The sequence below is a fragment of the Camelus dromedarius genome, chromosome 10 (genome assembly GCF_036321535.1).
Source record: "Camelus dromedarius isolate mCamDro1 chromosome 10, mCamDro1.pat, whole genome shotgun sequence".
Lineage (NCBI taxonomy): Eukaryota > Metazoa > Chordata > Mammalia > Artiodactyla > Camelidae > Camelus > Camelus dromedarius.
Window position 1 is genome coordinate 5,214,470 of NC_087445.1, and position 531,255 is coordinate 5,745,724.

The window sequence follows — 531,255 nt, forward strand, 5'->3', positions numbered from 1 at the left end:
ACAGTATCCATGGGGGATTGATTACAAGATCCCCCACGGATACCAAAATCCATGGGTCAAGTCCCTTATATAAAATGGTGTAGTATTTGTATGTAACCTATGTACATCCTCTTGTGTACCTTAAATCATCTCTAGATTGCTTATAATACCTAATATAATGTAAATGCTATGTAAGTAGTCGCTGGTGCCTGGCAAATTCAAGTTTTGCTTTTTGGAACTTTTTTGAAAAAATTTTTTTCCAATGTTTTGCATCCAAGGTTGGTTGCATTTGCAGATATGGAGGGCCAACTGTTTCATGTTTAAAAATAGTATTATATTTGAAAAAAATATAATTCATGTGTATTTATATGATGCAAAAAGGAAACAGGCAAAGAGAAGTTTAAGAAGGACCCCAGCAATGTGAGGTGGGATTGGGAAGAAAGTTTACTTTTTATTTTATACCCTTCCCTTTGATACATTTATAGTTTTCTTTTTTTTCTGTGTACATGTTATTTTTAGAATAAAAACTGTTTTAAAAGTGGAGTAAATAATTCCCAGTCCTCAGAGAACATAAAATGACCTCAAAGAACATGTGAATATAGCATGATACACACCATGCTAGATGACTTCCAAATATGGCTGCCGTGAATGTCTCCTGGTCATGTACGTCCCTGTCATCCAGAGATGCATCAAGAGAGTAGATCTTAAAAGTTCTCATCAAAAGAAAAAAAACATGTAACCATTTATAACTGTATATAGTGATGGATGGTAAGTAGACTTATTGTGGTGATCACTTCACAATATATGCAAATATTTAATTATTATGTTGTATACCTGAAACTTTTAATATTATGTGTCAATTATATATCAAAAAATAAAGAGAGAGATGGAGCTGATTTCTCCTGCACTTGTGACTTGCAATGAATATCAGGCTGTGCTCGATGCTCAGTGCATAGTAGGCTCTTAGTAAAAATTAATTCTCATCCCCTCCTCCACTCCTCATGTTATGAGAACAGAGCAACCTTCCTATTCATGCCGAGGAACAGCATGAATGGGAAAAAGGAAGAGAATGAGCTGGAAAGAGGAGATTCAGAGGGACTTGAAAGAAATCTCAAACCAGAGAACAAACCAATGGGCCTTGAGTAGAACACAGAAATGATGGTCTGGGGCATTCCTGGTCCCTACTTAGATTTGGGGCATATTCTCCTACACTTCTTCCCAGGATCTTGTTTTCCTGAGGCTGCAAACACCTAATATCCCCCTCACTCACCACCTCTCTCTTACACCTCTCCCTCTTTGATCTGTTTCTTTTCTATTCCCAGTCATCCAGGATGGAAAGGAAGGGAGCCCACTGCATGGTGTGTGCCTGTGCCTGCATTCCAGACCCTGGGGCTGGAGGCTCAAAGGCCAGAACTGTTGCATCGTTTAGTTTTGTTGGGGTGAAGGGTGATTCTCATGTAAGAGACCTGTTGATTTTTTCAGGGTACAGCTGACACCCACAAGGATCTGTGAATTTCCGAACACTTGCCCTTCAAGGAGAGGAGATTCATGTATTTTTTACCAAGGCTGTTACCCCCAGAATCATACCCCTGCCCCTCCCTTAAATAGATACCAATCACTCTTATCTAAATTTCAAGAGGAAGTTGCAAATAGAAAAAAAAACCAAGAACTAGTTAGAACCAACTAGGCCCAAGATGGCAGAGGATTTCACTTCCAGTAGACCTTGAGCCTCATTGTATGCTCATTGTATGCTCACTGTAATTCATTCGCATGCTAAATGACATGCCCATCAATGTCATGACAGTTGACGGTTGCCATGACAACAACCAGGCAAGCCCTATAAGGACTGAAAAGGAGAGTTGCATCAGTTTTGGGTCCAAACCACGCCCTTGTTCTCAGATAATTCATGAATATTTCTCCTCCTCTTTTCAGTGCCCTCTCTTTTACCTTGACTCTCCTATATATTTAGTGTCTCCACCCAAACTGGTTTGAGAAGTTGATTTGGGAACTAGGTTCCTGCTTCTCTCTTCTTTGGCCATTGAATAAAATCTGGGTTGTTCCAGTCTCAGCACTGGTTTTGTTATTGGCTGCAGGAATCAGATCAGAAAAAGAACGTCCCTGGCTAGGATGGGGGTCTTGACCAACTTGGTGACAGTAAGTCCGGTGAGACTCACACCAGGGGAGTCATACACATGAGGACAATCTTGCATGTCAACTAGAAATGAAGTACATCACTATACATTCATGGAGATATTGTTCAGGGACCAAAGCAAAAATTGCAGTCCTTCTTGGCATGTAACACACCACCACAGCTGGTTTAGAATCCTGGGTCCATCCTTTCAAAGCTGGGCAGCCCTACTCGAAATATTTGATTTTGGAACTTCAGTTTCTTCATCTGCAGAATGGGGATAACAGTGATCACACAGTGCTGCTGCTCTGAGTGTGAAATTTGAAGAAATATGGAAAGTACCTGGCACATGGTAGGCGCTCTAGAAATATTTGTAAGACAAAGGAATGGAATGTGGATGGCACTCAGTAAATACTGTCCCCCCCGCCCACATCAAGGGAGGGCAGAGAGCAGGGAAAGGAAGGGAAGAGAAACGTATTTCTACCATATTCACTCAGGACCTGGGAGTATAGACACCAAAGTTTACAGGAGACAGCAAGATCCTACTGTCAACTGTAGGGAACTATATTCAATAGCTTGTATAACCTATAATGAGAAAGAGTATGAAAAAAGAATATATGAATATGTATGACTGAATCACTAGGCTGTACACCAGAAACTAACACAACATTGTAAATCAACTACATTTAATTAAAAGGAAAAAAATTTTTACAGGTTCCAAGCAGCTCAAGTGAGTGAGACCCAAGTTCTTTGATGCACTTCACCTTGAGAGGCGTGTCTATGCTCCTTCAAGGTGAATCTGGAAGGGCTTATGAAGGCTTCAGCCACCAGAGTATGACTTCTGAGGCTGGATCATAAAGGACTGTGCTGTTCTGCCTGGGCATCTCGGGGTGCTTGCCACAAGGGATGCAGCCACTCTGTAAGAAGTCCCCCTGTCCTCAGTTGCCATGCTGCAGAGACTACCTACTGGTGCTCCAGTCTACAGCCCCAGCCGGATGGACCCCCAGCCAACATCATGCACATCAGCTGCAGCCCCGTGAGTGGTCATCTTGGACTGCCAGCCCAATCGAGCCTTCAGATGACTGTGGCCTGGTCAACACCTGCCTGCAGACAAAATAAAATGGTTGTTTTAAAACACCGACTTTTGGGGGCAATTTGCCACTCAACTATAGATGTCACCAGGATGGGCAACAACCTGGGCCCATGTTGTAGTGGAGACTGTGCCTTCTCTAAAGGGGCAGTCATTACTCAGCTCATGCAAGTGTTGTGCTGGAGGGGTTCAGGTCTTGGATGGCCAGCTGTGATCTAACAAAGAGATGTTAGAGCCAGAATTTGGTAGAATCTTCAAATGTTTTGGGTATCAGTTACTATTTAAAAAATGTTGAGAACACCGTGTGTGTGCCTCCTGCAAAGCTGTCTATGGGCCAATAAAGCCTGTGAGCTGCCATTTTTCCCCATCTGTTGTCTTGAGAAGTGAAGAGAGTCTGCTTGCCCCACCCACCCATCAGCCCCGCTAGTGGCCTCCAGCCCAGCAGGAATACTCCCCTATAACGTATTAGCATATGAAAACCAGCACTGAAGCAAGGTTTGGACATTCCCACTTCTAAACCAAACAAAATGCCTCTTGTTTCACCAGCGATTGGCGCTCTGACCCATTTAAGCCTGACAGCAAAATAGGGATTAGCAGGGGGTGTTGCTAGTGGTGTTTTGGTTGGGAGGGGATGAAAGAAGTTGGAGGGCCAAGGGTGGGAGGAGGGACGATAAAGGGAAACTTCCTGGAGGACAAAAGTTCACCAGTTTTCCCTTGAAATTAATTTACGGGCAATGACATCAACAAAAAAATCGCTGTGAATTAAGTGTTTTCTAAAACAACAGTCCTACGTACTGTTTTTGGCCTTTGCTGAGAATGTTTGCTCTGGGCGCTAGAGGAATTCACCTTTAACTAGGGAGGATAGAGTTGCATAGCATTCTTTATCCATCGCTTGCGTCCTTTCTTCAGGGTGTGGGTGAGGCAGAGGACAGAACTGCTGAGCTGACACGGACGTGCCCTATGCTGAGGACCAGGGGAGCCCTGTGGGCCAGAGACCTAAGACGTGGGAACAGGTGACCACTGCAAAGCCGAACTATGCAGAGTCACAAGAGGGACAAGGGCAGCACGAGGCTGGGGACAGCTTTACAATGAATGGCAGGCGTGTCACTGGCCACTGGGGTGTTGTTACGAAACAGAGGTTCGTGTGCCCAATGCACAGCGAGGCCAAACACACCAAAACGATGGAGTTTGGAGCAGAGAGGGTGATTGCAGGGCTGATAAGGAGAGCAGACGGCTTGCGCTCAAAAAACCTAAATTCCCTGATGGTTGTCAGGAAAAAGGTTCTATAGACGGATTGGGGGTAGGGGCTAAATGAAGTGTGTGTGACTTTCTTCTGACTGGTCGGCAGAGAGTTAGCAGGGCGGTGTCCCAGGAATCCCGTGCTCAGCCTGATGTTGCCATTCTCCACCTGGGAGAGGGATTTCGGTTCCTGCAGGAGAACTCAGAGATAGTGCTATGGCTGTTCCTTGAGGAGGAACCAGGACCCTGCCCCGAGGCGGGGCTATTGTTTCTGGATTATTCCTCCCTTGCCTCTGCCTTCCCTCCTTTCCCTGATTAGTAACTGTTTGAATCTGCCCTTTGGAACTCAGGGAAGGTCAAAGAAGCTGAATGAAGCCTAGTTCCTACAAAAGAGATACGGGGGACACAGAAAGGATTTGTAACAGGGAGGACCCCACAGGGTTCTGCTCCATTTCAGCGTCCGGAGCCTCAGCCTTCATCAACAGAATGCATAAATATATGAATTCCCTGAGGTGCTCTGATAAAAAAAAGTGTTCTACACTGTAGTAAAAAAAAGCACTATTAATATTTAATCTTCTGTATTGAACTTATTTTTGAAAAGGTCCAAAGGGTAAATAATGAAATGTCTCTCTCCCATCCCAGTGTCCTCGTATTACTTTATTCCCCCATGTAATCAATATAATCTAGTGTTGGTGCATTTATACACAATATAAATATCCCTTCTCTCACTCAAGTGAAGGCATACTCTATACACTGTCCTATGATCGCCTGTTTTCATGTGACTACATAGAGAATATTCTGTATGTCCAGAGCTGCTCACGTATGTGCTGTCATTCATTCTTACAGCTGCACAGTATTTTGTTTTATGGCTATATCGTACTTTGTTTAACCAGTCTTCTAATTGACAGACAAGCATATTTTCTCTGTAGTCATTTCCTTATGAAATAATTTAGAGTAAATTCTTGATTTTTTAATTAATTAATTAATTTATTTATTTATTTAAATTGAAGTACAGTCAGTTACAATGTGTCAGTTTCCAGTGTACAGCACAATGTCCCAGTCATGCATATACATATGTATATTCGTTTTCAAATTCTTTTTCATTAAATTTATTACAAGATATTGAATATAATTCCCTGTGCTATACAGAAGCAGCTTTTTTTTTAAATCTGTTTTTATATATAGGGGCTAACATTTGTAAATCTCAAACACCCCGAGTTATCCCTTCCTACTCTCTTCCCCAGTAACCATAAGATTGTTTACTATGTGAGTGTGTTTCTGGTTTGTAGATGAGTTCATGGTGTTCTTTTTCTTTTCTTTTCTTTTTTTTAGATGCCACATATGAGTGATATCATACGGTATTTTTTTCTCTTTCTGGCTTACTTCACTTGGAATGACAATCTTTAGGCCCATCCATGTTGCTGCAAATGGCATTATTTTATTCTTTTTTATAGCTGAGTAGTATTCCACTGTACAAATATACCACAACTTCTTTATCCAGTCATCTGTCAGTGGACATTTAGGTTGCTTCCATGTCTTGGCTGTTATGAATAGTGCTGCTATGAACATTGGGGTGCATGTATCTTTTTGAATTAAGGTTCACTCTGGATATACGCCTAGGAGTAGGATTGCTGGATCATATGGTAAGTCTATTTTTAGTTTTTGAGGAATTTCCATACTGTTTTCCAGCACTGTAGAAGGGTTCCCTTTTCTCCATGCCCTCTCCAACATTTATCATTTGTGGACTTTTGAATGATGACCATTCTGACTGGTGTGAGGTGATAACCTCATTATAGTTTTGATTTGCATTTCTTTGATAATTAGTAATATTGAGCATCTTTTCATGTGCCTATTGGTCATTCGTATGTCTCCATTAGAGAATTGCTTGTTTAGGTCTTCTGCCCATTTTTGGATTGGGTTGTTTGTTTTTTTGTTATAGAGTAAATTCTCTGATAGGTGCGTAGGTGAAATCTGATGTGTGACGTGGGAGTGATTAGTCAGCATTTGAAGTAGCCTAACAACACATCAAAGGTGAGTATTTAGAACTTCAAATAGCCTTATTGAAATTTACACAGGCTTGCTAATTAGCATAAGGATGAAATGAATGAGTTTGTTAGGAAGATGATTCACATCTCATGGTCTGACTGACTGTCTGACTGAACACCTTACCAACAGTTTGTCTGATTGACTGACTGACTATCTGAACATCTAACTTAACGATGGGCCGGTTGACTGGGCTGGGTAACCACAGAAGGAATGTGTTGCAGAGGGGCTTGAGGCATCTGTTGGGGCTGGAATCTCCCCTCCAGCTCCTGTGCAATCCAGCTATTGGAAGCTCTTTTTTTTTTCAGTAAAAGCCAATCAACCCTGTGAAGAACAAGTAAACACCGTCAAAGGAAAATCAGTTCCTAAATCATTGCTAACAGATTTATGGTGTTTGCAGAAGCCTGACCAAAGACAATTTTTAAACCCCCCCGACTCAAGACATCCCTAAACCAAATCTCAGAGCTCAGTCAGCTTCTGTTGCCCCCTCTTAGCTGCCAACAGAACTTCTCTGAGGCACATTTGGGATGGAAGAAAGTGTCTTTCCCTTCAGCTTTCCCCCTGGTGGAGACCCTTTGTCTGCTCTCAGCTGACCAGGGCTTGGCCCCCTTTACCTCCTTCCTCTCTTAAAACAGAGAAAGATCTGACAACCAGTCCTTTGTTCCCTGATGGATTGTATTTTGACTGGAACTGATATTCATCAACACCTCGTCTGAGATAGGCTTGTGCAGTTGAAGATGTTTAGCTGTAATTATGGGGTGAAAAGTGTACCGCCCGTTAAAAGAATTTCAGGCACCAGCAAACAGGAGGAGAGAGGTGATGGTCTGCTCAGCCACCTCTGAATGTGGTCCTGATTTCTCTTCTTTTGAGGGGTGTTTTTCCCAAGAATCCTCTGGCACCACTGTGGAGAATAACGCAGGGACTTGCAGAGATTAATCTGCTGGAAGCTTAGCCCGAGGATTGTTGGGAGTTGAGCTGTCAGTGGCTTCTTCTAGAAACTTCTAGATCTTGCTCCTACCTTCCCTCCTTGACCACTGTGGGACTTGTTCCTTACCTTCAATCAAATTCCCAACCCTGGTCCATCTGGTCCAAGTCTCTAAGACACATAATTTACCCATTCTGGGCATTTTGATAGTTTAGTGGTTATTTAAATTTTTCCCCTACCTTAAATTCTGTGTCTGTCAATCCAAAAGCATTTGGCCAGTAGCATCTCTACCACCAATCAGGAAGCTTCTAACAACAACAGAAGAGGCGGCCTTAAGATACAATAGTTTATTTATTAATTAGAGTTTGAGGGCGTGATTAACAAGGAAATGTGGACCTTGGGTTACAGTGTCCCTTTGGGAGCTGTCTGTTTGAAGGACGGGGTACATTTGAGTCCTCATAACAAAGTGGGTATTAGCCTATCAGGAAATTCATACTCAGATCTGTCTGGTAATTTTCCTAAGAATACGTAGCTGGTGGGCTGTGGATTCAATATTTGAGCCCAGTTCTACCTGACTTTCAAGTCATGCTCCCCCCATCACAGCACAACAGTAAGAAATGGTTTTATTTCACAGGATTTCCGGATCTTTAGCTACATGAGCAATAACTCTCAGTTCTAATGCTGGGCTGAAATCTGTAGGACTTGCTTAAAAGTAGGTGACAAGGACCACTATTTTTAATATCTTATTATTATCTTCCAATTTTTTCACAGTCCAAAATTTTCTAAGAGAAGGATTTTCAGTAATTTCCTGATTATAATGGTTCTTACTCTTGCCAGAGGCTGGCAAAAAGAAATGCACTGTGGACAGAGTAGGTTGTATTACTTTTAAAGCAGTAATTATTAAAGTAAAAACAAATGGGAGAGAGAGGTATTTCATGAAACAAAAAACAGGAACTCTTGTCTGTCTTGGTGGACATATGTTTTAGGCAGTAGGTTAAAAGTTTACCATAATACACTTTGGTTATCTGTTCAGTTTCAAATGCAGGATCGATAAGGCTTATCAGAGCATTTTTATGACTTTAGGGAGGTGATCAGTATCTTAATATAGTGATGAAGACAAAAGCCAGACCTCAGGAGAGGTCAGAGTGGAGCAATCAAATTAACATCTGTCAGGAATGACTTGGTCCAATCTTCAAGGTCAGCATATTCACAGATGTCAAAGTGTCTAAATGGAGAGATGATAATCATTGACCCTGAAACCTTCTGGGTCTTGGCAGGCAGCTGTGGGGGAGATAAGGAGCTTTCTGTTGAGACAGCAAATACATGTTTGAATGTATACTTCCTTATTTTCCTTTTGTGAAATAAGAGGAAATGCCAAAACCAAGTCTCAGTGAACCACAGTCCTGTGGGATGGAGATAAAGCAGATCATTGAGGTCCTCCTTTCCCACAATCACTGTCTCCAGAATCATCATTCAGAGTCCTTGACAGATATGAGTTCCATGGTCTTTCTTTTATTTATTAACCCCAAAGAGGAATGGGAAAGAGGTGGATAGCCAGAAAAAGAAAGAGCAAAGAAGAGAGCCTAAGGATAGGTGAAATTTGCAAAGAAAAGCTTCAAATCTCATATAGGTTTAGTATGCCATCATTAACTAGTTAATCTCCTAACAAGGTTTATAAACGGAAAGATTTCCCCACTTCAGATCAGAATTTGAATTCCTAATTTTAATATGGAACTGGACTTGAATTCATTAAAAAACAAACAAAATTTAATAAAACAGACGACTGTGTCTTTTACAGTTTACCATTTGCGAGCCTAAATGAATATTATCTACTAATAGTGCAAACTCCTTGAGGAAAGGAACATTATCTGTTTTGTTCCTTAATACATTTCCAATGCCTGGAGAAGTGGAGAGGTGCATTATCTCTGCCTCTATCTTAAAGTCTCCTGTTGTGTTCTCTCTCATAAAGTGAAGCAAACAAGTCAGCTGGAATGTGATAAAATTTCTTGATAGTAAGCATACTTTGACAAGGAGATAAATTGAACTGGAGGCTCTGGTCCTCCTGGTGACTCTTTTAAAGAAATTCTGATTTATTGGGTGTGAAAGTCAGGGCCCTATGAAACTAGTTTGTTTTTTTTTGTTTGTTTTGTTTTTTTTGTAGAAGAATCAGCTTGTATTTTACTCATTTGCAAAATGTTGTTGTCAATCAAGACTGACTCGGCGACTGGATAATGTGCCAGTTGAGACTGACTGTGATGTGAGATCAAAGGTCACGTGGTGATGGCCCCATCTACACACTGGCCGCAAAACAATGAGAATTGTGGAGTACAGTTAGATAGGACACTACAGCTCAGCTACACGCCTGACAATAATAAACCAGTGCTGCATAGATGTTAATGTGACCCATAGCAAAGCAGAAGAAATAACCGCAATCAGTACACAGTAATTGGCTGTGCCTGTGAGTCTTGCTGGTCGACCTGGGAAAGCAAGCATGGAGCAGTGGGAAGAGTATGAGGGTTGGATAGGATGGGGGACCTGGGTTCAGGTGCCACCTCTGTCACTTACCTGCTGTGTTACCTTGGGGAACTTTAACCCTCTAATGCTTGGTTATTTACCTCTGTAGCATTATTATTAGGGGCCCTGTTGGATTCTTCTGAAGGGAGATTTTGCCATTCAAAACAAGATTCTCAAGGAAAAGGTTCTTGGGGTCATCTCTCAGTTATTAGCCTATAAATTATCCATAAGGCAGACTTCCTATTATATTTTTCAATCCTAAATTGGCTTCTCCTGTTGCCACTGGGACACTTCTAAGCAAACTCCCCCTGCCAAACAGTCAGCATGTTTATGGGAATAAATAATTAGCTGAATTCTCATGATCCCAGTCTTCAAGGAGAAAAAACCCACCTTCCAGACTGTATGGGGAGAAACCCTCCCAGTGGCCTCTCTTATCTCATCCTGAAGTTAAGCGTTCCTGGTCCTACAAAAATCCATTAAAGGCCTCCTCCTGCCAATGTACATTACCACAGCCTCTAATAACAATGAGGCCAATGATAACGGTGCTCATAATAATGTCATCATTAGTGTGATATGGTCTCTGGCCCTCCAGCAAACTCAGACTTCTGATTTCATAGATATTGGCTTCCTTTAACCCCATTTTTCAAAATTCCATGAAGGGCATTAGCTGTCCTGTTGATGAGATGGGTATCTGTTTCACAATGGGGTTAGGAGCTAACCCAGGTTTTGATAAAAGTTAGTAATGTTTCTGGCAAATGTCCTTTTAGAAAAAGTCTCTGTAAACTTGACTTACAAAAAAAAACTACAGTTCTTGGAGTAAATGCCTTTTGTTAATTAGAAACCTAAGATTTTTTAAATTTTTGAATTAAAAATAGGAATTGGATTACAAATCAAATTGCTCTCACACTCAAGAAATGGTAATTTTGGGTTATATTTTCCTCTCTGTTCTACTCTTCCTGCCACACATTTTCCCACTTGTGTATCAGGAGGCATCAGAAAGGAGCGACCTCATTTGTGCAGATGTCTTTTTAGAACATCTACCTTGCTGTGTGAAACAGCAGAGCAAAGAGGGACTAGTCTGTTGAACACTCACCATATGCCAGGTTCTTTGGTGTCAGAATCAATGTCCTCACCTGTAAAATGGCTCAGGATAGTAATATTTCATGCATTTTTGAGTTAGTGTGAACAAAACTAAGATCATACACATGAATCGAGTAAGTCAAGTTCATTCTGAGGGCCGACCCTCACCACCTGAGCCATTCCCAGGATTCTGAGTTGCCCCGTCCCCTGAGGTCTTTCCTGTTGTCAAAGATCGAAGTGCCCTATTAAGGAAGAGCTGCATCAACTCTTTCTCACCAACGGGTGAGCATTCAGAGCATCTGACGGTGAATCATTTTAGGAGGACTCATGTTTGGTTGGGATGGAAGCCTTGAAAATGATACTTAAACATGGTGATTTCAGGAGCCAGACACCTGGTAGGGTAGCTTCCTTTTTTAGGGGGAATGGAGGAGTGGGCAGAGTCAGCTCCTCCTGACAGCCCACCACGATCTTCCTCACCTATGGGGAAGGAGGGCAGTGGCTGAGACGTGTCGTGGGTCGTGCTCGCTCTGTCCTGGAGAGAACGAGGTTCTGCCTGTTCCCTTGAAGATGCTTCACGGCTCATCCATGAGAGGGCACTGGTGCACTAGAGAGCCGTGCTTAAGAGTCTTGTCTGAAGACGCATTCGTCCCATAACTTCAGAAGGAGTGGTTAACCACTTGTACCAGATATGTGGCTGCGTTCGATAGAAGTTGTATACATAAATATATATGGATGTTCTGTCCTCTTGCCCAGCTTAGTGTATCTATGATCTTCCGACTCTGCCAACAGTTAAACTACTGCCCGTGTGTGGAAGAGTGGGTCACTGGGTGCAATGAATATTTAAAAAATCAGGGTGACAAATCTGTAATTCGGGATTATACTAGAAAAGGGCACCAGGACCCCCTGGGAGGTCCTTCAAAGAAAGGATAAGGGTCTCTCCCAGTAGAAGGAAAGACAATATAGGAAGAAAAAGAAAAAGGAGAGGGCGGGTAATTTCCAGTGAAATGGATAATGTCCTGAACCCCTCACCCTGAATGGACAAAGGGGGTTCAAAGAGGAGATAGCTAAGGAGCCTTATATACACAGACGTTCAGATGGGTGCAAACATCGGAGTTCAAAACCGACCGCTTCTCGCCTTCTTCATAGTCACTCTCTCTCACATCAACCTGCTGCACTTTCTACATAATGCTTGGCACCACTTGAAATAATCATTATCATTTGTTTATTTATTGCCTGCCATCTTTACTAGAGTATAAACTCCGTGAGGGCTGGAACTTTGACTGTCTTGTTCACCGCTTTAGCTTCAGCTCCTGGAAGTCCTGCCTGACACATTAGACACCCATAAACATTGGATGAGTGGACAACGACGCTTGAAGGTGCCAACATCTCACCAGCAGGGTCAAAGTGATTATGTTCAGCGAAGGGCTATGGCTTGAGAGGGACTGAGAAATAATTCATAATGCAGCATGCCCCAGTGGCTTTGCAATGGAAACATTGCTTTTCTGACCAAGGTGATCACGTGGCCACCTCTGTGGCCATATACCGTCTCTACACACAAATGCACACACATGCATTTTATATATTTTATTAACTTCTTAATATGTAATTGTGGAGAGAGTGTCTGCATGTTGAGTAGTCTTAGAATTTGGAGGAAATGTATTACTCTACTGGGCAACAGCCCAGGAAACAAATTACCTGGGGAAGTTTATGGAGATTTGTATATATGAGTGACCCACCTGTATGAAAGTAGTAATCATATGGCCAGAACTTTATAGGAAGTCTCCATGTGTCTTTATTTTGGGTTTCAGAAGATTTAACCACTTATAAAGAAAATATTAAATGACTTGAAAATGGAAATATAATCTTTTGTTTAAGTCAATCTCAATGTGGATTGTGAGTTCTGAACACCCAGGTAATGAGATGGGGGTGACCAGCTTTAGGTAGAGTGTCAAAAACTCACAACCAGCCTGCTTTGGGGAGCATTAGACTTACTGGAGCCACCACTGGGTTTGCCATGGCCATTATGAATTTATACCTTCTTTCTAATTTCAGTATCAAATGGAATGGAATAGAAAATCAGCTGAAGCAACACACTTTTGAGTGACTACCCACATACTTTTCTAGGCTAAGTCCATGGGGAATCAGCAAGTTTCTCCTCTTGAGGAGGTTAAATTAGGCTGACGAAATATGACACACTTCTTTCTATTAGTTAGAATCTTTTCAGTTCCTCATCAGTCAGCGTTCCTCAGAGAAACAGAGCCAATAGTATATAACAAGATATACCTATATCTGTCTGTCTATCTGTCTATCTATCTATCTATGATTTATTATAGGAAAGGGCTGCCATGATTATGGAAGCCAAGAAGTCCCATGATCTGCTTTTTGCAAGATGCAGAAACAGGGAAGCTGATGGTATAATCCAGTTTGAGTCTGTAGGTCTGGGAACTAGGGCAACTGATGGTATAAGTCTGAGTTCAAAGGCTGGAGAATTGGGAGGTTGATGGTATGAGTCCTGGTTTGAATCTGAAGCCTGAGAACAAGGAACACTGACATTTGAAGGCAGAAGACGGATGTCCCAGAGCCACTGTCAAACATCCAGCTTGCCACCTTGAAAGTGCAGTGGAGAAATTTGCCTCCTGCAAGTACCTCCAGGTGCAGTGCCATTTGCTGAGCCCCAAAGTGCCCAGTTGACAAGGTTTTTCTTTACATGGATGGGGCAAGTTCCATTGCAGCTTTTGGTCTACTGCTATTTGTTTCAAGGATTGCCCAAGCATATGGTCTGTTATCCCACCAAATGCATTCCCCAACTGGTCTTGAAACTGGAGGGTGCAAGCAGCCTTCTCCTCATGAGCTGGCTCTTCTGCCAGGTGGAAACGATTCACTCAGTGTGGGAGAGACCCCGGCGGTCCAGCCCTGGTCTAGGTGGCAGACGTGAAAGCTTTTGTGGAACAGTATTTTTGAAGGGAGGACTTCATACCCTCAGCTAATTTATTTTTATGCTGCCTTTTTTTTAAATTGATCCACTGCACAATAAAACATCGATAAAAGCATTCATTAGTAAACAGTTGCATCATGGTGGTTCTTGTTTTATGAATTGCCACCAGGAAAACATGCGTGGTTTGTTGTGTTGTCAGACTTGGATATAAACCTCTTTGTCTTTTGTGTTGGAGCCCAGACACAGCAGATGTCAATACTGACTGAGGACCTAGGGGCTCCGTGTTGGGTTTAAGTGGAGGCAGCGAAATTTGGGCTCTGATGGAACTTTTCAACATGCTGAAATTGTGTTTCTGCACAAAGTTTAAAAGAAAGACAATCAGAAAACATGGGATTCCAATGGGCTGAAAGGACCGATTAGTCGGACTCTCTGAAATAGTGTAAGGTTCTAAGTATGTGTTCACGGGCAGCTTCCTGACAGCTGGATGACATGGATTTCTTATGTCCTCCTAGTTCACCACTAATATAGTAGAACCAAATCCACTGGCCTATTTCACTTTATATTGGTGAAATGGACTACTTCCTGCTTTTTCTTCCTGAGAATGCTGTGTAGTTTTTAAACCTCAGAATAGTTCGACTATCTAAAGTCTTTTTTTTTTCCCTAGAAATATTTTTCTCCTTCCAGTGTTTCAGGACTTATTTTTAACATATTAACATATTAAACATATTTTTATTATTTATTAAACATATTAACATATTTTTAACATTTAACATATCAAAGCTTTAGGATATTTTACACATGATTAATGTATTACCGATCATAACTGAAAGTCCAGTGGCTAAATGAGTTACCATTTTACATATCAGAATTCTATATTTAATCAAATAATTTTACTCATTCAACAGATACTTATGGAGAATATCTACAGATCAAACACTTGGATTAAATATTCCTTCTATTATTATTAATGTAAGACATCACTGTGTCTGAATTTAAATGCATTTGTCTGTCTGAATTTAAGTCATTTAAATTAAATTAAATGAGAGTATTGACTAATTCTTTATTCCAGGTGTGAAAATACTATAGATATATGCATATGGATATACATGCACATGTGAACACATATATACGTACACAAAAACACAAATTTATAGTTAGGAAAAGATCACATTAATTGTCACTAGCTGAAAACACCCTGCTGATTTTAATGAAGGTAGAGGATCTTAGATAATTAACTTGTCACAATAAAGGAAAAATGAGTGACTTTGTACAATATTAATGGCTAAGGAAGACAAATAGATGATAAAGGTAATTTTGATTTTTTTTAAGTTGAATTGGGACTATCCCATAATCACATTTTGATTGCTGCTGTTATGCTGGTACCACACCCCTACAGATTTTTCTCCAGTCCTGAGAGCTTTTCCACTTAAGTGAAATCTGGTGAGAACTTGTTCAGGACCGTTTTATCTCAGCTGGTCGAAACCCCTACTTGTAAAGTGACGACTACATGGTCCTAACGGTCCTTCTGAGTTCTAGCAAGCTTTAAGATCTACAAAACCAAAATGCACTGGGCTTCAGAGGAAACAAAGAGTCTGGCTTGAGCTTCGTTTGTACCCCCTCCTAGCTCTGTGACCTCAGGCGAGCTACTTAATGTCTCAGGGGTGACCTTCCTCCTCTGTCCAGTGGGGTTGATGACAGCGCAACGCGCACTCCCTCTGTACCCTTGGGCATGTCAGTCCATCTCCCTGATCCTTGGTTTTCTCAGTGTGAAATGGTGGTAGGAACAGTACTTACCTCATTGGGCTAGGAGTGGGGGCGGTTTAGGTTAGCACAGGGAGCTGCTTGGCACAGTGTGAATGGATGGGACATAGTCAACTGATGAGAGTAACTGATGATAGTCAGATGACGGAGAGTCAACTGATGGGAGGATGGTGACGTTAGTTTGTTCTCTGCTCTCCTGTTTAGGAAAGTTGAATAAATAAGAACAACAGAGGTGCAGACAAATGGACAAGACTGGGACAGAAGACAGACTGGACTCATGCCTCCTGTCTCAGAGGAACTCAGTGCAGCTAAGCTTCACCCTAGGGGGACTTGCTTGCTATTTATGGCCATCAAGCGGCTGGGTACCCAGAAGGGATATTGGCTGTGCGGCCTACGGCAACTTAAAAAGCACTTAGAGGAATGCAGTTCCATTAGACCAGGCATAATGGACCCACTCAGGGCCGGGCTTTGTGCATACAGGCTAATGTTGTTCTGACGTGTTTACAGGCCAGGGCACACTCACATGGGTCAGGACCTTGGAGTGACTCTGCTGGCTCTCAGGAGCCAGGTCCCTCACCTCTCACACCCAGGACTCTTCCACTTGAACACAAAAATGTTAAAAACTGGCAGCAAACAAATTACTGTTTCAAAAGACTGTGGAATGACCTTGGAGGTACACACGTCAGACCAGCACAAGGCGATTGCCCAGAGGTGAAGAAACAACGTTATCATCCTTTGTAGCTGGTTAATTAGAGGCTATTTTTTTTTTTCATTTTCAATTCTGAGAAACTCAAGAGAGCTACAGTCAAACTTTTATGAGAGAAATTCCTGAAATAATGGGGTGGACAGGGCTAAACAGTTGTAGGCTTTCTCTCTTTCAGATAAGACCTAAATGTCCTTCTCACACCCTCCAAATTTTGCTTGGTGCAGTGTAAACTAAGATTTCAGTGCTTGTCTTTGAAGCTTCCTGGAGTCTAAATTACTTGGAGATGATCCTACAAGAGGAACTCACTGTTGCAGTTTATCTGATGCCTTTTTCCGTTTTGCAAGGTCACTGGCATTACCAACGCCAGAATGTAATAGCTCTTAATATTTTGTGTTAAAAGCACATGAAAGTATTTCTTCGAAAGTCTCCCTTTAAATTCTCCATTTCAAGTATTATGTGCTAACAGCTCATGAAGCTATTTCTTACGATTTCATCCTTTAAATTCTGGAGACACATTATTTCAGTTTTTGAAATACAGCAGGGTCTCCTAACTCAGAGCAATTGTGAATTGCTGTCTAATATTGTAAAGCTAGCAGACTTCTAAAAAGTCATTTTTTGGATGGATGCATTTTTGGCACTCATTGGCAAGGTCAAAATCATTTGACTTGGGTAAAAATGTGTATCATTCAAACTTCCATGGCAGGAAAAAACAATCAGCTCAAGTCAGTGACTTCCAGTGTTTAGAGAGAAACTCTGACTTCCGGGAGCCTGAATTCCCACTCACTTCATCTCGTTGCACACTTACACTCCCCTTATCGGATCTCCTTGGCGATAAGAAGGGTGTTCTTTCTCTGTGTTTTTCTTTTCACTGACAGAAAATTAGGCACTTCAGAATAAATAACAAACTTGATTTTCAAGTCAGGTGATACTAGTTCCACATAGCAGAGGTTTCCATTGAGGTTCCAAGTAGTCAATATTTAGAAATCGATCTTACTGCAAAACTGACCAGTGGAAATGGCTTATGACCTTGATTGAAGATTCCAGGAATGAAGCAAACCCTACCGATCAGACTCTTGGGTTCCCCCTGGTGTGTGTCAGAGGATAAGGAGCAGGCTTGTGAGGAGGAGACTTCGGAGGAGTTGGCAACCAAGAAAAGAGCAAAGTGCTTCTTTGGATTTCTGACCCATAGCTCTGCCCACTGAGCCCTCTATCTGTATTATCCCAAGGTAGTCACTGATGCTGGTCCTAGGAGGGTCAAAGTATTTCCAATAGGGGTATGGTAGCCTTCCCCACCTTAGAGGAAACTGGCATACACCGCGCTGCCGGTGATCCCAGGGCTAACGTAGAGAGAGCACACTTGTGCACTTCAGATACTCTCTGAGAGACAGCACAGGAGACTGCGTCTCCTGTTTGGAGCCCACCATCAACGCTAACTTAGTCACATAACTGTGGGTCCGTCTGCTACCTGCGGCTCCAGGTCAGCATCCAGAGTGCAGCGAGGATCCTTGTGCATAAAAATCATTAATTCAGATATTAACACTTGGTGGGCTTGGGAGCTAGTGGTGACTAAGAAATGCCAGACAGAACAGTGCTTCTGCATGTGGCTTCAGAAAAGCCCTCTCCTCTAATGGTTAACAGATCATGTTTGTTTCCTCCCTTGGTCACTGAACATCTCCCCAGTCTTTGCAGCATGAAGATACTGTCTGATTGGCCACATTTCATGTGATTCACAACTTTGCTTCTAAGTCTAGACCTGTCCAGTTGGTCAAAATAGTCAGAGAACTAGACTGAGCCCTTAAAATTGACCAGCAGGGTTCTTTTCTATCTTGGAGCACACACATCACCAGCATAAGGCTATAGGCAGTTCACTGAGGGTAGTCCTTTTTAACTGATGGGGAAATAACCTGTTGTCCTTTTCGGCAGCTAATGGATGGATAATGATGACAAGATTAGAATGGTTAAACCAAGAGATATTTTAAAATGCCTATTGCTTGGTTCTGAAATGTACCAGATCTAACTACTGATATGATAGCTGGCTTTGATCCATATTTGATCAATTTTCTAGACATCTTTGCCATGCAAATGTCACCTCCTCTGATTGCCATTACTAGAATGAATTGCTCCCTACTCCATGCTTGTAGCTCAGCTTTCTAGATTGCAAGTAGTTAGTGGTTTACTTGTCTATCTTCCCTTGCATGAGCTACTCAAGGAGGTCTTCATGTATGACTCGCTTCTTCCCAGGTAACAACCGAGGGGTTGATGAGTGGTAGCTAATGCTTCCTTAAGAATATACTATGGGCCAAATGCTTTGATAAGGAATTTTCCTGCATGGAATCATTTTATGCTCATGGCTAGGCTGAAGGTTAGGGACTCGTGTCACCTCCTTTGTATCATCTCAGAGAGGAAACTAACTAATTGGCCCAAAGCCTTACACTTTGTGAGAGGTGGAGCCAGGATTTGAATCCAGCTGGTTTGGTTTCTGACCCCAGGGTCTTTATCACCCTTGCCTTTTCAAAGAGGGTGATAAACTGTGTCCCAGTCAACACTGGGGAAAGGAAGACCCCAATGGACTGAGGGAATCCACTTACAGGAACTTGAGGGTGGACCATGAGACAACTCTCTCTGCATAGCTTCTAGACATCTTACAGAAAGGATGGAGACTCAGAATTCACATGGGTCCTTCGATTTCCACAGCCTCCACACGGTCACAGCTCTGATTGCTGCCGTCCATTCACTTCTCCCCCATTTCTGTGTTATAATTCATATTTGCACATGCCTATGCTTTCCCAGCCAGCTTATTAACCTCTTCCACTCAAAATGTCATGCATTTCCCATAAATCTTAGCAGAATCTCTTGCACATAGAAGGCATTCACTAAAGGAGTGGGTTATTTTAAATTGAGGTAAAGCTGATTTATAATATTATATAAATTCCAGGTGTACAGCATAATGATTAAATATTTTTATAGGTTGTACTCCATTTAACATTATTACACAGCAATGGCTGTATTCCCTGTGATGTATCCTTGTTGCTTATCTATTTTATACACACTAGTTTGTATCTCTTAGTCTTATACCCTTATTTTGCCCCTTCCTACTTCCCTCCCTCCATTGGTAACCACTAATTTGTTCTCCATATCTGTGTGTTTGCTTCTGTTTTATTAAATACATTTGTCTGCTTTATTTTTTAGATTCCACATATAAGTGATAACAGAATATTTGCCTTTCTCTGTCTGACTTACTTCACTAAGCATAGCACTTCCTAGGTCCATCCCCAGTGTGGCAAATGGCAAGATTTCATTCTTTTTTAATGACTGAGTAATATTCCAGTGTGTATATATCTATATATATGCCACATCTTTATCTTATTCATCTGTTGATAGATACTTAGGTTCCTTCCATATCTTGGCTGTTGCAAATAATGCTATTATAAACATTGAGATGCATGAATCTTTTTGAATTAAAGTTTTCTTTGGATATATACCCAGGAGTGGAATTGCTGGATCATATGGTAGTTCTATTTTTAGTTTTTTGATGAAGCTCCATACTGTTTTCCATTGTGGTTTCACCAATTTATGAAGGAATAGTTATCCTTATAAATGTAATTGACAAATTTTTATTGAAGGATAGGGCTTATAGACAAAAATGCAAAGATAATAAGCATACAGCTCAATACATTTTTTCAAAGATGCCACACCCATTTAACCACCACCCAACTCAAATACAGAACATTGCCAACACCTGAGAAGCCTTCCTTGCGATATCTCCCAGAAATCACCATCCCCAAATGTAACCATTATTCTGACTTTCATCACCAAAGGTTTTTTCGCCTTTTAAAAAAATGTATACAAGTGGAACCATGGAATATTTGATTTTTGTGTGTGGCCTCTCTCATTTAGTGTTTTATTTGTGGCATTTAACTGCATAGAACTGGGTCATATATTTTCATGGTTGCATAATATTCCATGTATCAATGCATTATAATTTATTTATCTGTTCTACTGTTGATAGACAAACAGGCAGTTTCCAGTTTTTGGCTATTGCAATGATGCTACTGTGAGCATTTGTATACATGTTTTGTTTTGGGGGGAAGGAGGATGCACATCTGGGTGCATTACTATTGTGTGTATATATATAGAAGTAGAATTGCTGGTGCATTAAGTATAGATATATTAAGCATCATTAGATACTGCTAATCAGTTTTTTAAAGTAGTTGTACAAATTTACAGTCCCAGAATTACTACTGCCTTATATCATTGCCAACATTTCAAATACTCATATTTGCTCTACTTCAGAAATTGATGGATATGTAATGGTATTTCATTGTGATTTTAATTTGTATCCCACAACTGATTTTCATATAGTAACCTAGTACCTAGTAAACTTACTAAATAATACATATTTTAAATATTATAAACAATATTTACATTAAGTATAATATATATTATATATTTAAGCTCCACAAGACATTATTAGCATTGGTGTTACTGTCAATATTCATTTTATTTTTCCTAAACGTTTACCTTTTCTGATGGTCTTTGTTCCTTCCTGCATTATGTCCTTTTTTCCATCTGGGATCAATTTTTCCTTCTGCCTAAGAATTCCCTTTAGTATATCTTTTAATGCAGGTCTATTGGTGATTAATACTGTCAACTTTTCTGTGTCTGAACAATCTTTTATTTTGTCGTCACTTTTAAGGGATATTTTCATTGTGTATGGATGTCTAGATTTGCAGGTATTTTTTTGTCGGTGTTAAAAGGTAGTATTCCATGATTCTCTGGCTTGTATACTTTTCTACTGAAAACCCGACTATCAATCTTATTTTTACTCCTTTGAAAGTGATGTGTCATTTTTCCTCTGGCTCCTTTTAAGATTTTCTCTTTCCCTTTGTTCTTCCCTGGTTTTACTCTGATGTGCTTCGTTCTGGTTTTATTATATTAATCCTGGTTTGTGATTGTAGCACTTCTTTAAACTATTTATCATATTTCAGAACTTTTAAAACATTCTCAGCTATTATCTATTTAAATATATTTTCTTTCACAATCTATCATGCCCTTCTGGGACTCAATTATACATGTGTCTTATCTTTTCAAAGTCCATCATGTTTTGCCAATGCTCTTTTTTATATTCCCATTTTTTTGCAATTTGTGACTCAGCCTGGATATTTTATACTAGCCAGTCTTTCAGTTCATCAGTCCTCTCTTTTATTGTAGTCAATCCACTGTAAACATATCTATTGTGCTCTTAGTTTCAATGAAAAGTATATTACAGTTCTCTGGTGAAATTCTCATGTTATCCCATATTTTAAAATATATATTAATCATAGTTATTTTAAAAATCTGTCTGGATAGTTCCAATAACTGGGGCAGGTGTAGATTTGTTCCTATTTTCTGTTTTTATAATCTTGTTTTTCTTTCTTGGTATGCCTGGTAGTTTTTGGTTGAATGCTAGACATCGTGCAGGAAAACTACAGAGACTCAGGATAATGATAGCATCTTCTAGAGAGGGCTCACCATACTGTACGATTGGCAGCTTGACTGGGGTCCCAATTCTCTTAATCTGATCAGGCACAGGTCTGACTCAAAGGCTGGGCTGCAGGTTTGCTGAGGCTCCATCTACTCTCTTGTTCGTCTCTGCTCCTAGAGATAAAAGCCTGAGATGCTTACTATGGCCACCTTTTGGGTGTGTGTTCCTAACCTATACTTTTTGTCTTATCAGCCCGTCAGATTATTGAAAACTCTGATAGTGTTTTCAGGAGTTTTCTGCTGAATTTTTCAGTCTCTGTTTTGAGAAACTTAAGAATTCATCCCTGTGTTCCTTTCTCTCCAGAGTTTTGGTCACTTTGCCTACCAGGCAGCTCCAAACTGTAGTGTTTTTTTTTGTTTTTTTTTTTTTTTTCCCCTCTCTCTATCCCTGTGAGATTCCCAGTGTCCTAGTGGCTTTCTTATCTCTTAGCCATAGTCCTCCACCCAGTTTTTCAGATTCTAACTCATCATAAAGACAAAGCTTAGCAAATGTCCTGAGAGGAAAAGCAACCCACGGAAGGTCAGCTCACCTCCATACATTTTCCTTCTCTCTACACTCTTGCACTCTCAAGTCCTGGTTACCTTGGCAGCTCTCCAAAATCTTCAAGTAAATGTTTTAGTATTTTATCTGATTTCCTAGTTAGTTTTGGAACTGCTACCATCTTAATCTAAAGCGGATGTCCATAGATTTAAAGTTTGTAACTAGCCTATGGATTAAACTTTTACTGTGGGTATTAAAACATCTTTTGGTAAAGAAAGATGCTAAAATACTTGTAAATGCAGGTGGGGAAAAAATGGGCTTTTGAAATAGATTTATGACATACACACTAAATATAATCCAAAGCAAATTGGAGAACATAGCATCTTAGGCAGACAAACAGTGCTTGCGTTCTAGCCTTTGACCATGGAATCTATAAATATCCTTAAAAGATATTTTGTGAAGTGAAATAGGTGGGGCCTAAGTTCATACATTCAGAGATAGGCTTATAGGCAGATGAAGAGCAAAACTTCCAATCTAAGCCATTGAGCTCTGAAATATATTCAACAGTTGGCGGTTGCCAAGAGTGATGATTTTTGTAATTCTGCACGTGGGCATATGACATAATGTGCTGCATCTTCTCATGGGCTGCAAAACATATACTAGATGACGTCTCTCTTTGGAGTTAAGGTATTTTTGCAGAAAAGGTGGGTTAGGAAGGTTAGATTATTTCTGGTTTTGATACTAGACTCAGGATGGCCCAGTGGGAGAACCCATCCAGTTGTTAAGTTATCTTTCTGTTTCAGAAGAGTACTGACCACCTTTAGACCATGTAATGAAACGAGGAGTTAACCAAACGCATAGTGTGGTTTTCCTTACTTTCATTAACATATTAAAAATCAGTCTGTCTCCTGCAGACCCTGCATCAAAGATTGTGTAATAAGTCATGGGACAGGCGTCAGGAGATACGAATGGTAATTTGGACAGCTCACTCAAACTTCCATGTACTGCTTTTGCTTTCTTTTCTGTGAAAAGAGGAAGCCAAGGGATCAAAATGCTGAGAGTGGCGAGGTGATCTTCCTTTGAAGAAAAAGTTCAAAGCCCAGCTGTTGAATTCAGCAGGAGTGAAACCACTGCTTCAGAATTGAAGAGCAGAGCAAATCTCATCAGATCCCCTCCTGTGCCCAAGGGCATTTCTGGTGAAGCTAGGTAAGGGGGCGGGTGGTGTCTGGGGGAGATGAGACTTTTGGAAATGCGGCCTCTAGGGAGCTGGGACATTCTTTTTGATGCCACTAGAGTTAAAGGTGAAGGAAGGGTTTGTCCTTTGACTTATATTTAAACTTTGGGTAGTAAGCACTAGAAAATGCCCCCAGGCATTTAAAAAACAGAAGGCCCTGGAAGATGGAAAAGTCCTCTTCCTGAAAGTCTTCTAAAAGGATAAGAATTCCTTGGAGACCTTCGCTGTCATCCAAACATCCCTTGTGCATCTCTGCACTCTGCCCTTGGTCATCATTACACCAGCAATGCTCCTTTCTAAACACCACTTCTTTGACTATTTGAATCTGCTCAACCTTCAGACCCCATTCAAACCCTACCTTCTCCAGGAAGCCAGTCCAGAAGCAGAATTGATGCTCAGAAGAGAAGGGGACTTGAGTGGTGGCTCTGGGGATCTCCTCCATCACACTGATCACTGGTGGAGGGGTGGATGCGTCTCTCAAGGAATCGAGCAGAGAGGTTCGCACTTTGTGAGGATTTGCACGTTGGGGAGGCAGGAGCAGGACGAGAGAGGTCTGAAGAGACAAGGAAAGTCTGCAACCCAAGGAGGAAGTGAGCACCGGTGAGGAGAGAAGCGTCAGAAAGTCCTGAGAGGACCAGAGGGCGTGAGAAGGGATCATTAGGTTTGGTCACTGTGGGGTCACACAAGGCTTTCGAGATATTTTTCTGGTCTATTTGTGATAAAAGTGAGATACGAAGCATTTCACTTGAAATATTTTGAATAATTTCCTTTGAAAATGAAAAGATTAAGCATTGCTCTGCTGTGTGCAGTTATAAAATTACCATCATGATTACGATAGTCATATAGAACATCCTACATCATTTTCTTCTGCCTTCAGGATTTCTTTGGTTCAGAGAGGAATTCTCTGCTTCCAAGAAGACTTCAGAGAAACATTTCTCTGCTTTCTTCTCTGCCTCTCTTTCTCATTAGTCACCTCCAAAAGTATTACCCATGGGAGACTGCATTCTTGAACAGTTTCCTTCTCCAGCTAATTGCCATTTTCTCTCATATTGAAAACAAACTCCATCTTTGCCTCTTCAACAACGTTGTATTTGGAGACTGTCAAGCTTAATTAAAGCTGAATATTTTTCCAGGTGGTGTATTAAGGACCAACGTAAGAGACTGTGCTCAGGGACCGAGCCCAGCCATTTAAGAGGTTCGCTGAGCAGGGAGAGAAAGTTCTATTTATGGGTGACATGTGGAGATCAGCCTTCTCCGACTGATTCAGAGAAAGCAATGCCCTCTCTTTCGCCACTGGTCCATTAGGATCGAACAAGCTTCCAGTTAGCTTTCTTGAGGAAGAGAAAGAAAAAAAAGAGATCAATACTACTTACGATTTCTTGGGGAAAAAAAAGGTTTTCTTGCTGTGGCATTGCTCCATTAAGGCTCTTTGTTATTAATAGAGTTGTGTTGGCTGCCATGGGTGGCATTAGCCAGAGTTCGTTATATCAAGAGGGTTTATAGAAATTGTCTTTGCTCTGTCCTGCTGAAAATGTTCGTATGCTTCATGTAAAGTGTGGTGCAGGTCTGACGTGCTAAGAATAATAATTTTGTGATGGCATTCCTCTACGATAAAATGAGAGTAATTCAAAAATAATAAGAACAGTCATAATACATATCTTTTATGGACTGCTTTCCACATACTTGGACCTGTGCTAAGCGCTTTGCACATTCAATACTATTTAATCTTCAAAGTACTGTTGTGAAGGTGGCAATCTCGGGCTGTTTTCAGACAAGGCATTTTAAGCACAGGCAGGTGAAGTCACTTCCTCAAGGTTGCACAGAAGATTGAATTTTGAACTCTAACCTTCCTGACTCTGCAGCTCTATTTCTTTTAACCTGATCATGTTTGCCTTTAACATAGTCAGTGATTTATGAATCTCCATAAATTTCCCATTTAGGAATCCGTTAACACTCTGCTTTTTGAAAAGTCACAAATATGATTCACTTAATATGCATGCTTAAGTGTTCTATTAAGAAATTCCAACTCAGATCTTTTCACGGTTTAATCTGTCAGATAAAATTACTCAAAGCATGAATTTTCAAAAAAAAAAATACTTTTCATGCTGTCCTTTATAACCACAGCATTAAATCTACAAATTTACTCCACAGGTAAATTAGGTTATTCATAACATTGCCTATAGCTTTTAATCTACTCTAGAACATCCTACAAATCAGTACTGACCCCATCAGTAATACACATTCATCTGTGCTGGTTCATAGGTTTGAAAATAAGCCGAGAGGGCTTCATGTTTATGGATATCCACACGCATTTCACAATAGTTAATGAGGACTGGTGTGGGCACTCGAATGTGTCCGACACGTGATGAGATGCAGAACAGATATGGAAATCTATTCCTCACTTCCCGTACGCTCCCTTATCCCTCATTCATTATTGATCACTGGATAAACAGTATCATTCAGGGCTTACATGTGAAGAGCTTGGCTTGAAGGTCAAGCGTCAACACAGCTCCTGCCATCAAGGATTTTTCAGGAACGTTGGATGGATAAGGATAAGTTGTGAAACAAGGATGTAATATGAATTATGTGGTAAAGATGATCAGTGTCGGAGGAGTTTGAAATTTCAAGAGATCATGGAGGGTTGAGAGGTCAGGAGAGGTGTTATGGGCTCAGAAGGAAGGCAAGATTTGAAGACGGAGGAGAAGAGAAATGGTACCCCAGATGCTCACGGCTTTCCGTGATGGAGGTGGGTCTAGCAGGTGGCCAAGGTGGCTGATGGAATAGAAGAGACTGGTCCTGCTGTAGCAGGTGCCATTTAGGATGTGATGAGGGATAAGCTTGTCTGGCTGATGTGGGACCATGACATGGAAGATATGTAACAGGTCTGCCCAATATAAAACAGAAACACTGGGGTTCAGTAAAAAATGTCTCCCACCCTTAACTTGACCTCAGAGGGAGGTGACATGGGAAGGATGGGGAAATGTATCACTATGGTAAATACACTGAAACAAATGTCTTGTGGTGTTACTGGTGGGGAATTACCATTGACTCATGTTGGACTTCCCGACAGAGTTTCTGTAATTTTTTTTATTGGTATTATCTACATGTTTATTGTTAGAAAACAGTATCATAATGTTAAAAGATTTTTTAAAGAGAAGTCTGTATTTTCACCACTTTGAAGTGAGAGAGAAAAACTAGTCTGATTTTGGTGTATTCTTTTCCAGTCTGGCTTCCCATAATTATACTTAGAAGGTCAGAGAATTTTGTGTTCTGTTCTTTTCACATAACACAGTTTTCCATGTTTCCACCTAGTGTTTATCATTATGATTTTTAATAGACACACAGTATCCCATTGAGTCATTTTAACAGAGTTTGCTAATGAATTAAATTATCGTTGGATGCTGACATTGTTTTCTAGTTTCTGTCATTACCGATGACACTACAAAGGACATTGGTATGCATGTGTCTCTTTTGGGGGCTTCTATTGAATTACTTCCTAAGCACTTATTCCTGGGAAGGTGATCCCCAGGTGACTAGGAACACATTGTGGCATTTTCTACGTCATACACGGCTGCCCTGTGAAGGCTCGTACTGATGGACGATGCCACCAGCAGGAAATGAGCGTGCCGTGGTGACGTCAAATTTGGAGGAGGAAAAAAATAACACAGTTGAAGATGGTAAAATGCCATTTCGTTGGAATTTCTGTGTAACTGTGACTTTTGTTTCGTTTACATTTACTTTCTAAACGATAAGGAGAGGGAGGAGACTGAAGTGGATCAGAAAGAAAAGCTGTTGGTAGGTGATAGAGCAAGAGAAAGGAGAATGAGAAGAGAAAGAGAGAAAGCAGTGGAGAGTTATAATGGGAGGAGGAGTAAAGGGAGAAACAGGTGTAACTGCACGGTTGTAGTTAAATAGTGAAGGCGCCTGTTGGAATCCTTTGGTTTCTGGATGCTGTCAGCCTAACCTCTCCCAAGGACTTGAGAGCTTCTGGGAGGGTCGGGTCTGGAAATTTCCATTCCATCTCCTCAGCTCTGGGCACCAGCTGAGGTTCTGTGTTTTTCTTAGACGCATTCCATCAGGGTCTTCTGCCTCTCTTTGGGGCTTCGATCTGCAGGTGGTGCTGACAGCTCTGCTCTTGGCCTTGCTCTTGGCCAGCTGGGCACAGAGGTGGGAACCCTTAGGAGGGCCGGCTGTGTATCTGGGGGTCTTCCTCCCTCCTCTCCTGCCCCTGCCTTTGGCCTCTCCTTGGGCAGGTGTTTGGGAGAGGCCTGGACGGCTGAGACGGGTCTCCGGGTTTGCCCTTCCATTATCTGGGATCCCCGTGGATCACAGCTGTGGAGACAGAGTGCACAAATCTGGTTTTGATTTTTTGGGTGGGGGGAGGGGATTGCGTTTCAAAGGCATTTATTCTTGCAGGACTACAAGTAGGACCTTGTCTACATCGACTGGGAGACATTTAGAAAGAGAATGTGCTGGAGTGGCAGGTCCTCCTTTAATACTTCACACATTTTTCTAGTCTTATCTTGCTTTTGTCTGTGTTTCACTAGCAAAAGTATAAACCTCTAGAAGTTTTCAAGTAACTTTAGCCATCCTGAAATGTCTGAAGAGCAGAAGAAATATGGGTCATAAGACATCAGTTTTTCCTTCCTGAGTGATTTTGCAGGTCCTAAGCAGTGGACGCACTTCTTCTGCCTGGAATTCTCTTCCCCAGACAGTCACATAACTTGCTCCCTCACTTCCTTTAGGTCTTTGTTCAAGTGTCAGAGAAACTGTCTGCAACCACCCTAGCTATGGATCCTTCTTCCCTCACAGCCAGTTCTCCTATCTACTCTATTTTTCCTTCAAGCAGCTATCTGATACTATTGTTATTAGCTTATTTTTTATCATGTCTTTCACCAGTCAAATCAAAAGTTCTTATAAGGCGGAGACTTTGACTCCCAGAACAGTTCCTGATGCATAGTAGGTGCGCAAAAAGTATTGCAGATTGAATGAATAAGTGAATGAGACAAATGTACTGGATCTTTTGACTTAAAACAGAAAAAAAAATGTTCCGAAAGTAATCACACTGAGAACAACACTCAGGCATTTAGAAGCAATGTATTGGTTATCACAGAGATGGGATGTGACCTGAAGATGACTTAAGGGACCACAGCATCCTTGACACTAGAAATATCCAGCTGACAGCTTCACCTTCATGTGTGAAGTGTAGCCTGTGACCCGCCTGTGTCTGGCTATGGGAGCCGGCACGTGGGAGTGTGGCCTCATACATGGAAGCTCTGTTCCCAGGAGTAAGTAATGGGGAGGATGGAGATGGCTGATTTCTCAGAATCTGGGAAGAGTCAGGATGCAAGTCTACTACTAAACACGGGTTGAGGAAGATCGGAGTTAGGGAGCAGAGGAAGTAGACATCTCTTGTTCCCCTGCCCCCTCTCTCTTTCTCTCTTTCCAACACCGTCATCCTTTTTTCTTTTCCCAGACAGTATCTGAGCTGGAGGTGGAAAGGGGGTGTAGAGTGACAGTCACCCCCCTTCCCCTAGCCATAAGGACCTCAGCCAGCTGCGGGAGCTGAATGGAGCACAGTGCCTCAGGGCCCGGGTGAGGACACTGTGGAGACGTGGCCAGCACGAGGAATGGCATCTTTGTCCCTGGCTCCTTCTCCCCCTCACTGTGGGTATGGCATCCTTCCTCCTGCCCCCAACTTCTCTGCACCACAGGGTAACTGGTCTGAACTGTGGTTCACCATTTTTTCTGAAGGTTCCTGGCATTTGCTTGAACCCTTTGGTATCAGAAGGTGAGGATTCCCTGAAAGAAATTTCACTCCTTCTTGGAACAACAAAGAGGGTCACGTCTCAGGAGAGTGAAGGTTTCCCCTGCACTGAGAAATCCTGAGTGCCTAGTGGGTCAGATTGTGGGCAAAAATGGCTCCGTTTCTCCACTCACCTGGTAGGCCTGCCCTTGTCTACGTGGCTTTGCAGCTCTTCCCAACAAAGGGCACAGCCTCTTTCCCCTTAGGTCTTGTACCGACCAGCCTAGGCCCAGGAGACTGGCAAGAGAAAGCGATCTTCCATGGCTTTCTTGTCCGAGAGAGAGAGAGAGGAAAAGGGCAGATGTGCAAAGAGCATCCATTCCTTACCTGCCATTGAACCTGCTCAATTCAAAAGATGGCAGCAGAGAAGAAATGTACTGATAAGGAAAACATTCTGTTTATTTTCTTTAATATGGTTGGAAATAAAGGTATAGATCTCCATGCTCTGATTGCTACATAGAAAAAGGACCCAAGACTTTCGTATGGAATCCTGCCACAGCCAATCAAGCAACCCTGGGCAGGACATGGGGCATGGGGCAGTGACTCCATCTCCACTGTCACACGAGCGATCAGATAGTCAAGCCCCAGACAAGCGGTCAGTCAGCCCCCAGATGACCTGCCGGGTGACTGCAGGCTCCTGAAGCAGCCTGACTAAGAAGGGCAGAGTCCGGCCCAGATTCACAGGCCGCACAGCTACCCATGCAGGTACAGGCAAAAAACAAACCACTAAGCCACTAAGTTGTGGGGACTTTGTAACATTGCCATAGATAATGGATACACCTAGACTCAGGGGAAGATGGTTTGGGATCCAACATTTGGCTGAGAGTGGGAGCCCTTTTCCACTCAGCCATCCAGAGGGAAAGACGGCAGCGTGGGTGTCTGTGCTGAAGTTTATTCATAGAACCACAGAGCTGGAGCAACCCGCCTCCAGACACCGCGATGGATGGATTTCCTTACGTGGGAGCAGGTCTGAGCTCTGGCTTCACTCACGACAGTTAAGCAACCAGCACTGGTCCTCTGGACACTGCCTGAACCTTGTATCTAACAGTGATGGAGAGCGCCTATCCTCCTGAGGAGAATTAGACCCCTTAAAAATTCAGGCAGGAGGTGTTCTCAAGCTAGGGGGTTATTTGCATTCCAAACTATGACACGGGAGACTGCAGTTATGTGGTTAAAATGATTACATTGGACTGTTGGTCTTGGCAGCTTCTATTTGAGTGTTAATTCCACCATGCCTTGCCAAGGGTCCTCCAGCTCCCATGCAGCCCCAGGTCATGAGAGACAAGGAGGCTGATATTATTAGGATGCAGGAGTGTTAGATGCTGTGGAGAGAAGGATGAAAAAGATGGTGTAAACCCAGCATTCAGTGGTACCCAAGGGTGAAGCTGTAGGAAGAGAAATGGAATAAAGAGCCATTAAATGCAATCGCCAAGCTCAGTTTAGAGCCCCGCCCCTTCCCGCTGCTCCAGATCTGTTCTCCACATCATCTCATTCCCGCTACAACCTGAGTCAAGAATTTGAGGGATTCGTTCTGTAGCAGAACTTTTCGTGGATAAATGCTGGAATTAGGGCTTGAATTTCTTTTAGAGATAGAGGCTCAGGACTGAAAATGGTACCCTCCCTGGGGTGAAGTGGCTTTCTGGTACAATTCAGAGGAAATGCTGCATTTGCCCAGGATGGTGATTTTAGGAAGTCGATGTGTCAGTCAATGCCCGTTTCATGTTCCATGGACTGTAGTTAACTTAGTGACGGGAAAAGATCACCCCAGGGTTCTGAGATGGCCGGGTGGCCTCGGCGGAGCCATCTGACGGTGATGGTTTACAGCCTGGTTTATTGTTTTTGGTCGTAATGCGAAAGGCTCTGCGGGCGCTGCCCAGAGCACTTTGCCGTGTGTGTAGTTGGAATGTTCCTAATTGACTTGACAGAGATGATGGCGTCCACTCTCAGCTGCTCCCTTTGCTCCATCCTTTCTCTTTCTGGGAGCTTTGGTCACGTCTTCTTTCCTCTGTGGTTTGCGTTTCAGACAAGTGTTTTGGAAAAATGTCAGGGAAAGAATCACAGTGGCTAATATTTAAAATTTTGACTGTAGTTTCTTTTAAAATATTAATGTCTTCTGTGTCAGATTAAGTCATTGCCTATTTGCCTCCATATATTTACTTTGGTTCTTAGCTGGGAATTTCAAACTCAGTGTAGTCAGTTTTGTTTGACTCCAAATGTCCAGGGAATAAGGAAAAAATAATGCAGCATGCATACCCTTCCCAGGTTAGGGTACAAATGGCTTCTGCCCCAGTCTTTCCCTGAGCGTGTTGCCTGAACACCAGCTACCCCCAGCAGGAAGTACAGGAACGCCGACTCCCGTCAGGCTCCTGCTGCACCTTCGTTTGCTGCACTAAAGCTGGGGAAGTCTGAGCATCTGGAGAGATGGACAGTTGGTCCTGCACTGCAGTGCCAACCACGCTGTAGGGTTCTGGCTGCTCAGATGGCAGGGACCTCGGTGAGCTGGGAGGCAAAGTCCTTACCTTCCCAAAGGGTCCAGGTGCTGGGGAGGCCTCACCTTCATCGTAACTAATCCTCGATGACCATCTCCCACCTCTCCAGTGTTCTGAATTGCCAGGAATCTTTGGATTCAGATCTTCCAAACCTCCATTTCTTGCTAGTGTGAGGCTGGGCAGATCGAGGCTGCAGGGCCAGAGCCTCTAAGGAACCTAAGAGACAGGAAGGAAGTGTCTGAGGAATGTTCCACTGGAGAGCGTCTCCCCGAGGTAGATCAGAAGCTTCTCAGCAACATGATGGCAGTGAAGTCCCTCCAAGGGTGGACACCCATGGTGGACATCAGTCTCCCCAGGGAGGTGAGGCAGTGCTAAGGGTAACTGAACATTCACTGCACACCCACATCTGAAACCAAAAATAGCTCATCCGTCACCTCTTTCAGTTCCCATATACAGACACACCCCTAGGGAGCCACGGGCATGCGGAGTGTGGATTGACAAGCAGTTCAGCATCCAGTTACTGGGACCAGCGCTATGCCCCACCCAACCACAGCCAACAGCACCCCTCTGGGAGGGGCCACACCTTCTCCAGGGTCATTAGGCCATAACCTCTGCACTTACCTCTCTGTCCTAATCTGGATTCCCCACAAGACCATGAGATCAGAATGTGGGTGGGAGTGGTTTAAGTGGGAGCAGATTCTAGGAAGCCCAGTTGGGAAGTGAGTCAGAGAAGAGAAGGAAGATAATGCAAGATGTGTTAATGAGCAGGTAACCAGCAAGGGCAACTGGGACTCAACCTGACTGGGGACCCCCTCAGATACCAAGCAGAGCCACAGCCCCACTGTTGTGTGAGGCACTAAGAAGCTGGGGTGCCCATCCACCCACGAACATCCTTTGTTCTTTAAGGGTCAGGCCAACTCCCTGGTCCTCTGGCCCTCAAGCAGAGAGGCAGGGAGCCCTCGGTGTGTGAGGGAAATGTTTGCAGGTAGATTCTGGAAGGGCTGAGGGGATCTGGGAGTGATTTGGAGAGTGCCCACGACTCCCTGTAAAGCCGACCTCACCGAGTGTCTCCAGGTGATGCACTGTCCCTGCTCTTCTGTGGAGTGGCTGGTAATTTGTCTTATCCAAAAGAAAATAACATGACATTGTAAATCAACTCTACTTCAATTAAAAAAAAAGAAGAAGACAGGAAAAAAAAAAAAAAGAAAACAGTAACACATGCATGCATAAATTGAATCCCTCCCAGAGAAGCCCACTGCATTCAGAGCAGGAATATGTGAAATGGGCTAACGACCATACAGCGAGATTTGCAAATATTGACTACTACATATAAAATAGATTTAAAAAACTGCCAAATTTCATCTGTATAGCACGGGGAACTATATTCAACATCTCGTAGTAACCTATAATGAAAAAGCATATGAAAATGAATATATGTGTGGATACATATGACTTAAACATTATGCTGAAATACACCTGAAGTGGACACATTGTAACTGACTAGACTTCAGTTAAAACAAACAAAACCCTGGAGGGTTGGTTTTGCCTTGAGGCATGAGGTCTGTGTTTTGTAACCCCTCCCCATTCAGTCATTGTCTGGGGTCTCAGGGAGGGGAGTGGCTGTGAGTTCCCCGAGGAGGGGGCCGCAGGGAGCTTGCAGTGGCTGGGAGACGGGTGCACTGCCGCTAAAAGAGGGCAGGGTGGGAAAAACCAGCATATTTCTCTTTCCCCTCGCGGTTCTAGGGCTTTCTAAATTTTCTGTGATTGTGGTTTAGCACATTGAAGACATGTCAAAAGTAATGCTGGGAATATCTGTTGACGATTAAATGTTGTTATTTTCCGTCCTCTCCCTTAAGCCAAGCGGGCAAGTCAGAGAGACAAAACAGAAACATTTCAGGTGGTTGTGCTGCTTGTGGGTGGGACTAGCCCTGATGTGTTGTAATGAAGTAAAAATGTCTTTGCCTCATCCTCAGAGGGTTCCATGAGATGTTCCCAAGCTGGTGGTTGCTGCTTTATATGCGAGGCCACGTGGAGAATTTGAACAAACTTTTCGATATTAATTAGTGGAGGCTGTATGGATAGACCCAGAATTTTGGATGGAATAAATAACCACTAGGGTGATTTCCTTCCACTGGGATCCTAACAAGCAGAGGAAAGCCTTCCACCCAAGAGAATAATCTACTAATGACGGGGGAAGACATTCTGGAGTGGTGGAGGTAGAAGCTAAGGTTTTCATACTGGAAGGAGTCTGTTGGATTTGCAATCTGGCAGAGTCAGAAAGAGAATTTACTACGGGCTTCTGCTTGACCTTCAGGCTGATGCAAATTGAAATGGCAGGATTGATCTCCTCCTTACTAATTATGATGTTGCAGAAAGGAACAGCAAACTCCTGATTTTCTGCCTCTCAAAGAAATCTTGCCTCAATTCTCCCTTGGAGAGGCATTTTTGTATTCTGAAGAAAATCCTCTTGAATTGTAACCTTAATATCAGAAATCTTGCTTGTCTTGCTAAAGGTGATGACTACTTTGGTTCATTTGCAGAAGAACAAAGCAAGGTTTGTTGCAAAGAGAAAAATCTAGATTCATCTTATTCCTCAGATGCATAATGGTCATGTGAGGGGGTATGAGCTTCAGGGAGAAAGGACTTTTCCAGACTGGGCTTGGGTCATTTCCCTGAAGTTAGAGACAAAAAATGAGGCAGTTATAGAAGATGCCTCAGTTAACTGTTGGCAGCCTACTGAACTGACTTCATGCTCAGAAACCCTTCACGCCTTACCAATGACATAATCCCTGGTAATGTCTAAACCAAAACCTTAATTACTTCTGCATTGGTTACTTTTGGCATAAAAGGAGTGATCCAAGGAGGGTTTTACTTTCTGAATGTACCAGTATACCAAGAAAATGTTTATTTTGGAAGTCATGTATGCGAAATGCTTGTAAAACTGAAAATCATTGTATAAACGAGAAGCATCATTACTGTTATTGGAGACAGACTTGGGAGGTATTTGCTAGGCACGGTTGGCCTTTGTGGAACATGCAGAGGTTCAGAAGGAGTTATGTGATGGGGCTCTGGTGTTAGCCACCAACCTCCCTTCAAAGACCTTGGAGAAACTCCTGGCTGGTCCTGGGATGGTCTGATCCCTCCTCCTCTTTGGTCTCCTGGTTGGGTCTGTGTTGGCCAAAGTCGTCTACGTCTCATAGTAGAATTCTATCTCTGTTCGCTTCCTCCTGCTTCAGTAAATCCTAAGGCATTCTTGGTCATGCATCTGCAATGACTCAATATTCAGACTTAAAATGCAGCCTTCATCTTTCATGGTGCTTTCGTGCTAGCTATTTTGGGTCTTACTTTTTCTGTCCATAAATCCACAAAGTGCTTGAAGGATGACTCTTCTCAGATGTAATATTCTCTGCAGACCCCTTCTGTGAAGGCTGGTGTGGTGAGGTAGTACAGGGCGCATGGACTCTGTGGAAAGAGAGTAACGTTCGTGCTGAGCGGTACCTGCGGAATTCCATCCCTTAGTGATAAGTAGTTTTCTATTATCCTGTCATCCCTTCTGGCAGCTCGATGGCAATAAAAATAAATCTGTTTGTTTCACTCTGGGGACAGAGAGGCTCTGTTTAATTGTAATAGGTAAAATAATGTCCCCCACTGCCCAGAAGTCCCCAGTTGCTGGAGCTTGTGTTAGGTTATCCGGCAAAAGGGAGTTAAGGTTGCCAATCGGCTGACCTTAAAATAGGGAGATGGTCCTGGATTATTTGGGTGAGTCCAGTGTAATTGCAAGGGTCCTTCAAAGCGGGAGAGGGAGGCAGGGGAGGAGGTCAGAGTGATGCCATGTGAGAGGGTGTCAAGCCTCCGTGGATGACTTTGGGGATGGAGGAAGCGATCTTAGAGCCAAGGAACGTGGTCAGCTTCCAGCAGCTGAAAAAGACAAGGAGTCTTCTTTGAACCTGCAGCAAGGGGAACAGCAGAAACCTGGCTTTTACCGAGACCCAAGTTAGATTTCTAACCTACAAGACTGCAAGATAATAAATTTGTGTTGTTTCAGGCCACTTGGTTCATGGTAATTTGCTATGGCAACATGAGAAAACAAATACAATTGTTTTATTTCAAATTATATGTGGGGTTCCCGGAATCTGGGCAATTTGTACTAGAATTTTCTTGTTGCTGTTTGGTAATGGTTACCGGTCACGGAGTCCTTCACACAGACATCGATCGGCACGCTCTAGGTGCCTCACAAAGAGGAATTTATTTAACCTGTGCATGGAGTCTACGATGTGAGTACATTAGCATCCTTGTTTTCCAGAGAGAAAATTGAGACTGAGCATTCAGGTGACCTGCCCAAGTTCTCACAACTTCTCTGGGGAATTGTGAGGTAGTAGGGGCGGATTTCAAAAGCAGGTCAGCTTCTCTGGATTCCCATGCTACCTGCTGCTTTCCTTTGCCCCCAGGGTAAGGAAGCCTGTTTTGTAAGTTGGGAAATTTGAAGCTCTGAATCACCTGATAAGATGGTGCTAAGGCCAGAGCTATTCCCTCTGGGCATGTGGTCCCCAGGGTGGGGCTTCTGAGTAAATCTCGATGCTTGTTGAGAAACACAAACGCTCCCCAGTCTGGAAGGAGACAACTTTCCAGCTGCATGTTATAGAAGTGGTGGGACAGGGAGGTGGGGTGGGATCAGAGGAGGAGAAGTCATGGGATGTCAGGGCAGATGTCCTGGGTACCCAGCTGTGAACGATGCGGTGTCTTGCTTTATGACCTCTTTGAATAAGCACGATGTCTTTATCTTCTGGAGCTGAGAGGATGGCTGGCTGGACGTTGTTGGAGTCTGTGCGGTTTGTCAAAAACTAAAGAATGTGGATAAAAGCAGAAAGGTAACATAAAACTGTAGTTCCCACCACCATGGTTCTCCTACTTTTCTGGGCTATAGACCCTCCATAGGGCACAGCAACCCCTTAATCCATGTTTCCACTCGGCCAGCTAATTAAAAAAAATAAAATAAAATCTCCATACTGAAATCAGCAAAAAAAAAATCATTCTGCTCTTGATGAGAAAGCAATGAGGTCTTTTCTTGGCTTTCATTTAAAACTACAGAGTAAAGCATTCAATCATGCCTGGAAAAAAAAAATGCAGAATCACTGTCACATAAAGATAAAAATGAAGGAATCCTTTCCACCTTGCACCAGCCCTTCCGCTGCATTTTGAGTGCCTTGCTGTGGGACGTCTGCACACCACTTATCCGTGGAAAGAGTACAGAGAGGTACAAAAATGTGTTCTCCGTGGTCCCAGGTCATTTCACGTTTATTTTTCAGAGTCCTGAGCTGATTTTTTTTTTTTTTTTTTTTTTTTGCTCTTTAGTCATTCCAAGCTTTAGTATCGTCCAACTAAATTAAAATGTATCTCAATAATTTAGATGAATGTACATCTCTTCAGTGGAGACTGGTATAAGTTGCATAAAGAATGAGACCATTAAAGACTCCGCTGGCAGCTTTATATAGAAACACGAGCATGCGGTATAATAGTGATATTAATAATATATTGTTTTCTATTCCTTTCATCCCAAAGGATTCCAAAGAGCTTTACTAATTTTACAAATAATGTGTGTATATACAAGTAATGCATGCATGCATTAACCTTGTAGATTTTTCCTAGGACCATTAGCTCCTTGCCCCCTAATTTGGGCTTTAATATCTTTATTGGCATTCGTCATATTTACACATTATACATCTTCTCTCCCATCATTTAACTAGTGAGGACCTCAGTTTTTTCACTTGTATATTCCCATCAATAGAAGTGTTGGAGCCTGCACCCCTAGTACACGTACAGGTAGTTACCTATAAATCATTTTTCCGTACTGTGGTGCTGATGTGTGTGTTGTAAAACATACCTGGAAATATGGAAACTGAAAATGATGACGTAAAAACGAAATACACAAGATTTTGAAACGTGTTACTCCTTCTGAGGCTTCGTACTTTCATGAGTTAATCTCTCAAGACCCAATAAACACCTAGAGAGAAATTTAGTGTTCATGATACTGGTTGTAAGTCTACATTCCAAATAATGTTCTCGATGATTTCTTTTTAGCCACTTTAAAATTCTTAAAAAATTTTAATTATGAAAAAGTTTTAAAATGCATAATAGTAGAGAGAAGAGTGTCATGAAACTCTACACTTTCATCACTCACGTTCAATGATTATCAACATTTTGGATTATTATTATTAGATCATCATTTTTACCTGGTAATACAGCTGATGAAGAGTACATAGGAGAAGCAAGGTCTCAACTCTGCCGTTTTCTTTTTGTTCATTGTGCTTGTATTTTTAGTAGTAGGTTTACTCCATGATTTTATGGGGGGAAATTTGTAAGTACAGCAAGCCATCTGAATCCACAGGTTTCTGCATCTGAGGGTTGTGTACTATGTTTATGATCTGAGGTTGCTTGAATTCATGGATGTGGAATCAGGGATGCAGAGAGCCAACTTAGGGATTGAGCATCCTCAGATTTTAGTAACCACGAGGGATCCTGAAACCACTCCCCCACGGGTACTGAGGGACAGCTGTATGTAAGATCCTGTTTGTATTAGTCAGCTCAGGCTTCCATAACAAAATATGATAGACTGAGTGGCTTAAACAACAGAAATTTATTTTCTCATAGCTCTAGAGGCTGGAAATCTGAGCTCAAGGTGCCAGCTGGGTTGGTTTCTGGTGAGATATCTCCTGTTTTTCAGATGGCCACCTTCTCACTGTGTGTTCACATGGGCTCCCCTCCAAGAAAAAAAGAGAATGAGCTCTCTGGTGTCTTTTTTTTATAAGGACCCTACTCCCATTGGACAGGGCCCCCACCCTCATAACCTCATCTAACCCTAATTACCTCCCAACAGCTCCATCTACAAATACTGTCACTTTGGGAGTTCAAATTCATCATGTATCAATTTGAGGGGCGGGACAAAATTTTTGATAGCTAGTTTATGTAACACTAGATAAGTAGCAAAAATTATAAATTCTTTTATGGACACAGTAACTATTATATGCTAAAATACGTTGAAGATGAACAAATGAGGGAAGGAGCCACTGGCTGTGGATGCCTTTCTTCCCTTAGATAGCTGTCATCCTACACATGTGATGAGATGTATGGCCTGAGTGAGGGCACCAGTGTCAATGAGTAAATGAAATATTAGTAAAGCTCATCTTTTTCTTATTTTTTAAAAGAAAAATACACATCACAAGAATTTCTAATATTTCTTCCCATAACTCTCTTGCACATCACCCTCCTATGGAACCACATTTCAGTAAGTTCCTGTAGACCAGCATTCTGTTGGCTACCAAGTCTTTTGAGCAGTATTGGTCTTGGTCAGGTGAAATAAACATAGAATTATAGCACACTGGCCTTGTCTGATTCATCCAAAAATATAATCTTTATTTCACTTGAAAGGAAAGATCCCATAGTGTTTGGCTTTCTGCCCGTAGAGCTCAGCCACATAAAAGATCCCCCGTGAACCAGCCGGAGCTTATTTAGCATCCAGTGTCGTTGAACTTCACTCAGATTTCATTCATTCAACAAAACTTACTGAGCATCTATTGTGTACCCTGCACTGTTCTTGTCTCTTGAGCAGTATCAGTGAGCTAAACATAGAGCACATATTCTAGTGAAAGGAGACAGAAGAGATATATCTATTTGAAAATTACGTAGAATGTCAGAAGAGGTGAAAGCTATGGAAGAAAATTTTTTTAAAATCAGGGTAAGCGGAAGTGGGGGTATGGAAGGTGGGGCTGGGTTGCAGTTTTAAGTACAGAGGTCGAGGTGAGCCTCATTGTGAAGGTGAGATTTGAGAAAATATTTGAGAGACGAGAAAGTTGGCTCCGGGTCTAGAATGTTCCAAGCAGAGGGAACAGCATTGCAAAACCTAAGGCAGGAGAGGACCTGGTATATTTGCCCAATAGCTTGGGGGTCAGTGTATTTGGGGGAGAGAGATGGTGGGGGGAAGTACCCTAATTATGTGGAGCCTTCCATGTCACTGCAAGACTTCAGCTTTTACTTTGAATGAAATGGGGAACCAGGGCAGGCTTTTGAGGGGAGCGATATGACACGACTTTGTTTATTTTTTTAATTGAAGTATAATCTGATTTACAATGTTGTGTTAGTTGCTGGTGTACAGCGAACTGATTCAGATAGACATATATATATATATATATATACTCTTTTCATATTCTTTTTTATTTTATCTATTTTATCTAGGTTATTACAAGATATTGAATATAGTTCCTTGTGCTATAGAGTAGGACCTTGCTGTTTATCCATTTTATATATAGTTGTTTGTATCTGCTAATTCCAAACTCGTAATTTATCCCTCCTCCCCTTTCCTCTTTGGTAACCGTAAGTTTGTTTTCTCTGTCAGTGAATCTGTTTCTGTTTTGTAAATAAAAGGATCAGCCTGGCTGCCTTGTTGGGACTAGAGCGTAGAGGGCAAGGGTGCTCCCAGGAGGAGCAGGTAGGAGGAACCTATCCCAGAAATCCAGGGAGGATGATGATGGCTTGGATCAGGATAGGGGCAGTGGTGGTGTGGGGAGTGATCAGATTTGCGGTAGAGAAAATGCTGCTTTATGGTAGATTGATGAGAAAAAGGAGTCAAGAACGACTCCAAGGTTTTTGGCTTGAGCTGCTAGAAGGATGGAGTTGACACCAACTGTGAGATGGGAAGGCTGCAGGGGGAATTGGTTTCGTGGGGAAAGATCTAAAGTTCAGTTTCAGAAATGCTGAGTTCAAGATGCCCATGAGGTTATTACCAAGTGAAGATGTCGAATACGCTGTGAGATGTGTGCGTCTGGAGTTCCAAAGAAAGACCCCAGCTGAAAATAGAAACTGGGAAACTGTTGACGTAGAGAGCGCCCCCTAGGTGCTAGGCACCACGCTAGGTGCTGGGAAGACACAGTGAGGAGGATGGACTCAGGAACCCCAGTGGGGTTCTCGGAGCATGGCTCTGGGCCCTGAGTGTTCTGAGTAAAAATGGTTTACAGTCCAAAAATGTGAGAAGTGTTGTATCTCACTCTTTGGATTCACAATGCATATTAACATTTTAAAGCCTCTGAGAAGTCTTGCTGTCAAGAAGTCTGGGTAAATGTGTTAAACCCAGATTTTTTCTATATCTGTTTGACCATTGTACTACTTACTCATTTCTTTTTGGCATCTGAATTATGTTCTGAAAGATATAAAATTTGGAAATGCTGAACTGGTTCAATTCATAATGTGAATAACTAATTATAATGCAATGTGACAAGTGTTTCAACTGAGATGTTTTCTAAGTTTTAGGGAAAGACCAACAGGGAGTATTCTTCTGCCTGGAAAGGCACAAGAAGGCTTTGATCTGTATTTGTTGAATCTCAGAACAGACTGATGCCTCATGGATGAGGTCGGAATGCAGCCCTGACAATAAGAAGTCCTGATTCACTGAGTGAGCAGAGGAACACTTTTCTGTTTCTCTTTCATCTGGAATGAAGATGGCGATACTGCAGTTGAGAAAGAAATTTGTGTAAAGTGAGGACTAAAGTTTGAAGCTTTGCTTTTTGCCCTATAATTGAGAAGTTAAATCATACAAACAAGCTGTGATTCCAGATGATGAATCTCATCCATTAAACCTTTTCTTTAAAAAAAATAAGAATAAATTCCATCAGAATTTCTGCTTAACTTTCATGTGAACCTTATAGGAAATTCAGGGCTGAAAAAAAATACAGAATTCATAATGTCGAGTGTTTTAATTTTTAATGCACTCCCTGAAGCAGCAAGAGAAAGGGTGAGGAACAACTGTAGTGCACCCCCCACGGCCACCCCCACACTGAAATAAGCTTTAAAACATTACACTGAAAGCCCCACCTGGAGATTTTACCAAACTTGTAAGAACTGATGTTGCTCTGATGTTAACTGTCTTGGCTATTACTACAGGCTATAAACTTACTCAGTCAGCAAATCATTCAAAACAAGAAATGGTCTTAGGAATCAGACCTTGTTGTTTGGACATTTAAAATTAGTTCCCAGGTTGGTGATGGCCGATCATTTTTAAAGCCTGTGAAGAAAAGGCAGGAGGATGTGAAAAATACCTGGCGATCAGGCAGTACCCAGCTGCCCCACGAGCAGAGACGCCGACCACCCGTCCCAGGGCGCACACAGCAGCTCGCTGGGTCTGGGTCTCCACCCGCAGCGGAGACCGAGGGGACCCCGGGCTGGCGGGGCGGCCCCCCTGGAAACGAGCACAGTGAGTGAGAGGAGGAGATGCCACAGAGCCCCGCAGGGCCTTACACTCCGGTTCTGGTTCCATAAGGGGGGGAGCAGCTGCTAGGTCGGGTTTTGTTTGTTTGTTTGTTTTCCAGTTCGGTTAAAGCTCTTATAAATGAAGTCTGCATTTGACACCAAAAAGCACCCGTGAAAATGACATGTTTTATCGCTGAGCATCCTTGGTACCAGAAAGCAGAAACTCACCTTTCCTCGACAGTAGGAAGAGCGAGACAGGTTGGCTTCTCAGCAGGACTGCCTTCCCTGAGGAGATCCACGCCCTGAGCCTCACCTGATCCTCCCTGAGCAGCGATAGCCTAGTACACAAGTGTTTTTGAAATTTCTATCCCTATCTGAGTAATGCGCTGTTACTTTCTAAGATAACACTAACGTAATGTCTTAGCATGGTGTATTGTTGGGGGCTTCCAGTGCATTATAAGTTAGTGACAAGCAAATTATGTCTAATGTCGTATGATCTGAAATATTCAGAATTATCCCAGAAGCACACATATTTCTATATCCAAGGCAACTGAAGTATCAGATATGATATTTCCAGAGGCTGAATTCCCATAACTGAAGGGAAGAAACTAGTTAGAATTTTTCTGCTTAACTGAAATATGTTAAAGAGTCATATTTGAAATTTGAGGTCACATGTTAGTGCTTGAATTACTTAATATAATAAACTGAATGGCAGACAGAAGAGAAATCTCTCTCCAGTTCAACTAGAAGGCTCAGGCTGCTTTCTATGAGCAAAGCATCATTACGCACCAAATGAAACAAGTGAATAGTAAGAAATAAGAAATCAGTAAACCCTGTAAGCTGCCCAGCAAGGACGCCCATGTGCTGGAGAGACACGCGTACATCAAGGCAGGCAGTGAACAATGCGGTTATGAAATCACGTCCCTGGGTTCCAGTGCGGGCACCAAGCTGGTTCCAATCAATGCTCCTCGACTGAGTGAATTAACTGAATTGTTGGAATGCAAGAAAGTGTCTGTAACAGTTCCTGGCTATACCTAGATATTTGGTAGATATATATAATGACATAAAATTTGATCCATTGTTTTATCTGACAAATCTTTAGTCCGCCTCCTTTAACGGATAGATCCTTTTCCCCGACATCTTATGCAGGACCAAGGAGTTCAATTTCCTCTTATTTTGCTTCTCACTTACCTTTCTTTTATACTTTCGATCCTTGAGAGAAGATAATGAAAGTGAGATGGATGACCCTGAATTTCAGCGCATGCCACAGAATGGAATGGGGGACAGAAGGGAAAGAAATGAGTTTTACTTTAAAGAGATGAAACCATTCTGGAATCTGGAGAGGACACTGTAATGTGGACCCATCATCAAATCCAGGAAGTGATGAGTCTGTGGGCTGCTGGGTCAGAGTGAGACTGAGGAGGTTTGAGGGAGTAAACTTACTCATGAACAACCTGAGAAGAGTTACCTGCAGGCAGATTTCCGTTTGTCTGTAGACGACATCTTAGAAACACAGGACCACGTTTTAGCTCCACGTCTTCCTCTTTCCATTAACGCTGTTATTTTGTTGGCTAATTTTCAGTTGCTTCTATTTGATGGTCACCAAAATAGGTTCAGAAACTGCTAGAATGGTGTCTTCCGAGTTTACACAGATGGCACTCAAACATTTTACTATTTTTTAAAAAAATTTTTACCCATGAATTTACTCTGGCTTCTGGGGATAATCAACAAATATGTTTTATCTCATCAGGACAAGGATCATTTGCCAACTTGAAATGTCAAAAACAAATCTATAACATTCCCGGAAGAGGAAGATTCTTTTCTCTTCTTGAGAACTATTCTGCACCAGGATCCAGACCAGACACACACCCGGCAGCCAGGTCAACAGCCTTCCAGGGAGAAGGGAAGCGGGGAAGACCTCCCTGCCCTGAGCAGGGACCTTGTGCCTGTCATCCCCTGAGTAATTTCATGATTGTCCATTTCCAACAGGACAGAAGCCCTGCATGGGATCTCACGTTACATTTCCCATTTATGTCTGAGGAGCCAGAGGTGTGACAAGGTGACTGATTTACTGAAGGTCTCACTTTCCACAGTAACAAGGACTAATAACTGTTATTATATATAAAAAAATAAAACCAGTAACAATGACTACTGTTAATAGTCATGAGAATGTCTCCAATCAGAGTTTTGCTGGGAGACGACCATGTGCCAGCAATTCATATGCACCAACTTCCCTCCTCGAGGCTCCATTGGGGTGGAGGGGGGGGAGTGAGTACAAAACACTAAATAGACTTCGTTTTAAAGCAGACTCAGAATTGCCCATTGAAGCCAGATGTAGATATGTATATACATGGTGCCCAGTGAAAATAAATAAATAAGAAAATGCTGGGTATTAAAAGCTTTCAATTATACTTATTTAAAAGCTCCCAGATTAAGGCAATGAAAAAACAAGTCGCAGACTTGCAAAAAATATTTGCAAAACACATGGTTGATAAAGGACTTGTATCCAAGTATTAAAAAAAAATTTAAAAGTCAACCATAAGAAAACAACAAAATTAAAAAGCAGGCATTGATATGAATAGATACCTTGCTAAGGAAGATAAAAAGGTGGAAATAAACATGTGAAAAACTGTTTAGCATCGTCTGTTATTAAGTAATCACAAATTAAAACAAGGAGCTACCACTGCACACCTATTAGAATAGCTAAAATCCAAAACACTGACAACATCAAATGCTGGTGAGGATGTGGAGCTACAGGAACTCCCATCACTGCTGATGGGAATGCCAAGCAGGCCAGAAGACAGTTTGGTGGTTTCTCACAAAGTTAAACCCAGTCTTACATACAATCTAGCCATCATTATCATAAGCATTTACCCAGATGAACTGAAAACTTATTTTCCCAGGAAACCTACACACAGTGTTTATAGCAGCTTTATCCAGGATTTATTCATGATTCAGGCAGAAATTGGAAGCAACCAAGGTGTCTTTTAATAGGTGAAAGGATAAACAAATTGTGGTCCATCCAGACAATGGAATCCTACTCAGAAATAAAAAGAAATGAGGTATCAAGCCAAACAAACAAACAAACAAACAAACAAAGACATAGAAAAACTCTAAATGCAGAAGGGCAAGTAAAAGAATTCATTCTGAAAAGGCTACACAGTGGATGAGTACAGCTATATGCCTTTCTGGGGAAAGGAAACTTACAAAGACAATGGAAAGATCAGAGATTGCTGGTGCCAGACGTGGAGCAGATGTGGAAAAGGGTATTTAAGCCAGTGAGACTGTTCTGTGTGACATCGTATAGTGGACACACGCTATCACTCATTTCTCAAAGCTCAGAGAACCGCACAAGTTGAGAGAGAATACTAACACAAACTAAGGACTTCAGTTAATAACAACGTACCAACATCATTCCATCAGTCATAACAGATGTATACCACCTTAATGCAAGGTGTTGATAATGCAGAAACTGGGGTGAGTGGTGAAGGAAGGAGCGAGTTACATGGGGACTCTCTGTACTTCCTGCTCAGTGACTTGGTAAACCTGAAACTGCTCTAAAAATACTTTATTACTTTTTTTAATTGACAGAAATAAAGTCAACAGTACAGATGATCTTTCAAATTTAGGTGAAGGAATCTAGGAGCCCCCTCTTACAGATCAGAGTCCCATTAGGATATTAAACGCTGGGAAGACCTGAAGGAAGAAGCATGTTTATTGTTAAGTCCCACGTTTCCTGACTTTTTTGATAATTGAACCCCAATTTCTACACGTAATATCTAGAAACAAGCTGTGCCACATGTTTTAGGAAAAATTGGACTAGACTTTTTTGGGAGGAGGCAAGGAATAGCGACTTTATTCGAAAAGCCAGCCGACTGAGAAGATGGGGGATAATGGTCTGGAGAACCGTCTTCCTCATCAGAATTCAGGCTCCTTTTATACTAAAAAGGGGAGGAGGTGCGGTTGGTTGTTGCAAACTTCTTGGTGTAGGAATTCTTTGTTCTTGCAGCTGTCCAAGTGGGTCAGGTCATGGTGTCCCTGTAAACCTCCCACAAAACAAACGTTATTTTCTATTCTGCAACTTGTCATCTTTATATAAGTGCAAAAGTGTTATACCCTTAAAGGTCAGAGCCTTGAGGATGGGCTCTCCTGTGTATTTGAGGCTAAAGGCAACATTCTTTTACAAAAGGCGCAGAGCTAGCAAGACTTAATCCCAGGAAACAGGGCACAGGGTTAAAGCCAAAGGAACAGATCTAACAGGGAGTCAGATGTGGTCTTTTCTGTTACAGAGGGACAGAGTGAGAGCTGCCTGGCAATTGGCCAGAGGGGCCACAGTGGTCACAGGAAGGCATTGTGATGCACCAGGGATGGTTATAAAAGCCGGCGCCACTGCCAAGGCCAGCCATAGCAGAGATGGCCTTTCTGGTTCTCTTGCTGGTTATTGCTGCCGTCTCCACCGCCTTCTTCACCGGCTTCTCCCCGCCCACCTCTGACGCACTCGGTGCCCTTGCTTCTTGCTTGGGCTGTCACCCACACTGTTCACTCCACTTTTGTGCTGAGATCCACCTTTGGGCCCCTCTGTGGGCCATCAAGTCTGCGCACCCGCACCCAGCACCTCCTTTACCCGCGGAGGCTGGCCTGGCCCCTCTCCCTCTGGTTCCAGCCCCACGATGGGGGAAAGGGGTTCGGAGAACAGTGGCACAGTGGACCCCTGCCCATCCCTGGAGCGCACCTCCCAGGCCTCTGGCGTCCCAACCCAGCTTCGATCCCCTCCAAGTGCACAGTGGGTATCTGGTCCCAGCTTCCCCTGACTGTTCCCCAAGTCCTTGTCTGCCTGACCCTGACCCAGACTCGAGATCTGAAGCCACCAGCCCAGGCCAGACTCCGTCTGCAGGTGCTGTGGCTGGGGTGTCGTCATCGGTGGCTGGCTGAGGAGGCGACAGCAGCCTTTGTCAAGGGCGGGCGCTCAAAGGTCTGCACTCTGGTGCCCGGGACCCTGCAGAGCGTGGTCCTCCTCCTGATGGGTCGCTGGGCCGAGATGCTGGCGGGCCCCTGGCCTGGGACCACATCTAACCTGACATCCTGGTTGTACACCACCTGTGGAGTCCTTTTCCTCTTGAGAGTAATTTTGTGGAGAGGAAAGGGAACTTAACTAAAGGAAAGCCCCCGGCCCTGTAGCAAGTCTGAAGAAGAAAATCAAACGTGGAGAAATCGACTTGCTCACTTTTCAGAAGAGGGACACCCTTCAGAGAACGTGCCAGCAGAACAGGGGTGCCGGGATGTGGCCGGGGAAGGGGCGTGGGCACCGCCCAGGGGAGCCCCGGCCCTGAGCACGGAGGATCCTTGGCTGAGCTCCAGGGGCTGCAGGAGAGGCACCGTCAGCTGGAGAGGGAGGCCTTGCAGAAGCAGGGGGAGGGGTGGTGTCAGCAGGAGGCTCGGGTCCTGGAGCTAAAGAGTGTGCTCCTTAGGGCGCAGGGACTCTTGTCTGTCTCCTCAGAGTGAAGCTTCTTTGGAAACTTTTGTGCTTCAAACTCCTTCCTAGGCAGCAGGGGGTGCATTCGGGTGGGGGGCAGGGGGAAGAGGGGAGGGGGGCATGGAAGGGTACCTTCACATGTATATGAATTCTCAATAAATGTGTGTTGGAATGCAAAAAAAAAAAAATAGTGATACTGATCTACTCAACAAAGGTATCAGAAAAAGCAGTAATCTATTTGGCAAGTACTGTATTTGATGAAATGTCATTCAGTTCTTGGGGGATGTAATGGTTGATCATATTAAATCTGTAGATTGCTTTGGGTAGTATGGCCATCTTAACAACATTAATTCTCCCAGTCCAAGAACATGGGATATCCTTCCATTTCTTTAAGTCATTTTTAATTTCCTTAGTCAATATTTTGTAGTTCCCCACATATAAGTCTTTCACTTCCTTGGTCAGATTTATTCCTAAGTATTTTTTTGGAAGCACATGTGCTACTTTCTAAGAATTCTAAGTCTCAGACCTAAAACCTAAGACCATTGGTTGATTTTACTTTAACCTTCCCTTGTCTGTATTTTCTCCGCAGTCTTTATTTAACTCTGTATTTTTTTTCTTACTCATACTTTCTGATTTATGTTAGAATCCCCTAAAGGGTATGCCTTTGGATTTATCGCTCCCTTTTTGTAATGCACATCTCTGAGAAAGAAAAACAAAGCTGGTAGCATCGCACTTCCTGATTTCACCCAGGGATGTTTTAAGGAATAAGTAAGATAATGTACATGAAATGTTTTTATGAAACATAAGACACCATATTATTAATGCTGCCAAGTGAAAGCAGTGTGAAGGTTGTGTGTCAAAATTTTATAACCTCCAAGTGTGAGGATCATCTCAACAATAAAGATGTCTCAGGAACACCTTTCTTCTAAAAAAGATACAGTAAATCAGCAAACCAGTCTCTGTGTGTGTGTGTGTGTGTGTGTGTGAGTGTATGTGTGGACTGCTAACTTCACCTGGATTACTGTCACAAGGCAGGTGTCACTAGAATAAACCCTAAGTACTCTCTTGGTTCAGGAAGAAGTACATGTAGCTAAAATGAGTCCACGCAAAAAAAGCAGCCACCTGCTTTTTTTTTTTTTTTGAAAAGAGCAAATTCTCTGCAATTGATTCTCAGAAAATGAAGGAGAAAAAAAAATTTTTTTTCATATGCCAAAGCATCACTTTAAAAATTTTAAAGACATGACTCATTCAAATACAGAATGAACAAGTGTCAAAATGTATTATGTCTTTACTAAGGGAACCAATGAGATGGCAAAGCTGCAAAAAACATTTCAGAAACTGGAGTTCACGTAGTCCAATAGGAAGGACAGGCACAGAGCTATGCATGTGTGCGTGTGTTGTGTGTGTGTGTGTGTGCGCAGCTGAGAGACAAATCTGGTGAGTTTCCTACAGGGCAATACAGCTGTAACCTTCAGGCCATCCCTTCTACTGAACAGAAGTAATTTGCACTTCTACCAGACAAAAATCTACAAGTTAACCTGTAACTTCACAGTGTCCGGGCTCTAATCAATAGTAAATACAAATATCAACAGAGATACCTTCTCTTAGAGAATTAAATGACCCCTACTGGGCCAGAGAGGACAAAGTTTCAGTGTGGCATTGAGTTTGCAGTCACCCTCTTGGCCTTGTTTCCCAGTTTGGATACATCTTTCTGACACAAGTGATGGCTTCCATCCAAATTCCCTAGGTAGGGGACTATTTCAGCAACCCAGTACATCTGCTGCACACAGACTGGTAAGGCATCAGGGCTACATCAGCAACATGACCGGAGCTGAGGCTTTTGTCAAGACGGTGGGCAGTCAACACGCCCTGAGCAATGCAGATGCCGGGGGTGGGGTGGTTTCCAGACAAGCCCTCACTTCAAGATGAGGAAACTGAGACCCATAGCAGCAAAACGACTTGCTTGGCCCGTTCCTGCGTTGTCTTTAGAGGCCCACCTCAAGAGTTAACATTCTTTCTAATGCCCAAACCCTGCCTACTTGCACAGGGAATACGGCTTCCCCTGCCACCGTGATCTCACGATGTTTTATCCATATCTCTACTATAATGTGTACCAAACTGTATGGTACCCATTCGGTTGGTTGCTTACCTCCCTGGCTAGGTTTCAGGTTATATAAATTTAGGAATAGTGTCCTATTCATCTTTGTATGTCAGTGTTGAGTCGTGTTCCTGACATGTGGTAAATGCTTGATAAATGTTGATTAACTTGAACTGAAATTGCCCGAGATCCGACAAATTTAGTGGCAGAGTTGGGACGAGGACCCACCACACCCGTGTCCTAGACAACCACTCTTTCTAGGACATCTCAGTGGCCCTCAAAACCACACCACCATGTTAGCATAAATGGTAGCTTCGTACAAAATATAACCTGTACAACAAAGGGCATATGAGCAGGAGTTGGAAGACATGGAATCTTCCCTTTCCTCAGACTTCCCTTGTGCTAAGACACTCAGGTAAGTGGCAAAACAAGCCGCAGGGAAGCCGGTTCCCCACTTCTCCCTCCCTGAGAGTGAGGGGCCCTCTTGCCTTGCTGGTCTTACTGCTCTCCTGATACGTGAGCCCCCAGCTCAGGCTGCAGAGCTGGCAGTCTGTATAGAACACACCTGGTCTCCATACGTAGACACGGCTTCTCAGGGAAAGACTGATGGCTTTTCTTTCTCTTCTGAAGGTTCCTATTTTCATAGCAATTTTCTGATAAAAATGCAGATTTTTTTTATTGGATAATATGTAAAAAAATTAAAGAAGAAGAAAATGAAAAGTTAAAATGACCTACAATTTCATCACTCAAAGGGAACTACTTGTAAGGGTGTGGTGTGCATTCTTCCAGACATGTTTCTGCACATATGGATCTGAATATCCACAGAAAACTTACTTAACCTAATTATGATCACATTGCCTACACTTTTAATGATCTGCCTTTCTTTTCTTATCAATAGTTATGAATTGACCGCTCTGTCAATGAGTATGTTTGCATGTGTAATTTGTAACAGCTACATGTGATGCCATTATCTTAATGACCACCGTTTGTTTAACCATTTAAAATACTATTGGTCCCTTAGGTTGTTTCTAACTTGTAATTATAAACAATCCTGAGATAAATATCATTGAAATAGTATTTAAAATAGTATTTATTATATGGACCTATTTTTTTCTATTTATAAAATTTAGGTTTCTTACTGGTGGTAATTCTCTAAACTTTCTCTCTTACTTTGATTGTTTCTAGCTTGGTGTCTCACTTTTTTCTTTTCTTGAGCGACTTGAGCCAGTCAGATGCCCGTCTCTGCCTCCCCCAGCCCCCATTGGCGAGTTATTCTCTTTATTTGGGAAAGAGATAACATCAAAATGAGTAAGGAAAAATATGCTCTGTCCCACTATTGTGTCCTGTGTTTTTTTTTTTTTTTGGTCTCTTTCTGTCACATTCTCATCACCTTCTTGCCTTTTCTTCAACTTAATTCAGGGCTACCCTTTCACGTGGTTGGCTACCTGGTGGGCCAGCTGAGCAATGTGGTAACCGTGGCCAGCGGACAGGCCACAGCCATGCCGTTGACCACCATCACCAAGGCATTTTATCTCTAGTGATATCATCTGTGCTTCTTAAATGAAAAATGAAAAAGATGAAACAATCCAACTTTGCCTAAGAAAGAGCCATATGCTTTTAACAATTAATGAATCATTGAAACTTATTATTCCAACAATCTTCCTGGGGGTGAAATGATTTCCATGTGTGGGGTTGCCCTAGTCATCCGGGTAGCACCTGCCATCTGGAATAGCTGTTTGGTTTCTCTGGCTACATGACTTTTCCATCTTTTTTCTAACATTTCCAGAAGCCACTCAAGTCCTGAAATGCTTATTTTTTCCTGAATTTAAATGAACAACGTGGCAGCTGAGGACGCAGCTGCTGGTTGAAGAGGCAGTTTGATGAAAACTTTGACCTGCTTGGTTGTCCCGGCGTCAGACGTGATTGCAAAGTTGCCCTCTTGCCTTCCTCTCTCTTCTTTTGGTTCTTTGTCTTGCGTAAGGCCCCCTCCCTTTCAGAAGGCATTGACCTTACATCACGGCGACATCAAATTAATGCAGCTGCGAAAGATTATACCTGAGAGCATGGTGGGGTAAGGGAAGGTGGGGAAACTATCACATCTGGTTAATAGTTGCCTCATAAATATTGCAGCGAACCGCAAGACAGCGCAGTCTTCCCTGCCGTCCCTTTGTGCCAACCTTACTTGGAAGATGAAGATGTGTTTGTTGGTGTGTGCATCTCAGGATGCAGGAATGGGATTCTGTCTTAGAGATGGCGAAGGTGTCTCACGTTCCAAGGTCAGGTGCTCCCTCAGCCTCCTAGGCTGCATTTGCTGATTTAGGGACCTTAGCTGACCACCTACTCCTGGTCTACAAGAGGTCGGAGAGGCCACAAAAGAAGCTGAACATGAGAGCAAGGATTTCTTTGGTGAGAGCTATGCTCTGGTCCCCACTCCCGCCCCTCATCAAGGAGGAATGGGGATGTCTCTCCTAGTCAGCTGGGCTTCAGGAGACCATCAGAGCCCTTGATATATGACCCTCTAATCTGGGGGATGGTGCCTGACCCCCACTGGAGGAAGTTAAAGGGCTTCAGGCTGGCTGACATAGTCTGTATTGTGAAGCCAAAGGGAGGTTGCTCCTATGGACCACTCCCAGAAATTTTTAGCTTCCTAACCATTAGGAAATCTTGCCTTGTCTCTTAACTAACACTCTTTGTAGCCCAGAATCAAAAAGTCAACCCCTTATCTGGTTTATTCTTCAGTGAGAGAGTAAGTCCGCCTTTGGAAGATCCTGGACAACCTTTCCACGTGATCCCTGCCGGTGGCGGGGCCGGAGGTACGCTCCCCTTGGGCCCCAGCCTGCATTAGTTTCCAAGAAATAAAAACACACGCTCTGCATCTCACTGTCAGCTTTTCCTAGGCCAAATGCAGGAGAGCGTTGCCATGGCAACTGTGGCGGAATTGAGGACATTGAGGATATTTTGGCCCCGGCTGCATCATCCACCAAAAGTTGCCCCATGTGACTGTGACAATGTCCTGACCGCCCATTCAAGCTGCGTCTGCATGTTTCCTGTCGAAGTTAAGAGCATTTGGGTTAATCATTTTCTCCTCTCATATACTTATCCCTCACTCTTGGTAGCTTGCATCACCAGGATACAGTTTTCTATATTCAAATGCCTGATCACCAGGCTGGTAGCTTAGGAAAAAATACATTTGTCCCTGGGTATCCGAGGGGCATTGGTTCCAGGACCCTGGGCAGTTACCAAATTCACGACGCTCAAGTCCCTTATGTAAAGCAGTGGAGGACGGTCGGACCTCCGTATCTGCGGGGTGTGGAACCGAGGGTGCGAAACCCGAGGGTGCAGAGGGCTGACTGACTGTGTGTTCTGCTGAGCACTCGGTATTCCCTCTCTCTCAGCTCTCCTCATGTCTTCCCCACAACTTCGTTGTCCAACACACATTTTGAAATGTCAGTTACGAATAGGGCTTAGGTATCAGTGACCGAGTTAGGGGTCGTTTTTGAAGGATTTCTCAAAATCATTTAAAAAATTCATATTAATGTTCTCTTTTTGGTACAATAGGGGGAGGTTTGAACATGGATTGGATGTTTGATGTTGTGAAAATTAATTGACACAGAAAAGTGGCAATTATTACCAGATCTGGTAGTTACAGTAAGGTCACTACACTAAGATGTTAGTAGGATTCATCTCTGATTTATGGGAATATGGTGCATTTCTTTCTTTTTCTTGCTTAATAATTTAAAAGGTACATACACTGCTTTTGTGACAGAAAAATTTATCTTAAATTATAAAAGAAAAAGTCGACATCCTTCTTTAATGCTATTAAAATTCCAAAAACCAGAGTTTGTGGCTAAAAAATAAAAACAGTGAAGCAAAGTTCTGTTTTTCGTTTCCTACTGCACATACATCCCCAGGATTTCTGCAGAATCCCTTCCGACTAAGTGAAAGGAAAAAAACAAAGGAGATAAACGATGTTTCGTCTGTATGGCACAGGGAACTATACTCAATATCTTGTAGTAACCTAAAATGAAGAATATCTGTATGTACATGTATGACTGAAACATGCTGTACACCAGGAACTGTCACAACATTGTAACTGACTATATTTCAATTAAAAAAAAAAAGGAAGGAAAAAACATAACAAAACATTACGCTGCACACCTGAAATTAACACACTGTAACTAACTATACGCTCCTCAGCCAATTCGTTATTTCCTCCACCCAGCAGCCTGAGATCCTCTAAATTCATGATGAGGAATGTGAGCATGATGTTACTTTTCCTCTAAAGCATCACACCTTCCACCTTCTGGCTTATCCCACCCACAGCCAGGATCCTTAAGAAGGCGAGATGTCCTATGGAGAGAGCCTGGATGCTCCTTATGGACCAACAGCATCAGTATCCCTGGGAGCCTGTTAGGAAAGCAGAAACTCAGGCCTCATCTTAAACCTACTAAGTCAGGACTCGCATTTCGGAGAGACTACCAGGAGATTCAAATGAACATTGAAAGTTGAGAAACTGCTCTCCCTGTTTACTTGAGGATGCACCTTACCTCTCAGGCCACGGGAGCCCAGGAATTCTTGGCTATAGCGCACACCCCTGTCAGATACATAGCACACTCTGTGAGTGGGGAATTTCCCAACCAAATTCAGAACATGAAAAAAAAAATAATTGGGACCCACATTCGGCTCTGATGGTACACAACCAGCACTTGTCTGTCTGTACCCCCCACCTTGTATGCTGTTACTCCTGTTTCAAATGCCCCTTTGTATCAGTTCTCATTGCTGCAAACCAAAGTACTGCAAAATGTAACGCCTGAAAACAACAAACGTTTGTTATCAGTTTCTGGGGGTCAGGAAAAGCTGATACCATGCAGCTGGCTGGTGTCTCTCGGTCAAGGTCTAGGATGGATAGACTTAGCATATAAAAATATAGGATACCTAGTTAAATTTGAATTTTAGATGAACAGTGGATAATTGTTTAGTTCCAGTCTCATTCAATGTTTGAGACATACATAAAAAAGTGATTTGTGGTGACTCTGTCTAGGTCTCTCTGTCTAGTCCAGCTGTTGACCATGACTGTTGATGCCCAGAAGTGTTGCAGAGACTGGTGTGGTGGTTAATTTTATGTGTCAACTTGACTAGGGCAAGGTGTTTCCAGATACTTGGTCAATTGTTATTCTGAGTGTGTCTGTGAGGGTGTTTTTGGATGAGATTAACATATGAATAGGGAGCCTGAGTAAATTCTAATGTGGGTGGGCCTCATCTAATCAGTGGAAGTCCTGCAACGACCTTCCCAGGAGTAAGGGGGACTCCTCCTGCCTCATTGCCTTAAGCTGAAACAAAAGTCTTATCCCGCCTTTAGATTTGAACTTGGGTCATCCTGCCACCTTTTGGATTCGAAATTAACCTCATTAGTTCTCCTGGTTCTCATGTCTTCAGACTTGGACAGAACTACACCCTCTGCTCCTCTGGGTCTCTAGCTTGCTGATGGCAGATCTTGGGACTTCTCGGCCTCCACAGTCACATGAGTCAATTCCTTATAATAATTCCCCACCCCACCCCTTCACCATTAGTTCTGTTTTGCTGGGGACCCCTGACTAATGCACTCTGCTTCAAAGCACTCTCTCATGGTTGTTTGGCTGTGAGCCAGCTTTGGGCCCTCACCTGGTGTGTCTCACCCCAGGGCTCCTTCATGTCATGGCAATTGGGGTGATAATGTGGGAGCCATCCATGAAAGGACGAGAGAGAAATACAACCAGTATGGAAACCAGTCTTTTTATAACGCAATTTTGGAAGTGCTAGCTCCTGGCCCGGTTCTTCTGCTGTATTTGATTCGCAGATCACCAAGTCCAGTCCACATGCAAAGGAAGGGATTACACAGTCTTGCTAAAATTACATGCTGGAATTGAAAGAGAAACATCCCACTAGAATTTTATTTAGCATCTTACAAACGAGATGATGTCTTCAGAGAGTTGAGAAAGTAGGGTCAGGGATGGGGAGGAGGGTGTATTCTAGGAAAAATCATCCAGAAAAGAGTCTTCTTTTAAATGGCTTTCCCAGAGCTCATTCCCACAGAGAGAAAAGTGACTCCTTTCCTTGCTTTCTGCCTGTCCCCTCCCTGTGCACAGAGAGAGGAGTCGGGGATGTGACGGCACTGGAGGCCAACTCAGTTCTTAATTCTGTCATGCTCAGAGCATTTTATGGTGGAGGAAAATGGGATCAAATAAAAAGGGAAAGAAAATGGTAGTATTGAAGGGCTTTGAGCCAAAAGCGCCATTAAAATAAGAATATGAAATAAAATAAAATTACCCATCTTAAGGTCTTTTTGTTGTTGTTGTTGTGGGTTTGTTTTTTTGAATTCTGCTATGTAAACTCTAGGAAAATTATTTTCACAGAACTCAGCTTCATTTGAGGCAGCCATGTAGAGTGAGTTCCTAATAATTATAAGGCCATCTCACAAAAATAAAGCCAAGTCCATGGCAGACTATCAACTTAAATTCTCGCAAAACAAAATGTCTTTCCAAAGTTTCCATTAAGCAAAGGCTGGCTTTGTAAGCATATATGTATTAGATTTAACAACAAAATAGAGTAGAAACAATTGAACAAAGTGGTTTTCACACTGAATTCTCGGAGCATTTTCTACATTGTATACCATCATCTGAATCCCCAGAGTAGTCTATTCATTTAAGTTTAACAGGATAAAATTGGAACCAGGTTGAATATGAAGCTATCCCCAGTGATCTGAGAATTTTCCTTTTACTTACGTTACAAAATTTGGAGAACATCCCTTGGTTAAATTTATTGCAGAAAACAAAGCTCTCTGAAGAATTCTAACCCCCTGCAGTTTTTGTAGGAAGGAGAAACTTTTTCTGAGGTTTAAGTGCTGTTCTGTGCTTGGTTGAGCCGAGCACACCAGCGTCAGCATTTTCCAGAGGGGATTTGGTTCTTGAAAAACAAGGGGAAAAAATGGGATTAGTGTTTCTCCGAGTTGTATGCAGCTTACCGTGTTTTATCAGTATCTCAGGATCGCTGTTTTAGCCTCCAGTCAATGCGGCAGTTTTAAAAAAAAAATGAAGCATTCAATTCAAAATTGTGAAAAACAAAAACAAAAACAACCCAAAATGTATATATTGTGTTAAAGGCAGTGTCGGAGCAACAGCAGAAGAAACAGAGGAATACGAAACCATGCTTCCCTTCTAGAACTTTCCAGCTGGTGGTGGGGCCCAGCCCAGTGTGCAGGATGTGGCCATCACTAACTTTGCTGACCTGCTCATTTATGCGCCAGGCACTGCTCCTGGTGCTGTATGGGAACTGACCCATATGAAGTAAGTTCCACTGTTGCCCTCCTCTTGTGGGTGAGGGAGCCAAGCCTAACAGAGATGTTAAGAACTTTTTCTAAAGTAAAACTCCTGAGCTGGGGTATAGACAGTGCTGTGGGCTGCACTGTGTCCCTCCAAAATTCATATGTTGAAATCTTGACCCCCAGCATCTCAGAATGTGTATTTGGAGATAAGGCCTTTTAACAGCTGGTTAAGTTAAAATGAGGTCATCAGGTGGGCCTTAATCTGATATGACTGGTGTCCTTATAAGAAGAGGAGGTTTCATGGGGTGAGGGTAGAGCTCAGTGGTAGGGGGCATGCCTAGCATGCATGAGGTCCTGGGTTCAATCCCCAGTACCTCCATTAAAAAAAATAAATAAATGTAATCACTGCCCTTACCAAAACATAAATAACATAAAAATAAAGTGATGTTAATAAAAATAAAAGAAAAGAAGAGGAAATTTGGACCCGGACAGGTAGAGAGGTAAGACCAGGAGAAGACAATCTGCAAGCTATGGAGAGAGCTTTGGTCTCAGATTTCTAGCCGTAAGAACCAAGAGGAAATCCATTTCTGTTGTTTAAGCCACCCAGTCTATGACACTTCGTTATGGCAGCCCTAGAAAACAAATGCAGACAGGCTTCAGCCCCGGTCTGGCTGCTGTAAGCATTCACACTCTTCACCATGCAGAGCCATGTTGCCGAGCTTTTGAGTTAAGAACAACACAGGCGAGGTGCGAGCACACGGCAGTAGTGAGTCAAAGGATGGAGGAGTCACCTCTCTGATACTTAGAATAAACAAAAAAGGCTCCTAGATGAAGCGGCACTTGAGATGGTCCTTAAAGGTGGGCGGGAGTTGGACGGATTCTCGCAGCTGGGAGAAGGCAGCTCAAGTGATGCAAGCAGGTGGACCAAGAGAGCTGCAGTCAGACAGCTTGGAGTAAACTCGTCAAACCAGGAGTGTCCCGACCTGGATGGAGTGTTGGGTACAGAAAATTAAGATTAGGAGTTCTTCATCTTTTTTCTTCCTCCCCGTACTATGTACTTCTTTGGCAATATAGCCAAGTCTATGGACCCCTTTGCAGATTAATGTTTTCAATTGCATAAAAATTACCAACAAATTATGTTTAAAAATAGTCATCGAAATAAATACTAAAAAGTTAGGGTATATGATAAAAAAAAAAAAAAAAAACCCTGTGCTTCCGGATTAATACATTCAGTGACAGGAGATAGTGGCAGGTCTTAAGAACTAGCATAATTTGGAAGTCATGATGAGCATGTGTGATATTTTGAGACGCCTGTCATATCGACAGTGTGATGGGAAAAGTTCTACAATTTCTACTGATGACAGAATCATAGTTACTGTCGTCGCTTATTGTGCTTTGTTGCCCACCTTCACAATCCAAACAAATGCTGTTTCAGTTAGACATCAGGAAAAATGAAGATTTACTTTTTTCTATCCAAATTCACAGACCACAGGCCTCAAGTGATGGTTTTGAAGCTCTCTGGGTTTCTTCACTTCTTCTAGAACTTGATGCAAGCTGTAGATCTTTCTGCCTCCCCCATCTGCAAAAACAAAAACAAAAACAAGGCACATCCACACATAAACCCAATTTTTCCTGCAACTTGAGGAGCTAAGTGAACTGCAATTCTAGGAGGGTACCAGACCGGAAAGACAGGTTTGGACTATATTGCAGAGGATCATGAATAACAAGAAGACATTTTACTGAAATTGACAGCTAACAGCTAACGGTAGATAATTGGAGGGTTTACAGCAGCAAAAGAATGCAATTGGAGCTGTGCTCTTGGAAGACTTACGGTGAACTATTTCTTGAAAAGTCAGATAATCTCTTGATGGTCCTTTAATTTAGTTTTTACAAATGTACGAATCTTTTAAATACCCGTGCAATCCTAATGATGCATTTTCCAAGTAATTTCTTGCTCACTAAGTTTGTGAAGGTGAATCAGTAGTGTAAGAAGTCCCCGCAGAGCCTGCATTGAAAGCGTTGGTGACCACTGGATCTCAGGTGCTGTGTCCACGGTGATGGCTGAGCGCTGAGCCGTTGATCAACTGCCAAGTGTTCAATCCAATTTATTTGTTAAAATGCTTGGAACAACTAGGCAAGTGCCACTACAAATGCTTAACCACAGAGCTGGCTTAGCCACTCATCCATCAATTGATTTTTTTTTAGCCCTTGTGACAGCTGGGAAACCCAAGAATAATCTCCCAAGAGTTCATTCACGGCATTGAGCAGACCAGCTGCTCAGGTGACAAAGCCCTTCCTCTTCTCCCAGGGGCCACCTGCACCAGGATCCGTGGTGGCCCTCCTGGAGGAGGGAGTGGTCGCAGTCTCCGAGGGTCGGCAAGAACCTTTCAACACTCGCCCTCCCCGGGAATTCAGCCTTGGAGAGCACTCCGGGTCACAGAAACGCAGCCCTGTGGAAATCCGCCAGATCCTCAACTTGCGCTTTTCCAAAGCCACACGAGGACCTGTAGCGACTCACACAGGAAGCCTCTGCCTTCCCTTTACTTCCTCCACACTCTGCTCGGATTCTTGTGCCAATGTCCCCGCAGACTTTCACTAAACCTCTCCCAACTTCAAGGCCAGCCGTGCTTTCATCCCCACTTTCCTCGTCCACCCCCTCCATTTAGTTATTGTGTAGATTGACTCAGTCCCTCTGCAGCAAGGAGGAGTCCCTCCTCTTTCAAAGGAGCGTGAGAGGAAGGGCGCTAGAACTTGTGCTGGGGGCTGCCGGGCTCTCTCCGGAGGTCTGGGTGATGAAGAGGTTGTGAACCATCCACCTTACTCCTTTTTGTCTTTGCCTCAAAATCTGAATGAAGGCTGTTCCAGGCAGAAGGAAGCCTTGGAAGCCATCAATTTACCGATGAGGATAGAGAGGGTTTCAGAGAGGTGCAGTGACTTCCTTGACTCTTCTGGCTGTACAGGACAGAAAGCCACAGCAGGCTTGAGTCTGGCAAGGAAACGAGTTGGCTTCCGTAACTGAAAAGCCCTGGGCTGCTGTCACCTTCAGGACAGCTGGATGCAGGTGCACACCTGATGTTGCCAAAATGTCCTGTATCATCTTCCTGTTCTCTGTTGACCTTCTTCCTGGGTAGCTGCTTCCTAAATGGCAGCCAGGTTGCTTTGCAACAGCTCCAACTTGCAACCTCAGCAAAAGGAACGTTTCTGCCCTTCTTGTTCCAGGTCAAGTTCCAGGGTGTGGGCATCGGTCCAGGGTGGGTCATGCGCTCATGCCTGAAGCAACCTGTCCGGCTCTGATTGGCTGTACCTAATTCTCATCCTTTACCCTGTAACTGGAATGAACTGAGAGTGTGTGCATTGGGGAGAGATGGGTGGTTCACCGAAGAAAACATGTCCCTAGCAGACAAAGCATTGAAAGATACTCAGAAATAAAGGATAGAAAAATGCCCAAAGCCCCTACTGGCTAGCTGCCTGCAAAGAATTGCCTCCAGAACAGGATGCTATCAGTGCCCCTCGTGCAATCAGTTCTGTTCTCCTAGGGTCTCTGATAGCTTCTGGCAAGATGGCTGAAGAACTGAGGACTTCAGTAGAACTCTTAGGATTAACACTTCCGAGTGCTCAACCCCTGTGTGGTTCAGCCTGCCAGCCTGGCTCCCCCTGGGGCCAGAAGGCTACCTGGGAACCTTGGGTTCCTCTCTCTCCACTGACAGGGCATTGCTAGACCGTCTGCCTGGGCGCTACTTCCTGCCTCCTTCTTTCCAGATGTCTCCCAGATGTTGCATTTCGCCTTGTTTTCCTGGACACGATGCTCGCTCTGTGTGACACACCACCTATTCCATGCGGTGCTTCCAAAAACAGTGTCACCAGTCCTGCTGGAGCAGTCTGGGTCTCCTTAGAGTTCAACATATGTCTGGAATTGAACTAGTTTTCCTGCATTTCTGAGTAAACTGGGGTGTAATTTGTCAGGACCATGGTGGCTGCCACTCATGCCCCAGGTTTGTCCTCGCCCCCAGCTTCCCACCCCTCTGACCTGATTCCTATGCACCTAGTACCTGTAGCAGAATCCTGACCCACCTCTGGGAGCTAATGCCAACATGACTCTGCTATAAACAGAACTCATTCATCCAACAAACACAATCAGTTTTGCTTTAGAGCGCCATACTTTTGTTAAGAAAACTCAAATTTCAAGGTTTCTGAGAACCTCTCACCTGCCTGCCCCTGCTCATCTGGGGCATGAACACAAGGTCTCCAAGAAAGCAGGCCAGTCTCTGTGGGCAGCTGGCAGCCCCCACATAAGGACTGTGTTTCATTTCCCCTCACCGGCATTGCACGGCTAAAGCCCCCAAAGTAACGGTGTCATCGCACAGGTAAGAAAAAGCGTCACCTGCTCTATAATCAGAGCATGTGTCCTACAAGTAGGAATCAGGTCAGTCCCTTCCTTGGTATCCCCCATCGCAGTGGTATTTTCAAGGGTTGGACTACGTGTTGTTTGGTGTTGAAGTCGTGCCCAGGGTGTGAGATCTCTGTTGGGTTGGCGGACCCGATAGTCGTTGTTCTAAATCAGGTCTTAGCAATGTTCTGAGATGACCCTTCTTTGGGTTCCCAGAGTCCCTGTGAAATCTCCCCTGCTACCTCTTCCCCTCTCACTCATTCTTGCATTTCCAGAATAAGGTACTGAGTAGATCAACACATGCCCAGACACTTCTCCTCTGCTCTGTAATCTTCAGATGGGGAGATAGACGTTCCCTCTTCCAGCCCCCTTAGTTTTGACAGTCCCAACCCCCCTTCTTCCCTCAGTCCTAGGAGTTACCACTGCTTCCTGAAGTTTCTAATATCTGATTATCCCAGCAACCTCTTTTTTCCTCTTTGACTTTTGCAACAATTTCTCAACCCTGCCTTTGTATTAAGTCCACTCTCTTTCAGATACCTAGCACAGTTTCTGCTTTTCTAATTGAACCCTGACTGATAAAATAAAAGCCAAAATATATGAGTTTTGATCTCAACTGAACTTGAACTCTCTATGCGAAGCAGCTATTGTATAAAGGTGTTTGGGGGGAAGAAACAGATTCTAGTTGCAGCTCTGCCAATATCTCACACTTTGACCTTAGGCCAACCACTCCTCCTCTGTGGGTCTCCGTTCATTTACCTGCAAAATGAGCTGTTGAGCTCCGTCACCTTCAGGGTTTCTACTACCTTAACATTCTGTGAGTCTGTGGTCTTATCATTCCAATCTCATATGAAATTGCATGTGAGCAGCCCAGTAGACCTTCCAGTTCTCTCTTTAGTGGGTCTTTTTAATACCTCCTTAAACCTTAGGAGATTCTCTGTCATAGACGTTGCTTTTTATTTTATTTTATTTTATTTATTTATTTTAACATTTTTTATTGAGTTATAGTCATTTTACAATGTTGCGTCAAATTCCAGTGTAGAGCACAATTTTTCAGTTGTACATGAACATGTATACATTCGTTGTCACATTCTTTTTCCCCGTGAGCTACCACAAGATCTTGTATATATTTTCCTGTGCTGTACAGTATAATCTTGTTTATCTATTGACATTGCTTTTCTTTCTGAGATCAACCTCCCTGTCGCCTAATTCCAGTTGTCATCTCTTGGCTAGTCTTGTTTCTTCAAGGAGGGAGAATTTATCTATCCAAGGCAAAACTACCCTATTCCTTCTAAGGCAGCTTAAGGATGGCCTTGCCTCGCATCTTGTCTCAATGAAACTTCTAAATTATTCTCCAGTCCTGTGAGTTTGTGCTAAAAACGACTTTCTCGCTTAGTACGAAGGTGCACATTGTAGCTATTATCGCTGGCAAGTCAATGTTCTGTCTACATACTCTTCCTGACATGGAGCAGTAATAATGGTAATAAAAGGAAGAGACCAGATGTGTAACAGATGCCCAAGTGCAAATTGAGGTGAATGATTGTGGCTAAGGACCTGTCGTCACCTACGTCACAAACATACCCAGCTGGCATCTGAGGCATAATTTATATGGAAATGTGGGGCACATCCTTGACCTCAAGCACTGAAGTGGAAGAAATACTGTATTTTAACGTTGGTGAAACCAACGAGATGCTCAGGGTACCCTCACTCCAGTTTCAAACACGTATTCATTTTAGAACTTGGTTCATCTCTGTGCCAAATTGGCTTAATTCTTATGCCTGGGGAACGATGCCAGAATCTTGAGCCAAAAAAGCTGAAGCAGCTGGTTCTTGGGTCCTAACTGATGATCAACAAGCTTCAGTGAGAAGACATGTGCCTTCCACTGGAGCCATAGCCACTGCTAAGTTATAGAGATTGAAGTTATTGCCAACAGGATGAGAAGAGGAGAAATGCAGGACATAGCATTAAATAATGTTGGTGATTTATTTCTAGGCATTCTATAGTCATACTTTCTCACTGATCAATAACTCTGATTTCTAGGAAACAATGGGAAAATGTGATTTTTTGGGGTGTGTCCAATTTAGGTTCTCTTAAATTGTGTTTTAAGTGAGCTTCATCCATTGTCCTAAGAGGCAATAGATGAGGATCTGCTCCTACCCGCTGAGAAGCTTAATCTTTCTCATCTCTGGGCTGCATACCAGTCCCACCCAGGGGGTTCTTTAAGAGCTACTTAACTGCTTTGACAGCTTACCATGAATTGGGGAAAAGTGTCGAAAGGAAGGGGGAGTTGCATTTGGGTGCCAAATACTGAGAGATCTCGTCCAGCTTTAGATCTGTGAGAAGTGACAATGCCTTGTGTCATCATGTCTACTATCATTTTGGAGACAGATTTTGAGTCCTTCAATTTACATTCTCACCTTAGAATTATTTTCCTTTCAAACCTCTCAGAGGAACTTCTGCATCTCTAGTAAGTCGTTCCACAAGGACCTGTGTTGGAAAAGAGCCTAGAGTTCATTGACATCAAATACTGTGAAGGGCATTAATGGCATCAGTCGCCCTGGTCTTATTTAAATGGGTGCACATCTGAGTGATTGTTCAGTGGTCCATGAGATGCATCACAGTAACCCTCAGGAAGGAGGAGACACAGTGGTATTAAGCATTGTCTCAGACCCAGACAATATTGTTCAAGAAACAAGGTTTATCTTCTGTCTGTTGGTCTTCTTTTATTTTTTCCCCTTAAGGGATCTCTTATCTCCTTTCCTTTTCTCTAAGGCTGGTTTTCCCATTTTCATTCTCCCTTTGAAAAATCTTTGTTGAATAATGGATCTAGCACACTCATTTACATTGAGTTATATAGGGCGGATGGAACTTACTTAGCATGTCCGTTATCATCATCAGTTAAGATAAACGATAAGAAAGCATGAAAGGAGGAAATATCCACAGTAGTTCACATTTAAAAGGAAACAAACTCATAAATGGAGAAGTAAATGTGTAATTACAGACATCAATTACACATGTAAATGAAGACATCAGTGAGTCGGTGGAAACCTTTTAAAACCCCAGAATCATTCTACCTTCATGATCACCTATCCATGATTAACCCTGCCCAACTCTGATAGCCCTGACTATAGACAGCATAGTGAACATCTCCAGTTCCAGGCGTCCTGTCTTTGCGGTGTTCTCTACTCTGGCTTGACCTTATGAGAACTGGCATCTCCAGGAAAATGGAGATGGTCCAGCTTTGCAGGGGAAAATCACCGATCTCATGGAATATATAAATGATAAGCCAAACAAGCATGTAATCAAACACAAGTTTGATTATTTTGCTTCCTCTTTACTTTAAAGTGCATTTTGTGAAGGAATCTTCTACAATCTCACTAGGTGAAAACTTTTCAGGTCCCTACACTTTTTCAGACATTCTTAGGTAATAGCCATCCTTACAATAACTTTAAGTCATGGAGATCCCCCTTCCCTGACTTTCTTGCAGAATTACAGATTCAGAGTGGCAAGAGCTCTTTCCGAGGAAACATCCCCATTCTCTCCACACTAAGTCCAGTTTTTACAGTCTTGATATTGTCGAAGGAGTCAAGAGTCATGGAACAAGTTTTCCATCATTTCTTTGCAAATTATGTGCTGGAGGGTTTGTCTCACACTCGCTTTGATAAACTCAAACCTATCTCAGGGATACTGTGGTTGAAGTTAAGACAGGAATAGTCCTGCCCTAACATCCTTTATATTCAGAAACTGATATCTCCCCAAGTGGCTTCAGTTTGTAAGCTGGGGTTGGATAGGGCCCCCTGATCAGAAATGTTAGAGACTCTCTATTCTGTAGCTATAAACACAAAGCCAGTATTTTATGTCCAAACAATAGCTACCTGGATTGGGAAAGACAGTGGTTGATCAGACATCTGTTGGATATCCTAGAGACCAGCATTTGCTGCTAATTTTAACTTTCCTTTCAACATTTAAGTTCCATGGGACAGTCTGTAAAGTCTTTATAATCATGGATCATGTTTCTGTAAGTCTTGCTCTTATTCCCTGGAAGACCAAATATAAGACCTATTTTATTTATGATCTTAGAGACAGAAGGGTGTATCAGAGGTACTCTTCCCGCCGTGCACGCCAATGAAAGAAGTGCTAAAGCCAGCCTTTGGTCTCATTCCACCAGTGCGTTGTGTCACCACCACACCACATTACCTTCTATGGCAACATAGGCACGTAACTGTTCGACTTCATGGCTGCAATGCTAGGGGTGGTGGTTCTGGTTGAGGGTGAGACAGTCATGACAACCTGCAGGGAATGCAAAAGGGAACATACGAGCTTAACTGCCACACCCCATCCTAGTAGGTCGTTGGTCAACAGGAATGTTTTTCTTTTGTTCCTCGTGTCATCTTTTCCCTTTGCAAAGGACCATTTTCTAGAATTCTTCAAATATGTGGTATGGTTTTGTGGATTCCCTAAAATTTATTGTAACTTCTTTACTTTGTTTCACACATCTGTTGATAAATCTTGTATTAAACTTAGCCTAGAGGTGCTGACAAATTCAGTTGACTATCCAAAAGGCTGGACCTGATTGTAAAGAAACCAGCACCTACCCTCTTATTCAGCAGGGCACTTGGTAAAGTACTTTGTTGATAATAATACTTGGCTTTATCATTGATAATTATAGTCTTCCCTTAATAGGGCTCTATTTTTATTCCTTTGCTTTTATGTGCTCTCTCATTATGAAAGATATTTCTTTAGTAATGACCAAAGACCACCAGGGCTAGTGGTGAGGAGATTGGCCCAAGGCCAAGGCAATCAGTTGAAATTAAGAGATAGGAAAATAAAATGGACTGACTTATAGGACAGAAAATCTTTTGATTTAATGGATGCATGAATAGTGAACCCTTACACTGCTGGAGATGGCTTTGAACCATGTCTACAAATTCTGATACTCCTCCCTTCAAGAAACAGAGTTTAATTCTCCTCGTGACTGTGAGGACTTAGTGGCTCACTTTCAATGAATAGCATACATTAGATATGATGGTATGTAACTTTGTAAAAGGCATGAAATGTCAGCCTTTCTCTCTCAGGTTACTCACCTGAAGGAAGACAACTTAATGGCATAAGGACACATCAAGCAGCCCACGGAGAGGGCTTCGTGGCAGAGACCTGAGGCTTCCTGTCCACAGCCACGTGAGGTCCTCCAGCTCCAGTCAAACCTTCAGATGACAGCAGCCCAAGCTGACAACTTGGGCTCACAATGTCATGACAGACCCAGAGCCAGAACCAGTCAACTTAATAGTTCTTGAATTCCCTGACCCACAGAAACTGTGAGATGATAATTGCTAAAAGCTTCTAAAGCTTTGTGATTTGTTATGAAGCAACAGATAAACAGTATACCTCTGAGCCAAGCGATGCTTTCTGCATGTCTTGGAACTGGAGACACATTGAAGTGGAATCGAGTTGAAGATTCATGCAGATCCTAGTGATAAAATGGAAGAAAGCTGTTTTCTGCCAGCCATAGATGGTGTGATCACTTTGAGGAGAGAATTAGTTGCCTAAAAGTGGGGTCTTTGTGAAAGCTGCAAACATCAGTAGAAGAAACATCGGAGAATTTTCCAGTAAAGGTAACTGAAATCATTGAGGCTACTGTTAACAAGAGGTTTTTGATATTTATAGAAAAGGGGGCAAGGGAAAAATGAGATGCATTTTCATAAGGGTATTTTCATTTACCAAAAATGGAATCTTAGGAGCACTCACACGCTAGATTTGGCAGTGAATATTTTCAAAATAGAAAAGCGTATTCAAATCCAGTTGGAATATCCTGGCAGAAATGAGAAATGCCTGTTACTTGCTGTTAAGATGATTCTTCCTTAGAGCACCAGCGTCCTGCACTGTCCCCTGCAATTTCCTCATGTCCTACCTACATCTAAACAATAAGAAAGGACCTTAGTAGGTCCTTTATTAAACCCTCCTTGAACTGCTTAATTTGAAAGTATCATCTTTTTCTTGCTGGTAGGGCCCTTGGAGATCTTCCCCCAAATCACAGTGACGCCCCTTTGCCGATAGGTGGGGGTCGGACCTTATTAAGGGCGGGGCCACATCATTTTCATATGTGGCCCCAGAGGGGTGTCCAGCCCACAGTAAGTAGTCTACAAGTTTAACAAGTATGTGAACAAACACACTTAGAGGAAGTGGAATTAAAACATATAATAAGGAGTAAGGGAGGGAGAGAAAACCTATACAACAAAGAGGTTTATTTCATGTCAGCTTAAGAAGTAATATGCTTCATCTCCAATACAATAGAACTTGGGAATAATATAGACAGCTGCACATTTTTAAATTCTCTTCAGATAAAACTCAACCTCTGAATCAAAACTTGACCTGTAAGGGTAAATTTTGTGTTTGAGAGCCAATACTTTGAAATCAGGCAGACCTCACTGAATCCTTATGCTCCCTTTCCTTCAGAAAGTCATTTCAACTTTTGTAGCCTCAGTTTCCTCATCTGTAAAATGGGAATAACAATACTTACTTGTCATGTCTTTGTAAAGGTTTAATGAGATCATGTTTGCAAAGCCCCTAGTGTAGGATCCGACACTGGGACAGTTCTCAGTAAATGAAAGTGTTTGTGTTTTGTGGGTTATTTCAAAGCATTATGATTTTTCAAAAGACATACAAAGCTAAAAATGGAGTCAATACAAAAGCTTAGGCCAACGTATGCTATGGATAATCCTTCCCCTTTTATTACGCCATATAAATCTTGTCCTCAAAATATCCTAGTCCTTTCGGGGCCCTTATACTTGGCGTGATCATCATCAAACGTTACGTGTTGAATATTTCCATCCCGGCCTCCTGCCTATGTCAGTCCTGCTTCTGCTGCAGGATCTTTGCACTTACCCTTTCCTCTGCTTTAAAAGCTTTTCTCTCTGATATTCCCACATCTCCATGATTCACTCTGTTCAGATTACTATGCAAGTACAACCTTTTCACAGAGGTCTTCCCCTACCTGACTTTACTTTTCTTCATAATCCTTATTACTATCTGGTGTGCAGGCATACAGTCAGCCCTCCCTATTCGCGGGTTCTGCATCCATGGATTCAACTGTGGATTGAAAATACATATTTTTTAATTCTAAAAAGTTCCAAAAAGCAAAACTTGAATTTGTCACATACCGGCAATTATTTACATAGCATTTATATTGTATTAGGTATTATAAGTAATCCAGAGATGATTTAAAGTATACAGGAGATGTGTATAGGTTATTTGCAAATAGTATACCATTTTACATAAGGGATTTGAGCATCCATAGATTTTGGTACCCACAGAGTGTCCTGGAAATAATTCCCTGTGGATACTGAGGGACAACTGTACTTAATTCTTGGTGTATTGTCTGTCTTTCTCATTCCAGTATAAGATTCAGGAAACAAGGACTTTGCTTTATTCCCTGATGAGTGTCAATTTACAGAACAGTGCCTAGCATTTAATGGGTATGCAATAAATGCTTGAATGAATGATTGAATAAAATTCTAAGAATTACAAGGATAATAGTGTATGCTCTTATATCCTAATGAGAGCTTAAAAACTATCTACCTGCATCTGCCCATTTTTTTCTTCCCACCTGAAATATCATAATCCCATATTTCTAAATCAAGATAATTTTTAACTCTCTGTCCCACCTCTAAACAGTTCCCAGAAAGATTTGTTCAATTAGTACAATTTACATTAATAAATCCCTTCTCTGACATCCCTTAACACGGATCCTGATTAATGAGAAATGATCAAACAAGAGATCTGACTGATTGCTTACAGTTGAGAGAGATGATTTGTGCCCTAGCGAAGGCAATCTCTATAAAACTTCTTCAAACTAATGGTTTTGTAAATAAGAACAAGGGCATGTAAACTCACCTGGTGTTTGCACCTCTGTCTTCCTCTTAGGGCCTCCTGTGCTGGCCCATCAGGCTTGGCGGCACACAAACTGGACAACTCAGTTTCAACTGGTACCTGAATTGTACAGAAGTCATTCCAAATGCGTGGACTTTCCAGTTAACATAAATCAACCCAGCCCATGAGATAAATGCATCAGCTTTCTGATTAGATCAAAGGCTATTTAAGTTATCATAATTCTATTCCAGCCCCTGAAGAGCTAGGAAATTGAGTCATCACTGCAAGAGGGGATTGGGAAAACATGGCATTTCCCAAGAGCCATGGAGTGGGTGAAAATTGACTCTAGGCTCAATTTAGGTTCAAATAGAAGTCCGTGTTCTTGAGTAAATTGTTTAATTTTTTCTGAAACTCAATTTTCTCTTCTGAGAAATGGGAATAATCTTCTACCAACTTACTACACAAGGATGACCTAAGAATCAAATGACTTACTGTATGGAAAATGGCTTCATAGGTTATGAAGAGCTTTATATATTTAAGTGAAATTTACCCTGGCGTTTGTGCCCAACCCCTGTGGTGCCAGCAGATTGCTACGTGTACTAAGGCAACTATAGTGGGTGTGATAAATGCAACAGCAAATCTCAAGCTCCGGAGTTAGTTTTCTAGGGCGGCTCTAACAAAGTACCAGAAGCCAAGCAGCTTAAACAACAGAAATTTGTCGTCTCATAATTCTGGAGGCTGAAGTCTGAGATCAAATTATTGGTTCCTTCTGAGAGTTGTGAGAGAGAATCTGATCCACGTCTCTCTCCTCGTTTTGGGGCTTTGCTGGCCATCTTTGGCATCCCTTGGCTTTAGAAGCATCTCTTCGATCTCTGCCTTTGTCTTCACATGGTGTTCTTCCTGTGTGTGTGTCTTTGTGCCCAAATATCCCCTTTTTATAAGGACACTAGATATAACAGTTTAGAACCCATCTTAATGATCTCATCTGAACTTAACTAATTATATCTGCAATGAACCTATTTCCAAATTAGTTTACACTGAGGTACTGGAGGGTAGGACATTAACATGAACATGAATTCTGGGGGTACACGATTAAACCCATTACAACTGTGAACCCAGAATGCCTTGCTATATCAGATAATTGAGAGGCAAAGTTTTGCTTTTAATTGAAGTATAGTCTATTTACAATGTTGTGTTAATATCTGGTGTACAGCATAGTGATTCAGTTATACACATATATATATATTTCTTTTCATATTCTTTTCATTATAGGGATTGAATATTTGTTCTCTGAGCTATGCAGTAGGATTTTATATATAGTAGTTAGTGTCTGCAAATCCTGAACTCCCAATTTATCTCTCCATTCCCTTCCTTCTTCCCCTGGTAACCACAATTTTGTTTTCTATGTCTGTGAGTCTATTTCTGTTTTGTAAATAAGTTCATTTGTGTCATTTTTTTAGATTCCACATATAAGTGATATCATACGGTATTTTTCTTTCTCTTTCTGGCTTACTTCATTTAGAATGACAATTTCCAGGTCCATCCATGTTGTTGCAAATGACATTATTTTATTCTTTTTTATGGCTGACTTTATATCATTGTATACATATACCACAACTTTTTTATCCAGTCATCTGTCAGTGGGCATTTAGATTGCTTCCATGTCTTGGCTGTTGTAAACAGTGCTGCTGTGAACATTGGGGTGCACCTGTCTTTTCAAATTAGTTTTCTTCAGATATACGCCCAGGAGTGGCATTGCTGGATCATATGGTAAGTCTATTTTTAGTTTTTTAAGGAATCTCAATACTGTTTTCCACATTGGCTGCACCAAACTACATTCCCACCAACAGTGTAGGAGGGTTCCCTTTTCTCCACACCATCTCCAGTATTTATCTTTTGTGGACCTTTTCACCTAGCAGTCTTATTCTAACTTCCTTTCTTAAATGCCTGTAAATACCCAGTTCCTCCCAATATTTCTTTTTATTGAAGTACAGTCATTTTACAGTATGTCAATTTCTGGTGTTCAGCATAATGCTTCAGTCATACATATACATACATATATTCGTTTTCATATTCTTTTTCATTATAGGTTACTATAAGATATTGATTATACTTCCCTGTGCTGTACAGAAGAAACTTGTTTGTCTACTTTATATGTCGTAGTTAATATTTGCAAATATTTTTAAATAAAATTTCTCATCTTAGTGGGTCCATAGTTAATTAGTTGGTACGTTTGACACCAGTCAAAATGCACTGATCATCGGTAGAGGACATGCGTAGGCTGCATCCCAATGTTTGTAGTGTGTGGCTGGGTTCCTCTAGGGCTGCTTACTGTTCTGAAGTGTGGTTGATGAAAACGCTGATATTTCTTCTGTTTAAAATATTTCTGCCTCCCTTTGACACCTGCCCTGGTCAAAGCCTCCTCTGATCAGTGCTTCATCCTTCTTTGCTGAATGTGGGAAAGAGCAACCGAGGAAGGAGGAGGGGAGTTTTGTTCTGACACATGCACAAGAGCATTTAGAAGGAAACTTTTGGGTAGAAAATATAGTGAAATGTCCCCCAGCTGAACTGTATACTTGCCGCACAAGGAGTTAATTTCTGGGTCGATGGTGCCTGAGCAGAGGGGACACGGGCTCTCATTGGTGGAGAAACCAGAAAAGATAGTAACTGGGGGACTTCTGTCACTGGAAACACATCCTTTCTAGAACTTTTCCCAGGATTCCTGAGTATGCAGCTTTCTGTTTTTTCAAAAACATAACCAACAGGAAACTGGGCACAAAGAGAGATGGCAAATTCTGTTTCACTGAAGTTAAAATTTCTTTTGCAGGCTCCCAAGTTGGTCATCGCTGTGTGTATTTTCAGGTTTGAGTTGTGCAAGAAGCTATGAAAAGGGAAGATGAGGTAGAGATCTTTATGCCCTAAATATTAGTTATTTAAGTGGGTTGCAAAGCATCACCCTGTGGGATTTCCAAGAAGAGAATCAGAAGTCAATTACCAACCTCCGCCGCCCCCCGCAATCCGCATGAGGATTATGAAAGAGTCTAGATAGGTGGGGATGCAGGCAGGATTTGTGATTAGGATTTCCTTGACGAGAGCTGTGCTGAGTCCCATCCGCCGTCTTTCCCCTAAGACGAGGGGCAAGGGGTGCTTCCTCTTTAGAGAGACGGTAACAGAGCGACTCTGAGAGCTCGTCTTGTCTCCCTTGAACTTAGAGGACACAGCAGTTTTTGGATGTGGAAGATTAGGTTGTCATTAAAAATAGTCCTTCCCTTTCCATCTACTTGGATGGAGGGTCTCCCGTCTGCCGCTTGATCCATCACTCTACCGTGTGGCTTTAATTGTCAGTGGGATGTTAGCAGCTGTGATTCAAGCAGAGGCTTGGAAGGTGCTTGCATGGTGGGGCATGCTTCTTGGTGCCTCTGCCTTTGTCATGAGAAGAGCAAGCCCGGCTAGCCCACTGCCCGGGTCCCAGGAGAGTGAAGGACTTGTGGAATAGACTTGTCACTCCAACCAGTCCATAGGTGTAAGTGTAAACTATTCATATTTTAAGCCACTGAGATCTGGGGTTGTTCGCTTTGCAGCATCATTGTGGTCCTAGCTGATTGACACTTCTGTCTTACTGCTGGTAGAGAAAAGGAGAGTTACTGCTTGCTGCACTGGAATCAGCCCCCACTCTCAGTGCATCCAAAGACATGCTTGAGTGTTTCCTGTGGGTCAGATGTGTGCTTTGTGCTGCAAAGAGACTTAGCATGGGGATCGTGTCAGGCAAGGCTGATGGATTTGGTTGGTAAAGAAACAACGATCCTTTATTTGATTCAATATGCTTATTACTCATATAGACAGCAAACGCTAGAGTAGTAAATGCGCTAGTTTTCTGTGTCTCTTGTTCTACAAGACAACACCAGAGCAAAAGGGGCTAGATACTACTCCAGGAGCGATGGCCATCTCGGTGCTGAAGAGCCCATGCCTTGCTGCAGGGAAGCCATCATACAGACTGCAGCCCTACCCCAAGTGGGAGCGAGGCCGGAAGCCTCAGACCTTGTCAGAATCCAGGAGGCACCGAGGAATCATCTGGTGACTGCCTTGCAGGAAGAGAGGGAGTCAGGAGATGGCCTTGTAGCAGCTCCTTCCGTGTTGTATATTATCAGCAGTCTTCCAGCTCAAAAGAGTGTTTGAAAGAACAGCTGCCAGAAGTATTTTCAGCCTCCAGAACTGCAAGCAATTTTCCAAGTGTTAAGACGAAATCTACAGTAATATTTATTAAAAATGTTCTAGTTCCATTTATAATTATAGAGATTATCAGAGATCTTTTAAAGGCATAGCCATGGATGCAAGTAATCACAATGCAGAAACATTTTCCTTTGCTTGTGCAGTGCTCTAAATATATGTATATATGTTATCGCAAAAAGACTTGCTTGTAAGGCTGCTGTGAATAAAATGGCTTCCAGTTGGGAGTTCAAAATAATAGCAAAGTTTTGCAAAGACTCTCAAGTTGAGTTAGAACTTAATGAGAAAAAATTTTTTTCTGCTTTTGGGGAGGTAATACAAATACAAATTTTAGTAAATATTTGCAGAAAAGACCAGACAATACGGAGTCAGTGTTGAAGCAAAGCATAGACGATCCTTTGGAAGGTGCCGGCTGACCTGCCCGCGTTCTACATCATGCTACTCAAACAGCCTCTGCTGCCCTTTCTACTGACACTGAAGTGATTGTCATGAAATTCTCCTTGTACTTTGGCATTTGTGTTGTTTGGAATTGAGCAATTAAAGAATTTTTGTGATTTTTGTTGGCATTTAATATTCTTCAATCTTCTCACATTCAAAAGGCCCATTGGCTCTCTTTGACAAATTCACTCAAGAGAAACCTCAGTTTATTTGAAGCACTGAAATCATATTTTAATCCTGAAGGGAAGTCCCCTCCCAAAGTCTTACTGACTTTTTTAAGTAATCTATCCAGTGAAGTTGATTATTTCTTATCACTTAGAGTTTTCAGTATCTCTTTGACAATAGGACTATGCAAATTGAAACAAAAGTAAACAATATTATTGAAAGCTCCATTGCTTAAAGAAACTCATTGAAATGTGTTTAAAAAAATGACAGAAGAATTTATCCCTTTAAGTGTCAAGGCTGTTCTTTAAAGGACAAACTTACTTATGGACAGAAAAAGAAAATCTGACCTGAAGTGAATAATTATCATAGTACTTGCCACAGACTATCTTTTGAAATGGATTTTATCCCTTGAAGAATTCAATTATGTTAGATGGATGCTTCTGAATACTCTTGTAGTATGTGTAGTGTTGAAGAGGGGATTAAAAATTGATGACAATGCTTTTTTTTTTTTTGGTCAGTGGACAACATTTAAAAAAATTGTTGAGCAAGAGATTTGATGTAACCCCGAAGAATGGAAAAGCAAGCTAAGCCGTGAAACATGGCATTATGTGTTGCCAAAAATCAAATTTTAAGAGCAGCTCTTAGAGTTGTTAGTTTTATGCAACTGCATGTTCAGTACACTGGTTCATAATGCTAATGTCGAGCGAAGCTTCTCGTTAACGAATGTTCAACGGACAAAAGAACAAAAGAAGTTGGATGTGACCACTGTGGATGCTATGTTACAGTGGGAGGGAAACCTAGGCTGTAACTACAAGACATGTCTAAAGCAAATTCTGCAAAGTAAGTAACTGATCATGGAAGCCAAATTTGCAGAGAAATATTATTAAAGAAAAAGGTATGTAATTATATACTCATCAGCTATTCCAGATAAACAACAAGTAATTTTTTAATCCCATATATCCCATGCAATATTTTTCTTTTGTCTCAATCTACAGTGCTTGGGCAATTCAAAATCATTAAAATTTACCTGGTGTCCCACAGTTTTACTTGCTTAATCTGACAACTCTGGTCAAGTGGAGGGCATCTCGGGGCTCTCCTGAGCTACCCAGTTTACTTAGGAACCATTCTTTGACACAAACAGATCATGAAAGAAAGAGGAAAAATACCCACGATGCATATAGGGTCTTTAGCCAGAACTAGAACCCTGGAAATTTGTCCAACAAGAGAAGAAATCTCATCACTAAAGGTGGCCTTTCTGCTCTCCCTCAATAGCCCATCTGCTGGAAAGTTACGAGTAGACAGCCAAGGCACTGGTATACATTTTTCATGACGTAGACTTTTTTTTAAAAGTCACAGTTTACATACAAATAACTTGTGGCTCTTGTAGAGGGTACGCAAAGCTAACGGTGAGCCCTGGAGGGAGTTTGAGCGCAGAGGAGTGTGTAATCCGTCTGCCCAAGGCTCACCCATCCCTGGGGGCAGCTAGGAGACTCTGGGCTGCATTTTTAGTGTTTCTTAAGTAGCAGCAGCGCTTCCATTAACATATTCCCTGGTTAGAAGGTAAACTTCATTCATATGAATGTTCTCTAGGGTTTTCCCTGCTTTCTCAAATGCTTCTCCTAATGGCCTCTCAAAAAATTACACTTTCTGTCCTTATTTTAATTTTACACCAAGAAGCACGGTTGCTGTCTCCTGGCCCAAGTGTAGGGTTGAAGCTAAACCCCCCGGGCATTCTTTTGCCTGCAGGTTATCGTTAGGAGAGGTGATGAGGAAAAACAAAAGTGCCAGCAGGTGGGAGTCACAGCAGGAAAAAGGCAGCCCTTCGGGTAACAGAGATTCTCCAACAAAGGGATGGTCCCTGCGCAGGATGCACAGCGCACTAGCTTGCAGCCCAGGAGACGCCCGGAGAGGCACCCCGGCAGCCTGAGGTCAGCCTTAAGTGAAAGCGGAATTCGTCAGGCACTAGTACTTAAACATGGAAAGGAAGGCTTTGATGGAAAGAGCAGTGGATCCACACTCTCACAGATTCAAATTACGGTAGGTCTGAGTTCAAGTTTTTGCCAGAAAAGTTAGCCTCTTGTGTTTCCTCTTTCGAAAAAAGAAAACATATGGGCAGGACGCCTTTCTCACAAAATTGTTGTAAGGATTAAACACATACAATAGTCCCTCAATAAATGTTATTTGTTTTCCCCTTCTTGTATCTATTCATTTATTCGTGCCTCTATAAAGTCATCCAATCAGCAAATATTTATTGAGCACCTACTGTATGATTGCATCTGGTAGAGTGTATAATAAGGACCAAACTTCCTCCCCCCAAAAAAGCCCCAAGCCCCATGATTCTTACCCTTTATGGCTGTTACAATGGTAGGGGGGACAGACGCTAATTATAACTGGAATGCCTGATAGGAAGGGAAGATTTTGATGCTATAGGAATACATATTAGGGGGCTTCAGCTAAGCTTTCTCTAAGACAACTAAAATCCAGTGTAGGTTCAAAGGATGAGGAGGAAATAGCTGAGACTTGCCTGTGCAAATTTGAGAGGCTGCATCAGGCACCCCAGGAAAGGAAAAAGACCACCAAGAATAAAGCATGTTAGAAACTATAAAGAAAAGTGGAGAGGGTTAGCAAAAGTGGGGTCTTTATTTGCGAAGCTGAAGTAGATGACATCAGAACGCTCCTTTAGCCCTAAAATTCAGCACATGTAACTTTCTGTTCCTCCGCACTGAGTATTTGTGGACTGACTGAGTGCCCCGCAGCAGATTAGTTTCCTTAATGGTCACTCAATTCAATTATTTATTGACCAAAGTAACCAGATCAGAAACAATTATTTCAGTCTTCTTAATAACACATTAGCTTGATTACGGCAATAATTGCGAAAGATGACCCAGTTAATTGGTTTAGGAGAAAATGGGTTTTCCCATATATGTAGGGCTTAATGTAACCTAATATGGTTTGGTTAGAAATCTAGTTGGAAATGGAAAGATGTGTTCATGACAAGCTAGTTTAGGCTTTAAAAATATGTCTTTGTTTATGGTCTTGTAGTACTGATCTCATGTTGACCTGCCCTGACCTGATATATTATGCATGGCTTCTAGGGTCCAAGGATATGGCCATAAATCTGTCAGAGAGCCCACGTCAGTAATGCAGACCTTGAGTGTTCAACAGAACAAGATGCCGCACCATATTGTGAGAAAGCTGAGACATTCCAGACCATCTCTGTGTTGTTTTTCCCTGGGTGTAGTTTGATTGGATCGAGCCTGAGGTTGGGAGTCACTCAAACTTGACCGTGAGCTGTGTGATTTTGGACAAATAACTTGAGTTGTGTGGGGACTCAAGTTCCCCATCTGTACAATGGGAATTATAATTCCTATTTCTCAAGATTAAGTGAAATCCAATACACAAAGGTAGATAGCCAATGAATATTTATTCCTTTATCACCTTCCTTTAGAAGTTAATGGAGGAGCCGGAACATGTGCAGATTTCCTGAGCACAGAAAGGAGTTCCACAGGGAATAACAGTGGGGCCAGTGGAGAGGATGCCAGGGAAGGTTCAAGAAGGGAGGATCACATCACTCAGAGATGGAGACATCAATGGTGGTCACTGTTGTACCCACAGGGCCCGCCTGCAAAGGGACTGGTGTGTTTGAGAATCATGGAATGAATAGGAATGTGTGTAGCTAAAAGCACCAATATGCAAACTGCTATCCTTTGCTCTTCGTGCAAAAAAGCACTGCTCTAACTGAATTCTTTTGTTTCTTCAGCTCTAAAGACACAGACTCAAAAGGCATGAGGTGGGGGGAAATGGGTCTGCTGGAGCTGGTGTGAAGTTATTGTTGGGCTCAAGAAATCGACACAGCAGACTTAGCTGCCCTCATTATTATCATCCCCGAAAGGAACAGAACTCACACTCTGAGGAAGCCACTTTCAATTTTCCAAGATCCTACAGACCTCTCAGCCTGCAAGAGAATTCTGTTGGCGCTCACTCGGAGCTGGCTGCAATCTTGTGTTAAAATCATGATCCCATTAGCCGTAGAACTATTAATCTTCTTATAGACTGTGAGACAGAAAACCACAGGCAGTGAAATAACAGCTGGTTGGGAGTGATGAAACTTTAAAAGGGCACTGTTGGGAGGCCTGGTGTGAAACCCACCAAAGCCCAGCCTTCCAGCAGCAAACTTGATCGCCGTCCGCTGTGGCCTGGCTGAAGCACGTTCAGAGCTGGACTGATCTGCAAGGTGGCCGTGAGGGACCTGGGATGCCTCGTTACTCACATCACACACTGCTTCAGCCCTGGAAGAGGCAGCCAGCAAATAAAATCCCTGAGCTCACCCAGATTCTGACCAGCCTACAACACATTTCTCTCCCGTCACTTCCCACACTTCCCCTTGTCAATCATGGCACCAGCATGCTTCCTGGTGAAAGGTCTGGGCATAGGCTGGTGAATTTCTTATTCTGTTAGGATTTATATTTGCTCTCAGAGCAATTTTCTCAGTACCAGCCTGGGCTTAAACTCTGTGCTGGCTTAAGAGCATGTTATTTAAACAAATTTTAGTTCTGAGTTTTCCAGCACTCAAAATGAGGCTGTAAGTAGCCAATCAGGTCAGCCACAGGGGTATTATGACCTTGGGCCAGTGGAGCCAGCATCTTAGGTGCAGGACAGCATTTTCCAAGGTGACCTGTGAGATATGTGTCGTATAAGTACCCAACAGTTACCTTAGCTACATTTTAGGGCATTTTTCTTTCACTATTTGCAAAAAGAAATCTCCTTCATGAGGGTGTGGAGAAATTAGAACCTTCTTACACTGCTGGTGGGGCAACCACTTTAGAAAAAAGTCTGGCAGTTCCTCAAAAAGTTAAACCTAGAGTTCCCTTATGACCAGCAATTTCTTTCCTAGGTATATACACAAGAGAATTGAAAACATGTGTCCATAGCAAACTTGTATTCTATGGCTCATAACAACATTATTCATGATAGCAAAAAAAAAAAAAAAAACCCACATGTCCATTAACAGATGAACAGATAAACAAAATGTAATATATCCACATAATGGAATATTATTCAGCCATGAAAAGGAATTAAGTACTGATACATGCTACAACATGAATGAAATTTGAAACTATGCTAAGTGATAGGGAAGCTAGACACAAAAGGCTGCATATTGTATGATTCCATTTAAATGGAATGTTCAGATGAAGCAAATATATAGGGACAGAATGTAGATCAGTGGTTGCCTGGGATTTGGGTGGGGGGCATAGGGAGTGACTGCTAATGGGTATGGGGCTTCTTTTTAGGGTGAAGAAATTGATCTGGAATTAGATGGTGGTGATGGTTGCACAACTTTCTAAATGTACTGAAAACCACTGAATTGTATACTTAATATCTTAATTAAAAAGAAAATCTCTAAAGTGAAAAGATACTCTAGAAACTTCCAGCTAAGAGATAGAATCTAGATTTGTGTTTGGAGGTTCATATGCTTACTTTGGATCTTGTGCAGACATGTCTCATTTTGAGCATTTTATAATGTCTATAAAAAGATACTGTTTTGAAAGGGTACAATCATGGATTTCAAATATAAATAAATATTAATAAAACAAAGCCATATCAGAGGCTTTAATTAATTAATCAATTAATCAGGAAATTAGTAAGATATAACAACAGGTTCAAGGAGAATTCAAAGAATAAGAAATATGCAGGCAGTAAGGGATAATGAAATAAACCTTCAAGTAAAAATAAAACTGGCCTATCCACAGGGCAATAATCAAATGTGTACCACAGGACATGATTTATTTGCATTTCTATGGAGAAGAATCATTTGCATTATTACCGGTTTTCTTCCATTTACAACGTTGTGAAATAGCTCAAGGTCAATAAAAGGCAGAGGAAAACCCCCAAAGGGATGTGTTAGAGAGATCCAGTAACCAAAAATTTTTGCCCATTTCAAAGTTCATAATTTTTCTTTGCTTGTCTAAGATATTGCAGGGCTTTTGATGGTTGAATGGAATAATGAATGAATGCTACTGTTTTCATCATTACATTTTCCATAATAAACATCAATCAGGTCTATTATTATCCAGCTGACAAATATTTACTTAGAAGCTACCACGTGCCGGGTCAGGAGCTTCCAATTCAGTTGAGGTGGGCTGGGTGGGAGGGACAAGAAAAACACCTGAATAGGAAAGTGACTTGCCTCTTAAGGAGAAACACTGACAGGAGTCCAGAGGGAGGAGAAATCTCTGTGGGCTGGGACAATCTGAGAGAGCAAGTGTACTTTGAGCTGAACCTTCCACACACGACAAATATTTAATGACCAATCACTAAAGGTAATATACTAAGATAAGTGCTTTGAGTTCAGGACACCCAACCTGGACTGAATCTCAGCTTTACTCTCTATGTGATCTTGGGCAAGTTACACAAACTTTCTTCTCCTCAGCTTTCTCATTCTCAAAATAGAGTCTATCTCATGAATTTCTTGAGAAGATTAAATGATCTAAGAAAGATAAAGTGCTGTAAGCAGTGCATGGCATATAGTAAACCTTCAATAAATAATACTTACGTCCATTAGACTGTTACTGAGGTCCATTTCTTGCCTTGTAACAGCTCAAAGTCAAGAGGGAAGATATCTGTGTACAGGGAAAGGACACTGATTTCTAAAATGTCTGTAAAGTGAAGACCCTACTGGATACTTTTGTATATATCATCTCTTCTAATTCTTATAGTAAGCTATTGAGTTAAATAGCATCATACTCTTTTTGAAAGTTAGAAAAAGGAGGTCCACAGAGTTGATTAAAACCCTGGTTCATCTTGGGTTGAGAATCAGTGTTTGCCATGTATATGCCCTGTGCTCAGAGCAGAGACATATGTGCATTGTGCTGAGAGAGCACAGAGGAGGAATCCTTCCCTATCAAGGAAATATTTTGGCAGGTGGAGAGCCTTTCAGGCTGGGAGATGGCTTAGATGGGGACACAAAAGCAAATGGGAAATGGGAAATGGAAGGTACGTTCTATAAACAATGACAATAACATGTGTAACAATGACAAGACAAGAGGAAAGACTAGTATCTTCCCTTTGGATGCAAATGCACAGGAGAAGGGCAGAAGCTTCAGGGTGGTTCTCTTAGCAGGAGCATGTAAAACAGCTTTAACTCCTTGAAGCTTTACCATTTCCCATACATCAGTGTTGTCAAGCATTTCATTGTAGCATCAGGATCCTTTTATTCAAACACAACCTAAAATGGTTCAGTTAAAAATGGACCTCTGGGTGAGACTGAGGCCAGGTGGGAACTTAGAGTCTAGCCCCCTTGTCCTTCTCTGCCTCTATTTGCCACAAGACAGAACTTGAGGAAAATCTTTGGGGCCACAGGTTTTTCCGTAGCTCCCTGGCCCATGGAATATTGTGCAAAAAGTAACTGAGGTGGATAGGAATGGCAGTCAGTCGAAGCGAACTGGAATTCTATACCCAGTGCGCAGCTGTCTGAGGTCACAGATGGGCAATGTCAATGGTGGTGAGGACAATGATTCAGGCCACTGGGGAAGAGTGAGGTAAATCACAAGAATCAAAAATCTGGGTCAAATCCACAAAATCAAGGGAGTGGACTGGAACTTAAGAGTGTAAAATGCAGATAGAGGGCAGAAGCGCCTAAGAGGGAGGCATGGCTTCCAGTATCTTTGAGATACATCAGCTGATTGTGGACCTCTGGTGACTTTTATACCCATGAGAGCTTGACCGTTTGGACTAATCACTTTCTCTGAGCATCTGTATCTGAGTATGTGCTCTGCTGTCCATGTCAAAAGACAGAGCCACATCTTTGGGTTGGCCACGGGATATAGCAGGACGGTTTTCAATCCCAGGTGCTTCACCATATCCAACTAAGAGGGGGATTTCAGCTTGAGGTTTGGGCCAAGACCTTTTCATTGTCTGAACCATTCTTTTCCAAGACACCTGATGGGGGACAGTTTTGGCTAAAAGCCAGTAGGGGTCTGAGGGTTCAACTTACACGAATCAATAGAAAGTTACCAATGCATCTGATGGATCTTGTCTTTGAACCTAAGCCCTACTGACCTCAAGGTCACACTGCTCCTGGTTTTTAATTTCAAATTTTCCTTAATGAAGAACTTCTAGAGAATCAATAATGTTCCAGCCAGGCTACGGAGGAGAGAAATGGCCTTTCAGTTATAAAAGGAAAATATACATTGGATCTCCCCGTGGCAAAAAGAGCCCAAGTTATGGAATTTTCTTTGCACATTGTGAATGTCTTTGTGTATAGTAGTTTGTATAATATTCACTAAGGGTGATTAGAGTCTGATAAGCTTCTTTGATGCTTATGAAAAGACCAGGCATGCTGAGAGTAACAATCTAATTATCCAAACTGCCAGGATCCAACGTACTGTCTCCCAAGATTAATGTGTTTGCATTATGAGTTTCCCTCTGAGTGAGAGACAGTGGTCCCAAATAAATTGCCCTGAATTGCTGTAATGAACAATGAGAATAAATCAGCTTCTCATGTCAGTTCTAGATGTGGCTGATTTCCACTGTTGATAGGGCAAGGCCAATCTTATGTGTCAGAATGGAAGCAGAGCAATTTCGTGGGCCATAAAAAACCATGACAATCTTTCTCGCGTAACGAACTTGCTGCTCTTCTCGAAGCTCTGTCACCTGCAATCGTCCTTCTTCATTATTCCTTTCTGCAGATGTTCTTTTCACCCTGTGACTTTCAACCCTACCCCGCTGCATCTGCGTAGTCCCGGAGGCCAGCCCAGCTGTGGCAGGGACACCCTGACTTTGGGATTGGCTCTAACGTAGTGATTAAAAAGCAACTCTGGCACCACATTGCTCAAGTTCAAACCCCTAACTTCTGCATTTACTATGCAGACTTAACCACTCTGTGCTTCTGTTTCATTGTCTGTAAATGGAGATGATGCTGCAAAGAAACTTAAGGTTTTTTATGAGGATAAAATGAATTCTATGTGTTGAATGTGTAGAATAGTGCCCGGCATGTAGTAGGTCTTAGTAACGTGAGTTCTTAATATCTTCACTATTACTACGCAGTGTGATGGAAAGTGTCCTGAATGTGGAGTCAAATAGCTGGGTCCAGATCCTAGCTCTACGAGTGGAACTCCAAATCTATGAATTTGGGAAACGTTATTTCAATCTGGAGTCTTTTTTCCATCTATAAAAGGTGGCCAAGCCTACTTGATGGATTTTGAGAGGAGTCAGTGGGAAAGTGTGTAGAAGCAGGGGGAAATGGCACAGGGGTCAAGGGCATACGTCATGGAATCACACTGAGCTGGGCACGTATCTCAGCTAGCTCTGTGGCCTGAGGTATGTTATTTTTCCTCTCTAAATCTTAAATTTATCTTCTGTAAAGTGGGGACGGCAGTGCTATTTATTGTTGGAGGGATTAAATGGTTTAGCACAGTTTCTGATCTGTGTTCCACCCAGCCATCAGTTAACAGCAGTGAACAGTGTTGTCAATAAAGCAGGCAAGGGACACCTGGCCCATAGCTGATGCTCCGTGTGCCCATTTCCACCTCCTCCCCCTCTTCCCCCACCCACCCCATGGGACCTGCCCCCACCCCGTATACCTAGTTAGGACCTGCTGCTCGGGGTAGTCAGAGCTCTCAGACCCCCTTCTCCCCAATATGAATTATACCTCATTTCAGGGGTATTTCAGCTCAGTAAATGGAAATTGGCTATTTCTTCTCCTATTCGTATTAACACAGGGAGCAATACATGTTTTGTAATGCTCTGCACTTTCCAAAGGGCTCTTAAGACAATGAAATCCTATGGAATTAGGGTGTCTGTTAGCACCATTTAATAGATCAAGGGAGTATGGGCAACAGCTCACATCTATTGTGGGTCTAGGATGTGTCAGACCCTCGTGAAATTGATCTCATATCCAGTTATGTGGATGAGGAAGCTGAAATTCAGAGAGACCAACGGGCTTTCTCATCATAACATGGATAGGAAGATCCAGGGATGAAAATCAACAACGGGTCCATTTGATTCCCAAATCTTGAAGCTTTAACACGAATCACAGAAAGAATCAAGGACTTGCCATAGGTGTATCATTACTAAAAATTGTCAGGGAGAAGATTATTTGAATGCATAGTTTGGGTTTTTCTTTCCTGATTAAAAAAATAGTGACATGCCATGAATAAATCAAGAGTCTGCCCCTCGGACACTCATAGTCCATGAAATTCATTTGTATCACAGGGAGAGATACTTGTATATCATGCAGTACTTCTGAAATAAACTTTAAAAATCTAAACCTGCATTTGTACAACATGGTAGCCATTAACTATATGTGAATATTTACATTTAAGTTTAAATCCACTGAAATTAAATGCAATTAATGCAATTAATGCTATGCTGTCTGGGTCTCCTGCCCAAGTCAAGAGCTGGGGAATGTGCGAGCTACCCTACAACCCAGAATGGAAGCCCTCTCCTCTTCCAGTGTCTCTCCTAGAAAACGCAGAAGGGGCATGAGGCAACTTGGGATATGGTAATAGTCCGTGTTGATTGTCACAGTGGTTTTATGGGTGTTAGCATCTGGCAAAGCTCGTTGAATTGTATATTCCAAATAAATGTAGTTTTTTATGTGTAAATTATACTTCATTGAAACTGATTTTTAAAAAGAAGTATACAATAAACTCTAAACAGACAGATAGACAGACAGACACACACACCCCTCAGGATGGTTAAAATGAAAAAGACAGGACATACCAAGTTTTCGTGACAATGGGAAGTAACTGGAACTTTCCTAATACTGTTGGTGGGAAAGAAAAATGTACAGCATTGGAAAACTCTTTGGCAGGAACTGTTAAAGCTGAACATGTGCACACTTTGCCTCAGCAAGTCCACTCCTAATAAAAACTAACAGAAACGCAAACATATGTTCACCAAAAGATGTCTAGCAGGATGCTCATAGCAACACTGAGACATTCATAGCTTCAAACTGGAAAATATCCAAGTGCCTGTAACGGATGACTGGGTTCATCAACTGTTGCATATTCATATAATGGAATATTAAACGTCAACGGCAATAAACAAATTATAACCGCACAACACGGGTGAAGCTTACAAATACCCTGTTGAATGTCAAAGACAAACACAAAAGAGGGAGAGAGTATGATTATTTCATTTATAAAAAAGCATTCAAAATAGGCAACAGCTATGATTAGAAGTTACTCTCACGAGAGGGAGGGACAGGAAGAGGGCATGAAGGTTTCGGGGCTGGTGCTGCGTTCTGTCCTGGTGTGGGTGATGGTTCGACGGGCGTGTTCAGTCTGTGAGAAGGCATTGCACGTACTCTTAAGGTGTAAGCCCTTTTCTGTCTGTATGTTATGCTTCAGGAACAAGTTTACTTTAAAGAAAAGTCTCAGCGCGGCTTAGGACACTTAGCGCTCACAACCAGTTGGGTTCGAGTCTGTTTTAAGGGAACTGGGGCTTCTTCAGAGGGAATGAGCCGTGAGCATTTGCGTATATGTGACTCTGTTCTCCTGGAGTGCACCCCCGTAGCACCTGCAGCAGCGTGTGGGGTACACAGGCAGGGCAATACAGGGTGCTCTTTACCTCCCCGCTGACGGTCAGAGGAGGAACCAGGCTCCAGCATAGAAAGCTGGGAAGCCCTAGAAAGGAGCAGATGATCCCCCTTCACTTGGGAGAAGTTTAAAGGGCAGGGACGTAGATGTTTTTCACTCTACTCTGTTAGCTGGCTGTCTATTTTGTGTATCAAGGCGAGAGGAGGACTTGAAGACACGCCAGTGACATTGGTGTCAGCCTGGATGGCGGGTGACAGTACGGCGTCCTAGTGTAACAGGGGGCTCAGGCCTGGCAGACACTCAGGGCTGAACTTGAACCCTGAATCGCCGTCACTTAGCGTATCTGGGTGAGCCTGGAGAAAGCTGTGGACCCTTTCACAGCCCCAGGTCTCCCATGCAGAACAGAAGGGATTCATCTCACATTCGGGGCAGGTATTAGCCTTAAAGGTCAGAGTTCTGCACACTTTTTTTGACCGTGATCTTCATGAAGATAAACTTTTAACGTTTAACATCAGGACCCAGTACAAATTACACATCACTCACACGCAGAAACAAACTTCTTACAAAATAATACTCTAATTATTTGTGATAGACTGATGTTTTCAATTCTATTTTATCCATTTACTTCTAAATAAAAAGTGCCAATTGCGATGTAAGTTTATTTTATCATCTGCTAGTAAGCCACTGCCCAGTCTGAAAAAGGCAAGAGCACAGCTTCTAATGTAAGGCACAGTCATCGGGGTGAGGCCACCGCAAAGTTTGGGTCAAATAACTTCTTTAAAATTTCATCGGACTAGAGTCTGCTATTCACAGGCAAAACTGGGTCTTTCCAACGCAAAAACTCCCAAAAGTTTCTGGTGGAACTCCTAACCTCGGTAGTGGTTCCCAAATTTGGTTCCGTAGTAGAATCACCTCCTGTGTTCTGAAAACTCCCCAGACCTGAGCCACACCCCAGGCCGATTAGATCAGGATTCTTGTAGGCGAGATCCAGGCACCACTGACTTCTGACATGCCCCAGGGGACTCCCGTGTGCAGCTGCTGTGAACCTGGTCTCCTGGGAAACATGCGTGTCTGTCCCGACTCCAGCTCACTCTTCTTCCTTCTCAGGGATCAGAGACAACTGGGCACTCTGCCTCCCATTTTGTTCAGGCCCTGAACACCTGTTGGGAACATTACTGATGGCGCAGTGATAATACCTTGATACCTCACTTTCTCAGGCTCTGAAGCAGTGACTAAATTTGCATTTATCTGTATGAAGTTCAATTTTTTAAATTGAAGTACAGTCAGTTACAATGTGTCAATTTCTGATGTACAGTACAATGTCCCAGTCATGCATATATATATATATATATATACACATATATTGGTTTTCATATTCTTTTTCATTAAAGGTTATTACAAGATACTGAATATAGTTCCCAGTGCTATACAGAAGAAACTTGCTTTTTTATCTATTTATATACATATAGTGATTAACCTTTGCAGATCTCAAACTCCCAATAAGTTTGCATTTATCTGTAAATTCACCTGAAGTGACATGGATGGGCATTCTGCTGACTTCCTCAGCCTCTTGTTGGGATCAGCAGGCTGTCGCTGGTAAAGCGTGTTGAGACCGAGTGACCGAGAGGTTACGTTAATGAAGCTGTGCCATTTGGAGTTTACTCTTGAGCAGAAATGAGGACAAGGCAGTGTTTCCCTGAGGGTGTGCTCAGATCGCACACTCTCCTGCTGTCCCTTTAGCCTGCCGCGCGTCTCATCATGCATGCACAGAGGTGTAGCTAACGCTGGGAGATTTGAACTTTGCCGTTTCACCTGCATTCTGAAGTAGGCTCATGACCAAAACCTCTTCATGGCGCATAAGATGCTTTTCTAATCACGCCGCAACATAATTCTGAAGATGCCCTAAATTTCCAATCCAGTGGCAGTACTTAGCCCTACCAGCAATCTCTTCCTATTAAAGAAAATAGAGCTGAGGAGTGACACAGCAGAAACGCTCAGCCAGTTCTCTTCTCTTGCTTCTTGCGAGCTGCCAGGGTCTAACCTGTCACAAATGAGCATTTCAAACAAAGGTGCATCTGCTTGTTTATTTCATTTACAAAAATATGTTTCCGTTTATTATTTTCAGACACGGTAACACGGGAGAAGGGAGCGAGGACTGGGAGAGCGTGGAGAGGACATCTCTTTTGCGTGTGGTTCTGATCGATCATTCCGTCTACCGCGTGGTACCAAGCACAAGAGCGAGTGAGTACGTTAGGGGGCTTATTGAGCTTAGAGACCCCACTTACCCTTCCAGAAGGATGTGCTCTGATTAATAATAGATGGTCAGCCACAGAGTTAAGAAGAGTGATTGGCACCTTTTATTGGTTGTTTTTAAGACGAATTTAATAAAACTGGCTGACCAGAGCAGAGGTTTGCTGCTGGGCTGGCTAACTAATGCCTTGTGTGTTTCTAAAGTCAGAAAGCTCTCCTTCCAAGGATCAGGCTCTTGGCACTCTCTGGAAATTTGCTCCGTTACATGTGGTGCTCAAATCCTTTCGAAGACGAAGGCCCCTGAATCTTCCTTTCTTTCTCCTGTAAGGATAGTTCACCCTTTTGGTAATCGTCAAAAGCTGACGCTGATATGTGCATCCTTTGCAGCAGACCACATAGTTAGAAAGTAACCACTGATTTGGTGTAGACAGTATCCCATGGGCTAGTAATGTTTGGGAAGGACAGACTGAAGTTCAGTTGCTGAAAACTCCATGAAGGAATGTGGGGTGAATAAACACTTGGCCCAAAACCCAAAAATCAAACACTTAAAGGTAGAAAGCCCGACGTACAGTGAGCATTGTGTGCCCATGCAAGTGTGTCTGTTGAGATCTGTCCTGAGTGTGGGACGGGGACTGAGCTGCGGGCTGTGGGCTTCTCTCTGAGAGCTGGTGAGGGGGATGGGCTTGGGGGAATGGAAGTTTGCCACTCTCCTGGCAAGCGCCAGGCACTGACAGGTGTTTTACAAAGGGACGTATTCCATGCTTATGCCAGCCTTTCTTGGTGGTGTCTGTGCTGGGTTTCTTCTGCCCCACTTCCCACCTCCCACCCCAGGCCCACTCTGACCTTGTTCTCTGCCCCTGGGAAGCTGGTCTGTATGAACTGCATCACCAGGATCCCTGTTCTAAGGCTTCCACGGAGGGTTGGCCAATAGTTCAGCAGCCCTAGGGAAGGAAGCAGGAGAAAAGCAGTTAATTTACGCTTTTGCTTCTTTCCTGTGAGGTCACCAAGGATTGGCTGTATCTCTCACTATATCACAGCACTGTCAGATGACCCTCTCTGCAAAGTTACCCCCTCTGGGTTCTGAACACCCTTCTGTCTCCAAACCCTTCAGGCCTAAGACTGCTAATGGCCCTCTGCTGCCAGTGAAGTCAGTGTACCAGCCCTCGCTGGTTTCTCCAAACCCCGCCCACACTCTGTATAATCCCTTTATTGAAATCATCCCAATCACTGAGCTTGAGTGAGCCATCTGAGTCCCTCCTGGGCCCTCTTTGTGGAGATGAGGGTCTGGACATTCCGAATGTGTAAGTAGTGTGGCCGAGGTCATATAAAAAGGAGTTGGTGAAATTGGGTCCCATCCTTTGTGAACACAAAGCAAGTATGGTCAGATCTTGCGGTGACTGAGATACACAGCGATGACTTGTGTTTTCCCAAAGGGGATGCCTGACAACTCAGGCGAGCCTATGAAACCAGGTGAGGAAGGTGATGCGCCGGCCAGCAATGCTGATGGTTCCCATGGGTCAGCCTTTCTGCTGCAAAGGGATATTAAACAGGGTAAGGAAGACCTCAGCACATCTTAGAACTAACTATAGGGTCACCTAGACACCAGGATCATCTGTAGGCCCAGCTGGAGCCACTTGGAGTCGGGAAACTACCACTGGCATTCACCTCTGTGCTGTCAGCTATCTGGCAACTCACCAAGGTCATCTTACTTTCCCTTAAAACTTTTTCTCAAAACTTTTGCTGTCCAATGGGAATTAAACATTAGCAGGATGGCTGAGTAGCAGAACTGTTAACACAGGGGGAGCTACTCAGACCATTACAAACTAATAACACAGCTAATATTCATTGAGTGGCTATTATGTGCTAAGCACTGTGATAATAATTGTGTGTTTATTGAAATATTTAATCCTTCCAAAAACCCATGGGGTAGGTCTGGTAATGTTCCCATTTTACAGATGAGGATATTGGGTTGTAGAGAGACTCAGAAACTTGCTTAAAGTCTTAGAGCTCATCAGTGGTAAGGCTGGGACTTAAATCCAAGTCTGTTCGATATCCGTATCCTTCCTCTGAACCATCACGCTATCTAGGTAGATAGGTAGATTCACTGGTATTTTTTTCCTTGCTATATCCCCCAGTTGCAATTAGCTACTGAATATTCTCCACCTCCTCCTTAATATACTTTTTCTCTTATCTTTACCCAAGCATCCAGAAGATGTCCTTTCAATGATGGGAGAGCTCCTTTCTCCTTGCGTAAGCAAGACACTGTCTTTGATCTTCCATAGCTTTGACATTATTGAATCCAAATCTTACCCAACTCTCTCATCCATTCTTTAAATGGAGAGAGCAATTAACAAAATGTTAAAAGTCATAGACCAGTATTTAAGAAGCACTAAGAGCTCTTCCACTCAATATTTACCCAGGACATAGAAGTATTTCCAATTACACTGCTTTTCTTCAAAACTAGGACCAACAAATGAATAACAGATGTCAACGTCCATGGAAGGCTACTCACTGAATGCGGCCTGTTCTCGCTTATTGGAAACCCTTTAGCATGGGTTCTTTGTGTTTCTGTTACCATGACAACATTGGGCTCCTTCCCATGTTTTCTTTTTCCGGATCTGAGGCACATTTCACACAAGTGGAATCATTATGACAAGTATTATTTGCCACCTATGATGATAATTTTAAGTGGATTTCATTTATTGTCCTTTAGCGGGGTTGTGCTGTTCATATGGTGACTTCAATTGGTCAAGTTGTAGCATTTGGCACAAATGATATTTCCACCATTTATGCTTCAGATTTCAGCTCAGAGACCACTTGCTGAGAACTGTTTTCTTGAGTCTATAAGACTACACTGGACTGCTAAGGTCCCTGCATTATCTCTTTCATTGCACTTTCCACAATCAGTGAAGTTTTCTTCTTGAAAAAATACTTATTTTTTAATGCAGTTTCAGGTTTACAGAAAAATTGAGCAGACAGTATAGAGAGTTTCTATACACCCCATATGTCTACACAGGCACGACCTCCCTAGTCTCATGTCCTGCATCATGGTGGTATATTTGTTACAATTGATGAACCTACATCAACACATCATTATTATTCCAAGTCCAAGTTTACATTGGGGTTCATTCTTGATGTCGTACGTTCTACAGGTTATGATAAATTTATGATACGTAGCCGCCATGACAGTATCATTAAAAATCCTCTGTTCTGCCTATTCATCCTTCCCTCCCTCCTTTCCAGCCCATGACAACCACTGATCTTTCTACTGTCTCCAGAGTTTTGCCTTTTCCAGAAGGTCATATATTTGAAATAATACACCTTTTCAGATTGGCTCCTTTCACTAACTAATATGCATCTACGTTTCCTCCATGTCTTTTCATGGCTTGATAGCTCATTTTCAATTACTTAATAATATTTCATTGTCCGTATCACAGTTTATTTATCTGTTCACCTAGTAAAGAACATCTTAGTTTCCTCCAGGTTTTGTCAGTAATGAGTAAAGTTACTATAAACAACTGTGTGTAAGTTTTTGTGTGGATAAGTTTTCAGTTCTTTTGGGTGAATACAAAGGAGCACAATTTCTTGATCATACGATAAGAGTATGTTTATTTATTTGTTTTTTGGGGAAACTGTCAAACTGTCTTCCACAGCAGCTGTACCATTTTGCATTCTCATCAGCAATGAATGAGAATTCCTGGTGCTCCGCGTGTTTGCCAGTGGCTGGTGGTGTGTGTGTTTTGGATTTGGCAGTGCTAATGGGCAAGCGGTGTTAATTACCTCATTGTTTTAGTTTGCAGTTCCCCGATGACATACGATACTGAGCATCTTTTCACATGCTCATTTGCCATCTGTTTGTCTTCTTTGGTGAGGTGTCAGTTCAGGTTGATTCGCCCATCTTTAAATCTGGTTGTTCATTTTCCAATGAAGTTGTTTAATGTCTACGTTCCCTGCAATAACATAAAGTCCTTGAAGGCAGGGGCTGGGACTTTTTTCTCACTGCTGTATTCTCAGCACCTAGCTCAGGGCCTGCAGGGATTCAGTAAGCATTTGTTTAATAAAAGAATGAGTGTGTACACAAACTTGAACACTACTCTAGTAATAAACAGAGAGGTCCACCTGGCATCATTGACATCCACATTTGCCAACTGACTCACTTCGAGATCATAAGTAATTTACTTATTCTAAGTCCCAGTTTCCTTATCTCCAAAGTGAAGATAATCATAAAACCAAACTTTCTGACAGTTGTGAGAATTATATGAGATAACAACTCCAAAAACACTTTGTGAACTGAAGTGCTAGCTATTTATAGCTAAGATATTACTTGTGACAAAGTCCAGCAAATTAGGCTTTAAATAACCATCTCAGAAAAATTTTCGGCAGGGTAATTGTCATCTACTTCAGTAATTGCAGCCTGGTTACAGTAGAGCTTAATAATAGCTCCTGTTCAATGAGTGTGTTCTGTATGCCAAGTGTTTGCCACCCATGATTTCTAATCATTGCAACCACCCTGCACTATAAGTGTCGTTTTTCACAGATGAAAAATCTGCAGCTTCAAGAGCTTAAACAACTGGGCAAGATCACTGACCGAGCAAGAACTTGAACCCAGGTCAGGCTGACAGCAAAACCAATGTATTGTGACTTGCCCTGAATGGTCTCTGACAACTGAACAGAGTCAGTCGAAAGGAAAGCTTTTAGTCTGTATATTTTTAGAATTTTCTGGAACAATAACTCAGTCTGTGCAAGCGAACATTGAAAAACTAGAGAATTTCATTGGTTGCTTTGGGTGGTCTTTGAAAAAGTGTGCTGCCACACGCTGCCTTCATTTGAGCTGTGTGTGGGGGTCCTTGGAAGCCCCAGACTCGAGGCCCTCATGCACAGATGGGCAGCAAGGGCTCAGGCAGGGAGCGTGGTCAGCCCCGCCTTGGCCTTGCTCTGAGGTTAGACTCTTTATGCCAAATACGAGCAGTAATACTTTCCCTAATTGAACTGCAAGGTTCATTCTGAGGCCCAGATATGGAGGCATGAATATATTTGTTTCTTATCCACTGGCCCAACATAAATTCAAAGATCAGGCTTAACCTGATGGAAGGGTCTTTATTGCCTACAGCAGGGTTGTTTGTTCCTATCTGTTCAGTGACTAAAGGACTAGACTGTTGAGAGTTGCTTTCATAGAGACCCTGCCTCCCTGCATCTTGCTACATCCAAAAAACTCCTCCAGAGAAAGACGAGGAGGCCACCTGGAGAACAGCACACCTCAGACAGGGAGTTCAGACCTGCATCTCTTCCTGTTATTCAACCACAACATAACAGGTGTAGATCTCAAGGAGTCTGTTAGAATCAGCCCCCAGCAAATTTTAGGAGGTTGACAATTGCTAGGATTTCTATTTTGGTCTAGAGTCTGAAAATGTGTTCAGTGCTTGTTCTGCTACCCAGATACAGTATTTCTCCTAAAGGATGCTGCCTCTTGCCCTGGTTTTTCTTTTCTAAAAATCTCTTAAAGGCAGACGTATCTCTTCTTTACATGGCTGGAGATTTCTGCTTGTAAAACGTATCACTTCATCTATGATAAAACCAGAAACTGGTTAAGTGCTCTGTCATTATTGAAAGGCTCCAAACAAAAACGACCTTTCCTCCTCACCCCCTGACAGCCGCCTGTCCCTGGCCCGGCCATCGTCCCTGTCCGAAACATTTGATGAGGTCTTCTAGGACCACAGATGTGAAAGGGCATCCCCATCACCGAGACTGCCTTCTGCCCCACATCAGTACATTTTATTACCCTTATCTGCTTATTGGATTACCATTAGCTACTTATCTTGACAAATGCACAGCCATAAATATAATTTACTGGGTTCTGAAACTGTAAGCCGTGGCTTGTTTATATCATGCTTTGTTTCCAGGCAGGACTTAGTAATCCCCACATTTTATTAAGGAATCCTTCCTCTGCCCCAGTTCAAGCGAGGGAATATATTTCCCGGCTCCTTTCCTTTTTCTTTCTCTGCCAAACAGGCCCAAATAGAAGCTGTTGCTTGGTTTATAGCCTTCTAAATTTTTTTCCCCTGGAACAGAAGGCTATGGCGTTTGAGCAAAATACACTTCCTTCGCAGCAATTTGTATGTTAGTGATGAGAATGAGCCAGAGAAAAATTCGAGAATATTCCCTGACACCTCTGTCTCCTACACGTGCCAGTGAAGTTTCAGGCAGGAATCCGTGAAGTAGAGTCTTTTCTTATTTTCCCTTGAGCAGGTGCACGCTCTTCTTCATTTGAGCAGTGTCTGTCTCACGGAGCTCTCGAAGACAAAGCGTCTACAAAGCTACAAATCAGATTCCAGCTGCCAAGGATGGAAACTGGGACGGGCAAAACTCTACTCGTGTCTCGGCATCAGCTCTGGAAATTCTTCAAAATGCCTCTTTCGCTTGTTCTGAAACCGCAAAACCTTACCCTTTGCCTTCAGTGCTTTCCCACTGGCTCCCTGACGTTTCTATTCGAAACACCTTCCTGGATTGTGATGTGGGACACTCAGGGGCAGGCCATGAACACCTGGGTTAAAAAGTTTTGCTCGGCGTTAAAGGCAAATCCAGAAATAGGATTCAGTGGCTTGGGCGCAGAAGGGCTTCAAGAGTCTGCAGACTCTGCTAAGGAACTCAACAGTGAGTGCTTTTCAAACCTCTCATCAAGCTACTCGTAAAGAAGCAGGGAAGACCTGCCCTTGCCTGCGCATTAAACAGGTGCTTCCCTGACTCGGCTCTCAGAGCCCCCAGAGGGACCTCAAGGCACTGATCCAGGCTGCCTTCTGGCCTGAAAAGCCCCTGGGTTACCACGATGTACCCTTCAGGGTCGGGAGCAGGTAGATCTCATTCATTCACACAGGCAGATGCAAGGAAAGAGCATTTGCAAGAGATTTTTGCTGTTTTTATCAAGTGCCCTGAAGACAACAAAATACTCTATTTTAAAGACTCAGAATTTACCATCCAAATGTCTCAAACTTCTGGGGCGACTCTTTTATGTTAGTACGACTCAGGAAGGTAACGCAAGCCCCCATCCTACCCTCCAGGGGGCACTCCTCCCAACATCCTGGGAGACTTCTGCGGAGCTCTTGGTCTCATACTAAGGTCACACAGTTTGGTGATAGGCTTTAGATTTTGTCTTACTGGTTTCCTTCACCCCACAATGGAAATCACTTCAAAAACCTTTCTTCCCTCACAGCACTAGTACTTCTTTTGTGAACTTTACAGAGTTGGAACTAACTGAAGGAGATTGCCGCAGGCAAAAACTTCACCCTGGATGCTAGACATCACTGTCCAAAGATTCCATCATCCACGCCTCACCACGGGTGACATATCAGGAGCCAGGCTCTCCTGGGCACCGTCTTGTCACAGTCTTTTGAGGCATCCTCCTTCCTTGATAGCCTCTCTTCCTCCTTGCTTCCTGTCTCCAGAACATAAACTCCTCACATGTCAGAGAAGCTCTTGACTTCCTACCACATGTTAATTTACAGGGCTACGCCCGTATAGCCAAAAACTTACTGGTCTTCTAAAAAACAAAGGATGATCTACTCTACCCAGCTGCCCACATTTTATTGGCACACACCAAGGGGCATGTCAAAATATTTAGCAATTGGTAGAGCATGGCCCTTGTTAATCAGATCACCAGCCATAAAGCCCTGCGTGGCCAGACCAAGTGCATAATTGAATTCCACTGTGGGGCGAAACGCATGGACAGAAACTGTGAAATTACAGTTTTCCCAGGTGGAAATTCCTCCCTTATCAAACTCTGCAACACAAGAGGCATAGTTTAAAGATGGACCCGCCTGCTGTCCAGGGCAAGTCCCTTGTTGTTTCGACTCCTTCCAACTACACTGATATTATTGACTTGATGGATTAGTATGTGGAGTATTTAGCCAGAGAAAGTGAACATTCACTAGGTGTCTCCTGTGGGCTGGGTGCCAGACATATATAATTTGAATCTCATACAAATGATGCTTGGAGGCAGGTAACATAATCCCATTTAATAAGAAAAGAAGGGGAGGCTCAGAGGCTCTAAGATGCTGAGTAACTTGCCTAAGGTCCCACTCCTGGGAAGTGGTGGAGATGGGACTTGATCCAAGTTTTGGCCGGTTTCTAGGTCTTTCCCTCTCCCTTCCCACGCCCACAAGAGTGTGTTCCCTGGAATAGCTTCTTCTAGTCCTAACCCCTTGCCTTGGGGTAGACAAAGATCAGAACCCAGGCAGTCGAAGAACCTAGGAGGCAGATGGCTCCCAACAGCTCCCGCTCCTGCCTTCTGTCTCCTGAACATGCGCAGAACTCCTCAGAGGAAAAGTTTACTCTCCTGTCTATAAAGACCCTTAAGTTCCACAGAGCATCACTGTGCTGTGTGAGGCAGACTGTCCCAGTCCCTACCACCCCCAGCAAGCCCGGCTGCACAACATTTACTTTGCAGAAAGGCTTGGACTTTATTCACAAACACTTACTGTATTTTTTTTTTTTCTTAATGGAGGTCCTGGGGATGGAGCCCAGGACCTCACGCATGCTCAGCAAGCACTCTACCACTGAGCTATATCTTCCCCAACTCCCACTGTATTTTATTCCAAACATCTACTAGCACACTTCATTAATACCCCCATTATTGTTAATACAGTATTAGTAATATTGCATTACAGTAAATAAAATGACCTAGACTATAGGAATGCTCTCATTTCCCTACTCAAGGAGAAGTTTAAGAGTCTTTTTTCTCATGTTGTCTCATCTCTTGCAATGACCCTCCCAAGGTCAGGGTCTCGTCCACTCATTTGGGATAATGATGGGGGGACTAATGGCCAGGTCCGGGAGGTAGAAACCAGGGGCGGTTCTGAGCAGCTCGAGCCCCTCCTTCTTCCTGAGCACTTCTAATTACAGTTGTATCTGCTAACGAATGCAGACCTGCTAGCTCACAGAGACACAAGAAATCTTGGTATTTTTTCTTGGCATTTATAGTTACCAAGTTTCTCAAGAACTTCTTCCCTGGAGGGGGGAAAGCAGAAAGGATTCACTGACAGATTAGGCTAAAATTAGCCTTTTAATGAAGAGATCCTGGGTTATGTCAATTGCTATTAATGAAAGGTATCTTTTTCCCTGCCAACAAGCTTCCAAAGGCCCCACAGAAATCCCCAGGACACTGCTGAGACAAAATCATGCAGAACAAGCCACCGTCATCTCTCAGTGGATTAATGCATCCTCCTCCCAGCTGCTCTCAACTGTTCCCACGGTGTACTGGGGGTCCCAAGACCACTCTCAGGCGTGGTGATCTGCTAGAAGGACTCACAGGACTCAGAAAAGTTGTTATACTCATGGTACAGTTTATGATAGCAAAGGCATGCAGATGGAAACCAGCACAGGGAGAAGGCACGTGGGGCGGAGTCCAGGAGACACCGGGCTCAAGCTCCCAGGTGTGCCCTCCCGTGGGAGTTGCACAGGATGCACAGCATTCTTACAGCAATGGTGTGCAATGGCACTTGTGAGTCGTTTCAACCAGGGAAGCCGTGTGTCCAGGGGTTTTACTGGGGGTCAGTCGTGTAAACAGGCAGCATTTGTGTGACCAAGCCCAGCTACTCAGCCTGCATGCAGCTCTGTTATCTGATCAGACCGGGACAGCGTGGCCTAAGGTGTCATGCACAACAAAGCTCTTATCAAGCAGAGTGTTCCAAGGGCTCGGAGGCTATCCCCAACACAGGCTTCTCCCAAAGCTAGGCTTTTCCTGCTAAATGTGAAGGGTTTGAGCAACTCAGGCCTGCTGGGTTAACCCTCACGTCCCTTCAGTCTGCCCTCTGCAGAGACGATTGTTTAATGGCGGAGAGATGTTGTCTAAAACTGAAATCAGGTACCACCACTGCTCCGCTCAGAACCCTCCACTCTCTTCCCTTGGTAACACAGACTTCGTGACTCCATGTAATCTGGGTTCCGGTCTTGCCTGTGTTCACCCCATTTCCTCCTCCTCTGCCCAATGGACTCCAGCCACCCTGGCCTCCTCTCTGTGTCTCAAAACCACAGGCACATTCCTACTACAGAGCCTTTGTTCCCTCTGCCCAGAATGCCCTTCCCTCAGACAGACACTCGGTTTCCTCCTCTGGCCACACCATCTAACATTTAGCCCCACTCCCAGAACATCATCTATCTTATCCTTGCCTATTTTTCCCTCCTTGTCACTGTCACTGGCTGTCATACTCCAGAACTTACTCCTTTATTGTTCATTGCTAGTCTCCCCCCCTAGAATGTAAACTCCTCAATTTAAGCGTGTTATCTCTTTGTTCTCTGCCGTGCCCCTGGTTCCTAAAATCAGTGCCTGGCATACTCAGTCATACTGTTGAATGAATAAATAAGTGAGGCAAAGGTGGTTGCATCCATCCCCTTCCTAAATAGATAGGAAACAATCATTATCATCATCATCATTACCATCTTACTCTTTTTGGGAAGGGGGCGCATTTTACTGATTACAAAGAGTTTCTATAGCCGTTAACCACCTGAGGTTTGCCACCGTGGGAAGCAGGTATAAGTGGTGAGGGCCGCTTCTGGGCTAATGTGGGATGTGGGAGAAGGTTAGTAAAAGACAGGGGGAGGCAGGTGGAAGCACATTGGATGCAGTGTCTCCCACACTTTGATCTTCTGCAAACTTCCATTCTACGGGGCTTGCATGAGACACTCTCCTTCAATTTATCTTTGTTTGTAAAATTTAAAAAGTTGAATTTGTATTTGATAATTTCCAGAAGCCAATTGTAAAATTCTAGTTTGGTTTCTTTCAACTCATACTGTCCAACTCTTTTACTGAGAATGAGTAATTTGGGTCAACAGTCTTCTTCCTTCAACTCCCATGATCGTAGGCGGGGTTCTAGACCTGTCCAGAGATCCACCTTAAACTTCCTGTGGCAATCCCTGCTCTTGGAACCAGGGAGGGTCATTAACGCCTTCTAAGTCCACCCTTTGATTCTGACCAAGAGTCTTTTAAAAAAAAAATTTTTTTTAATTGAAGTACTGTCAGTATGATGTGTCCATCTCTGGTGTACAGCACAGTGTCCCAGTCATGCATACACATACATATATTCATTTTCATATTCTTTTTCATTAAAGGTTATTACAAGATATTGAACATAGTTCCCTGTGCTATACGGCAGAGCCTTTTTTTAAAATCTATTTTTATATATAGTGGCTAACATTTGCAAAGCTCAAACTCCCAAATTTAACCAGGAGTCTTTTGTGCTTTCAAATAAGTAATAATGTTTTAATAACCCAGAGAAATCCTGATGCCATCTCCCTAAGGGTTAGAAGCAGCATCTCAAAGTAATCTAATGTACTGTCCTAATTTCATAAAAACATGCATAGCAAAGAGCAAAGGGAAGCGGGTAAAATGTTAACCGTGGTTTCCTTTGTGTAGTTAACTTATGTTTTTTCCCATCAAGCTATTTGCTCATTTCTGAATTTTTCAAATATTCTAAAATAAATATATATTGATAACTAACATTATTTCTTTAACTCAAACTTTTAAGACAAAACCAAAAATAAGAAGAAGAAAACAAAGTATAAAGAGACATAATTTATAATTATTTTATTTCCCAAGATAATATTTTGAGACTCTGAGCATAGCTGACATCAAAACTTTAAAGTTTGCGTTTCCTCTGCTTAAACTTCCTTTCAGCACTAAAGCAATCCCAACTGGTGGCCAAGCTCTCCTTTTGGGGGATGTAAGCTACAGGATCAGAAGTTTATTTGAGAAAAGTCCACATTAGAATCACAAGTCTTAATGCAATTTAAATGGCTTCGAGAGCCATCTTCTGCTCCAGCCTAAATGAGTTTCCACCCATCGCAGTCCACTGAGAAGTAACTCAGAATCAAAAGGCTTTGCTCTTTATCAGTTCTGGGGCAGGTAGACTCAGGTAGCATCAAGTTCTTGTTCAAAATGGACAAGTGCAATGATGTTGATAGTGGTTCAAACCAAATAGGATAGTTCCAGTGCAAAAGCGTGTGTGTGTGTGTGTGTGCGCATATGAGAGAGAGATTCTTGATATTTTCTTAAGCTGAGTTCTTCCTCGCTGCCTATATGTAAAACTGTCCCTAATTTGGGAGAAGCCACGATATACAAGAATGGTAACAGGAGAACCCTAAGTGAGCCCTTTCCATGCTTCATTTACACACATCGTTTAACCACGTGCTGAGGTGCCTGGATTTAATCCTTTTCATCTCTTTAGTGCCGAAACTGAGGGCAGGTTCCTGCACGTGAAAAGCAAAATCTGCTTCCCCAGTCATCAGGTTTTGCAGGAGGATTCTGCATAGATGTGACCAGCCACATCTGGGTGTGTTCAGGATAAACATCTCAACCTCCATCATTGATGCTAACTCACCCAGCCTGTACCTTCGCCAGCCAGCCTCTGCCTGAATGTCCAAGGCGTTGGACCCAACTGAACTTCCATAACCAGTCACCTAATTGTGTTTGGTGTGTGTTTTGTGTACATGCTTCACCTTCCTTGTAAAAGTACAAGCTCTTAAAGATTAGGGGCTGAATCTACTTTTAAAAAATGTTCGTATTCTGTCGCACAGTGTCTTCGTAACAAGAAATGACATGGTGTCACGAGACCACCCACACCTGGGCACTGAGTGGCCCGTGGTTGACGGAGGACTGTGAACAAGAGACTGCAGAGAACTAAAATGCACCAAGCACCAACTCTTGACAGTCGCTAGACCAAGTCCATTACAAAAGCTCAGTTTTTCCCCCATAGTATCTTTTAGATGAATATTATTAGCCTCACCTTACAGATGAGCAAAGGGAGACTTGAGGCAGTGACATCATTTATAAGTGGAAGCATTAGAATTCAAAAGCATTTCAGCTGGATACTCCAGTTTTAAGTCACCTGATCGACTGTTCCAGGATTTCACAATAGCCTTGGCTTTGAAATTTCCTCCAGATTATTTGACAGTCACAGACACTTCATTCCCATCTGTCTCTGGCTTTTCTGTAGAGTCCACTCCCTTATTTATGGAGGGCACGTAAGAGTTCCCCAGGGGCTGGTGGCTCAGCTTGGCTCTGCCCGAACGGAGATCGCCTTTCAGAGAGTACCAACAGTTGAAGGCAATACTCTTTCTTTATCTCTGCTTTCTTATCTTGTTCATGGTAGATAACTCAGCTGTCAAGAGCATGTCAATCCAATCTCAATTCTTAATTAACATCCTCAGGAAGGACATTTTAGAAACAGACACATTACATGGCGTGATCCTGAATGTATTTCCTGGTGCACATGACATGTGCCGATAAACAAGGCTGACGCATTCAGTCCAGCCCCTTCACGGACCCCAGACGTGAAACACGCTGCAGCCGTGGGGAAGGAAGTTCTTGCTGTAGTCTGCGATCACGCCGGTGAGCCAGCTTCTCTCCTCCTGATCACAGCATGATAGGCAGCTGGTGATCTCGGGGACACATCTTACCTAGTTAGAGGAAATAGGAGGACCGGGAAGGGCTGTTGGAAATTATGAGGCACTCTGAGGGCTCCATGCAGCTGGCTATTGCTCATGTGGATGGATGTGAGGTTGGAAACTTAGAGAGGAGGAGCTGGGAGTAAACCAGATGGCCCCACCTCAGCAGGGACCCCCTTCACTCCTCAGGGAGCATCAAGTTCCCACCTAAATTTTTCTTAGTTGAAAGTGGTCTGTGCTGGCTGAGGGCTTGGCAGGAACCTTTGCTCACTTAAATATTTATTTACACCAAACCTGGCTATTAAGAGCTCCCCTTGAGATTTCACATGACCCTTGACATCACCCCCAAAGAACGTCAGGGCAAGCATGAGTGTGCCTGCCCACGTGCAAGGGAGGCTTCCAGAAAAAAAGAGCCACTTTGGACACACATGGATGGCCACACGCAATGAACTCAGACAGCCCAAATGTGCTTTTCAAAAACAGGAACCGACCGTGGGACTTTGTACCCATGGTTTCCGTCAAGTCCTTTCCTCTGAAGATTTAATTTTCCTCGTGCTTTTCTTTGGAGAGAGCTGGACTTGGGACATGGCTGTTAATCGAAAACACAATAAACATCGCTGTTTACTTAAAATTAGCTTTTCATCCGTTGAGACTGAGCGGCCACATGAAACGAAGCACCCTCGTGCAGACAGGCACAGGCGGTTGCATAACACGGGCCGCCTGCGTCTCTTTTTCCTAATGAAATGGCCTCGCCTCTGGTTTTTATGGGCACACGGAGTCCGGGGAAGGCGCGCATCCACTGTGCTCCTGACGGAGCACACGGGGAAGCTCCTCTGCTCTGAGATGCCCCTCTTTCCTTCTCTCCTCCTGCTGAGTTAGTCCTTCCTCACTTGGCAGAGGAGGAACTGATTTGGGGTAGAAATAAACTTACAGTGAAGTCTTGGATTCTGTTTCTTTACAATGGTACCTTCTCCCACCCGAGCCTCCGTGTGCCGCTCTCTGTGTTTCCCTACCCTGCCTCAGATACTTGCCTATTTTCATAACTTATGGGCAGACAGCCTGCACCATGCCATGACTGTGTTCCTAAGGTCACTTTCCAGTGAGAACCCAGAATGGTTGTGGTTGGAGGTTGGGGCCCAAGGCAAGCTCACCAGAATCTGAGGTTCCCTGTGGTCATAACAGAACCTGCGCCCCCGGGGCTGAGAGCATTGGGGTGTGAATGGACATCCCAGTTCCACCTTGCCAAGGCAGGAGACTGGCTGAGGTTTGGTGAGAGATGGGGAGTATCTGGGTGGGTATGGGGGCTTCGTAGGGACCTTTGCTCGCTTAAATATTTATTTACACCAAACCTGAGTATAAACAGCCCCCTAGGGAAGTGTGTGTTTGGAGTACTGGGGGGTCTGGGCTGTGGCACTGAGGTGGGCTTGATGGACCCTGGACCCAGGCTGTTTCCCCATGTCTGTCCATTACCTCAGCTGAACGCTAAAGGGAAGGAGTAGACGTGAGAAGAATCAGTATGTGTGTGCTACTCTGGATGGGCAGCAGTTGAAGTGACTTTTTATTTTCTCCCAGTGAGCTCTGATACCCTTCACAGGCCAGCGGCTCAAACCAGAAGGCATAAGCCTCCGCTGGTCAGCTTCAGGCAATGAGGCGGCCAGGGGGAGATGATGAAGGGAGAGCCCTTCCCGGGTCACACTGATCCTCACCATCAGGGTGGCCACTGACTGTCCATCTAAAGGTCACCTTGGCAGCTGGCACCGGCCAGGAGGTGGGTCAGCCGCTCTGGAGGACGGATGCTACGCTATGAAATGGAGATGTTGAGATGTCTTTGGCCAGGAAGGGAACCATAACCAGAAGGGTGTCTTTTTACAGTGAGAATTCCCGTCCCATTTCCCCAGCTGCTGGCTCCCCGGGATAGCATTCCCTAGCCTTGTCGTCAGGCCACCAGGCCTGGGAGCTCAACACTCCTCAAGCCTTTGGAACAGCTTGGCATCTGGTCAGTGAGCATATCTGGCTTGTACAGCTGGGCTCAGAACTTCCCAGTGGACTCTGGCACTTGGCAGAGTGTCAGGACTGTTAGCAGGGACTCAGCTCGGAGGGGTTGGGGTTCAGCCCATCTTTCCTTGGAAGGAGCTTCTCCTTCCATCAACACCTGCAGCCCCAGGTGGAGCAGGAGCCTCTGCTCCACTCGGGCAGAGAGCGAGGTCACGGTTAAGTTGGATGAACGCGCGCCGCGCAGCAGATCCAGGTGTCTGTAGCCATGGGTGATGCTCTCTGTCCAGATGACGGGATGTGATTAGGGAGTCACCAAACTGGCGGCTTCTGGTCTTCCTGGCACCCATGGCCTCTTCACCACACTCACAGTTCACCCCGGCTGCAAAAGCCAGGCCGGCAGAGGAAGCCACTCCCCCGTCTCCACCAGCCTGCTTCATCAGTGTGCCTGACTCTTGAACCACAACTACAGCTGCGTGTTAAGTATCTGTTAGGTGCCAAGAACTTTATATACGTTGGCTCACTCAGCCTTTACAACCACCCAGTGATGTATTATTCTTATTCAAATTTGAATCAAAGGAAAGGAGGCTTGGTGATGTTAATTCTCTTGGCCTTGGAGTCACAGCTAGGAAGTGGCCGAAGGGGACTCTGTGTCGTTTCCATCTGACTTCAGAGCCCATTACTTTTTTTTTTTAATTGAAGTCAGTTTGCAATGTTGTGTCAATTTCTGGTGCACAGCATAATTCTTCAGTCGTACACACACATACATATATTTGTTTCCATATTCTTTTTCATTACAGGTTACTACAAGGTATTAAATATAGTCCCCTGTGCCATACAGTATAGATTTGTTGTTTCTTTTATATATAGTGGTTAGTATTTGCAAATCTCGAACTCCCAATTTCACAGCTATGTCAAGCCACTTCTAACTGTATTTCCCAAGAGTGTTTTTGGTTTGCTTGTTTTTTTGTTTGTTTTTTTTTTTTTTTTTTGTGGAGGTGGGTAATTAGATTTATTTATTTATTTAAGGTTTGTTTGTTCGTTTAAGTGGAGGTACTGGGGATTGAACCCAGGACCTCGTGCATGTTAAGCATGTGCTCTACCACTTGAGCTATGCCCTTCCCCTACTTCCCAAGAGTTTTGATAGGCATTACAGCCGTGGACGTAGCATCTAACCGCCCAGACTTTCTAGGATACAGTGTGACTGCTGTAACAAAGACCCAGGATGAGAGCAGCTTACACAAATTAGAAGCTTACTTTTTTCTCAGGCTGAACAAAAGCAATCCTAGACTGACGTGGCAGCTCCACAGTGGCAGGTAGGCACCACAGCCCCCGGCTCATCCACATGGTCCAACATGGCTCTTCATGGTGCCTGCGTCTAACTGGAAGGACGAAGGAAAGTGGGCAAGACAAGGCACATCTCGAAAATGGCTTAGTCATGGAGCCACATACAGCAATAAGGACAGCATGAAAACTGGCCTTTATTCTGAGCATTTCTGTGATGACTCAAGTCTTGTGCCAAAGAGGCAGAGAAGAAGGCAGGATTGGATATTGGGGCACAACTCTCCATCTTTGCCAGATATCCTATTGGCCAATCTAAAAAGGAAGGAAAAAAAAGTGTGAACCTCTAATGTAAAGACATCTGGGACATCCTGGAGGGAACTGATCAAGGATAATAGTAATCTAAGGTGCAAGCAAGCCTATTCCAGGAGAAAGAGACAAATAGGGGAGAGAGAGAGGAGAGAGAGATCTGCAAAGACACCAGTGATTCCCAGGTCATTGGCCAGAACTGGTCACATGACTCTAGCTGGACTCCAATGGCAGCTGGAAAGTATACAGGTGCTCACAGACTTGGGATAGGCACCAGCCATCTCTGCTATGGAGATTTCACACAGAAACAAGAATTTCCATCTCTTTTTGGAAAGTCAGTTGTAGCAGACTCAGCCCAACTCTTACTGGGCGAGATCCACTGAAGCTCCTCAACTGCCCCCTTCAGTCAGAGAAATTGATTTCCAGTGTGTCTCACTCACCATTTAACACCCCACTTTCGGGGCCTGAGATCCTCAGGATACAGTTTAGAATAATTTTTGGAGGCTTTTCCTGACGAGCCAAGGTGATCCATTTTATAACCAGAGTTAGAATCATTTTTCCCTAAATGCATTGCCTTACATTTTCCTCAGTGACTTTCTACTCACTTTTGCCTTGTGAGAATGACCTTCGTGTATCCCTGTGGGGTTGATATTTCATCACTCAAAGATTGTGGGAAGCATCTAGTAGGGGCTGTGTAAGTAAGGATGAGACACATTATTATCTTGCACATCTTGATGAAAACTTTATGAACAGCCATATCTCCTCTTTTAATTCTATTCATGGAAGCTGGATGGAATTCATGACCTTCAGATCACTTAGACCTAGGTTGAAGTGTCGGTCCTGTGACCTGTTAGCTGTCTGACCATTGGATGCCTCTCTTAGCCTCTGGGAGCCCTCATTAAATATTCAGTACAGAGGTGGCCATGAGCTAAAGTTTATAAAAGGGAACACCAGTTTTCTAATCTAGTGATCTTTCAAGTTTTGTTGCTTTCTATTTCTTTTAAATGTTCCATAATGCAGTCTCCTCTACATTTTACTCTTTTCATTTATTTTACTTAAGAAAAAGGAGGCAAGAACTGGGGTGCAGTCCTAGATATCTAGAAGAGACAAGAACAACTTTCTCCTTTCACAGTCAAAGAAACTGACCAACAAGTAGAGTTATCAGAATCAAACAGCCAAGGCAGAATAAAAGTCCAAAGATTGTGGCAAAATCGAATGAAAGCCCAAATATAGCTGATTCTTATTTGCAGATTCTACATTTGCAAACTTGCCTACTGGTGAACGTATTTCTATAATTCTAAAATCAATACTGTTGGAGTTTGGGCAGTCATTTGCAGACATGCGCAGAGCAGTGAAAAATTTGAGTCCCCCAACATGCACGTTTTTAGCAGAGTTCGGACAGGGGTGACACTGTTTTCTTGTTCTCATACTGTAAACAATTGTCTTCTTTGCAGTTTTTTGTTGTTGTTGTTGCATTTTTGCACTTCTTGTTGGTGTTTTCACTCTTTAAAATGGTCCCCAAACATAGCACAAGATGTGATGTGCCTTACGGAGAAACTCATGGAGAATGAAGTTACATAATTTCCCTTGGGCATGAGTTATGTTGCTGTTGGCTGTAAGTTCAATGTTAATGAACCACCTATAGATAGATAGGTAGATAGATAGATAGATAGATAGATAGATAGATAGATAGATAGATAGATAAAGATAGATAGTAAGGTGTTCTTAAATAGAAAAATGTAAAACAAGATCATATATTGATCCATTGATGAAAATGTTGTGACCATAGTCTTGCAAGAACTTACCTCTATGTTCCCCTCTAGAAGCAATGGTTAGTGTTAGCTAATTGTATGTTTGCGGTGACTTTGTAGAACATAATTACTGTGAATAATGGCAATCAACTACATTGCCAAATGCAAACCCTTCACCACAATCCAAAGTTTTAAAAGACTGCTTTCATCTCAAGCCCCCTTCAGGTACAGTGATGGAGCCAATGAAGAGCTCTGGGTCCTGGTGGGCATCCTGGATAAGCCCCTGGCATTATCATCTCACTTTAAAAACATGTGGCCTGGCCGCAGTCACTCCCATTTCCATAGAGCTGTGGCCTGACCCTAAATTCACAATTTATATTCTAACCTCAGAACTAAATGTCTTTTGTTCTTTTTGACTTCACAATCAAAAGAAGCTAAAAGTTGACTGATAGGTGGGTCGGGTCAATGGGACAATAAATTATGGAACATTTAGATTCCTTCTCCTCTCCTTCCCTTTCCTCTTCTTTCTTCTCTCTTGTCCTCTCTCATCCCTTTAACCTTTCTTACTTCCCCTCTCTCTCTCCTTTCTCTTCTCCCTCATTTCTCCTTTCTGATGTCATTGTATTTGTCTTGTGTCCACAGCACGAAGCAAAATGGAGACTTGATCATTGCTCATTTAATTTTATGACTACAGAGAGCCAGTGTATCAAATCCACTCCAAGAACCCTCAAAACGCACAGATCAAAAGGCAACTTGAAAGAAGCTGTGCTTTGAGATAAGTTTTTAAACTCCTATTTCTTTTTCTCATAGCTCAGGGCAAAGGAATGAAAAATAATGGAAACGCATTTTAAAGAGATCCCTGACAGTTGCCTTGTATGTATGGATAACTTAGATCCCAAAAGTGACTTTTAAAAATCTCATTAGCCGTTGACTGCATTGAGCAAAGCCTGGAAATAAATGAAGAAACCATTTCACTTGGAGGTTTAGTTAGGAATTAAGTAAATGTGAGGCTTTGATTGCCCTTCATGAAATATCCATATGGTTTGCATATTTCACATTTTAATAACTAATCTGGCTGTGTTAAAGACGTGTGAGCATTGGAGGTAACAATGCTTGATCTAGTTTAGACCTGTGGGGGCTCCCTCTTCTTTCTCCCTTAGATGCTGAAGATTCAGTCCTGATCCATCATCCCAAAATAAAGATAGGGGAGCTTTTAGTTGAAGAGTAGCCTTTTAGTGCATCTCAAGGAAGTCTCAGTGCAGCCTCTCCGTTCGCCTGGAGTCACTTTAACGATGCAAGGGAGCACATAATGCACTTTACCCTGATGTTTCATTACTTTAGGCACTAACCCATCGTCAGATGCATCATCAATATCTTATTAAATTCATCATTATGTCCTTGACGTTATTTTAATAGCACTGGCAACTGCATGATAGAAATAAATAAATCACGAGCCTGAATTTTCTTTTATGTGACTTCCTGACTCAATCCACCACTCACTGTCTCTTGGGCTATAAAAATCCTTAGGCAAACAGTCACTCTTTTTTGGTTGGTAGGAGCACAAAGAAGGGATCTTTTCGTAGCTGCTTTCTGTAGCAGTTGCTTTAACATTGCAGATTTAACCACAGAGCCAAACCCTTGAACATCAAAGACACGGGTTTTGCCTTTGATGGCTTGATTGACCGTGGTCTTCTGAGAACTTGGCCACTGCACTCTCCAATTCAAGCACCAATCTCAGGTGCCTGGTAAACACGTGTTCTCAGGATTCAACTACACAGGTAAAACGTGGATTGAAATGCTTTCTTCAACCCTTGCTAGATGGGAGCAGCGTTACTATTTCGAGCTTAACAGGCCGTCTGGATTTTATATTTCACAAGCTTATCAATCAAACATCTCATTCTGAAAGTTCTCTGCCCTTTTCTTTCTGTCTTTTCATTTTCTTTTCTTTTTTTTTCTTTCCCCTAGCAACATATGAGACTTTACACCATTTACTGATGCAAATTGCAGATTTTTTTTTTAGAACTATGCTGTGGCTAGCTTCTTTAAGCTATAAATACTCCAGCTTGACTGTGTTAGAGACAGATGATTTATGAATTTTATAGAAAATCAGGGTAAGATCACTATTAGATAATATTATGGGCCAGGGAGCACAGTTTCCCCAGTCATGCTTCTAGGGGACTCACTCTAGGAGCAGACGTAACCACAGGTGATGAAGTGCAAATGGAAGACAAAAAACCCACTATTTTTTGCTTGCCCCCATCTTCATGAAAAATTTGGGTGAGATGGATCAGGTCACAGGAAAGCAGCTTTTCCTTCTGCAAGTTACACCCAAGATGCTCAGACTTGAGCATGTGTCAGAATCACCCGGAAGCCTGGTTAAAATTCAGATCACTGGGTCCCATCCCCAGAGTGTCTGATGTAGTAAGAATTCGCATTTCTCACACGTTCCCATGTGACGTTACTACTCCTCCTCTGGGGACTCTACTTTGAGTCCCGCTGGGTTGGGCCTTCACTACCTCAAGATAAAGCAAACTGTGAGGTCCAGCTGGCCTGTACCCGCTTCAGTCCCACACCCAAGCTTTTGATCTGACCCCTGTGATGTCAGGAAAGCCCCCTCAGTTCCCGGCACTGAGCTGGCCCCAGCCCAGGACCCTGGGCAGATCATTGCATTCCAGCTGCTCCAGGCCTGCCTGATGGATGAGAGAAACTCACTCTTGGGCCCCATGGGTGGAAGAGGAGAAAGAAGACAGGGCCACCCCCTCATCCACTGCTCCTGATCAACATTAGGAAGCTCTGCCTTTCACACATGGCCCACCAATCCCTATGATGGGAACTGAGTAGTCAGTTCAAGCCCCTTCCTGCCTGCCCAGCATCAAGGAGGGCGAGCAGATGAGACTGGAGGGAAGGGGCAGGGCACAGCCAGTGAAGGAATGACACCGCAGTTAAGGATATGACATAAACTGGTTAGAACCAATAAGGCCCAAGATGGCAGAAGATCTGACTCCCAGTAGAGCTTGAACCTCATAGGCTCATTGTAATACATTCACAAGCTAGATGACACGCCCACAGGCGCCATGACAGTTCCCAGGCTGACCATAAAAGGCCAAATAGTGGGCGGGGCCCAATTCCTGGAAATCCCCGCCCCTTCCTCCAAACAGGTGGCATAATCCTCCCGCTTGTTAGCATGTGAAATTACTCAGCTCATAAAAACTGACCACCCCCGCACCCTGGGGCTGCTTTCCCTTCTGAGACGGACCACGTTCTGTCTATGGAATGTGTATCTCTCTAAATCAGCTTGCTTTCACTGTACTCTGGCTGGCTCTTGAATTCTTTCCTGTGTGAGACAAGAACCTACTCTCCAGTCTCACAGGGAATGGCCTACACCACTCTTAGACAGGGAAATTGCACCCCCATTTCTTCCTCCACCAGCAAGCTTCCCTCAATAGACCACAGCCTGTGAACGCCTTGCCCACTGGTCCCAGTGGCTCCTCTCTGCACGTTTGAAAACAGACGCCAATTCGAAATGTGTTTGCAGAAAGTATCCTGGAGAGTAATCCTATAATGAGTATTTTTGTAAATTATGTCTTTTCTCCTTACATCACCCTTTTTATATATTCCTACTCTCGTGGGTTCGGGCTGCCGTAAGGGAGACATGCAAATTTGCACTCATCTGCCTGTTGTTTATTTTGTTGTTAACACCGTATTGTGGAGAGTTTCAAACCAGCTGTTGTTTTTCTTTTTTCTTTTTTTTTTTTTTTTAAAGAATATTCTTTGCTTTAAAAAAATGTCTGACCCAACTTTCATATTGTTTCAACTTGATCTGGTGTGGAAGGAAAATGAATACAAAACTCTTTTAGGAATTTACTTTAACTGTAATATACTTCTTGTCACATACTATTTCCTCATGAGCCTTCAGTGTAGGAAAGACTACACTTTACTTGAGGAAATGGTATCTTTTTGGTTTTGAATTTGGGGGGGGGTGGAGGTAATTAGGTTTATTCATTTATTTATTTCTTAGTGGTGATACTGGGGATTGAACCCAGGACCTCGTGCATGCTAAGCAGGCACTCTACCACTGAGCCATACCTCCCCCCAGTATCTTTTTATTGTACAAATAGTGTGAATCTTGCTCTGATCGTGTTTCCCTGTGCTAGAGGTCTTTTCAACTAAATTTGCAATCAACTTCTAGCCTTTGTGCAGAAACTTGGGGCACTCATTTCTGAATGCTAAAGTGACCTTTCATTTCTTCCTCTTGTCTCTTTTTAAATTCTATTTTATTTAAACTATTTCTGTAAACTCTTTCTGATCATCTTTGAAAAAGGAGATGGGGTAAAAACAAACACATTTTTCATAGGAAGACATTATCTCCCTGCCCTTAAAATACAGCCTGTCACGGAATCTGTGCACTAGACAGGAAAAGTGTTTGATCTCATCAAAAGAGATCTGTGCCCAGCAGCAAACTGACAAACGAATCATGGGAACATCAGTGGTCCTCCCAAGAATGAGTCCCTGTGACCAGTCCAGATGCCTTTTTGCAGCTGTTACCCTCATGTGGAGCTCACTTACTTTGTTGAGCTCCAGTGAATGAAGTGGCCTTTCAAGTCTGGTTCCTTCCAGCCTCCAGTATGCTGTGAGTCCGTCAATTTCTACTATGTTGGGTTGTGGAAATATTACATATTAAGGTAAAAAACCTGGGTAAGATGACTTCTAATATATAAAGAGCCCCTACAAGTTCATACAAAAAAGACAAACAGCTCATTAGAAAAGTGGCATTGGATCGAATGAGTAATTCACGGAACTCAAAATGACCACACATGGATGGGAAGGTTCTGGGCAATCGCATTCATAACAGAGAACAAGCAAATTATATAACCAATAAAACAGTGGCTTTGGCCCACGAACTTGGCAATATTTTAGGAAAAGTAGGAAAGTGTGGGAAATGAATACTCTTAATCACACAGAGATGAAGTCAAACAGAGAAAGACAAATGTCATATGCCATCACTTACATGTGGAATCTAAAACAATGACACAAATGAACTTATTTACAAAACAGAAACAGACTCACAGACAAAGAAGACAAACTTATGGTTACCACTGGGGAAAGGGAAGAGGGAGGGCTAAATTGGGAGTTTGGGATTGGCAGATACAAACTGTTATGTACAGAATAGATAAACAAGGTCCTACTGTACAGCACAGGGAATTATATTCAATGGCTTGTAGTAACCTGTACCAGAAAAGTGTGTGTGTGTGTGTGTGTGTGTGTATAAACTGAATCACTACTCTGTATACTAGAAACTAATACAACATCATAAATCAACTGGGCTTCAATATACTAAAAGAAGAAGAAGAAAGTGTGGGAAATGAACACTCAATCACTGTTGATCGGATGATTAATTGTCCTAGACTGAAGGCAAATCGCAAAGAATTATTAAAAATTTAAACACAGAGACTGTTCCTGAACTCTCCTTTCAGTGACTTGTCTTACACAAATACTGGCACACGTGCACAGAGACACGCGTATGTGTGTCACTGCCATATTAATTATAATATTGAAAAGGGGGGATAATTAAATGATCCATCAATAAGGGAATGATTAAATAATCATTCTACAGATGTACCCATACAACGGCAGACTATACAGCAGTGTATGATGGCTTTCTGGGTGCCAGCATGGAAACACTCCTCAAAACATATGGTTAAAAGGATGAAAGCAGGATGCAGAACAATATGAAAAGAGTACGAGTCCACATATGTAGCAAATGAGCTACTGCAGACAATATGTTTTTGTGAATGTGTGTATATGCAAATGCAAGTACGGAGAGAAAGGACTTTGTGAACCTGGTGAGGGGAGCGGGATGGAGACGGGGTGGGGAGGAGTGAGGAAGGGTTTTTATTTTTTAATCCCATATCATTCTACACTGCTTGAACTTTTTCTCGTTTGCATTCCTATTTTGTGCAATTACAAAAGGAATCTTTAAAATAATGAAAAAATAAAGGTAAAAGGACTAGATAGAGACACACTAAAGTATAATCTGGGCAGTGGAATTATGGATAATCTTTAGTTTCCTTGAGCTGTCGTTTCTAAGTTTTTACAGTGAATATATATTATTTTGTAAGCAGACAGAAAACTTTTCAGCTTGGTTCAGTTTACCCCTTCCTTTCTAGACTCATAGGAACGGGGTATGGCAGGCCACTGTGTGTTAACCACTGTGATCTTTTTTCTCATTCTTTCAACCACTCATATCATTGGAAAGCGTCTCCTGTTTCCTTCCATCCCTGTACTTTAATACTTTCTGATAGAGGTTCCTGGGTCACGTTCTCCGTATCTCCTCCCGAACACTCGGAATAAGTTTCAGCCCCGAGAGGGTCTGATTCCCAGAAAGGCCCATCAACTCCCCCTTCCTCCAGGGGGTTGTTGGAAGATTCTGAACGTTTTTCTAACTTGTCCTTTCTGTCGCTACAACATCATACAACCCAGAGCCTCTGTCTCCTTTGGATTTACCTGAATACCTGGAAATTTCTTTTTTAAGGGAAACATGTTTTCCTCCAGCTGTGCCCTCATGGGCAACCCCCATCTCCATTTGGTCTGGAGCTTTCAAAGCTGAATCCCTGCCAGTCTCCCTGGGATCAGCTCAGACTCGTACTTTTCTTCTGAATGTGCCATATGGACCACTTGTGGACAATTTCCCACAGCAGCTCACCTTTCATCATACGCGCATCAAGGCATCCCTGTGTGGCACGTGTTTTTGAGAGGTTAAGAGAATTTTATGGAACTAGATCCATAAACACATTTCCTTCCCCACCTCCACCCCCACCATCTTGCTTTTCCCCCAGTGGTATCTCTTCAGTGTACAAACTGTCTCCTTAGGGCCAACTTCTCAGCCTGTAACACGCATGCCACTCACCTGGGGATCTTGTTAAAATGCAGATTCCAAGTCAGTGAGTCTAGGGTGGGGCCCAAGACTTTGCATTTCCACCAAGCTCCCAGGTAACAATGCTGATTCATAGGCTGCACTCTGAGTGGGACGGTTCTAAGGGACTTTCGAGGGACTGAGTCCCATCAAAGCCCTGTAAGGGTGATACGGGACTTGTTTAATTGCAGAAAGGAATCTGTCTACACAATAGTGAATGCAATTCAAAGATATGGTTGAACTTAAGGATATGGGTTTCATTTAGAGATTTACCTTCTGAAGTATTAACCAAAAGGCCCACAGTTTTATAGAAAGACCTGGCTGTGAAACTGAGTCCCAGAATCACAGGAATAGAAAAGTAGCTCAGAAGGTGTGTACTTAGCTCTCAGAGACAAAACATGTATACCATTTCATTTTTGATGCATTGAGAATTTATTTTGGATTATCGTATGAGGTATGGCGTGATTAAAATACAGTTATTTAAACATTTTATAATATTGACGGATGTGTTTTAAATTTTTCTTTATACTGAACATGATTTATGTTATCTTATTTTGTACAGTTTTCTTAGTAGTTACCCTCCATGCTACAATGTGCATGTGTGCCTCATAGGTATTTAACTACTTTAAGTGAAATATAGAAATCTTGTTTTCATTTACTTCTCTTTACTCTCTTGCCCTCTCTCTGTTACAAAATACAAATAACATAGAATTTACCATTAGTGACGTTTGGTACATTCGCGGTATCATGCAGCCATCACCACTATCTAGCTACAGCACATTCTAATCACCTTCGAAGGAAACCATGTACCTATGAGTAGCTACCCTCCATTCCTCCTCTCCCTAGTCCCAGGCAACCACTAGTCTACTGTGTCTCTGTGGGTTTGCTTGTCCTAGATGTTTTGTATAAATGGAATCACAACATATGACCTTAACATCTGCTTTTTTCACTTATCGTAATGTTATCCAAGTTCAGTCCTACAGTGAGATGTGTCAGCACTTCATTCCTTTTTATGATTGAATCATATTCCGATCAACTGGTATGTGAAAGGGAAGCTTCTGCTGTTATGAAATCATACAGTCGTGATCATTCAGGGCTGGGAGTGGGGTGAAACAGACGAGCCAGGTGAAGTATGTATCTTGAGCCCTAAATTTTAAAAACGCTGAAAAACCCAGTGGTCATGATAAATAATAATGCAATATTTTTAAAAAATCAAAATTAATGCAAAAAAATGCATAATGAACAAAATATAAAAATTTTAAATAAAGACAGGTTCAGTATTACTGGTGTTTCCTTTTGACTTTGGCTGCAATGTGGCTCGGCACATCACCGTTACAGGCATTATATTTAAATAGTTGATATTTTGCTAGTCATACATTTTTACACTGATTTTGATAAAATACCATGTTAGGAAATTATTTGTCTTGATTGTTGAGTTTTGGGGGTCACCTTTAATTGGACACTGGAGGAGAGAATACTTTGCCTCATTTACTTCACATTAATCCTGGCCCATTGTCCTTTTAGTCCTGCAAAGTAGCCTGCCCTATTTGCTAATAAAACAAGATAGAACACCAGCAAAATGGAACAAGAATAAGATGATTTCTGAAGTTAAACTAGATTGAATTAAAATTTTGTGAAAGTCTTGAAGTATAAAGTCTGGACAATCTTCAAGAAGATAAATCCAAAGCCAATGACATAAAAATATGACCCCAAAAAATGTAAATTTAGAGAATAAGACCAGAAAAAAGATCTAAATCAGAATATCAGAAATCATAGAAATTAAAAAAAAAAAAAACACACAGAGAAGGGACGTAATTTGTTAAATAAATTATACCGGAAAAATTCTATGACCTCAAAGACACGTCTCCTTGTTAGAAAGGCTTCAACCCGGACCAATGAATGATAAAAGATTCACACTCAGGAACATCATCGTGAAGTTTTGGAACACCAAGGATAAAGGCATATAGAGGAGAAAAAAAGGCAAAAAAAAAAAAAAAAATGGCAGACAACGGCTTGAGTATGAGATGACATCGAGTTCTCGATAGAACACTTTAAGCACAGCCGGGGTGGATGCTTTACAGAGATAAAGCTGAACCAGGTGGTCCCCACCTGAAATCAGTCAAGAATCTGGCCAACCAAGAGCAGGTGGAAGGGGAGCAGCCGTCCTTAGACTGGTATGTCCACGTGTCCACTTGGCACCTGCATGATCAAACCACAATGTAAGCCCCACAGGACCTGGGACCTGCTTCATCTGCTCATTAGAGTGCCTGCGGTACCTAAAATACTGTGTGGCATAGACAAGTCCTCTGTGAAAGCTTATCGAATGAGTAAATAGATGGATATTTTATCTTTGAGTCTCATCCTCTATCTTCCTATGAGGAAGGCAGATACTACATAAAAATACACGTACATAGGGAAGCTGGGAGCAGGAGGATCGTGGTGTGGCGCGAGTCAGAACTGGCTAGGGGCACAGTTTCCTCTTTCCAGGTGTGTATTGGGAATTCGGGCATTCCTCTTTGTTCTACTTTACGGTGTACACTTACTTTTAATTAATAACGGCAACTTTAATGAAACATTTGGAAGCGCAGAGCTGTTTAATAAATCCACAAAAAAATGCTTGCTTCATTTCTCACGCGCAGCCCCTTATTACTTTTAGGTTTGCTTTTATGTTTTCCAACAGTTTAAAATACATGTTTCCTAGAGAAGTCGGCACATCTATTTTCAGGGTTTGAAGAAAACATATTTTTGGCATTGATATAGTTTCTGTCTCATTTGGTGGTTTAGGTTTTGGCTTTTTTTTTTCCCCTGGTATATATTTTTTTCTCCTTATTTCTAATCCCTGTAGTGAATGTAATCTCTTCCTTCACATGTATATGCCCAATACGGTATTATCAACCCGGGAAGATCTCACTTAAATACTTTTTTAATTAACTTGCTGCCATTTCCAACCCTGGTTTCCTGGTTTCATTTGGACCAAAAAAAAAAAAAAAAAAGTCCTGTCTGTAGCAGATGCCTTGAGGTGCCTGACTGTGCACTGTTGTGAAAGACTTCAGCAGACTTTCCAAGCAGACAGAAAGCTCCTTCCTTTAACCTTAAAGAAATGTCCCAATTTCAAAATTATACCCAGACATGTCTGCCCCTTGCCCCAGGAAGACAGAGCACGGCAAAGCCATGTCATGTTTCTGTTTAAATTCTTGTTAATCTGATTTTTCAATTATTTTTTCAAGTTTTCCTCTGGAAAATGTATGAAATAAGTGCATGTGATTCACTTCGGGGACCAGGGCAGGGCTGCATTAGAAACAGGCCAATCCTGTGAGTGATTAGAAAGTTTCCTAAAGGATCATTCCGTGCAAATTGGACTTAGCACAAGATCTGACTTCAAAGGGCAAAACTGATGGTTAAGTGGAGAAAAATTATTCCCTTATGATTAAAAAGAAAATGGTATATTCTGTGCAGACTGAGAAGCAACATTCTGATGCAAAAACTTTCCCCTCTCCTGTTCTGTTTTTGCCTTCTGTGAGGAAGCAGAAGCGAGAGAAAGAAGCTAATCTTTCCCTCAGAAGTCCCTGTCCCTGGGGAGCCTTGAGCCAAGGCTACTTGAAGTGAGGTCTGTGGACCGGCTGCCAGTCCTCACACCGTTGGTTGCTGTTAACAAGACAAAGAACTTGCAAGGGCATGTAAATCCATTCTGTCATTAAGCGGACTTTTTGGTTCAGCTGAAATTCGCAAGACTTTCTTGATGAAGGAAGCAGTGTGTTGATTCACAGTCTGGTGTGAGTTTCTTGTCTGTGGACTGGCACTTTGGGTAGCACCAGAGTGGTAGTCCACGGTGGAAGGAACTCTACTGAGCTGACTCTTGAAGAAGCCACTGAACTAATTCTGGTTGTAGGCAACAGCAACACACTCAAGGCAGCCCCAGAGAAGAATTTATTTTAGGGAGACAAACATGAAACGTCACGGAAGTCCAAGAGCTAAGATCACAGAGCTGAAACTCCTGGAAGCCAGTGTCGGAAACCAGCTCCAGAACCAAAGTGATGGAGCAAAAGCAGCAGCAAAAACGTGTAGCCCCACATAGTCAGGCTGTTCAGTTAACAGGGTTTTGGAGACATTTCCCTCCTTTGTTTTTACTTACAGTTTCTGCTCCCTCCTGATGGGGTATCTCTAAGTAGCCAGCACTTAATGAATTGAATCTGATTCAATTTGAGGTCACTCTTCTCTCAATGACTTCCATCCAGGGTAAAGGAAACTTGGAGTTATTAAACCTCCGCATGGGGATTCTAGAAAATACAAAGGCTTAAGCAGTGTATTGGAAAAAGCCTTTACTGTTCATTGGCAGTGATATAAAAAAGTATTTGGTGCAGGCGTAGATCGCAGTGCCAGTCACCATAGATAAGAAAAAGATGAATAAGAAACAGAGCTCAAAACAGAACAGTTTAGAATGGACCAAAATCAGTCGTCTGAGGAGCAGAGCTACCTTCCAGATGTGCTTTATTTGACTGATACATTGCTTTTATACGTATGCACACATACGTACATACACATACAGTACTACGCGATCCTTGGTTGATTAAATCTGCAGATGTGAACCATAAATACAGAGAAACCATGGATACAGAGGGCCAACTATCCATCACATATGAGATTTTCGATACTCAGAGGGTCAGTGCCCCCTAATCCCTGTGTTGTTCAAGGGTCGACTATATATATGTATTTATACAATATAACTACAATTATATAAACTGTATTTTGTATATTATTATATATAATACTTATATAGAAATCCTACTAATCAATAAAAAAGCAAGAAAACCAGTAGAAAGAAGAACAAAAGACTTGAACAGACATTTACAGAAGAAGGTTTCCAAGTGGTAAAGCAACTCATGAAAAGACACGCGATATCCTGAGTCATCAGGGAAATGCAAAGCTAACACCACAAGGCGTTGAACACACCCACCAGAATGATTCAAATGAAAAAGGCAAAAACCATCGAGTGTTGGTGGAACAATCACAGCTCTTGCGCCCTGCTGGTGGAAACCACAACTGTTAAACCAGTTGGAAAACTGCGGCAGTATTTGCTAAATCTGAATGTATGCAGACCTATGGCTGAATAGTTGCACTTTTAGGTATACGTCCAACAGACACACAAAGGTATGTTCACCACGATCATGTGCAAAGGTGTTCATAGAAGTACCACATGTGATCTTCAGTTTTGGAAACAACCAGCGTGTCCATCAAAAGCTGACTGATGTAAAGGGAAGTCTTGGTCACAGCAAGCGGTCCTACAGCAGAAACTGGCAGGGACCCCCTGGCTGGGAACCCTCAGAGGTCTGAGAGTCTAGCGGGACGAGGTCATTGGGTGATATCTCTCAGGAGATGCCCAAAGGGAACAGTTTATTGCAGATCAGGCACCTCTTCATCCCCTCCCCTACTCCCATTCCAAGCTGTCCGGTGAGAGGGAAAAGAGAATCCTCTCCTGTCTGAGCTTAAACCTACAAAGGTGAGAATAACACTGCAGTGACAGTCTTTTCTTTGGAATATTTTAGACTGAGCTTAAAAAATTACATTCTAGCTTCTCAGATTATTTTTTTTAACATGATGGTAAAATACATAACATTACCATCTTAACCATCTTTAAATGTACAGTTCAGCGGCATTAAATATGTTCATGTTGTGTTACCGTCACCACAAGAACTCTTGTCATCTTGCCAAACTGAAACTCTGTACTCATGAAACACTTAAGTCCCCATCCTGCCTCTGCCCAGCCCCTCCATGTTCTGTCTTTATCAATCTGACTACTTCACGCAGCTCATATGCATGGAATCACACGGTGTTTGTCCTTTTGTGTCTGGCTCATTTCACTTAGCATTTCACGAGATTCATCTTTGATGCTGTAGCACGCGTGAGGGGTTTCCTCCTTTTTCAGTGCTGAATAATATTATATTATATGGATATACCATATTTGTTTATTCATTTCCCCCACAACAATTTGAATTTCTTCCACACTTTGGTTATTGTGAATGAATGCTGTCCTAAATTTGGGCCTACAAGTCTCCTTTGAGTTCTTGCTTTCCATTCCTTTGGGTACCAACCCAGAAGTGGAATTCCTGGATCACATGGTGATTCCATCTTTAATTTTTTGAGGACTCACCATATGGTTTTCCATAGTGGCGACACCATTCTACATGGAATATTTTATATTAAGCTTTCAAATGAAAAGGAAACATGAGACAGAAGCTATGTTCCCTTGTAGGAAAACAAAGCAAATTACATTTGTTTTCCACACCTGTGTTTGTTGACTGCAGAAATGTACACCTGCTGTGCGCGTTTGAATTAAGGGTTCTGCTTTCTGTCTCCTGAAGTTTGAATTCAGTAACTTGCCCTTTATTTTCCCTCATCTGTGGAATGCCAAAAAAGATAATTTGCATGGAGTTTTGCCTTTGCATCCTGAATCTCAGCATTACGGAAACACAGCCTTTCCCTCCCTTCTCATGGGTGGGGAAGTCAGCAGCCGCTCCAACTGTGGAAAGTACTTTTTCTTGTACCCCTCACCCTCCTTGGCATCTTTGTTGGGTTGGATATCGCTAAGCGGCCTCCTTTACACTTTGTCGGGTTGGATATTGCTAAGCGGCCTCCTTTACACTTTGTCGTTCCTTGGTTTCTGATCCAATTTTCTTTTCCACTTCTCTGACCGAGCCCCTTCCTCCTCCTCTTCCCGAGATGCCACCGAGGGTGTGCCCTTGGCCTTCCTTCCCCCCTCAGCAGTGTCAGCAGCCCGTGTGGCCTGTGGCGCTCAGGGGACCCTAGGAAAACCGACGAGGCTGGAAATCAGGAGGCTCTTGACGCTGATACAGCTCTTGGCGGCCACGTACGTGCTGTGGTGGGCTGAGCGGGAAAGCCCAGGGGTGAGATGACTCAGAGGCTCCTGCTTGGGCAGCTGGACTGTGCCGCCACCTGTGCGGGGACGCAGGAGGAGGGCAGGGACTTCAGTTTCAGCCAGGTTAGGCTGAGCTGCCTGCGGGACATCCAGGCGGCCGATACCGCTGTCCCATCTCTCCTATCTGCCCCCCTTGCCAATCCCTACACTGTGCACCTGGGCCAGCAAGCAGCCTCTAGCAGGCCCCTCTGTCTCCTGCCTTCTGCTTCCCCTTCCGAACTACCCTGTGCTGCTGGGTGAATCTTCCCCGAGCGAGCCCGCAGTCACGTGCCGTGTTACCATGCTCGCACGCGGCACGGTGCACGTCCCACATGATCGTGTCACATCCCGTCGTTGTATCCTGCATGTCACACAGCACACAGTGCCACACGATCACGTCACATACCGTCATCATGTTCACGTATCACACAGTCACACGGGGTACTGTCATCACATATCACACGTCACCTGGTACAAGCCAGCGCACAGTCACATTCCACACTGCCCCACAGCACACCTCCCACAGTGCACACTTCATGTACAATCACGTCGCGTGTTACTGCATATCACACAGTTCATGCTATCCTGGGATCACATCACGTATCGCACGTCACACAGTACACACACACACATAATCATATCCCATGTAAAAACTGCCATCCCTCGACAGTCTTGAAAGTCACCACCCATCCTCCTGTCTTCAGTGTAAATTTCCTACCCTGGAATTCCATGTGTTAGGATGTTTTAGGTTGCAAGACCTAAATCCTGATTTAACATGTTTGAAGCAACAAGGATACTTAACATTCTTCATCCCCGGTGAGTTTATAACATCAACTCCAGTTTAGAGAAAGGGAAACGGAGACCTAGGATTGTTAACTGACTTGTCCGGCACCAAACAGCTAATAAATGTCATGGTCCAGCCTTTGAACTCCATCCTCTGTCTCCAGAGCCCCTGGTCTACACCTTCCTTCTGCTGCCTGAGGTGATGGCCCTTGCGTTCTCCATTCCTTATTCTCAGAGGTTAGGGTAAAGGCGATCTTGCTCAATGTCAGGTCCAACATTTTTTTTTTTTTTTCCCAATTTTGAGCGAGTGAATCACAAAGTCTTTCTGGAGGATCTGCTCTGTCCCAACACAATGGGAAGCGTTAACAATCACATGGCCTAGTTCTTGCCCCTAAGGAACATCCAACCTGGTGGAAGAAAGATGGTCTAAGAGCACAGGTCATCTTTAGAGATAAAGAAAGTAGGGTAAGTCTAACTGTGCAGAACAGAAGAGAAGCTGATGGCACTGTGAGTGCCTAGGTCTTGTCAATGGGTTGGGTTTTCGTGAAGCGAGAGAGGGGAGCTTTCTAGGTAAAAGTAAGAGCGCAAGCAAGGGCACAGCAGGACTCCTCGAAGAAATTAGTGGCTATTAAAGGAGAAACCCCCCAATCCTGCTTTTCTCTGTATGCCCAGCACCTCCCCTCCTTTCTGCTCAGTTAAAGGAAAGAGGTGTGCCTGGCTTGCACTGCATCTGCCCTCCCGTCTTAAGCCCGCCCTCCTTCTTGGGGTTTCCTCTGACCTGTCTAACCTTCATTTTCTCTGCAGCCACAGTCTCTTCCTTCATTGACCCCCTTCCCAACTGCATCACAACATCCTTAAGTCTCTCCCGTCTTAAAAGAAGAGATGCTTCCACCGATACGTCTGCTTTTGTCTCTCTCCTCCCTTCCCAGCCCGACTTCTCCACAGAGACCTCTGCACTGTACTCAGTTCCTCACCCCGGCTTCCCAGTCACTGTCATCTGGATTTCACCCCCGTTATGCTTCTTCATATTTGCACCAAGATCACCACAGCCTTCCTTGGTGCTGGATGCAATGGCCGTTCCAGGTCATCTGGGGCTGGTCAGTGCTCTTCTTGGAGCCCTCCTTCCTGGCATGGCATCTTTGACCCCACTCATCCCTCCCGTGCCTCTGTCATAGCTCGCCCTGGGTCATTTGGAAGGTCCTCTTTCTCCGCCGCTCCTTAAATGCTAAAGTCCTTCCTGGTGCCTGCCTGTCCCTGCACGCTCTGTCTTAATGATCACGAACTCCTGCCTTGACCTCAAGCCCTATGAGTCCCAGGTTTATGTCTCTGGACCAGAGTTTTCACCTGAGCTTCAGACCCTAATGAACATCTCACGGGGATGTCCCCAAAGACCTCAAAATTGATGCCCCAAACCAAACTTATCATCTCTGTCCTCCCACCCCACTGTCTGTCCCTCCACCCATTTGTCCTGCCACCACTACCCGCCCGGAACTAGAAACCCGGGCCCGGTCCTCAACACCTCCCCACCTCTTACCCTCCATGGCCGGTCACGAATCACCTCTCACGGACTCCGCCTTTCAAACAGACATCTCTCCAACCGTCCTCTCCATGCCTCCTGCCCCCATCATCTCTCTCACCTGGATGACTGGTGCAGCCTTCTCACAGAGCATCCTGCTGCCAGTCTTCAGGGTGAGGACTGGTCTCAGCACTGTAGCCCAAACCAACGTTCTGAAATTCAGATGTGGTCATGTCACCCCCTTGCTTAAAATCCTTTGATGGCCCTTAGGTTATTGCTTGTCACTCTGGGTGACCTCTCCCAGCTCACCGGTGACCCTATTCCCCTCACCCTCTTAGTCTTATTCATCTGGAACTTCTTTCATTTCCTAGCAATTGCCTTTCTCTCTTTTTTCTTGGAGGCTTTGTAGAGCCTCTGCCCCTTGCCTGCAACACTCCCAGCTCTGCCTCTTAAATGCCTTCCTCGATGTTCTGAGACTGGGGGAGGCACCCTTTCCATCTTCTCCACGGCGTCCTCTACGTTCACAGTACACGGCTCATTGCTGTTTACTTGTCTGATTCTGACTCTACGCTGTGAACCCCTTGAGGAACAGGACCATGACTCATTTTCAATTGCTGGGTCCCCTGGGTCTGGGCTGTGGTTGGCACACAGCAGGCGTTCACGTTTCTGTTCAAATGAAGAAAAAAATTGTATGAGATGATTCATTGGCTCCTACTCCTTCTCTTCCTAGGTGAATTGATGAAAAGGGGGAATTAAAAAATGGTAAGCTGACAGAATAATAAACATTAGCAGGAGAAAACACCTGGGCTTGGAGTTCTGGCTTAAAGTTGGGAAGTGTCAGTCTAGTATCGTAGACTTGCAGAACGTTTGAGCTGGAAGGCCACCCGATCTCAGCACTGCCCAATCCGCTCAGCCTGAGGATGAGGAAATTGACATGAAACTCATCTAAATGTGCCAGGGAACTGACCCGGAACCAAGCAGCACCGGAATTTGGTGCTGGTGGCAGTGATTCCCAAGGAAGCCACGCAGCTGCTCCCGGTCTCATGGCTCTCCCTGCAGCTGCGGTCGGCACCGGGCTCAGGTCCCAGGCAGGAAGCTGGCCGGGACACACGGCAGCCTCCGCTGCCGCCTCCCATTTCCCTCTGCGGACCTGCCCCGGACTCAGAGCACCTAGGAGTCTGCTTTCCTCTGAAGCAGCCCACGTGCAGTCCCAGTGAAATAAATCTCTCTCCCTCCCAGTTCTCAGTCATTCTTCACCATCACAACAACACATTCCTCTATCAGACGTGGGAGTCTCCGGTCTTCTCGTGCCAAAGGCTAACGCTAAAATCCTTCCTCCCCTAATCTGATGATGTGGCCAGATTTTTTTTTTTTAAATAATGTTTTTTTTTTTCCTGGTGCCTATATATCATTATCAGATAGTTCTTCCATAAAATGTCCACATGCACACATTACTCTCTTACACTTTATTTAAAGCAAATGGAGTAATGCTGTTCTCACCCGGATAACTGAGGCAGCCTTCTAACCAAGCACCCTGCTTCCAATCTTCAGGGTGAACAAAAATGCTAGAACTCACACAAAAACTAGTCAACTAGTATCCAGATGAGACCTGGGCCAGTACTGGGAGATCCTCACTGACCGCAAGAGGAAAGGAAGGGAGCCGGCATCTACCTTTGAGAGGGAGGAGTGAGGTCAGTTATTTCTGACCACCATTTATGAGTGACAGAGAAGTGAGACTTACCCTGAAAACAGACATAGCACGTCCTGGGGGCTGCAGGCTGGGGGGGATGGGGGAACAGAGAGATGGCAGAGAGAGCGATGGGGAGGCACTTTGACGAGAGGACTGAGAACCCAGGCCCAGACTTAAGATTCCATTTCCCTTACCAGGGGTGTAGCAGGAGAGAGGAGCAGAGAGGGTCGTGTCCCGTGGGGTCAGTGTGTGGGGGCCCAGGAAGGACACTCATCTCCAGTACCAGAGGCACAGTGGCCGTGTTGAGGGAGAGAGGCCACAAGCCCATCTGCTCGAAGCACAGTGCCTGTCACCTTGCTGACTGCTGCCCACTGCGAATCTGTGTGGAGCTGAAGGCCTGTTTTCATGTGGCCGGAGAGCTAAGAATGGTTTTTATGTATTTAAAAAGAAGTTAGGGGAAAAAAAAAAAATATATATATATATATATATATGACAAAGACCCTTGGTGGCCCCAAAGCGTAAAACATTTGCTTTCTGACGCTTTACAGAAGGGGTTTGCTGAGCCTCGTGCAGAGGCCATCTGGGTGGCTCAGAAGAGAATCACGTTGTGGGTATTCCCATGCAAGGAATTGCTGACATGACCTCTAGAGCAGGTTCCCCAAGGCCCATGAGGGACCAGACCCTCGTCTCTGAAGTTGCAGGGGCAGCTCCACCCCATGGGGGTCTCCTTCCCAGCACTGCCCTCATGGGAACTCAGGGCTTATCCTAGTGTTCAAGGCTGGTCTACTAAAGACTCTGCATACTCTGGGTATTTTTTAAGTTAAGCAGTATTTTTCAACTAAAAGACTAACATAATTTTTTAAAGGAGAAATTATACAATGAAAAGAGTCTGCTTCCACCCTAGACTCCAAATTCAAAAGAACTACTATTGAGGGTTCCTTGTGTATCCTTAATCTGCATGTGTGTGTGTGTGTGTGTGTGTGTGTGTATGAGGCTTTATACAATGGGAACAAGTTACTCTACTGTCCTGGCTCTTCTTTCTTGTTTCTTTCTTTTTTCCCCCAAGTTTAGTAATATAATAAGATCTTTCCACATCAGCAAATATAAATCTGGCTCCTTTGTAACAGCAGCATAGTATTCCTTTGACTGAAGGCACCACTTTTGAATGAACTGTTCCCTTGTTAATAACAATTAAATAGTCGCCAGTGTTTGTCTGTTACAAACTGTTTTAAATTTCTAATCCTTATACAAAAGGCTTTGTACAAATGAGTGAATGTAGCTGGAGGGTAAATTCCTAGATGTGGAATCGCTGAGTGAAGGGCAAGTGATTTTAGATGTTGATACACACTGACAGACAGCCCTCTAGAAAAGCCACATGGAATCATGCTCTCACCCACAGGTAATAAGAGATCCTTTTCCCCAACATCTTCCTTAAGACTGAGCCTTATCACTACCAATTTGGTCAGTGAAAATCAAAGTCCACTGTATACCATTATCTATCGTTGTATAAACCATCACGTTTTATATTTCTTTTTGTGGGACCTACGAGTCCATGCTTTCGTTCACTGAGGTGCTGGAGTTTCCCTTCCTAACACCTCCCACACCTCATACACACACTCCAGAACACAGGGACTTTGTCCGTCTTGCTTGCCCACTGTTGCCCCAGAGCAATGCCCAGAATTAAGCCAGACACAGAGGAGGCAGATAATAAGTATTTGTTAAATGCTTGAGCAATTTTAAAATCATGACATAATAAGAAAATGAGGCTCTTTGACTGTCCATTTATGGTGCAAATTTTTTTTCACTCTCATATTTCCTTGGTTTCATTATTTACTTATTTACTTTTGCAATGTCAAAGTTCATGAAATTTTCTATGTTCAAGAATATCATTTTTGGGGGGGTGTATGAGGTAAAGCTATCATGTATGAGAGAGGCTCAAGGACCTGTTGCACAGCACGGGGAATACAGCCAATGTTCTGTAATAACTATAAATGGAAAATAACCTTTAAATTTGTATAAAAATAAGAAATTTAAAGAAAGAAGAATACCATTCTTTGATTCATTTAAAATATATTTTGCTATAAGATGTGTGGAAGGAATCCAACTTAAATTTCTTTGCCTTGAAGTGGTGTCAGGGACACATGAATGAGCCTGTGTCTAGAACACACCTTCATGCTGGTTGGTCCATGAAATCCCACCATAAACACATCGTGCCTGCATCTCAAGGCTCTGGTTCACATCCCTGAGAAGGAATCTTGGTGTTGTGGGCTCTCATGCTCTGATATAAACAAATTCATCAGCTATTCCTACAGCAGATTTTATTCTGCTGGAACGATGGGACATTATGACGAAACTAGAACGCTGGTTGGTGCAGAGAGAAAAGTTCCCATGAGAGAGACAAGTGTGCAGGAAGAAGAAACCGGGAAATTCCAAGAGTGGCTTTTGCTTATTTCGCACTAATTCTAAGACTAGTTTAATGAGAACATCTTGCTTTTAAGATAGATGCAATTTTATTTTGGGTTTTTCTCCTGCCATAAAGAGAGGTCAGTTCTGAGCCCTCCCCCATCCCTTGAGATGTAAGGGAGATTGGACGGTCTGAAGTCCATTCAAATGTTCTTGAGAATTTCCGGCAGTCTTACGTCCTCTGGCTTCCTCTGCCTCTTCAGCTCAGCTTGCTCACGTCTTCTGTGGGATAGATGTCTCACGTGAACTGCAGGGAAACACAGATCCTTCATCGTTGTCACTACCTAACCACCAGCAAACATCCCTCATGTCAGATCTCTGTGGGTTTAGTGGAGTTTACCAAAGACATGGGGGGTGAAACCTTCTACCTCACGCTGACACCGTCTTTGTCGGCACCCTAACCCTCTGTCTCTGCTTGTCATCTGCCCCACAGCAATTTTTCTCCCTCTGTTAAGACAAGTAACACCCTCCCCTAAAATGTTGCCCAGCAGGAAGAGGAGAGACCATGTTGAGCTTTTCCAACAAAGACAGTTTTGTACCCAAATGGAAATCGGCTGCCAACTGCTGCGATCATAAAATGTTCTCTACCTCGCTGCACTTACATTCCATTTAACAGGTCCATTACTGCTTCCTCCCATCACGCTCCGACTACACCACACACAGCCATCCACGGGCACACACTTCTTTTGCTGCTCCTCCTTATCCATCATAAAGCAACTTAACAACCAATATGAAAGCCAATTTAAATGACTGATAGCCTTCAAGGCATGGATGAGTTTTGTTTTGTTTTGTTTTCTGGTTCATTGTTGTGTGATGGATTAGACAGATGGGATCTGGACTAGATCTAGAAATTAGAAGTGCAGACACTTAGTGGGCTGAGAGGTCCCTTAACAATCTGGAGTCCTAGGAGAAAGTCCAGACTGGTAGACAAAAGGCACCGGATAGAAGGGGATGGTCTAACACTTCCTCTGGCACCACTGACTCAGTGACACAGTGTCCAGACAGGTGGGCAGGGGCTGATGCCGGAGAACCCAGCAGCTGATCACACACGGGTGGATGTGCCTGGCGTTCTCAATTGTAGGAACCTGGATATCTAGGCTGCCAGTGGGCGAGCACCAGTGAAATCTCACGGCAGGGAGCAGACCCCTGCTCTATTTCAATGTGCAGCATTGTTGCCCCTGGAAACAAGGTGAAGGAGGCTGAGAAGATGAGTGGGGAGTGTAGCAGGCCCACTAAAACTGGAAACAGGGAAGACCCCAAAGGGAAGGCCAACTTGACCATGATTGTCTGGAAGAGAGGTCTGCAAAGTAGGGGATGATCTAACCCACTACCTACGTTTGTAAATAAATTTGTACTGAAACACAGCTACACCCGTTCATTTGTGTATTGTCTATGGCAGCTTCATGCTCTAACAGCAGAGTTGAGTAGCTAAAACAGAGATCATATGGCCTGCAGACCCTAAAATATTTACTACCTGACCTTTTCACAGGGAAAAAAAAATAAAAGCCTACCCCTGTTTTAGAATGTGAGTTCCTGAGAGCAGAGAGTTTTTTTCCATCTTGTCTGCATCTCTATTTCCAGCATGTGCAATAGTGCCGGGAACATCTCAGGGGCTGAATCAGCATTTCTTAAATGAATGAATGAGTGAATGAGCAAATAAACAAATGAAGCCCTGAAGGTTAGGAACCTCTTACTTTCCAAGCTCCTTTCTCCAAAGAGGAGGACTGGGCCATGGGGACGAGGCTGTGGTCCCTCTCAGCTGTGGAGAGAGCAAGGTTAACAGAGAACATACATGGTTTGAAAATCACCCCACAGACAAGGGGCGGTTCTCAGACACCCCTAACTGCTTCACCAGCAGAAATCTCCCCTGTGTGTCTATTTCTAGAAATTAAACCTAATTTTAAACCTGCAGAATTAGCCAAGCACCCTGATAGTTTTCACTAATGAATTCTAATGGTTAATGATGCTTTGTCTCTTAATGGCTTTCTGCCTCCGTCAGAGCCGACGTGCTGGCTCTGCTCAGAGGGCACAAAATGACACCTACTGATTGTATTTCCTTAAAAAAAAACAAAAACAACAACAACAAAAAACAACAAAAAAAGAAGAAGCTTTGAGTTCATGGCAGGACTTTTTTTCCCCCTTTCTTTATTGATCCTCCTTGTTTTCAGTTAATAAAGTGCTGAAGGGGGAAAAAAATACAAGCTAGACAAGTTCAACTTTCAGTTTTTAAGTGCCTACAGCTGACTGTTCAGACCTTGGGCTTGGGGGAAAGTTGGTGTGAAGCAACCCCCCCACCCCCAAACACCAAAGTTTCTAAAAAAGTAAAATAAAGTCTTCATTCTTAGGATCAGAAGTTGGCAAGGATATCAAATCCTACGTAAGTCATCAAAACTGCTAAGCCAGAGGCACGCTGCTCTCCCGAGCCTCCTGGGTGAGCAGGTTATCAAAGGACCTCCCCGGCCACTTCCCTCCAGTTTTCCTTCCCTGAGGAAGAAGGGAGATCATGCCGGGACTGACAGTCTCAGACAAGACAGCCAGTGGTTATGCCTGCGTGGCTCCAGGGCATATTCCCCGATTAGGATCGAATCCACTCATTTTATGTCATCATTCCTCAGTTTCCCATGGATCATAAACACCCCGGTTCTCCTCGTCTCCTTTTGAATTGGTGTTGTCATCCTTCTTCTGTTTTTCCATGAATGACTCAAATAATACATCCTGAAAACTTTGGCACATGTTCACTATATATTGTGTAAAATTGTTTTTAAGCTTTTTGAAAATTTTATTTTCACACCTGTTACCCGCCCACGTTGCCTGTGCGGAACTATGACCTAATATTGTTTCTAAATCTCTCAATCCTCTTGTGAATGGCTTGATCATATTGGCATTATGTGTTGGTTAAGAGCATTTAATTCTTTAATGTGAACTTTCAATTTGGCATAATTTTTCTATCTCTGTTTTGGTATTTCATTATTTTTAATATATCAGGAGTTTCAAAAAATGAATGAGGCTTCCCTTGACTTCTGAGAAGTCCTGGTTGATCATCACTTTCTGAAATGTGCTAAAAAAAAAAAAAGTGAGAAAGTCTTTCCTTGTTGCTAAATTGTCAATGGAATTTTAAGGACATATTGAACATCGAGAAACATTAACACATACCCCTCTATTCTTTCTGAAATGGGAACTTAAGGGTCTCCCCAGGGGAAGGAAACCTTTCCCCCTTACCCTTTGATTTTGTTTTTTATGTCTCCCTCACAGTCTGGGTACCATTAACACCTGACATCAAAGTCACAGGTCAAAAGCATGCCCTTCCTCAAAGGAATTCTAGAGAAAATTACTTTTCAAAAATGGCCACTGATGGCCATGGAATTTTGGGTACCTGAAGGTAAAGAGACTGCCTTCTACAGCTGCCCTGGGGAATACTGTCTGTGTGCCCTTGGCAGGAGCCCCGGGACCCCTGCTGCGGAGCACGGCTCGCAGGGACGGCAGCTCTGGGTGGGGCGCTCAGGAGGCTCAAAGATTTAGCGTCTTCAAAGCTGAACGCGTGACAAGCTTTCTTGTCTTCCCCATCTCTGTCAACAGGCACATTTTCTGATGTTCAAACTTGGAGTCAATTTTTTTAACAGTTCCTTTTTTTTCACTTTTTCTTTAATGGAGGTACCAGGATTGAACCCAGGACCTCATGCATGCAAAGCAAACGCTCTACCACTGAGCTATACCCTCCCCTCTAAAAAATACCTTTCTCTTCTGATGGAACCCAACCAAGTCCCATAAATGATACAACCTAAGCATCCCTTGAATTAACCACACACCCCATCTCCGTTGCCTGCAGCTAAGGTAAGACAACATTCTCCCTCCCCAGTATGACGGCCATAGTTTCCTAACTCATGTACCCACATTGATCTTTATCTTCCTCCAGCTTGGGCAAATACAAGTAAAGAGCCACTCGCCAGCCCACTGCTCCCTTGCGGTGAAGCCAGCCTGCGACACGGCCCACGAGGCCCCCAGGGACTCACACCCACTTCTCATCCGATGCGCCTTCCCTTTGTGGTCTTGTCTCCATCGGCCCTGTCTTCCTTCAGTCCTGGTGTCAGGTCCCGTGCTGCCCCAGGATCTTTTTACATGCTGCTCCCCTGCTGAGAGCACTCTCTTCCCTCCTTGTCCCTGTAGAGATGACTTCCTGACCCCGAGGCGGGTCCCAACGCCTTGTTACATGTTCTCGCTTCACTCCGTGTTTCTCTAGCAAAACGTTTCCCACCAGGGGAACTGTAGCAGTCTTAGTGTTTCACTATTCAATGTATCATTGATATGTGGAAATATACATACAAATATACATTTCTTTCTTTCTCTTTTAGTGTGTTTGTTGTAGAAAGAGGCATTTTACCATCTTTGATGCAAAGGTGACTCTTTCTAGATCAGAGTGAATGTCTATCTCTTTCCCTCTACTCTTCCCATCCTATGGAGACCAGGAAATTCTTTCTACGGATGCTCAGGGCATCTGTAAACCCTCAAGAGACAGGAAACATGCTTCCTGTTGAATATGGTTTGGGAGCAGGTACCATAGGGGCTCAAACTTCTCCTGATGGGTGAGGTTCCGTTAGAGAGACATAGGGGTTTGGAGCTAAAACACTGGGAGACCAAGGGTAGAACCTGAGACACCAGGGGGCAGGCTGATGATAAAAAGGAGAGACTTCTGCGCGTGAGGACTTGGCATGCACTCCCCATGGGAGCTCTGACCCAGATCAGTTCTCTGTGAGTGGAATCCGCTGCTAGGAGGGGTCTGGCAAGCCCATGGGGCAAGCTTCATGCAAATGGCAGTGCCAAGTCACCGGCACCTAGATCTCTCTCCATCCCCCATGTGAGGAGAGCCCCAGGCGCCTGTGAACTAAAATGCCTGTAGCATCTCTGGAAGCCTATCAGGGAATGAGGAAGCTACAGACTTCTAAAGAGTCTGAGTTCCCTGGAGCACCCTAAGCTGACCTACAGCTCATCTTACTCTAACGCAGCATTTAATATTTGTACGTCCTCCATTCCACTCCAGTGGAAGGTGACTTCCAAGAGCGTGGGGACTGTCTCCGGCTCAGGGCTGTACACCCACATCTGACAGTCACAAGACAACATTCTTGTGGAAATCCTCCCCAGAAGTATGGGGCGATTGGGCCACATAAGTGATTCTTAATGGTGATGCTAGCCCCAGAAGTGCCTCTAATTTAAAAAGAAACTGGCTTAGAATCCCAACATGAACATTAGTGGAAAATGAGGGTTCTCTGGGTGAGTTAGGAATAAGGACTTTGCCCTCATCCTCCCAACAGACCCCTAGCTTCCCTGCACTTCCTTGGAACATCACCCATCATCCTAGGATTGGATCATGTATGAACCAGCCTGCTCTTCCGTTGCACAAAGCTTTCTGGTTAGAACACACTCTCCCATACATTATTCTCACTAAACTGGTGATCTCAAAATTCATGCTCTTCTAAGCCTCTCTGAAATTAGCAGGCTAAGAAAATTGTAAGCTCTGGGAATCTTAAAGTTCTTGATGCCCAAAGCTGGAATCCCTGGTCCCCAAAACAGCGCCCTTAGCATGCTGGGATGAGCTGATTTTGCTATTTCAAGGAAATAAGGAAAGGTTGTCCATGCCTGTGGGCCTGTCTCATACCATCCAGGCAGTCAGAAAAGGCTAACTTAGCCAGTGCCTGCTTTGGCTGAGGAGGTCGGTCTGGCTCCTATCATTAGCTATTGCATTAGACACACTTGCCTCACATTAAATCCCGTCTTCTCTTACTTACATCTCAAGAATGAGTGTGGGATCCCCATCCCGCCAAGCCTGGGCTCCATCTGCCTACGTCTCCCCACTGCCTTAACCAAACCCCACCGTCTGCCACATGTGCACCGACCCCAGGCGAGCCCTGCGCTGCCCCCCGAGACCCGCTACTACCCTGCTCTCCTCCGCCTCCTCCTCCTCCACTTACTCTTAATCACTGGCTCTCAGACTTAGGGGACTGTCCCCACTGAGCAAAGATGACATTGTTTAGATTACATTTCCTAACACGCTGGGGCCAGATTTTCAGCATAAGGCCAGCCCATATGACAGACATGCAAATTAGCTGAGAACCAAAAGCTCCGATCTGTAAGGAATTAAGGGGGATCAGAGCTAATCACTTGTAGGAGAGTGCATTTTATGTTGAAAACGTGACTCATGGCTCTAGGGTGGGCAATTTAGCCAGCGTCTTCTCCCCTTAATGCAGCTGGTTAAGAGCAGTGCCTGAACCCAGCGGCTCTGAAATCCATGGATGCTTAGAAAGGGGCCCAGATTCTCCCAATTAACAGAGAAACCTGCATCTTCATAGGCAAGGATGGTCCTGACTTTAGACATCAATTTAATATTTGATGAACCTTTGAAAAATAATACCTGTGTTTTTTTTTATTGAAAAACAATTACATGCTCACTAGCTGCGCTCTGAAAATATTTGTCTGACAACAGACAGAAGTTGATTGATCTTCATGAGAATCATGTCTGTAGACCCTAATTGCTCTTATCGAAAACTGACTTATAAATTCCCTTAAAGAGGGGAATGCCGTCTCAGTCAGCCACCCAGAGCCATCCCCGCTTCTCCCTCTGCTCCAGATAAATGATTCCATTACATGCACAGAGAAATTTAGGCTTGAGGCTGCTACGTTGTGAAGCCAGCAATTGAATACATATCTGTCAATTAATTTCTAAAGGATGTGTGTTTTTTCAGTCTCCTGGAGTGGATTGTCTATAAAAGCCTTTCTCTACCAAGATTCTACCCATTATTATTGTTTCTTTCTTCATTTATTTCAGCCCATCCACCTACTTCCCAGCCTCTCCCCATATCAACTCCACATTAAGTTGCCTTTTTCCCCTCTCCTTCCGTTCCGATTTTGTAATGGCAGGACGAGTCACAGTAAAAGGAAACTGACTCGAGGGCGGTGATGTGCACATGATTGTCTTTATTCACCGTCAGGTATACTACGTAGTCAAGGATGCCATGAGCTTTCCAAACAAGCCCCCTCATCTAAATTTGTTCATCATAAAACAATTTTCTAATTTCCTGAGGGAGCATTATTCTTTTGGGGTCTAATACTCTACGTTAAGTTTCTTTTATCATAAAACCTCTTTCCATTTGGCTCAAGTCGTTGTGAACGTCCCATAAAGCCCCTGTGTGGGGAGAAATGGAGAAATGATTTTTTGGGGGGTGGTGGCAGGACTTCTATAAAGAAATAAGGTGCTAACACTGTGGAAAACAGTATGGAGATTCCTCAAAAGACTAGGAATAGACTTACCATATGACCCAGGAATCCCACTCCTGGGCATATATCCAGAAGGAACCCTACTTCAAAATGACACCTGCACCCCAATGTTCATAGCAGCACTATTTACAGTAGCCAGGACATGGAAACAGCCTAAATGTCCATCAACAGGTGACTGGGTAAAGAAGATGTGGTATATTTATACAATGGAATACTATTCAGCCATAAAAACCAACAACATAACGCCATTTGCAGCAACGTGGATGCTCCTGGAGAATGTCATTCTAAGTGAAGTAAGCCAGAAAGAGAAAGAAAAATACAATATGAGATCGCTCATATGTGGAATCTAAAAAAACAAAAACAAAAACAAACAAAGCCTAAATACAAAACAGAAACAGACTCATAGACATAGAATACAAACTTGTGGTTGCCAAGGGGGCGGAGGGTGGGAAGGGATAGATGGGATTTCAAAAGTGTAGAATAGATAAACAAGATTATACTGTATTGCACCGGGAAATATACACAAGATCTTATGGTAGCTTGCAGAGAAAAAAATGAGACAATCTATATATATATATATATATATATATATGTTCATGTATAACTGAAGGATTGTGCTCTACACTGGAATTTGACACAACATTGTAAAATGATTATAAATCAATAAAAAATGTTAAAAAAAAAAAAAGAAAGAAGGTGCTTAGCAAGTAATAGTATAAACCAGGAACATGTCTGACCTGCTTTAAGGAACAAATATTTAAAGAACCGTGGTATGTGCATCGTTTATGTGTTAGCAAGTGCTTCTCAAATATCTGTTATTCATATAAAATGCTCAAAACATTGCCGTATCTTGAACTACATGTACTGCTTCATTAATACCTTCCTTTATATCTACTCTCTCATTTTGTATGAATAAATATATTTCTAAAGAAAACATCATATCATCAGGTAGATGGAAAATAAGACTCAGTCCATAAATAAAAGCTACCAGCAAACACTTATTCAAAGGAAACAGCACATATTGTGAACTTCTGCCTAGACATTGTCTGCTGAAGGCTCCCAGCCTGTGACTTACTTTCTTTCTCTCTCTCTCTTTTTTTTTTTTTTTTGGAGGTGCAAGGGTTAAAAAATGTTGCTGTAGGGGGCAGGGTGGGAAGAACTCAGTGGTAGACCAGATGCTCAGCATGCATGAGGTCCTGGGTTCATTCCCCAGTACTTCTGTTTTTAAAAAAGTGTTCATCAAATCATAGTCCTGTATTAACAGCCTTTCTCCTTTAGGGAATCAGAATGCATGATGGGACTTGCAAATGGAATAACTTCTGCTATGCAGTTTTAGGTTATTTAATGCACTATGTCATTATAAGCTCCAGTAATTTTTTACACCATGAGGGGTATGTTTCCCTCGCCCTGAGATGCCCGGTGAGGCTCATTCACTCACTCATTTATTCACTCACAATCTCTATAAGTGGGATCATCAAGTCATCTTGTAAATATTTTATACCTAGTGAATTTCCCGACTCGAATGTCACAAAACTTCATTTCTTTAAAATATTGTGTAATTCAGATTCTCATTGCGTTGCAGTGACCCTCTGAGGCTTCGCCTCCCTTTCTAGTCCGCCCACGTTAGTTCTGTGTTTCAGTGCCAGCAACCTGAGGTCAAAGAGGCTTTGGTGGCTTTCCTGACACCCCTCGGAATCCTGCCGCCCGCTTGAAACGGAATGAGCTCACCATGCAACTGCCCTGCAGTGTCACTCAGTGCGTAGGTCCCCATTCACTGGGGTAACTGACATACAACCGAACTCTTCAGTGACTTCTTCCTGTTGGAAAACTCTTAAAGGAGCCCAGGACTCTCTGACCGGGGATGTCAGATTTCCTTCACGCCCACCTGCTGCAAACAACGAAAGTGGCCGGGACTGGTCGCTGGGCAGATTCTCCAGGGTGACGTGGAAGTCGATGAACTACAATATAGAGAGCCAAGTGGGTGGGTAGGACCCCACCTTCACAAAGCAAAGCCAAAAATAAGTCTGCATGGGAAATGGCGCTGAACTCTTAAGTACTGTGGCTTAGATGTGCTTCTTTTCTGTAGTAACTGAATCTTCTTCCTGATTCTTTAAAGGTTTAGAGGGTAGGGAACTTAAACTTGCCAATTGATGCGTTTTTGATACCCCTGTCTCTTCCTGGGTATAAAGCACCCCTACCCCAGTTTAGCATGGTCTCTTTGGGGGTGTCTAGTCTGCAAATTCAAAGTCTAGTCCTCCTCCCCTCTGTCCTCGTTCCACGATGGTGTCCAGCGAGGTTATGGCTAGAGGCTCTGGCTGATGGTGGGACAACGGGCAGGGGTGGCCCGTCTCCAGGTGCGGCCCTTCTCCACTGGGCTTGGTGGGGCGGGGAGCTTTGTCTCAGTTATTACTGCTCACAAGCTTGGTCTCTGCTCAAAGGGAAACTCCGCAAAGACAGGGATTTGGGCCTATTTGGTTCTTTGCTGCTTCCCTGGCACCTTCTAAGAGCTGTATCAGGCACCCAGTTGGTGCAAGAGAATCACTTCTTGAATAACTGCATGAATCCAGTTGGTTCCTCTTGTCCTGCTGACTCTGAGCCATGCTGTATCCCTGAGACCCAAGCTGGGTGGCCTCCCCGCCCAGTCCCAGGCCTGCACCGGCCCCCCGGCCTCTCCGTATCTCCCATCACCTTGGGGACCCCACACAGAAATTTCCCTCTTCCTGGCAAACTCAGACTCAGAATCATGTAGGAAAAAAAGGATGCTGAGAGTGTATTTTCTGGGTCCCATGTGTCGCACAGAGAAAAACTTAGAAGCTTGGAGCAGCAGTACTGAGTCGGAAAGAGACAACCCAACATTCTTTGCTGGAAAACTTGGGAAAAGTTTTCTCTTTTGCCAAGGACTATTGTCTTCCTGCAGGTTCAGAGATCCTATTTTTGTTTGTCAGAAGGGGGACATTGACCTGTCTCTTCCAGTTCCTCCTGTAGGAAACATAATTCTCCCCAAGGCACAGGCAGGCCTCCAGTGGAAAAGGAGACCGGTCATGTTCAAGGTAATGCAAGAAAGAAAGACAAGTTTCCGAGGGACTTGGCCACAGCCTCTGTATCTATAGCCACGAATACAGAGAAAGGTTTGAGGGAAGAAACACGGCGTGATTAACACTGCTTCCTGGGGTGGGGGCACTGGCGGGAGCCTAGCACAGGGAGATGTTCCTCGCACCATCTTCATGTTTGAATGGCTACAGTGAACCTTGCTGCTTGCAAAATCAAAATCTTGATGTGCTATAAAACTATAATAAGAGTACAAATGAGCTGCTGGAGGCTTCTTCAGAGTTTCACGTGTCTGTGTGTTTATGTGTTTCCTCTGAAGCAGTACATACAGACCTCAGGTTGGTGAGGATCACCGGGGAACAGAGGGAACCCCAAGGCCTGGACCCCACCCCGGACGGATAGACTTGGAGTTCCTCACGCACCATGGGCACTGGGACCCACCCTCCAGTGTGAGTGGCAGGGACACTGATGTCCTGGAGTCAGTTTTCAAGAGGCCCCAGGAGTCTTCGGGGAAGAGGTTTGAGGCACGCAACTTTGGAGCCGGGGCTGGAGAGCTGGAGGAATTACAACGCAATTCTGTGACTTGGTTTCTACAGCCCAACTGGAGGAGCAGGAGACGGCCATGAGCCAAGCATTCGGGAGCCACTGTATCAGACTCTCAGTACGACCCTGATATTTCAAGGCCCCAGAGACACTGACACCAGAAGCTTCAGTGCTTCAGTAAATAAAAGGAAATAAGATACTAACTACTATATATAAAATAGATAAACAATAAGTTCCTCCTGTACAGCACAGGGAACTATATTCAGTATCTTGTAGTGACCTATAATGAAAAAGAACATGAAAAGGAATATATGTATGTATACATATGACTGGGACATTGTGCTGTACACCAGAAATTGGGACAATATTGTAAACTGACTATACTTCAACTAAAAAAAAAAAAGGAAATAAAATATTCACCAATACTGGGGAGTATTTCACTGCACCCCTAAGGAAAAGAGCAGGCTTCGAAGACTACGGACAGACTGACACCATCAAAAAATAGTATCTCCAGGGTTGGAAAGAGAATGTGTGCGAAGGACATATACAAAAATGTCCACTGTGTTATCTTCGAATATGTGAATTAGGGGCAGTGTTTTGTTTTTTCCCCTTTGTATATTTCTGTGGGACTTTTTCCTTTTCTGTATTGAGCAAAAATTACTCTATTGACTAGAAGTTATGAATAATATAGATGCAATGATTAAAATTGATATAAAAATATTTAGTGCTGGGGGAAATAATCATAAAATGTTTTTTAAAAAAGGAAATTGGGTCAGTGGCTTTGAAACCGTACACACACAGGGTTGGGAGGGCTTACGACAGGAAGGGCCAACAAGAAGAGCCCCTTGGAGGCAATCGGGGGCTGTGCTGTTGGAAAAGAGAGATGTGGGTACCCTCGGCCTCGGTGCGTCCCAGGAACAGGCCTGGGCATACCAGCCTGCAGCTGGAAGAGCTGGTCTATGGAGCACATGTGAGGCCTTGCCCGGGAACTGTCCGCAAGTACTCAGGAACTCGAGGTGATAACAGAGCTAGAATAATACTGTTTGTCTCATCAGGAGTCTAATTCAGTCTTGGGCTCCCCTCCAAAAAAAAAAAAAAAAAAAAATTGCCCTGAGACACAAAAAGTGCCAATCTACCTTCACCAGGAGGGCCAGCAGGCTGAGAGTCAGGAGGGCTTCAATGAGGAGGTGACAGGAAGGGTGCTCCCAGGTGGGCCCACATGATGAGTGGGGATTGATGCAGGGGGATTTCCATGGAGGTTGTTCTGTCTCCATCACAACCCACTGCTCCTCCGTGTTATCAAGGAATCTCCAGACAGGGCCAGAGCTCTCGGATTTCAACCAGTTAGCCTGCGTATCTGTCCGCCTCCGGGTGAGGTGGGGAATTTCCGGTTAGTGTGTTGTCTGAGAATGTATGTGCGGTTTCATCAGAGCAGAATTTCCAGTTACCAACTTGCACCAGCAAGAAAAGATTTGTCACCAGCTATGCTCCGAACATGAGATTCAAAGCCCCAAATATTTATTAAAAAAAAACCCTGATGTCACCTCTATCTTGATTTCTCTCTTTTTTTCCCCAAGTGTCGCTGTTCAGTCCTCAGTGTTTTTCTCATTTGTGAAGGACCATTTCCCTCAGGCTCTGTTTTCCATCAGCAAGGCCCAAGCCAACCTACGGAGTTCATGTGGTAGCTTTGTTTTTGGTGAAAAGCAAGTGAAGGACATGTGATTCTTCTCCAAAGACCAGAGAATCATTCTGCTGCCTCATTTTTGTGATCTTATGTTTCAACTCCTCTGAAGGGAAATTCAGTGTTAAAAGGAAAAATCCAGAGAAATCAACTTGCTTCACCTCTGCTTCTGCAAATGGCAGTTTTTTTGCTCAAAATTATATATATGAGAGTCATATATGCTGGCATCTATTGTCCTATTGTATTAATTTTCTTTGTTATAAAATATCATATTAAGAATATAGAGAATAGTTTTGCTGATTCCCCAGCTATGCAGCACCGAGACTGTTTCCCATCGCTTGCTGTTACAAACACCCATGTTTTGGTCTATGTATCCTTGTATACAAAGGTATGTTCTTAGGGTAAATTCCTAGGTGTGGACTTGCTGGTCTCCAGGGGCATGCACGTTGACCTTAAGTAAACTAGTTTCCCCAATTGTTCCCTAAAGTAGGAGTGTCAGTTTACATCCCCCCTCCCAGTACTGTATCCCAGTACCCGAATCTAGGTGAAACCCTACGACAGCTTCTCCTGATAAGGCAGTGTGGTCCTTCCTTCACAGGAGGTAAATCATTTTGCCTAGTTTCTAGGGTGACAGTGATAGGGAGTGGGAAAAAAAAATTAATATGACTTATTTATTCCACAAACATTCTTGAGCACCTACTACATACCTGGGATTGGGAAGTGCTGGGGACTGAGAGAGTCCTGCCCTCAGGGGGTAATCACACAGGCATTTATTAAATGCCTCTTCTGTTCAAGGAGTTTGTCATCTATTTTTCTCATTGAATTATCGCCAGAGTCCCTGGGAGTCCATCTTGCCAACCCCATTTTACAAATGGAGAAACTGAGGCACAGAAAGAGCACATGACTAAGAGATGGAATGGATCAGAATCCTGATGTGACTGCAAAGTCCCATCCAGTCCCCGGTTCCCCGCATCCCTGCTGGTCGTGTGCAGGCCTCCACACAGGCAGAGAGAGCCGTCTCATGCCGGGATCCAGGGTGGGTGAGCTGCAAAGCAATGTGCCTACTTTTTGAGACAGCCCCAGGAGGAAACTGATCTTTCAAGCTCTCGTCTCTGGAAATATTTTGAAACTCTTGGGAAGAGTTCTGTGTCTTCTCCCCTGCTTTCTTTCTGTATCTTTTGGGAGAACTCATGTTTGATTATGGATGGCTGCGTTATGGTCGCTGAGAAACCATAGACACTCCTACCCCACAGAGATAAGAAACCATGCAGGTGTTGAGTAATATCGAGTTCGAAAAAGCTGCAGTCTTGATGGTTGTTTTTTCTTCTTTTTTTCTTTCAACATCTTGAAAGTATTTTCTCTGTGTCAACTACATATTCTAATCCTAAAAGAAAGATCTTGATATCTGAAATATGCGATGTGCCTTTTTCCCACAGCAAGGTGTACAATTAATTCCTTATGTTCTCGAATAAAATGGTGGTGCAGAGAGTGTCTCCAGGGTCCCCGGGGCTTCCAAGCATGCAGTAAGCGTGTTTATCTTTCCATTTTCAGAAGCAATCACTGCACACCCTTGCCTGCAGGAGAATGAGTAGCTGGGATTCCTGTCAATTGTTTTCCCAAAGAGAGAGCAAACGAAGTCATCAAGCCATCTGGTCGACCTTCAGCGATCATTTACTGTATTGATTTACCATGTCTATGAGTAAACTGTAATAACAAGAAAGGAGCGAGCCACAGGAATAAGAATCCTGGGGAAAGTTTAAGTGTTAAAAGGTTAAAATGTATAAAAGGAGGAAATGGGAGGAAGGAACACAGCCTCCTCAGACCTCATCTGCCCCGAGTTCTGGCTCTCAGCTCTGACTCCTCCGACTAGCCAGTTGTTTTGACACCTCCCCACCCTGGGAGAAGGGGTAAAGATGGAATCAAATTCCTGGGGAGCTCCCCTTCCCTCTAAAATCAGAGGGTGAGCTGCTCTGAATCACAGAATTTTAGATAGATAGCTTGGAATTCAAAATAGTGCCAGTCTCCTAAGTCTCATTCCCTCGCCCTCAACTTCCCCTCATGGAGAGCTAACTGGTTAATTCAAACCGAAAACTTCACCAAATTAGAGCAGACACACAAACCCAACACACGAGCTCAGGGGAATGGCGGCAAAGGTTTGCAGTAGAAGTGACCCCTTCCTAATCTGTCTCCATTCCTTCCGAAGGTGTACATACAGTGTGCATGTGTTCAAAAGGCACCTTATTTGTAGACTATTAGGTAAGAAATGATCCGTGATTGGCTGGAGCCACAGTAACTCTGGATGTGAATACGCAGGCAGGAGGGGCCCCTCCGAGTCTGCGTGCGGTGTACCATCACCTGGTGGCAACAGGCTCAGGGGACAAATCCCAACTCCCCACCTGGGATTGGCGGGGGGGACTTAATTTTCTTATCCCTTTGCATTGTCCTAGAGGACGCTTTTATTTATTTGTGTTGGGGGGGGTGTTTGGGGGTAATTAGGTTTGTTTATTTATTTACTTTAATGGAGGGACTGGGGATTGAACCCAGGACCTGGTGTATGCTAGGCATGAGCTCTACCGCTGAGCAACACCCTCCCCTAGAGGATGCTTTTAAAGCTGATTTTAAGAATCCGAATCTAGATGTTAATTTTGATCTTCCGCTTCCTTTCCTGAATGGCCCTTAACGAATGGAATTTGGGGGGGGAACTTTCTACATTTGCTCATTCTATTTATTATGTTTTGTAACTGCCTCAATTTCTCTTCTTGAAGCATGGGAAGAAAGGGCAATGGGAAGAAATCGAGACTGTAGTTGGGGGAAAATATTCTAAGATACAAAGCTTTTCTGGGCCACCCAAAACATAGAAGAGAATAAATACCTAATTTACCTGCACACCAGGCTGACCTTGGTTCTGCAGTTCACCAGAATAGCAGTCTGCTTTCCCAGATACCCAGAATGTCAAGTAAGAGTTACACATATTTTTTTTCATACTATATCTAATTTTTTTAACATTTTTTTGATTTATAATCATTTTACAATGCTGTGTCAGATTCCAGTGTAGAGCACAATTTTTCAGTTGTACATGAACATATATATATTCATTGTCACATCTTTTTCTCTGTGAGCTACCATAAAATCTTGTATATATTTCCCTGTTATACAGTATGATCTTGTTTATCCTACAATTTTGAAATCCCAGTCTATCCCTTCCAACCCCCCGCCCCCTTGGCAACCACAAGTTTGTATTCTATGTCTATGAGTCTGTTTCTGTTTTGTATTTAGGCTTTGTTTGTGGGGGTTTTTTTAGATTCCACATATAAGCGATCTCATATTGTATTTTTCTTTCTCTTTCTGGCTTACTTCACTTAGAATGACATTCTCCAGGAGCATCCATGTTGCTGCAAATGGCATTATGTTGTCAGTTTTTATGGCTGAATAGTATTCCATTGCATAAATATACCACCTCTTCTTTATCCAGTCATCTGTTGATGGACATTTAGGCTGTTTCCATGTCTTGGCTATGGGAAATAGTGCTGCTATGAACATTGGGGTGCAGGTGTCATTTTGAAGTAGGGTTCCTTCTGGATATGTGTCCAGGAGCGGGATTCTTGGGTCATATGGTAAGTCTATTCCTAGTCTTTTGAGGAATCTCCATACTGTTTTCCACACTGGCTGCACCAAACTGCATTCCCACCAGCAGTGAAGGAGGGTTCCCCTTTCTCCACAGCCTCTCCAGCATTTGTCATTTGTGGACTTTTGAATGATGGCCATTCTGACTGGTGTGAGGTGATACCTCATTGCAGTTTTGATTTGCATTTCTCTGATAATTAGTGCTATATATCTAATTTTTAAGAATAAAAAAAGAAAAGAAATCAAATTAATTACTTGCTGTGATAGATAGACACTGTGACACATTGCCCAAGTGCCCCTTTGATGAAAGGAGTTTTGCCCCAGCCGCCGGGCGTGCTTCCAGCCGGCAGCAGATAGCACTGTCAGGTGTCCTTCACCTGGAGAGAGCCCCAGGGTGCAAAGCTGCCCCTCTGTCTGTGGAACAGAGCATGCTCTGGGGCCAAATAGCTAGGAGGCCAAGAAGGACCTACTCGATTTGTACCATTAAGGATATCAAGGATGGATGCTAAGAAGTGACATCCCGTCACATCTGCCGTAATCTCTTAGTTACACACCAACCCCAGGTCCTGCCCACACTACCGACTGTGAATAGGGGAGCACCCAAGGGTCTGTCTCCCACACTGGGTGATCTAAAAGGCTGACAGCTTCCGGAACCCAACGCACAAAAGCGCTTTGCAGCAGGTGCACTGCAAACAGCATAGCTTTTGGGGCCACAGGACTTGAGAGACCCCCATGGTATTAGAGGGGAAGTGCTGGGGGAAAAGGCCATGCAGAGTTTATTACTATTTGGGGTGTCATCATTTTATATAATACAGTAAATAATAATACCTTATTAATGTGATGTCTTGATTGATCGTGTGATTTTTCTGGCTCACTTTTCTACAAATTCATCCAAGCCTTTCAATGGCATATGGAAACAATGTCAGTTGCTCTTAAAATGTAAGACCAAAAATCATTTTTCATTTTGAGAAGGTTCTCTCTGCTGATGCAACGGTTACTGAAGTTGTTAAGAGTGTGTTACAGGCTGTGACAACATTGGGACAAATTTCTGATAAATTGTTTCAAAATAAGATTTTGAAACATCTAGGGCACGAGTAAATCTTTAAAAAAATTTAACTCTTTATACTAATCATTTTTGTTTAAGTCTGAGTTTAATCTTAAGCATAAGTTTGTACAATGACATTTTAACGCTTCCTCTGACATTTCCTGGAACTTTTGTGCAAGAAACTGAAAGTACTTTGTAATTTGTATGTGATTCAAAATGCCTGTTATGTAGCCTGTTGCTATATCTTCAGTGACAAGAAAACTATAATTTTTAAATTGCCTTTCTGGTGAGCAACTTGTTTATTGGAAAGTTCATACGAAACTATAGTTCTTTTCCATTGGATGCAACAATTTTAAACTTAATTTCTATTTCTAGACATATGTATCTTTGCTTTCCAATCTTGCAGCAGGTTTCAAAACCAGAGATTCTAAACTCTTTGAAGAATCCTAGTAATTCCCTGATATGGTTTATTGTGATGTCCTTTCTTAAGAGTTCTGGTCCTAATATCAGTGTGTGTGTGGTAATGGGGGTGGTTCCCCCACGGATCCAAGCAATGCTCAGACACCAGCTGAGTGTCCCACAACTCAACTCAGTTCTGACCTTATCTGTCTGGAGATAGTGTCAGATCCTACAGGTTAAAGATTCAGTCTTACAAGACTGTTCCCCCTCCTCTCAACACGCACACACACACACGCGCGTGCACACACACACACAGCAGATGCCAATTGCTAATCCAGGTCACCATCGCTGCTTCTGACCCACTGGCTGTATAGATCAGAGGTTTCAATGACCTCCTCCTCGGGTTCAGTTAATTTGCTAGAGCAGCTCACAGAACTCAGAGAAACATCTTACTTATTAGATCACTGGCTCATTATAAAACTCAGGAACAGCCAGATGGAAGAGGTGCACAGGGCAAGGTGCGGGGACAGGGCCCTGGGCTCCCACGCCCTCTCCAGGTGAGCCACTCTCTCTGAATCTCCAGGTGTTCACCAACCAAGAAGCTCTCCAAACTCCATCGTTCTGGGTTTTTATGGTGGCCTTGTTACATCGGCATAATTGATTAAATCGTTGGCCATTGGTGGTCGATTCAACCTTCAGCTCCTCTCCCCTCCAGGGAGGTCAGGAAGGAGACTAAAATTTTCAACCTTCTAATCACAGGGTTGGTTCTCCTGGCAACTAGCCTCCATCCTTAGATGGAGTGATTTCCAAAACTCACTTCATGCACATAACAAAAGACACCTTTGTAGCTCTCAGCGCTTAAGAATTTCCAATGGTTTTAGGAGCTCTGTGCCAGAAATGGGGCTGAAGATCAAATACATATTTATTATAATTCACAGCGTCACACTTTCATTTTGTAATAATTTACTGAGATGTTTACTGGCTGAGCACTGGTAGTTCTTATCTCGGTGCTCAGGCTGAAGTGTTAATATTTGTGCAGATGTCCCAGGGACAGGTTCCGGGGGTGGATGGGAAAGCTGGCTTCTCACCACAGGTCCCCGCATGACACTCATGAGGTGCCTCTCCTTTCTTGCAGGGGTGTGACTGCCACCATTGCGATGTCTGTCGCTGCTGCCACCGCGGTCCCAGCCCAGGTCACCCTTGGGGACTTCGGGGCCCTGAGCTACCCCAGGTATGCTTGTGTGCAGCAGGCAGCCAGGCCAACTACTTGGCGTGCACGCTGTACAACACTGCCTGCTTCGCGTGTGGATCTGAGCCCTGAGCCCAGGCCTGTGAATGCCAATACTGGTTAAGCACACCAGCCTCCTTGTCCCACTGGACTTCACTGACGAGGCATAAATTCTAAGGTAAAATCGTTAAGAATTTCAAGATGGTAACCACAGAGCATTAAACCAAGCATGCCGCGCCTAAGGAGGGTGGCAGTCTTGAGCCACCACACTGGTTACACGCCCGGGATGCTAGCCCTGTGGGCAGAACTTGCTCTAAAAGGGAGTGTCACTGGTTGTCCTGCAGGCTGCTGGCTGCCACCCTGTCATAGGAGCAAGCAGGGAAGAGCACACAGAACCAGGCAGAGACGTGCCTTCCTCTTCCCACGGCCCACCGGTGTCCCTCTAGTGCCGGCTACTGGCAAAGCCCACAATCATGCCAGACGGCAAAGAGAGAACCGAGTCCAGCTCCAGTCTCCTCACGCAGGAGAAGGTGTGGATGTAGCAGAATAAAATGCTGACTTAAGTCTCTTTGCAAATGAGTGGAGTTTGGAAGCCTAAAGGCAAAAGCAGGTGCGCAAAAGCACTAGGGTCTGGTTGATCTTTTTGTCCCATGAGGGTAAAGGGTGAACCCACTCCACATGCACACACGGTTTAAATAATTAAACACATGGTGGGAGCCAGGTTCCACGCTGTTGGAGCGGGAGGTTATGAATAAGCAAGGGAATGAGGCTGGAATGCCCCATGTGGTAACAGATTCGAGCTGGAGACGTCGGTATGAAGCTGTTTGGTGCAATATAGATTTGCATGGTTACATACAGGAATGTCCATACACACGCGTGGAGACACTGGTTAGTATGAATACATATATCTCCTTGGTCTGACGGCTGAGAGGGAGGGCCGGGGAGCAAAGACCCCTTAACTGCAACAAGTACACCTAGAACCCAGATCTTGGTTTCCAATACTGTCCTCCAAGAGAGGGAACCAGGACTTACTGAACAAATGGCCGATTCTAGGGCTGAGGCAGGAAATATACAAGCTGAGCCTGGAGAATCTAGGCTGCCGGAAAAAAAGTGCTAAAAAAACCAAAAACAAAAACAAGACAGAAGAACACACGGTAATGGGGGGTGTGTCAAAGGGATCCAGAGGCCAACTCAAAGAGTTCCAAGTGGCCAGGGCTGAAACGATTTAAGCAATAAAATAAATAATGTAGCACTGAATGATTGCCTAAAGTAGAAAATAAACTTCTCCAAGTCCATAGCGACATAAATAAAAGATTGAATAAATTAATAAGTGAGAGAGAATAGACAAATCTTTCCTGCTAAAGAATTCTGAATAAGTAATGTAGCTACTCTCCCACCCTCAAGGTGGTAGAACATGGAAAAAGAAGGGAAAAAAAAAAAGCATAACTTTACAGTGGAGACCCTCAAGGCAGTTAGCATCACCACTGCCAAGTCGTACGAACAGCGTGTATTCATCAAGTGATGTCATCAGAATGGCCCATGGCTCTGAGGCCTTCCTGCCCAAAGCACATCACTCCTCGCTAAAAACCTCAGACACATCCCAGCTGAGGAATATTCTATATGATTACTGTCAAAATCAGCAAAAACAAGGAAAGTCAAAGAAACTCTCATAACCAACAGGAGCTGAAGGAGCCTTGATGTAATGTGGGCTCCTGGGGCGGGAAAGGACATTAGGAAAAAGCTGAGGCACTCTGAATAAAAGAATGGACTTTGATTAATAACAACATATCAAGGCTGGTTCATTAATTGTGACGAACGTACTATGCGAATGTAGGATGCTAGGGGCAGGGAGAACTGGGTGGGGACTCTACAGAAATCCTCTGTACTATCTTCACAATTATTCTTGTAAACCTAAAACTGCTCTTAAAATCAGTTTATTTAAAAAAAAATTAGATTTGAAGCTGAGAGGCTGAGACCACTAAGTGCACAACAGGTTAATGTCCTTCAGAGAATACTCACTCCCGAAAGAGGCACTAAACTTCCAAGTAGACAAGATGCTCTCGTCCACTAGCCTCAGCCAGCCTCTGCCACCAGCCGTCACGGCAAAGGCACAAGACACATGAGTGAAACGGGCACTGCGCCAGGGATGCAGGCTCCCCCGCGCCCTCAGCATGTGCTTCCACCCACCAAGGCTGAGCTGGCTGCCTCCACCGCTGAACGTCCAGCCCGCCCATGACGGGGTCCAATAACAAGCCCTTGATATTGGCACCATCTCTCAAGAAGGCAGCATGGCCACTTGGTGCCAAGTTGTCAAGTCAACTACGTTGGGTGTCTTCCACGTTCTCAATCCTGCTTGCTTTCCTCTCGCCCACGAGCATTCATCCCGAGGGCAAGTAAAATCCCAGCGTGTGAAACAAACACCTCACACGCCCACCTCCATCCCAGCATCAGTGTCCCAAGGGACCTAATCTGTGACGAGCGCCCACTGAGTGGCAGAATCTACTCCAGGTGACGTACACTTGTCATCTTGGCTTATTCTTCACAACCGCCTGTGAGATGTTTTGAATGGTGGCTACTTGTAAGAGCTGGGGCAGGGAGGCTCAGAGGTTAATGGACTTGCCCAGGGTTCTGTCACCGTTAGCTCCAGAGTCACTCCGAGGGCCACGTCTGGGACCCCTCCCCTGCTCGCTGCAGCTGCTGTGAGAAAAAGGACCCTGCTGATCATTTCCTGCCATAGACCAGATGCTGTGCTAGACACTTGGACCTACACCGCATTCAGTTTCACAGCAGCTCAATTAGAACAGAGGGTGTTAGCCCCATTTCAAACATGTCTAAAGCCAAGGCTAAGGGACTTTCACTCGACAAGGGCCAGAGCGGCTTCTGGGACCCACGCCTGTCTGATTCCAAAGGCAGCGCATTCTCCTCCGGGTCAAGCTGTTTAAGATGGAGCATCACCCAGAGAGGGCATGAGAGGCTGGAGACCCTGAGACACGTAGTTACCTAGAAACAGCCCAAACTGTGCAGTGTCCGCTGAAATAGCAGCCATGAAGACAGGTGTCATCCTCTTCGGAGTGAGCTTTAGAGAGTTCCCCACAGGGCTCTCCCACCAGGCTCCTAAACCCCGTGGCTACCTACACTAAGGCTGCCTGTCTGATTTTTGATCCGAAGCACGGCATTTGCGAGTGTCATGGGGAAATGGGAGAAAACCAGAATGGCCACGGGAAAACAGAGAGGGAAAAAAATGTTCTCTGTTTCTCATGTGTCACTCTTTGCTCACGCTTAGAGCCTCAGACCAAACCACGCGGCAAGGTGAGCTCGGGGAGAGAGCTCTTCAGAGTGAGTCTCTGAGTGGCCCTGGCTTTCGTGCGCCAAGTTTTCCCCAGCAAATTCCACCACGATCCTGGCCCCTTAATCACACAGCCACTTGAGTTCCACTCCGACACAAACACTGCGCATTTCCGGTCTGTGGGATTGTTTGCCTTTCATTAAATGAAGCGGGGGAGGTGCGGTTATTTTCAGCTCTCTGCACACATTACTACCCGGTAGAAACAGAATCAGGTATTGTAAGTAGTGCTTATTCTATTCGTTGTGCCGTCTGTTGCTGTGTGTCGGACTTGTTCTATTTCGGAGGCCCTGCCATGGTAACTGGGCCCCTGACAAAGGCCCGTGGCAGAGCCGAACTTGAACACGCAGAACTTCAGATCAGCGATGCAATAAGGAATTAACCTCAGCAGGAGCAGAAACAGCGATTTGGAGGCTCGTGTTTTGTTCCTGGGTGTATTTGTCCTTCAAGTTGGGAAGTTCCGAGAGGCAGCTCGTGGACCTAGCTGGACATCAAACTGGCCCCGAGCAAAATGGTGGAAGAAGGTCTGTTTTCAGTCTCTTGGCTCCTGGTTCGTGTCTGTGGCTCTGCGTTTGGGTCAGGCCTAGAGCTTTAGGCACAAAGTGCAAGCTGGTGCTCAGCCTCCAGAGAGCCTGGGGGGGCTTCAGAGGACTGGTCTTGAAGCCCCTGAGATGCGGCCCTGGCCCTGCCCTTAACTAGCTGAGGGGCTTCCCCAAGCTAGGATTCTGTTCCCACCTTGACACTTGGATGCCCTTGGGGGCTCCGGGAGCTCTGATGTCTTGTTCCTCCTGAAGCCAGTGCAAGGGGGAGATGGGGAACGGTCCTGACTGAGTCACCCTTCTCTGGAGAACCCGCAGATCCCAGTGTCCCCGCGGGGAGCGGGCAGCTAAACCACGCTGACATTCCATAGCCCAGGCTGTGGGGCCTGAAGACACCAGAAGGAAGCCCACAAGAACAAAGCTCCTCTCCCTGGAGGATTTGTCTTGGATTTTGCATGGAAATACCAGTCTCATCGCTTCCCCCCAATTTCTCACTCTAGAGAGTAACTGAACAGCACAGGCGGTGACCGGGTCCAGCTCTTCCTTCCCTGTCTCTCCCCATCCTCCTCCCTTTGCTCAGAAACCCCTCAGCCTATCAGCTCAGGCTTGGTTTGGCTCCCGAGTGGGGTCCAGGAGTAGAAAGGCGCTCACGTGTCCAGGGACGGCTGTGGGCCACCCCCTAGATCATGCTGGGGTTCAGAGCCAGGGAGAGACTTGTCTGTCTTCTCCTGTTCCTCTACTTTTAGCCACTGCTCGTGGCTGCATGAGCTAAATGATTCAGGCTTGACTTCAGGCTGGACGCCAGGTGATGACGGTCTCTCAGGAGCCTGCTCAGAGTTCTAAGAGCAGACAGCCCGACCTGACTCTGTATGGGAAGCCATGGGCCCCAGAGCGAAGGCTGATGGAAGCGGTGCAAACTTCCTGACACCTGGGGCATCGAACCAGGGCACAGACAGGCAGAGGAGGGAACATGGAGGGCTCTCCCTGTTTATGAGAGAAACAGCCCCTTACTTGGCTGAAATCAAATCTGTAAGTGATCTAAAAAGGCCAGCTTCTCACCTGAGCCATCATTTCCTACACCCAACATTTGAGAGGTCATTGTAAACCCAGCACAGAGGGGCAGGCTGCATGCCCTGTCCTGTGCTTTCAATCAGCGCTCCTGCAACAGAGCACACTGTGTCCCACCTCCTGATCCTGGGTGTCCCCTGGCCCCCAAAGCATTTCAGTCCTTATTGCTCCCATTGGTCCTCCCTTATCCCCAAGCTTTAAGCAGAAGGCTGGGCCCTCACAAGGGTTTCCAGGATTGAGAGGCCCTTCGGTCGGAAATTACATATGTGGGCCTGGATTCAGAGCAGACCCAGCTCTCCTCAACTCTCACCCTTTCTGTTTTCTTGTACTGATACTGGAAACCCCACATCTCTCTCCGATCCTGCCTCTGCTTCTCTTCCCCCTAAAGGCCCCCCCACACACACACACAAACCACAGAAACACTGCCTTTCCTCTGAGCCGCCTTCTCTCTTGGGAGCCCGGGTGCTTCCACTGAGGGGCCCGCCCTCAGGCTAGCTCACACTGTCATCTCTCATTTAATCCATCCCGACTCCAGTTTGTGCACTCCTTCCTTTACTGGGGGAGAGACTGGAGCAGAGTTGGGGGCCATGGAGGCATGGGGACAGCAGGTGTGGGATCTGCTTTAGCCGGTCTTTTTAGGTTAAGAAGCAAACCGACTCAGAGGTCCAGTGACTGTAACCTTTTGATTTTTCTAGAGGGCAGAGTTAACATTTTGGAAAAAAAAAAGAAAAGGAAAGAAAGGAGTGCTGACTGTCCACACCGGGGGGGGGGGGGGGGGGGAATATGTGTCAAGGCCAGAGAGGTCAGGGAGGAAACAGGGGGCCGGACACATTCCTCATGTACCCTAGGAGGAGACCAAGAGGGGGCTTTGTATTTTTAGGGATGACAGAGCACTTCCGGCCTGCGAAGGCTTGAGATGTTAATTATAGGACCTGTGGATGTCAGCAGAGATCTTTTAAAAGAATAACTTAAGTGCCTCAAATCCCCCCCAAGAATACAGAGCCCGTTTTTAGAAATGGCCGTCAAAGACAACAAAAGCCAAATGCGCAAATGCCTTCTACGCAGGGTGGTGCTGGGCAACCAGCTCGCTCCCCGGCCTCCCCCCCACGCTGTTGCTAGGCAACCGGAGGGCTATACTTCCATCATCTCCATACTTGCTGGGAGATTGAGTAATTGGTCTCTGGATGTGCGTGTGCTGCTTCCCAAAATATCTCTTTAAAAAGACGTGAGAGGGATGCGGAGCCAGTCGGTAGGATGGTGGAGGGCGGACTGTGTCCCAAGAGGGCAGCGGGTTCCAAAAGCTGGGACTGAAGCTGAGCCGGGGAGGGGAGGACCCACACTGGGGAGAGACATGGGAGCTTGTTTACAGCTTTCCCAGATTCCTTCCCAGCATCAGCTCTCTTATTTGGGACTGACCTCCTTAGGAGAATTGGGGAATTGGTGGGGACAACTAAAATCCAGGGAGCAACGTGATTTGCTTCTCCTTCTTACTATGGACACAGCAAGGCTGGAAGAAATATTTCAATTTTATTTTGTAGCTCTTCGAAGTGTAAATGCACATGCTTTGTGGTGCTTGATTACAGGTGTTGAACCTTGTTTTGTGGGACAGAGGCGGTGGGGGTAAGAAATAGGGCATACTGTGGACATACACCCGTGCACACATGGCCTCAGGCCACTGTGATGGCATTGCCTGCTTCAGCTGCAGGGAACCAAAGAGAGAGAACATTAAAGCCCCAGCTGAGGGTCTCTGGAAGTTGGGGAACTGGGGACGAGACTCAGCACTGTCCCCAGCGGCTCCATGACTGTTCCTGACCGTCTGTGCCTCAGTTGCCTCATCTGTGACCTGACAGGGTTGAGCTAATACATTCCCAAAGTACGCTGCAAGCCTCCGACTTTACTGGAGTCTGCATCTAGTCCCACCTTCACCCCATAGTCAAGGGACCGTATCATAGCATTTCTTTGTGGAGGTTTTCAATTCTTTAATTAATGGGAAAAAGCCGATGGAATCCTGCATTTTGTATTTTTCCGATTCACATGACCCATTCCTGGAAGTCTTAAAGAGCAGATCTGCAAGCGGACTGGCTGACTTTTAAATTTTATTATTAGCCTTTTTGTTACACTTTTCATACAATACTTAACATGTTCAGAAATCCAATTTTAATAGCATCCCCCCCCCCTTTTTTTTTTAAACCAAGGGAGGAGTCTGAAAGGAGGCAGGAGGTTCAGGATCTAGTGACATTACATCCTGATCTTATAAATGAGAATCCGGGGAGTTCTCCTCAAAGTCACTGGCTAGATGACTGAGTTCTAAAATTCTGTCAAGAATTAGGAAACTTGCCTGCTAGTTCTGACTCTGTCTCCAACTCCTGGGACTATGACCAGACCCTTCTCTGTAAAATGGGGGGAAAGCCTGTGTTCCGATCCTCGTAGGAATGTGGGGAAGAAAATGCCATAATATATGTAAATGCACTTTGGAATGTAAAAAGGGTGCACAGAATGTTCTGCATTCTTTCCACTGTGTGCCTGAGAAATTTATTCATGTATTCCGCAGGCATTTTCTGAGATGCTGCTGCCACCAGGCCCTTGTTAGGTATTGATTCACACAGCCCATACCCGTGGTCAGTGTCACCCATCGTCTGTCCTGACCCATGGTACCAGGGAGAGTGACCTCGATTACTACAGATCAGTGAATTCTCAACAACCACACCCCCTGGGTACTCAACCATCTCCCAGGCTGAACCTTTGCCCAGTATGAAAAATGCTCTTAAATCCCTCCCATGAGTGTCTGTCTTACTGTGTTCTTGAACATCCCCAGTGACACAAACCTCAGACACGGTACTTCCTGTGTTAATGAATGCCAGTGCCTAATCACTGTACGAGCAGATGTTCCCCAGCAAAAACAAATACAATTAAGTCTATCTTTAGGCGAGCCAACACCCCCATCCCTGGCAGGGCAGGCAAACAAGCGGTGCTTTCCACCTTTCTCTCTCAGCAGCGATGGCAAAGCTCGCGGTCCCCTGGACACCTAAACTCCCTCATTTTTCTTTTCCTTTTTTTGAGAGCCCCCTGGGAGATCTGGGATGGACCTTGGGTACAAGGGTTATTAGGAGCATGATTTGTCTTGCCATCACGGATAAATTATTTTATCCGTGGAAGGGAGGAGACACACCTCAGTTTTAATCTTTGCGATCCCATAAAATGTTACTTTCTCCTTGTGCCAAGAATGAGCCGGAGTCTGGAGAGCAGGGGAGGGAAAAATGGGACTTGAGGGCAGGGCATTAGCTTTAGCAGGCAGAGCTGAGTTCCTTCTCCTTTTGTCCTGGGTATTTGGCAAACATTCCAGAGTTTTCTGTAGGGGGATGGTTGTGGGAGGAAGAGCACAAGGGAGACATAAAGGGATGCCAAGTAATAATGAATAAGAGTTATTCTGTGCACTCCCAGGAGATCCGAGCCCAAGGGAGGCAGATGTTGGTCTGGCCCCAGGAAGTGCTCGCTAAGGAAGCTTTGTAAAATGCAAAATGCAAAATGCAAATGGCCTAGGGGGTGGGAGAGGCTGGAAATGGGGGGCTGGAGAAGGTGTTTCACCAGGACTGGACCCTCTGGCAAGGATGGCCACAGGATCATGAACTTTGCAAAGTCTGCTATGGGCAAGTCCCCTGGTCAGACTGAACTGAACGAAATTAACCATCTTCCTAAAGATGCCCTGGAACTGTTTTTAGGCTTTTTCATTTGATGTAATTGCCTGGTTCCCAGCAAACATGGAAGCTGGTCCTCTCCAAGGGACCCTTAATCTCTTTCTTCCGAAGCTATGGATTCTTCTTTGAAAGGGAAACGGCTCCGTTGTCCAGTTGAAGATGAAAACCCAAGCATTTTTATTTTCTCCCGTGGTAGCCTCGCTTCTCCTGCCAGCTCGTCTGCAGTCTCAAACTAAGGCAAGAAGAAAAATCACTCTCCTTTCATGTGGGAACATTTGAAGTCATTTATACTAATAACTTACTTTATGGTTTCAAAACATGGATTAGCTCCCCTGAACCTGGAGAAAAAGCCTATATTAAAGAGTTTATAAGTAATATAAACTATCGTTTATATTTACAATTCAGTAGTTCTGAGGCTTCAGAAGGTTGAAATGACTCCTGCTTAGGTCACACCCCCTATTCCTCATCCATCACCTGTAAGTCCCTGCCTAGTTTCTTGACCTCTTATCTCAAGCCCCTTAACATTCATTCTTGCATTCATTCATTCATTCATTCATTTATTCATCTATCACCCATTCACTAGTTCGAAAATAATCGTGCACCACCTATGTGTCGAGTCAGCCTACATAGTGGACTTGAGATACGAAAATCTTTGCCTACAGAGAGCTTAAGTTCTTGTTGTAGGAAATGGCCAACAAAGAAAAATTAATACTTAAAAATAATAATATTGCCACACAGACAAGGGCAGCTGGCGAGATGCTACGTACCGCACGCCCGCTGGAGCACCATGATCTTGGGGAAGATCATTGCAGGCAGACTCAATAGCTGGTATGCGTGTTCCCAAATCAGTTGCCCATCACTCTCTGGGACTGCACACGGCAGTCTTATGAAACAGAACTTAGACTCCTGAAGAGGGATCCTGACCTCGGGGCTGTGGGACTTTTCAGTTGCACAATTAAGGAAGTCCTGGCCCCTCCCCTCCCACTTTGCGATCTCATGATCTCGTGTCAGCATTTAACAGCAGCACGGCAGGAATTTTAACTCCAGCGTATCCGGCCAGCTCGGTTTCCACGGTCACAGGGTGGTTCCAAGCCTGGTGGCTGCTCTGCCTGCCTCAGCGAGCCGGCGGCAGGATGCTCTCCATCAGGATCTGCGGCTGGAGAACCACCACATTCTCCTGGCACCGTGGGGGCTGGAGCCCCAGCCTTTCTGCTGAGCAGGACTGGCTGAGTGAGCGATGGCCTTAAATACCAGCCCAGAACTGGTTTCCATGGAGCTTCGCAGGAAACTTATTTTCTGAGGGAACATGTAGTTCTGGCCTCAACTCCTGGGGTACTGACGATCTGCTTCTCAAATCTAACCAGTGCTCCATCCAGCATTCTTGAAAGTTCTAGGCCCTTCTCGGTGGGGCCCGTTCCCTGGCGAGTCAAGGCCCAAGGCTGGCACCAGGTGTTTCTGTTTAGTTGGTTGAAATTCTGGGGCTGAGCCTGATCATCCTCTAACACAATATTTCTCTACTTTAGCTGCATGGTAGAAACATCTAGAAAATTTGAAAAAAAAGCAAACCCATGTCTTGCCCAACTGAGACTAATAGAAACTAACTCTTTCAGGGTGAGGCTTTGGCTTCCGTGGTTTTCAAAGTTCTCCACGTGATTCTGACCCACAGCAAGAACTGCTTTTGCCAGAAAAATAGGACAATGTGAAGAGAACCCTCACCTAAATTAAGGAAGCTTTGAGATTTCCAGGGAAGATGGAAGACTGAACAAATGCAGGAAGCCTCCGTCTTGCTCTGAAAACACACGTATGCTTGGTGAAGTATAATGAAATGGGAAAGAGAAAGAGAAGTTTCCATGAGCCACATGAAACGAAAAGCCAGACTGAGGTGTTGTGCGTCTTGAGAGCAGACAGTCTAGACCCAGTGGATCGGGTGTCCAGGGGGTAGACTTTGGCGGTGGCTGCGATGCGTCTGAGGACAGCTGTCCCGGGTGCAGGGCTCTCAGAGCCACTGGACTGTGATGGGCAGCGAACTGGAAGCCCTTCTCATACCTCCTGGGTATCAGTGAGCCTTGAGATGCGAAGGCTGCCCGAGGAAAGGGAGGCACGCCCTGTAACGGCTGAGGTTGATTCCGCCCCTGCCGGATGCGCACTGGGGGCAAAGACAGCCTGATTTAAAGGAAATGAAAAGAGTCACATTTCCCACATGTAGGTTGGTATCTACAAATCCCTCCATCCCTGTTATAGGAGAAGAGGCTGCAGGTGTCCACAGGGAGGCTGTTACAGCATCGGTGTGACTTTGAGGCCAGGCCCTGCAGTGCGGTGTGTGTGTGCAACGTTAACTCTAGCTCACACACTAGGCGTGATGAGATGTCGTGACGCAGCTAACGACATACTGGTGCAGCGCCCACGTGAGAAGTGGCTTTACCAGGTAATCGGTATTTAAAATATTATCACTATCTGCCTATTTGCTAATTAGGATAAGGGACCTTACAGTGTTGTGTCTGAGTGAAATGACTGATTCTGAAGATTGACGATTTATTAGATATATTGTACGAATGGCATCATTCCTACGTGAAGGAGGCAGATGAATCTGGCAAGATGGATACAGCTTTCAGTGACCAGAGCTCCCTGGGTCTTTCGTTGTCCCTCCCTGTCGCCTGATCTGAACAGAGGCCAGGCTGGTCCTGGCATTAGTACATCCCTGCATCTGTGGCTTCCACGCCAGGCCAGGTCAGGGCAGTGTCTTGGCCTACAGAGCAGGCTGGTAGTCAATAATACATCATTGCTTGTTGCATGAGTTTGGTCTGAGCCTTGCATGCATTGTAAAACACCACCTGTGGGAGGCAGGAGGGTGGGGCGTTTAGCTATCACTTAGCTCGAACCATGGGAGCGCACCGAAGCACTGACATTAGGGAAGTGGCCGGATTTGCAGAGAGGCATTCTCATGTCAGTGCAAACCTCAGGACCCCACTGCTTAGCAGCCGCCTCCCAGGTAAGCTCACCCTCCCCCACACTAAGGAGTGGTGGGAAGGGGGACGCAGGAGCCCTGGGCTCCAGGAAAGGCCCCCTAGACCTTGCTGGGGACTATCACTTGACTTTGGGTTTTGGCCTAGTGGCCAAATTCTGACCTTGTCCCTCATGACCAAAGGCCTCACACCCCAGAGCAGAAGCTCTCTCGTCTCCTTGAACCTGGCGTCCTGGCGTTCGCGCCCACGGATAGCCTCACTCCTCCAGGGCTGGGCTTTGGGTTGCTTTTACCAGTCTCCGGAGCCTGGAGCCCAGATCCGAAACACCGTGCCACGTGGCCAGCCCAAACCCCACCTGCAGGCTTCCCTAGGCCAGCCGGGCGCCTGCCTTTCTGCTATTGCCTGGAGTGGAACCGCCTGAGTGCCTCCCTTGTTTTGAGGATTAAATGACTACCTCCCTGGCAAACAGGGAGCACTATAATTTGCTGGTCAGTTTCTTTCAAAATTGGCACGTTTTGGCAAGTTCCTCAACTCTCAGTGCCTCAGTTTTCTCATCTGTAAACGGGATAGTAATAGTGCCTACCTCCCAGGGTTGATGGAAGAGCTGGGTGCGTTAACAGAGTGTAGTGGTTTAAATGGCGGTCTCCAAAAAGGTATGGCCATGCAGTCATCCCTGGAACCTGTGAACATGACCTTGAAAGGCAAAAGAGAGAGGAAGAGCGTATCCTGGGGTATCTGGGTGGGACTGAGATGCAGTCACACGTGTCCTTACAAGACACACAAAGAAGAAGGAGGCGGCGTGGCCACCAAAGCAGCGATTGGAGAGATGCGGCCGCAAGCCCAGGACCATCTGGGGCCACCAGAGGCTGGAAGAGGTACGGGCCAGATTCTCCCTGAGAGTCTCCAGAGGGAATACGTGCGCACCCACACCGCCGTCTCAGACATCTGGCCTCCAGAACTGGGAAATTGAAGACATTTCTGTTGTTTGAAGCCACTCAGTTTGGGGTACTTTGTCACAGCAGCCGCAGGAAACTAACACACGCACATAACACCCAGGCTCACAGTAAGCACTTGTTTTATTAGTCAGTTTGTTCCAAAGGGAAGGATGCCTGTTCGAATGAGGTTGTTGGTTACAATACTTCAGAAGTGACGTTCCCAGCCAAGAAGTTAGGTGCCCTGAAGGGTGAACTAAAGGGGTGTATTTGAGGGAGAAAATGAGATGGAGTTCTGCAGAGCAGCAGGCAAAACTTGACTTCAGCTTTAGAATGGAAACTGATTATCAGTTATAACTGTACAAACAATAGGAAAATAAAAACGTAGTCTGGTAAAGTGTGGATCTTTAATAGTCCACATGGGCTCTGGCTGGCCAAGGCATCGGGGTACACTTCCATTCCTTCATCCTGTTTCTCTGAGTGGGATGTACACTTGGATCTCATAGCAACACGTGATCCTATCTGGGTTTTTGGACAAGTTGTTCCCCCCCATTACACAGCTTTGAATTCCTCAAGTACCTGCTGAGTTTTAACCTGCTCGTATTTTTTTTAACTCAAGGAAAATATACTTGCGCCAGTGAGAGGCGTTTGATTTGGGGACAGTCCACTGCCAAACTCTTGTTCCTGAAGCCTCCACCAGGAATGCCCAGATGTCCCCTATGCCTCTCAGAGAACATGGGGCAAGCGGTCAGACAGCAGGAATTATGGCTGTGAGACCCTGAGAAATGCAAGTGTGGGTGGGCTGCTCTGATGGCCAGAAAGAGACAGGCAACCGGATTCCTCCCTGCCAAACCACCCTGACTTTGCCCTTCTTCGCCTTTTGATTTAGGAAACACTAGTTAACAGAGAGGCCGAGAGGATGTGGCATTTTCTATTTGGCTACTTCTGCTCCTGGGTCATTAAGATTCTCAAAGCTGCCCCAACCCTAGGCCACGATACACAGCGTTTCTCCCAGTAACTTTCTTAGGTCTGATCTGTTAGAAATCGTGGTCATTCTATCTGCTCACTCTGTGCTTTGGGACACGGTGGTTGTGAGCCACACGTGGCTGTTTAAATGTAAACTAATGGAAATTAAATCAAATTCAAAAGTCAGCTCTGCTGTCACATGGCCACATGGCCACATATCAAGTGCCAGCTGGCCATATTGGACAGTGCAGAGAGAGAACATTTGGATCACTGCAGAAAGCTCTATTGGACAAGCATGTTCTGGTTATCCAAGACATAAGTCGAAAGTGTCAGGTTAGGACGGATTGACCAGGAAACCTGCATTCTCGTTGCCTTCAACTTATGAACACCGCAGGCACCTGCAGGGACCACACCTAAAATGCACACACCACACCTTGTGAAAATTCTAGTAATCATCATGTCACTTTCCGTGTGTCTTTTGGAGGATGGTATTTATTGTAAGACATCATTTTTATTAAATACACTGTAGTACAAGAGACTTTCCGTGTCAGGTTGAGAGAAGCTGGTCACATGATTTACAAACGAAACTTTTTTTTTTTTAACACTGATATTCTGGTGTCACTTTGAAATCAGCCAAGATGCAGTGGGTCTTAATAAAGCAATGGACCTCAAAACAGATTGCAAAACAAGAACCAGTAAGTGTCAGCACAGAGACGTCACATTAAAAGGAAAATAAAGCAAATAAAAAGAGTTTCAAATACCAGGTCACAATTTAAGGGGCGATGTAACTTCAGAGAGATATTGACGTGTGCGTGTGTGTGTGTATACGGCCTGGATATATACAAACATCTCTCCACGTACAGAAGCAAATGCAGAGAGTGCCCACATCTCTAGGCAGATTTGTAAGTGATAGGTAATGATCATTGAATGCAGGGAGCAATATTTCACCATAATTTACCATTTGTCAAGGGATTCTATAGTTAAAAATCCACATTTAATTTAAAGACCTTGTATTGAAAACATTTCCAGCTGTTTTATACATTTTTAAAGCAATAGTAAGATATACAAGCTGCAAGATGGAGGCCTTGACATTTCATTTTCTCCAGATTGTTTTCCCCAGTTCCAACCTGTAGCAATTAGCAGCTTTTATCACGCTTGCTTCCGTGTGTTGGACATTCAGCCAACCTTCACTCAGGATCACTGTCATTGATGCACAGAACAAAGAAAGAAAGCGAACCCAGACCTGGCCTAGAATGCATAGACTGAAAAAGATGACATCCTATGTTTTCCCATTTCGTCTCCTGAGACGTATGTTGAGATGGCAAAAGAGTTGCTTGGTTGCTGTTGTGAAATTCACAGTGTTTTGCCTGCAACAGATATACATATATATGTATTTTTTTGCTTTGCTTTGTGTTTGTGATGAATGGAGCAAATATATATATATATGAATAAATAAATACATAAATAAATAAAGGTAAGAGAAAAAAGAAGAATAAAATACAAACACGAAGGATATTCGAGAACCTTTGACTTGTAGCAGCAGTGGCTCATTCCGGCCCCGACGACAAGGAAATACCCCTTCGTGTGCTGTGGCGTCTGACTTCCCACCCCTCAAACCCCGAATTCTTTAGAAAACCGTCTGCTCCCTCAGCCTCGAAGCCTCCGCATGCCATCATTACGGATTGTGAAAAAACTGCTTGAACTGCATTTAACCACCTGAGAAGCTGGGTCACTGGCCATCCTCCTGGTGAGGTTTTTCTGCAACAGGGATATAGGGCCAAACTGGAGCTCAGCATTGGAAACAAAAATCCTCACGTGGGGAGAAAAGGAGAGAGCAAGAGAATGGAGGGCGTGTGTGTCTGTAGTCACTGATTTAATTAGATATACAATTGAATGTTACTGGCATTATAGAAGGCCCAATTTACAAAAGGAAAAGTGAAAAAAAAAACAAAAACGTCTATTCCCAACCAGGGGACTCTGTTGTCATGGCTCTTTGCAAAAGACAGCATTTCACAGCATCATCTCTTGCATTCCGCTAGGATGCGGGAATTCCTAAGAGTCGCTCGCCTTGCGGTGGGGTCTCGGATTCTCACCCTGGGCCTTCAAGACTGGGCTCACGACCCTCCAGTTCCCTTCGGGAACCTGGACTCCGAACACAAGGGCAAAGGGAGGACAAGGTGAGCATAATGCCAATGTGCAAAGGGATTTTTTTTTTAATTGATTTTCCTTTTTCTGGACCTTTACATAAGGAGATCTATTTCAGGCTGCATTTGCCTTTGCAAGGAGCCAGCGAAAGGACTCAAGGTAGTGGGATGGCTTTGATTTGGTTGTTTTGGGAAGCACATTATTTAAGATATGTCTTCCACCCATGCAGTACCGCAGAGAGTTGAAAAGTGTGATGTAGTCCTACCCACGTGGAAAATGGAAGCACTAACAGCAACATGACATTAAAAAGGTTTGGTTATTTAGCAGCTCTTAAGCAAATGATCCATTCTGCACCCTACTTAGAACCATCCCTATTACTGTGCGCCTATAGACTTATACATAAGCTCACAAGCACACCACACGTTTGTCTGTGTATAAATCAAGTATTTATAACACACATACAAATACGCGAAGCTCTCACACGTAGCGTTGATGTGAACACATGATATGAATTCTGATATGATCTTTTCTGGCACAGCTCACAATGTTTCCTAAATAAGCCTGATCATGACCTTGGCTCAGTGTACAGGGATTCAGCTGAAGCTATGAGCAGGAGTGCACATCACCGTCTCTCAGCTGTCTGTCATCTCACGGACTGCATTCTGTTTCTCATGAATTTGTTTGCGTGCTTTCCCTTCTGGACTAGGGTCTTCAGCAGATCGAATCGTGAGCTTCAGAGTCAGAGCACCTTGATTAAGTCCCAGTGGGGCCTGGAGGGGTCTAGCATGCCATTTAACTTCTCCAAGTCTCAATTTCCTCACCTCTGAAAAATGGGATTCGTTTGCCAGCGTATGTGAAAAGTGTTTGGAAAACTCTTCGACAATTTATAAATGGAAACAACCGTCAGGCTGAGTCTGGGCTAGAGAATTAGGTTTGTCACCACTCCTGTTGTGTTTAATGAATGTGATGTACATTGCAGAATGAAGATGCCCCTTCTCTTAAAAAAAAAAAAATCACAAGAGCACAAGAAGAGGGGATTGTGGAGGAACAGGGATGGATACTTGAAGCTAGTTTTTGGTTCATTCGGCTACTTTAAAAGCAATCTGGGATTCCTTCAATGCGAGACGTCTCTGAAATCAGTACATCCTCTTGAGACAACAGAGGAAAAAAATTAATAATAATCAGCAATATAAATAACTATAAAACTTTGCACTTGCATAGAACCTTTCATTTCAAGACCTTGAGGGACTTGTCAGAAGGTAAAGAGAAAAAGAATTTTTTTTTTTTTTTTTTTTTTTTTTTTTTGCTTTTTTTCCTTCAGAGGAAACCACAACACTGGGAGGGGAGTGGAAAGCTCCCCTTGCTCTCATCTGCCTTAAACAAATCCTGGCTTGAAAACTGCACAGCCCTTTCTTGAATTTGATCCCTTAGAGTATTACCTCCTTTGCTGCCTGTGAAAATAAAACCAGTAACTTGCAGCTTCCTTCCCCAGAGCAGCTCATGCAGAACGACAAACCCGTGTAGGTTTTCAGTCCTCGCTGATGGAATCTAGAAAAGTTTTGTACAAATCTGCCTCTTCTCACTGCTTCACAGGATGCCACAGTGTTTTAACAGTACCATGGGTCCTTAATAGGATATATACACGCAGGTATATATCATGGAGATATGGCTTTCGTTATATTATTATGTGTATTCTGGAGGGTTTTTTTTTTTTCCACCAACAAAAAGAACAAACGATTCAACTCCCATGTCCCATAGGCCAGCGCAGAACTTGAAAGGACTGTAGGGTTCGTCTTGTCCGGCCCCCTCCTCTTGACGGCAGATCCTACCAGATTTCCTTTTGTTCTCTGTGAATGGACACTTTTGATTTTTTGAGAACTGGCTTTCAACGCCTATAATGGAAAATATAGGTGCTCCAGTAATTAAGGGCGTAAGCAAAACCGAAACAGAGCAATTGCACCTTCAGAAACAAATATGAAATAAAGTGACATAAGTTGAATTAAAATCACTCCCTTTCCATCTGGCTCGTGTTATAAAGATGTCAAGTTAGCAAAAGTCCCCTCACAGAGGGTAGCAAGTTTTCTTGAGGAACAGAAAAATGTTTCTTCCTTGGTATAACTGATTACCCAGATAACTGTAAATTTCTAGTTAAATTTACAACCTCTTTTCGCAAAACCCGTGACTACGCCCAGAAGCCCACCTCCAAAGCTTGGTCTGGGCATAGCCTCCCACTGGCATGCTGTGCCCAATTTTTTAAATTTTTACTTTTTTTTTTTTTTTAATGGAGTGAAGAGAACAAAACAGCATATCAACAGTGGAGTACACTTGGAATGAAACCACTCTCCCAACCAGAGCCCAGAGCAAGGTCTTGGCCCGTGTACGCTGAGCATCAATGCGTGTGACACCCCCAGGGTGGGTGAGGGTTCCTTTCCCTCGGGGATCAGTGTTGCCCTTCCCACAGTGGGTGCGTCGTGACTGAGGCTATAGCCAGGTGTCAGGGTCCATATTCGTTAAAACCCATCACCGCCATACGACCCAGAGACACTTAGACTCAGCTAATGAATTCCATTAGCTTCCCCTCGTTACTTAAGTTACGCCTTTTAGGGCTCTGCTCTACACACCAGGGGCAGGACGTCTGGGGCGGTAGTGTCTGCACACAAGGTATTAATCGACAAAGACCATGCACAGTTTTGCTTGCACAGTTCAAAGGACGGGTGGAGTGGAGGGCGGGGGTCGGAGGGAAGTGCTCTCTGACAAGTTCAATGTAAGAGAAACTTGCCTCTGAATTTGTAGCTTGTCTCATCTTTTCCAAGTCCTCGGCTTCCCATCGGACCCTGAAATGATCTCTGGACAAGAATCCACCTAATCTCAGCTGACCTTGACAAAGGCTCGGTGGACAACACTTGGAAAAACAAACCAGTGCAATCCCCATGGCTTCCAAAGGCAAGATGGTCTGAGTGCGCGACGTGCCGTCTCGCCTCCCAGAAGCCATCGTTCTCTGTGCTACACTCTCGTGTTTCTGGTGATGGGAAAAGAAGAGTCCATGGCACAGAGTCTTTTTACTCCTCAGAAAGGTCCTCAGGGGAAGGTGCTGAATACATTCCTCCCAGCTGACAGTCGCTGGGTTTTTCTTAAGTTGGGACTGACGCCCGCTGATCCCAATGGGTGTCTTTGTTCCTCTCGGTTCTGCGGTTTATAATCAATCTTCTTTCTCTCCGGTTTTAATCTCCCATAGATAAAGGCTTCCCAGATTGAACACAAGTTTTCCTTTGTCATACACAGGCTTAAGCCATCCAAAAACAATAAGAACAGTAATAATCATAAATAAATAGAAGTGAATCCATAGAAACGCTCGATGTCTGTACAGCGGAAGTGACAAAGTTTTAAGTCAGATATTTGTTTTCCCTTTTTTTCATCCACATCAAAGGCAGGAATACAACAAGGCATTGTTAGTTGTGGTGGGCAACTGGCGTGTCTGCTGATATAACAAATTAGGTTTCTTAAGGCCTTTGTCTATGCAGAGTTAATAGTAATGCAGAAGCCAGATTGATTAAAAAAAGAAAGGGGAAGGACTGTAAAGCAGGGGAGACGAAAAATAAATCAAGAGAAAAAAAAAAACATTAGGGAATAAACCAAGGGAGACGGAAAGAGAGAAAGAGAGAATGCCAAAAGAAGTCCATACTGTGTCTACGGATGGAGAAGGACACGTTGCTTCCTCGGAAAGCTTCTCGGGGTCTTTGCAGTGAACAACAGCAGACTGGTGGCATCCAGCGGCAGTTAGAAGACAGTCATCCTCTGGGCCCATCTGAGGAGGTGCTCTGGGAAGGACGGGTCTGGGGGAGGGCCTAGCCGAGGATGTCCAGGTAGACCGGGGACGCCTTGGCCAAGTTCTGCAGGAGGGTGTGAATGCCTTTGATGTTCCTCCTCATGTGGGGCTCCCGCTGCCAGCACCCCAGCATCAGCTCGTAGACCTCCTGGGGGCACGTTCGGGGTCGCTGCAAGACTCGGCCCTGAGTGATGCATTCTATCACCTGGACAGGCGGGAGCGAGGACAGGGTCAGGCCAGAGGGAGCACAAGGCAGGCACGGCACACATCGGGGGGGGGGGGCATTTTCAAGGGACCCACTCGGTGTTTCCTTTTTTTTTCACAAGAAAGCGAACAATTGTTTGAGGTTGGTAGATCATATGGTTAATTTGATGGGTTTCTATCCAGTTTTCAAGCCACACCGATTTCACCAAATTGGTGAAGAAATAATTTTTGTCTCTACAACGCTCTCAAACCATACCCTGAAATTCCAGAGTATTTTCGTTTTACTGGCCTGAGATGGAACCTGGGTCACTTTTGTGTCAGGACGCTGACTGGCCAGGGAACCCCACGCTACAGAAATAAGCAGTCATACTGGGTTACGGAATTGGATAACAGACAGACGTGGGCCTGAAGAAGTGAGGGGCCTGATCAAGAAGTTACGCCTCAAATATAGACATATTTGCAAAAGGCTCAGAAAAGGGAAACAAAATGCTTGAGTTTCTCACTAGAAGTAAATGTTCTAGTGAAATGTGCAAAAAAGGAAAAGAAGCTTGAAACTTTACTGGAATCATACCAAAAACCTAGCTGGACTCCAGGGGTGTGGGAACGCCCACATCTGCTATTAATTTACCAGATGAGCAGCACAGAACGACTCCTCGGTCCCACCGCCAGGGAATCACAGGCATATCAGCAAACGCTGCACTTTTTCTAGAACTCCTACATTTGGACGGTGACCCTACTGAGGCCATGACATTTAGGTACAGGGCAGGCCACCTGGGAGGTGCTGCTCTCCACAGAGCCACGTGCGCCTGGGGCTCGACTTCCAGCCGAGGGGTGCCTCTCGGCGTCAGCCCTCTCTGGGTCCTGGCGCCACCCAGCACGCACCTCGTTGTTGGACAGCTGGTACCAGGGCTGTTTGCCGTACGTGAAGATCTCCCACAGCACGACCCCCAGGCTCCAGACGTCGCTCTCGGTGGTGAACTTCCGGTACATGATGCTCTCCGGAGGCATCCAGCGGATGGGCAGCATCGTGTGGCCGCCCACCTGGTGGAAAAGGGTGAAGGAGGAGGCATCACTTACCCAGAAACCAAGTTCCCACCTCCCCGCCAGGGGAAAAGGGAAAAGGTGTGTGGGGGGAGGGTATTTATAGCTCAAAGTGGTAGAGCGCATGTTTAGCATGCACGAGGTCCTGGGTTCAATCCCCAGTGCCTCCTTTAAAAAGTAAATCAATCGATAAAACCTAATTACCACCCTACCCCCAGGAAAAAAAAAAACAGAAAAGAAAAAGAAAAAAAAAGGGAAAAAAAGGTGTGGAAGGGAGATGTGGGGGATATTTTTCCCTTCCTTTTCTTTGTGTTTATTAATTTTAATTGTTTATAAATAATAAGGGAAATGAAATTTTCTTTATAACCTCAAGCCACAGAGACAGAGGGCAAAGAGTGGTCAATGGATTTTTCTCCCATTATTTGCAATTCTCTTGTTCTCAAAACTAGACAGGAGCAGAGATGATGACTGGGTAGATGTTCACACAGACACACAGACTTTCTGGTAGGAGGGTGACTTGACCTTCTAAGTAACGAGATAACTCTGACCAGGATCACACACAAGTAGAGGGTTTTGCATCTAAACAACCCCGCCGAGTGACTCTGCTTCCTTAGCAAGGACAGGGCTTCCTTCCACCTGAACGTGTTTAGAGAGCTCATAGCACTGCCTTGAACATCCTCGCCACAAACCCATTTTACATATGAGGCCACTGAGGTTCAGGTTGCTATGGACACAAAGAAGTTTGGCCTTTGACTCTGAGCTCAGACTTCCCTCTACTACAGGGCACTTCAACTGAGCTTAGTAAACAGAAGTAAAGAAATAAGAATGGTTTTCAAAAAGCCCATCTTAGTAAAAACACCAAGGCTGTGGCATTAGCTGGCAACAGCATTAACACAGGCAGAGAAAACTGTGACCAAAGGGACTTATTTATGATTTCCTACTTCCTGGAGGAAAATTTAAAATTCCGTATATATTCAGTTTTGTAGCCTGTAGAGTCTCTGATTTTAAAACCAAGGTTGGATCTCTGCCCAGTAGCCCGATGGGTGGCAGGTCCCACTGTCCACAGTGGTGAACCCCAGCACTTACCAGCCCAAAGGTCGTGCTGACACCGGGGCAGAAGGTGAGCTTACCGACAGCAGGAATCCTACTTCACCGACAGCTCTCGGCCCCTGAGTTCTGAGACTAACGCCACATAGAGTTTCCGCCCAACTGTAAATCTCAATATCCATTTCTGACTCACTGAGGGAAGGAAGTGCACTAACAGTGCCTGAAAAATGCTGCTCAGCTCTGGAGCCCAAGGAGCAGCGAGTGTCAGAGACGTCTAATTTGCTTGGTGATTTCAAATGATGCTCTTAGCATCAAAGAAAGCACGTCAGTGAAAGGGTGCTTTCCTCCCATTCTTCTCTGTATGAGAATCCAACTCTGACAAGAGACATAACTTGTTGGCTCAGGGTTAAGATGCCTCCATATCTTTACTGCTCAGCTTGGAATGGACCAAAAGCTCCTGCGCTAAGTGCAGGCTCGTTGCCTTCCATCAGCTTTCAATTTCCTCACTCACCCCTCCCTCCGCGGGGACAGGTAGTCACTGTTCAAGGAGCACAGACTTCCCTCATGGAACTGCTCAGACATGCCTGAAGGTGGTGGCAACACTCACCATCACGGCTGATACTCAAAACACAACCTGGGTGACACAGGCACTGACCAGAAGGGATGCTGGCGGTCACTCTGGCACAGGCTTATTGGCGTGTTTCTGGTAGGATGGATGCCTTCCGGGCTCACAACCCAGTAACGCCACGTACCCCGGACTTCGGGAAAGGAAATCTGCTAACACACAGGGAGTTCCCTACATTTTCAGATACTTACAAACACTCAGGGCACCCAGGTGGAATGGTCCCCCAGTGCTGGCAGCCTGCATCCAGCACCAAGGAGAGGCTTTACTGGCAGTGCAGGGAGCTACATGCTGCAGAGTTATGTGGAGTGAGAGGTCTCTGCTCAGGTTTCTAGTGAAAAAGACATCGTTACTTCTTTTATGGGAATAGTGAAATAAGTGAAATTGAAATACTGAAATTAGAACTGGAAAACTATTGAGATTAGATCATATACCCAGATATATGATCAACATATAGTTGGTCTGTGGGAGTAGAAAGAAGACTGGGCGGGACATTAAATTGTTCTTTTGGATATGGGGCCCTCAAAGTATTACGAGCTAGCTCTCCATGCATGCTCCTAGGTCAAATGTGTCAAATACGCCATAATCTGTAACCCTCTTCATTTCCTGGAGATTTATAATGCACACAATTCCCTTGAAGTGTCTCTGGAGTTTGGCAGCAAGAACAGATTTGCCTTTAACTTAGTGAGTTAAACTAATTTTAATGTGTGTTTGTGGGGGAGAGGGACAGCGATCAGGAACCACTTACATACGCTCCTAGAACCAGACATGAAAAACCCACTTCGGGACATGTTAACCCTTGGAGACCCCGGGTTCTCCATCTTTTTTATGCCTTCTCAGCTGCGGTGCAGTGGACAACATTCAACTCATGACATTAGCAGGGGGGAAAAAGGTACAAATTCCCAGTTGCAAAATAAATAAGCCTCGGGGATGTAATGTACAGCATGGTGACTATAATTAATAATACTGTATTGCATATTTGAAAGGAGACCCTGGAAGTTTTCATCACAATGAAAAAACTGTAACTATGTGAGGTGACAGATGTTAACTAGACTTATCGTGCTGATCATTTTGCAATATATATGAATATCAAATCATTTTGTTGTATACCTGAAACGAATATAATGAATGTTATTACTATATTATAAAATAGATAAACAGCAAGGACTGACAGGGAACTGTGTTCAAATTCTTCTAATGAGCTGTAATGGAAAAAAATCTGAAAATATATGTATGTCTGTATAACTGAATCGCTTTGCTGTTCACCTGAAACTAATATTGTAAATCGACTACACTTCAAAAAAAAAAAAGAATTAAACAAAACAAAACAAAACAAAACCTCTGGGTTCCAGGGCATACTCCATCGCGCTATTTCCCAGTTCGGTCATCTTGACTAGGGCCCTAGTTTTCCCAGCTATGTAATCTGGGCAGCAATATATACCTCCCAGGGTCATCACCAGCTAAATATTTAAGCAGACAATATCTGTGAAAGCTCTTTATATGTGTTAATGCCTTGAACGCTTTCTAGGTGTTGCTTCTTTCTCTGCAGCCATTATTATCTTATTTTCTCGATAGGAGGCAGTCATTCTGGAGCCATGGAAGAGCCAGCGCCACGCCTCTTCCACACTCCCCCCTCCACAGTGACAAGTGCTCTGGGGTCCCCTCTGATTACAACACCTACTCTTCCGGGTCCTCTGTCCTGTATTGCTGATGACCCAAGAGAAAGCTCTTGTGTCCTTCAAAGGAGAGAAAAAAAAAAGATTCATATTTTGATTTACATGTTTTCCCAGCTGATCATTTACTTTCCGCCTGCAGTCTCTTTGGGACAGATTTTTCACTCAATTCTTTCAAGAATCCCCTCCGGGATTTCACACATGCTGTTACAAATAATGCTTTCCTTGTTCTGATGTCAAACGGCTGAGTGGTGGGAGACTCTAATAAAAGTTCAGGCAGGGTTCACAAGTTTTCTGAACCCATTTAGAACATTTCTGAACATTTCTTTTGCAGCCCTTTCTCAGGATTTAGGAGCATGTCACAAAAGTTGACCAAAAAATAAAAATCTGAAAAAGAGAGAGAGAGAGCATGCCACCATTGTTACAAATTATTGTCACATTCCAGACACAGTCACTGGATGGTTTGGGAACCTCACAAAACCACATACTCTGAGGCAACAATCACAAAGAGATATTTGTTTTGTATTGTGTGACTTGGCAAGTTGCCCTCACACTGTTGCTTAAATATTTGTGAGATGGAATGTGACCCCAAATATGACACCAGGAGTCAGGACTGCTGCTTTGACTGCCAGCTATGCCATGGTGCCAGGAGAGACTCTCCAGTGATCAGCTTGGGTTGGGCACATGCCTTCACTCACCTCACCGGAAATGAACCGATGCCACGTGGGAAATCCACTTCGCTGGGGAGCTGACTTGGACTGGCGACTTTTATTTTCCTCACCCCGAGACTGGGGGTCTAGTTCTCTAATTACCCACTTGCCACCACTTTGCCACCATAGTCCTCTGCCAACACATAGCAGTTTACCTTTACAAAGAATTTCTACTCAATGATTACCCAATAATTACCCTCTTGGGTAGACACTGGCTTGCCTTCATGTTACAAGTAATGCCCCCCAAATTCAGAAAATTTAAGTAGCTTACCCCACTGGATATCTTGTACTCGCTCAGATGGGTCACTCTGGGTTTCTGGCTTCTGCAATCTCCACTGTATTCAGCCAGCAAACTTCGCTGTGTCTCCTCACCCAGGCCAAACCCACTCATGCCTCTTGGAAAGTTTGATCTCCCCTTTTTAGACCTTCTGGGAGGTCTCCTAAAGGCAAGCTCAAGTTCCACCACTTCCAGGAACTCACCCTCCCTGCTACAGCTCAGTGATGATTCTAAGCCCCGGGAAGCCCAGCACCCTTTAGTGCAGCTCTGGTAACACTGCAGGCACGCTCTGGCTTTGCTGATGGAGCACACGGCTCAAGAAGGATGGGTGCTCATCAGTTACGTCTAGCAGGGCATCAGGGTGCTGGTTGGCAAGCAGACCACGTCTTCGAGTTCCTTCTGAGTGCTGATATTTGGGGAGGAATTCTCAATGTGTTCCTTGCAAGAGATCCCTGTTCTCTACCTTCCCATCCATCCTCCAATAACTTCTCTCTACTCTTCATACAACAAAACTTAGATTAAATAGGTGGGAACTGGCTCACCAAATTGATACTCAAATAAACCATTCAATAAAAGTCAAAACTTCTTAATAAAATGCAACCAAAATTACTGGGGTTCACACAAAGTATAAAGGTTCTCGAAGTTGTGTGCGAGATCCCATTCAGTCCTCGGTTTATCATCTGTACAGTAGATGGGGGTGTTTATGGTGCAGACCTGGGGCTATTCGATCTGGGAACGAAGTTTAGGGAGATGTCACAATGCATAAAATGAGGGAGTATTGCACTACAGATGGTGACTAGCATCTCATATCCTCTGAGGCTAGAGAAAAAGGACTGGGACTAAAGAAGGAAGTTAAACCATGAAAAAGAAAAGGATGGGATGGCCATCAGGGCTGCTAATCATTGCAACCTGCTTAAATCAGCAAAGCTAATGAGAACAGTGTCTGAGGCCAACAGCCAAAATGAAATTCCATAGCACCTGAAATAAATCAAGTTGGGGAAAATAATGAATTCTGTTTTAAAAACATATCAAAATAGAACTGTGGGTTTTTTTTTTTTTTAGCTCTTAATGTTTATTTCCAATGCACTTCATAATTTTGATGGCGATGTGTATAGGATGATCTGGTTCAAAACAAAAATAGCAACTGTGCTCTGTTAAAATGCCTGAACGTCCTTTAAACCTACCTGTTTGAAAGGTGTTAAGGTAATAATTAACCCTGGAAGGAATACTAAAAGGCCCTTGGTGAAACTGTCTTGTGTCATAAATCATTGATTTTATTATTTTTAAATCACATTGGGCATATATAGTCAGTTCAACTACAGTATTTATTTTTTTACCCAAGAAATACTCTTTGGGTACATACACTTTGGTCACTAGGCTGTAAATTGTGGAAATTTCCCATGGCTTAACAAACAATATGATTTACTTTTGTACAATGGAAAACTAGGATTTGGGAAAGTCGAGGAACTTGGTGAGCAACTGGAGACGTGCACTGGTGACCAGCAGTGCTGAAGACAGCTCTCCATCCCACTACCACTCACCTTGTACAAATATACAAAGCAGCTTTGTCCCTGTTACAAGTTTATGAGGAACGCACAACCCAATTTCTAGGTGCATCGGTTGACAAGAGGGGCGGTAACAAGCTTAGCTCACCTCCTCCTGTTGGACTTCACATAAGAGGCATCGACCATCCTCCTGGCTCCCTCCTTGTCTTCTCTTCTCTTACGGCATCCGTTCCTCTCTGTGTGGACCCTCCCAGTCCATTCCCGATTCCCATTCCCTTTCTTTGAGGCTCCTCTCAAAGCTCACTTGTCCAGTCCCATTTCAAATACCAACGTTGCCTTTCGTCTTGGCCGATTATTTTATCTTCCCCCAAAGGTCATGCTTATGCTCCTCACAGCTCGTCCTCCATCCACAGCGATGCCTAGTCTCCCCTCCATGTGTATGGGAGGCATGGGGGCGGGCTGGAGGCTTTCTGTGGGTCCAAAGCGAATGCCTAGCTGGCTTTGAAAACGCTGGTGATTTAAAGATGAGTAATGCTAATCTGAGACCTTCGAAACCCAAGTAGCAAAGACCAGTGATGCCTGGGAGGCCACTTCCAGCTTGTGGTATTTACTCAGTGAGTGAGTGATAACTTGTTCGGAAGCCAAACATTTTACTCCCTTAGAAACACACAGGCCAAAGAGAAAACCCCATTAAGAGATGATTAGCTGTCAGAGGCTTTCGGCCGCATTAAGTATTGAAGAAGCTCCTAGACCTCCTTGTCACATCCTACACCAGCTTGCTTGGTTTCAGCAGTTTCTCCTGATCTGTTCCTTAAAAATTCATGATAGCTGTAAACTTTAAGAATAGCTGGACCTTATTTACTTATTTATTATGTTTTACATCTGTTATATGAAGTTAAAAAAAAAAGGAGAGAGAAACAATTTATGCAAAATACTTTCCTTGGAGAACCTGGAACCATTGTGGTCAGACTGTGGGCGCTTTCTGACCACATCCAGGAAGATCAGAACTCTCCTATTATGAAGAGTGATGGGGTGCTTCCGTGACGTGTGGCTACCAAACCAGGGGATGCTTCATGGGAAGTGATCCAGCCCTTCCTGCCTTGCCTAGAAGTCCTGAATGAATGCAGCTCCATGAACGCAGTCATGAATGGATGCAGCCAGGAGGAGCGTCGGTGACAGCCTGGTCACCCTCTCTCTTACAGCAGGAAATGATTATCGCTCCACCTAAAATTGCTGTTATTTGCAGTCTGGATAAATCTTCCATTATCTTTTACTATGATCTGGTCATAGACATAAGGGTTGGGACTTGGAAACTTCAAGCTAAGTGCTTCTGAATTAGTCAAGAGACAGGGTGCTAGACCTCATTGCTAGCAATATTTTTGTGAATGCTTTTTCTATTGAGAATTGATTTGGTCTCTATTCTACCATAAATAATAATATGAATAATGACAATAATAATAATAGTAGTAGTCATATTGATGGTCATAATACCTCATGTTTGCATACTTTTTTTTGCTTTTTCACAGCATTTCACATCCATTCATTCTATAATAATTGTACCTACCTCAGAATATGATTGTGAAGATTCAATGAGTTGATATTAGAAAAATTCTGGGATGCCAGCATGTGAGGCCATTTATATGACATTCTTAAGAAGGCAAAACTCCAGGTCTAGAAAACCTACGGCTGTCAGGGTCTGGGAATTGTGGGGGAGGGGCTTGTCTTACAGAGGCGTGAGGGAGTTTTGGGGGGCGATGGCAATATTCTACATCTGGATTGTGGTGGCAGTTAAATGACTGTGTTTGCCAAAACTCAGAACCGTACCTTAGAAAAGGTGATTTTTACAGCATGTAAGAAAACCCTCAGGATAACCCCTGGTATGTAATAAACATGCAAAACAGATTAGCTAAGGTGTTGCTATGCTAAGTATCTGCATCTCCAGTGAGCCCCTGGGGTAGGTCAGGCATGTTCTTTTATCTAATTTAAGAGATGAAGAATCTCCAGGCCCAGAGGCAAAGTGGCCTGCCGACCACACCGCTTAGCAGCGGCAGAGTCCACAGCAGGGCCCATCTCTCCAGACGCACGCTGCCTCGAGTCCGACGTGGAGTCAGACGCAGGGATAGCAAAGTGTCTCTGCGTTAGTTGGCTTGGGCTGCCCTGACAAAATCCCATAGACGGGTGGCTAAAACAACAGACATTTATTTTCTCAAGGTTCTAGAGGCTAGAAGTCCAAGGTTAAGTCTCCAGTCGGTTCAGTTTCTGCTGAGAGCTCTCTTCCTGGCTTGCAGATTACCGTGTACAGCTCACATGTGTGCAGAGAGAGCATGAGCTTCTGATGTCTCTTCTTACAAGGACACTAACCCTATTGGATTGGGGCCCCACCGTGTAACCTCATTTAACCTTAATTACTTCCTCAGAGACCTTAGTTTTAAATGTAGCCACACTGGGGGTAAGGGCTTCAAAATCTGAATTTGGGGAGGACACATTCAGTCCATAACACTCTCCTGTCAGGACTGCCCCTTCTGATTCCAGTGCACTCTAAGGAGCAAGAACAGCTCCGAACACTAGGAGCTGGGCAATTCTGGTCCAGATGCAAATCTGTGGTCGTCTGCCTGCATTTTCATGTCGCCAAGTGAAGGCTCAACGCCACTGCTCTCTTCCCCACTCAGGTAACTCTCGATGGTTTCCCTATTATCACCTGGAGCTTATCAGATGGCTTAAGCCTGCCACTGTTCCACAGCCGTCCCTCGACTGAGTGCATTTTCAGGGCAAACCTTAGGGCAGCCTCAGTCCTCAGCCTGTCCCCCAACTCCACCCCAACTTCCCCGGGGCAGCTAAGGGAGAGCGAGCAGACCCTGGAACCCCCTAGGGACATGTGGAGCTTCCTGGACTCTGTGTCACCTCAAGTGACATCCCCCATGGGTCTGGCTGTCCCCTGCTTGTGCACTGTACACAATTTAAAGAGCCAAATGCTCCAGTCTTAGAAGTGATTACAGTCTCACTGCATTTTACATTTGCTCTCATCAGGAGCAAAGAGGTCTTCCCTCAGTGAAGCTGAAAACTTCAATCACACCCATGTTTAAGAACCACATTGGGATGCTGAAACAAAGATTCTTCATTTTATCAGCAAAGTGAAATTAGACAGTGACAACGCCCCTCCCTGCTCCTCTGACCGCCTCCCCCCTCCTCCCGCCTCCGACCCTCATGCCTTTTGACGGGGAGTTTTCTGAGTGGGTCCCGGGAGGGCGAAGCATTTGGAAAGAAGGAAGGCAGCATGCTCCCTGGCCTGTGGTGACCGTGCGTCTGCAGGGCCGGGCTGCACATTTCAACTCTACACGTTTCATCGAGCTGCCATTATCTCAAGGTTCAATATTACTGAGCTCTTGACGGCCTCCTGAGCTTTGTGGGTTTTAACCCAAGAGATCATCTGACTCTTCAGTGTTTGAGACCAAAAGCACTGCCTCCCTTCAGAGTGAAAAGCCCACAAGGACTGACATGTGACGAGCAAAGACAGCCAGGAAAGCAGGTGCGGTATGTATTCGTGTCACTGTCTCTGCTGAGGTGGCAGCATTCTGTTGGTTTAGTACCGACACTTGAATGTGAAATTGTTTCTATGGAAATAACTCAGAAAGGCTGGTATTCTGGCGAGCTTTTAGTAAAGGAAGAAATCAGTGATTTGCTAACAGAGTAGGAAAAAAAAAAAAAAAAAAAAGCTCCTCTGTACCAGCTGTGATTACTGTGGTTCCTGCTGCTCTGGATGCAACAGGTCCAATAAGTGACAGATCGAGTTTCTGGATGGACTCCTCAGAGCAGCCCCGCCATTAACCCCAGCTTGTCAGTTAACACTGAGGACCCTGCCACGATGGACACTCCACTGTTAACCTGAGCTGAGGACTTCATGCACCAGAGCCAGTTAAAAGTGAACAAGGTTGTCTTCCTTTCCAGTTCATTCTGATACAAACACTGCTGTGTGTCCGCATGAGTATAACATTGATGGGGAATCGCTCTCTCCAGGGAGCTCTAAACGCCCACCTGTCCTTTTCTGCTCTGTCTGTGATATATGGGATGCGTAGAGATTGTGACTTGGTTACAAAGGACATTGTGATTTCTTATGATGCTTGTGAGAGCTAAGAAATCATGTACCTCAAGTACCTCAATTACTGAGCCCCTATGCTGTGTGCCATACTGTGTGTTAAAGGCATTACCTACAAACTCATTTTTCTCATACCTCTTCCAATACACCTACAGATAAAATACACCCATAGAAAGTGCACATATTACGAGAGCAGTTGTTTTGCAATGGTGAGACTGGAACTCCAATTCTGACCAGCAGCTCTCCTGTGCAGAGCGAACAGTGAAGAGTTGCTAACCCCAGCAGCTCAGTGTGAAGGAAAACCAGTGTGCTGTCGCTGGGTGCCTCTCAAACTATTTCACCAAAGCACCCACAACTGCAGAAAGAAGTAAAAGACCAGGAGACCAGGGTGTGGGGAGGAACTGGGGCCACGTCTACCAGTCTAGCCAAGGTGCTGATGGCAGCTGTGGAATTTCTTTCAAGTCTTGTTTTTCATATTTAACATCTAATAGAATTGTTACATTCGATTCCACAGTGCATTATGAAAAGGAATGATTTTTCCCCTCAAATCACTTACTAAAATGGAGGCCTTCAAAACCTGGACCATGTTTTCTTGTGACTTCGTGAGTCTCTGGTCTGGACACGCCAACTTGTGTCCAAAGTCTACCCAGACTCCTGGCTGAGAGGCGCTGGTGGCAGAGCGAAAGGGTTTTGGAGTCAACGGGCCAGGTTTCCCGCTCTGGCTCAGCCATTTACTCAGTTGATGTAAATGACTTCATGTCTCAGTGTCCTTCCTTTGCATATAAGTAGGAATAAAACCTTACAAGCCTAAACCAAGCCTACACCCTCCCCCAACAGGCTGAGTTCTAGAAGACGGGGCAGACAGCCCAACGGCCAGAACTAAGCGAGAAGAAATACTCAGGCAATAGCCTTGGATAACAGCGGCAAGCCTGCCCGGGACCCTGCCCAGGCCTGGGGGGCTCCGTCCCCACTGCAGTCCATGGCAGTGCTCCCTCCTGGAGTTGCCCAACACGGCGTCCTGCCTCAGAAGCCCGGGGGTCTATTCTGGTGCTCACAAGACTCTCCATGTGACTTTGGCCAAGTCACCACCTCCCTCTAAGCCATGGGTTTTTCACTTAGCAAATTGAGACAGTAATGCTTACTGTGTTGTTATCTGTGAGGCTCAAGTGAGGTAGCGGAGACAAAACGTGGCTTACGTGGTGGCACCGGATCCACGTGGCTTTATTTTAGTACAACTCAATCCATGGGCATTTAGTGCTGTGCGCGGTGGGGAGACAACGTTGACTGAGAGCAGGTGCCTGCCCTTGGGAGCTCGCCCTATAACCGTGATGCGAGGTGGGAACGGATGCCTGAGTGGAAATGTGCACGGCTGCTGTGGCTCACGATGCGGGTGCAGAGCTTAGCCTGCTGATGCTGGCAGCCCGCTTCCGCTAAGAAGCTGATAATAGGACACCTGCACATCTGCCGCTGCCTCTACAGGGTCACAGCAAAGGAGACTATCGGGAAAGCGCAGGAGGGAAAGTTTTCAAAGAAGATCAAGGTCCCGATTCCCCACTGATTCCCTGATTTCCTGAGATGAGGGAGTTGGCCCCCATGCCCCAGAGAGGCTGGGAGGGCTGCGTTGTGTTCAGCTTTGTAGCTCACGGTCCACGTCCCGCTACCACGTGTTGCCGGCACAACCGAGAACTTTCCACGTTTGATCTCATCGAGCTGCACGGACTGCAAGCCAAGCCAGTGCCGGGATGACGCAGAGGGCACTCAGCCAGGGAACCGGCTGCACGTGATGGAGACTTAACCACGGAAGGGTCGCTTTCTCCCTTACGAGAAGTCCCGAAGCATGCAGTCAAGGGCTGCTGGGACGCTCAGAAGTCCTCCCGAGGACATCCTTCAAAAGATGTCTCAACTCTGTTCCACTTCTTTCCACCCCCATTTTGATCTCGCGGTTGGATCATTTCCCTCACTCGGCCACTGTGACAGCCTCCTCACTGGTCTCTCCTTCCCATTTTTCCAAACCACTGTCCATACAATAGCCAGAGCAACAGTCTTAAAATATTCATTGTTTCAAATCATTTGTTTTTCTGCTCTAAACTCTGCAATGACTTCCCACTGCCTTTAAGACAAAATTGAAGTCACTAAAATGGCCGAGAGCATCCCGGCTGATCTCAGCCCCGCCTTCTCCACTCTCCTCTCACGCTTCCCCTGTGTCCCTTGCAGGAACCCATCCATTCTGGTCTTCAGTGTTCTGAACGCTTTCTCCCTGGCTGTCTCTCACACGTGCAGCTCTTCAATTGTTACCTGGATAACTTCTACTCATCCATCAGGACTCAACTTAAGAGCCATATTATTAGGAACTAAGAGCCAGTTAGACTGTCAGGTCGCATGCCTTACTTTCCCCTCACAGCACCAGTCAGTAGCAGTGATGTGCCTATTCATGCACGCTCGTGTTTGCTGCCTCCCTCTGCCTTGGACCACAGTCTTCATGGAGGAAGCAGTGGTCACTGTGTGGATGCTCAGCATCTATTTGTGGAATAAAACTGCTGCATCCGGCTGCCTGCGGGCATGGTCTTGGTGGGTAGACAACAGAGGATGAAATAAATATGGAAGAATCAGAGGCCAAAGCCCAAAAGGCAGCTTCCTGTCAGCCCTACTCAGGGCTGTTGGCACAAAGCCCCTGGAGCCGGGAGGGGGACCAGAGGGGAAAAGGAGAAAAACGGACAGTAGCCAATTTGCTTTAGAGAGTGACACCCGTTTCTAATTTAAACTGTAAATAAGGAATGGAAACAGACACATGTTGTACACAGAGTAACGAACATATGGGATCAGTTACCAAGAAAAGCCATGGAAGCTGAAGATTAATGAGCTGCAGGGGCACCTCGGTGGAGGAGAGGGGAGTGAAGTGCTGGGAGATGTCAGGGACTGCAAGGGCTGGGTGTCCCGTCGCGGAGGTCCCCTTCCCTTTGCTCACCCTGTGGTATGTCCCATTGACTGTCCCAACTTCACCTGACGAAGCCATCCCACTGACAGAGGCCCCCATGTGGTCCTATCAGAACCTCCCCACAGGAGGGGTTTAGGCGTGGCAGGCACTCAGAGGCGGGAGAGGCTTGTCCTGAAGCATCCTTGGCATGGTACCATGATGCCTAGCCTCCACGGCTGGACCCTCTGACTCTCACCTACCACCGTAGCTCCACAACCTTAAATCCGGACCAGCGTGCTTGGAGTAACTAAAGACTGGAGAAGTTAAGCTATAAACCAAACTCCCATCTTCAAAGGACTCTCCATTTACATCTCAGCATATCATATTAAGAAACATTTTTTTTGGATTCTCAAGCCCTCACTGCACAGAGTGTATTATAGATTGTTCTTTTTAATCACTGAGTTGACAATTGTTTGTTTTGGTATCATTCACTCATTCAGCAAAAGTTTATTAAGCTACCTGCCGGGTGCTGGGCATTGTCCTGGGCACTGGGGATGTGGATGTGAATCAGTTCCATGTCCTCACGAAGCTCTCATTTTAGCAAGAGACACAGACCAGATGTAAGGAAACAGATATCTATGCCTGTCAATGCCAGGTGGTGATAAATACTGTGTGGAAAAGGAGACAAATCAATAGAAAGATTAGAGGGGCAGTACTGTTTTAGACAGGAAGGTCAGCAAAGGTGAAATCTAAGCAGAGATCTGAATAAAGTGAAAGAACAAGACATGAAAACATCAGGAAGAAGTGCATTCCAGGTGCAAAGGCCCTGAGGTAGGAACAACCCTGATGCATTTAGACTGTAAGGAGACCAGTGGGGCTACAGTGACTCTAGCACAAAGACTGGCAATTCTGGTCTTCTGTGATTCCGTATAAATTCTAAGATTATTAGTTCTAGTTCTGTGAAAAATGTCTGGGTAATTTGATAGGGATCACATTAAATCTGTAGGTTGCTTTGGGTAGTATGGCCATTTTAACAATACTAATTCTGCCAATCCAAGAGCGTGGGTTATCTTTCCATTTCTTTAAATCATCTTTAATTGTCTCAATGTTTTGCGGTTCTCCATGCATAAGACCTCCTTGGTCAGAATTATCCCTAAATATTTAAATTTTTTGGATGTGATTTTAAAAGGGATTGTTTCTTTACTTTTGTTTTCTGCTATTTCATTGTTAGTGTAAAGAAATGCAACCGATTTCTGTATGTTAATCTTGCATCCTGCTACCTTGCCGAATTCTTTTAAAACAAATAAATAATCTATGACCTAACTATTATTGCTATTTACTAAGGAGAGAAACTAAGACAGAGAAACCGAAGACCACAATCAGAATCAGGGTTGAAGTGACAATGGAAGACCCCAAATCCGCTAACTTTGCCTCCTTCTCTTTGATTTTTGCCCCTCATTTTGCACCGCTTCCCCAAATCCTCCGAGCGGCATGATCGGCTATGCGAGCCAGCTAATGCAGTCATCGGCCACTTTCTCTGAGTTCTGTTCAGGAGGAGATCCCTCCTTCCCTGATCCAGACAAGCTGACAATGACATCACTGCACACAGCAATAACCAGTGCTTTCCCTTTGCAGGAAGTGATGGATTTAGGAAACAAAATGAGTCTGACCGTGTGGGTCCCTGACCCTTCCTCTCAGTGGCAGGAGGAAGGGGCGGTAGAGGGATCCTATTACCTCTGGTCTCTTTAGCAGCACAGATGCATTCCTGAGTTTTTCTCAGTACGATTAGTTATAGCCCCCTGGTATTTAGCTTTAGGATTTACGCTGATGGTCCCTGAATAATTCTGTGTCAGTCCGTAAGTGGGAAGCTCTCTCCACATTACCTTGTTTTCCCTGATTCTTTCCCCAACATTCTCTCAGTTATGCCGAGGTCACCCCCCGACTCCTAAGACAATGTGCTGGTCCTCTGAGGAAGAAACCTGCCCTGCAGCATCCCCGGGGAGAAGGGAAAAGATTCCACAGCCCTGGTGTCCCTAACGCTGGTCTGATGTCAGTTTTTCTTTATTTACTTTTAATTTTTTTCAATTGAAGTACAGTTGATTTGCCATGCTGTATTAATCTCTGGGGGTCCAGCATAATGATTCACTTACGTAGATATATTTCTTTTCGTGTTCTTTTTCATTATAGCCCATAACAATGTATATCATTCTTTTCTTTGTGTATCTTCCTGCTTCCGAATCCCTTAGCCAACCCCTATGACCAGTTTTCTGCAAATTCCCTCCCAAGGTCTTTAGCCCTGGCAGTTATACTTTGCTTATACAAAATCATCAATTTAGGTACAGATCATTGGCATTTAGGTATTACATTTACTGGTTAATATCTACTTGACTCCATTTATGGACATCGCTTACATGAAACATAAAGTCTTCAAGCCCTACTCACTGCTCTCTGAACACAGACTCAGGGATAACAATTCTCCTCAGCCCTGAATTTGTCTTTAGAGATGACGGCAAGAACACTCTGGAGAAGGGCAAGGTTTATTCAGAACAAACAAACTACTGCAAATGAACTGAACACTGTAGGAAGAGGCAGAAATGATTCTCAAATTAAGACCACTGGACTTTAAAACAATCTGTCCCTCTTTCCAATGGTAGTATGTCCTCTGCTTACCCAGGGGTTAAATGGCCTCAAATGTCCTCCTCCTTTTGAATTCCTGTCCCTCCCTCCATCTCTCCTATCCCCCTAAATAGCACCACCGTCCCGACCAACCACCACTACTTTTGTTCAGCACTAAAAGCCTAGGAGTCACCACTGATTCTTTCTTCTCTCTTATCCCCCGTATCCAATCCTCAGGTTCTTTGAGTTCTGCCAGCAAAACATGCCCTAAAAGTGCCCACTTTCCCATTTCTACTGTTACCGCTTGGTTCAAGTCACCAAGTGCACACGTACCGAGACCGCTGCCGGAGCCTCCGCCGAGCTCTCCCAGCCCCACCCTCAAGCGCTGTCCCAACTCAGAAGGCAGCTCCATAACGGTGCTGGCGGTCTGTTCCTGCCACCTCCGCCCTACGCTAATGACTCACTGAACGACCTCGCTCTTTGCCCTGCAGTCATGTTACCTTTGCCCATCACCATGACCAGGTTTGAATACAACTTAATCCTGGAGTGGTCAAATACCAAAAAGTCGATGCTCAGGTGTTTAGTTCTTTATGGGCTGTATTTGCTAAAACTTCCCGAAAACAGGGATGTTTATTTTTTGAGAAATTTATGAAATGCTTTGTATCTATTTGTTAAACACTTTACTGGTCCCTTCATTGCCTCCTTAAATTAAATCACTAAAGTTGCACCGTTTTATTTTAAAGTGGGAAAAATGGTTACCGCTGGAGGGAAAAATTAGGTTCAGCAGAAAAGGAACTCAGCGTGATCTTTATAAAGTAAAACACTGTGGAGAGACAGCGGCAATTAATAATCTGGGAACCCATCTGGGGAGCCCCGCACGGCCACACGTCTCAGGCGCACACCTGCCCAGCCTTGAGCTGTAAGCCTCATGGGCCAGGCTCTTAACGGCCTCCGCTAATGAAAACTCAGCAAATCAGAACGCGTCTCATTCTGAAAGTTGTCCTCTTGGGGTCTTCAGAAATTATGACCAGGCTTGCTTTGAATGTGTATCAGCCATCCAAGTCCTGGTCAGGAAAACTAGGAGCTGGGCAGTGGCGGGCAGGAGTTTATTCAGCTGGAGGGAAGCAGGCTGAGGTGTGGCCAAGCACCACCTTTAAGTGATGAGAAGACTGCCTGGCGGCTCACCCCCAAGGGCAGGTCAAGAAAAGGTGAGGGTGGATTTTACCACAAGCCTCTCACGTTTGATATAATCAGCTTTTTGACATGAAGACCAATAGGTCATGAACTTCTTGAATGCTTGGATGTGGGAGGCTGTGATGGCCCCTTCTCTGCACACCTCTGATGCTCTATGCTAAGACACCCAGTGGGGCTTTTCCAGTTGTCCCCTGATGAAAAAACTCAGACCTTCAGCTGAGGGAGAGGGAGCTCTGGGTATCCCCATATTCGAGGGAAAGTCTCTGTATCAATCAGGGTCCAGCACCATATCTGAAAGCGGAATGGAACTCCTACCCACATAATAGAAAAGCCCTTCAGTAACCGACCAGCGTCCTAGATCCCAATCCTCTCTCAGTCTTCGGGGGAGAAAACCGGGGAGGAGAGTGAGCAAGAACAATGGGGCCATCTGTGGGTCTGGAGGCCACGGGTGGGATGTGCCTGAAGGAAGACCTTTCCCTTCCCTGCTCCTCTCTGCTCCCTCCCCTCCGCAAGCTGAAATCAAGTGAAAGACTTCAAGAGAATTCCCCATAAAGACGGGGGTGCCTAACAATAGGGGAGGCTGGGACTGGTTTGCATCTGGACTTCTGTTCAGGCAGCAGACAAGGAAAGAGGAGGGAGAGAGACGGCGGGGCTTAACGTGGGCAGCAGGGGCACCTGCTCTCCCATCGTCTGGAACGGTAGAGATGTGTGAGCTTCTCGTGAGTAAGGGGACATTTTTGAGTCTTCTTGTCTGTACCTTGGCTGCCCACAGGTGCCCCTTGACCCCCAGAGGTGTTAGTAGAGAAATAGCGACGCCAAAGGAGAAGATGAAACTGAGAAAGAAAGAGACGCTTGCCAGTTATCCTCAGTCCTCCCTCCCAGCCCCTAACCTTGTGGGAACTAGAGAGAGGAGATGAAAAGGGAGATGTCCAACCAGTGATGGCAGAAGGCGAAGCTTTGAATCTGATAGAGGGATGAAGTTGTAAACTGGATTTGCTTGGTTTCATAATGGAAAGTGAGTAGAGTCTTAGAACCTACCCAAGATGCTTTTAAGTGGTAGCAAACACTGGCTTCCAAGTGTTGCAGCGCATCCCCCGGACACCTATTTGAATAGTGAAAACCCAGCACACCGACAGCAGCAAATGCTGGTGAGGATGTGGAGCAACGGGAACCCTCACTCATTGCTGGTGGTGATGCTGCTTCAATACAGCCATTCTGGGAGACAGCTGGGCAGTTTCTGGCAAAACTAACATATAATCTGGCAGTTATGCCCAGCTGATTCTGCACGTGGGTGAAACCAGGTTCACCAGCCTGGAAACAGCCACAGAGAGGAAGAGGGTCAACCAGTGGGAGCACTGGAAAATCAGCCTCTTTCCAGAGCACCTGCTGAGGTCAGGGGCGGGCCGTTAGCCGTGGCTCTCCCTCTCTTCCTGTCGACATCTCTCTATACCTCTTCTTTACTGTGACTTTCTTTTAATTTTATTTTTCGTACAATACTGATATAGATGGCAGATCTGGTACTTAAAGTCCTGCTCAAGGCCAGCAGCTTCCTGGTTGCAGGAAGAGCCCACTTCTCTGACTCTGAATCCAGGGCTCACTCCCCTCCACAGTGTGGTGTCCTGGGGCACCAGTCTGTGTCCTCTGTGTCCTGGGAACCACAGAAGGAGGGCAGACTCTGAGGCCCCACGGCAGGATCTCTCTCCTCCAATAAGGTGTGATCAGGAGATGGGCAGAGCAGGAAATAGCTCCACTTTCCATCTGAAAAGCTGAGCTTTAAATGACTTGCCCCTGGGCATCTGTGCTCTGCCCACTAGCCCAGTCACCTGGGGCATACTCCAGCGAATCTCCCCCGACAAGACACCTTAAAGCTTCTTTGGTAAGCTTGGTGGACTCAGAAACCGTGATGGGGGTCGTTGTTAAGCCTTATCACAGCTATGTGTTTCACGCTGCACGAGTGTATTTTGAGTGCTTCATCACTCACATTAATGGGAAGGGGTTCCATCTTAAGAAATGCTTTTCCCCAAGGTTAATATTTCATGCTGAATCTATTCACTCTTTTGACATTTTTATGACCTATGTACAGCAGTGTCATATGTTCACAGTAATGTTCAAATTGAAAGCCTATGATGACTACGGAGACTTCACAATGTAACAAGTGCTCTTTGTTAAGTCAGTTTTACACATCTTGTTACATTTGAGACTTCCGTCCAGCATTTTCCTGTTAAAGCTCTGTCTCCTGTATTTTCCCAGCACTGTAACAATATGGAAAGGCTAGAAAGAGGATGCTGACCTGTCTGGAAGTCTCAAGTGTCCATGTGCTTCTTGTCCCCCCTTAGAGGCTAATTACCTTTAGACAAGTGAATGTGATCTGCTGAATGAAACACTTTACGAGTCTGGAGCCGTTAGCCTAAATTTGGACCCGATCTCAAGTTTCTGTTTAGTTGGCTAGATAAAGGTGGTCCGTTCCAGTGCTGGAAACATAACCAACACGTGTTCCAGGCCATATGCTGGTTCTTTCCATACGTTAATGTATTTAATTCTTGCAATAATCCAGCAAGCTAGGCTTTATGACGTCCAATTCTCAGAAGAAGAAACTGGGGCTCAGAGAGGATAAATGCCTTGTTCAAGTGTGTAGCAGAGTCACTTCCAGCAGCGCCTCGACTCTTAGGCCAAAATTATCTCCAATTTGCTGGAATTATCGTGATGCCCTGGATTCAGTTCAGAACCTGCAGAAGTCATACATGCTCTCTGCTTGGGCACCGGGGATGCCATGGGCCTGATGGGGCAGAGTGAGACTCAGAGGCCACCCCAATGCAAAAAAAAAAAAGCAGGGGATAAGGAAGGGCCTTTCCATATAGTCTACCATTATTATGATTATTCTGGGAAGGGGAAAACAATCCAACAGCAACGGCATGTAGTCATTCTTGGACACACTGTCTGGCACAGTGATTCTTTCTGCAGCCCAGCAGGCAGGCTCTCTAGAGCAGCTCCTGCTGACAGGGGACCAGGGGCTGCCTGCATCTCAGCAGGAATCTATGGGCTGCACTTCTCTTAGGGAAGGCTCTGCAAGGAAGAAAAAAATCCAATTTATCCAAGACTTTCCTGTTTCTAAGGACTCACATGGAATTTAGCCTTCACTTTGCTATTTTTAAAATGGCCTAAGGCTACATCTAAGCCCTGACCACAGTTTTTGTCGCCTTTTCTCGGGGACCATCCGCCCTCTGGTTGGGGCACGTTGTATGCATCGCGACTGGGCTCTCTGCACATCTGTCCTCCTGCACGTTAGTGACTCATCTGGGTCTAATTTAGGCCACCACACACCAGGCAGGAACGCTTCAATTCCATGTTCTCCTCAATGTTCAGCAGATTTTGTTCACTCCACAAATGTTAAATGCTAACACCTTCTCTCTCTAAATAAAGTACTCTTTTAAGACAGCATATACATGACCATTCTGATTTAATCTTATATTTTGAGAACAGGGGAAAAAAAAAGCCACACACAGATTCTACCAGCAATGCTTGAGTTTTGAAATCTAAAACTGGGTCACGGTAACAGGATGGAGGCTATGGGATGCTGAAGAGTCCAGAAGCAGCAGGATGATCTGGGGATGGTGATAACAAAAAGCGTCTGCTGCAAGTCTTCACGAAGGAGGCAGGGTGGGAGAATGGGAGACCACTGGCTGGGGACTCGCCACTGAGCCAGGGGGCCCTGTTTAGCTGACAGCCTCATCTCTGTGGGACTCGGGGGCTCAAACTGGAAGACACCTGAGACAGGACTGCTCATTTACTTAAATTATTCATTCGTTGAGCTCCTATTTATAGGCTGTCTACCCTGTATTCAATTTGGGGAAAATATTGGCAAAAATGGCCCTCACCCTTCCAGAACTTAGAGATATTAATCAAATAATCTCAAAATAAGTGTGAAATTCAAGTGTAATAAATGCTGTAGAGGAGAAGTACATGATGCATAAAAATAGGAGAGACAGTCAGGATATCTAACAGGCACCGACTAAAGGCAACCCACACTGAGCTTGGTGTCTGAAGGCTCCAGGCTGTGTCTGGAGGCAACTCAGTGGCTGAAGGAAGTGCACTTGGGGTGATGGCTATTTCCCAACTTGTGCAGAAATAGTTCAAATCTTGCAACTAGTTTTCTGGCTGAATATTGGCATTGCCTAAGAGTTTCTAATAGAAGGATTTGCTCTGGACTGGAAGACGGGTAAAAAGGCTTCACGTGGGGGGTGACAGTCCAGCCAAGACCTAAAGAATAAGTACGAATTAACTAGGTGAAGAGAGGAGGAAATTTATTATAGGCGTAGTGAGTGCAGCGTGTCCCAAAGCCCTGTGGCAGAAGGGAACAAAATGTGTTTAAGGAGCTTAGAAAAGTCAAGCCTGGCTTACACATTAAGCAATGGGAACTGAACGGGGCTGGGGCTAAGGATTTGGATAAGAACCAAGACTTGCCAGATCTTGCAGGTAAGTGAAAAGATTTCTTTTCTTTCCCACCTCTGAGCAATGGGAAGTCATTAAGGATTTTAGTCTGAGAATGGCAGGGCCAGATTTGCATTTTACAGAGAACACTCAGAATGCCATGCAGAGCAGGGATTGCACTCGGAGCAGCTGAAAGGCTGCGGTGGTCAACCCAGGAGAGGAGGTGGCTCAGACCAGGACACTTTGATGAGGGTGGAGGAAGTACACAGTTTCTTGTTTGCTGAATTGGTTAATGACAGTCATTCACTGAGCTAGGAAGCACTCGAGCAGACCTGAGGCAGGCTGGGCTTGGGAGTCAGGAGAGAGACTGTCGGAGGGGAGGGGGCTGGCCACTGCAGCATCCCAGGGCAGCCCTGGGTGCATGGGAATGGCTTGGATGGAGGTGTGCATGTGTGAGTCATCTTTGCGGTAGCAGCCACTGATGCCCGACTGTGCCGGAGGAGCCTAGGGAAGGGAGTGGGCCGAGGAGGGGGCCTTGAGAAATTCCAACAGTTAATGGTCGACCCTCTATCTCTAAAGGCTAAGAAGGAATAACTAGAGTGGACGGGGAAACAAAGTGGTCCAGTATCAAGGAGGCCAAGGAGAGAGATCACTCCAAGAAAGAGGGTGTGGACGACAATTACCAAATGGGGTGAGGACTGAAAAGGCCCATCGGCTTGATCTCCAGAGAGATTTCACTGAAAGTTTAGTGAGAGCTGCTAAATTTTTCTTTTAACGTTTCACTTTGAACTAATGATAGACTCACAAAGAACTGCCAGTACAGCCCAGAGAGGTCCCATGGCCCACCATCCAGCTCCCCGAGGGTAACATCTCACACAGCTATAATATGAAGTCCAGGAAACTGACACTGGCACAACACGATGAACTTGACTCCAGACCTTGATCCTACTACGGTAAGAGCTGCTCTGATGGAACAATGAGGCCAGGAGTCCAAATGGAGTGGGAGTGGGGTGGGTGGTAGTACAGGGAGTAAGAGGAGGAAACAGGTGCCGTAGATAATAAATATTTATTCTATTCCGCCAAGTGCAAGGCCAGACACTGGGCACAGTGCGGAGCCCTGCGGACACCTTGACATCCACAGGATCTGGACAAGGAGTCAGGGGAAGAGGAAGCTGAGGGTAAAAATCTACCTCTGGCCATGGGCACCAGCGTCAGAGGCCACAGCGGGCCAGAGAGCAGGGACATTCCTGATAAGTCATTGAGAAAAGGCTCGGAACCCTGGCAGCGGCAGGAGAAGGTACACTCACACGGAGACAGAAACATCAGGGCTCTTCTGCAGGACAGACTTTCTGGGGAGTTGGTCATCCCCATGCCTCCCAGATTTTTCAAACTTTTAAGAGCAGATGAACTTTCTGCAGTGAAGCCCAAAATGTTTTACATCTCTTATGTTTTCTACTTGAACTTTAGAAAGAACATTAGCTAGTGGGTTGGAGTAACGTATTTCTAACGAGCCCATTTTACAGGTGAATCCACTGAACACAAAGATACAAAGGAATTCACGTCACCCAACCACACAGCAAGTTTCTCCCTAGATCGTGGGATTCTGACTTGATGACGTTTCCATTCCATTGCCATCAAGGTTCCTACTTCCTGCTTTGCCCTGGAGCTCAAGAAACAGATCCTGTTGAGCTGTGTAAGTAGTCATTGTTCCCATGAAAATGTGAATATTTTCTTTTTTCCTAATACCATCCAAGGTGGCTACCCCCAAGTATCAAAGAGCCAACAATATCATTGAATGTGTTTTATATTTGTCTCTTGTTCTGGCTGATGGATGGCCAACCAGAAAAATAATTAAGTATATGCAACCTTGAAGATAGATTTCCCACATCCTAACTCCTCCCCCACTGGGGTCATTCCATGAAGCTCTGTTCTCAAGATGGAAGGAGGCAAAGGAGAGGAAGTCAAAGGAGGAGATGCAGGTGGGAGGGGGCAGCAAGATCTGGGTCCCCATGGAGCTGGGACTGTGGGCAACCTCACTTAGACAGGTGTGCTGGGAGGTGGCCCTTGCCTGCTCCATTCCGTCTCAGCCAGTGGGACTTAAAGAGCTCTGGCTGCTGTGGGAGAGAAGCTGTAACAGGAGGCTCTGGTCCTGCATACTAATTGGCCCACTTTAATGACTTTTCATCCCCTCCCTCCAACTGCAACAATCCCCTCTTCCGAAATCGCCCGCTCCTAGCAGAGGAGGCTGGCTACCATGGCAACCAAGCCTTCCGATGCTGGGAAAAACTCACCATAGAGATGCAGGGAGAAAAATTCCACTGTTGAATTTCCAAAGAAGAAGGTCTCAAAGGGGGAAGGAGGAGAGAACAAAGGTTTGGGGGATGTGACTGGAGATGGGGAGCTTTCCCGGCTGAGGGCTGGGGGCACACTGTACAAACCACAAACGTACATCCAGACACATAAATCCACAGAGATACGATCAGATGCCATCTACACATGCTAACGTTCATATCACCTCACCCACCCGGTGCCCAGTACAGGAGAGTGAAGGCAGGAACACATCTGCAGTGGCCTGTCTCGTTAATCAAATGCTCCCTACACACTCAGTGAAACACAGCCCAGAGTTTGAACAAGCTCTGATCAAAATGTAGATTTTTGTCACTGAGAGCTTTCATTGTTTTTGCTCTCTAGAAAATCATATTTGAAACACATTTGAAATCATATCTTCTCTGAAAAGAGAGGAAATACGTTCAATATAATGTGTATGTGGGCTGCCTCCTGTGTTCACTTGGAGGCAGCCTTGCTCCCACCCAGTGTGACCCAAGACTTTCTGATGTTGCTCTGGGGAAAGACACTGGGCCAACAGTACTTGCAGACCTCTGTGTCCTCTTTCATAGGACAAGAAAGCAACCGACAGGGGTGTTTGGGGATCCCCTCTAATTCAGGGGGCCCTCTTAGCCTTGTCTGAAGCTCTATCCTTCCTGAAATACTTTAATTCATTCCCCTCTGTTCTTTAAAAGCCTCCCCCTTCACATCCCTTTTCTTCCTGTTTCTAAAGCAAGGCAGTGCCTTTTGCATCACGAGCCCCGTGGCATCATTTCTGAAACACCCCAGTGTTAAGGAGCTGGCGCACATCATGTCAGAAGGGGTGTTTAGTTCTCAAAACCAAAGCAAACACACACACAAATGTTCTCTCTGGGACCAACGTGGGAGAGAGTTTCTAAAGGCCGACCACGAGCTGACTGTGTTTCTTACAGTCCCTTTCTCTCAAAGGAAGGGGCCAAGTCCGCCATGCCTTTCTTTGTGCCTGACAGCTCTCAGAAGCCAGCCAGGGCTGGGAGCTTGCTTCAGATCCAAGCCAGGAAACCCTGAGAGCGGGAGATGGCCTACGCTTGGAGAACAAGGCACTGGAAACCTCACAACACTGGGAGGCACTCGGTTTTCCGATGGAGCAGAGAAAAGCCTTATTTGGCTGTTAAATAAGATACACAACAAGGTCACATTTACCTCTGTCCCTCCGATGTCATTTTTCACATAAGACTTTGTGACATGCTTGACTCCCAAGCCCCGGCTTTCAACGTGACATTTGATAAATCTTTCATTCATTCTTTCCTTTTCAAAAAATGTTTATTGAATGAGTTCTGCTAGATGCCTGAAACACAGATGAGCAGCGCCTGGCCTCCTTTTAGAGGGTATTGGAGACAATAGAAATCTCTCACACTTGCAGACAACACCCAGCTTCCAAAGCAGTTCACACACATCATCTAACTTAATCCTGGGGACCAGCCTGGCAGAGTGTAGATGAAGCCTTTGCTGCCCGAGCAAAGGATGGGAGGCAGAGGACCCTTGACAGGAGAAGCCACCAGGGCTGGCGGGTGTTGTCCTCAGTGTTACCGACTCACTTTGCACTTAGGAAACGTAGGTGCGAAAAGTGCGTGTTCTCTGGCTACCAAGGTACAAGGCTGTCTGGGTATATGAAGAGCCTCTCGGGAGATTAAATTTGTTATCCTTCAAAGAAATCTTTGAAAGCGAGGACACTTTATTCAGAAAGAAAATTGGCCTTCCTCTCAAAGAAGACCACAAAGCAGGTATTTTCAAAGCGACGGCTTAATGAGGTAGAAAGAATACTGAACAAGGAGCTGGGAGGTTGACAGCCTGGTCTTTGCTCTGTGGCTTTTGGAAAATGAGGATATGGGGCCAAATTATTTCCCAACTGCAGGTCAAAACTTCTGCAGGAGGTACCAGGCAGGTTTGCCGTTATAAACGTTGTGCAGCAGTTCCTGAAAAGGGCTTGACCAAATGCAGGTTTAGAAATGACACGATTATTGCTACTTATACGTGTGTTTATTTAATTGTTGAGACCGGTCCGATGTCAAGGGCTAAAGGGCATTTTCAGCGTTCTTATTTTGAGGTGTCCCGTCATGTGTGCTGTAAGAAGGAAGTATACGGACAGAAAGCACAGTGCCTGGAACAAAACAGACATTCCATCAACACTTGCTTCATAAATATACGAAGACATGGATGGATGAATGAAGGAATGAGGAACAGATGACTTCAGGAAGCAAAGTACAGAATTCTGTCCTGGTGACAACCCGGAGAATGCAAAAGGATATGGTTCTGAGAAGTGCATCAAAGGATCATGTGCCCAAAACAAAAGTCATGTCACCAGGAAACAAAAGAGCGCCTTGGAGGGAGGTGGGGTGGGGTGGGTGGGTACATCTGTACAACACAAGTTTTAATTTTGCTGCCTTAGTCCTACTATTGTTTTCTCAAGCTTAGTTTGGTGATTTATTGTTAAGTAGCCTAGTTGCCTGTGTTCTCTGATCCTGGATATTTTCATTCAGAAAATGAGGTTACTCCTGTCCCCGCTCCAAGTCAACACAATTCTGGGCAGATCCAAGCATCAGATTTAAATCCAGAGTCCCAGGTGATAGGAAAAGACATTTGTCATTTGATGTCATCTTCTGCTATCAGGTCAGCCCCTTGGGGTACCCTAGGCTCCTTAGCATTTTGGCCTGCGAGCTGTCACACCAACAGTGCCCCCGAGGTGATGTCCACTCTCTCAGCTGTGCAGGTCACAGTGGAGGGCTTGACACCTCTAGACATCTCTCTCATCAAAGAAGCCCTTGGCTACAGCCATGGAGGTCTATGTCCCTTCCTGGCCCTCCATTTGCTGTGGCTGTGTCTCCTGGGGAAATGTGCTCATTTTTCTTCTGGACCTTGTCAACTCCCTTCAAGATCTAGCACCAGCTTTGAAAACCTCCAACACACAAGATCATCTAGCATTTACTCTTTCTGATGAAACGACTTATCAGATTAAATTTTGTGGCGTTATCACTTTATGCATAAACTTTGTCTTTCAACTGGCTTAAACATGTGTAGGGTAGAAACTGTATTTGGTGTACATCTCTGTCCCCACAGTGCCCAGCTGGGGTTAACTGAGCATCTGTTGACTGACAGCGATGACAGGGTGAAGTTACGATGGAGCGATCACAGCTCAGGCACGCAGAAGTGGAGCTGGGCGGCCATTGAGGATCTAGCCTCAGACACGTCTCTGCACCACTGAAAACTTGAAGTTTCTCTGAACTGTTCCAGACTCAAGGACACCACCAGCCATATTCAGAACAATGCCTGCCAGCTACACCTTATGGTCTCAAGGTCTCCCCTGTGATCATGTAACCATTTTGGGTCCCAACCAATCCTTACTCAATAAGTACCCTTACTTCTTGCCAGCTCTAATTATAATTCTTGGTAAACAACTCATGTAACTAACTGTAACCTTGCTGTGTGTGCTTTTATAAACCTCCTCCATTTTGTAGTCTGGCGGAACACAATTCAAGTGCTTCTTAAAACTCTGTCTCCTGGGCTGCAGTCCTAACAAATTCCAAATAAATGGCTTTTTATTTCAATCAGGTCTCTGTTTCTAAACTTTTGGTTAACAACAGATAATAAATACATCATGGAATGCATAGTAAGTGCATGAAGGAAGTAGCTGCAGCATTTAAAAAGTGTCAAATTAGAAATTCACAACTTTCAAGTATAGGCAAATATATAGCATTAATTATATGTGGACCAGAATTGTTAAAAAAAATATATAAGTATAATAAAAGTTTAGAAGTTCCACCATTAAAATTCTAATTGTACAAATAAATTAAAATTTGTATTTTCTGCATCATAAATGTAATTCACTAGTGGTAAATTAAGTAATCAAGAAGAAGGGCTAAATTGGGAGCTTGAGATTTTAAAATACTATATACCATATATAAAATAAACAGCAAGGTCCTACTGTACAGCACAGGGAACTATATTCAATATCTTGTAATAACCTATAATGAAAAGAACATGAAAAGGAATATATGTATGCATTTGTATGACCGAAACATTGTGTTGTACACCAGAAATTGACACATTGTAAACTGACTATACTTAAAAAAAGAAGAAGAAGAAGAAGAAATTATTTAAAAAGAAAAGTGGGAACAGAATGATCTCCCCACCTGTGCCATGGCTTAGTTAATGCTTCTGCTCAGGAAAATAATTTTTAAATGGTTCAACTTGGTGTTACTGATTTTTCATTCTTGATGCTTCGCTGCCTTTTGATTCCTCAAAAATGAATCAGGAGCTTTGAATGTGTGTGAGGCTAAGTGGAGGGATATAAAGAAAGAAAAAGGAGGAAGTTTAAATGACAAGAGAAAATTGTATCCTCTGCTGTCCTCAAAGACTTGTGTTCCCTTCTCTGCATGGAGGAAACAATCCTACTTGTATTTTCCTAACTTAAAAAAGAAAACAAGGGTGGGGTTCCTTATCCATGTATTTTATAAAACTGTATCACAATTCATGTGCTGAGTCATCCAAATGCAGTCACCAGACCATTTCTTCTTCCACCCATACCAATTATTGACCAGCTGTGGATGAGAGCCAAACCAATTTAAACCCGGTGCCCCATTAACATAAATCTGCAATAACACCCCTTTAGTGGAGTAACAGGCTAAAAGGCTGAGTTTTGCAACAATTTCCTTTCACCTTGAAATGTAAAATTGGGCCATTTGGGGTCTCAAATGCTCACTTTTTCCAAATCAAAAGATATCAAGTCTATGAGCTCTTCTACAGAAAGAAGTGTGACTTTTCTCCCTCTCCCTCGTCAGAAACAGTCCCAGCTAACTGACTTTACATTTTCTCAGTAAAGTCACGTGTGTTTCAAAGCCCAGTTACAAGAAGATCGCTTCTGATCTAAAGGATACTTTTCCAGGGTGTTTGGATGCACCTTAGAAAGTCCTGAGTGGAACAGTTAAATTCAAATCAACTTTCTGGACCGAAACACAGTGAAACCCACTGCAACCGTGGGTCCCCAGTTATGGGCACAAGGTCTCTCTCTCCGCCTCACTCTATCTCTTTTGCTCCTTCTTTTCAATAATTTATTAAATAGTTGCAGCAGATCTACAGGAATTAAGTCTACCAACCAATGAGATGCATAACTGACTATGAAACTTGTTGATATTGTAAGTGGAAGAAGTTTTGAGGGTGGCAAAAATAGTTTCAGTGGTGCCTGGAGCAATCCCTTTAAAGAATGGGTCAGTCTGAATTGAGGAGGGTGGTGCTTGAGAGCTTTATAATTTGGCTTGAGGGCTGTGTGTCCAAGAGGAATCATCTCTGGCCTTTACATAGTGGCCAAATAAGAACTTTAATTTAACCTACTCGTGTCTTACTATCTAAAAGCCAACTTTTCAACTCTGGGGGTGGTTCTCCGAAGAACACAGAGGGCATCTCTGTGTAATTAAAGCTCCAGCTGCATGGATCTCCTTATCAGAAATTCAAAGCATCCTGGAGACAGTCTCTCAGAGTCTTCCCTGCTCCCCCAACCTCCACGTCCTCTCCTTGTTTCCTCCTCTCTCCTGCCCTTTCTAGATTTATAATTCATCTCTGAAACTGTGGCAGAAAAACTGCAAAATACCTAATAGTCTCACTTCCTAACTAAATTGGGTGCTCCCTGAAGGCATGTGCTGTTGGTCCGAACACAGAGCCTTAATAAATGTTGGCAGAATTCATGGAAGTTCCCTTTGCCCACAATGATACTGGCAAGGACATTACTTCCATGCAAATGAATCATGCATCTTAAAAATCTTCAACCCAATCTCAAATTATGCTTAACCAATTCAAGGAGGGTTGATTTTATTGTTCAAGAAGATAACAATAATGTTTATCCATTTTTATACCAAACAATGAACATAAATACTAACTAGTCGGTAGGTATCACTCTTCACAAGTCGGTCGCGTAGCTGGAAGGGCAGGCTACTAGCAGTCAGCTTTCGGGCAGAGGGATAGCTGGGATCTGGGGCTGAGCAGGAAACACTCTGCAGGTTCAAGTCGTGGCCTGGAACATTTATTGACGGCGTTGTGAATGTAGGCTGAGTTTCTCTACCTTTACAGTAGGGCCCAGTATACGCATGGAGCTGTTGGCTAAATTTTGTGAGTAACACCTATGAAGGGCTCAGAGGGGTTTGTCCTCAGGAAGGCTCAATAAACTTTAGTCACCCGCCAGCTGATCATATCACAACACTTTCGAGGGCAACTTCGCTTTATTTCCATCATGGAAAAGGGACACTAAGCCAACATCCAGAGACTGGGTCATCCCTGAGTACTTGTTCCCTATGCACCTGATTTATCCAAGTAAAAACAGTACATTAACAGAGGGCTTGCCTGTTTCTACAAACACCCTTGCAAGGACAGATAGGAGATTTTTTGAGTTCTTTTTCCTACGAAGACAGGGTCTTGTACTGGCAGCTCAATCAAAGGCATTTCCATGACAGGGGAACAAAGGCTGGCAGCCCAACGTAGCAGCAGCAGCTCTACTGTCCTAGTGGTCGGCACGCCAACACTGTCTACAGTGCTCGTAACACACGCTCACTCGTGTGGTCTCCACAACCAGCTGCTGAAGATACAGGGCAGCCAGAACGAAACAGAGAGGTTAAGAGGCTTTTCTCTGGCAACCCAAAGAATTAGTGGCAACAGGAAGACAGGAGCCTAGATACCTTGACTCTCAATCAAACTCTTTTCAGTTGATCATGAAATGCATCTTCATGAACTACAGCTAATTTTTAAAAATTCGAGCGCATGCAGTAAACAGTCTGTCAGACCACGTAGTGGTGGTTCTCAGAGGAAGGGCCCCCGATCGGCAACATCCACTTTAGCTGGGAATTTGTTGGCTGTGTAAATTCTTGCTGAATCAGAAACTCTGGGGGTGGGGCCCACAATCTATTTTACCATAGACCTCCACGTGGTTCCCAGGCACACCAAAGTTTGAGAGACACTCCCCTAGAACAAGGAAGCTAATAATAACTATATTATCTCGTGTAATCCTTACAACAGCTCCAAGATATGAAATACTGTCAGTACAATCTTAGGGAGAGGAAACCGAGGCTCTAAAGGAGGAGTCAGCCTGTCTACATCATGTGGTCAGTGAGAGAAGACGGAAACTCACACCACTGTCTGCCTGACCGCAGAGGCCCAGCTCCTCACCCCGCTGTCCCGCTGCCTCTCAACAAGTATGACAGTCAGAAAAGATTTTACTAGAAAGCGTTCAAATCAGCTTACCTATAATTTCTACCCAAATAAGGCTATTCCTTTTCTTCACTAAAGACCTTCACATTTAAAATAGTGGCTACCGTGTTCCTCCTACTCCCATCATGTAACGTAGGGGACGAGGTGTTCAAATACCCAGTTTGACAGAGGAAGTCTGAGCTTTTCTAGAAAATGATCGGACAAAGACCCAGTTCCAGGGAGATCCAGGCTCCTATAGCCTCGGTCACTTTTTTTACACTGCTCCAAATTTGGAACTGAAGAACAGTTTTGATCACTGAGTTCCTCAAATGATTGGCACTTAAGTTTTCTAAGGGAGTAAAAATGTAATTGACTTCAATTTCCGTAAGTAAAACAAGCCCAAGGAAAAGAGAGTTGTTTACAGTCAGGCAAAGAGTTAAAACAATGATGAAGGCCTGAATTAGCTGAGGAAACCCCCTGACGGAGGGCTTGACAGCGCTCCTTCAAAGCACTTTTCAGAGAGCAGCAGGGGCCCTGCGGTTTCGCCCTGGGGTCTGTGGATGCTGGTCCCAGGACCCGGCCTGGGCTTAAGTGCTTGCATATTTCATTTAATGTTGCTTCTCTCTCCATCAATCTTACCTTGGGGTCGTTTCGTTTTCAGGGAGTCATGGGAACAGAACTGATTATAAACTGAAAGGACAGCAATTTGGTATTAAGATGCTGTCAAAGGGCAAATAAGGAATAATTTTTAAGGCTGGAATCGGGAACATTTAAAGGGCCTTTTTTCCTTAGCTCACACATCTGCAAAATGACCTCACTTCCAAGAGAGAGTGCAGAAGGGTCAGGGCAGTCAGTGCCCTTTCCCACCTCACTATCCTTGCTTCACCCAACAAATGTAGGGTGCGGACAGAACGAGACAGAGAAAAGAACCCATCATTGTTCTGAGAAAAAAAATCTCTTATCATCTGCTTAACTGCATGTCGTCCATCCCTTTTGATAAATCATCATACGTTGTTATATTTTGTTTACGTATCTTGGTGAAATAGAGATTAACTTGGGATATGTCCTCTCTTTGAAATGACTGTTAAGTCAAGGCGTATAAATTGCTTCCTTTAAACTGAATGGTCATACAAATATCAAACAGTGGCTGTGCCATGTCCTAGAGAAGTGTGTTAACTTACGTTTTTACATTTTGTGGCACGTGCACAAAAGTATAATTCTGTAATAGCACACTGGTGTGCAGGGAAGAGGTTAAAACAAGCGGGGAGACCGGGACAAAGAGATTAAGGTAGATCTCAGAAGAGCATGAGGATTTTTGCTAGCAAGCAGAGGGAGAGGCACTTGGCCACCGTGTGGATTTAGATTAGATGCCTCTTTCAGTATAATTTAAGGTCAAGGTCCTGAAAAAAGAATTCCAATCAGTTGTGCTTTACTAGCCCTCAGTCAGTGAGAGCCCCCAGGAAGGTGAGAGTAGAGAGGTCATACGTGGGTTTTCCTAAAAGCCATCTTGACTAAAGGCCACCAAACTCAGCTCCCTTTCCTAAACCTCTAATACCGACATTTAATACTAAAACTTTATACTGTGGGGGTGTATACTTCATAATTCAACCCAATCAAAAGGAAAAAGTTACCACAAGGAAGCACTGAGAATGCAAAACATCCTTAAGGAGGCTGCACTTCCACTAAGCAGAATGCCTGCCAATTTAACAAAGGCACTGGGTAAGAATTCAGAAATTAAATCTCTCGGTTAGTTATTCCACAGGATGTCAGTCAGTCAACTGGATTGTTAACCCCCTTGCCCGCTGAGTTAGCTCATTTCTTGACTAAGCCAATTTAATTATTTTCGCTGTGTAGAGTCTTCTGCAGACTAACCAGTAAAAACCCAGAAACTACCATTTTAAATGTTAAACTGCTAAATGATTCAAAATACAAGCATTTCAAAACAATTTTTCTCTCCAAAGCTTCTTCCTTTTTATCCTGTGGGTACAATGACTGAAGTGAAATGCTATTTAAAAAAAAATACAATTCTTCCACTTACGGAGAAAAAGGACATTGGAGTATGATGCTTTCTCAACTGACTTAAGAAAACAAAGAAAAAAATCAGCAAGTTCCAATTATTATACATACAATTTGAACTATAGGTTAAATACACTGTTTTGTTTCCAAAATAAATGGAAAACAATGGAGTAGGAAGATATTTGCTTAATTACGTATAGATGAGTAGTTCAAACACACACACGCACACGCACCCACATCCCACGTATTTTAAGGAATCACCCAGACAGAACATCTACATAAGAGAAGACAAGAGTGGGTTACGAAAACTGGGGAGTGGTTGATTTTGCCATGTGTCCTGCCCAGCCCCTTTAGAAGGATCTTCTCTGCCTGAGAAGACATCATCTAAACTCATATAAAAACCTGGCAGGGGTATCTGAAGAATTTATCTCACACCACTTGATCTCTCACAGTCTGACCCACTAAATCTTGCTTCTATCGTCCTGGTTTCTTCATTACGTCTGCTCTAAGGCACACGTTCAGCATCCCGTGCTTTGATGTCCCGTCTTGGACACGCTACCCAAGCTGGACCGGGCATGCCTCCTTCAGATGTGTCATTCTCATTCAGCCTCTGCCTTTTCTACTGAGATGGTCAGGGAGGGGCGTCCTTGGCTGCTGACTTCCTGCCTTGCCCCAAGGGAACCAATCAGAGCAGTCAGAGGGACAGAGATCATGGACCAATCACCTAAAGAATCCAAATTCACACCCAAGGGACAGTATTTTTCTAAAGAATTTGTAAACTTTTCATTTAGTCATCAATCTTCTCAGGCTTGGATGCAACTGAAACACCCAGGGATTGACGGTTAGCAACATTCATATCCTGGTGTATCCCATGCAACTGTTTTAAAAGCAGGGTGACAATACAGATCAAGAGTCAGAGTGATGTTCACATTTTGTGAGTCTGTGAGTCCACTACTGGAGCTTATCCCAAGTAAATAACCCAAAAGAAGAAAAAGAAGAAAAAGGTCCTACATGCAGTCATGCACAGTTACCTAAAATAGTAAGGAAAGGAAAAAACTAGAAATCCAACAATAGGGAACCATCAGGCTAATTATGTAACTTAACTAGATGGAATATTACTTAGTCGTCAAAAACGATCATTAGACATGGTCATTCACTATAACAAGAAAAATGTTTATAATAAAAGACTAAACACAAAAACTGAAATAAAAATTTAAGTTCAAGGTGATTACAACTATATAATGTGTGTATATTTACACAGTGTCTATGCTGTAGGTCCTCACTAATCATAAGTTCTGTATTTGCAAATTCGCCTCCTCCCTAAAATGTGTTTGCAATCCCCAAATCAATGCTCGCAGTGCCTTCACAGTCATTTACAGGCACGTGCAGGGCAGTGAAAATCTGGGGGCATCTGATACGTGCTCCCAGTTCCCAGTTAAAGTGGAACAAGGCAACACTACCTTCTTGTTTTAACTCTCATGCTGTAAATAAGCATCCTTTTCATGGTCTATTTAGTGACATATTTTTTGCATTTTTATGTTGTTTGTCAGTGATTCCCCTGTTTAAATGGCCTGTGAGTGTACTGCTGAGGTGCTATCTAGTGTTATTAAGGGCAAGAAGGATGTGGCGTACCTTACAGAGAAAATATGCGTGCGTGGTGAACTGTGATCAGGCATGAGTTATGGTCCTGCTGGCCATGAGTTTAATGTTAATAGATCAACCTTATATATTAAACCATGTATCTTGAAACAGAAACACAAATAAAACAAGACTATGTATTGATCAGTTGACAGAAATGTCATGACCAGAGGTTCACAGGAATCTAACCCTGTATTTCTCCTAAGAGCAATGGTTCAGTATTTACTAACTCAGTGTTTGCAGGACACAACTACCACTAATAAAAAACACTGACTGTGCACACATACCCATACATATATACGTGTACCTACACATACATACACACAACATAAGAGGTCAGTGTGTACCAATACATATATGTGTAATTCTCTGGGCTTAGGGATGGTTTAGTTTTTCTCTTAAATTTTTAAAAATGTTTTTGTAACATTGCTTTTACCATGAAAATATTTGAAATGGACAAAAGCCAGAGAACCCCTGCTGACAGAATTCTCTAGTCAGATGCACAGGTCTTTTAGAATCAGTGCCTCACTATCTCCGTCACACCAAGCAGCTTGGCCAGCATGTGTCCTTCATGCTCATCCTCTGGACCGTCGCCTGATCTCGCACTGTTTCAGTTGGCTCTCCCAAGAGGTAAGAGTAACACCAGGCCTTGCAGGAATATATACATCAAAAACTCGCAGTAAGTTTCCCAGGGAGATACTCTGATTCTCTTGGGCCTCCATCATTGTGGCCTTTAGAGTGTTCTAAAATGTTACTTGGTGCTATGGACTGACTTTCTCTTCTGAAATTCGTAAGTCGCAGTTCTAACCCTCAATGGGATGGTGACTGGAATTAGATGAGGTCACGAGGGCAGGGCTTTTATGATAGGATTGATGCCCTTATAAAAAGAGGAGGTGGCAAGGAACCTCTCTCTCTCTCTCTCTCTCTCTTTCTCTCATCTCTGTGTCCACGTGCCACGGAAGGCCATGTGAGGACACAGCCAGGGAGTGGGCCCACACCAACAAGCTGACCATGCGGGCACCTTGAGCTCCAGACGGCGAGAAATAAATTTCTGTTGTTTGAGCCACCCGGTCAATGGCATTTTGTCATGGCAGCCTGAGCTGACTAATGCACTTGGGGTCAGTCCCCTTGCCCTCTGGCTTCCCACTGCGTTTGGATGTCAAGTCATCACAGGCTGGCTACATCCTTCCACCAAAAGTCGCAGTTCCCGTCAGGTAACTCCCCTTCCTAGATTCAGATAACCACTCCTTCCTCCTGTCATGTCAGACGAAAAGGTGGTAGGGTCCTCTGTGGTTTCCCTAAAGCCTACCTACATTTTTGTAAACCGTCCTTTTATTCACATATGTTTCCATTATTCAATTTCAGTGTGTCACCTATATCCTACCGAAACTCTGACAGGATCTAACAAAACAAGGGAATTGCTAAAAAAAAAAAAAAAAAAAAAAAAGATTCTTTTTACAGAAATATAGTTTCAAACATTATTTCACTGATAAAGAGACTGAGACCCAAGGACTCCTAGCTAACTGGCAATCATATCACATCCTCAGGGTCACCCGAGTCACCACGGCTGGGGTCGCCGTGGGACGGTAGCTGCCGCACAGCCTACACCCCTTGCCTTGTGAGGACAATACCAACCTCCTTTGGCCTCACTAGAGCAAAACTTACTCATATTACATTTTTCTACCCATACTCTCTCTGTGAGCCGGCCTGCTGTGGTCTCTGGTCCCATTTTTATTTTTGCCATGTCTTTTTCTCCATCTTGGTTCCATGCACTGAAAAGTCCCCATTGTTCTCGGGGTCAGGAAAAGCGGGCAGGGGGAGTGCTTGTTAAGAAGTGACTGCCTAGCAACCCATCTTCCTTATTCCAAGGACAGAGGCTATTTGCATTTTGGGAAAGAAGGGAAAAAAAAAAAAAAAAAAAGCTCCAGTTCTCAGGAGTCCCTGGGCAAGAATGTCTTGCTGACCACTCCTCAAAGGAAGCCTCCTGCCTCTGAGAACTGCCCCTGGGTGGCCTTTCTTTGCCTACTGCCACTGTGTGGACTCCCCAGGGGGCAGGCACCACCTTCCAAGGTGCACCCAGAGCTGGCGGGGCACTGAGGACCTTCTGGCAAAGCCAAGCTGCAGCCCCGGGCGGGCAGCACCAGGACAGGGCTCAGAACATCCTGATCTCATTCAACTGGACATTTCTTTCCCACACTATTCTTTTCTTTTGTAGCTTTCTTTGCTGGAAACCTGCCACACCCAGGGGATGTCTAGGCCTGCTGCCCTTAACCCCGGAAATGCCGGTGAGTTCCTGGAACTTGCTTAGGACAAGCTGAAACCAACAGGGACAGGGAAAGAGGAGGGGCTATAACCTTCACTCGGAAGCCCTGAGCCCACCTACAGGAGGTGGGAACCAGGGGAAGAGAGACTGTTCTTCACATCATTTGAGGAACTGAACTGGCTTTGTATATAGAAAAATCACTATTCCAAACTAGAGACCTTCTGCCAAAAACATCTCACCCTCTGTCCTGCTCAGTCTCCACGCTGAAGGAATAAAGGATGGTTCTCTTATAAGTGAGATGTGAAGAGTGTTCACACTGGAGTCCTCTGTTCCATGCCTTAAAGAGGTAAAGAAAACTCTTGGACTATCTGGCTGCAAGTTGGGCAAGACCTTTAGTCTTCTGAAGCTCTGAATTGCCATCTATAAACTGAAATCTTTAAGAATTACATTGACAACTGTTGACAATATGTAACTTATCTGAACAGCGCCAAGTAGCCCAAGGCATGTGCCCGGGGTGTACTGTTTAATGAAAGCCATCTCATGACTGTGTTTCTGTTGGCTCCTCTGCCTCTCTAGGGGACTCGTCACGAGGAGAGGCTAGCTATCCACACTGTTAATCTACAACAGGGTAGGAGATACAGCTGGCTATAAGCAGATGTTACCAGGCTTTATATAACTCTGCATTCCTTTGCCATTTTATATGTTTCCATCCATCCATCCAACCCAAGACAAAGAAACCATGGAAGTCTGCATAAGGCTAATAAATAAATAAACTTCTTTGACTACTTCCAAGGGACATTCTTCCAAGAGAGAAAAGGTAGGAGATGATAATAGCACCTAATCCTCTTATCTGTAAGGCCAGGGGGTAAACGCATCCAGAAGAAAATCCTGAATGATTCATGGGAGTTGGTCCATGAGCAGAGAACAAAGAAACAAATTTTTAAAAATATCACTAATCAAAGTTTTACCTCCTGCAGAAGAACGTCAGTGTGGCCTTGCCTGTACTGGTTATTTTCACCAGATCTGTAAATTCTCTAAGAATTGATCTTAAGTCTTCTCTGGACAGAAATATTTAATTCAGTGGAACTGGGAACTGAGCTTAGAACTTTAGAGCTAGAAGGACTACAGACGTCATCTGGTCTGAGCACCATCCTCACTTCACAACTGAGGCCCCCACACCGAGGGCTCAAGGACGTTCGGGTCTGCCCAGATGACATGCAGATCACCTGGGTGGTACTTAATGCAGAGAAATCATTACTTCTGACACTTTGTGTTCCTGTAACCACAGGCAGCTGACTTTATTGACAATGGGAATTTTATGCTTGTTAGCAGGCAACTTTGTTCCTCATTGGAAAGGGTTTTGAGGCATATGCGTCTGGGAATGAGGAAGCTAGAACGTTAAGCAGGGGGCTGAGGCAGACCGCCACCTCCCTGTTCGTGTCTCACTCATCTCACTGGGAGTACTTGAGGACACACTGGGCGCTCCACCACTGAATGGACAGCTGTGGAGGGGGTTAGAGCCAAGTGTGCCCTTGAGTGAGTTCTCTCTACAGCAAAGTTGGTGAGGTTGGCTGAGAGTCTCGAGAATAGTGAAGCAGCCATCTGGTAAAAAGTTTCATCAAACATTCTCTGGGGTTCTCTGATCTGCTTACCATTTTCCCTTTCTTCTCTTTAACGACTGCCACTTCATTATTCACATTCAGTAGTGCTTCAGAGCTGTGAACATTTGCAAAGTCTCTTCTCTGTGACATGGAGAAACTGTCGGTCATGGTCATTATGAGACTTAAATCATTATGTCATAGGTTTAATGAAGTACTAAGCCCCAGATTTTTCCGAATAGCCCAAGCACATATAACCAATGCCTTTGAAAGCTCAGATGAAGTTTGGCAAGTTTGAAAGAAGCAAGGAGAGTGTACATTGGGAGCTTACGGAAGAGCTGATTCTGAAGGCAGAGTGTTCCATACATTTCTCCCTGTGCACAGAGGACCTATATCTGTCCTATCCTTTTTGCTTGGGCTAAACTAATTTACATAGACGAGAATGTAGTAGCTGATTTTAATTGTCAGGATAAAAATCTTAGCGTTAGAAAGGGTGTGAGAAGTTATCTGCCTCACATATAGTCTTAAAACACAATCCACTAAATTAAAAAACACGTATCAGTATGAATTTATTTATAAACTTTCTAATTGGTAACATTTGTGTATTTTAAATCAACCCAAAAAGCACATTAAAGTTTTGCTGTTGCCCAGTGTGTTAAAATTATACATATAACCCATCTGAGCATGTTGGTGTCCATCAGTTTTTGGTAGTGGTTATAGTGTACTTAGTACTAATAGCTATATTAATGGTTCTAATACACATAAGCAGATGATATTTAAATAAACTGTTTATAGAACTAATTACTGAAGCCCCTCCACAAAATCCCTGGGTTCCACAGAACACAATTTACAAAACACGAGCCCTTTCTACAGCACCATGAAAGATGGAAAGTCGATGCTTGGACACCTCCCTCCAGTGACAAGGAAGTCATCTCTCAGCAAGGCAGCCCGTGTCACAGTTTTCACTCTTGGACTTTACACGGTGCCAAATCTGCTTCGGGAAACTTTGACTCAAGAGAACCAGTTCCGGCCTCTGGAACCGCTGTCCTCCTCTGCGGGGCAGAAGCCAGCTACTACACTTACATCTAGGCCTTCCTTTTTCTTGCCCCAATGTTCCCCATTCTCTCAACGATCCCTCCTATGCTGTGGTCCTGGACTTCTTAATCACTAGCCTCTGAGCGTTCTCTTGCTTCTTAGAGCAAGAAATATGCACCCTAGACGTATAGATGGTTTACTATTACCTCAAACTCAACAGGTACCAAGTGCACTCCTGTTCTCTGCCCAGCCCATTCCAAAACCAGGACAGGAAATAATACCACCATTCTGTTCTGTTATGCAGGTCAGAAGTCTGTTTCACATCCCTGACTTCCTGTGCTTTGTATTTTCCATACCCGATCCACCACTAAGTCCTGCAATTTTGTCTTCTATTTAAGTAACTTATAAACCTCTGCACTTGGCTCCGTCTCCACTGTCATCACCCTTGACTGCCATACTGTCGTCTCTTTCCTTAACTTCTGTAAGAACCTCTTAGCCCATCTGTCTACAGCTGCTCTGGTTCTCCAGAGTTGTACCATCTGCATCTTACATAAAATCCTTAGCAGCACCTCACTGTTTCATGCTAATGAAAAATCCTTAGCATGGCTGACAAGGTCCACGTAGCTTCGTTCCTTTCTGCTTCTCCATCTGCACTGTGCATCTCATGCCGTGTTTAACATACTGGCCATCTTCTGTTTCCTTCACTGTGCTCTGCTTCTCCTGCCACAAGCTTTTCCGACAGTTGCTTCCTCTGCCTGGAGGGTGCTTTTCTCTTCTTTTGGCCTTATTAACCCAACCTGCAGGACGCAGCTCAAAGATTCCCACCTGTCTTCCCAGCGTTCTTACACCAGGTCAGATTCCCTTGTTATGGATTCTTATTGCCCTCAGGACACCTGCTTCATGACATTCATCACAGCTTTTACTTACACGTGCTGGGTTTATCTGATTGATGCCTGGCTCCCCAGCTGGACCATTAGCTCCACCAGGCTGAGCTATGTCTATTACTGCTCACTTTTTTCCCTCCTAGTACACACAAGGTGCTCAAAAGCGTTGAGTGAATTAACTATGCAATTCCTATTTTGATATTCTCTGTCCCATCGAGGAAGTTGACCTTAAGTCTAGAAACAATGGAACAAAAATCAAGAGCTATTTGAAACCCAAAGGAGATGAAGAAATGGAAAGCTCAGTTGTTTTTAAAAGAATGTGTGTCTCCAGGTGTAATTAAACAGTGCCCAGCCTACTCCCCTTGACGATATTAATGTGGCGTTCATGCAGGCAGTGGGAAGTCGGGCAAAGGAAGAAGACAAGATGATGAAGGGAGATAGGTTGACACTGTAAGAGTGAAGAAGCAGGGTTCCAGAAACAACTCACAACTATACATGATCTTTGTCCCAGACTGAATTTTAACAGCAACTATTTAAAGATGGTTTGAAAGCACATGGGCGAGGAAGCAGTGACGACCAGGAGCGAGTTCAGTAAGGTGAAGTCATAGCAGATGATCATCCAGTTCCTGTGTGATAGGGAAGCACAAGTCTGACTCCATGTTAGATCTGTTCCTTTAGCTCTAACCCTGTGCTATTTCCGGGGCTCAGTCATGCTGGTTCTGCACTTTTTGTAAAAGAATGCTGCCTAGAGCCTGAAATAGACAGGAGAGCCCATTTTCAAGGCTCTGATCTTTAAGGGTGTAAGACTTTCCCATTCACATAAAGATAAAAAAGTTGCGGAGTAGAAAATAATAGTCGCCTTGTTGGAGGCTTACAGGGACACCGTGATCTGACCTACGTGGACAGCTGCAAGAACAAACAATTCTGACACCAAAAGGTTTGCAGCAAGCAACCACATTCCCTCCCCTTTTTAGAATAAAAGGGGCCTGAATCCTGACTTGGGGAAGATGGTTCTCTAGGACATTAGTCCCCATCTTCTTGGCCCGCTGGCTTTCTGAGTAAAGTCATTATTCCTTGCCTCAACATCTTGTCTCCTGATATAACGGCTTGTGCTGTGGTGAGCAGAATGAGGTTGGTCTCAGTAACACCCGTTAGGTGAACTTACAGGACGGGAGATGGGAGGCTGTCATGGGCATGAAGTACATTGATTCCATCAAGACTCTTGGTAAAGCACCCCCACCCTCACCCCCACCCCCAGGATCATTGAGAGGGAGAGAATATGGGCTGCATTGCAGCCAAACACTGGTGTGGGCATGCCCAGCTCACCGCTGCCCTGCCCAGGGCTGATTCACTCCAATCCTATTTTTTTTCTGAGCTATTCTCTTTCAATGCTCACATATAATTATAATAATGATAGCTGACACCTAAAATACCCACGGTAAGGTGGGCACTGTTGGAAGAGTGTATTTAATCCTTACAACAGCAGTTTGAATTATGGTTGTTGCCATTTATCAGTTGAAGAAATTGAGTGTTGAAAGGTTAAGTAACTCGTTCAACGTCACAGGGTTAGTACGAGGGAGAGCGGGAATTTGAGCCCAGGAAGCATGGCCCCAGAGTCTAAACTCTTCATGCTGCCCTCCCACCCCTAACCCCGTGCTTCTAAGCTCTAGACCGCTCTCAGCCAGCAGGACTCTACAGTTCTGACTGGTGACCACTCCTGCTCTGTTCTGCAATGCTCTAAAGTAGGAGTTATTTGCCTTAATGTACAGACCCTCCAGGGATCCATGGAGAGAATTCAGAGGGTACTGTAAGCATTTCTTTCCATCATTAACGTGCACAACAGAGCGCAGTGGTAACAGCAGCATGTGCGAAGTTGTCACCCGTAGAAATCAGGTATTTTCATATTATGTTATTGTGGTGGCAGAGATCTCAAAACATCCTTGAAGCTCATCACTTTGAAAGTAGAGTGGTATTATACCTGCCACCAGATCTCATTCCTGAATGTTTTAACAAAAACACATGCATTATTATATCACATTTTAAACATGTTCTAAGTGTGCTACGATGTAACTGTGTTCCTTTTTAGCCCTACAAATTTTAGTTTATGCATTTAGAGCCTTACTTGTTGAAGGAGTCCGTAGGCTCCATCAGACTGCTAAAGGGCAGAGGCTGCCCCACGTTGTCTCAGTCACGTTTGTGCTGTGGTGTGTGTGGTTTACACCATGATGACTTCCCTTTATGGCATGTGTTTCGTGCTCAAGCAAATAGTTATGACTCAGAATGGCTGACAAAAGGCAAGTAATTGATGGTGCTGCCACAGCCACAAAGAGACAAAGGAAGCATGTCACACAGAACATTAAAATGTGCTTTCCGTGGCAGCAGTTTAAGTCGTCTTTAAGGATATAATAGAAGAAACACAGAGTATGGGTCAACGGGCAGAAAGGCTCAGGGGAGTCCTTTGATGTCCTCAGAGACCTCATAGACATGACTGTAGCCTGGGAGGGCCGTCCCACAGTGCCTGAAGAGTGGCTATAAAACACTCCTGGGAGGTATGGCATAAATTCAGGAGACAAGAATTGAAGGAAAGAATGATGGCCAATGTGTAATGCCCTGAGACTATTCCATAAAGATCTGAGACAGAGTTCACATTCTTAGGAACCCATCCCAGACTCAGGGATGTTTATGTAAGAGAGCTCTCCTCCCACCATGGAAGGTGGAGCCCAACACATGCCACGGGGTTCTGCTTTGTCCCTGTTCACTAACATCCATACACTCTACACCTCCCATGGAAGCTTCCAGACAGCACAAAGTAGCAGGCAGAAGAGACTTCTTCACCATTTCACTAAGATGGAAAGTAAGGTCAGAGAAGTTAAAAGAGTCATCCAAAGCCACATGCTGTATACATACTGCAGGTGAGAATGGATCCAGGTCCACTGTCTGCTGGTTCCATGTTCCTTGGCAAATTAACCAGATTTAGAATCCGGAAAGAACCCAGATTCTTTCCTTAAGAAGTCAGACTGGCTATTTATGAAGCCCTTTAAGGTTATGGTCCTGAAGTGTGAAGTATCCCCTTTCCTCCTCCAGCCAATAAAGCTTTAAGACTTTGTCCTGCACGGTGAGCCAGAGGCCTAGACGGATTCGTTACGACCACTGAGGGCAGAACTCTGAGAATTCTCCTGCCAAACCTTCTCCACCTCCCAGGGGGGTGACCAGGGGAGCTGGGGTTGTGCTGAGGGCACCAGGGGGGTTCAGAGGGTTTTGTTTCCCCTTGTAGAACAGAGGTTCAGATGTCAGCTCTGTCACCTGGATAAGCAATGTCGGGAAACTGACTTCACCTCTCTGAATATTACTCTCTTCACCTGTATTGCTAAAGATGTCCGAGAAGCTTACACGTCAAGCTGAGATGTAAAAGGAGGCCAATAAATGCTAGCCTTCCTTACAAGACATTAACCCTCTCAGACATTAACAGGAGTCTTTTAAGGTCACAGTCGTTTCCTACAATGAAGCCTAATGAGTTTTCCAGAAGAAATTCACTACTTTCCCTAAAAGAGCTGGGAAGAATTCAAGCACCTGTGGTAGCCACAAGAAAAAAATGCTGATATTGGACTTAACTCCCTGCGCAATTTCACCTTGAGGTAAATTCTCCCTCGATGCCCTGAAAACTAGGGCATCAGTCCCTCTATACCCTTGCAAAAGGCTCCCGTGCTCAAAAGGATTCTGAGGCATGAGCCTCAAACCCTCCTCAGCCTCCGCTGCCGTATCCCCGTCAGCAGCAACATGTGAATGAACCAAATTATCTCCAGGGCTGAGGGCGTGGGCCCCAGAGCGGGGCTCCGCCGTCAAAGGAGCCCAGCGTCATGTCCTCCACCCCCTTAGGAGGTGGCTGCTACTGTTGTAGGGCTGTGAGGGAGGAAGCCAGCCTGGAAATACCATGTAGGGAAGAAACTGTTCCATTTCGGTGTCAGGACTCTAAAATAGCTGCTAATAAGAAGCCTGCATACTGTGCCGCCTCACTGCAGACACCCACAAGGATGCCTTGACAAGCTGTTTGACTGACTCCTCGCAAGCCTTTCTTTGCTTTCCCTGCGCAGGCCGAGTCCCCACCAGTCCCCCACGCCGATACACAGCCATGCAGTGACAGCGAAGGCCAGCAGGGGTCTGCCGAGACTGCGGGACCAGGCAGGGAGCTCAGGTTCCTTGCAGGAGGCAGGCGTCGCTACTCTGATGTTGGCCTGTCCAGGTCCATGTCACAGCAATTCGTACTTGCTGCTTATTCCGTCTCTCTCTCTCCTCCTGTTGTCTTTGACGTTACTTACCCAGAGAATGGCCCAAGCCCACCTCCTAGGAGGAGAGGGTAGAGCCTGAAATGATATTTCATTTACCAGTTCAGAAATGCCATGGTTGAATGAATCTAGGCTCTGAGGATAAGGAGAATGGGATGTGACTGTATGATGGTGATTAAAAATCGAAGAGCTTTTCCCATTGGAAGTCCTAAAAATCCATTAACTACCATAGCATGACCTCCATCAAGAAAACAATGGGTCAAGTTTGAGAGAATTTTTAACAGCACCTGTTCTATTTTTGAAGCTTGGTAATTAAGATCTTTGATAAAGTTACCATTTGACTCTTAGTACAGATGAGGCCATGTTAGCTACTTGCTGTCATTGCTGCTGAGCAAGACCGATGTGATGCTTACACTTGGCAGTACCTCAGACTCACCTAAGAAACTTGTCAAAGACATAAATTCCCAATTCTCATCTCCAGAGATGCAGGATCAGTGTATCCAACATGAGGTCTGGTCATCAAGATTTTGAAGAAAGCACTTGGAGCTGTTTGGATGTATGGTCGAACCTGAGAGCCTATGCGGCAGGGAGCCTGGTAGCACCAGGTGAGGCAACACCGCTAGGCCTCCACTGGCATGACGAGAACTGCAGACGCTGTCTCACGGCTGGCCATCACAGAGCAACTTCAGGTTTCACGATTCTCTTAGTGGAGTCCAGTTTGGAATTTGTTTATCTCTGGTAAGTGAAATGCTTCAGGTTTCATGCCTGTCCTAAGTTCTTCTGACCACCAGCGGAGTGACCACCAAGAGAAGGTGCTGAAGCCCTGTCGAGGGATCGATCCTGGCGCTTTTAATGGCTTCGTATCTACACAGCATTAGGTTAGGGTGTCGGAACCGTCTCTTGTAGTTTTATCATTTTTTCAAATCTGGACAAATGGACCAAAGAGGAATGTGGACTAATTGCCAGAGGACAGAATTCTAAGAAAGTTTCATGGAGAGTGTAGAGATGACGTCAACTCATACTTGCACTTAGGAGCTATTTCCATCCTGAAGACCTACTATGGTAAACAGCATCTTTACTGCCGAAGACCGCTAAGGAGAACAGTATCCAGTCCTTCTCAGACCTTCCTTTTAGGCAATTATCAGCACCAGCAAGACCCTTGTGAGTGCCTAGCACTGTGTGAGGCCTTATGGAGATGAACATTAGAAGACGTACAGTCTGCCCAAGAAGAACCTGTAATCAGGTCACCTGGTCTTTGCTGTTGCTGCTGTTGGGGGAGATAGGTAAACAGGTTTTTATTTATTTAATGGAGGTACTGGGGATTGAGCCCAGGACCTTTTGCACGCTAGGCATGCACTCTACCACTGAGCTGTATCTTCCCCCAGGTCACCTCGTCTTGATTACAACTTCAGTCATCTGCAATAGTCTTTAAATTCAATGACACCTTCATCTGCTATTCTTCCTTTAAGATCCAGGCCAAATCTTATTTCTTCCAGAGAATTTTCCAGATTTCATCCCACATTCTAATAAAAATCAATTTATCTGTACTCCTCACAACATGTATCATACTGCCTAGCATCAGAGTGATTCATTTATGTCTCTTTTCCCCAGATTTGTGGCTTTCTTTAAGGAACAGAACATTTCTCACTCAGAAACTACATACTGAAGAGGCATGGCTAAAAATTATATATGTAGTACCATCTTGGACTAATTCAGTCATTTATCCATCCAAGGAGTTCTGTCCCTGACCAGAGGACAAAAACTGTGGGAACATGTGAAAAGTGTGAAGCATTATTAATATTCTGCCCACACATCTTTTTCCAACGCCTTCTTCAAACTGGTTCACATTTTGAGCCTGGGGAATCTCTCAGAGGTAACAGGGAAGCTAAGATAATTTCCTCTTGCTGAATACTCACTGGAGATGGAGAAAATCTACTCTCTTACTTAAGTAATCATCTTGTGTAGGCAGGGAAACTTTAATTGTAGGAGAACTATTATGTAAATGTAAGTTATTTAATTAAAAAGGAAAAAAAACTTCACAGGAAGTAGCTGTTCTAAAGAGGTGGGAGAACTTGTTTTCTTTACTGCAACTTATAAGTGGTTCACTGATAGATTTTGTAAATGACATATTAATCATCAAGAGAGATGGTGACTGTCTTCTACTTCCAGGAAAGGCAGAGTAACCGGAAAGAAATTTACCCTCTCACCTGGAACAACCAAAAAATGGCTTAAATATACATATATGAAACAATTATTTTCAAGACACTAGATAACAGGCAATGAGGGGTAATGATTCCTGAGAGATGAGAAACAAACATAGTCCTATGGCTGCCAAGCTTCATTCTTTGAAAGAGACAGAGGGCTTCAGGTGGGAGCCCAGCATGTTCCCTAAGTTGAGGAGATGGAGCTGAGAGTCAGTGGAGATCAACTAGAGCATAAAAGAAAGAATATCAGAGAAAGGAGAGCTGCACACAGAGAGAACTCTGAAGATCTATAGAGGGTGCCCCTCAAGTATGCAGCTGAGTATTGTGCGTGCATATCAATAGCTAGAGAAGAACTATCTAGAAAGATTAGCACCCAATGCTCACACAGGGCCAGGAATACTGCCAGCTCCCACGAAGCAGAGAGAAAACAGCCTCAATCATGGGGAACCAGGCATAGTACCTAGTAGACCTTGCCTCAGTAGGGGGAATCAATAAATATTAACAGCAGCACACAAAGGGATCAAACTGTTTCAAGGCAATATAACCTCATTCCAGAATAAAGCTCAAAAATATTTTTAGGAAAGCAAAATATCTAGCATCCAACAAGATAAAATTCACAATTTCTGCTCCAATTCAAAATTACCACGCATACAAAGCAGCAGGAAAATGTGATCCATGACGCTGTGAAAAATCAATCAGTGGAAATTGATCCAGGACTGGCACACATCAGAGAACTAAAAACAGACTGAAATGTTTATTATAAAGTCATTCCATATGTTTTAAAAGTTGGAAGGTATAAGAAAAAGGCCATATTATAAGAATGAAGACCTCAATATGTGAGATGAAAAATACATGGGAAGGGAATAATGGAAAACTAGACACCGCACAAGAAAAGATTATGGAAGATGAAGACAGAGTAACAGAAGCTATCCAAAATGAAACACACAATGAAAAGAGACTCCAAAAATATGAAAAGAGCTCAGTGAGCCATGAGACAGCTTCACGTAGCTTACTAAAAGGGAAATTGGAGTCCCTAGCAGGTATGTAGGAGGAACAGAAGAAATATTTCAACAAATAATGGTCAACATTTTTTTTCAAACTAATGAAAATTAAAACCCCGCAAATCCAAGAAATCCAATGAACTCAAGAAAAAAATCTTAAAAGCGGCTTGAGAAAAAAGAAGCATCACATACAGAAGAATAAAGATCTCCTCCTGAAAAATGCCAGCACTTTCATTTTGATCCATGATTAGGTGCCACTTTGATTTATTGTTCTCAACAGCCTTTGAAGGCAGGAGCTCACTGAGAATAGAGAAACAGAGGCCATGACGGTGCAAAAGGGGAGTTGGCATAGTTTTCCTCACTCTCCCCAAAGCCATTCACTTTTGCTTCCTTTTCACCTGTAGTAGAATCACAGTTTGCCTAGGTCTTCAGAAAAATCACTGATCTCTTCAAGTGAGGTCAGTCCTCAGTCCTGGCCCTTGTGTGGCCAGTGAGATACAAGAAGGAGTCTTTGGGGAGGAGATGTTCTGGTAAAGATTTACTTCCTGATGAGAGGAAGATGTGCCAGTAAGAATCATCTTTCTCTGCAGCCATCTTGCCCCCTTCCTCTTCCAGCTGCAGTTTTGACACGTTTAAAGTTGCTGCAATCTTCTTTCAGTTGTGAGGAAAAAAACCAAGAAAATATCAAGTGCCAATACATTGCTCTGACACTGGAAAGCTTCTGCACCAATCAGAACCTGCCCACCTGGGAACTTCGTGTCATGCAAACCAAAGTAACTCCCTCTCTGCTTAGGCCACTGCTGGCAGCTACATGCTAAATGCATTCCTAGCTGATAGAATCATAAAGTCAGAGAAGGGGTAACAGAGACTTGGACCCTTTTCTTTAGGACCGCGGTTTGATGCTCTTTCCTCTATACTCCAGCTGACTCTGTGTGGCTAGCTTCCTTTTTTAAGGGTCTCTGCCTCAGTGATGCAAAGATAAGGAATGTCGCAGGCACGAGAAGGCTGAGGCTGACTGCTTCAAAAATGGGTTTAAAGGGGGAGACAGTACCTGCTGAAGGTACCTCTCAGTACTTTGCAGAGTCAGAATCCTCCTGGCCCATCCACATCTATGGGCTCTCGCCTGCCTTCCGTCCCTGCACACCTGAGGGCACACTTAATTTCCGCATGTAGTACCTCTATGTACAAAGTGGATGGGCTCTGGATTTCAGGAATATGAGACTCAGAAGACTGGAAAAACAAGAGGATTTATCCCACCTCCTGTTGATGGATTTTACTTGGGAAATGGACCCGGACAAAGGACCTCCTGGCTAGCTCTTCTGTGCGGGCTTTGGCCACTTTCTATAGCCCTTCTTTAAAGGCCACACATTCCAGTGATAGATTAAAGACTCCGAGGAGTTCCACAGTGATCACAGATCTCTTTTACTAGTGGACACCCTCTGACAGCTCATGGATCCAGTCTGAGGGACACTGCTCTAGGCCAATCAAACATGCACAGCACTGGAGATCTGGGGATCTGCTGGGCGGATCTTCCATAAGTTGCCAGAACGCCATCTGACATGTCACTTTCTGGCATAAAACGCTCAGTGGCTTCCCACTGACAAAAGGACTAAGTCCAAAGTCTTTGGCACGGCAAACAGACTGCCGGGAAATCTGGTAATAGCCTAGATAGCCTACTTTTTTAGCCTCAGATAGACACAAAGGAGTCCCCATCCCCCGGCCACACATCATGATGTTTACACTGTCATCTCTCTTCATATGCTACCTTCTATGCCAGGAATCCCTCCCTCCCCTCCTGGCCCATGGCCTTCTTGACAATAGGACAATGTTGGGTCCATATCTCAAACACCAGCTTAAATGTCATGCCTCTGTGACCCCTGCTCTGATTCCCAAAGTAGGCTGGTGGCTTCCTCTTTAGGGTTCCTAGTGCATATTTTTATTACAGTATTTATCACATTATTCCAAGTCTAAAAACTCTGCCTTTCTGATTTAGTACCACATCTAGCATGTAGCAGCTACTTCGTTCATGTGTGTTGAATGAACGAAGGAATGAATGAATGGACACTTGTCTACTCTCTCGCAACTCCAAAGTTTACGTAAAAGGTTCTTAGGGAGGCTCGAATATAAATTAAGCCAATTTAGAATCTTGAAACAACTTATGCAAATCTATTTTAATATAGAATTAGTCTGAACTCAATATTCTGATTTCTCTCCGACAGACAGGTTCCCCTGAACTGAGCTCTCTCTAAGTGTTGTATGAGGCATAAATTGAAGATGATTTCATAGAATAAGCAACCTCACATTTCTGGGGTCACTTTAATCAAGAGAACCCAAACAGAGAGGTCTGTGATTGTTGATGTGAAAGTTGGGAGTCACCGTGTGAGTATATATTGAGGGGGAAGATAACAAAATGGTATATGCAGAGGAGAGTTAGTGACATACAGGATATTCTTCTTGGAAAAAGGAATTGTGTTGTCTCTCAAAATGAACGCTGTGCCTGGTTTTAAGGGTTCTAGGCAAAGTATATTAGAGGAAGTTTTTCTACTATGGTATTAATGCAAATAAGTTTTAGCTCTGTGCTCTCTACTGGAAATAAATTGTGTGAGATAAGGATGTCCCTATATCTCTGGTTTTACTTCCTGAAGTCAGTGCTCCTAGACTTATAGCCAGGCCTATCTGCAAATCTGAGTAGCTTCTGTATTCATCAACAGGGTCAAAAAGACATGTGCATAAGGCTGCTCCTTATATGCGTCCTGTTCAGCCCACCTAGTATGTGCTGTGCAGTCTGCCAGTTTGCGCAGATACAAAGATGTATCAGACTTGTCCTCTCCCTGCTCTCATATCAGTGACAAGACATAGCTATGAGCAGATTTCCAAGAGGCAAGGTGCTCTATGCCATAATGCTTCTGTATATGAAGTATGGAGGGGTCACAGATTTGTGAGCTGTCACTCTGCTTGGAGGATGTCAGGGAGGAGGTGAAACCGAAATTCTCTCTTAAGAATCAGCAGGCAATCACCAGGCAGATGCACTGCTGCTCTTTGTAGAGGGGATGACATGCCATTTTAAACAACTGAAAACATGTGTGGAATGAGCCAAGCTCAACCTACCTACTCAACTATCTATCTATCTACCTACCTATCTATCTACCTATCTATTTATCTACTTACCTACCTATCTATTTATCTACCTACCTACCTATCTATCTATCTACCTACCTACCTACCTACCTATCTACCTACATACCTATCTAGAAATGTTCACATTATATTCCTTAAAAAATAAGCACATTCTTTTTAAAGATCAAGGTATGAAAGTTAACTATTGATTATTTCTGATGTGCTTGTCCAGTTCTTAGATTACCTAAGCCTTCTTCTCTCCTCCATGGTTCAGAACTTTATTTTCTAGTTCACTATCCTCCTTCCTCCAGGGTGGGCAGCGCAAAGGATGAGATACTGAAGTTCAAAATCATTCTTTTTGCTACTTGTTTTATCAGCTTATTTTAGGACAAACCATCTTATTTTCTCTCTACAGTTCATTAACTGTATTGAGCACCTGAAGATAATTTCTGAACCTGTTGTTTGTATCATTTTAACACTAGGATTCTGACCATGGCCTTGCTTAGCCAAGAAATAGTCATTTGTTTCTTTAAAGGTCCACTATTCATCGATTTGCCTAATCTGCTTCCTTTTCTTTTCTTTCTTCAGTGAAAGATGAATTAAAGAATGGGATTTCTTACCCCATGCCACCATAAAACTAAAGCCTTGAGAACAAGACTTAGAAGCTAGGATTTCAGATGTTTGGGGCTCTCGACTCTCCTACGGATCACATTCATTTTAAATGCATGTTGGACCCAAGTGGTGAAAACCACCACAGTGCACATTAAAAAAAAAAAAATTCAGTGGATCCACTATGGCATAGTAATGACCAGATAGCATGAGATCCTAGGTCTCTGACAGGCGGAATGTGACAGAAATCTGGTTCAGATGCTTCCTAAATGCCAGGCTTCGCCAGTGGAGGGAAGGAATAAAGATGAAATAGAAGACTGGTACTGTGGAGCTGCTAATTAAAACAATTCAGAGAACATAAATGCTGGAGTAATTTTGGACCTGCCACATCAGGCTGGTTTCCATGCAAATGCAGTGTTCCGATTTCTTCCTTCTTTGGGAAGATATAATTAGCTCAGCTGCAACAGGGTGGAAGCCTTGAGGCAGCCGTTTCCCGAGGCTGCCAGCGCCCCTTTACAGAGGAGCAGCTGCCGCCCGGCCCTCCTGCCATGACTGCACGGAGCTGGGGCCACCCCACAAGGCTGCTCCCAAGGCACCATGAGCAGAAGGCTCAGGCTGCCAGTGGGACTGGTTCTTGCTTAAAGATAAGGGACATGTTACTCCTCAGTCTAGTTGACTCCAGGCCCAGTCAGCATCCTTCCATATGAGACAGCCTTGGCAAACACAAAAGTCCTCCCCCATTACTGTGGCGGAAAGGCCATTTAACATCGGCCATGACTGCTCACGTCAGCTACAGAGACTCCCCACCTTGGAGCGTGTGGGCTTTTGGAGAATTCAGGAAAAGAATAATGAAGAAAATGTGTCCACAAATGATAAACCCCAGCTTACAGAGAACACGTTCCCCAGCTGCCATGATGGAGAAGATGAAGAGACGCCATGTTGAGGGGGAGAGGTTCAACACCAAGCTTGTGGACAATCCAACAGGTGGGTAACTCATGTGAAAGTCAGAGTGTCCTGGCAAGTAGCCACTGCAAGATGTGCTGAAGGCACCTGCCAGAAAAGGGCACCAGCTGCCACCTGTCCATTTGACAAACTCACCGGAATGGACTCCACCAACAGACTTTTGACATTTGAATAAGCAAAAATATTCTACAAATAAGTTCTGTGACAATGTATGGAACCAAAAAGTGGACCACCAGCTTGAAATTTTAGAGAAGGCAAAATAAAACATAACTTCTTAGTTTTCCTAGGCTACTGTCAATTGTCAGGTTCCTTTTTCCCGGCTCCCACCCATGCCCACCTATCACAGAGGCCAGCGCAAGGCTGGTTCTTCCTCCTCCTCCTCAGTGGGATGAACCAAGTGAACACACAAACCCCGCAGCTGCAACTGAGTGTTGACCACGGGGGTAGCGGGCAGGCAGAGGCATTAAATCAATGTGGCATCTGAAGCACATTTCTTAACTTTTTTTGGGGGGGGGTGTACATTAGGTTTACTTACTTATTTATTTTTGAAGTGGAGGTACTGGGGATTGAACCCAGGACCTCACACATGATAAGCACAGGCTATACCACTGAGCTACATCCTCCCCCTGAAGCACATTTCTTAATGACTGGGCTAGGCTCATGAAGAATATTTAACAAATCAAGGAACGGGGAAGCCTTATTCCCTCCAATCAATTCAGAAGGAAATGCTTGAGGAAAACGTCACCTAACTGGAGGACTTTCTTTCATTTGGTAGGTGCCAAATGACGGCATTTCTGTAATACCTAAACGACCAAGGCTAACTTCTTACATCCATAATGGTGGTCATTGTTTTGCTAGTGTTTTTTTAGGCTTTTGTATTGAGACATAATTCATATACCATAATATTTACACTTTTAAAGTATACATTCAATGGTTTTTAGTATATTTGCACATAATACTAAACAACCATCAGACCATACAATTCTAGAACATTTTCATCACCCCCAAAGAGATTCCATATCCAATACTCCTCATTCTCCACTGCCCCCCAGCTCCTGACAACCACTAACCTAATTTTCTGTCTGTATGGACTGGCCTGTTCCGAACATTCCATAGAAATGGAATCACGTAGTAAGTGAACTTTTGTGCTTGGTTTCTTTCACCTTCCATAATGTTTTCAGGGTTCATCCACGCTGCAGCCTGACTCAGTACCTCATTCCTTGTAATTGTGAATATAGTCCATGGTGTGCATGACCGCATTTTATTTATCTGTTCACCAGTTGATGGACACTTAAATTGATTCCACTTTTTAGCTATTATGACTAATGCTGCTATTTCATTCACGTTCAAGGTTTTGTGTGTGTGTGTGAACATATGATGTCAATTCTCTTGGGTATAGACCTAGGAGTAGAATTGCTGATGACTCTGTGTTGAACATTTTGAGGAACTGCCAAACTTCTTCCAAAGCAGCTGCAACACTTTTCATTCTCACTGGCAGTTTACGAGGGCTCCAACTTCTCCACTTCCCCGTTAACACTTGTTACTGTCTGTTTTGCCCAGTGGATGTGAAGTGGCACCTCACTGTGGTTTTATTTACATTTCCCTAATGACTAACAATGGAGAGCATCGTTTCATGTGCTTATCGGCCATTTGCATATTTTCTTTGGGGACACCAAAAGAAACGTAAATCCTTTGCCTATTTTATAATTGGGTGATTTATCTTCCTATTATTGAGCTTTCAGTCTTTTTCCTCTGAATTATTTTTCTAGAGATTGCGGAAAAGGACATTAAGTTCCACCTGTCCAGTCCCAGCTTTGAGAATGAAGCATAACTTTATTGATTTGGATAATGATAAGGTTGAACACATTTATTGAGTGCTTATTATTTTGTGCCAAGGACTCTAAAAATTTTATTAACTCACTGAAAGGAGAAAGAAAGGGAGATCTGTTGCTTGCGCCACGTGTTTCTTCCTTAGATACTCATCAAGATTAGCAAAGATTTTCTTAGGGAAGAACCCATGTGTACCTTTGTCTCCAGAGACAGGGAGACGTCCCCAACCCCACTTCCTACCAAGGAGGCAGCGCTAACAGAGGAGATGCAGCCATGAGTAGGTGCCCCCTCCCCGCCATGTTCGACATATCTAGAACAAAATACTCATCCCTAGATTCAGACAGGTAATCTGCATCTCTGTTTTGAACACTTGATGTTATGATGACGCCCACGTTTCCTGCAAATACACTCAAGAAAACCCTTTTCAACTGCGTCTCCACCCTTTCTTGATACACAAAATGTGGACAATGCTTATTAAGGCGACAGAGGAAGAAACCCCACAGAACAAGCTACAGAAGAATACGCAGCAAGGGAATGGATTCCTCGTCTTAGACTAACTGTGGAGCAGTAAGCCCCGCTGAAGTGTTGAGGCGCTGGAGGGGCGTGCGGCTGCGGGGAGGAGTACGGGACACGCGCTGGGGAGGCTCCCCCTCAGGGACACACCATGAAGGGCAGAGCAAAGTGAGGACAGATAAGCCCCCCACCAGCCCTGCTCTGCTGTGAAAGTTAGTTGAGCTGTATGTTTTATCCTCTTAGGCTATTTATTTCTACAACATTTCTTTCTCTTCCTTCCTATATCCCTCTGCCCTTAAAAATCAAGCAAAACAACAAGTAAACAAAATGGAGGGTTTGCGGTGGTAGAACACCACCCCAAACCTTCAGCTTCAACAGCATGACCTCCAGGTTTCCAGAAATGTCCCTCTGCTCTCATACCCCGGCTCTGAGATCTCAGTTAATAAATTGAGGATGCCAAGGGGGCCAGTTCCAGGTACTCGGTGAACCTGGATGATTGTCTGTAACTCCAGCCCTTAGTGCGGTGGAGCCCCAGGCAGGCTAGATGGGACTCTGGAGGAGCAGGTAGGACTGAACCTCTCCCATCGTACCAGGATGGCCACCAGCCAATCTACTTTCAACCGAGATGGTTCTGGGTGGGAACTTCCAAGGTCTTAGTGCATTTTCATTTACAGGAACAAGTTCAGTTTAGGTCAAGCTTCAAACAAAGGCTCCAGGCATAATTTCACAGGAGCAAATCCAAACCTCAAAATCCTTTAACCTCATGCCCTCCAGGAATGTCCCCCAGCCCCTGGGTGCCCCTTGCAAAACTCTCATGCTGAGAACTTTTCTCTTGGACGTATCACATGTGGCTCTGGAGAGCCATGGAAAGAGTGGGACGGTGATGCGGGCTGAACTCTGTCCCCCTAAATTTACATGTAGAAGCTTTAACCCCTAGTATGCCAGAATATAGCTGTATTTGAAGATAGGGCCTTTAAAGAGTAATTAAGCTAAAATGAGGCTGCCATGTAGGCTCTAAACCAGTCTAACTGGTGTCCTTATAAAAAGAGGAAATCTAGACACACAGAGAGACTAGGGATGGACGTGCACAGAGAAGAGACCACGTGAGGACCATCGCGAGAAGGCGCTGTCTGCAAGCCCAGAAGAGAAGCCTTGGAAGAAATCAACCAAGGTCACCTTGACCTTGGACTTCTAGCCTCCAGGACTGTGAGAAAATAGCTTTCGGTTGTTTAAGCCACTGAATCTGCGGTATTTTGCTGTGGCAGCCCTGGCAAATTAATTTAATGAGGGCCCCCCGGGAAGGAGGGCCTGGGGCGCAGCCACTCACCCGGTAGTAGTCGGTGCTGTACACGTCCCGGGACATGCCGAAGTCCCCGATTTTCACCAGGAGGTTCTCGCCGACCAGGCAGTTCCGAGTGGCCAGGTCTCGGTGCACGAAGTGCTGGGACGCCAGGTAGACCATGCCCGCGGCTATCTGCTGGGCGATGTGCAGCATCTGCGACTGCGTCAGCTCCGTCGGAGGGTTGCCTTCGGCCATCAGCACGGCGTCAGGTCCGTGTGCCCTGGGGGGGACAGAGGGTGCTGCTGGAGCCTCGGCTCTTTGTTGCCGGGGCGCTTTGCCCCACAGCAGCTGCTGGTGCGGAAAGATGCTGCCTGACTTAGCAAAAGAGGAGGGAAAGATGTTCCACCCACAGTGTTACCTCTAAAGCCCAAAGAGCACCTGGGCTTCATTTCCCAGAAAGGCTAGAATTCCCGAGGCCAGGTGGGACACACAGACAGTTTTACATTTTAGGGCTCTGAAGCTAAGCTGGGGTCAGGCACTGGCTGGATCCCAGGACCCAGAAAAGCAGTTGGCGGCTGACGTAAAAACAACAACAACAACAACAACAACAAAACAAATTAAAAAACCCCAAAATCGAAATAAAAGACTGAGGAGAGTTTGGCTCTCCTGGAGCCACAGCTCACTGCACCCCAGCGGGAGCCCACCCCTCCCCACCAGCCCCAGAGCCGGGCAGCCCTGGTCTCCGCAACTCCACCTGCTTTGTGGCCCGCCATGGTTTCAAGCTGCCCTCATTTTCCCCAAGCCCAACTCGGCAGACTCCCAGGGCATCCTCACCTGGGGCGTTCATTTCCAGGGAAGAATACCATTTCCTTCGGCCACCCCTGCCCCCCGCCGCCAGCTCAAGAGCACTGGCCACCACAGAGGAGAGCTCTTTTGAATCACAACACATTTATTCTTTTAATCCATATACTCTGGGGTGGGGAGTGGGGGGCCTGGGGCCGGAGTATGGTATTTTATATCATCTTTTTCTCCCATCTTACACACCCAGCCTTTTCCCAGTTGTGTGACAACTTAAGGCATCGTATCTTAACACTGGCATGTGCTTCAGGGAGGGAAAAGCCTCGGGGCTCTCTCCAGCTCTTCAAACTCTCACTGGAGTAGGAAGTTCTGCAGTGCAGTGGCCAAGGCTCTGGGTTACCAGAACAGAATCTGATCTCCCTCTAACACGCCGTCTGGGACCTCAGGTAGGCTACAGAACGTCTCCGGGCCTGTCTCCTCATCTGGAAAGCGGGGAGTGCTGCCTGCACCTTCCTCATGAGCACATAAGGGACGGGAGGGGAAATCGAGAGTCTGCTTGGATGGTGCTTTGTGGGCATTCGTTGGAAAGCCAAAGAAAGGCTTTACGAACAAAGTTTTCTTTAAAAAAGAATTGGAGGTGGGGGTATAGCTCAGTGGTAATATGCTTGCCTAGCATGTAGGAGATCACACCTGGGTGTGATCCTCAGTACCGCTATTAAAATAAATAAATAAACCTAATTACCTGCCCCCACCAAAAACAAATAAATAAAATTGTTTAAAAACTTAAAAATTAAAAAAAAAAAAGAGTTGGAGTGGTGATATGAAAACACAAGCCATCCTTTGTGCGTTTCTTTTTGTGGTTGGCCTGTGACAGGGCTCTCAGGGCCGGCCCGTCCACCTCACTAAAGATTTCTCAAAGCCCAACCCCTGCGAGCACTATGGGGACAGAGGAAAGTGACAGCATTTTCACTTATCACAGGAGACAAAGCTCTTAGGTGACCTCAACACCAAGAGAGGGACCTAGGGATGCACAAAAATGATGGGAAATCCTGAAACATCCAGAGAACGCAGGCCAGGGAGACACCACCAGAGAGTTAGCTCCAAGGGGGAAATAAGTGATTGATTGGCCACAGGCTTATTTTAGCCCCAGAAACCCGGATTCCTCCAGGAATCTGTCTGTTGCAGAGACTCCGGGGTGAACAAAGGTTAGAAGCCAGTGCACAGGGCCACCTCCATGTAAAGCCCCGGTCCTCCGGCCCTACACACTGCAGCGCCAGGAAGAAGGCGCCCTCCAGGCCCTCTGCCCTCTACACCACCCCCTGCGTTGGGGGGGGCACTTTTTTAACCAGCCGTTTCCCTTGCTTGGTTCTGGGTATTTGAACAAGGCTTTTAACTGAAGAAGCCTTTGGATGCTTTTCTTGAGCAGAAAGTCCTGCTGTAAAAAGAGGGCAGGCAGTGGAGTCTTCTCGACAAGTTCTTAGGAGGAGCATAAACAGAGTTGACAATAGCCCTCCGCTTCACTCCACAGGCTACCCTGCAGCTTTTGGAAATAAAAACATATTTCACCTCTTCCGGGGGGAGGGGGGGGCTCACCAGTGCCCTGACCTGGGGAGCGGGGAGCAGGCTCAGCGGGACTCTGGTGGCCGTGGGCTCCCAGTGTGGGTGATTAGCCATACTCTGCTGGCTCCAGAATCCCATAGGATGCTGCTTTCCTTCTGTTTTTGTTTGTTTGTTTGTTTTTTTAACCAGCCACCAGTCAAGAGGAAGAATTGATGTGGTTAAAACTATGGGTTTTGCAGCTGGGAGCTGTGGGTTTGAACCTCGGCTCTCTCACTCACTAGCTGTGTGACTCAGTTTCTTTAACTGTAAAATGGGGATGACGTCAGTAACAGTCGATTGTTTATGCAAGTTAAGAACAGTTAAAATGCTTAGAAAGACTCAATAAATAGCTGTTAATGCTTGAAAAAGGCCTTCTCTCTCTTACTCTCACTGGAAGGGAGTTCAGGAGAATTCTAAGAGGAAAAATGCTAATCTCCTTGAAAGCAAAGACCGTGTTTTTCTCTTTATCTCCCAGCTAACTGAGCATAGGGCCTGGCCATGTTGGTACTGGGTGTATGGCTTTTAAATGAATAAAAAACATGGATGGATAATTGTAGACCTCTGTTTTTATAAGGCAGTTCCAATGACATTTGGGGACACATTCATGGCAGTGTAAGGGCTGGGCTCCCTTCCAGAAAGAGAAGACAGACTGCTGTTCTCTGCACACCCTTGTACCTGAGAACCTGACTCTTGGCATGGAAAACCTCTCCTTCCCAGAGTTCAGTGGACTCTGAAATCAAGTGGAGGAGGTTTTCAATGGCTTCACACTCACAAGGGGCCAAAGGAGAACGAGGAGCCTGCTGCTTCTGGAAGCGGGGAAGGAGAGCTAGGGAGAAGCTGAAGGGGCTGAAAGTGAAAGAATCAATTTACACTCACACACACACACACTCACTCACACGCACACACACACACTCTCACACTCACACACACATTCTCACATACGCGCGCACGTGCACATGCACACTCACACGCACACTCACATGCACACACACATGCACACACACTCTCACACACACACGCACACACACACACGCAGCCTGAGCGCACAGAGGCATTTCATCCCATCCAGGTGACTGTATTTGAATGTATTACACTATAGTTTTGGGAAGGCATCATTTTTGATTAGGGAAGTAGCCTAAAACATGGGAACACGGGAAAACTATTTCTCCAATAAGCAGCTAGAAATCAACTGAAAGCAGCTTCCTTTCTTTCTTTCACATTAGAACTGATGAGACAATGTACAAAAGCCACCACTGTCCTCTCTATCACCCATGCATGTGTACTCATGAGGCTGGAGGTGGTCAAAATCACCCAAACTGTGCAAACCATGTGATGCCATTTCTAATCACAGCGCCACACTGTCCCCACGCTGTTCTCTCAGCAATTGGCCCATTACTTCAGCTGTACAGTCCCTGAACCTTCCAGCGGCTGCATGCAGCTACCGATGCCGATCTCTCTGGAAAGTCCTCTTTGGTGCCTGTAGACACTGGAGGAGGACAGAGAGGTCTGGGTGTTGCCGTAACACAAAAGATGTAACTTCCCCAGGATTACAGCTCCCTCGACTGAAATAAAGAGGAAAATGTGTCAGAGAAGCAGGCTTGTGGGGACAACATCTAGTGATGACAGCAGTCCTGCCACCAGTCCTGGAGATGGATGTGATTATAACTCTTTTACAGGTGAGGGAACTGAGGCTGGTGAGGAACATCTTCCCTGTTTCTCCTAAATTACGCTTTCTACCAATAAATCGAGGCCAGCAATTTGCTCATCTTTCAAAGATTAGTTACATTTGAAAGGAAACAGCACATGAGAGCTGGACATGACTTCAAGAGGATGTAACTCAGCCCCACCTAAGAGTGAAGGTGGCTGAGGCGAAGAAGGCTGGGGACATACCCACGGGATGCTCTGATGCAGAGCAGGAGGGAGCACCGGGGTCCCCCAGACTTCACTGCTGGGACCTCCCACGTTTTCCATTGTTGGAGATCTCAAATGCGGGGCTGCACGGGTTTCTCTGCGTAATGCAAACAAGAGCATCACTCAGTTTCCTCCACCACGGAGTGTCTAGAGCAGCACCTAGGAAAGGTGCCCTCCCCCTTGGTGGCAGCAGGACAAGAATGCCCATCCTGGGCTCCAGCAGGGAGACCACTGACTTCCTCTGCCCCATCAAGCTCAGCGCTCCTATGGGTTCTCTCGCCAAGCAGCTGGCATACGAGGAGGCATCGTCGCTGGCAGAATTCTAGCTTCTGCTTATTGAAAACGTCCTACTCGCTCCTAGGCTAAGAGTTATTCTAGTTATTCAGTCCTTGTGACTACTCTGCTGACTCCGTAATATCACCAGAACAGCTAAGAGACTTGTTCAAGGTCATGTAGCTAATAAAGGCCAGAGCAGAGGTCCAGCTTCAGCGGGACATCCCGCCTGTGTCCCTGCTGTCTCTCCAGGAGACACTGAGCTCTGGTCCCTTTTACTTCGCATGTTTTCCTCATGGTTTCAAAGCAGCTTAATGTCCCCCCACCCCCGAAGTTATACTCACCCTAAGTCATCTCTCACTTGCGGTGTCTTGTGGCCCCTCCCAGGCCCCCACCCCCACCCCAAGGACGGGACTTCCTGAGAACCGACTGCCGAACCAAGACCCAAAATTAGGTCGGCGCTAGAAATCCAAGTGAAACTCTGTTTAACAATCCCATGACTCCCTTTTGGACACATTTTCTCTTTCCCTGCTCTGCCACCTTCCAGTGACCCCCGCTTGTCATAAAACCCCCCGAGTTGAAGCTGTCCTTCTGTCCACGACATCAGGGACTCAACAAAAGCCACAGTCCGGAGTCTTCAACGTCATGTCAAATGAGGTTTTACCTCCTTCCTTCTAGAGGTTTTGCTCTTTTGATTCTGCTCTCACTCAATCCTCTGACCTCCTGACCACCTTGTTCTCTCTGTCCTCAGAATAAAGTCCAAACACTCGCCTTTCCAGGCCTCCTGTCTACTTTTCTACCTCCTCTCACCCTGGTTTCTCGCAATGCTGGCAACTCCAGATTCTCCACTGTCGCCTGACCAGACCGTTCACTGTGACTCCTTGGTGCCTAAGCTCTGCTGTTTCCTTGGCCTGAATACCATCCTCTTATCCACCTGGCATACTCCTACAGGCCCTAAGGCCCATCTCAAATGCCCATGCACATACCATTAACAAACAAACCTTCATAGCATAGCATCACCTTATGTTGTTCGTTGATTAAGGAAAAGGGCCTCAGTTTCTTTCTCGGTGGCAGGCACTGGTGTCGTCACCAGGCCAGGCTGTTCCGGACACAGGTCTGGGGCCCCCTGGTCCCTCCCCGGAGCTCGGCATCCTCACCCTCAGGCTGTCTGGAGCCCGCCGCCCAGCTCGCCCCGGGCGCTCACGTACCTGAGGAACTTGTTGAGGTCCCCGTGCTTCATGTACTCGAAGACCATGATGAGCGGGTCGCCCTCCACGCAGACGCCGTAGAACTTGACGATGTGCTCGTGCTGGAGGTTGGTCAGTAGCTCGGCCTCGCGGTGGAAGTCCTTGCGTGCGTTGTCGCTGGCGTCCTTCAGTGTCTGGGGACGGAGGGCAGACGGGGGAGAAAACCAACACACCTTAAACTGAGGACGTGAGAGGGAAGCTGCATCGAGGAAAAATTCCTTCCGTGGGCCTCAAAGCTTCTGGATGGGAAGGAAATTCATCTCATTTACAACCCAAAAGATTGAAAAAAAAATGGCCCAGTTCCTGAGGAAATGGTTAGTGTATGAATAACCGAGAAGAAGTGCCTACGGGTGTACAAAGCTGCACAGTTTACGAAGCACTGGCACAGACATTCTCTCATTAAATGACAGACAGGAACTTTTTAGCATCTTCGTCACTTTTAACCCTGGTCTGGCCCCAGGTATGACCTCGGACTCCTCTCCCGTTTTGGTGTCCTTCTGTTTTCTAAGATGCTCCACGCATCTCTGCTCGTCTGACCTCTGTAAAGTTTGATAGTACGGGAATATTCAGCAGAGAGAAGAGCATAATGAACCATCATGTACGCATCTTCCAGTTCTGACAAGGACCACTCTCCAAAAAGCCTTCCCCAACTTGCGCCTGCATGCACTGCCGGCTCGGAAACATCCCCGCCCTGTGAGATCAAGAAGGCCAGTCACGCTGCCACAAAGACAAAGTCCAGGAGCATGCCAGCTGGCCTCTGGTACCTTCTGTCCTCCACTCAGTCCACTCCTCCCGCCACCCCAGTGTCACAACCGGGCACAGCTGGCGTCTGTCGATGCCACACTCGTGTGCTGAGCTCCCAGTCAGTGACCAGAGCTGCGGTGGCATCAAGCAGACACTAACCCAAATCGTGGCCACTTCAGGCAAACAGAGAGATAAGTCACATATACAGTTACATAATTATAATTCAAGCTCAAAACACAATGTCCTGAATGAAGCGGCTCCCCTGCGTCTCTGTCCAGCTTGGTCACCTGACAGGCCTGCCTTGAAACTTAAGCTTCCACCTCACGAAATACCAGCAGCTGCACCAGCGACACCAGCCGCACCTCCCTGCCCCTGCCTGTGCTCACCCCTCTGCCCGGGATGCTGACTCTGGTAGGGCTGCTGGTGGTGGAGCCTGAATAATGTCCCACCCCAAAGGTGTCCAAATCCTCATCCCGGGCACTTGTGACTATGTTACCTTACACGGCAAAAGGGACTTTGCAGATGCGATGAAGTTAAGGATCTTGACGTGGGGAGATACTCCTGGATTCTCCGAGCGGGCACAGTGTCATCACGAACAAGGGTCCTCATATGAGGACCAGGAGGAGGGTCGAGAGAGTAGATATTAGGAGAGAAGCAGAGGTCAGAGAGGAGAGAAGATGCTGTGCTGCTGGTTTTGAAGATGGAAGAAGAAAGAGGCCATGAGCCAAGGAATGTGGGCGGCCTCTGAAAACTGGAAGAGGCCAGGAAAAACTTCTACCCCAGAACCTCCAGAAGGAGCCAGGATCTTGGCTTTGGCTACGTAAAACTGGTATCAGACGTCTGACCCCAGAACTGTGCAAGAAATAATCTGTGTTGTTTGGGCCACTGAGTCTGCGGTGATTTGTTACAGCAGCCAGAAGAAACTAACACATCTCCTAGCGGTCCTCCGAGCCTGGGCTCAGCCACTGCCTTTCTGAGAAGTGCTTGCTGACCCCTCACGTGGTCACATCCCCTCGGCCTGGCCTCCCAGGCCAGGTAGGATGACCTCCTAGGTCCACCTCACGCCCACGTCTGTCACTTGGCCGGCCACGACACATCCTAACTGCACCTTCACTTGCTCACCTTTGGTGTAGATGGTGAGCTCCTTGACCCGGGGACTGCGCCTCCCGCTTCTGCCCTGCTGGCCCTGGGCACAGCTCCAGGCACAAGGCGGCGGTGTGCATGAGTGTTCACGGAATGAGTGGTAAAGGCATACGAGAAGCAAACACCGAGAGCAGAAGAGGAGTTCAGAGGGGAAGCGATTGCTTCAGCTGAGGCATGAGGAGGAGGGAAGCCCAGAGGCCTCCTCCTGGGAGGGGCGGCCTGTGAGCAGCAGGGACACTGCAGTAAGTCCTGACCAAAGCCAGATGGCAAATGTGCACCTCCACACGTGCGCCACTGGGACAGAATGAGAGCGCTGCCTCCGCCAGATGTGTGCTGAGGACAAGGCTAACACTGCGTCCAGTGTGGGCGAACACTGCCCAGTCCCCGGGGGTCATTTTCTAGCTCACTGCCTTGAGTCTGCTCCCCCGGTGGGGATGCTCCTGACCTGGACAACTTGTAGACCCTGGGATAGGCCCCAGGTTGGGTTCCCTGGGAGCAGACTCTGAGGTGGGGATTAGTAGGTAAGACATTTATTAGGGGATGCTCTTGGGAGGGACTGGGCACAGGGTGCAGGTGAGCTGTGACTCAGTCTAACAGAAACCTCACCTGCCCGGCAGGATGAGTCTTCAAGTGTTGTCTTGAGTTGGGCCAAGGGGGCTGGGCTTTAACAGCTCCTTAATAACCAGTCATTGGATGGGGGACAGCCCAGGAAGGGCGGGGACTTGCTGAGCCCCGGTAGACTGCTGGCAGCTGACGACTGTCAGTTGCATGTTTCCCAGCAACTTGAGGAGCACGTCCTTCCTTCCCGGGGGCCCATGCTCCATCGCTGAGTTTACCATGGGACGAGTTTGCAGTAGGCCATTTACCATGCCTAAGATTGCTCTCCACACAGGAGGGCCCCAATGAATACACAGGGCCTCCCTCGCATCAGAGCCACGAAACATTAATAGCAGCAAGATCACAAAGTCTTTTCTGCTATGACCTTTACAGAGTATAGCATTGTCATGAACTGCCCTTAGCAGGATTTGAACTTTTCTCCCCAACACGACCAGACCTAAGAGACCGGGATTCACGGTACACTTCAGAGGCAGTTGCTTCTTACACCAAATTCTGGAGATTCGGGAGATGCCATTCCAAAAATGAGGTCTGGTGATAGGGCTCACCATTCTCACTCTAGAATGTGATTTTCTGCAAAGAGTCCCTAAAAGCACCACCACCTTTGAAAAGGGAGCAGATTTGGGCCAGCAAGTGCTCAGAGAGACCCTAAAGCTTTGACAGGGCTGCCGCCATGGAAACCACACATTGCTTCATTTAATAACAAGATGAAGAGTGAAAACTGGGGTCTAGGGCTCTGCTCCCCGGGAGTTCGGGAAGCTGGGCTAGTATCCATCCAAATGAAACTCCTCTCACCCTTGATGCACTGGGAGGAGTGAAGTGCTTATCTCGGCAATTCGTTTAGGTTGGTTTCATCCAGAGGCATGTTTTAGCTGTTTCGTTAATCCACCCACTATTTTATTTGGCATGGACGTGGAGGGGTGGAAGCTGTCATTGGCTGGGTCCTTCTTTGGGGCTCACAGAGCAAAACACACACATTGGAGCATTTCTCACACTTGGACTTTCATTCTGATTTTGAGTACGTGTCTGTCTCCACTACATCCTTTGACAACAGAAGGGTGCTGTGTTCACCTGTTTATCACTGGCTGTCTCTCCCAGTGTCTTGCAATGAAAAGAACCCCTGACCCACGAGGTCTGTGCAAACTAGACATAAAAGAGCACTGGAAAGGAGTGAAAAGTGAACGTTCATCTGGAAAGACAGAGCATGGACCCAAGTAAGGAACAGGAATGAAGGAAGGGCCAGGAAGAGATAACAGATGGGGAGGTGCATTGAGGGGGGGGCATGTTCCAAAGCACTCTATGCTGGAGAACTGGCCCCCGAAGTCTGTGTTCTCCTTCCAGTCGAAAGGCAGAGCCTCACACGGGTGGTACTCAAATGGAGAGAGTTCTAACTTGACATCAAAAGATCTGGATTTGAACCCTGGCTCCGCTCTAGACTACCCTGAACTCTGGTTTTCCCTTCTGTAGGGTGAGGGTAAATATCATCTACTTCACAGGGTCACTGGGAGGACTGGGTGAGATAGTCTAGGTTGAAATGCCTCACAGGTTCCCTGCTAGAGACTGATATTTGGGCAATTTGAATTTGAAACTACAATCAGGTCTGCATTCAGTTTGCTCCAACTGGGATTCAAGATGGCCAAAAGATGCATGGATAAGGCATGGGGCCAGCCCAAGGTGTGAAAGCAGCAGTGCCTCTGAGGCTCCCACTGCCTCCCTCTGGAAATCCCTGGAAGCCTTCAGAGCTTTCTCAGAGATTCAGTCTTTTCACTCAGAGGCTGCTCTGAGTCACTGACATAGCTTATTTCTAAGGCTTTAGTCAGTCTTGAACAGTGAATTAGAGACAGCAACCTTTTAGGTCATTATCACAAAGCAGGAACAAATTCTGCATGTGAACTTCCTTCTCAAGTTTCAGCTACATACTGTTGGTTCAAGAATGCTAGATTGTTTGTGTGCGTGTGTGTGTGTGTTAGAGACAGGGGTGGGGATGTCAGACAGCCGGATAGAAGGGTAGAGTGGGAAAGAAGATAGGATTTTCTTTGCGGTGGGGTGGGGGGGCCATCAAACTGACAGAATTAACAAGCATCTCATATTTCCATTTCCCCAAAGCAAAATCCTATCGGAAGAGACTCCACTCAGTGCCATGTGGAAAGCTATGCTTCGGTAACATTTTTGAATGTAAGAGAGGAGATTTCACTATTCACGGGACAAATGTATTCCACAAGCTTGGCCTCATCCTGTGTGCCCATGCACTTTTACATATTGAATTCTTTTTCTCAATTACGATTCAATTCTATTTTAAGAGATTCAGAAAATATGGCGGTAACGAGTTGGGCAGAATCATCTTCTGAATTTGGCACTCGAAGGAAGGAATTTTTCTACGGGTGGAACCACAGCCAGACAGCCATCAGAAGCTGGAAAAATCCTCGTCTCCACCCTATTTATAAAATCCATCTCTGTTTTCACACCACGGCTGATTGTCATTTTACTCAATTAAGGGAGGCTTGGCCAGTTCCCCGAGTCCCCTGGCAATGGACCCGAGGTGGCAGCTTCCCTCTCTGACAATTCCCTCCACTTAAGCTTCATTCTGACAGGCATATTTGTCCCATCCTTGAGCACTGCTATTTTCTTACTCCTAGTGTCTGCTTTGTAGCTTCACTTCTTCTTATTCCTGGTGAATTTCCTGACACGCCAAAGCTGCCATCCTTTCTGAAGGCATTCTCAAGAGAGAGGTCTTATCCAGAGGTACAGCCTGGAGGACACACTGATTCAGGGTTGGAAGAGTGGATGAGCATGAAATAAACGAAAGCCTTGAACTGAGAAGCTAGTGAAGGTAAAACGGAAGAAAATAAAAACCAAAGGAAAATTAGTCTTGGTGGACTGACTGTATGTTTCCAGAAATTTGTCCATCTCCTCTAGGTTATCCATTTTTGTTCCATATAGTTTTTCATAATATTCTCATATGATATTCTGTATTTCTATGTTATTTGCTGTAATCTCTCCATTTTCCTTTCCTATTTTGCTAATTTGTGCTCTTTTTTCTTCTTTGTGAGTTTGGCCAGAGGTTTGTCGATTTTATTTACTTTTTCAAAAAACCAGCTTTTGGTTTGATTGATTTTTTTCTATGGTTTTTTTAATCTCTATTTTGTTTATTTCCTCCCTGATCTTTATTATTTCCTTCCTTCTGCTGCCTTTTGGGGTTTTTTGCTCTTCTTTTTCTAGTTCTTTTAGCTGGTGGGTTGTTTATTTGAGATTGTTCTTCTTTTTTTGAGGAAGGCCTGTATCGCTATAAACTTCCCTCTTAGCCCTGCCTTTGCTGTGTCCCATAAATTTTGAGTGGTTGTGTTTTCATTTTCATTCGTCTCAAGGTATTTTTTAATTTCAACTTTGATTTCATCATTGACCCACTGGTTTTTTTAATAGCATGTTGTTTAATCACCACGCTTTCCTTTTTTTCTTCTTTGTTTCTCTGTAGTTGATTTCTAGTTTCATGGCATTGTGGTCAGTAAAGATGCTTGAGATAATTTCTATCTTCTTAAAATTGTTAAGGTTTCTTTTGTGCCCAAGTACATGATCAATCCCAGAAAATGTTCCACGTGCACTTGAAAAGAATGTATATCCTATTTTGGGGGTGTGTAATGCTCTGAAAATATCCACCAAATCTAATTTTTCTATTGTATTATTTAATTTCTCTGTTGCCTTATTTATTTTCTGTCTGAAAGCTCTGTCTAGTGATGTTTATACGGTGTTAAAATCTCCAACTATGATTGTATTCCCATCGATATCCCCCTTTATCTCTGTTAGTAGTTGTATTAGTTTGAAAATTAATATTCATTTGAAATGCTTCAGCAAAACATTAAGGCTAACGGGAAGCTAGTGGGCAAGGTAAGAAAGCTCATTTGAAATCACTGGTGTGATTGGATGTTGGAGGACCTGACAAATGACTGTGCATGTCAAAGTCTACATGGTTTAGCGGACACAAGATAAAATGAAGATTGGGTCCTTTTGAACATACTGATCTCATATTCTTCTCTTACACTTTGTAGAGAGCATAGATACAGAGTTAAGGTGAGAGATGAAAAAAAGAGGAGATTATTATGGGAAAACCTCCTGATGCCCAATGCACAACATTGTGCTTAAAGCATAGAAGGCAGTGAGTAAACACTCATACAAGGCAACAAAGATGCAGGAGAATGTTGGCCAACATGCCTAAGTGCTTCTGGGTCAAGATCTGATGCTAATGGAGACTGTTCACTCTTCTGATATCTTCTAGACCTTCACCGTCCAGTATGGCAGCCAACATGTGGCTAGTGAGAACTGGAAATATGGCAAGTTCAAACTGAGATGTGCTGGGGGTATAAAATACAGATTTCAGATTTTGAAAACTTGGTGTGCATAAAATATCTCATTAATTTTTATATTAATAATATGTTGAAATGATAATATTTTAGATATGTTGAGTCAAATAAAATATATTCATTAGATGAGTTTCATCTGTTTCTTCTGATGTTTTAAACATGCGTGCCAGGACATTTTAACACAAGTGCAGCTTGCTTTTGTGGTCCACACTGTACTTCTACTGGACAGACCTGGTCTATAAAAACCAGCTTAGTAGGCTATGAATGGGTCAGCCTGCTTCTCGGGAATGCTGGAAAACCACACTAAACTGAAATAAAATTAAGGCAGACACTTCTTTTTAAAAGGTCCTTACAGGCAATGATCTGATCATTCAAATATTTAGAGTGAGGCTTAGTCATAATACTATGTGAGTCTTCTAACTTCTAAGGCCTTCTCTAAAGAAAGGTAGAGGAAGCTTCCATCAAACTCTTACAAAAGTGAACTTTGGAGGAGTGTACTGTGATACATTCAGAGACAGGAAGAGCTTGATAGAAATAAAATCTTAGAATTAGAAACTAAGAAGAGTGTTAATAGGTGGCTCCCCAACATTCCTGCCAATATAGAAGCTAATTAAATGACTGTATGGAAATAGCAATGATCACTGCCACACTCAGAGTGTGCACTGTACCAAAAACTAACACTCTGTGTCATTTGACTCAATCATATGTAACTGGCCTTTGCAAGGACTTTAATTGTAGGCCAAGTGACAGCCTCAAACACAAGATTCCCAGCTAGAGTGCTGACGGCTGCTGTATCTATTTTCACAGCCATGCTCTCATGGTTCAAAATCTCACAAATCAACCACCCAATGGGAACACGAAGTTAATTTCTAACTCACACACTTTACAATGCTTGCAGTACTAGGATAAAATTGATGGTTTGTGTGTGCATATTACAAATGCTGTCTTTGAAAGACAGGAAGCTAATTCACAGTCACTGTCATACTAGAGAAATATTGACTCAAAAGAGTGAATCAGAAGTTGGCCTCCGATATGGACAACAGCGGTATACTAACAAGCTTTAAATATGCCAGCATACGCTTGTCTGAGACAGTGCCACCAGATAGGAAGAAGCTGGTGGACCGTGGTAGACCATGGCACGTTTGCAAGTTGGGCTATCGTGTTAAAGTCAATAAAGAGCCGCACATCTACCACCACGCACACGTCCCGCGGATGCAGAGGTGGGAAATGAACCCTCCAGCTACGTATGGTATCAGATGAGTCCTCTTTAGAGTGAAAGGTACTGTTTGGTTTCAGCATTTCTGAAAAGATGGAGAAAAGCATTGGAGAAAAGCCAGGGGAAAAAAAGGGTTAACAAGACAAAAAACAGATCTCCTGTCAAAGGTTAAAAGTTGAAGTTACCAGGAAAGGGACCCTGATGGAGCAACTTAATAACCGGGGACTACGTGACTCAGGGACAAGGGGGATTCTTACAAGGAAAACTGTTACCACCCATCCTCCAGCATGTGTGAATGTGCACGCGCGCGCGCACACACACACACACACACACACATCAGGAAAGAATGCACTTACACTAAAGAACAACAGAAACCTATTAAGCAATACCCGGACCGTAAGGACGATCAAGCCTTTTAACAAGCCACTATTAAAGGTCCTACAGTTTCTGTTCCCAGAGACTTGTAAAGATGGAATTGACAGTACTTCCTGCAACATTCTGTTCTGCTAAGGTATACAAACCATTTTTTTTAAGGCAGCCCTGACAAATGTTCTCTTAAACACACTAATCTTGTCATCATCAACTGCTGTTTTGTAGGAATGGGGATTTTGCAGGCCAGTGTAAACAGAGGAGTCGGGAGCACAGGAAGAGAGAGGAATAGGAGAGGGACTTCACAAATAATCAAGATGGGAGGACTGACATGATGACTGCCATTAAAAAATAAAAAAGGAAGGAAGGGAGGAAGGGAGCAAGGGAAGAGGAAGGAAAGAAGGAAAGAGGAAGGAAGGGAAGAAAGAAAGCTACCTGTCTTCGGAATAAACTTGCCTGATGGAGCACAGGAATCAATGAACTCCTGATGCTCTTTCTCATCTAAGAATTGTTCCCCTGTTCCTGAATCGGAGGATAAGCCTTCCTTTTGAGCCCTTCTGCTGCCCTGACACATATTCCGGGACTCTAGTTGCTTCATTCCCATAAGCGGCCTTATCTGTGCTACGTGATCACCTTGAAGGCTTGAATGGCGGGGAGGCGCCTGCCATGAACACTGAGCGGAATAACTGGACACGTGATCTTTCCTTCTTAAGGGATCTGAAGTGGAGTAACAGAGACCGTGGGGGCAGCCGCTGGCGGGGAGCAGCAGCCCAGGGCGAGGGGGCAGCAGGGGGAGAGGCAGCTGCTGCACCAGCCGGGCAGCCGAGGAGAGCCCTGGTACTCACTGCGGGAAGACAGGGAGGGGCCGTCACAAGGGCCACCTCAGATCCCGGTGAGCTTCTGGATGCCACCTGCTCCGAGTCACAGTGAGGCTGAGTGGTCCTGTTTGAACTGGGCATCCTTCATTTTTTTTCCTGCCAGGTTCTTCCCTGCTTCCTTTGGCTGTAGCATCTCTAATGTTCTTACAGGGAACCAACACCTCCCTACATTGAGTCCACGTGTATTGGGGAGGGCTGACTTTATCTTCCACTCGCAAGGATGTGCATGTGACCCAGGCCTGGGTATTCAGAATACTCTGGTCCCTTGGCTGGAGGACCTGGTGACACAACTCAAGACAAGCCAATAGGAGTTGGCCGTTCGACTTTTGCATAATTGTTGGGAAAGAAGCCTTTTCTTTTGGGTTGCTAGGATGGCCACATCTAAGCGCAGAGCTGTGGCTGCCAAGTCTTTACCACAGTGTGGGGAGAACCTGCCTGAGAATGCAGTCAGGATAGAAGAAAGCAGAGCCAAGAGATGAGAAAGGAGAGAGAGAGAGAAATGTTGGTGTCCTGGGTCTAGCAGTACCTAAAGCTAGAGCGCCAGCAGCAAGTTTTCCCAGTAGCTTGAGCAAACCAATCCTCTTTTCTGCTTCAGCCAGCTTGAGTTGGGTTTCCAATGAAAATTGCACTGCTCTGATTATCAAAGCAGATCATGATATTTTGCTTGTATGCCTCTGAGGCCAGTGCACTCACTCGGGAATCACTTTCCTTATTTCCGTCTATTCTCTTGAATTACATTTCTACTCAGGAAAATACGACAATTTCTCTCACCATTATATACAAATAAACACAACTAACACATCCCTTTGTATTACTTGATAAATGACATTATGTTGAATTTCTTCAATTTGGTTTATCAGGGTATGTGTAAAATTCTGTACATGAAAATGTGGTGCCCAGTGAGCACGGGGCTGACAGGGAGGTCAGACTTTTAGTCCAAGGTTGGACATTAAGTGACCTCATTCAAATTATGTGATTTTGGATGGGTCATTGACCTTCCTGGGCCCCTGCTCTGTTTCCTCATCAGCAGAACGTATGAGTTAAGCTAAAGGATTTTGATCTTATCTCTATATAGCTCCATAGTGATTCCCTCATTCCCCAAATGATTTCTCATTAGATTACTTCATATACATATATATATATACATATGTATATGTATATACAACTCTATGACTATCAGTAGCTTATCAAATCATTTTCTTACCTAGAAATGCCAACCACCAAATTTTTACTTTTTTAAAAGGCTACTATTTCAATAGTCCATCCATCCATCAACCTACGAATTCATTCAATAAGCATTTATTGCTACCACATATTAGAAAATATGTAAAAAAAATTTAGTAAAAAGGTATGACTCCTCCCCTCAAGAACACGCCACTTTAATGGAGAAGACAGACACTCACGTCACTGACTAAATACACCCATGGACACATGTATCATTACCAGCCTTGAGGGCTGCCGCAAAGGACAAATACAGATGCCTCACTACCCTGTAAGTGGGAGGGCTGACCAGACGGGGAGCAGGCAAGCGGGGGTCTCCTGGAAGAGGGGCAACTTGGACTGAAGCTGGTGGGTGAGTGGGAGCCGTGTGGCCCAGACGCTGGGCTGGGGCCCTCCCAGCGCGGGGACGGCCGTGGTATGCTGGACGCTCCGTCGGGCTTGCTCACAGTAACAGGCCACGACCTTTATTAGTCAGCTCTTCCAAAGCCCTTGGTGAAGAAAATTGTTACCATTTCCTCCATCGGCAAGCGAATGTTCAGAAACATGAAAAGCAAAAATCCTTAAGATGTTAAAGAAAGTGCCTGCTGAACTCATGTCCCCATTTCTCGTTCCTGTGCAGCACTGCTGACTCGCTTTAACTTGCACCTCGAGGAAGTCACTCGACTGCCCTGGGTCTTGGTTTTGTCATCAATAAAACATGAGAATCTAGACATGATTCCTAAGGCCTCTTGGGTCCAGCATCTCTTATGTTTCTGGAAATACACCTGAGTTAGTAGAGAGGGGAGGAGACTCCATGGTGAATCCTATGAAACCCACTTGTGGCTATATTTAAAAAACAGAATCAGAGCGCACTCACAGTACGAGGAAATGTTGTAGGAACTGGAGCTATGGAAATGCGGGATGCATGGAGCCAAAAATGGTTAATGCATCCACAGCTAATGCAGGGAAACTGTGATGAAGGGTTTCCTTGGCAATTGAATTATTTAAAGGCAAAGTAACTCATTTTGATCAAAGACTGGTTTCTGTTTCTCATCCTCTCCATGGGTTCTTCAGTTGTAATTCAGTGGAAAGAGACAAATCCATTTCACTAAAAAACAAAGGTCATCCAAAAATAGCAAGGAAAGGGCAATCTGGTCGGATCCAAGGAAGCAGATACTCTGGTGGGAGAGGCCTGCTCAGCCCCACTGTGCCCTTGAGTGGCCTGCGCATCCTTAGGATCACTTCCATCACAAACTGGTTTCGGCGGATCCCTCAAGCTCTCGAATCATTTGGGGCAAGCGACACCAGAATTTACAGGGACCTGACATCTGTCAGTCTGAATGCAAAGCCTTGGATTTCAACCCAGCCAGCTCCTTCTAGAGGAGGCAAAAGGACAATAGCTATTTCTTAGCATGCATAATCGATGCTGCAGGGGTTGCTAGGCAACGGGCAGGGAGATTGTCAAACATCCCTGGTGCCTCCAGTGGAAGAGAGCAGCCCTGGCAGTCACTCCTCAGAGGTGACAGGCTCGGCAGGTCCTGGAAGCCGCATTTGTTTGGTTTATCTCATTCCTTTAAAAAAAAAAAAAAAAAAAAAAAAAAAAAAAAAAAACCTTCATTTGGTCAGGACTGAGCCATAGGCATTTTCCTCCCAGGCTCATTAGATGGTCTGAATATACTTTCAATCTGCCCTCCCCTCCTGAAAATGAGCAGGTCAGGCTGGAGAGAGGCAGCGCTATGAAAGGTCCGTGTATTTTCTGACCCAATTCATCCTGGAGCCCATGAAAGATCTGGTTTGTTTCTTGTGCAGCTGTAGCCTCTGGATCCGTGCAAATTAAAAGGAGCCTCCTCTCTGAAGCTTGAAATCATTCTAGCAAACATTACCAAAGCCTCTGGTTTCAACACACCATTCACACTCAAGGTCATTGAGATGAGGTTTCTTAAGTGTGCGACCTTGAAGTCGAAATGAATTTTTAAGCTGTCAGGCGTTTTGTTCTCTCCACATGAGATAAAGGGACAAATTCGTTTTGTTTTATTTTTGTTTTGTGTTTTCGCAGTGATCATTACAGAGCAAATGCTCATTGCAGGTCATGAATTTGCAAACACTGTTGGGCAAAGCCAAGAGGTTTATGGGTACTAGGTCCGGGTCTGGGTCAGAGGTGGGGTTAGGGCTATGAAACCAGCAAGAAGCCTCACGGACAGCAGTGATGGGAATATGTCCGGGGGTAAGCATGCCATGGGCAGGACGACTGGCTACACACTGCTGACGCTGGAAAATCCTTCATCATTACTAGCCCAAGCCCTGAACCCTGTTTCAGCATGAGTTTGGAAGGAAATGTAACGTATGAGTTGAGGGTACCCTGAGTGTGCTATGCAGCCTCCTCTCCTTAAAGGCACCGCAAAAAGTACAGAGAAGCAGGCACAGAATAAGGGATGATACTAAGATGAAAGGCTATTCCCACTGAGAAATTTTGAGTCTTTCTATCAGGCTGAGTTCCCTCGGCTATTCCTATACTGTCCTCTAGGATTCCCTCGGCTCCCAGGATTCTCTCACATTCAAAGATTTCGCCTTGTGACCCTGTGAAGTGAATTCAGAGTCTGAAGGCCTGACTGAGCTCCCTGGATGGTCTCCAAACATCAGTGGAAGCACAGCCCGGAATGTGAATCCATGGTCTTCAGTCTCCTTGTCTGTAACACATGGCTAGATTAGGATTAGACGCTCCTGAAGCATCTTCCAGCTCTCACATTTTATCAGTCTAGGAATCTACAAAAATAGAGGCACCTTTTGGTCCCATTTTTCCAAAGGTAACAGCACAAGAAAAGCAAAGACTGCAGATGGAACACTGCCAAATGTTCTGAACGTTTTGTGCTTTAAAAAATAACAAACTTTTTGAGTAAATGAAAGAAAAGAGGAAGCGATCGCGGCAGCAGGAGTGAAACATCTCCAGTGTCCCTGCAGGAGCCTTACTCCACACCACTCACCCCACTTGACCTCACATCTCTCCTCCAGTGTCGCTCTCACTCTCCCCCTCCCTTTGCCCGTCTTAGTGGGATGATGTTTATTTGATAGACGTGACATCCATCGTCCCTAGAAAGGTCTACCTTTTATTCACCCCAAAGTGTAGCTTTTTAGGAGCTTTTGCTGAGAGTCTAAGAGCATCTGGGCCACCCGACTCCATTACTTTTGATGACAACGGAACCAAATGCACAGGGTTTCATTTGGATGAATTTTAACAGAAAGTGTGTTTAGTCTGCAGGTTGGGTAAGTTCAAGAATCATGTTATTTCTCTCTGGGTCACTCGTTACATATATGTTGAAGTATTTTAATGCTCAGCCCAACAGCAATGGAATACACATCATTTTAAAAAATGAGAAGTTGTCCAGGTTATAACCAGTAAATAAATGCCATTCTCACAAATATTCTGTGTTTGGCCAAAACAAGCAAACACAATCTAATCATTTTATGTGATGCCAAGAAGTTACATTTTATTACATTAGCCATGTCCATATTCATTTGGCACTTCATTCATTTTATAAAAATATGCCTCTTTTCAGTGCTTTACATATATTATCCAATACTTTAGTGAGTGTATTTTTTTTTTATTTTGATGATGCGTATGTAAAAGATCTGCTGAAGTCTTTTGTGCTATTTTTGTCAATTCTTGTGTTTTAGAGAGCTCCATGGAAACTTCAGCCCTTTCAATATTGTTTATCTTATTGAAGACCAGGTCTCCTTTTTGAGTTTATGGGGAAATGGCTATGATGAAGGGCTTTCAGACTTCTTTATTTGAGTAAAACCTTCTGTCCCATGGGGTGGTGGACTCCCCGAGAGATGCCACCCACCTGGGATGGAATCATGCCTGTGCTTTACAAAATCCTGGGGCCTGGGGGACACTTGCGAGGGACAAAGTAAGATATAACAGAAGTTCTCAGCAGAACAGAGGCTGAGAGGAGGAGTGAAGGCCACAGTCTCCCTTCCAGAACCTCAAACACAAGACAAGCTTCAGCTGAGCTTGGACAAGTACCAGGCAATCTGAGGAGACAGGTGAGTCTCCAAGGCTTGGCTGGTTGGCTTCTGTTTGACCCCCATGACCTCCATCCAGAATTTAGTTAACATGGACTTGGAAGAGCAGCTCAGAGTTATTCCCAGCCTGCAGACTGGTGGGTTGTCCTGAGAAGAACCTCTGACAGTTGGATGTGCCCCAAATATCCTTCCCACCATCCATTTAACTAAAGGAATTTGAACACATCTGCCACAGCGGATATCATTTGCTCCCAAACTGGCCACTACAACAAAATAAAATAAAATAAAATAAAATAAAATAAAATAAAATAAAATAAAATAAAATAAAATAAAGCAACAGTTCCAAGCATCAGCGTGACTATGAATAATGAGACATTCTGGAGCATTCTCTTACCTTCACTGCCACCAAGATCTTGTCCTGCTCAGGACAGAGGTTATAGCATTCAGCTAGGAAAACTTTTCCAAAGGCTCCTTCGCCTAGCTCCCTTTTCAGAACAATGTTATGTCTCTTGATGTGCTGAACAACTGTAAAACAAACACAGAATGGAAATTGGAATCGAACTGTGCGGAGCGGAGGGCAGGGGGCAGGGAGTCGGTGGGCCGCATCCTGAGCTTGCAGGCCCCAGATTCTCTCGCCTCTGCTCATGGAGAACTGAAGGAGAAGCTCAGGTCCATCCTCAAGGCCCACCCCGAAGGACTGGAAGGCAGCCACCTCGACTTGCTCTCCTGAGTTGAATTATCGTTTTGGATAGAACGAAAGCAACCACCTTGCTGTTGGCTGTCATTAATGAGCTTTGCAGACTAGGAAAGAGGAGAGTGGAGAAGGGAATGGATGTTAACGGCGATCTCTCTCTAGCCAGGTGCTTTGCAGGTATCTGTCAGTTATGTGTCTAGTGGGGAAGGCAGAGAGCTTGCCAAGAAGCCCGAAGTCTTTGTGAAGGCCCCTCCGTCCCCTGAGGGAAGATGCTCAGAGGACCCAAAGGGAAAAGGCAAGATCTGTGCGTTGCTGTTTAAGCCATGTCCTCACCTCACTGTGAGATTCATCATTGAATCTCAGTGACTCCTTTTGGTTAGTGTCTAGACTGTCTGTGCTAAAGGCTGGCTTCCTTTGCTCCTTTCTAAGATCATGTTCTAATTTTGGCTCTCCCAAGCCAAGAAGGGACAAGAACAGGGGCATCTGGGGAAGGAAGAACATTTCTCCCTTTCATCTAGAGCAGAGCTGGTCCACGTCACCCATTCGTACGCCTTCGTGGGGAAGGAGGCAGGAGTGGTCCAGGGTCTCAGGACGGAGCCAGTGGAGAAGCCCGAGGGGAGACCCTGCAGAGGACTGACTGCAGTGCAAACTTGTGCCCCTTTACCCGGCACATCACATGCTGGATCCCTTAGCAAAAGGCTTTTCTGAACTCCTCAGATATGAATGGCAGAATTAAAAAGAGGTCGTGACTCCCTCTAGATCTCGGAATGTGTTGCCAATCATGCTCCCTCTGTTTCCTGTGAAGCATTCCTCCCTGCATTTTAGACCCTGGGAAACTGAGTCAGCAGGAATTTCAGTGATGCTCAGCGTGGGAATGGAGGGCCTGGGATTCAAACTCAGGTTTGTCTGAATCCAGACTCTGATTTTTCTTCCACACCACAAAATGTCTTTTCAATTGTAGGTTGTGTTAAGTGTGACAAGAGAAACAGAAATAGGTAAGTAATAAAGGAAGAAGTAAAAATAGCTCCCCAGCTTTCTCTCTGCTTAGTTCACTCCTCAAAGGCTAGTTCAAATTCTCAAAAGTTCAAAAGAAATGTGAAGCATATCTGTGCAGTGTTAATAATAACAATAAAATGAATACTCGTGGACCCACATTCCATTTAAGAAACAGAGTATCACTAGTACTTTGAAGCAACACTGTTCTTTCTCAGTTGTATCCACTTCCTGCTCACCTCCCAGGGAAAACCATCATCCTGAATTTTGTGCTAATCATTTCCCTTTTGGTTTGCTACCAATGACATCTCCCCAATGGGAGACCACTAGGCTTTGCCTGTTTTGAGTCTATGTAAATGGGATCATACCACGTGCCTTCTTCCGCATTGTGCATCCATCACTCAACAATGTCCCTGAGATTGAGTTACATTCTGTGCATCAGTAATTCTTTCGCTTCCCCTACTTTATAATATTCTGTGGAAGGACTGTAACGCCACTTATTTATCCATTCTGTGTTGATGGATATGTTATACAGTTTCCTTTTAGACATAACTTGATATAAAATGCCACTGGTGATTAAGGTTTTGCTTTAATAGGATATTCCCCCTGATAATTCATGTGGTTTGGAGCTGTGGCTGCTTTCTTGGGCCTCTGGGAACTCAGGGTGGTAAAAATCAAAAGGTCTTTTATGAGCAACATTATTAATGAATATAAGAATGTGTATTAATTTCTCATGCTCCAGGAGCAATGCCTGAATTTAAGAGGAGAGAAATGTGTTCATTAGGTAGAGTGCCCATATAAAGAGACAAATGTAATTCTTGCAGAGAATTAGCTGCCCTATTTAAATCTAATATTTAACTCCTTAGGTTGTCACATGTTCATTGAGAATGAAATTGCCACTTGATTTACTTTACACTCTAACGAGACTAAGGCAAGTATTTAACTTTTTTTTTTTTTTTGCATTAAATTTGCACTTTTCCTTTCTCCTTTCCTCTTGCCCTCATTTCTTTCCTTCTTTCTCTCTCTCTCTGTTTCTTTTCTTTCTTTCTTTCTTTCTTCTTTCTTTTTCTTTCTTTCTTTCCTTCCTTCCTTCCTTCCTTCATTTCTTCCTTTCCCAAGCTGTAAAAAAAATGTTGGTGGGAAATAAGTTTCTAAAGCTATGGATAAAGCCACCATTTCATCATCTTCAAAATTAAAATTGATGAGACCATTTTTTCCATGTTAAGTTTAAAAGGGGTAAATGCATCATTAAGAAATGGGTTATTTTGCATTCACTTGCTCTGTTAGTTTGGGATATAAGAGATTACATGAATGGTGGCCTTTTGCCAAAGTACTTCCTCTAAACAGAATGAATTTCTCTCTTCTAAGACTGGAAGCCGCTTAGGGGCACAGGTAGCAATTTTGTGTCTGTACTTGCACTCCTGACAGGCCTCACAGTGCTTTGCACACAGCTGGTACTATCTAAACATCTGTTGAAAAATGTACCAAATGATAATAAAAACAACAAGTACTGTTTAGTAATGTTATTTCAGTTAACTGGCAACAGCCCTACCGGGTCTGTAAGCAACGAAGCAACCCAGTTCCCCCGAGACGCCAGGAGTAGGAGACCGACTGCTCTGAAGCTATCACATCCTCGAGACAGAATCTCTTCCCATTCTCTTCCAGGACAACAACAGGACTTGTCCCAACCTGCCTCATTCCCTGTTTCCCTCCATCACCGCAGGAAGTCCTCAGCACTCTGTTGGGGCAGCCTCTCACCCTCAAATTGCTTGTAAGTGCCCCAGGCTGAGCCCCACCACCTCCCTCACAAACCCTTCCACAGGTCCTCTGGGCTCCCTCCCTGTCATCCACGAGCTCCTTGTATCCCTGATCTCTCCTTAAACTTCTGTTTACCTCCTTGAAGCAAATAAAACTTTGGCTATGCCTGAGGACACCCATGCCTCGCCCCTGCAGCTCTCTCAAACCAACGCCATCCCCACCCCTCACCCCCAAGTACTTCAAGGCCTGTGGGCCGTTTTCTGACCATTACTCCCCATCTCCTGCTGGAGCCCCAGACCTCAGAAAGCATCCATTTCAGGGAGCCATCAGCCTGTACCACGTCTGCCCTCTCACTGCTGGCATCTTGGCCCCTCCTCTCACCTACTGAGCTCCCCTCTCCGCTCTGTTGGTGCCATCAATCTCAGAGCCCCAGGCACAGAGGAGGGAAGTCACTTGCCCAAGCTGTACAAACACTGGCCTGCCATTTATCCTATGTCTTTCGATAGTTCAGCTAAGAGGCCAGGCACTGGGAGGTTTGGTCTGGCTGTTTGCACGGCACTAAGCTGACTTTTTCCGGAAGCAAGACATTCTTAATGAAGGAAGTAATGCACTGATTCATATTCTGGACCATCTCATGGTGGATGAACACTTTGAACAACACTGCCTTAAAGGGCCCTGTGAACATTTGGATTCGTTTTATACAAAATATCCTGAGTGAAGTGAGTCTAAAGATTCCATGATGTAACCAACAAGGGCCTATTGTATAGCACAGGGAACTATTTAATAGCTTGTAATAACCTACAGTGGAAAAAAATATGAAAAAGAGTATATATATATAAAACTGAATCACTATGCTCCACATCAGAAACTAGCACAACATTGTAAATCAACTATATTTCAAATTTAGAAAATATTCCATGAAAAGTAAGCTGTTGGGTAGGCATGTTGAAATTTTTACATGCTTCATTTCTCTGAAGTCTGTCAATTCTCTGCTTTTAACTCTGTGGAGACTTGGGTAAAACAACCTCAAACCCAACATGAATAACTAATAAAAAAAAAAAATTAAAGCCCAAACTCTACCATAAATGGCTTCCCAGATTTGGAGGAAAACTCAAAACAATAGTTGATGTTTTTAAAAAGAGTTTTACATGAAAGGTTTCTCTTTGAAATTCACCTTGCCAAAAAGCAAACAAACAAAAAAGAATATCAAGAAGAGGTGTGGGTGGTGCAGGAACTACACCACCAAAGTCCTGTGGCCTGCAGACTGACCTGTGTATGTTCATACACTCAAAACAAAGTGTGCGATTAGATTATTGTGCAGATACATCACTCTGCGGAATCAGGGAGAAATTGATGAGCAGCAATAGTCATTGAGACGAGGGGCTGAAAACTGTCTGATGTCTTCATCATTAATGGAATTTTCCAGAGTTGAAATTTGGTGCCCTTGGCCATTTGCTTCATGAGTACCAGAACTGAGGAGATTTCCAGTTTTGTGTTAGTATCACATTGCAGCCACTGAAAAATGCATTTTGTCACAAAGTAGCTTCAGTAGTTTACAGAGATGCTTGGTTTAAATCAAATTTCTGGTATCAATATCTCCCAAAAGCAGATATTCTATACATACAGACAGGCTATAGTATTAATCCATGTCTCCATTCATTACTGCTAACTCTAAAACTAAAAAACAAATAAATAAATATAACCCTACCCACTTAAGGTTGAAATAGGAAATATACCCTTTCCATTTCCTCAGTGATGGGGTTCTCCGAGAAATGCTTGACCCCTGGACCTATTCTGCTCAACACATGGAACTTAACTTGAAATATTTATTGAGTCTCTGATAAATGCCAAGTATTAAGTGATCTACAGTAAAAAGAAAAGATATTTTAAAGTTTTGAGCAGGATGATAAAAAGTAACACACCCCAGAAGACAATGTTCTGTATTAGGAGCAATCTCTCTGTCTCCCTACAGACCTAAATGTAGGGCCTGCCTCAGTGGTTCCATCCCAAGGGACCAGATGTTGTGATGGGAAGAGAAGTTCAGGATCACCGAGGCTGGCTCCCTCATGTTTGACAGCCAGTGGGGTCTCAGAAAGGTGAAGTGACTTCCCCAGGGCCACACAGCTAGAAGGTGACTGTGCTAGGACTCAAATCCCTGGCTCTCGCAAGAGTGACCCCTGGCCTCTAACACAAGCCTTTATTCAAGACTGCAGGCGGTGAGCATTCCCTGACTTCAAAGCGAAAACAGCTATATCATTCAGTTAATTATCTCTTCAACTAGAAATACTTGAAGCATTCACGTTTCTCATCTGAAACAGATCAAGTATCTCATAATGAAGAATTTCATTAGAAAATGGCCAATAAACATAAAATATGAGTGCAAAAAGCAGGATGTCAAGGTGAAATACTTTGAAAAATGCTTGAGCTTGATTTCAAATGCAATTAACAAAAATTACTTACTAAAAACCTTAATGTCTACTTCCTAGGGAGCATATCAAAATACATAAAATCATCCACCTTGTAAAAATAAAACTGTATGAAGGACGGGAACTCTGTTTTAGAATTTCATCTCTATTTTTAATTAAGATATAAGTCGGGATGAAACTGAAAATAAATGCAATTCAGACCACAGATGTAAAACACACCGGGACAAGACAAAGCCAAATATTCATAAATAATATTAATGATGAAATAGAACATGTAATAATACCGAGCCATTCTTAAGCACTTTCCAGGAAAAAAAAATCCCAATGTGCATTACCATCAATTAATTTTCATATCCCTCTGAATGAGGTCAATAGTCACATTTATTTTGCAGATGACACCACAATTAATTGACTAACTTGTGGTCATAGAGCAATCCACTTATCCTTTTCCAAGTGCAATTTCCCATGAAATGAGGAAATAGGGAGGGAAGAGAGGGGGCCTAACATGTGCTGATTGCTATTATGGGCCAGAAAATGTGCCGAGAGGTTGACAAGGGTTATCAATCTTCATAGCAATCCAGTGGGGTATCCTTATCTCCATTTCCACATTGAAGTAAAAAGAAGAGGGTCATATGTACTAAATAATGCATCCAAGTTGGTACAACTGGTAACTGAGTTTGAATTTTTTTCCACTATAACACTATCCCTTTCTTCGGCTTTCTTGTAAGAGACAGTGAAAAGTAAGCTTGACTTTGCCCACCTAGGGAGTCATGGGTCTACTTTTTAGGTTCAGCAAAACTTTATGAAGGACCTACTCTAGCCCAGGCATTTTTCTAGGGCTAGTAAAAAGAATGCACAAAATAATCTCTGTCTTCGAGGAACTCACAACCTAAAAGGGCAAAAAAACACATATGCTTATCCCTATTATAACTTTTACGTACAGCTTTGCTTCCTTCACAAAAAATTTCAGGTACTTTATATGATCATACAAGGGAAAACAAAAACTTAAACAAGAACTTAAGTCAGAGAAAACAGAAAAGAAGGCTAAAACAAAATGCTAAGCAGACATGCAAACGTGCAGACACTAGGGTCCCATGTAGCTACTCAAGTGAAGTCAGAATTTGACTCTGAGCTTCCTGGCAGCAGAAGCCAGAAGGGAAACACAGTAATTTATAAAAATTTTGACTACCCATAAGTAAGAGCACAGAAATTCCTTGCGGTAAGTAAAATTCTTCATGGTATTTAGTTTTGAAAGCAATATGTCGAATGGATTTTACGTAGGAGATCAACGTCCTTAACAACATCTGTCAAGTAAATAGTGATTTCCCAAGAATCTTTTTTTTTTACATTTTTTTATTGAGTTATAGTCATCTTACAATGTTGTGTCAAATTCCAGTGTAGAGCACAATTTTTCAGTTATACATGAGCATACATATATTCATGGTCACATTTTTTTTTTTGCTGTGAGCTACCACAAGATCTTGTACACACTTTCCTGTGCTATACAGTATAATCTTGTTTATCTATTCTACATTTTGAAATCCAAGTCTGTCCCTTCCCACTCTCCGACCCCTTGGCAACCACAAGTTTGTATTCTATGCCTATGAGTCTGTTTCTTTTTTGTATTTATGTTCTTTTTTTTTTTAAGATTCCACATATAAGTGATCTCATATGGTATTTTTCTTTCTCTTTCTGGCTTACTTCACTTAGAATGACATTCTCCAGGAACATCCATGTTGCTGTAAATGGCATTATGTTTTTATGGCTGAATAGTATTCCACTGTATAAATATACCACCTCTTCTTTATCCAGTCATCTGTCAATGGACATTTAGGCTGTTTCCATGTCTTGGCTATTGTAAATAGTGCTGCTATGAACATTGGGGTGCAGGTGTCATTTTGAAGTAGGTTTCCTTCTGGATATATGCCCAGGAGCGGAATTCCTGGGTCATACGGTAAGTCTATTCCTAGTCTTTTGAGGGAGGAATCTCCATACTGTTTTCCACAGTGGCTGCACCAAACTGCAGTCCCACCAGCAGTGTAGGAGAGTTCCCTTTTCTCCACAGCCTCTCCAGCATTTGTCATTTGTGGACTTTTGAATGATGGCCATTCTGACTGGTGTGAGGTGATACCTCATTGCAGTTTTGATTTGCATTTCTCTGATAATTAGTGATATTGAGCAATTTTTCATGTGCCTATTTATCATTTGTATGTCTTCCTTGGAGAATTGCTTGTTTAGGTCTTCTGCCCATTTTTGGATTGGGTAGTTTGTTTTTTTCTTATTAAGTCATATGAGCTGCTTATATATTCTGGAGATCAAGCTTTTGTCAGTTTCATATGCAAAAATTTTCTCCCATTCCGTAGGTTGTCGTTTTGTTTTACTTATGGTTTCCTTTGCTGTGCAGAAGCTTGTAAGTTTCATTAGGTCCCATTTGTTTATTCTTGCTTTTATTTCCATTGCTTGGGGTAGACTGTCCTAGGAGAACATTTTTGAGATGTATGTGAAATAATGTTTTGCCTATGTTTTCTTCTAGGAGGTTTATTGTATCTTATCTTATATTTAAGTCTTTGATCCATTTTGAGTTTATTTTTGTGTATGGTGTAAGGGAGTGTTCTAGCTTCACTGATTTACATGCTGCTGTCCAGTTTTCCCAACACCATTTGCTGAAGAGACTGTCTTTATTCCATTGTATATTCTTGCCTCCTTTGTCGAAGATTAGTTGACCAAAAGTTTGTGGGTTCATTTCTGGGCTTTCTATTCTGTTCCATCGGTCCATATGTCTGTTTTTGTACCAATACCATGCTGTCTTGATAACTGTAGCTCTATAGTATTGTCTGAAGTCTGGGAGAGTTATTCCTCCAGCCTCTTTCTTTTTTTTCAGTAATGTTTTGGCAATTCTAGGTCTTTTGTGGTTCCATATAAATTTTATTATGATTTGCTCTAGTTCTGTGAAATATGCCCTGGGTAATTTGATAGGGATTTCATTAAATCTATAGATCCAAGAATATTTCTGATGGCAGAGCTCAACAAGAAATAAACATATGACACAAAAGCCACCCTCAGTTAAATATTGCACGAGTCCACAGCGCTTAGCATCATAATGGCATAAAAAGCAATGTCTGTGGGCTGACTCAAGAATGCTTTGGGGACAGGGTTAAAGAATAGATGTAATTTCCCACACCCACTGCTGGGCCTAGAACATATTAGGCAATCAATACTATTTTATGAATAAATAATAACATGAACATGCAAAAATAGATGAGTAATTGAACAAGAGATGAGAATGGTGGGAAAGAGTACTTTATATGATCACACAAGGGCATACAAGGTAGGGGAAGAGAAAAAGCAAGGCTGAGGAGGAGAAGACGGCCAGAGTGTTGTTTAAGAAATTGTGATTGATCTTGTCCTGGCCTGAAGAGAAAGAGCCGGTGACATGCAGTAAAAGGAGGGTGAGGTTGGCTCCTAGAGGGCCTTGAACACCTCACTAAATAGTTTAAACAAGTTCAGGCACTAGTATGTATGGACTCTTGGACAAATGACTTCAGTGCCCTTTGCCCTCATTTCATCATGTTTAAATGAAGGAGTTTGGACTAAACAGCATGTTAGGTCTGCTCCAGCACACACATTCCACCATCAGTGAGCTCGTGCCTTTGTTTTCTATGTAAGTCTTACGTAGCGCTATGAAGACTTTTGAGCATGGAGGAAGAATGACAAGGACAAATTAGATTATTCTGGCAGCCGTAAAACCAGAGGCAGAGATGCTGGTCCAGGTAGAACTCTAGATCTCGTTCTTGTTGAGGTCTGTGCTGCGTTGAAGGTGGGTCCTATCCAGGTACCTACCCATCCTCCCTCTCCAGCCCCTTGGCCATTGAATGCACATGGATGACAGACCCCTGGAAGGCTGAGGTCAAGCCGATGACCCCAAAGGGAACAGAGGATGTCACTGAGGACTAATCCTGATGTTTTCAGGGAAAGACAGAGAACTAGGAGCCCGAGAACAGACCAAAATAGACAGGAGAAAGAGCCATGGATGGCCATTAAAAGAGCAGAGGCCAGACTTCTGGGGGCAGAGGGGTAAGTGGGCAGTGAATTGGAGGCAGTGGGTAGAAACTGTATGAGTGGGAGGTCAGGGACAAATGGGAGTGGGGATGGGGCAGGGACAGACAGGATGGTCTAGGGATGGCATGGTGGCTCAAGAGGATGAGCAGTGGGGGCTGGTAGAGGAGGGAGAGATTTGAAGATGTTTTTAAGTTAAGGAGATTAGTAAAAGTAAAGGATTAAATACGTGAGAAAGAAAGGAAGCAGGGAAGGAGAGAAGGATGGAAGGGAAAGCAAACTGGTGGGAGAGATCCCCAGGGAAGCCACTGAGAAGCCAGTGGGGTGGGGGATGCAGGGAAGTTCTGAAACAGAGAGGAAAGGCTTTGAGTGAAGCACCTTCTAAGGGCCTCCATGCTGATGCTCATCACAGCATTGGGCCACTGAAGGAGGAAGCGGACTTTGAGTGACCCCCAAGGGGCCCAGTGTGAACCTTTGGGCTAAGCCTGGCATTGGGTCCAGTGATGCACAAGACAGACTCTTGCAAGGCGACTTTGCACTGCTGGGAGGGCTCCAGGTACCTACTCGGATGCCCCATACAACATCCAATGGCAGCAAAGGACCCTTTCCTCCTAAACCAAGTTTTAATACCCTATGTTGAATGGGAGAAGAGCAGCTATGGGGGCGGGGGAGGCAGGGATGGGCTTAATCTCACCTGAACATCCCACTAGAGGAAAGACTTGAGTGATCTGAAGTTAAATTCCCAAAAGTTCTTGCAGAAAACAGCCAGGGAGGGGGAAAGCCCCAGGAATCTTTCAAGCTGTGAGACTGGAGGGAACACCACAATTCAAAATACACATACGGCACATCCTTCGCTTTGACAGCCCCTAACAGCCAAAATTATATCTGTTCTACTCCCTGGCATGTGGTGGAATTGGATTGATTTGCCCTGACAGCCCTCCCTGCTGGAACAATACTTGTCAGTCAGCCCCGGCAATGTTTGTATTTTCAAGAATAATTATGCAGAGTGATTGCACAAGATTCTGGCAGGTGGGCCAGACAGGATCATCTGTCTACCTCTCTGACCCTGTGTCCCTAAGCGTTAAAGCTCTTCCTGCTCCCGAGGATGGAAAACACCCCTTTAACACCCTGCTCCCCACCGCCAAGCTGTGTGCATAAAACTCCATTAGAGGTTTCTATGCTGGTATCTGTTCTATCATTTGGGATCCTCCACGCCTGTGCCCTCCAAACAGAAACCTTCCTTCCTTCAATAATTTTAAGCTTGTAGCCACAATGTTTTCCTAATTAACTTCTTCATGTTAGTTGGTCTTTATCAAAGTACATCTAAATGAATGCTCCCACTGTGCAAGAAATCTTCTGTCTTTGGTGGGGATATTTTGCAAAGCACACAACACACCAGTGTACATTCGGGGGCCTTCCCAACCTGGGTCTTAATTGTGAACAGTTTATCTGAGCATAAATGCATTGAGTATCTTGTCCGTGCGCACACTCTGGTGAGGGGGCGGGACTGGGTAAGAGAAACGCAGACAAAACAACGTGATCGGAATGGGATAAGCGGTGATGAGCGAGGCCAGCCAAGGGCTGTGCAAGCAGGCCACTGAGGCCAGGCTCCGTGGAGTCCTTGAGCCAACTCCAGAAAAGCAGGCTGGGGTCTTTATGAGGAAATCTCTGGAACACAAGAGAAAGGGATAAGTGCTTAGCCTAAAAGCAGTGGGAAGCCAGTGGGCTGGACACCTTCTGAGCTCTGGAATTCCATGCCAGTTCCTGGACTGTTCTCAAAGGTTGTAGACTCTGCTCTAATTCCACAGAAAGGCAATGTTCAGTAGAGCTCATAATCAATGATATGTGGTGAATGAAAGACATAAGGCCACGGACAAGATTGTGGGGTGCCTCCCAAGTGTTTCCATCTCTGGATGGTTTTCTGTCCAATTAATATGCGCTTTGCATATTTAGAAACTATGGTATGTCTTCTTCAGTGTGATTATTGGAGAACTTATATTGTCAAAGGTAGGGCTAATGTTTGTTTCCCTTAAAGGATTTTGCAATACTTTCAGCATCTTTCAATCCATCATATTTTTTTTTTCTTCCTCATTTCCCCTTTCAAGCATCTAAGTGCAAAGAATTGTGTTCAATGTTGTGGGAGGTTCAAGGTTGACTAAAGGAAGAGAAAGCCAGTGGTCATTAGCTGCATGTCTGCTGTGTATGAGGCATCATGTCAGGATTGTACACACAATCTCTTATTCAGACATCCTGCTGGACCTAGGAAGAGACATCACTGTCTCCATTTTGGGAATAAAGTAAGTGAGTCTTAGAGATGCTAAGTAATTTGCCCAAAGCCACACAGCTGGGGTTGGTGTCAAAACCATGCAGTCTCTCCCAACAGAACACAAATCCTTCCCGTAAAGGAAGAGTGGTTTATAGGGAGGTGAGACACAGAGTACACAGATAACAGTTGTAAAAGGCAGGATGTAAAAGCGACCAGGACAGGTGTTAAAAATACAGGGTTGAGGGTATTTAGAAAGAAAAAGTAAATTCTTTGAATAGAGGGTTTGGGGTTGGAAGGTGTGCCTTTTCAATTTTCCCTTGTAAGTTGAGAAGGGCTTGAAATGTTGGTTGGAAAGAAGGGCATTGTCGAATGTAATGAATTATGGCATTTCCAAATTGCCAGGATGTCACTGACTTGGTCACGTACTGGACCTTCATGTTAAGACATATCTGCATTAAAGTCTAAAATCTGAAACCTATTCAGTTTGAGGCAAATGGAATTTCCATTTGTGCAGGTCCAAGCAAGACAAAGAGCAGCTTCTCCATGTGGCTTGACGTTAGGTTGTATCTTTACAAACAGAACCTCTGAATGTTAGGAGAGAAGCCATCACTTCTAATGTTTAGAAAACATTAGGGAAAGCAATACAGGCACATGGTAACACACCAAGAGCCTTAAGATAGAAAAAAACTGTATCCTTCCATGTTTCTCCCTGTCCTTGGTCCTCCTTTCCTGGGCAACCGATACAATTTGGATTTTGGTTTTCTAGGGATGATGTCCATAACTGCAATTAATATGCTATATGCCTCCCGTTCCTGTTTTCCCAGTTGAAGGCACTTACTGGTTCTCCACTATGTGAGAAGAGGATTTTGCTCACACCGTCTCCTACCTCTTCCAGTAATTGGGTGCTGTATTAATTTTTAGGTGTTCTATTGATTATCTATCATATGATACCTCTATTTCAGCCAGTATGCTGACACTCTTTTGTATATGATGAACACATTAGCCCCCCCATCTTCCCTCTACCCCATTCACATACTGGGGTATATTCTTTGAGCTTGATCTTTACCACAGATGTGTCAATAATATTATTTTGCACATTCAGTTGACAATATGATACAACTAAGTGTCTTATGCTTCTAAAAACTGAAAAGCAATACACAGAATTCATGTTACTATGAACAGCTAAATACCATATACTACAAGGCTCAGTGGGTGTCAGGACTGCGTTTGCATTTCCACATGTCTCATGTCATGCAGACAACTTCCGAGCCACTTGAAGGATGTTCCTAGCATCAAGATCAAAGATTTCTCTCTCCTAGCGTCAAGATTGTTCCAGCATCAAATTCAAGTAGACAGGTTTTTCATTTATCCTGCGGGCACTAATAGGACCTCTCAATTTGAGGTCCAGGGTGCTTCCTCAACACTGGGAAATCGTCTTTGTTTTTGCTCTTTGATCATTTTCTCCCTGCCATTTTCCCAGTTCTCGCTATTATCTGGATATCTTAATAATCATATGCCACATCTCATGGTACAATTGGATTGTGTGAACTCTCCCTCACGAACTGGTTACCTATTTCTCTTTTCTCTTCTTCTCCAGGACTGTCTATCTCTCCCTTTTTGCTCTTTATTCTGGAAAGCTTTCTCAACTATCTTTCAGACCTGTGATTGAAACTTTGATTTCAGCCATCATATATTTAATTTTTATGATTTCCTTATCTTATAATTCCTTTTTCATGGCTACCTAACTTTGATTTATGTGTAGAAAATCTCAAATCAGAGAAGACTTTTTTTTTTCTCTTGAATTTTCTTCTGCTTCCTAAAAAGATTTCTGTTCCCTCCAAGGTCAGTTTTTCTCTTTGGATCTTCTCTTTCAGGTGCTGATTGTCCTCACAGGTAGAGTGGATCTTGAATCCTGTTTCTATTTAAGAAAGAAAGACTCGGTAGCTAATAAGGGTTTCTTGTGCTCTTAGGTCAGAAAATTCTGATTTCAGTAGGGAAGTCTGGTTAGGAATTGGGTCATTGGTGGAACACACAGATTGGAAGGCTTTGCCATAGATGGGATAGGCAGAGAGTGGAGCATCCAGCTGGAGTATAAACATGCCAGAGTAAAGAGATTACTCTGGGCTCCAATACCCGTATCATTAGCCCTCATCCTCTAGGACAATCTGCAATTTCTATACGGAAGTGTTTTAGATTCCCTTTTTGGTATGAGGATAAATAACGGGCAGTCTGCTTCTCTGCACAACCCGAGGTGGGAGTGCGCACTACTAATGCGGCTGTCCCTCCCCCGTTTTAAGCCCTTTCCCACTGCTTCCTTCTGTTGCACCTGCTGCACTTGCTGGCCCCAAGCCTGGAGCCGCCCCAGGTTCCACCAAACAGGGCACTCCTGCCTCCGCTGCAGACCCTGAAGAGCACATTCTGAGCTGAAGTTTCCTCCACTATGTTGTATGCATCAGCATGGAAAGCCTGCACCATCTCTCTTCCGGAAATCTACTGAAAAGTCTCATCCATTAAAAACTTCCTCCTCTCCTTCGCTTCACTGTATGGCTAAGGGCAGATATGCTCCACTCAGCAATCTGGATGGACTGTCTGCAATACCTTTCTACGGCAGATTCTGCTTTGAGTCGCCACAGCAGATGGAATATTCTCCAAGAGCTCAAACAGGATGCCTGAAGATCTTAAACAACCTATTCATTTTACAAATGGGGACAGCAAAGCACAGGAAAAGTGCTAATCTCCCAGAGCTAAGCCAGGACCCCAAACCCATTTGCGTGCCCTCAAATCCAGCGCCATTTTCATTATACCCTGATCTTTCTCATTTCAGACATTTATCAACCAAATACAATATATAATTCAAAAGTGTAAGAACAGGGGAAGGCAGGGAAGATAAAGGCTGTATGAAGTCAGCGGAATATTCTATAGCCTGTCCCCAGAAGTCAAATCACCCTTCCTCTGTAGCTACCAGATTTATCTCTTTTGTCCTCTGCCTATTTACACGCTCCATCTTTGATGAGCTGCAAAACCTTGGGTGTGAACTCATGTCAAGAAGTATGGTGCGGAAGTCAGTTCATGAGCTGAGGGCAGATATATAACGTGAGAGCCATGGTGTTTGCGTTCCTATCCTCTCTGTCTTGTGATAAGGACTCATTTTGTGTGCCTCTGTCAGCTGGAGGACTTCCAAATTCTACAGTCAATGCTACAAACCCAGTTTTTGGAGAAAAGTTGTAAAAACAGAAAAAAAAAATGCACAAGTAAGTCATGTTACCTAATCACGTTGCTTTAGAGAGGAGACAATCATTCCTACCCACTGGGCTCAGGGTCCTGTTGGGGATACTGCAGGGGGCCAGACAAATCTGCCTCCTGCAGTGGTTCCCTGAGTTTTATAATGAAGTCCCTTCTAGAAAGTGCCTTCTCCTGAGAGAGTTTCAGTGCAACTATTACAAAGGGAACTACTTATGCTGGGAGATTAAAAATTCTGTTGTTATAGGTTAACATGAACCATTTACAGCTCGGATTAGCTTGATCTAGAGCATTGAAATGGCATCAGATATTCAGAGTAGACTACCTCAGATTCATTCAAGAATAAGTCAGTCTTCACTCATATGGTGTGCTGAAGTTGAGGCAGTAATCAGCAGACAGCAATCTGTCCCTGTGGGTGTCGCTAAGCCATGTCCGGCCTTGCAGCCACCGCCCCCCCCCCCCCACCACACCTGGAGCCTGAGAGGACTGACTTCCCAGGAGGCTGAAATCTGCATGGGGTTGAACGGATAGTCAGGACCTAACATCAGACTCGAGTCACTCATCTGATCCGGGTTCCTCCACCTTAAAATACCTGAGTGAACCAACAGTATCTGTAAGGAACAATACATTTTCTCTTATTTTGTCCCCTCAACTTATGAATGTGCACATGACTATAATGAACTGAGAGGGAGTGAGATCTCTGCAAGCCCAGATGAAGCCACCAGAGCCATGCAGGGACCACTGACAGCCAAGGAGGAAAACGTCCACGGAGGAGGAAAAGTGAGAAACAAGAAGGAAAGTGTCCTCCGGGCAGGGCCCGGGGTGCTGATGAGGGAAGCCGTGAGTGAAAATGACCACAATTTGCAGACAGGGATTAAGAGGCAGAATGGAAGTCTCGGTCCAATAATTGCTAATGACTAACTACATAACTTACAGCAATTCACTGAACGCATCTGTCCAACTTCGATTTCTTTCTTCCAGCTGAAAAATGGGAACAGAAATACCTGACCACTGCATCCTAGTGAGAACAAAATGCTATTCTAAGTAGAAAGCACTCTGAAAAATAAAATGTACTATAAATGTCGTACGGTGTGAACACTGCTATTTAGCAATTTGGCACTCAGGATCACACAGAACCTCACAGATACACTTTATTGGTTCAATTCAATATTAAATACTACAGACAAACTACAACAATAATGGGGCCTTCGGCTCTCAGAGTACTTTACAGCTTAAAAAGTACTCTCACGTGTTAGTTTATTTGAGGGTGAAAACAGCTCTGGGAAATGGGCCATGAAAATTTCCTAAGCTCCATTTTACAGCTGAGGAAGCAGAGGCTCAGAGAGGCTAAGGGGTTCACCCAAGGTTGCACAGCTGGGCAGTTATAGAACCAGGACCCCACGCTTGGCCTTTTGATCCCAAGTTTAATGTTCTTTATGCAAGAGTGGCATAGTAGGCATTCTGGAGACTGAGAATGATGAAAGTGAAAAATTCATTCTGGAGATAAAACTCGTAGATAAGACACTAAGATCACTGCAAGATACTGATGCAAAAGTAGTGCCAAGCATCGGCCTCCTAGAGGGATATGAACTCAAGAAAGGAGAAGTTAATGCGGACGGCAATTACAGGAAAGGCTTCACACACAAAAAAAGGTCTGGGTTTTCATGTGAAAAGTGAATTTCTTCAAATAGTTGGAAATGAAGAAGAAGCAAAAGCATGAAGGCAGGTCGGTGGAAACAGGCTTCCTCTGTTTAATGGGGGGTTAAATAGGAAGCGGTGGGATAGAAGTTTCAATAGAAGTTTTATAGGTTAGTGAGACCAGATCATAGAGAGCCCGAAGGTTTGATGAGGGGTCTAGCTTCGATCCTATAAGTGGATGGGAACTATTGGAGGTTCCTGAACAAGAGAGCGGCATTATCTACGTGTGTATTGTCTGGTAGGAATATGCTCAGTGCAGTAAATGCACCCAGAAGCACAGAGCCTACCTAGGAGATTGTTGCTTAATAACGGCATAGTCATGAAGTCATTGCGGTAGCAAGGAAACTGAAAGGGAAGTTACAAATCCTAACAGCCAAGTCGTTGGATAATCAGAGCGAGAGACTTACTCAGCCACCTTACTCCACGTGACTCTCAGAAGTACAAATAGTTTATTTTCCCTTAACCACGCCACCAGATGAAGTGACCCAGAGTTGCCAAAGCAAAGAGTTCATTAAAAACCACTGGAATTTGTCAAAAACATTCCTTAATTCATCCCTTGGTCGTCTATCCAAGAAGTGGAATGATTAGACACAAACACAAACGCCATGGGTCACCTCCAGGCCTTCCCAGGGCCCTCAGCTATGGATTCACATCATATGAATCTCTGCATCTAATGTCAGAAGGTGTTGTCCAGGGTCACCCTTCCTTGGACCCAAAACAGCTCCGAGGAGGTGGAGTGAAGATGGGGAGAAGCCACAGAAGCCCCGAGTGTGGAGCAGAGGAGGAGGAGGAGAAGGGCAGGAAGACACAGACCAGTGTGGTCCTGTGGATGGAGAGCCGGCATCCTGATAGCCTGATTGGTCCAGCTAGAGCCTCGATGCTTGAGCCTGCCTTTCTGGTACCTAGTACCCGAACCCTGACCCAAAACAAAACAGGTTAAGAGTTGAAGTCAATCCCCTTTCTTTGCTGGCAGGCAGGTTCACAGACATGGTCAGATTTGAACAGCCTCCCTTTTCCTAAGTGAATTTTAATAAAGACATGCTTTTCCTTTAAATTTCAACAGCTCTGCTGTGTTTTCCAGTCCCTCTTCACTTCAGCCTGTGGGCATCTCACACACACACACACACACACACACACACAGACACCTCGCCCGCTGCACCGACAGCTGCTTGCCAGTCAATGAAGTCACGTTACTCTGTCAAGGGGATGTGTGAAATCAGCCGCCTCACAGGAGGTGGGCAGAGGCACACACGATGCAATCAATGCAAACGGGATGCTTCTGCCTCCTGCACTGGTTTTGTTGGCTCATTGAGCAGAGAAGTGAACAAGCTTCACTGGGTGCAGAACTGTATTTAGGGAAACCTTTTCTTTTTATTGTCATTATATGTGATAATGACTTCATGAGACTGTCACCTTTGGAGTCACACTGGTTGGGCAAAGCAGGCTCCCTGCTCTCGGAAAAATCCAACAGAATTGACCTCTTTTTCTCATGAAAATGTCAAATGCAATATACAACCAGCACTCCCAAGACAAGCATCACCAGAGCCCCTCCGACAGCCCCAAGGCTGCGGACAAATGCAATTGCTGCATGATATCCTCAGCACCTCAGAGCATCTCCCTTACAGCTGAAGATTACAATATTCCACGCCAGGCAGCTGTCGCTGCTGCCAGGGGGCCAACAGCCCAGCGTTCCTCCTGCTGCACACATATTCATGGATCAGTCCAGCAGAATCACCTTCATCCCAGACTCTGGCAACCCAGAAACTGACGACTTAAAACCAAGTACCCGAGAGCTTAGTTGTATTATTCCATAGGGGTTTTGTTCTCCATGGAAAGAACTTATGAAAGACAGATGTTTATTTTGGGTCAAGCGCACTTACATAATGCCTGATGGAGCATGGAAAAATGATTTGTCTCACCCGATGTCGTTAGACTACCCACAAGTCCTTCTCTGCCCCCAGAGTTAAACCGCGCTCTCAAACCAACCCAAGCCGATGAGCTGGCTTCGTTGTTTAAGTAAGAAACGTCCAGTGGGAGGAAAGCTACAGGACACTGGGATAGGATGGGGACTCCGGAAGGCTAATTAGCAGGACCAGGGAAGGGAGTGTGGCGGACTCACACACACGTGAGCTGGCAGCCCTAGCTAATTAGCGACAATTAATTTTACGGTAGGAGCAAGAACACATGTATTATGTTCTATAAAAGCTTAATAGATGTCACCATAAATCACTCTCATCTCTCCCCTGAAATCCGACTTGCAAGCAGGCTGCCTTGAAATCTTCAGGAATTAACCATGTAGAGCTGCCTGCTAGCACTTGGATCTCAGTATGAAAGCAAGATGGCTTTTTCTCTGCCACTTGGCCCTTGACTGATCTCAGCTGTTGTGACTGAGGTTGGCACCAGCAGGCTCTGCTGCACCCCGGCCCTGAACCAGTTCTGATTACGGATGGCAGGAAATGAGCGGCCATAGGCCTGCTTCTGGTAGGATCTGCCATCCATTGTGCTGCTCTGGGCTGCACATCCTGTGTTCCCAGCACGAGCTTCCTGCCTGAGATGGAGAACAGATTTCTTCCGCTATGTCTCCTCCTACCGATCGGAAGTGCCTGCACGGAACATTATGTTGAGAGGATCAGGGGCCTAGTGGGAAAGAGGGCCATGATCAGCTACTCGTGTCTGCTTGGCACTGGGATGAGGGGCACTGTTGGGTTTTATTTGTTTTGTTTTGTTTTTACTTTCCACCATTTTTAAAATTGTGGTAAAATACATGTAACATGAAACGTATCATGCTGAAGCGTAAAGTTCAGTGGCGTTACGCACATTCATGATTCTGTGCAGCCATCACCACCACCTAGTTCCAGAACTCTTCCATCACCCTGTGTGGAAACCTCGCACCTCGCGAGCACTTGGTCCCCGTTTCCCCCTCCCCTCAGCCTCTGAGAACCCCCAGTCTGTTTCCTGTCTCTATGGACTTGCCTATGCTGGTTATTTCCCAAAGGTGAAATCAGACAAGATGTGTCCTTTTGCGTCTGGCATCTTGTCATTTCGTGTTTTCAAGGTTTGTCGTGTTGTAGCAGGGGCAGCACCGTTGTCTTCATCACCCCGACTGGCCCTGTCCTTGGCCAGCATTCTCCTTTAGTTTTCCAAACAGCGTCTCCGTTCTTTTCAGAGTCAGGAACACACTGGGAAGCCCAGCCAAGTCTTTCTAGGCCTCTTTGTCAGATGGTTGCACGTTATCTCTCATCCTCCCAGGCCCTTGGTGGGACTCTACCCTGAGAGGGCAGATTAGCGGCAAGTGGGGCTCTGCTGCTCGTTCAACAGCTCCTGCTGCCTGGCTCCACCGAGCGGACTGGATGCCCTGGGCATGGAGGTAGGCCTGGCCCACTGCTCAGAGCACTGTGCACTGCTCACTCATGGCCAATAGACTCCAAATGCCAGACTTGAGCCAGGTAAGGTCCCCAGCCCTGAATCTACACTGGAGCAGTTTTATTAATATTCCAGGAAGCCTGAGCTATATGGCGGTAAATTAAAACGTAAGAGATGTGACTCCTGTTTCTAGGATATAGTTTTCTCAATATTTCCCACTAAGTACCACTAAGAACCCTTAACAATCTCTATACAACAAACACAAGAGGACTCTAAAAGGTGGAGGGAAGAAGGCAGACTCACTAGAGCCCTTGGAATGACATGGCGGTGAGTTCCCTGGATTTTAGTTCTGTCTCCTATATCCCCAAATTGGAGCTGAAGAAGCCAGCGACCTGAAAATGCCAATGGGCACAGACAGAAAAATTCCCCCAAAGGCTGCTCTCTCTTGTCAGGGGACCAGGAGAGGGGCAGCCTGGCAGGACAGAAAACCCTTAGACGGTAACCACTCTACTCCTGCCAAACCCCACAGGGAAACTGTGGCCCCACCCCACCCATGCCAGCAAGGCCCAGTGGGCAGCCTGGACTCCTGCCCTGATGGGGCTGAAGCCGGGTGCCAGCCGTGTCCTTGGCGTGACAACACCAAATGCTGACGAGGGTGAAAAGCGGGGTCACTCACACATTGCTGATGGAGAAGTCAGACGGTACAGCCATGCTAGAAGACATTTTGGCAGTTTCTTAAAAAAAGGAAGAGAAACTGAATAGGCAAATGCCATACCACCCAGCAACTGCACTGCTGGGCATTCATTCCCGAGGAATGAAAACTTACGTTCACACAGCATACACAAATATTTATAGCAGCTTCATCCATAATAGCCCCAGACTGGGAACAACTCAGCTATCCTTCAGTGGGTGTATGGTTAAACAAACTAACAACTTTGTACCTTGGAATACAACTCAGAAATATATAGAAACTAACTATCAATACACACAAAAACTTGGATGGATTTCCGGAAAATTATGCTGGGTGAAAAAAACAAAACAAACAACCTCAAAATGTTATATCCTGTATGACTCCATAAACGTTACATTCTTGACATGAAAAAAATAGAGAAAAAATAAGAAAAAAAATAGGACAGAAATAGAGAGCAGATTAGTGATTGTGAAGGGGTCATTTATGGGAGAGAGGAACCTGGGGAGGGGAGACGGGGTAGCTATGAAAAGGCAGCATGAGGGGTCCTAGAGGTGATGGAAATGCGCTGCATCTTGACCGTATCCATGTCGATACCCCAGCTGTGATATTGTGCCCTAGCTTTGTAAGACGTTACCGTTGGGAGAGACTGAGTGAAAGGTATGTGGGATTGCTCTGTATTATTTCTTACAACTGTATGTGAATCGACAATTATCTCAAAGTAAAAAGTTTAATTAAAAACTGTCAGAGACGTGCCTTGTGCCGTTGGGTATGTGTTTAATACGGTCAAAGGACATTACTTGCTTGTAAGGAACCATCTGCCACTAAAAACAATCACTTCTTATGAACAGTTATGGCTTTGGTCCCACCTGCATCAGCAGTGAGCTCCTTGAGGGCCTGACTCATGCATTATTTATCCTTAAATACCCAACAGTGCATAGCAAGCACCCTGCTATGTAATAAGTGCTCAATAAATGTTTGTTGACAATGTTTTTATCAGTCATGCCTTGAGTACGTGAGTATGTGTATCGGGCATTGTTAAAACATCACTTGCTGCAAATGAGCAGAGCATTAAAGAAATGTGTCAGGAAGTAAATTGATGTCATCCTTAAAAAAGCAACCGATCTCTTTCTTTCTCTGTTTTTTCACTAGAGCTCTGTTTATTTATTTTACTTCGTTTTCGTCAGGTTACAAATATAATCAGTGTTCATTGTAGAAAAGTTTTAAAGTCTAGAAAGGTGACAAGGTCTTTCAATTTACTATTTTAATGACCAGACACTTGACTTTTAATTGGACGTGGTATGTTTCCAAAGTGTTTGACCTCCGTTTTCTTGTACATCGAGTCATCTGTTCGTCAGACTTTTGCTGAGGACCTGACAAAGGCAGTCACGCAGACCCAGAGGTAAGGGTGGCTCCCTGCATTGTCCCTACAAATAAGATGCGCCCACTTGTTTAAAGGGTCCGGCCAGAGGAAGCCTGTTTCTCTTTTCTGGTGACTGATATCAGAATAACTTCTGTTTCCTCTATTTTGACATCTTAAAAGGAGAGTGCTCCCTGGTGAATGATAAACACAGCTGAGTATTCCTCCAGCAGTAAAGGCTTCCAGAGATGTCTCTCCAGGGGACGTCTCCCAGCGAGGCACCACAGTCAACAGAGAAGGCAAGAGCCAACCAAAAGCTATCAACTGGCCTAAAATAAGAGGTTAGAAGTTCAGAAACTGTAAACTTGGGCAAGATTCTGAACGTATTCAAATGCGTCAGAAACAGAACAAAGCAAAAACAATACAGGACAAGACGCTAGGGTCCATAACCACGTTATATTTACATCAAATCCATATTCTTGGAAAAACTAGGAAAGCAAAGGGAGCATTAATCTTTAAAGGGAAAGAAGTTAATACCTCCAAAGACAACCAGGCAAAATCTGTTACTTTATCAGCAAAAATGCATTATTTTTATCCCCTAATGTTAGTTGCTGGTGTAAATTTTATCCACCTGCCTAAGAAGAATTAAACAAAACTTTAGGAATTTTTGCCAGGTAGATACAAAAATATGTATGCTATTGTTTGTTCCACATTTTAAAAGAAAAATAAACTAATTCAGAGTGTGTTTCCGTTTGTTTAAGGCTCTTGTTAGTAGCAACAGGGAACCAAAGAACCCAGACTTTTACCAAAATAGTAAGTTGAATTCCAAATGCAGCATACCTTTCCATTCATTTTCTGGAAATGATCTGTTGCTATGGCAATGGCTAAGCCAATTATCCAAATGAAACCCGTTCTTCACAGGTAAGGACCTTCTAGCTGGGTTCACCATATTTCCTCACCTTTCATACATAATGATCTAGCTGAAATCTACATTAGAAGCCGACCTGCCAGCCACAGAGTGGAGGGTGTCAAGTTCACATTCAGCACCAGTTATATTAGCGAAGTTTGTGTGTGTGTGTGTGTGTGTGTGTGGAGTGGCGTGGAGGAGATTTGCATGCTTTGATTCAGCAGAGACTGAGTCCCACCTGCTCTAGCATGTTGCAAGTGTCCTAACTCCCATTGTGCTTTATAGAAATGCTTCAAACTCCCCCAGAGCATACAGGATATTCCTGAGCCACATAATTGATTAAAATTTTCCTTTTTGAAAAAAAAAAAAAACAAACATCCATTCAATATTAGTTTCATGAAAGAGAAAAGGTCAGGAATAAATCTGGGCAGGGCATCGGAGAGGGCAGAGTGCTGTTGTGTATGGATAAGCACAATGTACAAAGGAATAAACAGAAGCAGTGAAGGCAAAGCCGTGTGTCCACGGGCGGGGCGGGTAGCTGCCCTCACACGATCTCTAGGGCACTAGACGACACTTCTGCCTGAGAACACCCCTACCAGCCCCCAGCAGCTCTGTCAGCCCCAGAAGGACCTGCAGTCTTCACGGACCTGGTTGTTACGTGACTGGACAGGGCTCATCACCGCCCATCAATTCCAGGTCTCTGAGAGAGGGGAGCAGGGAATGGGTCCATTCTGATGGAAATATACTAAGTTCAGCAAAGGTCATCGATGTCGGGGTGGCAGCAGTGGGAAGAACAGTCAATTGCAAGAGCCAAATGAAATCTTCTCAGGCGCTCTCCCCGTCTCTCCTCCTCTCGTTGCCTGCGGCCTCGCCGCAGAGCCCAGAAACACTACCCCCAGCCTTGGCAGGGTGCCCACCCGTTGGTGGTGTGGTGACACTGCCCTCCAAGGCCACTGATTGGTTCCACCTCTTGGGCCCAGTTCTTCTCTCTGCCTTCATCTTCTTTGTCTTCTCCTGTCTTTTCACTTCCATGGCACTAGGTCTCTTGTTTCTTCCTCTTTTTCTTTTTTCTTTGTCTCTGCTTCTGAATTCTAAGTATTCCCACATCTTGAATTCTGGGATTGTGTCCCCTTTTTCTTCCTCTTCACACAGTCTCTCCAACTAAAACCACCTTTTTTTTTTCAAGCCTCAACTCTTCTTTCCATAAAGTTCTTCATTAACACCCCTCGTCTCACAGCTCCTCAGAGCTCACTTCCCATTTCCAACTTCCTTTAGAACACTTTCCCTGGATGTCTTTCTCTCTCTTTGAATGCAAAGCATCAAAAATTGAACCCATCTTTCGCTTCCCAAACCTGATCCTCCGCCCATGTCCCTCTTGTCTCTTCTCTCACTGTTCTCTCACACACCCAGACGGAAACACAGCAATTTTAAATTTCCTTTTGTCTTCACAATAGACATCCAATCAGTAGCCAAATCTCATCTACCCTGCCTCTGTCATTTCCCCCACCGCTGTCTGTCTTCATTCCATTCACAGCCATCACCCAACAAGACCCTCCCACCTCTAACCTGTGTTAATAATATGATGGTCTCCTGTCTAGAACCCATCTATCTGACGCTCCCAGTTAACTATCTTAAGGCATATTTGATTGCAATCCAAATGAAGAAATATTTTTTACATTGTAACTTATTATACATAAGCTCATGTTCACCCAAAGTTTCATAAAGCATATCTACTCTCGATAAGGTACTGCACTTTTTAAAAGTTAACTGAATTCAATTTGATTTGATTTTAATTTCTTTTAAAAATGGCTGGTATGACTCACTAATGATGTGGGACACAGTTTAAAAAGCACTGGTTTATAAGGCAATTTGGTAGAAAGTTATTTTCCTCTTATCCCCTCTCATATTCTACCTTCTACCATTCAGGTGAAGCAGAAAATTTCATCTTTCTTTAATTACACCCAGCACATTTTTTGTTACTGTGATAGATTACACATAACATAAACTTTAGCACCTTAATCATTTCTAAGTGTACAGTTCAGTGGCCTTAAGTACATCCACACTGTTGTGCAACCATCACCACCATCCATCTCCAGAAATCTTTTCTTGAAAAACTGGAACTCTGTACCCGTGAAACAGCAACTCCCCACTCACTTCACTTCCAGCATTGACAACAACTCTTCTGCTTCTTGTCTCTGTGAATCTGACTACTGTGGGTACTTCATACAAGTGGAATCATACAGTACATGTCCTTCTGTGATTAGCTTCTTTCACTCAGTGTAATGTCCTTAAAGTTTATCTATAGTGTAGCATATGTCAAAATTTCCCTCCTTTTTAAGGCTGACTATTAGCCCAATGAATGTATACACTACACTTTTTGGTCCATTCATCTATAGATGGACACTTTGCCGTGTCCTTTTAAAGCCCTGCTTCTGTGTCCACACCATTTCTCTGCACACTGCTCGTTTTTATTACACACACAAACACACACACATCTTCCAAAACCCCACCCTGGAGTAGGTGTGGGAATGCCCGTGCCACCCGATGTTTCACTTGAGGAAACTTCCCTTCCCGCCACATCTCCACCACCATCCTTCTTCCCCTTCGAGGGACCCTTTGACATGCTACCCTCCATCTCCACTTGCACTGTACCTTCCACGGTAAAGGTAACTACACTAGCAAATTCTTTCTCGTGAGCGTGTACACCATCTCGAGCCCCGCTGTGACTTTCACTTAATGCTTTGCTGTCACAACAGCGTCGTCGCACTATCCATCTTTCTTGTCCCCTTTTTATTCAGGGCAAAATAAATCTTTAATGCTCTTTAAGGCAGACAAGCATAAATAAGGCTAGAAATACACTGGCATAAAGGAGAAGAAAAGCAAGAAATTTGTAATCTAAAATGGAGATGTTTTCTATTTTACTTAAACACTTGCATTATAACAGCATTACTTTCCATTAGTTTCAGAGCAAAACCTGAGATTTGACTCTGAGTCAAATAAACTTACTGAGCCAGCCTCCTGTTCTAACCACCATTTATGAAATTGTCCCTGTCAGAATAGTTCAGTCAAAAAACTGGCTTTACATTCAGCAGGCATATGCAATAGGAGAGAAATAGCTCCTCTCTTCACAGAATACCTTGTTATTTAAAGTGCTACCCCTGAATTTTCATCTCTGATATCAAAAGAGAAACAGAGTTTGAATGCAAACATTCCCAGAAAATTCAGATGCCCTTTTGAGCAATTAGCTTCCACTTAACTACATTTTCTTCAACCACAGTTGTTTTGAGAAGATAAAGTATGATGGTGGTGGATGATAGCAGAAAATGCCATCCATAGTGGAGGCATGAAGGGGAGATAAAACAAACCAAAAGGTAGAGTTATTATTATGCTTAAAGAATAAATGGCTGCCTTGCTGAGAACTTATTAAAATTCAAAAGTATTTATAAAGATTAAAAATTAAGGTTGGCTGGAGTTACACAGCTAGGCAAGTTCTCTGCAAATTCCATTAATAATTAAACCTTTGAGAGCATTCCATGTGATTCCTAGAAGAATGCATTAAAGACACAGTGCGTCCTCTGCCCAAGGTTAGGCAAGAAGCCAATTCAATGATGAGGATTAGAATTCATGAATTCTCAGTTCAGACCACTATGTGCCTAGCATACAGGATAGGAGAAAATAACCTATAATAACTTCTGATGAAGAAAGGGAGGCCAGAGAAGAAGGTGTTTTGAAGGAAGGGCATTTCCATAGTTAAGCTGTTTGGCAGCACCTTTCAGATTCCGTTCTCCCTTTGTCTCTTCGGCATTGTAGGCACCGTTCATTTAGAGTCACTAATTTTGCTCAGCCTGAAGCAGCTTCTCAGCAATAGCTGAAGCATCTGCTTAGTAATACTCTAGGCAGGGAGTTCTACAGTCATTGATGAAGCATCTCCCTGATTCAATAAATAGACCTCAGCTCCTAGATCAGGTCATGTCTCCTGGAAGAAAGGAATGAAGGGGAAGGAAAGGAAAAGAAAGGGAAGGAAAAGGAACAGAGGCAAGGGAAAGGAAGGGAAGGAAAAGAAAGGAAGAAGGAAAGAAGGAAGGCAGGCAGGCAGGCAAGAAGGAAAGAAGAAAAGAATGAAGAAAAGAAGGAAAAGGAAAAAGGAAATGAATGAACAAATAGGGGTCAGGACAGAGAGGGAAAGATTTCTCTGTCTACTAAGAGTACAGTGCTTTTTCTAACTTGCCTCTTTTCCCAACAAAAGATGTGATGCATTGAGATCAAAGACTGTCCAATTTAAGACAGAGTTACCAAGTATTTTAGTGCTGGAATGATCATAACATGGGAATTGGGAAAGACAATGAAGTTGTAGGAATGTGATTAGCTATAGTACATCTTGAAATGATCAGCTCTAAATCATTTCTCCACTCCATCCCCATGGCTTCCATCCTCAAAGTCACCTCTGGTCACAACATGACCCTGCGGCAACAGCTGCCCTCCAAGAAAGCTTCACCCAGGGACCTTTATTTATATTTATTGGCCAGAACTGCACCACACCTATAGCTGCAAGAAGTCAAGAGTGCCAATCAATAAACTTTTCAGCAATAATGGAAACATTCTGTCTGGGCTGCTCTATGTCATCACCATTTGAAATTTTAATTTCAAAGAACTGAAATTTTAATTTTATTTCATTTTAATTAATTTAATTTTAAATAGCTGTATGTATAGATTTTCAGCTGGGCAGTCCAATAAAATCAGAAAATTCCCTCATCTCCAAGTTACATGGTGACTGTGATGAGGTGGGCTGGGGTGAGGAAAGAGATGAAGTCATTGAGATAATTTGTAAATGTGCGAAAACATGCTAGGGACTTGATAATTGTTGTCACATTTAGAGTTCACAGAAGCTAATGCAGGCATTACTGTACCCATTTTACAGAAGATAGAACTAAGGCTCAGTTTGAATAATTTGGCTAAAACCGTAGAGCTAATAGTAGTGGTGTTGAGTCTTGAACTTGGGGCTCTCTGACAGCACAGCCCATGCTGTTTTTACCACCACAGAAAAGCCACAGGGACTCAGCATGGAGGAGGAGGATTCATAGATAAGGCACCCAAAGGTGGAGGTGGAGAGGTGGCAGATGTTTTTTAATTGGGGTGCACTTCTGTCATCCCTATCTTTCTACTACTATCCCTGTAGATTGGTTTACCTACTTCCCTTCTCCCTATGACAACCTGAAATTTTTAAAAAAATTTTAAATTGAAGCCAATGTACACTTATTGTTTACAAAAATTCAAATTTCTTCTAAAAGTACTAAAAACAGAAAACAAAAAGCATCCCAAATCCCATCCCAATCCTAAAGCTTTTCACTTCACCTCTCTTTCTCTTGAACTGCTGTGAAATAGAACACAGATTTACAGGTTCACCCTAACCCCCATGTCCCTAAAGCACACACACGGATCCTCCGAGCTGTTCAGAGAACACACAAGAATTTTTCTGTAAAGTCTTTTGCCTTTTCATTGGTATAGGGAAAAGACAATATGCTCCGTAAAGTCTGAAACAATAGTGTTAGCATTAGTCTTTAGATTCAACTCTTACTAAGTAATGGTACTAAAGTAACTTGCACCTATACTTCACATGAGAAGTGAGTTTCTGGGCATTGTGAGCAGTGGGGTTATGGTTTAGACATGGCTGGAGGTGTGGCTTTTGAGAAGAAGCCATCAGAGGGAAAGGGGAGCCAAGACCCAGGGGTGAGCCACTTCCCCAGAGCCACCATCAGTATTACACTTCAGTCACAATCAGAATATTTTAGAAAAAGCAGGGTTATAAATAAAGAGACAGATGAAAACACATATGGTCTTCATGATAATTTGGGGTTTCTTGTATAATTATTAATATGGTGCATTTATGTTTATTTTATAGAACTCAGAGTATTGTTTACATTTTTAAAATTATAAAAGGCCTTATAGTAATTTATGTGTACCTCTTCATTTCCAAGGTCCTATCTGTGAGTTAATTGCTGAGAAGAACCTCAATCAAACGCATAACTTGTAACTGCACATTTTCATTTAGAAAAAAGCTCTTTCCTCGGTAACTTTAAAGCTGCTGTGTAATCCTTCGAGTCTGAACGTGTCCATGGTAAGAACAGGTCCATTTGTCTAATCAGAAATATCTAGGTCACACAAGTACTTTGTACTCAGCCACAGGGAGACTTGGTTTTCCCATCTGATATCACAGCAAGCGGTATCATAGCATCACCTGGAAAACCACAACCACAGACATACCTCGGAGATACTGCGGGTTCAGTTCTAGACCTCCGTGATAAAACGGTTGTCACGGTAAGGGGAGCCACAACAACTTTTTGGCTTCCCAATGCATATAAAAGTTGTGTTTACTCTCTGCTTGTAGTCTATGGAGTGTGCAATAGCATGATGTCTAAAGAACAATGTGCACACCTTCATTAAAAATACCTCCTTGCTTAAGAATGATGGCATCATCATCGGAACCTGTAGCCACAGTAGTTACATCAAAGATCACTGATCACAGATCACCACCACAATCTAATCATAATGGAAAAGTATGAAACATGGCGAGAATTACCAAAGTGAGCGAATGCTGTTGGAAAAACGGTGTCGATAGACTTGCTTGATGCCAGGTTGCCACAAACCTTCAATTAGCAAAAACACAGTATCTTCTAAGGACAAGGAAACGGAGAGTTCCCACTAAGGCAACAGAGGCTGTAGCATTTCCATTAGAGACGAATTGGTCTTGTAAAGGTGGTTTTCAAAACCAGTTATCACTGTCACGGAAAGAATAAACAGTAGCAGACAGAACCTCCCATCTTTGCCTGACCTATAGGCTTTCCTGCCTGTGGGGTTCCCTGTAGGTCAAAAGGAGCACTGGGCACAAGACAGTGGGTCTGGCCTTCCCCCCGCCCGGGACTGGGCTGTGGTTGCCATGGCTACAAAGACAAGACCGTCCCTTGTTCTCTCCCTCACAGGCTTTTCCGGTCGGTGTTTTGTGCGTCTTCTTCACACATCCCTGTGTGTCAGGAGCGAGATGGAACTCACCACTGCTCCAGGTAACGGAGGTGCCGACCAACCCATAAGCGATGGAACAGAAGTGCCTCGAAGAAGTGGTTTGTGAGGGTGCGGAGGAGGGCTTGCTTCTGGGGCCTAAGGCACTGATCACACACGGGTGCAGACATCATTCTCAGCCTCATGCTGTTTTTGTTCAGGGACAGGACAAGAGATGTCAGCACCCAAGGGACCCCAGGGCCAGAAGAGGCAAGTGACACTGGTGACTGGTGTTGGAGGCCCTGGAGCAGAGGTCAGAACCACAGCACAAACAATGTCAGAGCCATACTGGGAGCACAGGGTCCTGAGGGATGTAGGGCATGGTGGTCAGGAACCTGGGCTCAGCAGGGAACCTCCAGGGGTCTCATCTAGCTCCTCCATTGGCCAGGCCTCTAGCCATGAGAAGTCACAACACCCCTTGGGCCTTCATGCATCGTGTGGAATGTGGGTAATGGCATTAATAATAACAGCACCTCTCTCTTAGCTTTGTGACTGTGACTCCAGGAAGGGCCAGGTGAGCAGCCTGAGGAATTAAGGTGGCCCACTCACCCCCAAGACACACCCGTCCGCCCTGCTCCTTATTTCCAGCTGCTGTCATGGAATTCCCAAGGGCTGCCTGACTGTCACTGACCATTTTCTCTCACCCATCCTAGCTGCCATCGTCTCCATCCTCCTTACCAGGAGCCACTCCTAGAAAAAGCCAGAAGAACAAGAGTTTTGCTGCCTGCGACGTCCTGATGGCTGGGCTTTGAAATATCTCACTATTAAATTGTAATCCCCATCTTACAGTGCATGGTCGGAGGTCATCCATGTAAAAGGACAGTCAAAAGTAACAGGATTTTTAAAAAGGTGTTTCTCAAAAATCAACTTCTATTAAACAAGCAGACCCTTCAAATGCATTTTTAACTCTGCCAGTTTCCTTTCAGAAATGTGTTAAAAGAGCCAGATAGGCCAGAATAGTGCAGGACATGAAATCTCTTTAGAGACACACCACAGAGGCCTAAGATGAAATGACTTCTCTCCTTCCAATTTGGGAGGATTTCACAAGGCATCAGCGTTGGGTTGGTCTTGGGGAGAAGCGTATGTGCTTTCAATTCCCCTCACCGCAGGCTCCACCCACCCAACATGCTCCTGAGGACCTCTGCGGGGCTAGGCCGGGTTTTGGGCACTGAGGATACAGCAGTGGGTAAAGGAGACCGAAATCCCTCCCCTCGCGGAGCTTCCATTCTTGGCCAGTGCCTGCTGGTCAGCGCATATCTGCACTTGCACCCTAATGACCGGATCATCCTGCTAGATGGAAAGTCGCTATATAATTTATATAATTTCTTCGACAAGTGTAGCTGTGTGCATCACCGAAGTTGCCATGTTCAGGGAAAAAATTGTAAACAAAGCAACAAACTTTGATTCGTTTCACAGAGACCTATCTCAATGGAACAACAATAAAAGACAGAGAGAGATTTACTCAAATGGGGCAGCCTGATCATCCTAGGAAAATGCTACTGAGAAATTAACATAGGCTTCTGAAAGAGAACAACATATCACACCCTTTAAAAATCCCATTGAATGGATTAAAGATCTCAGGGCACCATTTATCTCTTCTTGTTAGATAATATTCCCCAGACACTGTCCAGCCAGCAAACGAGCCCCTTATGAACAAGCTTCTGCTAAGGTGAGTTATAAACAAGCTTCTGCTAAGAAGGTGAGACGGGAGACAGAGAGCAATGGAAAACCTGGCAAAGACCAGCCTTCGCAGCTTTGTGCTCCTTCTCTGCAATACTCTATCGATTGGCTCACACTCCCCAAAGATCTGAGACATTTTATAACCATGACCATAATTGAATGCCATCAGGGGTTCAAAGGGACTTCCCTCTTAACATTTAAAGGGACAATAAGCATCCATTAAAAGCCATAAACCTTACCAAGAAGCCAAGGCAGCTCTACGGATGGACCCCGCCTTTCTGTCCTCTGCCTTCTTAATTGTGGCCGTGGATGCCTGGCCACTGGCTCCAGAGACATGTGCAGAAAATTCCCCATCTTTCCTCTAGGATTTGAAGATCTGGCTGCCCAGACAGGGCAACATGCAAGAGAGAAGGAGAGCTGCTTGGGGAGAGTCACTTCCAGGGAAAAGCAAATTAAAAAGCCTTTCATCAAAAACCGCTACGGTGGACAAGACAGGTAATGGATCAGAAGTGCCAGGAACCTCCCAGCCTATCCACCTCCAGACTCGCATCGGGGCAGCATCCCCAGATTTGGAGAAAGTGGAAGTCTCTGTATCAAAACCATTGCTTAAAAGTTAGGGCAGCATAGTTTCTGGTGTACATCACAGTGATTCAGTTACACATATGTATCTATTCTTCTTCATACCCTTTTTCGTTATAGTTTATTATAAGCTACTGAATATAGTTTCCTGTGCTGTACCGCAGGGCCTTGTTGTTTATCCATTTTATATACAGTAGTTTGTATCTGCTAATCCCAAACTACTAATTTATCCCTCTCCCCGGCCCTCTCCCACTAACTAAATTACAATAAAAATTAAAAAAAAAAAAGTTAGAGATGGAAAGTTGCAAAGCATATCCTGAAAATTTTAAAGACATTTAGAAAGAGTGTTAACTCCACAGACCCTCCTGTCCTTTTGTGTGTCTTGTGGCCAGTGTCTTGCTGTCTCCCCACCCTTCACTTCCTCCTCTGTCCTGAGTTTGGTAAGCTGTGCACATTATTGTCTCAGGTTATCTTATTATCTAAGCATTATATTTTCCCCATTATTCTTGGATAAGCTTGAATCGTAGATCTATATATTTTCCTGCAGTATTATTCCAGCCAAGTCCAGTTGCAAATGCCTTATCTTCTCTGATGCCTGTCCAATCTCCCTCCATCTATTAAGCTTTGTCTGCAGCTAATTAGAGGAAAGGCTTATGAATCTTGTACCCAACCCTGTATGGCTTTTTGAAGTCATCAGAGACAATATGAGAGATGATTGATACTGTATCCGTTGTTTTGAGATGCATATGGCATTTTATTAATTTGATGTCTGTCATTACTCATGTTTCCATGTATTTGTAAATTAGCCTTCCTGGTAAGATTTTTTTGTAGAGGAACTATTGCTTGGATGACAATTTTACACGATCACACTATTTCCAGGCTGGAAAACTCAAGGAAGTTTCTTGCTTTTGGCCAGCCTTAAGCAAAGCGTGATGAAGTTCAGGTAAGATGTTTCGGTGGAGGTGAGGGAAGACACAGAATCTTTCTGTTATCTGCTGAGCAGAATCTGATGGCTCCATGTAATCATACAGAACAGAAAGTTGGGATGACTAAACTGTAGTAAGCACCCCCCACCCACCCAAAATTGCTCAACTTTCCTTAGCTCAGCAGTCAATGACCCATTAAAGTACAAAGCTAAATAAAATCATCTGTTAGTGGAGATAAGCCTGATTGCTGCTGGTCTGGTTATACAAACTGTGTCCCATTAAATTAAGCATGTGAGATGCAAAACAAAGGGAACCAGCTCACAGTTGGAACGTGTTCAAGGCGTTGGAGCAGCAGTTTTCTTAGACTAACGCGGGTGTACACGCAGACTATTTAAACCCCTCCAAGCATGGGGTCTGACCAGTGCGTGCAGTTGCCGGGCACCTGTGGGACTTTTCACGTCTCTGCGTAGCACTGAGTGGCTCGGCCTTGGGAACTTCCTCGCTGCACAGCCTGGCCCTCCCGATTTCACTGCCTAGTGGTATCTCCTTCCCGGCCTTGGATGGAGAGACCTCCTGGGGTGCACTTCATCTGGGTTACCTTCTCTTTGTTGCTGAGTGTACCACATCTATCTTAGAAAGTAGGGTGACCTGTTTCTTGTCATCCAAAGAGCTCTGTGGGTTTGGAAAAGCCTCAAAGATAAGGTCAGCTCCTGAGTGCAGCTCCTTTTTCTACTCTGGAGGCAGAGCGGGTGGCGTCTGCCTGGTTGGCCAAGAATCCTCAGGCTGCTCGGAAAATAGACACCGTGCTGCCCATGGATTGCACTGCGTGCTTTAAGACAAACTGCCTCCTCCTTTGTCTCGTGGAACATTCAGAATAAAATCAATAATACAGAGCCTGATTTACAGACGCAAAGGCAGACCCGCTAGTAAACACAGTCATGCTTGGAATTCCCGGTATCTGTGTGATGGTCCCCAGCCCTCTGATCGCAACACACCCACCTGCACATCCTCATCTGCCTTGTCAATGAGAAGCTGCTGCTGCTGCAGGCTTCAAGGGACCAAAATTAGGACATAGGGTCAACTGCCCCCAAATTGCTGAGCAGTCAAGGATGACTCCCAGGGCAAACATTCTTGCTTCTAGGAGGCGGTTAAAGCAGCCATGGTTTTCAGAGCACAAGGAAGAAGTACACGTCTGAGGGATAAGGTTTTTTAGAAGTGCTGGATAAAGAATCCCGCTTCTCGCACAGAATGCATACTATATAATTCCATTCACATAAAGCAGAGGCAAAAGGAATCTAAGGCTTAAAATCTCACAACAGTGATTGCTTCTGATGGAGGGTGGGTGGAGGGGACTGACTGGCATAGGAGGAAACTTTATGGGGTAATCGTAATACCCTGGGTCTTGGTGTGTTTGCTCACATAGGGGGATGCATTTGTCAAAGCTCATGGAATAGGACATTTAGGACCAGTGTATTTCATCACATGTAACTTTCACCGCAAAGAAATAAAGAGAGTAAGAAAGAAAAAGGGAAGGAAAGAAGGGAGGGAGGGAGGAAGGGATGGAGATAAAGGGAGAGACCATAAACAAGTATGAAACTCTAGCTTATGCTTGCTGAAGCATTTAGGGTGGAAGTGTCCTGTTGTCTGCAGCTCTCTTTGAAATGCTTCTAAAAATGGATAGATTGATGACGGTAAATACAGAGATCTTCATCATAGAACCAGACAGGTATATGGATGTTCACTGAACAGTTCTTTCAACTTTTCTGTATGTTTGAAATTTTGTTAATAAAATACAGGGTATGAAAGGAAGAAATTCAATTCTACTTTTTACAAGTCAGGTTTCAGAGGTGGTGGTGTTCATTTTGGGGACGTGCCAGGTGGAATCTCTCACACAGTAAGTTTAAGAAGTGAGGGACAGGGCGGTGCACGCAGCTCTTCCTGTATTTTGCGTAGATTCTACTGCTTGAGGTCTCTTTCTTTCTCGGCTCTGCTGGACTGTAATATACAATTGTACCCAGCAGCCAAGCTCAAATAACTTAAGCAAGAAAAATGTCCTTTGGATAATTTGCAGACTTTGACCTGAAATAAGGGCAGATACATTTAGATATATGATTTGTTTTCTGGCTGCTGTGCTATTTCAAAGCATCCTTGTCCCTGCTTGTGGTGAAAAACTCCACCATCAGGGAAATGAATCAGACCGGGTTACTAAAACCATACCCTGCAGCTCCCCTAGCTTATATCCATCTTACTATCATATTGACCTAAGTTCACCTCTCTAAAAAATTCTTTTAGTATGATACATGCCGGTAACAGATTTTTTTTTTTTTAAGCAGAATATATTGGCTGAGGCAAACAAGTTAAGTAATATCCCTGGACATCTTAACAAAACAGGGTCTTTCCTTTCTAAATCGCTGTAAGTTCTAATTTATAACTCTCAAGTCCAAGGGCTGAAAGATGAAAAGAAAGACATGAATATCAATAAAAATTGCTGGTATTTGCTTTGGGATTCAGCATAGATGCTTACTAAGTGAGATAAACACATGAACTAACCACCTAGGCTGCACCCCAATTTTCTCCCAGGTCCCAAGACCCAGTCAGACAGCTGAGAAAATAAGAAAAACCTGGAACTCGCTTCCCCAAGGGGCATGTCCATGGTAGTGTGGCAAGGTTAAGCAAAACCATGGAATGCATCTTACCATAACTTCTATAAGACTTCATTTTACTCTACTATCTAGGATGGATTTTTATACTAAAATACATCACATATATTCTAGGACAGTGTGCAAAATTCCCCTGTCAGAGCAGACTGTTGCTTGGGTGGCCTCAGTAAGCCATGCCTCCCTGTCTTCATGTGCTCATGCAAACTCCTCGCTTTCAGGCCAGGCTGGCCTTTTTATCTGCTTTAACCAGTAGAGCGCAGTGAACATGAGACTGTGCTGCATCTGCACCTTAAGCCTTAAGGTCTTTCAGGTTTCACCGATTTGCTTTTAAAATAAGTTTGACCGCCTTGAGTCTCCCATGGTGGGAGAAAACACAGTGCACATGTGCCGGAGGAGAACTGAGTGCCTGAGAAGAACTGAGTCCCTCGGCTGATAAGCCCAGCTGAATTCCCAACCAGAAATCACCAACTGCCTGCCACGTGCCCGGGACCATCCTGGACCTTCCAAAAGGCCAAGCCGACACCATAGGAAGTCAAAAATCACCTGGTCAACCTACAGAACTGTGAGAAATAATAAATTGTTCTTATTTCAAGTTACTCAATTTGGGGTCAGTCTGTTCCACAGAATTAGATAACCAAAGCTTATGTTTAAAATAACATTTGTGGTTTCAAAGAAAAATTTTATGATTGAAAAGAGGCATCTAACTTAGAGTTATACCCTGAGACGTCTATCTACCAGTCAGGGTACTTCGGTGAGGACGACCAAGAAGCATTTCCTTAGCATGTAATTCACGAGAAGGTAATCCCCCAGATCCAGGCATGTTTCCTCATTGGCAGGGGATCAAGAGCAGCCTCATGTCCTAAGCCTTTGGTAGATGATCAGAGAGAAGCATTTTTTAATCACACCTGTTCACACCAAGGTGATGGCTAACGGGATTATCTCAAGACGTCAAGGAAGTGAGAACCTCATTTGTATCTGGCAATCTGTTCTAGATCTCAATTATTCTTCTCTCAAATTCCTGTTCTAGTAACTAAGAGCCTCTGTCCAGTTGCAACAGATCCTAGAGGGTGAGAAAAGATCGGTCAAGTCTGGTCTATGTCTGTTCCACCCACGATGAGCAATCTAAAGCTGAGGCTAAGAAATGGGCCCTCACTCCAGCAGTACATCAATTGGCCCCTTCATAGCAAGATCCTCAGCACCTCCCTGGCGGGTTAAATCTCTGAACTGACATCATGAATAAGCCCTTGCCTGGGTCAAGACCTGTCACATGAAGATGATAAGGGTCACAGTCATTAGCACTGATCAGTCACACCCAGGGACCCACTACTGCCCAGCACCAGAGCCCAAGTGATTGGGACCTGATATGACCCAAGCTAAGGAAGAGAAAGAAAGAGACAGGAGAACAGGACTGACATCTACTGACCACAACGAGCCGTGCTTTATACTAGATGCGCCACATGCATTCAAAATCAGTAAAGATGCAGCAGAACCAGCACAGGTGGGTGTCAGGATCCTCGTTTCATGCATACCGCCATGCTGTCGGCAAAGTACTTAGCACAGCAGCTGGCTCTTAACAAGCACCCCCAGATAGTAGCCGGTCGTATTTTTCACCATGTTGTCAATATCATTTTACAGAGTGGGCTGTAAACTGAGGCTGATTGAGGTTATGCTACTTGATTACACAAGAGCAGCAGTGCAGGGTCAGGATTAAAGCCCAAGTCTGCCTAGTGCCACTGTCTCCGTACCAGTAACAATGATGGTGTTGAAAGGACACTTGTTTCCTCCTGGTGACGGCTTAAAAAGTTACACCCTTAGAATATGTGCCAACGATATGTTCAAGTCACATACAAACTTAAAATACAGAAATAATTTGCGTCCTACTTCAAGCATCAAGGGTATTTTGGAATAACGGGAAGGAAACAATGTTTTAAAAGAGCAATTTTAAAAAGTCATTGCTATTTGTAATGACAAACAGAGAAGTTCATCCATGAGGCAATCAGTCCACAGATGAAAGCTGAGCTTCTCAGGGATTTCAACCAAAGCAGATTTTGTAACTTGTGATTTGTCCTGATAATGGACTCAGCCTTCCGCTATTATGGTTGAAGTGAGTGTCTGGGGTCAGGTCAACTTCACCGTGCGTGACCCTCTAAGGAAGGGGCCCCTTCCCTTAGGGAGTTCCGTAGGGTCGGTGGCCACAGGCGTGGTGATGACTGGTGGAGACAGAAGTCTTCAGGTGGCTTTGAGGTGGGAGAACCTGGATTTTCATCTTGTCCTTGCCACTTCCTACCTGGACCACAGTCTTAAACTGCCCAAATCTCACTTTCCTCAACCATAAGAAATTTGCCTGCACGTGAACTGTAGCTGAGGTAATATATGTGGAGACACTTAGCTCACGGTGAGTCTCAAAAATGTTTCCTTTCCTCTTCCCTTTCCAGAACTGGTTAAGTTCATCTCTAACATCCAAACCCAAGAATAACATTTTTCTTCCGCTTTCTTTGTCCTGACTGACTCTTGTTTGCCTTATTAACTGATTGGAAAGTAATAAGGCAGAATTTATTTTGTTTTCTATTCTACTCTGTGGTTTGTCAAGAAGCCATGTATCTTAAAAAAAAAAAAAGAGGTTTTGTCACATCTTATAAAATTCACTTGAATCTTAAGCAAATAGGACACAAAACAAGATGATGTGTCCCTCTTATCCCCATAACACCAAGGAAATAATTTGTGACCTCAAGTAACACTAATAAATAATCTTTCCCTTAAGGAAACAAAAAAGTAGACTCAGCCCTTCTGTCCAATCCCAATTTAAGAGATTTTTCTACAGGGGCCCAAGCCAGAAAGCTGAAATCTATATAACAAAGCAAAGCTGAGAATGGATACTGCCGTCTTGCTGGAGATGGTTACCTAACATCCCGACAGGCGGTGACTGATGATGGCCAGAAAGAGAAACGGCATCTGGGACTGCACTCGGGACTCTTAAACATCACTGATATATTTGGTCTGGCCGTAGGGAGAATGCTCAGTACAGCTTCCAGTCGAGATCCAGAGAGGCTGCCATTTTTGTTTTTGGATATCAAATCATTTTCTTCTTGACCCACACATCATTTGGCTCCAAGGCTTTGCCAGCTGTCACTAATGATGCTAGAGCATCATTTTTTAATTCCTTTGACAACAGGAAAACATCCCCTCCAGCCGTTAATTCCTGATTAGTCACTTGATGATGAATAGGTCTCAAGGCCTTTGGCCGCTGTTGGCCAAATGCACACCATCAGGGGAGGATGCAAGGTGATGGGCAACAAGCTTAAGCCAATCCTGAAAGCTTCCTTTGCCTTGAAAGCTGACTTTGGGAAAGTGCCTGGCCTAAAGGGATAAGAAGAAAACGAGTAACACACACACTTGGTTACAAACTACCAGTTTCTGCCTTTGCAAGAACCTCTTCCATTTCTTGAAATGTGATCAATTCTCCTAAAATAAAATGCACGAAGAAGTGACACAAGTCATTGATTTTTTTTTTCTTAGATGCACCAGATACTTTCCGCCCAAGCAAAACTTATTCTTGGGAATAGAGTCCAAGCCCACGCGAAATCTTTCTCTTTTGTTCAAACCCCACACTTGTTTTACCCTCAGCGAGTTTAGGCAGAAACTGATAGCTAATGCTTTTCATTAAGCCAGTCAAGAAAAATTGCTTACCAGGTTCTACTCCTTCATCAGCCTGACTAATTACACCCATTCACTGTTCCTTTCATACAGAGATTTCAAATTCCAGCTCTCAAAGACACACACCACCCAGGAGACATCTGCTTCCTGGCTTGCTCTGTTTCCTTTTTATTTTACCCAGTGAGATATACTCAGCAGCCTGGAACATACCAACTAAGCAAAATTTGGAAGTGAAAACTGGTTTCAAGCTGGTGTACGGTCAGGTCGAGGAGAAAGTATTGAGATCAAGAGGATGGAGCTGGTGAGGTAAAGAGACAGAAGGGAATCTCATTCAGTACATTCAGAGAAAGGCATCTGGCCTACAGACTCCAGGGACAAGCCTCAGACACCTTCTGCGTGGCGACAGAACAAACAGGATGTGCACGTGTGACCAAGGCAAAGCTGGTCTGAAACAGTCTGAGGCACTGAGCTGGAGACGGGGCCCCAGGGGTGGCAGTGGCATGAGGTCTGGATGGTAGTAACTAAGGCTGAACTGGAAAGCCAAGCCTAGATGGCACTTAGGTGGCGATTACATTTCTCTAAACCATCAAATGTTGGGGGGACTTGATGGAGGTTAGGGGCCCAAGAGCTCCGTAAGATTGGGAAGCAACTCCCCACAGATCCACAGTCCAAATTAAAATTTCACTTTTAAAAGAAAATACAGGGATACAACTTCAACCTTGTAAAGGATGGTGACCTTCACTTTCTCTCTGTGGAAATTTCTTTGCATGGGAAGGGAAATGCTTTAGCTGAGTCCACACCAAACTTCATGGTGGTCACATACACAACTACAAAATCATATAGTGTTAACCTAAAGAGGGGAAATCCCATTTCCCATCTGCAGGATGTTCTGAGTTCTCTGAAGATCTCAGCTCTCCAGCTAAGTAATCTGCTGGTGGAAGTAATGTAAAGAAGTACAGCATCTTCAAAACTGCCATTAAGAGGCGGGAAGGTATAGCCCAGTGGTAGAGCGCATGCTTAGCATGCACGAGGTCCTGGGTTTGATCCCCAGTACCTCCATTTAAAATAAATAAATTAATAAATAAACCTAATACTGCCCCCCCACCCCAAATTCAAAATTGCTGCTGGGAAACCATTTTGAATAATGGCTTTATAAAAGCTCCTGAAACTAACATTGTAAATCAACCACACTTCAATAAAAAACAAGAATAAAAGAAAAACTTCATAGGAAATAGATTCCTCCTAACACCTTTTTCTTCTGAAGTTGCCCAGGCTAACTCTTGTTTACGGTTTCAGCTCAGAGCTTTCATAAGTGCATGACATAATGCTACTCTGGATTATTAAAAGCAAAAAAAAAAAAAAAAAAAGGCTAACTTCCACTACAAGTTCATTTCATGTACTCGATTTATTACAGCACAAAGGACACCAGATGTGGTTCCCATTTAAATTGCATTTTTAATATAAAGACTTAGGGCCACTGGAATCATGCGTGTTGATAGCCATACTTCAAAAAAGCTGTTTAATAGCTGGAGATCGTGTTTCGAGGGTTCAGCCTCACTGTATAGAACTTGATTCCTTTTCAATGATTCGTCACTTGAATCTCTTTTAAGGGATCATCAGGAAACAGGCTTCTGGCTTTTCAGTTTTCCAATTAGTGAGGTCATATTTAAAATGCTGAATAATTTTTGACCAATAAGGCTTAATTAGATCACAGATTTCTGAACTGAGTAACCTGAAGGGGCTGCAGTGATCGCCTCTACCCCAGGGAGCTATGAAGTACTGGTCAGCACAGGGAACACAGTTCAGGCCAGTTAACGCCCTACTTCCTTCCACTGTCCTTGGCTAAGCTAGGAAGCAAGAGAAGACGCTTCCCCCATCGGTTACCTTACTTCTCAACTACATCTAGTACATATTTTATGCATTGTACGTTTAGCTTAGTAGCCTTATCTTTAATGTTGAATATTTTGAGACACCTCGATTCTGAGAAATATGAATAATAGTGTGGCTGCAAAACACCCTGTCTGCACTGAAATATAGTAAATAAAGGAAATACTTAAAAATCACCCTTACTGGCACTACCCACAGTATAATTAGTGTTAAGGGTCTGTGATCAATTGTGCCTAACAAATTGCCCAAGCATCCTAGGCATTATGAGAAGACCACAGTTTTATTAAACACTGAAAATTGTATTTTTCCCGGTGGTTGTACTGCAAGATAATGAACTCCCTGTGAGTGGTGGCAGAGATGCAAATTCAATTTTGCACGAGTCTCACAAATACCGTGATAGATTATGCTGATGGAGACACAGCCCTGGTCTACACAAAATGAAAAAATTTCCTCATGTTCCGTAAATGTGTATAATTAAGAAAATACGAAGAACAGCTAATCATCAATATTGCATGCATGTCTGTCTCTCCAATCTTGTTGTTTGGAAAAAAAAAAAAAAGTCTAGTTGAAAGTTGAACCTCCCTCTTCTGGGTTTCAGGTTTCAGTTTTCAAAGGGACTATTGATACTGGTGAAACCAGAAGGCACCTTCATCAGGCCCCCAGATTTACCAACTTTTTCTTATATTTTTTGCTTTCAACCGAGTGGTATGCCTGGTTTTTAATTTATAAGAGCAGGTTTTATTATACAAATAAGCAGACACTGTCTGGGAGACAAAATTGAAGCAGCTCTGATTGCTTTATTAATTTATTTGATTTACTTCTGGTTCTCCTTACCCAATCCTATTTATGTCAAAGTAAGTTGAAGCAGAATTCATTATGTAGTGAAATCCAATTTGAACACTTTTTATTGGGACATGGTGATTCAATCATTTCTCTCCTTAAATCTTATTATCTCTTCTCACGTTATTTTGTACAGATCAAATCACAGAAGATGAAATTCCAAGAGAAACTCGAGAATTTGTGAGGAGGGATGAAATAATATCCAAATAATTCCTTGTACTATGAATACTAAGTTATATGACAGTTAACATTCTTACCATTTTGCATTATGGTAGTAGATTTTTCTCTGAAGAAAATTAACTGAGTTCGTGAACTTGACTTTTTTAAGTAAACTTTTGAGGCAACTGTACTTTCTAATCATTTTGATGTAGAATCATCAGAAGTGCTGAGTCTAATCTGACCCAGTTTGGGCATTTTGGCTTTTTAAAATTATTATTATGTGGATTACAAAATTTGCCAAATTACTACCGGATCTTTTCTTCTTCAAATAGCAGGGTGTAGGAATTCTCAAATTTTGGTAACTCTATGAAGTGTTTGTGAAAAAAAAATAAGCCGAGATTATTTTTATCTGATATTTTTCACCCGATTGATTGTGTCAGGTTTACTGTTACTACATAGGGACTCCTCAAGTCATAAATGGATCTGGTTACCAAAGTCCATTTCCATGCTGATTATTTAGAAATGGAGTTTCTAAACTCCATTTTTTTCATGGAGATGTTGCACTTGTCCTTAGAATGACAAGACTATCCCTTAAATGCTTTTCACACCCGTGGACTACCATACCCTTCAAATCACAACTCCTATGCCTTAACCCATCCTAAGCGAAACATTTCCATGTTTCGAGCCCTGTAAGAGCACTATGCGGACCAGAGAGGGGGCCAAATTCAGCAATGCAAGTAGAAAGGTTGCCTAACTTCTGCTCCTAACAGAATCAGTGGGGAATTTAACTTACTAGTCATGTCTGACGCTCCGTAAAGTAGAGATGTATTTTCCCCGAGAGCTACAGTAAGATTACGAGTACAGCAAATACAAGTATCTACTCATGTATTCATCCTGTTATTCATCACATGTTTATTATGTACTTCTCATGTCCTGGGTACTGTTCTAGGAGCCGGAGACACCAAAGCACTTGTTTGCCCATTGAACAGCCCGTGGTTAGAAATTTACAAAACCGTCAATAAGTATTTCCATCTGCAATGTTCACTATCATTCAGTGACTACTGCCAGTCAGTTCCCGGGGAAGACGTGACTTCCTGACTACACACACTCAGCAGCCGACAGAGACATATGATTATACACGCTGAGCCTAATCTGAACTTTTCATGCCCAGTCCCTCTACCCCACCCCATCCTGGGGCTTCTTTGTTAAAGGTTCCAGATAGTACTATTAGTCAGAGGTTTGTTTTATTTCATTCCATTAGGAAAGTTTTCCATATTGGCAAATGGTAGGTACACACAACACAAACCCAGCGCTCATCCCAGGGTAAGCAAAAGACTCCTCAGATTCTCTTTGGAAATATTTGAACTCCATTTCTCTAAAGCCTCATCCTGGTTAGTCTCTCCAAGCTGCTCTTGGACTGCGCCTCCACAAACACCAGAGGGCTTCCCAAGCTTTGCAGCTGTGTGCTGAGATAGGCATGGGGGTTCAGGGGACTTAGAAATCGCCAAGAAACAATAGTTTGATTGGATCATTATTTGTTATGATGGCCTTTAAACTGCAATTGAATAATTCATACCCCAAACTCCAGTGTTTTCTAAGTTATTAAGATAAGTAAGAGAGTAAACAGTGGGTCAGAAAAGAATGGATTCATTTTGGCTAAACCCACCAATCTAATTCATCTGCACGAGTCTAGTGTGGTGAAGACTTCCTGTGATGTTTTAGGGGAGCATGTGTTATTCTACCTGTGAGAAGACTAAAATGAGGTACTGGTCACATATACAAGTCTGTGGCACTATATGCACCTGTGACAAAGTAGATGCTTTAAAATATCAGCTCCTGGATGTCCCTCGACCTTATGAAGCTCCTGATGCATGCTCTTCTCATGGAAGGAAGGCCATTTATCAGTGCTGACTCCTGTCTTCTAAAAAGACTCCTTAAAGGCTAAATATCTACAAGAATCTTGACCCCTTTCAAGTAGGCAATTTGGAAACATGGGCCTTTGCATGGAAAAATGAAAGAATGAGTCACAGAGGGTAAACCAGAAACGTGACTTGTCTGTCCTACAAGATATTCTCACATGGTTGGCATTTAAATTGGTTGCCAGCAGGGTAGTTATTAAGAAGGTATAATTATGGTGAAGAAGAGTAAGAAAACGAGTATATGTATGTTCGTGTATGACTGAAGTGTTATGCTGCACCCTGGGAACTGACACATTACGAACTGACTATACTTCAACAAAAATATTTTTAAAAGATAAGGAGCTGAATTAAATATGAAAAAAGAAGGCATTATCAGCCTAAGCCCCAGTGGTCTCCCTGGAACAGAGTGTCCCAGGCAGGGGCTGTGGGTGCTTTAACTCTTGCAACATTGTTTAAGAAAACTCAGTAAATTTGTGCACCTCAATTTGCTCCTAAAATTCTTGGCACACTTTGAACTCTGGAGAGAGAGACATAAAGTTTACCTAGCAAAAGTGATGTGCTCATCTCAGAGGAGTGACTGTGTTCAAGACACAGGCCTATGGTATAGGTATTTATACATGGTGCATATAAAACATTTGTAACATTTTAACATTTTATACTAACTATAAATGGAATATAACCTTTAAAAGTTGTGAATCACTTTATTGCATACCTGAAACTTATATAATATCGTACATCAACTTTTTGTGTGCTGTACATAATTTGTACATCTTTTCCTAGGGTTTTCTGAAATAAAACCAAAAAAAGGCAAACTTTTCAGAGTGAGTTGGTAGACGGAGAGTGGGATTTTGCATGATTCTAATTAGCAAAAGATAAAAACAAGGGCTTATTATTCATGGTTACTTAGTATTTTTGGAATGACTCCGTTGAGAAATCCTCCCTGCTGCCCTAGTCGGCCCTGTGTGGACCCCGACATTAGAGCCTGGGCTGAGATCAGCCGACTACTGGCCCCTTTCTCCTCCAACAATAAGCTCTCTACCCACCATCTGGCATTCCCCTGCCTTCATGCCTGAAGGTTAATATACTCAGTGTACCTTGATAGGCCCACATGAAAGGGGCAATACCAACACTACAATTCCTCTTGCAGAGTTAGAAAATTGCTCGATATTATTTTTGGAAAAGGTCCGCAGCAGCACTCGGTTGGAAAGAGTCCCAGACTCCAAGGAGGCCAATGGGGGACTGAACAGAAACTCTCCCACACTGGGGGAAAGGTAATTTGGGTTCATTATTTTTCCTCCTAACCTTTCTCAGCCTCAGTTTTCTCATCCTGTAGCACTGACAGGGTTCTTTTTTTTTTTTTTTTTTTAATGTGAAAATGCATCTCATAGGGCCTGGCACATAAAAGGTATTTGATATTGGTTGTTTGAAATTATAAAAAAAAAATTGCACACATTACAAAGGGGGCTCATGACATTAAGGAATAAGCTGAGCAAAAAATGGGAGTATTTTAGATCTTGTGTAGTATATCTTTCATTTAGCAAATCTAATACTAAAACTCCAAATGCGGGAAGAGGAAGTAATATCTAATGACTTCTTAAAAAAGGATGTCACTTATATTTTAAAATTTCATCCAATTTTCCCCCCAGATTAAGTCTCAAATTTGCTAAGAAGGTCCCTGACCATCCTATCCTTTCTACCTTTTTAAAAGAAAATCTCTTTCTTTCTTCCTTTCTTCCTTCCTTTCTTCCTTCCTTCCTTCCTCCCTCCCTTCCTTCCTCCCTTCCTGTAGTCTTATCCATTTCCTCATGCTGGCGAGTCATACACAAAACAAGGCCGTGAGACGACAACAGTGCCCATCTCTGCAGAGATCTCACAGACAGCACAGGATGCTTGATACTGAGGATGCTGAGGTCGGCTAAGCAAAAAGGAATCAGGGAAACGTACCTCCAGGGGCAAATGGGGTGGGGCGGGGGAAGGAAGGATGCTCAGACCAGGGATGCAGGAAGGGAGAGAAGGCCAAATGCTAGTTAGCCCAGCAGCTAATTATACAGAACAGAGCACTGCAAAGGCCAGAGGCTTACACACAACCCAGGCCAGAAGCAGCCTGAGAGCAGGGCCAAGCTAGGGTGAAGGGGAATGAGATTCTTGCCTTGGGCGTAAAATTTAAGGGAACACCTCAAATTCAATCATTGCCATAAATGTTTTATTTTTTCCCTTTTTAAAATTATTTCATTAATTGCGGTACAGTTGATGTACAACATTACATAAGTTTCAGGTATACAATATAGTGATTCACAACTTTTAAAGGTTATGTTCCATTTATAGTTTAGTATAAAATATTAAAACATGAATGTTTTAATGCAATGTTATAAAAAATACAAATTAACAAAGATATCTATGAAGAAAAAATACCAAAATTTTAAACAAAGGCAGGATTTGACCTTGAATTTGCAGCACTCACCTCACCCTAACCCCCACCCTCTCAATCCTGTCTTTATTAAAAATTTTGAAATCTTCCTCTTAGATTCTTTTCATTAATTTTTGTCTTTTAAAATACAGTTTAGCGTGATGGCTGAGACTGCTGGCGCCCCTTTCAACTCCGCACTTTAAGTCAGGGCCTCACCTACATTACCCTCATCCTGGCCCTGCCAGGACGCAGAGGGGCGTGTGGGAGCTAAGGGGGACTCTGGGCACCAACGGGGACAGCTTCTAGGAGGCTGTTGGTAGTGCTTTTAGGAATCCCAACACTGAATCATATTCTCAAGTCTATGTAAGAATTAGTAGTAGGAGGTGACAAAAAGTAGGCAACAGAGACCATAAACTCAGACATTCTTGTCTTTATTGGTGTATGAGTTCGGCGCTGAATAATCAACTACATCACAAATCCCAGTACAACAGATCTCATTTCCATGAACATGTGTGTATCATCAAGAATTCCAAGCTCTGTTACCATTCGCACATTAGGCGTGGACAAACCCTGGAGGTTCTGAACATGGTGAAAGAATGCAAGTCATGTTTCTGGTCCACTCTCTTCAAACAAAAGAGAGGGAAGCAAAGTTAAGCAACACAGAGCCATCAACAGAGACCTCTCCCTCCCCCACCTCTGCAGATCAGAGGGCTGAACTGCTGAGGCCAGGGCTGCAAGGCAGCAGGCAGGTGCCCAGCAAGCAGGAAGAGGCTCCCTGCTCATGGTGGAGGAGCAGGGACACCTCTGAGAGAGGACCACACTAACACCCAGACTGCGTGCCCCTTAGCAGAAGGGTCTCCTTGCGGGACACCATTCAAACCAATCCACACAAGTCTCCTCTTTCCAAAAGTGGGCAGAAGGTGTGAGGACCACGTGAATACATTCCCAGCCCAGCAGCCCCCTCCCATAGCTTGGCCTACATGCACAGGCTTGGCCCTCTATAACACACATCTCTCCTAACAGAACAAAAGAGGACACTGGGATGTTAACACCAAGGACCACACCCATGCACCAACTATTAGACCCCAACCTGGCCAAGATCCACTTTCACTTAAAACTTGGGATGCCACGTGCAGGAAACAGTAGAGAGTATACACAAGCCCAGAGGAGACACGTGATTCAAGAAGTGAGCGGTAAGGTCAGGAACCCCTTTGCTGCTTGGCCGTGGTCTTCCCCCTCAAAGCTCAGGAGTTCAGGAATCTACGGGAAAGCTCCCCATCACCAAAATCTTTCTAAGAAAATGACTATTTTCCTCTTCCAAAACCAACATTGATAAAGGTCTAGGTAGAGCTCAAGGAAAACTAAGGCCTGCTATGTACACAGTGGGATTTTACCATTAACTCAAAACAGAGGCTCTTAAGAGGGCGAGAAATACCCCCAAAGTGACAGCACTTGGGAAAGAAGAAAACAGCCCTCTCCAGAAAAGGCTCAAGCAGGGGTACAGACCCGTGACTGCTTCTCTGGCTCTCAGGAGATGGCATTAATGGAACTAGGAACTAGGCTGACATGTGATCATCAGCCTCATGGTTCCTGAACCCTAGTACACAGAGGAGAGGAGGGAGGACGGCAGGACAAGGTGGGCAAAGGAGTTTATACTTATGGGTCCGAGGAGAAAAGCCAGGATAGAGACAAGGGGAGACCATTAGCCCAGCCAGCTGGGGCACTCTTATTATTAGAAAGTAAAGAATGAGTTCTGTCCCTGGGTAACTAGCTAGTTCCTCTCTGATCATTAGCAACAGACTGAAGGCCGGCTCACTGGTAAAAGCAAACTCTTTTCAGGAACAAGGGTAGGGATGAGAATTGGGCCTGAGCGTATAAATGGATTTGAAAATCCATCACTCTCTCAGGAAAACAAGTCAGGTGGCTACTCAATGGTGCCATCTCCACTTATTTCACAAGCAGACATGTCATATAATCTCCTCTAATGAAGGCATTCCGTCCTAACACGGAGACTAATCTTTTGATATGATTAGAAAGAGTAGGATTTTATCCTGGCTCCTCTATACCAACCACTTATTGGAACATTAGGAATATGGTACTCAGTCTAAATGCCACCGTTATCTAATAATGGCTTGGGTTCCACTTTAATGCACCCAGAAGGTCAATGGCATGGTTAAGTAAATGTGCTAAATAATAGCAACAGGGTAAAACGGATGTTGAGATCTACCCATACTCATAGCATATACAGCAATTGACAAGGATAATGGAGAAACCAGGCGTTAGATTATTGTTTTCCTTCTAGATTTCTCTCCCCACTTTGGTTCAAACTCATACAAATCTAATCTCTTACAAATCATAGGAATCTATGTGTTGGGAACTCGTTTTTAGAACCTGTCAGCTTGAATATTACTGTGCAAAATACCAACTCTGAAATACTCCTGTATGTCATACCACTGGTAAAGGACCCCTGGCCAGAACCCCAGCTTAGGCTTCAGTGCCTGAGACATCAGAAGAGGAAATCTTCCACGAGGAGAAGACAAGAGATGATTAGGCAGCTAACTCCATGAAATTTAGGCGAGGCTGAATGACGAAGGGGAGATTCCAACTCTTCAGAGGTCCTTGCACAGCCCAGGAATGCTGGGTGGAAGAAAAGACATCTCTAAATAATGGGGAACCTGTCAGATGTAACCAGCCTGGCCCTGGCAGCTCCAGCACACTCAGCTCTCTGAAAGGAACTAGCCGGCCAGGGCCGGGAACTGAGAGGCAAAAAGTGATCACCTGCTCCAGCTGAGCAATCAAATACATTTGGAGAGTCGACCCTGAACCAGTGCTCAGCCTGCCCTGCAGAACAGGGAGCCTCTTGCTACCTAGCTGAGTCTTCTCACCCCGCAACACAGGCCTCGCCTCTTCTGTGCTGCTCACTCTGTGAAAGCTGAGGTCCTCTGGATTTAAGGTCACCCTCAACCTGATCTGCCTTGGCCAGGCCATGCCCCCCAGCTCTGTCTTAACCCCTGTGCACCACCAAGCAAATACAAACTCTGAAACTGGCAGTCATATGCCCAGCATGCTTCCAGTGGATTTTCCAACACAATCCACCCAAGAGAAACCATTACTACAGAAACAGGAACAAAGCCCAGTACAAATAAAGGCAAGGACCCAAATGGTTAGACTTTATATCATAGGAGGGTAAAAGGACACTCCATCCTGGTTTTAAAATGGAAAGTTTTATATCCTAAGACCCGCCTCAGTCCCAGGGGTCACTGTGATACTGACGTTCCCTTTTCCTCTGGGCCCAAATCCTGCCTTCTACTTTTTCCCTCCCTGAGGGAGCGCAAGCGTTTGGAAACAGGCAGCAATGTCTCCGCCAAAGGGAGCAGCGTGGACTCAGGAACCGGGCTGCTGTCTCCACCTCAGGAGAGCTCACTCCTCCTAGAGACTGAGCCCAGGGAGCCAGACTGCCTTGTGCTTGTTTATTGGGTTGAACTAAGTAGATCTCTCTCCAGTTCTTTCCCGTCCATGGTGTGGAGCAAATTCATCTTACACCACTCAAGAGAAGTAACAGCTACCAAGAAAAAGAGCAAACAAACAACTACAACACGGTGAGCACGCAGGGCGGCCTGGCTGCACCACCTAAGGAGAGCTGGCATGATGACTAATCTGAGAAGGTGCCCAGCCACGGTGGTTCACCCTCTCCGGCTGGCAGAATCAGTGAAGACCGAGAAAATCTGCACCTCACGGGGAGAAAACCTGTACTCTGGTACATTAGTGGTCATAAAGGATTGAGCTTGGAGCATCCCATCCAAGAAAAACTCCCATCAGGCCATCTCTACTTAACCACAGGGAGCACTCAGTGTTCAAAGCATCTGGGTAGCAGGAGACCCCTAGCAACAGAAGCGGCTCCTCTGCATATGTGTTTGCTGAGCTGGTCCTGGTCCCCAACTCACTGGCACTTGCAAGAGTGACCAACCGGAAACCAAAATGGGGGTGCAGCTTGATTAGAGCCATCCAGCTGGTACCCACTCTCCAGCTGCGCTGGGCCTTGGGAAATAAGCAGAACAAATGCAGCAGGATCCCGCCTCTGCTGGCGGGCTTCCAGCACATCACTGACGATTTGGTGGAACTGGACTGAAATGTCTAATGTGTGAGGGCTGCGTAATTCCCTCCCGGTTGGCCAATGATGGGGAAGTAAAAACAGAATCTCACTGAGTGTCTCCCTGACCTAAATCCATAATCGTTTTTCCCTTTTTAGCCATTAAAGGTAGGACTGTGTTTTCTCTAAGAGATCTAGATATCCTAGAATCGAGTGGTATTTCTTTTTTTGATAACAGTTCTATCACCCAGCCGTCAAAGGCTAACAGAATGATGTCTATTGTTTTACTTCATTGCGATGTGCCTGACACTGGTTGGCTAATAAAGCCCAGTGGAGTTTATGTAACATGGCTTACATATTCAGTGCAATTATGCAGCATGTGTTGGTTTCTTTTCTTCTAGGGAACTCACTTTTTTTAAGCACTATTTGATAGCTCCCTGCCATCTCCTCTGGAGTTGAAAGGAGAACATAAGACCAAGCGGTTATAGCTAGCAATGGGGAACTACGGCACCAGGAGTGAGAACTGGACTGGAACCTGCAGAGTCTGAGCAACGTGCCATGAAGACCCCCAGGGGACAAGCTGTGAGCCCACTGCGCCATAAACAAGGCAATTTCTAAGGACCCTAAAATAACTGCATTCTCTCAGCCCTAACATTCATGCTGGGCAGGATAGACTTTTAGGTTATTTTTAAAGTGCAGGCCAAGGCCTTCAAAGGGATAGAAACAGTTCCCAAAGCAGCTATTGTTTGGCCAGTTAAATATTTAGAAGAAAATATACTTTTGAAAGACAAAATTAGTAGGCAAAGGACATAGGAAAGCGCTAAAGCAATTGTTTCTACTTGTTTTTAAATCCTATCAGATGGACCATCAAAATGGACCACGGGCCCAGACTGCACTGAGGTGTGAAGATAACTTCCAGTAACTCTCAAGGCCCTCATCCCTTGATCTAATGAGCTCCTGGGGTCCCAGATATAATTCAGCGTTTTTGCTCATGTGTACGCAAAGTCATGCTGCCAATATGCTCAAAACCTCTGCAGTTCTGCGAAAAACACTGCCTCCCCTCCCTCCCCTGGTTGGTAACCCAATGACAGTACGGGTATGGCAGTTCAGGAGAGCAAGAGCGATGTCCCGTGTGTTCATTTCAACTACTGTTAAAACACTCCCTCCCTTCGTTACATTTTATTCCCTTACTCTTAGCTGGTCTATGAATCTGTGCTTATCTATACAGTTGCCTAATAAGCAAGTAACCAATAGGAAAACGCACACACACGCACATAAACACACACACGTGAACTCTAATATCCAGAGAAGTATGGTGCACTTGGCAGGAAATCGATTAATATCCATTTCACCGGAAATGGAATCAAAATGGGGGAAAAGTCAGAATTCTTTATCTGCATCTGCCACAGGAAGGTACTAGCCCTAGGTACAGACAGAGGGCATGCTATGCAAGAACAAACACATACAATACATATTTAGAAACAATTCTCCTTTGATTTCGGCCCTGAGCCTAGGACCCTAACTAATTTACAAGGCTGCTCTAGGAAAGACACAATTTGGGGGATGAGAATAAGTCTATGGCATTTGCTTTCCCTGCAGGGGAAGCTATAACGCATTCCCACTCTTCAAGAGAACTCAAGATTGACGATTCGGGGGTTTTGCTGGTTAGAGTGGCATTTTTTTCTTTCTTTCTTTCTTTTCTTTCCAGCTCAGAAGGTGTGTTTCCTTTGTACCCTGTCAAAAATGTTCTCAGCAGTCAAGGAGAAGATCGCAGCACAGCTGCCCTTGAGCCGAGTTGGTAAATCCTACTGGGAAACCACCCCGTTCAGTCAGATGACGTGGTTTTCAGACACGTCTACACAGACTAGTTGAATTAAAGACCAACTCCAGCCTTGATGTTGCTGAGCTCCTCAGCTCCATCTTGCCATCCTGATTGATCGAGGAGATGGGTCTATAGTTAAAGTGGCATAGCACTTTGAGGGCTTAGTCATTAGAGCACACTGCTTTCTCTTGGGAAGGCAACTTCTTGCTTGGCTAGGTTATGGAAGCTAAGGAGTGACGTCAAGATGTTGTCTGGCCAGAATTTGCAGATAACCATAGAACTCTTCTCCTCCATCAGGCATGGATTTAGCCTCCTTTAGTTCCTGCAGTGACACAGGAGCCTCCAAATACCAAATTATTATCAGGCGGTCTTGGGGGAACCTCTGGGCCCTGCAATAAAGTAGACAGACTTGCTATTGGAAAGTGCTCGGGAGCAATTCAGCCCTGATCAGATTGCTCTAAAATCCTGCAAAGCATCTCTGGATTTTGTAAATGAAAACCTCACACAGCTCCTGAGGGTGAAAAAATTCTTCTGGGGATATCATTTATAGTCATCCTTCACTGAAATGATCTTATGCATCATTTAAAGAAATATGGTTAGATCATGTTTTTTCTTTGTTGTTTTTGTCTTTAGAGCAAAGCTATGAGTAGGGAGGCTGTATCACTTTGGACCAGCCACTTCTGAGCATTGTCTGTCAAATAAAGTGTCTATTAATTGATCTTTAAGGTCACAAACAGTTGGTGGGTTGAGGATCAATGTATTTTGTTGGTCCCACCCAATGTTTTAAATCTTGGCGAATTCACATAAAATAAAAAATGCCCGCTCTCTCTGGAAAAACTGAAGTATCTGGTAATAACAGGTCCATGTTCCATCCTGGTCTTCACGATACCATGTCATCTTTCTAATCCAGCCTGTTTCTCATACTGAACTTCCTGATCCCTGTAAGTCACTGGGTTTTAGGATCCTTGCTTTAAGCTAACCCATCATAGGGCCTTGTGATTATATAATGATATCTTTAACCAATGGCCTCCCCAATGAGTCTCCCCAAGGGCAAGGAACATGCCATCATTATCACTGAATTTTCAAGTCTTAGCACTGTAGGAATATTGTGGGTAATCAGTAAATATTTAATGAATTGAACTTCACCTTCTACATTAGATTCTTACAATTCAGTGAAATGCGCTGGGACCACTGCTTGTAAGATCACACATCTATTCTAAAGCCAATATCGTTGAGTAGCAGGCAGTTTTAGGAAGAGAAGTAAATATGCTGGCTTGCGATGCAAGCCTCTGATGGGTCCAGAGATTGGTGGCGTATGGTCCCTGGAATATTTTGCTTTAAGCACCTGGGAAAAGTTCGAAATTTTTCCTGAGAGCCTCTTAAGTTTGTTTTTCAGATGTGACCTATCCAACTTCTTGGAAGAGCCCTTCCTTAGAGGTTCTTTAGAGGTTCTTTAGAGGTTAGTTGTGAAAAAACATTTGATGGAAATAACTCCACTGAAAACTAAGCTCCCAGAATTTCATGGGCCTAGAGCAGCAGATCCCTCTGTATGTCAGATCTATGCATTTTGAAATATTTTAATTTCTGAATGACTACAGTTAAGATCATCAAAGAAAAGATTTTTTGTTAAAGGCTTATTTCTGCTAAAGTTGCTAACTAAATCTATTTAAATTGGCTAATATATTGTTCAAAAACGTCTAACAAATTCTTTGCAGGCAAGTTTAATAGGAATAGAACCAATGTAAAAGGCCATCTATACTTGTCACAAATCTGTTAGTAATTAGTATTTCAGTAACCTATAGCCATATCTGGTCAGCATCTGGCCCACATCAAAGGCACATCCTGTCCCATGCTATACAGAAGCAGTTCAGCAGGTCTAGCAACTGCTCTCTAGGAGCTTACAATCTAATCTAATCAAGACTACAGAAACATACACAAGAGTGGTCATCCTCAGGACTTCACAAAAGGCAACAGATACACTGATGGCACAGGGAAGAATTATGGGATAAAGAATGGCATTTAAGAAAGGGTAAAGGGAAGGACAGAAGTAAATTGCTTCTTTATTCCCATTTCTTTGAAAAATGGTTTACGGAAGATGTGCTATTTTAAGTGTTCTTAAAATCATGAAAGAGCATATGGCTTGGTGCTTGGAAGAAAGAAAATTTCTTCTGGTATAAGACTCTCTTCTGGCTAAGTGACTGAGAACACTAAGCCAGTAAGGACAGCTGAGTGAAGGGCCCAGCAAGACTTTATAAGGAACAGCCAAGCAGAGGCCTAGAGCCCCCTGCCAGAGGACAGAAGCGGAGGGGGAGCTGCAGATTTCCTAAACTCTCTTCCAATTCCTTCTAAGTGGAAGTGGTATAGATTGGTGTAGAGTGACTGAGCCACAAACCAAGACTCCTCCAAAATTACCAAAATGTCTAATCCAAAACCTTTGCAAAAACCTCCATGGACTCTAGATTAAGGAAATGATCTTTGGGAATTTTCGTGTGGGATTTCTAAGGGAAGAGCACTTCTAGTTAAGAGCCAGACTCAGAAGCCATCTAGTCCACTTTACAGGATCTCATGTGTTTGCTGGTTTGCTTTCTTGCTCATTGGTTCATTTTCTCCCGTTGGGCTTGTTGGGCTAATGCTACCTACTTGATTATCCTGCTTTACCTTTACTCCATTGACAAAGAAAAGCAAATTTTTGAGTACAGGTTGATTTTACTCAACCTCAGTTATAATGCAGCCTCAGGTTAACTAAGTACATACAGCCTAGTACTGGTGGTGGTGACAGGGGTACTCTGTCCTAGGGAGAACAGTACTCTGTTCCTAGAGAGAACAAGCAAAGTGATGACAGATTGTCTCATGACTGTATCTTGCTTTGTTTTATTCAATATTTGACTGTTATGCACGCAGGGCATCTCAAAGACCTTTGCAGGACACTTATCTCAACAAAGAATGCACATTTCAAGCAAAGCTTCCACACGTTTTGTTCATACCATAATGATAATTATGGATTAATAATACCTTGATTTTAAATAATGTCTTTTATTTTTTCAAGGAGCTCAATGTTTTTCGCATATGCTATTCTATTTATCTTACCATATTACTTATTCAACTGAAATCTATGATGGGGTTCAGTCTCACACATTACAAGTTTGTAACGCTGTTTTTCCCCATGATTAAATTCTAATCCATACCTCAGGATAAATGTGAATGAATAGGAGGAAATTACAGGTGTTTCTTTATATATGAAAAGATACTCACTGCTAAGTCCCCTTGAGCCATGAGAGTTCTCAGTGAAAAGTCAGTCCCCCAAACAGGACCTTGAAATAGTCCTACCTTACCAGAGGCAGGGTAGGAGAACAGCATTTAAGGTGGGGTAGAACATGCAAATAGATAAAAGGTACCCACTTCTCAGTGCCGGGGGCCCCTGGGACTTCGGCCACCTGATATTCTAGCCCCCATGGCCCTTTATTCATGTGTGAGGGAAGGCCTGGAGCTCCCATGGCATAAGCCTGTTTGTCTACCTATGGTTTTATTTTTTGTTGTCCCTCATGCTGTGTTCTATTTTCTATATTTGAGCAATGGCTCAGGAGAAATGATCAGTGTCTCTGAGAAAAATTCCAAGCTGCCCAACAGAGGCTAATGGGTTAATCTGGTTCTGAGAAATATAACTCAGCACACTTAGCAGGCACATCATCTGTTGTGATGTCTCTTCTCTACTGTGACATCACCACGAGTCTCCTGCTGGGAACTAGGACTGAACAAAGGAAACAGAACCACCTGAACTGACACCACCTGTGTGCAATACAGGGCATTCCTGACTACCACTGGTGTATGTTTTAAGGACTTCCAATAAACCAGATTTAAATCCCACCAATCGTTTGCTCTCTGTAACTGGTGTATGTGCATTCTAATGACACTTCTGGTTTTTGTCTCTATCTTTTTCAAGATAAGCATGCCTTGATTCCAACTTCATGTTGACAAATGGTTTTGGAAAACGAATCCCAGGAGAAGACAGTATCTGCCCATGGTTCCAATCCCAGCAGGAGACACACCCTGGGAACTCCATAATCAACAAACTAAATGATCTATGCCATGGGCTTAAAGCCCCAAGAATCCTCAGACGCTTCTCTGCACTCTTCCCTCAATCATCCTTGTCAGGGACTGTGATAAACATGCTGCTTGATACAGCTATGCAGCAAATGGGCCAATAAGTACAAACAGATGTACTTACATGTGTCTGGCTTGAGCTGACTGTTGGTGATGCCAAAGTACTGGGGATTTTCAATAACAGGAATCTTGGTCATTCCAATAATGACGGCATCAGGGCCGCCCTCTGAAGACGACGGGGTGTTACTCCCATTGGAGATGTGATGGAGCGGGCTGGCAGAGTCATCATCATTGCTGATAACCGAGGCTGGGCCTGGAGTTGGAAAAATACACATCCTCCTGTAATTTTCCATGCCTTTGTTGAGCTGTAATTCACATACATAAAACTCACCCATTTAAAGTGTACAATTTGGTGGTTTTTAGCATATTCAAAGAGTTGTGAAACCATCACTACACTCTAATTTGAGGACATTTTTTTATCATCCCAATTAGCAGTCTCTCCCATTCTCCCCACTTCCAACTATAGGCATCCACAAATTTACCTTCTGTCTCTATGGATTTACCTATTCTGGGCATTTCATATAAATGGAATTGTATGATATGTGATCTTTCAGGACAGGCTTCTTTCACTTAGCAGGACGTTTTTAAGGTTGATTCCCATTGTAGCATGTGTCATTATTTTCTTCCTTTTTATAGCCAAATGATATCCCATTGTATGGATATGCCGCGTTTTGTTGAACCATTCATCAATTGATGGACGTTTGGGTTGTTTCAAATTTTTAGCTACCATGAATAATAGCACAGCTTTGAGCAGTCCCATACGAGTTTTTGTGTGGACACACGTTTTTAATTCCCTTGGGTGGGACTGCTGGGTTGAATAGCAGCTTTATGTTTAACATTTTGAGGACCTGCCAAACCATTTTCCAAGGTGGTTACACTACATATTTTATACCCCCATCAGCAAGGTGTGAGGGCTCTAATTTCTTTACTTCCTTCTCCTGTAACTTAATATGCAGTTTTGCTTTCTGTTTTTCAAACATCTTTAGGACACTTTCATTGAAACTCCCAGCACGAATCTAGGACACCTGTTGTACAATGTACTGAATGAGGCTCCAGGAGTTCAAAGATCTGATCCTTTCTCCACTCTTTGGACAAGTCACTTACCTTTATTATACCTTTATATTCACTTATATTTGTAAAATGTACAAAATAATGTCTGCTAGTTACTTTATGAGACTGAAATGAAACTACTGATATGAAAATGTGCTTCATGAGTATGAATTACCACTCGGTATTACTAAATACATCTATACCTTGAAGACTAGAATCACATTAGACTGTCCTGTTACTGTGTTTCACTTTCTATATCAGCAGCTGCACCAATTTTGCCTACAAAATCCTTTAATAAAAATAATGGATCAATCCCATGGCAAAGTTATCTGCTTTGCCTTTAGCCATAATTGTTATTTGTAGAATCATTGCATTCATATCTTTACACTAAAGCAATAACTGTAAACATTTTTCATACAAGACAAACTTTCTAGTCCAGAGTCTCAGAATGTATATGCCTATAAATATAGTCTACTGTGTCTTATCTAAACATTTTGTCCATTGGCTGCTAAACCCATACTGTTTGCAAAGATTATAAACATTCACAAAAATAAAGGTCTACATTCACTGAAAACTTCAAAACAATTAAGATCTCAGTGGCTCTTCAAGACATGGAAGCAACCTAAATGTCCAGCATCAGATGACTGGATAAAGAAGACATGGTGTACAGAATACTACTCAGCCATAAAAAAGAATGAAATAATGCCATTTGCAGCAACCTGAGTGGACCTGGCAATTATCATACTAAGTGAAATAAGTCAAACATGGAAAGAAAAATTATCATAGGATATTGCTTATATGTGAAATCTAAAAAAAAAAAAATGATACAAATGAACTTATTTACAAAACAGAAAGAGACTCACAGACATAGAAAACCAACTTATGGTTACCAAAGGGGAAGGGAGCAGGGGATAAATTAGAAGTTTGGGATTAAAAGATACAAACTACTATATTTAAAATAGAAAAACCACAAGGTTCTAACAGATAAAGAAAAAGAATATATATATATATAATATATATATAGAATATATATACATATCTGATCACTATGCTGTACACCAGAAACTAACACAACATTGTAAATCAACTATACTTTAATTTAAAAAAAAAAAAAAGATCTCAGTGGCTCTTGATAGACACGTCCTACATGAAAAGCAGACAAAGCCCCCTAGATATATATTACACATGTTTCTGCAGTGTCCTGAGTAGGTGCAGGGTCCCACAAAAGGCAACCACCACCCAGGGCTACTACAATTAGCCAAGAGGAAGATAGCAAGAAAAAGATATGGAAGAAAGGCAAAGGGAAGGCAATGAGAAGGCAAAATCGAATGTGCAGCCAAGACAAATGAGTCCTAGAGAAATAAAGTCTGAATTGCTACTTCCTTAGCAAGGCCATGTGTTTTCATCCAGCCCCTGGGATGTAGGTTTCAGCACCTCCATCCAGTCTCTACCTTTTCCCTCACACTTGGCTCTTTCCATAAGAAGCATGGCAATTCTAAAAACACAAATTCTTGCATCATACACTTTTGAATCCCCTCTGACATATCACACTAATCCACCCCCCAACCTCCCCTCTACATGAGGATTATCACAGTTTGTAGGGATAACAATTGGACATTCCCCAGCTAGCCGAATCTTCAACTATGCAGGAGGCAGCCAACTGCTATCACAGGTAATTTTTAAAAGCGTTCTCTCAAGGGGATGTGTATTTAAGTTGCTTTAAGGATGCACGCTGGCTGCATTCTGCGAGCAAGTTCTCACACAGCCAACTGAGAAGCCACAGAACATTCAAAGCCAAGGCAAGCTCACCAGTTGTGTTCGTCTTGAGCCTAGATCACCAGTGTTAGTAAACAGTGGAAGTTCTGCCAAGAGACAAGTTCTTTCTAAGATCCTTAACCAGCCCTGTTGTATGATTTGCTTCCTGACAGGCCTCGATCACCCAGAGCTTAAGCCCAGAAATGGAAAATGGAAATGTGTTATGCTAAGGTTTCTACATCTTGTCAATAAAACCTCCCCACCACGGGCTCCCCTGCTCTGGTCCCGGTGCAGCTGTCCCCTCCTTGGAGGTTACCAAAGCACGCTACCACCCGAGCTCGCCGGGAAGGGTGCAGTTAAGGCCACGCATTTCTCAACAGACTCCAGGCTGCACGTTTACCCCCAGAAACGCAAGTGTTGTCATGTTCAAACTCTCCACATGCTGTCAGAAGGCCAGCGGGACTCACTTCTGGATTCCTTGCAACAGTTAGAAACACACTGATCCCAGTGGCTTTGTCTCTGATTCCCTTTTGGCCCAGCACAGGGTATCAAAATTCCTGGAGCAGTCAATCATTTTGGAGGAGGCGGATACTCAGAAGACAATGTTGACATTCCTCCAGGAATTCAGGCCTTAAAGCATCTGCCATGTGCATAGCGGAGACTTACTTAAAGAGTTCAACCAAGGGGCTTACTCTCTGCTTCCCCTCCGTCACCAAAGGACACTCTTTCCTTCCTCTGGCCTTGCTGAGTCAAACCCCCATCTCCGAGGTAACAGATCCCAAGGGAATGGGCTCTCTGTCTGGGGGAAAATTTTGAAGCACAGAAGCGGTATAAAGCACCAGAGGTAATATTCAAAAGCTATTTTCACTTTGCCAGAAGGGCACTGTTGACAAATCTGAGCGACATGTAAATCTCAACAATTTATCAAGTGGAATGTTAATTGAAGCGCTGTTTTCTTCACTACTGATGGTCCAGGTCCTGGAAGATTGATGTGGCTGGCGAGGTCGCAGGGGGCCAGCCATTTTTCTCTGAACATTTTGATCTAATGGCGCACAGCAAAGTCGGGGAGGGGGAGAAGCTCTCAGGGGGGACGATGAATGTCTATATAATTTGACAGCAGCCTGTCTGTGCCTATCAGGGGATGTGTCACTGTGTGTCTGTGCACGTGCTGGAGGAGACATCACGAAAAGACAGACAGAAGAAGAGTCAGGGGCACATCACAGTGTGTAATAAGAAATTCATACGAGGACTTGCAAAAATGTCTTATAATGTTAATAAAAAGTTTTAAATTGCTGGGTAGGTGCAGCTTGCTGAGTCTGGGGTAGAGAGTTCTAATTACTGAGATGACAAATAGGAGCTGTGCCTGGAAACATTTTTAGCTCATTTTTATTTTAACATGTCTCACGTGCAGAGAGGCATTTTTCTTTTACCAGAGCTGCTCAGTAACATATCTTTGCATTTATGACTTTACAGACATTTCTAAGCCTGCCTGAGACATTTTTTCCCTGATGAGAATTGATGGAGGTCATCTGCAGAAGGAGTTTCCTTCTCTTGAGACGAACAGCGCCTTCAAGGAGAGAGACAGATTATTGTTTTTGAATAGTTGTATTAACCATGTCTTTTATTTTCTGTAATCTAAAGCTTCGACATCAGGGGCCTTGATGACACAAGAGGGACTGCCAGTTCCTGGAGATGATAAAGTGCCTGCCTACGAGGGTATCTTCCAGATACAAATCGGCCAATCCAGAGTCTGCACCCCCCACCACATTCCACATCAGGTTCTCATACTCCAAGTCACTGAGCACCTGCCCCATCACCCAAGAGCCAGTGGTCAGACAACCGGGGACTGTCCCTACACTCCAGAGCCAGTCCCAGACCTGCGTCCCCTGCCTTGCCCATTCCCTTCTGCAGAAACCGCAATAAAGTCTCTTGTCTATGTTTTCCCCTCACTCCTTCTGCCTCCTGATCAATCCCATGCTCCGCTCAACACTGCGGTCCCACCATGGCATGGCCGGTCCTCTTCTCTTGGGAACTGAGTAACAAACTACCTTTTCAGGAGCAGCCATCCCCTGACCTGCTGCCCTCACCACACCTGAATCACAATGAAACCTACATTTTAAAGCAGCAGCACTTTTGATGAACTGTAGCTGAAAAAATAATTCCGAAGAAGAATTCCCTCCACTGTGGCCTAAAAGGACAATGCCTGTTTATTGAAGCTTCCCAGAAACAAACACCTCTCTGCAGAGTAATGGACCTGGAAAGCAGCAAAGAGGTTGCAGCAATTTGCTGTTCCATGGAGGAGAGATCCCATGTCAAAGATTTCAGCACTCAGCTCCCCACTCCACCACCAACGCCGTGCACAGAGCAAGCCTGAAAACAGGCGCCTTCAAGACTGCACAGGCAGGACAGGCTCTCTGCTGTCGTGGCAAAGTGACTGTGATCAGCTGTCTCTGAAGTTTGCCGCCGGGGAGCAGCAGACAAGTCCTGAGCTGGTGGAGCTTCGCGTTTCAGCTTTGCCACATTCCGCTTTCTCTTCCCTGGTTAAGAGCCTGGGGATTCCTGGGGCCAGTTCAGGGTCACAGCGACTCTCCTCCTTCTCTGCTACCTCTGGGTTCAGCCTGTGTGACATTTTGAATCACTAGACGGACACTGATGAACGCTGTCCAATAGGAAAAGTATGATATTAGGCTCAAAAAGGGAAAGGAAACAGGCTTCCTTAGACAGATGAGAGGAACACAGATGGGGAGGATGGCTTGGAACGAGGAGACTCTGTGACACTGGTACACTTTCCCTATTTTACAATTTTCCCTATAGCCAACCTTGCTACCAAAACAAATACTAACCAACAGATGCCCGAGATGGTCCAAGATGGGGCCAGATCTTGGAAATACACATGAAAGATGTAAAGACAGTCTGTCTTTTCATGCCTTCTAAGCAATTCCTGTTCATTGTCTCTGTACCCATAGAAAATACTGAACAAATTGGAGGTCCCAGGAGATCACACCTGATTTCAATCCTGGTGATGAGCTGCATTATCTGCACTCATTTGGTAGTTACACACTCTGCTTTTCAATTGTCAGCACATAGTCTGAACGCAAAGGAATAGAATGCAATCAAGCACAAATCACAGCGTCTGGACATTAGAGTCTTGCTTTGAAAGAGAAGTGGTCATAAAACAGCTGATTTCCCAGTTCAGAAATTTACTACATGTTGGCCAGCGGAAGAAAGTTAAGATCCACACTTGTCCAGACTTGAATATTCAGCCAGCTATTTGCTGTACATGGAGTTGGAGTGTAGTTGCATTTTATTTCCTTAACCTTAAAAATGCAGCAACCAGCTAGATCTGGACGACAGTTAACACTTTTCCACAGGATAAAAACAAGTCAGCTTCAAAAATACAGAGCCATTTACTGAAGTTAATTAGCAACAGTAATGCCTTATCTGGAAAATTCGAGGCCTCTTTCTTCAGCAAATTAGAAATCGGGAACACACAAAAAAAGAATCAAGGACCAAAAAGTATAAAGAAGGTCAAGGCAGTTTCATCCTAATTAAACGACTCATTACTTATCCAAAGAAGGAGTAACTACTTACCAACACCTTGTCTTGATTTTACTTTCCCAAATCCAAACCATGAGAAATCTGAAAACCACAACAAAACATAAAATAAACTTCGAAAGAGAAGCGTAAACCAGAGGCATACAGCACTGTCCCTCGTGAAATAACAAACTCCCACAAAAAGTTCCACTGGGGACCAAAGCTTCCCCTCAAACACCTGGAAACTAACCCTTGGATTTTTGTGTAAAGATTTATCATCCTGAGAGCATGGAGGTTGGAATCAGATAAGAGACAGCGAGAGCCTGTCTTCGAGAGAAATAGCCAAAACCTAGGGGTAAAGGCTCTGAGCAGATTTCTTTTCTTCTCACTTTCTCTCTTCCCCCTAAGTATCGACTCATTGAAAGGGGAAGCTGTAGGGGATGAAAACACACAATGCCTTTGACAAGTGCACCACAGTTCTGAATTGCAGACCTAGGGGAAAATAATAAGAGAAAATAGATCTTTTCTGGAGCTAAGACAAACAGTACAAAAAAAGGAACATGACACTTGGGCTGGATGGGGACTCAAGAGAGAAAAAAAAGGGATCACAATTCTACTCTGATTCCATCACTGACTTGCCGTGTGATGGTGGGCAGATCACAGCAGCTCTGAGCCTCTTAAAACACAAGGCTCCACGAGGCACGTGTGAGGAAGGGTCTGCCAAATGTTTGGGGGTTGCCCAGTGAATAAAGCCACGGTGAAATGCCTATTTGTTCCCTGGGCCCACTGTTTCCTTCTAGGTAATTTTCTCTGGGTTCAAAGTGAATTCTGCACAGCGGGGAAATCCCTGGATAAGAGGCCCAATAAAAGGGAATAGAGCCCAAATAAGTAGTAACTGTGTTTCTCAGCTCCTTAGATCTGTAGCCATTTTTTATAGGCAGGATAAAAAGCTACATAAAAGAAGAGTCAATTTAAATGAAACAACGTATCTAAAAAATCTTTGCACACTCAGAAATGCCTTACAAAGCTGTTGTCATGATTACTATCTTTTTCAAGCACATTTTGTCTTTCCTTCCCTGGTATGCTCCAACTTCAGCTCCAAGCTGACTTTCACTTCTGATTGGTATTCCTCTGAATGCTTTCTTCCAGGTTTTAAAGGGCAGGATGAAGGTCTGGCCTCTACCCAATGCCAAATAAAGATTCGTTTTCACAGAAGACAGTGAGTCCTCAGTCTAGCGAGGCCGGGCTGTGCCTGTGGATTTTAGTTACGACTAATCCCTTTCAAAATGGAGTGCATTTTCCTACCAGTCACTTCTTGTTTTTTTATATTTGTTTGATTTACATAATTTTAGCTCAGTCGTGGATTGAATATCTGGACTCCTTTTTTAACTTGAGTACTTTTTCAAAATCATGTTTCTTAGAGAGAGCCCACTGAAGGGCAATGCTGTAGTGGCTCCTCCTTGCTTATGCGTTTCAGATTATTGTCCGTCACTCACTATAATGACCACAGCTGCAATGAACATCTTTACATGTCTTAGGTTCTCTCACTCCCATTTTCAGAAGTCATTCCCTCAAGATAAATCCCAGAAATGGAATTACTGGGTCAAAAGGGGGAAATACATTTAAGGTTTTCAACACATGTTATCTGATTGTTTTCCCCACTATATGAAGTCTTACTTTTCACCAACAGCGTATTTCCAGTGGGAAAGCTGAGGACGAACCATTCCCTATGTCCATCCTGCCATTGGTATGTCTCCACCTAACCAAACAGAGACCTGGCAAATAACCCCCTCTGATCCGTGCCATGTGAAATCACTCGCCCCTACGTGTCCGAGGCTGGTGTTTGGCACGGGTGCAGTAAGGAGAGCTGCAGATATGAAAAGGATATGAATACAGCAGATAATGCTTGTGCAGACAGCAGAATTCACCAAGTGCCTCCTCCACCCCAGACACTTCTCCTTTAGTCTTCAGCCAAATCCTGCAATATATCCCTGTTTCTTAACAAGGGACCAAGACTCAGAGAGGCCAACAGGCTTACCAAAGGCCACAATTGGTAATGACTGAGCAGGGCTCAGTCTTCTGATGCCAAATCCAGTTTTTTCATTCCTTTACAGTTGCCTTTCCAATTCTCCAAAATATTTAGCCAAAATTAGCCAAAGTTTACAATATTACAATTAGGGTTTAATTTTATATGTGGAGAAGCACTAGAAGTAGTCATTCATTCCTCATTTACTCATTCAGGAGGCATGGCAGAGGATTCGATGAGGAAGAGCTTACAATCAAGGATCAGCTCTCCTAGAAGTACGTCCAGTGTGTGTGGGAGCTCAAAGGAGGAGTGTCTGGCTGAATCTGGGAGGTGGCGGGAGGGGTAGGGGAGAGTTCTCTGGCTTACGGACAATAGATGAAAATTAGCCAAGAATGGGGAAAAGCAGAGGGGGCCATTCCCACTGTGAAGAGTCCAGTTATGGTTAGAGTGCATTTGTCAAGGGGCTGATACAGCTAAGGGGAAAGAAACTGGGAAACACAAGCAAGAGTCAGGCCAAGAGTTTGGACTCTATCATGAAAACTGCAGAAAACCAACCAACCAACCAACCTCAGGCCAGGAAGGAACAGGATCAAAACTGATCTTAGAAAGTGGTTGCAGACTGCAGAGAGGATACTGCGAGAGAAAGACTGAGGGCAAGAGACTGGTCCAGGGGGCTTCTAGAGAAGTCAAAGCCTGAGAGAACTGTGGCCTGAACTGGGCAATGGGGAGGTGGGACAGGGACAAGGAAGGGGCGGCTGCTGGGCATATCTAGTGGAATCAAAAGGACTTGACTGATCGCACGTTGAGGGGAATATGGGAAATGAACAATGAAGTTCTTGGGTTTAGACAGTGAGACACATGGTGGTGCTTCTCACAGCATCTCCAAGGAAGGATAATAGGCTTAGAGGTTCGACTCACAGCATGGGTAAGGGACCCCAATCTCAAATAAGGCGACTGTGTGGAGAAAACCTAAGAGAGAAACACCCAGTATTTAGGCTTCAGGTTGGGAGCTCAGGACACAGGTCTGGTGTCCAAAGTGGATCTGCCCACGTTGACCCAGAGCCCATAGTTCAACTGAGAAGAGAGGCAGGATGCTGCACCTTGGACACATTTCTTCTTTGGGCACATAGAACACCCTTTTTCATAGGCACAAATAAAAGGGCATCTAGCTGAGGCTAACTTTTGACAAACTTATTCCTAAATTACTGAAATAGTCCAAAATTCCTTTCAACAGTAATATAATTATTACATGAGAGAGAATATAATCTTCTTGACCATACCCCAGAGTTCCTGGAAAATTTAACAGACCAGGCAAAGCACTGCCAAGTTGGTACCTCTTCCCTCTGAAAGCCATTCCTTGTCCGGACAGCTTTTTCTTGATGGATTTCAGCAGTAGTCTCAAAACTGCAATACTAAATTTCACCAGCAAAATTTTCCCATAAGGCCAAAAAGAAACAATTTCTCAGTTTCCTGTGATGTTTCATCCATTGGGAATAGTGTCCTGCCAAACAATCTTTTATCTTCTATTTAATAAGAGACACTTTATTCACCACAAAATAAAGGGCTCCTTGAAAAGCAAATGTAGTTGCAGTGAGTTTAAGGGAACCCCCTCTTTTGGAATCTAGACCAACAAAGACTCTAAATTATGAAATTAACCAGTTAAGTCCATCTCATATTGAAGAAAGTTCAATCCTCCTCACTCAAAGAAGAGAAACACACAAAAAAACAAAGCCCATTAACACATTAACAACTCTAAGTTGGGACTCAAATTAAATAAAATAAATAGCAATAAAGATTTCTTTTCAAATGTCCCTCAAAGGAAATAGCTAAAATTTAGGTGGTTGAAAAGGAATATTTATGATGCAAGGGAGAGGATCAGAGGAAGGAGTGAGAAACAGGCAATGTGGAGGAAATTTAATCTTCCCTGTGGTGCTGAATCATACAAACACCAAATGTGATTGTTAGAAGGGCTCTGATCTCAAGAGAATGCCATTTCTGGATTTTTTTTTTTTAAGTTTCAGAAAAACTGTTTTAGTATGTTAGAAGAAAAAGCAGCTCTTCTAACTCTAAAGAAATAAAAATTTGCTGCCTTTTCAACTGAAATTTCTTTGTATTTTAAGGCAAGACTCATCATCCCCACCCCCCAAGAAAAGCATCTCTAATACTGCGATAGTGGAAGCAAATGGGAAACTGTGATTCACTGACAGAAATGCACTTCACCTCCAGCTTATGGGCATACCCGCTCCCTGAAGGACACGCGGAAGAGGAGCTGAGCGCTGCCTTGCTGCAGGGAAAGTGTTGAGCCCAGAGTGGACACCCCAGAAGAGCTTGGTCGAGCATCCGACTGCCTGTTACCTCACACAAAGAAGCAGGATGAATGGTCACTGCAGCGGAAAGGAAATGAGTGCAAAGGATCTCTTTGTTGACAATGTAATCGTCTCTCTTTCCAACTGACACATAATCGGAGTGAGTAATCGTTTGCTTCAAATTAATTCCAGTTCCTCAGGGCACAGAACAGTGTAGTTTGGGGCCAAGTTTCCACTTCAATTTAAACTTAATCTAGTCTAAGGACACAACCTTCCTATAAGTCCCATCTCCACAGACCAGGAAGGGGGCTTGCTTTGAGTTAAACGCATTCTAGAAATCATGATTCAAAGGGTCCCGGATTCTCCCTAACCTGCCTTCGTTGGCTACATCTGTTTCCTCCCCTCAAACTTCCAGCACAACTCATGTCCACTGTACTTAAGAAAAGTAACACTGAACACCTCCAATGTGACAAATTTAAAGAAAAACTATGTGTATTGTGGCTGGAACTGCTAGCTGCTCTCTGAAGTCTGTATATCCCCCTTTTCACCTGGGCCTACAGCCAGACTACATTCCCCAGCCTTCTTTGTGGTGAGCTGTGGCCACGCTATTAGCTTCCAGCCAATGGAAGGTGAGCAGAGCAACGGGTACCACTTCCAGGCCGGCCCACCGAGATGTAGGAAAGTACAGTGCCCCGTGCTCACTCTTTCCCCTTCCACTTGTCCAGAATGAAGACTGAAGACAATGCTTAAGGCAAACTTGGGAGTTAGGACTTGAAGATAGCAGAGAAATTCTCTGCTTGTCCTCCCAGTATTGTTTTGTGAACACAGACAGTGTAGAAACCGAGTTCTTCCACCAATGGACCAATGGAGCTGAGCTATTTAACGCCCAACTTTCATCCATATGCAAGAAGTAAACTACTGTGTTTGAATCATTTTCCACTTCAGGACTAATTTACTATGGTAGAGAGCCTATCCTAACTAACACATAGGCAAAGGGGAAAAATATATATGTATACACATACACACACACATAAATATATATAGTTATTAACTGACTCCATGACCTCTCAGTCCCCTATCACAAATTCAACATTGTGTTCCACGTGTATTTCCATTTCTCTGGAGAGAAAATCCACAGATTTCATTAGATTTTTCAAAGGTACTTCACTGCAAAATGCTAAGAGCCACTGAAATAAAGGTGAATGGTTTCAGGACACAAAGGTATAAATGCCTAGGTACTCTGGATTTAAATTCTATTTAATTATATTTTCCATCAACAGTTGAATCTGGGTGCTGAGAACCGACTGTCACATCTCGCCTAGAATTCTACAGCAAACTTCTAACTCGTCTCTGGTCCCGTTCTTGCCTCCCTGGAATCTCTTCCCCACAGAGCTGCCAGAGTAACCATTTCCAAGTATATGTCAGATGATTGCATTCTCCTGCTTAACATCCTTTAAAGGCTTCTCATTGCATCTAGTGTAAACTTCTGACGATCACCAGAGTCCCCGTGAAGTGCCTCCCCCAGCCCACCCCCGCCCCCACCCCTCCGTCCCCCGGGAAATGGCCACAGTGGTCTCCTGCCTGTTCCTGCTCACTCAGCACACTTCCTTGCCGCCTCCCAGAATCCTCTTCTCGGGCTCTTCTCCTGCCTCACCCCTTCTCAGGTTAACTCCCACATCCCAGAGTGGCCCCGCTCTCACCAGTCTAACCCCAGGCTCTCTCAACCCCTCTCACTCACTATCATCTCCTCCCCCTCAGCACGTTCCAGTAAAGGCCCTTACTCACTTCAGGTATCATTTCTTATCTGTATCCTTTACTAGAACTTGAGCTCCATGAAGTCAGTGACTTAGAAGAGGCTCCCCATCCCTGAAACAGACGCTGACACAGGGGTTCAAGTAATGGCAGTTTATTGGGAAGGGATCCAGGAACACTAGAGGGGGAGTGAGCTGGTGGCAGAGGGATGGAGGGAAGCCCACAGTGGCTGTGTTATGCAGTGGGTTACCCTGCGCACAACTAGAGTTCAAATTCCTGGTGCACCTGGAGAGAGGAGAGGGCATAGAATGCACCTCGGAGATTTCCCATCCAAAACATGAGGAAGTTGGGTCGTTTACCCCCCAACAAGCACTTGTCATTGGCCGAGGGCTCCTGCTAAGAGAGAGCGCTGGGGCAGAGTCACGGGTGTTTGCAGCAGGACCCTGGGGATAAACGCGGGGATGGTGGTTGCTGAGAGGCTCTGCTGGGACTCCAGCAGGATTTGCTTGTCTATGTAGCTCACCACCAATGCCAGTGCCCAGTACAGACCCTCAGTAAATACTCGTTGAATAAGAACAACCATTTTAAAAAGAATAGCGATATGATGTCCAGCGAGTCTGACGAAAATGCTGATATGCAAACTATACACTCAACATAAAACAACACCGTCTTGCAAGCATATTTACAACCTTCCTGACTCACTTGTGACCCTCCAATGAACCTCGTGGTAGACAGTATTTAAAGGTGAGCAATACCCAGAACCCAGCATTCCAGGCAGGAGTGTGGAACAAGGACTCGGGACTAGATGCCAGGAGAGGATTCTCTTTAGATGCTGTTAGCAACGAACTGCATGACCTTGGGGGAGTCGCTGCCCTGCTCACAGGCTCTGCTTCCTCCTCAGTGAAGACAGAGGCTGAGAAAGGGCACAGAGGCCCGTTCAAGCTCGAGCAGTCTAGAGCACCAATCACTAGGCACATGGGACTGAGAATAAGTTGCCACGTGGCCTTATACAGCTTTCCTGAGCATGGGTATTTTGGAAATGTGAGATCATGTGCAATTTAAAGAAAAGCACTCAGTCAGCTGGCCTAGATTTCCTCCTGCTCAGTAATATTCAGATGCTTTGGGGTCACTCTGTCCTCATCTGGAGAAAAGGGCCTGGGCTCTGCAGAAGCCATTTTCAAAATCAGTATACTTACTGATTACTTGCTGGATGCTGGGAAACTTACTAGAGATTAACTATTACTTTAATTGGGGAAAAGTGGTCAGCTTCTATTGCAGCTTTGAAAAAATAAAATCACATTGTAACTGACTATACTTCAATTAAAAACTAAAATAAAATCAGACAAAAGTAATTTTTCAATCCTATGGACTTAGAGTTCAGAAGCTTCGAGTGGGAATAGGTGAGCTAGACTTGCTCAGAATGTGGCAAAATGCCCCAATTCAATTTTGAGGGGGAAAAATGTTGCAACTACTTTCCTCTTTCATTGAACAGGTAAGGGTATTTCAAAGAAAATTCATCTGGTCTACATCCTAGTCACTCACAATTAAACTGTACAAAGTGTTGGGTTTTTAAAAAAATCTATTGTAAATTCTGAAGGCTTTTTCTCTAACTAAGGAGCTCACACTCTTCCCTGAGGGGACAGAAAATGGAACCTGGACCTTCAAATAGTTAGTTTAGAGCTTGGAGCTTTGAGAAAGGCAGGGGTAGCCTCTGCCTACTTGTTAATAGTTGACAGAAGTGACAGACATCATATCAAAGCTTTGCCTTCCTTTGGTACCACCCTAGTGAGAGCTCAAAACACTCTATAAACGTTTTCTTTCTCAGCTGTCACCAGCTCCCTGCAGGGAAGGCAGGTGATGTCTGGTTGCACATACACCAAATTTCCCTAAAACCATCTTAACATTGAGGGAAAGACGGCCTGTGATTCGCCCCAAACTCCCTCCTCTCCGCAAAGCAATGTTGGTCAGTGCTCGGAGCAAGTCTTTGGGAAGGAAATTGGCTGATTCTTGTCCTCTGAGAAGAGATATGACCAGCTCAAAGAGAGTGACAAACACATAGAGTCTTGGCAAGCACTTTATGTCAAATTCCCCCAAGCGTTCATTTCCATGGAAAACCTAAACAGTGACTCAGAGACCTCGGCTGACCTGCTCAGACCTGCCTCTCGCACAAGGACTGCTGCCGCATGACATGCATTTGGAAATGCCTTTGCAATTTCGGCTGTGTAGTCGCAGTTACAGGCGTATGTGTGCATATATACATCTATAACAAGCCAATTCTTTTTCCAGTTCCTCTAAACCAATGTTTGCTGCAGCTCATGCGAAGCACCACGTAGGATTTTTTTTGTGTTTCTATTATGGAATTCTGCAAAGAGTAGGGGGACCACAGCATTCCCAGGCATGATTCTCATTGCAGGATATTCTCATTTGTATTCAAATTCTTCTCTCCAATCTGGGGATGTGATGACCTGCTTCATGTCATCCTTCAGCACCTGTGCCTTTCTTTCCAGGGACCCGCCGTCTCCCTCCCGTGCGCCCCACCGCCAGCACTCCTGCATCCAGCCAGGGTCGGAAAATGTGTGGGGCTGACACTAGAGCTGTTTCTCTAATTTTATTACTGTGCGCTCCTCTATTAGGAAGCTCCCATGATGGAATAGAACATAATAGGATTATATACACTTATAAAGCCGGGTGCTGAATAAAAATAAGTGAATAAAATGACCGTAAATAGAACAAAATGAAAACACATTGTTGAAAATGCAATGCCAGTCACATGACTTGACTATTGGCCATCCATTGCCTGCTTGGAATCACTTGAACTGGTTCCCCGCTGTCAGTGCAAGAAACCCAAATCCATAAGATGAAACTGCATTGCTTTCCTTAGTGTTTTCCTACTAAATGCCCAATGTGCCCTTTAAAATTCACTGCTTTTCTGGAAATTGATCAAAATTGACTGGCTAGGTCGGTGGTTCTCGAATGGGCATGATTTTGCCTCCCAGGGGAAGTTCAGCAATGTCTGGAGACGTCTGGGGTTGTCACTATGGGAGGGGTGAGGTGGAGGGCACATGGTATGAACACGTGTTGGGTAGAGGCCAGGGTGCTGATAAACAGCCAGCAATACACAGGACAGTGCCCCCCTGCGCCGCCCAACAAAGAATTTAAATCCCAAAGCATCAGTGGTGCCTAGACTGAGAAACACTGGCCTAAGCCATGGCCCAGCAGAGGTGGAAATTACCCCCCAAACCCTTGATCTCTGTTAAAAAGAAACCCTAACCTGTCCAAGCTCACTGTCACTATAGGAGTTTAGTCTCCCGTGTTATCCCAACATTCTTGTCACCGGACCATTTCTCTCTCAGTTTCTCATATCTCGCTAGAAACAGCAATGATATCATCCTTTCTGCTGCTCCCAAACACTGAAAAGTGCTGTTCTGGCCCCAGAACAGAGAAGAACAGAGAGGGATCGGAACTAGATTTGGGCTCCAAGTCTTGGGTTCGAGTCTTGGAAACCCCTGCTTCCTAACAGATACCCTGCCGTGACTTGGTCTCTGTAAGTCCTTCCTCGGAGCAATAATTACCACCTTGCCCACCTGAAGGGGCTGTTTTAGGATCAAGAGAACTGGTGTATCTGTGAGACCTCCGTAAACACTCTGGTTTTATATAACATAGGGGTAAGGAAACTCCTCAGTGACATTCAGAACCTCGACCTGGCTCCAGCTTATCACTTATGACTCGCCTTAAAACACCCCAGTTTCCAGTTAAACTGTTAGTTTGCATTCCTTACATGAACATGCCTGATTTTCCTATTTATTCATTAATTTGCTGGAAAACTGCCATTTGACTACCTGATAGATGCAAGACACAAAGTGCTGGTGATGTAATGAATGGAATAAAGTAATCACAGTCCCTGCATATAAAGAGCTTCCACATGAAAACGAATTCATGTACGTATATGCATACATTGTGCTGTACACCAGAAACTGACACACTGTGAGTGACTGTACTTCAATAAAAAAAAATAAAGAGCTTCCAAATTTTATGTCTGCACCAGCTGTTTTTTTCACCTGAAATGTAACCTTCCAGCTCCATTTGTGACCATTAACCTCCTTTTAATCAACAAAATCCACCTTAAAAGTCACTCCATCACGGAGTATTTCTTCTTTCCGCAAATCAGAAATACCCTCCACTGACACACAGGTTTGTTTGTCTCTTATTATAAGAACCACATTCTCCACTGTATTCATTATTTATGTAACCTTACTGCTCCTATTAGACTTTTCAGTGCTATGAGTTAAACAGAAATCTTCTCACTCAGTTCCTCATTCTCCTCCATAAGCTTCACAACTGTTACAATAGTGTCAAGCAGGGAACTTTCCACATGGTAAGTACTCAGCAAATAGCTCAATGCTGATTGGATTCAACTAGAAAGATCTGAAAACAGGTCATGAGATGCCCGCAAGAATAGCAGGGCTGAGCTGTAAAGCAAGAATGGACGACAGTAGGAGCGTTCATTATTCCTGACTGCGCTTTTCTGTATTTCCAAGGCACGCTGTTCTTTGCCTGTCATAGCTCACCTCACTCTGAGTTTTCATTATTTACTTACTCGTTGTAACATCTCCCCTCAATGGAAGTTCTTGATGAGCAACAGATATTTCTGTCTCGTGTCTGCATTGTACTTTTAGCATTGAGCACCATTCCTGGTACATTTTAGGTGCTCAGTAAAGGTTTGCTGAATGAATAATTGAATGAATTCCAACTTTTCACCCCTGTATTCTTTGATGGGGAACCAAAATTTGTGCGACCTGGGGCCACGATTATGTTAGACACTGCCCAGCCCCCTTTCCTTCCTGGCCCAGCAGAGGACTGGAAACCACCCTCCACCACCAACATCGCCAGTCCATGTTGCTTGCTTTTGCCAATGACAAGGGAGTAGAAATGACACACAGCAGCTCTAGGCAGAAGATTTAATAGTGAGTAATAGGTTTTCTACTTCCTCTTCATCCTGTCACAGTGAACTATGAAGCCACTGATTCAGACACACTGTGTTGTACATGGAGCATAAGGAGAAATAATCTTCTCTGTTTTAATGGTTATTTGTTTCTGCAACATAACCTAGCCTATGCTGACTGATACAATGGTGAGGTTCCGAGTGAACCTTATTAAAAGATAGTATTACTTATAAAAATATCGGGGTTTTATTTTATAAAAAGACTCTGATATATATGGTTAAGAGAATCTCTGCTCACACATGTACTCTTTCAAGCATATGCAGGTGTGTGCATAAATACATAATGTGTAAGTGTTAATGATAAAGTAATGCAAGAAGTTTTTAAAAAACTCATTGTATTAAGAAATGAGTTGTAACCTTGCAAGCAATCTCCTTAGAAGGTCGTGCCTTTGTTCCAAAGATACTGTTCCTGTTCATCACATTTTCAGAGCTCACCTGGGGAATTATCTTTAATTAATGCAGTGAAGTCTCCAAACGATGGAGATCTTCATTATTTGAGGAGAAATTCTGATTTTTTTTAATAACCAAAGATCACTTGGAGCCAGGTCTGATGGAATGTGTGGGTTATTAAGCTGGACCACATCACCATTATTCAAAATGTCAGGGGCTCTGATCCTGTAGTCTCAGGTCTCCATCTTCATTGTGGAGATCACAACTTTTCACTACAGGCTCTTCTGCAAGATGAGGTCCCAAAAGGCACAGGGTCTCTGGGCTGTTGATTCTTAAACACTTTCATAGTTCTAGAAGCCTAGAACTAAAGGCCAGTCTCCAGGAACTTTCTTGATCCCTTAATTCACGGCCATTAAATAGATGCAACACAATTGGATGCATGGCTGGGGGTTCTTCATGGTGCCTATTAGAAGCTACCTAAGCACAGTTACTCTCTGACTGTAAAACCGTCAAAAGAATCAACTCCTGGGGGATAAAAGCCCACCTAAAACAGGATTAACTGGGGAGGCAGAGCTGGGGGTTATCGGTTTTGTTTGTATTCTGGACTGAATTATATACCCCCCAAAATTCATATGTTGAAGCCCTAATCCCTAATTGTGGCTGTATTTGGGCCTTTAAGGAGGTAATTACGGTTAAATGAGGTCATAAGGGTGGGGTCCTAATCTTACAGAACTGGTGTCCTTATAAAAAGACACCGGAGCTTTCTTTCTCTCTCCACAAGCCACAGAGGAAAGGACACGTAAGGACACAGGGAGAAGGTGGCCGTCTGCAAGCCAGGGAGAGGGCCCTCACCAGGAACCTTTCTGGCTGCACCTGATCTTGGACTTCAAGGCTCCGGAACTGTGAAAAAATAAATGTCTGTTGTTTAAACCAACCAATCTGTGATTTTTGAATTATGGTGTCCTGAGAAGACTATTCTAGTTTGTTTGGTTGTTTTGTTTATTTTTTATTGTTGTCACTATTTGGATTGCCACCCTATATCCACTTCCTCCTCCTCAACTAATGATTTTCATTTGGTTATCCACCTACCCCGAGACAGCCAATGAGATTCAAGATGGGACCAATGGCTCACACATAAAACTTCAGCATAATTCCATCTCCTGCCCACAGTGGTTGGCTCAAGAAGCAGCATGTGCCTAAAGTTAGTCTGATCAAAACAAGCCTGGGCTGTGTGTACAAAGGTTGACGTAAATGATGTTCTCTTTCCTGCTGGATGGGCCTCTGGAAGGATTAGCGTCAGGACTGGATGGAAGTCATCTTTGCTGCACCCATGAGAAAAAAGTTTGTCTCCAAGTCTGGCCAGCCTAACAGAAGAGAGCCATACTGCTCGGGCCTTGGATCAAGCCACATCCAGGGCTCGATGTTTACTCCCTGAGGGCATATTTACTGTTCGAGACATTTGCACCTGGAAGATGCCAAACTAATACAGGGATCGGGCAATAGTAATCTAGTTCTCATTAAGTCATTCCTGCATCCCCAGAGGCTGGAGTAAATGGGTACCATATTCCGGAGTCCTTCCACGCACCCAAGTTTTAGTACTACTAATGTTGAATTGGCCTGTTATGGAGATGTAAATGTCCTGCTCTTCAAAGGAATGTTTGACAGGATGAAAAGCTTTGGGATTTCAATGATTCTGACTCCTCTGGAGAAAGGAGGACAGCCTCTTTTAGCAATTTCCATGGGAATGAATAGACATATACTTTAGCTATTCAAATATTTAACTAGCTCTTTTGTTGTTGTTTTGAATTCCAAAGAGCTGCAGCTGCCTGTTTGTGTCTGTTATGCCTTTAAGGGGCTTGCTGATTCAGTGGGATCCCTTGAATGCATTAATTAGCCTTCTCTCATTTTCCCAGCCCATGCCTACGAAGAAATGAGCATTTGCAGCTCCAATTGTGGAACCGTGTGACTCTTGAGGGTACCAGATACATGGAGGCTCCGAAGTGCCAGCTTTTTGATGGGCAGTTTTATGCCGGCAGCAGCCTGCGTGTCAAGCCTTGTGTGGCTGCATGATTAATTTATTGGCTATCACTATTGGCAGGCAAATGAAACACAGGCCCTGGATTAAAGTGTAACGGGGGAGATGGGGCATTAATCAGCCCAGGTACATGAGTCAGGAAGGGTAAGGATCCAGAGAAAATGAAACATTACAGAAGGCTGGAAAATGATTTATCATTTTTAATATATATCATCGAAACCCCTCTTTATAACTGCTTGTAGGCCACCATGTTGCGAAGTCTTGAGCAATAAAACACTCCTTCCTTAAAACACTAGAGTGAAAGCTGCTGGTGGGGAAAATAAAGAAGCATGAAGAGTGCACTGGCTATAAAAGAAAAAAAGTGTTGGACTTAAAATTAAATTTCTACTCTTCCCTTTTTAAATGATTTAGAAATAGAGCTGTTGCTTGGAAAAACTGCATTCTATTGATCAGAGGGAAAGGAAGATGGGAAGTCAGCCCAAGAGGGTCAACTTCCCAGATCATGTTCGAAATGATTGTAAGAGGAGAAAATATACTTTCAAAGAAAATATACTTTTCAAAGTGTCTATGGCAGATTTAACTGTTAACCCAACTGATTAAATGACTGTTGATGATTAATCCTTGAGCTAGGAATCTTGGTTGTACACAATTAAGCATTCTCAGATATGGAAGTAATGAAGAACAAAGTCTAGTGGCTGAGTTGAGAACTGTATGAAATGAGACATCCCTTCCCCAATTAGTGGTTACTATTCCTCCTTGGGTTTTTTCAACCCAAGGAATTATAGAAACCATTTGCAGGAAGGCTTCCCTTTCTGTAATGGGCAGAAACAAATAACAACACATCCCACAGCATTCTATAACACTTTATAGCTTCTAACAGCAACTACTTCTCAGTTCCCCTTCAGAAATGTCAGCTGTTGCTAACAAACAGACAGAGAAAGACCAAAGACCTAAGATTTGTACAAGTTACCCAGAACCACTGGGGAATGGACAAGAGAAGGCTATTCGGGGTCCATTGTCTGCTTCCTCATTTTACCTCCTTTAAAAAATTTCTCTGATTTGTCTGAACATAGAAGGAGTCTATGCTATGTTTATACAGATAGAGCCCATTGCTCTTTTTCAAAGAGTGGACCATCCGTGGCTGGACGGGTCTAGCTGGTAATGGCAGTGGCCGCTGCTCTGGGCCAGGCCTCTCCAGCTCTCAGGGCAGCTGCTGCCTTGCCCTCCTCTAGCCTCCTGCCTTCCTTTCGCCCTCCGTAGTTTCTCCCATGGTCCGTCCGCCATCCTGCAGCTGGACAGAACTTGCTAAAATGCCACTCAGATCCCCTTCTTCCCCACAACACTACTTCAAGTCAGTTGAGGGCACCACATCCCTGCCTGACAGCCCGAACTCCTAATCTGGGTCTTGGACTCAGCTTCCTTTCCAGACCCTTCTCTTCCAGGCTCTTTCTCTCATCCCACACCCTAGCAACTGAGGTAGCAATTGGCAGCAGTACGCTCGCACTGGGCTGTCTTGCCTGTGTCTTGACTCTATGACTTTGCTAATGCCAATTCTTCTCCCAGTTTTTCCTATGTGTCCTTTATTACTCAAGGGTCACCTCTTTTAGGATGTCTCCCTGACCACTTCAGACTGGGTGAAGTGTTTCTCCTCTCTGCTCCCGTGGAATCCTTTGCAGATCTTGATTAAAACCAAGCATTATGATGATCTTTTCACATCAGTAGTAGTGGTGCCAAGAAAAGCCTGATTTTTCACTGACATAGGGGCACAGGGAGAGAGCGGGCAGGCCCCCATGGGCCTGCAGTCACTTCCTGCTAAGCCACAGTGTAAGCAGCAAAGCAGCAGTGAGTAGATGACAAGGACAGGAAGAGCCAGAGTCCCGGCCCCTGGAGCTCAGGCAGACACCGGTGGTCCTGGAGTGGAGGGCAAGTCCAGAGGCAAATCAACAATTTTTGCCAACGGGCTTTCTTTGAGCTCACTGTGAAGTCATCCAGAACAGGGATGGCATTCACTCACAGTGCCTGAAAAACCGTGCTTACCCTCTGGTAATGTAAACACAGGTTTTATGAAGATAACCCTGGCAGTCACGGGGAGAACGATCCGTAAGAGGGCAAGACTTGAATCAGGAGGGTGATGGGCTGCAAGGTCACTGCTGTTGATCAAAGAAGCCTAGGACCTCTGTACATGGCACAGAACTGCGTCCTAAAGTATGTCAACCCCCAGACTAAGGTTACTTAATCCCTTCCTGTGCTTAAGAGCTGTAATGGATGGACTGAGAGATTATCATAGTAAGTGAAGTAAGTCAGACAAAAACAAAGATCATATGATATCAGTTATACATGGAATCTGAAAAAAATGATACAAATTCTATTTACAAACCAAAAACAGACTCATGGACATAGAAAACAAACTATGGTTACCAAAGGGGAAAGGAGGGGGGAGGGATAAATCAGGGGTTGGGGATTAACAGACAACATTACTATATCTAAAATAGATGCAAGGACCTACTGCAGAGCACCCAAACTATATTCAATTTCTTATAATAGCATATAATGAAAAAGAATCTGAAAAGAAAAAATATCTGTGTATGTATATGTATAACTGAATCACTTTGCTGTACACATGAAACTAACATTGTAAACCAACTACACTTCAATAAAAACATTTTTAAAAGAGATGCTTTTAAAAAAAAAAGAGCTGTAATGGTATGCAAGAGTGGCTGGACATGAGAATGGGGGGGTAGGTGGGATTCCAGAGTTCCCCACCTTGGTTGTATCATCAAATTGCTGGGAAAAGAATTCATAATTCTGCCTGTTGCCTCAATGTTTTGTCTATAAGATGCACCATATCTGCATATATAGAAACATCTGGGCCACTGAGATTCTGCCTTTGAGTGGAATGCTTCTCATCACAGAACCCTGGGCCTGGCTGACCTCCAGACTCAACCGGGAACTTCATTCTCTCACTCATTTATTCAACAGGTATTTCTGATGATGAAATACCTTAAGCCAAGTGAACAAAATGGACAAAGATGCCTGCCATCAACGCAGCTTGGGTTTGGTGGGGGAGGGAGATGCTCGGCAGCAACAACAGGGAAGGTGCAGACGGGTGCGTCTACTGACAATGAGGGCTCTGGAGAGATGTCAGGGAGGGGAGGGGGCGGGTGACGTCAAGTCAGAGTAAATGCTGCAATTTGATCAATGGTCAAGGAAGGCCTCCCAGAGGTGATATCTGAGCCACGACCTGAAGGAGATAAGGGGAACATTCCAGAAAGAGGGAGTCACAAGTACAAGGCGTGGTGGGGAAGGAGTGTGCCCAGGGTGGGCTCTGAAGAGCAAGAAGACCTGGGAGACCAGACAGTCTAGGAGAGAGCTCAGGGATGAGAGAGAAGGAGAGAGAAGTGGGGGTCGTAGTCTGGGAAGGTCAAAGGACTACTGGGGGGGGGGAGCGGAGAGTGAGCTGGAAACAGGACTGGGGAGAGGGATTCCTGAGATTCTGGAAAGGCTGGTAATGACAAGGTCAAGGGAAACGCCCCCAGGAGAGCATGACCACAGCAAGACAGACAGCACGTTTCTCAGCAAGGACCAAACATAGTAAGCACGGGCTGGGTATTCTTCCAAGTCAGTGAGAATAATCAATAAAGAGATCTCGTTTTATTCCTAAAGTCTTTAGGAAGGGAGAAAGGGAGGGAAGGTGGGAGGTGGCAAAACACATCACTCAAAACATCAAATTTCTGCAAGTAGAGCCTGAGAAAAAGGAACCGAGAAACCCAACACCCTGTAGTTCAGAGCTTCCCCAGATCCTGCGTCCGAACCTCTAATAAGAGCAGCAATTTGTCTGCATTTTGCAGACACACTCAATGTGCTGGCAGCCTGCCTGCTTTGCAGGGATTAGGGGGAAGGCGGCGGCATGACTCCCGGGCAGCAAAGCAGAGAAAACCCACAGGCACGCTGGGGCCTGGCCCGGAGAGGGAGCAGCTGGCTCTGTGCTGGCTCTGGGCTCTGGGCTCTGAAATCAGCTCCGCAGCAGAAAAACTAAAACTCTCGGCCAAATTCAGCACAGAGCCGGGCGTGGAGCACACAGTCCCTAAACGACTGGTGTCGTCCAAATGAAGGAAATCACCTCTGCCCTGGACCTTCATGGGCGTGGGTGCCTTCAGATGAGGACCGCAGTGTGCTGAGACCCTGTGGGTGGCAAGGGAGGGACGTTTCACAGGGAGAGGACACTGTGGGGCCAGCGGTGTGAAGCCCCAGACTTTTAGTCCCATTTCCATCCAGCCCACCAGTACAGAGTGAACAACTGTTAGGTGCTAAGCTCTGTTTCAAGAGTTGGAAGTCTTGGGTAAATCTGTCAATATCACCTATTAACCCAAGTGGATAAGATAAAATAGAGGCCAAAGGAAGTCAAATCAAATGTGTGCTCACCTGTGATCTACATGGTTTCAGGTTTTTAAAAAAAAGTGTATTTTGACTCTTTTGGTGAGAAGTTACTCGAAGATGAGCACTACCACAATGCTTCCCACACAAAAATAAAAACTACCCATTAGGTTGACCAGCAAACCACAAATGGAGCATCATAAATAATAGAGTGTTCGTCAGAGTCGGTGCGACCGTGGGTTAATTATCACAGTAATAAAGGAAGTGAGGTAATTTATTTTTCAAAGAGTTAATGATACAAATGTCTCCCAGGGTCTTCTTGTACATCTTGGCCTTTTCTCCATTCCAGAAACTGAATCCAAGTCTTGTAACAAGACATCATGAAAAAAAAAAAAATCATTGAAGCTTCTGTGCAGAATTTTAATTAATAATTTTAATTATTTTTAATCAATGAAGCAGCAGGTAAAGAGTATTGTTCTATATTTTAAAGACAAGATCTGGCTGTTTTCAGTAAATACACCATGATTTATTTTACTTGAAATTGTACACCAGCAACAAAAGTACACAAAGTATAGTGCATGTTATGGGAAGAAAAGTAATACTAGGTGGGTGAATTCATTCCTCTGGTATGATTTTTTTTTACCCAGAAAGCTTTTGAATAACCTTTTGCATTATAAAACATGTTCTTGCCTTTGGTAGAAAATTTGAAAAGTACAGCAAGTATAAAAAAGAAAATAAAAATCACCTCTAGTCCCACATCTCATAGTTATTAACATTCTGATGCTTTAATCTCATTTTTTTCTGTGTAAAAATAAATCTGAAATCAGGATGCATATAGAATACATCCTGAGTATACTTTAATATTCTGAACATTTTACTTTACTTTATGAGCACATAATTTATCTTTCTATCTTTGGAATTTTACCATCATTTAGTTAATTATTCTCCTATTATTGAACATGCAGGGTTTTTCTTTTCCTTTTTTTTTTCTATTTTAAATTCTATGGAGAGTAGCACCTTTGTGCCCACAGCCCCCTCCCCGTCTCTGTCCCTGTTTCCTTCTGGATGTGCTGCAGTGATCGCCATTGTTTCCCTACTGAACTTTTTTTTTTACTATTATATAATCTAACAGTATTGCTAACATAGGGGCGAGCTACTAAATAATCTGTCTGGCATCCTGCCAGATTGCAGAAACTTTAGATTCAGTACTAGGTTTATAAATTGGTTCTCCACCATTTTCTAAGCACCCATGATATCTATAAATATTGTATCTTTCACTTCTCCTTAAACAAACCTCTTATATCCATTTGATGTCTTAATCCATTAGCTGGAACCTCCAGAACATGACAAAATCATCGTGATGATGTTGTGGATTATTGTGCTGCTTCTGATTTTAACGGGAAAACTACTGAAATCTCACTGCTAAGTCTGACGGTGACTGTATCAGATGTAGCGTCTTCATCACACAAAGGGAGTCTTCTTTCTTAGTGTAGTAATTTTTATGTTATTTAATTTTGTCAACACCAAACCAAATGGAGATCAACAGGTTTCCTTTGTGACTTGGATTTAGTCACTGGATTCTTAGCTTTTCAGAGTAGCATTGGGGTTATTCTTTTATTATTAGGTTGTATAAATAGCTATCTGAAGTTTTATCTTTTTACGCCTAAAAGCCCTCTCCAGTCCATCAGACAAAATGCCATGTGACAAAGTCGTCAAACCTTTCGCTTGAGTTCACCCAGCCAGTCAGTGGTAGAATTGGGACTTGGACCCCAGACAGCCTGACAGCAAAGTGTGTTCACAGCCACCATGGCCCCCTAGTTGAGATCACAGCTGTATCACCTGCCACCCAGGAAACCTTCAGCGGGTCACTTGACTTCTCTCGGAAATTTTCCTCATCTCTAAAGTAAGACTAACAGTAGGAACAACAGTACCTACCTAGTGTCATTGGTGTGAAACTCTCCATGTCTGATGTGGAATAGACATTCAATAAAATGACAGCCAACATTTCTTATGTAAAGCTTTTATGAGCTTAACAAATACTGACTGAACACCTACTCTGTGCCAGACATTATTCAGGGTATTTGGGAAACAACACTGCCCTCAAGGAACTTCTGTCATTATATAGTCCAAAATTCTTTGAGGTTATATTGCTCTATATTAAACTCTACTCCATGGCTCCCAATCCATTATCCGCACTTCTGAAACAAAGTTAAACTCATTTGGTGCTAAAACCAGACCTAAGTCACTGTAGGGCTATTTGTAGACTTGACTTATTCTAGTTGGTGTGACTGGTCCTCAGTTTCACTGCAGAATATCATGGGATGAGCCTACAAACAGCTCCCCGAGGTCCCCCTGGAGGTGGTGGTGATATTCACTAGGGGAACCATATTGCATTTCTAAAATTTAAAAAGTCCCTGAATCCAACGCATCTGGTTCCAAGGGTAAAAACATTTGGTCCTATATAATCTGTGGTAATATTAGCTTATGCCAGAAAAGAATCACATGACATTCTAGTACAATCTAATGGTGTGATCAATGTGTTCTCTCAATTAGAATTCAAGTCTCCTGAAGGCACTGACTCTCCTTGCTCATAGCATCGTCTCCCACAGTAACTCACATGCTTCCAAGATCCTGGTGGGTTCCTGATAATCATTCCACTCAAATCAGTTCAATCTAAGAGCATCTTCCTTAATGCAAGACATTTCAGTTCCCTGCAGGGTTAATTCCCTCAGATAAAAATATCAACATAGCTGTCATTTTCCAAGCAACTGTTGGCAAATGGGCAGAACAGACAGTAAGAAAGGCTGCCCTTGACTTGCATTTCTGTATACCTAGAGATGCTTTTTTTGCCTCATATCAACATATTTGGCATCAAATATCTGCAAAACAGCTGTTTTATTAATAAAATGCTCAAAGTCTGTCAGCACACTGTAACAATTCTACTTCCACCATAAGGCCGACTCAAAACGTTTTGGCAAAGAGCAGAACTATGGCGTTTGCTCAAATGGTAAAGAGCTCGGTTTCTCTTGAGGTTTCTGCTCAAAGATGGCCCCAGGATGCAATGGGATCCAGCGTTCTGCCTTGCCACAAGGCATGAGACATTAAAACTTGTCTTACACTTCAACCACAAGGGCCTCCTTATGTTTCTGGAGCTGTTTCATCTTGTCAATTGTTGTGAGTTGTATATGAGATTAGGACTGGCTGGCATTGCAGGGGAGATTCCGAAACTGCCTCAAGCCAGCTCTACAAGCCATGAATAAGAACAACGATTTACATTACTTTTCACTATATTTCTTGAAGTGCTTTCACATACCTGATTTCAGAAGAGCTTCCTACCGGCTGGCTTCCCCAGGCCAACCTTATATTGCCATTACCCACTTGGCTATCTTCAGCCCTGGTAGAGAGGGCAATGATTTTGCAGGATTTTACACGACTATTACAGCAGATGTGGGAGGAAGGCAGCTTTGATTGAGCCAACTCAATGCGTCATCTTCGGATTTTTGTAGGTTTATCATTATCTCTATCTGAATCTCACAGCAGCAAATGCCAGAAAAATTAGCCCCTGGTTCTCACCCCTGATGGGACACACCCTTTTTTGATGTGGAGAAACTCACTGCTCCAAAGGTAACAATGGCTGCCTTTCAGAGCCGGGCTAATTTCACCAACAGAAAATAGCTCACTTAGCACACTCCATCTGCAGTGCAGGGTCACGCACAGAGGAACACTGAACACATCTACTGGGATGATTGATAATGATGATGGAGTGAGCTCAGAAAGGTGCCTTGCACAGGGCCGGGTGCTCAGTAATCGCTGACTGATGAATGGTGATGGCTACTAAATGCCATCCTAAAAGATAGCGACTCTTGAAAAGGTATGTAGGCTAACTCAAGCTCCCAGTTAGAATGTTTGGGATTGAACTGTGCAAGTCCTTCCTAACACAGGCCTGCCTGGCACAGCGGGGAGAACCGTGTGAGCACTCGTTATAGGTCCCCCTACCAAAGGTGCACCACTTACCCAAGAGAGAAGATTAAGCCCGTACCTGCTACAGGGAATCTGAATTACTGTCTAGGCAGAAAGGCCACTAATTTTAGTCTATTTTGCCTATATTTTGTCATACAAGCTGGACCCGTGACATCATTTGCAGTGTCCAGTACTAATGGAAATGTGGACCTCTTGTTCATAAATTATTAAGAATCTCAAAAATGCTGACAGCAGAGCATTAAACCGAGATGCAGCCCTTCTACAGGAGGCCCTGTGTGAAGGCACAGGTCCGAGCCCAGGTAGCTGGTCCTGAGTCTGAGTAATGGCTTGTATGAAACGTCACCTTACCCTTCTTGCTACCTGTACCTGCTGGGCTCTGGGCGGCCCAGCGGCTCCACACGTGGGCAGACCTAATAACCAGAGTCGGAAATGATCAGCTCAGTTGTCATGCTGGCTCCACGTGAAACCCTTCCCTCAAATATGAAACAGAAATTAAAGAGGACAACCAGAGGGCTCCCAGCAGCTCCAGGCTAAGGACTGACCTTGACAATCAAGGGAAAAGTGTGACTGGGAGTTAAATTCACGTGATGGGACGTAAAGTCCTTCCTGCCCCGTGAGAAGAGGCTCTGTGAGCAGAGGCGCAGAAGTCAGCAGTCAGTGAAGAACTGCTACCCCTTTGGGCTCAGGTCTGCTCATCCCGGCGGCAGGTGCCAGGGCACCCCAGGGCCCACTAGCCTGCAATCCTGTCATCAACCACAAATCAGAAACCTGCCATTTAAAATTTTATTCTGACTTGGTTTAACTCCCTTTCTAGGTTGGGTAAATACAGGATGCCCAGCGCAATTTGAATTTCAGACAATCAGGAAATAATATTTTGTGTAAGCATTTCCCAAATATTGCATGGGACACAATTATACTGAAAAAGTCATCTGTTGTTTACCAGAAATTCAAATTTAACTGGACATCTTGTGTTTCCTTACCTAATCTGGCAAACTGACTGATAGGTTCTTCATAGGTTCTCCCTCCATACTATGTAAAGTTCTGTAAGAAAATGTCATCCTCTCCCAGCTGAGCTAGAACCTGAGGGAGGGGACATCAAAGGCAGAAGTGGCCCCAGTGACTGTAGCCAGAGGTCCGGGTGGAAGGGAAAATCAAATAAACTCAGCTGTGGAGACACCTCTGTGCTCATCCCCACCTGTACGTGGTTGTCCACCCTCCCTGCACACTGGCATCACCTGGAGAGTTTTAACAACCTCGACACCAACGTTCTGTAGTCCAGAAATCCTTATTTAATTAGTCTGGGAGCTAGCTGGGCAGACAGAGTTTTAAAAAGTTCCCCAGGTGAGAACTATTGCACTAAAACTCCAGGGTGTTTGCAGTTTTGGTTCATCAATAGAAGTCACTATTAAAAGCTCAAATATGTGTATGTGTGTATGTATATATACACACACACACACACACACACACACATCCCCAAAATCCAAGGGTAAGAAATGGATTGGACATTCACTTTACTATCTACAGGAGTGATAATTCCTTCCTTCCTTCCTTTTTTTTTTCATGTAAAGCACTGAAAGCACAAGCTTCACTTAGAATCAGCTGGTACCTAGACCCCCTCCCCCCTCCCCGATTCTACATCAACTTAATCTGGTGTGAGTCCCAGGCAGAAGTATTTTTAAAAGCCCTCCAGGGATCCTAATGCGCAGTCCGAGCGGAGGACCGCCTCACAAAACTCTCTCAGGCTTTAGTGTGCATCAGAACCCCGCGGGGAGCGTTTCAAACCTGCAGATTCCTCCCCGCCCCAAACCAATGCCATGCTGCGAGAAGGCACTTTAACAAGCTGGTTCTGCTGCACACCGCTGTTGGAGGAGCCGCTCAGGTGGTGGGCTGGAACAGTCACTCATGTCACTTTATGGTCCCAACAAGAAAACCAAGGATTGGGGCCAATTCCCCACACCCTTCCATGAAGCCAGAGCCGTGGACCACAGTGTGAGGTTTTTACCACACGGAGGAACAGTATCTGATCCCGTGATACAGCTGGGCCTTTTGCTGCTCCTACGTCTCCCCCGTCCTGATGTGTTCCCCCAGGTTCCCCTCACCTCCATCAGAAGCCAGCAGAAATGCCAGCCTCCCCATAAATCCTCCTCCTGACCTCCATAAAGCAAGGAATTCTGTCTTTCTGTTCACCGTATCTCCAGAGTTCTTAAAACCTCTTTAATAGTATCTTATTCTATCATGCAATGTTTGTTTTGTAAACTTAGAATTCCCTGTGAGATTATAAACCTCTTGAAGCTATCCTTCATATATCTCTGTATTCCTTTAAAATGCCCAGCATCATTGGGTGGATGTCAGATCCTTGTGTACTGAAAGAAATTGCGATTGTTAACACAGCATCTCAAGCCTGTAACTTAGAATCCACGAAACCCCCTGGGTTTTAAGTGAAAGGAAGAGGAACAGAGGTAACAAGAGGATACAGGAGTATCAAGGTTCATTAAATTCTGAAGATCAGCATAAAGGAAAATGCTTACATCTCTTTCTATGTTTTCCGGACACAACCACAAACGCAACTTCTGGATCTTCTGGAGTTGATATGTATCTTACCATGATGCATACTTTACAAATTTTGTTTTCCAAGACTGTAAAAGACCTTCCTATTTGAGCTAAAATATCTTGTTTTCTTAGAGGTTCATCTTACTTTCAGCCTGGACCTACCCCTCCTCTCCCATTCACAGAGACAAGACCTGTGAGAATCTAAGCTTACTTCCATCCTGTGAGCGCCTGTGCTGACCACACAATCTGCCACCTGGCCGAACCCCTACCCTTTCAACAGTAGTGGAAATCTCTCCAGGAGCAGTTGAGTGCAGACTCTGGAGACAGAGCTCATTGAATTCCAGCTGTGATACTTACTAGTTCCATGACCACAGGTAAGTCAGTGCAGCCTCCTTGGGCCTCAGCCTCCAACTCTGAAAAATGGGGATAACAGTAGTATCTAACACGAGTCATATCTACACTACTGTCCCACCTCGGAGGAGAGTTATGAGGATTACAGGAGTTGTTATACACAAGACACGTAAAGTACCACCCCTAGTATGTTGTCTCTCTTGGCCCCAGGAGATTAGACACATTGTTCTTTTTATTGGTGGTGATCACACAAACACACCCATACTCAACCACAGGTAGACGTGTATACAAAACAGCATATAAACACTAAAGCAAAGATTGGGGGAAAAAAACCAACAAAACAACACTAACAAGGGGGTGCCAGATGAGCATCTTACACATCTTTAGTATGACTGCAAATTAGCAAATGTTTCCAGAAAGTAAATATTATGAAGGTCTTACAAATATTAAAACCTCACGATTTAGCAATGTTCTGTCTGGAAATCAACCCTTAGGGGAAAAGAGTGACAGAGATATGAAAATGGGTTTATGCACAAAAATGCCCATTACAGTGTTATTTTTAATAAAAACATTGGAAATTAATTAAATGCCCAATACTGGGAAATGATAAAAATATTATGGTTTACTTACAGGATGAAGTGTTATTAAGCCATGAAAAATGTTATTTATGAGAAATGTTATTTCCATGAAGAAACCTTTCTAATATACTTCTCAGCATATATATCACAAAATAAAAAATATTTATATGGAGTTGATCCTTAAGCCTCAGTCCACTCATATGCAAAGTTTTTATAATAGTAAATACTACAGCACCACACAAACCATGGTTGGCTGAGTCTGGGGATGTGGAACCACGGACACAGAGGGCTGGCTAAACAGAGCGTGATTTTCATCGGCACAGAGGGTCAGTGCACCTGATCCCCACACTGTTCAAGGGTCAGCTGTACAGCATTATTTCAATCATGTAATAATTATATATATAGAAAGGCACTGAAAAAAAAAGTAAAATATTTCTGGATGGCAAGATTATACTTTTACCTCTTTCTTTGTAATTTATAAATGTTTTTGAAAAACACAATCCTAGTATAACTTTTAAAATCCCTTGGGAAAGGATATAAACATAGAATATGGCCATCAGAATTAGTTCATTCACTGTATAGAAATCTCAAAACATTATGTGATGTTGAGAAAAGTTTTAGAGGTTAAACTGCTCCTACCTGAAATAGGGTAAGAGCACATTTGTGCAATAACCTTTCATATTTATAACACGATCTCTCTCTTGTAGGCTAAGAACAGTTCAAAGAAAGAGGAAAACAAAGCAACACATACACACACACAAACCCTCAGGCCACTCAGTAAAGCACGAGAGGGAGAAAGGGAGGAATAAGGCACCCCACCTTGTGTCAGCTTCTAAGAGCCACTTGTTTGGGGATTATTTCCGTCACACTTCTAACCAGCATGGCCAGCATTTAAATTTTCATATAGACTCCATAAACCCTGCCTGGTTTAGATGAGACAAGGTGGTGCAGAGCCTCCCACGCACAGGCCACTGTACACAGAGTGCGAAGGTAACTGGGGACTGGCAGGGGTTCTGTCTCAGGAAGGCTTGAGTCCAGAGAGTGTGAAAGGCAGCCCAGGAGGGGCTCAGGAAAGGTGGGAAAAACAGACAACTGTGGGGTCGGAATGGCACAAAGCGTCTCCTAACCCGCTCCTACTGCCAGAGCTCCTGTGAGTTTCCAAATTCAGTGTCATTTACATGAATCCCATAACGCCTTAAGCCCAACTACAAGCGGGCTTGGTGATGAGGGTGGGGGCCCCTAAAACACTCCTAGTCTGGAGCAGTGACAGCCCAGAGCAGCTCTGCCCTCAGATGTTTTTGATGACATAGTCCCAAGAATGACTAGTGTTTTCCCCCATTGATAGATGAGAAACAAATCACCTTCAAATTCCATGAGGAAAAAAAATCCTTGTTCTCTCTTGTGGAAAGGTAATAGCCATCTAAGAGTTCCCAGTACAAAAGAAAAATAGGGAGCTTAGAGAAGAGGATTAAACTGCCTCATCCATCAGAGGCAAAAAGAGAGCATCATAAATCTGTGAACAATCCTAGAAGGCGTCTGATGGACCCCACCATCCACCTGGGCACGTCAAGGAGGGGCGTGGGCTGGTCTTTGAGACCCATCCTCCATCACAGCTTCCCCTCACACTCGATCTGGAGCCCGACAGCCACCCAGGGTGCAGGTGGGCAGAACCCTACCTCCCATGAGACCAACAAAAAGACTATTTAACAAATCAGATCCTGAGAAGAACGTGAGAGCAAGACTGGATTAGTTGTTCAATCTGGAAGAAACCCCGCCATTCTAAACGCTGGGTAGGTAGCACAGCACAGGGCAGGAGGGGCATCCGGGAGCCCGTGGCGCAAACTCGCCCTTGGATGTGCTTTGTTTGACTATTACATTGTTTAACAAAAATCCACAGGTGGTCTGCTGACATTTTAAAATCAGGAAATCTCATGTAAAAATACTGCAATTTCTGACTTTTCTTTTTTAAAAACTGAAATGAAATGGACAATCCTGCAGAACAGTCCACATTCTGTCAGCAGAAATGAAGAAGTGATACCCTCTGGACAAGGTGTGTGATGTGGCCAGAGCCCACTGCACTGATTTGTGTATTTGCCTGGACCCTACAATAGGTATTGGGTGCACAATCCCTGAAGCACAGGTGATACAGGTAAATGTAACTTAACACCATACTCTTCACTAGCTTGTAGAAGAGACCAACAGATATTTTCTTCCTTCCCTTTCTATGAACTTTACTAGCTCCCCTCAGAATCAACCCATAAACATTTTTCATTTCTTTTTTTAAAGAAACAAAAATCATACTGAGTTAGAGATAACAAGGAGAACACTACGCCTTTTATTATGAGGGGTTACCAATGAGTACCTTTGAGTTCTCTTTGGAATGGATAAGGGAATTCATCTGGTTGGAGGGGAGGATGGAAGGTGAGAAATTTGTCAGATTCTCTAGAAAATCCTTCCCTGAAGCCCGGATCTCTCTAACGACAAGCAGAATCAGGGAGGAGCAGCAGATCTATGAAAATATAAAATTTCCCTGTCATGAGAATAAATCCTAAAAGATAAATTTTCAGCTTCAACACAGAATGAAGTTATAGCTCTTTGACAAATGATGTTCTGGGTTGCCATGACAACTGGGCCCGTTAGAGGTGTGTCTAGAGAGGCCTGCACATAAATCAGACATTCTAGGAAGGGGTTAAAACAAACATTTCTAGCTTAGTCCCAAGACAGAGTGCCAAAAATGTAATTATAGACATTTGTATCAGTCTGCCATAAAGCATGACAGCTCCCATTTTACAAAATGTTAATTAAAAAAATCTATTAAACCCATGTCCCTCTGAGAGAAATTAATATCACACCTAAGGTTGGGAATGAATGCAACTCCAAGGCTGTGAAAATTGGAATGGCAGAGTCAGAAAAGGAGACAGACGCACCCATAAGCAGTTCAGTGAAGAGACTGGGCTCGCTCTGACCCTCCAGAGAAGACAGGCTCAGGGCCAGAAGACAGTGCTGAGAGCCTTTCTGGAAGCTTAAGAGCACTCAGAAAAGTAAAGATTTAGAGGCGGAATTAGAAAGAACAAGCTGATAGGTGGGGGTTAGCTCACCTGGAAACACAGGGCTGAAACGCCGAAGAGCCACTCGATCCAGGAGGACACAAACAACAGGCAGTAACCAAAGCGATGCCCAGTGAGGTCAAGGGAAAGGAGAATGAGCTGAAAAATCAGACACTGAGAAAACGCTTCCTCTGGTAAAGGTCGTGAAATTCCACTCCAAGGGTCACAGATTGGCAGCCTGAAGGCCAAGTTGAGTCAAGAGAGGTTCTGTCTGGTCTGCACGGTGTTCTTTTTTAAAAATGCACAGCGTTTGCCAACATTTAAAGATCAGGAAATTCGACATAAAATCCTGGCTTCTTCTCTTTAAAAAGCAGACTATCTGGCAGTAACAGGCCTGAACTCCCTGAGGCTGGAGAGAGGAGCTGGGTTCAGAGAACAGAAACTCCCTGAGGACAGGGCTTCACCTTGTTCAATCCTGTGGCCTCAGCACCAAGAACAGTGCAGGGCACGTGGGAGACATAGAAGGTACTGGATACACGGGTGAATGAATGCCTTCTTTAAATAAGACATGCACTCTCCTGGGGTCCCCACCCAGACTGTTACCTGCCTGGTCCCTAAAGGCATTTGAGTTTTCCACTTTTTAAGACTGTTTAGTTGGAACACTCCATGTTGCCTCGTGACATGAATTCCCCATGGAACCCACTCTCATGACCACCTATGCAGGCCACTGACGCAGAAGGATAATGCGACAATATTCTTTAAGGACTTCAGTAGCCCCCTTAAATGAGCATCCTTTAAAGGTTTGGCCTCATCGTTCATCCTGTGGGCAGAAAGAAGGACTAAGAGACTTGCCAATACCTCTTCCAGTGCTTGGAACAGAGCAAGCTCTTCTGATAGGCTTCAGATCTGATCATTTGGTTTATTCATTCAACAAACACTGAACTACTTCTAAGTGCTAGCATGACCAAGGGCCACATGATATGTCTCTTACAGCTTGATGTCCCGAGATTAAAAGTTGTATCAGATGAATGATTGTCTACGTGGGAATCACTATAGACAAGAGCTGTATTGTGAGTCTACTATGTGCCAGATGTATACATTCTTAACTAATCCTCACAACCTCTGTGTTAGACATCATTGTCCCTGTTTTATAGAAAAGGAAGCCAAGACTGAGAGAAGTGGAGGAATAGGTCCACAGCACGGGCCAAAGAGGGATTTGAACGTGGATCTGCTTGGCAGCCACACCATGTGCAATCCATTACAGCTAAACTCTGTTCTCAAGGGGAGCGGGCTCAACGGTGGTCTCCAAAAATGACATGTTCAACTCCAATCCCTGGAACCTGAGAGGTGATCGTATTGGGGGAAAAACGTCTTTGCAGATGTAATTACAGATCTCAAGATGAGATCATCGCTAAATCCAGTGACCATTATTCCTGTAAGAGAAGAGAGGGCACAGAGCCACAGAGAGAAGAAGGCAACGTGAAGACAGAGGCAGAGATCTGAGTGGTGCGTCTACGAGCCACAGGACGCCAAGAATTGTCAGCAGCTGTCAGAAGCTGGGAAAGAGGCCTGGAGCAGATTTTACCTCAGATAAACCAGGAGGAACCAACACCTCCACTTCAGACTTCTGGCCTCCGCAACGATGCCAGAATAAATCTCTGTTGTTTGAAGCCACTGAGTTTGTGGTAACTTGTTACAGCACCCCTGGGAAACTAATGACATTCAAATGCTCCTGGTCCACAGACCGTAGAAATTGCCCAGAAGACCTGGCCTGTGCTGTTCATGGTGAGGGTGAGGCAGCACTCAGGATCCTAAAGCTTCACTCGTCATCTTTACCTCAGAAGCTCCCTACATCTAATCAAGCCTTTCAGCTTGAGGCCCTGCACAGCTGTATCCAGAAATGATCTCAACTCAACAAAAGTGAGCTCAACTGAGAATTACAGATACGTCCTTTGCCTTTTTGAAAGCACACTGAGTACCTCTAACAGGAATGGCATGTGGGCCAGGGCTTTGGAGAAATTCAATCTAATGCAGCAAGAGAGGACCTGGGTTCTCCTCACTAGATGATCAAATACAGCATCAGGCCAACACGGGAGGGTAGGAAAGAGGGTGTGAATTTGGTGTGGGCAATTCTGGGGAAGCTCTGGGAGAAAGGTGGGAACTGAGCTGGGCCTTGGAAAGGGACAACAGTAAGGACGATCATGATGACAATGCTGTCCTTCACTAAGTGCCTACAACACGGCACCTGCTGTCCAACTGACTTGCACAATTTTCCCCTATCATCCTCTGGCACCCCACCCAAGCTAGACCTTTGCCACCCTCATTTTCTTGAGGGGGAATCTGAGGCTTTGAGAGTGCAGTGCCAAGTTCAAGGTCACCCAGGCAGTAAACGCCAAGATTCTGACAGATGAACAGGTGGTAGGAGGAAGAGGGTCACACCAGGTGGAGTGAGTGCCTTGGGGAAGAGGAACAGAGTTGGGAGATGGGGAGGCATGGCTGAAAAGACTGGCTGGAGGGAAAATGCCCTTTGGACGACCCGAATGATCTGTTTGGCTGGGTAAGTTGTCCAAGGTGTGTGAGTACAGGACCAACTTGCTCAGGTCTATTTTTGGAGGAAGATGTTGGACTTGGACAAGGAAGCACGGTGAGAAGGGCCTGAGAAGACCTGTTTGCTTTGCGCCTCACAAATAGGAAGGGCTTAAGGGCAGGCAGAGGTGGTGGGAGTGGAAAACACAAGATGGATTTGGATGATGGGGGAGCAAGACTTGGCTTGATTTCAGGACGGCATTCAAGAGGTGAGGGCAAGGAAGCTGTCCTGACTAACCCAGAGACTTGGAAGGAGGGGCAAGGCATTAACCACAGCAGAGGGCACAGGGCAAGGGCTGCGTCAGCCCAGTGTGGTGAATTCAGTTAAAAAAAATAAAAAAAGCAAAATTGTTATCTTTTGCCTCTGGGTGCCTCCAACTCCAGACATGTCTGGTTAGCAGATGGTGGAGCCCCTCCTGCCTTCCTCCTTGCCTCCGATGGAGTCCCTTCAAGGGGAACTGGCTGGAGTTTGGAAGGCACATCTTTAAATTAAGCACATGAATAGTTTTAACCTCTCCAAATGAAACAGGACTCTCTAGGTTTGAATCACACAAGACGTGCCTCCCAAGCCCAGAACTCAGCACTGGGGCACAGAGCACCCCAAACACCGCTCACATCTCAGATATGAAACCACAAAACTTAATGAGGAGCCCTTAGCGCTGGGCACCCCCAGGCTGGCAGGAGCCCTGTCAGGACTGGTTTCTATCCACCTGCCCCTGTCTTCTCCGAAGAGCCAGGCCGTCCTCCCTCCACGCAACCCAACGGGAAGAGACGAGCTAGGAATCCGGGAACAACATGCTAAGTAGTCAGGGTCTAAGATAATCTGAACTCCGCAAACTGATCCCTTTAATAAGCCACTGGAAGAAGTGTCAACAAGCCTGGGACTGGACCGGAGTCAGAAGATCAATGTTCAAACTGTGGTTCTACCTGAGCTCCTTATTACCCAGTGGACTGGGCGGAAGCGCAGCCTTCAGTAGTAGGATGTGCTGGGGTCCCTGGGCCCGCGGCTGTTGGGCTCCCAGCCTGGGCAACAGCCAGCACCTGCATCTCTTTGCTGGAGCTACTGCAGCCCATTTTTGCCTGCCGGGACCCTCAGCCAATGACGTGGGCGCACGAATATGAAAGCCCACTTCCCAAATCTCTGGAGGGCCATTTACACTCAGGGGCTCGCCCTCCACAAGGCCTTGTCTGAAACCATTCTCCATTAGCCCCCTTCCCTGTTCTGCCTCCCCCACTCCTTCCCCAGGCAGCCCTGGGACACATCCTTCGTAAATCACTCCTATGGAAATCCTCAGGGTGAAGTCTGCTTCCAGAAAGCTTAACCAAAAGCCCAGGATCTGCTCAAGACCATCTTGGAGGAACCGTATCTTAAAAGCACTGAACAGAGTATTCAGTCCAAGGGTCACAACAGGCAAAATCTGGCAAAAAGATGTGTTTTGTTTGGCTCACAGAGTCTTTTAAAAATGTCAAGGGCCTGGCCAACATTGAAAAACTGGGAGATTTCACACAAAACCCCAGATCTTCCCTTGCCTTGAAAAATCAAGAGGATTTGGCTACCCTGAGCCTGCATTCCTGCACAGCGACATTAGCTGGGGTGGGGGGCGGCTGTACCTGTGCCTGGGGCTAGTCCCCACCAGTCCACTGACTTTTCCCAGGACCCATCTAGTCTCCAAAGTCATCGGAGTTGGCAAAGTCTTCAGATGGTGCAGGCCATCAAAAGCACTCCATAAAGTCTCAAATCCGAATAAGGCTTTTTCTTGAAAATAACTGAGCTTGAGGCTGCGGGAGAGCAGGGGTGCAGAGTTGTGTAAGATTCTGTTCTACTCCAGCTCTTTTCTCGTGCCTGGCAAGAGACTGATGGACACTTATAAACACTCTTCCGAAAGACCGTGGCTTGATGACGAGAGCTGCTGCGATAGGGAACTTGTTTGCCAGGAGCACAAAATGAAATGAAGTACAATCACTTGTGGTTTTAGCATGCAGGCGAGGAAAACAAAAGCAGGTCTTGGTTTCAGATGCTGTTTCGTGTTGCCATCAGTAAGAGGATGGCCTCAGCTCAAAAACGACATTGTAAATTGTAAACATTTCAAAATGTTGACTTGCCCGGTCTGTGTGCTTCTTTGGTTTTTTTTTTTTTTGTTTGTACTATCTTAATTTTTAATTAAAGAACAATTACAGTTGAAGCTCTTTAAATTAATGTAACTGGTAGTAGGTCATTTAAGGAACCCAGTGGTCCAGCCAGGAGTGTTGAGGGCACTGTCAGATGGGCAGTCTGTTTTACAGAGAGATGGGAGCAGGATTTATCCAGTACACGGCATAGGAGGAGGTCAGATAAGACAGCCCCTGTTGTGTAAGAGCACCTTGCAGACCCTTACCTTCAGGAAGCATGATGGACCAAAGGCTCCAGCCACACCCTGAAATCCAGCTCCTTGTTTGCAGAGTCCATGCCCCCAGGGCTGCTTGAGCACCAGTGACTGAGTGTGGTCAGGAATGGTAAGGCACACCCATCCTGGGAGACAGGGAACCCCCCTGATGGCCGCCTGGACTCCCAGACACTCCCAGACTCTCAGCAGCCCTGCCCTCACTGCCTGGGAGCACTCGGCAGTGTAGGACAGACACCCAGCCCTTCCTCAATCTCTCATTCACCCGAGGCCGTGTTTGCATTGCAGTCCGACACGCTCTCTGTCTTCTCCGGCTCCTTCTCCATTTTCTCTCACACCAGAGTTTCTCCTGATTCAAATCCTTGCAGCTTTCATCCCCTCTTGGTGTCAGCCTCCCTGAGGACGAGTTCTGCATTTGAAAATTCCTACTGCCTCTATTCAGAAAAATCGGTCAGCTCTACCCCATAATCAGAGGCTCCCAACTTTGTGGTTCCAGGACTCCAAAGAAGAAAGCCCTTACCAAAAGAACTTAACACGAGTGGGCTTTAAGGAACTGAATATGGAGTTAAGAGAAAAAGAAAAAGGAGGAGAAGGTGGGAGGAGGAGGAGACAGCTTCTCAGTAGTTCCTCTGCTTTGACAATTTTCCACTGGGAAAATGGGCACAGAGACCCCCAAAACACAGCTAGTCCACATCTCTAGGAACATCTCCCTAAGACTTTTCAGATTACCTGTCTTTCTCCGGAATCCCAGGTGTTAAATTGCCATTTGGGGATGGCATGTACAGTCCCTCAGAGAGCTGCTCGCCAAAAAGTCCTTTGTGGCCACAGTGAAGACCACAAGGCTGTCATTCTCGGCACCCCAGACCTCGACATTTCCGACTCTCATTTTGTGGAAAGGCAGAAAAGGGGAAGTACACTGCCTGCATGACAATGTGCAGTGTGCCTAAGAACCAAGAAAAGAAAGAACACGGTAACACACACACACACACACACACACACACACACACACACACACTCTGCTAAGAGGGTTAATGTTCAAAGGAAGCCTTCAGCTGGTTATTTCATAATTCACAGCAAAATAGAAAAGGGAGACCAAATCAGCAGCATCATTTATAAGCCCTGGAAAATGGAAGTTTCCAAGCTGTCATAAATAAGGATGGAGGCACTTGCCAAGTCAGAGATTTTGCCAAGTTTGAGATCCACTCAATCCTTATATCTTGGAGCTCAGAATGGAACACCAACCTTTTGGGATTTGTAATAACTTCTTCTCAGCAAAACTTTTTGCTATTTATAAGGAAGTAAAAACAAAAAGCAAAAAATATTATATGGAAAGTTTTTTTTTTTTTTTTTAAGGAGCATTAAAGCACAGTGAGTGGCGGGGAGGCAATAATGGTATAAATGGTATATGTACTGGGATTAAATTCCCATTTAATCAAACAGGGTTTAACATATGCAATATTCCTATTCTGACTGTGAGTGAGTGTGTGTGTGTGCACGTGCGTGTGTGAATTATTGTGTCTTTCCCTGCTGGTGCCTCTCTCTCTCTCTCTCAGAGACACACACCCTCTCACTTCTGTGCACATACTCCAACTGACCAATTGTAAATGTTTAATGTGCGTAAACTAAAGAAAGGATAATGTATATTTGTGTGTGTTTGTGTTGAGTGGAAAAGGGAACTAAAAGGGAAGAAGAGGGGAAGAATCATCAAAGGAAAGAAAAACATAGAGAAAACAGGTACCAAGGGCTGGGAAACTTCTCACCAGTTCATACTGGATCAAAAAGAATCAGAGCCACGAGAACGAAGAGCAGAAGTCTGATGGCTCATCTCACAGCGTGCAACAGGGGGTCCCGCAAGAGATTAAAAAAAAACAAAACACTGACTTCAGAGAAGCAGGGCCAGAAGCAGATTTTATAAGCACATGGATCTGATTTGTGTGATCTTGGACAAGTTAGTTAATTTCCCAAGTCTTTTTTTTTTTTAAATCCTCATGTGTAAAGTATGGACGATGACTGTGTCAACATCACAGATACAACCACAGCCCAGGAGGCCAAGGATGGTGTCTGTTTTGCTGTCATACCCCTCCCAGCGCCTGGCTCATGTCTGACATATAACTGACAATCAATTCTTGCTGGATTTTGAATAGACTCCATGTGAGATAAAACAAGATAACGTATTAAAGAATTGAGTATTTATATGTCTCAGTTGGGGTCACGTCAAGGAAAAAGGATTCGCCTCAAATGCTTTAAATAAAGAGATGTATTGATGAACAGACATCTGGGCAGGTTAAAGGGACAAACAAGAAATGGTGAGACACTGGACACTGACCACAGTGGGAGGCTTTTCCCACCTCTAGGCTTGAAGAGACAGATGGAGTCCATCAGCATTTTCAACTCAACAGTGTTCAGAGAAGGGGGGCGATAGAGAGGTAGTTGGCCTCCCCTAAACCCAGGAGCCTCGGTAAGTGCAGAGAGAAGACTTCACCCAGGGAGTAATCTCTGAAAAGCCTGAAACACCTTAACAGACTTAGTTCAGGTTAAAAACCTAGAACTCCCCCAAAAGGCAAAACAGTGCAGGCACCTCTGTACTTCCCCTCCTCCCCAACCCCGGCTCAAGAGTCTTTAATGAAATTCCATGACTTGACCTGAAGCTGAATTCTAATCCTTAAAGCAGATGTCCTACATTTTTATTTAGCTATTCAGCAAGACTAATAATTACTGTAGGATGAGAATTAGCAGAATGAGATGGAAGGGCGGCAAAGCAACACCAAACCTTGGAAACACAATAAAACCTTGAAAAGAACAGAGATGGAGAGATTTTACTGTTCATTAGCTGATGGTTGAGCAGAGATTTAAATTTAGTAAACACGGGCCCCGGGGTCTTGTGGTGTGTGAGATGGACTTGACCAAATGACTGGAAAATCAGCATGTGCCCTTGGCAGTCTCTTTCAGTCACTGGCTGCCAGACAGGACATTTGGGGACAGGAGCATCGATGTGACTGCAATGCTCAGATGCTGCTCTATCCCTATTGTGTTTCCAAGACAAGGAGCCGCTCAGGCATCTCCCAACACCTTGTTCCCAAGTTCAGATCCTTTCCGTGGAGGTGGCAGGATGTGTCCTCAAGCAAACCTCCCCACCACATTGCCCACCCTCACCCTCACTGAGGTGCTTCCCCTGCCATCACTCATCACTCATCCTCATTGGAGGGCAGGGACTGCTCCACATGAACGGGAAATACTTAAGCTCAAGAGTGACGAAAAAATTCACTTTGGAACAACCCAAAACAACATTCATCTTCAGGTACAAGGGACAAAGACAAACATGCTCTGGGGTTTTGTTAGCTGATTAGCAAAGAATATATACCAGATGCAACTTCTCCGTTTCATAAGGTAGAACTTAGAAAGTCTGTGCCAACTTCCCTGCTGCACCACGTACTGGCAAGTCAAGATTTGCAAGGGCTTTGCTAGTGGCAGGAATTAACGAGGGTTGGGGGGCTGCGGGTGGTGTTTCCTGGACAGAGGACGCCTCTCTCGTGATTTCAGTTAACCTTACAATTCTGCGTCTTGACAACAATCATCTCTGCTCAACTGCTAGTGCTGGTAGGAGTGACCACTGGACACTTGCACAACCCTGAGCATGCCCTAGCCACTTGCTGGACTCACCCAAGTCCTGGCCCTGCTCAAGGGTCCAGCCCATACCCACTAGCTGTTTCAAGCACCAGTTCTCAGAGCCAGCCTACCAGAATTCAAATCCTGGTGTTGCCACTCATTGGAACTAGGTAACCTGGGGCGAGTCTCTCAACCATTCTGTTCCTCAGTCTCCTAATCTTTCAAATGGGAGCAATATTAGTATCGGCCTCATCGGGTTGTTGAAAGAATCATGAAGCACTTAAAACAGCACTTGGCACACCGTGAGGAATCAGTACCTATTAACTATTTACTGCCTTTTACATTCTATGGTAAATATTGCTTTAAAATGTGTTAGAAAAGGTGGAAACCACAGTACACGTACCTTCAATTAAGTGCCGGTAAAACTTCAGTGCCACTTAACTTAAAATGATTTAACAAGGGGAAAAAAAAAGCCGAAATTACAAAATACTTTTAAATAAATGAATGTTACTACATCAAATGTGAAGCAGCTCCATCTAGGCCGATCGCATGTTGCCTGCTAGAGTTGTGACGGGAAACTACCCCGGGAAGTAGAAAGCTTATCTGTAGCTCACTGTCTGCAAACACTTGTTTCTGTGGCTGGAGGGAACTCAAGACAAGTCTCTCCTTTCAGTCTCTCAGCCAATCCATTTGTTATTTTTACTCTTAGCCAAAGATTTTAAAATGGAAAATTCAAAAATTGAAATTAATGTAGACCCTCCTCAAATGATGAAAAACTCTGAATGAATGAAGTGAGAACAAAAGACGAAGACAGTATTTGGGATATGACCTTCAACGCTCTTCTTCCAGAATCCGCAAACCAAGGAGCATCATTCGAACTAACAGAACAATCATAAAACAGATCCAAACAAACCATATCCTCTTGTTTTGTCAAAGTCACATCTGATTGTGATCAACGTGCAAGAATTTCCCGGGCAGAGAGGGAATGTAGGAGAATCACGATTACTCCTGAGAAAGCTCCAAAGTGGCCTTCACTGTTTGGACCACGTCCAGAATGATGCAGGGAGGGAAGTATTCCTTCATTTGGACGCCGTGGTTTGCAGCCATGCAATTGACATATGACCAATACATGCAAGCGAGTCTGTGATTCGAGGGCATTTCCTGAGGCACAACCAAGCCCAGTGTCAACCCAAGTCCTTCCAGGCATTTTTATCAGTGATGCTGAGTGGACCCCCACATACACCATCACATTTAATGCTCATAAGAGCCCAGTGGGGTGGGGGCACTGTCACTATTAGCATCATCTCCTGAGGAATGAAGTGGTAAAATAACTTTCCCAACGTCACTGAGCTTGTGAGCAGAGCTGGGATTCAAGCCTGCCTAGTTAAGAGTCCAGTGCCTACTGCCTTAATTATTAGATAATTTTCAAAGGGACAATGAAATCTGTTCTCAACTCAGCAGATTTAAAAGGCCATTTAAAGCACTAGTCACCAGCACTAAACAAGCTGTTTGGAGAGGGTCCACGTACTTGGCTCAATAAGACATCACGTCACATTGTTTGTCCAATTCCTAAGTCTTGGATTTGGAGCAGAACCCTTGCAGGGTTACAAGAAGGGGAAAGCAGTCTCAAATGAATCAGAGCTGGGAACCCAGCTTTTAGGTCCCATCCGAAAAGGGGAAACTGAGGGAGGGACAGTGTGGCCAGGCAGGAAACAGAGACAAAGGGGATGTGAAGTACGGGCACCTGATAACTGTAAAGTTTGATGGTATCTTATCTCCATGGCCACCTGTCTTCCTCTCCCCCTCCCCCCCATAAAGCACAAGTCATCATGTTCATTTGATCACAAAGTCACGTAGAACAGAGCACTGAGTGTACCTCCTGCCCACTCATTCCAAGTTTTTAAAATACCAAAGGACGTTTTTGTTGGGTTTTTTTTGGATTGCCTTTTAACCAATGAAAATGTATCCGATGCAAGAAACCAGTAAAAAATAAACGTATAATTCACACTGATGGAAATTTTAAAACTCCTCTTTTTAGAAGAGATTTATTCCAGGATCTACAGTGGGTTTGGGACTCCCACCAAACTCCCAGTGATATTTCTCACACTCTTTCCTCTAACACCTATAGTCTTGGACACCACCAATGACACACACGGTGGGTGTGTGTTTGACGAAGGGAGGGAAATATACAAGGCCCTACAGAGAACGCGAGACACATGGCGATGAATTATAAAACTTTATTGGCTTGTTAAAAATGAATGAATTCAGCAAGTACATTTATGGTCTATCCACATTGTTAAAACAGCACTTAAAAATAAAATAAAAAATGATTACCCATTATTTACAGGAAATGTGAAAAAATGACTTTAAAAGCTGGAACATTATGGGGGAAGAAAACGGCATGAGAATGATTCACAGGCCACCACTATGGATTACAGCAAATGGATTTGAACACAATGAATGAAACTCAAGGATTTGTCTTTCTCTGGAGTCTCCTGCTGATTTTCTTTTTTTTTTTTTTTCCTTTTCAGCTTTATTGAGGTATAATCAACACAGAAAATTGTAAGATATTTAAAGTGTACTGTGTGATGATTTGACATACATACACATTGTGAATATAATATCTTGCTATCTTATATTTGTTTATAGAAGCTCCATTCATAAATGAACTGTCTTAAAGGTGGTGAACATCTCTGTTCTGTTCTTTGCCTCTTACACACTCATTTTTTCCGTGAAAACTAAGATTCCTGACACAGCCAACGTGGACCCGTGTTGGGTGCTCACTCACAATACGTCCAAGGCTCCACACAGCATCAGCCCGACTTAAACTCAGGGTGATCTCACTGTCAAAATCAGATGGCTGCAAGGTTCCTTTGTCCCTGAAGCTCAAGACAAGGAAGTGGGCTAACTTGAGTTGAAAATCGCCTTCTGTGACAACCATTTTCACGTCACATTCTGGATGGGGAACTCTGTTAACTTAATTCAGTCCAGCAGCACCCCACAGAAAATTACATCCCTGCCCTGTCCAGGAGGGTCCTTAACCTTCTCAGGTGCCCTTGACATGGTTTGCAGGTGCTGTCGGTGTGTGAACACAGTAGAACACACTTAACAGGATGGCCACTTCTGTCCTGGCTTCCCGGGAGCCCAGTCTGCTAGGGCACAACCCTGGAGGCTTGCCTGACCTGGACTGGGCGGGACTGGCACAGCCCACGTGGCTGCATGCAGCCATCCTGCGAAGATTCTGGGTTTTATGAAATCGCTTCTCTTCAGTTGTTCTCTGTCTGTGTCTAGAGTCTGAACAAAACCAGGTGCAATGAGCTTCCACTACAGTGGGAGGAAATGAGATGCAAACCCAGGGAGGAGTTCTAGACAGAAAGCACTAGAGCAGGAGAAGGCGTCAATCATCCACCCTCCAGAGGAGGGAGAGAAGAGTGAGTACTGGGCCAGGTTAGTGTTTTGATTACATTTTGCATTGGGAAGAAAAAAAAAAAAAGGTGTGTGCAAAGCAACCAATGAAGCAAATAAAAATAAACTGTCACAGAGTCAATTTAGAATGCTAGAGAGAGAGAGAAAAAAAAGTCAGGGATTTTAAGAGACTCAAGAAGAGAAAAGAAGAGAGAAAAGGCAGGAGCGCCTCCATCGTGCTGGTCCTCACTCCGGGCAGTGGCCTGAATTTCTGCCTCTACTCCTTGAGCTGCTTACTCCTCCCACTGCTGAATGCTGAACGCTCTGTCCGCGGGGCAGCGGCAGGCCCCAACCACTCCGGGTGTAACTCACGATGACTGGAAGAGTTCGGAGCCAAAAGCTGACCTCTTGGGGGGCACTGTGGGGTTGGGGCTGGGGTCGTTTCCTTCTCACCTCTGCTCCCTGCTCTTGGAAGGGAGACTCCAGGGGTCAAAGTGAAACCAGTCCCTGCTGGAGACGAGGAGGGAAATCCCCTGAACCGATCGTCTCTATGTGGGGATTAATTTCTCCTGTTGAGAGATGGACCTTCTTTGGCCTCAGACTGATGTATCACGGGGACGGCAGTGGGAGTTTCTCAGTCTCTCTCGGCTGCCTTGGGGGTGGTCTCAGTGGGACCCGATTCAAGATACATCTTGAAGATGACAGATGACATACCTGCTCTCCACCTACCAGTGGCTGCATGAGTACATTAAGGACACCCATAAAAAGGGGCTGTGTGCTTTCCCATTTGAACCCGGATGCCCCTGAACGGGTCAAGTGACATGGACTTGGAGAAAAGTCATGTCAGACAAAAACAGGAGGTAGGACTCACTAGGTTGTCTCCAGCCACATGGAAGTGGGGCCATTTGTGGGTTGGCGGCGGACATCGCTGCAGGAGAGTTCCCAGGCAGGGTGAGAGAGCCAAGGTCCCAGCCAGCAAAGTTACAGGAGGGCCCCAAGAGTAAGTGACGTGCTGCCGATCCCTGGGTCACTAAACTCTGTGGTACTAAGGCTCTCAGTGGCGGTCCCAGGAAGTGCGCTAGCAACGGCGAGATAGCAGGCGAGATACAGTGAGAGAACAATGATCTTGCTTTAAAGACAAAACTAACAAACTGGCGGCCCACAGACATGTTTTGTTGGCCTACATAATGTTTTAAAAATAACTGAGCCAACTTTTTAAAAATAGGGACATTGCACATAAAAAAAAAAAAAAAAAAAAAAAAAAAAAAAAAAAAAACCCCACCAGGTTTCAAGTTGCTCTTAAAGAATCAGAAGGTTTGGAAATCTGGACCCACATTCCTGGGAGGCACGAGTTGGCTGGGCCTGGAGGACAGCTGCCTCTCTGGAGGGGAGGGTGTTCAACTCTCCCAGCCCACACTGTTCATTTAGGATACCTGCCTGGCACCGAAATGCCACTTCCTTGTTGGAGGGCGACAGACTTGATTTCAGCAAAACGGCTGCCTCTCCTTCTCTAATGCTGCAAAAATGCACCATACACACCTTTAGGAAGCTCGAAAAAGAGTTCTTATAAGCAGCATCAAATGATAGCAAAGGATGAGGGGGTGGTCCAGAGCATAGAGGCTGGGACTGAGGTCTTCAGGGATTTAAAAAAAAAAGAAAAGCAAAGAACACAAGACCATACGAAACCATTTTCTAATAGCCTGCTGTTTTCATCGTTCCCTAGGAGATGTCAACTGCTCTTTGTTATCTTCAATTGCCTTATCTGTCCACTTTTCTCCATTTTAAAACAAAAATCTACCCTGTAATTCTTCTAGCTGTTGAGTACGAATATTCTTTTTTTTTTTTCTTTTAGGGTCTGGGATACTTACAAAATAGTCCTTAAACAATTCACTGCCTTTTTATGCCTCCAGGGAAAATGTAAAAGCTTAAACAAAAATTTTACCAAACGGCTGATATTTAAGAACCTCGCTGTCCTGACAGCCTCTGCTTGGCTCTTGGTTTGAATTTCATTTTTCTTTCAGGGTTCAGGATTTCTGCAATTAGCTGGCCTTTTTGTAAATCAACACCTTCGGGAAAGATCCAAATCTAAGTCATGATAGGAACGGTCATTCAGCAGTGAGCAGGAAAATGGGAATTCAGAGAATATTCAGACCTCTGACACCCAGGGTCAGCTGCCCTCACACTCAAATATCTTTTTGGAAAGACAGCTCCTGAGAACAGCAGCCTGTTTGTGCTTCGGAGAAACTGCCCTTCTATTAGGCGTGAGTACAGAGCAGCCAAGTCAAATGCTGTAATCCATAGGACTGTGAAATGTCTGCATCAAGCAATAACATATTTAGTGGCTAATGTAAAAGATATATGATAAAATATTCATCATGATAATATTTTTATATCAAGTGATGCCTAAGAGAATCCTGGTTTATTAAGATTAATGCCTTGGTTACACAGGATTCAAAACAATGTTCCCAAATACGTTGGACTAGTTAAAAATCTATAAAATCTTAAAGCTGAACTGCAAAACTTGAGTAACTATTCCCCACTGCCCCCTAAAAAAAGAAAATTTAAAAACATCAGTAAGTTCCCAATTCAGCCATAGCATCTCTGTGCAGCCCTTAACAGTCAGAGAGGATTGTGTTTTCAAACAAAATGCTCCAAGCCTGGCTTTGAAGCTCTCCTAAGGTGGGAAGTGGAGCAGGGGCAGCTAAACCTCTCTTCTGGACAGGAACCTGCCTGGTGCACACTAAGCAAAGTGTACAAAGGCTATTGTGATGGCCAAGTGCGTGACACAGGTGTCCACGGTAAGACTAAGGCAGGAACGCAGGCTCTGCAGCTCCAAGGCTGCCCTCTCAGCACTGAAGCCGGACATTCCAAAGCACACATTCATTAGCGACCTGCCACCCCTGTGCTCCTGGGTCAGGAAGAGCTGTCCTGCCCGGGAAAACCCAGCAGGAGGGCACAGGTAGTAGGGGGACTAGCCTTCTTAGAGTGTCGGCTCCTGCTCCCAGCAGGCTAGCCATTCTGCTTGTAGGCCTTTTCAGAGTAGAAAAGCCGCAGTTCTGTCATGGGAACAGCGTGAGATGCTGCGGCCTGCTCACTCGGCACACTTCTAAAAAGCAGGGGGCTCGCAGAGGGCAAATGAAAGGACATATGCACCATATGTATATATTCCATGCTCTCCGTTATTCTGAAACCGACTATGCCTAAACGAAATCCACAGCCCCTGACCAAATAGCTTCTTTTTTCTTTTTCTTTTTGCCTGCTGATAAGTTTTAAGGAAATCATTACTGCTGACTGCATGACTCTGAACCTTCAAGGCCAGTGAAGCAATGAACCCCTCAGTGTGACACCCCCAAGTCCCCACGGTGATGGTGGACATGCCCTTAACTCGTTTAGTCACTGTGTTCTACATGGAAAAGTGAAACTTTCTGAATTCAGTACTGATTAAACAATAGCAAAAACAGTGCTAAAATTCGTGTTAAATGGAGATTAGACTGTTCAGTGTGTACTTATACCTGTCCCTAAATTTTTTTCTTTAACTTTGCAGTTCACCTTTAATAAACAGAAACAGTGAAAATCAATACATTTCCAATATGGTCAAACAGCACACCTTTCCGAAGAGAAGCACAATCCAGTAGCATTTCATTTCAATTTTGTATTTGAATGATCATAAGAACAAAGAGAAGCATTAATTTAAGATGTTTTCTTGAGCTTCTGCTTAGCTGCCTGTGAGCTGTCTCTGCACTGGTGTTCCCCACTCACAGCTCACAGGACCTGCAGGCTTGGTGCAGGACTCCTGCAAACACCACCCACATCTACCAGAAAACCCCAGATAAGTGGCATTTCCCGGGAGAAGCCAATGCCAGCCCCAAGAGTCCAGCTTACAAGGCAGCATCAACCAACAAGCACCACAGCCCCTTTCTCTGTCTTTTCCTTTATTTCAGCTACCCATCCAGTGGGATCTTATGAAACAAAACAAAACCTAAAAGAAACACAAAATAAAACATAAGTCATGCTCAAAAGAAAAATCAATGGAAATTAACATGCAAGTACAATCACTTTTAAGAGAACATAATAAATAAACATCAAAATTAAGACAAACATGGAATATGCTTGAAAACATAAACATAATATAATCACGAAACAGAAATCAGGAGAAAATGTGAGTCTCATTATGAAGTAACTTGGTTTTAAAATCAAAACCGATTTTACATGGCACGTGAAACACAGGAGAGAAATGCAAAGGGTTTCTGCACACAGCTCCACCCATAACTGCAACAGATGTTAACATCTTACGTTAAGGAGGAGAAATCTGTGTGCAGCATTATATGACCCCTGAATAATTTTTATATATAGGAAAAAATAAAATTCAACAGCAAATATCTACCCAAATCCTAATTTTTCCCACCCATAAAACCAAATTATTTCTAAAATAACTGATTAATTACTCAGCCAGATCAGAGAACTGACTGGCTTTAACCAGCGAAATACTGAGCTCACACAAAGAAGTTGATTCTTTTTCAAGAATCCTACTATTAAATAACTAACTGCCTAAATTTCATTAAGTATTGCATGATACATACGACACACATTTATTATATAACATACGGTATATAGCATACAACATGAAGTATATTGTATGTATATACATTACATATACAATATAGCATGTATGGTATATAGTACTTAATATATAAAACATGTAATATATAATACTTAATGTCAATTGATTCTGCAAACATTTACCGAGCCCTGACCAAGCAGTAAGCACTGTAATACATGATACAAAAATAAAGAAAATAGAGTCCTTGACCTCTAATACTTCACTGGCCACAGAGAAAGCTGAGGGAATCACTTGCACAACAGATAACAGCTGATCTACTTTGTGCCAGGCTTTCTTCTAAGTTCTTTGCCCAAATTATCCCTTTTAATGTCACAAAATGCCACGAGAAAAAATCTACTATTGCACCCTCTTTACTGCTACGAAAACGGAGGCCCAGAGGCCTCCCTCAAGGTCCGGTGACAGCTAGCATGTGACGGAGCTCAGATTATGACCCAGGACCTCTGATTCTGTGGCTGCCCTACCGTGTCCTTGTGCAGGGAGGACACAGTCTCTCCGAACTTGCCTACGAAAACTCCACAGGCACAGGGAAGGTTCTAGTACCCAGAATCCTGTGTGTAATTTCCCTGAATCTTTATCAGGGTCGTAAGTGACAAAATAGATGACATCACAGTACAAACCCCCAAGTTGCTTCCAAGACGTTTCCAAGTTCGACTTTGGAAGATGCTCCTACACCCAGCCCTCCAGACACTCCATCTTCCCCAGCCTGCTGTCTGGTCTGCCAAGCGCTGGTGTCATCTGCCTCCAGAGCTGTACTTACCACCACCCAGCTGTATCATCATGAACAACAGTACCAAGAGAGTCTAGGAGCTTAATTCCAATGACGTTTCCCCCTCCCGCCCGTCCAAGTCTCAGGAAAAGAACTGGGCACAGATGCCAAACATTGGTTGTGGATTTAATCACCCACAAAGCACTGAGAATTTAGGAAGTACACAGTGACGCTGATTAAGTCTCCTTCATATCTGTCTCTCTTCTCTTTCTAAAAGTTCAGCCTCCAGGCAAAGAGTGCTAAACAGTACGCTGTGGCACAGAGCTCAAGCCTGCCAAATTAACTAACCAAAACACCATAGCTACCCTTTCAGGTTTTAAGAGGGTGGATCTCAAATTCCTTTCCACGGAAACAATAAGATGCATGTGAAGATGTCAAGTCTGCCAATAAAAACAGGAAAAAACTTGGTGATACAAATGGAAGACATCATCCCCAAACAAAAAGATTTGTTGATTCAACATAATAGTTTCTCTGCACATTCCATTTTGAAGCACTGATTTGATTAAAACGACGGAACAGAATACGCTGCTAGTGCAAACCTTATTTCCACTGAGTATGTGGCCCAAGAATTCGAAGAGTTTACTGATGTCAGAGTGCTTACATCGGAACCAGGCTGTTCTTTTGCTTCTATTTGCCACTTTCCTCTGCCATGCAACACCCCCCACCCCAGGCTCTTTAATTATTACCATTGGGAGCTTTTGGCTTCTAGCTCAGAGGAGGCCAAGGGGCAACTTTCTCTGGTCGTCCTGAATCCGGGTTCATCCGACACCAGACGCCTGCACCATGCTGCCTAGGTTCGACCCCAATGAGCAAAGTGGCACACCTCAGGTGCACCTGTAGGGAAGTCGGTGCCACATGTGCCCTGGCCCCCAAGATCGGCCCCCTGGGTCTGTCTCCACAAAAGGTTGGTATGACCTGGCCAAGCCAACTGGTGACTGGTAGGGTCTGAGGATTACAGTGAAACTGGCCATTCAGAACCGACAGGCCCAGATTGAGGTGGTACCTTCTGCCTCTGCCCTGATCATCAGAGCCCCCAAGGAACCCCCAAGAGACAGAAAGAAGCAGAAAAAATTAAGCACAGTGGAAACATCACATTTGATGACACTATCAACATTGCCAGACAGATGAGGCACTGATTTTTAGCTAGAGAACTCTCCGGAACCATTAAAGAGATCCTGGGGACTGCCCAGTCTGTGGGCTGCAATGCTGGTGGCCGCCACCCTCATGACATCACAGATGACAACAGTGGCAGTGGAATGCCCTGCTAGTTAAGAACTACAAAGAAACAAGATTTAATAAAGGGTTATTTGACAACCAAAAAGAAAACATCATTACAATTGGGAGACACGATTTGCCTGGCTCTTTGCAAGCTCTTTTACACTGCCATTCCCTCAGGCTGCAACAGCATTTGCCTCCATTGAAGTTGATGTTGTGTCCCTCTTCAACCTCCTTCTGCTTTGCCTTTTGTGATGCATCCTTCTCAAAGATGCACACCTCAGCTCCACACACCCCTGCAGTAAAGGCAAGGGAAGCCACCCTATAAAACGCACTCAGTATCTCTCCTGAAGAAAAGCCAGCTTGCTACAATGATAAGCAATATGCAGTGTCTGCACTCAAACCATCACTTACACCACCTCTTACCTCAAGGAAGGCAAGTCAACCCCTCTCCATACCCTTGATCTTCCCATCCTCTTGACAGACTTAAAATATGCCACCATCTATTGAAAACTTGGTTTAATTTACTTGACTACAAGGACAGGTATCCAATGCTTCATGTTTCTAAGGGGTTGACAGTAAAATTCAGTTAGGGCCCCCACTTACGTACTAGAATCTTAAGACGTCTGCCCTCTCACGTTATAAGAAACTCATGAAAGGGGCCGCAAAATGATAGAAAACAATAGATAATTATTGTCTCCTAGTGAGGGGGAAAGTTTTTAGACGACAACAAATGGCTGAACATCTTGTGGGTTTAGCAGCCAAACGAGCTGTCTAGCTTCTGAGCCTGAAATATAGATATTTTGACAATGTGACATTCTGAAGCATTTGCAGAATTCCGATGGTGCATGGTAGTTATCGTGAAAACAGCTCCTTTATCAAAAACAACTCCAGAGAAACTGCCACTGCTGCTTACATTAGCTGCGCCAAATAAGAACAAGGATGCAGCAGGTGCGGAATGAGAAATGTGATGGAGAGTTGAAAGCAGAGAAGGAAACCCGGATGTGCCCTGAACCTCAGGCTCTGCTACTTGCTGATTCCAGATCTGCTCAACGACCTCTTCAAAGGAAGGACTGGGGGCGGGAGGGGGCGGTGCTGAAGGTCAGCGAAGCACTGTGCTTTCTTTACCATTGGCTTCCGACCCATTTAGATTTATTTACATTCAAACGTGCAGGCATTTTCCTCCTATTACTCAGACGCAATCAGCCGGAAAATGGCAAGGATCTGTAGCACATTTAAATTAACAGCAATTTATCTGGAGCAAAAAAGGAAAACTGCTGAGTCGAAAGGAAGCAAAGGGAACGGAAGAAAGATGCAGCTGCTATCTAAAAACGCAAATCTTATCACATCTGTCATCCGAGAGTTCAAGTAGAAAACTGCCAGCTTGGGTGTCTGCAGGGCATGGCGCCACTCTGGAGATGGAGCGGTGGCTCGGGTGACAGGACAGCGGCTCAGCTCCACTGGAAAGCTAAGCCAATGCTCCCTGAGCCTTCTGGAAAATGTTTACCAGGTAAAATCATAGAATACACTCTTGTGTTCTCACAGGATTTGGTGCCTAGAAAATCGTGGGGACAAAAAGCTTTCCTGCACAACGTTGGACTTGAGCTGGGTGCGGTTTCTCCTTCTTTCAGCACCTGGGCTTAAACCCCGACTGTCCTAATTTGACATCTGTGGAACATTTAATATCTGTTGGTCATTATATTAACTCTCCCACGCTATTGTGCCTTTTCTATTTCATGGGTGACACACTCAACCCACTTGGCCGTTGTGACATGTCCAGGAATGGAGTGAGAGCTGAAATCTAAACTCAGAACCCCTGGATGGGCAGTCCATCATTTAGTGTATCATCTGCATCAGCAGCAGAAGTTTCCCACTATGTAAGTTTAGGTCCTGGTACCTTCTTTCCTGTACTCATTCCAAAAGTTGCTGAACCATCCTTCAAACACCCCTTTTGCTTCCCAAGGATGTTCTTTGTCCACACACCATCACACCTCTTACGATCTCCTGCCACCCAACAAGTTCTCCTTTAGGAGCCTTCACTTTTCTTGAAGAGCCAATGCAAAAGCCACCTCCTATGAGTATTTAGTTCACCACCTCTTAATGTCTATGGCACTCTTCCACACATCCTTCTTTTATACTTTTGCTAAACTTGTATTTCTTTTGTTTACGTTCCTGCATCTCAGACTTTAAGCCACAGGAGGGCAGAGAGAGTATATCCCTACCTAGTCTATGCCCTACGGTGCTTCACACAAATACCAAAGACAGAGCGCATTTTAAGTTTTAGCACAGTAATGCCTACACTTCAGATTTTATTGGAGAACTTTGATGGACTTGATAATAGAACCAAAATGGACGAGAGGGGAGGAGACAAGACAACGTAGGATCTACTGCTTCTCATTGGTAATGGGGTCAATCAAATCACTTCAGAGCCTCCTGTGTAAAGTCACATGCTGGGTCAGAAGCATGTTGTAGGTTGAAGAGTTAGACGCAAGAACACCCAGGGAGTGTCCTGAGCATTTTAAGCTCCAGGGGAAAAGTGACAACTTAGTTCATTCGAATTCTTGTGATGATCAAAATTACGGGGTGTGGGAGTGGGACAGAAGAAGCTGTTTCCCATTTGTTAGCTGGAGATGAAAAACTAAAGTAAATGGCTGAGGACGGTCAGCAAGGTTTTTAAAGCTCCGGTTTGACTTTGCAAAATGAAGTTTAGTTATGAGCTGAAAATTAAAGCAGGAAACACAAAGTTCTTGGAAAAGCTCGAATGCATAAGGAAAGCCAAAGCTATTGCACAATTAAAATTCAATGATTCTAAGGAGGATGGGATCTGATCGGCAGGACCTGATGAAAAGTGCCCAAGGGCTTAACCACCACCATGTCAGGGACTTCACATGGGACGGGGAGCACATCCAAAGACTGACGTCATTGCCCCATCTGTGGAATCACCTAAATATGCTGCAAGCAGAGTAGGAAAAAAACAAAGATACAGCCTATGGTTTGATGGGTATTAAAATACTCAAAAAATTTTCACTACAACCACGTTGAGACACCCAAGTCAATCTATTGTTCTCCTAGGTGTGTCTTGCCTTCTGGTTTACTACAGTAAGCATATATTGCAAAGTCTACAGGGTAACTCTTTGCAATGTAAAATGATATCTTCCTAAAGACATTGTTTCACGATTCCCAGACCAGAGAGGCTCACCAATGACTCAAACATCCAGTACAGACGCACGGCATTACAAATTTCATTATAGAAGCAAGTGTACTTGCTGCTGCCAATATAGATTTGTGTCTAGATTTGTTTTTGCCAAAATACTCCAGCCAGTGATTCTTCTTAGTATATGATGCCAGAGTACTACAATCTTGTGTCCAAACAGGAGGCAAGTGACATAAAACCTATTGCTCAATTAACATATAACTACAGAAACCTGCACAAACCTCAAATATACACAAGGAAGTTGCTCAGCTCTGCTCAACAGTGGCTGAAACCACGGCCCCCAGACCAAAATGAATCTGGAAATAAATTTCTAGAAAAATAAATAATGCATAAAACAAGCACGAGAAAAAAGTGGACATGGGACAGCTAGAGTCTGTCTGATGATGATGATGATGATGGCAGTGCTGGTGGTTGGTGGTGGTGATGATGATGATAACGGTAGTAATGGTGGTGGTGGTGATGATGGAAGTGGTGGTGGTGAGAGTGGTGGTGGCGGCGATGATGACAGTGATGATGTGGTGGTGATGATGACGATGATGGCACAGATAATAAAGATGAAAGCAGGAGACGGAAGGAGGAAGAGCAGGAGGAGGACTTAAAGGAAACGCAGTCGCTGCTGACACACTTGGGAGACATCAAGCATGTAAAGAGGGTGACCCCAATTATTGGAGAGTGAAAATAGAGGTAATAAGGCCCCAGAGCAGCACTACAAATCCACGTCCAAGTTAAAGCTGAACCTAGAAAAGAGAGAGTAGGTGAAAATAAATTTGTTCTGGAGCACCGCTTTTTCACCAGGCACTCCAAGCCATGCTTCAGAAATTGAGTTTGAAGATTATTAATACTTAGGATGCTTGCTGAGACAGCAACAATCGGGGGCCTTTCGAGTGCCCAGTGTCCCTGCCTATTACTGCAAAGTAGGGACATCAGATCCACTAATGGTTCCAGTTAAGCAGAGAGGAAGGTCAAACAAATAACCTTCACTTGAATAGGAGTACCTTATAAATCTCATCTCCGTTCAGATTAGCACAGCACACAAGATAATGAACCCTCAGCTAAGCACCAAGCTTTCCAGACTGCAAAACAAAGAGATGGGGAGCTGATAATCCCCATCAACTGGCTGCAATAAATGTGAATTATCCAAGTCTTCCTGAGAACAGGAGCCAAAGCAAGGCCTTTGTATGGTCTGGCAATAGACATCTTGGAAGGTAGGCTGCCCTCCAATGATCTGGTGCAGACAAGGTGAAACTGCCAAAGACCACGTTCTGAGGACTTAACTCTGGTTTTTCAAGGAGTCCAATTGGTGCAGTCACTCCCTGGCCCCATGATGGTTCCCTCTCTCGCATCCAGCCTCCTCCTCATTGTCCAGCCCCTACAAGCAATGACATCACCACCAGCTGCCCAGGGTCCTGCTCCCAGACCACACATCTGCCTTCATGGCAGCAGCAGGCACACACAGGAAGCTGCCTGGCTTCAAAGATTCTTTTCTGGACTCATTTTATCCAGGGAAGTCGATATGCCCAAATTCAGAAACAGAAGATTGTGGAGTGGGAAGGAGGTCCTCCACCTAAACATGCCCTTTTTCTCTGCCAACTTTTCTCCAGGATACCATTAGCAGAAGGACTTCCACCATCTCAGAAGTTATCTCAATAGGACAAGAAATAAAACGTGCCTCTCCTCCAGAGCACCTGAGACGCGATGAGGATGCTGGATCTGAAAGGTGGTTCATCCCGCCCTTGGTGAGCCTCCCTAGGACATCACCTGACACTTCTCTTTTATGCAAAATGTAAAGTCCCAGGTGGGACCCTGCAGAAGTGAATTCAACTCAAACCCAAGTGATCATCTCTTACCATAGCAAGGTTTATAAGGTAATATCCCAGAACTGCGCATCGGTCTAAAAGAGCACCAGCCCATTTACGCCACCAAGAACAGGACCCGTGCTCCGAAAGGGTTTCCCTATCAGGTGGAACCTCAGGATTCTGGTGCCACAGCCAATCCCTCTGCACACTCCTTATGGTTAGCAGGTGACCCATTTCAAAAAGCTTCCATAAAATGGAGATCCTACTCTAGTCTCAATAGGAAACGTGAAGAGTGCAAAGTCCATCCCAGAGTCACAGCCTTATATGCATTCAGCCAGCAGAACCCCCAACTTGACTTTAAACCCAAAGTTCTGGAAGTCTCCACTGCTGCGACATTTTTATTTGCTCAGAGCTCATTCTGGAAAAAGGCCGTGCTGCTATGTCACCCCACCGCCCGCCCCTCACTAACACCGCAGCAACGTCTCAGAGCAGCTGGGCTGGGGCCAACATCAGTGGTTTCAAGCGGCAACACCCCTTTCGGGAGACTGGAAGAGTCTCTCCACTCCTTGACTCTCTGATGTCGGAACACAGCAAGTCCCTTCATATTTCTTTCGTTCAGGTACAATTTATACATGGAGAAAACCCTGAATTTTAAAGAGAGTGCATTTTTACACACACCAGATTTCCCGATTTATTTTCCTTTTTAAATAGAGAATGCGAGGCGTATACGGCATACCAAATATAACAGCTTGGTTAAGAATTACAGCAACCACGCCAAGAATCAACCAGAACCAAGACACTGGGAAAACAATATCTCCTAGTTTTTTTCCTTTTAATGAAAATGTAGTGTATCCAAACATCTGACGTTATTTTAAGGAATGCTTTCCATACCTTCCGGGAAGTTCTTTGCTAAGTCAAAGTGATTAAAAGGGAAAGGTTATTTACCTTGTAACTTGACACACATCCTTAGTTTAAAACAGAAATGACCATCTACATAAGCAAAAAAGATATTCAAAGGAAGACGTGATGGACAAATGCACTGCCTTACGTGAAAGCAGTAAAAATGTTAATTAAAATGTCACACAGATGAACGGACAAAATATGACTACACAGGGACGGTGGGAATGACTGGACTATACATTAGTTTTTCTTTCATTCTTCATAATTATGGCCACTACTACCCATCGTTTAACTACACTAGATCCTAGAACTTTATCTACAGCTACCATCAGAATTAGAATTGTAATAAATACAGTTGCCCCACATGTTTATCTTCTTTGGTAACTGCGTGAGGCTGGAAAGAAAACCAGCTGGATGGCTGCTGAGACAGCAAGAAGCAGCCTGAGACCAGCAGACCTGAGTTTGGATCCTGCCCTGTCCCTCCTGGCCTGTGTGACCCTGGCCAAGTCGGGGGACCTCTCTGAGCTTCCTCTAGAACAGACATGAAATAAATCTAATATATCATGATGACTAGAATTAAGATGAGTACCTAATACCATCCATGCCATTTATAGGTTCCTCAGCTCAGGACAATTGCTAGAATTACGATATTTAAACAAAGGATCCAGCCTTTGAAATTCCAAGGTACCTTACTGATTAAAACAAAATACAATTGGAACAATCTCTCTCCTGATTTTGGCCCATCTTCACTGAGCCCATTTAGGACTTGGTGGCAATATGACTTTGAACCAATTAATGACCGTATTTTTAAAGCTCTCAAGATTGGACTCTATCTTCATGAATGCTTGCCTTGTTCCAGGCTGTGTAACCAAACGGCTTTCTCTTTTAGCTCTCAGTTCTCCATCTTCCTGTTTGGTTTTTCTGGGGATAACCTCCATCTCTCACTCTCTCTCCTGTCTCTGTCTGATCTCCTCAGTTTCTCTGTATCTGTGGGACCTTCTCTCATTTTCTCCTGTGGACTGAGAAGAACTGAAGCATATGCTGACATCACTATTTTTATTTATCAAGTAGAAGTTATGTTCTGGATTTCAATATGATACGGTTTCCTCTTTAAAAACTTAATGTAAATTGTATTTTATTGGACGTTATCCCGCCATCGTGTTGCTGTGGTTGTTTTGTTTTGTTCTTCTGTGACACTGGGGGCAAAGAACATTAAAGTTAAGGGCCAATCAGAAAATGAAGATACACCATTTCTGAAAATATTATTAAATAATGTAAACAATAGAAATATGGCAATTTCTAAAAATCTGGTTTCCATACTCCTTTTCAAGTATATGAGTCATTCACAGGATTCTTTTGGGGAAAGGGCTATCACTTGCTTATTGTGAAGTGACAAGGAAGGTTAGTACTTCCATTTTAAAGACAAACATATAAAGGTAGAAGGGAGCTAAGTGATCATATTTTGTTTGATACAAGTATATGCTTTATTCACTAATCACACAGTAATAAACCACCTTCCATAGTGATGACAGGACACTGAAATGTCTTCTACAATTACCTTGTGTAATCCAGTCTCACACTGTAGGACAAAAAATTCTCCAGCTTTCTTCCCAAAGCAAGGACCTCTGTCCTCCACCAAGAAATACATGTGTCAAGAACCAAGGGGACTTTAAGTAGATGAGCCCTTGCTCCACCCACCACTGGGGCATCCCTGGGACGCTCCTGTGCTACTCACCAGAATGACCGTGCCTTAGTGCTTTCCAGAGTCCCATTCACAGTCGGGAGCAGTGAACGCCAACCCTACACACGGTCAGCTCAGCAAATGACTAAACTGCAAATGATGACTTTCAGCTGCATTTTCATTCAGAGGCCTAAATAAATGCTTTGTTATGAGTTATCAAGTAAAAATTCACAGAGGTGAACTTCACACAAAAATTTCATCTTCACACTCCTGCAGAAGTGTGGCCCTCTCAGTCAGGAGCCCTGGCGTTGCTGGAGGAGGGCCGTGCTGAATCATAGCTGTCAGAGCCACAGGCTGGCCACATGCCCTCTCCCACCACTCACACGAGGTAAGATGTCTTTTGTTGCCAAAGTAGTGGCACTGGTTGGTGATATCACTGAGTCTGGAGGCTGGCCAGTGCCAGGGATTCAGGGATTTCACATCCATGGTGGAAGAGGTCTGAGAACCATTCCATGACCCCAGTTCCAATTTCAGAACCACAAAAAAATTTTGCAAAAGGATTTTGCCTTCATCCACAGGTCTACAAGTCTGCAGTCCCACAACTGAGGAACACACAGAGATGACGAACATGAACCCGCATCTTGACAGACCTGCAGACTGCTGCTGTCCTAGACACCTGAACCAGCTGCCTGGGGCCAGGGGAGAGCCTCCAGGCATGCATCCTCTAGATCCAAGTTGCCTCTGAGACAGTGCCTGGTTCCACCCATCTAACATCTTCCAGCAGCAGCTAAATGAACCAAACCCTAACTAAATTTAACTGGCTAATTGCACCTAAATTACAGTCACAAAGCCCCTTCAGAAGATTCAGTCAATTTCTCGAGGGAGAAAGTAAATGTTTTACTATGTAATTATAAACTTAATTAACATAAAATAAATTAGGGACTTGCACTACGAACACCAGAGTTTAGCTGGTTATTGCTGTATGTTCCAGGGGAAGTTAGTTAAACCTGGAGAAGAGGGCTAACTTGTGCTTTAACTAATGTCCTCTCACATCTCCCACCTCTAACTGAACTGCTCGATTTTTGGTTTATACTCAGTAGCATGCCTTCTAAAATTTGTCAGGACTCAAATGGAGAGAGTCTATGTGCTCATCTCTAGGAAAAAAAAAAAAAAATTCCCATCCTAAACCATCATAGCTCCAAAGTTCCTAGCTGGCAGTTCACTAAAATAACAGATGATTATCCAAAGCAGTAGTTCTCTGACCCAGAGAATAATAACAGAAACTCACCTAGAGCCGAAATAACCATCTGCCACAGATCGTTCCACATGGTTTGTTTGCTTGTTTGTTTTTTAATTCCGAGAAAGAATTCAAAAATGGTTTTGGCAAAGAAGGATGATTTTACAAAAATGACCCAGTTTCCAACCTTACTGCCTGAACTATTTATTGTCCTAAAATTTTTTCCATCTGACTTAGGAGAGGAGGAGGCTGAGAAAAGGAGCTTTGAGGATGATCTTGAGAGAAAAGAGTAGGTTTGGGGGAAGTAAAAAAAGTCTTGTTCTAATTTTCAAAAGTGTCCATAATTTCTAAAAACTGCAACCTGCATCTCTCATAGTTGTTTTCTCCTTTAATTGCTGTGAGGATGGAGAGTAGCTTCTGTGCAAAATCTGACCCACGGGGAGGTAGGAAGAAGAGGAGCTGAGAGTAGGGGTCTGAAGCTAGAACGTGCAACAATGGTGCAGCCTTGGGCAGGCTGCCTCAGCGTCCTCATGTGTGAAATGGAGCTAATGATAGTATTTAATTTGGGGCTACTATGCAGATTGAATAAACTAATACACATACAGTGCTTAGAAGAGGGTCTGGCACATAATACATGTTCAATAAACATTGGCTGTTTCCATTTCTGCAGACTCTAGCTCTCAGCTTTTGCCCCTCTGAAACAGCTAATGTTTTATGTTCAAAAAGAGTTGCAGATATTTAATAATACAGATCTAACTTGTTGGACATTCTGGTCAACACATGAACTGAATGGAAAAGACAATCGGGGGCCCATAATGTGAATAAAAAGAATCCTCATGTTTCAGATAAGAAATGATCTATGTCGTCATGGAGTCAGATTACTTTAGTGAAGAAAGGAAACTCACAGATCCTGCAGCCCACACACCCCAACCCATCTTCCCTTCTCATCTGAGGAACGAGGAAGAGAAGTTTCTGAGAGCTTGAGGGACTTGTTCAAGGGCACAGAGCCAGCAGAGGGCAAACTCAGGGCCCCTATTGTGCTCAGAGCCGTTGACAATACGTCAACATGGTGAGAGCATCTCTCTTTTGGTAGAAGCCAAAGACAGAAATGGAACCAGTTGCCTTTTATTTGAAAATAAATATCCCAATGGAAGTTCTAAATGCATTTCTGCTAAATTACTTATTTTATTTTATTTTTACCTAAACATTAAATTGATTTCGACATGGAGGGGAAGTGGAACCCAGTCACTGTGTTGAGCTATCACAGAATCACCCATGATCATACAGGGACTGGCAAATGTTTTCTGGACGAACCAAATAGCCAATACTTTCAACTGTGCGGGACATGCAGTCTCTGTTACAACTAGCATGTCACTCTACCACTAGCATGACGGCACCCATACAGTATGTAACAGCATGAGTAGGCTGCGTTCCAATAAAACTTTATTTATAAAAGCATCAGATTGCATTTGGTCTATGGACAGTAGTTTGTTGATCTTTGATTAATGCAACCACCTCCCTGATGTTGTTCCTTCCTTATTTCCTTTACCTTTTGCCACCTTAAGCTTCCCCCTTAAATGAACACTCGTACTGTTTCAATATTCTTACCACGATATGATCAATATGCAGTAGAATCTAATTTATTGCACACTGGAAAGAAAAGCCAGCATGAACTTATGAAAACTCTAAATTATGAAATATGTTTAAAGAAATGCAGTTTTATTACTTTCATATACATATAAGATTCGAAATTAAGCCAATAAAAGATTTCCAGCATGTTTTGGCAAGTAGGGGGTAATGCAGCCTTACCCAAAGAAAAGAAAAATTTTAAATTATGTAATTCATCAACTGTTTTCATGAGATTTCTTCTAAAGGACTTAAAAAGTTTGTTCCCTAAGACTGCACAATATGGTTCCTACCATATCTTACTTCTACTATTACACTATTAATTGATATTGTAATCTCTTTTTTCATAGAAGCTGCTCAAACCTCACCAAACCAATTCCTCAGTAATTAATGATCTGAATCAGCAAGAGTTTTTAAACTAAAAGCTAAGTAAATTGTAATCCTGTGGCATCACAAACTAATACCAGCTTTTGAAACAGCTTTATTGCTCCTTCTCCAAGGGTTTCTATCTGACCTTTGGCAGCCATTATGGGTTAGCTATTCAAAATCCATCCTCAAACCCCTTTTCCCTTGCTTCCCTCTACCTTTGAGGAAGAAAAGCCAGTATACTTGATTTCCCAGTCTCCCTTGAAGCTAAGGGTGGGCAAATGCTAAAATCCTGGTCATTGAGACACAGCTGGAAGCCCGGGGGGGGGCTCCTCTGTTTTGGAATTAAAAGGCCAACCCTCATTGCTTTCTTTCCTCTTTCTAGCTGCATTGTAGATTTGACATCTGGAGGAAACACAGCCATCTTGTTGAGACCACAAAGTCGTGACCATGAGGAAGAGGGCTACCTGCTAAGGACAGCAGAAGGGAAAGGGAGAAAGAGCCAGGGTCCCCAAAGGTGCCTTGAAGCCATCATAATAGCTTTGGATCCAGGAATTCCAGCTGTGTGAAACAAATACACTTCTGTTTCAGGGACTGCCTGTTTGTGCTTCCAATTCTAAATGGTACAATTCAAGGAGACTTTGGACTTATTTCTGTTATTCTCAGGAGTGGGAGAGAGGGAGAAGATAAGGGAAAGGATGACTATAAGCTAAACAGCCTTAACTATTACCAAAGAGAAGTAATCAGCTCTCAAGTGACACTGCGGCATCTGCATGGCACCCAGGATTCTTGGGAACAACCCATATTACAATAATGTAGGTTGGGTGGGGAGCCAGGACAGAAATGCCCTAAGGACAGCCACCCCTGCAGCCCAAGAGAGCCAGGGGGTGGGGGCAGCCAAACCTCCCCCATGCCTCTGCAAAAGTCACAGAGTGACCCTGAGAGAGGAACAATGTGCTCAGTTACATGATTAAGGAGACAAAGATGCTTCTGTTGGGGGTGGGGACTGTCCAGGAGAGAAGAACTGAGCAGAGAAAAGATGCAGTGTGAGTACGTAGCTCAGCGAGGAGGCACTGTGACCATTCAGCCCCTCAGGCTGAGTCCTAGCGTTTAGGGAGAACCAACAGATCCCCCTGATGTCTGAAGACGTGGGAGTTGAGGAGCCTACGGTAGCTCCCACCAAGACGTCTAGGTCTTCTATCCCCTCTTCTCAGGGCCTGGGAGAGCTGCAAGACGGCACCAGACACAACTTGTGCCACGTGTGTGATGGCCTCACATGGGCCCTCCGAGTTTCCCCAGAGCCCAGAATGCCGAGCATGGACCAGATGCTGGCAGCCCCAGCAGGCCTGAGATTGACGGCAGAGGACAACAGGGTAGAGGCCAACACCAAAGACCAAAGGCCAGGCAGATGCTCCGGGGAAGTTTGCCCCACCCTGTCCTTCAGATCCCTGTTGGGGAGGGCAGATCCCTGAACTTGCTGAGTTTACCCAAAATGACAACAATAAGAGGAAAATAAGGACCATAGCTGTTTCCAAATCCTAGACTAGGGAGGAGATTTCACATTCTCCCCAAATACTGATTTCACTAGATTGTGCTTTGTCTACCTGTGCTCCCTCACTGAGATTTTGTCTTCTCACCAAATACAGCGAGATGGAAACACATCAATAAGGGTGAGATGACTGTTTCAGACCAAGACATGATTCCATCTTCGACCCCAACCTCCCAAGTCCCTCTGCACCCCAGAACTTCCTTCCTTGGACAATACCCACCTCTACCATAATTACAAACGCGAGAAAGACAGACAGTGAAAAGGGGGACGGTAACTACCATTTTCTCGTGTGCTTGACTATGTGAGGCACTTCGTGCACATTAACTCATTTAAAGTGTGCTTTGTACTCATACCAGAGATGAGAAGACTGGGAGGATAACTTGCCCAATTTCCAACAAAGAATAAAACACAGCTCTATCCAACCTCAAAGCGTTCTGCATTATTGGTTTGTTTGGAGTTTTGTTGTGCTGTTTGGTTAGCTCATCTGAATTGCCTTCTTAACCTGTTTACACTCTCTCCCAGAGAGGAAACTAAAGACCCATCAGCATCTTTGGTTCTGTCCCATAAATAAATGTCCCAATGGCAGCGGACAAGGAAGCTCCCAAACCTTTCTTTTTTCAGATGAGGATCAAGGACTTTTTTTTTAATTGAAAGATAGTAGATTTACAATGTGGTGCTAGTTTCTGATACATAGCATAGTGATTCAGTTATATCTATGTATATATATTCTTTTTCAGATTCTTTTCCACTATAGGTTATTACAAGCTATTGTATGTAGTCCCCTGTGCTATACAGTAGGACCTTGTTGTTTATCTATTTTATATGTAGCACTTTGTATCTACTAATCCCAAACTCCTAATTCACCCCCCTTCACCTTTGGTAACCATAAGTTTGCTTTCTGTATCTGTGAGTCTCTTTCTATTTTGTAAGTAAGTTCATTTGTCTCATCTTTTAAAATTCCACATGTAAGTGATATTGTATATTTATCTTTCTCTGTCTGACTTACTTCACTTAGTATGATAATTTGCAGGCCCATCCATGTTGCTGCAAATGGCATTATTTCATTTTTCATGGCTGAGTAGTATTTCATTGCATATATATACCACATCTTCTTTACCCAGTTATCTATAGCTGGACATTTAAGTTGCTTCCATGTCTTGACTATTGTAAATAGTGCTGCTATGAACACTGGAGTATATATATCTTTTCAAATTAGAATTTTCTCCGTCTATGCCCAGGAGTGAGGAAGCTCCCATTTTGAGGTGATGCCTCATTCTTATTTCTAGTTAATTTCATCCTAATCTCCTTTCTCTCTCTTTCTCTCTTTCTCTTTCTCTCCACGTGGTTCATACTTCCTGTTAAATGCTGAAGGTGAAGGCTAAAATATTCCTGCATGGAGTCCCCAACAGATGCTCACATCAACACCTGAGACCACCAAGCCTCCCCCCTTGCCTCTGTGCACCTCTGGGTTATCTGAAAGCTCCCCGTATTCCGCAGCTGGGACTGGCATGGATTTTCTGAAAAGGGCCAGGTATAAAGATTCCCAGTTCCACTGTCTACATGGTCTCCCTCTGAGGCAACCACTGCACATTTCTGCTGTCCATAGCACAAAAGCAGTCATTGACAATGAAAACAGACATGGCTGTACTCCAGGGAAACTTTATTCACAAAGACAGATCTGGCCCACAGGTGTGCTGCCTCCTGTTCTGTAGTCATTTCTGTGACCCACACAGCAGGAGGGTTCACTGTCCTCCCTCCCCCTGAACTAGAACAGCAGGGAAATTCTTTCCCATTAAAATATCACAACCGGTATAATACCAGCTCACATATATGCTGTACATCAAACGCCTTCTGGGGAAAAAAAAACATTCAAAATCTTATGTCATAAAATTATCATCTGCATTTGTGACCGGGGAGACGAATCCCTCAGGGCAGGCACACGGTCCTGCAGCAGCGCAGTGTCTGTGGGTCACAGCTGGGAGAAGATTCCTGGTGGCCGCGCTCACCATCCCCAACTTCCCCACAGGAAAAATGCTGCCTCTGGATTAGTAGCGCAGAAATAGTAGTACTTTCATTATGACTCACACTCGGCAATTTAGGTCATGCCTACAGCAATCAATAAAACCCTCCACTTAGATTCTCCACGGCTAATTTGATTCTCCCCCCCGCCACTCCACCCGCCCTAAATCAGGAGATTTTTTTGTTTTGTTTTTAGTTGTTTTCAATTAAGCCAATTTGTCACAGGCACCTCTGTTCTCCAGAGGGTATTTTCACCCAATTTCTCTTTTGTTTTGAAAACAGCAAAGTGGGCGAAATGCATGAGCAAATGTTGGGCTCAAACCACTACAGTTTGTGCAAGGAGTTACTGTAGAGAAGAGACCTCAGCAATCACACACACACACAGAGGTGCCTTCCTTTCTTGTCTCATTGTGTGAGTGTGGTCTGTACACACCCTTCAACGAGTGAAGAGTTAGACCCTGATGGTGGTGCTGATGGTGATGACAACTACACTTTACTGAGCTACATGATGGACACCATGGGAAGCACTTCATACGTGTCCCTTCAAATCCTCATGACAGCTCTGCTCTTCCTGTTTACAGAAAAGGAAATCAAGGCTCAGGGGACATACATAATACCTTTTTTACAGGGAGGCTATGAAACACTGAGGTCAAAAGATAGCTCAGAGTTTAAATCTCCGCCAAACTAATTTGTGACTTCAAGCAACTTTCTTAACCTTGGGTAAGGCTTTTTTCTTTTTTTAATTTCCACAACTTTATAACAAGCAATAGCATTCTTTACATAAAAGTCGGTTCTTAAAACCCTCAAATTTCAGAACACAAAAATAAATTTCCCTTTATAGACTTCCTCTTCTAGTTTCAAAAGTATCATTTTAGAATAAGTATACATGATGTAAAATTTAGCTGAATCAAATAAGTAACAATCACCCAGTGCAAATATCAAGTCAATGCACAGGTTTTATATGTACTGCTTTCGGATTTCCCTTTTGCTTCTTTTCTAGATAGAAGCAGGACACCGTAAACACTCTCATTAGAAAATTCTGACCAAGGACACTGGCCTTTTCAAGTAATTCAGAAAAAAAGTGGGTCATCAAGAGAAACTCCTGAGACACAGCAGTCTTCAGTGTGTTACAGAAGCCACTGACTATAATCCTCTATAGTTTACCCCTCTGATGATGGACCAAGGTTCTCATTTGTAAATGGTGATAATTACATCTTCCTTAAGACTGTGTTGAAAGAACCAGAGGAGATCATATCTATAAGCTCCTAGATGGATGTCTTAGCACACGCATTAGTCTGAACCAGAAGAAAAGACCTCTATTTAACCACTCGCCGTCTTAGCTTAGGAAAGTGATCATTTCATATGACTCAAACTCCTAATTGCTCAGCAAAGGGTATTATTACTATTGTTCTAGGATTGTAGGTGGCAAAGAAGAGATTTAAATCTGAATTTGACTGATGGTAAAGGCCAGTGCCTTTTTTTTTTTTTTTTTTTTTTACTAACTTCATGACCTTTGAAGAAATGCAATGATATTTTCTATGGAGAGTTTTCTTAATATCCTGAAACTGACATTGGGGAGCTGGTAAATGACAAGGACACCATGAGTATTTTTTATTTTACTAACAGCATTTTATGAACAGGACAAAGTCTATTTCATTATCAGCTCAGTGGATCCAAAACTTGTGTGAAGTATATTAAGCAAATGTCAGTTGAATACAAATGTGAACTGTCTCTCTTCTTTAATGTATGAAGGGTCATGATCTACTGAAAATTGGGATCTGCCTCATTAAACAGTTATAATTAACTCTGCTCATAATATTACACAGTGGAATTGCTGCCATGGTTGATACTTAAAACTGGGAGAATAACTCAGCAGCGTTCGATGAAAGGACAATCAGATTTTCGCTTTCACATCCAATGATGGGAACTGGGAGTAAACATAACTTTCTCTTCCCAGACTGGGGAATCTTAGACTTTCCCTCAGATGCTTGTCTGCTCATGGACAGGCTGAAAAGAAATAACTGCCCATCTGAAACTAAACCATTTTTAGTTGTTTTACCATGCTCCCAGTGGCTACATATGTTGAAAGAGTCTAGACATTTTTCAAGCTTGAGTTGCTTTTTAGACGATGTCTTTCAAACTCTGAGATAATTCTAAAACACCTTTCTCTCTAAAATATGAGATTCTAATCTCCAGGGTATTGCTTCATAGGACTGTAAAATCCAATCAGAAAAAGGAATTTCTCCATTTACTTTTTCCTAAATAAATAACAGAACATTCTTCTTCATGTAATGGATAGAGAGGAAATACCATAGTCAAGAAAACATTTAAAAATATTTGCATAGGATTTTGACTGGAAACCACATGTGTTCTCTGGAACTTTTCGGGGTGTCTACGCCTTGCTTAGGTGACCACAGTCAGGAAAACTCTCTGGAGAAAAATTTTTAAAAATAACTGTTATCACTGTTGGTTCTGTCCACCCTTGAGTCTACATGGAACCAACGGTTGTTTTGGAATGTTGCAGAGAGAATGGGTCAGGTAGCTGGCTCTTTTTATTTGTTTGTCCTTTCTTGGCTGATGGAGACATAAGCAAATATAAGTAAATATTAGGGCAAAGACAGTGAACTCGAAGTGTTCATCCAGATATTCTGATCAGAGTCCTCAAATAATGAGGTGACCAAAGGGAACACATCTTCTGGAAGGATGGAGGTCATAGAACAGGCCCCCTCTCCTCTCTCAGTTGCCATTTTGATGTTGGGTTTGTGTAATCATCAAAGCCTTCTTCATAAGATACCAGGAGAATACCATACTTGCTCTGTCCAGCAGAAGAGGTAAGATGCTCATGTGTCTCTAACATTAGTAAGTCAGAGAGTCTTTAGTCTAAAAGCTCACCTTAGCCAATAAATACTAAAGTAAATAAATAGAATACGATACGACACTACTAGGAAAATCCCTAGGGGGGCAATGTTACATTGGAAAGAAAAGAGCAACTAAAATATGACAAGGAAATAACCGAAGAGAAAACACACTGATTAATAAAACCATATTAGAGCCAGGGTTCATTTGAGTAGTAATAATTGCTTTGTGCAGACTGACAATCTTAAGAGGGGTTTCTCTCTTGATCCCCTAATTTCTATCTTGAAGTAAATTAATCTTTCAGCTCCTTGAAATTGTACTGTTGATTTCCCTTCATTATCCACCACACAGACCCAAACCCTCTCCAGTACGTCACTGGCCCCACCCTCAAAACCTTATCTCCCTGCACTGCATCTACTCAGACCTTTCAGGATGGATGCACGGGATGATTTTAGAAACTCTAAAAAAGACTAGCTGACATAGCAAACATCAACCTTGAGTGACCTTGAGAGTATTGATCATGCTCTGTTTCTCTGTTACAGAGGTAGGGAAATGAAGCCGTCTTCTAAATCATTAATGCACTCCTTTTATGTTCTTCTATTCAACTCCCCCGTCCCTCACCCAAGCCAGGAATCCGCATCCTTACACTTGGTGGGAAATGGTAACATTTCTTCTGTCAACGTGTTCGAGAAGGAAGCTCAATTTTCTTTCACCCACTACTTAAAAATAGCCAAGAGAAAATTTATCCACCATCCACTGAATAACTGCCTTGGAAAGATAAACTATTTTTGCTCCTTTTGTGGGGCTGATGGTTAAGTTTCCCTTAGAAATTTACTAAGAAGGTAACAGACAAGAAGAGACTTTAGGCACCTGATACGTAACTAAAAGTATGCCTGACTTCATGTTTCTAGCTAAAAGTTTTCTTTGATGGAGTATTGAGACTGGCATCTAGACCAGATTTACAGACTGAGAGTGTGCTTATGCACTGGGGAGAAACCCTTATTAAAGATGCAACTGTATTGCCTGGGAGGAATAGAATGTCATATCCCCCGCATCTTCTTCCACCCTAGTATATAAGCTATTTTATTAACCAATCACCTAACAAGACCCTAGGAGGACAGTAGCAAGTACTGCTGTAGGTAGGAAGATGGAAAAGGGGGAAGAAAGTTCAGGGTTAGGGTGAGCCTGACTGATAATCTGGTGCCAGAGGACAAGACAGGGCACAAGGCAGGGGGCAAAGAGGGAAGAGGGAGGCTTGGAGCGGGCAGGAGGAGCAGGGGCTGTGGAGTCTGCAGGAGCAAGCAAGCCCTCCTGGGCTGGAGTCTGCCACCAACTCCAGGCTGACCATGGCAAGGCCAAGAGTCACTCTGGGCCTCAGTTTCCCCAAGGAATCCAAATGAGGCAGCCTCTGACCCCCATTTCCAGGCTGACACACAGAGGTTCTAAAACGCAAACTTGTCTTTCTTTGCCACTCCTCAACTAAAGCCGGAGTGTCGGCATTTGCAGTTGGTGGACACGTGACGGCTGCTTCTGAGGGGCCAGGCCAGCGAGGCCCTCTGCCTCGTCACCTGTGAGGCCAATGCTCTGGACACTCAGCCCTGGGTGATCAAGGCCTGGCACAGCGACAATTAATCCAGTTCACCTCACCGAGACGCCTGGCTGTTCCCCAACAGCTCCGCGGTTTCACCATCTGCTCGGGTGAAGCTGGGCCGCCCAGCGGTCATTCCCTCAGGCTACACCCAAGGACAGGCCGCAGCAGCCCTCTGTGTCCCCGCAAGCCTCCCTGCATCTTTGCTCCCCTTCATGTCACACATGAGAGGCAGATGCTTCAGCTCCTGCCATGCCAGAACCTAATCGTTCTTCAGCTTGCTTGGATCTGGGCCTCTTGGCCCCCAACTCCTGGCAGCCCCTCACAGCCACCACGAAGGCCTCAGCGATAATTTCTCAGTGACCTTTTTTCCAGCCTCTTCCAGCTGACAATGCTGAGGCCTTCAGTGCTGGTAGGCACCCCTCCTTCTAAATTTCTCCACTCTCTTGACTTCCCTAATACCGTTTTCAGGCCCCTTGAGCGTCAGGCTGGCCACTTCTGCCCTTCCCCCTGCACAGTTCCATTGTCCACAGGTCATTCTGTTCCTCATTCTCTGGAAGCTCACCTATGGCTACACCTTCCAATCCAGGTCTCTGGTCTGTGTTCTCTGGTCTGTTTCTCCCTGCTGGGAAACAGACCCCTGTTCTGGAAGGACCTGAGCGCTGCACTCAACTCACAGTAGCTCCCAAGTCTGACAAAGCCCTTCTCCCACCTAACGTCCACTCCAGGTTCCCTACAGGAACCAGTGCATCCCAGGCCACCCTCTCCTTCCCTCTCCCTCTCTGTCACCTGCCCTTGGTCAGTCCACCTGGACGGTACTTGACGCTTCTCTGTCCCCATGCATCTTCTGTCTCAGGCACACACAACACTGTTCCTGCAGGACACCCACCCTGCCCTCATCCCTCCAGCACAGAATTCCCTTTGCCACTTCCCTGCCTTCCCTTCAACAGCCAAGCTCAGGGCCCTCTTCTACATAAAACCAGCCCTGGGTCTCCGAGGCTGGGGCAGGAGAGCCCCGATCTGAGCCCCCAGAACAGACACTGATGACACAGCGTGTCACGTTGCTCTCTCTGACTGGCTTTTCAGCAAAGACATTCAGCAAATACTTCCCAAGGGTGACCCTCTCCTCTCCACAGCCCCAGTGTGTAGTACAGACACTCAGCCAAAGGTTTTGAAAAACGGCAGACCAACTCAATGAATCTGATTCATATCAGTCAAATTTACGTTTTTGTTAACTTAATTTTTATTTCCCTTTCATTTTCCCAATTTTTAAAAATTAAATTTTCATTTTTCTATCAAGTGTTATTATTACTGGTCTCTATAAAATATTTTCATTTCCAAAGGTAATATGATATGATATAAATAGTAATTATAATAATTCAAATTAATAATAATTAACATTGAATGTTATTTTTATGCTTACTATGTACAACAATATAACTAATATCTGGTGTTAATGTCTTTCTAAATGCTTCACATGTATTAATTCATTTAATAATAACAGCCTTCTAAGTAGTATTATAATTATTCCCTTTTAAGAGGTGAGAAGACTGAGGCACAGAAAGTTTGAGGAACACAGACAAACTCACACAGTTAGTAGGTGCTGAAGCTAGGGTTCAAACCCAAGAAATCTGCTTGACAGTTGACTAGTGAGCTAGACTGATCGCCTCCCTGAACACTATCTCACCCACTCTGAAAGAGTTTTATAGATAATCCCTTATTTAATCCTCACAACTCTACAAAGTAGGGTAATTATTATCATAATTTTTTGCAATTAAGAAAACAGAGGCTTTGAGAGGTTAAGAAATTCACCACAGGTCACATAGCTAAGAAGGGGTGGACGCTGGAATGGACAATCCAATGTTTTGTCTAACTTTTCACATTTGAGAAGATGAGGTGAGGGAAAAACACACGGACTTTATTAAGACCCATCGTACAGTCAAAACCATTCAGGCAGCAGTGTTTCACCTTGCCCCAGCACCCCAAATCCCTGAGAGATCTGCTCTCATCACCCTCATGTCGCAGATGGGTAAGGAGCCAGTGACAAGCTCGGTCTAGGAACCATGGTCCTGGGTGCTGAGACTCCTGAGCTGGCCGTGTTCAGCTGTCCCTGTCATTACACATGAGATCATTTTGCACCTAATCATTTTGAATATGCATTGTTTTTGGCAGCATCATTGCAAATTCCAGAAATCTGACCAGCATGGAAATAGAATTGCTACTCCCTTGGTCCAGGAACAATGAACTTTCCATAAAAGAGATTAAAATTGAGAATAGGTTTTAGACGTGCTTGTCAAGAAGCCCACGACTCCTTGTTGGAAAGCAGCCCTCCCCCAGCCCCACCAGGGTGTCCACAAGGCCTTACAGCAGACAAGGTGTTTGCAATCACAAACGTGATGAGCTCTGGGACCTGGAAGCCTGTAGTTCAAACATATGCGACATAAAATCTTTCTCAAAAATAAGCTCCTCTCCCATTGCCCCTTTTTTTAGTTTTGAAATAGCACCTTTCTCTTCATAAAGTTTTCATTTTTCTGGTTAGAAATTACTCAGCTAAAAAGATGAAAAGATTAGCCTGTAAAGATAAAGAAAACAGAATATCCTATTTTGAAGAAAAACAGAAAAAGGAACCAGAAGAAGAGACAGATGGATCAAAATAACAAAAGGAGGGAAGAAAAAAAAAAAACAAACAGAAAAGAATAACTAAAAGAAATAATACTAGTACTGAACATCACTGAAAATGGGTAACTGGTATCTGCCCAGATTTGGATCCTGGTATCACCACGTACCAGGCAAGTTACTTCATCTTTGTATCTCAGTTTCCTTATCAGTGCTTCCTCATCTAACTCAGGAGGTTGTGGAGGGTATCAAATGAGACAATACATATAAAATATGGAAACATGTCTGGAATCAAGCAAATGCTCAAAAATTGATAGCTACGGTTGTGGTGGTGGTTATTTTAAGGAAGAGAGGCATTCTATGAACTTGACCATTCCCAGTGGAGTCTGGGAATGTGAGACTCTGAGAAGGGATGGGGTTGGCAGGGAACAATATAAAAGATTGAGGGGGTCACACTGTGACTCTACAGTGGTTTCCTTGGTTTTGTACAAAGGCATGTGTGACTTCTGGAATTCTCGGGTCATGTTTCTAAAAGATTTCTCAGTTCCTTTCACACCAAAGTTGCAATAAATTCTGGTGCACACCGCCAGGGGAGAGGCTCTGATGGCATGGGGCTTGTGTGTAAGTCACAGATTTGGCTGGGAATGAAAGAAACCTCAGTTCATCCTTTGTCTGCAATGATTAGCTTTCCCTGACTTTCCAAATTGATGTTTTCAGAACAGTCAGTCCAACAACGACTGCCTTCCAAGGACACTTTTCTAACGTAGTTTAAGTTATTAAAGAATGAATACAAACCTCATAGGAAAAAAATAGGCACAATATACAATTAAAAATCATCTGCCACAAGGATTTACTGTGTGGCACAGGGAACTATATTCAATTTCTTGTAATGAGCTGTAATGGAAAAGAATTTGAAAATTATATATATATATATATATACACACATACACACACACACACACACACACATAGTAGTATGTATGTGTATAACTGAATCGCTTTGCTATACAACTGAAACTAACACTGTAAACCAACAACACTTCAATAAAAAATAAGAATTTTAAAAAGCATATGCAATAAATACTGTCTAATTAGGTTTTTCTCAAACTTGAAGGTTCTGTAGGCCAGCATTTTGAAGGCCCAACTGGAAACCAGTTCTTCTAGGAAAGCACCTCTGACAGCATGTGCAAGAAGTATTATTTCTCTCTGAAGGCCCACAGCAGTACCTCTGTCCCTCTTCTCAAAAATGAGTTACGCTGACCGTGGGCCATTCGGAAGCCACTTGACTGCAAGGACTACTATTTATTTAGCCTCATAACCACACTCCTTTCTCCATGTACACACAGAGCAGGTCCTTCACAAACATTTAATGAGTCAACGAAAACACTCATTAGATTCAAAAAACAGATCCTATTCTCTAACCAGGGTGGATGACAAAGATTGCTGGACTGGTGCAGTCAACCTATTCCAAGAAATGACTGGTTTTGACCCGTGGAACAAGACTTTGGTTGGGGGTTTACCATTCTTGTTGTTTAAATGGGGGAGAAGAAGTGGGGACAATCCTTTCTAAAGCTTCTGTGATGTGATTTGCATTTTTAAATCGCTGCTAACACCATCTGTTTATAGGTCTCAGGAGAAATACAATGAGAGGATAAAGAAGGGGCTTTCTCTCCTGAAATGCATGAACTTGAATTAAATAGGATTTATGACTCTCCGGTTCCTCTCTCTACTTATCCAACCTCCTAGAGAAAATGGATTCTACTATATAAAGGGGTTCACCAAAGACATTTTATAAACATTCAGTCCCCAAAGTAACTAAATTGTGAGGAGGAAAAAATACTCAACAAGATATGAATAAAGCCCCCCAAGGGTAATTTTCCCCAATTGATCTGAATTAAAATGTTAATAACGCATAAGAGTGGAGTTCTAGTATTTTGATTTGCACTGGATATTGGACACATTTTTCATCATATGTGAACACCAATTAGTCGATGAACATCAATTATTAAACACTTTCTGTCCCCACTCCCCAGGAGACGTCACTGAGAGGAACAGAGTCCTGGTCTGGGACCTTGCACATGGCAAGCACTAAAGGAGTATTTGTTGAGTGTGTAGCACATAAATGAACAGTGCTACATCACCTCTGAATGCAGGTCCTCCCTTTCTCTCTTCATGGCACACGCAGACACACACACGCTTTCAGGAGCAGCTATCAAACTCTACACATTTAACATGTACAACTTCATTTCCCTCTCACGACACACCCGGAAGAAGAAGCACCACTCCCATCGGGCGGGAAAGGGAAAGCCAGCCAAGCGAGGGGAGGAGACCTCAGCAAAGCCACACAACTAGAAACCACAGCACTGGGGCCAGGGCCCATCAGACCACACTGCCTCCTTCAACCGTGCCGCCTTTGCCTACATTTCTGGAACTTGCTTTTTAAATCTTACCCTGAAAACCCGCTAATAGTTTGAATGACTTAAACTCAGTCAACCCTGTAGACCATCCCACCTCCAGTCCCGCTCCCTGGCCCTCCAGCCTACTCTTCTCACTGCCCCCCAGGGTTCTTTCTACAACATATACATCATTAAGATGCTTCCCCTACACAAAATCCTGTGGGAAAAATTCCCTCCTTAAGGGTACCCAAGAGCCTCCAAGGTGGTCTCTCTAACTGCCCTCCAGTCTCTCTGCCCAATTCTCTACACCCATTCTCTGCTCAGCCAAACCAAAGTCCTTGCAAATGTATGAATGCCACAAGGATCCTGATACATTCAGGTCTTGGGACAGGAAATGTCTACCTGAAATCTTCCCATCCTCTTTCTCCTCGCCCCTCCAATTCTCACACTCTGCCTGCCAGCTCCTAAGCCCCCTCCAGCCTTCATCTTTAGGACCAATTTCTAGGCTACTTTAGATATTTCTCTTCAGGACTCCCATAACAACCAGCACTTACCCTCTCTCAACGCACCTTTCCAATTACATTTAATCATCCACTGATGACACTTTGTCCAGTAAAGTATATGCTCCATGGAGTTGGAACCATCTGACCCAATGCTTAATATAGACACATGTTTGTAAATGAATAAAGGTAAGTAGGAAGGGATGACAGTAAACACCCAGCTTCTGGGGGTGAATGTGACTCAGAGAAATAGCTAAGACTCATTCAGAGCCAAGCTGAGTAAACAATGGGAGTGATCATGGCGGGTAACACTGTTTAGGATCCAAAATGATTTCAACAAAATACATTAAGATAAAGACTACTATTGTCGTGAAGAGACAGTCAATTCCTGTACAACAAAAATGTCCCTTCTTAGGCTGCTCATCATTTCCTAAATAAACACCTATGACAGGAAATGTCATCAGGAGTGTTTATTCCATTAGACTTTTTAATGGTCTCTCACACTGGGGTTGGGGGCCAGTGTGAGGGTGTTCATAGGAAGACAACAGTCATGCATTTAGCGGAGAAGCTCTTGCAGATCTCCCAGAAGCTTCAGCGAGCCTTTCTTGGACTCTCCTAGATGATCTACCTTTCACACCAAGGAAGTCAAGTCCCCATTCCTATCCATTTCAGGATACAAACCAGTGGCTAACACACTGGTTTAAGTATCAGAGCTTGATTAAAGGCATTGGCTTATGAAAAATAATTTCTCCAGAAGTCAGTTCTAACGAAGCTGTCCCTGTACCTGTAAGTACTTGCAAGTTAACAGACAAAGTCAGGTTGGGCTGTTTCACTCCAGAGTGCAGGCCCTTACAAACGCTGAGGCAGAGAAAGCCACAGCCTCAGAAAATGTGGCACTTGGTGATATGACAAGTACCGGGGTATTTATCATCCACATCCACAGCTTAATGGACATGAGCTGTATCTGAAAAGGGAAAGGGTGATTCAGCCTATTAAGTATGCAGAACATCATCTTTCAACACAAGATGGTCCTTGATGATTTTTTTTTCACATCCAAAGGCTCCATCCAAATGGGAAAAATGCAGAAGCAGCATGAGCTACAGTTATCCTGCCTGAGCTACAGTCATAGTAGAACGAGGTACCAACTGGGAAGAGGGGAACCCAAAAGAACATGCAACCAGCCTCCGCTCTCCTCACAGTTCTGTTCCCTACAGAGGGGTCACAACCTCAGACTTAACCCTTGCTTTCTCTCTTCTCTACTGCCTTATAAATGATTTTACAGAGTTTTCTGAGAGCTAGAGTTTGCATGTGTTCAGATTAGAAATTTCCAAAATAAAGCTTCCTCTAAAAACTGGAGTTCTGGCAGGCCCACATCCTGGGCTTGGTAAGTGTTCCCTGTTGAACTGAAGATGAATTGTCTGGCAGTTAATGAGACAGATGACATAAAGTTGTCATTCCGTGAAACTTCAAGGCCAAACCCTGCTCCTCCCTCCCACTCGCCTTTTTTTTTTTCCTATCGGGTTATCTGATAATCCTTTAAGCAATTCTCTCTTACAACAACTATTTAGTTTTAAAACACCCTCCAAGGTATTATCTAAAAGTCCTCCATTAAAAAATCATTACAAATGGCCCTGCTATAAATGACTTTACCAGACAAGAGATTCCCAAGTTAAAGTGAAAGGCACTAAAGGAATTACCATAATAAGGAGTTAGTTAGCTCCTTGTTGAATCTTTTGATTTCAGTCAATGTAAAAGAGACCCCTACAACTTGATGTTATCTTCTATTTACTGCACTTAAATGGGGCATATGCTTAAAAGAAATAAAGAACTCTCTAAGCTGAGTCAATTATACCCATACATTGTCCCATGATTACAGTTGATATATTTGTCCCAGTCCTACATGGGCCCCCCAAATATAACAAAAGTGCAAATATGTGCTAATGTTTCCACCAGAGGGCATTCATCTCATTGAAAATAAATATTTCTCAACTGTCTGGGTAAATTCAAGGTCCAAGAGAAAGAGTGTTTGTTATACTGAAATGGCTAAAGCACATAATTTGGTTTTAATCTGGAAACTCACTCTTTCAATAGGAAGTGAAGAGGCTACGTCTTTTAGCAGGTAGTTCTCGAATTAGACGCTTCGTGTATATGAAACGATGTTATATGAGTATGAGAAGGTGATTCTTACGCTCTAAGAGGCAGGATATGCCAGAGAATGTTACGAACTCTTCAGAGGTGTCAACAAAACATGCATGTTAAGAGCACCCAGCTGTAATTAAAGATTAATTTTAGGGGCTATCATTAATTTTAGATTAATTTTGGGAGCTATAACAGGTACTGTCTTAAAACTTTTCCACATTCTAAAGTATTAAAAGACTCCCCCAAAGCAAGGATTATCCTTTTTTAAAATGCCAGCTTCTCAAACATCTGGACTACACAGGTATTTTGCATATGTAAGGTTTGGACACCAGATGACAGAAACAGGGCTGGTCTTCTTCAGAAAAACTATGAAAAGAGGAAGACAAGACAATGGAATACACGAAGATCACCCATCTACCATTTCATACTGTGAATTCTGATAGTCTTTTATAAAAAATAAACTCAGTGTAAAGCTTTAACAAACACAGTCAAAAAGGACTCAAATACAGAATTTCTAAGAGAATCCGTATCAGTATCATTCCTTTTTTTGTTTCCCAACCGAGAATGTATCACACAAAGTCAGCCATATTCCTGAGATTATCCCCAACTCATCCAAGACAGAGAACTTCTCATTTTTTTCTTTACAAAAAAGATAGAAGAAAAAATTCCAACTGCAATAGTTTATATTTCTGTCTATGAGCCAGAAAACTTCTCATTTTTTTCTTTACAAAAAAAAAAGAAAAATACTAAGTATAATAGTTTATATTTCTGTCTATAGCCATCTGATATACTTATTCTTAACTATAAATCAATAGATCAATAAAGACTATTAATCAGTGAGGTCTAGCACCACCCCTGACCCTGATGTAGCTTTGAACATATCTCATTCTCTTTCTGAAGTCTTCAATTTTTTATGTAAAGCAGAAGAATCCAAGTGGGAATCACAGACTCTTAAGGTAAAGTTGCAATAGAGGGTTGGGCCTTGGGATTCCTCTCAGTTAGAACTTCGCTCTGCTCCCATCTCACTGCTTACGCACCTGCCTAAAGGAAGTCAGACCAGCAACCCGTTACAAAATATGTAGAGTGCTGAATGGTGGGTTGCTATTTTATTAGCTATTCTGCTTGTTTGTTCTTGTAAGGCAGGGGTCAGCAAACTTTTTCTGTAAAGGACCAGACAGTATATATTTCAGGCTTTTTGAGCTATAAAGTTTTGATCACAACTACTCAGTTCTAATGCTGTAACATGAAAGCAGCCATAGCCAATCAATAAAGGAACAGGTGGGACTGTATTCCAATAAAACTTTATTTATAAAAACAAACAGTGGGCCAGATTTGACCTGTGGGCCATAGTTTAACCACTTCTGTTTTAAGAGGACAGCTCAAGTGTTTTTTTCCTTCTCCTGTACTGGTAGAACTCTGACATGAACCTCAGCCCAGAGGGTCTCTAATGGCAAGCATAGTAATCACAACTAGATTTTTAAGAGGAAAAAAAGTATAGGCCCACTTATCATGACTTATTTTCTATTTGCAAAATCTAGCTGCTAGGGGTGCTTCTCTGATCCGCTAGTGGTGTAGGTTGTTAATGCTGGTGGCTGCAGTCAGCAGTGTCCTGGTTTCTTCTTGGTACCCTCTGCTGTTTGCTTTTCTCAGCAGAGGATACAACTACAGAGGGAGGCTTCTCCAGAGAGGAAGTCCAACACGGCACTAGGATTTCAGATCCAATACACTGAGAAAAGTCCTTCAAACTTACACACTCTTCTAACTAAACGCCTCACCTTCCTATTCCTGAACATCTGAGGAGCGAGTACGTTATCACCACCCAGACCAAAACAACACATCCCTACTGTGCTATTCCCTTGACGGGGCAAATGGTGCAGCAGATATATGGCCTGGCATTGCACACCCTGCTCAGAGACTCTTCTCCTCTTGCAGAGCAGAAAACTCCTGCAGCTAATTTGTCTCAGTGTGTCTAGACAAAAATCTGGAACAACGCAAAGCCCTCTTTTTAAAAATTTACTTCTATTTTTGCCTCCACCAAAAAAGGGAAGATGGGAGTGAGGGGGTGGGTGGAAACTGACATCTCAATGATGGCAGATAAGTTGTCTTTTCAATTTGGCTTTAGCCTAAACAGCAAATCTAGGTGTTCCACCTCTTTGCTTGTTAATGCATTTGCCTTACGCTGGAAAACAAGCCCTCGTGGAAATGTGTGCATCTTATGATTAGAAAAAAATCAAGTTGTGATGGAAGCTCTGAATTAACGTTGCCAGGTCTCCAACGGAGTGGATGTCGACCCCTTGGAATGTATATCTATGTTTGGTGTGCTTTTTTGCTATTATTACTCGTTAATATTTTTGCTCTCGTCCATGTGCCCAGAGACCGTGGCAAGATGAACACTTGGTAAATCTGGTAAATAACTGAAGCCTCCCAATCAATACCACCCAAGGGAGAGGGAAGGAGGCACTCAGATCTGCATTACAGTCAAGGTCCTCCCTTCTGGCAGATGCTGGGGGAAGAAGAGACAGGTCTGGGTAGAGCTGGAGGCCAGGAAAAGCTCATCTCAGTGGGGCGGGCTGAGCACTGCAAGCTGGCTCCTCCTACTTTTCCCTCTGTGGCCCAGGGGAGAGCAGGCAGTTGAGAGTAAACCAGGCCATTGTGTCAGGTGCCACATGATGGGCATAGGTAGGCCAGAAGAGGGGAACATCACAGGGGAGCCCCTGAAGCCGAGTCCGTCAGCATGCGCTGGGCAGTCCTTGCAGGAGAGCCGCCTGCTCACCGTGAGCCTCCCTGGGGCTGCAGCGTCCGGGCTCACACTTCAGCTCTCTGGGAAAATGTTTCTGTCAACACAGCAATAAAGCACTCCAGCGAGGAGCTTCACGCTGCAGCCAAACTGAGCCCAACAGGAATTCCAGGGTAAGTCTCTTGAAGAGGCATAAAGCCTGATTAGTGCAAAGAGAATTTACACACTCCCAGTCCAACCACCAAGGCAGGTGCCTTGTTCGCGAATTGGTGATCATTGTAATTCTACGAATCACCCAGTGATAAGGGAGCATCACTGGTTGGTGCCTGAAGAGTCTCCTGCTCTTTTAGAAACATCAAGTGACAATCAGACTGCACCTACAGGCCTTTCCATAGAAGAGAAATTTGCTGAGCTGGCAGGTGGTTCATTTAAAGGAAGCAAGTAGCCAGGCTGGTGATACTCACCATGTCAAGGAAGACTTTAAAAAAATGAAATCATACCATTGAAATGAGCTTCAAAAAAAAATCATTTGGGCTGTCATCCTGCCTTAAGGTAAGTCCATCTATAAATTGCCGGGGGGCAAAGAGAATATACATTATTGTGAAAGACCTTGAAAAAGAAGCTTCTGTAAGCAAACCTACATGATCAAACCACCTTCACTGTCAAAAAAATTGCTAATTATGATTGTTTTGCGATGGATGGCTGAGCCAGCTCATACTGGTTTGTTAAATTTTCAGGAATTTTGTGAGCTGCTGACTTCACACTGGTAGCTTGAAATCAGCCATGGTGGCAATAGTGACACCACAGAAATCAGCAAACACTACAAATCCGGCCCCAACCCCACTCCACTCCTTTGAACTGTTAAACATTAGTATACCATTGTCATATGCTTTGTAAAACTGTTCCAGTTTTCTCTTCTCCAAAGTCTTAAATTCTTTGAGAGCAGAGAAAAACTCTAGAAGTCAAAGCAGAAATCTCTTCTACAATTTCCACAATTTTCTGGAAAGTTTAAGCCTCTACTTAGACACTCTGTGCAAAAGGAAATCAACTACTTTGCAAGACAATCCATTCATAGACATCAAAACTGCTGTATTAGAAAGTGACCATTAGCCCAAATCTACCTCTGCTAGTCTCCCTACTACTATTGGTCAATGTTTTAAACATCTCTCTGAGTCCCTTCACGGCTCTCTGAATTGTGTCGTATCTCTCAAACCTGAGGATAAGAACAAGTTCAGGACTTAAATGCAACACTGCAAAGAGCCACGGGTGACTCCACTATTTATAATGCACAAACCTTCTGTTTTCTTAGTCTAACTTTTCCCCTCATGAAAGGGGCTTAGCTGAATGCCCAGACTGCATGTTAGTTACCTCCCAGAGTCCTCCTGACAGAAAAAAATCCTTAGTACAATCTAGGGATTCAGAAACGTATTTCCCATGGCTTCCAAAAATATTTATTGGCCCTAAAACCTATTAATAAAGGTGTTCTGATATCTATTGTTGAGAGTTGGCACTCCATAGGTTCCTTGCATTTCAGTGTATCTTACAGAGGGACTCACAACCATGTGTTCTGCATTATCGTTTTAAGGATGCCTGTACGGTGAACCGCCTTAGGAGATAATGTCTCCAGAGCAAAGGGAAAGCATGTTTACTGCCCCCTTAAAAAGATTCAGATTCCCCAAATTCAGGGTTCCTTTTCTATAACACCATCCAGAAAATGTGCAGGCTTCCATCTGGGTCCACCTGCATCACCCCCCGTGAGATGTGGGGCAGAGAGAACTGACGGAAACCCGCTGCTCACGCCGCTTCCTGTGGAATGAGTCATAAAGTCCCGGGTCTCTGACCCGCGAGTTTCGTGTCTTCTGCTGTCATCTATGACGCTGTGGCAAACCAACCTGTCAGTCTGCAAGTAAGAGTAAAAGTCTCAGACCCTTCACAGTTCTCAATACCTGCTACTAATAAGCTTTTAAAAAACAACGTATATCTATACTTAAATCTCTGTCTACTTACCTACCTATCTAATGAGGACTAACTGTGTGCCTTAGAGATTCTTTACAGCTCTCTTGGTCAATAACGTATAAGACAGCCCACAATGGAATTACTGGGATGGAAAGTGCAGAGCTGCTGCACTCTATTAAAGGCAGCCATGTGAAACTAGGGAAAATGAACATAAACAAAATGATGACTGAACTTAATGTCCTTTATGTCCTCTAAGGCAGGGCTTCTCCAACTTTAATGACAAATAAATCCCCTGGGAATCTTATTAAAATGCAGATTTGAATTCAGTAGGTCCAGGATGAGGCCTAAGAGTCTATTTTTTTTAACAAGTTCCCCAGTGATGCTCATGGTGCTGGTCCAAGAACCACACTTTGATAGCAAGGTTCTAACAGCAACTAAATATAACTTCTATGCATGTTAACGCTCTAGTATTTGCATAAATGCTAGCATTTTTAATAAAAATATCTACAACAACCCAGGGAGTCCATATGAATCCTAGAACTACTACATTAGTTTAGGAAAGAATACCAAAACAAATTCCTGCGCACCTGATTCTGAGTGCTTGCATACTTATTGGCGGAGAACGTCAATATTTGTTATGAATTACCCTTCACTGTAAATTATAAGCATGTTCTATTCAAAGAACAAGGAGCAAAGGGAACATGCAGGAGAAGATCTTGCCAGGTGATGTGGGGTCTTTTGACTGTAGCAAGAATAAAATAAACAGGACAAATTACAATTTTATGGTTTCTGATGCTGATCACTGTATCTCTGGCTAAGCTAATGCTGACGGGTTAAGCATAACAGGGAAAAGAGAAAATAATCTGTGGACAGAAGACTGACTCTGAAAAAGCAAGTGTGCTGTGATGGAAAACCAGTGGGCAGGGAGTGAGGGGCCTGCGCTCTGGTCCCCACCCTGTCATTCTCTTGCTTTGGATGCTGAGGAAGTCCTGCTGGGAAATGAGGGGGTAGGTTGGGTGCCTCAAGACCCAGACCCCTGGCCACTTCCCAACTCCCTCATCTTGGCGGTGGGTCTCCATCACCTGCACAGGCAGCCTCTGGCCTCAGGGACCACTTTTTAAAGACTGTCATCAGCCCAAAGGAATCAGTCTTTCTGTCTCATCTTATTCACCTGGGGAAAAGTGGGTGAGCCAGTTTGAAAAGCACAGGTGAGGGCCCAGAAATAAAAGAGAGGTGGAAATGTATTTTAGAACTTTATCAGGAACTACTCAGTAGCACTTTTACTTTAAACCTTTTCCTCCTTCCGCTGTCTCCTTCTTCCCTTTCTTTTGCCTTCTCTTCTCTTTCCTACCCTCTCCGTCTTCATTTCTCTCTACAAAAAGACAGCCCAGGAGGCAGTAAGGTAGATTTTAGTATCCCACACACTCATTTCTCAGGAGCTGAGTGGCTTACTTTTAAAGAGATTTCTGTGGTCAAATATGCTCAGAAAATCCTGGGTGAAACAGATGCAAAGGATTACTGAGGACCATCTCAACTGAGATGGTTTCTGACAGGTGGTCTCTGTTCACCCTGACGCTAGGTCTTTCACAGGTCTGTGCACCCTAAGTCTGAGAGGTGGCTACAGGCTGCTGAGTTTTCTATATCTGACCACAGGACCACAGAAACCAGCCCCTCGTCCCGCTGGTGTTCTGAGGAATTTGCTCTGAGACAGTTTTGGCATGTAGATTTTAGATGCCAGAGCCAAGCTGTTGTGTTTTAATTAGTTTCACCTCCAACAAGCCTCGTGGCCTTGGGCACGTCATGTAGCATCGCTAAGCCTCTGGCTTCTTCATGTTTAGAAGGGGTCAATGACATTTAACAGATGGTGCCATCGAGAAGCCCAAGAGAGACAAACGGACACAAAGCACCAGGCACAGCGCCCCCTCTCCCACTGAGCCTTTCAGAGTCACAGGGGAGGTTATCCACGTCCCTTGAGGGCTGGCCGGAAAAGCATCCATCCTGCTGAAAACCACTCTTGGAGATGAGGTCGCTAGCCTCTTTTCTGACTTCACCCAAGTTTCAGAACTTGGCATGTGTCTAGTCCCATCTACTCAAACCTGAATATTCCCTTCTAAGGGCTGTCACCCGGCTGTGTTTGTTTGCGGTCAGTCCCAACAGATGACATTTGCCAAATGAATGAGGGAGAGAAAGAAAATACTGAGACAGAAAAGGTCACAGAAAATAAACAAAAGCAGAAATGAGGCCAGGTCAGAGAGCGGGGCATGGCTGTCCTGAGGTCGCCTCAGCTTTACCTCGTAGGAAGAACGTGGCCTCAGGCAAGTGAAATAACCTCCCTGGGTCTCAGGGGCTCCATTTAAAAAATAAAGATAAGGATGCCTTATCTCGCAAAGCTGTGCTGAAGAACGAAGAGAGATTATATATATTAAGCGCTTAGCATAGAACTCAGGACAGGGTAGGAACTCAATGAGAAAAATAAAAACAAAGCTAAGTGTTCTTTTTGGAGCTAGGGGGTAAAAATAGATGCTGTTATTCTCAAATCCAATTCTCTGATTTCTACATTGAAAACAGGATATAATAATCCTTCCGAGGAAATGCCAGAAAAAAGAATATACACAGGGTGTCATGCCCTACAGTGGACTTCAGATACGCCCAATGAGTGGTAGAAGATGTAGCTTTGTTTTGTTTTATTTTTTAATCCAAGTATAGTTAATTTACAATGTTGTGTTAGTTTCTGGTGTACAGCATAGTGATTCAGATAGATTATATATATTATATATATATACACACACACATACACATTCTTTTTCATGTTCTTTTTCATTGTAGGTTATTACAAGTTACTGAATATAGCTCCCTGTACTGAACAGTAAGACCCTGTTGTTTATCTATTCTGCATACAGTAGTTTGTTTCTGCTAATCTCAGACTCCCAATTTATCCCTCCCCTGCTACCCCTTTGGTAACCATATGTTTGTTTTCTATGTCTGTCTCTTTCTGTTTTGTAAATAAGTTCATTTGTGTCATTTTTTAGATTCCACACAGAAGTGATGTCATATAATATTCGTCTTTCTCTGTCTGACTGACTTCACTTAGTGTGATCATCTCTATGTCCATCCATGTTGCTGCAGATGGAGGAGATGCAGTTCTAATGCTGCCACTCTGAGTGAGTGAGAGAGAGACAGAAAGGGAGGGAGTCTCTATTATCCAAAAAGAATAAAGTCAGCAACGGAGAAACAACATTTCAAGTTTGCTGAATAAGGAACCCCACCCTGCCCTCTGCACAGCAGTCAGGTAGAGAGATTACTTCCTCCAGCCAGGGCTCCCCTCACCTCCTCCACGCACTGCTACATTCTTCCCACGCCCTCTATATTGATCAATCTATTGTCCTCTCCCTCATTTCAATGGAAGCTCCACGAGGCAGGGGCTCTATGTGTCCTCAGGCTCTATCACCGGCTGGCCCAGAGCAGGCTCTCAGTAAGTATTGCTGAAGGAATGAACAAACCCCACACTACTTATTTAATAAGCATGACCACTCAACAATTTATAGTCCATAGAAACAATATGAAGATCATGAGAGCAGAAATCTTTAAAAATTAGTAATGTTATTATAACTCAGGTGAACAACTTTATTAATCACTTCCAACTTGAACAGCAAATCAAGGAAGAAAGTAAAAAGTCACGTCAGGAGCCAAGTCAACATAAACAAGATCACTCTTCACAGTTAGATGTTCTAACCCAGCCTCTCAGTGACTTCCTTATCGAGCCCTAAATTCAGTGATTCCACTGTGACCACAGGACTAATCTGAAATTCCACAGCATGCAGGAAGGCCTTCTGCATTTTGGTCCTTGTCTGTCTCTCCATCATTGTCTCCTGCCATCTTGTCTTCCACTCCAGCAACCTCCAAACTACCCCATTGCGAACCTTCATGCCTTGACAGGAGCCTCCTCCTCCATCATCCATGTGTGACGTCCACCATCCTTCCAGACTCCACGTGAGGGCTGACAACCCTGTGATGGACTCTCTGATTTCTCTAAACAGAATAAATCTGTCCCCTCCTGGGTGGGGCTATTTAGATTATCTATGTCATTTGCTTAGATGTCAGTCTTCCTCTAGACTACAAACATCTCGAAGGCAAGCAGTGATGTACACAGCTTTAGTCTCTGTGCCTGGTACACTACACACCCTCAGTAAGCTGTTTACTGGAAGAACACATAAACAGATGTCCGTCCACTGTTATAAACTTTCCATTCTCCCATTGCTATCCCTCCTAGCTAATAACCTCTCAGCCAATGACAAGAGACCACCAGGAAGGTTCTGAGGTAAACTTTATGGAACTTTAGGGAACACATAATACCTGCTGGGCACTATCTTATTAATCTTTACGTTAAATCAGAATTCCTCTCTGAAGTTGGTGCTAATATATTCATTTTACAGATTAAAAAAGAAAAAGAAAAGAAACTCAGAAAAGTTAAGCCAACAGAAAAGAACCTAGAAGGGCTTAGAGTCAAGCCTGAGTCCATGCTCCTTCTGCTACCCTATCTGACTTCAAATGCAAATTTCATTTTATTCTTTACTGTTTCAGAAGGGTGTTCTCTTCCCAATGGTCCACCATCATATTCTTACCTCTTAAACCATGTCCCCAAGTAGCCCTCAGATGGCATTGGCTTACCTAGCTTCTCCCAGTCTATTGGACATAACTCATGTTACTCACTCTTCCAGATCTTCTTGCCTCAAAAGCCTGACCAACTGTTTCCACTGCCTTGTAGTTCTTCAGTGTTTTTTTCTGACCAAGTCACTTGGATGGCTTTGAAAGAATTTGCAAGAACATATCATGTATACCAAAAAGACATGGAGCTTTCTTCTGTCCTTATAGTTCAGGTCAAAAAAACTGACTGTTAACTCTGACCTGCAGTATACCAAACCCTAGGGACAGAGGGATAACAAAACAGAATTGTTGACCTTGAAGAGCTTTTAGGTTAATGGGAGGACTAATAAGTAAGAATAGTCTTTCAATGCGATGGGCTAAGACATTTTTCTGGATGATTACTCACGGCATAAATACAAATCTACAAAAACAGGACTTTGTCCATTGTGAGGGTATCAGAGAAACCTTGCTGGAGGAGGTGATGCCTGAGCAGCATCTTTAAAAGACAAGCAAGAAATAATCAGGCAAAGGGTTAGAGGAAGAGCACTTTAGCGAGGACAGCTATGGTTTGTAGTAAGTGCTGGCATCACTCTGCAGAACCTGGAAAGGTTTCTGATACCGTTTTTGTGTGTTCTCACTGAAATTTTTACAAGTGTAGGGTTTGAGTCAGTAATGAATAATTGAAACAGGACCCAGGGCAGATGCTTGATGGAAGTCCATTTCCATGACCATGGCCATCACTGCCATTATCACTTCATTTTTTTCTTTCAGGATCTCTCTGTGGAACGGACTGATAACTCCTGTGAGATGAGTTAGGGCTTTCAGAACACTAGGCTCCATTTAGGGGCCTGAGGAAGTCATTTTCTAAACAGCATCCTGGTACAATCCAGTCACAGGACTCAGCGTGACCACCCCAGAGGGAGCACTGGAAGAGAAACTCCATCTTCTGCTTCCAAAGCACATCCCTGATGCCCTGTTTTCACCTTACCTATAATTCTATGAACCACCCAGATTCCGTCATAAGCTGGACAAAGAGCTCTCTGTACACAACAAATTGATGTGGCTTGACTCAAGCACTTATTAGAAATCATTTTCAATCACTCCCATTCTGGGAAATTAAGTTTGGTGTTTGCTAATGCATTTTGTTATCACTTAATAAAGAGACGGTCTCCTCCAATTTTAGTAAGTCATGAATTTTGATGCCAGAATGCCTCTTTGACAGCGTCTAGAAATAGACATTTTAATACCCCAGCAAGGCAAGAGGGCAGTAGTTGAAAAAGCTAAATCATTAAAACCAGAAAGATTTGGGTTTGAATTGTGGTTCTGCCAATTATTAGCTCTGTGACTTGGGCACATTAATATAATAAATGTCTCTGGACTTTAATTAACTCATCCTTAAAATGCAAGATTATTATGAAAATCAAAGAAAATGTGTCAGGGAAGTGGCACACAGTGGCCTCTCTCAATAAATGGTGACTATAATCCATACCTCACTTAAATTTTTAATTAAATTTTGAGATCTTCCACTTGCAGATAATAGCCCACATGAGCAAACAAGAGATTAAAAATAGCTTTAAATACATTGATAAAAAGTATCAAGTAACAGATTCAATTTCTTAGAATTCCTATAGAAAATGTCATCTTGGGTCAGTTGTTCAGAAGTAGATCCAGAGAGCAGTGTTCATGGCAAGTGATTTATTAAAGGAGAGTTCCCAGGAGAGCGAGGAGCAGGAAAGGGGAGAAGCAGCAGCCAAGGGCGGCTGCAGTTTCAGGTGAAGTCTCAGCCTCAGCCTGATCCTGCAGGGAGCTCTGGAGTGTAAATTACACAGATCCTACAGAGAGCTTGTAAATTATTCCACGGAGTTAACCCAGCCTGAAGGCAAGGGAGCTACCTTTCTGCTCCTAAACCAGTGAGTCATCAGCAAAGAAGGGGTTAAGGGAAGAGAATGGAGGGTACTGAACATTCAGCCACTTCCAGCTGTGTGTGTGTGTGTGTGTGTGTGTGTGTGTGTGTGTGTGTGCGCGCGCTGGGGTAGGGGAGGACCTGCCACTAGCTCAAGGCTAGCCCTCTGAAGAAGGTCTCAGGTGCTAGCCCTGAGGAGCGATTGTACACAGAAGCCAGTGGAAGTGCCCAGGACCAGTGAAAGGAGTTTGCGGGCAGCTGAGCAGAGCAGGGACAACATCTGCAAGATTAATTAAGAGAATTTCACGGACACATATCTGTGCTGACTCTGCTTTCTGATTACTGGAGTTGTTCCATCACCAAATAATGTACATTTCACTGCAAATGCATTCATTTTTCTCTAGTAATTTACAAAAACTAAGTTTGAAGTAAGTATTTTCTAGGAGTATAAAATTCCATTTTGAAGGTTTGCCCTCAGGCATCAAAAAAAAATGAGCTCTTCAACCAATACAGTTAGGGTTTTCTGTTGAAGAAAGTTGTGCCAGTCACTAATAGGGGGGACAGACCCTGCTCAGAGAGAAGCGATTGGAAAAGGGCAGTGGCCAACTCTCCAAATGTGGAGAGAAAAACTGGCAACAGCAACTCCTGGGCTCTTTCACATATGCATATTCATTTAACCATCCACAGAGCTAGAGAGCCTGGGATGCTATTTAAAATGAGTTATGTAAGGTGGGGGGAGGGTATAGCTCAGTGGTAGATTGTGCTTAGCCTGCATGAGGTCCTGGGTTCAATCCCCAGTACCTCCATTAACAAATAAATAAATAAACCAATGTAATTACTTCCACACACACACACACAATTTTTTAAATAAAAAAATGGTTGTGTAATCTATGCATCTGGGTAACACAGATCTATACTACAGAGATTCAAGGTTGCTTTACTCAAATAAATTCTCGTAATGTAAACATGTAATTTCCTATACCTTCGTATCCTTCCCTGCAGAAAGGGTAAGCTGACTTTAAGACTTCAGGTCACAGGGACTCAATGGAGATGGCAACTGAATAGGTAGACTGGGTCACAAAGTCACCTGAGAATTAGCTAATATATTATTATAAATGACTACAAAAGCATGAAATAAAATTTTACAATAACACATGCCATTAATTTGTTAGGGTTGTGAAATTTTCAAAATTTTCCAATAACGTCTATAATTTGGCAATTTATGTTTTAAGGTGACAATGTCAGCACAAATACTTTATAAGCAGATACATCAAAATAAAATTCATGAAGAATTTCTGAGGGGCCCAACAGACAGATAACACTGATGATTAATGGACACCTTGAGCTTCTGAACCTAACAAGTTCCCATTATAAATAAACAGCCAATAACTACAACGGCTGCCACCAAAGGGCAGGGGCTGTTTTCTACTTTTCAGCTCTCAGAACATCACAGGAGCTCAGAGGATGAATGGAAAATACCCAGGGGTGTGGGAAGGGTGGGAGGAAGTGAGAGGATATGGCCTCAGAACGACTGTCTTCAAATAAAATTCTCAATCATTACTACTGTTACAAAGTGTCTGCAATGAGCTATTATTTCGAGGTGAAACATTTTGCTTGAGTTGGTGCTAAAATGATAGGATGAAGCTACTCAGACTTGGCCTCTCCCACTCTCTGAATTCTGAGAATTCCATCTAATTATAGTCTTCTGCTTTCCCACGCCTTGTTTTGTAATTGAAAACATTTGGAATTGATAAGAATCTGATACGTAGTATAAGATGCTGAACAGAGGGAAAACTGAGAAGTCCAACCAAAATGAATACTGTCCAAGAATCTGTGCCAATGAATGGGATTATCCAAAACTGTGATCATTGTTTTCCTTTTTAGGTTTTCATTATGCAAGTCTGTACATGGCAGGTGCATCTTTTCAAATATGCTTTTTTTTTTTTTTTTTTTTTTTTTTTTTTTGCTGGTAATATCTGAATGTGTTTCTTTGAATTTGCTAACCTACAAGCATATTAAGTGATGGGTAAGAGAACAGACTGGAATAAATACATATTACTGGGCACTTCATAAAGAGGAAGATCTACACGACAACCATGAAGTCTTGGGAAGGACCTAATGCACAGGTCTTAAGCGGGAAGGATAGAGAGGATTCTGTTCTCCACCAGTCAGGCCAGAGGGGAGGGACAGTGATCTGGGGAAAGAAAGAAGAAGAGGGACGCTCCCAAAGGTGATGATCAATCAACTGCTCCCCAAAGATAGAGAATAAGAAGAGGAGGAAGCACAGAGATAGAAAAGTACATTTCAGGAGCTCTGGTCATAGAATAATTAAATCCCACCTACCCTGACCCCTATTTGGTGATTCAAGAAAGAAGACTGTTGCAGGCCACAAGACAGCAAAGTATTATTAGTAAATTGTTGAGAGGATAATAAGCAAGAAGATCAAGTGATCTCTTCCGCTCTGGAAATGCACAGCTTCAAAAACTTGCAGCCTGACTTGAAGCTCTAGCCTTGTCTTTCAAGCCAAAAGGAACACCATGCAGAGGACATGGTTCTACTTAATGTTAAATCATCATGATGAGGAAGAACAGCAACATTCCCACCGTGTCCTTGCTCACTCATTTTCATTTGAAAACACATCATTTGAGTTTTCAAACAGTTGGTGCTTTTCTCCCAATGGCAACTGGAGATCTCAGAAAAAGAGAATTGACTCCAATGACATCAGCCATGAAATTAACTACACCGTATTGGCCCAGCCCTTCGAGTGAACTTGGCTGCATAAAAGGAATCAGAGGACAGGTGATAAGGAATATAAGAAAACTCAAGTCACAACTCAAAGCCCAGATCCTATCCCTCTCTGGCCCTAAGTGGCCATGGTCTTGTGAAAACTAACAACCACAGTATCCCATGGGTGTATAACGCTGGAGAATGCAGACAATCAAAAACTCGAGAAACCATCATTTCAGAGTGTGTGTTGCATGTGTGACCTGCATGCATACGTGTTTGAAGGCTGGGGGGTGGGAGGGGGTGGGGATCATGGTCCTGAAGTGAAGCTGATCTTGAGTCTGACACGGAATTTTCTCCATACCCTTGTGTCATGAACTTCTTACCTGGATCTCCAAGAAATATCCTTTCCTCCAGTCATCTTCTGTCAGACACCAATTCAATACATTAATCCATTAGTGTCATCCACATTTGAGCTCTTTACATATACTTTTACAACTTATATCTTATCCAAGTACTCTTCACTCAGAGAAAAGTCTTTGGAAGGCCTGTAAGTCCCTATACACGGTGCACTGTTGCCTCCTCTCTGATCCCTCCTACTGCTCTCCCCACCCCACCCCTACTCTGCTCCAGCCACGCTGGCCTGTGCTGTTCTTTCAACAAGCGGAGCTCGCCCCAGCCTTTGACCCTTGCATGTGCTGCTCCCTCTGCCTGGAGTGCTGCTCCCCCAGATTTCAGCATGCTCACTCCCTAAACTGCCTTTGACTCTTGACTCAAATGTCATCTTAGCAGGCCTTTCTGAACTATTTAAAAATAACACAACCCTCACTGTCCTCTTCTTACGTTGTTTCACTTTATTTATAGCATTTGGAATTGGCTACACATTACGTCTATGTATCTTGCTCTGTTTTTTGTCTCTCCCCCACACTAGAGTTTAAGCTTCATGAGGCAGAAACTTTGTTCAGTATTAAATTTCCAGTGCCTTAGAATAGTCCGATTAAATAATCATTTTAAAATTGAAATCAATTAATATTTTTCTTCATTTCATATTTTTAAAGCTTAAGCCTTACCCTAAACAGTGACGTCATGAAACCAAGAGTACGATGTGCCAGGTATATTTTTTTCTAAAAAATATTAAAATAAATATAAAACTCAAAATTAAAGCTGTTAGCCCCTGAGCACCTCTTAAAACCATCTTGTTACTGCTGATGATATATGTCCCCAGCTTTGAGAAATACAGTATTGTCCAATGGCAACACATACCAGTGGCAATACTTCCTAGTGACATCCAATAACAGTACACACTAGTGCTTAAAGTGATGAATTTGGAGTGGAAATAAAATTTGTTTATTCTTACAATATTTTTTCATCTCACAGCATAAAACATTAAAGGCGGAGTCCTGAGGCCTGGCTTCCAGCCATGGACCTGCCACAAGCCAGCCGTGTAACCTTAGGCAAATCGCTTTAGTTCTCTGGGCCCCAGTGTCCTCATCTCTGTAATAAACAGCTCGAGATGGTTCCTAAGCTCACTGGCAGCTCACATTGTCTTTGATTCTACCAACAACCACAAAGTTGCAGAAGAGAATCCTAAAGCAATTAGGTTTATTATACCTTTAATCACCATAAAAAGGAAAAATAGAGAATTTCCATGAAGCTCGACTGACTTTGAGAAGCACACAAAAAATTTATGAAATAAAATAATATTTTGAATACAGTGATACTGCAACTATAAATCTTTTCTGTAACCCCATGACCCTCCCCAGTGTAAGAGCTGGATTCCAAACATCCACGGTCTTAAGGAAAGGTGATCCAGGATCCAGGTGAACTAAAACTAAAAAGTTAAAATTCTTGGTCAAAACCAGAATTATTTTTTGTTTGTTTTCTTTAAACAAGAGCTAGTATGTAGAATGAATGGTTTAATTAGAAAAACATCCTTCTGCAACACTGAGAAGTTAAATATTTATTTCAGAAAAGAATCAGAACTGAATACTAAGCCCATTCATTATGTTCAAGTTTTGCAGGAAGAAGATATTTGCTAGATGTCAAACCATCACTCTATAAACAACCTACCAATTGCAAAGGTAAACTTACATTTACAAAGAAAGGATCTGGTGGTCACCATTTTTAAAACGTGGTCGAACCTACAGTAATAGTGTATCAACCTGGCATTACGTGCTTCTAATTGTGATACCATGTGAAGTGCACAGCACTTCTGTGATGTCTTTGTCCCCAGAACGTCTCACCGGAATCTAATCAAGCCTTCAGAAGTAAGTTCCAGTTCACAGGAAGTATGGGGGTAAATGACAAGTTAAGGAACCCCACAAGAGAACTATCAAGCCCCACCAGAATGAATCACATTCTGCAGGACAACTGGTTGGTCAAATGTCCAGAGGGGAAAAAATAATGGGCAGCATTCTGGACTGGAACAGACCAAAGGAACACAATGACCAAATACAGTGCGTGAATTCTGAGTTGACCTTGGTTTGAAATAAGAGTAGCTACAAAAGGCATTACTGAATAACTGGGGAAATCTGAATATGGACTAAGTATTATCTGCTATTACAGAGTTTTGTTTTTGTCTTTGTTTTTCATTTGTCAATTCCTCTTTGACCAAGAAAATCAATGATCACATATTGAGGCTTTCCAAAATGTGATTCCTGTATATATTGACATGAGTATTTAAAAAAAATTTATTGAAGTACAGTCAGTTTACAATGTTGTGTTAGTTTCTGGTGTACAGCATAGTGGTTCAGTTATAATATTCCTTTCCTCATTATATTTATAGAGTTTTTTTTTAAACTTTCTTGCACACAGTGATAATGGTATTAGAGCATTTGCTGGCATGAAGTGACATGATATGAGCAACTCATTATCAAACAGCAAAATCTTAAACAGAGGTTGAATCTAGGTGTTAAGTATATAGATGTAATATTCTTTCAACTTTTCTTCATGTTGAAGATTTCATAATAAAAAATTGGAGGGAAAAAAACAAGATTCACATACATGAAAAAGTTATTTGGAAGAAGATGAAGTCAGGAAAAACTGCGCACCATAGTCTTTCTGTCCCCATGGGAAAGAGGAAGAGTCAGAGGGAAGACAAATAAGTGAGATGCAGGATGGAGGAACCCTGTAATGTGCCCCCAGTTAAACGTGGGGGCTGGGACCCCCCAGAACCTCTGGTCAAGTCTGGAGATTCAAGAAAAGGGGGACCCCCAGTACATCATTTTGGAAGGACCTGAAAAGTGGCAAGAAGTCAGGCCACTCCCAAGCCTGCAATGGCAGCTTTGGGAGGACATCCAGGTCTAGGCAGAGAGGGCCCAGGCCAGTCTCCCAGGGTTTCCTGTGTCCCCAAAGCTTCAAGGACATCCTGGCAGAGGGATGTGGGAAGGTGGTGGACCCTGGTCAGGAACACAAGACATACAGCTGAGACTTGCACCAACTGGTAGCCAAGGACAAGGGGCACAGCACAGCAGCCACTGACTTGGAGAAACGTCCACCAGTGGTCACAGACACGCGCCCCCCCCAGGCTGTGGCACTTCTGAATCCCCAAGGCACACACTCCACCTGAGGAAATGGAGACGAGAGAACTGGACTCCATGGGATAAATACCGAATTTTCTATGATTGCCCATAACTGTCTGAGATTACCCAGAATGGCAGAGTTTAAATATCTGGCACTGAGTGAAAAAAGGGCAAAAAATAGGTATCTCATTGAACTACAGACAAATAAAGTCACACATCTGACAGTCTGTGCCTGAGACGGGTATCTGCCCCATTCTCCATCATATCCTAGGCATCTGACTGTTCCTCTGCCTCCTGTCATAGCATCACAGAAGAACCGAGACATAGTGTGAGGAATACATCATCACGGGATATGCACGTCCATGTACATTTGAAATCACCTTGCAATTGTCCTCACTCATAGCTACATGTAATAAACACAGGAATTATTTATGGCCTGTGGAATGCGTGGGGATTTTCAATATGGAGAAATCTACTGTTGCAAAGATTTATTTCAAATGAAATAATAAAGCCATGCATGAAGTTTGACTCAAAAGAGTTGGAAAACAGACCAGCTGTTGATGTGTTCCCTAAAAAACCCACACCATTCCAGGAAGAGACAGCTGGGCAGGGCTGCCTCTCTTTTCTCGAGCTGGGATGCCACAGGTGCCCCCTGCCAGGACATAGGCTAATGAAAATTCATAGTGAACACAGTTATTGGGAATGTCAACTACATAAGAAACAGCTTCTGTTTATGACTGAGAGGCAATGTTTTCTTGAAAGGACCATAAGTTTGAAAATATACCCAGGATTATTTAGTATTGGCCATACAGACACAATATTTCATACATCAATCACAGATTTTGGTTCCAACCAGTGGAGGAAAAAAAAAGACTGTATCTTTACACTCCAAAATGATAAAGGCCATCACCCAAAGTGCATGGTGGACTCTTCTAGGGAGAGTGTGATTGTTCTGAATGGCTTTATAACAGGATGGTAGATATTACAGCTGGAGGAGACTCTCAGATGCCTTTTGGTCTTGCACTGTTATTTCTGGTCATCATACAATTTTTTTTTACAGATGATCCAGAAAGTAAGTGTGGGAAAGGCTCAGTTGGCTGGTTGACTCTATTCAAGTCTTGCCAGAACTACTAAAGGTGACAGGCATGATTGTGAATAGAAACACCACCCCATTCCCAACCTCCTCCCAACCTGCACCACTCCTACCCAGAGCTCACGGCCCCTTCCTTCCTTCCACTCTCACTGGTCAGGGCTGAGATGAGTCCTCTGCCTTCAGATATTAATCTCTCATGAAACACTTGAGGAGTTAGAATGGATCTTTCTCTCTCTGTCTCTCTCTCGTTCTCTTTATCTTCAGACCACTAAAGCCCCTAGGAGATCACAGAAGAAGCCAATGTAATTCTATTTTTGCTGATGTCTTGATAAAAACAAAGATCTTCCACGGCCATTTGCCTGCCCAAGCCTTGCCTTCTCTCATAGGAAATGCAGCACCTTGGTCTGTGGTTATAATAATAGAGGTGGCAATCAATTGCACGAGGAAGAATTTATTTTCTCCAGAATCCCTCTCTTTCTCTCTGGCAGGCTGTAAATACATCAGAAATTAAAGCCCATTTTGTTAAAAGAAATCATCTTAGCAGTTGCAATCCCCCCTTGTGAAAGGACAGAACATCAGAACAGGCGCTCCATGAGTCCAAGTTTCTAAATTTAAGCGATGGTTATTGAGGGAAGATGGCTCCCGTCCTCATCCTACCCCTGCCTGCTCTTTCTGCCCTTTTGCTACAGTAAATGCCCCTCCCAGAAGAAACGAGTAAGATTTACACACCAAATCAATTCATAAATAAAATGGATTTCTCATAAATCCCAAAACAATTTAAACAATGAGTTGTTCAAAGGACAGTAAAATTAAGAACTTGCTCTAATTCATAAGTAGTATCTTTAAAGGCTGAAAAGCTTAAAATAAGCATAGGTTTCAGCAACTTTATATTCATAACATGTACCTATAAAACATAGACACACTAAAATTATAAATTTTTCTATAAGTTCAACTAATAAATCTTCTGTATACACTGTATACATTCGGGACATTTTTCCTCAATTCTGATTCAGTACAAATTCAGACAGGACTCTCCACATATTCTTTTCCTTTAGGAACTATTACTACAACATAAATCTGAACAACAACTACCTCTTGTAGAGTTAGTTCAATGAGCCAGGCACTAACCTAAGCACTGATTTAATTCTTATAATCACTTGAGAGATGGGTATTATTCCCTCTACCAAAGGGGAATCTAAGATTTACAGAGTTTAAACATTTGCTCAAAATTATGGTTAGCAGGTAGGAGATCTGGGATTTGAACTTAAGCTTGTCTGATTCGTAAGTCTCCAATATTATATTTCTATTTACTCCTTGGTTTGAAGACTTAAGAGTTAACAACTTACAAACATGAAGGATGTGCAGTGTTCAAACAGGCTGTCTTCTGAATGACCACGTGACAGTTCCGCTGATTTAGAGCTAAATTTATTCCCCTAGTCATTCAGTATGCTTGCCCAAAATAAAGTAGGATAAAACCAGAGCATATGTTAGAATGTAAGCCAAGTTATTATCTGTCTTCTTCATAAATTCTGAAAAGCTTGTCCACCAAACTCAGATGCTAGGAATGAGGAGGAAGAAAACCAAAACAAGGAGGGAAAAATGTAGAATTGGGAAGCACAGAGATGTGCAAGGACAAAATGGCAGGGGGAAAAATTAAAGGTTAAAAAAAAAAAAAAAAGAGAGAGAAACGAAGAGGGGAAAAGAAGGAAAGTAGCAGACTTTTTAAAGTCCCTTTTAAAGTGTGCCGTGATCCGTGTGAGGAGGTCAAAGTGAGTTCACCACAGGATTTATGGAGGGGCAAGGAGTGGGTGACAAGTTCTCCTGACTCTTAAGCACAAAATCTAATTTCTTAAGGGATTCTTTACCATTTCGTGAAACTAGCAGTGCGGGAAGTCCCTAAACAATACGGCTGCACTTTCTATATTGCAGGCAAACCTGAGTTCTCCCCTGAATCACACTGGGCTTATGGGATGCCCACGTTAGGCAGGGAATTTTAAAAGCTCGAGGACAGTGTACTTGCAAAGTTAATGGGAAAAACACTGCTGCTGCTGCTGCTTCCTGTCCTACCTGATGGAGCCAGTTCCTGAAAGTTGAGACCTATTTTCAAAATGCTGCAAGGAATAAGCACGTTCTGCCCTCACTTAGGCATAACCTACATGGTGATGCTACAAGAAGTAAGAGCCTTCAGATAGCAGATGTTCCCCTCCTGAGCGTAAGGGGGAATGCTTTATATAATGTTTCCAAATGACAAGAGAGGAACATCCAGGCTAACTCTTTTCTTCTGATAAATTCCACTATTATATTATTGACATATTACATACATTGGGAATGATTAAAGAAGGTTATCCCCAGGAGTGGGAGTGGGAGAGAAGGGTGAAGAGGAACCTCCACTTTTTTGCTCTATGTATTTCTAAAGTGCTTGAAATTTTGAACAACAAGAAGGCATTCATGCATTGCTGTTATAATATTTTGATGTTATTTGTCTTTAAAAAATAGTGTGTATGTTGAGGGGGAGCCTATGGAAAACAGTTTGTTCTTACAGATGTTTCTATAACTGTGTTTCTGGCTTTCACTCACATTTTCCTCTCTTTTAAAAGCTGATCCAAATATCTGTTAAACTCGATCTAAATTTTCCAGAATTGTTTTCAGCTCATATAAAAAGGCTTTAACCTTCAACCCCTTTAGCTTTGGCCCCAGTATGTTTATGACTATTTTTAAATAACCAGATTTTTGGGTGCTGTTGAAAGACATTTAGAAGATCATTTATAAGAGGAGACACTTCCAAGTGGGGACCTTGAATCTGGAGTTAAAACCTGGCTTTGCATTCCCAGGCAGCGTAGTTTTTCAGTCAATTGTAAATTGGAAATATCCACTGCTCGAATAGGAGGAATGAAGGCATATGAGCAGTTTACATGCAGGGACGGAGGCTGCAGAGGAAATCTGCGGGCTCTCAACACTGGATGAGAGAAAAGCCTTCTTCTTTCAGTTCCTCCTATGAGATCTCTTCAGGTCACTTTGAAATTTTGTCTCAAAGGACCAAGATGCATCAGGACTTAGGGCATAAGTATCGTACGTGGACTTCCATCAGGAAACACAAGGAACAGAAAGCTGATGGCCACAACTACTCTTCACCAGCAAGATGAATGCCAACCCCTTTCAGCCCTTCTGGCTCCCCTTTTTTCCCCAACCCTGCCCACCACTGACGCCATCAGGCAGGGCTCCCAACGCAAAGCACTCTCAGAAGACTTGGCAGCCCTCGTGCCCCTAGATGCTTCCACTTCCCCTTTATGGGCACTTCTCCATTTTCAGCGAAGAAAGGGAGCCAGGAAGCAATGTGAGAACTAAACACAAGACTCGGTTACAACAGAAATGAGAGCATTCAAAGGGCTGGTTGCCTGTTCCTTTGGCAATAAAGCTGCTCTGGAAAGGTCCTTGAGCACTATTTCAGTGAAAATTAAAATCAAAATCAATCAGAGGCAGTCTTCAAAGACAAGGGATAAAATTATGAATTTACCTACGGGGTATCGATATAGACGTCAACTCAGATGGATGTGTTACATAGTTCATGCATCCCTATTAAACGCACGTATGAGTAATCCCTATGCAGATGGCCAAGCACTAACAGAGGAGCCTTATTCAAGGCTCTGCAATTATGGTAACTAGATATTCAACCAAAAACCAAAAGAAATGAGCATGGAGAAATGGACTGGGGTAAACTCTACCTCTTGACATCTTTATTGAAACAGGGCGGGTAGTCTTTTGGACACTAGCAACAAGAGGCTTAAAACATGTCAAGGGATAATGCAATATAATTTCTAGGTTAACATCAAGATGGGAGCCACCACCTGGCACTCCTGCCAGCTTCAGAGCTGGACAAAGATCCATATTCTGAGGCCGAACATTCAGAGGCAGAGAAGCAGAAACTGAAGGCACTCATGTGCAAAATGGAAAGTTAATGTGAATCCTCCAAACCTAAACAACAATCATTGTTTAAAACAGTGTGTGAAAACCTACAGAGCATCAACTTCCTGTCTACGGCCATTACTTACCTGGAATTTTTTTTTTTTTTTTTTAAGTTTAGAAACTTAGAGAAAGTCTAAGATCTCTCTTCAGTCATTCACATATGAGCTGTCTTCCAAATAGTAACTGGTTTCCAATTACCAAACCAAAGTGGATGAAATTAAAAACTCTGTGATCATTCATTCCATCAATTAATATTGATATAATTAATATTGATGGAATTAACATTCCATCCATTAAAAACTGCCAACTTGGGCCTTGGCACTGGGTAAGTAATGGTGAACAAGACCAATATGAACTCTGTCGACATGGAGTTCACAGTCTGGCCTCTACGTTCTAGACTGCACCATCAAGATTCAGTTGTGGTGAACTGACAGAACAGACAGAAAAAATCCTATGAAGCTTACAGCCACACAGACCATCCCCGAAGACTCTCTCTTGTCTTCTAAGATCTAGGTTTAACTCCTTGGTCTGGAATTTAGAGATCACCTTCCCATGGAAAGCAATGCCATCAATGATATTTGGGTTCCAGTAAAGCTTGCATTGCCCTGCATTCAGCTGCAGTGTGATTTTAAGAGATTTCTGGTTTGTGTTACCCTGGGCCCATCAAAACAATAGTATTAAACTGTAATTTATAATCCCAACACTGCTACTTTTGAAACAGTGGATGCTGAAGTGTACAATGCTGGGGATGGGCAAAAAGCTGGAAACATCTGTGGGTAGCCTGGCTGCCATCCTTCAGTCTCAATCTGTCTCCAAGACAAAGGAATACGAATGGGGGTAGAATGTCCCCGAAGCTGCTTATGGGGGCCAGAATTACATTTGGAGTAGCTCATTTGCATGTCAGCCATGGGCTTCTCATATGGAACCAAGCCACTGGTTCTGGCCAAGGTGACATACATTTTGTACTGTTGTTACTCAGAAATCACAACTGACATGTTTCCTGGTTATTTCAGGCAGTATAATTGTGTTTTTACATATTCTTCCCTTTTTAAGACATATGTTTTTTCAGCAGTCATCCCAGCTCTAATAGCATTTAAATTACATTAACTTACATTAACTGTTAAACCCCACCTTTTATGCAGTTTCGCTCACACTCACTGCATGAGCCTCACCTTCTTTCACCCAGATTATCAGCTCAGCATCTGACTAGTCAGACAATAACCTCAGCTCAGGCCCATTTTGTTCAAATCACGGCACAGACAGACATGTAGCTAAAAATAGAAAAAGAAGCTATTCTAAACAAGAATGTGAGTCTCTGAGACAAATTTTTAAAAATGATCTTATTTATATCTAAAAATAAGGGCGTAAAGCATATGCTGTAGTAGTTACTGCCTGGAGGAAGTCATTTACTGGCTCTGCAACAAGGTTAAGCAAAATCTTTTGACAATTCTTTAAGGGTACCCTTAGGTTATACTCGGAAAATGTAGGTGCTTTCACGGTGGTCCCCCAAATTATCCAAATAAAACACTGCTTCAGTCTTAGTGACGGAGTCACAACATCAAATACAATCTTCTCTGAAACAAAACACCTGCTTTTTATTGTCCTCCATCACTGGGCTACAGAGAGTGTGTTCACACTCACACATCAGTCCACCCCTTGTTTTCTTAACACCAAGTTGGGGTGGGGAGTGACTCCCAAATATTGCTCCTAGGGTTCTCAAAGCGTTTCTGAGCTCCCAGAGGACCTGGACAGATCCTTTCTCTGAAGAGCCCATGAGATGAAAGTTTCAGACTAAATCCTCAAGACAGGAAAGTGAACATGCTAGCATCTGGCTCTGTCCAGTAAAATCTCTGCTGGGGGACATCCATCCCAAGTGCCTCTAAGGAATGAGGAGAACAGCATGCCATGGTAGGTGGCTGACACGCAGCCTAGCCTGTAGGCGCAGTAGCCCAGCCCAGACCTGGGCACTGGCAGAACATGGGGACCCAGAAAGGACTCTGAAGCCATGGGTGAGTTTGGTTTGTGATGCCTCTCTCACACCTTGTCACACTCGGAAAGAGACGTGAGCGCCCAGGTTTACTCCGTAGGACAGTGATTCTCCAGGAATGCTTGGGGAAGAGCAGCATCAGCAGCCCCTGGGAACTGTCAGAAATGCCAATGCTCAGGCCCACCACAGACCTATTAAATCAGAAACTCTCAGGGTAGCCCAGAAATCTGTACTTTCACAAACCCTCCAGGAGTTTCTGAGGCAAAGTCAAGCCTGCAAACCACCACCAAAGGATTAATGAAAATCACTGTCGTATACAGTCTCCCTCCCAAGTCTTGTTATAACTGGAGAATGAGACATCTTTCCTTTTTCAAAAGATACGCCAAGCATCAGCGGACAAAGGGGGAGTCAGGAGGAGGTTTAGGGGTTTTTAAGGCTAAATTTACTGCTCCTCATCCTCATTCAGCTCAGGTTTGGGACTCTTGGTCATGAGCACCAACAAAGGGAGAGAAGAAAATATCAGAAATAGATCTGATCCAGCCCAGAGTCCAGTGTATGCTGGACAATTTCTTGCTACTTAAGCATCACTTGCAACTAAGCAAGCAACACCAATAGAAATTGTAATGAGCCATTACAAGATCAAGAAAACCCATCAGACTGTCTCCCCCAACAATTAAGACACCACTAAACCTTCCTCACAACTTTCCCAAGCTAATGGCCATTTACAGGAGACCACATAAAATTCAACAATAAGGTGAGTCAATACATAAGTTTAAACTTCAGAGCAAATGTTGCTCAATTACTGAAACTCTTGGCTACTTAACATCACAAGAACATTGAAATAAGTTTCTCCCCACCCAAATGAATTTTCAGTCCTCTAAAAGAAACCAATGGTCTATTTGGGGACAACATAAACTAATTTTTCATCCAGCACTTGGAACCTTTCCACTAAAATGAAAAGTCACTCGTTCGCAAAGCTTCAATGACCCTCCAACGGCTGTTCTTAATCTGCTTCCCAACACTTTAAATTCCAAAAGATGAGAATCTGAAAAAGCAGTAGCAACACAAAAGGCATACCACAGAAATTCTGGAAATCAAACGTACGGCAGAAAGGACCCTTCTGCCCGAAATACATGTGTCCATAACTAGCCTGCTGCCACTCAGCCTTACCTGCCTTTCTGAGGCAAAGTAAAACTCAGGCACTATTTGCTTCTATCCTTATTAGTCACTTGAAACTCAGGAAACCAGTTCTGTGTCTTCTGCGACAACCGTCCTCCCTGGAAAGTGGGTAGTGCTGAGAAATCAATATGATTTCGCTCCATCTTGATTTGTGGTATCATGTCCTTGTTGCTGTTTTTTTTCAGCCTTAAACCCTAGTCATCATCAATCTAGCTGCTTCATTCTTTGGTGGTAATTAGCATTAGTCACAAGCCAAAAATGATTCCACATAAGAAGTAAAATAAACACAACCCTTCTTACCTTTCATGCCAAACTTGGAATGTCTTGCCAACTTCAGCAGAAACAGCATTACCAGCAGACAAAATCCCACTACAGATGCAATTACCACCACAGCATAGACCTGGAGAAAGGAAGGGAGGGCAGTGAGGACTTGGCTAATTATTCCCTGTACCCCAATGACGCTGATGATGATGAAGACAGTTACTATTTACTGAATACTTAGTTCTTGCTTTTCTAAGAGCTTTACAGATATCAATTCACTTAATCCTCAACAACTCTAGGAAGAAATACGTAGGCCCTATTTTTATCCCTACTCTACAAATGAGAAAGCATAAGTTAAAGCTTATACAAATGGGTGTCCAATTGATATTATATAGACTAATATACTGATAATCCTATATTACCATATAGCACATAGGCAGATGTATATTTGATCTCTCCCTATCTATCTACCTATGTACCTGCCTACCCACCTACTTATGTGAAGAGAGGGGAGAGAGAGAGTATATAAAACATGAATGACAAAATACTGGTAATTTTTGAAGCTGGTGAAAGATACAGAGGGGTTCATTTCTCTATTCCCTCTACTGCTGTACATGTTTGCAAACTGTCCATAATAGAACTTTTTTTTTTTTAAGTTGGCTATTGTTGCTCTTAGAAGACAGGGTGCCCTGGAGTGGTGAGTAGGTCTGGAAGGGAGCAGGAGGGCACCTGGGGTGAGCTCAGCTTGTGAAAGCACGCTGGGTGGTAGACTTATGATATGTGGACTTTTCTCTATGTATGAGAAAGATCAATACAAAGTGTTTTTTTTTTAATTTACAAGTGTAATTGCTAGATGTGGATCATACAAATAGAGAGAGTAATGCAGACCTTTGTGAATCTTGTTACAAGCCCAAGCTGGAGATCACAGAGGCACAATGCATAATGCTTAGTGCATACTGACAATTTAGAAACTAAGATGGACACAGAGCTATGCATCTTTTTCCCTTTTTGCTGTTCACCCCAAAGTCCTGCTACCCCTCCCCAAAAAAATCTTGTTTCTACAATCCAGGAGTTGGCAAACTTCTTCTGTAAAGGGTCAAATAGTAAATATTTTAGTCTCTGTTGCAACGACTCAACTCCGCTGGTGTAGTGTGAAAGCAGCTATAGACAATATGCAAGCAAACAGGTGTGGCCATGTTCCAATAAAACTTTATTTACAACAACAGATGGATAGCTGGATTTGGACATAGTTTGCCTATTCCTGCTCTAAATTGTCTTAGATGCCCATACTGACTCAAATGCTGAAGTTTCATTGTTTCATTTAATCTGCATATTTTATTGTCCCCATCTGTGGTCATCATTAGTGTTGTTTCCGAGACATTTCTGTTTTGCCTTGTGTTTCCCTTTGTAGGATTCACTTCCTGGCTTCTTTATGGTGAGTTGGGTTCATGTGACTAGTTCTGGCCAATGAGTTGAGACTTGTGTCACTGCCAGGAGGGTTTCATTGTTACTGTGAGATCTTAGACTAAGGCAGTGGTTCTCAACCAGGGATAGTGCTGCACCCAGGGGACATCTGGCAATTTGGAGCTGTCACCACTGGGAGTAGGGTTCTACTAGCACCCAGTGGGTTGAGGCCAGGGATGCTGCTAAACATCCTAGTACCTAGGACAGCCCCCCACAACAAAGAATAATTCAACAGTAAGAACCACGTTAATAGTGCCAAGGGTGGTGCTCTCTTTTTCTGTGCTGTATTATATGCTAACCTTCCAAAAGGTGGCTTCCTTGTCAGTCTCATCTTGGAATGAGGATGTGGTTGACAGAGCACCCAGCCAACAATGAAGCAAGAAATAAACCTCTGTTGTTTCAAATCACTAAAATCTGGGGATTTTTGTTACTGCTGCATAGCTTATCTTGACTGATAAACCCAGCTCATAGTGCAAGGCAGTGTAGAGTGGAAATTAAGAATATGGATTCTTCCTGAGACTGAAATTTAAATTTACCTCTTAACTAGCTGCATGGCTTCCAAATGACTTAACCTCTCTGCATCTCATAATCCTCATGTAGAAAATAGGGACTACAATGATACTGCTTTGCAGGTTGTTATAAATCCCCAATCAGCTAATGCAGATAATGGGCTCAAAACAATGACTACTATAACAGGTAATAACTTATGTTGGCTATGATGGTAACAATGATAAAACTGAGATTTAGAAGAAAATAAACAAGCAGCCCAAGATCACATGTCTCAAGCTTGAGATTGGAATCAAGTGTGATTTATCCACTATACGGCCTTTCCAAAGCATGTAGCTGAGAGTGAAGGCAGGATAATAAAAATATATGGCTACTCCTCCCGCTGCACCTGCAGGTGGGGTCAGACGGGGACGGCCTTGAATAAGCCACAAAGCACAGAACAGAGCACAAGCCAAACACTCGGCTAGGGCAGAGCAAAGGTGTAACAACGCTCTCCTCTTGTCCTTCGGCTGTGAGTGGCTCTCCCAGAGAATGCTTCTGCAAATGTCTGAGTGCAGACTCAACTCTGTCTCTGTGGCCTCCATACAAACAGACTGCTGGTGATTCCTCAAAGACTAGTCATAAATCAACTTGTTCTAACCAAGATTATTTCCCTCCAACTTACCTAATGATTTTGAGTGGGTTCTTTTTAATCCTTATTTCTAACTAACATTTCCCTTAGGAAAAAGATCATAGTAGTTTATCTACAAGTTTCTCTACCTTATTATTAAATTCCAGACTTCTGCAGACTAAAGAATACTTCAATAACCAAGTTCAAATTCTATTTTATAGATAAGGAACTGGGGTGGAGAGAGGTTGGAGGACTTGCCCTGGATCTCAGGACCTCTCCACAGAAACACAGTGCAGTCTCTTACCCGCTTTGGAAAGTACTGGACTGGCATTCCCGAGACCTGGGTCATGTGCACAGGACACCTGGCCTTTACCAGCTGTGAGAGCTAACAATGCTTCACTTTTCCGAGCCTCTGCTACCTCATTTGTACATGGAATAATAAAACCCACCCTGCACTCACTACTTCTTTATAGAATGTCTAAGTCAATCTGGAAAATGGGCATGAGTTCTACTCCTGAAAAGCGGCTAATGACCTGCTAACAAATATTTAAACCTATTGAAGCAGCTCTAAATGTAAAGAATCCTTTAATAAACAAAGATTCCTGTGACAATGAGAAGACTCATTTCCTCAAACACCAATTATCTGATAAACACAGAGCTTCATGTACTATGTGTGTGTGTGTGGGGGGGGTCTTCACGTGGGAAATAAGCAGGGGTGAGTTTGTTTGTGTGGTTGGTTGATTGTTTGGTTGGTTTTTACCTGAGGCTATCTCTCAGCACAGGAAAAGGAGCTGTTCTCCTCTGAAAATCCGGCAAGGTTTGTGAGGAGTATTTGTTGGACCAGAGAGGTGAGTGTTTGAGCCTGACTTCCAAATGCTCTGAAAACACCCTTAACTTCTGTATCAGCTTTCTGACTCTGAAACTCTTCTAATCTAACCTTCCCTGTGATCAGGATCTGTTTATGTATCAAATATTTGATCCGCACATAATTGTTAAATTTTTTAAAAATTCTACAAAACATTGCCTTGTATCCCTCATACGGATTTCAAGGGGCCACAGGTGGAGTCAAAACATACAGACTTTCAACGAAGATTATTTTTGCTGATCCTGCCCTCCAAGTGACCCTACTATAGACAGTTCAAACATCGAGATATGCCAATTGGGGGCTTAAATTTATCACTTGGATTCAAAAAAGGAAACTGAAGTTGGCATATAAATTTTAGTAATTGGGATACATACACATCTGTGGGCTTAACACATGCTCCTTGGATTCTTTACATATACAAACAACTTTCTTAAACCAAGAAACATTGAGTGGTTTGGTATGAGAATAAAAAACTGAAATAGATTGCACAAGGCAGGAACGAGAAAACATTCTGCAGTTGATTTACCACGCCATTTGTCCTTGCTATTCCATGTAACGCATACAGTCATCTGCAGAAATGTGTGCATGTGTTTGTGTGTCTCCAAATACTGAATATGCATGTTTTGGGTTGTAGTTGAGTCACATCTGTTCACGAGCCTCCTGGTCCCGCTGCCATGGTCCTGGTTTAAATATGCATCACATCCCTTTATTGCTGCACCAGACCCCTAACTCAGCACCCCACTTCCAATCCCTCTGATCTGCAATTCATTCTATAGTATTCATCATTAATCTCATCATCTGATAGGTGCCAGACACTATTCTAAGGACTAGGAATACAGCCATGAAAAATGCTGACCATGTTGCCTATACCAAGAATCCTACTAAAGAGTCTAAGGAAGGGGAAAAGATTTTAAGTGTAAACAAATAATCAAGGTAATTATGCACAATAATAACTGCTCAGAAGAAAAGGAAACTGGGTCATGGCTGTCTGCTGGCCACTCTAGCTGAAGCCGTGTGATGACCACTGGGAATTACATGCCTCCTAGAGGGAAGAGTAAATGGTAAGGCTGTGAGACAGGGTAAGCCTGGAGCATGCAAGAGAGCACTAAAAACGACAGTAGGTAAGCAGTGAGGAGACTGTGGGAGATGACGCCAGAGAGACAGACAAGGGCAAACTATGTATGGCCCTATTTACCACCATGAGCAGCTGGGCTTCTATAATTACTGTTTTATTACAATGCATTGGGAAGACTCTGAAAATGATAATAAGTGATCTGATGTGTGCTTTACAAAGGTCACTCAGGGGAGTGGGTTCAAGATGGTGGTATAAGAAGATCCTAAACTCACCTCTTACCATGGACACAACAAATCTGCAACTAAATATGAAATAATTCCCTCAGAAAGGGCCCTGAAAGCTAGATGAACAGAGCCCCCACAACAAAGGGGAAAAGGTGAGCATCAAGACAGGTGGGAGAGGTAGAGATACAAGCTCACCAAGGGGAAAAATCCACACCCCAGGGGCAATCCACAATCAGGAGATCTTTCTCCTGAATAGTGAGGGATTCAAGCCCCATATCAGGCACCCCAACCTCTAGGTCCTGCACAGGAGAGATGAACCCCCCAAACACCTGGGTTTGAAAACCAATAGGGAATACGCCCAGGAAAACCTACAGAACTGCGGGAAACAGACAACCCACTTTTACAGGGCTTGTGCACAGCCTCATTTGACCTGAAAATCAGCACAAAAACACCAGATCAAAAAGTGCATGAACCATAGTGAAGGGGAACCACTTACTAATCTTGAACCTTCTGCCAGAGAGGCAAGAACCAGCTGGGATGCTCTCCAGGGGCTAAGACACTGGCCGGAGCCATTTTTGCAATCTCAGGCTACCTTGCAGGCTCCATTTGGGATTCTCCCTCTAACCCGTTAGCACCAGTGAGTGTGCCCCACTGAGAGCCCTGCCCACCCCTATGCTTCAGCCAGGTCTCACAGCTGGCCAAGCCATAACTCCACCCACCAGTGCCCTGCAGCAGCAGTGGCCATCCTGGGCCAGCCCTGCCCCAGTGCCCCATAGCAGCAGCCGCAGCCCCATTGTAACAGAAGGATGCATGCAGCCCACATAAGGGTCATCCCCTGAGTAACTGGCTCTGGTGCCCAGGCAGGATTACGCTTCTGAGCTCTACAGGACATCTTCTAAATAAGACCACTCCTTCAATACTGGGGAAAATAGTTTATTTACTTAATATGTAGAAACAAACAGAGAATTAAGCAAAATGACAGCAGAATATGTTCCAGTCAAAATAACAAGACAAAATCTCAGAAAAAGAACTAAACAAAATGAAGAGAAGCAATATTCCCAATAAGGAATTCAAAGTAGTGGTCATAAAGATGCTCACTGAACTCAAGAGATGAATGGATGGACACAGTGGGATTCTCAACAAAGAGACAGTAAATATAAGAAAGTACCAAACAGAAGTTATAACTGAAAAATGCACTAGAGGGGCTCAACTCCAGACTGGATGAGGTAAAAGAACAAATCAGTGGCTAAAAGACAAAACAATGGAACTTACCCAGACAAAGAAACAAAAATAAAAAAACTTTTCGATGAAAATACCTTAAAGGACCTTCGGGACAACATCAAGCAGAATAAAATTTGCATTATAAGGCTCCAAGAAGGAGAAGAGAGAGAGAAGGGGCCAGAAAAATTATTTTAAGAAACAGGAGCTGAAAACTTCCCTAATCTGGGGAAGGAGGCCAGGTCCAGGAGGCCAAAAGAGTTCCAAATAAGATGAGCCCAAAAATACACACACCAAGATACATTAAAATTAAAACGGAAAAAGTTAAGGATAAAGAAAAAAATCCCAAAAGCAGCAAAAGAAAATCAACTTACTACATAAAAAGAAACCCCATAATACTGTCAGTAGATTTTTCAGCAGAAACTTTATAGGCCAGAAAGGAGTGCAGGACATAGCCAACATGCTGAAAGGAAACGTTAGGTCACAAAATAGTCTCAATAAAATTCAAGAAGATTAAAATCATATAGAGCATCTTCTCCAAAGACAATGATATGAAACTGGAAATCAATCACAAGAGAAAATGGGAAAAACCACAAGAACATGGAGATTAAACAACATGCTACTGAACAACCAATGGGTCACTGAAGAAATCAAAGGAGAAAAACAAAACAAAACAAAACAAAACATAAAGACAAATGAAACCAGAAATAAACACACCAAAATCTATGGAATGCAGCAAAAGTGTTTACAAGAGGGAAGTTCATAGCCATACAGGACTACTTCAAGAAACAACAGAAATCCCAAATAAACAATCTAACTTTACACCTAAAGGAACTATAAAAAGAAGAACAAGTGAAACCCAATATTAGTAAAAGGAAAGAAACAATAAAGATCAGAGCAGAAATAAAGACTGAAAAAATAGAAAATATCAATGAAACTAAGAGCTGGTTCTTTGAAAAGATGAACAAAAATCAATAAAACTTTAGCTAGACTCATCTAGAAAAAGAGAGAGAGGATGCAAATAAATAAAATTGCAAAGGATCATAAGAGGCTACTATGAACAACTATTTGCACAAAATTAGACAACCTAGAATAAATGGATAAACTCTTGGAAACACAATCTTCCAAGACTGAATTATGAAGAAACAGAAAATCTGAATTGACCAATTACTAGTAAGGGGATTGAAACAGTAATCAAAATTCTCCTAACAAACAAAAGCCCAGTACCAGACAGCTTCAATGGCAAATTCTACAAGACGTTCAAAGAATATTTAAGACCTATCCTTCACAAATTCTTCCAAAAAACTGAAGAGGAAGGAAATCTTCCAAGCACATTCAAAGCTAGCATTACCAAAACCAGAAAAGGTCACCAAAAAAAAAAAAGGAAAAAAAAAAAAAAAGAATTACAGGCCAACATTCTTGATAAATATAGATGCAAAAATCCTCAACCAATATTAGCAAAACATATCCAATAATGCATTAAAAAGGACTGTATACCACAATGAAATAGAATTTATTCCAGGGATGCAAAGACGGTTCAATATTTGCAAATCAATCAATGTGATACATCACAGTAACAAAATGAATGATAAACAACCATCTCAATAAATAAAAAAATAGCACTTGATAAAATTCAATATCCGCTTATGATAAAAACTCAACAAAATGGGCATAAAGGGAAAATACCTCACCATAATAAAGGCCATATATGACAAACACACAGCTAACATCGTATTCATTGATAAAAAGCTGGAAGTTTTTCCTCTAATATCAGGCACAAGACAAGGATGCCCACTCTCAGCACTTTCATTCAACATAGTGTTGGAAGTCCTAGCCATAGCAATAAGGCAAAAAAAAGAAATAAAAGGCATCCAAATCAGAAAGGAAGAAGTAAAACTGTCACTATTTGCAGATGACATGATACCATATAGAGAAAACTCTGAAGACTCCACCAAAAAACTATTAGAACTAATTAATGAATCCAGCAAAGTCACAGGATACAAAATCAATGTACAGAAACCTGTGGTATTTCTATACACTAATAATGATCTGTAAGAAAGAGAAATTAAGAAAACAATCCCATGTACAATTGCATCAGAAAAATAAAATATCTAGGAATAAATTTAGCCAAAGGTGAAAGGCCTACACACTGAAAACTATAAGGCACTGATGAAAGAAATTGAAAAAGACAGAAATAGGTGGAAAGATATTCCGTATTCATTATCTAGAAGAATGAATATTGTTAAAATATCCGTAGTACCCAAAGCAATCTACAGATTCAATGTAATCGCTATCAAAACTCCAAAGGCATATTTCATAGAACTAGAACAAATAATCCTAAAATTTGTATGGAATCACAAAAGAATCTGAAAAGCGAAAACATCTTGAGAAAGAAGAACAAAGCTGGAGGTATCACACTCCCTGATTTCAAATTATACTACAAAACTATAGTAATCAAAACAGTGTGGTACTGGCACAAAAGACACACAGATGATGAGAACAGAAGTGAAAGCCCAGAAATAAACCCATAAATATATGGGCAATTAATTTACAACAAAGGACCAAAGAACATACAATGGAAAAAGAATAATCTCTTCAATAAATGGTGCTGGGAAAACTGGATAGCCACATGGAAAAGAATGAAACTAGACCACTATTTCATGCCATACACAAAAATTAACTCAAAATGGATTAAATTCTTCAATGTGAGACCTGAAACTATAAAATTGGGCAGTAACCTCATTGACATTAGTTTTGATCTGAATCCCAAAAACAAGGGAAACAAAAGCAAAAATAAACAAATGGGACTACATCAAAGTAAAAAGCTTCTGCACAGTGAAGGAAATTCTCACCAAAATGAAAATTCAAGCTAATGAATGGGAGAAGACATTGGCAAATCATGTATCTGATAAGGGTATATGAATATATAAAGAACTCATAACAACTCACAACATAAAAACAATTAGGTTAAAAAATGTGCAGAACACCTGAATAGGCATTTTTTCCAAAGACATACAGATAGCCAACAAGCACATGAAAAAATGTTCAACATCACTAATTATAGGGAAATGCAAATCAAAACCACAATGAGGTATCACTTCATACCTATTAGAATGCCTGTTATTGAAAAGACCAGAAATAGCAAATTTTGGCAAGGATGTGGAGAAAAGGGTGAGGCTGTAAATTGGTGCAGGCACTAAGGAAAACAGTACAGCGATTCCTCAAAAAATTAAGAACAGAACTACCATATGACCCAGCTATTCCACTTCTGGGTATTTATTCAAGAACATGAAAATACTAATTCTAAACGATACATGCACCTGTATGTTCAATGCATTATTTACAATAACCGAGATATGAAAACAACTTGTGTCCATCAACAGATGAATGGATAAAGATTTGGTATATATATAAATATAAACAATGGAATATTAGTCACTAAAAACAATGAAATCCTGCCAATCATGGCAACATGGATGGACCTTGAAGGTATTATGCTAAGTGAAATAATTCAGACAAAGACAAATACCATCTGTAGAAAACAAACAAAATAAAACATACACAGACTCATAGATACAGAGATCAGATTAGTGGTTACCAGAGCGGAAGGGGGTCAGTGGTGGGCAGAATGGGTAAAGGGAGTCAACTATCTGGTGATGGACGGTAACTAGACCTGTGGGGATGATCACTTTGTGGTGTAGACAGATGTTGAACTACAATGCAGTACACCTGAAACTTTTAAAATTTAAAAAAAAAAAAAACATAAATTAAAAAAAAAAGAGTCACTCAGGCTGCTCTATGGAGAAAGGCCAGGAGATCACAAGCATGAGAGAGGACAGGGTGGGAGGCGGTGGCAGTCATCCAGGAACAAGCAGTTGTGGCAAACAGGCCAGGTGGTAAACGTTCCCATTGTTGCAGGCCATGCAGACTTTGCTGCAACGACTCCACAGGCCAGTGGGGCACAGCAGTAGCCACAGACAGTGTGTAAACACGCATGAGTATGTTCCAGTAAAACTTTTCTTTATGGGCACTGACATATGAATTTCATAAAATTTCCATGTGTCAGGAAATGTCCTCCTTCTTTTGATTTTTTTCCCAAACCACTTAAAAATGTAAAAACTATTCCTAGCCAGAAGGCTTTACAAAAACAAGTAGATTTGACCCAAGGGCCATAGCTGGCTAACCTCTGGGTTAGCCTGTGGCCATGGCAGAGGAGGTGAGGAGATTCGGATGGGTTTGGAGTCTATAAGGAGGCAGAACCTGCAAGAAATTCAACTGGGTGTGCATGAGTGAGGAAAAGAAAAGAATGAAGGAACCTTCTGGGTCTTGACGGGAGCAGATGACAGAGCAGTCCCGCCGTGGAGTCCTGGGGAGATATGATCCTGCTGCTCACACACGCCCCCTTCAAAGCTCCTCTAACCCCCTGGTACTGTGGTTCACCTGGCCTGGCACAGCCAACTTCCCCAGCCTTGCCTCCAACCACTGCCCTTAACACAACTTTCCTTCCAATCAAGGACTGCAAGCTCTTGCTCACATACCCAAAATGCCCTTCCCTTCATTTCCTCTGTGTTCAAATCCCAGGCTTCCTGCACAGGCCGTGGAATACGCCACCTGTCCCCCAAAGACTCCTCTGGCCCTCCCAACAGGAAGGAACAGGGCACGGGCTCCTCTGCTTCTCTCTCTCACATTGCCTTGCTCAGCCTCTGTTTAGATGTATTGTATTGTACTGTACTGTACTGTATTGTACTGTATTGTATCATATAGTATCATATCGTATTGTAAGTATAGCTGGTTTACAATTTGGTGTTAATTTCTGGTGTACATCTGTTTGTATTTTAGACGCTATCATTCACATCTCACATCTCTGACTTAAGTCTAAGCTCCAAATGGATAGACCTGTGTTTCACTCACATTTTTATATCTTCCTATTGCCAGTCTCTTCCAGAACCTACTGGATTCCTTACATTTGGTGGGCACCAACCTTTTTATTAAAATATTTAAGGAGAGAAGTGTAAAGGTGTAGAGACAGGAATAGTTACACAAGTCCCTGAATGAGAAAGCTGGTTTTCTTGCTCTTCTAGTAATAACTTTTTAAAGGACAGATATTTAAAACAGGAACCACTAGCAATAAGTCAGAGCCTGCAGGACACCTTTATCACTTCTCTTAAACCTTCCTATTAGTTCCTCCAAACTTCAACACCTTATTTACATCTGAATGATAAAAATGTCTTGTTGAAAGACTGGCATTGAAGCAGCTCCACTCTTCCCATATTCAAGCATCCAAAATCTCAGAATCAGTCTGGGAATAACTACATGTCCCACTCACCGAGAGATGTTCCCGACCAGGTTTGTCAGCGACATCTGTGGAAGGGATTTCATTACTTCTGTTCGTGGTGTCCCCGATGTCATTGGCTGCAGTCCCATAGTCTTAAATTGGAGAAAGGAGAAAGAGAAGGAAGCATGAAGTTGTCATCAGGCTGCTATACAAACGCAAGGCCACAGTACAACCCAGAACGAAACAAGACAAATCACAAGATTCCAAACCACGGACAGCGTGGCTGGGGAGAAATGTGACTTGGCGGTTGGGTTAGATCCATTGTAGCATTGGGGCTGTGGGATGCCAAATCTGTATTCAGCCCAGATCTTTACATCATTGCTTTGTCAGTCAAATTCTAAACCAGGTCTACGCTTTCTCTTTGCACATAAGAACATACTCCTTTTTGGGGGATTAACAAACACATATTACTCTACATAAAATAGATAAACAACAAGGACCTACTGTATAGCACAGGGAACTATATTCAATTTCTTGTAATAACATATAATGGAAAAGAATATGAAAAGAAAATACATATGTATGTGTATATATAATTGAATCACTCTGCTGTATACCTGAAACTAACATTATAAATCAAATACACTTCAATAGAATTTTTTTAAAGAAAGAACATACTCCTTTTTTGATAAAGTACTTTGTATATAAATACAAAAGAGAATCAGCCATGTAAGAGTCATAGAGTTATAGACTTGGAAGGGTCTTTAGAAATCGAGTCTAACCACCAGGTTTACAGCTGAAGAATGAGAGCTGAGGAACGGTAAATGACTAGTCCAAGGTCAACCGGCAAGAAGGTGGCAGAGCCCGGACATGAACCAGACTTGAAATCAGCAACACAGATTCCTGAGGCAGAAGCATCTGACTTGAGTAAGAGACAGCCACTCCAGACAGAATGTAGAATCAGCACCGAGAGGGAACTTGTGTCCACATCTGAACTTTTTTGGAGAATTCTGAATTACCAATATTTTCAGTCTCAGAATAAATACATAGGGAACTGCACCAGTACAACATTTAGAACCGTGAGCATATGTTCTCACAGTGCCGTGTCTCAGATGTGGTTGCTCTTCCCAATCAATTTTTGTCTACATGGATCAGGATGGAAATAAGTGATTTTTTGTAAGCAGCCAAAGTTTTTATTAGTAATATTACATATGATAGTCATAAAAGGTTTTCGGTACACTTATGGAAGACAATGTTGTTTATAAATGTTCTGTATTTTTATTCTAAATGGTGCCTTCAATTCCATCCTGAACAAGCAACCTTATTAAGTCAGCCCCAGTTAATCTTCCCTTGGCAGAATTATCATGCTGGCCTCGGGGCAATCAATTTAAATTATATTTGTATTAGCAGAGTGTTCCTTTGAATGCGAAAGAAAACTAACAGAAAAAAGTATATATTTTCAATCTGTTGCTGTTTTATTCTGCACTCCAAAACTATATTCTCCCCATTTTCATTTTCAAAGCATTAGAACTTATTAATTTCAATCAAACACTAGGAGATATAATTTATTTGCTTATTTTCCTTCTTCATATTATATCCAGTTACAAAATTAAATCATTAAAAGTATCTATAGTTTAATATCATGACATTTTGGCCCAATGATCCAAAGAGGGATCTGAGGCCAATGGGAAGATGACATTTTTAGAGTCTTAAAGTTACTGAAAATGAGGAGTCCAAAACATAATTTTTCAATGGAAAATCACAATTCAAACTTATTTCTCTGTGATACAATTTGAGATACTCTTTTTAAACCATATCAGAACAAATCAAAACAAAAATACACAAATCACATGCACAAAATCACCCAAACCACAGCTTGGAGGAAATACAGCTTAACATGCATTAAGAAGACAAAGACAATATAATCCCCTAGTTAAACTTAGCTCAAGTTAAATACACACACACATAATAAATAGACAAACAGAATTGTTTTATATTAAAAATAAAATGTCAAGGGGTATATATATAAAAATTAGAGAAAAAAAGAGTTTATAGACCTTATATATAAATGTAACATTTTAATCAAGTTTAAATTTCAAGCCAAGTCTTGAAATTCAGCCTGCTACTTCCCCACACAGGCCTCCTGGTCATGAAGGTAGTTTGAAAACCTGTTAAAGATGGATTTTCACACTTAGTAAAACATCACTGGAATTCAATTAAAATAGCAAAGAAAGATAAGATATTTGGTAAGCTAATGTAGGGGACTTTCTCGTGTCTCCTCTTCCACATTCTCAGGAGATCCCTATTTATTCCAGGGGATCAAGCATACCCCCACTGGAAACTTATCTAAATTCCAGGGTGGGTCTAGTTAGTCAAGAGTTAATCCAGCTCTCTTATCAGTAATGTAGGCAAGAATGGACCATGACCCAACTGGATCTTGAATAAAATACAAGGAGGGCTTGGTGGCGGTCTCTGGGAAAATTCTTTTTCTTCTGGAACACTTCCAGAAGCTCTTCCCTTTCTCCTATCAGTGTGACTTATCTTAAAACTGTAAGAGAAACCAGCCATCATTGAAGCTAGCACAATGGGCAGGGGAATGCAGAGATGAAAAAACTTGGATTCCCTGAAGACATGGTTGACTGGCTGGTTTCACCACCCTTGACACATGCCCTCCCTTTGAGGTTCCTGTTAGTGAGCCAGACTTCCTCATTATATAAGAAACATAATTTTGATTTGAGTTTACTGTCATAGCCAGAAGCTGATACACCTACCTTTTCTTGGTAGTCATGGCTTTTAAACAGGTAATTAGTTCCCAGTTATGGAAACAAAATGTCTGTTACAGCAGAATGGATTTACTACTTCCAAGAACAAGCATGAGAGAGAAAATGCTATTTACAGGCACTGTAAATATCAAGGGAAAATAGTCATCAATATTGAATGATTTTTGAAATGTTATTTTGGCCCTTGTCATGCTTGAAGTGTATTTAACTGAGCTTAAAATTCTTCTTTTAATTGATTTATTTCATTTTGTTTTATTTGTTTATTTTTTTAACATATTAATGTGAATTTATTCTTAATGGTTTCTTACAAAATTTCAAGTCCACATATGTGGTTAGGTACTCTTTCTCAGTCTCAGTTTTTTCATTTTGAACTCTATCTGTTCCCTTCATTTATATTTGCCAAGTATATCCACATAATTGTGCTTGGATTTTTTTTCCCCAATTTTTTTGCCACCCTTGCATCTAAGTTGTTATGAAGTCCTTACATAGAAGGGATGATGAGAGAGTTGTCATCATCAATCAGGAGAGAAAGAAACAATGGTATTTCATTTTAGACGAACATTTTGAAAACATACAAAATAAAGACAATATGATAGCTACCTTCATAAATGACATCAGGATAATTTGGGTTTGCACCTAAAAAACAAAACAAAACAAAGATATCTTGTTAAGTACACATTAGAAGTTTAAAAATTACTCACTTAAACCCCCTAATACATATTCAAGGTTTTATAATTGAATAGATTGTTTTATAGGACAGGTAAATAAAATCTGAAATTTTAGGTTTGCTTCATGCTAACTCTGTTGCTCTCCCCAAGCCCACAATCCCTATTCCCCTCCAAAAAAGAAAAGGATAAACAGAAATCACAAATCTCTTTAGTGCGAAAAACTTCAGCAATCAATAAATTATTGCCCACCCTTTTATTACTGTTTCTATTAAACATTTGATCGTTTTAATCACAACTTTGGGATTTTTATTCCAGGAACAGCTAATTTCTGTAGCATTTTTGTTATTCTCTGATTGTTTGGGGGTTACTTTCAAACTATGCTTTGGCAGGTCTATTTGTATTCAACTAGTTATTAACCAGCCTGAATAATAGTACCCAAAGCACAATTCTGCTCTCCACTTGGTCTTCAGGGCATTTCCAAGGCAGAATAAAACTTTTTTTTTTTTTTTTTTTTGCCCTAATACAATACAGAAAAATAAATGTACTTTCTCAGCTGAAATTATAAATAAATGTTGTATCAGAGAGAAATGCAAAAGTATATCCATTTAATTTTGGGGGTGAGTCTTTAGCCACCAAGATGATAAAATATTCTGTTTTAAAATGTTCCTAAAAGAATTTGTAAAAAAAAAATTTTTTTTTAATTTAAGCAAGAACTGGTGACAAAAACATTTGCTACTTACTCTTCAGTCAGAACTAACTGGGTGTCTATGTGAAAGCCTGCTTGGAATTAAAATTAAATTTTGATATAATATTTAAGTAACTACAAAATGGATTTCCATAGCCAATTCTTATGCTTTTAGCCTTTACTTACCATGAGACAAAGTAAAACTTGTAAACCATCAAGTTTACTTGGTTCTCATTTCATTTCTGAACCTTCAGCAGAAAAATAGTTAAAATAAGGGAAACTTGAGCCAATTTTCTGTTCACGTATTCCCTAGTGAGTAACCGAGGTTAGTCTAAACGAAGAACCGAGTAAAAGCAGTCCTGATGTTCAAATTAGAATTTTAACACAGTTCACCTAGAAGAATAGCCATTTTAGTAGGAAAAATTAAGCAGACGGTTGTGCACTTCGACTCAGGGATGCTGCATACTGCTGTGCGGTCCATGCTCTGTACAACTCGAGGGGGCACCATTTAGACTGTAGTCATTGTTAGAGAAAGACTAATATATAGGGTGTCAATTATACACAGAACCTAAAAAATGATTCTAGTCAATTTCAATTGTATGTTGAGTTTTATCATCCCAAACACCATTTCAAAGTGACTTTGAGTTAATGTCAGTATGCCTTGTCAGAATTATTTGTAGCTGATGTGACATTCCTGAGGAGGGTCTTGAAAGTCGCCCTGCAGTTTGAGGGGTAACTCAGTGAATAAAGCAGCAGGTATTCCAGTGGCAGCCCTGGTGACGCCATTTGTAGGACACCTACACATCCCCTGAAGTCCTTTCTCTCTGCAAAGTCCCTGGACATAATCATGTCCCCACACTGTGAGGAACTTCTACCCCTGCTGAAGGAAAGTTTCTATAATCCCAAGAGAGCAAGTCATTCTTTGAACTGCTCAGTAATCCATTACTTTAGAAGATCCCACTCTAGTCCCCTTCTCACTGTGCCCTCAACGCACAGTCTGAATCTGCAGGGTCCCTGCTTGCTAGCGCTCTTCACTCATCACTTCTAGACCTCACTCCAGGCCCTTAGGACCCAGAATTCCCCCACAATAGGCTCCCAAACACATCTCCTAGGACTGGTCAGCCTCTTCCCCACATCTGTCAGCTCCACGTGGCCACACCACCAGCATGAGTGCCCTCTGACTCAAGAGGACTGACTCAAGGGTGAGGACTGAGCGAGGACAGGTGGGCTGTGTGCCCACACGCACACTCATTCCCCATCATGTGCCTCTCACTGCACAGCCGCAGACACAGGGCAGGGGCCATGGCGGCCAACCAGCTCTACCAAAACCACTATTCTGGCTTGGAAGTCCCAGAGTCTGAGAATTTGATCTTCCAAACCAGCCTTCCAGGTCATTATAAACATATATTTGCCAACGCAGGACGATAGAACCTATTTTATTTAACAATTCATTAACTTGATTTATATTTTTTAAGTATTTGGATATAAGTTGTGGATACTAACTTATACTAGGTTAACCAACCATCCAAGGTTGCCTGAGACCAAGGGAATTCCTGAGACACTGGACTTTAAGTTTTAAAATGGGATAGTTTCAAACAGATCCTTGTAGTGTGTCCAGGATGGGGACCTCTTGTGGACATAGGACTTTTAGTGCTAAAACTGGGATAAGTTTATCACCCTGACTTATTCTCATGCCCTCAGCAATCTCACATGCAGTCACCACCCAAGTCCATAAGAAAGTAAACAGACTCCGAGGACACAGAGCTAGATTTATCTAAACCCCACATGAAAGGGCTTCAGCGGATATGACTGACACACACGAGTAATCAGCCTCATCACAGAAAGGGGACACCCAAACACATTACCCACAAAAAGCCCCCATAAGATCCAAAACACTGAAATCAATTCAATATAGCAAATGTCAGGTACAGAAAAATGGGATTTGGGGTGGGATCAGAAAAAAATAGGTTAGCTCATAATCTGGAAAACAGGTCCTTTTCCAGACTTTGGATTCATATCAGTGTGTGCCTTTTCCACCGAGTTCACCATCAAAACCACTAGGTCATGCCTACACTTTCTGAAAAGCACTGTATTTTCCTAATTTCACTGTCCCAGATGTATGAGAAGTATTGTCACTTTACTTTCATTGTCAGGAATAGACAAATTTAGTGCAAGATTATGAAACTCAGAAAGACAATGTGGGAGGAACAATAATGTTTTTTTTCTCCCTACCATACTGTACTATGTCTAATGAGGACCTACTTATCAAAAGAAAGAAATATCTCTTAATGTACAAAAGCTTAGGAAGTCTGGCATGTGGAATGAGGCACAGACCTAGACTTTATGAAAAATTGGGGTCACATTACTTCTGCTGACCCTAGCCAGAGCATAGTATTTTGCATCTAGCAACTTCTCAGTCAAGCTAACCTCCAATAATGTTTATACGCCAATAATGAGGTAGTTTTAACATCACTTTACATTCAGACACAGAAAAAGAAAAACCACCACTTCCTTTTTAGATTTTTGGCAACGGTCAAATTTTGAAAATATCCTTCCATTTTAAAGTCTAATTTCTAACCGGTTCCCTTTACTTAGTTTAAATTCATTCATTATGCATCGTTATAGGCAAAAGGTAGGAACCGTTATTGGAGATACTCAGGATTAAAAGGTGAGCGAGAAAAGACAAACACTGGCCGTGAGGGGAAAAATCCAATGAAAAGAGAACGAATGAGAGACAAACAAGAAGCATCCAACTTGAGTAATGCCCCTGTCGTGGATATTTGAGCAGGGGTCTGCTTCCTTGAATACCATCCGAGTACCGCTCAAGTGAGAAATCTCAGAAGGAGGCAGCAGAGGTGGCCTTGAGCCCTAACGCTTCAAGTTGGAAATCCCCAGATTAAAATATGGACATCCTGGAACTCCTCTAACCCCAGTGGCATTCCGAACAAGCAGCAGACTGCTCTCCACCTCCACAGCTCAACTCAAGTATAGAAGCTGCAACGCCCCTCAACCGAAAGCAGATGAGTGCCAGTGTATGCTGTCTGACAGTCAAGTGTCGTCTTCTGAAGAGTCTGCTGAGCATCTGCACTCACTGGTAGTTTGTTCTTGACCTAAGCCATGTGCTCAGGAATCATGGGAAGAGGACTAAGAGCACAGATGGAAACGCCCCAAGTGAAACGAAAACCGGAGACTGCATTCCAGCCACAGACACACACACACACACACACACTCCTGAAAAAAACTCCGTATTAAACGTGCATGTCTGCACCTCCAAGAGACGCACCCTTGGGGCATCTAGGCTTCTAAACGTGGATGATAAAATCACTCTCTCCCTTCAACAATATCCAACCAAAGCACTCCACCATCCTCTTAATTCCATGCTAATGACTTAATGTGAGGACCTATTTACTTCCACCTTCTAATCTCATTTATAGCCCCTGAGTAAATCTTATGACTTTATATAAATCTTCGAGTGAGTAAATCTTTACTACTTTTTAACTATAAAACTCTACACAAAAGGAAAAACACATTTGTAGGATTGAAAAAAAAAATTTGTGGGAAGATAAGTAGCCAGACCAGAGAGTTCACTTTCCATTCTGCCGTTAAGATAAAAATAACAGTGGAGGCCAGAAAACACATCTGTTTCTTTCCTTTAAGCTTTTAGTCTCTAATACTTTAAAAAAAATTGTTTTAAAAAGGCCTTTCTTTCCCTTCGTTTTGCAGACTCTTTTTAGTGTGATCTTGAAAAAAAAAATTTTTCAAAGAATTCCGTATGATAAAGGCAAAGCAAAAGATCTGCTCTTTTCAAATAAACTGCCCTTGCTTTGTCAACAGGGTTTTCTAACTCCTGGCAGTCCACCTTTTGATTTCCAGATCCTTCTCCTCTTCCCCGTCTGAATGGCAGACTGAACTCAGGGCCCGAAAACACTGGCGGTTCAGACGTCTGGGCTTCACTTTTGGCGGGACCACTATGTGCTCTGCAGCATGGGGAGTCTCTTCCCTTTTTCTGTAACAGAGGAGCCTTCCATCCGACAGGAGAGGATAATAGCACTGGCTTGGCAACGCCTCGAGAGCTTCAGGAGGCATAGTTAATTAACATTAGTGCTTCTGAGACATAGAGAGCTATTTAAGTATAAATCTTAATTACATGATTATTATGAGTCTAGAGCTGAACCATACCCTTCTCCATTTTTAAGGCAGAAAAGCAGGTAAAACTTTGTCCTTCCACTTCTGAGACAGGACACGGGTCCTGCCAAGTGGCCTTAGGAATAAGTGGTGGAGGGGCTTTATTTTTTCCTAATGTGTAACACGTGGAGCAATGTCCTCCTGCTACGTTCCTTGGCCTTAGTTCACCAAGTCTAAATCTGCCAGCTCGAGGGCAGTCCTAAGTGCCGCAGAGATCTCGAGTTCAGCCAGACATTGTGAATCTCTGGACGAAACGGCACAGATGAAAAGCTGTGGGGAAAACTCTTCCAATATTTACAGTTTGTTCCTGACGTGCGTTTCACATAGGAAACGACCGCTCCCGAATCAGGAAGCGCAAGTCGCTAACTCCCACTGCTTGTGTGAATGAGCATTCCTGAGCTGCGACGTTCTCCCTGAACGCGTGGGCCACAGAGGCGCCCTTTACGTGCTGCCTAGAGAGTGGGAAGCTTTAAAACCCGGGTATTTTACCGTCCGGCGCTCTGGCTAGGTTAGTTCCAAGCCTGGAGCAGTAACCACCTGGGTAATGATTTTGACCAGAGAATCTACTCTTCAGCCATCAGCGTGTTCGCATTTACAGTCATGCCTGACCTAGAGAATTCTTGGAACGTGTGCTGTCTAATCAGAAGATGCTAGCAAAGGCTCCAGGTTCCTTCCTCATGACACTCGAGCAATTTCTCTGCCATCAGTTTCTGGTTAGAATTCCACCCAGAAAGCACCCCCCTCACCTCTAGCCTCCACCCAGTCTCCACACCACGTTCATGTTCATGAAGGGACGTGGGACTGAATTCCAGTGACAGCCACATGATGGATCAATTTCATCTTAGACAGGTCTTATTTTTGACCCGTAAGCTAAGCAGGATACATACAGCAGAATTTTCAGAGAATCCTCAGATCACCCCAGACTTCCGACGTGTGTGCCTGCACTGCTGTCTCCCCTTAGTCACTCTCCCAAGCCTCCTTAAGCCACATTTTGAATTCATCCTACTTTTTGCCAAACCCAACTACAGTGCACCTCTGTACACTAACTATTCCATGTTTTTATCATTATTGCTGGTTAATACCCTTCAAGAGTCAGAGAGGTAACCTTGATGCTGCCTGACAAGTTCCTCTAGTGCCCACCCCACACCCCCAGGTCCTGCAGGTCAGAAGTGAACTATCCTCACTACTCCAACCAGCAGCTTGTTAGAAATACAGACCCTTAGACCCTTCTCCAGACTCATGGAATTAGAATCTGCATTTAGCAGGATCTCCAGGAGATCTACTTGCTCATTGAAGTTTGAGAAACCCTGGTTTACAACTGCATGGGAAGTCTGACCAAAGTCAAAAGGCCCCATTGGTCATAAAGGATATTATTCTCAGTGAAACATAAAGTAAACCTGAAAATAGCATGCCCCAGCACTGAGAGAGGTGGACAGCAGCTGCAAAATGTTAGCGGTAAGGGCAAGAGATGTGTTTTGTCCCCCTTGGCACACCTCCGGGCCCCACTCCGAATGGGGATGGGGAGGGAAAGAGCTCGGACATCTGAGAGAGCTTACAGTTCCCACCCTCCGCAGAATCCAACTCTGACTTAGTCTTCTCCTGAAAGAGCCGAGTCTAGAAAGTGCACCGAGTCAGATGGCAAAGCCCAGCGGTTCTCCAGATAAGGGAGGACAAAGCTAGAGCTGAGAGAAAAGCAGTTCTGGATAGAAGTTGGCTACAGAGCATAAGCACAAAGGGAAATGAGGAATGGGTACCTTCGGATTATGCTCTCATGTGTCCCTCAGGAGAGCTCGGCACTCGGCTCCTCCCTTCCCCGGGGACCGGGAGGGCACTCCCAGACGTGCTCACCTTCACAACCACCTTCTGGTTAGGTACTAGAACCCCACACTTTATAGAGAAGGAAAGCTAGGTTCAGAGGTGGTAAGAAAATTGCTCAAAGCCACACAGGTCATGAAAGATGGAACTGAGACTTGAATCAGATTCCAGTTCCAAATCCAAACCCTTCTCACTGGGCCAAAGCTTCCCTTTGAATAATGGAGAGAGTGGGGGACAACTCTGCTTAGAATTCCAAGTTCAAACACCAGCTCTGAATGAGTCATTTGGATCAACAGCAAGACAGGAGTTTATCTTATTAAAAGTAAAATTTCTGAGGTTCTGCCTATTCTACTTAATTTTTCTGTTCAGTGGCTTCCACAAAAAAATAACATTCAAAGGGGCGTTTAATTCTTTATTGCCTACAATTTCCACATATCTTCAGGTGAACTGTGTTCTTCCTTCCTTGAGTAGGTCCTGCCTAACACCAGGACAGGGACATCCCTGAGAATTAGAAGCAAGCATGAAGGCAATCACAAAGAGAAGCAGGGGACAGAATCAAAAGCCCTAGTGCTTCTCTATCTTTTATCATTTTGTAGGTAGTTGAAGTGTCTTCTATTTTGGGGAGAAAAGCTTGTGTTTTATTGCTTGTTAGTGGGGAGCCCAGCGCCCTCTGTTCGTCAGACCTCAGGGAGATCTGACAGCTTGTTCAAAATCCTAGGATTCTAGTAGAAGAGGGTGTTAAGCAAGACTCTCCCTGCCTTAGTAACTGACACCACAGTGAACGTGAGATACTCAGGTGGGATTCACAGAGGAAATGGCTGAGAACTGAATCCCTGTCCTTTGAAACATCTGGTTCACACTGAGACTTTAAGAGGTCCCAGAGAGGAGACAGAAAGGAAGGGCTTACAAAGAAGTGCTGCGTTGCCGCCACCCGACCAAAGGGCCTCCACGGCCGCACTGGAGAACGTGAACCATGTGCTCTGCAGGCGAAAGGCTCGGGGGACAAGTGGCCTGGCTCCACCAGAGAAGGCAAAAGCCACCTGCGGTGGCAGGATGCAGATAACATCTGGGTTCGACCTGTACACCTAGAATGTCAGGACAAGGGGTCCCCGAGGACCAGATGGAGGCAGCACAAGAGAGTCTGTGTAGGGAGTCTTAGGTTTTGACAACAAGGCCCCCAAAAGGGCCAGAGGGACACCAAAGGCACAAAGCTGCTTCCCTGGATGCTGAGGAAGGAGCTGTTTCCACCAGCCAGAACAGAGATACATTTCTGTCCTAGGAACTGCAGGAGAGGGAACTGCAGAGAGAGGAACCTCCAAAGATCTCATAACGGTAACTAGGAAAGAAGATCTGTGAACCAGCATTGAACATGCCCAGGTCCCAAGAGTACAGAGCCACCAGCCAGCACATTTCCCTGCACTCCATCCCCCATACCCACACCCTTCTACATGGGCAAGGCAGCATCGGGGCTGAAAGCTCATTAGCGAGGTCCAGGCTCCACCCCCCAGGCTGCCAGCCCAAACTGGGAGGGGAGAGGAGACAGGCCCTTAAGTCAAGTCCAGAGTCGATGTCTAACTCAGAAGGTCCATCCTGTTTTTCAGTTGATTCTGTCTGTGACCTCAAGGGACCCAAGGACTGTCTGTTACTCAACAATGGGCAGAATAATCCTCCTCGGGTAAGAGCTCCCATCCAGACCAGGGGCTCTCACCCTTGGTTGCATACTGGGGTCACCGGGGATCTCAAAAATGAAAAATGCCAAAGCCCAAGCCTCATCCTGGAGCCACTGAGTCAGAATTGCTAGAGATGGGCTCCAGGAATGTATCTTAACAAATGAAATAAAATAAGATAAAATAATTAATTAAAACTCACCAGTTGATTCTAATGTGGAATAAAGAGTGAGATGCTACTGCTCTAGGAACTAGAGAAGATTACTCCTAGTGAATAAATTGTAAAGGGACAATGGAAAACCAAAATGAAATCAAATTAATTTGATCATCACAAGTTGTGCTCTTCGGTGTGCTAGAATGATAATCACTACTGTTCTCTAGAGTGCATTTTGAAGCTGGAAGTTGCATGCTGTGCTTTAAACAGAACTCAAAACTGACCAGAGCTGAGTTTGGTTCTAAGCATTGGCAGCAAAATGATCCATATAGTGCCTGAAGCTTGAGAAAGTCTTTCCTCCCTTTGTCAGTTGCTAGCCAGACTGCCAGTATGATCAGATGGGGAAGGCACTGGCCTGGTACCCGGGGTCCTGCTGGCATCTAAAGACCTGGTAACACCTGTCCCTGTACACGAGCACCCTAGCTGGGGCCGGTGTCTGGTGTCAGAGTCCGCAATGTCCCAGCACTCTGGAGAGACATTACATGGGGACCTTTACCACCCACCTCACACCTTCAGACCCCAACCATGGTACCCTCTTGGCCTGGCTGATGCTGACTCAGGGTCCCTCTGCCTCATCCTTCCTCCAACCAGAAGGCAGAGTGTTGGCCACCACACCCACTGTCACCACACCATGCAGTGTGAAAGGCAGTTGGGACTGTCGTGACATTTAATTAGCCATCCTCTTCCATGCTCACTCATTTTTGTTTTAGGGACTTTTCATTTATTTGTTTTTATTTCTATTTTAATTTCTTTCAACATGCTTCCTTCTCTATCTCCAAATAAAGAGTGAGTTCCTAAGCAAGGTGACCACTTCATGGAGATCTCAGTTGGGAGCTGAATGAAGAACACACATTCTCAAGGACGCCAGAGCTGCCATTTTAATTCTTCTGGCTTCATATGGTAACTTGACCGGCTTCAGTGACCCCAGGCTGCCTGCTTCCTGGGAAGTCCAGAAACTCGCAGTGGGAAAAAAAATGGATCTCATCAAAACAACTAGGAAAAAAAGTGGCTGAAGCTTCTTATCAAAAAGATTTGTGAGAGCTGAACTTCTTCATCAGTTAACTATATGATGACAGAAGAAATACTGAGGAAATATAAACCTAAACGTGACCTGTTGTCCTTAACTCAGCATATTTAGACCACCCGGGAAATTATATCTATATATGCTATTTGTTTATTTTTCTTTCATTTTAAGGAGAGTTAAGAGGGAGAGGAAGCAATTCTAAGAAAAGCCATTATCTGTAGGCTACGGCTACAAATCTCATAAATACCCACAAAGATTCTATCACATAAGCCAAGTGAGGTCAATCTCTAATTGGTCACACTGGTTTATGGTCCACAAGGACCATTTATATCCACTGTCACCCTGGGCTAAGTCTGTTTCATTTATTACCCCTTGATAGCTGGTCCTTGAGTAAATACTTAAAAGTGAAAAAAAGATCAGCCTTTTATAAAAGCTGTGTTTAGATTAAAGAGCTGACAAAAAGGAACAAATGAACAAGAAAATGGAAAGAAAGAAGGAGAGAGACCATCTTTATAAATTTGGCTTAGTTTTTTATTTTAGATAAGTAAATGATTATTTCCTTTTAAGGGAATACTTGAGAGACTCCAAGTTATTCCTACACCGGAAAACCATTCCTTCCTATCACTAGCTCAGTGAAAACTAACCAAAGTGATCGATAAAAATGAGGCCACGCAGATAAGAGGGGTTAAGTTCTACAAAATATTGGTAACACACAGAAACGTTCAAAAGAAATACATCAAAAACCTATCTAAAATAGAAGCGACTTGCTTTACACTGACAGAACAGTGCACGTATCAAAGCACAGGGACCACTTCTAAGACTTTTAAACGCCAGAACTTCACCCTGGAATCAAGTTCCAACGGTTTCAAAAGTCAGCTGTTGGTGAAATTCAAGCAGTCTGAAGTTTAGTTAAGAATAATGTACCAATGTCAGTTTCTTCTTTTTGACAAATGTAAGTAATGCAAGATGCTATCGAAGAAGAGACTAGGTGAGGGGAATCTGGGAATGGTAGGTACCATCTTGGCAACTTTTCAGTCAACTTAAAATTATTCACAAATAAAAAATTTATTTAAAAGCAAACAAAAAAGCAGTTGTCCCAAACTATAAAGCTGTTATTCCTCCAAATATGCAGGAAGAAAAGAAACACAGTCATATAGAGATTTACTACAGCAAATGTAGCCAAGCAGCTAAATTCTCAATTAAGAAGAAGATTTAATGAAACAGACAACAACTGCCAGGGTGTCTGGGTAAGGCATCCAAACATAGCTGGTTTTATGTGCTCCTGAAAGGCTGTTTGTAAATCAAACTTATGTAATTCAAATCACATTTTAAGCACGCTAAGGAAGCTTGCGTGTTTAATGTTGAATAAATATCAGGATAATGGGAAGACGTACTGTGTAGGGAGAATTACTGCATTCTCATTTACTGTTTGCTGAAGGGGGCTCTCCAGCCACCACCTTTGTCGATGGAGCCGTCCTGAGAGTCACACTACTAATACACGCTGTCCAAGCAGTCTCTGCCTCGCAGCCTCCAAATTTCTCTTTTTTCACCTCCCCTCTGCCAAGCCAGCTTTATATGTCTTTGATTAACTCGGAGCTAATTGGGTAAGGAATTCTATTCATGTATAGGTCCCAATATCCAAACACAGGCTTCAGCCTCCACAGTGGTATCAGGTATTTGGGTAACACAATTAAGCAGGTAAGAACACTGCACTGAACACGAGTATCTGAGGCAGGTAAGAGCATGAATATTGTCCCTGCTGTCACTGGAACTCTCCTGCTGGCCATGGAAGGGACTCCTGATGCCAGCCATCCTTTTCCCAACCCAAACCATTGGTCAGATGGGAATGATCACCACTCCTAAGAAAGCAATTCAGGATCCAGTCAGAGGATGCCTCAACTCAGACAGCCCAGGGAAGCAAAACATCCCATGGTCTCTCAGCCATGGAAGGGGGAGCAGGATTCTGCATTCCAAATGGATAAGGGGCTAGAAATACATCTTATATAGTTCATGAGCCAACCAAACACAGTCCATGTGCTCGCAGATTTGCATGGGTTTTGCCATTATGGGGACAAAATCTCATCTAACACTTGAGATCAAAATAATGTGTGCTACAGGGAACTATATTCAATATCTTGGAGTAACCTATAATGAAAAAGAATAGGAAAAGGAATATGTGTACATGGATGACTGAAACATTATGCTGTGCACCAGAAATGGACCCAACACTGTAAACTGACTATACTTTAATTAAAAAATAATAAAATAAAAATTTAAAAAATCATGCATGTTCTCAGAGTATCGTTCAAAATTATTCATCCCCATCACCTCAGTGGGAGGAGCGTGGGTCCCTGCTCCTCGATTTGGCTTTGGCCCCATGACTTGCTTTGGCCAATGGCATATTTAACCATGAGCCAATCATGAACCTAGGACTTAAGAAGCCTTGCACATTTTGTGTTGTCCTCTCACATCCTGCACTCATCGTCAGAAGCAGATCTCCTGTGTAGCCACTGCTGCCTCACCTGCGCCCCAGAACAAAAGCGCACGCAACACAATTTCCTCAGCTGATCTACAGGTCCACGAGCAAGACTACGTAATTGTATTTTAAGCCCCTGGGTTTGAGTGTGGTTTACGGCATGCATGATTTTATCAAGAGTTAAGTGATGTAGCCTATCCTCTACCCAGATGCAAAAACATGAGCTACTCACCATCATCGATTCCAGGCCAGCCCATGAAGTGAGCAGAAATCTGTTTCTCATCCTTCCCATACTCATTCTTGGCTACTAACTTGTAGTCCCCATTGTTCATGTGGGTGGGGTTATCCAGCTGGAGGCAGCCGTGGTACTCCGTGTGATTGGTGACATGGATTTTAGTACAGATGTATTTGGACTCATTCAAAATTGCCCCGTTATAGAACCACTGAAGCGCTGGTTTGGGGTTGCCTTTCACAGTGAATGGAATGCACCAGTGGTGGTCTGAGGTTGGAGATTCGAGAAATGTGATAGTTGGAGCAACTAAATTGAAAAAGAGAGAGTTAATAGCATCAGAAAGCTCAGAATTCTCCCCATCTCCAGATTTCTGTGTCATCGATAGGGGGTTTTATTCCACCATTGTTTGGTTTAAGAAAACACATGACGAGAGACTCTGGAAGCCATCAATATTTTGTATCAGCATCTAGGTTGATTTAACTCCCTACAGAGAGCTTCAGAGAGATTCCTTTCCCTGCCTCACTTAAGACCCAGTATCACAGTCATTCTCACATCTAGTCATTGTGAGAATCAGCTCCAAACAGATCCCAGAGACTTCTGTCAGTGGAAAAGGTTCATTTGAAGTTGACTTTGGTTTCTAATATATATGCCTTGATACTAGGGAGATTCATCACCAAAACACTGAGGGGCACTATTTCTACAGCACTTGACTAAATGATACAAATTAATGACAAAAATGACTTTGGAGATCTTGTCTGAAGCCCTGATCTCACATAGCTTATCTAAAACAAAGCAAACTGGTCAATGTAATGAATGTTGCTACCCATGTTGACTGATTATATTATAAAGTCTGATAAACTGATACATTTTTCACTGATTGTCAACAGTAAATGCTCTTTAAAAGCATCACTTTCCACTACTGTACAGTCCGTTTTTGCTAGAATTTCAGATGTCAATATTTTGATCCTTTAAATGTCTGAGGTCCTGTCTAAACCTGAACAAGCTAGAGATTATTTTAACATTAAATATAAAGCACTATATGCTTAAGGGAAGCAAACACTATCAAGTGACATCTTTAAACAGAGTACTCATCCTGAGCGAAGATTCTTCAGATTCCTCATAATCGCTTGTTTTAATGTGATCTGACTTTGATAATTACAAAATCAAGGCCTAGAAGAGACTTTTGAGACCTAATAGCATCATTTACCGGATGAAGAAATCCAAGTGCCATGAGGTTAAGTGACTTGGTCAAGGTTACCAAGTGAGGAAAATCTGGACCAGGAATCCAGATCTCTCAGTGCCTGATCCATGCACTGTGTCTTGACTGCATATGTTCATCACACAAAGAGGGGAAAACCATAGCCTGCTAACGAGCACACTCCAAGTAGGGTCACTGAAAAGGTTCTCTCCGTCATTAATATTCTTTATCACTTATTCCTTCTACTTGTTATCTAAACCTTGGTAGGCAAGGCCAACTCTCCAGACCATAGGGACTACATAGAAATTAACCTAAACTGAGAAAAAGTCGAATTTGAGTGCCCTCATTTGTAGGTCTTGTTACAAACACAAGGACCACAGTGGGGCAGGGACAACACTCACCTTCACCCCACCAGCCCAGGTCCCCACGCCCAGGCCCCACTTTTTCCGGCTACCATGCTCAAATGAGCTTTTTTGTGAGGTGTTGATTTAAGGACATAAAGTCGAAGCTGGTTGCATGTGTTTGGAGATAACATTGATTTCAAGCTTCCAAATGGGTCAAAATGATGAAAAATTATGAGTCCAGGACCTACTGGGCATTGGGGTAGTACTGACAGTGACAAAAGGTTGGTGATTTCAGTCATTCACTCCAACGATCACATACCGAACGTGTGCTCTGAGTGAATGTTAACCAGTGTATGGACACCTTGTGCTACATGTGTGTAATGTGTATTCATACTTACACACATGCACACTCATGGTTTTCTCATCCAAATCCTAATCCAAACAGAGTAAAACCTCATTAATTTATACCATGACAGCTCGAATTTGCAACGATGTGAAGATTATGTATTTTTTTTACTGAATACAAATGCCGCAATCTGGAATGTTAAGATATATGTTGTGTGGTTTATAATACTAGAAAATACACAAAAGTTTAAGAAGCATTAATAGCCCATATCTTAGTTCCAATGTAGATATAAACTTAAAACAATTATAATAATAAACATCTTTTGCAGGTGATAATTTTCCATAATTTAAATAGAACTCCAACTCCCCACAGAAGCTTGATGTCAAACTAATGAGGTTTTTTTTGTTTTCTGTTTTTTGTATCAACAGTACAATTAGGTCTTTGTGAAGAGCCAGCCCAGTACTTTAAGTATCACAACTTTAAAGCTTCATATTGCTTTTGTAGAGAAAAAAAAAATTTAGAAACTGGTTTATCAGAAGTTAAACTACAACTCATTAACAAGAGGAGGATAACCAGCTCAAAATATGTTCTATCAAAGAGATAGGAGAAGGCACAAGAGGACAAGCTTAAGATCGAAAAGAAGCTTAAAGACAACACATGAACAAGGGAGATTAGCAGAAACAGAACAAGTGAAAAGGGCTGGTAACATTTCTTAATCATGTATGCACGAAAAACTGCATATACTTTTTTTTTCCTAACACATCAGAACAGTACCCAGAGGACCCCAACAACCAATGTAGGTGTGTCCACGATCATTTGCTATTAAAAACACATGCCGGTCTGATTACGTACAATGTACAGTGAGGTTGACCGAATCTTGATCTTCTCCTACAAGATTTTCTGCCACACAAGAGATTTGCTTTCCACTGTCATCAGATGAAATGTTAGTTATCCTTAAGGAGCCCTGTGTGTAGCTTGTTTCATTCTACAAATGAATTAACAGACAAAAATAATCTCGATTAGGACTGAACCCAAAGTGACAAGATTTGGAGTTTCTTCCCCTAACTAGAGAAAAATACCTATAACATCAGAAAAGGTTTCCAGCCTAATCAGGCTCAGGCAAAGGAATAAAACAGAAGTTATTCTATTTCTCTAGATTTCAATTCTTTAATGTGTGAGGTTGATTTAATCCTTGAATTCCTACCTACCTTCCTCCAAGGGAAAAGTCCACAAGGAGAGTCACTCCCCTTGCTCACAGTGATACAAAAAGCTCACTAGAGACCTACAGACTTTGCCATCTATTGGGTATACATAACTCAAATGCAACCTGCACCAGTCTTTGCTAAGGAAGAATAGATAGAAAGTAAATGTATAGCAAAAAAAAAAAAATCATCGTGTGGCCCTATAAAATATTAAATGATCATCACTAGGTCAATACAATCTCAAGTTCTGAGACACTTTCATTTCTAGGAATGCTCAGCCAAACACAAGCCTTACCATATGCTTGGAAACCAGATTACCGACATCCCAGTACAAATTCGGAACTGGATCGCCTGCAACACTACAAGACAATGTGATAGACTTTCCCTCCTCCACAGTGAGGTTAGGTGCGGCCAAATTTGCTGACGGCAAACCTGTGCAACAAGAAAAGAAAAGGGAGACATATACAAAGACTTAAACGCATTATCAAAATAACAGCAGCAAACTGAAAACTCTTTTCTGCTTTAAGGTCAATAATTATTTAATTTCTGAGACTGCTTTATGTTGCTCTGAAAAAGTGTCAGGTTGATAAGCTTTACAGATTTGATGTGAACCAAAAAATGTGCTGTAATGAGATCTGAAAACAAATTTTGCATATTTCTTAAAAATGATGTTGCAGAATAACTTTAATTTAAAAAAAAAAACCCACTAGTTTATAGAACTATATCTTCTAACTCCTTTTCCATTTTACAGTTATTAATCTAGTATTTGGCACATAAATAGTCACTGTATTTGTAGACCATCTTATTTCCCCCACCTCCAGTTTTCTCTCCTCCATTTTTTAATAATCAAGGATAAATGGGTGGGAGGCATCTACAATTTTTGCATAAATCCATTTTTGCATTAAATAGCTAATAAATCTAACCCACTACCAGAACTAGATTTTGAGAGAGACAGACTATGATTTTTGAAATACATATTTAAAAATCAGACCTAGATTTTGAAAGAGTCCAACTATGGAAGAAAATTTGGTTACAAAGCATTTTTCAAAGACACGAAGCTTGAACCATAACAGTTATATAAATCATAGTTAAATATTTTAGGTAAATTTGGTCATCCTATTTACGATAAGATGAAAAAATTTATATGGATCCTTATTCCAACGAAAAGTTCTTTTCTGGAAAACTCCTGAGAAAGTACTTGTTATCAAACGAAAATTTGAAGCTTATAAATACTTTTTAACATTTCAGGAGAGTATCATTTTTATACTTTTGTATTTCAAAAGCCGGCTTTTCTTTATTAATGCTATCACTTCATTAAACTATTACACCATTTGGATGTTTATACTGCTTTTTTCTTAACATTTTTTATTGAGTTACAGTCATTTTTACAGTGTTGTGCCAATATACTGCTTTTAATCATAGTATTTTTAACGTGAAGGTGGGTCTCAAAGTATGTCAGGTCCTGCCAATCAAGCAAGTCCCTCAGCTGGTATCAGAAACTCTGCTTAGGACTGCATTCACCCCAACAGCTGTACCCCACAGAACTATGACACATCATTAACTCAGGAGTAACCCAGGGGTCAGGAAAGGCAATTCATCTTCAGCAGCTGTTAAACTGCAATTAACCCGCCCACCTAGTGGTATCTGACCCACCATCCTCACAATACTATGCACAAATCCTTCTCTTATGACACAGTCCTTACCGACAAAGCCATACTATTTATTACTGAAACCATACTACAACAAGATTTATACCGTATATGTATAATGGTATTCCCACCTTTGATAGAGGACTTCCCAACAAGGTCCAGCTTTCAGTGGCTGGTGCAACCTCTTCAGAACCCTTCCTTCCTGTCAGCATCCAACAGAGAGCAGTGCTGTATCTTTCACAGGGCTTCAAACCACCCCCTAATACTCTGAGTTATAAGGGGTGATGAAGCACGTACGAGTGGTCAAGAGGCAGTGTAGTTAACTGAAATGAACACTGGGTCAGGACTCAGGAGCCCTAGACCCTAAACCTGCCTTATACTATGTGACCTTGGGTGAGTTATTTTTCCTCTCTCAATGCATTTTCTTCTCTATAAAATTACATTGTTCAATTAGAAGATCCAGTTCTATTTTTTCTAGCTCTAATAGTTGGTGACAACTTCCAAGACAATTAAGCTTCCTGATATATTAAGAAGTGCATCATGGCAAGATGTAAGAAATGTTGTTTTTTTTTTTTTTTCATCTTCTTGAAGCCAATGATTTAGGTGACTTCTTAAAAATATGTATTTTTTAATCAAAATATATACTCACATAGTTTGAAGAGTCTATTATTCTACATAAACTTGTCATTAAAAAAAACACTCAAACTACCTCTAAGACCAGGAACAAGACAAGGATGCCCATTCTTGCCACTTTTATTCAACACAGTATTGGAAGTCCTAGCCACAGCAATCAGACAAGGAAAATAAATAAAAGGAATCCAAATTGGAAAGGAAGAAGTAAAACAGTCACTGTTTGAAAATGACCTGATGCAGTACATAGAAAATCCTAAAGATGCCACCAAATAACTGCTAGAGCTCACCAATGAATTCGATAAAGCTGCAGGGTACAAAATTAATATACAGAGATCTGTTGCATTTCTATACACTAACAACAAACTACCAGAAAAAGAAATTAAGAAAAAAAAATCACATGTACAATTTCATCAAAAATAATAAAATACCTAAGAATAAATCTAACTAAAGAGTTGTAAAAGAACTGTACTCAGAAAACTATAAGACACTGATGAAAGAAATTGAAGACAACACAAACAGATGGAAAGATACACTGTGCTCATGAATTTGAAGAATTTATATTATTAAAATGACCATACTAATCTACAGATTCAATGCAATCTCTATCAAACTACCAATGGCACTTTTCACAGAACTAGAACAAATAATTCTAAAATTTGTATGGAAATACAAAGGACAGCCTTAATTATAGGAAACAACACTGTGATATGCACCACTAAGAAAGGGAAAAAATGATGCCAGTTCAACTATGACATAATGCTTTCTCACCATTTAGCTCTCCTATTATTTGGAGATTGGACCTTCTGGATACCTCACCTGATTATAAACCCTTCTCTCTTATTTACTATCTTTTTGTCTATTTGCTCTATTTATGGGGAGATTGCCTCAGATTTACCTTCCAAATCTTTTGAGGTTTTCATTTTGGTGCTTGTTCTTAAGGTATGACCTCCTCCACCAGCTGGACTCCACCAATGGAGCTTGAAGACACCCTTCTTGGCACCTCAAATATTAACCTAGGGTGTACATTTCCTATCTTTTGTAAATATATCTAACAGCTTAGAAATTTGGAGCACAATAGAGGCTAAAATAAAGAGATTCTCAGTAGAGAATGCTATGCCATAATCTTAATTTCCCCTATGAAATCTACTGTCGTTTTTTTTTTCCCTTCAAGCCTAAGTTTACATGACTAACAATTCTAAAAATGTTTGCTTAATTACAGTACTAGTAATAGCATTTATTGGGCATTCACTGAACCAGAAACTCCTGTCTAGTACTTTAAAATTTTGTTTCATTTAATTTAATCCTTACATCCAAGCCTGAAGTTAAGTATTCTTCCTCATTTAATTAATGAAGAATATGAGTTTTGGAAAACTCAAATACATCTTCCAAAGTTGCCCCAGTACCTGGGATGTCAAGTCAAAAATCAAGGTGTTCACCACTGCAATATACTACCTTCCCAGACTGCACACATCCATTTCAGCACAGACTATAAATACCAATACATATCCACAATCGAGGAATTTGGTTCATTTAAAAAATAATTACATGTCTATTTGCGAGGGAAGAGTGAGTCTCCTTTATTTATAGAGAAACTGTATCACCCTGTCATAGCAGTTTCCAAAGGAGTCTGTGCAAAATTGGCCAAGTCTAGATCTTTTCAATGTAAAGTCTTCCACAAATGAGTAAGCATCTGACTCACGTTAATTCTACAGCATTAATATGCTGGCCAAAGATTCAATAATGGAAAAAACAATCTGTACTTGAAATATCACTTGAGGTTTAATTAGCACAATAAAAATGAATTGGGAAGCATGAATAGCCAAGGCAGGATAAACCATTTGCCAGGCACCACTTCCTGGCTTAATAAGATTTGAAATCAGCACAAGTACAGAGCAAAGCTCAGTAATGCTTCCAAGAGCTTCTAGCACCACTGGAAAGGGACGCTGATTTCATCTTCAGGGCTGTCTTCCTTTACACTGTGAGAAACCTCACTGGAGATTAAGAGATGACCAGCTGCCAAGGCAAACAGACACCTTGGTGTCAATGGCTATTGACCTGGATGTATTTGGAAAGGACAAACCAGCCAGAAGACTTCAGCAGAAAACATCAACCTTTAGACTAGGGCTTCTCCCACTTTAATATGCACAAGAATCACCAGCAGATCTTGTTAAATATGTTGGGACCTCAGAATCTAGATTTCTAACAAACTCCTTGTCCCACAGACCACACTTTGAGTAGCATGGGTTTAGACAATGGGTGTTGGACAATTGTTCAACAGGTTTTTGTCTGTACAACTATTTTTCTTAAACCTGACAGGGGCCTGAGCAATCAACTAGTCCACCAAACTTTCTCCTCTAAATGTTTTGTGGAACTCTAATTCTTTGAGATGCTCTGTGTAGGAAAAAAAAAAAATCCAAGATTGAAAAAAAAAAAAAAACCAAACTATAGGAATTTCTGTAACTCTGAATGTTCACTATGCACATTACCATATTAAGAGCTCTAAGAAGCCCTGCTCTATAAGAACCATTTAACTTTTTTTTTAATTGAAGTATAGTCAACTTACAATGTTGATCTTACATTCCCCAAGCTTCAGTACACACCATTTCTCTGTGGTATCATATTATGGCTTTATTTTTATCTGAAGTAATTTGACAAAATATAAGATACATACATGTTTAAATTTCAATGTAAAATACATTTTAAAGCTAAATATTCATATGGATGTTGGTAATAACATTAATAGCTAATATTTACTAAGGACTTGACATGCACTAGACCTCATCTGAAATATTTCCCATCTTATCTTATTAGCCAGACTAAAAGCTCTAGAAAGCAGATGTCATTAGAATCCCTATTTCCAGATGAAGAAGTAAAAGCTTACCACGTATTCACAGGTAAACAGCTAGTGAGTGGGGGCCGGCCCAGGCCCACAGCTGTCTGTTCAGGGCTTTCGCCCATACACTGATCAGCTGCCTCCTTTACTGGGCACTTCCACGTCTCTGCTCCCATCTACTAGTGCGCACTTCCTGAGAGTTAACAATATTGACTAGACCCTTTGATTACTAATTCAAAGTATGCATGTTCTCGCTTCCTAATAATTAAGGAAAACTAACCTCTAAACACTTGGGAATATGAACTTGGCTTGGAAATAAATGAAATGGGTCAAGTTTGGGTTTTATTTTTCAATATGCATCTGCAGGTCTAGATTAAGTTCTTTCTCACCTCATTTTAGTGATCCTGAGCTCTGTTTATTTCCTATTGGGTCATCACTCCATGTGTACACAAATATGCAAGTAAAGCATGATTTTTGTCTTCTCTGTCTTCCCTCCACTCGCTTTCTACCTTCTTAGCATACCTTCTAATTTCTGTACCCCTTAAACGTATCTATTTCACTCCCAGGGAAGAAGCCAGCGTGAGCCTGACCTATTTAGAAGTGGCTGCTTTACACCTGGTTGCAAAAATGACAGAAAATTAGCAAAGTGACTTTCCAAGCTCAAATGGGAAATTGTGCTCCTAGGCTTGCGTGAGCTGTGTCATGACAGTGACAGCAACCACAGAGCCTCTAAACACAAAAATCTCAACAGCAGCTGATGTTAGGAAAAACGGCTTTATTTGCCATTCTAAAAAAGATAAAGAAAAGCAATGGTCCACCATGTGGCTTGCTGCGTCTTAGTAGATAAAACCTGATCTCTAAGAAAAGGAAGCAACGCAGTAAACTAGACTTTGTACACGCTTTTAAGGGATAAGAAATCCAGCTAAAATGCCAGGAAAATAATGTTTTTGACCAATCTAACTTACATATGGAGTATTGATGCAGCATTTCCTTTACTCTTCCATGAATGCCAACAAAGTAGAATGACTATCAGTCTATTTTCCCGGTTTAAAAGAAACAAAAGAAGGAATATGTACAAATATGCTTAACGGGTAAGTATACTACAAAGTACAGTGGAAATCAAAAGTAAATCTTAAAAATAAGTCATCAAAATCAGTTAAAACAGGGCTCTCCTCCTGGGCACCTGTGAACTGACCTTTCCCAACATAAATAATATTTTGTTGATGTGTCTTAAGGAGGCTCTACAATAAAAGTTTGAAGATTGGAAAAGTAGAAAATTGAAACTGTCATTATAAATAACAAAGAAACCAAAGGCAAGGCTGATTTCAGTCCATGACCATTCAGGGTGTTTTATGCTGTAACTACACAGTCCTTCAACCCCTAACTGAATTACCATCTTATATTCACTGTGGGGCTAGTATGTTCTATGGTAACTAATTACTAGTAAAATGGGTTGAGGGATTGTTTCAACTTGACCCAAAAGAATACTACCTTTCTTAAATATATTTGTTGCCTACTTAAAACAGAGCATTTCATCCACTATCAACGCTTCCTGGAGAAGCTCTCTTCCAGAGATTTAAATCATAATTATAGTACAAAAAATTAAAGTATTAATTACACTGTTCTTTCATAATTCCATTCAGCCCAGGGAAAAGCTTGAAAGGTTTGTACTGCAAAACTAACTACTGAAGATCAATCACATGTACAGGAATTGAGTACAAAAATTTAGAATATACAATGTTATAAATAATGTCACTGAAAAACACTAAAAGAAGTAGCAAGAACGTTTTTATAAGGAGTGATAAATCAACACAGCCTGGAAAAATCACCATTCTTCCTTAGCACTTGTGTGATTTAGTTTCTGTCTTCAGAACCAGTGCTCACAGGAACACATTTTTTCCTGAAGAATGTGGAAATTTTATAAGAATATGCTTTGTTGCTTTGCAATTAATGAAGTTTTTCTAAGGTTAAGAAGGACCTTGTGGAGAAGCAGACCACAACACGTTTCACAGCATGAATAAATTTACAGTCATTCACAGCAGGAGGGGCTGTTAGAAAAATACTGTGAGACATTTTGACTGTGATGTTAATGGGGATGGGGATGGTGCAGTTAAACTTCCCAGCCCTGTGGAATCTAAAAAAAAGGAAATAAAAAAGGACACTTATGAACTCATCTAAAAAGAGAGACAGACTCACAGACATAGTAAACAATCTTCTGGTTGCTGGGGGAAAGAGGGTGGAAAGGGATAAATTTGGGAGTTTGAGGTTTGCAAATGTTAGCCACTATACATAAAAATAGATTTAAAAAACCAAAATTTCTTCTGTATTGCACAGGGAACTATATTCAATATCTTAAAATAACCTTTACTGAAAACGAATATATGTATGTATATGCATGACTGGGACACTGTGCCATATACCAGAAATTGACACAGTGTAACTGACTGTACTTCAATAAAAATAAAATTAAATTTAAAAAAATTAAATTAAAAAAAACTTCCCAGCTCTGTCTACCCTGCTTGCTCAATCGCTACCGGCAGAAGGAAAAAGAAAAATTATGATTTGCTCAAAATGCAATGATGACAGAAATTTCAAAGGGAGCTATAAAATGCTAAAATATGGAATATTTTGGCTAGAATAGTATAAATGTTTACATTATCTTCACTTAACTGAAATATCTGGAGCATCATATTAAAAATCTGGTCCAATCTGATCATTAATATAATATGGTTCATGCATTTATTAATTGATCAATTCAGCAAAAATTAATCAAGTACCTGTTACGTTCAAGGGATACAGCAGGCACCATGGTGGATGTATTTTTGCTTATAAAATGTAGAGAATTTGTTCATCATATAATACTTACATGATGAAATACCAAAAGGGGACATTTTTAAAGAAAGCCCACCTTATGAAGGAATGAAATCCCAAGAGCTCTTTTTTTATTGAAATTAAAATATTACCAGTTGCAAACCAAATGCAATGGCCATAGTTACTGGCAAATTGTTGGGTTTGCAATGATGAAATACAAAGACCAAACTCTTATGAGTTACTTTTAGAGTTCACTAACAAGATTCATCCAAAAAAAAAAAAAAGTGGAAACAGGATGCACTCCAGGAATCTGACTTAATTAAAGACAACAGGTATGTTTTGAAAGTTTGTTGAGAGTGAGGACTAAAAGATAAGCCAACTGACCATAAATCCATGTTTTAAACAAGACATCTAAGTTAAAAATTTTGGGATATTATCCAATTTCTCCAACATGGAATTTCAGAGACCGAATTTAAATTCGACAGCATAACATAGTTTACTGCTCAATTTGTCTGTCTTCTCTTAAAGAACCACAGTTGGGAAACGATCATGAGGAAAATTAATATATGACTAAACTCCAAACTGAAGTCTCCCCTTCTCATCTCAAATCTCTAGAAACTAGGTTTTTGTTTTTTTTAAAATCCAGAACCATGTCAGAAAACAGAAGGCATACTGTTGGTGGATGAGAACTACGAGAAATTTCTGAACAAGAGAAAAAAGGGAAATAAAATTTAAAAAAAAAAAAAAAAAGCAGCACAGTTCCAAACAGACACACAAGTATGTGCTGTACAAAATAAGGACGCTCTAGGCTGACGTGAGACTGAAGGGGTAGACCACAGGGCAGAGTGGGGCTTGCCTCCACTAAGCCACAGGGTCACTGGTTGAGAAAACAAGTAGAAGCAACAAGAGGAATAACCTTTCCACGTCCCAGCCCTGCCCTCCCCCCGGGGCACAGCATCCAACAAAGACTGCAGGTGCCCCCAGGTAGAAGCAATGAGTGAGGAAAGTTTATGCGCAAAAAATCAGTCATGCTAGGTATTTTGATACCCTAGAGATATGGTGAACTCCACTATGGAAAAGGATGTTTCAGTCATTAAAAAAAAAAATTTACTAGAGATTTCAGAAATTAAAAATTGACTGGCAGAAGGGGAAAATTCAGTAGCTGGAGAAACAGCTGAAGGGCAAAGAAGTAAGTAAACAATTCTCCCATTATGTAGTACAAAAGGACAAGCAGATGGAAAGTATTACAGAAAGGCTGAGAGGTATGGAAAGAGGAGCCAGAAGTGTAAATAACCATCTAAATAAATTAGAAAATTCTTCCAGAGCTGAAGATGTGAACACTCATACTGAAAAGGAACACTGCATGTCAAACAAAATAAATTTTTAAATACACACACACATACACACATGCCTAGTTACACTGTAGTAAAATTTAAGAATAATATGCATAAGGGGAAAATCCTAAAAGCTTCTAGAGGAAAAAGAAAAGCACAGATTACCTATAAAGAAACAAGCATCAGACTGGCCTTGGGCTGCTCATCAGCAACCCTAAACACAAGGAAAACACGGTATAATATCCGCAAAATGCTAAGAGTTATCTTGAGTCTAGAATTTTATACTCAGCCAATTCCAATGAGAAGAAAAAATGCAGGTTGATATTCTGCTGGGCAAGAACTTGAAGATTTTATTTTTTAATTTCTCGGAAAGAAATATTAGAGGATATACTCCAGCAAAAAGAAAAACCACTTCAAGAGGAAGTAGCAGAATACAAAAATCAACAAAGAAACAATAAATCTTCAAAAATGTTAAGTAACAATCTAAAAATAAAATCCCAGATGATAACAATCTGAGAGGAGGGAGGAGAAAGTAAACGGAAGTAAAAGTATCTTTTCTCAACTTGTTGGGGGTTATCTCTAGATACTTAGAGAAAAATGTGTTTAAATATGTGTGGTAAATATGTTGGCATTGTATATTTACAAACACAGAAACGTAATTTATAATTTTCAAACAGTTAAGAAAATAAAAACAAAGAACACTACCGCTAGAAGAAAATGAAGGGAAGCCTTATAGAAAAGCAGACGAAAGATATAAATAGGCAATTCACCGAAGAAACACGCAACGTCTAATAAACACAGAAGATAACGGTAGTCAAGAAAATGCAAACTAAAAAGTAATGACATACCATTTTTAGAGAGACCAAAAGTAAGATGTTAGCTCATGTCAAGGAATACTTTGCTGAGGTGGTTATAAATTGGTACTACTACTTTTTAATGTGCAAATCATGTTAACCAAAAATTCTGCTTCCTGGTCGCTATATACTCTAGAAAAACCTTTGCATCTGTACACATGTATGAAGATCATATATAAGGATGCCTGTTAAAACATGTTATAGTAAAGTGGAAATGTCCATCAATATGGAAGAGTCAATATAATTAAGGTATGTTCTACCATGAATACCACGCAATGAGTAAAAAGAATATGAAAGAGCTATGACTACTGACCTGAAATGGTCACAAACAAGAAAAAGACAAGCTTTATGTGTAAATGTAGGAAATTATTTTTGCAACAAAATGTACCAATGCTATTTGTGCAATTATAAATAAATAAAACATATTTGGAAAGAAAATAAAAATTGAGAAAGAACAAGATACTTTAAGAACACAAAAAATAAGTCTATCAGTTAACCTTTTCTTTTTTATCATTTAATTTTTTTTTATTCTGGACTAGAACATTATTAATGAACAACCTTCATTCTGGAGAGCAATTCAGAGAGGGGATGTCAGTAACCAACTATTTCCAAGGCCAACCCTGCCTGCAGTAACCTTTGGGCCACATCACTTCTGGAGCTTTAAATATATCTATGAAAAGGCTTCTGTAAGTGAGTTTCTCACCACCACAATCAGAAAACACTAGAGATCAGCACCCCAACAAGATGACATCTGTAGTTTTAAAGAAACAAAACCAAATCAAGCTCTTGAGTGAGATTACCAATCAGTCACATGAATGGTAGCCTGTTGTCAACTGGGTGACCCCTACTGAGTCTTAAAGGAAATCTATCATAGGGGCCACCTCACACAGGCAAGATGGGGTTAGGTCCCGGGAGTGGACCAACTGGATCAAAACATGGTCTGAGTGGAGAGAACTGGCTGGGTGTCTCCCCAGGCCCAGGAATGAGTGATTGGGTCCCCAACATAGGGAAGTGTTAGTCTTTCAACATCTTCACTACCAATAATTCCTGGAGGAAGGAGAGCAGTTCGGCTTTCCTAATGCTGCTTTTTGAAAAGCACCATTGATGTTGAAATTAACTGTGAATGTTACCATAAATGTAATCCTTCAGTCATAATCAAATACATGTCCTCTGGAAGTGGTTTCAAAGTCTCACTCACATACACACAATTCATTGACTCATTTGTAGGAAACAAATTTTAAAATATTGAAAATTGCCAAACTGGTCAGGAAAAATTAAAACCAGTTCACTCCTACCCCTCCCCTACCCCAATCACAATGGTCTATCAACAACACATTAGGTGAGCGTCTTACAGGAATGCTGTCAAGACAATATGGCCAAAAATTAAAATTAAAAAAATCAAATTGGTTTCAGGCAAGGGCAAAGCAGATGTCTATTAAGAGGCCTTTTGTGAAATCAGAGCAGGAGTCAGATGCTTTCTCTTTTTTCCTCTCAGTGGTTGCTGAAACAGCGTGGTCACAACAGCCACGGGACTGCGGGAGCCGGCCAAGCGGCCAGGTGACTTGACATTGCATTTCTTGTCCCTCGAGGCAATGTCTTTGAACAGTATAAATTTATATCAGAACAGAGAACAGTTATCCTCTTATCAATCAGGAAAAAATAGCTATAAAAATTTTTTTAAAGTATTGGCTATTAACCAAAGCCAAGGGACGCTGACAAGGGAATGAAGTCTGATTCCCCCATTATGAAACCAAAGGGCTCGAGTTACAACAAAAATCTGTGGGAAGGGTAAACTGCTGTCTCCTAAACCCCCTCAGGGGAAGAAAGTAACACTTACCATTCCTTTATTACATTCTCATTAAAAACGAGCAGCAGTGATATTTTCCTTAAATGAAAATTGGCTCCAAACTAGAGGCTCCTTTCAAAACAAAGAACTGGATATTTATGGTTAATCTACAGAATCCTCTCGGACAAGAACCAGGTGCTACATGGTTTTTTTGCTGTGTCACCAGCCACAAGGCCAGAAGATCAAATTGAACTGTGAACTGATTAACTGGCTGACTAACTGATTACAATTTCAACAGAAGAATGATATGCATGTGTCGGTATAGCCAAGGTATGTCACAAGAGCCCTCAGCAGCAAAATCCTAACCAGAACACTGGGATTTTCCTTTCTTGTGAACACACTGGCACTCCCAGAGCTGTAATTTTATCATATGGTGCCCTTTTAAATTCTGGAAGTACAATGCTGAGGAGAGGAGTGAGGGACAAGAGTCAAGGAGGAGACTGTAAACCCAGACATGGGGGCAGCATGGATAAGGGCAGATCTGTGGTGCCCCATCAAGAGACACAGACATCTGGCTGCAAGACAAGTTTAAGGGAATGTTCTGGATTGAACTGCATGTTCCTGTGCCACCAGGACACGTTATCCCCCTGAGATCCTTCCTCTGCATGGCCTGAGTGCCAATCAAGTATATACGTGGCCAGCGAAGTACCACATTATCCGCAGATACTTTTTGGATGGATGAACAAACAAATGAACAAAGCAACAAAGGAATAAACAGTGCATTTTTTTCCCTATGCACTTTAAAGTCATCCATCCAGAATTAATAGTCTACTTGCAAAGAAAACTCAGCAAAGTTGCTCCCAGCTGATTTCTCCAGACTGCACACAAATGTTGCCCAACTCCAGGGACAGCAGCAGCGTACTATATAAAATCCGGGTGGTGGTAACTTTCCTGGGCTTGCTACCATACCAAGGCAATTAGAAGACTGAATAGCCAGTAGAACTCATCAATTTAAAAGTAAATTACCACAATTGGGTATCTGCAGGTTTGCCAGTGAAATATTCCTGCTGTTTTCATCGAGACAGTACAAATCCTGAGTTTCTGGACTGGTTTTAATCTCCTGAAGAGTCTTGATCCACATAATGTCACAGGAGCATGTAAATGGATTGCCCACCAGGACCCTACATGGAAAAAAAGTGAAATCCAATCAGGCTTCTCTTTTTCAGTTTTAAGTATTGTAAGTACCTTTTTTTAATGAAAGAACTGGGGACTGAACCCAGGACCTTGTACATGCCAAGCATGCGCTATACCACTGAGCTATTTCCCTCCCCAGTTTCAACTATACAAGTGTTTATGAAGCATTAACATTACAAATCCTTTCTAGTCGGCAATTTTTGGAAGTCACACCAATCTTTATAGCATAACAGTACTTATCATTCAATCATTTACCTATTATCTACTCATCTTCTGCTACGTGCAAACACCTCTGTAGAGAATAAATGGACTAATAGGGAAACAAGATAGGAACAGAAGTAACTATAATGCAGAATAGGAAAGGATGTCTCATAAGTTGGGGGAAAATAAGATGTCACAACAAATTTATCACAGTTATTACACAGTTAAAAGGAAACTCTTAATTGAAGAAGCCAATGTTAAGTTTCAGGAACACTAACATACTGCTTTCTTTTTTTTTTTAATTTTTTTCTTGCAATGAGAACTTTAAGATCTACTAATTTATTTATTTATATTTTGGGAGATTTACTTATTTATTTATTTTTAAAGCAGGTACTGGGGATTGAACCCAGGACCTTGTGCATGCTAAGCATGTGCTCTACCACTTGAGCTATACCCTCCCGCCAACATACTTATTTCTAACCAGGCCAGAGATTCAAGTGTTGACACTTAATAAGTTCAAACGTCAGTGGATGGCAGAGCAATTTCATCTTCATTTAAAATGAGACTGTAAATACAACGTTAAGACAAGTGTGAGAGCCAGTAGGGTGGCACGCCCAGGTTTCCGAGCTACACAACCACTGTTCAGTTTGATGGATGCAAAAAAGGTGGAGTGAATATGAGAGAGAGAATCTGGAAGGGAGCTCTTAGACCTCTTTCTCACACACGCACACACACACACACACACACGCCCCAAGCTCAGGGTTTCTGAGAGCAAGGGCAACTGAGCTCTACGTTGAGTTACTGAGCCCACTGTGGAAGGGTCTGCAAAGACAAAGCCACTGTGCAGCCATGCTGCCTGGGCTCCTGTGGCTGTGACTGGTGAAAGAGGAAGTAGTCAAGAGGAAAACAAAAACCACAAGAAAAAAAATCTTTAAATGTTTATTTATAATACTCAGTGGCCTATTTAAGATGAATTCCATTTATAGTAATGAGCCTTTAAATGAGGCCATTTAAAATCATTACATAGGCTGTGCCGGGCATTAACCACAATACTTAAGTTTTCCACGAGGACAGGACCTGGGCTTTGCAACATCATTGACTCCTGTGGTTTTCTGGTTGGGTTCTAAGAATCTCAGGGATCCCTGGAGACTTTTCTGGGAATTTCTTTGGGGAAAATGTGGTCACGGCAGACTCGTTTAATTTGTGCCTGCTTGACTGCTTCAAGTATCCCTCCAACACCAAATTCGATGCTACTGGATATGGACTATAATGCAGAAGATAGCCACAATGTTGAAACCCCAGCTAAGCCAAGAGGTTTCCTGGTGTTCTGAGTCCATGAAAAACCAAGAAATCTTTTTTAAAAAGAATGTATGACTGAATCCACAAAAGAAATAAGGAAGCAAAGGGATCTTCCGTGATAAATCCAGCAGTGTTCATATGACCACACATTACGGGCAGACAGCTGGCTTAACTCCTTTTGCAGTAATTGTTGGAACACATTACACTTAATTTGTTTGGGCCTCTACATCTCCCACAGGAGAGCAGAATCCTGAGACACAGAAACTGCTCACCTATATCACATGGCCTAGTGCCATGTTAGTTTGATTTGTTAACAGGCACACAATGAACATTTGTTGAATGAATTGATTAAATATCCTGCAGGGAGAGTACTGAGATGTGTGAATTTGAAATTGGGACTCTAATTTTTAACCCATCAAGAATATGTTCCACAGTGACGCTCAAAATTTTTACACTGAGTATCCTACTCTATTTCACGTATCTTAAGTTTTTTACACCTACTCTTGTGTTAGAAAGCCAGTGCTTAACTCCCTGAATTAAGTTTATTCAAAAATAATTGCCACCATGTAACTCTCACTATTACCTATTAACTTGTTACCTCTCTACTAGTGGTATCTTCTAATCTGCACAATTTCCTTATGAATAAGAGTGGACCCTACAGCTTATGCAACATATAGTTTAAGCAAAGCTATTGCCTGGTATTCAAAGGCCTGGTCCATCTGGGCCCACCTCTGACACACAGAGCATGTGCTTTAGGGTTCTTTGGGTACCTTACCCATAGGAATGCCTATATTTTTGCTTCATGCTTATAACACAAGCATTAAGCACACTTGGAAATGCTATTAGTCATCAATACATTTCAATATTTTCTCCTATCATTTTACAGCAAAGGGAATTTGGGCATAAGGATAAATACTGAATGTAATGGCAGACCTAGAAGAAAATCTCACAAGGTGGATAGAAAGAGGACTACCTCTTCTTCAGTGTTCACTAAGGGCTAGAGGGCACTGTCATTGGGGGACAAACTGAGGGATTTCGTCCACTCCTATTTCCTCCTTGAATGGGTTTGCTTTCCATTAGGGCCTGGACATAACAAGGACCAAAGAGATGCTGTGAGACATGCCACCATCTTTCTCACACAAAACCCTCATCTTTTCCTCTTCTCTCCTTTAGAAAACAAGTCTTTTATGTAAAAAACAACATTTCAACCCATAATAAATGATATCTTACTACCGACATTTCTGGTTTTTTATTGCTGAATCATGTTTTCATGAGGGAATAAAAGAATAAGTAGCCAAAATTTGAGACACAGTTTTTCAAGAATTTTGATATCAGAATAGATCAGCATCATCTCTTATTTAAAAAAAATACTGAATTACACTTTCCTTTGAAAAATTTTCCCCAAATGCCATACAAAGTCATTACTTACAGTTCAGACAAGTCGAGGTGACGAAAATGTTTCCGAGACAAAATTGCCAGTTTATTTCGGGTAAAATTGCTGAAAAGAATCAAAAACATTAAATGTGAATTGAAAGTGTACATTTCAGGAGTAAAGTATTCAAATAGAATTTTTTCAAAATATAATTTTTTTTTGATCATGGTTCATGCCTTACTTAGACCCAACAATCTCTTTTGCCTAGAGATCACTAGCTTAGTCTTCTTGCCTCTCCTATAATTCTTTCTTGGGGGTGTGGTGGGGGGGGCATAATTCTCATAATGTCTGTTTTAATCTTTTTTACCCAAAAGTTAATTTTTCATATTTAGAGCCCAGTAATATACCTCCTGAAGATATCTGACCCTCCTAACAATCAATAGGAGGGTTAAATTAAACTAAACTAAATTTAAACCATAAACTCATTAGGGAAAAAGATGCTTTAAAACTAAAGAGCATCATGAATATTTTGAAGTGAGGTAACACACAAAACTCTGAACATGAACTGAATTTGACATATCCTAATAGGAAAGATAACACCTATTGATCGATAAACTCTGCTGAGATTGTTTATGTAAGACTTCCAAATAACCAGATAATTTAATAATGAGAATACTAATAATAAAATATCAAAGACAACAAGGAGTATGTCAGATTTTATCTGGAAACATTCTAACAACATATCATTTTAAGATCTGGACCAACCAACAGTGAAAAGATGTCCTATTTGTGATTGAAAAACACTAATGAATTTACTGACATGTTCCAAACATGTAGTTTTATTCAAGGGACAGGAGTTTCAGTTTCCAACAATCAATGCCGCGAGACCTTGGGCCAGGAAATTCAGAGCCATAATTTGCCAGCTGACCCTGCGAATTTGTTTACTGGTCAAATTTATTTAAAAAGTGTGCAGTGCTTAAGCCTCTAGACATGTGCTTAATAAGTAGCATGAATATAAAACAAACAACAACTTTTACAAAAACAGTCGAGCCCTCAACAATTTGAGATAAGCCTTTCGGTATCAGATTCCCGCCCAGGAAAGTGAGTGCTGGGCTGAGTCAGGTAGGAACATGAGATCTGAGGTGACAGCAATCCAGGCCCCGCTGAGGCTAGTCTGCTGTGTCCACCCCAAAAAATCATGGGCTGAAGTCTCCTGGTATGTCTGGCCAGTCTCTGCAAGAGGGGTTAAAGACCAGGAGGTGTTAATGCATGAACTAAGACTAGTCAGTTGATGGATGAAGAAACTGCTACTTCAGCATCTTGTAGTTCAAGAAGGCATGTAGCCACTCCTGGCTTAAGTCTATGTTGAGATTTCCTCTCATCCAAACCCCCATCTACATGAGGTGATCTCTTCCTTCTACCCCTGCGTCTTCTCTCTTCACACCGAGTGTAAAGCGCTCACCCACATGAAAAAGTGATTCGAGCAGGAAGTTGTAAAATGTGCCCACATAAATCTTTTCTTTTGGAACTTGAATTAAGAATGGGTTTCACTGATGTAGAATATATTGAGAAGTCAGTCTGCCTGTCTTCACCACTGTCTTGAGGCACAAATGAATTTATCTTCATCAGGAACCCCAACTCTTGGGGGGAAGCGGGGGAGGAAGGGATAAATTGGGAATTTGGGATTGGCAGATACAAACTAGTATGTACAAAATAGATAAACAACAAGGTCCTACTGTACAGCACAGAGAACTGCAGCCAACAGCTTGTAATAACTTACAATGGAAAAGAATACATACATATATATGTAACTAAGACACTATGCTGTACACCAGAAACTAATACAACATTGTAAATCAACTATACTTCAATTAAAAAAATGTTTAAAAAAAAAGAAATTCCAACTCTTCCAAAAGGAAAAAAAACAAACAGAAAACAAACAAACAAGCAAAATTCCTACTCTTCCTCCCAAGAAGAATAAGGAGAGAGGAGGCAAAGAAAGAGGACTGTCACGGTCAAGGTTTTGGGTCAGCTAGCAAGGCCGGGCCCCAGGGCAGCTGCCCTGCCTGGCTGCCAGCAGCCCAGCCCTGAGCAGGGTTACACGCCAAAGAACAAGATGAGTTTTATGAACCATACTTATTATTGGGACCGAAAGCCAAGAAGGAGGAGGGAGGGGAGGAAAAAAAAAATCAACAATCCTCTTACTGTTTGATTACAGAACTTTGCAAAGGAGCTAATTAGCACCTCTGCAAGGCCCCTGGAAAACACAAATACTGGCTTTTCTCACAGTCTCTGGGTTCTCAGGGGCCGGGCAGGAATTAAAGGCACCAAGAAATAAACTCAGGGACCAGTCATAGGGGATCTGGACCGTTCCCATGGAATGCTAAATACGCACAGTGTAGGAGAAGAGTGATGAAGGTGGGAGACAGGGTCCAATCTGAATTTCCCTAAAACCTGAATTGAAACAGACAGGTCTTCTGTACATTTTTATATCGTTGGGGAAACTCAGAGAGGTAAGCAGTACATCCCAGGAGTAGAGAGAAACAGCTCCTCATACACACTTCTTTATCAGTTCCCCCGCAGCCATGGTATTGATATTCAAGGAAGGGTGCCATTACTACATGTGGGACATCAGGGAGAATACACCAATGCTCCGGGTCCTTACTCGTAAGCAGAGGTTGACACCAAGGCCTGGAAAGACAGGCACCTGACTTAATTCTCTCCTCCCTGCCGTTCTCTAAAGCCAACGACTTCAATTTCTACTTTGGCACTTTGGAGCCCCTTTCATCACGTGACTGTACGAAGCCTCCTGGCACTGTGACTTCTCCATAACTGTACACTAGCCTGATTTCATGCTGTCTTACTATTTGATGACGGCCACAAAAATCAAGAGTCTTTGCAGTCTGATCAATTATTGGGCTTCCCAACTGTCGGCTTTTAAAGAAAATATATAAAAAATATGTCCATATCCCTCGTTTCCTATTTTCAAATGACACCTCTTTGGAGACTGCAACAAACATTTGGCTTTATATAAGTTGGTACAGCATATAGAATACATTAAAATTAGTCTCCTATATATCACCCTGGAAAAAACACAAAAGGTAGCTTTGGTTTTCATATAAATAGCATGGGACAAGGAAAGTAGGGGAAATATAAAAGGTATAGTAAAGTAATAAATAAGTCTATTTCTAAAACTACAGTTAACCAAGGCCCACTGTTTAGATCACAACATTAGGGGAAGTGATTTTACCAGCCAGTAAAAAGTGGTTGTCGAGTAATGCAGGTTTACAGTCAGCAGGAATGAAAATACCAGAACTTAACCACTGAGGTCATTAATTACACTCAAGTGGCTGCATTAGAGCATTTTGCCTTTTTCTTGTATCCAACTTTCCCTTGTTTATGCTAGCAAGGCCTACACAAGACATCAGATTTGCACAGGCAAACCAGCTACAGCAATGGTGCCAAAAAGCCTTTAAATGAAATGTGTTCATAAAGTTCCTTGGAGTTTTATCACATTTTTGGCAAATGTTTTATATCTTAATTCTACAGACTTGATTTTTAAATTGACTTCAACATTAACGCCACCTATGAAACATGAAGTCACCATGCTGGCTTGATGAAATTAAGGTTTTTCATAAGGTCACCAAATCTCCTTAGAGTGTCCAGGCAATCAGCTCAGAGAGAATGATTTCTTTTATAACTGGCCTGGAAATCCATCAGGCAACTGTTCTCCCCAGGAAAAGGAAAGAGGACAAATGTTACAAAATGGGCCGATTCTCTCACGATATGGAGAGTACACATTTTATTTTCTGTGTTCTTATGGAAAGAACATGGCCACAAGTGAGTCCTGGAGTCAAAATTCAGCCACTTTGCATCTGTGGACCTGAGTCTGATTTTATGTTTATGAAATGGGAATCAAAAAGATCTTTCCTACCAACTGTCAGAAGAATCAAGTGACATAAAGCAGGTGAGAGTCCTACAGGTAGACCGTAGACCACGAAACACGTAAGGTATTGTTGCAGAGAATTTTCAAAGCACGAAAGGGCTGGTGAACGCAGGCGACATTCCTCCCGCAAAAGCTCCTATTGAAAACTCGGGGTGTAGGGGCCACCAGTCTGAGCTTAGGGGTGAGTGATCCTCCGTTTCATGAAGAAATATCTCAGGAAGCCCACACCTTATTGACCAAGTGCCACCATCTAACAGGATTTAGCAGCAAACAACCTAAGAGCCCCCACTATCCATACTCCTGTTTGACTTCAGCTGACATCAACCTGACTTCAGTAGAAGCATTTGCTATTGTTACAGTCGTCTGTACCTTTGGCATGTTCCATGATTGATTTTTCTCCACTTTTATCAACCATGACAGATAGCTTTTGGAAAATGAACGTTCAAAAGAGGATCTATTGGAGGGAGGAAGAGCATTAGTAATTTTTAGTTCCCTAAGAAGGCCAAGGCCAAGTCAGTTTTTTTCAAGTCCACTAGTTTGATGGCTTCCAGAGGACATGTCATGAGTCCAAGGAAAAGAATGAGAATTGAGAACGCTGTACCAGGACATAGTTTTCACATCAGACTCCTTGCTGTTGGCCTATTGCTCCGTCCAAGATGGAAACGACCCAGAAATTCATGAAAGGAAATAAGCAGGCTGTTCTAAGTACCCCTCTGAAGCTATTCAGAAATCAAAGCTAATGCTTCTAAGCTGTTGTCAAAGCTATACTAACTTAAAAAAAAAAAAAAAAAGGAGATTTCTAGTTGGAAAAGAAGGAAAATAAACAGAGGGGGAAAATATTGAATAAATTGGGTCTTGGGAAGCAAAATAATCCACCTTTACTTACATGTGCTGTAAGTTGCTGTTTTTCAGAAATGCTTTAGGAGCCACAAATTTTAATCCAGAATCCACAATGGTCCTAAGAGAGCACAGAATTGCATGGGTGTTAGAGCTCACGGACGAATGGCCCTTTGATTATAATAAAAAATAAGAAAAAGTTCAGAGATAAGGTTATGCGAGTCCCGAGTACTCACAGATTTTTCAGTCCCACATAAGCTTCCACATCATCTTCACTGATGATTTCTAATCTCTTCTGATTTGCAATGTAACTGCAAAAAAAAAAAAAAAAAAAAAAAAAAAAAACAGTGAAAACTAATGACTCAGAATGCAGGCAGTCCATGAAAGAATGGGTAACTTCCATGCAGCCTTACCAGGCTACTCAAAGCCAACTCTCCCCACCCACCTAGCCCCATCATATATTTTAAATACAGCAAGGGGAAAGAAACTGAGTGTGACTGAAGAGAAGCCAGGGTTGGACAGGTTTCATAATCAATGACAGGTTTACCAGGTTTCATTTTTTCTTATCCTTTCATCATTTTTTCAACTAACAAGTTCAGTTAGCCTCCCCTTCAAGGCATCTCCTGTGCATAGAGGTGAAAATAACTTGGAAATGTAGCCACTATCTCTCAAAAGCATTTCACCTTTGCAGTGACAGCCACAGGAATGCTGGTGTCACCATACACAGGACAAATCACTTTTCCTCATATGCTAAGAGGAGTTACTCCCTCTTTTACCTCCTGAAACACTGAAGCTGATTCTCCTCCCCCTTTCTCTCACTCCCTTCCGTCTCCCTTTCTTCCAGCTCTCTCTTTTTCTGGCCCAGGATCTCCTATTTCTGCTTTTGTCAGTAATACAACCAACTTTTCCTTTCAGGAACCACATTTCATAAGCCCCACATCGCCCTAGTGCACACTGTGTAGAAACCCTCCTTTTCCCCACTGGCCAAGCCCTCAAATACAGGAGTAAACTGGTAACTCTGGCTGGACTGAGAGTTCCATCCCCTTGGCCACAGTAACTGGCTTAGAAATGTGCATGTGATCTCAACTAGACCAGTGAGAAGCTTCCTTAAAATTAAAAGATGAATGCTGAGACAGAGAGTCTCTCTCTGTTTCTCTGAGATGACAGCTGAAAGATGACACAGGCCTGGGGCTTCCAGGGGAAATACTGCTGCTACAAGGAAAGAGACTGTCCAAGAATGAAGTCAGCACACAGGAGGAGAGGGAGCTAAGAGACATAAGAGACAGAACTCTGAAAATGCCACTTGAGCCTTTGGATCCAATCATTTCTGAGGTTAGCTATCGCTAACAGAAGTTTGATCTGAATTTCTGTCACCTGCAACCAATAAAATCCTTGGTAATACAAACACAAAGCTATTAAACCTACTACCATGGGATTTCCCTGTGCAATAGTTATCTGAGTACCTTTCTATTCACTTCTCTGAGACCACAACCTCTTTTTGAGGACGGTTGGATCCTGTTTTATAATTCTTAATATGCCCTACAGCATCTAGCAAAGCGCCTTGCACTAAGCAGGTATCTATGGATGAGAAATGGATGGATGGATGGATGGATAGATAAACAACACCTGGCGTTCCAAAGGCTCTTCAGGAAGTTGTATTAGGATTGACTTTTCCCTTTTTTTTCCAAAAAAAATTGAGATACATAACATTCCAATTAAGACACTGCAAACAAATATGTAACCCTACTGTTAACAACATGAGTTAAAATGAAAAAATAGTAACCAATGAGGGAGAGACATAGCATCTATAAGTCCCTTCTACCCAATTCAAAAAAAGAGAAAAGATGTCAGAATACACGATACACGGTAAGTGCTACAGCACCCATTTTTAGAAAATAAATTTTAGAAATAAGGCAAAATAAGCAAATGCTCTGAGGGAACAAAGTTACACCAAAGAGAAAGAAATTTAAAAGGATCCACATAAACCTTGTCCCTGTTACATAAAAAAGCAACACTCAAGACAGAAGGGCATCTTCTGCTCAAAGATCTCGGTTCTCCCTGATCCCCAGAGCCTGACACAATAGATGTGCAGGAAGGATGCATCCCTTTCTCTCCTGCTATCACACACAGAGGGAAACATTTTAAGACTCCAACTGAATGATCAAACAGCAATTTTCAACATCAAGAGTCTTTATGAAATGTTTCAAAATCATCACACTTTAGGAATATTTGTTCCTAAGATTTCCAATCCATTTTCAGCAAAAACCACAGTCACCTCCCTTTTCTAAATTATCTCCCATAAGAACTGTATTCAAGAGAGCCCCACATTTTAATGTTTTTTTTTCTATGCAACTGGCAGAAAAAAAGGACAAATAATGTAGGCAAGGTTCCCTTTGGAGCCACAACCAGGATTCTAGAGAAGCCTGTTCATGCCTCACAGCTGAGCAGCATGGTGGTTGCCGCTGCTCCGCAATCACCCAAGAGTTCCTCAGCTCCTTGCCTGGATTACCCCTGCATCCTCCATGCTTGTGACAGCAGCCCAACACTCAGGAGGGACTTAATTAGCATCCGTGGCACAGAGCATTTATTTTAACGTTTCTCTTAGTTATTTATGCCCTTTATTTTATTGTTATTTCATTTTCATCAGATTTTTCATTTATAAACTCCCCAACTGTATTCAATAAAATGCATCTACTTACTGGGAAAGGGCCACAAGCTTAATTTGAAGCTTTTTTAGTGATCATGCCCAAGAAAAGAAGGAAAGGGGGATACATTTAGTCAGGGGTAAACTCATAATGTTTCACGAGATGAAAAAAAATCAGGAGCTAAGCAAAGTGTAACTGTTCTTGAATTTAAGACCAGACAACAGATTTTGCTGCAAACCATCAAAAAAATTATGTGAAATTATGAAAAATGGTCACTAAAGAATACTCTTTCACTGTGGAGGTAGGAATGCCCTAGATTAAGAATGAAATTTTCTCCTGCTCAAAATGGAAAAAACCAACAGAAGAGCCATATTAAAAAGTCAGCAAATGCCCCTCCAGATGCCAAGAACCTTCCATAAGTTACCAGCTGCAGAGATGCCCACAACGTAGCTGCAGGCTATAAAATGCTCATGAAATCTACCCCTTAAGGAACGCTCCTTGGATACCATTAAGTGAGGAATCATAGGGTTAGAATGGAAGTCAGTAAAGTTAATAACAAACGATTCACAGAGGAGATACCTCCGTGGCCAAGGATCATATGAAAAGCTGCTCACCCCTCAAGGAATCTGAAATGCAAATTAAAACAACGTGGACATACCATTCTTCTCCCACTAGCTGGACAAAATGTTTAAAGTCTGACAAAATAAAGCATTTCTAAGGATGGGAGGGGGCATATTTCTCTTACATTGGTTAAGGAAGTATAAACTGGCACAACTACTTTAAGAGTAATTTGCCAGTATCCTGGAAAAGTATAAATCACACACTTTATAGAGTTCAACAATTCCATTTCTAAGGAGTTCACCTGAGAGAAATTCTCACACATGCACACAAGGAGTCATATACAAAAACATTCACTGTAATACAGTCAGAATCAAATGCTGGAAACAACTCTTGTTCATCAATTAAGAAACAGAACAAAATAAGGGATGTTAGATAAATAAGTTAGATTGAACCAGATTTTTATATTTGAACAGAAAGAAATCATCATGCCAAATGAGAAAAAAATAAGCAAAATCTTATACTGATCTGTACATATAATACAAAACAGTTTATGTGAAATTTTAAAAAGACACAGCAAACTATATCACATCACGTTCATGGTCAAGGATGCTTGTAAAGTATGAAAAGAAGATTCAAGGAAGGTCACCTTGGAAAAGGAGAATGGGTCTGGGATAAAGAAACTTAAACTTAAACTATTTTATTAAACTACTAAACTCTTTTCTTAAAAGGGAAAGGTCTGAATATAAGTAACTAAAGTTAGTGTTTTGTCATTATATGTATATATATATTTTTTTAATTTTTTTAATGTGTGAAGAAGAAAAAAAGAAGGAGGGGAGGGAGGGGAGGAAGAAGAGAGGGAAAGAGAGAGGGAGAGACAGAGTTGGAAAAAGCCACAGGGGAAATGACTGTAGGGAAGCTGGAACCCAAGGCTTCTCATTTACGAGGTAACCAAATACACCTGGGCTCAGGTCTTTGGTTCCTTGGACCACTTAAAGGCAAAGAGTCTAAAAGCCTTCTGCTCCCTGCCCTGGAGCCCCTGGACAAGAACAGAAGACTAAGGAGCATGCTGGGCTGCCCCCTACTGGTGACTTCCACGTGCCTCCACCAGGATCTTGGCGACATCAGGTCTTTTGAGCTCTACCATCTCATCACTGCCACTGATGAGAAAAGCAGCAGCTGCAGAGACCAACCCCGGGTTTGGAATGAGAGGGGAAGGGCCAGGCCAGGGCAGACAACTGAAAGATGATGCATCGACGGGCAACGCAGCAGGCTTTTGTCCCCCCACCCCCAGAAAACCATCTCTTGTCACTCCAGTCAAAGTGCTGTCAAACTGAGGGTTCTTTACTGAGTCGAGTTGTGCTTAATAAAACATATCTCAAGAAGGGTTTCACTCCCAATGAAGCAGTGGAAAGGCCCAGCATTTTGGTACTTTCTCTCCATGACAACCCGTAACTCCTTGGAGGCACGCCTACTGTTCTGGAAAGCTCAGGCCCCGGGGGTTTTAAGGCACAAGCCCTCCCCCAGAGCCCGTGCCCTAGCGCTCATGTGAGTTCAGCCAAGCCTAAAAGCATCTGCCCCTCCACTCTGCAGATGCTGCCTTCCTTCTCTTTGAGGAAAGTCAGCTGCCTTTAAATAATGACAAAGAGACTTGGTGGACTGGGATTTTTTAAATCTGATACTTCTTAAGAATTTTTCTCCCTTACCTCCTTGGTTTCCTGGTCCCCCAGCCCACCCCTCCATCAGTGATCCGTGCAGAATCATTGTTGGCCTTCATCCGTGTTGTTTTGCCCAAATCCACCTTCCTCCTTCCCCAAATCCATAGAGAGGACCCTTGCTTGGACCTCACATTATGAGAGTTGTTTTTTATTGCTGTTTTTCACTTTCACTACATCCAAAGTCCACTATCAACTGCCCTAAGAGTTGGATCTCGTATTCAACAGACTTCTCAATGAACTCACCTAAAACTCTTCGGGGCCTCTACAATATCTGAGACACTGCTTGATTTATGGGCAACACCAAAAAGGCTTTTTCCAATCAGAACATTTTTATTCCATCAGTCGACAGGCATTTTTAAGCATTCATTTTGCTTCTTAACTTTAAAATTGAGAATTAGAGGGAATGGAGGTGTTCTTTGTATCTACCACTGTATTTTTCTACTTATCTATCTGACTCCCCTGCTGTACTGTTAACTCCTCAGACAGAGGAGTGTTATTCATCAAACTGCATGTCCACCTCCCAGCACAGAGCTGATGCTCATGGAACGTTGGCTGACTTAAAGCAATCAAGCTGTCCCAGGATCCTTCACCTGAAGTTTCTATTGTCCCACTGGAAAGACCAGATATATGTACACAATAAATACTAAATGAAAATTGTGATAATAGAAAATAACTCGATTTATCATGTAGAAAACAAGGAAACCACGAGGGCGCAGTAGAAGGAACCACAAGATATGACTGGACAGGTCAGTGAAAGCTTAAACGGAGGGGAGGCCTTGAAGAGTGACCAGAAAGTCAACAGATAAAGAATCTGAACATAAGCAAAGTCCACGCTATTTGCCGTTTTATTTTGTGTTGTCACCAAAGCTTCTCCAATCTCAATGTGACATCCAGGGCCTCTGCTGTGACATTTTCTTGAGGGTAAAGAATTGTCTCTCTTTAGACTTTACAAAAAGCTCATAGGTGGCTTTTGGGGAGAAAAGAAGAAGTAATTTTAGGAAAAATTCACTGAAACATTTTCAAATTACAGGTTCCTAGAAAGGATATGCATCCCATTTTAAAATACTTCACATTGGCTTTAACAACCTATCAAATAATTCCTCCAGGAAATCTTTCCAAGTAACAAAGAGTGGTTTCTAAGGCATCTTTTCTTTCTGTGTATTAGCTTAACAGCAGTATTACTCAAAAGTAAGATTTCCCTTTACCTTAGACTTTATTACCTGAACTGTACTTTGGCAATATAGGAAAAACAAATGGAAACAGCTGTGAATATTCCTTCATGGTCACTCTTCAAAATGAAATAGCTCTCCAATACCTGGCCACCCCCACCTCCACCACCAAATAAATAATTAAGCTAATAAAAGTAGATCTAACTCAAATGCCACAAAAGATCGTGATACATATGCGCTCAGCTTACAGCCACAGGGTGAGGCATTTCAACTCTCATAGGATTCTCTCTGCCGTAAGATTTCCATCATAGAGAATAGAATAATAAAAAATTTGCCCTTGTTCCCTGAGTTTGCAACCAAGTAGCTTCAGTTTCTCTGCAAAAAGTTAATAAAGAGTTTTGAAAATCAATCCACGATGGGCCAAAGCATGACTCAAAATAGGAATCTCTCAATCTATCACTCCGTTCTTAAGAGAGCGCATACCACCCTGCCTGTGACAACATGAACACAGAGAACACCAAATAAGCGTGCTCAGAACCTGAATTCCAGCAGCCAGCCCACCAGCACAGGCTGTTTAGCATCAGCACTTCAATCTTTTTTTTTTTTAAGACCACGGGCATAGAAGGAGCACCAGTAATTCCCTTTTATAGAGTGCTATGTGAGAGGCACCAAGGTACCCAGTTGTCTCCCTTAGCACAACAAAGCTACTAAGAGAGCGCTATGATTGTTTCCACCTTTTGGGAGAGGGACCTGAGGCCCAACCATGCCAGGTCACTTCCCCAGGGTCACAGAGTTGCCAAAACAGGATTGGAACTGAAATCCACCTGCCTCTGAATACTGAGCTCATAGCCACTGGACACCACCACTAGGACTGTGGACTTGTATATCCTGGACCTACAATAAGGAATAATTTCTAAAATTTCTGCAAAATAGATCTTCACAAATAATCATGGCCTGAAAAGAATAGTCAAAGAAAAGGAATGAAGACATTTTACAGGATGCTCTCATGTGTTATCTAGATAGAGCTAATAAGAGATAAATAGAAAATCTTCTCAGATTCTTACACAATGCCAAGAGAACAGCAGCTTCCTAGAATAGCCTCAATACCTTGGGAATTTAAGAATTCAAGTGCCTGTACAGAGGGTGTGGAGAAAAGGGAACCCTCCTACACTCTGGTGGGAAATGTAAATTGGTACAGCCACTATGGAAAACAGTGTGGAAGTTCCTTAAAAAACTAAAAATAGAGCTACCATATGATCCAGCAATCCCACTCTTGGGCATATATCAGAAAAGATGAAAGATCTAATTCAAAAAGATATATGCACCCCAATGTTCATAGCAGCACTATTTACAATAGCTAAGACATGGAAGCAACCTAAATGTTCATCAACAGATGACTGGATAAAGAAGGTGTGGGATACACACACACACACACACACACACACACACACGCACGCACACGCAATGGAATACTACTCAGCCATAAAAAGAATGAAATAATGCCATTTGCAGTAACATGGATGGACCCAGAGATTTTCACACTAAGCAAAGTTAGTCAGACAAAGACAAATATTTTATCACTTATATGTGGAATCTAAAGAATAGCACAAGTGAACTTATTTGCAAAACAGAAACAGACTCACAAACAGAAAATAAATTTATGGTTACCAAAGGGGAAAGGTGGGGGAGGGACAAATTGGGAGTATAGGATTAACAGATGCACACTACCATATACTATAAGATAGATAAACAGCAAGGATTTACTGTATAGTATAGAGAACTATATTCTGTATCTTGTAATAAAATATACAAGAATTTTTAAAAAATAAGAAAAGAATTTTTAAAAATAATGTATATATATGTATAACCGAATCACTTTGCTGTACACCTGAAACTAACACAATATTGTAAATCAACTATATGTCAATAAATAATACTAATTCATGTGCCTGGAAAACAGTAAGTGGTCTGGTGGAGGGATAAACACACTCCACTAGCTTCACCTCTTACCAGTTATGTGCCCTTGGGCAAGTCCAAATGGGGTCAGAACAGTACCTGCCTCAGGGAAGTTGCTGGAAAAATTAGAAAACCGCCCTAGCACAAATGAGGCCCTCAATTAATGCTACCTGTTAACACTGAGCAGAAGACTGGAGTTCAAGGGCTGACTTGGTCACTAGCTGGTGAGCTTAGTCTCAGCCCGCCTCCAGGCCCACAGCAAGCTAACACTGCCCGGGGGTTTGGGTCACAGTCCTGACTGACCTCGGCTGTTTCACTGGCCCATGGAAAGATTTTACTACACCTGACTTCATTCTTGCTTGTAATTTCCTCCGAGGGTCAATGCTCCAGCTCTTCTCCTACCCTAATATGTCATCTCTGTATCTAGAAATCCCTAAAACATCAGATAAAATGGCACAGAGACTGCAATACAAACACCTCCATTTTTTATTTCAAAGAAGTTACTGCTACCTGTTCCAGGACCTTTAGAAACTTCCTCTGCTGTTAAAAACTCACTATATCTGGCACAGACATAGCCAAGTATAATCTTATACTTTGTACAGTGGTGAAGATCAGCCCAAGAGGAGCAAGGGCAAGGGATGTGTTTTTCCTGACAAAAACTGTTTTCCTTCCCACTAACTTATTTAATATTTTCCTTTAGGTCTCAGATCTTTTGATTGATCAAAATAACCTGCCATCACAAACGGGAAGACAGTTAACTACACGTGCACCGTGACATGGTTTCACCATATTAGACGAAGAGCCTCAGGTCAGAAGTGGTCCTGATACCGAACTACCATCAAGAAGAAAGCTTAAGTTGTGTTTGAGCAAAAATGTTTATTTTGGACACATGTACTCTAACATCGGGTGATAGAAACCACCAGAAATATGAGTCAGCTCATGGGGTGACTCGGGGTATACTCTGCAGCTAATTTGTTCTGGCAGGCCCACAAGAGGCCAGCCCTCTCAAGAGTGGGGGCCCCCCCAGAACCTGAGGGGGCTTTTCCTCTGGCTGGGAAGCCGTCTGGTCACACCTGCTCCTCACAGCTTCTAGGCTAAAACCATCTCTGCAGTGCTCTGTGGGAGGACCTCCGCAGTCTCCATCAAGCATCTGTCCATGTTTGGAGGCAGTCAAAGCGCCACCTCCCCAGGCAAGCCTCGATCTGCCTGCTGGGACCTCTGCAGCTCATCTCATCTGCAGACGGGGTGGCTTCCACCTGGATGGGCACACAAGCCAGCCTGCTTGGTCTTTGTTAAAGGATGTCAGCCCCACCATCTGCTTGTCTGGCTTCTAGAGAGAATGAATCTGGCCTTCATCGGGAACAGAGATGACAACGTTCAAGGCTCTGGTCAGAGGGGACAACTTCAGATCATCTGCAGTCCAGTTTCAAGCAAAGCCTGGCTCAGCAAAGGGTGTGAGGGGATGGGCGATTAAGATCCCCCATTGTATCAGTTTTATAATCACAGCACTGGGAGATGAAATTCGTGGACCAGTTTAGCGTCCTTGCAGAATTGATGTTCTTGTCCCTTCTCCCTACTCTCACTGGCTTTCTCAGTAAGAAGAAAATGAAATCTACTTCTGCATTTTTCATAAAAGCTGTGAATTACATCACTCATATTCCCTGCAAAAGAAACTCTTTTCAGAACAGAGTGCCAGACAAAGCTGTGTTCCTGTGGAATTAGTAGGCATTCTCCTCCCTAATAATGAGCTTCTCTTTTCACTGCCAGGAAGTTAAGGACAAATGTTGTGTTCAGTTACAGCAACTATGTCAACCGTTAGAGTGACTTGGAGTTCTTGTCTCTTTTTTTATCCCTCATTTCTCCCTCTCATTTTTACCTTATTAACCTTATCGTGTAAAAATAACTACCATCAGTTATTCAAATACTGATGATAAACTGATTAACTGTGACGGTTCTTATATTTATTCAATACAAATTATGTGGCCATTACAATCAATATGCTTACGCTATGGAATTATCTTATAGCTGTTTTTAAGAAACGAGTTAGAAAATCATCTAATCCACAAATTTTTTGCGTTTCAAAGTGACTGTTTATAAAAAGTGACATCTTGCAATTCCAATCCAACACAAAATTATCTTTCCTTCAAAACGTCTTTTCCTCGTTTCCCATTATTTCAGGCCAATCGATGTTTCGTTTATGACTAGTGAAGGAAAACTTGCTATGATTAGCCGGGGCCCGAAGAATTCTAAGAAGCATCAAGTCAGCACAAATCACAGCAGAACACAGTTCTGAAAGCTCTTGGCCTCCATTCAGGCCAAATCATTCAATAGGAAGAAAATTGGGGGAACTAATATTTCTGCTCCAACTTCGGGATAGATCAAGCATGGCACAGAGAAAAATGAGCATTAGGCTTAATGTCAAGAAGAGAGTGACTCAAGTGGTAAAATTTTAGGATCTCTATGAAGGACTGTTTTGATTTTGGCACAATTTCTCAGCCAACGTTTATAGGCTGTGGAAGTAAGGAGAGTGATAGAATGTGTGGAACAATTTCAATTTTATCTTCACTGGCTTCACTTCATGTGTTAACCTTTAGTCGCTTTTACAGAAGCTTCGAGATTATTTTCGTTGGAGTTACACTACCAAGATATTGGCGGAAAAGGATCCCAGTCCTAAGTGGTTGTGTAAGGCCACAATAAAGAGACGCTATTTTACAGAAAGGAAGTGTGATTGCATCTAAAAATCCTAAATAAATCTCTTACAAAAACTTTTAATTCAAGGAATAGATCATTGTTAGAAAAGATGTATATTTTGGAGGTAATCAAAGGAGTCAAATTCACAGAGACAAAAAGTAGAATGATGGTTGTGAGGAGCTAGGGGGAAGGGAATAGGGAGCTGCCATTTAATGAGTTCAGTGTTTCAGTTTTGCAGATAAAAGGGTTGTGGAGCAGGATGGTGATGTTTGTTGCACAAAAATGTGAACATACTTGGTTAAGATGGTAAATTCTGTTATGTATATTTTACCAGAATTTAAAAACAAAGAAAAAAGATATCTATTTTTGTAAAGGCCTTGAAATTAAAGAGTGAGAAAGATAGTGAAAGAGAAAACAAGAGTACAAATTGACTGATAACCTCCAGAGTCCAGGGAAACTGCTGTAAACAACTTAATAAATAAAATGGGCCAGGACTATTGAAGAAAACAAAGTGGCAGAACAAAGATCATCACCTGAGTCACAGTGGCTAAATCTGACCCATGACTGCTCAACACACAAATGTCAATATCCCAATTGGTTGAGCACGCCAGGTCCCGCAAGATGAGAGAAATACACAAACAAGGGAAAGGGCACACAATGGTCCCAAGAGGAGAACCAATGCCCTCTTGCGTCTGTCCCCTTAACCTCAGAGCCTGTCCAGCGCCACGCTCAAGACCGATTCTTTTGCTTTTCCATCCTCCCCCAGCACTACAGAGCCTACTCTCTTTCAAAACACAGGACGTAACCTACAAAGGACGTACAAAGGACAGCCATACAAAATAAAAACAAACTGTGGTGCTCTATGTGTTATGCACTAATACAGTTATTTTACAAGCACCAATTCATTTTAACCTCACAGAAACCCAATGAGAAAGGTTCTATTATTGTCCCTTTACTAAGACACAGAGGCTTTTATTACCTAGTCCCAAGTAGCAGGGACAGACCAACTTCAGAGTGGGGGATTTAACCCTCCAAGCCCTCCTGCCTCATAACCTGGATCATTCCTCCACACAAACGCCCAAGGAAAATGAAAAACTTAATCTGTTGATCCACCTATGCATGGCAATTGATAGACTGAGTGATGTTTCAATTCAGAAAAAAACATAATGAGAAGAGGAACTTCTTAAGCACAGTTTTCACAATCCCAGGATCCTCCTAGGGTGCCAGTAAAAAAAAAAAAAGTTATTCAGCCATAATGAGCTGATTTTTAAAATATTACATTCAGATCTAGAGCTTTCAGGGGCAATAATAAAATCTGTATGGGAAAGAGAAGAAGGTAGAAACTGGAAGCTACTGATGTTTGATGTTTAACAAGCTCCATGAACTTCTGGGGACAGATCCGTGCTTTGCTAGTCTGTCTGTGTCTGCGATACCACAAAGCTTGTTGTAACACAAGTCAGGAGGGGCATCCTGCACAGCTGTCTTTGGAAACATGGACCCCCATGCTTAAGAATTCCCCCAAAGTGGGGGGCACTACAATGGGAGGAGCAGTTGGGAGTGCCTGGAGTGCTCCCATGCATAAGCCCTGCACTTTCTCTATTCCAGAGCATCATTGCACCTCAAAACTACCAAGGCAGAGGCTCAGACAGCCTTGTCCCTAGTGCTCTTAGCACTGGCCAGTGGATCCAGGCATGTCAGAGGCCCTCACTCTGGTACTTCTCCGGCTGAGTTCCTCCATATGAAGCAAGGACTTTACAGAGGCAACAGGATGCTCCCCTGGAAATCACTCCTTCCCTTCTTGACCTAGGAGGATCTAAGCCTACTCCTGGGGCCTGGACAGGCTTTTTCTGTGGGTCTCTCATCCTGTTATAGATGTGCACACTTCTAGGCACAACTGTATGGGGGAAGGGGGGGGCGTTCCAAGGCTGCCATCTATAGCACTGTTGATGGAGTTCAAATGTGTAGGCTAGATTGTCCACACAGCTAAGAAAGAGAAAGGAGGTCGGGTGAATGATCTCACTGGAGACCTCTGCTGGTGTCCTTCAACAGGCCATATAAATGGTAGGAGCTGGCCTACGTCCGTTACCCAGGGCCCAGAAAACTACCTGGTGGGAGGACATATTCAAAATATGTTTGTTGATTAATTAATTGATTAAATGAATGAATGGATGGATCAATCCATCAATCAATACATAAACAGTCAATTCCTATCCTCTATTTCAGCCCTCCATGTAATAGATGACTTTGTCAACAGAAAGTCTATGGCACTCTGAACAGCACACGAACAGATATAAAATACAATGAAAGGAGGGCAATGACAGGGTAGATGCTAGGGTAGGCTGGGGTAAATACAAGACTCAATGGTGCCCTCAAGGCACCATTGTGGTGAGGAATTTAAGTTCCAGAGGGCCACATAAGCTTACCATGAGAGCCAATGTCTCAACCAAAAATGGGACTTTTCTCATAAGAGTTAAACATTATATGTTGGTTCCATCATGCCCATTCCTTTTTTAATTTCAATTTCACAATACACATGGAGTCTAAACTATTTTCTTTTGTATGTATATTCTGAACATACTGCACCGTGTAAACATAAATAAATGGATGTTATTTATCTCAAGGGAGAATTATCTTTTTGGATTATTCAACACAATCTGTTCACCTATATACTTTGCCACTCTGTTTTTCAAAGCCTTCCAATCTCATATGTCTATCAGTTGTTTCATGATCAGTTTTGCAAACAACTGTCAAAACTTCTAAGGTGCCTGATAGTGTTAATTGTTATAAATATAAAGGAAGCCCCAAGAAACATTCATAGAATCAGCCCACTGCACCTTGATTGTACAGGTACCAAAGTATGTGCATCTGATGGTTCACTAACTTGGACCTCACACACTGTCTGTTCATACTCCTGATGTCTGCAGTTCTTTGAGAAAAATGAACAGCCTCCACCATCCATACTACAAGAAGGATAAATCACATCTGAAATCTCACACCAGAATCGCTTTTTAAGTGAAGCACTATAAATGCAGTCACAGGGAAAACTGCAATTGATCCACAGGGATATCCATTATTAGCTATTACCCGCCAGACAAGGCACAAATCTTTCTCACTAGACCCATTTGTTTGTTGGGGATCAGATATCCCTGGAATGATTCTTCTTCCCTGAATTTACCTTTGTTGTTGAGCTAGCCTGTTCTGCACCCATCTCTCTTCATCTGCTTAATTCGCCCTCCATCTCTCCTTCCCGTTGGACACGTAATCAGCCTGCCTCATCAAAGCTTTGCCTTTCTTCCTTGCCAGCTATGCTGTCTCTACAACGAGTTGATTTCATATTGTGCATGAACCAACACTGTGCTGTTGAATTCCATAGAGGTTATTTATTTAAATAACCATCTTAACCTGATGGCTTTCTGAAAGCTATGTCTAGAAATTTACACACTGACAGCCCAAAGAACAATGTGTAACTACTCTAATTTGGAACTCTAAGTAAGGGATATGTAGGGGAGGGGGATATGCATGGATACGTATCCTTGTGTATGTATATAATACACATGGAGGTCTAGGACACTGTGCTGCGGAAGAGCAATACACAAGATCCCCACGGTCCCTGCCCTTATGCATTTTGTATTCTACGGGAGTCTGCAGACAGGTACCCAGGTGTGCATTTATGATACTAAGTGACCTGGGGTGGCACTGGGTAACACTGGGTGTGGGGCTGTAAAAGCACATAGTGGTGACACACAGCCCAGAGGTAGAGAGGCAGAGGAAGTTAGCCAGGGGCAGAAGGCATGAAAATGGAGTTCTGGACAGAGAGGACAGCCAGGGTAAAGCCTGGGAGGTGAGAGTAGAACTCAGTAGGGGAAATTTAAAACTCAGAGAGGCTGCATCATCATATTGAAGAAAGGGAGAGGCAAGAAATGAGGCTAGAATTTTGTTGTTTATCTACTGTACAGCACAAGGAACTACGTTCAATAGTTTGTAATAATCTATAATGAAAAAGAATATATATCTGTATAACTGAATCACTATGCTGTACACCAGAAACGAACACCACATTGTAAAGGGGGTGGGAAGGGATAAATTTGGGAGTTTGAGATTTGCAAATGTTAGCCATTATATATAAAAATAGATTAAAAATACCAGATTTCTTCTGTATAGCACAGGAGACTATATTCAATATTTTGTAATAACCTTTAATGAAAAAGTCTATGAAAACAACAACAACAACAACAAAAAAAAGGCAAGAAATGAGGCTAGAGAAATGGGTTTGAATTTGAGGATGCTGGGCTTTTTTTTTTTCTTATTGAAGTATAGTTGATTCACAATGTTGTGTTGGAGGATACAGGGCTTTTAAAACTTGTTACAAAATTGTGAGTTTTTAATCTATAAATATAATGCTGTCTTAATTTAAAACATCAATATAATGTGGGGGAGCTAGGCAAGCAGTTTCTAAAATTCATATGAAAATATTATCTTGCAAGAATAATCCAGAAAATTCTGAAAGAAGAAATTGGTAAGTAAGATGTATACTTTAAGTAGAAAAATACGTATCTATGAAGCTTTAGGATATAAAAAGTTTAGTATTATCATGTAAACAGACATTAACAGGAGAGGATAGATCTCAAAATCGGCCAAAATACAAAGATGATCTTCACATTTAGCCAAATCATTACTTAAATTACTTAGGGAAAGGCTGAATTATATAATCAAGGGTGTCAAGAGACCTGACGGGCTGATTATCTACGTTGAAAAAGAGGGAAACAACTTTTTTGCTACCTCACTCCTTATATTTTAAAAATCCAAATGGAGCAAAGTTTTAAATACAAAAGCATAAAATAGTAAAAGTAGTAGAAGAAAATCTACGAGACTTATTTTATACTCTTACAGAAGGGGAGACTCTTTTTAGCCACATTTACAACACAGAAGCAAGCCATAAAAGAAATAATAAATCTTACTACAAAAAAACCCACTTAATTCTGTGCTGCCAAAAAAGAAAAACTACAATCAATATCAAAAGACAAGCAAAATATTAGACAAAGCATACATTTTCTTACTGTTCGACAGATTTTATGAATCAATTTTTGAAAAGGTCACCAATCCAATAGAAAAAGAAAATGGCTAAGGGATGTTACAACACAGTTCACTGAAAAAGAAATACAAATGACTTACAAACATATAAAAAGATTTTCAACCTGGATCATAATTGCATAACTGTGAAATAAAACAATGGTGAGATACTGTTTTCCAGGGATATGATTGACAAAGATCAAAAGGTTTGATAACAAATGGTATTGGCTTGACTGTAGAAAAATAGGGGCTTCCAGTTTGGTTGGGAGAATAAAATGATGTGATCTTTTTGCAGGACAACTTGGCAATATCTACCAAATCCCAACTGTCTTGCAAATGCCCCTGCTATTCAAATTCTAGGAACTTTTCCTGTAGATAAAATCATGCATGTGTGCAAGGTTGTTCAAATGGAGGTTAGTTAAATATAGTCCATTCATTGGATGGGTTACTGAGTGGCTGTGAAAAAAATAAGTTTGGTGTGTATATGCTGCCTATAGGAATATTTTTAAGATACACTGTGAAGTAAAAAAAAAAAAAAAAAACAAACACCAAAACATAGAACAGCATAGCAAGATCCTCAAACTAAAATCAAAGTTGCTACTGGAGAGGGAGACTGAGGGACTGGAGGGTTGAAATCCACGATGGGAGGGAGACTAACTATTCATATACACTTCTTGATACTGTTCGTATTTCTAATCATGTTCAAATACTACTTTTTCAAAAAGCTAATTACTAATAAAATTCCACACAATAGAAAAAGAAAAATACCATATGGTATCACTTATATGTGGAATCTAAAAAAATGACACAAATGAACCTATTTACAAAACAGAAACAGACTCATAGACATAAAAAACAAACTATGATTATGGCAGGGGAGGGGGTAGAGGGATAAATTGGGATTTGCAGATACTATTTTATATATAAAATAAATAGCAAGTTTCTACTGTATAGCACAGAGAACTACATTCACCTATAATAAACTGTAATGAAAAAGAATATGAAAAGGAATACATATATATGTATAACTGAAACATCATGCTGTACACCAGAAACCAACACAACATTGTAAACAAACTATACTTCAATTTAAAAAATTATTTAAAAAATGATCAGAATACATACCAAAAAAAAGTTTCCTTAGGTCCTTTAAAAAAAAAATTCCATGTGATGAAGTTAATGCATTTCAAAGAAAAGTTGTGCAAAATCACTTTAAAGACTCAGAAAGGCTCCCAGGCTTAAGCAAGTCTTGGCTAAAGGCACTAACCTTTCCAAAGAAAGAATGTGTCAATCAGAATTGGGGCCAGGCAATGAATGAAAGCAAGAGAAAGGAGTGTCCATCCAGGGGACACAGGTCTGGGCCAAAGTACTTCAAGTTCTGCATTCCCCTTTGTGAAGGCTCTCCCATTATGGAGATGGATGCCTCGGGCAAGCTGAGCTTAATGCTATTTAACATTTTAAATGCAGAATTAAGTGCCCTTGCTCTAATTCCAAGATCACCAAGCAAGCTTCCAGTTATAATTTGTTCTCCTTTATAGATCTGCTGGTGTAAAAAGCAACTGTTATGCTGATCTGTGTATTTGGATCCATGTGATAGTTCTAGGCTTCATTACACAGCAGTATATAGTGACATTCTGCTTTTTGGTTTTTTTTAACCTAAAAAAGAAAAACCAACTTTGGATTCTATTTTAAGAGGCATGGGAGCCATGGGACAATCAGAAGCAGTGACAGAAGATTAGAATTTTAGAAAGACCACTCCAGCATAGAGAGGCATATGGATAGAGAGGGGACAGTGGAGGTCAGGATGCCAACCCGGAAGCAGTTGCAGCATTTTAGGAAAAAATGATGGTTGACTGAGTGAATTTTTTTTGTTTATGTAAGTCCTTGTTTGATGTTCATCTCCCCTCCCAGACTGCAAACTTGGTAAGGAGAATAAATCAGGTCAGTCTTTCTCACCATCAGATTTCAAGTACTTAGCATGACACCAAACAGATCCCCATTAATATCTGTTGGAAGAAAGAATAAATGAGTGAATGAACGTGGGCAGTGGAGATAAAAAGAACTGGACAAATTTAAGAAATATTTAGAAAAGTGAACTGGAATGACTTGATTGAAAAATGAATGAATATAAGGGTCAAAGAGGGGGAGCAACCAAAGCTTTCGGCAATCAAAGCCTTTTGACTGAGTGGGCAGTGGCCCCTATTAAGATAGGGAACACTGGAAACGGGCTGGGGTGACGATGATGGATTTAATTTGGAAATGTCGAGTGTGATGCACTATGATATATCCAAGAGGGATGTTCAGTAGGCAGTTGAGCATATGAGCCCAAAGGTCACCACTGATAGTGGATGGGGACAATCATTAGAACATCAGCATGTAGAAGGCAACAGAGGTCACACATGGCGACATAACCCAGGAAGAGAAGCAGCCATAGGATGGAAGCCAAAGGGACATCACGTTTTAGGAGAGGAGCAGAGATAAGGAAACTCTTAAGTAAGACTAAGAAATAGCAGCAAGAGGGATAGAGAGGAAATAAGCAAAGTCCACTGACACCAAAGCCAAAGAAAAGGGACACTTCAGGAGCATCAGGACAGAGGGAGAAACAAGGCCAAGTTCTGCTAAGAAGCAGATCAAAGAAGGACAGAGAAATAAATACACCTTGTATTTAGTTCTGTGAAGGTTTTAGGGGACAGCAGTGGCAAGTGAGTTTGATGAAGCAGCAGGCTGAGACTGGATTCGGAGGAAATGGACACAAGGAATACAGACCCATCTTCTAAGATCAGGCATTGAAGGGAGAAAGGGAAGGGCCGGGACTAGAGAGAAGTGCAAGGAGAGGAAGGGAACATGGCTGAAGAAAAATCCTTCTAAGACGGAACAGACCGGTCCTGCTTCAATTCTGATATTTACAAGAGAAAGAGACTGAAAATACAGATGAGAGAGGGAAAGCCATCCACAGAGAAAAGTTTAAGGAGTTGAGATCTGTAATAGGAGTGGAGTGATTGGTTTCAACCCAAAGGCGCTCCAGCCCTCCCCTGCACTGGAAGGGAGAAGTTGCTTTCAGACATAGGCAGCGTGCTCAAAGGGAATTCAAGTGGATGAGGCCACAAGATGACCAAAAATATCCATGGAGGAAAAAACAAACAAAATTCAGCTGGGTTACTGCCACCATAGGAAGCAGGAATAGAGGATTGCTCACATCCCATCCACACATCTATGCCTCCCACCATCAACAGTGAAAAGTATCCACATTTGTGAGGAAGCACCCTTTGTAACTGGTCCCACGTCTGGCTGAAGCTGAAACAACCATCATGTAAATGTGGGTTTTAGCCTCAAGTGCACCAACTATCCTTATCACATTATGTTAAAATTAGATCTGACTCTCCCACCAGATACAACTACTCAGGGGTTTCCTGTCTCCCTACAGTACCTTATTTGTCTGTAGCATCCCAGTGTCCTCTATAAACACTAGCTGAACTGAACTAATGTTTGAGTGAAGTTTGAATTAGAAGGCAGGCAGCCCACATGACAATCTGGAAACATGTGGGAAACTATTCCAGGCAGGAGGAAGGGAAAACTTGATGGGAGCAGAAAGATGAGATTTGATTTCAGTGCCAGCTCCTGCTTTGGGGATCATGGAAGATGGAGACCAGGCAAAGAGGCAAGTCAGGGAGAGACCCCTCTGGAGCGCCATCCCCAGGAATGGACTGAGAGTGAGCGGGAAAGGTCAGAACACACACAGTGGTGGGTGTTCTGATCAGATGTGAACATCTGGATTAGCTGATGCCACTGCCTAAAATACAGATAGACAGTACACGTTAAGAAAACTATCTCCAGGGGAAAAAAAGGTGTTCAATTAGTGGGAAACCATAAGAGCACTGCTACCCAGGTTGGCAGGGAGCAGGTAACCTGCAAAGCCAATTGACCTGAACTGCAGAGGTAGATTTAGAGAAATCCACAGATAGGATCTGTTGCTTAAGCCACCAAGAGAACTGAAGCAATCTCTGGGTTGGCCCAGGGGAGGAGGCAAGGGTGAATTCCAGGATAGAGAAAGAAACACTGGTGCGTGGAGCTGACTGATTCAGGACCACAGACCCTTTCAGGGCTGAGCAACCACTGAAATCCCAAACCCCCGTTTCAGAATTAGGATCCCAGGATGGCTCATCCGGGATCCCAGGTTCTGATACCGTGAGAGTGTGGTTATGAACCCTAACTCCCATCTCCCCATCTGGGGCCCCTTCAGTTACATCAGATTCCTTTTTCTTTCTTCTTATTTTTTTTTCTTTTAATGGAGGTACTGGGGATGGAACCCAGGACCTCATGCACATGCTCTACCACTGAGCTATACCCGCCCCCTTACATCAGATTCCTTTACATTGCTGCCTCTCTGGCTGTGTTAACCTCATCAGGCCAGGTTAGTTGGAACAATGGTGGTTGACTCGCGGGTCCTGCAACCTAAGCTTTCTTCACAATTCAATAAAAGGGCTTTGCAGCCAAAGGCCTGCCTGAGTGTGTGTGTGTATATGTGAGTGTGTGTGTGCTGGGGACAGTGGGGAGGGGGATAAGAAACACTGCCAGAAACAGAGGAAGGAGACTGAAGGGTCACAAAGGGGAAAGGCCAAACCCAGGAGGGCAAGGAAAAGACACCAGGAGCAAGATTCTCCATGACATGAGTTCAGGTTGGCAGCAGCCAAGGTCTGAAGTAAAGTGGGGAGCAGATCAAAAAGGGTTTGTGGTTTGGGTTTGGTTGGGGTTTTTTTGCCGAGAAATGCTAGCTTTTCTATCATGCTTTGCCAGAGAATGTAAAGGCCATTGTGTCAAGCTCTCTGGCCCACCACTCCCCACCCCTGCACACACACTACACAATAAGTAAGTGGAGGCCCAAGAAAGGAAGCAGGCTGTCCCCGCTGTGAGCCACCGCAGAGAATTTGGGCACAGGCCTCCCTGTTCCCTCACTGCAAAGGATTCTGGGGCACATGAAGTAGAAATCACTTTTATGACAAAGATTAGAGTTTAGAAGAGCCCATCTTTTTAGATCACACCATATTTCAGGGGTCACAGACCAAAATTTGAATGTCTTTTGGTTGAAATTACACTATTGTAGAATTATTCAAAATTACTTGGCTGATAATATAATTTTTTGTTTATGCTAAGAACTAATCAGAGGATAGAAACATGGGTTTCTGAGTAGCCAGGCTGACTAATGGAGTCACTGCTCTAAAGCTCTCATACTTCACTCAGAGAAGACCTCCTGCCAGGTCCTCATTGAGAGAAATCCAGAAGGATTAAACCAAAATTAAAAGTCTGGTGGAGGGTGTACAGCATGGTGACTACAGTCAAGGACACTGTATATATATCTGAAAGTTGCTAAGAAAGTAAATCTTCAAAATTCTCATCACAAGAAAAAAAATGTGCCAACTATGTGTGATGGATGTTAACTAGACCTAGTATGGTGATCATTTTGCAATACATACAAATATTGACTCATTATGTTGTATGCCTGAAACTAATATAATGGTGTATGTCAATTATATCTCAACTTTAAAAAAGCCTGGATTGTTTAAGGAAGTAAATCCTAAATTGTAAGAAAAATTTTACAATTCAAGATAAGTAAGTCTAAAGGTACCACACCTAGTAGATTTTATATATTCACAGACACACTGTACACACACACATAGAACTCTAAGGTGTGTCTATCCATGAAACTATTGGGATATGAAGATTACAGGAAAGGGTGTGGTACTAAATAGCAATAGGTCATTATCTGCAATAAAAAGGGGACTCTAAATGGTGTGTGATTGTTAACATTTCTATTCTACACCAGAAGATGCTATATTCCCGAGGGCACACAAATCATTTATCTCTTAACAGTACAACAGATTACAAAGGAGGAGGTAACACTGGAAGGGGAAAGACATGAGATGAAGCCTCAGTCCACCTCCTTTCCACTGTTTGGCTTGTGAACACTTATTTGCATTTAGACACTTCTAAAATTGCCTGCAGTGACAGGGCCAAATGTGGGTAGGTGGGACTAAGTGGACAGAGCCCTAAGCAAAACATTGGATAGGGTTCTATTCTGAATTACATTCTGCTTGGCCAGAGAGCCCTGGGAAAGCCAATCAACCTGACAGTCCCTCCGAGGCTGTCAGGACCTTCTCAACTACTTCAGAGCAAGGTTTTAAACCTAAATAAGCAGATGTCTGTAAAGTGCTTTCCACGTCCCTTGGGGAGAAGCCCTGTCTAAAATCAGAGGTATGTCTCAGAAGTGTGCCCCTCCTGGAAAAGCCTTAGTGCAGGCCATGGGCAACATACAAAATGGTAGCAGAATGAATTCTGAATGTGAGTCAACAACGCTTAAGCCTGTTCACTGGCTCAGCCATCAATCCTGGGGGCAATGAGAAGCCAGGGGGAAAAGAGGAGGCTGGAAAGAATTGTACTCTGGCCACAGGTCTTTCATGGGAGCTGAGACAGACTTTGTATAAAGGGCTGAGAGTTCCCCCCTTACATAATCACCCCTGACTGTGGCAAAGACCCCCAGACAGCCACCTTCATTCTGCTCTGCCCTCCCTCTAATCCCAGCCTGCCAAGATGGACCAGCAGGTGCAAGGTCAGTGTCCCTCATTGCTGCCAACTCATGAAGGCTTTTCTCAGCAGCCTGACTCTTGTGCATGCATTGACTTAGAGAAAAGAAAGACTTTAAATTAAAACAAGCCAGCAAACCCACTCACAGTAAATTACACCAAAAAAATGTATTTCTTCCCATGGAAAGGTAAGGTCATTGTTTGCAGGTCAGTAGCTCACAGACTTTTTAACTGCTTTGTCTCCAGTAAAGATAGGTTTTCAAAGTCTTAGCCAGACTAAGCTTGTCTTCACATCTCTGATGCTTCTAAAATGGTGGACTGGAGTCAGGTTCAGTGCAAGGACACAGAACAGAGAGGAAGCATCCTAAATAAAGTGAAGGTCTTGGCACTTTCTTTGGATGCTAAGAGAAAGCATCTAGTTCCACGACGTCTTAAATGCATCATGGCCTTAAAAGCAACTCTCTTCACCACCACCCGTTCATGCAGAGGGGGTTGGAATAGAGCATTTCTAAGGCCCTTTCTCCTGTGGTCCTGATTTTAAGTGACCCTCCCTGTGACCTTGGACTCATCAGCCCAGCACTAACACACCATCAGTCTTACTCACTGCTTACATTTTAAAAGACATAGACAACCGGTTTGGAGATTTCAGAACAGACACTGAAAACATGCATTCAGGACACAATGACACCAAAGGTCCTCATATTCTCGCGCTGCCGGGCTCTGAGCACCCAGCACCACGCTTTACTTCAGAGCTGATGGAGAAACTGCACTTTCTCCACAACTGAAGCTCTCTGGAGGTTCAGAGCCAGAGCATGGAATCCAAAGCCCTCAGTTTATATGGCAAGTTCAGGCCTAGAGACATTAGGGGACTGTTTCAAGATCAGTTAACTCCTGACTCCAGCTTTCTAAAATATACGGAGTTTTGTGAAATATGTAAACTTAGTGCCTATGCATTACTTTTCTTCCCAGGTTTAAAACAATCACAAGCATTCACTCTTTCATCTCCCAGATCAATATTTATGACTTCCCAGTCCTCTGGACAGCCCAGAGAGTAAAGTGAGTGGTGAGAAGGCATCCTGATTATGTGAGATCCTTGCCTTTTTTAATAGAGATTGATTAGAAATCAAATATGGAGCTAAAATTATCAGGCCACTGCAGGGCTCACATCTCTGCCACCTGGGGGGTGGGATTTGTGGTTTTAAAACTTAGACAAAATAGATTATGAAAATAATCAGTCAACTAGTAATAACCCAAGGTTCAGTTTTTTTCTATCTCTTTCTTTCTCTCACACACATCAAACAAGAAAAAACAAATTGCCCTGTCTACATAACCTCTCCCTCAAATCATCCAATTGATTTGTAACCACCAAGAAGAACCAAAAATTGACAGTGCTCCAAGGAGCAGCAGGTTCAACGCCACAATCTACTCTACAGTTTTTAAACCTACAAGAAGCTCTCTAGAGAAGTTGTAAAGTTAGTCAGAGGGAGGATGTCTGTGTTTGATATTCAATGATGGCTTGATAATGTTTCTTCTCCTAACAGGCAAGATGAACAATGAGTTAAAACTGGAGGCAAAGCCAAAAAAAAAAAAAAGGAAGGGAGGGAGGGAGGAAGGAAAGAAGGAAGGACAAAAGCAGAAAAAGAAAAGAAATTCAATTCCCTTTCCCCAGCTAAACAAAAACTCATGGCTTTATACCCCTACAACCTACAGACTGTCAGAGAGATCATACAGAATATTCCTGGGGAGAAACAGACCTCAACTCTCAGCTGTTCGGCCAGTTTTTCAGCTTAGAATATACCTTTACAAGGGAATATTGAAACAACACAAACAGAAGTTTATGGGATAGGAACAGTGAAAGATCTTAAACAGAACTAAACTCTGCGCTGGGGAGCTGTGACCACATCATCTCGACTTCCCATTACTTGCCTGTAATAACATATAACCCAGGCTTTTCTCTTTAACTCTAGTGCTCTGAATTCCCATAAGGAAATATCACTTTTCGGAGAAGAAAAAAATCAAACACATTTTCCTGTATAGTCAATGAGAGGTGATGGAGAGTGGGAGGTGGAAGAAAGTAGGGTCAGGAGGTCATGGAGCTTTTCAATTGTTTTACCCAGTGTAACAAAAACCTCCATGATGTGGAGATATAAGGTATGAAACTAAGAAGATTTCAAATGGTTGTGCTGAGCTGAGTTCTGCAAATACCTTCACTAGGAAGACAGCATGTTTTCAACAGCAGCTTGCCAGTTGTATTAAATAATGAATGAGGTAAATTAGACTGCCTTATTTATTAACAAGTACAGTGTGACTTACGCAATCACACTCAAAACTTACTCTGCAGTTCTTAAATGCACGGAAAGCACAATTCAAAGTTCTAGAAGCCCCAATGGAGGGGCTGAGAAGTAAATACCAGAGTAATAAAAACTGATGCCTTTCACTGAATACTTATAAATGTCAGAATTTTTCTTAGTACAATTAATTTCAGGAGGAAAACTCACTAAGGTGAGAGAGCCAGAATCAATGTATTAATGACAAAACATTACAGCCGCTTAACCAAGCCAATAATAAATTGCACACAGAGGTTCTGGCAGCAGAAGCTACAAATTCTATTTATGTTGTACTAAGAGGAAAAATATTACATTGGTCTCCAAATATTAGTTCAAAATCATCAAATGTCACCCAAGAAATTTAGGGGGAAAAGTCATTATTGGTCTTCATAAAATATGCATGCCTTTTCACCACCGTGTGACTATACATAACAATATCGAACAGTACACATAAAAATGGTTAACACGGTAGAGTTTATGTCGTGTGTTTCTGATCACAATTTTAAAAACTCCATGACCTATTTTGTATTTTAACCATACCTTCTGCCACTTGAGTGAGACAGAACTTTTGTCCTTTGCAAAGCATTCTGTCACTTGCTACATCTGAGACATAAAGGGCGGGTTACGTAAATCCAACAACAGACTTCACTCTTAAATCCCATTTATATGTGACAACAGTATTGTTTTTAAATTTAACTTAGCACTGCTTTGGTATAGCCATCTCCAAATGACAGATCAGCATTTTGATTGTGGGCAGGTGTGATGTGTATCTACAGACAGAGAGATATAGATCTAGACATAGGTCACATGAGTGAGTAAAGAGTATGAGACATACTGTGATGGGAAGATTTTTAATAAAACAGGTTCAAACAATGACTCTGAAAATGAAATGTCAGTTTGGCTTAAAATATGCACGTAAAATAAAAAAATAAAATCCTCTCTCTTAATTAGTCTATGTATTTATTTTTAAATTGTTCTATATGGGCTCTCTCTGAACCCTAGAAGGCACAGTGGTTGTATTTTTCCCCCAATATAGCAATACTAAAAGATTTTCTATTTTTAAATGATACAGTAAACTGTTGCTTCAGCAAGTTCTAATCACAGTTTATTTAGTTACACTAGTCCTATTTTAAAAAAATAGAAATATGTAATTTCAGCTAAATACCATTAAACTAGAACTTTAAAACAGGTTATTTTAGGAATAGCTTTGGGTCTAATCACAAAGTAAAAAAAAAAAAAGTGTAATTTGGTTCCAACTGTAGCTGGTATCCACTGGCCAAGAATTTAAAAGCTGTTCAAGCAAATATTAATATGTAAGAAAGAGAGGACAGATGGTGTCATATAAGGATGAGAATGAAACAGGCCCATCCACTGATGTCATTTTGATATCAAAGCAGCAGAATTCAAAATAATTATATGAAGTGCTTTCCAAACAAGGATTTCAATACATTTTACAGATAAAGACACTGGAGCACATACCAACTGGGCTCAAATATAGTTGAGGGAATGAGCAGAGAAAAGTCCTTTTGCTCAGAGCTCACCTCTATCAGCCTGACTCACATTGCTAACCTGATTCCCCATCCTAAACACTTAGCCTACACACCTCTCCATTCTCCCAATCTCAAATGAATTTTCAAATCAAAAGGAAGAAAATGAGTAGAAATTAGGAGTTACTCTTAGCCATTACTGAGTGAGTAACTGTGATAAATGCTTTGGTAAATATTAAAAAAAAAAAAAAAAACTTAAGCCTGAAAATAGGAACTTGCCATCAGAGAAAAAAGAACCAACAACAATTGTGAGACCTGATATAAGAAAGCTCTACTCAAATCTATTAATTTCACATGTATTAGGCAGGTAAGACCACTAAGGTGTAAAATAGTATTTTTTTTATTTAAAGAGTTCTATTTTTTTCCTCAAATTATGGCCTTAAAGAATAGTAAAGTGAAAAAAATCATTAGTCCTATGTTTCCTCCTTCACTATGCATCTATCACATAATACAAAATTTTAAAATAACTACCAAAAAACCCAATATCTAACTGTATACGGGCACTCCCCATGGTCTCAAAATAGTCTGAAGGGCTCTGAATTCCATATGGCTTACTCCATCTCATGAAAAAGGCACAGATCCTGACAAAAGGCCACAGACAGTCTGACCAGCCTGGCAAGCCTGGACCAGCCCAAGCCAGGGCCAGCGGTCAGGGCCCTACTCACCCTTCCCCTCCAGCCCTGCCTGCTGCTCTCCTTGCCCAAACAGTGGAGATCTGAGCATCCTGGATCCAGCCTGACAGTTGGCTGCTCCCAGCACATCTTAGCACTGCTGGGCCGGCATGTTTCCCCTCTGTTCTGTTGTCATTTCCTTCTGCCTGAGACTCCTCACATGAGAATCACCAGCAGAACAAACAACAGAGCCAAGGAAGGTCTCTTACTTACATTAAAAAACAGGTTATCTTGGTCAACTATGTTGGCACAACCAGGGTGTGCGTTTTCCATGGGGGGTGGGGGGAAATGCATGCGCAGTCGCCAACCGGAAGGCCACAGCCCAAGCTCTACTTTCAGGCTGCCTATCCTGCTGTCAAACACCATCAAGAAAGCCAACCCAGAGAAACTGTGCCTTACAATCCTCTATATGGATGGATAAAATCTCATGTTAATGAAACGTATAAAATGGCAAAGAGGGGGAAAAAACAACACCTCTAGGAGAGATGACAGGGGAATGCTGGAGAAAGGACTGGTGAATTCCTACTTGGTGATGAGTTTGTCACAAGGCATCAGAAGAGGAGGACAGAAACACACAGTTCTGCTTCTCCACTGGACCAGGACAAGCACAAACATTTCCCGGGACCTCGGGGTCCCAGGCTAAAGGCAGCATTCAGCCAGAGTACTACATACTGCTTTATCATTCATCCTCGTCCTGGGGAATTATTCAATGGGCAATTAAGATTTATAATCCAAATGGTCTCAACATTTTATCTCTGGGAAGTCAAGTCCAAATTAGATCAGACCAGGCTTTTAGGCTTCCAACGATCACATTTTCTCTTTTGAGCGAGTGCATTTCAACACTCAGAACTTCTCCTCTTACAGATCATTTTCAAGGCCATCTCTGGATGCAATCTCCTAAGCAAAACCTGATATATAAAATGAAAAGGAAAACTGGTGAATTCCAAATCTTGGAGAAAGACGGTAAGGGAGAGACTCAAACTTCCTTCTACAGATTTTTTGTAAGTTAATTATTTTACCCTCCTTTCTAGTAAATATTACTGGAACTTCTCCTAACACAGCATGCACATAGCACTTTATGAAACAAAAATATCCAAGACTAAGTTATTGTATATGGAAAGCCTAAAGCACACCCAGCAGGACTTTGATATATAAGGTGTATAGGAATATAATACAATAGATATATAATATTTAAAACATTTTAAACTGTCACACTTCTCATGTTAGCAGCCCTAAGGCAGTGAAATAGGTAACTGACAGATCGCCCAGTCCTGTATTTCTCACCTCTGACTTCTCCCCAGACTTGAAACAACATTCATGCCCAAGACGGACCTGCCGGACCAGCCCAGGCCCTAGGGGCGACGAGGGAAGGAGGGAGGAAGAACTCACATTTCAGTGATGTTCTCAGGGTCCGCACTGGTAGGCTCCAACCTCGGAAATGTCACGATGCCAGGAGAAGGGTCGCTACACCAGATCCGAGAGGCGCTGCATTTGCAGGATGTGGGACAGGCGAGAGCGGCCCTCCAGAAGCCTATGATCAGCCAGCAGAAGCCCCAGAACCGCGCCATGGCTGGCCCATGCCACCTCGTCCAGGACGACATTCCTAGCCACCAGTGCCAGCCAGAGTCAGACTGAGTACGTGTCCCTGCGCCGCACAGGCCGGCCTCTCCTGCCGGTGCTGGGCAGCCTTGGCCGCGCTCGCCGCTCTCTCCGCTCGGTGCTCGTCGCAGGCGCGCAGAGCCGAGCGCGTCCGGGGCTGAGCGTGTCCTGGCGGGCCGCAAGATTCACAGTGGCAGGGGCATCTCGGGCCTCTTCACAGGGGGCGCTACCGCCGCTGGGAGCTCCGCGGAGGCCACCGCTGCATGGCCCGGCGAGCCCAGCACCGGCCGGCGGCGCTCCCGGGACGCTCTGTGGAGCAGGCTCCTTGCTAGACGCGCGCTGGGATCCGGGACGCACCTCGGGGCTGAGGACAAACAGACACGCAGAAGACTGAGCTCAGGACCCCATACGCCACGAATTGGGGCATTCTCCCTCCGCGCTCGCGTCAACCCCACCCCGCGCCCGGCCCGGAGACTGTGGACGGATGAGTGCCGAGCTCCGGCCCTAGAAATAAACTTGCCCTTCGATGGCATCAGTGTGCCCGCCCTCTTTCCGAGCCTGAGGTTGAGGGAGGGGAAACAGGGCAGGGGTCCCCGAGTCAGGATTCCATGGCACAGGCCAGGTGTAGGGCCTTTTAAAGGGGGACACGGAGACTGCCGAGGGCGATGGGTCCGCGTCGGGGCCCTCGAATGATGCTGCAGAATCCTCCGCGGCCCCTGGCCTCAGGAGTCGCGGGCAGGTGGCGCGGCGTGTCCCACCTGGGGAGCCGCCGCGGCCGCCCCAAGGTGGACAGCGAGGGCCGAGACGACGGAGGGCACTGTCCGCGCTGCTCACCCGGGCTCCGGCGCCTACCGCCCGCCGGCGGCGCCTGGGTCCAGGCTCCTCCTGCCGCTGGGCACGGAGCTCCGAGAGCGCGAGCGAAGGAGCGACCAAGGCTCCTGCTCCAACCCAATTCCGGGAGTCGCCGCCGCCGCCGCCTCTGCTACTGCTGGCGAAGTGACGTGAGGGCTGACGCAGAGCAGGGGCAGAAACTCCAGAAAATTAGTCTGAAATCCAAAAACACACACGCTCATACACACACAAACCCATAACACCCTCCAGACAAAAGCAACAGGGAAGGGAGGGGAATCTGGGGGCGAGCAGGGAGGAGGGAGGCATCGGTGCCACTGGCCAGGAGCAGACAGCAGCAGCATGTGGGAGTTCACACACGCGCACACCCGCACACAGCCTGGCCGTGGAGACGCGCGCGCCTGTGTGTGCGTGTGTGTGCGTGCATTTAGATCCAGGTACCTCTGAGATGGACCGGTCCTCCGCTCCGACGCCTCCCAGTCCCTAATTCACACCGCGGTCTCTTCTAAAATCGCAGTAGAGGCCGTCTCCTTTTTTGAAATGGAAACCGGGCTCGGTTCAGCTCTGAAAAATGCGCTGATTCTTATTATAGGAATCCTCCCTCCCTTCTCCCTCCCTGCTGCATTCTCCTTCCCCATCCTGTCTAAAAGGGAGGACGAGCTATCTGAAAAATAAATAAATATCGTTAACCCCAAAACGTGTCCAGCATTGGAAACCAAGGATAGCCGCCCCCATTCCGGGTCATCTATTTGGGGATCGGTGATTTTGAAGGGTCTTCCTGTCGGTACTTTTGCAGAGGGAGGGGAATCTCCAAACGCAACTCTAGCTCTCTAGGTGGGTCTTTTTCCTGCCGTTTTCGGGCATCACATGCCCGGGAAATAGAGACATGTGAGGGGAAGGGAGCGCGCCTGACGCGTATTGGGTTCCCTAAATGCGCGGCAGCAACCCTGGCCTGTCCCATGTGTGGCGCCGTATCGTTTTCTCTCATCCTTCAACCTGGCAGGATGTAGCCATTCCCAGTTCGTAGCTTCACTCCCCGCGATGCCCACCCCCCCACGCGGGGCACCCAGAGCCCTTGCTCCCCTGCCGTACCTTGCACGTTTTCGTGTGTGCGCGGGTGTGCGCGAACGCGTGCCCTGCGCCCGCGCTGCCCGGAGCACGACATGCATCCAGCTACTGAGAAGCCCGGCGCGGGCAGAGCCTCGGGGTCTCACTAGGGACAAACGAGGCGATCCGGGAGGGTCGGGTGACAAACCGTAACTGCTCTGCGGGCGTAGTTAAATGATGGCTGCGGGGCATTCGCAAGCCCTGTCTGAGAATCCGTCTTCCCATTTGCGGCTCGGAGAGTCTGTTTTTCCGCAGTCATTTAAAAGGGAACTGGGAAAATGCACCGCAGTGCCTGACACTTCTGAGGGCTCTGGTGCCCCCGCGCGGGGAGAGAGCGCCCGGCACGCTTGGGAGCACCAACCCGCGGCCGTGGCGGGCACTGCGCTGGGGGCGCGCTCTGGCTCCAGATGCGCAACCAGCTGCGTCTGACGCGTGCGCGCCCCTGCCCGACCGGTGCGCGGCTCGCCAGTCCTAGCTTTCGCCTGGGAAAAGGCGGGCAGCCCTCTGCGCGAAAAAGGGCGACTGGATGGGATCTCATCCAAAAGATAAGAATGGTCACGGATCTGTCCGAGATACCGGGGGTAGGAACGACTGAGAATACAGAATGTCAAGATGAATGCTCAGATCTCGGCGACGCCTTAAATATTACAATGGAACTGAAAGCATTTAGTGGGGCTTTTGTACAGACCCCGAGTACTGAGTGTAAGCGGGAATCCTCGCACAGCATCCAAAATTCTTGTTGCAGGGCGGGAAGACAAGGCCAGCAGGCCTGCCTTTCTCCACCATTATTCGCCTGTGACACGCATTGGGTGCTGAATGGCCAGTCTGAAGCTCATTTCTCTGCTCGGCCCCCGCTGGGTGAGGATGTGCCAAGAAAGAGAAGCCAAGGGCAAAAAGGTCTTGGTCCAGATCACACAGTCACACTCCGTCTGTCTTGCCAGTGTCCTTAATGGAGCTGCCCCTGCGGAACATCTGGGGGAAGGGTGTGTACATAATTACCCACATCTCTCTCACAAACCCACCCTCATCCCATTTTTCCCCAGAGATGGCCTATTTGCGCCCTAGTGGCTTCAAAGTGTCAATGCAATATCCAAAGGACCAACACTTTTAGAGTGATTTGCAGACAAGAAGATTCTAATTATGTTACAATATTTTTAGAATTTGTATCATAATAGATATATACTAGTATTACATTTAGATTCTAAATATGCCCCCACTGAATACCTCTTACTTAAAATTAGAACTGGCAGCCCCACTTCTGATCACCCTTCCCTTCCTGCCTGGTTTCTTCGTTAGTACTTACCATCTTTTAACGGACCACTTAACTTATTATATTTATTGTGTATAATATTTCTCCAAGTAGAATGAAAACTCCGTGAAAGCAAGGATCTTTATTCTTTTCTTTAATACATCTCAGGGACATAATAGGTATTAAAATATATATCTTTGTGTTTAATGAAATATCTGTGTGTGTGTGTATATATATGTTTAATGAGATAAACTGAAGCTACCATCTACACTCTTGCTTTCTTAACCTCTAACCCTGCAAGTCCATCTGAATGATTCTCCCTGGACACCCTCCTTCCTATCTCCACAATCTTCTCTGTGCTGTGAGTTTTCATAGCACTTCTTGAAATCATACCTTCTGCCTCCTCTGGTAGCCAAGTATATTCTGGCTCTAGGCCAAAGAGGGCCTCCCTCTGGTTCATGCTGGTACCTCCACATTTTCATGCACAGTGCCGTTGAAACATATTGGGTAATCAATAACTATTCCTTAACTGATAGAATTACGGGTCTGTCTCAATTTTAAGACCTATAAGATATTTCACAAAGATATCAGGGATTCTCAGACCATGGCTTTGTAGGAGATTGCAAATATTTTTCAGAGGGACAAAATGAAATAGAGATCATTCTCCCTAGATCATGTGAACTCTTCAAGGCAGAAATGGAGACTAAGAATTGCAGACTCCTGCCTGGACCGGACCATGAAGTACCTGGAACTGTGTTTCTGAAACTATTTTCACCATGACCTACAGTAAGAAATGCTTTTTATATCACAATCCAATGTATATATACATATATGCATATAACTAAAAAAAAGTTTCACTAAACAAAACTTATTTTCTCTTAGTACATGGAATACAGTAATATTTTAATTTTCTATTTTATACTGTTTCATTTTCTAATGTTTGTAATAACACAATAAATTGATTTTAACATTCAACACTGGCTTATTAAAACAAATACAAAAGTACCACCAGTTTCTGCTTCTGACTAAGATGGAATAATAGGGAACATATTCAACCTCCCAACCAAACCAACAACACATAGAACAAAACACTTGAAAACAACAATTTTCAAGGCAGTGGACACAGGACTGTGAAGGCTATGGCTCAGGGTGAGGGAACCCAGACAGAATCCAATTCTCTAAGTTAAGGAGATATAACTGAGAGTCTAGGGAGGTCGAGGAGGGCAGAGTTCACAAGGACAGAGTAGCAGGGAAGAGAGCGATGTACAGAGAGAGTGAGCACTCCAGAGGGCTGCGGACAGTCCCTCTCAATATTCAGAAAAGTACTGATTAGCACATGCATGTGATGAAACTACCCAAGGCCAGGGAAAGAAAGGATAAAAGGAAACAGGGCCAAAGATACATTCAAAAGGGAAGCTGAAAATATGACATGTCAGAATTTGTGTTCAATAAAGCTGGGGGAAAAAGGCAGATGGTAAACAAAATTTTTAGAAAAAGTCTGAGATGCCACTAAAGTATCTTCAAGTATTTAGGAGGAGTTTTATAGCACTAAATGACTACATCAGGAAAAAAGAAAGGTCTCTAACCCACAACATCAATTTCCACCTTAAGAAACCAGAAAAAGAAGAGTAAATTAAACACAAAGTAAACAGACAAGAGGAAATAATAAAGATCAGAATGGAAAACAATGCAATAAAAAGCAGGAAAACCAGAGAAAAATCTATGAAGCCAAAAGCTGATTCTTTGAGGAGATGAATAAAATTGATTGACCTCTAGCCAGACTGACTAGGAATGGAAGAGAGAAGACACAAATTACACTAACAGGAATGAGAACAATGACAACACTAGAGAGTCTTTGAGTATTAAAGGAATAATAAGGAGATACTGTGAACAACGCTATGCAAAAAAAAAAAAAAAAAGCTTGACAATTTAAATGAAATGGATGTATTTTTTGAGAGGTAAATGCTAACAAAACTCATTACAGAATGAATAAATTACCTGAACAGTCCTCTACCTATTTCAGAAGTTGAACTTATAATTAAGAACCTTCCCATAAAAAAAACTCCAGGCCCAAAGGCTTACAAAATAATTAAGGAAAAAATAATGCCAGAAAATGAATAGTACCAAAATATAACAGAAAAATGAAGAAGAAGGAACACTTTCCAACACATTCTATGAGACCAACGTTGCCCTGATACCAAAATCAAAGATATTACAAGAAAAGAAAGCAGATCAGGAATATAAACACTAAAATTCTAAACAAAATTTCATCAGACTGAATCCAATAAAACATCATACATCCAAAAACATCATAACCAAGCAAATGATTTTGTGTTTAATATTTAAAAATCAATCAATGCAATTTACCATATTTACAAACTAAAAATCTAAAATTATATGACATCTCAGAAGACACACAAGTATCTGGCCATCTTTACACTGAGTGTAGCTGTTTAACCAGCTAAGAATTCACCAAACTGAATTCTATATGATGTTTTCTTCGACCCTTGGCCTGAGCTACCTATGTGCCACACACCCAACTGCATTAACACCAAGCTCATATTGCTTACTCGTAATTTTTGTTTGGGGCTTTTTGTCATTTTGTTTGTGGTTTTTGTTTCAGGCTTTTTCTTTTTCAATCACCCTTGAATTCATCTCTCACGCCGATTCCAGTACTATTCTCATTCTGACCTGATGCCAACCTACTACTCATATTCTGGCTTTTTGACCTATATCTCCATTTCTTCCTTTGGTCCCTTTTCATTTTTATACCCTGTTTCTCCAATATTTAAATGTCAGCTTCTCCAAATGAATTTGTCTTAACTGCACTTTCGGTACCTGTTGCCCTGGGTTACCTTAGATAGAAACTCCTCCTTCGTAGCTTAGGCTTGTGAAACCCAACCACAGCCCTCCTGGCCAATTTTGTACTCATTCCCCTTCCCCTGATGGAGAAAGACTGGGCTTTGAGAGAAGAAGAGTAGAGTAGGCAAGTGAGACGTGGTCTGAGAAACAGCATGAGCAATAATGTAGGTGCATTCTGGAATCCACTTTTGCTCCTTTTTGGAAAACTGTGGCATTTTCTATTCTTTTCTTCCATGTGCCATCTCTCCCCAAGTATTACTATCAGTTGTTCCTCGATCACGTAAGTAAAGCCCAGTAACGACCTTTATCATTTTTGTGGCCATTTTAAAATGTTGTATCTCTTTCAGGTCTCACTTAACTAAGATATCAAACTCCTGTAAACCACATTCCCTCTACCATGTCCGGTGTGAAGAACCCCTTTCTCAACAGAGAAGGACACAGATTAAGAGGCAAATGATACCATGTTGTCTCTGTGACCTGTCTATGTCTCACCATCTGCCCCAGCTCTGAGCTTGTCTCCTCATTATTCTTCTGACACTAAGCCTGGTTCAAATAGTCCTTCTGGGGTGCCCTCTGTATTTTCTTTTACAGTTTAAATGCATTCCGGGCTTAAGTCCTTCTGCCACAGTTCTACCAGATTTGTGAAGCTCTACTACATTCAAACACCCCTCCTTCCATCTTGTTCCACGCCAAAATCCACAGCCTACTTACATAAAGTCTCATTTTTTCCTTGTGGGGTGGGGGTCATTCATGCTTATGTGGTCAGAATTTTATATTTTAGAGTTTCCCTTCTCTCTCAAATCAATATTCTCTTTTAGAGTCAGCTAGTCAAAGAATTGTATATATTTTTCTTCAAAAAAAAATCTGTTCTCTGAAGTCTAGAATACATAACAGTGTTCTCAACATCCCATGCTAAGCCAGTATGATCTCTAGTGCTGCAGCCAGGTTAATCTTGTGGTTTTCCATAGGTCTGTCATGAGTGTCCTTCCTTCCCCATCCATCAAATCCTAGGGACCTCCATGATATCCAAACTATATCTATGATTTCCTCGGGGCCAGGACAATGGTATCATCTGTGACTGAAGTGGAAGCATCCCAACAGAAAAGAGGACTGAGGGGACAGAATTAGGCTGAACCAGGGTTGCTGGACGCTGCTTTCCAGTTACAGATGCTCTTGATGATGCTCAAACTTTGTGCTGCGCTTTGTTTTAATAAGAGAGGCTACTCATTCTTGTGCCCATGTCTTCTCTTCCAAAGCTGTGATTTCAATGAAGAGAGATGGGGAATACCTGTGCTGGAAGCTTATATCCCCTAAGTTCTTCCATTTCTGTTAGATCAGGTGGAAGTTAAGCTGCTTCAATAAAGAGACCCCCAAATACAGTAGCTCAAACAAATAGAAGATTTCTTTCTTTCTCATGCCACAGTTTAGAGGGAATGCACATTCCAAGAGGGATACAAGGCTCTGCTCCATGGGATTACCCACCTGGAAGGAGATTCCAGGCTCCTTCCAGCTTGTTCCTCCATCATTTTCCTAGGGTTTGTCCTCTTGTACGGATTCACCAGCCTGTAGGAAGGAAAGAGGACAGGAAATGGAAGGCAAATACTTTCCTTCCAAGGAAATGATATGGAAGTTGTCCCTCACGTCCCCTTACATTTCTCCAGTAAGAACTTAGACAAGTGGCCATACCTTTACTGCAAAGGAGGTTAGCAAATATAGTTATTTAACTACATCTGACCAAATGTTCTCAGAAATCTAAAGCAGGGGGTTCTATTACTCAGGAGAAGAAAAGGAGAATGGACACAGGGGACCAATTCACAACATTCGCCATAGTTGCCTAAATAGAACCTCGGTAAGATAGAGTCTACATTTTCCTGACTACATAATCTTCAAGTTAAAACCAAATTTAATGAACAATTTGAACTTCAGGTGACACCTTGACACCCTCCCTTTCTGTCCCTGGGGAAAATCAGCCTTTCTGCCATATTGCTCACTCCAGCCAACTCTAAAGTCAGCATTTCACACAGGACTTCATTAATAAATACGTGCATAATACTGTGAGTGGCAAACTCTACTGCCTTGATTTTCATCTCTGAGGCTAGCTCTAAATTTTGACCATTATTCTGAAAAAAAAATTCTATAGGGACTCTAACTTGTTTGTGTTTGTTCTTTCCAATAGTTTTAACTAAGGCTTTTTTCCCTCTTATTAAAAATAACAATAATGAGTAATAGTAATAATGAGCTGACATAGCAGGTTATCCATAGCATCTTGCAATATTCTTACCTTTGCTATAGAAATCATTAGGCTTGAGTTTCAGTCTCAATTATGCCACTTAGCAGCTTATGTGGTACTTTCAGGAAAATAACTGACCCCATCCTTGGCCTTACATTTACCTATCTCTGTAAAATGAGCATGGTTGTTGGAAACATGGCTACAGATTCTTTGACACCCACTGAGAAGTAGACTCTGCCTCCTCGCCTGCAATGTGGGCAGGCTTGTGACTGCCTCAACCAATATAAAGTAGCAAAGGAATCACTATGTGATTTAGGTCATCAAAGGAGACGCAGATTCCGCTTCTTGCCCTCTAAGACTTGTTCTTGGAACCCTGAACCACTGTGTAAGAGTAAGACACCCAACTACCCTTGAGGCTACCATGCTGAAAAGTTATCTCAGTCGATGGTCCCAGGTAAGCTCAGCCTTCCAGTCATACCTAGACCCAGCCTAGACCCCAATCACAAAATGAAGCCTCTGGGATCCTGCAGACCATTCTATCCACCAGCTGAACACCACGAGCGATGGATGCTGATGCCACGTGGAACAGAATAATCGGCTGACCCTACCTGAATTCCTGCCCCAGGGAACTGTGAGGTACAGTAAAACGCTGTTGTTTTAAGCAATTCAGTTTTGAGTAGTTTTGCTACATGGCAAAGGATAACTGAAACAATAAGGAAGAAAATACCCTCAACGGTCCCTTTCTGCACTAATATTCTAGGATTTTATAAGAAAGAAATGGACGTATAGATATGTCATTTTCATTGGCCACAAAATCTTCTCCATGTCTCATATTTCTCTTTGCAGATCCTTATCAGTATTACATAATTAATTAATTAACTGTCCATCAGTAAAGTAGTTGCTCTCCAGCAAATGGATAACTTTTGTAATGATACAAACAATAATCCATGGTTATTGCTTGTGAAGGCAATATTTTATATAATCTTGGAATTTTTGAAGGTACTCTGAGACTGCCTTACAACCACGAGCATCTACAAACCAGTAGAGAGCTACAAACACCAGTTCTCATACCCTGACTTCTAGGGAGATATTTGGCTGTGGGGGGTCCTTAGCCATCAGACCTTCAATTCTCTTCAAGTCAACTCACAGATAGTGCTTAGTACTGGAAATATAAACAGAAATAAGGCATAATTCCTGTCTTCTAAAAGCTTGTAGTCCTATGGGAAGACATGCAAAAGTAGATCATTTCCATTTACATAGTAGAAGACTGGAGGCGTGTGCTGGGAGCTAGAGGAGACAAAGAAGGAATGGAGAGCTCCATTGGAGATTCAGGTAAGGTTTCAGGGAGATGATGACCCTTGAGCTGAGTCTTAAAGGATGCAGTACATTTATCCAGAAGGAATGACAAGGAGGATGGCATGAATAGGTGCAAGGAGGCCGGAAACAGCATGGCCTGTGGGTGGAACCACACGTTGTTTGAGTGGTGGCCACGCCTACACTTTTCCTCTACTCTCCCCGCAAATTAGCACCAATTATCCTTTCTGGCCTCTTGTCCATCAACTAGACTCTAAGAGGACATGGTGACTGCTTTCTCACTACTTCCTTTGCTCCAGTCAGAGTCTGGCTGGTCCACCCTCAGCAAAGCAGCAGCCTGTCTGAAGGGTGCTTGGTGGTTCCTGCCAAGACCTGCATCTGAAACGCCCTGAAATTTTTCTAAGTATTTTCATGTGTGTACATATCCTGTTCTTCTTTCCTTCTGCTGGGGGACCCTAGTCCTTGGCTTTATCTGACCTTAGAACTGTTCCTTCCTAAGTCTGATGAACAGGAAGACTTACAAAGTCCGTTATCATAATTGCACTTCTGAAGTCATCCCACAAAGAGAAAACAGAAAACAGATTATTCTGTAGAAGAAAATCCACCTCTTCTCAGAGTCTGTAGTTTTTCACCTATGTGGTTCCTCTCTCTCTTAAAGGACCTTTATGGTCGGTCAACTGACCTCATACCTTATAACATAATTACCTCTTTCCTGTCAGAAGCCTTGGGGATTCTGCAAGGCCCTTTACAGAAACTGCAGCTTTTGCCTTTCCCTTATCGCCCTTTACAAGTTTCAGTACACCTTCTCTGCCACTGGAAGGCATCTCCTATGTGCAGGGTAAGATTTCTTATGGATTAAGAAAGAAAGCCCTGTAGATACGAGAAGCCCTCCAGCCTCTCATCTCCTCTTACCCTCACCAGTGAGCTAAGGAGAAGAGAAGAGTCTGTCCCCAAAGGATAATTCAGCTTCTGAGGGTCGATAAAGCTAATTCTGGGTTTTCTGTACTCTAGGATATTTCTAATGATCTTCAAAGAAGTTTATCAGATCCTTAAACACAACCAAAAAAAAAAAAATCAGTTCTTTTTAACTTCAACTTGAAAAAATTTGCCACTTGGTACTTTTAGACTGGGGGGGGGGGGCATCCTGAGAGCCATCCCCAATGATCTTACAACCCCCGGGACATTATCAGCCACTAGCTTTGGTTCCATTTCTCCAGTATCCTCTGAACTCTTTGTTCTCTAAATAACAGAATAAAGAATATTCAAAGAAAGATCACAAGATTGTTTTTCTTTCTTTGTTCATTTTCGCATTTTTATTGAAGTATAGTTGATTTAAGTGTATTCATTTCTGTTGTACAGCATAGTGACTCAGTTATACATATATATACATATTCTCCTTCATATTCTTTTTCATTACAGGTTACTATAAGCCACTGAATATAGTTCTCTGTGTTATATAATAGGAGTTTGTTGTTCATCTATTCTATACATAGTAGTTTGTATCTGCCAACCCCAAACTCCCAGTGTCTCCCTCCACACCCCTTCCCCCCAGTAACCAGTAACCTTAAGTTTGTTTTCCATGTCTGTGAGTCTCTTTCCGTTTTGTAAATGTAAGATTGTTTATGAAGCAAAAACACAGTGTGGGTTTAAGGTCTCAACTTGCCTTTCTCTGCCTGCAACTGCCCATTTAACAAAGGGGGATAATGTTTTCGCACGTCTTCTATCTCACGAGACTCTTGGATGAGTAATTAGATACTTTGAGTGTCTGAAACTTTCTTCATGGGAAGGATATCCCTTGTAAAAGTGGAAGTATTGTTTTTATTAATCTCATTTTGTAAATGAAGAAAGTCGTGCAATGGAGGCATAACATCACTTCAACAGGAATTGAAAGTGTTGAGTTAGCCCATATTTGGCAGGATGTAAGAAACAACCACCATCGGAGAAGCTACCTCTCTGTCTATGAGAGAGACGGCCCTGCAGCTGGCCATCATGAGAAGTGGAAGGCACAGAATGATCTCACCACATCCCAGAATCAGCAGTCTGCCAGCTTCCTCTACTTTGGGGCTTTTGACACAGTTATGAGCTGGCCGTAAGGACCAGGTTGCCTCCACACCACCTTGACTACATCGGGTGTCTCACTGGAGAATGCCAAAGGGCTTTCTCCTTGTTCATCTTTTCTTCCTGGGATATGACTTTCTTTGCAGAAGGGAGGGTGTTCCAGAGTAATTAGCTTTCTCCTTCATTTCGAATTTCAGTGGTTACAGGAGAAAGAGAAAGAAAGAGAGAGAGATGAGTCTTTTAACTTTCTTTTTAATATCTGCCTATGAGAGGAGCCCCATCCAAATGCTTGCTAGAGTCTGGCATAGCTCTTTATATAAAGAAGATATTTCTTATTTTCATAAGAACACAGAAAAGAGGTCATCATAGCCTAGCCCAAGACCCCCTCCATCCCAGAACCAGGGCCCTTTGCCTGCCTCCTCCCCAACACATATGGTCTCTGCTTCCTGCTATCTGCCCTGTACTTTCCTAGGGTCTTTGCTCTAGAACAGCCAACACACACACGGGACCCAAGCCCACACGTATTTAGCGGAGACTCGACGATGACTAAAGCCAAATTTCAAAACAAAGCAAAAACACAGCACAAAAAACCTTACATTTATTTTTAATCTCTTTCCTTCCCTCATTATCCTTCTTGATTACTATTTATTTTTCAAGATTTCTCAGCAACACGAGCAGTTTTGTTTCTGCTCTGTTTCCTATCACTGTTTACCAGATGGCCACAGGGAGTGAAGCAGTTGTAAGACTGCCATCTTGTGCTCAAGATGGTTATCATTGTTTCTTTTGATATCAAAAGTGATTTGTGGTATTTGAGAGAAGGCCTTGGAGTCCAGGTCTGATGTTCTCTGACCTAGGTTTTCCCAGAAGCTTTTGAAATTTCCCATCCTTTGGCATGACTCTTTCTTGGCCTTCCCTCTCCAGGATGCCATGAGTCATCCCTTAGTTGAAAGCCTTTTCTTTTTCCAAATGACTTGAAGTGTGCCATAGAATAATTATGTTGACATGCCACAACCTACGCTTTTATTACTGAGCTCAGTGGCCCAACCCAGGACAGGGGGCCCTTAAAAACTACAGCATGGTAAGTAGCTTAAAAACAAAGCCCTAGTGGGCATTCTCCACACCCTACCACCATCTCCACATTGGAAACTGACCACGCTAAATCGGGTACTACATTCCAGGAGCTTGTCAAGATCCCATAGGACCCAGTAACACCCAGATAGGCCACCACTCCCAGGTGACCTTTTAGTGCCAATCACAGTTGAAAATGGCCTTAAATCAATAACTTGAAGAAGACAGAGCAAAGGAGAGAGTTAGGGGAAACAGAAGGAAAGGAAAGACCCGCAGGCCAAGAAGAGAAACCTAAAGTGGTCACAAACGTGGTGGTCTAAAACGACTGAAGAGAGCTCCAGAGAGGAGCAAGCACTGGACAACTAAAACAATGCCAGGAAGACAACACTGAGGGGAGCTGACACTGACAAGGGTCCAGTGTCGGGAAGCCACAGGGATCGTTGTGAACTGGAAAGGTCACGTGCCATCCAAAAGAACCTCTCAATTCAAGGGCACAGTTGTCAGGGAGGAATGTGGCTCTACTTTTTCTGAATCTTCAGATTTTTAAAGCGAACCCACAAATCTACATTTGCACATGAAATTTTCACATTTTTTGATTTGGCTTAAAATTTTTTATACAACACTGTGTGGGATGAATATGTATGCAGATCAGATTTGGCCTGTGGCTGCTGGTTTAAGACCCTCCTTTATGCCTGACACAAAATTGTATCAATACATGGGTACATAAATAGATACAACGACTGTTCCTCTACCATGTCCTCTCTCTCACTCAAAAAAGTTTGTGAAAACAGAAGTAAGGTAACATCATGGATGGTATGACTGACCTCATCTCTCTTCAAAAAGCATTCACACAATTAAACATCTATAAGCAAAAAAACAAAACAAAACAAAACAAAAAAACCTTGACTAACTTCATTCCATTCACAAAAATTTAGTCAAAATGAAACATGGACTTGCATGTAAAACATAAAATTGAAATACTTTTAGAAAAAAGTTGTAAGAGAATATTTTTGTGACCTAGGGCTATGTGAAGCATCCTTAGATTTGACATGAAAAATATAATCCATAAGAAAAAATTGATCAATTGGACCTGATCAAAATTAAAGTTGTTTTGTGAAAAATCCTGAACTCAGAGGATGAAAAAACAAATTACAGAGTGGAAGATATATTTACAAACCACACTGCCAACAAAAAGACTATCTAGACTACACAAAGAACTTTTCAAAGCTCAACATGAAAAGAAAACACAATCCAATCAGAAAGTGGGCCAAGACATGAACAGATATTTCACCAGAGAGGAAATACAGAGAGTAAATAAATACTCAGAAAAAGTTCAAAATCATTAACTATTAGGAAAATACCAATTAAAACCATAATGCAAATATCATTATACACCTATCTGAATTGCTAAAATAAAAATAATGATAACACCAAAAGGTTCACTCATTCTTTCTTGATTGGAATATAAAATGGAACAGTCACTCTGCAATATAGCTTGGCAGTTTCCTCTAGAACTAAAACTACACTTAACATACAACCACACAATTGCACTTCTGGGCGTTTATCCCAGGGAAATTAAAACCTATGTTCACACAAAAACTCTTACATATACATTAATAGCAGGTTTATTCATAATAGCCAAAAATTTCTTTAGTGGGTGAATAGTTAAACGAACTGTGGTATATCTATACCATGGAATACTACTCAGCAATAAAAAAGGGATAAACTATGGATACACATGACAACTTGGATGGACCTCAAGGGAATTGTGCTGAGTCAGTCTCTAACAGTCAAATACTGTATGATTCCATTTGTATAATATTCTCAAAATAACAAAATTGTAGGGATGGAGAACAGATTTGTGGTTGCCAAAGGTTAAGGATGGGCAAGGGGTGGAGGGGGAGAACATTAAGGATTGGAGGGTGGTTGTAGCTATAAGGAGTGAGCATGAAGGATCCTTGTGGTAATGGCTCAGTTCTGCATCTTGATTATGAGGGGTAGTTACACAAAGCTACATGTGTGATATAATTCATGCAACCACACACACACACACATACACACACACATACAAATGAATGCAGGTATAACTGGTGAAATCTGAATCAGCTCTGTACATCATACCAATGTCAATGTCCTGGTTTTGATTCAGTTCTATACTAATACTAAATATCAACACTGTGGAGGAAGGAGGTGAGGGGGGTCCGTGGAACCTAACTAGTTGTACATTTTTTTTGCAATTCCCTCTGAGTCTGAAATTATTTCAAAATAAAAACATTTTAAAATTCACAAATTTCAGCACATTAACTATAAATAATACTATATCTCTTATGCTACACTTTGAAACAGAACACAGAACACTGTGTGCCTCTGCACCTGAATTGAAAACCCAGACCCTTCTCCTTCCCTCCAAAATGGACTGCACTTAAACAACCTCATACAGTGGTTTTCACATTTACTGACTAATCCAGTGGCCTCAGAAGAAACTAAGTCAAACATCCCAGGAACAAAAATGTCTTTGTCATTCCCCCAAATCCCATCAGTTCAGGACTTTCCCTCATGTTAAGTGAACTGTGAGTCACCTGCCTTAGAGATTAGCTGATGAATAATGAATGAATGCTCACAAAGACAGTGGAGTCAGTGGCTCAGTGTATTAGCTAGGTCAAGCTAAAGGCTCAAAAAAACAACCCCCGATTCCAAGTGGTCTAGCACAATAAAAGCTTCTTTCTCACTATGCCAAGTCCAAAGCAGATATCCCTGATTGGATGAGTCTCCTCCCATGGTGACTCAGGGGATCCAGGCTCCTTCATGCTTGTCTATTCTGTCTTCAATACGAGCTTGCTTGGGCATCACCCAACTGCAAAGAGCAGGGAAGAGGGAATGTATTAACGGAACAGGATGCTTTCCGGGTCATCCTAGAGCTCCACACATCTCTTCGTCCAGCACTGCTCACACAACTCCACCTACAAGTGGGTGGGCTGGGGACATGCAGTTTAGCTGAGTGCCCAGGAAGAGGAAAATGGGTTTGGTGAGCAGGTAGCAAGTCTCTGCCACACTAACCTTCATAGAGGCACTTTCCCTGAATGTGGAAGTTAACTGTTAAAGAATTAAAGAGGAGATGCAGCAGGAGGCAACATGGGATTGAAGTATCTGGAGTGTGGGCCACAGAAGGTTCTGTGTGGAACCTCTATGTGCAGGAACTACCAGAAAACTGTAATTTGTTGGCATTCAGAGAGATGCTGAAATTTCTACAAATTTGAAAACTGCTCTCACATTGTGGTGTGATCCCATATGTTTTGCCAGATATTATTCTTGTTACTTACACTGATATTGTCCTGAAAATTATTCGCTGCATGTAACAGCATGCGTTGTAATTTATTCAGACCTCAATTCTCCCCTCCTTGTAGGTGAACTAATTCACCAAATAGAGCCACAAAAAGAAGGAAAGTCTCCCATTAAATTCCCCCTTACAAGAAGCTAAGGCTGAGTTACAGCACTGCTCATAGCTTCCATGCAGTTTTCTACTCATCTTTCTTTGCAGCACAGGAAACTGCTGGAATTTAGAGAAGAAATTCAGTTGCATCATGGGGGGAATAGACCCAGTAACACATCTTTTCCTTGGTGACACCCCCAACTGGCCTAAATTTGGCCTCTCAGTGGCACAAGTGGGTTATAAGAAGACTTAGTCATCATAAAAATGCCATGAAGGTGAAGCAAGCCCACTAAATATTTATGAAAGATCCATTTCTAACCCAAGATGGAGAACAGGGTTTATTTCACCCAACATCCCCACTAAATGCCCAGCGGAAATGCCCCACAGAAATGCCCCTCTTGCCCTGAACTCCCCACAGAATCCTTGCACGTACCCACAGTGCTCCTCACAAGCAAATACTGCTTTCACCTGCTCCTGGCACAGGCTTCTAGGGTGGTCTCTTGTGTTAATGGCTGTCTAAAGTAGATAACTGAGTCATTCTTACACCTTTCTCTACCACTAACATAATGAGAAGACCAACAACCAACTTGGAAGTAGATGCAAGCCACTTTTTAAATTAAGCAGCCAAATCATCATTAGAAGTGCTTTATCAAAGCCGAAATAACTACCACTTGCCTGTATTCCCTTTACTAGGAGAAAGAGAAAACTAACACAAGCTAAGCTTCCACCAGAGATTTATTCAAAAAATCAGCTGCCAAGATAGGTAGTTGGGTCACTCAGCCCCATCTTCATTATCTGCAGTGTCCAACAGAGAATATGCAAGGAACAGTCACGTGTGCTCCACTGGCCGTAAACTCTAGAACATACATTAGGAAGTTGTAATAACAGCGGTTAAAATAACCAGGGTACCAGTTCACTGGAATAGCCCCTCAGATGTTCCCACTCATGGAATTTTTTACTGCATATTGGAGAAGTTGCCCTTTCAGAGAATAGCAGCACAGTGGAAGTATTTACCAAGATAGTAGAAATTCAAATACAAAGGGAGATTCGGTGCTCAATGGTATATGCACTGTGGACACTCAAGAACAACTCTGGATGAAGCCTGTAAAACAATGTTAAAAATTCAAGTGGTGTTACTTCTGCACCTCCTTCGCATCGAGCATTTAGTCTTCACGTGAAGCTTACCACATTGATAGTTCTATGTTCTGTGACGGACAAGGAAATTGAGGCTTTGAAGTAACTTGACCAAACTCATACAGGCCATCAGGGTGGAACCAAGATGCAAGTCTTAGATTCCAAAGCCCTTGCTCTCTTCACTGAGCCTCAGTACATGGAAACCCCTGTTCCAGCCCTTTCTCATTCTTCAACCATGCTTTTTGAGGAAAATGAGTTTCTCCATCCCGAGTCCTCCTTTTATCTCAAGCAAACCTCATCCAATTTATCTTTCATCTCTAAGCCCTTTCTTAAACCAAACTCTCTCCCCAGAGCTTTTTCCTTATTAATCCCACAACCACATGGTTTCACAACATTGACGAAACAGTTTCTAAAGTTTTGTTCACTGGAAAACTCAACCTCATTTGAGCACAGAGTGCCTTTCACATTCTCCTGACATTTCCCCCAAATCTCCATCTCAATAATAAAATCCATATTTTAAATATAATCCCTTCTCTTAAAATACCACTTGTGCAGGTAAGAGGAATTACACCATCACTCCCGCACCATGGGCATAGAAAAACTTTTCCCAAAAATGCTTCTAAGCACAGCATCAGAAGGTATGTACCTAGATGTAGCATTCTGGAAACAAGAGTAGGCAGACAGACAGAAGGTCTAAAGTGATATGAAGGAAACAGAAATCAGATGTCTCTTTGCTAGGGTATCATGGATAATGTGACACTCAGAAGACAGAAGTTAACAAAGAAGACCAGGCACTGAAAACAGCAGGCAAAGCCACCAATCAGGAAGATGCTGGAAGACCTGCAGTATGGAGAGGTGGGAGTCATTCCATCACCTCATTGGCCATATCCCTGTAGAACAACCTCAATGTAATTTGCAGAGAGTGGATGCATCAGTGGGTAGAGGGACCCTTAGAGAACCAAACTGGGATATGAAGTGAATTTAACAAGGAACAGTTTTAAAAAAGAAGACTAATAAAATAGCACTGACAGCAAAAGAAATAATCTCCTACCCTTCAGAGATTGAGAGGCTGTTTTAAATATGTGGCACAGAGTGTAGGGCAGACAGGCAACATCAACTGTTTCCACCCACAAAATTTGGGAAATGAGTGTACTCCCAAATCTGTCAGCATCATCCCAAGGAGAGAAATAAACATTCCTGGCTGTGCGTGAGAAGCAAGGGTCTTACAAACAGTAAATATGCAGGACTTTTGCTTATTGTTTTATCTGTGAGTTGCACAGTCTTTCCTAGTCACTAAGTTTTTGACCATGGTAAGAACGCTTTCGATATGAGTAAGATGCCACATTGTGAAATCGAAAGGGTTTGTGAAAAATTATACAATGCACGTGCCAAGTCCACACACACCTAAAGTGATCATCGTCTTAACTTATTCCAAAAGTGCAGGGATGGAATGCAGTTTGTAATAATTTGGCAGAAGCAAATGGAGGTTAGCACTGTGGCTGAAGATTGCTTAGATCCTTATTGCTCAAGAAAGCCATAAAAAAGTTAGATGATCACACAAGTCTTGCTATGTCAACAGGAGACAATCTCCTTGTCCTTTGTGGGTGCACTGAAGACATTCACCCAATTCACTTTGTCATTTCTAACATCTTATTGTGAGAGAGGCTGTCAGAATCACTGTTAACTTGCCCCATGATTTACAGAACAAATGGAAGACATCTGCCTGGGAAAATCATACAGAAATCTGCTAAAAAGATCTTCCCAATGATCTATAAAATCAAATCTGGTGAATTCCTGTATAAAAACATAAATAGAACTTCTCCAACTTCTCAAATTGATAGTTGTGAGAATGTAAGGTTTTTTTTGTTTTATTTTGGTTGTGTTTTGTGTGTGTGTGTGTGTGTGTGTCTGTGTATTTTTGGCATACTGACCTCAGCAATGCACTGCACATTAAAAAATAAAAATTCACCAACATTATTTTGCAAGATCACTAATCAGTGTATTAATTTCCAGTGAGTTTTCCAAACAGATCAGGAGTTAGTAAACTTTTCCTGTAAAAGGCCAAATAATAAGCAAATACTGCAAGCTTTGAAAGCCATATGGATTCTGTAGCACTATCCTGTCACTGTAGTGTGAAAGCAGCTATAGACAATACATAAATGAACGAAGGTGGTTGTTTTCCAATAAAACTTTATTTTCTAAAGCAGGTAATGGACAGGACTGGGTCCACAGGCCTTAGTATGCTGTGATAGACTAGTCTTCTGTAAGAAGACATAGCTCTCTGCAGCTGCTCCAGTCTTTCCTTGGATCACCTTCTGACAGTTTCCTTGTTTAAGACACACAAAGTGTGACCTCGAGTTACCTCTGTAAAGTATCTATCACATTTCATGTGCTGCCAGGAGGACTGATACTACGGTTGGCTCACTCAACCTCCATCCCAATGCATCTCACTATACCTTCCTGTACGCAGGTGACTGAGCAAATTTATTGACTAGACTCCCTTGCAGCTTGGGAACCAGAGGTGATTCTGTTGCTTCCTAACTGTGGAAAATGTGGTAGCTCCCTTGGAAGTCTAGGTCTGTGTGTAATTTGGAGAGTTGTTCCTATAAGTTCAGGCTATATCCTGTCTCTGTAACTAATAACTGTGACTATTACTGATACTACTAGTGATCATATTAGGAAGTGAATAGTAAGCCAGCTCCAAAAATTTTATTTATAAATATATGTACAATGCTATTTATATAGTCATATATAAGATATATATATCTATACACACACACACTTCACCACATGTAACATGATCAGGACTTTAATGACAATAAATCTCCAAGATCTAAAGAAATCAAACAATGCACTTTGATTATGTAGCTAAATTAAAACAACAATTCATAAATCTCTGAGATTATTTTTAAAATTATGTATAATTTGACAAGTACTTCCTAAAAAGGAATTTCTTTAAAACAAAAACATCAGAAACAATAAAATATCAGCCATAAAAATATCAGAAAAATAGTGAGTTTGTCCTTGTGATCCCATGCTTTTTTTATGCTAAGTTCTCATCACAGATAAAATGATTAGATGAATGAATAAAACGATTTTTCAGCTGACTGTGAGTTTAAAAATCTCTAAGCAAGTGGATGTTGTTGGGAGTGAGACTGAAGTTCTCAGTCTGATTGGTCCAGGGGACCCAACATGTTATTAACGAAGAAGTCTACTAGGAAAATGTTAAAGACTAAAAGAATAAAGATTGCATCATGAAAAGCAATCGTTTTTATCTTTCCCAATCTAATCAAAGTGGCTCCAGAGACATAAACAAGGCAATTTTACTCACCCAGACTGGCTTATAACATTTACCAACAGGAGGAAACTCTACCTACCTCCTGATTATGAATATTAATTTATCTCCTTACTAATATGGTTATATGCTATCCCTAGCTCTACCCATGACAACCTTGTGCAGAATACACTGGAACATAACGGAACTCCCTTTTTGCCTCTGTTAAAATCAACCCCCTTGCTCCTAGGCACATTCCAGGCAAGGGAACATGCTTCTGTGGCATGAGTGGTCTTTGCTTTTCTTTCTTTAATTAATCCTAAACTTTACTGCCCAAAATATCTATCCCCAATGTGCCAGCCTCATCACCTCCTTTAACTCTTGGTAACAGCCAGTTTCCTGTTTTCAGTAATTCCTAACAAAATGTCAGGAAAATTATTCCAGTGGATGTTAAAATCCTTACACTTTAATTTCCTGGTTTATAAAATATTTAAAGTTGTAAGGGCACAAACTCCAAGGAAACATGAGAAATAATGAAATGCGGCTCCTCTCTGAAGCCAAGCTACATATAATAACCAACTTTTATTGAGCACTTGCAAAGAGCCATTCACTGTGTCATTTAATCTTGACTCCAACTTAAAATAGAGACACTATTATTATCCCAATTTTACAAATAAGGAAACCAAGGCTCAGTGATATTAAGCATCTTGGCAAAGCCACACACCTGGTAAGTGGCAGAGCCAGGACTCAACCCCAGGTCTGTCTGATTCCAAGGACTGCTCTTTATCACTGCCAGGGGCTCCTAAAAACTAGTCCACAGCTGGGCCTGGCTGATGACAATGTTTTCAGCAGGCAGCAGCACCAGAGCAAAATCTATTCAATTTCTTGAAATTATGAGATTATATTCTTCCTACATCTTTTGGTTTAAAGCACCCTCTTTAATGTAATGGTAGTATTACTGGGTCACCAATGTCAGCTGTTCCCTCTTACATTACAGTCCATTGGTTCAGGATGCTCTAATGGCAGGTCTCACCAAGCAATAATTTGGGAATCTGGGCAACTTCTATTGTGTGGATCCATCACCTTGAATTTCTTTACTTTAACCATGGGCATGAGAAATGGAAGAAAAAGTGGAGAAGGCACTCTAGCTCTTAACTGCCTTGATCTGGAACTGAACCAAGTCACTTCTGCTCACATTTCATTAACCAGATCACTATTAAACAGCTCCACCTAACTAGAGGAGAGACTGGGAAATAGTCTTCCTGTGTGACCAGAAAGGACAGGAGAATTGAACACTGGAGAACACTAGAAACAGCTCCAAGAAATGGGTACAGTAGACAGTACATGTTTTGTATCAATGTCCTTACTTAGCAAAATCAGCCATTGGCAATTCTAGATTGAAATTCAAAAATGTTGTTGTTATTCTTTTATTTCACTGGTACATAAATCTAAAGCTGTCTACTACATCCCAATCTACATGGCAAATGGTAGGGAAAAAAGGTAAGATTAAGCACTTTTAAAATAACTAGACGATAGCAAGTTAAGAGGCAAATAATTTGACTGAAGCTTGGCAAAAAAAAAAAGAAAAAGAAAGAAAGAAAGAAAAAGCTTATTTCTTACACACAAATGAGTCCTGTAACAATATTATTTAAAAGGACAGATTATTACTAATTTCTACTAATATTTGTTTCTCATCACACTTTGTGTACAACAGATTTCCCAATTTATCATAGACACCATGTAAAGAATAGTGTGTGGTAATAAAAATAGTGGTTCAGTTATTAATAGCTATTACCACTAGTAAGTAAATTTCTAAATCTGTTTAAAATAAAATACATCTATTAGTATCTTCAATACAAGATTCAAAAAATACGTATTTTTGAAACCAATGTATTTAACTTACATAATTAAAAGAACAGGTGTAATCACTTTCTTAGAAGAGATAATTCAGTATTCCCTTTAAACTGTCTTATATGAATTGTATACTTGCCACACTAATTCAAGTGGTGGTAGACAAACAATAAAATGTCCATAATCTGAGAGCAGAACAAACAAACAAAAAGTTAAATGCCTAAAATTGCAACAGCATTTTGAAAGCATTGTTTTGGAAAGCAAGTCTCGGCTTTTGGATTAACCACCAATTACTCAATTTTAACGATGATTTCTGGAGAAAATTTTAAAATATTTGATGTGACTGATGTGCAAACAAAGGGAAAAGCACCATGGTTCCTTGCTGCCTGAATATAAACACCAGTTGATGATTCTCAGCTCTGATGACTGTGCCCTCTGATCATGCACCACTTAAGTTCAGTACAAAAGTAGGCCAAGATGCATATTATTAAATGTTTTAAATAATCTTTCAGAGAAAGTGTTTGCTAAATTCAGAAACTCTGAGGACTGCAGACTTTGACAGTAACCTGCAAATCCACTAAACTCATCTGGTTTTGATTCCCTCATTCACTTGAGTCAACACAATAGTTTGGATGGCGTCATTTGTGCCCAAAGTGATTTTTTTAAACAATTGTCTTTGAGGCTTGATTCATTAAAATTCAGCAGTCTTTATACACTGGTGAAGTAAAATCACTAGAAAGGTTCATATAACTTCTAATGCAATGAATTTTAAATACCTCTACTCTTGGGGGAAAATCTCCAATTCCTTGTTGACATACACAGATTTTTAAATAGCAAATCAAAAGCCCAATAAATAAAGATCCCACCTGAAACTCTTTTTAATTGCTCAGCTCTTTATTAACCCGGCTTTGACATTTCAAAAATTAGATACAATAGGACCCTTTTGATAAGGCACTAATAAGAGCCTCTAAGTTCCAGATTTCAATTTCCCAGCCAACTATAAGGAACATGGGTCTCTCATCAGCACCTCAAACTCAACACAACCAGAACTGGACTCATCTTCTCCATAAAACCCACTCTGTCCTATTATTTCACTCAAACCACCCAAGCTCAAAACTTTTAAGTCATTTTTAAAGAAGACAAATGAACTTAAATATAAAACAGAAACAGACTCACGGACATAGAATACAAACTGGTGGTTGCCAGGGGAAGGAGGGTGGGAAGGGACAGACTGAGAGTTCAAGATTTGTAGATACTGATAGGTATACATAGAACAAACAAGTTTATACTGTATAGCACAGGGAAATATATACAAGATCTTATAGTAGCTCGTGGTGAAAAAGAATATGAAAATGAATATATGTATATTCATGTATGACTGATAAATTTCACTGTACACCAGAAATTGACAACATTGTAAACTGACTATAACTCAATAAAAAAATGCAAAAAAAAAAAAACCTTTTAAGTCATTTTTGACACTTTTTTCTCTTCTCTCACCACATCAAAATAGCTGCCAGCCCCTATTGATTATTTTTTTGAAATAGCTCTTGAAATTGGCCTCTTTCTTTGGGGTCACAGTCATTATTCCAGTTCAAGTGTTTATTATCTCAAACCTAAGGATACCAAAAGAACCACCTTATTATCTCCACCTTCTCACCTATCTACTGACCGTGCTCTCAACTGTCACTTACTGAAAAATATTTCTCGGCCTCCCATTCGCATTCCCAAACTCAACCTGGCCTCAAGATTCTCGACAAGCAGATGCTAACATCCTTCTTCAGTTGTTACCACTCTTGCTTTATGCACGCCCTCACCTAACCTCCAGCCAAAGTACCTTTCTTATTTTCCAAACACAGCCTCCAAGGTCCTTGCTCTTCAGCTTTGCCCACGCCAAACCTGTCCATCTGGAGTTCCCTTTCTTCCCCACCCTCTCCTCCTCCGTCTGCTGTCAATCATGAAACTTTGATTCTTTGAGGTTCAATTCAGTGATGTTTCTGCATTAGGAACCACTACAGGTTTTAATCTACTCAGTTTTAAACCTCCGATTCCGATTCATCTTTCTATCCTCCACAGCTCTCCCCACAGTATGTACAAACTCCTTCCTTAGTGAGCAAATGCCCACCCAGCCTTCAAGTCCCACCTCAAATATCACTTTCTCCGAGAAGCCTTTCTTGACTTCCCAAGGAGTTGCTTTATGCATAATTTGCATGCCTCACTTGTGACCCAGATTCCCCACACTATCATCTTTTGCCTACATAGTGTTTACCCTTCAGGAATGTAAGGACAATTATGTCTTATTTGTTCTTTTTGATTTTTATATATTTCAAGCCGATCACAGGGCCTGTGTGATATGTAATACCCAAAAGCTGTAGTAAGTGCAGCTATATTAGGACAGATTTCTGCAAGCTGGCCCATTAACCTGGCTTTATTCCCAGTAGTCTAATAGTCAGACTGGGGACACTTGGAAATTGGCAACAATGGGAAGATACAAATTTGAGGATGGTTAAACAGACCATGTCATAACTACATGACTGATACAATGTATGCAGCCTTAAAATTCTGTTTATGAAAACCTAAAATAACACAGAAAATTCTAACATTGTGTTGCCATTCCACAAATCTTTGCTGTTGCACAAAGGTTAAAATGTAGAATACAAATACACATATTATGACCAAAAACTTATGTCAAACAAACTCAAGAGCTATTCCCAGGAAAAAAGCAAAATATCTCAAAATATAAATAACTGTGTACACGCAGTACAAAGTTTCCCCCCTCTTTCTACTCTTCCTTTTTCCCATACCTTCTATAATAAATATTTCATTCAAAAAACACAGTATATTCTTAAAGCCTTTATAAACTAGCATTCCTCCTTTCATTTTTAGTTTAAATTATTGTACTTCAAATTAAATTTTTATATTTCAGTTTTTGGCATAAAAGTTTCCCCTAAATTATTCCTTCCACCTCTCCCCTCAGGTTAATATCAAAGATGTCTGAAATTCACCTTAGCGAGCTGAGTAAGCCTTATTCAAAACGATTCACAGCTGCTCTGTCAGAGGAAGGATATTTGGTCAAAGAAAGTAAAATGGACCAGCAACCTCTGCTGTTAGTATCCTTCTGCCCTCATAGGACTAGCCAAGATTCACCAACAATGTAGATTTTCACTTAATGCAACATTGTTTTTAACATTTTTGGACCCAAAAAAAAAAAAATCCTCAGATTCTTTCCCTTTCTCTCTCTCTGTTACTCTGTCCCTCCTTTTTCTTTTTCTTACTCTCTTTTCAGAAATAAACTGTGAACCACCTAGAGTCTTTTCAGAGTTCAGCACAAGGTATAAATGGCCACTTTTTGGTTTTCCAGACTGAGAAAGTCTTCACTGTTTGAGTTCCAAATTTTCCTTTTGGGTACATTTTCCTATTTGAGATGCCTCTGGGAGAGCATATTAAACCAGTTCACAAGGCATTTTCTTCCCTGGAGTTCATATTATAGTAACTGAATTCTGTGATTATAAAATTATTTTTCTTAGGGCAAGGAGTATCTTTGTTTCTTCCTTTTCTTATTCTTTTCCATCTCCTTTTCCTTCTCCTTCTTCTTCTTCTTGCCACATATGTTCATTGTTTAGGGTTACACTGTATGCCACTGTTCAACACAAAGATGATACAGCTATACTGCTGAAACTACTTTTCTAACAGAGTCAATCCTTCAGACTTGTGCTTAGGACATACCTTCTTCCCTGTCATCTCTTTCCTGTTAAAAATGAGACCCCAAACATGAGTCTACAACTCCCTAATGATTTTGACCAGTTAACCAACAGACTGTGTTGACCAGAAGATTCACTAAATCCATAAAGTCCGTAAGAATTAACTTTTTAATGATGGGCTAGGCTGTGAGTTGATAGGATAAACTATGAGATGGAAAGATATTTTATTGCATGGGACATGGTCAGACACTGCAAATCTACTTATCTCTGAACCAAGTAAGCATTGCAGCAAAGATACCCTCACTCTTAAAATATTCTAGAAAAGGTAGGGTCAGGAGAATGTGTTCTACTCCAGGAAAGCATAGTTTGACTGGCTCAGGAAAGGACTGGTTAGCATAGCATTAAGATTCAGGGGAAAATTCCAATCACTGGTGGAGAATAATCAATGTATTTTCCTAAAATTTTTGTTGAAATTATTAAAGAAGAAGGTTGCTGTTCAAAACATGTATTTACCTCCTAGAAAATGGGAAGCAGGGGGTCAGTGAGGATGAAGATGTCATGGAAACAGCCCTTAAATAGCATCTGCCTTTCAAGGACTTTTGAGGCTTTCATGTACCTTGAATTTTTTCATAATTTCCTAGGTAAGTGACCCTATTTGAACACTGTTCATGATTGGAACAACAAAGAGTGCCATGTAGGGTCTGATTTTTCAATAACTGTAATTAGGGCTCTCAACAATTTTCTTTGAAATAGAATTTTTTTTCCCCATGACTACTGAGGAATAGAGACAAAAGGCAAGTCTTTGAAAAAGCTTGTTTATCAGCTCATACCTCATTTCCCTGGGGAAGAACAGCAAAGGGCAATGGGGAGAGATGTGGAAACAACATGGGATCTCATAGATTTCACAGCAGATCCGAGGGACTTTTCATGGCACGTGAGCAGGCAGAAAGAGGTGTTTCCCACTAAATTCCAAAGTGAAAGTCATCCATTTTTATTTCAAGGTGAAGCAGCTCCATTTGGAGCTAATTCAGGTTTCTCTCCATTCTAACATACAAGAGGCTAACAGAAGCTAAAGCACTGGTGAGTCGCAGTGACAGCCTCGCCTATGTTGGGTCTGGTCCAGCCTCATCTGTAGTTGAGGTCTCCCAGACAATTCCTACCATAGCCCCTAGGCCCCCTGTCTTGGTGGATAGTTCTTACCTAATGGTACAGATACCTCTTTTCCACAGGACATGCTGTACCTCCAACTAGCAATGAACATACCTAGTTCACTGAAGAGGCAGTTGATTGTGGTATTTACAAATATAGACTCAAACCAGACTCCTTGGATTCAAATCCTGACTCTACCACTTACTGAGTGGCATGGGAAAGATGACTTAATCACTCTGTGGCTTGGCTTCCTTACCTATGAAACAAGGATAGTGATGGTAGCTTCCTCAGAGGGCTGTTGTGAGGATGCAACGTGAATGAATAGAAAGGGTTTTACATATTTAAGTAAGTGTTTGCTATTGATGTGTTCTAACACCTCCTCTGAAATCATTTGGAGAAGTTCACAAAAGTAAATGAATATAATAGTTAAAAACAAGTCAACAGGCCCAAAATGGAGTCGCTTATGCTAAGCCCCAGGTCACCAAACCAAGGCTTCATTACAGGTTCAGCTCTCCCAGAAACAGTCTTACATCAGTCAATTAGGAATCACCTGATAAGCATTAGTTAGTAGGTCACTTGCGTGATAAAACTCCTCCCATCCCCTAAAAGGAAAGTAATCTTGCAATAACTGATCCAATGTTTTGCCTAGCACAACTTCCTTGCTCCTGCTCCCTCTGCCTATGAAACCTCTTGCCTTGGACAGCCCTTCAGAGCTCATTCTATCTGCTAGATCAGATGCTCCCTGATTCATGAATCATTGTATAAATTCAAAATATACTCGAGTTCTGGTTTTTAATTGTATCTATATATTCTACTATAAATAACTTAACAACTTTCACATACAATAAGCTACTTCTTAAACTGTATTTTCAAAATATAGCTGAACCAGAGGTGAGATGGCTAAAAAGTATTGTAGACAAAACAGTACTGTAGTCCAAAGAAAGTTTAAGATTTCACTTAGAAAACCATCTTCACCATAAATGCCCAAGCTGCACATGGTGAAGTGAAGAAGGCACTGTGTAGGGGTGCGAATGCAGAGAAAAGACTGGCCCTGGAGGGAGGGTATAGCTCAGTGGTAGAGTGTGCGCTTAGCATGCAGGAGGTCCTGGGTTCAATCCCCAGTACCTCCATTAAAAATAAATAAACCTAATTACCTACCCCCTCCAATAAATAAATAAATAAGAGATTTTTAAAAAATAATTTAATTAGAAAGAAAAAAGAAAAGGAGGAAATTTTAAAAGAAGAAAAGAAGCTTAAATGTCCATCAACAGATGACTGGATAAAGAAGATGTGGTATATTTATACAATGGAATACTACTCAGCCATGAAAACTGACAACATAACGCCATTTGCAGCAACATGGATGCTCCTGGAGAATGTCATTCTAAGTGAAGTAAGCCAGAAAGAGAAAGAAAAATACCATATGAGATCACTCATATGTGGAATCTAAACAAACAAACAAGCAAACAAACAAAGCATAAATACAAAACAGAAATAGACTCATAGACATAGAATACAAATTTGTGGTTGCCAAGGGGGTGGAGGGTGGGAAGGGATAGACTAGGATTTCAAAATTGCAGAATAGATAAACAAGATTATACTGTATAGCACAGGGAAATATATACAAGATCTTATGGTAGCTCACAGAGAAAAAAATGTGACAATGAAAATATATATGTTCGTATATAACTGAAAAATTGTGCTCTACACTGGAATTTGAAACAACATTGTAAAATGATTATAAATCAATTAAAAAAAAAAGTAAATAAATAATAAAAGAAAGAAAGAAAAAGAAAGGACTGGCCCCTAGACTTCCAGGAGCCTGGGCCTCCAGGTGTTAACTCCTGCAGGGTTCGGCTTCAGCTTTCCTGATCAGGTCAGCCTCCTCTGAGGCAGCCCCCAGACAATGACTGTTTTGGGCAGTGGTATGAAGGCTCAGTACAAGGACCCTTTGTGGAACTTGTTTAACAGCATCCAGTTCTTCCCAGGAGACTGACTGAGACTTTGCAGTGTTTTCATTGGGGTCCAATGGCTTCTTCCACCCCACCCTACTTCCCCACTCGTCCCTTCATATGTGTTACACCCACGGATAGTTTGCACTCCCAACTCTGTCCTGGCACCCGCTTCCCTGAGAACCAAACTCACACAGTATCTTTTTCCAAACTTCATTAGACCAGTGGTATAAAAACCTCAACTAGTCTAGCCCCATGCAGAAAAATCCCCTCAAAGGAATTTTTTTAGTGTTTGATTTCTTTAACATTTAAAATTTGGTATGATAAAGAAAGTAATTGCAAAGGGTAGTGGGGGAGGGTATAGCTCAGTGGTAGAGCACATGCGTAGTATGTATGAGGTCCTAGGTTGAATCTCTAGTACCCCCATTTAAAAAAAAAAAGAAAAAGAATTGTGTTCTTTATAAGAAACTCAAGTATGACAGAAATTCATAATGTACAAAGCAAATATATCCTGTAGTCCCAAACCCCCCTTAAGCATCAGGTGTTTACCGCTCCAGGTTTTCTTCATATGCACACAGTAATATGTATGGTTATTACTATACTACAAAATAGAATCAGATTATGTTCTTTCGCAGTTTGCTTAAAAAATACATGCTAGATATCATCTATGTCCATACATATTGATACCTGATTTGATTACCAGGTACATAACGTTTCAAGGTATGAATATTCTATAATCTAAACATTTCCACACAAATGGGCATTTGTGTTGTGTCCAGTTTTTCACACTTTCACACTGTTTAGTCAGAGTTTACATATTGAAATGTCTGTGGAGGTATCTATAAGAGTTTTATCTTCATTTATTTTTATCATCTATTTTGGAATCTTGGGCAGGGTGTGGTATAAAATGGGATTCCAGGGACTGAACCCACATTTGTAATTTTGAAATTTTACATAGTAAGGGTTTGTGAATCATTTTCTTCTAAGTGGGGTTTTGCCCATAGCTGTGACAGGTTCTCATCCTCATGCATCTTATTTCCCTCACTTGCCTTATGACCATGTAAAGGCTCCTCCCTTTCAGATCTTGAGGGCTTTGTGCTTACAAAGGCCTCCTACAAACACTGACAGTGTGCTGCGGCATTCTAGAGTCTAATCTAGATTCTAGATACTGGAACATTCCCAACAATGTGTACTGTAACATTCTAGAATATATATGTTCAAACATAGCCCAAACTCTTTTTCTAGAAAAGTAAGCTTTTCTTGCTTTTAAGAACTTCTATAGTAGAGAAACCTTTTGTCAAAAGGTTTTAAAAAAGAAAACAATGACAAAAGATAAGGATATTAAAGCTATAAGCCCAATCAATGTTTGCATCCCTGCCAGCAGAGTTTGGCCAGTGGATTAAATGATTTTGCCAAGGTGAATTCACCGTCAGACATTCCTGTGGTCATAGAGACAGCTTAGGAGCCGCTGTGCAATTTCTGCCAGTGCTACCCTAGCAAAAATGTCCTTGGCTTACAAATATCTGTGCATTTGCTTGGTTAAAGGACCCAGATAACCTCTGGGAGGCGGAAGAAGAGGTGTCCTAGGTGAGTGTAGAGAGCTAAAAAGGCAACACATGTCACACAAACACCAATGAAGGGAAATCAGGAGGGTGATAGGATATACCCACTGGTGACTCATAGACAGCTTAATTTTCTTTAAACAGCTCTTTGAAAATAATGAGAAGCATTTAAATGTCTTCTTTTAAAAAAGAAAATGAACCAGATTTTTTTTTCTTTTAGTTTTTTTCCTACTTGAACCAGGAAAATCAGGGTTGAGTTCCTAAATTTTTCAACTGATTTACCCATGAAATAAAACAGTGACGGTATAGATGAGGTGAAAAACTATACCTAAGAAGTAGTTCTCAGACTTTAATGTGCCAAGATCCACCCGAGGAGCTCACCAACATAGCATACTCTTTGATCCACTCACCAGAATTCTGATTCAGTACATCAAAGGCAGGGCCCAGGAATCTGCATGTTAATAAACCCCAGGTGATTCCCATATAGGAGACAGGGAAGCCACACTTCAAATTAGCTGAACACTGGCCAAAGTCTGCAAGACCTCTTTCCCTATACCTAGTCTGTTAGTGAGTTGCAATAAAGCTTTGGGCCAAGTCACATTCATCGTGTCCCAATTTCAGTCTATAAAGTGGAGTTGGTCATATTTGTCACCTACCTCATTACCATCACATGTAAATTCATGAGATAATGCCTGTGAAGTTGTTTCAATTCCTCAGTAGAAAGGCGCTCTGTTTCAAGTATTATCAAGTATTTATTTCCAGTATTACAGTGACACGTTGTTTCTTAGGGACCTACAAAAAGGGGTACCATTCCTGTGAAAATATGTTAATAAGTCTACTACACTACAGGTTCAATCAAATTACATAACTAGTACACTGAAGGGGAACAGGTTTCTGCCTCAACTGTGACTTAAAAACTCACTGACATGGTGAATGTCGCTTTTCAGCTACAGACCATGGGTTCAGGGACAGGCAGACGACTCAACCAGACTGACAGACACAGTCTTAGAATTCTTGCTGGATCCAGTAGCAAAGTAGCAAAAAAAAAATCTTTTGCTGTGATTATAAAGCTGATGGAAACAATCCTGTAAGTAACTACCTTGCCACAATAGGAAGACCTGCCTAAGAAAGTAGAGTTGAGATGGAGAGAGACAGATTCTGAAGCCAATCAGATTTGGGGGTGCTTAGCCAATAATTCCCTCACTATGCTTAAACCAACTGGAGTTGTGTGCCTTGAACTTGTCACTAAAAGCATCTGACTACACTAGATACAGTTCCCATCTCCACATTTAGGCTGGTATTCACATTTGCTCTGCAGAGAACTAGAAAGAGGGGCATTGCTTCTGCTGTCCACCCTCAGGATCCTTGCTGGAGCCTGTATTCTCATGTTCCCAGGACTTCAGCTCCTCAGGTGGCAGCCAAGGTCATCCCAGTTTCATCTGCTGACAGCACTGCTGTCAAGGAACACCACCACTCCCACTGGCATCTTCTCATGGGCGATCACTCCTGCTTGGGGCTCAAGGGCAGGCGGGTGACAATCATGTAGAAGGGCAATAACTTCCACATCTTGGATCAAATTCTGTACACATCCGAGCCAGCACCAGCTGCCTCCAAAGGGGGGTTAGAGAGAAAGAGGAAGGTAGGAAGGAAAGGAGGAAGAGGGAGGAAGGAAGAAGAGGATGAAAATAAACTTTTGCTAAGTTCCCACTACATGCCAGGCACTGTACCAAATACTTTCCACATATCTCATCTCACTGGATCCTCGCCGCACTGTATAAAGTTCTATGAAATAGTTCTACAAAGTGCTTATTACCATCTTCATTTTAGTAGTGAGAAAATAGATTCATAGAGATTACCCAACTTGCCCAAGGTCGCATACTATCATAGCGCAGCACTTAAACTTAGACCTGTCTGACTCCAACATCTATGTGTGTGAGTTCCTTTCTTTTAAAATATTCTTATAAGAACTCCAAGATATAAAAGAAGGGCAGCCCGCCTGCTGATCCTCTTCTTCCCAGCTCCGTGGAAGACCCTGCAGCCTCCCCCTTAGAAATGTGGGACGTCAAGAGCACAGTTTGAAAAGCACAGACAGACAGACGGAAACACCTCTGGACACTCAGCTCAGACACCAGCCTTTCCTATGATGGGAAGGAGTAAGGATGGAATAAATAAGCAAAACAAATTTAAAAAAGAGAGAGAGAAGCTCCCAAATCCCAGTTCTAGTAGCTACACAGAACCGAACACAGCATAAGTGTTTAATAAATATTTGTTGAACAAATAAATGAATAACACTGAACAGTTAATTTGACTAACTACAGTAAAGATAAAGGAGAAAGTTTGGCTTTCTGGTCTCATTTCTCTTTGCAATAACTTCCCTCCAAGCTCTGCACTGGATCATGCTCTCTAACAGTGAAGCTTTAGTGATGGTTTGCTGGCAGACTGCCTAATAAGATACGGTAGACACATTATCCACCACTTGATGTCTGGTCTCCATATCAGAAGAAAGGATGTGGAAGGCTTTTAGGATCACTGGGGAAATATGAGAAGAGAGAATGTAAGGAAATGCTGAATAAAAAGCAAGGTAAGGATGTACTTTCATGCAATTCTAATGATGACATCTATTACCCTGTTTTAAAAAAGTTTTCATATGCCATTCCAATTTACAACATCCTGAAAAAGATGTTTCAGAATGGCATCGTGTGTGTCCCAGTACAAGAACAGGCCTGAACCTAGCATTCGTTGAGTTCCTCACATTGGCCAAACACTGAAGTAGAGAGAAGTTTCTGGTGATCTGTATCCACGTACATTTGTCTCCAGAAGGGCGACATTCCTCCCTGGCCCCTTAACACCCATGGTCAGGCAATAGTGACTCCACTCCTGACTCCAGCACATGACTTATGCCTGGCTAACAAGAGCAAGCAGTTTCCCCAGCCACAGCGACTGGCTGGAGGAGGGGCATGTGACTCAGCCCAAGTCAGTCAGAGCTAATCAGAACTAATTCCCGCTAATCCCAGGGCCCTTGCTTTCCAGTTGGGTTTGAGTTTGAAAAGCCCTGGAGTTGGAGCCATCTTGCCCTCACAGGAAACCTGAGAAGGAAGCCTCTGTAAAGAAGAGAGCAAAAGGGGACTGAAAGGGAGGGAAACAACAACAAAACCCACAAAACAGATCACTCCATTAGGCTATGAATTCAGCCTAAGGATTACCCTGTGACTTTTCAGTTACAAAAGCAATGTATTCCCACTTTCTTGCTTAAACCACGGGGTTTCAGTCGCTGACGACTGAAGGAGTCCCACCTAATACAGACATTTTATATATTCCTCTTACTTGATGTCCTTAACAACCCTGTAAAGGTGGAATTGTTATTCTGATTTCACAATAAGAAAAACAAGGCTTAGAAAAGCTCATTTATGACAGTTAACTCAATAAAAAAAAAATGTTTAAAAAAAAAAAAGGAAAGCTCATTTATTTCCATGGCCACACAGAGGGGTTGTCAATGGTAATTTTGGAGAATGAGGATTATTCTTAATTTCTTTAACTATTTAAAATTATGTACAAGTTGCTGCCATAACTATTAAAAAGAATAATCTGTTGAGACTCTGAGAATAGATAACTTGGGATTTGTAGGTTTCTTCAACATCATCTGTGTGTGTGTGTGTGTGTGTGTGTGTGTGTGTGTGTGTGTCTGTGGGTGTGTATTCAATGTCAAGAGAAGGTCTGTGTAACAGTTAATAGCTTGGACTCTGGAGATATGCTCCCTAGTTCAAATCCCGATATTAACTGTGACCTTGGACAAATTAATTTCTCTGGGCATCAGTTTCCTTATTTGAAAACTGGAATGAAGATATTTATAGCAGTTGCCTTGTGGGATTGCTGGATTACATGAGTTAACACGTGAAAAGGGCTTAGACAGTGTCAGAGAGGGGGCAGTTTCCCCCTACCTTTCTAGATTCTTTTGGATGATCTAATAATTAAACTGACAAAGAGAAATTAACACAAGAAAAGGAATTACGTCACACACACAGAGGTCTCATAGAACCGGGAACACCCCCCCCAAAGTGACCAAAGCAGGCTGTTTTTCATTTCTAGACAAAGAAATAATTATTTGTGAATATTTAACAAAACAAAAGAAATTGTGCTTGGGATAGAAAACTAATGAAGAAGTAACTGAGTTTGTCTATATAGCTTTCTTAGCCTCTAACTCTAACTCTGGTGATAAGGACACTTTCTATCTTCCTGATATTGGGTGGGTACCTTCACATGGAAATTTGTTTTCTGCTTTCGGGGGGAAAGAGGAAGGAGCTAGAATTTTTTGAAAAAGTTTTTCCACTGGCTGTTTCAGAAGTAACTTTATTATTTTTCTTTTTTTTTTAAGTAATTAATTCAAAATAATCAACATGCCACTTTGGCGTATTTGGGGATAGCCTGCCCTGAGCCCCAACAAAAGCATCCAGCATATAGTCAGTTCTGCTACCGTGGGTATAGTTATATGTGGTGTTTCCCATATAACCCAAATTATAAAAATAGGAATTACTTTTATTCCTGTTTGTTTATGCTTCCCTAAAAGACATACTGAAGCTCATACTTGCCAACCATTTCTTCCCAAGCACAACCTTTCAATAAAATCCTCATACACCAAATATCGCCAGACCAGAGCAGTAAAAAGTTGCCCAAGTTAGGAAAGTCTTACAGGGTCTACTGTCACTATTCAAAAATTAGTAACATTTTTGCAAGTGCAGTGTCAGCGTCTAAGCAGAACTTGTTTCAGAGCTGAGTCACAAGAGATACCATCACACTCATGGGGAGGAAGTGGCTACATCCTGGCCCAGGGAGGGAGCAATAAGATCCCTCCCTATCAGCTCGGGCAATTGCAAATTCTTCAGTGTAACTGCCATCTCATTGCATTTTGCAATTTTCCTGTTCCTGACATGTTCATGGACTTTAATTCCATCCACTCTTAGAAGTCCCCCTCGTTTCTGTTCTAGATACCCTTAGCAGAGCTGGCTGGTGCAGAGGAGAGACCTGTTTGTTTTCAAAAAGTAAAGTGGACTTTGTCCCAGAGCAACTACTTTGCCCCTACCATCCTCAGTATCTTCACCCACTCTCCCTCCAGAGGAAAAAAAAAAATGGAATCAGGCTTGCAGCATCACCTAGACCCTTCTAGCAATCTACTGCAATGCAAGGGATGGGCCCCACCAAAGTTAAGTTAATTCTTAACTTACACAACAGGGGAGGGAATAATCAGGAACCTACCACTCTCTGCAAAGATTCTGGCAAAGGCAGATGGTGAGAAGTGTAAGCACCTTAGAAAAGTGCAGTCTTCCCCCCTGCATCTGTCATAATGGGAAGGAGCCAGAGAAGGAAAGGAGGCAAGGGAAAGTGTCCAAGCAGAGCGAGTGCTCCCGCCACTGTCCAGACAGGACTTCTCTGGTCTGGTCTGCTACTCACTAAATGACTGAATCATTAAGTGGGCTTTGCTTCTCTCCAACTGACACTGTGTAAAGTCCACTGAGAGTCACTTGGTAAGGGATGGATCAACTACCACTAGGTTTAGGTGATATAAAACCCATATTAGCAATAGTTTAAATTAGCTAAAAAGTACGTTTGTTCTTGTCTAAATGAAAGTAGTCCAGGACCAATATTGCTTTCCATGAGGTCAAGGATTCAGGCTCACTCTCTTTGCTCTGTCATGGTCCACCTCATGGTCCAAGGTGGCTACTGGGTTTCCAATCATTATTTAACTTTCAGTCAACAGAAAGGAGATAAGCCAGAAGAAGGGACAAAGATTGCATGTTAGCATTTTTATGAAGAAATTTCCAGGAGTCGCCCATGTCCTCCATCCTCTACCTAATCTTCTTTAGTAACACAGAGTTAACCAGACCCTGCAGTGAATAGTCAGCAAGTCTAATGGACCCTACACACAAACACACACATAATTACAGTCTAGATCCCCGTCCCCAGAGCAGGCAGAATGGGTGAGCATCGTCTCTTACTGAGAGTGCTGCCTTAGCCAAGCTTCCCCTTTCTGGTGCCAGACGTCTCACACAGAGGCTGCCAGCTTCTCTAGAGCACGCACTAAGGTGAGCATTTTCTTCTCTCTCTCTCTCAGTCTCTCTCTGTACTGTACAAGACTTGCTTGCATCTCAAAATTGATTTTGGATCATTGAAAAATCTTCATTTGAGTATTCTCTTTTTGAGACTATTACCTTATTTTTCTAATATTAACATTTTTAATATAACTATCATTACATTCTTAAAATATAACCCTATCATCTAGAAACCAGGAGACAGGTCCAAGATGTTTAGACCAAAAACCTTGATACCAACCTAAGCTTTCAGACTCAGAATTGCCATAGAGAACCTAACTACTGTGGTTCCCCATCTCCTTCCTGAATCTGCCAACCTGTAAGGGGATGAGGGCCCAGCACTTGCTATCCCTCTACATCGCTCTTGAACAAAAATAAAGAACCCAACTATGTGGCTGGGCCTGGTGGACACTCCAGCGTGGAGTGGTTCTTCAGCAGATGAGTACTGTTTGCAGTGTGGTACAACAACTAGAACAGGCTTTCCAGTCAGACAGCCTGGACCCCCAGTCAGCTGTACCATTTATGGGCTGCATGATCCGGGATGAATTACTGCCTGCCTCAGGTGAGTTAAATTCAACATACGTTTCATACCCTGCATCTCACAAGTAATTTCTGAGACAAAATGATTCTATAGGTGTAAAATGCATAGCAACAAGTATCCAATGAATAATAATGCTCTTAGTAAATAAATGTTAACAGTTATCATTAGTTTACACATTAGAGGCTTCCTCTGCATGAAAAAGTGAGGTAAAAAAACAATATTTTTCCATTTTAAAAATAATTAAAAGAGTCCATCCATCAAATATTTATTGATAAAATATTATTGTTTAGTGGAAAAGAATCTGAATATATGTATGTGTGTGTGTGTGTATGTATATGTATAACTGAATTGCTTTGCTGTACATCTGAAATTAACATTGTAAATCGACTACACTTCAATAAAAAATCAGGATTAAAAAGTTCTAATCTAAAAATATATATACTATGGTTTATCTCAGTTAAGCACATTCACCTCAAGTGGTAAAAAGGAGAGAGAAGAATGGAGGGAAGTAAGAAGGGAAAGAGGAAGAAAGGAAGGAAGAGAGGCAGGTGGGCAAGGAGAACATGTACCAGAAGGCCTCTGAGCACATACTCAGGGACCAATACCATCACTGAGAACAAGGAGACAAGCCCCTCCATGAATTTGTCTGTATTTCCAATCTCTCAGGTAGGCTGTTCTCTGAAACTAATGACTGTGTGCACATCCAGGCAGGGAGCAGATGTTAATCTACACAGACTAGTTAATAGCCATTAATAGCACTTAAAAATCCAATAAAGCAAGAAGGATGTTCTAGCTGTTTACACCAGAACCAGAATTCGGTATGAGGCTCTTCTTGTGTAGTAGCTCGCATCATCACCACCATCATCACCATCAACACCACCACCACCATCATCATCATCACAGTCATCATCATCACCACCACCATCATCATCAAGGCCTCCTGCCTTATAACCAACTACACAAACATCTCCTGTCCAGCCCTATGTGCTAGGCACTGTGCCAGCACTGGAGATAAAAAGATGAGTAAGATCTGATCTTTGGCCCCAGAAGCCTATAGTATGGAAGGCAAAGCTGTCTGGAACTGACCACAATATAGTGTGATGACAACTATGTGAGGAAAATGAACTAAGCTCCATGGGAGAGTGTGATTAATGGTCTGTTTTCCGCCTAAAATTGGACCTTTTTAACATCAAATATTGTTCAAGAGCAAAGGAAATTCACCAAACAAAACAGCACTGATGGCACAAAACAAAAGAACACAACTAACTACAAAGGAACTTGCTTCCTAAAAAGCCTTTTAAAACTGCAGGGAAATGGAAGACTGAAGCTCTGTAGAGTACATTTCCTTTCCTTGGTTTGGTTCCACACACACAGTGGGTATAATATAACCATTTAAAAAAATCTATTCTGAATTCAAATCAGGAACCAGGAAATAAAAGGAAAATCAAAAACTACAGAGCTAGATCCTACAGTTGATGCCATGGTTCCCCAAAGAGGGGGACTGGGATATCAGGGAAGATCTAGGAAATCTGAGGGGCTAAGATATATGGCCTTGGGCCCTGGAAGGGCTATTTGCTTTAAGAAGAAGAGTCAAGGAAAAAACAATATAATTGGGCCCACTAAGTGGCAAGGAAGTGTTATCTCTGCCCATGGCTTTGGTTGGACGGAACTAAAAACTACACATGTGAGTTAGGGATCCCAAGTATGCCCTTTCCTACACGGACACCTTCATGGCGTCATGATGCCAACTGCAGAGAAATGGTCCTAAGCAAATACAATCCACTGGAGACCTGGTAGAACCAAACAAAAACCACTCTGTAGGGATGCTTCCACATTCCAGAAACCAGAGACTCCTATAGGAAAGAAAATAGCCCCACTGAAGATGAGCTCACAACCAAAAATGAAAAGTTGGTAATAGGAACCTATCCCCCATGAGAGACCCAATAGGTGTAGCACAAGAATATACAGAAATATCTGAAAAGAGATTTTAAAAAAACAACAAAACAATACCCAAAAAAGTACATGCTAACTTCACATAGCTGACTAAGCAAACATACTTATTAGTATGACCCAATCTAGAAAGGCCTTCATTCAAAGACCACTCCCCTTCTAGTGTTTGAATTTCAACTTTTAGTAAATCATTTCTTAATATGAAATATTTCCTTCTTTCAGCTTTCCTTTTAAAATATGCAAATATTCCTGGGAAAATTAATACATGTTAGCCTTATTCAAATTTCAGTATTTATTGGAATCATTCGTGGAGTTCTTTCAAAATGAGCCCTACTCAGTGAACTTCTGGTTTAAGTGAATGAATTTAACATGGGACCCAGGAATCTGTATATTTAATTAGTGTTCCAAGTGATTTCCAGGGCACAGTGAGGATGGGTTTGAACTGCTGACCAAGTAGTCTACCATAAAAACTGTTTAAGGGCTGGGAATCAGCTGGTTGAGAACTTTTAGTTAAGAACTGTATACTCTGAATTAGAATAACTTTACTTATACAGAGCTAAATATGGTCTATATTCTTCTACATACATACCCTTTAAGTCATATTGACTTTCTACCTTTCATTTAAGATTAGATTTTAGCATATGGTTACGGTTATTTTAGTGAAGTAAAAAAAGAAGGAATATGAAAGGAAGGGATAGTTGCTAAGTCCAAAGTTAAGAATTAAGTAATGGCAAGGAAGCATTGTGTATCTTTACTGTGTCTGTCTCAAATACAGCTTGGGGTGTCACAGACATTCACTACTTGCCAGATATCCATGTGCCCTTCCACATTTTCAAACCTCCCTTCAGGGATTGTGGCCAGGGGCTAGTTCTGGCAGTGAGCAGAAGTAGCATACATCACTTACAGAGCTAACCCTTAAGAGCTGTGTGCAACTCTGCCACTCTGTTCCTCTCTCCCAAGCATGGGGGTCAATTGCTCAGGAGAGTCACCTAAACCCAACCAAGATTGCACGAGCCACAAGTAAACCTTTGTGATGTTAAGTTTGCTGAAACTGGGGGGAGGGTTTGTTTGCTACCACAGCATAACCTAGCCTAATACACTAATCTATAAAAAAGGGAAATAGGTAAAATCTTGTTTAAAAAATGGCCTCCCATGCCCAATCTAGTGGTTATATTATATAGATAACAGTTCCTGTCTTGCACCCTCTTTTTCTATTTTCCACCACTGCTCCCAACATCTTTAAATTACTAAAGATGTACTGAGATCCAAATAAACTCCAGGATACTACTTATTCATTTTTTTATTTTCCCACTTCCTAATCCTTTAGGCAGAGTTTCATGAAGTGTGTGTGTGTGTGTGTGTGTGTGTTAAGATGTTGTTTTTAGGAAGCAGAAGATCCTGATATTACTGGTCCATGCCTGAGAAGAATAATACAGGCACTTACTGGCAATGCTCACATTTTACTGACCTCTTTAGAGCTAGTTTCCTTCTAGTGTAAAGAGAATAGCAGAACCAAGCAGATGTTCTGGCCACTCTGCAGCTGTTTGATTTACAATGTGACACCAAATTTATGAAATCAGCTGGGGGACCCCATGGCATCCTAAGGTTTCAGGAAGGGAAATTCACAGGTTTGAGTCAATCCAGGTTCCATGTTGTCAAGTGCTCTGCAATGGGAAGTTGCTGTGAGTTTCCCAAAGGACAGCCATGGATGCTGGGGGAGGGCAAAGAATGAACATAAAGCAACGTGCTCCTTTCCTTGACAGGACCAGTGGGAGGGACAGGAGGAGGAGGAAGCATGGAAAGGGATCCCAAGAAGAAAGGAAAGAAACCTCATTTTTCAAACTGATACTTTCCCCTAAGTTTACTTCCCAACTCCCAGCCCAGGATGGGGAGGGTTCAGGAGCCATCTCCACCACCTGCCCGGGGTCTGTGCGGGAGGTTGCACCATTCACTCCACATGCATCCTACTCTCGCACTCACAATAAAAAATGGGGTCTCTGTGGGCTGAAAAGAGGTCTGGTTTGGAAATTAGAGAGCCAGAGAGAACCAAATAAATTTTGACAACATCAGGGTTGAGAAACCTATCCTGAGGCAACACACTTAGTAATCTGTAATGATGTTTCAGTGCAGGAACTTACAAAGTCACACTCTTAACAATCTATTGTTTTCTGCTTCTAAGTGGAGTGCATAATAATTGCATTTAAAAGGATGACTTTGAACTTCTCCCTTGCTTTCAAAAAAATTACAAAATCATGGGTCATGTTTGCCAGCCATCCTTGTGATAAAAACAAAAACAGAACCCAACTGTCCCCTAGGCATTGCAACATTTGTTGAATAAATGAATGGATGGATGGGTCAAGAGGAAAAGGTAACTTGGAGAACAGTGGGAAATGCAGTTTTAAATATGTTGAGTTTAAGATGCTAATTGAAATATCCTATACTAGACTCACAGATCTGACTACTTGAAAATTTAAAATTCTGTATACCAAAGGACATCACAAATAAAATTGGAAGACATTCAACACATTAGAAGAAAAGTATATAGAACATACTAAATGAAAGATTATTATCTGACACATTTAAATACATTTCCTGAAAGTCTTTAAGAGTTAAATGAACAAAGGCTATGAACAGTCGATTTGCAGAAGAATTGTAAATGTCAATAAACAGATGGTAAATTTCAGTAAAAAGATAGCTAACTGTATTAATAATAAAAGAAATGTACATGAACAACCAGATATCAATTTTTTTAACCCATAAGTTGGGCAAAAAAAAAAAAAAAAGGTAACATTGATGATTTCCAGTACTGAAGATGCTGTAAAGAAACAAGCATTCTCATTCAATGTGGAAGTATACATTTTAAAGTCTCTTGTATGTAGAGGGGAAGCAATGTGGCAAGAGTTCTCACAGTTTTAAATGTGCCTACACTTTTAACAATTTCACTGCTACCAACCTATCCTAGAGAAAATACACATGTGCCTGAAGAGCCTGAACTAAGAAGCTCCTGACCGCTTTGTTTGTAAGACGGAAAACTGGAAACAATCCCAACACCTATCAACAGCGGAGTGATTACGTATATTACGGTATACCCATTTAAAAACGTTTTATACTGCTGTTTAAAAAAAGAATGTAACAGATTTTTATAAGCTGATATGGGAAGATCTCCAAATCAAAAGCAAGCCAATTGGTAAAGTATAGAACATTTGAGCTCATTAAACGACCGGAAAGATATCCACCACACTGTTAACATTAGCATGATGGTTATGGGAAAGGTGCAGGGGTTACTTTTATATTTTACTACAACTGTTTCCATATACTCTTTACAATAAGGAATTTTAGGAGACAGGAAATTGAAGGAGTTTAAGGCAAGAGAATCCATTCAACTTTGTTGTTTAGAGAGGCAGAACACTATAGCAGTTAAGATCATGGGCTGTAGAATCTTACTGCCTGGTTTCAAATTCTTTTCACTCTGCTCTACTTATTACTATGTGAACTTTGGGCAAAGTTTCTAATCCCTTGGACCTCTGCATCCTCATCTTCAGAGTGGGATTGGTAGATTCCACATAAAAGTGATATCCTATAGGATTTGTCCTTTTCTGAATTATCTCACAAACACTGTAGGCTATCACTTCTAACTGGGATCTAAAAAGCTTAACTCATAAAAACAGAGTAGAATGGTGGTTACCAGAGGCTGGGGATAGGGGAATTGGGGAAGTGTTGTTTAAGGGTACCAAATTGCAACTAGTAGATAAATAAGTTCTGGAGATCCAATGCACAGCATAGTGATTATAGCCAACAATACTGTATTATAAAGTTCACAGTTGCTAAGATACTCGATCTTAATTGTTCCTACCACAAAAAAGAAATGATAATTATGTGATGTGATGAGATGTTAGCTAAGGCTACAATGGTAATCACATTGCAACATATAAATGTATCAAATTAACATATTGTATACCTTAAACTCACGCAATGTTATAAGTCAATTATACTTTAGTTAAAACAAATTTTAAAAATAAATAAATAAGGTGGATTTGGTAGTGTTCCATATGTACTAATGTTATTATTAATATTGCTTATAGTGACAACAGGTTAGGTTATATTTCCTTCTCTCAGTGTCCAATCACAATAATTAGTCTAGCAATGAATAATATTTACATAAAAAATATCATAAATTTTGATTATTTTTAACATTAAGAATGAACATATGGACAATGCATGGAATAATGAATCATATTTGTGGAACAGAAAACAAATGTTATTAATATTGACATTATAAAATTAATGTTACATAGAATACAAACTTGTGGTTGCCAACGGGGCAGAGGGTGGGTAGGGATAGACTGGGATTTCAAAATTGTAGAATAGATAAACAATATTATACTATATAGCACAAGGAAATATATACAAGATCTTATGGTAGCCCACGGAGAAAAAAATGTGACAATGAATATATATATGTTCATGTATAATTGAAAAATTGTGCTCTACACTGGAATTTGATACAACATTGTAAAATGATTATAAATCAATAAAAAATTTTTTAAAAAAGTAATGTTACACTATGGAAAACAGTATGCAGATTTCTTTAAAAAAAACTAAAAATAGAATTATCATATGACCCAGCAATCCCACTCCTGGGGATATATCCGGAGAAAATTCCAATTCAGAAAGAACACCCCAAATGTTCACAGCAGCATTATTTACAATAGCCAAGACACAGAAGCAACCTAAATGTCCATCAACAGATGAATGGATAAGGAAGATATACATATAGAAAGAGATTATCATACTAAGTGAAGTCAGTCAAAGAAAGACATATTGTGTAATATCACTCATATCTGGAGTCTAAAAAAATAGTACAAATGAACTTATTTACAAAACAGAAACAGACTCATAGACATAGAAAATAAACTTATGGCTACCAAAGGGGAAAGGGGGAGAAGGATATATTAGAAGTTTGGGATTAGCAAATACAAAGTACTATATATAAAATAGATAAATAGCACAGGGAGCTATAGTCAATATCTTGTAATAACCTATGATGGAGAAAAATATGAAAAAGAATATATATATATAACTGAATCACTATGCTGTACACCAGAAACGAACACAACATTGTACATGTACATTCACATGTATATGTATGTATCAACTATAATTTTTTTAAATGGCTGTTAAAGTTATACATATAACCAAAAGAAGAATTAAAAGGAATAACTAATTTAAAAATTGGGAAGGTAGGACTTACATTTGTTAATTTAGGTAGATTTAGCTGAAACATTTCATAATAGAAAATACTAGATCCTATCTAAAGTTGATAAGTGAAGAAATAGAGGTATATGCATTTTATTCAAAGTATGAAGCTGTGCATCAGAAACACTAAAAAATCAATAGTTTAAAAAATGTTCTTCATGGAGAAACATGAGAGAAACTTTTATTCTGAACTCAATGTCTTGTCAAGCAATTTGAATTTTGTAATATAATGCATTGTTTTCATGATATTGGAACAATAGGAGGCTCTCACCATAATGCAGGCGTGGTGTGTGTGTAGTCTGTGTACACAAATTCAAAGATAAGGAGTTATACCCAGATTCAATAGATGAGGAGTTATACCCAGAAATATGATAGCAGTTGCTGTCACTAGGGAAGGAAGGTGGGTGACTGGTGGACAGGAGTAAGATGAATACCTTCACTGAATTCCTTTTGTATCTTTTAGATTTTGTACAATGTGCACATATCACCTACCTCCAAAATAATAATTTTGTAAAGCCTCTGCCTTTCTATAACATGGCTCTGCCCAAAGAGTAGAACCCTAAACTTCCAAACAAAAGTGTTACCAGGGCTTGTACCACTCTCTCAAGTTCCTGTGCCCATACTACTGTTCCTCCTCTGTCAGCCCCACCTGAATCCTCCCTCACGGCCACCTCCAGAATTCCAGGAAGGACACATGTACCACCTTATAGAGGGCTGTGAATTTACATTTGGACTGTCTAGTTTTGCAAAACATTACTGCTAATATCAATGAGGTTTGTTGCCTACATTCATAATTGAGAAAAATTCTGTGTTGCAGTTAGAGGTTAGTGAAAATAAACATGTAATTGGTCCCATCTGTGACCATGGACACCTTAAATTTTATCTGCAGGCCTGAGCTGAAGACCCTGATCTAGACCCACATAAACCCAGAATTATGAATCCTGTTTAAGATGGACTGGTTGGTCTGCACTAAGAAGTGTTTGAAGTGTTAGACACATTTTGAGAGCATAGAGAAGCTACATGTCAGACTAAAAAGGATTCTATATTGACTCAAAGACAATTATATAAAAATTCAAAATAACAAGTCTAGATTTTTATGGATTAAAATCTATTTTAATGGGATGTGTAGCATATCTCACAGTTTTGAGCAATTAGAATTGTCATCACTCATTTTATTTCCCAAGACTGGTGAGAAGTGATTATAGAAATCAAATTAGAGATATTTTGAGCTTTTGACGAAACTTTACTCCTTTAGCTGAATGGCCTGTTTTATGTTATGTGCACAGGGATGTCAATTAATGTGCCAGTCTGTATCAGTTTTAAAATACGGCCTTAAGTTTTCTGACATTCTTCCTATTCAGATGTGGGGGTCTATGTCGCCTCCCCTTAAGTCATGACTGGCTGACGACTATTGACAAATAGTGTACTATAGAAGTGAGGCCACGTGACTTACAAGCCTAAGTCCTAAAAGGTTAAGAAGTTTTCTGCCTTGTTTGCTAAAAAA

The 531,255-nt window shown here is 43.1% G+C and overlaps 1 protein-coding gene, 1 long non-coding RNA gene and 1 pseudogene across 8 annotated transcripts; 2 read left to right on the forward strand and 1 right to left on the reverse strand.

Annotated features, from left to right (window-relative positions):
* Nucleotides 1–159,534: 159,534 nt before the first annotated feature.
* Nucleotides 159,535–487,355, reverse strand: NTRK2 (neurotrophic receptor tyrosine kinase 2). 7 transcript variants are annotated; one of them, XM_064490118.1, is made up of 20 exons: nt 487,073–487,355; nt 486,422–486,510; nt 485,966–486,177; nt 484,922–485,495; nt 456,839–456,913; nt 456,652–456,723; nt 451,877–451,945; nt 448,780–448,934; nt 436,149–436,285; nt 435,504–435,636; nt 432,764–433,069; nt 420,398–420,433; nt 417,069–417,169; nt 405,819–405,918; nt 300,082–300,270; nt 243,126–243,256; nt 228,150–228,322; nt 222,406–222,640; nt 166,353–166,511; nt 159,537–165,471 (listed from the first exon to the last, which is right to left on the reverse strand). In XM_064490118.1, the coding sequence occupies exons 4-20, from the start codon at nt 485,131–485,133 to the stop codon at nt 165,286–165,288; spliced, it is 2,469 nt and encodes an 822-aa protein (XP_064346188.1). In that variant the 5' UTR covers nt 485,134–485,495; nt 485,966–486,177; nt 486,422–486,510; nt 487,073–487,355; the 3' UTR covers nt 159,537–165,285. The 7 variants fall into 7 exon arrangements, with proteins under 7 accessions (XP_064346190.1, XP_064346188.1, XP_064346187.1 ...); XM_064490117.1 differs by having other exon boundaries at nt 486,422–486,544; XM_031447268.2 differs by lacking the exons at nt 486,422–486,510; nt 487,073–487,355 and having other exon boundaries at nt 485,966–486,379.
* LOC105100472 (uncharacterized) lies at nt 187,580–188,434 on the forward strand. The gene is made up of 3 exons (XR_010382577.1): nt 187,580–187,635; nt 188,170–188,281; nt 188,390–188,434. It is a non-coding gene; the product is annotated as an uncharacterized LOC105100472 (long non-coding RNA).
* LOC105100471 (large ribosomal subunit protein uL11-like) lies at nt 352,882–353,561 on the forward strand (annotated as a pseudogene).
* Nucleotides 487,356–531,255: the final 43,900 nt, after the last annotated feature.

Bases quoted from the DNA above. Each gene is read 5' to 3' on its own strand.
- NTRK2 (XM_064490118.1), bottom strand. From the start codon at position 485,133: ATGTCGTCCTGGACGAGGTGGCATGGGCCAGCCATGGCGCGGTTCTGG. The intron at 405,919-417,068 runs GTGAGTGGGACA...TCCTTTCTCCAG, and splicing joins CTGGTCGGGAACATCTCTCG to GTCTATGCTGTGGTGGTAAT. The intron at 228,323-243,125 runs GTAAGAGAATGC...CTCCGTCCCCAG, and splicing joins AGATCTTGGTGGCAGTGAAG to ACACTGAAGGACGCCAGCGA.